At 40.1% G+C, this 576,716-nt stretch overlaps 2 protein-coding genes, 1 long non-coding RNA gene, 1 other non-coding gene and 2 pseudogenes across 8 annotated transcripts; 4 read left to right on the top strand and 2 right to left on the bottom strand.

Annotated features, from left to right (window-relative positions):
* Positions 1-30,193: 30,193 nt before the first annotated feature.
* Positions 30,194-122,992, top strand: PCCB (propionyl-CoA carboxylase subunit beta). 2 transcript variants are annotated; one of them, XM_008009044.3, is made up of 15 exons: positions 30,194-30,412; positions 34,556-34,675; positions 35,255-35,323; positions 39,169-39,225; positions 40,651-40,764; positions 73,828-73,938; positions 83,930-84,038; positions 88,346-88,466; positions 89,309-89,390; positions 107,472-107,595; positions 119,313-119,420; positions 119,662-119,762; positions 120,431-120,529; positions 121,580-121,679; positions 122,728-122,992. In XM_008009044.3, exons 1-15 carry the CDS (start codon positions 30,230-30,232, stop codon positions 122,847-122,849), a joined length of 1,620 nt encoding a protein of 539 aa, XP_008007235.2. In that variant the 5' UTR covers positions 30,194-30,229; the 3' UTR covers positions 122,850-122,992. The 2 variants fall into 2 exon arrangements, with proteins under 2 accessions (XP_008007235.2, XP_072879697.1); XM_073023596.1 differs by lacking the exon at positions 40,651-40,764 and having other exon boundaries at positions 30,197-30,412.
* Positions 122,993-129,209: 6,217 nt separating this feature from the next.
* On the bottom strand, positions 129,210-529,843 carry STAG1 (STAG1 cohesin complex component). Of its 4 annotated transcripts, XM_008009040.3 has the most exons (34): positions 529,585-529,843; positions 409,163-409,275; positions 401,695-401,797; positions 387,486-387,650; positions 353,059-353,155; positions 325,411-325,487; positions 305,342-305,546; positions 286,778-286,929; positions 284,303-284,376; positions 269,417-269,540; positions 265,648-265,746; positions 264,500-264,579; positions 259,616-259,723; positions 245,404-245,518; positions 236,376-236,493; positions 226,254-226,357; positions 214,377-214,469; positions 214,190-214,279; positions 213,831-214,034; positions 212,512-212,582; positions 208,665-208,752; positions 189,379-189,459; positions 168,379-168,471; positions 162,222-162,396; positions 160,086-160,225; positions 156,502-156,603; positions 152,280-152,428; positions 150,815-150,943; positions 142,411-142,616; positions 136,790-136,964; positions 134,418-134,528; positions 133,445-133,559; positions 131,331-131,411; positions 129,210-131,238 (listed from the first exon to the last, which is right to left on the bottom strand). In XM_008009040.3, the coding sequence occupies exons 2-34, from the start codon at positions 409,189-409,191 to the stop codon at positions 131,215-131,217; spliced, it is 3,777 nt and encodes a 1,258-aa protein (XP_008007231.1). In that variant the 5' UTR covers positions 409,192-409,275; positions 529,585-529,843; the 3' UTR covers positions 129,210-131,214. The 4 variants fall into 4 exon arrangements, with proteins under 4 accessions (XP_008007231.1, XP_072879695.1, XP_072879696.1 ...); XM_073023594.1 differs by lacking the exons at positions 401,695-401,797; positions 529,585-529,843 and having other exon boundaries at positions 409,163-409,252; XM_073023595.1 differs by lacking the exons at positions 353,059-353,155; positions 401,695-401,797; positions 529,585-529,843 and having other exon boundaries at positions 409,163-409,252.
* On the top strand, positions 142,624-162,228 carry LOC140713489 (uncharacterized). Its single transcript, XR_012095581.1, has 3 exons — positions 142,624-142,835; positions 153,053-153,084; positions 161,991-162,228. It is a non-coding gene; the product is annotated as an uncharacterized lncRNA (long non-coding RNA).
* LOC119625977 (U6 spliceosomal RNA) lies at positions 222,175-222,282 on the bottom strand. The gene has a single exon (XR_005242190.1). It is a non-coding gene; the product is annotated as a U6 spliceosomal RNA (small nuclear RNA).
* Positions 253,600-254,451, top strand: LOC140713488 (keratin, type I cytoskeletal 18 pseudogene; annotated as a pseudogene).
* LOC119626120 (U2 spliceosomal RNA) lies at positions 364,411-364,555 on the top strand (annotated as a pseudogene).
* Positions 529,844-576,716: the final 46,873 nt, after the last annotated feature.

Genomic DNA, 576,716 nt, shown 5'->3' with positions numbered 1-576,716 from the left:
TCCTATTTCTGTGTATTCTCTCTCTCTCTCTCTCTTTCATTTGCTGCTTATTCCCTTTCATATCAATTTGATATTATTTTTAGTAGAGAGGGGTCTCCCTGTGTTACCCACACTGGTCTCAAACTCCTGGGCTAAAATGATCCCCCCACGTTGGCCTCTCAAAGTCCTGAGATTACAGGCATGAATCAACATGCCCAGCCTTCAATTTGATTTTTTTTTTTTTTTTTTTTTTTTTTTGAGACGGAGTCTCCCTCTGCTGCCCAGGCTGGAATGTAGTGGCGAGATCTCAGCTCACTGCAACCTCTGCCTCCCAGGTTCAAGTGATTCTCCTGCCTCAGCCTCCCGAGTAGCTGGGACTATAGGCACACACCACCACGCCGGCAAATTTTTGTATTTTTAGTAGAGACGGCATTTTGCCATGTTGGCCAGGCTGGTCTCAAACTCCTGACCTCAAGTGATCCATCTGCCTCCGCCTCCCAAAGTGCTGGGATTACAGGCGTGAGCCAATGCGCCCAGCCTTCAATTTGATATTAATACTCCTAAATTGAAATCAGCTATTTACATCTTTCTCACTTATTAAGCTGTTAGTTTTTTTCGAAGGTCTGATGTATTCATTCATTTAGTTTTGAAGGAATGAATGAGTGATTGTATGAATTCAGGCCACAGGATTTTTTTGTTTGTTTGTTTGTTCGTTTTTGAGACATAGTCTAGCTCTATCACCCAGGCTGGAGTGCAGTGGCATGATCTCAGCTCACTGCAATCTCCACCTCAGGGGTTCAAGTGATTCTCCTGCCTCAGCCTCCTGAGTAACTGGGATTACAGGCACATGCCACCAAGCCTTGCTAATTTTTGTATTTTTATTATTATTATTATTTTTGAGATGGAGTCTCACTCTGTCGCCTAGGCTGGAGTGCAGTGGCATGATATCGGCTCACTGCACCCTCCACCTCCAGGGTTCAAGTGATTCTCCTGCCTCAGCCTCCTGAGTAGCTGGGACTACAGGCCCGCGCCACCACACTCAGCTAATTTTGTATTTTTAGTAGAGATGGGGTTTCACCGTGTTGGCCAGGCTGGTCTCGAACTCTTGACCTCAAGTGATCCACCCACCTCAGCCACCCAAAGTGCTGGGATTACAGTTGTGAGCCACCCTGCCCATCCTTGGCCACAGTTTTTAGCCTATCTGATTTCATATCTCCACTCTGGTAACTCCTACACTCTCATTAATGGCTTAAATTATCCCTTCTTGAAAAATGATTATATCAACTTCTCTACTTGATGCCTCTTCTGAGCTTCAAATTTGCATCTCAAGCTTCTTGCTTCTATCTTCAGCTAGATGTCCTCAAGTCACCTTAAAATTTATACATCTAAAGCAAAACTCATCATCTTTTCCCCAATATTCAAATCTCGCTTTCCTATTACTCTATTCTATCATTACATCATCATCTCCCTTTCTCTCAAGTTTATAACCTTAGAGTTACTCTTTGACCATTCCTCCTCAATGTCTTGTCAATTCTTTTTCTTAAAAAAAGCAACAAATCACTTTATTACAAATGTTCATTGTAAATAACTTAAACAAGCACAAACAAAAAGACCACCTATAAATCTACCTGTTAATTCAGTTGACCCTTGAACAACATGGGTTTGAACTGTAAGAGTCCACATGGATCTCTTCCAACCAAATGAAGATTAAAAATACGGTGTTCCAGCCGGGCATGGTGGCTCACACCTGTAATCCCAGCACTTTGGGAGGCCGAGGTGGGCAGATCACGAGGTCAGGAGATCGAGACCATCCTGGCTAACACAGTGAAACCCTGTCTCTACTACAAATACAAAAAATTAGCTGGGCGTGGTGGTGGGCGCCTGTAGTCCCAGCTACTAGGGAGGCTGAGGCAGGAGAATGGTGTGAACCTGGGAGGCAGAGCTTGCAGTGAGCTGAGATCGGGCCACTGCATTCCAGCCTGGGTGACAGAGTGAGACTCTAGCTTGGAAAAAAAGAAAATACAGTGTTCCTGGGATGCAAAACTGGCGTATACAGAGGAGGGAAGATTTTTGTACATGCAGTTCCACAAGACCAAATGCAGAACTTGAGCTTGCGGGGATTTTGGTATAGTCGGGTGTTCTGGAAACAACCCCCTGCATATACTGAGGGAGGACTGTAATTTGTGGTCTTTACAGGCTTTGATTTATGTGTACACAAATATATGGGGTTTTTTCTATCAAAATGAGATCATGAATGTAATTCTATTTTGGAGCTTTTTTTTTCACTTGGCAACATGCCATAAACAGTTTCCCATGTCATTAAGTTTTCTTCTACAATGATAGTGTCACACATGTCCATGTGAAGAGACCACCAAACAGGCTTCGTGTGAGCAACAAGGTTGTTTATTTCACCTGGGTGCAGGTGGGCTGAGTCTGAAAAGAGAGTCAGCAAAAGGTGGTGGGATTATCATTAGTTCGTATAGGTTTTGGGATAGGCAGTGGAGTTAGGAGCAATGTTTCATGGGCAGTGGGTGGATCTCACAAAGTACATTCTCAAGGGTGGGGAGAGTTACAAAGAAACTTCTTAAGGGTGGGGGAGATTACAAAGAACCTTCTTAAGGGTGGGGGAGATTACAAAGTACATTGATCAGTTAGGGTAGGGCAGAAACAAATCGCAGTGGTGGAATGTCATCAGTTAAGGCTATTTTCACTTCTTTTGTGGATCTTCAGTTGCTTTAAGCCATCTGGATGTATACATGCAGGTCACAGCCAATACAATGGCTTAGCTTGGGCTCAGAGGCCTGACATTCCTGTCTTCTTGTATTAATAAGAAAAGCAAAACAAAATAGCGGTGAAGTGTTGGAGTGGTGAAAAATTTTGGGGGTGGTATGGAGAGATAATGGGCGATGTTTCTCAGGGCTGCTTCAGGTAGGATTGGGGTGGTGTGGGAACCTACAGTGGGAGAGATTCAACTGAAGAAAGATTTTGGGGTAAGGATGACATTGTGGGGTTGTTAGGAGCATTTGTCATATAGAATTGTTGGTGACGGCCTGGATGCGGTTTTGTATGAATTGAGAAACTAAAGAAAAGACACAAGGTCCGAATAAGAGAAGGAGAAAAACAGGTATCAAAGGACTAAGAATTGGGAGGACCCAGGACATCCAATTAGAGAGTGTCCAAGGGAGTTCAATGTAATTATTTTTTGGTTGCTGAGTTTTTGGGCTCTATTCTTGACAGAGTCCTTTTTTTTTTTTTTTTTTAAAGTTGGAGGCTGACGGCCGGGCGCGGTGGCTCAAGCCTGTAATCCCAGCACTTTGGGAGGCCGAGACGGGTGGATCATGAGGTCAGGAGATGGAGACCATCCTGGCTAACACGGTGAAACCCCGTCTCTACTAAAAAAATACAAAAAACTAGCCGGGCGAGGTGGCGGGCGCCTGTAGTCCCAGCTACTCGGGAGGCTGAGGCAGGAGAATGGCGTGAACCCGGGAGGCGGAGCTTGCAGTGAGCTGAGATCTGGCCACTGCACTCCAGCCTGGGCGACAGAGCGAGACTCCGTCTCAAAAAAAAAAAAAAAAAAAAAAAAAAAAAAAAAAAAAAAGTTGGAGGCTGAGCTTGGTGACGTGTGTTTTTATTTATTTTTATTTTTTAAAATTTATTTATTTATTTATTTTTGAGACAGAGTCTCGCTCTGTCGCCCAGGCTGGAGCGTAGTGGCGTGATCTCGGCTCACTGCAAGCTCCGCCTCCCGGGTTCACGCCATTCTCCTGCCTCAGCCTCCCAAATAGCTGGGACTACAGGCGCCCACCACCACGCCTGGCTAATTTTTTGTATTTTTAGAAGAGACGGGGTTTCACCGTGTTAGCCAGGATGGTCTCGATCTCCTGATCTCGTGATCCGCCTGCCTCGGCCTCCCAAAGTGCTGAGATTACAGGCGTGAGCCACCGCGCCTGGCCAAGGTGTGTTTTTAAAAGACCATCAGTCTGTTCTACCTTTCCTGAAGATTGAGGATTGTAAGGGGTATGAAGGTTTCACTGAATACCAAGAGCCTGAGAAACTGCTTGGTTGATTTGACTAGTAAAGGCCAATCCATTATCAGACTGTATAGAGGTGGGAAGGTCAAACCGAGGAATTACATCTGACAGAAGGGAAGAAATGACCGCAGTGGCCTTTTCAGACCCTGTGGGAAAGGCTTCTACCCATCCAGTGAAAGTGTCTACCCAGACCAAGAGGTATTTTAGTTTCCTGACTCGGGGCATGTGAGTAAAGTCAATTTGCCAGTCCTGGGCGGGGGCGCAAATCCCCAAGCTTGATGTGTAGGGAAGGGAGGGGGCCTGAACAATCCCTGAGTAGTAGTGGAATAGCAGATGGAACAGAAGAAGTGATTTCCTTGAGGATAGATTTCCACGATGGTAAAGGAAATGAGAGATTCTAAGAGGCGGGCTAGGGGCTTGTAACCTATATGGAAGCGGTTGTGAAATGACGATAGAATAGAATGGGCCTGTGAGGCTGGAAGGAGATATTTTCCTTGGTCCAAGAACTATTTGCCTTGTATGGGAAGAGATTGACATGTGGAAGTTTCAGTGGGAGAATAGGTGGGAGTGACCAATGAGAAGGAGAAAAACTGGCTGTGAGGGACAGAAATTGGAATGCTAGCTGCTTCTTTAGGTACCTTATCAGCATAAGCGTTGCCCTGAGTGATGGGATCTGATGCCTTTTGGTGGCCCCTGCAGTGTATGACTCCAGCTTCCTTTAATGATGGAGGATGCTTGCATAGTAATGAAACCTCTTTCAGCCCATATAACAGCATGGTGGTGCAGGATATGGAAGGCATATTTAGAGTCAGTAAAAATATTGACACGTATTTCCTTTGCAAGAGTGAGGGCTCGAGTCAAGGCAATGAATTCAGCTTGCTGAGAGGTAGTGGAGGGGGGCAGAGCAGTAGCCTCAATGATAGATGTGGAAGATACTATAGCATAGCCTGCCTTTGCTGGTGTGTTGTGATTAGGCCTGCTGGAACTGCCATCAATAAACCAGGTGTGATCAGGGTGAGGAACAGGAAAGAAGGAAATATGAGGAAATGGAGTGAATGTCTGGTGGATCACAGAGATACAGTCATGCAGGTCAGGTGTGGTATCAGGAATGATGTGGGAGGCCAGATTGAAGTCCGGGCCAGGAACAATGGTAACTGTGCGAGACTCAACACAGTGAGTACAGCTGAAGGAGCTGAGGAGCAGAAAGTATGTGTCAGATGTGAGGAAGAAAGTAGATTTTGGAAGTTATGAGAACTGTAGAGAGTGAGTTGAGCATAGTTTGTGATCTTGAGGGCCTCTAAAAGTATTAAACCAGCAGCAGCCACCGCACACAGACATGAGTGCTACGCTAAAACAGTATGGTCAAGTTGTTTGGACAGAAAGGCTACAGGGCACGGTCCCGGCTCTTGTGTAAGAATTCTGACTGCACAGCCCTGTACTTTGGCTGTGTGTAATGAAAAGGGTTGGGATGAGTTAGGGAGAGCTAGTGTGGGAGCAGCTTTTAGGGCTGTTTTTTGAGGAATGGAAAGGGGAGTGGGGAAAGGATTTAGGATTTATCGGGTCAGCTAGGTTTATCTAGACCAGAATGAGTTGCGGAGGGAAGTATTGAGGATAGGAGAGTATATGGGTTTGGCACCACAGGATGGATAGGCAAGACGATTTGGTTGATAAGGCCAGATCCTGAACTAACTTGTAAGACTTGTCTGTTTTTGGACAGGTAAAATGGGGGAATTGTAAGAAGAGTTTATAGGCTTTAAAAGGCCATGTTGTAAAAGGCAAGTGATAACAGGCTTTAATCCTTTAGAAGTGTGCTGTGGGATGGGATATTGGCGTTGAGCGGGGTAAGGGTGATTAGGTTTTAATGAGATGGTAAGGGGTGCATCATCTGTCACCAAGGAGGGAGTAGAGGTATCCTATACTTGTGGATTAAGGTGGGGAGATACAAGGAGTGGATATGAAGGAGGCTTTGAACTGGGGGAAAAGGCGGCAATGAGGTGTGGCTATAGCCCAGGAATAGTCAGGGAAGCAGATAATTTAGTTAAAATGTCTTGACCTAATAAGGAAGCTGGGCAGGTGGGGATAACTAAAAAGAAATGCATTAAAGAATGTTGTGCAGCCGGGTGTGGTGGCTCACGCCTGTAATCCCAGCACTTTGGGAGGCCAAGGCAGGCGGATCACGAGGTCAGGAGATCAAGACTGTCCTGACTAACATGGTGAAACTCTGTCTCTACTAAAAATACAAAAAATTAGCCAGGCGTGGCGACAGGCACCTGTAGTCCCAGATACTCGGGAGGCTGAGGCAGGAGAATGGCATGAACCTGGAGGCAGAGCTTGCAGTGAGCCGAGATTGCACCGCCGCACTCCGGCCTGGGTGACAGTGGGAGACTGTCTCAAAAAAATAAAATAAAATAAAAAGAATGTTGTCCAAGTTGGCACCAGAGTTGGGGAGTTTTAAAAGGTTTAGCAGCCTGGCCGTCAATACCCACACGATTATGGAGGCAAGGAAAACAGGCCCTTGAAAAGAAGGTAATGAGGAATGGGTAAAAAAAAAAAAAGGCCCTTGAAAAGAAGGTAATGAGGAGTGAGTAGAAAACAGGCCCTTGAAAAGAAGGTAATGAGGAGTGGGTAGCCTCCGTACTGATTAAGAAGGGGATGGACTTACCCTCCACTCTAAGGGTTACCTGAAGTTCTGCGTCCGTGATGGTCCAGGGGGCTTCTGAGGCCACTGGGAAGCATCAGTTTTCAGCTGCTAAGCTGAGGAGATCTGGGAAGGAGTCGGCCAAGGAACATTGGATTTGGGCTCCAGCGGCTTTAGGAGCGGCAGTGATGTGAGTCGGACAGTCTGACTCCCAGTGGGGGCCCACACAGACAGGGCATGGCTTAGGAGGAATCCCGGGCTGCAGGCATTCTGAGGCCCAGTGACTAGGCTTTTGTCATTTGAAGCAAGATCCACGAGGATGTTTTGAAGGAGCCCCTGGAGGCTGTGGCTTTGATGTTCTGAAGTTCTTATATGCTGGAGACGTGGTTGTGGGTTGTCTTACAGTGGAGGCAAGTAGCTGTAATTCAGAAATGCGTTGCTGTCTGATTACCTCCTCTCTACTATTGTACACCTTGAAGGCGAGGTTGATTAATTCCTGTTGTGGGGTTTGAGGGCTGGATTCCAATTTTTGAAGCTTTTTTCTAATGTCAGGAGCCGACTGGGTGAAAAAATGAATATTAAGAATAAGGTGGCCTTCACATGCCTCCGGGTCTAGGGCGGTATAGTGCCTAAGGGTTGCTGCTAAGCGGGTCATGAACTGGGCTGGATTTTCGTTTTTACCTTGGGTAGTTTCTTTAAGTTTGTCATAATTAACAGCTTTGTAAGCTGCCTTTTTAAGCCCTTCGACCAGGCAGGAAACCATATAATCTCACCTAGTTATACTTGGGGAATCTGCCTGATAGTTCCATTGGGGATCTTCTTGGGGAACTGCTCTAATGCCTTCCTGGAGGTCTGACTCATGAAGCCAGCGGTTATCAGCGTGAGATTGGGCTAGAGAAAAAACTCTTTCCCGTTCATCTGGGGAGAGGATAGAAGTTAGGATGACATTTAAGTCACTCCAGGTTAAATTGTAGGACAGAGTTCGATATCGGAATTCCTGCATATACTTAGTGGGGTCTGATGAGAAAGAGCCTAAATGCTGGCTGATTTGGGAAAGGTCTGATAGAGAAAAAGGTACACGTACACTGACTATGCCTTCAGCTCCAGCCATCTTTCTAAGAGGAAATTGTTGGGCAGGTTCGGGAGAGCTAGTCACAGAATGAAACTGTAAACCAGACCAGGTGTGGGGAGGGGAGGTAATAGAAGGGTTAGAGGATGGGGGAGCAGAGGCCGAAGAAAAGTTGGAGACTGATTCAGCCTGGCAGGGAGCAACCTGAGGAAGAGCAATCTGGGGAGGAGGTGAGAGGTCAGATGGGTCAGTAGAAAAGGAAGATTCACAAGACTCAGCGACGCTTGGGGTAGGGACTGAAGGGACAGATGGGAGGGAAAGAAGGAGGATTTGGGACAAGTCACATTGGGAACAGAGACTAGGGAGGGAACGAAGTGTGAAAAATGCCTGGATGTAAGGCACCTCAGACCATTTGCCCATTTTTCGACAAGAATTATCTAGGTCTCGTAGGATGGAGAAATCAAAAGCGCCGTTTTCTGGCCATTTAGAACCATTGTTGAGTTTGTACCGGGGCCAAGCAGTGTTGCAGAAGGAAATAAGGTGCTTAGATTTTAGGTCAGGCGAGAGTTGAAGAGGTTTTAAGTTCTTGAGAACACAGGCTAAGGGAGAAGAAGGAGGAATGGAGGGTGGAAGGTTGCCCATAGTGAAGGAGGCGAGTTTAAAGAGAAGGGTAGAGACATGGAGAAGGTGGGTGGGAAGCAGCCCCGGGCTGTAATGTGGGTGAGCAGCCAAAGCAGGCATCCCCGCAATTGACTTGCCACCAAGGGAATGTGGGTGAATGACCAAGGCAGGCGTCCCTGTGGTGATCAGACACCAATGGAATGTGGGTGAATAATCAGGCAGGCATCCCCGCAGTGATTAAACACCAAAGGAAGACTGTCTTCCTGAGTCCATGACCGGCGCTGGAGTTTTGGGTCCATGGATAAAATGTGTCTCCTTTGTCTCTACTAGAGAGGAAAAAGAACTGGAATTGGAAGGGTGGGGAGATTGAAAGGTAGCGAGAGAGGTTGGAGAAGAAAGTGAAAAGACCGCTTACCCGATTTGAAATTGGTGAGATGTTCCTTGGGCTGGTTGGTCTGGGGACCTGAGGTCATAGGTGGATATCTTCATGGACTGAGGGTGAGGACAGGGGACCGGTCTTCCGAAGGAGTCCTCCTGTCCCGGGTCTTCAGCACCAAATGTCACACATGTCCGTGTGAAGAGAGGCCACCAACAGGCTTTGTGTGAGCAACAAGGCTGTTCATTCCACCTGGGTGCAGGTGGGCTGAGTCCAAAAAGAGAGTCAGCAAAGGGTGGTGGGATTATCATTAGTTCTTATAGGTTTTGGGATAGGCGGTGGAGTTAGGAGAAATGTTTTGCAGGCAGGGGATGAATCTCACAAAGCACATTCTCAAGAGTGGGGAGAGTTACAAAGAAACTTCTTAAGGGTGGGGGAGATTACAAAGTACATTGATCAGTTAGGGTAGGGCAGAAACAAATCACAATGGTGGAATGTCATCAGTTAAGGCTGTTTTCACTTCTTTTGTGGATCTTCAGTTGCTTCAGGCCATCTGGATGTATACATGCAGGTCACAGGGGATATGATGGCTTAGCTTGGGCTCAGAGGCCTGACAGTTCTCAAATTGTGGTCCCAGTGGCATCAGCATCACCTAGGAGCTTGTAAATGCAAATTCCTGGATATCACCCAGACCCACTGAATCAGAAACTCTGGGAGTGAGCCCAGCAAATTGTGCTTTAACAAGCCCTCTAGGTAATTCTAATGTACACAGAAGTTTGAGAACCACTGTTCTACCATATTTTTGTTGTTGTTGTTGTTGTTGTTTTGAGACAGAGTCTCACTCTGTCGCCCAGGCTGGGGTACAGTGGCGCAATCTCGGCTCGTTGCAGGCTCCACCTCCCGGGTTCATGCCATTCTCCTGCCTCAGCCTCCCGAGTAGCTGGGACTACAAGCGCCTGCCACCATGCCCAGCTAATTTTTTTTTTTTTTGTATTTTTAGTAGAGATGGGGTTTCACTGTGTTAACCAGGATGGTCTCAATCTCCTGACATCGTGATCCGCCCGCCTCAGCCTCCCAAAGTGCTGGGATTACAGGCGTGAGCCACCATGCCGGGTCTACCATATGACTTTTTAACAGCTGATGCTATTCCATTGAATAGCAGTATCACAATGTACTTAACTATACTGCTATTGTTGGACACTGAGGCTATTACTTTTTCACTCTTTAAAAACACTACAGTGAAGTCGGGTGCAGTGGCTCATGCCTGTAATCCCAGCACTTTAGAAGGTCAAGGCAGGCAGATCACCTGAAGTTGGGAGTTCGAGACCACCCTGACCAACATGGAGAAACCCGTCTCTACTAAAAATACAAAAAAATTAGCCAGGCCTGGTGGCACATGCCTGTAATCCCTGCTACTCAGGAGGCTGAGGCAGGAGAATCACTTGAATCTGGGAGGTGGAGGTTGTGGTGAGCCGAGATCATGCCATTGCACTCCAGCCTGGGCAACAAGAGTGAAACTTCGTTTCCAAAAAAAAAAAACACCAAAAAAAACAAACAAAAAAAACAGTATGGTGAATACTATTGCACTTAAACTTTGATGACATCCATGGGAGGAAATAAACTTCTGTTTTATTTAGACCACTGTATTTATGTATTTTTATTTATTTTTTTGAGACAGAGTCTCTCTCTGTCACCCAGGCTGGAGAGGAGTGGCATGATCTTGCCTCACTCCAACCTCTGTCTCCTGGGTTCAAGCGATTCTTGTGCCTCAGCCTCCCGAGTAGCTGGGATTACAGGTGTGTGCCACCATGCCCAGATAATTTTTGTATTTTTAGTAGAGATGGTGTTTCACCATGTTGGTCAGTGTTGTCTCGAACTCCTGGCCTCAAGTGATCTGACTGCCTTTGCCTCCCACAATGCTGAGATTACAGGTGTGAGCCATTGTGCCTGGCCAGGCCATTGTATTTAGCCATTCTTTTATACAGCAACTTAGTTTTTTTCCTAATATACCTTCTTCACCTCAGACTTACAGTAGACTTTTTGTTTTGTTTTGTTTTGTTTTGTTTGAGATGGAGTCTGGCTCTGTCCCCCAGGCTGGAGTGCAGTGGCTGGATCTCGGCTCACTGCAAGCTCCGCCTCCCGGGTTCACGCCATTCTCCTGCCTCAGCCTCCCGGGTAGCTGGGACTACAGGTGCCCGCCACCACACCCGGCTAGTTTTTTTTGTACTTTTTAGTAGAGACAGGGTTTCACCGTGTTAGCCAGGATGGTCTCGATCTCCTGACCTCGTGATCCGCCCGTCTCGGCCTCCCAAAGTGCTGGGATTAAAGGCTTGAGCCACTGCGCCCGGCCTGTTTTGTTTTTTAGACTAAATGCTGTAGTCGACTTTTAAAGCAGATCTCCTAATATATCTCCCAGACCTGTAATTCATCTTATTCAGTATTGACTTATTAAACTAAGAATCATTTTGCACAGACATCACCACCATCCTCTGCTCAAGAGCTGCTGTTCATTCATTCATTCATGCAGTAGTTATTTCAGCTACTATGATAAGTATGTTTCAGTCACAGCCCTAAGTGCTAGAAACTAGAGATCCAACGTGATACAAGAAAAATGAAGATAATACTTATTTTGGAGTCCTTGCCATCATGTACCTTACAATCTAATTGAAGACAATGACAAGATTGACCATCAAATATTCACACAAATAAATATAAAGTTACAACTTTGATAACTGTTACTAATAAAAGGAGAATGGTGCTAGGACACTTAGAAAGATTTGATTTAGTTGAAGAAGTCAGGGAAGGCTTCTCTAAGAAAGTGTAAGGCTGAGATATAAAGGATGAGTAGACATTCTGAAGAGTAGACATTACTGAGAGATGAACCTTCCACCCAATGAAGGCAAAGACCCTGCAGAAGTAGAGAACATGTGCATTTGAGGTGTTGACAGGAGACAGAAGACCAGTGTGACTAGAGCAGAGAGACTGAGGGATAATACTGGATGAATTATAGAGATAGGTAGGGTCTAGGCCATGTAGGGTCTTATGGGCTATGTTAAGAATCTTGGCTGGGCGTGGTGGCTCAGGCCTATAATCTCAGCACTTTGGGAGGCTGAGGTGGGTGGATTACCTGAGGTCAGGAGTTTGAGACCTGCCTATCCAATATAGTGAAACCCCATCTCTACTAAAAATACAAAGATTAGCTGGGTGTGGCACCTTGTGCCTGTAGTCCCAGCTACTTGGGAGGCTGAGAAGGGAGAATTGCTTGAACCCGGGCGGCGGAGGTTGCAGTGAGCTGAGATTATGCCGCTGCACTCCAGCTTGGGAGACAGAGCGAGACTCCATCTGAAAGAAAAAAAAAAAAACAACTTTATCTTTGTCATATGAACATTGAGAAGTGGCTGAAGAGTTTCTATTTGAAAATCAGAGAAATTAGCTTGGCATGGTGTTGCACGGTTGTGGTCCTAGCTACTCCAGAGGTTGAGGCAGGAAGATCCCTTAAGCCCAGTAGGTCGAGACTGCAGTGAGCCATGTTCATCCCACTGTACTCCAGCCTGGGTAACAGAGGGAGACCTTGTCTCAAAAAAACTTTTAAAAAGGGGTTTAGGTTTGTGAGTGACATAATCATGAAATATTTGCCTAGATGGATTAATTAGTTTATTATTTATTTCTGCTCTTCTTTGTTTATAATCTCCCCTGGGCAAGTCATCCACTTTCATCATGAGGAATTGAACAAAGGAGACTAAGAATGAGTAGCCAAAGACATAGGAGGAAAAGTTGGCATGTGAAAAGTTGGAGTGTGTTATGTCAAAGAAGCCAAGATAATGTTTTACGAAGGAGGAACCGAAAAAGAAGCCAGGTGTGGGGGCTTACATCTATAATCCCAGCACTTTGGGAGGCCAAGGTGGCAGGATTGCTTGAGCCCAGAAGTTTGAGACTAGCCTGGGCAACATGGCGAGACCCTGTCTCTACCAAAAAAAATAAATAAATAAAAATAAAAAGTTTAGCAGGGCATGGTGGCACAAACCTGTGGTCCCAGCTACTTGGGAGCCTGAAGTGGGAGGATCACTTGAGCCTGGGAGGTCGAGGCTGCAGTAGGCCATGATCATGCCACTACACTCCAGCCTGGGCAACACAGCAAGACCCTGTCTCTAAAAATAAAAATAGAAATAGAAAAGGAGAGAGTAGTCAATAGTATTCAATGCCACTGAGAGATTAGGTAAAATGTAGACTTAATATGTCCATGGCTTCCCAATGCCTACAGGATAGAGTCTAAATTTCTCATACTGGCATTCAAGTCCCACAATTCTATCTTTACCTACTTTTCTAACATTTTTTCCCATATCACCTCTAAAATTAGCCCTTTAATAAGGTGCCCTTCAGATAAGGTGCCCTGTTTATTTCACCTAGAACACATATTGCACTCTGCCTACATATCATCATTGGATATTTTCTGTCCATCACCACTTATCTAAATTCTACTGATTTTCTAGGTCCTGTCCCTCTTTCACTTCTTCCATGACTCATCCGTGAAGATTGCTGTGGTGGCCTTGAGAATGTACCTCTCAGATCTCTAATTGTAGAGAACATTATTGACTGAGAGCTCCAGCTACTGGCCTCTGAAATTGATCACTGTGTTTGCACCAAGGCTCTGCTTCCTACAGGATGCTTCCAGTCAATGACTACACATGGCAGAGATACTAAAGCACCCATTCCAGAGAGATGCCAGGTTCCTCTGACAGGCAACTGACTTGAGAAATCCCAGACTGCCTTTTCAAACTTTCCTTAGAACTGCAATGGGGTATAAAATTCTTCAATCCAATCTTTCTTCCTTCACTCTGGGTCAGACTTGCATGGCAGTGTGATGGCTTTCCCTGCCTCCCCTATTTGCCTATTTGTCCCCCCATTTTATCTTTTTTTTTTTTTTTTGAGATGGAGTCTTGCTCTGTCACCCAGGCTGGAGTGCTGTGGTGCAATCTGGGCTCACTGCAACCTCCACCTCCCGGGTTCAAGTGATTCTCCCTGCCGCAGCCTCTTGAGTAGCTGGGATTACAGGCGCCCACCACCACGCCCAGCTAATTTTTGCATTTTTTAGTAGAGATGGGGTTTCACCATGTTGGCCAGGATGGTTTTGAACTCCTGACCTCAGGTGATCCACCTGCCTCGGCCTCCCAAAGTGCTGTGATTATAGGCGTGGGCCACCGCACCTGGCCACCACTCCCCATTTTATCTTACAGGCATTTCCTCTAATAAATTTCTTACACAGTTAATCCTCAGGGTCCTAGACTAACATAAGTAGTACCAGGAGTGGTCCAAGAAAATAGGTGGTAGGATGGGATTTTGGATTAGCTTATCCACTGCCCAGCAGGCAAAAAGGATGCCATGCTGGTTAATAGCGGGGGCACAGACAGTCCCTGCCATAAAGTGGAAGCTCAACTGCCAGACTTCACTAGTGTTTACCTGGGAAAATGTTTCAGTGGAGGGTAATGCCCTGGCAGATGTGATGATGCAGTTATTCAAAAACAAGGGAGACATGGAGGACAATTTCTACAGAGAGAGTAAAGTTGGGTGGTTACTACTAAGTTGTATTGATGCCCTGTTGAGAAATAATGAGAGACTGAGGGCAGTTAACAAGCAGTTTTTAGTGAAGTGGGAAAGCCATAGTGCCTTTGGGATAGCCTATAAAGAGACCCTTATCTCTGGCAGAGGAGGGGTATGCATTGCTGAGTGGCAGGCTGAATACCTAATTGTTAGAGTAGCAGAGCTGCTGAGACATGAGAGTGCTCTGCCAAAGCAGGTCTGGAATTGCCTTCTAACAGTGCTGAAGTATCAGTAGGGAGGCAGCAGTCTGGATGGATGGGGTGCCATCCTTCAGGACACAGTGTATGTATTAAATCCGAGCCCTCTCTATGGTGCCATGTCTTCAATAGGAAGAATACATGGGTCTGGAAAGCAAAGGATAGAAGCAGGGGTGACCCCACTTACACTCAATGTCCCACTGGGGACAAGGACAAGATTAGGTGCTTCTTGTCCCCACAACTCTTGATCCTGCAGGGTTAGAGGTCCTGGTCCCCAACCAGGGTATACTCTTACCAAGGATACATCAAAAGTCCCATTGAGGCCAGGCATGGTGGCTCATGCCTATAGTCCCAGCACTTTGGAAGGCTGAGGCGGGCTGATGGCTTGAGGTCAGGAGTTTGACACCAGCCTGGGCAACATGGCGAAAACCTGTCTCTACAAAAAATACAAAAACTGGCCGGGCGTGGTGGCTCATGCCTGTAATCCCAGCACTTTGGGAGGCCAAAGTGGGTGGATCATGAGGTCAGGAGTTTGAAACCAGCCTGACCAACATGGTGAAATCTATCTCTACTAAAAATACAAAAATTACCCAGGCATGGTGGTGCACACCTGTAATTCCAGCTACTCAGGAGGCTGAGGCAGGCGAATCACTTGAACCTGGTAGATGGAGGTTGCAGTGAGCTGCGATTGTGCCACTGCACTCCAGCCTGGGCGACAGAGTGAGACTCTGTTTCAAAAAAAAAAAAAAAAAAAAAACCAAAAAACAAAAATTAGCCAGGTGTGGTGCCTGTAGTTCCAGCAACTTTGGAGGCTGAGGTGGGAGGACCACTTGAACCCAGGAGGTTGAGGCTGTGGTGAGCCGTGATTGCACTACTGCACTCCAGCCTGGGTGACAGAGTGTCTCAAAAAAAAGAAAAAAAAAAAGAAAAGAAAAAAAAAAAAGATTCTAGTGAACCACAATCTACAGCTGCTGCCAGGGCACTTTGGACTCCTTCTGTCCAGGAAGCAGTGGGCAAAAACAGGAGTCACCATCCTGGCAGGAGTCATTGACCCTGCTCGGTAGAGGGCTGCTTTTACACAACAGGGACAAAGAAGAACACATGTGGAACGTAGGTGACCCACTTAAGTGCCTCCTGGTACTCTCTTGCTCTGTTGTAAACTGAATATGAAGTAACACTGGCTTGAGAAAGGTATAGTTAACTTTCTGGTTCAGATACTTTCAGAATGAAAGTTTGAGTCCCGTCACCAGGTAAGTCACCAAGATCTGCCAAGGTGAGGGGATTGAAGGATGGATAGTGCAGGAAGGAGAGAATGAGACTGATTGCAGCGACAGAGGTTGCAGTTCTTTCCACTACCTTCCCTCATCTGAGTTTGCCCTGTGGAAGGAGGATAAAATCTTGGGACCCCAAATTCATTATGTCAAAGGGAAAAACTTGGGAACTGAGTCATGCAAAAACTACCTTCCTTTTGTTCCTAGATAGAGAGGTGTAACTTCACAGACTTACTTTATCTTATGTAAAATGTAGATCTACTGAGCCCTGCATAATGAACGTTTCCCCTCAGTCTTCTCTTTTCACATGTAAAATGTGGATTTGGTGAGCCTTAAAAGAATGTGACCCCTTACCTCACTACCTACACTCCCTTTTTTTTTCTCTTATCCTTCCCCTCCTGCCACTCTTTCCCCTTTAAATATTGAAGCCTTTCAAAACACTCTTTGGAAAAAGCACAGGCCACAGACCTGTGTCTCTTTTTCCCTGTCTCTTGTGACTTGTGTCTCTTTATCCTTGGTGAATCCTTGGCAAAATAAACCTCTAAATTGATCAAGACCTGTTTCAGATGCTTTTTGGGTTATAGCTCTCAGGAAGAAAGGTCCACAGAAACCATAAAGGAGCTAGCTGCTCCCTAAACCTGAGGGAAAAAGTAGATCAGTGTGGTGCAAATGGTAGACTGTGGTAGCCATAAGAATTCACCTCTCAGCCGGGTGTGGTGGCTCATGCCTGTAATCCTAGCACTTTGGGAGGCCGAGGCAGGTGGATCATGAGGTCAGGAGATTGAGACCATCCTGGCTAACACGGTGAAACCCCATCTCTACTAAAAATACACACACACAAAAAATATACCACCAGGCGTGGTGGTGGGCACCTGTAGTGCCAGCTACTGAGGCAGGCTGAGGCAAGAGAATGGCATGAACCCAGGAGGCAGAGCTTGCAGTGAGCTGAGATCACGCCACTGCACTCCAGCCTGGGTGACAGAACGAGACTCCGTATCAAAAAAAAAAAAAAAAAAAAAAAAAAAAAAAAAAAAAAAAAGAATTCACCTCTTAGATCTTTAAATGCAAGGAATCTAACTGACCAAGGGTCCCAGCTGGGACCCTCTGCAATCCATGGCTGATGTAGTATGAGGCCATGCTTCTTGAAGACTGCTCCCAGCCCGTGACTGTGTGGCAGGTCCATTCCTGGGAGATGAGGCTCATCTGGTGGGTGACTTTGCTCAAAGACTTCCTGATGCTCAACTTTCCTTGGTCTGCTCTGCAGTCTAAGAGGCTTCCATTCAACCTGCCTTCCATGTTTCCCTCTCTCTCCCTCACTCACGGTCAGATTTACTTTACACTATTTACATAGCCCAAAACTCTCCCAGACTTCCTTGGCTCCCTCACCATTTTTTCTCACAGGCATTTCCCTAATAAATTTCTCCCACATGTAATCCTGTCTTGGCATCAGCTTCTTGGCAGACCTGGACTAAGCACCTGCCCTAAGCCCCCACATGTCAGTGATAACCTCCTACTTTGAACTGTTAGAGCACTTCCCCCAACCACTTACTTGACACTTCCCAAATGCTGCCTAGAAAATAAAATCTATCTTTCTATGTATATATCTTCCCCATTCATTTAGAAGACTCCTGGAGATAGTCACCATTATATCACCCTGGCCAACCCCTACATGTCATGCAGTGCTATACATAAAAGGAGCTTAGTTCAACCATCCTAGGAAAGAAGTTGTCACAAGCACTGTGCTGTTCAGACAATCCTGTGGCCCAGAATTGATATTTTCCACTTAAACTTCCCAGTGTACTATCTCTTTTTCCATTCCCCAAATCAGCTACTCAAAACCGTTCTCCACTTTTCCAGGGTCCTTTAATCCTCAGTACCTTGCCCCACTTCATACATTTTCCCATATACATTGGCCCAGTAGAGGGTGTGGCATACATAGATAACTGTCAACTAAAAATCTGTGATCCTCCTTCTGCTGTGTGGAGTTGCTACTGGAAAGTGGCTGGTCAGACAGGGAGTACATTGTCATCGTTGCTCTTGCGTCCAGGAGCAGGTGGGGTCTTTAATAAACAGGGCTTGCCTTCCACTTGTCTTCTTCCCCATTCTCCAGTTGAATACAGAAAACTATAGGGATGATGAACCCACAAGACAGAAGCAGCCTGGGTCCTTAAATCACCGCATGGGGGACAGCTGCCCACCATGTGGAAGAATAGCTACACTAGAATGTCAGGGTGAACAAGAAGCTTCTATTATGTTAAGTAACTTAAACCTTGGGGTTTGTTACAGTTCCTAGCATTATTCTAAGTAGTATAGAGATCATCTGTCCTTTTCTAAGATCTTTCTTATGCTGGGGTGTGAGCACGTTACTTTGTCTCTGCCAATTTGATGTTCCCACTCGATACTATAAGTGGGGGAGCCCACTATGCAAAGATACGTGACATTATGAAAACTATTCACAGTGGCCTTGCGAATCCAGAAGCAGTCGCAGCAAGGTCTGTCAATAGTGGTATCTAGGTCAATGTCCACTGTTCTTGTGGCATGAGCTTAGCTGTGTTTTTTTGCTTCTAGATTATCTTGCTTTTTGACTCTTTTCTATCCTCCTTGATAATTCCTTCCTTCCAATAATTCATTTTCTTCTTTAGGCATCCAGGATCAGTTCCCATGTATACCATCTTTCCCATCTACTCTGCATTCTTTTCCCAAACTAGAGTGGGATTATCACTTTTTTTTTTTTTTTGAGATGGAGTCTTGATCTGTTGCCCAGGCTGGAGTGCAGCAGCACCATCTCGGCTCACTGCAACCTCCACCTCCCGGGTTCAAGCAATTCCCCTGCCTCAGCCTCCCGAGTAGCTGGGACTACAGGTGCACGCCGTCACTCGCAGCTCATTTTTTCTTTTGTATTTTAGTAGAGACAGGGTTTCACCATATTGCCCAGGCTGCTCTCGAACTCCTGAGCTCAGGCAATCCACCCGCCTCTGCCTCCCAAAGTGCTAGGATTACAGGTATAAGCCACCGCACCCTGCCGGGATTATCACTTATTAAACATCTGTTGCATACCCTGTACTCTATATATGTTTTCTCAATTTAATCCTTCCAACTATTCTATAGGGTCAATATTATTATCATGATTTTATAAGTGAAAAAACTGTTGCTCAAAGAGATTAACTGATTTGTGTAGTTACACTGCTTGTTAGTATCATTTGGAATCCAGTTTTTACGGCACCAAAGCATGCTTTCCATTCTACCAGAAACGCTTCACTAGTTCATAACGACGGCAACACTTCTCTGCAGGGCCCTTTCTAGCCTGTGACTGGTTCTGGAAGTGAGGAATGTATCAATATTTACTTAATCCTTTCCTACATACAAAAGGGGTTGTAAGGAAAGTTCTGTTGTTGCAGCTGTTTTCTAAGCCTTCAAACAATATTGTTTTTCTTTTCACTTTTTCTTTTCCTTCCCTCCCCTGCTTCTGTCTGTCTTTCCAAAACAACAAACTAAGGGTAACTGCAGAAGGTACAGTGGTGGCACTGCAGTCTAAGAATGCTTCTTCCCAAACTTCTCTCTTTCTCTCATTCACTCAGGATCACACTGACATCAATTATAGGGTTGAAATTTTGGGCGAGTTGGATGGGAAGAACCATATCCTAATAAAAAGTAATGATCTTTATTATTTTTGTTTGTTTGTTTTGAGACGGAGTCTTGCTCTGTCGCCCAGGCTGGAGTGCAGTGCGTGTTCTTGGCTCACTGCAAACTCTAACTCCCGGTTCAAGCCATTCTGCTTCAGTCTTCTGAGTAGCTGGGATTACAGGCGTGTACCACCACGCCCAGCTAATTTTTGTACTGTTAGTAGAGACGGAGTTTCACTGTGTTAGCTAGGCTGGTCTTGAACACCTGACCTCAAATGATCCGTCCGCCTCTGAAAGTGCTGGAATAACAGGCATGAGCCACCGCACCCAGCCTTGAAAATACGTTTGTCAAGTAGGAAGATAAAACCTATTTTATTTAAAAGTTTGTGTATCAAAAGACACGGTCAAAAGAGTGCAAAGGGCTGGGCGTGGTGGCAATCTTTATTACTTTTGATGTTCCCCAGTGAGTATATCTTAAATGTCAACACCACCCGTGGGAAACTAGATAGGTTTCCTATGCTTCATGGGAAAGAAGCTGGCTCTAGTAATGGAGCTGAGCGTCAGATAATCCCCTCTTCACAGAGAAACTAGAGTTGCAAGGGAGAAAGTTCTTTCAATGACTGAATACCCCATGTATCTGGAACCACTGGGTACTGGAAATATAGAAATAAAAATGATAGAGTCCTTATCCAAAATAAGCTTATAATCCAGTAGGGAGTCATATATGAATAGCTAATTTGTTTCCAGTTTCTAGACGTTAACCTCAATTGCTTTAGAACAGCATAATTCATACCAAAAGCTCAAAATCACCCATTATAATAAAAATAACTGTGAAAGTATCATAACTCATATAGTCTTTTAGAAATGCAGGAGGAATTATAAAAGAAAAAGAAGAAGGCCACTAATTAAAAGAAACATTTCTTAATCTAGTGCCATGACTCTTGTCTTAGAATTTTCTACGCAGCTGGAAGAGGGATAGGAAAAGCGAGGATGGAGAACGAGGGAAAAAGAAAGAGTATTTCTTGTATCACGGCTGCACTTGGACTTGCCTGTAACCCAGTATCAGTATCCAGAAGGGAGAGAATCACTAAGGCTGTTTTGGTTGAAATAGGAAAGGGCATCCTCATGGTGTTAGAGTCAGAAGGTGTTAGAGTCAGAAGGTGTTATTCAGAAGGCAAGACTGGAGCTGTTCTTGTGAGTTCAGGGGCTCTTTGAATCTACCTCCCGTTTCATATCTTCTACTGTTCCAGCCAGGTGAACCTAGCATACCACGGTTCTGAAAACATACATCCCCATTCCATTACCAGGGATGCATTTTTTGTTTTGTGTTGTTTTGTTTTTGTTTTGAGACAAGTTCTCTCTAAGTTGCTCAGGCTGGAGTTCATAGGCATAATCATAACACACTGCAGCCTCAAACTCCTAGGCTCACACGACTCTTGGCCTCTCCAGTAGCTGGGACTACAGGTGTGTGCCACTGCCCGTGGCTAAGGTATAAATCTAAATGGAATTGGAGCATATTGTAGGTCATCAGCAAAATCTGAAGAAGTGGGCTGGGTGCGGTGGCTCACACCTGTAATCCCAGCACTCTGGGAGTCCAAGGCAAGTGGATCGCTTGAGCTCAGGAGTTCAAGACCAGCCTGAGCAACACAGCAAACCCCCATCTCTACAAAAAATACAAAACTTAGCCAGGTGTGGTGGTGCGCACCTGTCCCAGCTACTTGGGGGCTGAGATGGGAGGATTGCTTGTGCCTGGGAGGGTGGGGCTTCAGTGAGCTGTCTTCGTGCCATTGTACTCTAGCCTGGGTGACAAAGTAAGACCCTTTCTCAAAAAAAAAAAAAAAAAAAAAATCTGAAGAAGTCATTTTTTTTTTTCTTTTCAAGATGAGGGTCTTGCCATTCTGCAACAGATTCTCAAAGCCAGGAGTTACAGCACTATAATCCCAAAATGCTGGGATTGCAGGCATGAGCCACCAGGCCCCAACATGAAGTAATTTTAAAGCAACATATCAAGGTGGTACTGTCACAGAAATAGGAACAAACTATGGGAATACAAAAGAAGAATGCAGTAATTTTCTGGGATGGAAGGCACATTAGGTATTAGAAGGAAGGGAAGTAATGCCATCAGGAAAAGCAAGACAGCGAAGGGAGTGTTCTTGGAGAAAGATACCTAGTGGGCTGGAGGGAAGGTAGGAGAAAGCCTCAAGCAAAGGACTTAACTAGGTGGAGAAGAAAATAAGGAGACAGTGGTGGCCTGAGGGCTCGTGTGCATGGGGCAGACTTATGCTTCACAGGGCTCACTTTGCTGGGAGACTGAGGGGTGGAAGTAGAGATGGGGCAGATTGTTAAGTTGAGGATAGGGGAAAAGGAGAAGCTAAGAGACAGGAAGACAGACAACTGGTTAGTGAAGAATAGAGAGACAGGAACCATAGAGTACAGAGGCCAGGGCTGCATATTCAGCGTCAGTAGGAACAACATAAATGATTCTGGCCAGACCAAGGATTTCCACATGAAGTTTGGTGACCAGACACTTGGGGGGCACTCAGGTAATCAGAGAAAGTGGAAGTCTCTCTCACCTAGACAGTACTGTTAAAATGTAGAACTTGATAAAAGCTATAAATGAGAAACAAAAAGCACATGCGAGTTTAGAGGAAGAAGAGGTGCTTGTAACTGAGAAACTGTGGACATGCTTTGTAGAACAAATGGTGTTTGGGACAGGATGCATGGGCTTTGGATGTGCAGAAATGGGGTTGGGGAGAACAGCAAGGAACAGCAAGTATCTGCGGTGACCTAGTATAGTGGGTTGAATTGTGTCCCCCTAAAAGATATGTCCAAGTCCTAAGACCTGGTATCTGTGAACGCGACCTTATTTGGGAATAGGGTCTTTGCAGATGTAATTAAGTTTAGGATTTCTAAATGAAGTCATCTTAGATTTAGGATGGGCCCTAAATTCAATGACTGGTGACTCATAAGAGAAAGGGGAGGCTGGGCATGGTGGCTCACGCTTGTAATCCCAGCACTTTGGGAGGCTGGGGCAGGCAGATCGCGAGGTCAGGAGTTCAAGACCATCCTGGCCAACATGGTGAAACCCTGTCTCTACTGAAAATACAAAAACTAGCTGGGCCTGGTGGTGCAGCGCTTGTAGTCCCAGCTACTCAGGAGGCTGGGCAGGAGAATCACTTGAACTGGGGAGGCAGAAGTTGCAATGAGCTGAGTTCATGCCACTGCACTCCAGCCTGGTGACAGAGTGAGACTCCATCTCAAAAAAAAAAAAAAAAAGAAAAAAGAAAAAGGGAGAGAGGTCACAGATACCAGGATACAGGGAAGAAGGTCACACAAAGACGGAGATAGAGATAGGTGTCAGGCTGCCACAAAACAAGGAACACCAGAGCTTCCAGAAGCTGGAAGAGGCAAGAAAGGATTCTGCCCTGGAGCCTTTGGAGAGAGCATAGCCCTCAAGACACCTTGATTTTGGACTCCTCGTTCCCCAAACTGTGAGAGAACACATTTCTGTTGTTTTACCACTAACTTTGTGGTAATTTGCTACAGCAGCCCAAGGAAATTAAAATACCTAGCATAATTTGTATGAGTTCTGCCAGCTACCACGGGCAGTCTGTTAGCAGAAAAAGAATGATCCAAAAGAAGCCTTGGGCCAAGGCACGGTGATCTAAATGGAATTCAAGGGCTTGAGGGACGCCAGAGTGTACAGTAGGCAGAGTGAGGGAATTAAAAGGTTGCACGGAAAAGATGGACCAGATTTAGTGTGAAGGGCGTGGGAAAGGTAGCAGAAAAGGAGGTGATAGAGAGAACTGCCAGGTTCCACTCCTAGACATGAAGCAATTCTTAGTGATTACAAAGCCCAGTGTGTGGGTGGCTGGAGTGGAACAAAGTTGAAGGCTCTTCATGTTGAGGAGGCTGAGGAATTCCTAGGCCATAGAATCACAGGATATCAGCATGAAGACTGAATGGAGTCTGAGAATGGCAGTGGAAGGCAGGGAAGGGGAAAAGTGAGCCTGATGTGGAAATCACAGGACAAGGGAGAGGAGGGCTTGTGGTGGAGGTCAGGGGAATGCTGAAAGGGTAGTACCAACAGAGGGTAAAAACGGCAAGTGAAAAGCAGCTCAGCAAGAATGGAAACAGCGACCGGGCACGGTGGCTTACGCCTGTAATCCCAGCACTTTGGGAGGCTGAGGTGGGCGGATCATGAGGTCAAGGAGATTGAGACCATCCTGGCTAATATGGTGAAACTCTGTCTCTACTAAAAATACAAAAAATTTAGCCGGGCGTGGTGGCGGGCACCTGCAGTCCCAGCTACTCAGGAGGCTGAGGCAGGAGAATGGTGTGAACCCGGGAGGCGGAGTTTGCAGTGAGCTGAGATCGCGCCACTGCACTCCAACCTGGGCGACAGAGTGAGACTTCGTCTCAAAAAAATAAAAATAAAATAAACAAATAAATAAAAAGAATAGAAACAGCTAGAAGCAGCTCTGGAAAAAGGAACAAATCAGCTGTGCTCTTTTTTTTTTTTTTCCTTTTCTCTTTTTTTTGAGACGGAGCCTGGCTCTGTAGCCCAGGCTGGAGTGCAGTGGTGCAATCTCGGCTTACTGCAAGCTCCGCCTCCCGGGTTCACGCCGTTCTCCTGCCTCAGCCTCCCGAGTAGCTGGGACTACAGGCATCGGCCACCACGCGTGGCCGATTTTTTTTTTTATTTTTAGTCTAGACGGGGTTTCACCGTGGTAGTCAGGATGGTCTTGATCTCCTGACCTCGTGATCTGCCTGTCTCCGCCTCCCAAAGTGCTGGGATTACAGGCGTCAGCCACAGCGCTGGGCCTGCTCTTTCCCATAGAGCCCAGGGAGTCAGAAAAGATAAGGATTTCTCAAGGTGGCTTGGAAAATGTGTGTAGTCTGGGGACAACTGGGTTGGGTTCCATGTCTTTTAAAATTTTTTAAATTTTATTTCTTTTTAGAGACAGTCTTGCTCTGTCACCCAGGCTGGAATGCAGTGGCGCCATCATGGCTCACTGCAGCCTCAAACTCCTAGGCTTGAGGGATCATCCTGCCCAAGCCTCTGGAATAGCTAGGACTACAAGTGTGTACCACCATTGCTGGCTAACATTTTAACTTTTCGTAGAGATAATGTCTTGCTATGCTGCCCAGGCTGGTCTCAAACTCTTGGCCTCAAGCAGGCCTCCTACTTCAGTCTCCCCAAGTGCTGGGATTACAGATGTGAGTCACTGCACATGGCCTAGGCTCTAGGTCTTATTAAGAATTTTAAGTAGAATTTAAGCTAGGACTCTTGGGGTCTAATCTCGGCATCAAAGAAACACAGTTCAGCAATAACAATGTGAATTTTCAGCCTGGGCAGCATAGAGAAACCATCGTCTCTACAAAAAATTAGAAAATTAGGGCCAGGTGTGGTGGCTAACACCTGTAATCTCAGCACTTTGGGAGGACAAAGTGGGCGGATCTCTTGAGGTCAGGAGTTCAAGGCCAGCCTGGCCAACATGGTGAAACCCCCGTCTCTACTAAAAATACAAAAAAATTAGGCACAGTGGCATGCGCCTGTAATCCCAGCTACTTGGGAGGCTGAGGCAGGAGAATCTCTTGAACCCGGGAGGTGGAGGTTGCAATGAACGAAGATGTGCACTCTAGCATTCCAGCCTGGGTGACAGAAGGAAACTCTGTCTCAAAAAATAAAAAAATAAAAAATTAGCCAGGCTTGGTGGCATATGCCTGTGGTCCCACCTATGTGGGAGGCTGAGGTGAAGAATTGCTTGAGCCCAGGAGGTCAAGGCTATAGTGAGTCATGATCACAACACTGCACTCTAACCTGGAGAACAGAACAAGACCCTATCTCAAAAAAAGAAAAAATAAAGATAAATGTAAATTTTAAGCACTTCATTTTTTATTCAGTTAAAACACACACACACACACACACACACACCCCAAGGAGAGAAGTACACAATTAATGCACAATAAAAATCTTAAAAATCTTAAAAATCTAGCCGGCATGGTAGCATGTACCTGTAGTCCCAGCTACTCAAGAGGCTGAGGGGGGAGGATCACCTGAGCCCAGGAGTTCGAGGCTGCAGTAAGCTGTGATCCTGTCAATCCACTCCAGCCTGGGTGACAGAGTGAGACCCTGTCTCAAAAAATAAAAAAAATCTTTAAAATCTCTTCTCTCCACATGGATGACAGCTATTCTCACAAATTTCCTCTCTCTCACTCCCTTTACTCCTAACCACCCCAAACTCTATTGTGAGAAGACATCTGGACTGTACTGAATATAGTAACTGAGAGCCCCAGCTGTTGCTCTGAAATTCACTGCTGAAATTTGCGCTGAGGTCACACCTTCCCTGGGCTGCTCCCAGCATAGCTGCGGCAAAAATACTTTGGCTCCTGTACTCCCCAACAACCTTGCTGAACTTTCCTTAAAACTGCACGGTATTCTGAGAAGCTCCCACCCACCTTCCTTCCTTCCCTCTCTTCCTGACTGGAGGTCAGATTTGCGCTGCAATCTGATGGGCCTCCCAGCTTCTCCCACTGTCTCCCCACTTTCTCTCACAGGTGGTTTCTCTAACTGATTTCTTTCTTTTTTCTTTTCCTTTTTTTTTTTTTTGAGAAGGATCTTGCTCTGTCACCCAGGCTGGAGTGCAGTGGTGCGATCTCGGTTCACTGCGTCCTCCACCTCTCAGGTTCAAGCGATTCTCCTGCCTCAGTCTCCTGAGTAGCTGGGATTATAGGTGTGCGTCACCATGCCCAGTTAATTTTTGTCTTTTTAGTAGAGATGGGGTTTCACCATCTCGGCCAGGCCGGTCTCGAACTCCTGACCTCAGGTGATCTGCCTGCCTTGGCCTCCCAAAGTGCTGGGATTACAGAAGTGAGCCACTGCACCTGGCCCCCTTAATTGATTTCTTGCATGTTAATTCCCCACTTGGCAGTTGCTTCTCTGAAGACCCAGACTAAATTGTGACGTCTTTCATTTCCTCCTTCCTACCATTGCACTGATCTTTGCTGAAAGTTGTAACTGACTGGGCTAGAATGGCCAGAAAATGTTGGCACCTCACTGTCCCCCATCCATCCTCATTCCTTGTGGAAGGAAGTGAACAAATACTCTGAAATGTATCACTGTCCTTCACTCTAAGGAGAACTCATGAAAATTTCTGGTAAATAAGACCATCTCAGGATACTACTGGTAATCTAGTAGGTAACACTTAAAGAGTACTTCACATTTGCCAGGCATCATGTTAGGTGCTTTATGTGCGTTCTCACATTTAAACCTTACGACTTGGCCAGTGTGGTGGCTCACATCTGTAATCCCAGCACTTTGGGAGGCCAGGGCGGGCGGATCACTTGAGGTCAGGAGTTCGAGGCAAGCCTGGTCAACATGGTGAAACTCCATCTCCACCAAAAATACAAAAAAATTAGCTGGGCATGATGGCACACGCCTGTAATCCCAGCTACTTGGGAGGCTGAGGCAGGAGAATCGCTTGAACCTGGGATGGTGAGGTTGCAGTGAGCCAAGATTGTACCACTGCACTCGACCCTGAGTGACAGAGCAAGACTCTGTCTCAAAAAATAAAAATAAAATAAAATAAAATAAAATAAATAGGTAAATAAAAACAAACTTTACAACTCTGAGGTAGAACTATTATGATTCCAATTTTACATAAGTGGAAACTGAGGCTAAGTTGTCCAAGTCACACAGAGGTAACTGGCAGAGTTGGAACTAACCTCAGGACAGTCTAACACCAATGACTGGGCTCTTGTCATTATGTCATGGGTAAGAAACTCAGAACACAAGAGTTTCACAGATCACCCCCTCTCCACTTTTACTGAGGAAACTGAGATCCTTAGGTGAATGACCCTGTGTTATCCAGGAAGTCAGGGCAGAAGTTAAGATTTGCACGCAGGTGTTGACTCCAGATTTTCAGCTCTACTGTCTCAGATAGTGAGAAAACTAAAAGATCAGGGTGACTCCTGTCTCACAATGGAGAAAAAAACTCAAACACAGCATCCAGTTGGGGGACTAAGGACAAGAAAGCAGGCTAGAGCATAGTGGTATTAGAGGGCAATTACTGGCTAGTTCAACCTCCTCCTACCCCCACCCACCTGCCCCAAGTTAGAGCTTGCACCTGAGGTCTGAGGAACACCATTACAGATCTATAGAACTATGGAGTGTCCATGGGCAGGGCATTAGGACAGTGAGGAAGAAGAAGTGGAGGGAAAGAGGACTAGCTGGAGGAAGCAGTTAGGTTCAGTGAGCCTCCCTGTGTTGGGTTTTCTACTAAGCACTGGTTATCTAAAGTTAAATAAGAAAAACTTCCTTGCTTCTGAGGATCAGGATAGACCGCATGGAGGAGATGATACCTGAGCAGGTTTCAGAGCCTGAAAAGACATAGAGGAGTGGGCAAAAACCTCTGGACTCACATGCAATTGCGATTTGCTAGCTCGATTCAATTTCATAAATACATTCTAAAGGCCTTCTCTGTGTTGGGCCTTGTTCCAGGTGCTGGGACCACAGTGGTGAGTAAATCAGCTACAGTCCTTGCCCTCTGGCTGGAGAGTCTGTCTAGGAAGACAGCTAAACAATCTTAACACAGTGTGAGATGTGCTTTATGTAAGGAACCTACATCGTATTGTGGGAAAAGGGAGTCCAATTGTCCCCAGGCCAAAGCAAGTCCCAATTTCTGGACATGAAAAAACTCTTCACAATCTAATGCCATTCTCACTTTCCCATCTCATTTACCACCATTTCCCCAAAAGCTGGGAACACAACCAAATATGTGTGTGTGTGTGTGTCTGTGTATGTGAATCTGAACATGCCAGGCCTTTGCTCACACTACTTCTGTTCCCTGGCATATGGATGCTTTCTTGGAGATACTCTCCTCAACATACTCAGCCTTACTCAAATTCTCTCTTGTGCTCCCAAGGCCAGCCCTTTGTCCATCTGCCTCTCTAGGTTGGTGAAGTCTTTAAAGTAAGAACCCAAATGCAAGGTCAAGAGTACCCATTATGGAGTTATACAGATACAGGTGGGCTTTGCCTAGACAGGAGGCTTTGGCATCTTAGCTGCCCTATCTAGATGAACAGTTCTTACTCCAGGAAATGCAATCCGTACTGATGTTTAGTTCTTGGCACATGGTAGGTGCTCAAAAATGTTTTCTGAGTTGAATTGCTTTAACATTAAGGTCATAGGTCAGAATTTGCACTTTATGAAGGCCCTGGCTATGAGCTGGATCATGGAAAGGCTCATGATCAACTTTAGCAGTTTTCTGTGGCTAAAAATGAGAAATATAAAGCATGTTCTTTGTCTTGAAGACCTCCCTGTGAGTGGGAGAAACAGATGGTCAAGCTCTCAACAGTACAATTCCGAATTCTTAGAGCAGTGGTTCTTAAACTTTAGTAAGCAGATCAGAATCACCTAAAGGTCATCTGCTAAAACAGATGGCTGGCCCCAGCCCCAGAGTTTCTGATTTAAAGGTCTGGGGTAAACTCTGAGAATTCCAGCTTGCAGTTCCAACTCACTCCCAGGTGATACTGAAGTTGCTGGATTGAGAAGATTCCCTCCTTGACCAAACATTGGTCAGGCTCTTCTGAGCTGTCTCTTTGACTAGGCCTGAGCTTGGGCTTCCATGTCTTTCCTTGTGAAATTCCATTTTAGAAAGAATCTTGCCAAGTCAGTTTAGCCAGAATCCTCCATTCCTGATATCTGATCACTTTCCATATCTGGTTTTGATCCATACCGCCACTATCCCCCAGGTGATGTTCGGTTACCCTGACCTGCCTTTGGCAGGAATCCTGTTAGGTCGATTTAGCCAGATTCCCCGCCGATGTTTCCTCTTAGTAATTTTCCATTCCCTGACTTCCACACACTGCCCCTTAGCTATAAATTCCCACTTTGCTATATTCAGTCCAATCGCTCTGACTTACTGCAAAACTCTATCCCTACCTCTGTCAGATTGGGCCTGAATAAAGTTTGCCCTACCATTCTTAAACATGCGTAATTATCATGAATAATTTTTTCTTTAATGGGATTCATACTTTGAGAACTACTGATTAGAAGTTAAGGGTCCTGTGCTCATTATTTGGCACATATAATGATAGGTCTCTGAGTTTAAATCCTGGCCAACCACATTGTTAGTCTTGGCTTTTTTGTCAGTCTTGGCTTTTTTTTTTTTTTTGAGACGAGTTTTGCCCAGGCTGGAGTGCAGTGATGCAATCACGGCTCACTGCAGCTCGACCTCCTGGGCTCAAGCAATCCTCCGGCCTTAACCTCCCAAGTAGCTGGGGTCACAGGTGCAAGTTGCCATGCCCAGCTAATTTTTAATTTTTTTTGTAGAGGTGGGGGTCTCACTATATTGCTCAGGCTGGTCTTGGGCTCCTGGGCTCACCTACATCGGCCTCAATCTTGCCTCTTGATCAAATCACTCATCGCTTCATTTACCTCATCTGTGAAATCCAGATACTAAGCCAGTGCATGGGAAGTGCAAAAAGCAACACCTGGCACAATGCTTAATAAATGTTGGTTAAATCTTATAATCTTATTTTCTGTAGGAAGTGGGACGACAAAGTTAAGGGTCTAGGAGGTCAGAGAAGAGTAAGGACTATGTCCCTTTCTTGTGCAGCCAGGCGGGCCCTGTACTTTTTGTCTGCGCGACCCTCCTGGGGCAGCATGGGGTCTCGAACTCTCATGCCTTACTCCCAAGCAGGTTCTGTAGTCCAGCCCCCAGTTTCCCTACAGGCAGCCGATGCTGCGCAAGCGCCTTAACCACGCTTTACGCACATGCGTACTCAGGTGCGCCGATAGGGGACGCGCCCGCACAGCAAAAATGGCAGCGGCATTACGGGTGGCGGCGGCTGGGGCAAGGCTCAGCGTTCTGGCAAGCGGTCTCCGCGCCGCGATCCGCGGCCTTTCCAGCCAGGCCACCTCTGTTAACGAACGCATCGAGAACAAGCGCCGGACCGCGCTGCTGGGAGGAGGCCAACGCCGTATTGACGCGCAGCACAAGCGAGTGAGTCCTGAGGGGCCTAAATGAGTCCCGCCCCTGGCGTCCGCGACCTATCACAGCGTGCCCGGCTTGCGGCGTCTGAGGCCTCCCTGCCAATCCGCACGGTGCTTGGAGGGGCGGGGGCGAGGGTGTTCACTTTGAAAACCTGTAGCGTTTCTCGTGGAGGCGGGTATAACGAGCAGAAGCACCTGTGTGTTTCTTCACAGTGTTTAACCCTTGGGATTTAGACAGATCTGGCTAGTCTCCAGCCAGCTCACCACTTAACAAACTTTTGGGCGACTTATTAAATCTCTGTGGGTCATTTTAATAATTCTTCTTTCACAAGCGTATCGTTAGACCATAGATAGCAAAACGATAGGCACTCGGTAAAAACGATGTGCTTATTCTTCTCGTGCCCCATGAAAGAGTGATGGTAGATTCTTTCTCCTTTGTGGAAGCAGGAAAACTCAACTTAGGCATACTCCACTAACATGAAGTGGGGGATGTGCGCGTGCAGGGAACTTGTGGAACGTCTGCCCGCAGAATGCCTGGTCAAGCTCTTTAGGGCCTTAGCATACCTCGCCTTGATGGGTAGCAAAGGCATGTGTCGGAAGCAGGTGACTTTCTGGGAGTGCGCAGGCTACTCCCGATGTTTGGCTGGACTGACCAGCTGAGGCTCTGCCACCCACCGCCTGGGTTTTGAGGCGAGAATCGCAGCTTGCCTTCAGAGATAAGCTAGGTGGCCCATTTTGGAGAGGTGACCCCTGACTAGAAACCAGGCTTGCCCAGTGTGTCCATGACTCGTGGGTGAGTCTGGACTGTTGTGCTGAACGAATTAAAGAACCAACGGGAAGGTGCAGAAGTGAAACTCTTACAGGTGAAGACTATTCAGGCACAACTCACAACCATGAGGGAGGCACTGGGGGAGGGATGGGGTCTTAAAGTGAGGAGATTTGAACAGCTCTATATTTGTCTAGTACTCAGGTGTCATAAATTCGCATTTGACAAGGACCGGAAGGTGACAGTTGCTTTTGACACGAGAGTAAAATGTAAATTTAGTGATGGTTTGTGGTACTAGGAGTGCTTTCTCTCTCTCCCCTGGGGCTGCTCTGTTAGGGCTGAGGGAGATGTTAGATCATCCTCTGGAAAGGCCTGTCAATGTTCCTGTACAACTCTTTCTGTTGGGGCCTATTGCTCAATGCTTCCCTGCAACATCACCCAGCCCTTTCCCAGTTAGATCCTACTGGATTCAGATGAAGCCTCCAGAAGCTGTTTTTCTTTTGCCAAAGTTGACTTAGGAGGCAGATTTAATATGAACCCCCTCCTGCACCCCTTTTTATTTTTATTTTTTGATACGGAGTTTCGCTCTTGTTGCCCAGGCTAGAGTGCCATGGTGCGATCTTGGCTCCTTGCAACCTCCGCCTCCCAGGTTCAAGCTATTCTTCTGCTTCAGCCTCCTGAGTCTCAGCCTCCCGAGTAGCTGGGATTACAGGCGCCCACCACCATGCCTGGCAACTTTTTTTTTTTTATTTTTAGTAGAGACAGGGTTTCACCATGTTGGCTAAGCCGGTCTTGTACTCCTGACCTCAAGTGATCCACCCACTTTGGCGTCCCAAAGTGTTGGGATTACAGGCGTGAGCCACTGCGCCCAGCCCTGCACCCCTTTTTAAACAATTTTTGACCATTTCCATAGATTTTCCCAGAAGAGGAATTAGTGGGTGAAAGCATGTAAGTTTTTTATTTATTTATTTTTTTGAGACAGAGTCTCACTCTGTTGCCCAGGCTAGAGTGCAGCGGCTGACTGCAACCTCCACTTCCCAGCTTCAAGCAATTCTCCTGCCTCAGCCTCCAGAGTACCTGGGGTTACAGGTATGTGTCACCACACCTGGCTAATTTTTGTATTTTTAGTAGAGACGGGGTTTCACCATGTTGGCCAGGCTGGTCTTGAACTCCTGACCTCAGGTGATCCACCCACCTCTGCCTCCCAAAGTGCTGGGATTACAGAATTTTTTTTTTTTTTTCCTTGAGACAGAGTCTTACTCTGTCACCCAGGCTGCAGGGCAGTGGCGTAATCACGGCTCACTGCATTCTCGACCTTCTGGGCTCCAGTGATCCTTCCACTTCAGCCTCCTACCCAGCTAATTTTTTTTTTTTTTTTGGTAGAGACACGGTCTCACTTTGTTGCCCAGGCTGGTCTCAACTCCTGGGCTCAAGCAGTCCTCCCACCTTGGCCTTCCAAAATGCTGGGATTACAGGTGTGAGCCACAGTGCCTGGTCAGTATAAATACATTTTAAAAATCTGTATATATGTTGCCAAATTGGTTTCCTAAAAATGTATTCTACTTTACATGACAGTGTATATACGATTGCCTGTTTTTTTGTTTTTGTTTTTTTAACACAACTTCACCAGCTTTGGCTACTATCCTAAGGGGGAAATAATAGCCAATTTGAGGTATGTGGTTTTTTGTTGTTGGGGAAGGGGATGGTAGGCTAGGGTATTTGCCTTGGGCTGAGAGCTTGGGAGCCCAAGCAATGGAAGCTTTTTTTTTTTTTTCTTTTTTGAGATGGTTTCTCACCCTGTTGCCCAGGCTGGAGTGCAGTGGGCTGTCTTGGCTCACTGCAACCTCCGCCTCCTGGGTTCAAGCGATTCTCATGCCTCAGCCTCCCGAGTAGCTGGGACTACAGGTGCGTGCCACCACGCCCGGCTAATTTTTTTTTTTTTTTTTTTTGTATTTTTAGTAGAGACAGGGTATCACTGTGTTAACCAGGATAGTCTCGATCTCCTGACTTCATCCGCCTGCCTCGGCCTCCCAAAGTGCTGGGATTACAGGTGTGAGCCACCGAGCCTGGCCTTTTTTTCTTTTTCTAAAGACAGGTTCTCGCTTTGTTGCTCAGGCTGGACTGTGGTGGAGTGATCACGGCTCACTACAACCTCCGCTTCCCAGGTTCAAGTGATTCTCCTGCCTCAGCCTCTTGAGTAGCTGGGATTACAGGCACGTGCCACCACTCCCAGCTAATTTTTGTATTTTTCAGCAGAGACCAGGTTTCGCCATGTTGTCCAGTTGGTCTCAAGCTCCCAGGCTCAAGTGATGCTCGTCTCAGCCTCCCAAAGTGCTGGGACTACAGGTGTGAGCCACCGTGCCCAGCTGAAGCTCTTGGTAGATTGAGAGCTCCAACCTCATCTCCTCAAAGAAGCATTTTTTTTTTTTTTTTTTGAGATGGAGTTTCGCTCTTGTTGCCCAAGCTGGAGTGCAATGGCGCGCAATCTCAGCTCACCGCAAGCTCCGCCCCCCGGGGGTTCCAGTGATTCTCCTGCCTCAGCCTCCCGAGTTTCTGGGAATACAGGCGCATGCCACTACACCCGGCTAATTTTGTATTTTTTGGTAGAGACGTGGTTTCTCCATGTTGGTCAGGCTGGTCTCGGTCTAACCTTGTGATCCGCCCGCCTCGGCCTCCCAAAGTGTTGGAATTACAGGCGTGAGCCACCGCGCCCAGCCCAAAGAAGCATTTTTAAACTCAAGTGAGCTCTTTAGCATTTTGTGTCACACTCCCCTTCTACTCAGCCACTCCCTGCTGTGGGGTCATCTCTGTGTCACAGTGTCACTGTCAGGTGTGGGGTCCCTAAGCAGGGGATAGGATAGTAGGAGAAGGAGAAATCCACAGAGGAGGCAGGAGAAGAACCAAGAAGTAGTGTGTCCTTGAAGTGGGAGCTGGGAGCAGCAGGGACCCTCGTGAGGTGAGATGTGCTTCTGTAGGTCTCCCTAGAAAAAACCTGCGTCAGATCCTTCACTAAGCCTGCTTTAGTTTCCACCACCTGCTTCTGCATTCTTCTTTTTATGGCTCCTTAGGTCTCCAGTAAGTACTTGCGGAACTAGTTAATTGTGTTCCAGGGTTAGGTTCTCCTTATCCCCACTTCTCTACCTTTTCCTCCCCCTATTCCTTATTCATCTTCCACAGTTGGGTGGCTTCTGGTGCACACTGCCCTGATTTCCATGTCATCTAAAGTCTTATAACACCTATCTGCCTTGGGCAGGTTGGACAGAATGGAAGCATTTGCATTGAGATGAATAGGCAAATCTGCCCTTCAAGCTTTCCCATGAACAGCCCTTGCTTTGCTTACTAAATTGTCTGTGATGACGTCACTGAGTGATCTTTTTTCCATTGTAGGGAAAGCTAACAGCCAGGGAGAGGATCAGTCTCTTGCTGGACCCTGGCAGCTTTGTTGAGAGCGACATGTTTGTGGAACACAGATGTGCAGATTTTGGAATGGCTGCTGATAAGAATAAGGTATTTGTTCAAATGGTGGTGTGAACACTTTTTAGGTGTGGCTCAGCTGGCCTACCCGCTAGAATAATAATAAATCTCTAAGGCTTTTATCTGAAGTCCTCTGCAGAGGCACTGCAGGCATCACGCCTGGCTAATTTTTGTATTTTTAGTAGAGATGGGCTTTCGCCGTTTTGGTCAGGCTGGTCTGGAACTCCTGGCCTCAAGCAATCCAGCCACCTTGGCCTCCCAAAGTGTTGGGACTACAGGCGTGAGCCACTGTACCCTGCCTTGTGTTTCTTTATACGTCCTCCTTCATGTAAGCATAGAGAAGTGGTGGACCTGGGTCTTGATTATTTTGCTTTTAGGAGGGTAGATAAGGCCTAAGATGATGGTGCCCTTCACTCCTATTGATGAAGTGGTAGCCCTGTGCTTGCTGTTGTAGAGCTGGGCAAGTGGGGTGGGATTCCTTCATGTTTCTTGTTCTTATTGACGTTTTAGGAATTTGGGTTTTGTTTTTGTCTTTCATTGAGGCATAGTGGCCAAATTCATTAAAAGAAGTATTTGGATTTTTTAACCTTTGTATTTGCATTTTTCTGGCAGTTTCCTGGAGACAGCGTGGTCACTGGACGGGGCCGAATCAATGGAAGATTGGTTTATGTCTTCAGTCAGGTATTTCATAACTCTAATAGTCTGAACTTTCTTGGAGGGCAGAGCCAAGAGGAAAATATGTGAAAGAAGCCAATCTTGGGGAATGAAAACTTGCTTGTAGTTTGGAGAAAATGAGGGATTTGCTTTGTTTTTCAGTGCATATTTCCAGAATATTGTGCGTTTTTTTCTTAGGAAGAGTCCTTAGTTTGTTTTGGGGGAGGATCGCAGGGCACTAGCCTTGTACAAAGGTATCCCAGGAACCAGGAATTTATTCCAAGTGAATGAGATTCCTCTTTGCAGGATTGGGTGTGTGCTTGCAGGGCATCTGTGTCCTGGGCAGTGTATGTGGACTGGAGAGAGTGCAGTGGGTGCAGCCTAGCAAAGGGGACTTGACTCTCAGAAGCAGCGTTCCCCTGAGCTTTGAGCTTTCATGAATATGTTCAGAAAACTTTTATCAGGGTGCCTCAAGACAGATACAGTTTGTTCACACACATAGCCGAAGCTATCAATACGTTATTTTACATGCAAAAGGGAATGAAGATTGTTAATCAGCTGACCTTACAATAGGGAGAGTAGCCTGATTTATCCAGGTGGGTCCAGTGTAATCACAGGGTCCTTAAAAGTGGAAGAGGGAGGTAGAAGAGGAGCTTAGAAGGATATAAGAGAAGGACATGATCTGCAGTACCTGGCTTTGAAGATGGGAAAACGAGACCATTAGCAAAGGAGTGCTCATGGTCTCTAGGAGCTGGTAAAGGCAAGAAAACACATTTTCCCCTGGAGCCTCCAGAACGGAGCACAGCCCTGCCATCCTTAATTTAGCCCAGTCAATCCTGTGTAGCACTTCTAAATTATAGAACTCTAAGATAATTTGTGTTGTTTCAAGGCACTGAATTTATATTAATTTTTTATAGCAGTAATAGAAAATTAACATAGAATATTTTGTGTACTATTTTGGATTTGACTTTTTTCTCTCCAGAGGTGTAGATGTATATATAATTTAAAATGCTTAGGTCTTTTTACAGACCTAAAGTTTGATATTAAAATTGGCTGGGCGTGGTGGCTTATGCCTGTAGTACCAGTACTTTGGGAGGCTGAGACGGGTGGATCACCTGAGGTCAGGAGTTTGAGACCAGCTGGCCAACATCGCAAAACTCTGTCTCTACTAAAAAACACAAAAATTAGCCAGGTGTAGTGGGTGCCTGTAATCCCAGCTACTTGGGAGACTGAGGCAGGACAATCACTTGAACCTGGAAAGTGGAGGTTGCAGTGAGCTGAGTTTGCGCCACTGCACTCGAACCTGGGCGACAGAGTGAGACTCCATCTCAAAAATAAAAAATAAAATAGTTATACTTGGTTAATTTAAAATCTGTCATAGACAGTATGTATTTACCAATTAAATTACCTTTGAAATGTTTTAAAACTGTTATAAATTGGTCTACCAAATGCTGAAATAGAAGGAATCACATTTCTTTGTTTTGTGCAATTTACGAGAGCTGAGAAAAACTTGTACAGAAGGAACCACTGTAGAGAGAACTAAGAAAGTTATGTTTTCTGGACATGGTATTCACTCACCACTATTAAGCAGATGGAAAAATTCATGGAATTCATACTTTCGAGCACCTCTTATGCTCATGTTAGGGTGGGAGTGAGGAGAAGGTGGAGATGACTGAGACAAGAGTTCCCACCCTGAAGAACGAATCATTTTATAGGCAGAATGGCACAGAACAGATGTGACTACACAGCACATGGAGTGAGAGGTTCCAGGCAAATGTTGTAGACCCAACACAAGGGAAAATCACATCCATGGTTGAGGAAAGCTTTAGTAACAATGGGGCAATTGAGACAGGCCTTGAAGGATACTGAGGGTAGGGAGTGATGAGCTATTTTTTTTTTTTAATAGTGATCTCCAAGATGTTAATATCTTCAGTATTTTTTCTGGGGAGCTTCCGTTCTTCTGGGGAGCCTCCTCAGTCCCTTGCCTGATAATTGGCTGTTGGTGTATTCTGAGGGGAGAGAAAAAAGGGGCCAGCACTCACTCATTCAGTGTATAGGCTCCTAATCTTGTGTGTTTTCAGCCTCACCTTTTCCTCTTTTAGGTTAGCAGTTGTGAGTTTAGAACCCTTCTGGTTAATTTCCTTTACAGAACAAACCTTCTCTTTCCTCTCAAGGTGAAGGAGAGGCCCTGTGGGGTCTGACTGCTTCTAACAGAGACTTCTGTTAGTCTCTGTTTTCAGCCCCCTTCTCATCTCCACTTTTCATGGTTCCTAGATTGTCCCCTCCTTGATTACCCCCACTGCAGGTGTGTAAGTTTCCATTCTCTCCCTTTAAATCAGGTATTTTCTTGTGCTTTCAGTTCCCCCCAAATTTGTTTAATCTTTGCCATGCTATTGTCTCTTTGTTCTTATTCTCATGGCTGATTCTGTTCTTAATTCCCACCTGTCTTTTTGAGGGGGCTGTAGGAGAGGTTATGCCCACAATAAGCCCTTTACATCTGAACATAATGAAGATCCATAAGCCGAAGTAGCAGTGAGAGCTCTGATTCTTGTTTGTTAACCTTCCTTTTTAAAACAGCAAATATAGGCCGGGCGCAGTGGCTCACGCTTGTCATCTCAGCACTTCGGGAGGCCAAGGTGGGTGGATCACTTGAAGCCAGGAGTTTCAAACCAGCGTGGCCAACGTGGCAAAACTGTCTCTACTAAAAATACAAAAATTAGCTGGGCATGGTGGCACGTGCCTGTAATCCCAGCTACTCAGGAGCCTGAGGCAGAAGAATTGCTTGAACCTGGGAGGCAGAGGATACAGTGAGCCAAGATTATGCCACTGCACTCCAGCCTGGGTGACAGAGCAAGAGTCGGTCTCAAAATAATAAGTAAAATGAAACAGTAAATATTTCCTAAAAATAGAAGTGCTTTACTGATATCCATAGAATCTGGTATTAGAGTTAATTCTGTGTGATAGATTTTCCTTCAGAGCTGCAAATCATTTTTTTTCCTCTTTTTTCCTTTCAAATCATTTTTGTAGAGCAAAGACTAACTCTTTTGCCTTGACAATTCATGAACTTCCTTTAAGATATTTTATTCTATGGAATAATCTATAAGTCAGACTTTTTTCTAATTTTTTAAACTTCTGAAAATGCTTTAAAAACTATATGTGTGTATTTTTTTTTTTTAAAATATGGAGTCTCGCTCTGTCACCCATGCTGGAGTGCCGTGGTGCAATCCCAGCCCACTGCAACCTCTGCCTCTTAGATTCAAGTGATTCTCCTGCCTCAGCCTCCCAAGTAGCTGGGATTATAGGCGCACACCACCACGCCCAGCTAATTTTTTTATTTTAGTAGAGATGGGGTTTCACCATGTTGGCCAGTCTGGTCTGGAACTCTTGACCTCAAGTGATTCACCCGCCTTGTCCTCTCAAAGTGTTCGGATTACAGGCGTGAGCCACCGTGCCCAGGCAACGTTTTTTTGTTGTTTTTTTTTTTGAGACAGGGTCTTGCTCTGTTGCCTAGCTGGAATACAGTGGTGCTGTCTCAACTCACGGAAGCCTCTGTCTCCTGGGCTCAAGTGATCCTCCTGCCTCAGCCTCCTGAGTAGCTGGGACTCCAGGCATATGCTACCATGCCCAGCTAACTTTTTAATGTATTTTTTTTGTAGATACAAGTTTCTGCCATGTTGCCCTTGCTGGTCTCAGACTCCTGGATTCAAGCTATCCGCCTGCCTTGGCCTCCCAAAGTGTTGGGATTACAGGCATGAGCCACCATGCCTGACCTAAAAGCTTTTATCTGTGAATTTTCTATTTCTTCCTCCTACTGGATTTTCATCTCTAGCCAGTCGCTATATTTGACTTGCTGATTTGTATTTTCTTTTTAGGATTTTACAGTTTTTGGAGGCAGTCTGTCAGGAGCACATGCCCAGAAGATCTGCAAAGTAAGTATTTAATACTCAAATTCAATCCATTGCTTTCCTCAGTTACATAGTGCTTATTGGGTATCTTTGGGGTATAAAACACTGAGCTAGGTACTTGGGGTAGGGCAGAGGTATGCAAGATCTGCTACCCATCTGAAGGGGTGCGTAACAATTTTTGTATCTCTTCCATGGATACATGGATCTCTTCCATGGGCTGGCAAAGCCTGGACCCTCCTGTTTTTACATACCTAAAATAAAATTTGTAGGATTTTAAATGATTAAAAATGTTTTTAAAAACCACATTTATAATATATGTGCTCCCTTGTTAACATTTAATAATAAGATTTAGCAGTAGATCTAATAACTACCATAATTTCAAAGTAGTCAAAGGTGAAATATTTCAGAGTATCTGCAACAACTTTAATGGGATGTAAAAATATCTGTGGCTTCTAATAATGACAAAGTCACAGGTATTTCTAATACTAAGGCTCATTGCCTATATTCATAGTGAAAAGAAAAGTTAATGATTGGCTAGCGTTAGTAAAGATAAAGATGTAAATTTTTTCCCGTTCATAGACTCCTGTTCACAGACCTCTTGGGGTTCTGAGGATTTCAGGTGAAGAACCTTTTGTCTAGGTAGCGGGGCCAGGTGCTAGAAGGTAAAGAACAATGGGAGCATTGTATGCTGATATTTAAAAACCACTGCTAGAGATTAGATGCTCTGGAGAGGAATAAACTATAAATAATAGAGAATTTTGGAATTAAATTTGGAGCTACTGGTAACTGGAACATCTGGATTACAGACATGGTCCTGTCATGTATTGCTCCTGAGACCTTGGGCCAGTCACTTAACTTTTATACCTTCTTAATTTTTCTCTTCTTACTGCCTCTGTTATGATGGCTAAATGAGGTAATGGAAGTGAAAGTGCTTTTTAAACTGTCAAGGGCTGTAGGAATATTGCTTATTATGCTGTCAGAATTACTAACCCATGAGGAAAATCTGTCACATTAGAAGTAAAAGCAGGCCTGGGCCTGCCCTCAGATTAACAGATGGGTCAACGTCTGCTTTCATGAAAGTACTACTTTGCCATTCTGTCTACTGTAAGTTCTTTCAAAGCAGTACCTGGGAACAAAACTGGCTGCTGGAAGATGTTACAATGTGAGCCTGTGGTTCTAGAAATCGTTGCCATGAGTTGTTTTATCCCCTGCTAATGGGAAGTGCTTTGACTCTTGGGTGTTTGGGGGCTTTAATCAGCCTTTTAAATATCTGGTCCTTTGTCTTCCATGAAGGTACCCAATCATGATGGGGAGTGAAACCAGTGTTACTGCCTCCTGTTTTGAAAAGTGCACTCGGGACATTTTCCAGAAAACACTGTGGTACTTTGTGAATGTCGTTTTTTATATCAAGAATATTTGTCTCAATAAAAGATTTCTCCACTGTCTCAGATCATGGACCAGGCCATAACAGTGGGGGCTCCAGTGATTGGGCTGAATGACTCTGGGGGAGCACGGATCCAAGAGGGAGTGGAGTCTTTGGCTGGCTATGCAGACATCTTTCTGGTGAGAAACCTGTTAATAGAGAATAGAGAATAAAAAAATACAGGGCTTAAATTCTCTAAGCCATGACCTGGCCAGAGCTTCTCCAACTCTCCTTATTGTTCTCTGCTGCATTGTGTCTGTTCTGTGGGTCCTTTCTGTGTCACTGGGGGTGGGATTGAAGGGTAGATGAAAAGCAAGAGAGAGTGGGAAGAGAGGGTTTTCATTTTTTTCTAATAGAGGGCCACACATAGGGGAATTTACAGTTAAAGATCGTTCATAAGGGAAAAGCACTTGAGAATTTTTTTTTTTTGAAAGCAAGGGAGAGGAAATATGAAAAGTTAAAATGAACTGATGTGCTAGAATTAGAATTTTTAAAAAATGTCGCACTTTTAAAATTTTTTTTTTTTTTTGAGGCGGAGTCTCGCTCTGTCGCCCAGGCTGGAGTGCAGTGGCCGGATCTCAGCTCACTGCAAGCTCCGCCTCCCGGGTTCACGCCATTCTCCTGCCTCAGCCTCCCGAGTAGCTGGGACTACAGGCGCCGCCACCGCGCCCCGCTAATTTTTGTATTTTTTAGTAGAGACGGGGTTTCACCGTGTGAGCCAGGATGGTCTCGATCTCCTGACCTCGTGATCCAGCCGTCTCGGCCTCCCAAAGTGCTGGGATTACAGGCTTGAGCCACCGCGCCCGGCCTAAAAAATTTTTTTGTTAAAACACTACAGGATTATTATATAAATTCCAAGCCATAGTGCAAAGAAGAATGAAATCACCCCAGATCCTACCATTCAGAAACATTTGGCGAGCCTCATTACTGACATCTCTTTGCTTATTTACAGACTGAAATTATGAGAGAAAGAAATGAAAAGAAACATAAAATAATGTGTTATGTGAAGTATAAAGTGTATTTGTGAGAGATACAGTAAGAGAGATTGGGATGAGGGAGAGGCATACAGGAGCCAGAAACTGGCAACACTTCCAGGGAGGATAAAGGAAGGAGACAGGCAGACATTGTTTCTAATCAGGCCAGCCATTCTTGTCATCCCTGCTCTGCAGGCTTGCTTCTGTGGGTGGCTTGGCCTAAGCAGTTTAGGCCTGGAAGTCATTCCTGTATAGAAACAAAAGAGCGGCCCTCAGAGACGTGGTGATAAACCACCACATTTTAGAGCTTGACTGGATTTTAGAATGTCATCTAGTTGAATACATCTTTATAGGTCTGGAGGAGTTTTTTTAAAACAAAAATTTATTGATTGATTTATTTAGAGACAGGGTCTCGGTTGGCCAGGCTGGAATGCAGTGGCATGATCTCTTGTTTACTGCAACCTCAGCCTCCTGGGCTCAAGCGATCATCCCACCTCAGCCTCCTGAATAGCTGGCACCACAGTCATGCACCACCATCTCCGGCCAATTTTTTTGGTATTTTTTTTTTTTATAGAGGCGGGGTTTTGCCATGTTGCCCAGGCTTGTCTTCAACTCATGGACTCAAGTGATTGGCCTGCCTTCACCTCCCAAAGTGCTGGGATTACAGGAGTGAGTCACCATGCCTGGCCTTTAATTTTTGTTTTCAAGGGCTAGTCTTTACTTTCAGATCTTCATTGCTTAATTAATTGCTTACTAATGCTGCTTGTCATGTTGATACCTCCACTCACTTATTCCTATCTGTGTTATGTTTTGGTAACTTTTTATTTTGATAAAATTTCAAACTTCAGGCTGGGCACAGTGGCTCACGCCTGTAATCCCAGCACTTTGGGAGGCCAAGGCAGGTAGATCATTTGACGTCAGGAGTTCAAGACCAGTCTGGCCAACATGGTGAAATCCTGTCTCTATTAAAAATACAAAAATTGGCTGGGTGTAGTGGCACATGCCTGTAATCCCAGCTACTCAGGAGGCTGAGGTGGGACAGTTGCTTGAACCGGGAGACAGAGGTTACAGTGAGCCAAGATTGTGCCACTGTACTCCAACCTAGGCGACAGAGCAAGATTCCGTCTCAAAAAAAAAAAAAAAAAGGGCCGGGCTCGGTGGCTCAAGCCTGTAATCCCAGCACTTTGGGAGGCCGAGATGGGCGGATCACGAGGTCAAGAGATCGAGACCATCCTGGCTAACACGGTGAAACCCCGTCTCTACTAAAAAATACAAAAAACTAGCCGGGCGAGGTGGCGGGCGCCTGTAGTCCCAGCTACTCGGGAGGCTGAGGCAGGAGAATGGCGTAAACCCGGGGGGCGGAGCTTGCAGTGAGCTGAGATCCGGCCACTGCACTCCAGCCTGGGCAACAGAGCGAGACTCCGTCTCAAAAAAAAAAAAAAAAAAAAAAAAAAATTCAAACTTTATAGAAAATGACGAGAATAGTACAGGAACTCCTATATGTGCTTTTCCCAGATTCACCAGTTGTTTGCCTTTTCTCCATTTGTTCTGTTATTCTCTCTCCATATATACATATTTGCATGTTACATTTTTCTGCAGTATTTGAGAATAAATTGGAGATACTATGTCTTCTTTACCTCCTAAGTTCTTCATTGGGTATTTCTAAAGAATAAGGATATTCTCGACTGGGCACGGTGGCTCACGCCTGTAATCCTTGCACTTTGGGAGGCCGAGGCGGGCGGATCACGAGGTCAGGATATCGAGACCATCCTGGCTAACACGGTGAAACCCCATCTCTACTAAAAGTACAAAAAATTAGCCGGGCGCGGTGGCGGGCGCCTGTAGTCCCAGCTACTCGGGAGGCTGAGGCAGGAGAATGGCGGGAACCCGGAAGGCGGAGCTTGCAGTGAGCCGAGGTCGAGCCACTGCCCTCCAGCCTGGGCGACAGAGTGAAGACTCCGCCTCAAAAAAAAAAAAAAAAAAAAAAGAATAAGGATATTCTCTTAAATAACCAGAATACAGTAATAAAAATCAGGAAATTTAACATTGATTCATCTATGTTATTCTAATTCATTATCCTTATTCAGGACTTAAGTCCTTTATAGTGTGTGCTCTTGGTGTGTGTGTGCTTTCTCTCTGTGCACATGCTCTCGCTCTGTGTGTGTGTGTGTGTATACATATATATATATGTGTGTGTGTATGTATGTGTATATATATATGTATGTGTGTGTTCCTCCTGGCCAGGATCCAATCCAGAATGAAGCATTGACTTTAGATGTTGTCTCTCTTTAATCTTTTTGATCTGGAGCAATTCCTGTTTTTGTTCTCCATGATCTTGACATTTTAAGAAATAGCTTTATAGGGCCAGGCGCAGTGGCTCACACCTGTAATCCTAGCACTTTGGGAGGCCGGGGTGGGTGGATCACTAGGTCAGGAGTTCAAGACCGGCCTGGCCAAGATGGTGAAACCCTGTCTCTACTAAAAATACAAAAATTAGCTGGGTGTGGTGGCAGGTGCCTGTAATCCCAGCTACTCAGGAGGCTGAGGCAAGGAATTGCTTGAACCTGAGAGGTGGAGGTTGCAGTGAGCTGAGATCATGCCACTGCACTCCAGCTTGGGTGACAAAGCGAGACTCCATCTCAAAAGAAGTAGCTTTATTGAGATATAATTTACAAACCATAAAATCCACCCATTGTAAACATGTAATTCAAATTAATTTTTAGAGTGGTGCAGCCATAATCTAGTTTTCGAACCTGCCACTCCAAAAATACCCTCTTGCTTTTTTGCAGTCAGTTCCCACCTAACCACAGTCACCTCCTCACCCAACTTTCTTCTTTTACAGATTTTTCCATGTGACTCCTTTCACTAAGCACCGTTTTTTGAGGTTCATTTATATTGTAATGTGTATCAATTCATTCCTTTTTATTGATGAATAATATTCTATTGAATATTTTACATATTTTCATCATTTACCAATTGAGGGATATTTGGGTTGTTTCTAGTTCCTGGCTATCATGGATAAATGCTACTGTGAACATTTGTGTATTACTCTGTGTGGACATGTGTTTTCATAACCCTTAGGTAGATAAGTACCTAAGAGTGGGATTGTAGGTTTTATGATAAGCTTGTTTATAACTTTTTAAGAAACTGCCAGATTGTTTTCCAAAGCAACTAAACCATTTTATGTTTACCATGAGCAATGTATTCAGGGTCGCAGGTTCTCCACATCTTTGTTGATTACTTGGTATTGTCAGTCTTTTTTTTTTTTTTTTTTTTTTTGAGATGGAGTCTTGCTCTGTGGCCCAGGCTGGAGTGCTATGGTGCAGTCTTGGCTCACTGTAACCTCTGCCTCCTGGGTTCAAGTGATTCCCCTGCCTCTGCCTCCTGAGTAGCTGGGATTACAGGCATGCACCACTATGCCTGGCTAATTTTTGTGTTTTTAGTAGAGACGGGGTTTCACCATGTTGGCCAGGCTGGTCTCGAACTCCTAACCTCAAGTGATCCGCCTGCCTTGGCCTCCCAAAGTGCTAGGATTACAGGCGTGAGCCACTGCACCCAGCCACTTTTTTTTTTTTTTTTTGAGATGGAGTCTCGCTCAGTCGCCCAGGCTGGAGTGCAGTGGTGCAATCTCGGCTCACTGCAAGCTCCGCCTCCTGGGTTCACGCCATTCTCCTGCCTCAGCCTCCCAAGTAACTGGGACTACAGGCGCCCACCGCCACGCCCGGCTAATTTTTTGCATTTTTAGTAGAGACAGGGTTTCACCCTGTTAGCCAGGATGGTCTCGATCTCCTGACCTCGTGATCCGCCCGCCTCGGCCTCCCAAAGTGCTGCGATTACAGGCGTGAGCCACTGCGCCCGGCCTTTTTTTTTTTTTTTTTTTTTTTTGAGACAGGGTCTCACTCTGTTGTTGAGGCTGGAGTACAGTGGCATGATCACAGCTCACTACAGCCTCAACTTCCTGGGATCAAGTGATCCTTCTGCCTCAACCTCCCAAAGTGCTGGAATTACAGGCATGAGCCACTGCGCCTGGTCCAGTCTTTTTGACTATAGCCATTTTAGTGGTGTGTAATGGTATCTCACTGTAGTTCTAGTTTGCATTTCCCAGATGACTAATCATGTTGAGCATCTTGATGTACATATTAGTCATTTGCAAACCTTCTTTGCTGAAATGTCTATTCAGATCTTTTGTCCATTTTGTAATTGGGTTTTTGAGTTGTAAGAGTTCTTCATATATTCTGGATACAAGTCCTTTATCAGATATATGATTTGAAAGTACTTTCTCCCAGTCTGTGGCTTGTCTTTTCTTTCTTAGTGGTAGCTTTATTTATTTTTATTTTTTATTTTTTGAGATAGCCTCACCCTGTCCTCCAGGCTGGAGTGCAGTGGCATGATCTTGGCTCACTGCAACCTCTGCTTCCTGGGTTCACGTGATTCTCGTGCCTCAGCCACCCGAGTAGCTGTGATTACAGGCACGTGCCACCACATCCAACTAATTTCCTTGCCTTTTTAGTAGAGACAGGGTTTCGCCATGTTGTACAGGACTGGTCTCGAACTCCTGAGCTCAGGTGATCTGCCTGCCTTGGCCTCTCAAAGTGCTGGGATTACAGGCATGAGCCAGCATGCTCAGCCTATTTTTATTTTATATTTTAAAGACAGGGTCTTGCTTTGTTGCCTGGGCTGGAGTACAGTGGTGCAGTCACAGCTCACTACAGCCTTGAACTTCTGGGCTCAAGCAATCCTCCTGCCTTAGCCTACCGAGTAGGTAGGACTATAGGCACACACTAGTACACGTAGCTAATTAAAAAAAAAAATTCTTTTGTGTGTAGAGATGGGGTCTTACTACATTGGTCAGCCTGGTCTTGAACTCCTGGTCTCAAGCGATCTGCCTCGGCATCCCAAAGAGATGGGATTACAAGCCATTGCACCCAGCCTGTGGTGGCTTTTTTTTCTTTTTTTGAACTAGGGTCTCACTCTGTCACCCAGGCTGAAGTATAGGGGTGTGATCATGGCTCACTGCAGCTTGGACTTCCCAGGGTCAGGCAGTCCTCCTGCCTCATCCTCCTGAGTGGCTGAGACCACAGGCACATGCTACCATGTCTGGCAGTTTTTTTCATTATTTGTTGAGGTGGGGTCCCACTATGTTGCCCAGGCTGGTCTCAAACTTCTGGACTTAAACCATCCTCCTGTCTCAGCTTCCTAGAGGGCTGGTATTACTGGCATGAGCCGATGTGCTCAGCCTCTGGTGGCTTTTGAGGTGGAGACATTTTTAATTTTGAAGTCCAGTTTATCAGGTTTTCTTTTGTGGGTCATGCTTTTATTGTCATATGTAAAAACTGTGTAATACAAAGTCATGAAGATTTTGTTTTCTTCATGGGGTTTTTTTGTAGGTTTGACTTTGTTTTTTTTTTTTGTTTTTTTTTTCCCCCCCGAGACAGAGTCATGCTCAGTCATCCAGGCTGGAGTGCAGTGGTGCGATCTCGGCTCACTGCAAGCTCCGCCTCCTGGGTTCATGCTATTCTCCTGCCTCAGCCTCCCGAGTAGCTGGGACTACAGGCGCCCGCCACCATGCCCGGCTAATGTTTTTTTGTATTTTTAGTAGAGACGGGATTTCACCACGTTAGACAGGATGGTCTCGATCTCCTGAACTCGTGATCCACCCGCCTCGGCCTCCCAAAGGGCTGGGGTTACAGGTGTGAGCCACCGTTCCTGGCCTTTTTGTTTTGTTTTGTTTTAGACGCGGTTTCGCTCTTGTTGCCCAGGCTGGAGTGCAATGGCACAATCTCAGGGATTACAAGTGCCTGCCACCAAACCTGTCTAATTTGTGTGTGTGTGTGTGTGTGTGTGCATGTGTGAGTGTGGGTCTCGAACTCCTGACCTCAGGTGATCTGCCCACTTTGGCCTCCCAAAGTGTTGGGATTACAGGTGTGAGCTTCCACGCCCAGCCAGCTCTCTTATAGTAGGTCTGTGATCCATTTTGAGTTAATTTTTGTATATGGCGTGATGTGAGGGTCTAACATCATTCTTGTCTCCCACCGTTAATTGACATAACTATTCTTTCCCCATTGAATTATCTTGACACATCGATAAAAATATCAGTTGAGCATAAATGTAAGGGTTTGTTTCTGAACTCTGTTCTTCCATTGTTCTATGTCTATCCTTAAAATAGAACCTGTCTTGATTACTGTAGTTTTATTGGAGTTTTGAAGTTGTATAAAGTCCTCCAACTTGGTATTTCTTCTCTTCTTCTTCTTCTTTTTTTTTTTTTAGATGTAGTCTCACTTTGTGACCCAGGTTGGAGCACAGTGGCATGATCTCAGCTCACTGCAACCTCCACCTCCTGGGTTCAAGTGATTCTCCTGCCTCAGCCTCCCAAGTAGTTGGGATTACAGGCACATGCCAACACACCCAGCTAATTTTTGTATTTTTAGTGGAGATGGGGTTTCACCATATTGGTCAGGCTGGTCTCGAACTCCCTCAAGTGATCCACCCACCTCAGCCTCCCAAAGTGCTGGAATTACAGGCGTGAGCCACCATGCCCGGTGGTAGTTCGTTCGTTCGTTCTTTTTGTCTGTCTGTCTTTCTGTCTTTTTGTCTTTCTTTCTTTGAGATGGAGTCTCACTCTGTCGCCCAGGCTGGAGTGCAATGGTGCGATCTTGCCTCACTGCAGCCTCCATCTCCCGGGTTCAAGCGATTCCCTGCCTCAGCCAAGTAGCTGGAATTACAGGCGCCCACCTCAATGCCCAGCTAATTTTTTTTATTTTTAGTAGAGACAGGGTTTCACCATGTTGGACAAGTTGGTCTCCAACTCCTGACCTCAGGTGATCCACCTGCCTCGGCCTCTGAAAGTGCTGGGATTACAGGTGTGAGCCACCGTGCCTGGCCCAATCAGCATTTAACTCTACGAAAATGCCTGCTGAGATTTGATAGGAACTGCATTGAGTCTGTAGATGAATTTAGTGAGAATTTACATCTTAACATTTTGAGTCTTTCACTCCATATAGATGGAATGTTTCTCTGTTTATGTAGCTTTTTAATTTGTCTCAGCAATATTTTGTAATTTGCAGCATACCTGTCTTGCATTCTTTTGTTAAACTTATACTTAAAATGTTTCACTCTGGCCAGGCACAGTGGCTCATGTCTGTAACCCCAGCGCTTTGGGAGGCCGAGGCAGGGGGATAACCTGAGGTCACAAGTTTGAGACTAGCCTGGCCAACATAGTGAAACCCTGTTTCTACTAAAAATACAAAAATTAGCCACGTGTCGTGGTGCGCACCTGTAATCCCAGCTACTCAGGAGGCTTGAGGCAGGAGAATCGCTTGAACCCAGGACGCAGAGGTTGCAGACTCCAGCCTGGGCAACAGAGCAAGACTCTGTCTCAGAACAAAACAAAACAAAATATTTTACTTTTTGTGATGCTATTCAGAATGGAATTGTCTTGTTAATTTCCTATTTGGATTCTTCTTTGCAAATGCATAGAGATACAATTGATTTTCATATGTTGATCTTGTATCCTGCAGCTTTGCTGAGATTGTGTATTAGTTCGAATAAGGGGTGTGTGTGTGTGTGTGTGTGTGTGTGTGTGTATTTCTTCGGATTTTCTATATATACAATCATGTCTTCTGCAAATAGAGGCAGTTTTACTTATTCCTTTCTAATCTGGATGCCTTTTATTTCTTTTTCGTGCTAATTGCTCTGCCTAGAACCTGTAGCACAATGTTAAGTAAAAGTAGTAAGAGTGGACATCCTTGTCTTGTTCCTCATCTTAAGGAGAAAGCATCCATTCTTCACCATTAAGCATGATGTTAACTGGTGTGGGTTTTTTTTTTTTTTTTTTTTTTTGTACATTCCCTTTCTCAGGTTGAGGAAGTTCCTTTCTACTTCTGATTTTTTGAGTATTTTTATCATGAAGGGTGTTTAATTTTGTCGAATGCTTTTTTATGCATCTATAAGATAATCATGTTTTTTGTTCTTTATTCTAATGATATGGTATGTAACATTATTGGTTTTTAGAATATTTAGAAACCAACCTTGTATTCCTGTGATAAATCCCACTTGGTCATGGTATATCATCCTTTTTTGGAAGGTGCTGAGCTCTGCTAGTATTTCCTTGAGTACTTTTGAATCAATATTAGTAAGAGACATTGGCCTACAGTTACCTTATGATGTTTTCTTTTGGTTTTGGTATTACAGTAATTCTCACCTCATAGAATGAGTTGGAAGGGTTGGTCTGTGAGATAGGTTCACTATGCACTGGCTACGAACATTTCTGATTTCAGTAAGATAGAACACTCATACAAGTTACGTGAAGTGCCTGGCCACATCTATTGTTTTTTGACTTTTTAATTTTTTCTCCTCTAGGCAGAGTCTTGCTCTGTTTCCAAGGCTGGAGTACAATGGTGCAATCTCAGCTCACTGCAGTCTCCACCTCCTGGGTTAAAGCAGTTCTCCTGTCAGCCTCCCGAGTAGCTGGGACTACAGGCATACGCCAGTACGCCCAGCTAATTTTTGTATTTTTAGTAGAGACAGGATTTTAGCATATTGGTCAGGCTGGTCTTGAACTCCTGACCTCAGGTGATCCACCTGCCTCGGCCTCCCAAAGTACTGGGATTATAGGCATGAGCCACTGCGCCCGGCTGTTTTTTGACTTTTTAATTATGGCCATTTTTGCAGGAGTAAGGTGGTATCTCATTGTGGTTTTCATTTGCATTTTCCTGATAGTGATGTGAGCATTTTTTTCATATGTTTGTTGGCCATTTGTGTATCTTCTTTTGAGAAATGTCTATTCATGTCCTTTGCCTGCTTTTCGATGGGATTATTTTTTCTTGCTGATTTGAGTTCCTTGTAGATTCTGCATACTGGTCCTTTGTTAGGTGCATAGTTTGCAAATATTTTCTCCCATTCTGTGAGTTGTCTCTTTCCTGATTATTTCTTTTGCTGTGCAGAGGCTTTTTAGTTTAATTAGGTCCCATTTATTTTTGTTTTTGTTGCATTAGCTTTTGGGGTCTTAGTCGTTAATTTTTTGCTTGGGCCAGTGTTCAGAAGAGTTTTTCCAATATTGTAGAATTTTTATGGTTTCAGGTCTTAGATTTAAGTCTTTGAAGTCTGGTAATGTGACGCCTTCAGATTTGTTCTTTTTGCTTGGTATTGCTTTGGCTATCTGGACTCATTTGGTTCCATATAAATTTTAGGAGTGTTTTTTCCAGTTCTGTGAAAAATGATGATAGTAATGGTAGTGTTTTGATGGGAATTGCATTGAATCTGTAGATTGCTTTGGACCATATAATCATTTTCACAATATTGATTCTTACCTCCATGAGCACGAGATGTGTTTTCATTTGTTTGTGTCATGTATAATTTGTTTCAGCAGCATTTTGTAGTTTTCCTTGTAGAGATCTTCACCTCCTTGGTTAGGTATATTCCTAGGTATTTTATTTTATTTTTTTGCAGCTGTTGTAAAAGGGATTGAGTTCTTGATTTGATTGTCACCTTGGTTATTGTTGGTGTATAGCAGTGCTATTGATTTGTGTACATTAATTTTGTAACCTAAGACTTCACTGAATTCCTTTGTCAGATCTAGGAGTCTTTTGGATGAGTCTCTAGAGTTTTCCAGTTATATGATCATATCACCGATAAACAGTACTTGTTTGACTTCCTGTTTTCCAATTTGGATGCCCTTTCTTTCTCTTGCCCGATTGCTCTGGCTAGGACTTCCAGTACTATGTTGAATAAAAGTAGTGAAAGTGGGCATCCTTGTCTTGTTCCAGTTTTCAGGGGAGTGCTTTCAACTCTTCCCCATTCATTATGATGTTGGCTGTGGGTTTATCATATATTGCTTTTATTATTTTGGGGTAAATCCCTCCTGTGCCTAGTTTGAGGGGTTTTTTTTTGTTGTTGTTGTAAAGAGATGCTGGATTTTTTCACATGCTTTTTCTGCACCTACTGAGATGATCATATGGTTTTTGTTTTAAATTCTATTTATGTGATGTATCACATTTATTGACTTGCATATGTTAAACCATCCCTGCATCTCAGGGACGAAACTCACTTGATCATGTTGTATTATCTTTTTGATGTGCTGTGGGATTTGGTTAGCTAGTATTTTGTTGAGGATTTTTCATCCATGTTTATCGGAGACACTGGTCTGTAGTTTTCTTTTTTTAATGTCATTTTCTGGTTTTGGTATTAGGATGATACTGGCTTCATAGAATGATTTAGGAAGGATTCCCTCTCTCAATCTTTTGGAATAATTTCAGTAGGATTGGTACCAATTCTTTGAATGTCTAGTGGAATTCAGCTGTGATCCATCTGGTCCTGGGCTTTTTTGTTGTTGGCAGTTTAAAATTACTGATACGGTCTCACTGCTTGTTTTTGGTCTGTTCAGGGTTTCTATTTCTTCCTGATTTAGAGGACTGTATGTTTCCACGAATTTATCCATTTCCTCTAGATTTTCCAGTTTGTGTGTGTAAAGATGTTCATGTTTGTCTCGAGTGATCTTTTGTATTTCTATGATATTGGTTATGATGTTTCCAGTTTCATTTTTAATTGAGCTTATTTGGATCTACTCTCTTCTTGGTTAGTCTCACTAATGGTCGACCAATTTTGTTTATTTTTTCAAGGAACCAAGTTTGTTTTATTTTTTTGCTTCAATTTCCTTTAGTTCTGCTCTGATCTTTGTTATTTCTTCTGCTGGCATTGGGTTTAGTTCGTCCATTTCTCTGGTTCATGGAGGTGTGACAGTAGGTTGTCGGTTTGTGTTCTTTCAGTCTTTTTGATGTATGTATTTAACATTGAACTTTCCTCTTAGCATTACTTTTGCTGTATCCCTAGAGGTTTTTATAACTTGTGTCACTACTATCATTCATTTCAAATTTTAAAATTTTCATCTTGATTTATTGTTAACCCAGAAATCATTCAGGAGCAGATTATCTGATTTCCATGTGTTTGTATAGTTTTGATCATTTCTTTTGAAGTTGATTTCTGGTTTTGTTCCACTATGGTCTGAGAAGATACTTGATATGATTTCAATTTTGTTAAAGTTATTGAGACTTGTTTTGTGGCCTGTCTTGGAGAATGTTCCATGTGTTGATGAGAAGGATGTATATTCTGCAATTGTTTGGTAGAATGTTCTGTAAATATCTGTTAAGTCCATTTGTTCTAGGGTATAGTTTAAGTCCATTGCTTCTTTGTTGAGTTTCTGTCTCAACAAAAACAGTCTAGTGCTATCAGTGGAGTGTCGAAGTCCCCCATTTCACTGTGTTGCTATTTCATTTCCTAGGTCCAGTAGTAATTGTTTTATAAATCTGGGAGCTGCAGTATTAGGTGAATATAAATTCAGGATTATATCTTTCTGTTGGATTGTTCCTTTTATTATTATATAATGACCTTCTTTTTTTTTTTTTCTTTCTTTTTTATTATACTTTAAGTTCTAGGCTCCATGTGCACAACATGCAGGCTTGTTACGTATGTATACATGTGCCACATTGGTGGCACATGTTAATGCTGCACTCATTAAGTCATCATTTATATTAGGTATATCTCCTAATGCTATCCCTCCCCGCTCCCTCCACCCCACAATAGGCCCTGGTATGTGATATTCCCCTTCCTGTGTCCAAGTGATCTCATTGTTCAGTTCCCACCTATGAGTGAGAACATGCGGTGTTTGGTTTTCTGTTCTTGCGATAGTTTGCTGAGAATGATGGTTTCCAGCTGCATCCATGTCCTACAAAGGACATGAACTCATCCTTTTTTATGGCTGCATAGTATTCCATGGTGTATATGTGCCACATTTTCTTAATCCAGTCTGTCATTGATGGACATTTGGGTTGGTTCCAAGTCTTTGCTGTTGTGAATAGTGCCTCAGTAAACATATGTGTGCATGTGTCTTTATAGCAGCATGACTTATAATCATTTGGGTATATCCCCAGTAATGGGCTGGTTGGGTCAAATGGCATTTCTAGTTCTACATCCTTGAGGAATCGCCACACTGTCTTCCACAATGGTTGAATAGTTTACAGTCCCACCAACAGTGTAAAAGTATTCCTATTTCTCCACATCCTCTCCAGCACCTGTTGTTTCCTGACTTTTTAATGATCGCCATTCTAACTGGTGTGAGATGGTATCTCATTGCGGTTTTGGTTTGCATTTCTCTGATGGCTAGTGATGATGAGCATTTTTTCATGTGTCTGTTGGCTGCATAAATCTTTTGAGAAGTGTCTGTTCATATCCTTTGCCCACTTTTTGATGAGGTTGTTTTTTTCTTGTAAATTTGTTTGAGTTCTTTGTAGGTTCTGGATATTAGCCCTTTTTGTCAGATGAATAGATTGCAAACATTTTCTCCCATTCTGTAGGTTGCCTGTTCACTCTGATGGTAGTTTCTTTTGCTGGGCAGAAGCTCTTTAGTTTAATTAGATCCCATTTGTCAAGTTTGGCTTTTGTTGCCATTGCTTTTGGTGTTTTAGACATAAAGTCCTTGCCCATGCCTATGTCCTGAATGACATTGCCTAGGTTTTCTTCGAGGATTTTTATGGTTTTACGTCTAACATTTAAGTATCTAATCCGTCTTGAATTAATTTTTGTATAAGATGTAAGGAAGGGATCCAGTTTCAGCTTTCTACTTATGGCTAGCCAGTTTTCCCAGCACCATTTATTAGAAAGGGAATCCTTTCCCCATTTCTTGTTTTTGTCAGGTTTGTCAAAGATCAGATAGTTGTAGATGTGTGGTATTATTTCTGAGGGCTCTGTTCTGTTCCATTGGTCTATATCTCTGTTTTGGTACCAGTACCATGCTGTTTTTGTTAGCGTAGCCTTGTAGTATAGTTTGAAGTCAGGTAGTGTGATGCCTCCAGCTTTGTTCTTTTGGCTTAGGGCTGTCTTGGCAATGTGGGCTCTTTTTTGGTTCCATATGAATTTTAAAGTAGTTTTTCCCAATTCTGTGAAGAAAGTCATTGGTAGCTTGATGGGGATGGCATTGAATCTATAAATTACTTTTGGCGGTATGGCCATTTTCACAATATTGATTCTTCCTATCCATGAGTATGGAATATTCTTCCATTTGTTTGTGTCCTCTTTTATTTCATTGAGCAGTGGTTTGTAGCTCTCCTTGAAGAGGTCCTTCACATCCCTTGTAAGTTGGATTCCTAGGTATTTTATTCTCTTTGAAGCAATTGTGAATGGGAGTTCACTCATGATTTGGCTCTCTGTTTGTCTGTTATTGATGTGTAAGAATGCTAGTGACTTTTGCACATTGATTTCATATCCTGAGACTTTGCTGAAGTTGCTTATCAGCTTAAGGAGATTTTGGGCTGAGACGATGGGGTTTTCTAAATATACAATCATGGCATCTGCAAACAGGGACAGTTTGACTTCCTCTTTTCCTAATTGAATGCCCTTTATTTCTTTCTCTTGCCTGATTGCCCTGGCCAGAACTTCCAACACTATGTTGAATAGGAGTGGTGAGAGAGGGCATCCCTGTCTTGTGCCAGTTTTCAAGGGGAATGCTTCCAGTTTTTGCCCATTCAGTATGATATTGGCTGTGGGTTTTTCATAAATCGCTCTTATTATTTTGAGATATGTTCCATCAATACCGAATTTATTGAGAGTTTTTCTTTTTTTTTCTTTATTTTTCTTTTTTACTGTTGTTGCTTTAAAAGTCTGTTTTGTCTGATATAAGAATAGCTACTTCTGCTTGCTTTTGGTTCCCATTTGCATGGAATATCTCTTTCCCCCCTTTACCTTGAGGTTATATGAATCCTTACATGTTAGATGAATCTCTTGAAGACAGCAGATTTTTTTTTGTGATTTTTAAAAAATCCATTCTGCCATCTGTATCTTTAAGTGGAGCATTTAGGCCATTTACATTCAACATTAATATTGAAATGTGAGGTACTGTTCTGTTTATCGTTTTAGTTGTTACCTACTTTGTTTTTTTTTCATTGTGTTGTTTTATAGGCCCTGTGAGTTTTATCTTTCAAGAGGTTTTATTTTGGTGCATATTGAACTTTTGTTGCAAGATCTAGAACTCTTCTTCTGAAGAGTAATGCTGGTTTGGTAGTGGCAAATTCCCTCAGCATTTGTTTATCTGAAATGACTTTATTTCACCTTCATTTAGGAAGCTTAGTTTTGCTGGATGCAAAATTCTTGGGTGACAGTTATTCTGTTTAAGGAGGCTAAAGATAGAACTCCAATCCCTTCTAGCTTGTAAGGTTTCTGCTGAGAAATCTGCTGTTAGTCTGATAGGTTTTTCTTTATAGGTTACCTGGTGCTTTTGTCTCACTGCTCTTAGGATTCTTTCCTTCATGTTGACTTTAGATAGCCTGATGACTATGTGCCTTGGTGATAATCTTTTTGCAATGAATTTCCCAGGAGTTCTTTGAGCTTCTTGCATTTGGATATTGAAATATCAGGCAAGGCCAGGGAAGTTTTCCTCAAGGATTCTCTCAAATAAGTTTTCTAAACTTTTGGCCTTCTCTTCTCTCACAGGACCACCAAGTATTTTTAGGTTTGGTTGTTTTACATAATCCCATATTTGTTGGAAGCTTTGTTCATTTTCTTCTTTTTTTTCTTTTTTCTTTGAGATAGGGTCTTGCTCTCTCACCCAGGCTGTAGTACAGTGGTGTGACCTCTGTCTTCTGGGCTCAAGCAATCCTCCAACCTCTGCCTCCTGAGTAGCTGGGACTACAGGCACATGCCACCACTTCTGGCTAATTTTTATATTTTTTGTGGAGACGGGAATTTGCTATGTTGCTCAGGCTGGTCTTGAAGTCTGAACTCAAGCAGTCCACCTGCCTTGGCCTTCCAAAGTGCTAGGATTATAGGCATGAGACACTGTGCTCAGCCTATTTATTTCTTTTGATTCTTTTTTCTTTATTTTTGTCTGATTGGGTTAATTCGAAAGCCTTGTCTTGGAGCTCTGAAATTCTTTTACTTGTTCTAGTCTGTTGTTGAAACTTTCCATTGCATTTTGTATTTCCGTAAGTGTGTCTTTCATTTCCGGAAACTCTGATTGTTTTTTCTTTATGATATCTATGTAGAAAATTTTTCCTTTGTATTCTGAATTGTGTTTTAAGTTTTTTTTTATGTTGGTTTTCACCTTTCTATGGTGTCTCCTTGAGTAGCTTAATAATCAACCTACTGAATTATATATATGATTATTTCAAAGATTTCATTTTGGTTTGGATCCCTTGCTGGGGAGCTAGTGTGATCTTTTGGGGGTATGATAGAACCCTGTTTTGTCTTATACCAAAATTACTTTTCTGGTTCCTTCTCTTTTGTGTAGAGTATTTCTTCTCATTGTTCTCAAATTTATTTTTGATTTGGCTGTGGTTTTTTTAAGTTTCTTTTTCCTCCCCACTAAAGATGTGACTTTAATGTTTTTAGTTTATTATAACCTAATGTGATTCTTAATGCTTTTAGGGTGAAGACTGTATGAGTTCCTTGGCTATAGAGAGTCTTTGTATGATGGCTTCTTTAGATACTGGTTGTATTTATTTATTTATTTATTTATTTTTTGTTGAGGTGGAGTCTTGCTCTGTCGCCCAGGCTGGAGTACAGTGGCGTAATCTTGGCTCACTGCAACCTCCGCTTCCTGGGTTCAAGCGATTCTCCTGCCTCAGCTTCCTGAGTAGCTACGACTATAGGCGTGCACCACTACGCCTGGCTAATTTTTGTATTTTTAGTAGAGACGGGGTTTCACGATGTTGGCTGGGCTGGTCAAAAACTCCTGACCTCAGGTGACCCACCTGCCTTGGTCTCCCAAAGTGCTGGGATTACAGGCGTGAGCCACTGTGCCTGGCCTGTGTTTAATAGATATGTACTTGATGTGTGCCCAAGTTCCCTGTCTCCTAAGGGGTTGAGATGGAAAGGTCTCTTGAAGCTTATCTCATTCCCCTGTGGTGTGCACTTTTTTATTTAATTTTTCCCCTGTATTTTATTTACTAAGTTGATGGTTAAGGCTTCAGGCCAGTAGGGGAGGTGTCCGTGGGTAGGAACCAGTTGTGGCTAAAGCTAATGGGCAAATGCAGTACTCAATAAGGCAGTGGTTCCAGCCTTGATGAAGGTGGCTGGGGGAACTCTCAATTAGATGTACTGAGGTCTTATCAGGGGGAAGGGTGGGAGCCACCTCAGCTCCCCTGCCAGGCCGGTAGAAAAGCGATTCATCTCCCAGACTCGATCCTGCCCTAGTGTTCCAGCTATTCGGATCAGACAGGCACTTCTTTTCATCTGTAGGACTGTTGTTGTTCCACATAGAGAGGAATTTGTGACTCTGCCTCTCTTGCAAGCCTGAACTTGGGCCAGTGTGGGGGTGGGGGTGAGGGGGTTCCTTCTGTGGGGATGCAGTCACTCTGAAGTGTTCCAGGAAGGCTGTCTATAGGTGCGCCTATGCCACGCTCCTGTGGAGAAGCCCCAGCTGTGTCTGTGTAGTGGTGGACAAGGTGGGAGAGAAGATACCTTCTCCAAGACCCTTCATGAGCAGCAAAGCTGCCTGATTGTTGGGGTAGAGCTGCAGACTTTCCCTTCTGAGCCCAGCACTGCAATTGTGTCTCTGCTGAGAGGAACTTCCCATCAGTGGAAAGATCTGGAACTCAAGGCCCGCCATCCGAATTCTTTTGTCCCACTGGGTATTCCCTTGGTATGGTGGTCTCCTCCTTCCCTTAGGAGTAAGACTTCCTGAGAGCCAGGTTACATTGATTGGTATTGTTCTTCTGGGTCTAGCCACCCAGTGGGGCTGCCCAACTCCAGGCTGGTGCTGGGGAATGTCTGCAAGGGATCGGTAAGGTGACCTGTCCTCAAGTCTCTCAGCAAGGGATATACCAACACTAGCGCTGATGGGGGTGGCAGGGGAGTGAGGTAGACTCTTTGAGGTTCCTTGGTTACAGAAAGCCTTAGTGTGCTGGCTTTCTCAAATGCTGGTTATAATAGTAGTGAAGTGGTCACGTGGACAGATGCAGGACCTCCTGGTTAACCAGGGTTTTGCAGGCAATGGTGATGTAGCAGGAAGTGCCACAGACAAAATCCCTCAGACACCAAGTTAAAGAAGGAAGGGGTTTATTTGGCCGGGAGCATCGGCCAGACTCCTGTCTCAATAGCTGAGCTCCCACAGTGAGCAAGTCCTGTCCCTTTTAAGGGCTCACAACTCTAACGGGGTCTGTGTGAGAGGGTCGTGATCGATTGAGCAAGCAGGGGTACGTGACCGGGGGCTGCATGCACCGGTAATCAGAATGGAAGAGAGCAGGACAGGGATTTTTACAATGCTTTTCTATACAATGTCTGGAATCTATAGATAACGTAATTGCTTAGGTCATGGGTCAATCTTTAACTACCAGGCCCAGGGTGCGGCACCCGGCTGTCTGCCTGTGGATATCATTTCTGCCTTTTAGTTTTTACTTCTTCTTTCTTTGGAGGCAGAAATTGGGCATAAGACAATATGAGGGGTGGTCTCCTCCCTTGTTCCCCCGCTTTGAGACTCTCACTCATTTTATTAGTGGGAGTTCTCACCTTCATCTTCACTACCCATGTCTGCCTGCATGACAGATCGATAGTGATTCGTGTAGTACACTTGTGCTGAAGCATTCTGGTGAACTAGAGTAGCCATGAAACCTTTTACCATTTGAATGAGTACAGGTAGTAAACAAGGGATTAGTAAGCAGGTTCCTGTTACTATTATAATTTCTATTATAAGAGTTTTAAATCCTCCGAGCACTGGGAACCATTTTCAAACATGGCCTCAGGGTCAGATCCGTGCCACACTTGTACAGGCATATGTGCCAGTTTCGTCATGTCTTTAACTATATCTTCAACTACTTGCCCCTGATCATCTATGTGCAGGCAGCAATTGGTAAGGTTAAATTTTCTACAGACTTCTCTTTCAGCTGCTAGTAAGTAGTTGAGAGTTAATCTATTTTGATAGATAACATTTCTCATCTGCGTTTCTTGCTTGGCCAAAACAGTCAAGGCTTTACCGGCTTTATTAGTGATGATCTCCAAGACAGCTTGCCACCGTATGATTCGGTTGAGCATGTGAATGGGGGTCTGGTATCTTCATGAGCCGTCTTGTGCCTAAGTTTCAGGCCCATAGTATTGTATAATTTTTTCAGGAGGCCATTCATCATCTTTTTAATTACCTATGGCTGTGTTTCACTTTTTGTGGGAAGCATAGACAGGGAAGCCCAGGAGTTCGCCTGTTTTTATGGACAGTAGGAAGAAAGATGGTTTAATAGTGCCGATAACACAACTACCTGTCCACTGGTCAGGCAGCTTAGCATAGGCTCTATGTCCACATGTATCAGTATAGCCCAGTGGGGTCCGTCCAGTCCCGGTGGGATTCTGGGCGGGTCCATACCGTCTGCAACTTTGGAAATTTACTGAATGGATTTTTCTTAGTGTGGTTTGAACCCCACTAGGTGGCTGTTTTTTTGGTACTATTATACAGTTTCTGTCCAAGACAACTAAGTCGTCCTACAGGATGAATGAATTTTTTTCTTTCTTTAGCTATACAATACTGTCCAATAATTGAGACTTTTACAACTTAGAAATTACCAGGGTGATTTTTTGGGCTGGGAATTCATCAGGAACTGTGTCTGTAGGCCCTAATTCTCGGGCTTCTTCCTATGGCCACTGATCTTCCATTACAGTTCCTCCACAAACATAACATGAAGTGACATTTAGAGACTGGGCTTACATGCTCGGCTAATTGCAAAAGCAAATTTCTGGTTTTTCCTGGGGTCTCTGGTACTGGCACATTTTTTAGTTCATCATAGAAAGTCTGAAATACTGGTTCCGGAGAGAGTTTACAAACCTCCCCTTTTACTAAGATATTTATTCTGGGATCTAATCCTTTTCCATCAATGCCCAGAAATGTGCGTTCTCCTTTTTCTCACATTGGGTTGAAGGGATTTGCAATTATTAATTTCAAGGGGTTGCAGATTCCACTCGTACAGGAGGGGCTGCCTTCTCCTTTTTGGAGCTAAACAGGATCTCTTTCATCCTTTTTTAAAGTAGTCTAGATGACACAAGACCAGTAATTACATACATTTGCAAATGAGCCTAATTCATGGCAGATATACTTATTTCCTGCCATGTAACTTTTTTTTTCCCCCAAGTTAAAGAACCGCATCCTATTCCATGCCAATTGCTATTGATAGTGGCACAAGCATTAAATTTTAGGGTTTTATGCTTTGGGACCTCTCTTTCTTCTGTCCTAGCTATTACTTTACTTGTGTTGCCTAGAAAAGGACCAGTCTTTAGTTTTATTTTAAAAACCGTGATTATGGGAGGCTTAAAATGGGTCATAACACGCATCAGGTTGGTTATTCCCTGGGCTACATACCTTGGATAGAATAGCATTATATAAACAAGTTCCTGTTAGAGTCCTGGTACACTTACAATAACTGTAAGATAATAGGACTGTAGCAATCTTTTGTCCTACCTCAGTGACTATATGTATATACTGGGAGCAGTCCTCGGCCTGAGGAAGATCAGTTGAATTCCTTCCTGTACAAGTCCAAATTTTAAGGAAAATGAGTCCTGCGATGAGTTTCCTCATGCTTCAGCCACGTGTGGACCAGTTAGCTTCCGGGTGTGACTGGAGCAGGGCTTGTTGTCGTCTTCAGAGTCACTTTGCAGGGGTTGGCGAAGCTGATCCCATCCACATACAGCTCACAGTGTGCTGATGTTTAAGGATGGTCTCGGAGGTTGGGCCCACTAGAATAAACTGAGTCCAATACCTCTACACAGTTATGTTCAACTGGGCTCTCTGATACCGGGAGCAAGGTGGCGGGGTTTAGGGTGTTGCAAACTTCAGTGGTTACGTGGGGATTTTCACAGAGCAAGCTTTGGTATCTAGTTAGTCTAGCATTCGTTAGCTAATGATGTCCTTTGGTATTTATTAAAGTCACCACAGCATGGGGAGACTTTAGGTTTTGCCTAAGAGTTAGCTTATCTGCCTCTTGTGCTAACAGGGCTGTTGGTGCTAGAGCCCTTAGACATGGGGGCCAGCCTTTGGAAACCTTGTCTAGTTGTTTTGAGAGGCCACTGGCCTTGGCCAGGGTTCCACAGTCTGGGTTAAAACTCCAAGTGCCTTTTTTTTTTTTTTTTTTTTCTTGACACGTAGAGTGTAAAAAGTTTTGTCAGGTCAGGTAGCCCCAGAGCTGGGGTCGACCTGAGTTTTTCATTTAACTTGTGAAAAGCTTGTTGCTGTTGGTTGTAATAGATGTGGTTTATCCAGTCTATGTTTTTATTAATTGTCACCTACTAAAACATTGACTTAAATCCTGTAGTTATTTGATTTCAAGCTTTAAATTGATCTGGTATTCCTTGCGGGGATCCAGTTGCATCTAAATAGATGTGAGAGTCGAAAGACCCGTAAGGGGCTTCTCTTGCTTTATGATGTCTTATTTTTTTCTCCCTCTGGTTGATGAAATGCCAGGGTGAAAGGGATAGCTAAATGGATTTGGCAGAGTGCCCAGTAAAGGTCCATCACAATACCATCACACATCTGCTTGGAGATGAACAAAGGCTGACTGATTGATAAGCTCTTGAAAATTCTTAAGCTCATGGCATCTCCAAAAAATGCTAAGTTTCCTCTCTGTCATGAGAGAGACGAAGTGAACTTAGTGTTGGGAGATGGAAGCTGGATGGCCCTTGGGGGCTGACCCGCAGGGTACCGGACTTCAGGGTATAGCAGAGAGAGCTTGGCATGACTTATTACTCCAGTCTATAGAATCCTGGAAAAGAGCTACCATGCAGCCTACGCCTGGTCAACTGGAGGACCACCTTAGTGGAAGGGGGAAAATCTGGGCCTCTGGCCTGCCATGCGCACAAGCATAACAATTGTTTTTGTTTAACGTGCAGATGGAATATTTGATCCATTTTAACCAGGCATTTGCATCTTGGTATCCTGTCTTAATTGCTAAAGTTTGTTTTAAGTCTTTAACTTCTATGATCGTCTAGTAAAATGAATGTATGATTTTAGGAAATTACAGAAACAGGTTGGGGCAGTCCATCCTTGCTCTTTAGTGGTCCACAGAACATTGGACCAACTATGGCATAAAAGCTCTACATTGAGGGGCAAGACTCCTGGTTGGCACTGGGGTCTTTATCGAAATCTCCCTGGATTAAATGGTCCTAGTTTACTAATGCCCAGTCTGAGGAGAGTCAGGACGGACAGAAGTACTTTTCTGAAGTAGAAAGCTGTCTTTGACTTGGCAAGTCTCTACAGGGTATAACAAGGCAAACATTAAATGCAGTCGTTTGAGGTGAAATTGACTTGGTTATGTGAATAACTAGATGGGCAGCAATAGAATTGGGAAAGAAGAAATAGTAATAAAATAGATGAAAAGAGTTAAATTTTTCTTAGCTTTAGTTTGGTAGTGTTTTCCCCTGGGACTATGGTCCATGACTCTGGAGGGGGTGGCGCTTTCTTGACTCGGGTGTGATGAGTCCATCCTTTTTTGCTGTACAAACAGCAGTCTTGGTGGTTAGCAGCACAAGGTAGGGTCCTTCCCAGGCTGGCTCGAGTTTTTCTTTCCACCCTTTGATGAGAACGTGATCTTCAGGCTGGTGCTGGTTTAACGGAAATTCTAAGGGTGGTACATGTGCTAAAAGACTTTTAGTTTTGAGGGAAAGGAAAGTGGAAGATAAATCAAATATATAATTTCTAAGAAACTGACCTTTTGTTTTAAATGTGGAGACATCAACAGTGGACTTTATAGTCTTTGGTGCCTTCTTACTGAGAAATTTCCTTTAGCACGTGTTTTTATTAGTTTTTAGACCAAAGAAAGCCAAACACCATTTTGTATTTGATAATGCTTTTTATGTGATTTTTATACCAGATAAGCTAAATTTTACCTTTATATTAGTGTGTTATTAATATTAAACCTAATTGTAATAAAACCTTATAGACATATTTATCTAATTTTTAATGTTTGACCATAAGGTAAGATTTTATAGACTCTTTTTAACCTTTTATAATTTTTGCTAAAGAGCAGGTTTTTGCTTTAAGAAAAACCTGTTATGCTTTTATTTTAATCTCCAGTTTGCAGAAAAACTGGATGATACCTCTTTAACTTTAGCTAATACGTTTACACACAGAATTTACACACAATTAACATTTTAAAACTTGCTTAAACCTTTAAAATAATTTTTTAACCTTTTTAGGTAAAAATCTGCATTCTTATGCCTCCTTATAATCCTTTTACAAATGTATACTTTACTTTCCTTATACACCTTGCACATAAACTGTCTCTTCAATAGTTTTACATTCAGGAGGCCTAATTACTTTTAAATTATACAACATTTCTTGCATAAATTCTTTTTTTAACACACTTTTTTAATAACTTTTTTCATGACTTTTACAAGCAATTTTTTGACATGTCTTAACTTTCTGACTTATTACAAACATTTCTTTCTTTAAACAACTAGTTGATTTATTTCAGGATAAGAATTTACCATATAGGCCAGGCGCGGTGGCTCAAGCCTGTAATCCCAGCACTTTGGGAGGCTGAGACGGGCGGATCACGAGGTCAGGAGATGGAGACCATCCTGGCTAACACGGTGAAACCCCGTCTCTACTAAAAAATACAAAAAATTAGCTGGGCGAGGTGGCAGTGCCAGTAGTCCCAGCTACTTGGGAGGCTGAGGCAGGAGAATGGCGAGAACCCGGGAGGCGGAGCTTGAAGTGAGCTGAGATCCAGCCACTGCAATCCAGCCTGGGCGACAGGAGTGACAGAGCGAGACTCCGTCTCAAAAAAAAAAAAAAAAAAGGAATTTACCATATAACATTCTTTTTACATAAATTTTGCTCCCCCCGACGTTTTTTCCCTTTTTTTCCTGAAGATAACCATTCTTTTCCAAAGCGAACTTCCTTTATGTCTAACTAGACTGTCTTAGGCCACAAGATTAGAAGTTACTGTAATACATGTTACACTGCTAACTTTTAGCAAACTTTACTTTTGTTGAAAACCTTGTAAGTTTGGAATTTCAGTTATCCTTTGCTATTTTTTTTTTTTTTTGAGACGGAGTCTCGCTCTGTTGCCCAGGCTGGAGTGCAGTGGCCGGATCTCAGCTCACTGCAAGCTCCGCCTCTCAGGTTCGTGCCATTCTCCTGCCTCAGCCTCCCGAGTAGCTGGGACTATAGGTGCCCGCCACCACGCCAGGCTAATTTTTTTTATTTTTAGTAGAGACGGGATTTCACCGTGTTAGCCAGGATGGTCTTGATCTCCTACCTCATGATCCGCCCGCCTCAGCCTCCCAAAGTGCTGAAATTACAGGCGTGAGCCACTGCACCCAGCCTATCCTTTGCTATTAATAAGACCTTATTTAGTCTAAATTAACTTAAAATTGGTATAGATGGCTCTCTCTCTTTTTTTTTTTTTCCTCAATTACCCGGGAGGAACCATCTATATCTCCTGTCCTGAAGGGAGTTCTAGGTCTGGTCAGACGTTTGTATGGTAATTAAGATTTAGATCTCCTGTTAGGAAACCTGCTGGGTTCTGGGTATTTTCAGAGGTTAATGTTAAATCATCTTTTTTTTTTCCCCCTTAGGATACTTCTGAGCTGGTGAGGTATGCTCACAATGAGGTTTCTTCTAAAAGTTATTTTTCTACTTTGTTCTGTTAGCAAAGCAGTTGCTGCTACAGATTGAATGCATTTGGGCCATCTGCAGATAGGTTAAAGATTTTTTGATAGGAAGGCTACAGGTTGTCAGTGACCTCAGTGCTTTCCGACTACGCCCTTGTTTACACTGAAAATGAAGTGGTATTGGCGTGTTATAGGGTTAGGGAGAATACCTTTAATTATCAATTATAGGTTTTAAATTTACCCTGGCTTTTAAAGGAATAGGGTACACTTTTTTTTTTTTTTTTAAACTACTTGTATATCTTTCTTTTTCTGTCTTTGTCTTTCTGTCTTTGACTTTCCTTTTGCCTGTCTCTTTCTCTCTCTCTGCCTCTGTCTTTCTCCCTCTCTTTCTCTCCATGACTCTCTCTGTCTCTTCCTCTCTCTCTTTGCCTCTTTTCCTCTCTGTTTCCTTTCTCTCTCTCTACTGGTCTTTCCTTGCCTCTGCCAGCCCTTATGCTGCTGTTCTCTCAACCACTATGGGGTGGGGGGTCTAAAACCAGCTGTAACCAAGTGTCTGTGTAAGGGAACTGGTCTGGGTGCCCTGGCTTACAGGTTACCTTGTGCCATACCTTTGAAACAAAGGACCTGTCTAGGCTTCCTTCTGATGGCCAACCTACCTCTAATGCTGGCCAGTCTATCTTACACAAAGTTTTAAGTTTTCCTGGTGTCATAGTACTCCATAGTCTCCCTTAAATCCTGTTTTGAAATTTTTCAACATAGTTCCTGGTGGGGTGGGCTTACTTTGTGCCTGACCCATGCTTCTTCAAGAAAAAAACACCACGCTCACACCACATGCACACCACAAAACAAAGAATGGGTAAAAAGGACACACACACACTTTTACGGTTTATACCAAACCAGAATCAAAACCAAAATCAGAGCATCAAGAAATCCAAGCCAGGTCAAAACCTAAAACCAAAGTATCAAGCAATCCAAGCAAGTCAAAAACGAAAACCAGAGTGCCGGTACAGGCACGTTGTGGGTGATCTGGCCATGCTTCCACTCGGATGGAGTAGGCAAGTTCCCAAGACCAGTCCTGTCAAGCAATTCAAACCAAGTCAAAATCAAAATCAAAGTGCCGATAAAGGCACACCGTGGGTGATCAGGCCATGCTTCCACTCAAATGGAATGGGCGAGTTTCCAAGACTGGTCCTGTCAAGCAATTCAAACCAAGTCAAAACCAAAGCCAAAGTGCCGATAAGGCACACCGTGGGTGATCAGGCCATTCTTCCACTCAGATGGAGTGGACAAGTTCCAAAGACCAGTCTTACCAAGTTTTAGATGTCTGGACTCCAAGCGCCAGTTCCTTCCCAGTGTTCAGTCAGAGTTGATCCTCCACAGGGGCCTGCCACACACTGCTCTGGCAAGGCATCCCACTGGGGCAAATGCCTAGCCGGGAGCGCTCTCAGGATCCGCGCCGCTCGGGCTGGTCGGAGTACCCTGCAGGGATGTTCCACAGGGCAGGCTTAAGCTGCCTAAGGAGCTGCCTCGACCATCTGCCAATCACCTCACTTCCTGGTCAGGGAACCAAGAAATGTAGCAGGAAGAGCCGCAGACAAAACCCCTCAGACACCAAGTTAAAGAAGGAAGGGGTTTATTCGGCCGGGAGCATCAACAAGACTCCTGTCTCAAGAGCCAAGCTCCCCAAGTGAGCAATTCCTGTCCCTTTTAAGGGCTCACAACTCTAAGAGGGTTTGTATGAGTGGGTCGTGATTGATTGAGCAAGCAGGGGATGTGTGACTGGGGGCTGCTTGCACCAGTAATCAGAACGGAACAGAGCAGGACAGGGATTTTTACAGTGCTTTTCCATACAGTGTCTGAAATCTATAGATAACATAACCAGTTAGGCCAGGGGTAGATCTTTAACTACCAGGCCCAGGGCGTGGCGCCGGACTGTCTGCCTGTGGATTTCATTTCTGCCTTTTAGTTTTTACTACTACTTTCTTTGGAGGTAGAAATTGGTCATAAGACAATATGAAGGGTGGTCTCCTCCCTTAGTGATAGCTTAGGTCATGCACTCCTTTCTGTTCAGTGTTATTCTACCTAATGGACTATGTTGGTTGGCATCCAGCCAAGAGGTAGCATTTGCAAAGGAGCACCAGCTGCAGCAGTAGCAGTGGGATTTGAGCTTGTCCTGTGTTGCCCAGGGGAGGTATTCTGGTTTCTCAGGTGACAACGGGGGCCATAAAGCTGCCAAAAGTTTCTGTCCTTTGTGTTAAGTAACCAGGGGTGGAGGGGTACAGTCAGGTGGGGGCTGGGTCAGGTGGGTCTACACTCTCTGTCTCCATGTGTGGGGAAAACCATGGCCCCTATAGGGGCTGAGGGGGGGCAGTTCTCAGGTCATTAGGGTAGTGTTCCAAAGAGGAATATAACTGCCTCTGCTGCACAGAAGAGTTTGCACAGGGCGTGGGGAGTAGCAGGTGGCACTAAGCCTCACCCAGATCCCACACAGTCAGAAAGGCAGGTCTCACTCCCTCTGTGCTCTGCTAGCTGCACTGGGCTAAGTTCCAGGCAGCCTAGGCTCAGAACTCAAACCTGCCCCAGGCCATAAACTTTCCCTGTGGTAAAGCAGCCATGACTTTCAGGCCATGCTCCTCCCAGGCCACCTGCAGGGCCAGGCAACTGGCTCATGCACTTGTGGCTACAGTGCACTTCTGCCTATCCCTGGGAGGTACGGGTTCTGGACAAAGGAGTTCATCCCCACTCAGTGTTATATCTTGAAATTGGGAGATTCTTTCAACCTGCAACCGCTGCCTGAGCTTGTTGGCTGACTTCCCCAAGGTTCCCTGTGAGGTACAATAAAGAATGGCTTACCTTGCTCTGCACTGGAGACTGGGAATGCCTGCAAAGCACTTCCTGCCACTGTTTCTACTTTTTTATTTCTTATTGCTCCCAAAATCAATCCCAGTCCTGGGTAAGGTTAAGGCCTTCCCCCGTGGCCTGGATTTTCAGGTTCCCCAGTGGGAACCTGGATGCAGCCTCTCCCCATCTCACACTCTGGAGACTTACAGTTTTTCCCTTGTCTTATAGTGTAGACTGCAGACTGCCACTTCTTTAAAAGGTCTGTGGATTATTTCAGTTTTTCTGTTAAGTTCCTGTGTGGCTTCTTGGAAAAAGGGTCACCATGTGAATCTCAATACACTATTCTGTTCTTCCAAGTGGGAGAGGCATGCTAACGCTGCCTCTTATCTGCCATCTTGGTGGGGGTGGAAAAACCAAAACCTTTCAAAATATTTTCTAACTTCTCTTGTAGGTTCTTCTTTTGCCTACTGCTTATTTAGAAGTGTTTTGATTAATTTTTACGTATTTGTGAATTTTTCAGTTTTCTATTGCTATTGAATTATAGTTTTATTCCATTGTGATCAGAAAAGATGTTTTTTATGATTCCAGTCCTTTTGAATTTAAGATTTGTTTTGTGGATTAATGTATGGTCTTTCCTGGAGAATGTTGCATATGCATTTGACAAGAAATGTATACTCTGTTGTTGGGTGGAGTGTTTATAGGTCTTTTATATGTATTAGTTTATAGTGTTGTTCAAGTGTACTGTTAACTAACTGATCTTCTGTCTGGTTGTTCTGTCTATTATTAGAAGTGAAATTTGTTAAGTCTGCAACTATTATTGTGCACCTATTTCTCCCTATAAATTTTGTTAACTTTTGCTTTGTGTATTTTGGGGCTCTTGTTGCTTCATAGATTTTGGGGCTCTGTTAGGTGTGTATATTTTTATAATTGGTATATTTTCTAGATGTAGTGAACCTTTTGTCAATATGTAATATCTTTGTCTCTAGTAAGTTTTTGATTTAAAGTCTCTTTAGTCTGATAGTAATATAGCCACCGAGGCTCTATTTTGGTTACCCTTTGCATGGAATATTTTTTTCCATCCTTTACCTCTTCGTGTCTTTGTATCTAAAGTGAAGCTCCTGTAAATAGCATACAGATAGATTCTGGTTTTTAAATCCAATCTGTCAATCCCTGTCTTTTAATAGAAGAGTTTAATCCATTTATACTTAGTGTGATTGCTGAAAAAGAAGGATTTACTTCTGCCATTTAGTTATTGCTGTATGTGTTTTGGTTTTTTATGCCTCAGTCCCTCCATTACGGCATTGGGGTGGTGATATTTAGTGAAGTTGTTTGCCTTTTGATTCACTTCTTTCATTTTAATCATATTTTAAAGTTTGTTTTCTTAGTGGTTACCTTGGGGATTATAATTAATATCTTAAACTAGTTGGAAGAATACCAGGTTAGCTTTAGTAGACGTAGACACACTGCTTCTGTAACTCTCCATCTTTTTTTATGTTGTCATAGATTATATCTTTATACATGGTATACTCATTAACAGATTTATGATTGTTTCATACATTTGCCTTTTGTTTTTTATTTATTTTTGTGAATTTTATTTTTTGTGCAGACTCCTCTGCCGGGGCTGCCACTGCTGAGAGGAGCCATAAATTTGCCTTTTAAATCACATAGGAAAAAGACATTACAAACCAAAGTACAACACTACTTTTTATGTTTACCTAGGAAGTTAGATTTATTAGTGTTCTTTATTTTTTCTCCTGACTTCATGTTACTGTCTAATATCCTTTTATTTTAGACTAACGGACTCCCTGTAGCATTTCTTCTATGGCATGTCTGTTGCGAATGAATGCCCTCAGCTTTTGTTGACTTGGAAATGTCTTAATTTTCCCTTCTTTCTTGAAGGATAGTTTTGCTGGATGTAAAGTTATTGGTTGACCAGTTGTTTTGTTTCAATACTTCTTTTTTTCTTTTTGAGACAGAGTTTTGCTCTGTTGCCCAGGATGGAATGCAGTGGTGTGATCTTGGTGTACAGCAACTCCGCCTGCTGGGCTCAAGTGATTCTCCCTCCTCAGCCTCCTGTGTAGCTGGGACCATAGGCATGCACCACCATGCCTGAATAATTTTTGTGTATTTTGTAAAGGCAGGGTTTCACCATGTTGCTCATGTGGGCCTCAAACTCCTGGACTCAGTTCACCTCCCTTGACCTCTCAAAGAGCTGCAATTACAGGTGTGAGCCATCATGCCCAGCCTTCTTTCAATACTTTATTTTGTTTTTATTTTAGACACAGGGTCTTGCTCTGTCATGCAGAATAAAGTGCAATGGCATGATCATGGCTCATTGCAGCATTGACCTTGTAGGGTCAAGTAGTCTTCCTACGTCGGCCTTCTGAGTAGCTAGTAAAACACCACTATGCCTGACCAATTAAAAAAATTTTTTTTTTTTTTTTTGTAGAGATCAGGGCCCACTATGTTGTCCAGGCTGGTCTCAAACTCTTGGCCTCAAGTGGTCCTCCTGCCTCATTCTCCCAAAGTGTTGGGATTACAGGTGTGAGCCAGTGCACCTGACTTTTCAGTACTTTAAATATGTCCCACCACCTTCCGGCCTCCATGGTTAATCTTACTGAGGATCCCTTGCATGGGATGAATTGCTTCTATCTTGCTGCTTTCAAGTTTCTCTTCTTGCGTTTGTGTTTTGACAGTTTGACTATAATGTGTCTCTGTGTGGATCTCTTTGAGTTTGTACTGCTTGGAGTTTGTTGAGCTTCTTGGGTATGTATATTTATGTCTTTCATCAAATGTGGCAAGTTTTCAGTCATTATTTCTTCAAATCTTTTCTCTGACCCTTTCTGTTCTTCTGGGATTCCTGTAATGTCTATACTGGTATGTTTGTTGGTTTCCCACAGGTCCCTCAGGCTCTATTAATTTGTCTTTTTCTTTTTTCTGGTTCCTCATACTGGATAATTTTAATTGTTTTGTATTCCAGTTCCCTGGTCCTTTTTTTCTGCTTGCTTAAGTCTGCTGTTGAACCCCGGAAATGAATTTTTCATTTCAGTTATTGTACTTGTCAACTCCAGGCTTTCTGCTTTGTTCCTTTTTATAATTTCTATCTCTTTATGGTGTTCTCATTTTGTTCAGACATTGATTTCCTAATTTCCTGTAATTTTTCCCCCCACAGCTTTCTTCAGCTCATTGAACATATTTAAGACAGTTTGTGTGGCATCTTTGACTATTAAGTCCAATATCTGGGTTTCTTCAGAAACGGTTTTTGTTAAATTATTTTTTTCTTGTGAATGGGCCATACTCATTTCTTTGTATGATTTGTAATTTTTTGTTGAGGATGGGCAATTCTGAATATTATGTTTGGAAGTTTGGAAGTCTAGTTCTCCCACTCTTCAGGAATAGCTGATTTTTGCTTGTCAACTACTGGATCCATCTGCTTGAACTTTCCCAAGCTGTTTTTGCAAAGAGTATGTTCCTTATTGAATATGGTCATTGAAATTTTAGTTCTGTTGTCCCTGTGTTTAACCAGCAATCTCACAATAATTTCCTTAAATGTCTGTCTCCCAGAAGGGTGGAGGGGTGTGGACCAAACTACCTTTTTAAATCCCTTGTGGTTGAGAAGCTGCTTGAGCCCATCAGGGTGGAAACAATGCCAGCCTCTATGCTTGGCCCCTCAGCCATCAAAAGCAGTGGTCAGCAATCAGAACACACAACCTTGATTTTTCAAGATTGAAAAACCAAGATGCAAAGGTTCTCATTTCCCAATCTGGCACCAGCTGGCTACACTAGGAACATCTTCGTGGCTACCTGCCATGGTCTGTTGGCTGGGGGATTATAGCAGCCATGTTATTAATACATGTGAAATTTACTGAAATTTACTTGCTGCTTTATCAAACTCTCCTCTGGGCCCTGAAGTGTTTTTGTTTGACTGGACTCCAGAGTTCAAAAATAGTTGCTTTGGACAGTTTCTATCAGTTGAATAGTTGTTTTGATCTTGGATTCCTGGAGCTTCCTATTCTCTCTTCTGTGATGTCACTCAACTCTTTTATGGTAAGCATGTATTTTTAGTGTACTATTTTAATTTCTGGTGTTTTTTAGCTGTATATTTTGAGTTATTTGTAGTTGCTTTAAGGGTTACTATGTATCTTAATTTATCACAATCTGCTTCAAATTAATACTGACCTAATTCTGGTAAAACATAGGAGCTTTGCTCCAATGTAGCTCCATTTTTGCCCCCTTCATTTGTGCTTTTATTGTTATATAATACTCAAAACAGTGCTAATTATTGCTTTATACAGTCTTGTCTTTCAAAGTACTAAGAAAAGAGAACTATACTTATGCAGTATTATAATCACATATCATTTTCAGCACTCTTAATTGGTTCTTGTGGATTTGAATTACAGTCTGGTGTTATTTCCTTTCATCCAGTGGGACATTTTGAGCTGGTATGGGCAATGATGGCAGCCTTGGTTAAGAATGCCACAGGTGGGCTGGGCACGGTGGCTCACGCCTGTAATCCCAGCACTTTGGGAGGCCGAGACGGGCAGATCACGAGGTCAGGAGATCGAGACCATCCTGGGTAACATGGTGAAACCCCGTCTCTACTAAAAAATACAAAATAATTAGCCGGGCGAGGTGGCGGGCACCTGTAGTCCCGGCTACTCAGGAGGCTGAGGCAGGAGAATGGCGTGAATCTGGGAGGCGGAGCTTGCAGTGAGCCGAGATGGCGCCACTGCTCTCCAGCCTGGGGGACAGAGAGAGACACTGTCTCAAAAAAAAAAAAAAAAAAAAGAATGCCACAGGCTCTCACTGTTCTTATCTCAACTTTAGCAGTTTTTAATGAATAAACACTTATCAGTTTGTTACATTTGGCTCATTTTTAGAACCCCGAAATACTCGTTTTTGACAATGTTGTCCAGTTGTTTTTGGGGAGAGCATTTTCTGAACTCTTCACTCTGCCACAGCTAGAAGTCTCCCCAACTACCTTGGTATTTTTGCAGAAAGTACAGATTACATTTTGCACTGTCCTTAGCTGTGTAGAGATTGGGCTTAGAGCCAAGGCAGGCTGAAAAGCGAACCTACTTTTCCTAAATTGATGGGACTTAGGAGAAGGAAAGGGGTTGGAAGTAAGGCAAAAGAGTAATTGGGCCTTTATCATCTTGCCTGGGTCTTTGAGCCACCACATCCTGTCTTTCCTAGGAGGTGGACTGAAGCTTAGTCCTTCACAACACAATGTCCTTATGGAGGCTTTCTGGCTCCTCCTACCTCCTTCTCTGCTGCATGCCTTGTCTGGGGATGGGCAGAGTAGACATTGGATACTCAATGTCAAGAAGCACCTGCCTTGTACCCTTGCCAAGTGACTACTGTGTGCCTTCTGTGGAGGGTGTGGAGGGACTCAAAATAGAGGTCAGGGCGCCAGGATAAGTGTTGGCTTTCCAAACTCTGCATGAGGTTTTCATTCTTCTTTCAGGCGGCTTTACACAGACAGGGGGCTTTGTGTTTGGAGCGGTGGTGTGGGTGGTGGGACACACTCTGTACCTCATGCCCTTAGTGAAGGTTTTAGGGAACCTGCTGCGCAGGAGGGGAGGGGAGAGAAAATATTTGCCTCAGAAAGTAATATGCTGACCATCCCAGCAGTTACGGGGAGAAAATGCACATATAATCCTTAAAGAACTTTACTGATTAGGTCTGTTGCCTCCTGTATAGAATTTCTGTGGGAAAAAAGCCAAATGTTATCGTATTGTTGTCTTTATCTTTCTGCAGATAATGCCTCAGACATCTCTGTAACCCGATGCCTTTGCTTTTCTGTTTTGGCAGAGGAATGTTACGGCATCCGGAGTCATCCCTCAGATTTCTCTGATCATGGGCCCATGTGCTGGTGGGGCTGTCTACTCCCCAGCCCTAACAGACTTCACGTTCATGGTAAAGGTAAGAAAGAAGGGCTTGTTTCTGGTGCCCTTTGATATTTGTGCAGTTCCTTACCTGCAATAAAAATAATTCCTGACCCAGATCTAGGTTATCTGCATTCTCATTGGCTTTCAGCATAGTGATGATAAGGTGTTAGTGGAGAGAGGGTTTTGGCATGAAATTTATAGCTCATGGGGGTTCAGTGGCAGGGGGTGCTTATGTACTTCATTGCTGGGTGATTTTACTTGTTGATCTGAATTGCAAATGATTTTCAGGTAATCAATGAATCCTGTCCTCCGAACAGAGAGATAACTGTTTACTGAGTCCTATTCAAGAAGTTTCTCATGGAAGGCTTTTCTGTAATCCGTTTATTGGAAAGTTGTTTCTGATGTTTCACCTTTATTTCTTCAGCTCCTTGTCATTTTATTACTTTGTGTCCATAATGGTAATGGATAAATCTGATCTCACACTTCATTTTGAGAGGTACATATCTTTATTACATGACTTTAATGGACTTATATTTTAAAAATATTTTAAAATGAAGTCTATTTGAACTTATACAAGAGTAATTACCATTAATCTCAAAACTGCTTTAAAAAAGTCAGCCTTAAAATATTAATAAAAGTGAACATTGGATGCTAAGACAGAACGGTTGGGGGGAAAAAGTAATGATAGCCATCCAACATGAGGAGAGGAGTTCTAGAGGGAGTGTAAATGGGAAACCCTTTGTTCTCGAGAGAAGTTAGGCAGTAGGAATTCAGAAGTTTCACAAAGTGCTTACCACTTTGACTCAACTATTCTGTTCTTAGTGACATACTGAAAGCAGTGTAAGTATTCAACAATAGGAGTAACTTTTATTAATCAAATTTAAGATGGGCCATACACAGTGGCTCATGCCTGTAATCCCAGCATTTTGGGAGGCTGATGCAGGCGGATCACTTGAGCTCAGGAGTTTGAGACCAGCCTGGGCAACATAGCGAAACCCCATCTCTACAAAAAAATACAAAAATTAGCTGGGCATGGTGGTGCATACCTGTGGCTACTTGGGAGGCTGAGGTGGGAGGATCACTCGAGTCCAGAATATCGAAGCAGCAGTGAGCCAAGATCGTGCCACTGCACTCTAGCTCTGGGTGACAGAGGAAGATCCTGCCTCAAAAATAAAAAAATAAATAAATAGAAGTAAGATGACCACTTCTTTTACTTGGTGGACAATGCAGAATTTTCTGAACTTTGATTACTAAATCTATATATACATACCTAACTGGTGCTACCCCCATTCTCTCCTCCTTCCTGCTGTTATGAAGGGAGGTGTGGGATCAATTCCTCTGACTAAAGTCATCCTTTCCTTCTGCTACACACATCCACATTACTGAATATAACTCTCCACCCCTCTTCAGGACCCTTATACTGTCCCTTTGCTCCTTTCTCTTTAGTATCTTCAGTCTCTCCCTTGGTACTGGATCCTCCCATCAAAACTTAATCACGCTTAGGTCTTTCCTATCATCAAAACAAAAACTGTCCTCTAGTTGGCATACTCCTGTAGCTCTTGCTCTGTTTCTCTCTTGCCATCCCATTCTTCAACACATGTTAATTTAGCTTTGACCCCTAGACCACTAAATCATTTTTTTAAGGTCCTCAGTGGCTTTTGCATCACCGTAAATGCAGTTCTCATATTCGTCAGTCTTTCAACAGTGTTCCCTTGGCTTCCATTATACCATATTCTGGCATTTCTTCTCACAACTCTGACCATACCTTCCTGGTTTCCATTGGCAATTTACATGGTTCCATTCAGACTCTAGATGCTGGAGTTCATTCCAACTGCTTTCTCTTTTAATTCTGTGTTTTATTCTAAGCAATCTCATTTTCTGCTTACAAAACTTTACTTAATAATTGCATATTAGTGAGACTTCCTCTCTTGTCCTCAGCAATATTATCAAACTGTCGCCATTCTACATCTTAAATATTCTGTGTATTTAATAAGAGTGCAGTGGAAAATACTAAGTCTCTTTTAAAGGACTACACAAGGTAATTATAACATTCTTATGGGAGGAAGAAACATGCAAGCATAAACATTCTATGAAAGTAGTGTAATGAGGAGTTAGCCCTACCAGGTGCCAGGATTTAAAACTACAATAACTAAAACAGTCTAAGAACTTGTAAGTAAATGAACAGAAAGACCAAGGGACATTACAGAATTGATAAATAGATCTACATCTATTTGGACATTATGATGAAAAGGATATTGTTCTAAGCAAAGTCACTGATAATAACAATTTCTTATGTCAGAGATACCAATGATTGCTGCATCACTAAATCCAGTTAACATTTCTCACCGTTTGTCTTACCTCTTCACAATATTTGCTCTAACTGATCACTCCAGTCTCATGACTTTAAATACTGATCCATATGCTGACAACTCTCAAATCTGTTTCTCCAGGATTATATGTTTAAGAGCCTACCAGAATTTCCATTTGAACTTTAATGGGTGTCTTAAACTTAACAGGTTTTGATTTCTACCAGGCTCCTCCTGCATTGCTCTCTTACAGCCTTTGCCATTTTAAACGGCAAGTCTAGTCTTCCAGTGGCTCAGGTAAAAGTTTTGACACTATTTGAACTCATCTTTTGCTATCACATCCTAAATTTAGTCAGAAGGTCCTGTTGGCTTTACTTTAGAATATAATCCACAATATAATCAAATTGCTTCTTAGCACTACTACTTACTTCTTACTACCAAAACTGCTACCACTTTGATTCAAGCACATCATTTCCCATCTGATTATTACAGAATCCTCCTGACTGCTTCTGTCACTGACTCCTTTGAGAGTCAAATTTATAAATTTAAAAAATTTGTAATCATTTTAAATTTTGTAATATAATACATATTCAGGAAAGTACATAAGATATGTATAGTTTAACAGTTATTACAAAGTGCAAATGTGTGTAAATAATACGCAGGTCAGGCTGGGTGGGGTGACTCACACCTCTAATCCCAGTGCTTTGGGAGGCTGAGGTGGGTGGATCACTTGAGGCTAGTAGTTTGAGACCAGCCTGGTCAACGTGATGAAACCCTGTCTCTGCTAAAAATATAAAAATTAGCCAAGTGTGGTGGTACGTGCTTGTAGTACCAGCTACTCGGGAGGCTGAGACAGGAGAATCGCTTGAATCTGAGAGGCGGAGGTTGCAGTGAGCCAAGCGCGCCTGGGTGGCAGAGCAAGACTCTGTCTTAAAAAAAAAAAAAAAAAAATTAATAATAACCCAGGTCAGGAAATAGCTCTTCAAGAGCCCTGTCATGATGGTCCTTCCTAAGGATCACTGTAGCCTCCATCCTGCATAGAATTCTTTACTGTCTCAGCTTTTATGGTAATATTTTTATTTGCTTTGCTTCATAGTTGAAAATAAAAATTGCCTCCCTAAACAATGTGGATTAGTGTTTCCTGTTTTGACCTTTATGTTAAGTGAAACCATGTAATATGCTTTCTTTTGTTCATGGCTTCTGGCTGATTATGTTTCTAAGATTTATCTATGTTGTTCTTGGAAAATGTAGTTCATTCACTTTAACAGCTCTGTAGTAAGTGTGTGTGCATGTATGTGTGTGTGCGTGTGTATATATGTGTGTGTGCGTGTGTATATGTGTGTGTGTATATGTGTGTGTGTATATATATGTGTATGTGTGTGTGCGTGTGTATATATATATATATGTGTGCGTGTGTGTGTGTGTGTATATGGTTTTTTTTTTCTTTTTTTTTGAGACAGAGTCTTGCTCTGTCACCCAGACTGGAGTGCAGTGACATGCATCTCGCCTCACTGCAACCTTTGCCTCCTGGGTTTATGTGATTCTCACACCTCAGCCTCCCAAGTAGCTGGGACTACAGGCATGTGCCACCACACATCCAGCTAATTTTTTGTATTTTTGGTAGAGATGGATTTTGCTATGTTGGCCAGGGTGGTCTCCAATACTTGGCCTCGAGTAATCCGCCTGCCTCAGCCTCCTAAAGTGCTGCGAGTACAGACGTGAGCCACCATGCACAGCCATAGTATTTCTTAACGTATTCATTCATTCCACTGCTGACGGACATTTAAATTATTTCAAGATTTTTGCCATTGCAAATGATGCCGATGTAAACATTTTTCTACATGTATCTTGGCATGCACATTTGAATTTCTGATGCTGATGTAAACATTTCACATTAGAGGCAATCTTAGGTCATAGGATATATATGTCTTCAGCTTCTCTAGATAATACCCGTCTGTTTACTAAAGAGGCTGCAGCCAGCAGTTTGAGAATTTCAGTTGTTTCACATCCTTGCCAGCATTTATATTAACATATTTTAATTGTGCCAGTTTGATGCTTGTGGTATAGTCTCTTATTGTGTTCTCAATTTGCTTTGACTCAATTTGCATTAGTCCATAACTAATAAGGCTGAGTGCCTTTTCGTATGATTCCTGTTCTTCTAAATTAAGGTATGTTTATGACTCAGAATGTAGTCTCACTTGGTGAATGTTCCATGGGAGCTTCAGAAGAAGGTGTATTCTGTTGTTAGAGGAAGTGTGTCCATCATATCCAGTTTATTGGTACCGTTTTTCTTTAATTTTAAAAATGATTTCTATTTATTTTACTTTTTAAAATGTTTATTATTATTATTTTTTATTTTTTGAGACGGAGTCTCCCCCTCTCACCCAGGCTGGAGTGCAGTGGCATGATCTCGGCTCACTGCAAACTACTTCAGTTCCCAGGTTCAAGTGATCCTCCTGCCTCAGCATCCTGTGTAGCTTGGACTACAGGTATACACTGCCATGCCTGCTTATTTTTTTATTTTTTATTTTTTATGTAGAGAACTGGTCTCACTGTGTTGCTTAGACTGGTCTTGAACTCCTGGGCTCAAGTAATCCTCCTCCCTCCCAAAGTGCTGGGATTACAGGTATAAGCTACCACACCTGGTCTTCTATAAAAAATTTTTAGAGACAGGGTCTCACTCTGTCTCACTCACCCAGGCTGGAGTGCAGTAGTATGATCATAGCTCACCAAAGCCTCGACCTCCTGGGCGCAAGTGATCCTCCTGTGTAGCTGGGATGACAGGCACATGCCAACACACCTGGCTAATTTTTTATTTAATTTATGTTTTTGAGACAGAGTCTCGCTGTGTCGTCCAGGCTGAAGAGCAGTGGTGTGATCTCAGCTCACTGTATCCTTGACTTCCTGGGGTCAAGCAATCCTCTCACCTTAGCCTCCTGAGTAGCTGGGACTATAGGTGTATGCCACCATGCGTGGCCAATTTTTTAATTTTTGCAGAGACAGGGTTTCACCATGTTGGCCAGGCTAATTCTTATTTATTTTAATTTTTATAGAGACGGGATCTGGCCATATTGTCATAGGCTGGTCTTAACCCCTGGCCTCAAGTAATCCTCTCACATAGGGCCCTTGAGTTGCTGGGATTACAGGCATAAGCCACTGTGCCCAGCTGATTGGTGTTACTGAGTTCATCTGTGTCTTTATTGTTTCTGCCTGCTGGATCTGTCCACTTTTGATAGAGAAGTGTTGAAATCTTCAACTGTAATCATGGATTCATCTATTTCTCCTTCCAGTGCTATCAGTATTTGCCTCATGTTATTTTGATGCTCTGTTGTTAGGTGCATACACAGGAAGGACTGTTTGTCTCCTTGGAGAATTGACCCCTTTATCATTATTCAGAATTCCTCTGTATAATAACTTTCCTTGGTCTGAGCCTTTTCTGTCTGAAATTAATATAGCTACTCCTGATTTCTTTTGATTAGTCTTAGCATGTAATGTATTTCTGCAGTCATTTACTTTTAATCTTTATGTGTCTATTTCAAGTGGGTTTTTTATAGACATCCCATATAGTTGTGTCTTGACAGATTCTTGATCCAGTCTGACTATCTGTCTTTTAATTGTTACATTTAGACCACTGACATTCAGAGAGATTGTTGGTATAGTTGGATTAATATCTACCGTATTTGTTACTGTTTTCTTTTTGTTGTTTGTTCTTATTTTTGTCTTCCACTCTTCTGCCTTTTGTGATTTTAATTGAGCATTCTATATGATTCCATTTTTCTCCTGTATTAGCATGTTAGTTATATATATATATAAATTTTTGTTTTTTACATTCTTTGGTGGTTGCCTTAGAGGTTGCAATATAATTTACAACTATTTTAAGTTCAATTTCAGATAACTTCTGTTTCCCAGGTTGTATGAGTATCTTATAATAGCAAAATCATTCTAATTCCTTCCTCCCATCCCTCATATCATATATATAAAATATGTGTACATAGTTGCCCTTGATCTTAGCCAAAAGGCTGAGAAGCGATGTGTACATAAATTGTACATAATTGAATGTGTACATAATTGAATTTTTGCTATTACTTTGAATCAAAAGTTTTCATTTTACCTTCTTGAATCCTCTTTCTTTATGTACGTATAAGTTTCTGATCTTTATCATTTACCTTTTCTGTAAAGAATTTTGCTGAACATTTTTTGCAAGGCAGGTCTACTGGCAAGAGATTACCTCAAGTTTTGTTTGTTTGAGAAGGTCTTTATTTTTCCTTCACTTTTGAAGAATAATCTTGCAGAGTGCAGAATTCTAGGTTGGTAGGATCTTTCCCCTCTTTCCCCTCAACACTTTAAATATTTCATTCTACTCTCTTCTTTCTTGCATGGTTTCTAAGAAAACTTGGATGTAATTATTTTTTTTGGTCCTCTATAGGCAAAATGCTTTTTTCTTATGGCTGCCTTTAAGATTTTTTCTTTATCTTTGATTTTCTGTAGTTTTGAAATAATGTCCTAAGTGTAGTTTTTTGTTTTTTGTTTTTTTAGAGGTGGGGTCTCTCTGTGTTTCCCAGGCTGGTTCAAACTCCTGGGCTCACATGTTCTTCCTGCCTTAGGCTCGTGAGTGGCTGGGACAACAGGTGTGCACCACTAGGCCTATCTTTCTCTGTGTAGTTAGTTAGTTAGTTTGTTTGTTTTGGCATTCATCTTGCTTGATGGTCTCTGAGCTTCTTGGATCTGTGGTTTGTTGTCAGACAATTTGGGGAACTTTTCAGTCATTATTACTTCCTATATTCTGTTCTTTTTTCTCTTTCTTTTCCTTCTGGCATTCTCATTATGTATATGTTACATTGTTTGTAAGTTGTCCCACAGTTTTTAGATACTCCAGTTTTTTTCAATCTGATTTTTTTCTTTGCTTTTCAATTTGGGTGGTTTCTCTTGAGATATCTTCAAGCGCAGAGTTTCTTTCCTCAAGCAGGCCCAGTCTGCCAAAAAAACGTATCAGATGCATTCTTTATTTCTGTTGCAGTGTTTCCAATCCCTGGCGTATTTTAGTTATTTTTTTAGAATTTCCATTTCTCACCTTACATTGCTCATCTGTTCTTGCTTGCTGTCTACTCTATCCATGAGAGCCCTTAGCATTTTGTTTATTTTTGTTTTTTGAGATGGAGTCTTGCTGTCTTGGCCAGGCTAGTGTTGAAGGCCTGGGCTCAAGTGATCCTCCCTCCTCAGCCTCCTGAGTACCTGAGACTACAGACACATGCCATTATACCTGGCAAACATCTTAATTGTTGTTTAAAATTTCTGGTCTGAATATTCCAACATTTCTGCTATGTCTGATTCCAGTTCTAATGCTTATTCTGTCTCTTCAAACTTCGTTTTTTGTCTTTTAGTATGTCTTATGACTTATTCCTGGTAGCTGGACATGATATACTAGGTAAAATGAACTGTTGTAAATAGGCCCTTAGTAATGGTAAGGAGCTGGGGAAGAGGAAGTGTTCTGTAGTCTTATGAGTAGGTGTCAGTCTTTTAGTGAGCCTGTGCCTCTGAACTATGAATGTCATGTGTCTCTCAGTCTCTTGCAGTTTTTAGGTGGGACAGGGTGGCTAGAACGGGTTGGGGCTGGCCATTTCCCCTCTCCCACATGGAAGGCCAGAGCTGGCTTGAGTTTGGTATTTTTCTTCCCTCGGGTCAGCAGTTTCTGATAAAACTTCAGCAGGTTAGGCTCTGGTTATATAGTTTCGCCTGAGGGCAGACCCTGTTAAGAATTGTGCTCTGGTGCATCTCAGAAGGGTCTCTTTTTTCCCCCTATGCATGTCAGAAGTGTAAGGGAGTTTTTCTCTGATAATCTCTGTGAGAACCTTGTTGAGTTCCTACAGGTAAAACTCACAAAAGTGTGGGAGCCCCAGTGACTGGCCGCCCCTGGAGTCTTTATCTCTCAGACTTGTCCATGCTGGGCCTCCAGCAATTTGTTAGTTGTAGTTCTGGATTTCATACATCAGCCCTGGCTCTGGGGGAGATTTGTGCTTGTGGGTTTCTACCCTGCAAGGATCAATTTTCTGCATTTGCCAGTCGGTCTCCAGTTTTGGAGTGCTTTGTTCTGTGACCTCACCTCTCTGATGGATCTAAGAAAAGCTGTTGGTTTTTCCCCTGCAACTTGTTCAGCTTTTTATTTGTAAGGAAGGAGTATCAACTTTCAGTTTCTTATGTGCTAGACTGGAAACCTGAAATTCTGTGTTTCTAGTTTTTTTTTTTTTTTTTTTTTTTTTTTTTTTAACAGTTTCAAATAAGGCTGCTATAAACATTTGTTTCAAAGTCTGTGTGTGAAGTGGGGAAGACCTTTCTAGCTAGACTTTTCTAGCAAGATTTCAAACCAAGAAGCCATAAGATAAAAGACTGATATAATCCATATGATAGACTAAAGACTAATTTCTTTAGTATATAGAAAAGCCAGCGATGTATTAGAAGTGGGCAAAGAACATGAATAGTGAGTTCAGAGAGCACTGTAGTAATATTGATTGCAGAATTGCTTATTATACTAAAGTTTTGGAAACAACCTTCATGATCATCAATTGGTGAAAAGTTAAATTATGATACAAATCCTACTATATTGATAAGGAATAGAATGATCTTCAAGCTAGAAAAACAAATTTGAGAACAGTGTGTATAGAACACTGTGTTGGGAAGAAAATGTTTGCATTAGAAAGTGTTTGTGTTAGATAATGTTTGTGTTAGAAGATAAGAGGGCAAATATATGTATATATTAATGCTCATGGGTTCATGGGTGTCTCTGTAGGGAGAGAGAAGAAACTGACAGGGGATGACTTAGGGGAGGGGAATTGGAGGCCTGGAAGTAAGGGCTGGGCTGTAGACTTTCCACTGTATCTCCTATTCCTCTGTTTAAATTTTGTGCAGTATGCTTATATTATCTATATATTATAAACTAAAAATTAAAAGCCTATCACTCTGTCATAATACCGAAGCATTGATTTGTTAGTTTTTTGTTTTTGTTTTTGAGAGGTTTTCACTCTGTCACCCAGGCTGGAGTGTAGTGGTGCAAGCAGTCATAGCTCACTGCGACTCCAGTAATTCTCCCACTTCACCCTCCTGAGTAGCTGGGACTACAGGCACGTGCCACCAGGCCTACCTAATTGAAACGCATTTTTATGGAGACTGGGTCTCGCTATGTTGGCCAGGCTGGTGATGAACTCCTGGCCTGAGGTGATCCTCCTGCCTTGGCTTCCCAAAGTGTTGGGATTACAGGTGTGAGCCACTGTGTCCCACTGATTTCTCAGTATTTTTAAGTAGCTTCATTTAAAGTGACTGGTTGCATACAGTCCCCATATCTCAGTTTCCTCATATGTAAATGAGGGTGATAATAGTACTCAGGCTTTACCGACACAGTTTTGTGAAGTGCTTAAAAAACTTCTTGGTGCACAGCAAGCTCTGAGTAAGAGCCACCTGTTACTGTGTTCTACACCTTGAAATGTTAGCCACACTGCAAGTTAACTTGCTGAGGTAGAACCATGCAACAGATATTTTTTAAAAATAGACATTGAGGCAGGGAAAACTTGGGTCTTCAGTTTGGATTTGTATCTTTAAGCTACATCCTATCCTCATTCGGCCACATCACTATCTTCTCTGCATTTGTCATCTTGGCTGAATCGACTCTAAGGCTGTGACCAGCTCTGGTGCTCTGAGATTGACTGTTCTGGAAATCTTTTATTTCAGGACACCTCCTACCTGTTCATCACTGGCCCTGATGTTGTGAAGTCTGTCACCAATGAGGATGTTACCCAGGAGGAGCTCGGTGGTGCCAAGACCCACACCACCATGTCAGGTGAGAGGCCTTGAAGCTGACCTTGTTGTTTTCAAACATTGAGAAGAGGGCATTGCCAAAGAGCCTGGTGGCAGTTTTTGAGAAATGTCACTTAATTGACCTTATTTGGGAAGACTGTGGTACAGTCTATTGTACTACAATACAATACAGTGTATTGTTTACAGTTATAGTGATAAAGGTAGATTTAGTATAGAAAATTTATTAAATTAATAATGCCTGGTTATTCTTTAAAACAATTTAAAGCTCATTGCTGGAATGGTGATTTTAAGTAGGTATGATTTATATATGTACAGTTGAACCTTTGAAAAAAAATCTTATTGTGACATTTTTTATTCTAAGGTTAGTATATATCTTAGAGTACATAAGTGTTTTACAATCATTGGCCAGGTGCATGATGGTCATGTACCATGTGTTCACGAATTTGGTCATAGTTGTTTACTTCTTCTTTTTTTGTTTTTTTTTTGAGACAGGATCCAACTCTGTGGCCCAGGCTGGAGTTCAGTGCACAATCTTAGCTCATTGCAGCCTCCGCCTCCCAGGCTCAAGTAATCCTCCCACCACAGACTCTTGGGTAGCTGGGACTACAGGCATGCACCACCATGCCCAGCAAATCTTTGTATTTTTTTTTTTTTTGTAGAGACGGGGTGTTACCATGTTACCAGGCTGGTGTCGAACTCTTGGCCTCAAGCAGTCTGCCCACCTTGGCTTCCCCAAGTGCTGGGATTATGGGCATGAGCCACCATACCTGGTGGTTTTGTTTTGTTTTGTTTTGTTTTTGAGATAGGGTCTCACTCTGTTGCCCAGGCTGGAGTACAGGGGCACAATGATAGCTCACTGTAGCCTCAGTCTCCTGGGCTCAAGTGATTCTTCTGCCTCAGCCTCTCTAGTAGCTGGGACTACAGGTATGTGCCACCATGCCCAGGTAATTTTTATTTTTAATGTTTTTTTGTAGAAGTGTGGTCTCATTGTGTTGCCCAGGTTGGTCTCGAACTCCTGGGCTCAAGCAATCCTCCCACCTCAGCCTCCCAAAGTGCTGGGATTACAGGCATGAGTCACCATGTCCTGCTAGTTGTTCACAACTTTAAGATTACATGCCAAGTTTAAAATGTATAAAGATTATTCTGTGCCTCAGCATTGAAACAAAAAGTTCTTGTTTAAACAGAAAGGCATGGAATTGGGAGTAGGGCATGATTCTGATATTAGTGAAGACGTTAGCTGTTGGAGTAATTATTGCAATTCCATGTTTTCTTGTAAAAGAAACCACCCAGCTGTGAATGGATTGCCTACCACACAGCAATGTAACTAAAGACAGGAGAAATTACTTCTTTGAGAGATTTTACAGTAGTAAGAGGCTGGCGTGCCTGATTTATGCACCTCATTGCACTGTGGTTAAGGCATTGGGTCAGCATTTGTCAGCATTTCTTCCCAGTGTCCCTAAAGTAGAGATGGGTATTATCAGTGAAGTCTTAGATTAGATGAAATATAGTTTAAAAAAAAGTCAGGGCTCTTGATTCCCCCACCCACAAAAATTGTTTCTCCCCTTGTCAGGTTGGCATCGATCTTGACTCATTCCTTTCCCTTACCTATCAGCATCATTTAGCCCCATCTTTTAAGACATATCTAGAATCAGAACACTTCTCAGCATCAACTCCAGCACGGCCTGATGCCGTTGTCTCAGGGCTTTATTGGCAGCAGCCTGTTTTTCTTGCTGGGATATAATATAAAGCTGGGTCTTGATGGCGTCTTAGATTTGACGAAATACGCTGTTTATTTTTCCCCGTTTTAATAGCATTATATGTTTGTAGTAGAAAACATACAAAACATAAAAACCACTAGATATTCCATCATCCACAGGTTATACCCTTGCAGTCTTTTCATGCAGATGACTGTGAATACACATACACTTACTCAAACGTAGGTATGAGCATACTCTTATATAACCTGAGGTTTTTTTTTTTTTTTTACTTGACAGCTTAAAGTAATGAATGTCTGCCATGACATTAAAGTTTCTTCTGTAGCACAATCTTAAGTGTGTTTTGTTTGTTTTTTGATTGTAGGGCAGTATGTGGTTTTCTTTCTGGGCCTGAGGCTCTTTGATGGGCTGTGTCTGATGCGCTTGGCCCTGTATCCCCAGGGCAAGGCACGAAAAGATGCTCTATACATATATTTTTCTCTCTTTTTTCTCTTTTGGTAACAGCTTTATTGAGATGTAATTCATATACTATACATTTTAAACACCTATTTGTAGTGTACAATTCAGCGGTTTTTAAATACATTCAGAGTTGCGTGATGCCGGGCACGGTGGCTCAAGCCTGTAATCCCAGCACTTTGGGAGGCCGAGATGGGTGGATCCACGAGGTCAGGAGATCGAGACCATCCTGGCTAACACGGTGAAACCCCGTGTCTACTAAAAAAATACAAAAAACTAGCCGGGCGAGGTGGCAGGCGCCTGTAATCCCAGCTACTCGGGAGGCTGAGGCAGGAGAATGGCGAGAACCTGGGAGGCAGAGCTTGCAGTAAGCTGAGATCCGGCCACTGCACTCCAGCCTGGGCGACAGAGCGAGACTCCGTCTCAAAAAAAAAAAAAAAGAAACCCTGTGCCCATTAGCAGTCACTCTGCATTTCACCACAAATACTTCTGCTCTAGGCAATTACCAGGCTACTTTCTGTCTCTATATGGATTTTTTCATTCTGGACATTTCCTAGAAATGGAATCATATAATATGTGATCTTTTGTTGCTGGCTGCTTTTACTTAGCATAATGTTAAAGGTTCATCCATATTGTATCATGAATCAGTACTTTATTCATTTTTATGGCCGAATAATATTCCAGTGTATGGATATACTACATCTAGTTTATTCACTGACCAGTTAATAGATACTAAGTCATTTCTACTTTTTGGCTATCATAGATATGCCTCTATTAATATTTATATGCAAGTTTTTGGGTAGACATATGTTTTCATTTCTCTTTGATTTCTGAGTTAAATGATAACTCGATGTCTAACTTTTAAGGAACTGACAGACTCTCTTCCAAAGTGGCTGTACCCAGTTATAAATATATCTTGAATGAAAGAATTCTGTCATGCTGAAAATGCTTTTTACAACAAATACTCATTTAGAATATGTGGAAAAAGACAAATAGCAAAGGAATTAAAAATTTAAAATAGAATAAATAAAAATGTAGAAAAAAGCAAAGAAAAAACAAATATTCATTGAGTACCTATGTGTGAAGCATTGTTTTAGGTGCTAGGAATACATCTGTGGACAGAACGAAAGACTCCTGCCCATATGGGGCTCATATTCTAGTAGAGGAGATAGACAATAAACATTATAAATGAGTACACTATGCGGTATGTTAGAAGGCAATACGTGCTATGCAAAAAGTATAACAGGGTAAAGGGGACTGGGATTGTTGTAGTTTCAAATAGGGTAGTAATGGCAGGCCTCACTGAGGTTAGGAGCTGAGCAGATTTTAAGGAGTTTAACTGCATTGATATGTAAGTGGGGAGCATTGCAGGCAGAAGGAATAGCTTATGCAAAGGCTCTCAGGTGGGAGAGTGACTGACCCGCTCAGTGGACATGGAAGATCATTGGAGTAGAGACATGACATGATCTGACTTAAGCTCTGTCTGGCAGCTTTGTGGACAAGAGACTGTAGGGGCAGTGGTGGAAAAAGGAGTCTGGTGGGATGAACCTGGAAGAGAGTTCTTGGCTCCACTTTCTCCATCATATCTATGGCCTTGTTTGGCTGCTCTGTGATTTCAGAGTGCTCTTCAAGAATTATGGCTTGATTCCTCACTAGGAGCAGGTGGCTCCCCTCCTTTCCTTCCACTGTTGCTGGGCACCTGTTTGCCAGGTGCATTATTCTTAATGGGGGCCAGGCCTGATCTTACCCTGTTGGAGCTGATATTCCAGGAGAGATATCTGGCAGTAAACAGGGAAATAGGTGATGCAGGGAAAAGTACAGGAGGAGAACCTCCCCCATGGTATAGGGATGGATAGTGAAGGGTCTGGGAGTGGATATGGAGGTGACATTAGAGCAAGGACCTGAATAAAGAAAGGTGTGACCCTGTAGAGGTGTGGGTGCAGAACAGAGGGAACCCATGCCCCATGCTGCATGAGTTGAAGGATCACCCGGAAGGTATGTATTATGTGGCATTACATCCTCAGTGGAGAGTGTGGAGAACAGAGCTATCAGCACAGTCTGTTACAGACATGCCCTAGAAGGGTGTAGTCAGGCATGAAGCAGCAGCTTTGGGCTGGCTGGTACCCTGACTCATCATATATGCTCCCTGTTCTTTTAGGTGTGGCCCACAGAGCTTTTGAAAATGATGTTGATGCCTTGTGTAATCTCCGGGATTTCTTCAACTACCTGCCCCTGAGCAATCAGGACTCAGCTCCTGTCCGTGAGTGCCATGATCCCAGGTGGGTTGTAGGCCAGTATGCCTTCTCTCATTTTGCAGTGTAGCTTGCCTTTCTCTGCCCTGACAGGACCTTCAGGGTCTGCCCTGTTGGGCAGGTTGCAGCAGAGTGTGGTGGAGTGGCTCCTAGGTGTGAGGATGATGTCATGTTTGGCTATAGAAGCAAAGAAAGATGATTTTATTTACCTTTTTCCTCTGATGTTTATCTTGGGGGTGAAGAGTGGCCCAAAACATTTTTAAAGAAAAATTTTTTGATTTCTAAGAAACTCTTAAGTTAGCTAGAATTGGAGATGGAATTTTTTTTGGTCTGGCCTAGTCCCCATGAAGAGGTCTCTCATTTCCTTTCCTTCCCCTCACCCACAAAAGGAAGCGCCATGATTCTTCCTATGGTGACTATACCTGCCTTTTTTCTTCCTAAAGTGACTGGTTCCTGGGCTCTACTTAGTTGTCCTTTTGAAATAAATAAATGTAAAATGATACAAACAGCATGCCCTTTAGGAGACATGTTTATGCATACTGCTTGTAGCCAGAGGCTGGGACAGTCCTGGGGAAGGGTGTGTTGCTGGCCATCTGGTGAAGACCTTTCCTCTTGCTGTTGGAGTCTATACACATATATGTGTATATACACGTATATATGTATGTGTGTATATACACGTATATGTGTGTGTATGCACGTATATGTGTGTGTATATACACGTGTGTATGTGTATATATACATATGTGTGTGTATATATACACACACACACATATCTATATATGTATGTATGGCAAGTTTCCCACTCCCTTCCCACAAAAGGTAACTGGCTCTTCCTATGTTGACTATACCTGCCTTTTTTCTGCCTAAAGTGACCGTCTGGTTCCTGAGCTCGACACAATTGTCCCTTTGGAATCAACCAAAGCCTACAACATGGTGGACATCATACACTCTGTAAGTGCCACATCTGCTTGTCTTGCCTGTCCTAGTCAGCCACTTTCATGGGTATTGTGCTTCGGCCTAGTGAGGAAGCACTGAACCACTTGGCCTTCCTGTCAGACAACACAGGTCGGGAATGGGGTGGGCACAGGACCAGTGGCCACTGAGTAGTGTGTTCTGGAAAGACCTAGTGGCTATAGATACCCTAGTGGCACATATGGACTTCAGGGCTGGAGATAGGAGTAGTAAGGGCCAGCAGAGCTCAGGAGTCTTTAGAAGGCCCTCTGAGGAGCATAAATTAGGGCCTATGTCCACAGAGTCTAGAGTGAGGCCAGAGTGATCACTGTTAAGTATCTTTGGGGCCCTCTGCTCAGAGGGGGTTTTGTTTTTGTAGAGAAGAGAGTACACAGGGCATCCTAGAAGGTTGGAGTGTGTGCGTGGAGGTCTGTGGGAGACAGGAGCAATTTGTACCTTTTTTTGGTATAGCGATTCCTGGGTCATTAAGTAAAGGGGACAGTGTTGGGCAAACTGAGGGCATCTATAGATGGCCATTGCCTTCCTTATGAGTACACTGTGCTCTCAGCAGTCCTTGCATAATAACATGATGGCTGTCTGGTAACTCTAGAAATCAGATTCTCCCTCTTCCCTAGGGTTTGCTTTTTTCTGTTATTGTTTTTGTCTTTTTTATTCTTGTAGGCTCTTCCTGCACCAAGGGTTAGCCTGAGTTGTAACCTTAAGGTCTTCCTTAGGTCTTTTCTGAGCCTTTGCAGGGGCATGTGCAATCATTCTAATTTTCCCTGTATATGCAGTTGTTTTTGAGTGTCCTAGTTGTTAATGTCTGGCTCCCAAAAGTAGAAAAAGAGAAAAAAAATGAAGATGGTAAAAAGGTGTCAGCCCTTTAAATTCCTTGGAAATCACTTCAGCCCAAAGCAGGAGAGCCTCACAACAACGTGGGGAATTGTAGCAACAGTGACCACCCATCTCTTTGCACCTCTATGATCAGAAGCAGCAGTCAGCAAGCACAGATTCTCAATATTTGGAGGACAGGGTGCTTTTTTGCCCACCCCGGCTCCTGCAAGCTGTGTGCAAACTGCTCCAGGAACCCTTGCGAAACTATGTGTCATGGAGCTGGGGTGGGAGATGGGTAGCTGCTACTGTGCTAAGAGCTGAAATTAACTCCAATTTTCAGTCCAGTCCTTCCCCTGGAAGTTGCAATCCTTCAACAGACGCCAGAGTCGAAATAGTTCCATCAGACAGATTCTGCCAGGCAATTGTTGCCTGGGTGGGGAGACAAATTCCTGATGCTTCCTACTCTGCCATCTTCTAACTTTTTCTTAAGGTATATATGATAGCTCTTGATTCTCATTATAAAGTTTTATATCCTGCTACCTATTACATACTCTTGTTTGTAATTTTTTTCTGTCATTTATTTAGGGTTTTTAAAATGTGGTTGTATACTGTCTATGTATAAATAAGAGTTCTGCCGGGTGCAGGAGCTCATGCCTGTAATCCCAATGCTTTGGGAGGCCAAGGCAGGAGGATCCTTTCATGCCATGAGCTAGAACCAGCCTGGGCAACATAATGAGTCACTATCTCTACAAAAAGTAAAAAAATTTGCTGGGTGAGGTGGCCGTTGCCTTTAGTCCTGTTTACTTGGGAGGCTGAGATGGGAGGATTGCTTGAGCCCAGGTGTTTGAGGCTATTCTGGGTTATGATCATGTTACCGCACTCCATACTGGGTGATGGAACAATACTCCATCTCCAAAAATAAGTAAGTAAATAAAGTTCTATCTTTCCAGTTATTTTACGTGTCATTTCTTTCCTTGTTTTGCATTGGCTACAACTTCCTATATGTCAAATGTAATGGGGAATCATAGTTGTAATTCTGGGCATCTTTGTATTATTTCCAAGTTTAGCAAGACTGCTGTCAATGTTTCCTGATTTGTGTCTTTTTTTCATGTTGAAGCTACTACTGGTTTCTGTTTTAAATATTTTTGTTGTTTATTTTGTCCTTAAAGTTCCGAATGAGTGTTGAATATTGTTGAATGCACTTTCAATGTTTTTGGAGATGATCATGTGATTTTCTTCCTTAGATCTATTTATAAATCTATCCTCGTAGATTTCCTAATACTAAACTATTCCTTCATTCCTGAAGTTGTATATTCTGTTTGCTAATGTTTTGAGGTTTTGCATTAATATTATGTGATACTAGTGTGTATTTTTTTAGGTATTTTAAAATCAGGTTTTGGTATCGATGTTGTATTTGCTTTACTTATTTATTAAAAACAAAAATTTTTTTTTTTTGAGACAGAGTTTTGCTCTTGTCACCCAAGCTGGAATGCAGTGGCGTAATCTTGACTCACTGCAACCCCCGTCTACTGGGTTCAACAGATTCTCATGCGTCAGCCTCCCAAGTAGCTGGGATTACAGGCAAGCACTACTATATCCGGCTAATTTTTGTACTTTTAGTAGAGACAGGGATTCACCACATTGGCCAGGCTGGTCTTGAACTCCTGACCTCAGGTGATCCACCTTTCTTGGCCCCGCAAAGTGCTGGGATTACAGGTGTGAGCCACCATGCCTGACCTGTATTTGCTTTATGTATTAGTGTTCTAGGGCTGCCATAAGAAAATACCATAAACTGCATAGCTTAAATAACAGAAACTTATTTTCTGTCAGTTCTGGAGGCTAGCAGTCCAAGATCATGGTGTTGGCAGGGTTGGCTTAATTCTGAGGTCTCTGTCTCCTTGGCTTCTGGACTACCCTCTTGCTGTGTCCTCACAAAGTCTTTGCTCTCTGTGCATGCACAAAGAGAGAGATCTCTGGTGTCTCTTCCTCTTTTTTTTTTCCCCTCAGAGACAGGGTCTTGCTTTGTTACCCAGGCTGGAGTGCAACGGTGTGACCTTGACTCACTGCAGCCTTGACCTCTGGTGCTAAGTGATCCTCCCACCTCAGCCTCCTTAGTAGCTGGGACTATAGCTGCGTGCCACTACATCTGGCTAATTTTTAAATTTTTTGTAGAGATGGCATTTTACTATGTTGCCCAGGCTGGCTTTTTCATTCATTCATTCATTCATTCATTCATTCATTCATTTATTTTGAGGCGGAGTCTCGCTCTGTCGTCCAGGCTGCAGTGCAGTGGCGTGATCTCAACTGCAAACTCCACCTCCTGGGAACACGCAATTCTCCTGCCTCTGCCTCCCACGTAGCTGGGACTACAGGCACCCACCACCACACCTGGCTAATTTTTTGTATTTTTAGTAGAGACAGAGTTTCACCATGTTAGCCAGGATGGTCTCAATCTCCTGACCTTGTGATCTGCCTGCCTCGGACTCCCAAAGTGTTGGGATTACAGGCATGAGCCACCGTGCCCGGCTGGCTTTTCAAATTCTTTTCTTTCTTTTTTTTTTTTTTGAGATGGAGTCTCACTCTGTCACCAGACTGGAGTGCAGTGGCGCGATCTCAGCTCACTGCAACTTCCGCCTCCCGGATTCAAGTGATTCTCCTGCCTCAGCCTCTTGAATAGCTGGGATTAAAGGCGCCCGCCACCACGCTTAGCTAATTTTTGTATTTTTAGTAGAGATGGGGTTTCACCATGTTGGCCAGGATGGTCCTGATCTCCTGACCTCATGATCCACCTGTCTCGGTCTCCCAAAGTGCTGGGATTACAGGCATGAGCCACTGTGCTGGCCCAGCTTTTCCAATTCTTAAAAAAATTCAAGTCCTATCAGATTAGGGTCCCCCTCTTATGACCCCATTTAATTTTAATTACCTCTGGAAAGTCTCTCTCCAAATTTGCTGTTTTTTTTTTTTTTTTTTTTTTCTCTCTCTTTGAGACAGAATCTCACTCTGTTGCCCAGGCTGGTGTGCAGTGGTGAGATCTTGGCTCATTGCAACTTCTGCCTTCCAGGTTTGGGTGATTCTTCTGCCTCAGCTTCCTAAGTAGCTGGGATTACAGGCATGTGCCACCATGCCTGGCTAATTTTTGTATTTTAGAGATGGAGTTTCGCCATGTTGGCCAGGCTGGTCTTGAATTTCTGGCTTCAAGTGATCCACCCGCCTCGGCCTCCCAAAATACTGACATTAGAGGTGTAGGTCACTGCACCTGGCCCATATATTTACTTTTAACTCAAAAAGTATTGTATTATTACACCTTTTACTTTACTTTTTAAAAAAACTTCTTCTGGCCAGGTGTGGGGGCTCATGCCTATAATCCCAGCACTTTGGGAGGCTGAGGCTGGTGGATCACTTGAGGTCAGGAGTTTGAGACCAGCTTGGCCAACATGGTGAAAACCCGTCTCTACTAAAAATATAAAAATTAGCCAGGTGTGGTGGCGTGTCCGTGTAATCCCAGCTACTCGAGAGACTGAGGCAGGAGAATCACTTGAACTGGGGAGGCACTGGTTGCAATGAGCTGAGATCGCACCATTGCGTTCCAGTCTGGGTGATAAAAGCAAAACTCTGTCTCTTAAAAAAAAAAAAAAAAAAAAAAAAAAGACAAAAGAAAAAAAATGGAATATGCTAGGAACAAGAGCAGTGACTTTAGAGAGAAGGTACTTAAGAGTACACACACAAATCAATATGGTAGTCAAGGGAAGGCATTACTTCTGGGGAAGAAGAGTATAAAGGAAAGAGAGAGGTACTTTTGGAAATAGTGAAGGGAAAATGAAGCAAGGGGGGTAAATTTATGTATCTGCAAGACATACAAAATCCACAAAACTGAAGGACACTATGCCTTTCCTCACCACCCTCTCTAAAATTAGTCACCCGTGAACTAAACTGCACTTTGCTATGCTGACAGAAGAGGGTGCTCTTGAACTAGGATTTTTGTTCGTTTGTTCATCTGCCAACTTTGGAGAATGCGGGTACAAATAGTTTTCATTTGTATAAAGCTACAATAAGAAAACAAAAAGTGAGAATGAAACATTTCAGTTGATGGAACTCCCTTCACTATAAAAGTCAATCATCAAGCAGCTGACCATGCTTCAGTCTGAGTGCAATAGCCCCTGATAAGCATTTGAAGTTATAAAAATAGAAAATTCAGAAACTAATGACAAAATGGAGGGATAATAGTAAGAAGTGAAGTTAAAGCTGATTGAATTAAGAAAATGGGCAGGGGAGACAAAAATCACATCAGAAATGATATCAAAATTTCAAGGTGCTCAAATGAGAATGTATTTGAATGAAAATTTAATAAGAAACATTGAAGAAAAATAGATAAATAGCCTAAAGAACGAATGAAATAATGTAAAAAAGTAAAAGTAGATTTTGCATTCTCACCACAAAAAAGCGAGGTGGTGGATATGTTAACTAGCTTGATTTAGTCATCCCACAGTGTATGCATATATGAAAACATGTACATTGTACATATATGCAATTATAAAATTTTAAAATACAAATTCCTTTAAAATTATTGGTTATACTGTCACATCTGGGATTAATTTTTTTAAATTATTAGTTAAATGTATCAGAAAAAAGTGACTACAATGAAAGGCAAAGAAGACTGAACATACATATAATTGGAGTGTCTGAAGAAGAAAAACCGGTAGAACAGACTTAATATTTAAAACTGTAATCCAAGAAAATATTCCAGAAATAAAATAAAATTCAGAGTTATATAATGAAAGAGCACACTGAGCACGTGGGAAAATTGACCCAGAAACTAGAGAAAACACTGATTAACCGTTGGATTTTTAAAATAAGGAGAAATCCTCAGAACCTTTGGGCAGAAATAAAATGATTTTACATGGGCAAGAGAATAAAATGGCATCCAACTTCTCCAAAGCAACATAGAAAAGCAAGGAAACAACAGAAAAGCACTTTCAGGAGGCTGAAGGAAAGAATCTGTGACTAAGGATTTTATGTTTAGCAAAACACACCTTCATGTATTAAGACTACAGAAAACCAGTTTTAAACACCCAAGAACCGAGGGAAGTTTGCATTAATGAGGCTTTCTTGAGAAATCTACTAGAGAATGAGCTTCATCCAATCAAGAGGTAGCTGGAGAGATTTCAACAGAAGGATTGGTAGTGATTATCTAATATACTTAATTATAATTCTAAGACTAAAACAGAAGTGGGGATGAGGGTAGAGAACAATGTATAAGAGTTATATGTTTAGTTTCAGAAAAAAACGCAACTGAAAAATGGGAGAAGAGAGGGAAAGAATATAGCAGAGTCAGCTCACTGATTACCGTTAGCTAACAGATATCATTAAAAACAAACTAGTTAATGAAAGATTAAGGAAATGAACTAAAGGCATCAAAAGGCATAATTACAAGGGTAACCACTAGGCTAAAAAATACAAACATTCTTTAACACTATACTTCTCACATAAACAGTATATATCATTGTGGGTAATTATAAAGGGGAAAAAATATAAAAGACAAACAGTAAATACAGAATACATAGTATTTATAAAAAATAAGATGACAGGCCAGGCACAGTGGCTCATGCCTGTAATCCCAGTACTTTGTAGATCACGTGAGGTCGGGAGTCGAGACCAGCCTGACTAACATGGAGAAACCCCATCTCTACTGAAAATACAAAATTAGCCAAGTGTGGTGGTGCATGCCTGTAATCCCAGCTACCTGGAAGGCTGAGGCAGGAGAATTGCTTGAACCCAGGAGGGCAGAGGTTGTGGTGAGCCGAGATCGTGCCATTGCACTCCAGCCTCGGCAACAAGAGTGAAACTCCGTCTCAAAATAATAATAATAATATGGCAGTAAAAAAGTAAATGTCATACCAATAAATATGGATGGGTATAATTCACTTGTTAAAAATATGTCTAATTTATTATGGACCAACTATATTCAGTATATAAATGTGATTCAGAAAGGCTAAAAACAGGGAATGGGCAGAAATATACTGGGAGAATGGAAACAATAACATAGCAGTATTTGTGACACTAATAATGAACAGTAAAGTTTAGGTATTAACCATGATAAGGACTTTTTTTTTTTTTTTTTTTTTTTTGGTGATATGAAGTCTCACTCTGTAACCCAGGCTGGAGTGCTGTGCTACAGTCTCGGCTCACTGCAACCTCCACCTCCCAGTTTCAAGTGATTCTCCTGCCTCAGCCTCCCAGGAAGGACATTTTCAACTGCTAAAAGCCATAGGTCACAATGATAATGTAAAGCAAATCAAATATCTTTGCCACAAATAACTACCATCTTTTTATAAAGCTGAAACTATAGGAGATTGAACAGACTTAGGTAGAAATACTAGGAGGTGTGTACACATCTTTGTTAGTACAAGACAGGTCAAATGGACAAAAATAACAATTTAGGAGACCTAAATAACATAATAGATAGATCTTAGGCATCTATTTTGGACTGTACACCCTGGTCATGAACAATAAATCTTATTCTAAAGTACACATGGAATATTCACAAAAGTTGATCATATGTATTAGGTCAGAAAGAAAACATCATTAAATCCCATAGAGCAAAAAATACTGTGAAACAACATTGCTTAAAATTAGAAACTTACAACAACTGAAACAAAAGCAGCCTCCAGCCAGGAAATAGATCTTCTAGTAAACAATTCTTGGATGAAAGGGGAAAATAGAAACCAAATGATAGAATTCTAAAAAGAAAAAAAGATAAAACACTGTGTCAAAACCTACAGAATATGTTTAAAACAATGAACAGATGAAAATTTATTTCCTGAAACAGTAAAAATGGGAGAAGGAAAATAAGCAGGCCAGGCACAGTGGCTCACACATGTAACCCCAGCACTTTGGGAGGCTGAGGCAGGTAGATTGCTTGACCTCAGGAGTTAGAGACCAGCCTGGGCAACATGGTGAAACCCCATCTCTACTAAAATACAAACAATTAGCTGGGCATGGTGGCATGTGTCTGTAATCCCAGGTACTCAGGAGGCTGAGACAGGAGAATCGCTTGAACCTGGGAGGCAGAGGTTGCAGTGAGCTGAGATCATGCCACTGCACTACAGCCTGGGCAACAGAGCAAGACTCCATCAAAAAAAAAAAAAAAAAAAAAAAAACCAGATTCCCAACTGGAAAAGCCAGGGAAAAATCCCTATAAAATATTTCAGAATAAATACAAGAAATAATAAGGATAAGTGCAGAAATGTATGATGGAAATAGAAGAATAGTTGCAATTAGTAAACACTGGCTAACTTCAAAAGAGATAGTAAAAGCAGAAGTATGAAGTGAAAAAGGGAATAACCATTGAAAAAGAAGAAACTTAAGAATCATTAAGAGGCCAGGTGTGGTGGCTCATGCCTATAATCCAAGCCCTTTGGGAGGCTGAGGTGGGAGGATTGCTTGAAGCCATGAGTTGAAGATCAACCTGGGCAACATAGTGAGACCGTCTCTACAAAAATTTTTTAAGTTAACTGGCACCTATAGTGCCAGCTACTTGAGAGGCTTCGGTGTAGGAGAATTGCTGGAACACAGGAGTTCAAGGCTGTAGTGAGCTGTGATTGCACCATCATACTCTAGCCTGGACAACATAGTGAGACCCTGTTTCGAAAAAAAAATTCTAAGAGACAAAGATAAATTGGAAAATTTGGAAAACACAGTTTAACAGAAATTGATCCCATCAGAGGTAGGAAGCTTAAATGAACCACTAAATTCTGTGGAAGGAATTACTTCACCAAAAAGCACCAGGAACTGGATCCAGTGGCTCATGCCTATAATCCCAACATTTTGGGATGCTAAAATGGGAGGATTGTTTGAGCCCAGGAGTTTGAGACTAGCCTGGGCAACATGATGAAATTCTGTCGCTACAAAAAATAAATTAGGGCCAGGCAAGGTGGCTCACACCTGTAATCCCAGCACTTTGGGAGGCTGAGACGGGCTGTTCACCTGAGGTCAGGAGTTCGACACCAGCCTGACCAACATAGAGAAACCCCGTCTTTACTAAAAATAGAAAATTAGCCAGGTGTGGTGGCACATGCCTGTAATCCCAGCTACTCGGGAGGCTGAGGCAGGAAAACTGCTTGACCCTGGGAGGTAGAGGTTGCGGTGAGCCAAGATAGCTCCATTGCACTCCAGCCTGGGCAACAAGAGCGAAACTCCATCTCAAAAAAAAAAAAAAAAAAAAAAAAAAACCAAAAAAAACCAGGCATGGTGGTATGCACCTGTAGTCCCATCTACTGGGGAGGCCGAGGTGGGTGGGTCGCTTGAGCCCAGGAAGTTGAGGGAGCAGCTAACCATATTTGTGCCATGGCAGTCTACCCTGGGTGTGACAGAGCAAGACTCTGTCTCAAACAAACACACACCAGGCCCAAATAGTTTCATGTGGAATTTTTGAGACCTTTAAAGGCCAAATAGTCCTCGTGCCACATAAATTCTTCCAAAGCATAGACAGTAAACAAAACACACAAGAACCTTCCACAGTTTTTTAAAGAAGTATGATATCAATACCTGAACCTGATAAAGGTAGTACTTAAGATTTCAGTTTCATATTGCTTATCTCTTTAAAATTATATCTGTGGCTTAGTGGGATTTATTCTAGGAATGCAAGATTGGTTCTAGGAAGCCCAGTAATATACTGTATTAACACACATAGGGAAGAAAAATCACAATTATTTATATAGACACTGAAGAAAACCTTTAAGAAAGATCAATACCTATTCTTGATAGACTTCAGAAAATAGGAATTGATTAATACTTAATGTGATAAAATTTGGTATAGACCTTTTCGAAAGCCAGCATCTCACCTAATAAAGACTAGCTTCTACTAGGATTAGGAACAAGTATAGGATGCCCATTATTTCCATTATTATTTAACATTGTTCTGGAAATATTAACCAATGTGGTTAGCCAAGAAGAGGACCAATTAGAGACAAAAGCCTTGGAAAAATGTCAAGTGGTAACATAGGTGATATGGTATTATAGTATGATATGGTATTATAGTATTCAATAAAACTCTGGAGAATGCATTATTATACTGAAACAATAATTGAGGAACAGGATACAAAATTAACATACAGAAATCTTCATATACACAAGCAGTAACCAATTATGGTAGAGTAAAAGCCTCTTTTACATAGCAACAAGAAGATAAAATAGTAATAATTTTAACAGGAAATGTACAGAAGCTGTTGTAGGGCAAATTTATTTTTTTAGACAGGCTTTCACTCTGTCACCCAGGATGGAGTGCAGTGGCCCAGTCACAACTCACTGCAGCTTCAGCTTCCTAGTTAAGCAATCTCACATTGCCAGGACTACAGGCATGCATCACCACACCCACCTGATTTAGTACTTTTTTTTTTTTTTTTTTTTTGGTAAGAAGAAGTTGTGCTATGTTGCCCAGGCTGGTTTTGAACTCTTGGGCTCAAGCGATCCTTCCGCCTTGGCCTTCCAAAGTGCTGGGATTTTAGGTGTGAGCCCCCAAGCCCAGCCCAGGGTGATCTTAAAAACACTTCTGAAAATCAAAAGTAGGCCAGGCATGGTGGCTCACACCTGTAATCCCAGCACTTTAGGAAGCTGAGGAGGGAAGATCCCTTGAGCCCAGGAGTTTGAGACCGTCTTAGACAACATAGTGAGACCTTCTCTGTACAAAACAAAACATAAAAGTAGACTTGAACAAATGGAAAGACATTCCTTGTTCCTGGGATTAATATTATGAAAAAATTGGTGGTTCTTAAGTTGTTTTATAAACTTAAGACAATCCCAATAAACAGTTTTTAAAAAATAGAACTAGATAAGTTTATACAAAAGTGCACATGGAAAAATAGAAGTGCAAGAATACCTAAGAATATACTGCAAAAGAAAATCTGTAAGTTGGGACTAGCCATGTTTTATATTATAGCATCCTATAGTTAAAACTGTGGTACAGGCACATAAATAGACCAGTGGAATAGAATAAAAGAGCCAGAAATAGACTCAAGTACATACAGAATTTTAGTACAGTTACGCGTTGCTTAACAACGGGGATATGTTCTGAGAAATGCATCATTAGGCAGTTTCTTTGTGCGACCATCATAGAGTGGTCCATCACAAATCTAGATGGTATAGCCTATTACACACCTAGAATCTGTGATATAGTCTATTGCTCTTAGGCTGCAAACCTGTACAGCATGTTACTGTACCAGACACTGTATATAGTTGTAACACAATGGTAAGTATGTATCTAAACATAGGGTACAGTAAGAATAGGGTATTACAATAGGACCACCTTCCTATAGGCAGTCTGTCATTGACCAAAACCTCATTGTGCAGTGCCCGACTGTATATGATAATGATATTTTATCAAATCTCAGGGGCAAAAATTAGCTTTTAATAAATGATGCTGGGGCAACTGACTAGCCATTTAGGAAAACATAAAATTAGATTCATACTTTACACCATGTACAAAAATAAACTACAAATGGGTCAGAGAACTAAATATAACCTGTGAATCCATACAAGCACTAAAAGAAAACACAGATGAATTCCTCTGAAACCTTAGGGGAAGGTTTAGAAATGCTTTTGAATTGTAACTCAGTTTCAGTGAAAGATAGACAAAGCTGACTGTAAAAATTTTTTTTTTTTTTTTTTTTTTTTTAACAGATAAAGAAATTTTTTTTTTTTCACTTTTTTTTTTTTTTTTAATTTATTATTATTAAACTTCAAGTTGTAGGGTACATGTGCACAACGTGCAGGTTTGCTACATATGTATACTTGTGCCATATTGGTGTGCTGCACCCATCAACTCGTCATTTACATCAGGTATAACTCCCAATGAAATCCCTCCCCCCTCCCCGCTCCCCATGATAGGCCCCGGTGTGTGATGTTCCCCTTCCCGAGTCCAAGTGATCTCATTGTTCAGTTCCCACCTACGAGTGAGAACATGCGGTGTTTGGTTTTCTGTTCTTGTGATAGTTTGCTAAGAATGATGGTTTCCAGCTGCATCCATGTCCCTACAAAGGACACAAACTCATCCTTTTTTATGGCTGCATAGTATTCCATGGTGTATATGTGCCACATTTTCTTAATCCAATCTGTCACTGATGGACATTTGGGTTGATTCCAAGTCTTTGCTATTGTGAATAGTGCTGCAATAAACATACGTGTGCATGTGTCCTTATAGCAGCATAATTTATAATCCTTTGGGTATATACCCAGTAATGGGATGGCTGGGTCATATGGTACATCTAGTTCTAGATCCTTGAGGAATCGCCATACTGTTTTCCATAATGGTTGAACTAGTTTACAATCCCACCAACAGTGTAAAAGTGTACCTATTTCTCCACATCCTCTCCAGCACCTGTTGTTTCCTGACTTTTGAATGATCGCCATTCTAACTGGTGTGAGATGGTATCTCATTGTGGTTTTGATTTGCATTTCTCTGATGGCCAGTGATGATGAGCATTTTTTCATGTGTCTGTTGGCTGTATGAATGTCTTCTTTTGAGAAATGTCTGTTCATATCCTTTGCCCACTTTTTGATGGGGTTGTTTGTTTTTTTCTTGTAAATTTGTTTGAGTTCTTTGTAGGTTCTGGATATTAGCCCTTTGTCAGATGAGTAGATTGCAAAAATTTTCTCCCATTCTGTAGGTTGCCTGCTCACTCTGATGGTAGTTTCTTTTGCTGTGCAGAAGCTCTTTAGTTTGATGAGATCCCATTTGTCAATTTTGGCTTTTGCTGCCGTTGCTTTTGGTGTTTTAGACATGAAGTCTTTGCCCATGCCTATGTCCTGAATGGTACTACCTAGGTTTTCCTCTAGGATTTTTATGGTATTAGGTCTAACATTTAAGTCTCTAATCCATCTTGAATTAATTTTCGTATAAGGAGTAAGGAAAGGATCCAGTTTCAGCTTTCTACTTATGGCTAGCCAGTTTTCCCAGCACCATTTATTAAATAGGGAATCCTTTCCCCATTTCTTGTTTCTCTCAGGTTTGTCAAAGATCAGATGGCTGTAGATGTGTGGTATTATTTCTGAGGACTCTGTTCTGTTCCATTGGTCTATATCTCTGTTTTGGTACCAGTACCATGCTGTTTTGGTTACTGTAGCCTTGTAGTATAGTTTGAAGTCAGGTAGCGTGATGCCTCCAGCTCTGTTCTTTTGACTTAGGATTGTCTTGGAGATGCGGGCTCTTTTTTGGTTCCATATGAACTTTAAAGCAGTTTTTTCCAATTCTGTGAAGAAGCTCATTGGTAGCTTGATGGGGATGGCATTGAATCTATGAATTACCTTGGGCAGTATGGCCATTTTCACGATATTGATTCTTCCTATCCATGAGCATGGTATGTTCTTCCATTTGTTTGTGTCCTCTTTGATTTCACTGAGCAGTGGTTTGTAGTTCTCCTTGAAGAGGTCCTTTACATCCCTTGTAAGTTGGATTCCTAGGTATTTTATTCTCTTTGAAGCAATTGTGAATGGAAGTTACACCAGTGACAGTCAAACAGAGAGACTGTAAAAATTTTAAAACCCCACTCTTCATAAGAAAAAACTATAAACAAAATCAAAAGACCACCAATATGCTAGAAGAAACTCTTTGCAACATGTATCCCAGAGTATGAATATTCTTAATAAGGAGCTCTTCCACTGAAGGATTAACGACCAAAATTGATAGAAAAGTAGGCAAAAAGCCACGAATAGATAGCTCACAAAAAAGATATAAAATGGACCTTAAACATGTCAAAAGATTTTCAACTTTATAATGCTAGAAATACAAATTCAAATTACACTGAGTATTTTCTCATATGTCCGATTGGCTAAAAATAAAAACCCTGAAAACACTTTCCACTGGAAAGTCAGTGGAGAAGCGGCCACTCTTGCGCATTGCTGGTAGGGGACTCTGGTATTATCCAGGACTAAATTAGCATTTGCCCTTTGACCCAGCAATCCCATTCCTAGCAATTTACCCTGAAGATACACTTCCCACCACACAAAATTATAGATGTGCGAAGTTACTACCATTACATTGTCATTTGTAATTGTGAGATACTCTAAATAACCTAAATGTAAATTTTTTTTTTTTTTTTTTTTTTTTTTTTTTGTTGAGACCGAGTCTCGCTCTGTTGCCCAGGCTGGAGTGCAGTGGCCGGATCTCAGCTCACTGCAAGCTCCGTCTCCCGGGTTTACGCCATTCTCCTGCCTCAGCCTCCCGAGTAGCTGGGACTACAGGCGCCCGCCACCTCGCCCGGCTAGTTTTTTGTATTTTTTAGTAGAGACGGGGTTTCACCGTGTTAGCCAGGATGGTCTCGATTTCCTGACCTCGTGATCCGCCCGTCTGGGCCTCCCAAAGTGCTGGGATTACAGGCTTGAGCCACCGCGCCCGGCCCTAAATGTAAATTTTAAAATAATGTAAGCCACATGTAGATTGGTTGAATAAACTTTGGTACATCACACAGTACAGTACTATGCAGAAGTGAAAAAGAATGAAGATCTCTATGAATTGATAGGAAGTGATTCCCAGCCGGGCCCGGTGGCTCACGCTTGTAATCCCAGCACTTTGGGAGGTGGAGACGGGCGGATCACGAGGTCAGGAGATCCAGACCATCCTGGCTAACACGGTGAAACCCCGTCTCTACTAAAAATACAAAAAATTAGCCAGGTGTGGTGACGGGCGCCTGTAATCCCAGCTACTCAGGAGGCTGAGGCAGGAGAATGGCGTGAACCCAGGAGGCGGAGCTTGTAGTGAGCCAAGATCGCGCCACTGCACTCCAGCCTGGGCGACAGAGCCAGACTACGTCTCAAAAAAAAAAAAAAAGAAGTGATTCCCAGGACATATTAAGTGAAAAAATTCAAAGTGCAAGAGTGTCTACATTGTTACTTCCCGTGTAAGATAGAAGGGTAAATTAAAAGATACAAATGCAAACACACAGATAATACATCAGAAAATAATGAGATTAATAACAGGGTAGGTGGGACTAGGGTGGAAGGGATGGGGAAGGAACACTATAAAACTATTAGTATTTTACATATTAAAAAATAAAATCAAGACTGGGGAAAACCTTTAAAATGAAATACAAATATGAACCTGTTTTAAATGAATGACTTTTGAACATATATTTTGACTATATACCTTTAATCTAAAGACCGAAATAGCTGTAAAAAAATTCTAGATAGTAGGTCTGTTTTTTGTAGCTGTGTAAGTTAGCAATTCTGAAACCATTTTCTCTGTATTTGAGGATCGAATAAATAAGTACATTTTGAGGGTAGTGGCAGCCAGATTCTGCTATTGGAGAAGGGAGTTGTGAATATGGCAAGAGAAAAAAATCTAGAAAGAACCCTATAGTTGCATTGGAGTAGAATTTGAATTATCAGCATGAACTCATGGTTTTTCATATAGCTGGACTTTGGACGTTTTAGAAGGAGTCACACACACCTCTAAAAGGAACCCAGGCCTTTTGGAGAAATGGTTGATTGTAGGGCTGGGGCAGGAAAAAAACCAAGATGAACCAGAAAGTAAGATAATTCCAAAATGTAAGGTAGTGCTCAAAGAACAATGGGGACACTTTAGAAGGACACAGGAACCAGCATGAAGGAACTTTGGTAAATATAGGACAATTTGAACATAAAATGATGGTGAAAGATTATAATCCATAGAATAAAACAAGAATCCATAAGTTCATACTGATACCATATAAGTAAATGGGAAAGGCAAAGATCTTTCTTGCGACAGATGCCAGTGAATAAATGGAAAAGTAAAGTGGAATTGGAAAACTCACCATTTGGGCTGGGTGAGGTGGTTCACACTTGTAAGGTGGCCAGATTGCTTGAGCTCCGGAGTTTGAGACCAGCCTGGCCAACATGGTGAAACCCTGTCTCTACTAAAAATACAAAAATTAACCAGGTATGGTGGCATGAATCTGTGGTCCCAGCTGCTTGAGAGGCTAAGATGGGAAGATTGCTTGAGCCTGGGAGGTGGAGGCTGAGTGGCAGAGCAAGACCCAAAACAAAACAAAAAAAGCTCACCATTTGGCAGCTACCATGACAGTAATGAGTCAGGCAAGAATCATGGCTGCTTTATGGCTGCTAGGATGCTAAACCTAATGGATGAAGATCTAGATTAATGATTAAAATTTGAAGAACAGGGCTGTATGTAGTCTCAAAGTATTTACTCACAAAATTCTTATTAAATTGGAGAAATAGTAACTTTACAAGGAAACCTACAGATATCACCATCATTAATGGACAAATCAACACCTTGTGCCACTTGATGAGAATGTTCCTTCTGTGGTATTCCCGCGGAAAGGCTTAGCTCAAAGTTACACATGAAGAAATATCAAAGGAACCTAAATAGAAGGCATGCTTTACAAATTAACTGGTCTGTTGTCTTCCAAGATGTCATGACTATGAAAGACAAAGATGGAGGGGGAAAGTTAAAGGAGCCTAAAGAGACATGACCACTAAAAGTGCCAGGTGATCCTGACTCAGGTTCTGTACCAGAATTTTGTTGCTTGTGCTGCTATAATGGATACTATTGGAACAACGGGCAAACTTGAATAATGTTATGTAATAAGAAATAGTGTCCGGGCGCGGTGGCTCACACTTGTAATCCCGTCACTTTGGGAGGCCAAGGTGGGTGGATCACGAGGTCAGGAGATCAAGACTATTCTGACCAACATGGTGAAACCATCTCTACTAAAAATACAAGAAAATTAGCTGGGTGTGGTGGTGCATACCTGTAGTCCCAGCTACTTGGGAGGCTGAGTCAGGAGAATTGCTTGAACCCAGGGGGCAGAGGCTGCAGTGAGCCGAGATCGCGCCACTGCACTCCAGCCTGGGCAGCTAAGTGAGACTCCGTCTCAAACAAAATTGTGAACTGGGTACAGTGACTCATGCCTGTAATCTCAGCACTTTGGGAGGCTGAGGCGGGTGGATTGCTTGAGCCCAGGAGTTTGAGACCAGCCTGGGCAAGATAGCAAGATGCTGTCTCTACAAAAAATACAAAAATTAGCTGGACATGGTGGCATGTACCTGTAGTCCTAGCTACTTGGGAGCCTGAGGCGGGAGGATTGCTTGAGCCCTGGAGGTCAAGGCTGCAGTGAGCTGTGATCATGCTATTGCACTCCAGCCTGGGTCACAGAGCAAGATCCCGTCTCAAAAAAAAAAAAAAATAATAATAATAATAGTATTGTGGTAATGTTTATTTCCTGATTTTGATAATATCACTGTAGTTGTAAAAAAAAGAACGTTCTTGTGTGTTTATGTATATAAAAGAGTGATGGTTGGGCACGGTGGCTCACGCCTGTAATCGCAGCACTTTGGAGGCCAAGGTGGGAGGATTGCTTAAGCCCAGGAATTGGAGACCAGTCTGGGCAACATAGCGAGACCTTATTGCTACTAAAAATTAACTGAGCATGGTGGTGCACAGCTGTGGTCCTAGCTGCTTGGGAGGCCGAGGGGGGAAGATCACTTGAGCCCAGGAGATCAAGGCTGCAGTGAGCCATGATTGTACCACTGCATTCCAGCCTGCGTGACGGGGAGACCCTGTCTCAAAAAAAGAAAAAAAAAAAAGCAAAATAATAAATGAAGAATCGGGGCGAAGGGTATATGTACTGTTCTTGAATTTTTAATTTTTATTTATTTATTTTTGAGACAGAATCTCCCTCCATTGCCCAGGCTAGAGTGCAGTAGCACAATCTTGGCTCACTGCAACTTCTGCCTACCCGTTCAAGCGATTGTCCTGCCTCAGCCTCCTGAGTAGCTGGGATTACAGGTGCCTGCCACCACACCAGGCTAATTTTTTGTGTTTTTAGTAGAGATGGGGTTTTGCTACATTGGCCAGGCTGGTCTTGAACTCCTGGCCTCAGGTGATCCACCCGCCTTGACCTCCCAAAGTGCTAGGATTACAGGAGGGAGCCACTGGGCCTGGCCTGACATTTTTATTTACGTCGGAAATAATTTCAAAGTGAAAAGGTAAAGTTGTCATAAAAAATTCCAAATTCAAATAGGACTTTGAAAACAACTTCACTGGTGTGTCCGTCTTAGCAGCAGTTGAGGTTTTCTGTGCCATTTCTCCGCAGCAGGGAGGAGGTGCTGCCTCTGCCTGTTGTCCTGCTTCCTTGGAGAACCTGTGATAGAGATGGAGCTGTCTACCTCTACCTCTGTAATAGAAATGTCATTCTGTAGTGTCGTTACATCTTATACTTGCCTTTATCATTTTGAACTCAAGTAAATTTATTCCTGCAGGTTGTTGATGAGCGTGAATTTTTTGAGATCATGCCCAATTATGCCAAAAACATCATTGTTGGTTTTGCAAGAATGAACGGGAGGACTGTTGGAATTGTTGGCAACCAACCCAAGGTGGCCTCAGGTAGGATGGAGAAGCTCTTCTAAGCCTCGGTTGTGGGGTTGGAGGCCAGGGAAGCCTGGGTCCATGGTGTCCTTTCTGCCTTTGCCTGTTCTTCAGACATATGACCAGAAGAAAAAAAAATCTAAATGGTTGCTATAAAAGCTACTTTTTTTTTTTTTTTTTTTTTTTAAAGACAGGGTCTTACTGTTGTCCAGGCTGGAGTGCAGTGGTGTGATCTCAGCTCACTGGAACCTCTGCCTCCCAGGGTCAAGCAGTCCTTCCACCGCAGCTTCCCGAGTAGCTGGGACTACAGGCACATACCACCATATGTGGCTAATTCTCTTTTTTTGTATTTTTCCTAGAGATGGGGTTTTGCCATGTTGCCTGTGCTGGTCTCGAACTCCTGAACTTAAGTGATGCCCCCACCTCAGCCTCTGAAAGCGCTGGGATTGCAGGCATGAGCCACCACACCTGGCCTATAAAAGCTACTTTTAATATCTCAAAATGCTCCTTTCATACTCCTTTTCAAAGGTTTATAGGAAACTTACATTCTTAGTGTATAAGGTTTTTAATTTTTTAGGGGTCAGTTTTCTGTTACCCCCCTACCCCCAGTTAAATATATGACTCACTCACTAATCAACGAGCTCCATGAGGACAGGGGTGGTGATGTCTTATTCACAGTAGTATCTCCAGTGCCTTCAACAGTGCCAGGTACATAGAGGGTACGTGACAAGTTAATGGCATCTTACCATGTCTGTTTCCCACAACTTTCTGGTGATATGGCTAGAACTGAGTCACAGTCAAGTGAGGGAGACTCTTCCATGGCTGTTCTCTGGGAGGGATTGGGAGTGCTGGGGTGGGGACTGAATACCACTTCTCACTATTTTTCCTCTTAGATTTGTTTTGTATCCTTGTTTAGGAAGAATCTGCCTTTCTTCATGACCCAACTTTATCTTTTATTTCTGCCATGGATATGTTTTATTGTCTTTAGAAAACTGTTGGCTGGGCGCGGTGGCTCAAGCCTGTAATCCCAGCACTTTGGGAGGCCGAGATGGGCGGATCACGAGGTCAGGAGATCGAGACCATCCTGGCTAACACGGTGAAACCCCGTCTCTACTAAAAAATACAAAAAACTAGCCTGGCGAGGTGGCGGGTGCCTGTAGTCCCAGCTACTCGGGAGGCTGAGGCAGGAGAATGGCGTGAACCTGGGAGGCGGAGCTTGCAGTGAGCTGAGATCCGGCCACTGCACTCCAGCCTGGGAGACAGAGCGAGACTCCGTCTCGAGAGGAAAAAAAAAAAAAAAGAAAACTGTTTTGGCTGGGCGTGGTGACTCACGCCTGTAATCCCAGCACTTTGGGAGGCCAAGGCGGGTGGATCACAAGATCTGGAGTTAGAGACCAGCCTGGCCAACATGGCGAAACCCTGTCTCTGCTAAAAATACAAAATTGAGCCAGGCGTGGTGGCACACGCCTGTAGTCCCAGCTACTCGGGAGGCTGGGGCAGGAAAATCACTTGAGCCACGGAGGCAGAGGTTGTTGCAGTGAGCCAAGGATTGTGTCACTGCCCGGGAGGCAGAAGTTACAGTGAGTTGATCACGCCACTGCATGACAGAGCGAGACTCTGTCCCCACCCCTCTAAAAAAATTTTGTCATGGTAAAATATATATAACAAAATATGTCTGTTTGGCCCATTTAAAAATTGTGCAGCTGCAGTGATTACATTCACAGTGTATGCAACCGTCACCACTATCTGTTTCCAAACATTTTCATCACCTCAGAGACTGTGAACTTGTTAAACAATAACTCACTATTTGTCTCAGCCTCTAGCCTTTGCTATTCTAAATCTACTTTCTCTTTCTAGGAATTTGCCTATTTTAGATATTTCATATAAATGGAATCATACAGTGTTTGTCCTTTTATATTGGACTTATTTCACTTAGCACAATCAGGCTTATTTCATTTAGCAAGGTTTATCCATATTGTAGCATATGTTAAAACTCCGTTTATTTTTATGGCTGGGTAATAATATGTTGCATGTATATACCACATTTTGATGGATTGTTCATTTGTCAGTGGACACCTGGGTTATTTCCACCTTTGGGTTACTGTGAATAATGCTGGAATCAACACTGATATATAAGTATCTGTTTGAACCTCAGTTTTCACTTTTTCTGGGTCTATACCCAGAAGCAAAATAACTGGGTTATGTGGTAATTCTAGGTTTAACTTTTTGGGGGAACACCACGCTGTTTTCTACAGCGTCTGCACTATTCTACGTTCCCACCAGCAATGTGCAAGGGTTCCAGTTTTTCCACATCCTTGCCAACACTTATTAATTTTTAAAAATAGTAATCCTAATGGATGTGAAGTGAATAGAATTGTGTTTTTGATTTGCATTTCTCATCAACATTAGTCTTGGTGAGCATCCTTTCCTGTGCTTCTTGGCCATTTGTATATCTTCTTTGGAAAAATGTCTATTCAAGTCCTTTTTCCATTGTTTAATTGTGTGTCTTTTGTTGTTGAGTTGGAGTTCCTTGTATATTCTGTATATTAAACTTTTACATATGACTTACAAATATTTTCTTCCATTCTATAGGTTGTCCTTGCACTCTTTTGATCATGTCTTTTGATACACAATTTTTTTTTCTTTTTTTTTTTGAGTTGGAGTCTTGCTCTCTTTCGCTCTGTCTCCAGCCCAGGCTGGAGTGCAATGGTACAATCTTGGCTCATTGCAATCTCTGCCTCCCCAGTTTCAAACCATTCTCTCACCTCAGCCTCCCAAATAGCTGGGATTACAGGCATGCGCCGCCATGCCAGGCTAAGTTTTGTATTAGTAGAGAGAGGCTTTTGCCATTTTGGCCAGGCTAGTCTCAAACTCCTGACCTCAAGTGATCTGCCCACCTTGGCCTCCCGAAGTGCTGGGATTACAGGTGTGAGCCACTGCACCTGGCTGAAAAGTTTTTAATTTTGATTAAATCTAGTTTCTGTATTTTTTCTTCTGTTGCTTGTGCTTTTGTTGTCATATATAAGAATTTAAATTTAAGGTGGTGAAAGTATGTTCCTGTTGTTTTTTTCTAAGAGTATTATGGTTTTAGCCCTTCCATTTAGGTTTTAATTTTGAGTTAATTTTGTATATATGAGATAGGAGTGCAACTTCATTCTTTTGCATGTGGAAATCCAGTTATTCCAGCACCGTTTGTTGAAGAGATAATTGTTTCCTCATTGAACAGGTGTGGCGTGCTTGTGGGAAATCAGCAGGCTGTGGGTGTATGAATTTGTTTCTGTATTCTTAATACTATTCTGTTGGTCTGTATGTCTATCCATATTTCAGTGTCACACTAGTTTGATTGCTGTAGCTTTGTATATGTTTTGAAATTGAGAAGTATGTCTTCCAACTTTGTTGTTGTTCTTAGGATTGTTTTAGGCATTTGGGGACCGTCTGTGTTGAGTCTTCCTGTCCTTGAACCTGGATTCTCTCTCCGTTTGTTTAGTTGTTGTCTTCCCCTGATTATTGAGGTATAATTGACAAATAAAAATGGTATCTGTTTAAGGCATACAATGGGATTATTTGATATACATATAATTTATCAAGTTAATTAACAGGTTCATCACCTCACATAGTTACTTTTTTGTTGTGAAAACACTTAAGATCCACTCTTATGGCAAATTTCTGGTATACAATACAGTATTATTAACTGTAGTCACCATGGTGTACATTAGATTCCCAGAACTTATGCATTTTCTAACTGAAAATTTGTACTCTTTGACCAATTTCCCTCCCTTCCTTCCTTCCTTCCTTCCTTCCTTCCTTCCTTCCTTCCTTCCTTCCTTCCTTCCTTCCTTCCTTTCTTTCTTTCTCTTTCTTTCTTTTTCTTTCTTTCTTTTCTTTCTTTCTTTTTCTTTCTTTCCCCCTCCCTTTCCCCCTTTCCCTTCCCTTCCCTTCCCTTCCCGAATCTCGCTCTGTCACCCAGGCTGGAGTGCAGTGGCGTGATCTCCGCTCACTGCAACCTCTACCTCCCTGGTTCAAGCAATTCTCGTGCCTCAGCCTCCTGAGTACCTGGGACTACAGGCACTGGCCACCATGCTTGGCTAATTTTTTTTTTGAGAGGCACTGGCCACCATGCTCAGCTAATTTTTTTTTTTTTTTTTTTTTTTTTTTTTGAGACAGAGTCTCACTCTGTCGCCAGGCTGGAGTGCAATGGCACAATCTCAGCTCACTGCAACCTCTGCCTCCTGGGTTCAAGCGATTCTCCTGCCTCAGCCTCCTGAGTAGCTGGGATTACAGGCACGCACCACTACGCCTAGCTAATTTTTGTATTTTTAGTAGAGATGGGGTTTCACCGTGTTGGCCAGGATGGTCTCAATCTCTTGACCTTGTGATCTGCCCGCCTTGGCCTTCCAAAGTGCTGGGATTACAGGCATGAGCCACCATGTCCGGCCTAATTTTTTGTATTTTTAGTTGAGACAAGGTTTCATCATGTTGGCCAGGCTGGTCTCGAACTCCTGACCTCAGGTGATCCACCGACCTCGGCCTCCTAAAGTGCTGGGATTACAGGCATGAGCCACCATGCCTGGCCTGACCAATATCTTTCCATTCTCCCCACTCCACAGCCCTTGGCAAATACTGTTTTACACTCTGCTTCTATGAATATGACTTTCTTAGATTCCACACATATGAAATTGTAACAGTATTCATCTTTCTATGGCTGGCTGGCTTCACTTAGCTTAAGGTTCCTCAGATTCATCCATTTTGTCACAAATCGTATTTCCTTTTTTTTCCTTCCTTCCTTTTTTTTTTTTTTGAGACAGGGTCTTGCTGTGTTGCCCAGGCTGGAGTGCAGTGGTGTGATCGTGGCTCGCCCAGGCTGGAGTGCGGTGGTGTGATCGTGGCTCGCCCAGGCTGGAGTGCGGTGGTGTGATCGTGGCTCGCCCAGGCTGGAGTGCGGTGGTGTGATCGTGGCTCGCCCAGGCTGGAGTGTGGTGGTGTGATCGTGGCTCGCCCAGGCTGGAGTGCGGTGGTGTGATTGTGGCTCACTGCGGCTATGATCTACCTCCTGGGTTCAAGCGACCCTTCTGAGCAGCTGGGACCACAGGCATGCACCACCATGCCCAGCTAATTTTTTGTATTTTTGGTAGAAATGGAGTCTCACTCTGTTGCTCAGCCTGGTGTCAAATTCCTGGGCTCAAGCAGTCCTCCCACCTTAGCCTCTCAAAGTGCTGGGATTACAGACATGAGTCAGCATACCTGGCTCCCTATTTTTTATGGTTGAATAACATTCCATTGTGTGTGTGTCTGTCATATTTTCTTTATCCATTCATTTATCATTAGACACTTCGGTTGTTTCCATATGTTGGCTATTGTGAATAATAGCCAAGTGAACATGAATATTGCAGTGAACATGGGGGTGCAGACATTTCCTTGAGATACTGACTTAAATTTCTTTGGGTATATATACCCATAGTGGAATTGTTGGAGCATATGGTAGTTCTCTTTTAATTTCTTGAGGAACCTCCATTCTGTTTTCCATGATGTCTGTACCAGTTTTATCTAGTTACTTTTACATTTCTTGTCTTTCTTTTTTATTTAAGAGATTGGATCTTGCTCTATTGCCTAGGCTAGAATGCAGTGATACAATCTTAGCTCACTGCAGCCTCAGACTTCTGGGCTCAAGTGATCCTCCCACTTCGGCCTCCTGAGCAACTGGGACTACTCAGGTGTGCACCACCATGCCTGGCTAATTTTATTTTATTTTATTTTTTGTTGAAACTAGATCTCATTATGTTGCTCAGGCTAGCCATGAACTTCTGGCTTTAAGTAACCCTCCTACCTCAGCCTCACAAAGCTCTGGGATCACAGGCATAAGCCACTATGCCTGGCCTCTTTCTTTCTTCAGAATTTTATCATTTTCCAGCCAGGTGCAAGTGGCTCATGCCTCTAATCCTAGCACTTTGGAAGACGGAGCAGGTGGGTCACTTGAGACCAAGAACTCTAGACCAGCCTGGCAAACATGGCGAAACCCCAACTCTACTAAAAATACAAAAATTAGCTGGGATTGTTGTTGTGCTCCTGTAGTCCCTGCTACTCGGGAGGCTGAGGCACAAGAATCGCTTGAACCTGGGAGGCAGAAGTTGCACTGAGCTGACATCACGCCACTGTACTCCAGCCTGGGCGACAGAGCAAGACTCCATTTCAAAAAAAAAAAAAAAAAAAAAAAAAAGGTTTTCCTCATATACATATTATATTTGTTTTGTTAGGTTTATACCTAAGTATTTTGGAGTTTGGGTTTTTTTGAGGTTAATGGTTGTATTAATCTGTTTTCACATTGCTATAAAGATACTACCCGAGCCTGGGTATTCTATAAAGGAAAGAGGTTTAATTGACTCACAGTTCCATATGTCTGGGGAGGCATCAGGAAACTTACAATCATGGTGAAAGGCAAAGTGGAAGCAAAGACCTTCTTCACATGGCAGCAGGAGAGAGAAGTGCAGGCAGGGGAAATGCCAGATGTTTCTAAAACCATCAGATCTTGTAAGAACTCACACACTATCACGAGAACAGCATGGGGAAAACCACCCCCATGATCCAATCACCTCCCTCCCTTGACACGTGGTCCCTCCCTCAACACATGAGGATTATAGGTTCCTCTCTCAACACATGGGGCTTACAATTTGAGATGAGATTTGGGTGGGCACACAGAGCTAACCCTATCAATGGTATTTTGTTTTCAATTTCAAATTCTACTTGTTTATTGCCAGTATATAGGAAAGTAATTGATTTTTGTATATTAGCCTTTTATCTTGCAACCTTGCTATGTTACTTATTAGTTCCAGCAGTTATTTTTCGGTTACTTCTTTCAGATTTTCTGTATGGACACTTTTGTCATTTGTGAACAAAGAGGTTGATTTCTTCCTTCTCAATGTGTACACCTTTTATATTCTTGTCTTCTTGCATTAGCCAGGACTTCCAGTATGATATTGAAAGATAGTGGTGAGGGGACATTTGATCTTAGCTAGAAAACTTGTAGTTTCTTACAAGTAAGTGTGTTGTTAGTTGTAGGTTTTTCGGTTTTTCGTAGATGTTCTTTATAAAGTTGAAGAAGTTCCCCTCTATACTTAGTTGAGTGTTTTTGTCATGAATATGTTTTGGATTTTGTTACATGCTTTTTTTGTATTCATATGATCATGTGGTTTTTCTTCTTCAGCCTGTTGATAGATTACATCAATTGATTTTTGACTGTTGAACTAAACTCACATACCTGAGATAAATCCCGCCTGGTTTTGTTGTATAATTCTTTTTATGCATTGTTGGATTTGATCTGCTAATATTTTGTTGAGGATTTTTTCATATAAGCTTATGAGCAATATTGAGATGCAGTTTTCTTGCGATGTCTTTGTCTGGTTTTGGTATCAGAGTGATGCTGGACTCACAGAATGAGTTAGAAAGTTTTCTTTCTGCATCTGCCTTCTGGAAAAGATTGCAGAGAACTGGTATATTAATATCTTCCTTAAATGTGTGGTGGAATTCACAAGTTGAAACCTGGGCTTTATTTGCTTTTTAAATTATGTAGGAAATAAAAAGTGGAATTAGAAACCAAAATACTCAAATCCTGGTTTTTATATTTGCCCATGTAGTCATCTTTACTAGATATTTATTTCCTAATGTAGCTTTGTGATACTGTCTAGTGTTCTTTCCTTTTAACCTGAAGGGCTTCCTTTAGCATTTTTCTGTGGAGTGGGCTTGTTGGTACTGAGGGCCTCAGCTTTTGTTTATCTGAAAATGTCTTAATTCTTAAATTTTCTCTCATTTTTGAAGGACAGTTTGCCAGATATGGAATTCTTGGTTGACACTTTTATTCTTTTAGCATTTTAATATGTTATCCTACTGTCTCTGGCTTTCAGAGTTTCTGCTGAGAAATCACTGGATAATCTTAATGAGGATTCCTTGACATAATGAGTGATTTCTTTTTTGCTGCTTTTAAGATTCTCTTTTGTCTTTCAGTAATTTGACTGTAATATGTCTCAGTGTGGGTCTCTGAATGTATTCTTATAGTTAGTTGAGTTTCTTATATTTCTAGTTTCACATCTTGCATCAAACTTGGGAAGTTTTCGGACATTGTTTCATCAAATTATCTCCTTGCCACTTTCTCTCAGTCTTCTCCTCCTGGTGCTCTCATCCTGTGTGTATTGGTTCACATGTTAGTGTCCCACAGGTCCCTTAGGTTCTGCTCACTTAGTTTTTTTATTTTCTCCTCAGAGTAATTTCAATTGTTTTATCTTCATATTCTCTGATCTTTCTTCTGCCTGCTCAAATCTCCTATTGAACCCTTGTAATGAATTTTTCATTTCATTTATTATACTTTTCAGCTCCAGAATTTTTCATTATTTTCCTGATTTCCTTTAGTTCTTTGTCCAGGTTTTCCTTTACCTCTTTGAATATATTTAAGAGTAGTAGTGTTTTAGGCCAGATGTGGTGGCTCCTGCCTGTAATCCCAGCACTTTGGGAGGCCAAGGTGGGCAGATCGCCTGAGATCAGGAGTTTGAGACCAACCTAGCCAATGTGGTGAAACCCCATCTCTACTAAAAATACAAAAATGAGCCAGGCATGGCAGCGGGCGCCTGTAGTCCCAGCTACTTACGAGGCCAAGGCAGGAGAATCACATGAACCTAGGAGGCAGAGATTGCAGTGAGCTGAGATGGCGCCATTGCAGTCCAGCCTGGGTGACAAGAAGCAAAACTCTGTCTCAAAAACAAAACAAAAAAACCCCACTAGTAGTGTTTTATAGTCTTTGTCTAGTAAGTTCAGTGTCTATGCTTACTTAGGGACAGTTTCTTAATTTTACACCTTGTAATTTTTTTAATTGAAAACGGGGTATTTGTACATTATAATGTGGTCACGCTGGCAGTCACATTTTCTTCTTTTCCCAAGCTTTGTTGTTTTTTTTTTTGATACTGAATGTCATATATGTTTGTCTAGTGTCTTTTTGCAATTACTTTTCCAGAGACTGTATATTTCTTGTCATTTGTGGTCACTGAAGTCCCTGTTTCTTTTCTTGTTTCTTTCTTTCTTTTGAGACAGGGTCTTGCTCTGTTGCCTAGGCTGGTCTGGAACTCCTGGCCTTAAGAGATTCTCCCAAAGTGGCCTCCCACAGTGTTAGGATTACAGGCGTGAGCCACCATGCCCAGCCTGTTTCTTAATTTGTGTATTTGACAGAAATTTTCTTAAACACCAGGAACTAAAACCAAGAAACAACAAACAAGAAAACTCCTGGTCTTGAAATTGACTCTGTGTTGGGGAGTTTAAAGTTTTCCCAGGTCTTTTGTTTTGTAATAGTGTTTTCATTTTCATTCAACTTATTTTCTAATTTCCCCTCTCAGATCTTTTCTGATCGTGTGTCTTGTCCTAGGCATACATGTGTCTTTCTGAATTCCCCCTATTCAAGGGTGCTTTTGAATGCACTAATTTCCTAAAGACACTCTCTCCTTGTTTTTTTTTTTTTTCTCTCCCATGTCTTAGGTGGTTTCAACAATAATCTTTTGGCCAGACATCTGCAGGTTGTTCCTCTGCCTTACCATGATTTTGAGAAATGCCTGCTACATTTCCAGCCTGTACAAGTTCTGAGTTAGGTGGAACAGAGATGTGTTCCTTGTGTCAGTCCTTCAGGCAGCCCACAGACAGGTTAGAGCAGACTTATGCAGAAATTTGTGAATGAGGTCTGCTCTGCTTCCTCCACAACCTGGGAGGGAATGGGACAAGTATAATTAAAAAGCTACAAAGCTTTCATACCATTTTATTTTATTTTATTTTTTGGAGACAGAGTCTTACTCTGTCACCCAGGCTGGAGTGCAGTGGCACGATCTTGGCTCACTGCAACCTCCTTGTCCCAGATTCAAGCAATTCTCCTGCCTCAGCCACTGAGTAGATGGGATTACAGGTGTGCACCACTCTCGGATAATTTTTGTATTTTTAGTAGAGACAGGGTTTTGCCATGTTGGCCAGACTGGTCTTGAACTCCTGACCTCAGGTGATCCGCCCGCCTTGGCCCCCCAAATTGATGGGATTACAGGCGTGAGCCACCACGTTTGGCCACTTTTTTTTCCCTTTTAGAGACAGAGTGTCACTATGTTGTCCAGGCTGGTCTCAAACTCCTGGGCTTAAGCAATCCTCCCACTTTGGCCTCCTGAGTACCTGGGACTACATTGTCTGTCTTTTTATTGATTTGTAGGGCCTGGCTTGTGACTTGTGACTTGCCTATTTATTTCCTTTCCCTTTTCCTCTCCTTTCTCCTTTGTTTTTTTTTTTTTTTTTTTTTGAGACAGAGTTTCACTCTTGTTGCCCACGCTGGAGTGCAATGATGTGATCTTGGCTCACCACAACCTCCATCTTCCGGATTCCAGTGATTCTCCTGCCTCAGCCTCCTGAGTAGCTGGGATTACAGGCGCACGCCACCATGACCAGCTAATTCTGTATTTTTAGTAGAGACATGTTTTTTAGTAGAGACGTATTTTCTCCATGTTGGTCAGGCTGGTCTTGAACTCCTGACCTCAGGTGCTCCACCTACCTTGGCATCCCAAAGTGCTGGGATTACAGGCATGAGCCAGCACACCCAGCCTCTCTCTCTCTCTCTCTCTCTCTCTTTTTTTTTTTTTTTTGAGATGGAGTCTCACTCTGTTGCCTAGAGCAGTGGTGCAATCTTGGCTCACTGCAACTTCCGCCTCCTGGGTTCAAGTGATTCTCCTGCCGCAAGCCTTCCGAGTAGCTGGGAGTACAGGTGCCTGCCACCACGCCTGGCTAATTTTTGTATTTTTTAGTAGAGATGAGGTTTCACCATGTTGGCCAGGCCGGTCTTGAACTCTTGACCTCAAGTGGTCCGCCTGCCCAACCTCCCAAAGTGCTGGGATTACAGGTGTGAGCCACTGTGCCAGGCCACGTTTTTATTCATGAATGGATTTTAGATTTTTTCAGGTGTTTTCTCTACGTCTGTTGAGATGTTCATATAGTTTTTTCCTTTAATAATTTCATTGGTTTTCACATGCTGAAATCAACCTTGAATTCTTGGGATAAACCCCACTCGGACATGATGTATTATTGTTTTTATATATATTGCTGGACTTGATAATATGCCTTACTTAAAAAGTAAAAATTTTTCATTTTTGTTTTTGGTCTGTATTCTTTTCTGATGATGTCCTTGTCTTGCTTTGGTATCAGGGTAATACTGGTCACATAGAGTTAAGTTGGAAACTCTTCTAGGAGGGGAGATTTACTAGTAATTGAGGTCCTCTCTGTGCTGCTTTACAGATTCCATTTCCTTTACTCCTTAGAATTATGCTAGCGGAACCTTAGGTCTAAAGGCAAAGTAATTTCTCAAGGGCACATCGCCATCACCAGTGGAGCCAGAATCTGATTGGAAGCTCTGAGGACTCTCTAAGACCAGCCCCTGAATGCTGCCTCCCACTGATGGCTCTCTGCGGCAAGGCCAGCTGTGTCTCAGCTGGCGGCAGCCCTTCGGTCTGTCTACAGTTGAGTCTAGTCCTGGGCCTCTCTGGCCAGTGACAGACAGGTGGATTCTTCATCTTCCCTGTTTCCTGGAGTTTGAGGGATCCCTGTTATCATTCTGCAATGAAGAAACGTTGGTGCCTCCACACAAACCAGCTCTGGATGGCTGCTGAGGACAAATTCCCATTGTGGATAGAACTGGGAATTGCCTGGATACTCAGTATGGATAATCTCTCTCTTTCTAGGATGCTTGGATATTAATTCATCTGTGAAAGGGGCTCGTTTTGTCAGATTCTGTGATGCATTCAATATTCCACTCATCACTTTTGTTGATGTCCCTGGCTTTCTACCTGGTAAGTTATTGACAGAGTGGGGGCTAGGAGAGTTGCCTTTCCCAGTGAGGTGCCCACGTTATTTGGAGATCTTGCAGAACTTCCTGAGGACTTGTGACTTCTCCATATATTCTGGGTGTCCAGAAGATAGGACTGTGTAAGGAATGGCCCTCTCCAGAGGTGGGAAAGACCTCACAGCTGAGAGTGGCAGGATAACCATGTGAGGACTTGTGGGTATCTAGTAACTCTTCCTCATGTCTAGGCACAGCACAGGAATACGGGGGCATCATCCGGCATGGTGCCAAGCTTCTCTACGCATTTGCTGAGGCAACTGTACCCAAAGTCACGGTCATCACGAGGAAGGTGAGGACCTCATGTTGGAGGCCATGACCCTGCTCACTTTCCTACAGCATAGCCATGGTGGGAGTCTGGCAGAGTTTTACCAGGGCTGGAAGGAGTATACCTTGCTCATCCTTAAAAAGATGTCTTGAGGACGTTGTTCCCAGCCCCACAGAAATGTCTTTGGGTTTTGTTTTTTTGTTTTTTTTTTTGAGATGGAGTCCAGTGGTGCGATCTCGGCCCACTGCAAGCTCCGCCTCCCGGGTTCACGCCATTCTCCTGCCTCAGCCTCCTGAGTGGCTGGGACTACAGGCGCCTGCCACCACGCCTGGCTAATTTTTTTGTATTTTTAGTAGAGACGGGGTTTCACCGTGTTAGCCGGGATGGTCTTGATCTCCTGACCTCGTGATCCACCCGCCTCAGCCTCCCAAAGTGCTGGGATTACAGGCGTGAGCCACCGCGCCCGGCCATGTCTGTGGTTTTTTAACACAAGGGAACTGAAAGCAGCAGTGGGAAAAAGCCAGAAAAGATAATGAGCATTAACTTTGAAAGGTCTTACAGACCATGGGCCTTCAGGAGACCAGGGGGCTACTCTTGTTCTTTGTCCCCATTTTATCTGGTTTCCTGGGGTCTTTCAGGGACATGAGCTGGGTGTCTCAGGCTCTAACATTCAGCATTTGGATCTGTTTTAGGCCTATGGAGGTGCCTATGATGTCATGAGCTCTAAGCACCTTTGTGGTGATACCAACTATGCCTGGCCCACCGCAGAGATTGCAGTCATGGGAGCAAAGGTGAGGGCCTCTAGCTTTTCCCTTTCTGGGTACAAGGACTCGACTCTACCAGCCAGAGCTCAAGGCATAGCTGGAAAGTGTTGGAGAGAGGCCAGGGCCCCTAGGGTGAGCCAGGACTGAGGCGAGTGAGACCTAGACCTTGGCAAGTCTCCTCCTGGGGCTCCAGAGACATCTCTGCCTCCTGTCCTATATCCTTTCTTCAGGCCCACACTGGTGTCTTCATGCCAAGGTGGGTGGGGCAGGTGAAAGGAAAGTGAGAGGAGTCCAGAGTGGGTTTCAAGATTGTAAATAAAGGGGGCAAAGGGTTGAGTCAACTGAAGTCACCTTCAGAAGGATTGGACATTCTCCCAACTCCACCTCAGCTTCCAGGGAGGGCCCCAGAGCTACTCTTTTAAGGTCATAAGAAGCTAAACTGTAGGTCTGACCCCATTGACGTCGGACAAGGTACTTCCTGTTGCTTGACCTATTCCTCGCTCCTTCCCTGCTTTGAAGTAGCTATTGTGGTTGAATCAGATAACTTGCAGGTCCCCCTAGAGTTATAGGTGCTCTGTAAGTCTAGAGGACTTATGGTTGCTCTGACTTGAAGGCCAGTCCTTCTAATTTCCAGTTCTATCTGGCCACCTCTGGCCACCGAATTGTATACTCAGGTCTCAGGATACTGAAAAAGGGAAGTACTGCTTTTAATTCCCCTCGATACAAGACTGTGGGTTTAATAATGGAAAACAGGGCTAACATCTTTGGCTCAAAGAAGTATGATGAGTGCAGATGGAGATGGTAGAATGGGCTCTGGGGAGAGAAGCTACTGACTTTTGCCTGACTACCCCTCATTGGGGCCACAGGGAAGCATCCCATCCCGTCATGCAGCCCCCTGTGTCATGATGGTCAGCCCCAGGCAGTGCCTCCCTCTATGTTGTGGCCTTTAGAGATGGCACTTCCCCCCAGTACACTGATTTACCAAGAAATTTGCAACCACACACAGTGATAATGAGTTGAAGGAGATCTGTCCAGGTTGGGACGACCAAAGACGTTCACGAACTCCTCTAATCACAGGGTGCTGTGGAGATCATCTTCAAAGGGCATGAGAATGTGGAAGCTGCTCAGGCAGAGTACATCGAGAAGTTTGCCAACCCTTTCCCTGCGGCAGTGAGAGGTAGGGGACTGTGGTGAAGAGGGCAGCTTTGTTCGGTCACTTGCTCACTCTTTCTCTACAGAAATTGTCACATAACTGCCTTTTTGCCTTTGCAGTCTAATCTGTTGACTAGTGAGAGTTGAGACTGTCCCTGGGCAAGTCATCACTTAGGACTAAGGACAGCAGAACAGATTGCTTTGGTACCACGATTAAAACAACGTTGCCGAAGTGTGTTAAATTTCTAGGTGTTGTTTCAGTTGTCTAGTGCCGTGCAGAAATTCACGCTATAACTCAGCTGCTTAAACCAACCACCATTTCCCCCACCTGCTTATGGTTCTGTGAGGTCCACAATTGGATCTGGACCCAACTGAGGGGTTCTTGTGCTGGTCTTGCCTGGGGTCCCCCACACAGGTATAGTCATTCTGTGGCTTGACTGGGGCTTGACAGTCTAAAATGGCGTCACTTACTTGGCAGTTGCTGTTAGCTAGACTCACTCCCCACATGGCCTCTCACCCTTGAGGAGGCTAGTCCAGGCTTCCTTACCCTCATGGTGTCCCGAGAGTAGCAAGGGGGCAAAGGGAAACTGAGGCCTAGATTTGGAAGTTGCACAGTGTCATTTTTGCCACATGTTTTAGGCCAAAGAAACTCACAAGGTTACGTGAAGGAATACAAATCCACCTCTTGATGACAGAAGTGGTAAAGTCACATTGCAGGACTTGTGTACAAGGATGGAGGAATTGTTGTAGCCATTTTTGAAAATCTAGATGTATTTTCTTTATTTCGTATTGAATTCATTGTGGCAGGATGGAGGCATTGGAGCAAGCAGGGTATAGGGAGGGTGTCAAATTTTCCTTTTCTTGCCAAGTGCTCCTAGGCCAGGTGGGGAGCTGTCAGAACAGGCCAGCTCTTGGGATACAAGGGAGGATTCGCAGGGCTTACCCTCTCTGTATCAGGTTGGACGCTGCTTGTACTGCTGGCCCCAGGGATGATGCCCAGGCTGAGCAGAAGGTTGAAGGGTGGCATCATCTGGGGATACAGATGATCCACTCCCTTTTCTGTGCTTCACCAGGGTTTGTGGATGACATCATCCAACCTTCTTCCACACGTGCCCGAATCTGCTGTGACCTGGATGTGTTGGCCAGCAAGAAGGTACAACGTCCTTGGAGAAAACATGCAAATATTCCATTGTAAACAATTCAAAGGAAAAGAAACCAAGAACTGAATTATTGTCTGCCCAATCACATCCCATTCCTGCCTTTTGAAATCATGAAACATGGGAATTCAAATACTTGGATAACTTAGAATAACAAAGTTTATTAAATTCTAGAAAGATCTCTTTTGTGCCTTACTATGAAATTATTTACTTTATTAAAAATGTTAAGTTGTATTTTTTGAGCATAAATTCAATTTTTTATGGTGGAAATCTGAAAAATCAATAGAACTAGAAAGAAAAATAGTACACAGTGTTACCACCTAGAGCTAATTTTTATTTCACATCTCTGGGTATTGTTCTTTTTCTCTTAGGAATTAGTTTTTTATCCATAGGTGAGATATATAATAAGCTTTTAAGGCACAGTATTTCTTAGGCTTCAGTTTCCTTATTTTTAAAATAGGGATAATATAATATGCCCTTTCTATCTCCTAATTCCCCCATGAATTGAGGATTAAATGTGATGTTTGCAATTGTGGAATATGTGTTTAGCAGTACAGATGCTCAATAAGACATAGCACCCTGTGTTGACTCAGGTTATTTCCAGAAATGTGTTCTTAAAATTTTTAAACACTTTTTAATTGTGAAAATTTTCAAGCCTATAGAAATGTTGCAAGAATTGTATTGTATCCACTTTACCTAGATTCTCCAGTTGGTAACATTTTCTACATTTGCTTTATTTCTTCCACACTTAGATATATCTAATAATACATAATATGCATATATGTCTAATTATATCAATATAATTATATTGATATATAATTATATCTAACATAATTTACATTATGTATTTATACATTATATAATTATATAATTGTATAACATATACAATATAATTATTTAATTGACCCCTTTGAAAGTCAGTTGTAGATTCGTGACCCTGTGTTCCCAAAAACTTGTGTGTATCTCCTAGGAACAAGGTCCTTTGTCTTACATAGTCTGTCGTTCATGACGTTGACATTTTTGAGGAAAGCTTACTTGCTGGTTATTTGGTAGGGTGTCCTTCAGTTTGCGGTGTCTGTTTCCTGAGGTTTAGATTCAGATAAGACTAACACATATTCCTTTCAGTGCATCACATTAGTAAGCACATGATGTCAGTTTTTCCTGCTGTTGGTAACTGATTCTGATCACATGGTTAAGGTCATGGCTGCAAAGGTTTTTCCACGGTAGTTACCATTTTCTCTTTGTAACTGATAACTAATTTGTGGGGCATTATTTAATCTTGTCTGTCAATAAACTTTCACCTGGGCCAGGTGCGGTGGTTCAATCCCAGCACTTTGGGAGGCCGAAGCGGGCAGATCACCTTAGGTCAGGAGTTTGAGACCATCCTGGCCAACATGGTGAAACCCTCTCTCTACTAAAAATACAAAAATTAGCCAGGTGTGGAGGTATGCGCCCAGCTACTCAGAAGGCTGAGGCAGGAGAATCGCTTGAACCTGGGAGGCGGAGGTTGCAGTGAGCCGAGATCACCCCACTGCACTCCAGCCTGGGTGACAAAGCTAGATTCTGTCTCAAAGAATTAAACAAACTTTCACCAATAATTTTAGTATTCATTGATGATTCTTGCCTCAATCAATGATTCTGCATTGATTACAAAATGTTGTTTCTAACTCTTATATCTATATTTATTAGTTGGAACTCTAGGTAAGGAAGAGCTTTCTTTTCTCCTGTTTTTGTTTTCTTAGTATCATTTTGGACTTGATTTTTTTTTTTTTTTTTTTTGAGACGGAGTCTCGCTCTGTTGCCAGGCTGGAGTGCAGTGGCGCAATCTCAACTCACTGCAACCTCTGCCTCCCAGGTTCAAGTGATTCTTCTGCCTCAGCCTCCCGAGTAGCTGGGCCTACGGGCGTGCGCCACCATGCCCAGCTAATTTTTGTATTTTTAATAGAGACGAGATTTCACCATGTTGGCCAGGATGGTCTCGATCTCTTGATTTCGTGATCTGACCACCTCAGCCTCCCAAAGTGCTGGGATTACAGGCGTGAGCCACTTGGACTTGTTGGCATGGCTTGCCTGGACTTGATTTTTAAAAAATATTTAATGTTACTCATTTTGATGCTTAAAATGACCCGATTTGGTTAGTGGGAGCTCCTTCAACCTGGCTCCCCAGGTCCTTTTAATATATCCCACTGATTTTTTTAGTATTTCCTTATTTTCTGACAAGATGATGCTCTAGGCTTATCTTATATTTTCCTTGCCCAACCTGGGAATCAGCAATTTCTCCAAGGAGTTTCTTTAATAGGTATGTAGTAGTATATAGTAGTAGTTTCTTAGTTTCTTTTAGTAGGTATGTCATTTAGAAGCTAAAATTGTCACTAAGTGTTCACATTGATACTGGAGTATCATTGCTTTGAGGCATTTCAGCAGACAGAACTAGGAAAATTTATGCAAATAAGTGTGTATATATATGTGCGACACGTATATATGAATACATATTTGTCGTACTTTTAAATCATGAGTTCATACTGAAACTTCTAATCCAACACCATGGGTGCTTCTTTGCCTTCCTCCATTCTGTATTGTCTCTCTCACCACAGCAGTAATAACCCTGGCTCCCATTATTCTCAATATATTTCACTCATTTGCTCAGTGCTACCATAAATACAAGTTTCAGAATCACTACAGCTCTATCAACAATAAACCTTCTAAAGTTCAAGACTTCTTTGTAGTTCATTTTGTCTTTAAACTGAAGATATATGGTTAAGTTACCTGAATTAGTAACTGAGTGGTTATCAATGTGAATTAGTCATTTTTGTTTGTAAACTACTTTAAAGCCTTTCCTCCTACACTGTTGACTTGATTTTACTAAGTAAAGCATTAATAGTTTTACCAGAACTGGAGATTAAGTTTGAGCATAAGGACCAACCATGGAGTGCTGATCCAAGATGCCCCCTGGGCATCCTCTGTGGTGAAAACCCAGGGCCCTCCCACTACTGATGGCTTTCCCTTGGCTCCAGAGATCTGTAAGCATTGCTTGGACAGTGAATCATTATTTCAAGGTCAACTTAATGTGTGACTGTTTATTCTCCTCTTTTCTCATTTCAAAAATATTTTCCCCTACCCCCCATTCCCAGTAGCCCTTAAGAGTCATTTTTTTTTTTTTTTTTAATTTTAAAATTTTTTATTTTTATTTTTTAAGCATCTTTCTGCTCTCCTTCAGTCACCAATCCTAGTTGGGCTCTAAGGACTTTTGCAGCAGTCTCTTCACTGATCTCTGTGGCCTCCCACTAAGCTGTAAATCCTGTTCTCAGCTACCATACTAACTCCAGATCCATATTTTGTTGCATTCCTCTGCTCCAGCACCACTTTCAGAGCTCCCTGTTCTTCAGACTCCTTAGCCCATATAGGTGGTCCTGGACACTCTGTCCCTCCCTTGCTTCCCTAGTGAGTTTCTGAGCCAACAGTTTTTGTTTTCGTGATCTCTGCTATGTTCCATACAAAAGTATATACAAGCTCTTTTTTTTCTTTTTGGAGGGAAGAGTCCAAGAAGTGTTTCACCAGGTTGTGCAATCTGGATACTGAGATGGTAGAGGGGCTGTAAGATGGTAGAGGAACCAGCTCAGGAGAGCAACTGGGCTAGCAGCTTTACGGAAGCCTTGGATGGTGGGGAAACTCCCGTACAGAAACTCAGCTGGTCAAAGAAACTCGACGCTGCAAGACCTTGGAAGCTTTGTCAAGTGGACCAGCCTCCATGGACCATGGAATGCCTTGAGAGTAATGACAGTTGAGTATTCTCTTGGCTGTTGTGTGGGAATGCCTTTCCCAGCTGGTGCCCTCACCTTAAAGGGAAAAAGAAAAAACACGGGATTGTAAAAATGGGAAATACTTGGGTCCACTGAGCTGATAGCTGACAAGCATCTGTCTTTAAACTGAGAGCAGATAATGTGGTGAGCTGTGGTGTAGGAGGCACCGCTGGGGTCTTGCTGGTCCTGCCCCTGCCTTGTGTTAAGCCAGTTCATCCTGAGCTACACAGCTAACAAGTAGTGAAGCTGGGATTTGAACTCAGATGGGTTTGACCCCAAGCCTGTGTTCTAATCATTTCAAAGTACTGCCACTCAGCTGATGAGGAAGGTGAGATGGACTTCTAAGCGTTGGCAGAAGAGTAGGGGTTAGGGAGGTTGGTGGTCTGTTCCCCTAGGCTTGTGTCTCAAAGAACCCAAAAAGCTACTACATTTAGACAGCTTTCCTATCTCCTGCATGAATCCCTTGCAAAGCAGTGCCAACAACAGATGGCCAGTCACCTGAGTTGCTAGAGTAATGGGAAGCACATCCACAACACAGCCTTCTAATGCTTGTTAGAAAGTGCTTTTGTTGCAAAGTTCTTCTAGCTTCTTTTTTTTGACCCTGCCTTGGTCTCCCCAGCCCAACTTTCTGCCTCTGGTTGCACTGATACTTTGTCCTGGTGCTGGTGCTTAAGATGTGGTCTGTCCCGCCAAAGAAACCTGTGTTAAGTCCACATGTGGACTTAACTCTTGATGGAGTTGATGAATCAGCCCATTTCACCTATTCAACAGATGTAACTGTTTTGTCTTTCTGGTTCCAAAGGATTTCTGGAGAGCTATGGCTTTACCCTTTTAGAGAGAACTATTGGTCCTCATCCTCTGTGCACCTCTGATGTCAGCATGGGATTTCTATAATTCCAAGCAGGAGCTACAGCCACTTGATAGGTAGTGCCTCAGTCTGGGGCCTCTGTGGAATCCAGCTGGCATATTCCAGCCAATGCGGCAGCCTCAATAGTTAAGTTTTGACCATGTCCCTACTGTCCTGGGTGGTGAAAATACCCCCTTTGTGTTCTTGGGAGCAGAAAGCTGCTCTTCAAAAAGTGGTGCCTGGTAAGAGATTTCCACAGAACAAGACACTCAGAAGGGCAGGGATAGAATCTTACCTGAGCTTGGTCTAATATGAAAAGCCCAAGGCTGGGTGCGGTGGCCCATGCCTGTAATCCCAGCACTTTGGCAGGCCAAGGCAGACAGATGGCTTGAGCTCAGGAGTTCATGACCAGCCTGGCCAACATGGTGAAAGCCTGTCTCTATTAAAAATACAAAACTTAGCTGGGTGTGGTGGCGGGTGCCTGTAATTCCAGCTACTCGAGAGCCTGAGGCAGGAGAATCACTCGAACCCCAGAGGCGGAGGTTGCTGTGAGCTGAGATCACACCACTGCACTCCAGCTTGGGTGACTGACTGAGACCCTGTCTCCCCCACCCCCACCCCCTGCAAAAAAAAAAAAAAACCAAGCCTGAGTGGCATCAGATCTTTGTTTCCCATGAAAATATTAGTCCCTGCTTGATGGACTTTTATCTGGGAACAAGGGCAAACAGGGAGTGAGTTAGTTACAGTCAAGCCACAAATTGGAGATTTGCAAGCCTGACCCAAGGGAAAGTCCTCAGCTAGTCTCATACTCTTGTAACCATCAAGATGAGCTATTACAGACCATCCTTATATGACCTTCCTTCCCTGGCTGCCTGGAAAGCTTACTTGCCGATTTGTCTCCCACACCTTTGCCTTTTCTGCATAAGCATATTAGGCTGTTTAAGGAACTCACCCCATATTGCTAGACCCATGAAGTGTGTAGGGTATGACTTCTTAAGAGCGAGGAGGTCTAATGCCAAGAGAAAAGTAACTTTTTTATTTTTGAGACAGGGTCTGGCTCTGTTACCTAGATTGGAATGCAGTAGTGGTACAATGTCTGCTCACTGCAACAACCTCCACCTTAAGGGCTCAAGCTATCCTCCTACCTCAGCCTCACGAGTAGCTGGGACTACAGGTGTGTGCCACCACACCCAGCTAATTTTTTATTTTTTGTAGAGAGAGTTTCACCATGCTACCCAGGCTGGTCTCAAACTCTTGAGCTCAAGTGATCCACTCACCTTGGCCTTCCAAAGTGCTGGGATTACAGGCGTGAGGCACCATGCCTGGCTGAAAACAGTTCTGCAGCGGCACTGAATCTATGTGGTCTTCAAAAGGGCACTGCCAGGGTGCTATTATGCATATAAGCCCACAGTCTCAAGCCAGGAGGACCCATGCTACAGGCCACTGGATGTTCCCTGAATGCCTCATGCAAAACTCAGTTTGCAAGAGACTCCTTCTTAAACCAAGATGACTTGGCCTACACACACTCTAGAGAAATCTAAGAAATGAAAGAAAGTGAGCTAGTCCTAAATTCTGCTTTCTTAAAAAAAATTAAAAAGCCAAAACAACAAAACCACCACCTCACTGATACGGTTAACTTGCTGTCATTTAACAGATTATCAGAAATTGCAAACTCTCTCAAGAGCCACAGGATAGGAAATCATCTCTTTAAAGCCATACCTGGTAGGAACAATAGGATGACTACCACAAGCCTGATTTTGAATAGTTTATTAAAGGAAAGGTGAAGCATCAGTTTCAAATTGTACAAAAGGAAAAAAACCTCATATTGCAAATGTACAATTTACAGAATTACTAGCAAAACCAATCAAGGAGACACCGAAAATACAAAAATTTGATTGACTTCAAACTGAACTGGAAACCCATTGGAGTAGATATTTAGCCTTTTTGTGTGGCATGGTAGTCTACAATTCTGTCAGCATCTGTTTTCCATACAAGACTGTCACACAAAGGATCAGTTTGTGCATGTGCCAGGGCACCTCATGGCTTGCTCCCCGGCCAAAACCACAGGCAGGCAGGGCTGGGGTGGACAGTCCAGTCATTCCTGCGCCTTCACTTCCAGTGAAGCCCACAATTCTGGGAGAAAATGAGGCCCCAGCTCCCCTAACTGGAGCCCAAGAATTGCTGAATTAGCAGAGAAAACATTTTGGTGACCAGGTTTTTTCAGAACTGTACAAATGTTGAGAAAAATCTGTTTTGTGTCTTTACTAAAAGGATGAATAAAATCATCCATCTTGCTTTCCCGCACAAAAGATGATCACTGGGTGTGCAGAATTTTTAAAAATGTGTTTTGTATTTGATAAAAAAGGGAAAGCCTCATGATTCTGTTGCAACTACTTTAAAAACCAGCCCAGAAACAGCTGTGGATGGATTGGTTTGGAAATTCTGAGGCTTACTTTAGAAATCTGAAGGAAGAAACTAAGTGGGGTTTTTAAAACAATAGCAGCAAGTCATAAAAGTCTAGGCAGAATGCAACTCTAAACCATTGTAGACTGTCCTGAAGATTCATAATTTCTTTCCCCAAAAGAATTATTCTTAATATGCACATTTAACACTGAAATGTAGCTGTAATTCAAGGTAAGCTTAGGAACTTCACCCTCTAAGCACAGACTTCTATGCAGCACATACTTCTATAATCAGTAAACTTAATTCACAAAATTAGCGCATAAGGGTATTAAGTGCATGGGAAGTAGACACAGTTATGTTACACTTAAAATTACTTTAGAATGATAAAGGATTTCTTCATGATTATCTTAAGAAAATGGAAGTCTGTGTAACTTGAATTTGGCAGGGCATGAAATAAGTGGTAAAAACAGCAAACTGATTAACTTGAGAATCATTTTCGTTTTACTGAGAATACTTTATTTGCTGGTAGAAGTTGCTAAAAATGCACAGAACAAATACCAATAGAAAATGCACTGTATTTGAATCTCCCTAGTCTATATAAAATGAATGGTGTACAGCATCTGTTGGAAAAATGGCTGCATGGACATTTCTTATTTTATGCCCACTTATAAATAAAAATAAACCTTTTTATTCAAGAGTATATAAAATCTGGGAATTTCATATCCATATCCACAGAGGGTGTGTGGTTTTTGGCAGAGATGCACTATGTCAGAATTTCATCTTAGCTTGTCAATGTTCTGCTCCTTCATTATTTGTGTTCCACAAAGGTCAACCAAATCCAGTGAGCTCCAAAACACTCTTCGGCAATTAGGATGAGCTGCTTACTCATAGGTTTAATAAAAATGGTTAGCTTTTAAAACATAAAAAGGCAAAATGTTAAAACGGTTTTTAAATTGTACAACAGGAAAATAAAGTTAAAAATATTTTTTTTTTTTACTCAATGTTGAGTTTTCATAAAACAGGTGTATAACAGTGTTTATCTTGACAGCTGTTTTAAAAATTTAAAATTTCTTCCTCCCTCCAGAAAAACACACACATCTGTATTGGGATAAGTCCAATAGTAGGACACAAATGATTTTCAGGTCAGTCTTTCTGAGTTGACATTCACCAACATACCCTTGGGTAATTTACATGCTCCTCTTCCGTCACTGCAAAAAGGGATTGACCTTAATCATTTGATTAAAAAACAAATCAGATCACATCAAAAGTGTTTTTCCCCATACAAGCTATCACAGTATATAGGCCTCTAGCTCTAAATAATAGAGTTCCAGATTTGTAAATTTTCTTCAGACTTCAGAACATAGGCATTCCAAATCCCTAGAAAAATGATGAGAAACATAATTATTAATTTCATGCATAAACAGGACCTAGGAACCATAAATAAAAAGCAGTAATAATTTAACATTTACTGAATCATCTTCTATGATAGCTGCAGAGTCAAAGAAGTCTGGCCTTAGCTCAGCTCTCTCTCGCCGATTTCTTGATGGAGGCTGGAAAGAGAAACGGGTTTCTTAATTTTTTTCTGAGATCATTAAGACAATGAATTGTGATAATCAGCTAATATTTCTGACAGTATCATAAATATATAGAACTGCTAAGAGTCAATTTTGAAAGGAAGAAGAGAATCTGGCTTTTATATGAAATAGATTTTTTAAAGACCATACTTTTGGCTTTTAATTATGTTGGCAAAAACAACGCACAAAACTTTCAAACTATAATGAATACACTGAACATGTAAATACATATAAATAACTTTGGGCCTACATGCCCAGGCCATATCTTCCCTTTCAAGTCACAGAAAAATTTACAAAATTGATTAACTACTAGGTGATAAACCTCTGAATTCCCCAAAGCAGGTAGATGGAAAGTTATTGGATGGTGGGGGCAGATTGGAGTAATATGATCTCATTTATATTTACAAAACTTACAGGCTGAATTATGTCCCTTCAAAATGTGCATGCTGAAGTCCTAATCCAGTACCTCAGAAGATGCCAGTATTTGGCGACAGGGCCTTTAAAGAGGTAATTAAGGTAAAATGAGGTCATATGGGTGGGTCCTAATTGAATATAGTTGGGGCCCTGATAAGAAGGAGAGACACATATAGGAAAGACCATCTAAAGACAAGGAAGAAGGCAGTCATCTACAAGCCAAGGAGAGAAGCCTCAAAATAAATCACCTTCATCTCAGGACTTCTAGCTTCCAGAAATGTGATAAAAAAATAAATTTCTGGGCCAGGCATGGTTGCTCACGCCTGTAATCCCAGCACTTTGGAAGGCTGAGTCAGACGGATCACGTGGTCAAGAGATCAAGACTATCCTGGCCAACATGGTGAAACCCCGTCTCTACTAAAAATATAAAAATTAACTGGGTATGGTGGCATGCGCCTGTAGTCCCAGCTATTTGGGAGGCTGAGGCAGGAGAATCGCTTGAACCTGGGAGGCAGAGGTTGCAGTGAGTCAAGATCACAGCACTGCACTACAGCCTGGTGACACAGCGAGACTCCATCTATAAATAAATAAATAAATAAATAAATAAATAAATAAATAAATAAATAAATAAATAAAAATTTGTTTAAACCACTCAGTCTGTGGTATTTATTATGGCAGCCTTAGAAAATACACAGAAAAAGCAGCATGATGAATTTCTATGTACCCATCACCCAGTTTCAAAAACTGTCAAACATGTGGCCAGTCTTGTTCCACTGAGTCTCACTGTTTTTCCTTCCCTGTGTAATTTTGCCTATAACTACTTCAATGTGTTGTCTATAACTGATGAGAACTTTTGAAAAAAACATAACCACCATGCATTACTATTCCTGAAAAAATAAGTTCTTAGTATCACCTATGGTTAGTCCATATCTCAAACATGTCTTCTCATACTGAACAAATTAAGTCCCATATTCGGCATTTTGTTATGCTGAAGCACCGCAGATTTTTGTCAGGCTCAAATTTAAAGCACAAGAGGCCAGATACACATGTGATGCTGAAAGACAGATCTAGTATGAGCTCTCTTCGAAGAAGGTAAAAAGAAAGAACAGGTTTCTGTTATTATCAGAATTTAAAATATGACTGCTTTGAAAGCAGGCTTGAAAAACACCCAAGCTCATCCAAATGCCCACTGTTTTTGGTCAGTGTTACCTCCTCCTCACCTCACCCTTCCTCCCAGAATTCTGAGAATAAGAGTATAATTTTTGTTTGTTTTTTTGAGGCGGAGTTTCGCTCTTGTTGCCCAGGCTAGAGTGCAATGGCACAATCTCGGCTCACTGCAACCTCAGCCTCCCGAGTAGCTGGGATTATGGGCATGTGCCACCACGCCTGGCTAATTTTGTATTTTTTGTAGAGACGGGGTTTCTCCATATTGGTCAGGCTGGTCTCGAACTCCCGACTTCAGATGATCCACTCACCTCAGTCTCTCAAAGTGCTGGGATTACAGGCGTGAGCCACCGTGCCCAACCTAAGAGGGTCATCTTACACCAATGCCCCCACATATTTTAACAAAAGAAAAATATAGTGAATTTCTCTACCAGATCAATAACCATGGTGTCCTCAAATTCTTCATTCATATCTTCTAACTGGCTTCGGGATGACATCATCACATCTTCAAATATGGGCTCAGCATCTTCCTCCATTAGACCCCGACTGGTAAGAAAAAGGTATTGTCAGAAAGCTCATCAGACTCCACCATTTGGAGTCCTGGCTGTTTCTCAGATGAAAGTTACTCTAACCAACTGAAGTACACCTTCCAATCATGACCTACAGACTACACAAATTATAATGAACTCCAAGACAATTAAGAATCATTCCTTTGGTTCATTCAAGATTTCATCTCACACATCAAAACGAAGTACAATTCAATAATAATGGTTGTTAATATTTATTTAGCTATGTGTCAATTACCCTAAAATTCTTATTGGTACTATTATCCCAATTTTACAAATGAGGAATCTGAAGCACAGAATTTTTTTTTTTTTTTTTTTTTTTGAGACAGAGTGTTGCTCTGTTGCCCAGGTTGGAATGCAGTGGTGTGATCTCGACTCACTGCAACCTCCACCTCCTGGATTTAAGTGATTCTCCTGCCTCAGCCTCCCGAGTAGCTGGGATTACAGGTGCCCGCCACCATGCTCGGCTAATTTTTTGTATTTTTAGTAGAGACGGGGTTTCACCATGTTGGCCAGGCTGGTCTTGAACTCCTGACCTCAAGTGATCTGCCTGCCTTTGCCTCCCAAAGTGCTGGGATTACAGGCAGAGCCACCACGCGTAGCCAGCACAGATGTTTTAGAGCTTGCCCAAGGCCATGCAGCTGCCAAGTGGCAAAGTTAGGATTTAAATGCTGAAAGTGTGAAGAACTCACGTCCTCCTTTCCTATCCTATGCTGCATAGCATATCACGAATTGTAATTTTAACTCCTAAGACCGAACATCAAAGATACCCAAGTCATTTCACAAAATTATGGGCATCACATAGTTATGTTCTTGTGACACTCAATGTAACACTTACACAGCATGCCTCACTCCAGTTCTCACTTTCATGTAGTTCATTCCTGTTCTGTCCTTCCGATTTAAGTCTTCTAACTTCGGCTGGCCTAACCAAGAGATCTGCATCTGAGGACTAAGAGAGGGTACTATTATTAATTTTGTAGCAGCAGATGATGAATTTAGCTAATGAGCCCCATGCTAAGAAAGCCAAGGTAGATTTACTTAATCTCATGTAGTAGGAATTAGTTGGATTTATTCTGGTGCCTTTTTATTAAAAAGGCAGTAAGTTGCCCAAAGATATCTGTAAGTCTCCAAGAGAAGCTGGCTGAGGCTAACTGTTAGATGCTTAAATTATCAACCAAATCTCTGCCAAACAAGGGCTCTCAAGACCTCTGTCTTGGGCTGGTGCCCCACTCACAGGTATACCTAGCTGGACAGTAGACCCCTAACTAACAAATTATGTTGGCTTGGCAGCTGAAAGTTCTCCAGAATTCAACAAGGAAGAATATAGCAGCTTTTCCTCAGTCTTTATGGAGTCAGATCTGCACTTGTACTCTAAACTTACTGGCACATGGAAGTGTGTGTAAATATACCTCTAAGGATTTTTTTTTTTTGAGATGGAGTCTTGCTCCGTCATGCAGGCTGGAGTGCAGGGGCGCAATCTTGGCTCACTGCAACCTCCGCCTCCCTGGTTCAAGGGCTTCTTCTGTCTCAGAGTAGCTGGGACTACAGGTGCCCACCACCACGCCCAGCTAATTTTTTGTATTTTTAGTAGAGACAGGGTTGCACCGTGTTAGCTAGGATGGCCTTTATCTCCTGACCTTGTGATCCACTCACCTCGGCCTCCCAAAGTGCTGGGATTACAGGCATGAGCCACCGCGCCCGGCCAGGAATCTTTTTTTAAGACAGGGTCTCACTCTTGTCACCCAGGCTGGAGTGCAGTGGCATGATCTCGGCTCCCTACAACCTCTGGCTCCCAGGCTCCAGTGATGCTCTCACCTCAGCCTCCCAAGTAGCTGGGACCACAGGCATGCACCACCATGCCTGGCTAATTTTCTTTTGTGGTGGTGTTGAGACAGAGTCTGTGTCACCCAGGCTGCAGTGCAGTGGCGCAATTTTGGCTCACTGCAATGTCTGCCTCCCGAGTTCAAGCAATTCTCATTCCTTAGTCTCCTGAATAGTTGGGATCACAGGCATGTGCCACCATGCCCAGCCAGGAAACTTTAGTGATTTTTTTAGCCAATACAAACTTGTCACATGAACTTGTTTCTAAGCTGTCTTTGTATCATGTGGGGCCACCACCTTGATTAAACCTATAAACCTGGAGCAGGGAAAAGGCGGCAGACCACAGTCACAGGGACTGACAAATGGTAAGGTCAGAGAGGCAAGGCAGGCTGCTAAAATAAGGAGAAACCCACCCTGTAGGAAGAGGGGTGGGGATATTGGTTAGCTCACCCATCTTGGGATGCTTGCCATAAGGCAAACCACCTTCTAGGATACTTGGCAGCACAAGAAAGCCCAGTTATACCATGGGTGACAGTGAGTATCCTCTTGGGTTTGCAGGCTGATCCCTTAGAGCAAAGGGGTCTTATGAAAAGCCAGGATTTGATACTTCTAACACTGTCTCTTTCATTTTCAACCTAACTAAATTTGTTGAGTACAAGTGAGAGTTCTCCCTCTTATCCATCAGAGTAATTCACAGCATTACCCCACCATACACAGAAACATAAGTTAGGAGCTCAGAGAATTTCAAAGTTGGATGGAAAACAACAAAAGATTTTTATAAGCAAAACACACCATCACCCTCTGCTTTCTCTACAGTTTGCAGAGGCCTGTCTACTAGAAAACATTTTAATTACTAGCATGGAGAAAAGGTAAGACCTTGATTCTCTCTTTGAGGGCAACTATTCTCAGAATTTATCAAGTAAGATCTTAAAAATTCTTAATCCATGAGAAGTTTGAGTTTAAAATATAAATGTAACAAGACAAAATATTAATTAAATGGATGATAAAGGTCATATAGTCTATTTGGTGTTCAGACTACTGACAACATAGGCTCTTACAGGTTTTCTTGCCTAGGAAGTAACCTGCATTTCTTGGCAAGTCCCTGAGAAGAAACAGACCTGCCCAATGAAAATGCAAATGCCAACTGAAATCAGCACTTGGTGAGACACCATACATTTAAAGGTCTGTGAACTTCCAGGAACTGATATCTTCAACAATGTTTGCAGACTTTGTATAGCTCTTCTCACATAAAGTGTTTACCCTCTGTTTGTGGCTTCTTTTATCATGAACTGACCAGCAATATGTTCTGATGAACAAATAAAGTTTTTCTTAAATAGTTTTACTTTCTTTAAAGGTTTTTTGCCAAGAAGACAAATTTTTGCTACTTACTTGTGTAAAAAGTCTGGTTCAGAACCATGTTCAGACTCAGGTTCTTGAATCTGGTCTCCCATGGGCCGGCTGTTCTCCCGCAGTACAGTGGACGTGAGTTGTGGTGCTGGCAGGGGGCCAGGGGTCTGAATCATGGTGTCAGTCCTGTTTAGCCATGTGTTATCCAGACTCTCATCTGTAAAATTCCAGTTAAGGTCACAGAATGTTGTGGGTGGAGTGAACTCTGGTGGCAGTTATAGCACAGACTTGTGAAGAGTGTGGCTATGCAGTTACACTGCCTACTTTAAATCTCAGTTCCACCACTGACTTCTATGACTCTGTAGAAGTCATTAAACTTCCAAAGTTGAGTTTTCTCATATATACAATGGGGATATCATTACCTAACCTCACGAAGTTGTAGGGACCAAATGAGGTAAGGTATGTAACCACTGAATGTTAGTTATCATCACATCATCATCTCTTTAAGTCCCTCCATCTCTCAAGATTCATTCATCCTAGAAGGGGAATATTGCAGCCAGCCAGAGTTTGCTCAAGCAATAAAGGGCCTATTTCCTGGGCCTCACAGGGGTCTCAGGCAGTAGCAATTAAAATCTGACTGGCTTTTGTGGAGAAATAAGCAAATCCCCTTGCATAACTAGACACTGGTCAATAACTTCTTGCTAGGTTATACATATGGAGATGGGTTGAGAGGTTCACCATTTTCATGCTTCTGTGTCCTTCAGGGAAGCCTTCCCTGATTACCCCCACCCAATCCCCCACTTAACATTTTTTTCTCTCTTTTTTAAGATAGAGTCTCGCTCTGTTGCCCAGGCTGGAGTGCAGTGGCGTGATCTTGGCTCACTGCAACCTTCGCCTCCCAGGTTCAAGCAGTTCTCCTGACTCAGCCTCTCGAGTAGCTGGGATTACAGGTGACTACCACCACACCTGGCTCATTTTTGTATTTTTAGTAGAGACAGGGTATCACTATGTTGGTCAGGCTGGTCTTGTTGGTCAGGCTGGTCTTGAACTCCTGACCTCAGGTGATCCGCCTGCCTCAGCCTCCCAAACTGCTGAGATTACAGGCATAAGCCAACACACCCAGGCTTCTCTTTTAATTTCTAGAGGAAATACATTCTTACTCACTTAGGACTTAATTATATACTATCCTGTATTAGCAGGTATGTAATTTGTCATGTGTGTAAACTGTCTCTGTAAAACTTAAGTTTTCCAGGGGCTAGGAACTGTTTTTCCTTCAGAACTTATGAAAACGGTTTACAAAGATCTTTTTTTTTTGAGACAGACTCTCACTCTGTCACACGCTGTAGTGCAGTGGCACGATCTGGGCTCACTTCAACCTCCGCCTCCTAAGTTTAAGTGATTCTCCTGCCTCAGCCTCCCAAGTAGCTGGGATTACGGGCATCTGCTGCCATGCCCAGCTAATTTTTGTATTTTTAGTAGAGATGGGTTTCACCATGTTGGCCAGGCTGATCTGGAACTCCTGACCTCAAGTAATCAGCCCACCTCGACCTCCCAGAATGCTGGCATTATAGGCGTAAGCCACCAGCTAAGATGGTTTATAAAGATTTGAGCAGATTAAAGCATTATTTATAAACTATCCTGATAAAATATTACCAATTTTTTTTTTTTTTTTTTTTTGAGATGGGGCTTTGCTATGTTGCCTAGGCTGATCTCAAACTCCTGAACTCAAGCAATCCACCCATCTCCCAAAGTGCTGGAATTAAGGGCATGACCTACTATGCCCAGTCAAGTTTCTACCTATAAAATTTCTAGGCTGGGCGCGGTGGCTCACGCCTGTAATCCCAGCACTTTGGGAGGCCGAGATGGGCGGATCACGAGGTCAGGAGATCGAGACCATCCTGGCTAACACGGTGAAACCCCATCTCTACCAAAAATACAAAAATTAGCCGGGTGCGGTGGCGGGCGCCTGTAGTCCCAGCTACACGGGAGGCTGAGGCAGGAGAATGGCGTGAACCCAGGAGGCGGAGCTTGTAGTGAGCCAAGATCGCGCCACTGCACTCCAGCCTGGGCGACAGAGCAAGACTCCATCTCAAAAAAAAAAAAAAAAAAAAAAAAAAAAAAATTCTACATTATTCTAATATGATAAGGCTTCTTAAAAAGTATTACTGCTTTGGTTTTCCTTCTGAAGAATTTTAATCCCAATAAATAGTATGAATCCCACTGCTTTTCCTCTCCTTAAGTCTCAGAGATGTGTGTGTTAGGCTCCTCCTTTGCCATCGAGCATCCTGTTTCTCCTTGTATTTCTCAGGTTTCTGATATTTTGTTAGACATGTACATTCTAGATTGGCTTTTCTGTGCCTGGAAATACCTACCTATTGTCTTGGTTAAAGTAATTCCTATGATCTGAAGCTCACTACTCAATCTCTTAGTTAACAAAGACACATTTCATCATCTTCTATTCATAACACATTTCATTCAACATTTAATTCAGAACTTTTATTCTCTACCACACTTAAAATTTTATGATAAAAAGATTATGATCACTTAGGTTCTGAACCTGGTAAACTCAATTGTCAGCTGTCTACTACACGTCATCTTTTCCAGAAAATCTTCCTATATTCAAAAGTTTGGTCACTGCCTATATGTTCCCAGAACCTCCTGTGTTTGGCACATCAGAGCATTGACCATGGTGAAATCAAACAGCCTGTTTCTGTTTTCTCTCCTCCTCTCTGCACTCACAGTATATTAATACCTAATCTGTAGTACTTAGCACAGTTCCTAGGAAGGCACTTGGTAGAAACTTACTGAATGAATTGATAACTCCAGGGAGAACTCATTCATCTTAAATAGAAATAGATACTTCTAATCCTTTAAAGATTACTCAATGAAAATATTTCTTTTAATACTTTCTCATTTTCATCTCTGAAGGATGAAACTCTGCAGCCTAAGGGTTTTGTGCATGCAACCCATCTTAGTCATTTTGTAATCTCAAATTGACAAAGTTTTCTTTTTTGTAATTTAAACAAATTATCTGGTTCCATATAAGCTTCTCTTAATCTTGAAAATAATATTGACTGTACCATTAGTGAACATTATAAATAGTTAAAATCTCTAAGCTTTAGTTTGTGAAAAATTTAGATAATAGTGTTGACTTATAAGACATTTATACACTTATGCCAGAGACTGACTTAAGTGCTTTACAAATATAAGTCAAATAAATGATTAAATGATATAATGCATGTTAAAACATATTCCTAGTACATAGCAAAAATTTGATGAATGTTGGCTAATAAGAATATTACATTGAAGAATGGCTAGACGCATTGGCTCATGCCTGTAATCCTAGCACTTTGGGACACCGAGGCATGTGGATCGCTTGAGTCCAGGAGTTTAAAACCAGTCTGGGCAACAAGGTGAAACCCTGTCTCTAAGAAAAATACAAAAATTAGCTGGGTGTGGTGGCACATGCCTGTAGTCCCAGCTACTTGGGGGCTGAAGTGGGAGGATTGCTTGAGCCAGGGAGGTTTTGGGGCTTGAGCCAGGGAGGTTTGAGGGCTGAAGTGGGAGGATTGCTTGAGCCAGGGACAAGACTCCAGCCTGGGTGACAGAGTGAAACCCTGTCTCATTAAAAAAAAAGGCCAGGTGCAGTGGCTCCCGCCTATAATCCCAGCACTTTGAGAAGCCAGGGTGGGTGGATCACTTGAGGTCAGGAGTTCGAGATCAGCCTGGCCAACATGGTGAACCCCTGTCTCTACTAAAAATACAAAAATTAGCTAGGCATGGTGGTGGGCACCTGTAATCCCAGATACTTGGGAGGCTGAGGCAGGAGAATTGCTTGAACCTGGGAAGTGAAGGGTGCAGTGAACCAAGATCACGCCACTGCATTCCAGCCTGGGTGACAGAGGGAGACCCTGTCTCAAAAAAATAAAAAAATAAAAAAATAAAAAAAAAGAAATGCCTGTAGTCATTCTTTAGAGAAAAGTCCAGGATCCTACAGTACAAAGACAATATTTTATATTTTCTTTCTCTGGACTTTAAAAAAAGAGTTTAAGTCCCAAAGCTGTAATTTGAAAGGAAATCTTAAACTTTGTGGAGATTTTGTTAAATTTGAACAGTAACATTTATATTCTTTTATTCCTTTTGAAATACAGATGCTTTGAAAACTCAAAGGTTAAAAAAAGAAAAGAAATACAGATGCTGCCTAATTTACTGATTGATGCTAGATATGAGGCATTACTATACAATAATGTTCAGATAATTTACTGAATGCTACCTATGTGCCAAGCACTGTGCTCAGTACTGTGTGTGTACTAAGTGGTTTATTTGTAGTTTCTAATATTCACGGGAAGTGACAGGATAAATACTCTGCTCATCCTTCATTTGATGAATGACTGAAACTTAGAGAGGTTAAGTAATATGCTCAAAGGTTGCAGAGCTGATAATGAGAAGGCCAGGTCTGAATTCTGGAACTCTGATGTTAGAATTTGTACTCCTCATCAATAGTCAATACTGTCTCCCCAGTAATGAAAAGAATCATTAGATTTAAATTCTAATTAATTTTGCCATAGAGTTTAGCAAAACCTTTATTAGTGAGTCATTTTTTTAGGCAGCACAGGTAAGATGCTGAAAGATAAGAAGTTATAAAAAGAACAAGAGAGAGGACTCAGATCACAGCCCTCCTCTTGGTTTGGAGAAAATTTATTATAAGCATGGAGAAGGGGGAAGATTATTTGAGAAAATAAGCATTTTTACTTTGAGGCTTCTCTTAGTAATTTTAACAGGAATGTTTTGTTTTAATAGAGCAATTTTTATTTATTTATTTTTACATATAGGAATATCTACTACTGATCAGATTTTCATGACAATTTAACTTCCCATTCCCCACAGTCCAAGAGGGTTATAAAACCAGATTTAGCCATTACTGCCTTTTAAAAAAATTAAATGATGGGAGTCTTGCTCTGTCACCCAGGCACCCAGGAGTGCAGTGGCATGATCATAGCTCACTGCAACCTCAAACTTCTGGGCTCAAGTGATTCTCCCACCTTAGCTTCCCAAGTAGCTGGGATTACAGGTGCATGCCACCAATTAAAAAAATTTTTTTTCTTACAGATGAGAGTCCTGCTATGTTTCCCAGGCTGGTCTCAAATTTCTGGCCTTAATTTCCTGATCCTCCTTCCTTCCCCTGAGTAACTGGGATTACAGGTGTGAGCCATCATACCTGGAGGCCATCACTGTCTTATTGTTCCAACCAAGTGGTAGAACTGGAAAACTATTCTGGTATATTCAATTTGCTGCAGAAATCTACCCTCAAATTACCTGTATCTCACCTATATTAGGAAGAATTTTAATAGAATAGCATTGTGACTATCTTACTTTATATTTTAATGTATTAGAGGCATATAGTATAGGGACTGATTTTATAGACCTAGCTAATTTTTTCCTCTTTTGGTCTCTCTTCCTTTATGCTCCATGCTTCCTCAACTTCTTTTTCCTTGACGCTTTTCTGTCTTACTTTGTCTGTTCCAATCTTTTTGCCTTAACATCTCATTGTGAATCAAATATACAAGGAAATCATGTGCCTGATACTATTATCTTGCTTCAAAAGATTATTTGCTACTTTAAAACCAGGCAAATTGTTTCTTATAGTGTAAAGGCAGACTTACCTTCTACTCGTTTTTTATGAAGTGGAGGTCGTCCTTTCTTATTCCTTACTGATGAGGTTTTGCTGCTACTACTTCCACTGTTCACAGACATTCTATCATCTTCACCCCCAGTGACTAATGAATTTCTATAGGAGATGAGTGGAAGCCATACATCTTCCCTCCTTTCCATCATCTGCTCGGTAAGGAATTTCTCTAGGTATGAATGACTAGAAACACAATAGAAACAGCAGTGATTTTCATGGAAGCAGTTCATACATCACTCACTTTTTCTTAATCTAAGGCTCTCTCTCTGCAGGTTCTGAAGAATACCTAAGGACACACATTAAATTATTAACAGTGGTCACCTTTGGAAAGAGAGGGACCGAGAAAGTTTTGTTTCACATATTCTTGGGATACTTTAAAGCAAGAGAGTGTATTACCTAAGGGTATGTATGTATGTATGGTCTTTCCCATATTTCTTCCTTTGCTTTTAAACACCAATGTTAAAAAAAAATCAGAAGTTTAGCTCAAAAAGATTATTGAGTTTTCTCATAAAGTGTTCAAGCCAAAGCAGGATTTCTAAGATGGTGGAGTAAGGAGGCTGGCATGCCCTCTTTCCAGGAAAACAACCTTTTAACCAGTAAAATTTACAAAATACAATAATTTAAAGTCTTTGCCAATTCTCTTAAGGGCATACAGCAAATGGAGAAAAATGATTATTCAAGAAAATCTGGCCAGGCACAGTGGCTCATGCCTGTAATCCCAGCACTCTGGGAGGCTGAGGTGGGTGGATCACTTGAGGTCAGGAGTTTGACACCAACCTGGCCAACATGGCAAGACCCAGTCCCTACAAAAAAAATTAGCCGGGCATGGTGGCACGCACCTGTAATCCCAGCTACTCAGGAGGCTGAGGCAGGAGAATCGCTTGAACCTGGGGCGGAGGTTGCAGTGAGCCAAGACCACCCCACTGCACTCCAGCCTGGGTGACAGTCTGGAGACTCTATCTCAAAAAAAAAAAAAAAAAAAGAGAATCTAATACATTTTGGTAAGCACAGCCAAAGTTTGTAGCATTTGATCCACAACCTGTTCCCTTCCCTTGTTTCCTTCTCCCTGCCACTACAACTCTATATTTTAGAAACTCTATGTAGTCCAGACAGGTGGCCAAGAAGATGGGGGTTCCCTCTCTCTCTAGTTCCCAGGCTACCCTGAAAGAAAGAAGCATACCATTTGCATTTCTCATCACCTCCCAGCCCTGTGTTGTATAAGTTCTATTCTGAACAGCGACCAGGTAAAATGAAGCTCCTTTTATCCCACCTAGCCTCCACCCCTGGGGTAAAATGCTACCCCGGGCACAGCAGGCTGAGAACATTGGGGCCCTGAATGCCCCACCTCAAACTCCCTGTCGAGAGATTCCAAACCTTGGGCAAGCTGAGAACCATGGGTTACCTATCCTCTGCTCTTGATGGAGTGAAAATGAGAGGGTGCTGGTAGTTCTCTGACACTAGCAGCAACAAATGACAGAGCAAAGCACCCAGAAGTTCCACAGAGAAAACCAGAGAAAGAGCCAAGAAGAACCTTCCTGGTGTCATAGTCAATCCTGGGAGGTGGATTTGTTAACTAACTGACTGTTGTAATCATTTGACAACCCATATGTATATCAAGACATCATATATACACCTTAAATCTATATTAATTTTTAAAGGATTTTTTCCGGGCTGGGCGTGGTGGCTCAAGCCTGTAATCCCAGCACTTTGGGAGGCCGAGACGGGTGGATCACGAGGTCAGGAGATCGAGACCATCCTGGCTAACATGGTGAAACCCCATCTCTACTAAAAAATACAAAAAAAACTAGCCGGGCGAGGTGGCGGGTGCCTGTAGTCCCAGCTACTCAGGAGGCTGAGGCAGGAGAATGGCGTGGACCCGGGAGGCAGCACTTGCAGTAAGCTGAGATCCAGCCGCTGCACTCCAGCCTGGGCTACAGAGCAAGACTCCGTCTCAAAAAAAAAAAAAAGGATTTTTTTCCCTTTTTTTTTTCTAACTAAAAAACAAGTGATTCTTAATTTCGGTAGCTCCCTTCGATTTATTTGAACATAGCCTACCAAATCCTCCACTGTGCTTGTGTGTTTTTTTTTTTTTTTTTAAATCATCATAGCACTGGAAGAATGTTTTATCACCAGTCTTTGGTGGTTATTAATAGGTTGCTGAGCTAACCTGGCATTTCATATGTTTCTTCTTATATGGAAGAAGGACAACATTTTATTGTTATTGATCTGCTTAAGTAATTGCTATGCTTAACGTTTCTTTTGTTTATAGGTTTCATATTTTGTGAGTTCATCTGTTTATCCATTAAGCATATTTGGAACAGGTTTAAAAAATAAAATAAAAAATAAAAGTCCTGGGAGTTGAGAAAGCTATGCACATATCCTACGCTGCCTTCACTCATGGGCAAACAAGGGAAGGGAATGAGGCAGACTTGAAACATTCCCCAAGCCACATACAGATCTATCAACATAGGGAGGAAGCTTCACTGGCAAAAGTGGTTTAAATACAACCTCTCACCAAACACTGGCTGAACAAACAGCTATTCTTACAACCAGGAGCAACTCCTAGGAGGCCAGGCTTAAAAATGAAATAATATGCTTCTCTGGTCGTCTGAAGACTGTGCACAGCCAAGGCTGCCTTTTCTCAGGAACAATCAGAGAGGTATCTTCCAAGCTGCTAGTCCCTGGCCTAAAATGTGGGCCAAAAAAGTAAATACCCTGAATTATGAAAGCAGCCTGCAAGCGATACACATATCCAACAGTAAAGGGTAAACCTAACTGGCTAAGGGGCTTAAGCACCTTTGATCAGTAAGTGGCTTATGCTAACCCAAGGGTGACCTCCTCAGCAGCCAAGACAAATGATAAAAACAAAGGAAAAAAGATCTAAGCAAAGACATCAGAGGTTGCACAAGGCAGAGAAAAAAGATTTCAGAGTTTGTTCATCCAAGTAACTAAACAAGTAAATGACCAACGAAAAAATAATATCAACCTCTGGGGGCAGATAATTAGTAAAGAGTAGCTATATTATTATTTCACAATATATCATTTTTGCAACATTTGTTCTTTTTATTTATTTATTATTTTGAGATAAGGTCTCACTCTGTCACCTAGGTTGGAGTACAGTGGCACAACCTTGGCTCACTGCAACCTCCACCTCTCAGGCTCAAGCCATCTTCCCACCTCAGCCTCCCAAGTAGCTGGGACTACAAGCATGCATCACCATGCCCAGCTAATTTTTGTATTTTTGTAGAGAAAGGGTTGTGCCATGTTGCCCAGGCTGGTCTTGAACTTGTGAGTTCAAGTGATCAGTCCGCCTCTGCCTCCCAAAGTGCTGGGATTACAGGTGTGAGCCACAGTGCTGAACAAATGTCCAGTTTTTAAGAAAAAATTATGAGACATACAAAGAAACAGGAAAATGTGATAGATACATTGATAAAAGAACAAGCAGCAGCACCTTGGCCCACAAAGATTTCAAAGCAATGATTATAAATAAAGTCCCCAACTTACAATGGTTTGATTACGATTCTTTTTTAACTTTATGATAGTGTTTTTAAGCTGTGTACTTTAATGGTGAGTACCCATGCAATCATTGTTTTGTACTTTCAGTACAGTATTCAACAAATTTCATAGTATATTTGACATTTCATCATAAAACAGGCTTTGTGTTAGATGATATTATCAAACTATAGGCTAATGTAAGTATTCTGCATGTTAAAGGTAGGCTATATTATTCTGTGATGTTTGGTAGATTAGTTGTATTAAATGCATTTTTGACTTACAATATTTTAAACTTATGAGGGGTGTATTAGGATGTAACCCCATCTTAAATCCAGGAGCATCTGTATGTTCGAAGAACTAAAGAAAATCTACTTAAAAGTTGGTATGATGACAATATCTCTCATGAAATAAAGAATATGAATTAAAAAAAAGAACCAAATGGAAATTCTTAAGTTGAAAGTATAATCAAAATTAAAAATGTACTATAGTGGCTTGACAGTAGATCTGAGCTGACAAAGGCAAGAAACACCACATTTGACGATATATCAAGAGGTTATGCCATCTGAAGAAGAGAGAGAAAAAAGAATAAACAAAAATGAACAGAGCCTGAGAGAAGTATGGGATACCATTAAATATACTGACATATGTGTAATGGGAGTAACCAAGATAGCAGACAAAAAAGCAGAAAAATATAGGAGAAATAATGGCTAAAAACTTGCCCAGTTTGATGAAAAACATAATTTTATACATCCAAAAGTTCAATGAACTCCAAACAGGATAAATGCAAAAAGTTTCACACATGGATTCATCATAGGAAAAATGCTAAAAGCCAAGGATAAAAAGAAAATCATGAAAGTAGTAAAAGAAAAGTAATTCACAACATAAAAAGAAAATCCAATAAAATTAACGATTAATTCTTATCACCTGGCTCACAATGGCGGCCAGAAGGCAGCGGGATGACATGGTCAAAGTGTTGAAAGTAAAAAACTATCAAACGAGAATCTTACATCACTTACTGTAACCTCAATCTCCTGGGCTCAAGCAATCTTCCTGCTTCAGCCTCCCAAAATGCTGGGTTTACAGGCATGAGCCACCCCTGAGAGAATTTGTTGCTATCAGACCTGCCTACTAAAAGAATTTAGTCAAGCTGAAACCAAATGTCATCACAGGATAATCTGAATTTACATGAAAAAACAAAGAGTGCCAGTAAAGGTAATTTGTAGGTAGTTATAGAAGTATAATTACAAATTTTGTATCCCTTTTCTCTTAACTGCTTTAAAAAGCAAATATATAAAACAATATGTATATTACTATATTGTTGGGTCAATAACATAGAAATGTAATATATTTGACAATAAACACAAAAGTGAGTGAAAGAGAAGCTGTATTTGATTATAGGAATGATACTAGATAGCAATTCGAATCCACAGGAAGAAAAGAAGAAAACCAGAAAAATGGTGAATAGAAAGATTAATATAATAAACTCTATAAACACATGCTTGCTTTCCTTTCTTTTCTCAGTTTCTATAAAAGATTATCTCATGTATAATTATAACAGTTTATTATTGGGTTTCTAATATATATAGATGGACCATGTATAACAAGAATAGCCAAAAAAGGAGAAAGGAAATGGATTTATATAGAATTAAAGTTTCTGTATTTCCTTAGAATAAACCAGGATAGACCTTAGGTAAATTTTGTTTTGTTGAGGTGGAATCTCACTCTATCATCCCGGGTGGAGTGCAGTGGCGCGATATTGGCTTACTGCAACCTCTGCCCCCTGGGGTTCAAGCAGTTCTCTCACCTTAGCCTCCCAAGTAACTCGGATTACAGGCATGTGCCAACATGCCCAGCTAATTTTTGTATTGTTAGTAGAGACAGGGTTTTACCATGTTGGCCAGGTTGGTCTTGAATTCTTGACCTCAAGTGATCTGCCCACCTCAGCCTCTCAAAGTGCTGGGATTATAGGCGTGAGCCACTGCACCCAGCCAGTAAATTTTGATAAGATGTATATTGTAAGGCCTGGTAAGACCACTAGGAACATAACTAAAAAAATACAATGAAAGATTAAAGGAATTAGTATGATACACTAGAAAACATACATTTAATATAAAAGAAGGCAATAAAGGAGAACCAAACCCCTACCCCCAAAAAACAAAAACAGAAACAAAAACCCCAGGAGACATACATAAAAAACAAAAAGTATAATAGTAGAGAATGTCAGGTTGACTTTAAAAACACATGATTCAATTTGCTGTCTACATGAAACACACTTTAGATTAAAAGCTACAAAGGCAGAAAGTGAAAGGATGGAAAAAAAAAGTGTACCATGCAAAACAGTAGTCAAAATAAAGCTGGCGTGGTTATAGTAGTATGACACAAAAATGTCTTAGAGACAGAGAATGACACTTTAGAATAAGACTCAATTAGTCAAGAAAATGTAACAATTAAAAATGTATATACAGGCCAGGTGTGGTGGCTCACACCTGTAATCCCAGCACTTTGGAGGCCGAGGTGGGCAGATCACTTGAGGTCAAGAGTTCAAGACCAGCCTGGCCAACATGGTGAAACCCCATCTCTACTAAAAATACAAAATTAGCCAGGTGTGGTGGCGTGCACCTGTAATCCCAGCTACCCAGGAGGCTGAGACAGGAGAATTGCTAGAACCCAGGAGGCGGAGATTGCAGTGAGCCAAGATTGAGCCACTGCACTCCAGCCTGGGAATCAGAGTAAGACTCCGTCTTAAAAAAAAAAAAAAAAGTATATATACTTAACAAGAGAGCCTGAAAATATATGAAGCAAAACTGACAGAACTGAAGGGACAAATAGAAAATTCAACAGTAATATTTGGAGACTTCAATATCTCACTTTCAAAAATGAATAGGACAACTAAGAAAAAGATTAACAAGAACACTGAAGACCTGAAAAGCACTATAAACAAAACTATAAGCTAATTAGATGGAACACATATCTACAGAACCAAAACTCCAACCAAAAACAGAAAGGTAACACATTTTCTCAAGTGATATATGGAAGAGTCTCTAAGACCATATGTTGGTCCATAAAACAAGTCTCAATAAATTTAAACGTATTAAAATAATACAATGCATGATCTCTGACCACAATGAAATGAAGAAACCAGTAACAGAAAAAAAATCTGGAAATACAGAAATACATAAAAATTAAACAAAATACTCCTGAATAACCAATAGGTTAAAGAAGAAATAAGTGAAAAGAGAAAATACTTTGAGATGGAAATGCAACATATCAAAACTTACAAGATGCAGCTAAGGTAATGTTCAGAGGAATATGTATAGCTGTAAATGTCTGTATTGAAAATGTTTTCAAACCACTCCCACTAATATTCAACACCTGTCTCTGTCTATCACATTACCCCATTTCAGTGCCTGAAACTCTCCTGTTTGTCTGCTTTCTTTTTTTTTTTTTAGAGACAGTCTCACTATCTTGCCCAGGCTGCTCTCAAACTTTTGCCCTCAAACAATCCTCCCACCTCAGGTCCGGAATAGCTGGGATTCCAGGTGGGAACCAGTGAGCCTGGCCATCTGCCCGTTTATGCTGTGCCCCCCTGCATTAGAGCATAAGCTTTACAACAGGAGCTTACCATACTAGGCACTAAATATTTTCTGATTAACATGACATCAACATCTTTACTTAGAACTACCACTTATATTCATATAAGTATTAACTGTCTCTCCAAAATTCTATTTATTTAGAATCTTGTTATTTTTTAAAAAATCAATTGATTGAGACAGGCTCCCCAGACTGTCGCCTGGGCGACAGTCTGGAATGCAGTGGCATAATCATAGCTCATTGCAGCCTCAAATTCCTGGGTTCAAGTGATTCTCCCATCTCAGCCTCCCAAGTAGCTGGGACTACAGGTACACACCACACCTGGCTAATTTTAAAATTTTTTATAGAGATGGGATCTTGCTACGTTGCCAGGACTGGTCTTGAATTCCTGGGCTCAAGCAATCCTCCTGCTTCAGCCTCCTTACAGGCGTGAATCACTGCACACAGCTAGAATATTATAAAGGACTCTCTGTCTTATCAGTTTATAAAATTTAGGATTCATTATAGTATTATCCTCTAAAAAATTTTTTTTTAAAATTTTTTATTGAGACAGAGTCTTGCTCTATTGCCCAGGCTGGAGTGGAGTGGCACGACTGCAGCTCACTGCAACCTCTGCCGCTTAGGTTCAAGCGGTTCTTGCGCATCAGCCTCCTGAGTAGTTGGGACTACAGGTGCGCGCCACCATGCCTAGCTAATGTTTTTGTATTTTTAATAGAGATGGGGTTTTCCCATGTTGGCCAGGCTGGTCTTAAACTACTGACCTCAGGTGATCCTCCTGCCTCAGCCTCCCAAAGTGCCAGGATTACAGGTATGAGCCACCGTGCCCAGACTAGAAAAGTTTTCTGGTTTGGTTTTAAATAAAACTTCCCCAATCAAGATTTTCTTCTGAAATTACATATATATTTCTTTAAACTGTTATCAATAATCAAAAAAAGCAAATATGAAAAAAATCAGTCTTTTGAAACAAGTCAAATAGAATATAAAACTAAAATGAAATTAATATAAAAGAAGGAAGAGTTACATAATGGCTAAGCCAGTGTTCATACATCTTTGAACTACATAATAAGAAATAATTTCCACCTGCTTAATTTCATGTTGCAGATTCTAGGGTACTAAAAGATAAGCAGTGAAATTACTACTATATAAATGCTTGAAAGAAAACGTATAATTCCTTAAACTATCAGAGCCTAAATTGTCAAGAGTAAAGATATCCAAATGATTAAAAATTTTTCAAAAAATAAACATTTACAACAGTGTTATTATAAAAACCACTTCTCTTGTAATGTGCAACTTACACCGTCTTTTTGTCCTGTCGAAGAAGTTTAGAAGAAAATTCACTTAGTACTTCAAGAAAAGCCAGATTAGGAGGTGGATACTCTTGTCCTTTCTGATTTTGGTATTTAAATGCAAACTCTATGCCATCCCTGAAGTGAAAGAAAATAACAACTTATTTTTCCAGATAGTGTAGTTCTCTCAATTGGTTAACATTACACAAATATTTGTGAAGGTAGTAAAATCATCACAAAAGGTAGAAAAATCTGATAAATTCAAATAATAAACTAATGTGAATATATAGGACATATTTGTGTATATTTATAGTACGAAACTGTAAGGTGGGAAAAACATACAAAAAATAGCTACAGAGCAACAAAGCTAAATTCCTGTGTTTTTTTTGTTTTTTTTTTTGTTTGTTTTTTGAGACAATGTCTCACTGTGTTGCCCAGGTTGGAGTGCAGTGATGCTATCATGGCTCACTGCCTTGACTTCCTGGGCTCAGGTGATTCTCCCACCTCAGCCTCCCGAGTAGCTGGGACTACACGTGTGTGCCACCACACCTGGGTAATTTTTGCATTTTTTGTAGAGATGGGGTTTCGCCATGTTGCCCAGGCTGGTCTCAAACTCCTGGGCTCAAGCAATTGGCCTCCCTTGGCCTTCCAAAGTGCTGGCATTACAGGCGTGAGCTACCGGCGCCCAGCCCCCTATGTGTAGTTTTTAGAGGTAACAAGATACCCTGGAAACAGAATTATTAATAGATTGCCAGAATATTTGCTTCTTGGAGCTGGTAATGGTACCAAGCTGGTAATGGTACTAAGCTGTGTGCATTTACTGAAGGTTTTCTGTTACTTCTGTTTTCACAATAATGAACCCCGAACCAATTTTGTATGGTCTTAACAAATAATTCTATAATTATTTTTTCAGAGACAGGGTCTCACTCTGTTTTCCAGGCTGGAGGGCAGTGGTACAATCATAGCTCACTATAACTCAAACTCCCAGTCTCAAGTGATCCTCCTGGCTCAGCCTACCAAGTAGCTAGGACTGCAGGCACATGCCACTATGCCTGGCTCTTTTTTATTTTTTGTAGGAGACAGGGTCTTACTCTATTGCCCAGGCTAGTCTCGAACTCCTGGCCCCAAATGATCCTCCTGCTTTGGGCTCCCAAAGCACTGGGATTACAGGTGTGAACCACCACACCCAGCCTGTATAGTCTCTCAAACCCACTGTTTTCTTACTGACAGACCAGACAATAATATATTATTAAATTTTGCTTTCTATATTTTGTAAGATGAACAAATGGGTGGTTTAAGTTGTTTCAAATTAAAAACGTCCTCCCAGTTTAGAATCTCTAAACTAGATAATCTCTAAAGTTATTGTAACTTAAAATTCTATCAATTGTCACTTTAAAAATGGGTCAAATAACAGTTATTTCACTAAAATTCAAGTAAACCAGATTCTGTATAACAAAGTGTTTATCTCACTCACTTGTGAAGTGTGGCAACTGCTTCTCGTGTCTTAATCTGGTCCAATCCAAATGTAAGGGCAAAGCGACGTGCCAGTTCTTTAATGCCACTGACATGGGCAGATGTCCTATCTAGGTTGGGACCTTGCTCTTGAACAAGTTCATTAAATAACTGGTAGAAAGAAAAAAAGAGGAAAAAACCTATAGCTCAGAATTTTAAAAATTTTATTTATTTTCAGAATAGGTAATTTAAAAATATGTAAAAGGTATAAAGTGAAAGGTTTCTCTCCTTGCATTGAACTTTAGCTACTCTGTTCCCTTTCTACAAATTGTCTATTATTAATAGCTTGAGTTAATTTTCATGCTAGTGGTGTGATTATATGCAGACAGAAATTTGTTTCTAATAATAATTTAAAAAATACATTCTTTTTTAATTGAGAGAGCCTCGCTCTGTCACGGAGGCTGGAGTGCAGTGGTGCAATCTCAGTTCACTACAACCTCCACCTCCCGGGTTCAAGTGATTCTCATGCCTCAGCCTCCCGAGTAGCTGGGATAATAGGCGTGTACCACCATGCCCATCTAACTTTTCGCATTTTTAGTAGAGATCTTGGCCAGGCTGGTCTCAAACTCCTGTCCTCAAGTGATCTGCCTGCCCTGGCCTCCCAAAGTACTGGGATTACAGGCGTGAGCCACCACACCTGGCCAAAAGAACGTATTTTGAGATGGGAAAAAGAAATGTATTTATAGAAGTACACTGTATATTTATAAACATCTGTTCTTTTTGTTATTTTTACAGGAATGACAATATATGACACACACGGTTAAGAGGTTTGTTTTTTCACTTATTATATTTCAAACAAGAACATTATATAAAAGAAGACCATTTGCATACATGGGGCTATGATTTTTCCCATCCAGTAACAAAATACACCAAAAAGTTCTTAAGCTGGGTGGAGTTTTATAAATTGCATATCTGTTAGCTATTTTCTGTGAAAATAACAACAAAAACAGAACCCTGGACGTAATATACAAGCAATCATCATTCCACAAATCTAAAAACTTAATTGCATCCGTAGACATCGACCTTTCCTCCTGTTATGAAGGGTGAACTGTCCAGACTTTCATTTAAAGCCACTCCCTCCTATGTATTAGACAAGAAGGCAGTATATAAGGTTTCACCTGCTCAATAGTTTTGCTCTTGTGTTTACGGCTCTCTCCTGCCTCCTAAACTATTCCTTCTGTACTAGATGCATACATCTTAAAAATACTCTTAACTTCTTGACCCCATTTCCTCTGCCAGCTACTAACCCATTTCTCTGATTCCCTTTATAGCAAAGGTCCTGAAGAGTATTGTTGACATTTCTTCAGTTTCTCACCTCCCAATCTCTCAATTCTAATCACACCTGATTCACTGAAATAGCTCTTGGGTGCTAATATGTTCTGCACCTTTTTAGTTTTCTTCAGCAATAGATTGGCCTGAACTATTGGCTGTGTCATTACTGAAGGAATAGTTCTTCCAGGGACTTCAAATTTATTCACAGATAATTGTTTATAATTTTTTTTTTTTTTTTTTTGAGGAGTCTCGCTCTGTCACCCAGGCTGGAGTGCAGTGGCGTGATTTCAGCTCACTGCAAGCTCCACCTCCAGGGTTCATGCCATTCTCCTGCCTCAGCCTCCTGAGTAGCTGGGACAACAGGCACCAACCACTACGTCCAGCTAATTTTTTGTATTTTTAGTAGAGATGGGGTTTCACCGTGTTAGCCAGGATGGTTTTTAGTAGAGACGGAGTTTTACCGTGTTAGCCAGGATGGTCTCTATCTCCTGATCTTGTGATCCGCCCACCTCAGCCTCCCAAAGTGCTGGGATTACAGGCTGTTTATAAATTCTTAAACTTTAAAATGTTTTCACATATTGGTATATACAATAACTTTAAACTTTAAAACTTAAAGTGTACATTTAAAGTGAATACAAAGAATACATTTTGTTGTGAAAAATTCAAAGAATATCAAAGTAAAAGTTCTTCTTTCTCTCTTCTACCAAATACCATTATTCTCTCCAAAGGTAACCAGTGTTTAAAGTCTGCAAGTTTTCTACATTACATTTACAGCTAAAGTTTTTATTTTTACATAAATAGTAGCATACTGCATTTGTCCTGAAACTTGCCATTTTTCACTCAATATTTTGTCTTAAAAATCCTTTATCTATCTCAGTTTATTTAACCATTCCCCTGTTGACAGACATTTAGACTATTTCCAGTTTGTTACTATATAGAGACTGCTGCAATAAAACATCTTTTACATATATTTATTGGTACACACCTGTGCATATCCACGTACATACCTAGAAGCAAAATTACTGGTTTAAAGGGAATATATATCTTCAATTTTGGAATATACTACAAAACTGTCTTCTAAGAAGGCAGTTTTAAAAAGGGGCCTTTTCCTCTATATCTTTATCAATCATTTTAATTCATGCCAATCTGTTGAGCAAGAAGTATCCATTTTAATTTGTATTTCATTAATAATAATTATTAGAAATAGGGTCTCACTCTGTCACCTAGGCTGGAATGCAGTGGTGCAATCATAACTCACTGCAGCTTTGAACTCCTAGGCTCAAGCCATCCTCTCACTTTACCCTCCCGAGTAGCTGGGACTACAGGGTGCGTGCCAACACATTCGGCTATTTTTGTTTTTGGATACGGGGGTCTTGCCATGTTGCCTAGGCTGGTCTTGAATTCATGGGCTCAAGCGATTCGCCTGCCTTGGCTTCCCAAAGTGCTGGAATTACATGTGTGGGCTAATGTGCTTGGCTTTTATTAATTATTAATTATTTATGTTATATATAATTAATTAATGCCTCTTTCCTTTCTTTTGCTTTGAGACACAGTTTCACTTCTGTTGCCCAGGCTGGAGTGCCATGGCATGATCTCGGTTCACTGCAACCTCCGCCTCCCGGGTTCAAATGATTCTTCTGCCTCAGCCTCCCGAGTACCTGAGATTACAGGCACCCACCACAACACTCAGCTAATTTTTTGTATTTTTAGTAGAGATGGGGTTTCACCATGTTGGCCAGGCTGGTCTTGAACTCCTGACCTCAGGTGATCCGCCTGCCTCAGCCTCCCAAAGTGCTGGGATTACAGGTGTGAGACACTGCGCCCAGCCTAATGCCTCTTTTCATGTTTACTGGTTTGTAAGATTCTTCCTTGGAAAAGTGCCTTTTTCATATCCCTTGCTCACTTTTCTATGGGATTTATTTATCTTTCCTACTGATCTGTAGGATTTGCTATGTAGGACTGAAAATATTTCCCCCGTCATTTTTTTTTTAACTTTGCTCAAAGTGCAAATTGATGTATACATCTATTTAATCTATATAAATTTATACAGATTGGCTGGGACAAGGTGGCTTATGTCTATAATCCCAGCACTTTGGGAGGCCAAGGCAGGTGGATCACTTGAGGCCAAGCAGTTTGAGACCAGCCTGGCCAACATGGCGAAACACATCTCTACAAAAAAAAAAAAAAAAAAAAAAAGAAGAACAGATCATCAATTTTTAACTTTGTGACTTCTTTAGAAAGAGGATTTAAAAAATATCCTCTTATTTTCTCATAAACCCTTACTTTTGGCCTTTTATATATAAACCATCTAGTAGTTATTGTGGATACACATTAGGTAGGACTATAAACAGCTATTTTTCCAAATACACAGTCAGCTGACCCATCACCATTTATTGAATAGTCCCAATCCTTTTGCCACTGATATGAGACTTTTATCATAAACTACATACAAACATATATATATATTATGTATTTATAAATATGCACATATCACATATATATATCCACCAGGCCCCCTGAAATAATTTTAAATTACTAAGCATTTATTAGAAATCTTATTTATGCAATATGAAAAACATTTTATCTCCTGGTACCCTTCCTCATGAAATACTTTTTATATTTTTCTTCTTAAATTATTACTTTTTAAATTTCCAATTTCACATTTCATCTAGTCCAAGAATAAATCACCTTAGGATTACATCTATTTGAAATATGAACTCTAGGATTTTCTTCCAAAAGAAAAGACACCTAACCTATGTCTTTGTACCAGAAAATATCCACCGTAATGCACTGACAAAACTATATAAAATGACCTAGTTTAAATGAGACAAGATACCTAGCAAATATTAAGCACAGAGAAGTGCAATTAATGTTATTTCTATTCTTTGTCTCCCTCTCTCCAAATTTCTTACCTGTTGCAAACTGAGAATGAGAGTCTTGGCACACTGAATTTTATCAATCTGCCTGGTTTTACTCAGTGTTTCCTTAATAATATCACCATAGTCATTGTAATACTGTGAGGGAAAAAAAGAAAACACAGCTTTAAAATTATTGAAATTTCATGAGATAAAGAATAGGTTGGTGTCACCTCCTTTGAAAATGGAAAAAAAAAAAACAGGTTGGTGAAAGAAAGGAAAGGTAAATAAACAAGTGTTTAATTTCTTCATCTTAAACATAACAGGAGTTAAATAACTGTCTAAAGTTAAAGGAATGCACATTTGATGTTTAAGATTATTAACTAATATTAGTAAAACCAAAAAAGCTGGGAATTCCAGGAAGAGAGGTGGTGAGAAAAATTCCCCATTCTTGTTTTTTCATGTTTGATACAGGGTCTCACTCTGTTACCTTATCCAAGCTGGAGTGCAGTGGTGTGATTGTAGCTCACTGCAGCCTTCAACTCTGGGCTCTGGTGATCCTCCCACCTCAGCCTCCTAAATAGCTGGGACCACAGGCGTGTGCCACCACGCCTGGCTAATTTTAAAAAAAAAAAATTTTTTTTTTGTGGGGTTTTTGCCATGTTGCCCAAGCTGGTCTTGAACTCTTGACCTTAAGTGAGCTACCCACCTCAGCCTCCCAAAATGCTGGGATTACAGATGTGAGCCACTGCACCTCGCCTTGTCCATTCTTGTTTTTTGTTTTTATTTTTATTTGTTTTTGAGATGAAGTCTCACTCTGTTGCCCAGGCTGGAGTGCAATGGCATGACTCGGCTCACTGCAACCTCGGCCTCCTGGGTTCAAGCGATTCTCCCACCTCAGCCTCCCAAGTAGATGGGACAACAGGTGTGTGCCACCACACTTGGGTAATTTTTATATTTTCAGTAGAGATGGGGTTTCACCATGTTGGCCAGGTTGGTCTTGAACTCCTGACCTCAAGTGATCCACCAGCCTCATCCTCCCAAAGAGCTGGGATTACAGGCGTGAGCCACTGTGCCCGGACCCATTCTTTAAAACATGATTGAACAGACAACATCTAAAATGTACAGATCAAGAAACAGAATTTTGGTAGAAGTCTCCTGAAGAACTAAAACCAAAACAGTTAAAACTGCTTACTTCCGGGGGGGGGGGGCCTAAACAGGGGGAAGGGGGGATTAGGGTAACAGACTTAACTCTTCATTTAATACTCTGTGTACTATCTCATCCCCCAAACCCCTATCAACATGTCCATATTTTACTATCGAAATATAAAAAAGTAAAACACAGACATTTTCAACAGTGACTGGGAAAAGTTATAATTCAGTTTTTTGACATAAGATTTAAAGAAGTTTTCTGTGAGTAAATAATCAAAAAGTTTCATTTAAAACCATTAAATCTGGATATTGTTTCCAAGCTAAAGTCTACAGTCTATGTGAAGAAGTGATTAATAACAGTTTGGCAATTTAGATTTTCAAAATCTCAAAAACATAGGTATGTTTCCACAATGTGAAATGCTAAAAGGCGAACAGCTCAAAAGGATCATCCTTTTAGTGCAAAGAAGAATTATCTCAATGAAGAAAAAAGGAGAAATATCAAAACACGAAAGTACTGGAGCAGGCAGATTTCTTTTAAGTTCAGATTGAACTAATTATGTACAAAAGATGGAGGAAAAGCCACATAGCCATATATCAGAAGAGCAAATAGCTATTACAATACTCACAAAAAGGTTAGAGCCTATAATGAACAGAAGTGTCCCTGAAATGTTAAGGATGATAAAAATTCTGAATTAAGACTTGCTTCTTGGAACCAATGAACTATTGTTAAAGGATTACCAGGAAAAACCAGAACTCAACACATTTTATGCTTCTTTATTTCCTGCTAAAGCGAAAACTATATAAAAAGGGTAGGATAAACACTTATAAAATGGAACTAACATCCAGGTTTAGTGAAGAGATAATGAAAGCATCAAGTTGTTCCAAACTGAATTAGTTTCCTAGGTCAGATGAATTGTGTCTTAACAAAATTTGTGGGGATTATGGAAACTTTGTGCTCTTTAAGAAATGGTAAAGAATAGGAAAGATGCTAGAGGACAGAGAAAGATAATCATAGTTCTGATTTTCCAAAGGGAAAGAAGGTTATATGGAAAATTAACCCCTCCTCCACAAATGCCTGGGATCCACCCTAGATAGTTCTCATTAGGTTGAGTGGGATCCAGGAACATGCAATTTGCAATAAAGTTCCAGGTGACCAATGGAAAATCAGGATGAGGAATAACTATTCTGAACAATACCATCAGTGAGCTTGATGCTGAGCCTAAGATTACAGAATACATTATTAAATGTAATGCCTGCGAATATTTGGAAAGGAAATGGTCATTGGAAGCAAGCAGTTTACTAACAGATCATGACATTTTCTTTTAGAAAGGTTCAACATGCAAATATCACAGTCTATTTGGATATCAATAATTAGTTTGACAAGCTCTTTCATGATTTCCTTGTGGACTAAGTAGAGAAAAATGAGCTGAAACAGGTAGGTATATTTATGCTGCTGTCTTGGCAAGGGCTTGTCTTCCTTCCCATGCTCATCTAGTAAGCTCCTATTCATCCATGCAACTCTGTTTACATATTAGCTTTAGGAATTCTTCTCTTGCTCTTCTCACTTAAGTGTCTCTCTATTATTTGGTGTTAGGTTAGTAATTTATACATCTATCACAACAATAATCATGCTGAAGCTTTGTGGTCCAGTGAAAAGAGCTAAGCTTTGAAGTTAGACAAACCTAAAATAAAATCCCAGTTTCTGTTACTTTAATAGTTGTGTGTGACCTTGGAAGGTTTACCTCTTGATCCTTAGTTTCCTTATATGTAAATGATGATACTATTTCTTACATCACAGGGTTATTAGAAAGATCAATGATAATGTGAAAGTCTTAGAACAGTGTCTCAAATATAAATGGCATGAACACACGGCAGTCATTCATTATCAGTATGCTACATTATGTTTACATATTAGTTAACTCTTAATCTGTAAGCTCCTTAGTGCAGAAATCATGTCTTACTTAAACCTCTGGCTACCAGCACATGACTCATCACACTACAGTTGTTCAGCAAAATATGATAAATCAGCTACTATATCATAACTGGAATTGGACCATATCGAAACATGAAGACACAAGTAGATCAAATGGCACATACAAAATTCTAAATAGAGGCAAAAGAGAATATTCTCTGTGACACAAGAACAAGGCAAATACAGGAAAACTGAGAAGTATTTCCTCCCATCCGTGCCTGTCAGGCCACATCAAGAAGAGTTCTGAGCACTGCTTTTTCAGAGGGTCAGGAACAAAATGCAGCTTATGAAAGTAGCTAAAAAGTATGTTCTTTCATATAAATGCTCGAACTCCTACTCAGTGGAACGGATATAATAGTACAAACTGATAAAAAGCTTATATAAAAGAGAGAAACTTTATCATAAAATCATCCACATTACATAGGTGAAAAGCTGTCAATTTTAGCTTGTCTTCATCCTTTCAATTGCAAACTTCTCTGCCAGTTAGAGGAAGGAGAAAAATAATATTTAACTATACCTTCATGTAGTGTTTGAAGATGTCTGCAGCTGCATGCATGTCAACAATGTCATAAATGATAAGTTTGCTGAAAGCAGCAAGTAGATTCCTTCTTTTATGTAAGGCCTCAATTTTATTAGCTTCATCTTCTTCATCACCCTCTAAACACAGATTATAAATTGGTTATGAATTCTGGTACTTTATCCACGTAAAACAATGCGGATAATCTGTATAATTGAAAATTAGCTTAATATTATAACTTTACAAATAGTACAAATCAGTTTTAGATGGGACAAAAACTGTTACATTAATTATTTTAGGGTACTGTATTTAGTTACTTATTTATCAAACACTAAATAGGTACTAAAGTTCCTATCTTCTTAGGAGATTACCATAGTAAAGACTGAATAAGATAAGCAAACCATGTGTAGTCTACCCTCCCTATCTGTGGATGCAGAACCCACAGATAGGGACGGCTGACTATACTATACCATTTTATTTAAGAGATTTGGGCATCCATGGATTTTGGTATGAGTGGGAGTCCTCGAACCAATCCCCCACAATACTGAGGGACAGCTGTATAAAAAGATTGTTTTTCTGATACTTGTGTCAAAGCAATACTGTGAAATTATCTGTTTACCTTTAAAATGCTGTCTTTTCTTATTTCAATATTCCTTATGTGTTAATACATTCTCACAGAGAGAACACTTCTGAAAATTTTTAAGACACAGGGAAAAAGTTTTCTTTCAGAAAAATATTTAGGGAAGAAATGGAAATATGGATGAGTTAAATTTTCAGTGCTCATCCTAAACATGGTTACATTATCAACTGAGAAACAAAATATTTTGCAAACCATGTTATGCACATCAAAAAAAATTTTAAAGCCCTATCAAATACTTTCAAAACAAGTGTGTTTCTTTCTTAAATTTATAAGTTTCAGACCCTACTGGGTTTTCTATTTGTAATCCTAGAAAAAACATGCCAACTACACTCCAGATGATAACATTTGTTTCAGGCTCCATACTGACCCTCTCCTGTCCTGGCCTGCCCTTATCTTCTTTTTTCTCTTCCTTATATGTAGAGATTCATAAAAAGAATTTGCTGGCAGTCTCTCCTTTCTACTAAATAGTCTTATTGTGAAGCATCAGTGGTTTGACAAGTGGACATTTTTTTGCTTAAGGCAAGTAGCAGGTAAATTTGTCTCTTGAGATGAAAACAGACTCTAAATAAACATACTGTTTTACAGACTAGTATTTTCCAAAATGTTCTAAAAGAACAGCTGAACAGTATCAAATAGATTTGTGGATCAAATATACTTCTTACATTATTTTACAGAGCTTAAATAATCTATTTCACAAATAACCTATTCTAAGTGACACTTATTTACAACTAATCATTAACAATTCAGTCTAATATTGCTAAGTTATTACTCTGCAGGCACAGCACAACTTTCACTAGTGAGGTTTAATAACACTTTTTCAGCATTTAATATCAAACAGTTATGTTTTGTTCATTTAAGTAATACATAATGACCACTTAGGAATAGAATGGAACCTGGATACTTTCCTTTAGAAAAAGTATGAACCTGGATATAGCCAATTAGAAACAACATCTATCCTACATACACATTTGTACATGTGGGAAATGACAAATGTACACTACTATTCATTATACCATAGTTTGTAATAGCTGATGACTGGAAACTAGTCATATGTCAATTTATGTGAGATGGATTATACGTATTATGCTATATCTACATAAAGAAATGCTGTAGAGCTGTTAGAGAAAGAGCTCTTTATATAACGACAGGAAAAGATCTGAGGTACAATGTTAAAGGAGGGAGACTTCACTATGTACATTTTTATTCTTGTTGGTTTCTGAACTATTAACTTTTTTTTTTAATTTTTGTTTTTTTCTGTTTTGTAGAGACAAGGTCTTGCCATATTGCCCAGGCTGCTCTTAAACTTCTGGGTTCGAGCAATCCTCCTGCCTCGGTCTCCCAAAGTGCTTCTGGATTACTGGTGTCAGCCACTGCACCCAGCCAACTTTTTTAAAAGAAAGAAATCTCAATTTTTACAATTGAATTTGTTTCTTTTCTCCTATCTTTTGGGGTTGGTAAAACAAAATCAATATTGACAAGATGATAGCTACAAGTACCCATGCTCTGGTTCTCCTCGTCTTGGTCAATAAAAACGTGATCCATCACAAAACTGAGAAGTTCAGACTGGAGTCCAGTATCTGGATTAAACACCAAAGGTTGAAGGCCCTCTCTGCCACCCGTCATTAATTGATGGCTGAAAATCATCAGAAGATCACAGAGTAACATGAAAGCCTGGAATACAAAGGCAATTCATCAGCAAAATACTACACAAATGTAACTACAAGTCAACATTAATGAAAACATATGAAATTAAAACATAGTTTAACAGCAATACCATAATATAAATTTTAAGTATTTAAATTCCAAATATTTAGTTACAATTTCCAAATTTAATAAAATTACTTTTTCTCACTAAACACTTGTCTTATTTAAGACTTTTCCCAAATATAACCTATTTCTTTTACTCCTCTGTATCAACTCAAAAACAGCTCATTAAGATAGTTTGACTTGAACTTTTAAAAAATGAGTTTAAGCAAGATGTTGATCACAGGTCAAAAGAACAAAATGAGTTTAACTCAACTCTGGAAATACAAAATTGATATAACAGATTATAACAAAGATTAGAAATCAACTGTATATTGCTTAATCAAATTAGCATAAAATTTGAAACTCTAATTCAACATAGTATAATGAATACTTCTAAAAATTCTGATGTTAAAAAATTCTGTCAGTGTACTACTGCACATTGATATTTCCATCAACAATGGACTGCATATACATGATGGTGGATCCCATAAGCTTGTAATGGAGCTGAAAAATTCCTATCACCTAGTAATGTAGTAGCTACATAACCCTGTGGTGCAACACATTACTCACAAGTTTGTTGTGATGTTGTTTGTGGTGATGCTGGTGTATTATGATGCCAGTCATATAATAGCATAGCATATACAACTTGTGTATAGAACCTAATGCTTGAGGATAATGAATATGTTGTCAGCATATGTATTTACTATACTATACTATACTATACTATACTATACTATACTATACTATACTATACTATACTATACTATACTATACTATTCTACACTTTTAATCATGATTTTAGAGTGTACTCCTACTTATGAAAAAAGTTAACTGTGAAAGATCCTCAGGCAGGTCCTTCAGGAGGTACTCCAGAAGAATGCATTGTTATCATAGGATAGGACAGCTCCGTGCAAAATACTGCCACTGAAGACGTTCCAATGAGACGTGTGGGAGGTGGAAGACACTGATACTGGTAATTATGACACTTTGTAGGCCTAGGCTAATGTGTGTGTTCCTTTTATTTTCTTTTTAAAGACAGCGTCCTGCTCTGTCACCCAGGCTTGCTGGGAATGAAGTTTTTGGTGTCACACAAAAAAAGAATTAACACGGGAACAAATGATGAAACAAATGAACAATGAAAGTAAAGGCGAGCTTTACTTTCTGCAGAAAGGGTGCTACTCAATAACTGTCCAGTCACGAGAGCACACTCTACCTTCCTACCCAAAGGAGACTGACACGTCTACCCTACTGCTGTGTCCAGTTTCCACTGGCTGGAATAGGACCTCACATTTTACACTTTACCCGACTGGCTATTAGTTTAAAACTTTTTTAATTAGGTAAGGGGGATAGAACAAAAAAAGAAAAGGAAGTTGCCCAGGGATAGTTAAGCATCTCCAAATAAGGAATGGCATGCACTATGGGCTGGAGCTTGTCTAGTTCTGTCCAGGCATGCTGGAGCAAGCTAGGGCAGCTGATTGAGAACACACACACACACACACACACACACACACACACACACACACACACACACACAAATAGTGGATAGCAATCTTATAGTAAGAAATTGTGACTTTTTATAATCTTTGAAGAACTTTCCCATTTCTCACAGGCTGGAGTGCAGTGACACGATCTCGGCTTACTGCAACCTCTGCCTCCTGGGTTCAGGCCATTCTCCTGTCTTAGCCTTTCAAGTTGTTAGGACTGCAGGTGCATGCCACAACACCCAGCTAATTTTTTTGTATTTTTAGTAGAGATGGGGTTTCAACATATTGGTCAGTCTGGTCTCGAACTCCTGACCTCAGATGATCCACCCACCTCAGCCTCCCAAAGTGCTGAGATTACAAGTATGAGCCACCACGCCTGGCCTGTTTCTTATTTTTTAACAAAAAAAAATTTTTTTAAAATTAAATAGACTGGATGCAGCGGTTCACACCTGTTAATACGAGCACTTTGGGAGGCTGAGGTAGGTGGATTTCTTGAGGCCAGGAGTTTGAGACTAGCTTGGTAACATGGTGAAACCCTGTCTCTACTAAAAAATACAAAAATTAGCCAGGCATAGTAGCCACATGCTTGTAATCCCAATTATGTTCAGAGGCTGAGGCATGAGAATCATTTGAACCCAGGAGACAGAGGATGTGGTGAGCCAAGATCACACCACTGCCCTCCAGCCTGGGTGACAAAGTGAGACTCTGTCTTAAAAAATAAATTAAAAAAAGCTTCTAGAATAAGGATATACGAAAAAAAATATTTTGATAATCCTGGCATTTTGGGAGGCCAAGGTGGGCGGATCACCTGAGGTCAGGAGTTCAAGACCAGCCTGACCAAAATGGAGAAACCCCATCTCTACTAAAAATACAAAATTAACCAGGTGTGGTGGTCCACACCTGTAATCCCAGCTACTAGGGAGGCTGAGGCAGGAGAATCGCTTGAATCTGGGAGGTGGAGGTTGGGGTGAGCCAAGATTGTGCCACTGCACTCCAGCCTGGGCAACAAGAGCAAAACTCTGTCTCAAAAAAAAAAAAAAAATTTTTTTTTTTGTACAGCTGTTTAATGTGTTGTGTGTTAGGTATTATTACAAAAGAGTTTAAAAGTTAAAAAAATTAAAAAGTTTATAAAGCAAAATAATTACAGTATGATAAGGTTAATTAATTATTGAAGAAAGAAAAACATTTTTTTGTTGTTGCTGAGACGGAGTCTCCCTCTTTCGTCCAGGCTGGAGTGCAGTGGCTAGATCTCGGCTCACTGCAAGCTCCCTGCCTCCTGGGTTTACGCCACCCTCCTGCCTCAGCCTCCCGAGTAGCTGGGACTACAGGTGCCCTCCACCACACCCGGCTAATTTTGTTTTTGTATTTTTAGTAGAGACAGGGTTTCACCATGTTAGCCAGGATTGTCTCTATCTCCTGACCTCGTGATCTGTCTGCCTCGGCCTCCCAAAGTGCTGGGATTACAGGTATGAGCCACCATGCCCAGCCAAGAAAAACATTTTAATTAATTTAGTGTAGTCTAAGTGTATGGTACATATAGAGTCTACAGTGGTGTATAGTAATGTCTTGGGCCTTCCTATTCATTCACCAATCACTCACTCACTCACTCATTCACTCACTCAATCACTCAGAGCTACTTCCATTCCTATGGTAAGTGTACCATTTTAAAATCTTTTATACTGTATTTTAGATATGTTTAGATACATAAATACCCGTTGTATTATAATTATCTATAGTACTCAGTATAGTATTATACAGTACAGGATCGTAGCCTAAGAGGAATAGGCTATACCATACAGCAATGGCATGTGGTAGGCAATACTATTTGTTTGTGTAAATATACTCTTATGATGGTCATACAATGATGAAATTGCCTAACAACACATTTCTCAGAATGTATCCCTGTTGTTCAGTGGTGCATGACTGTATTAGAAAACCATTAATATAAAAACCAGTATCTAATAAGGCCTACAAACAAATTTAATTATATAAAGAAACTTTGAATACATTTGTACACATTATAGGTATGGTGCCAAATTTGCCCTGTTTAATGAATTGAGTGAAATAAATGGGTCTGATCAGTTTGTTACAATGGAAAGATTTTGTTGTGGGATAATTGAGGGCTCTGAAACCTCCCAACAATCCACTAACACTGCACCCTCCAAAGTTGATTTCTATGGGAAAACACAATTTTGGCATTTAGTTTGGAATGCCTGTATACCTGGTTGTCCAACTGCAGCAAGAGTCTTGGCAATTCGCGCCCTGACAGCACAACCATGAAATATACTAAGGTATTTAGAAGGAGCCATTTGAAAAAAGGGGAGCATAAAGAGAATCCAGGGGAAATACTTTTTAACCAGAAGGCCATAGTTTTGGACATCACCAAGCAGGTATTATGCAGAAACACTGGATTTGGGGTTTAAATGGCAGAGCTAGGCCGAGTGCAGTGGCTCACACCTGTAATCCCAGTACTTTGGAAGGCTAAGGCAGGCAGATCATGAGGTCAGGAGTTTGAGACCAGCCTGGCCAACATAGTGAAACCCGTCTCTACTAAAAATACAAAAAAATTAGCCAGGTGTGGTGGTGGGCGCCTGTAATCCCAGCTACTTGGGAGGCTGAGACAGGAGAATTGCTTGAACTTGAGAGGTGGAGGTTGCAGTGAGCTGAGTTTGCGCCACTGCACACCAGCTCAGGCGACAGTGGGAGACTCCGTCTCAAAATAAAATAAAAAGTTAAAAAAAAATAATAAAATAAAATAAATAAAATAAAATAAAAGGCACAGCTGGGTATTTCTCCACAGCATAAGTAGTCTTCTGAATATTTAAAGAATAAGGTTTAGGGAAGACCATCTCTGTTTCCATTTTAAGTTAAATGCTGATAACTCAATAAAGATACTTGTTACTATTTGTAAGAAGGGATAGCAAAGGATAAGTAATACTGTACTCTCACCAGATTAACTGACTCTAGCCCAATATCCAAATAAGAAATAGTATGGAAAATACACATTCTGTTTTACACAAATGTACTCCCCAATACAACAGTCTATTTAAAAAATACTTTACAAAATCACATCATGGAAACAGTATTTCCCTGGCCCACCGTGACCCTCTTTGGGCAATGCCCCTCTGCAAGAGATGAGGAATCTATTGGACCAACAGGATATGTCCACCTGCTTACCAAACCCCACTTATATGCCATTGTCCAAGTATAGGGACTCAGAGACTCCTTGCCCTAACAGTCCTGAGCCTGTTGTCTGAGCCTGCAAAGGCCTCTTCTTTAGGCATACTGCAGACCCAATGTACATATTACTAGGCCTCTGGGTGGTCAATGGGCAGCTGTTTGGGCAGGTGGTATGGATAGAGTTTCAATGTGGGGCTAAAGTGTTGGCATGCATGTGTTAGAAACTCTAACTGGTGTGGGAAGGAGCTGAAGGTAAGATGATAAAAAGGTATGTCATATGTCAGCTCCCCAGACACTCAATATTCTGTGTAGAATTTTTTTTTTTTTCTTTTCTGAGACAGAGTTTCGCTCTTTTTGCCCAGGCTGGAGTGCAATGGCATGATCTCGGCTCACTGCAACCTCCATCTCCTGGGTTCAAGAGATTCTCCTGCCTCAGTCTCCCAAGTAGCTGGGATTACAGGTGCCTGCCACCATGCCTGGCTAATTTTTTTGGTATTTTCAGTAGAGATGGGGTTTCACCAGGTTGGCCAGGATAGTCTTGATCTCTTGACCTCGTGATCCACCCGCCTTGGCCTCCCAAAGTGCTGGGATTATAGGCGTGAGCCACTGCACCGGGCCATTCTGGTGTAGAATTCTTAGGAGTTCAAAGTTTTGAATTTTGTAGAATTCAAAAAGTCTACATTTCAACCTGCCCTTCCAGCTGATGACAATATACTTGTGAAAGTAAAAGGAAAGAATGTATATTATATAATAAGTTTGTTAGCTTGCTTTATAACATAAATATTCACACATCTATAGTCTTGTTCTAGGTCCAGTAAATGTTAGGAATGAACATGTGTACTAAGAACTGCCATAAAAAAATTGTATCTTTTTTTTTTTTTCCTGAGACGGAGTCTCACTCTGTCGCCCAGGTTAGAGTGCACTGGTGCAATCTCGGCTCACTGCAAGCTCTGCCTCCCAGGTTCACGCCATTCTCCTGCTTCAGCCTCCTGGGTAGCTGGGACAACAGGTGCCCGCCACCACGCCCAGCTAATTTTTTTTTGTATATTTAGTAGAGACGGGGTTTCACCCTGTTAACCAGGATGGTCTTGATCTCCTGACCTCATGATCCGCCCGCCTCGGCCTCCCAAAGTGCTGGGATTACAGGCGTGAGCCACCGCGCCCAGCAAAAATTGTATCTTCTTAATGTTCATTACTGTATTTGAGTTGATTTTATTGAGAGCTCTTACTGATAATTTCTTACCTGTTCTTTCACTGGAGTATTAACATTAGACAGGCACTGCTGGCAAACAGCCAAAAAGGATTTCACTGTTTTCCTCAATACCAACAAATCCTCCTGTAAGACACATTCAAATTTGCAAGAATGAATTACAGGATCACAGAAAACTGATCTAGAAGAAACAATAAGTGGAAAATAGCAAAACTGGTTTATTCTCAAGGAAATTCATATAACCAAATTTAATGTTGGGAACCATTTAATGTAGTCATTTCTTAGTTATCTGTCCCAATAGAAGGGGCAGTGACACTGACACTCTGAAACAGAGTTAGCTATGGAATACTCAGTATGATTGCTTTCAACAAATTTCCTTTATAAATATGGTTTACTTAGGTTGATTAAGATTGTTAGTCATTCCTGTGACACACATTACTGCTAGTAAAGTGAGGCGGCAGAGCAGCACACTGAGAAAACTCAATTAGGCAACAAATGTGTACTGAATTTATCTTATATTCTCTTATATCTCAGCACTCTGCAAAATGTCAGGGGAAGAAAGATAAATGTAAGACAGTGCCATGCCCTCAAATAGTTAACATTCTAGCAGACAGACCAATTACGGAGATGAAGTTACTGTATTAACTCTAACTGTAGCAAAGTTGGAGAAATCTTCATAGGAGGATGGGCTTTAACCTAAGGTTGGATGGGTAAACAGATTTAATTAGATGGCCACATAGGATTCCACAAGGAACATTTGAAAAGTCCAAAAGGAAATTTCAAGTTGGGTGCAGTGGCTCATGCCTGTAATCCCAGTGATTTGGGAGGCCCAGGTGAGAGGATTGCTTGAATCCAAGGGTTTGAGACCAGTGTGGGCAACACAGAAAATTCGCTGCACATGGTGGAGAATGCCTGTAGTCCCAGTTACTGGGGACGCTGAGGTAGGAAGATCACTTGAGCCCATGGGGTCGAGGCTGAAGTGAGACATAATTGTGCCACTGCATTCTAGCCTGGGTGACAGAGCAAGACCTTGTCTTAAAAATTTTTAAATTTATCGAGTGCCTACAACCCACCAGGCACTGGTTTAAGGGCTTACTATTATATAGTTTAGTATTTATATTGATCCTAAGAAACAGTAATTATTAGCAAGGGGTTGAAACTAGGACTATCTGATATAAGAGCTCATATTCTTCTCACTGACTAATGAGTAAGACACATGCAGATACCAACATTTAAAACAGCAACAAAGACTAATTACCTGAGCAAAGGCTAATGTAGAAACACTTAAAAAGTACTCAACTAAAACTCTTTAAGCTACTCTATTTTATACAGATGACAGCACTGAGTCTTTTTGGGGATCTTTACATCCCAAATAATGACACTTCAAAAATTACATACATATTTCCTTTTGCTAACATGAGGGTAGTATGTGTAAGAAGGAGCGAGTTTATCTTGTGCACAGCAGTAAAAAGGACACCCTCTTGAGAACTTTTCATGTTTCTGCAGATAAATATTTAATAACTAAACTTCAACATTCCTGAAACTTCTTTAATTTTAAACATTCAAAATACATTGAAGGAAACAGATGAGGGAACAGACAACTGCAATATAGTGTAAGGAGTGCTATGGTAGGAGAAGACATGGGCCCCATGTTGGAAAACTTAAGTCAGAGTCAAAAGTAGTCATGAAAGAGTTCCCAAAGAAGATAACATGTAAGCTGAGTCCTGAAGGAGAAAAGTAATCTAGCTACAGAAAAAGGTATTCCAGGTAATGCACAGATATTCAAAAGTGCAGAGGTGGCTAGGTGCGGAGGCTCACGCCTGTAATCCCAGCACTTTGGGAGGCTGAGATGGCCAGATCACCTGAGGTCAGGAGTTCGAGACCAGTCTGGCCAACACGGTGAAACCTCGTCTCAACTAAAAATACAAAAATTAGCCGGGTGTGGTGGTGCATGCCTGTAATCCCAGCTACTGGGGAGGCTGAGGCAGGAGAATGGCTTGAACCTGGGAGGTGGAGGTTGCAGTGAGCCAAGATTGCACCACTGCACTCCAGCCTGGGCAACAGAGCAAGACTCTATCTCAAAAACAAAAAAACAGAAACCAAAAAAAAAAGTGCAGAGGTGCTTTTGAGGAACTGTTAATTTATTGTAGTATAGCTGGGGTATAAATAGGGAAGACAGCAGCAAGAAAAAAAGCTAAAGAGGAATAAAACCATTTGCATTTACAAACAAGACCATTTAAAATATCAGTTAAGTCATTTGGATATTGTCCTGCTGGCAATAAGGAACTACTGAAGAAGGATTTTTAGCATGAGAGTGCTAAAATTTTGTGTAAATGACTCATTCTAAACACAATGGAGAATGATGTCCAATAGGTCAGTTAGAGTAGTCACATCTTTCATTGAGAGCTTATATGCACCACATACTGTGTTCCCAGGACTATAAATTTACATTTCATCATCACTCTACAAAGTAAATTGCAATACTCCTGTTTTACAGACAAGAAAACTGATATTCACAGCACCCATAGATGCTAAGTGACAGAGCAAGGATCTAAACATGGGACTCCCTGACTCTAAAGTCCATGTTCCTAATCATTACTGTGTATTTTATTGCATATTAATAAAGGCCATACGAATTTTTTTTTTTTTTTTTTTGAGATGGAGTCTCGCTCTGTCACCCAGGTTGGAGTGCAGTGGTACGATCTCAGCTCACTGCAGCCTCTGCCTCCAGGGTTCGAGCAATTCTGCTGCCTCAGCCTCCTGAGTAGCTGGGACTACAGGTGCATGCTGCCATGCCTGGCTAATTTTTATATTTTTAGTAGATAAAGGGTTTCACCATGTTGGCCAAATGGTCTTGGGATCTCCTGACCTCGTGATCAGCCAATCTCGGCCTCACAAAATGCTGGGATTACAGGTGTTAGCCACTGTGCCCAGCCAGCGATAATTTAGAATAAGGGCCTGAAAATAAAATATTGGCTCTAAAGATGTGGATGGATGAAAGATAAAGCACTAGAACTGATAGAATTTAGGGAGTAATCGGGTAGAGGCTGCTGCTGATTACTCCTTAATTTCTAGGGAGCTGCCTACTAGATGAATTGTGGTATTAAGTCATCAAGATAAAAAACACAGGAATAGGCCAGGCATAGTGGCTCACACCTGTAATCTGAGCACTTTGGGAGGCTGAGACTGGTGGATCACCTAAGGTCAGGAGTTCAAGACCAGTCTGGGCAACATGGTGAAACCCAGTCTCTACTAAAAATATAAAAATGAGCCAGGCGTGGTGGCAGGCGCCTGTAATCCCAGCTACTCAGGAAGCTGAGAGAGGAGAGTCGCATGAATCCAGGAGGCGGAGGTTGCAGTGAGCTGAGATTGCACCACTGCACTCCAGCCTGGGAGACAGAGTAAGACCCTGTCTCAAAACCAAAAAACAAACAAAACAAAAAACAAAAAACAACAAAAAAAGGAACAAATGCAGTGATAGCTAAATTTTAGAGATGATGATTTTGAGATCCCTAATAGATATCTTGAAGATGTCTAGTAGGCAGCTGTGTATGTGAGTTCAAAGCCCAAGAGAAAGAATATGAGTCAGAAGAAGGATTTGGAAGTCTTCAGCATTTAGATGGCAACAGATGTGACAGAAGTGGATGAGACTGCTCAAGGAGAATACACAGAGAAAGGTGACAGTGAGTATCCTGGGAAATACCAATATTTGAAAGATGAATGACAAAGAAGAACTTATGAAGAAATCTAAGAAATTATCTGAGAAGTAGAAATAAAACCAGGAGAATATGGTATCCCGGAGGTAAGAAAACATTAAAAAAAATGAATAATTAACAATGACAAATGCCACAGAGAGATAAAAGAGATAAGGATTAAAAGTGCCCCAGGAATATAGCAACTATGAAGCTGTGGGTGACCTTGGGGAGAGCACTTTCAATAGAGTTATGAGTGCTGAGTCAAGACTGCAGTGAGCTGAAAGGAAGATAAGGAAGAAGTCAGCTCTTTCAAAAAAGTATGATTATAAAAAGTCAGTGAAAAATAGGATGGGGCTGATAGAAGTCTGCAGGTTGATGATGGATTTTTTTTGGTCACTCTTGACCTTTTTAAGAGAAAAGATTTGAGAATGTTTGCTGAATGAATAGTAACTTAAAAGAACAAAAAGCAAGCAATGCTATTAACTAGTTATGTGATCTTAGAAAAATTATTTTACATCTCAGGATTGAAGAGTTTTAAAATCTATAAACAAGAGAGTTGAACTAGGTATTCTGAGGTTCTATGTTAACTCTGATTCTGCTAAATTAACTCTAGGAAACTCAAATGAGAACAGATAGTTGTCAACCCATAAACCTTCCAGTATTCAAAGGAACACTGTTCCATTGTTAGTACCTAAAATAGTGCTTTACATATACTAGGTAATTAATAAATAGTTACCAAATGAAATGTTGGTATACTTAATATGGATGTTTACCACAATCCTAGGGGCAACTTATAATGTGTTCACTTCATCAAACAATAAATAATTATTGGGTTTTTAAGAAATGATGCTAGGAGTTACTAATGTTCCTTTACTCCCTCAGATTTCTTGATTAATATGTAAGAAAGTATAGGAAATCAATCAGTCATCTTAGGAGTTGGAGGCAAAAGATTCCTTTAAAGGTTGAGCACAAAGCAAATGTGTCTTATGTAAAATGATTACTTCCCAAAACATCTAAAGAGTAGTACATTTAATACCACAAATAAGTAAGCAATCTACTGATGAACAGTAGTATTTTAAGAGAGACTGGAAACGTGAAACCACCACGGAAACAGAAGAAATTAAAGGCTTTTTTTTTTTTTTTGAGACAGAGTTTTGCTCTTATCACCCAGGCTAGAGTGCAGTGGTGCTATCTCGGCTCACTGCAACCTCCGCCTCCTGGGTTCAAGCAATTCTCCTGCCTCAGCCTCCTGAAAAGCTGGGATTACAGGTGCCTGCCGCCACGCCCAGCTACTGTTTTTTTTCTTGTATTTTTAGTAGAGACGGGGTTTCGCCATGTTGACCAGGCTGCTCTCGAACTCCTGACCTTAGGTGATCCACCTGTCTTGGCCTCCCAGAGTGCTGGAATTACAGGCATGAGCCACTGCACCCAGCCAGACTTTCTTTATTGTTATTATTTTTTCCTCTTGTTTCCAGTGGGGATGGACTAAAGACCTTCTTTAGCAATAAAGTTTGGCCTAGATTTGGATGCAACCTAAATATTGAGTGCTCAAGAAAGTTAATTTAATTGTGACTATATTCCAACTGAGAGAATTATACATACTGACAGATTTGGGTAAATGAACACAGATACTGTATACTTAACAAAGTTAGCTAATCTCTTACAGTAAATCCTTTGAACAGTTGGGAAGAGAATTTAGGTTCTTGAGAATTTCAGAACTCAGTGCTTTTAATTCATCCACTTCATGATGTTGGCATGTTACTTTACTTCATTTGATTTAAGTAGTGGGAATTATGATTCCCAAGACTGTGATTTTGCTCAAGTTGAGGAAGGCTGCCATTCCTGGGTCATGTGGTAGTAAATATCTATAAATTTTCAAGGTGTTATATCAAGATTTTGAAATTAGTTCAGGATTTGCCAATTTAAGACTCCAGTATTAAGAAAGCAAAGATGTCTCACAGAGTGAGCTTTCGTCTTAACACCCCTTAAAGAACAATAGATAATATTCAAGAGAAAAAGAAATATGAAAAGATTTAAAATAGGGCAAATTATAAAAGCTTGTTCTAAATAGGTGAAAATTAGCACATTTACTATGAATTATTTTAAAATATAAATCACTGGCTGCTTTTTAATTTGAAAAAAGTTACATTCCTTATATTATGGATACTGTCACTTCTCATCTGCTATAATAGCTGTAATTCATTATGAAAAAAAGTAAATATGCTTAACTTACTTCATTTTATCTGGGCCAGAATGCAATAATAATAAAAGTTAACATTTATCCACACTGACTACTTGCCAGGCACTAATCTAAATTTTTCACAGATTAACAACTGATCCTTACAACTGTGATAGGTATTGGTATTATCACCCCCATTTTACATATAAAGAAACAGGCATGGCCGGGCGCAGTGGCTCATGCCTGTAATCCCTACACTTTGGGAGGCTGAGGCGGGTGGATCACGAGGTCAAGAGATCAAGACCATCCTGGCTAACGTGGTGAAACCCTGTCTCTACCAAAAGTACAAAAAATTAGCCAGACGTAGTGGCGGGCACCTGTAGTCCCAGCTACTTGGGAGGCTGAGGCAGGAGAATGGCATGAACCTAGGAGGTGGAGCTTGCAGTGAGCCGAGATCACGCCACAGAACTCCAGCCTGGGCAACAGTGCAAGACTCCGTCTCAAAAAACAAAAACACAGGCACAGAGACGTTAAGCGACAGGCCCAAAGACACACAGCCATTAAGTAGCAGGGTGAAATAACAAAAGCAGTCTGCCTCTAGACTGTGGTCTTAACTACTATGCTATAATGACTCTTTAATATGATAAAATTAATATGTGGCAACTTGCAGAGACAGGCAGCATTATGAAAGTAAGAAATTTGGCCAGGTGTGGTGGCCCATGCCTGTAATCCCAGCACTTTGGGAGGTTGAGGTGAGTGGATCACCTGAGGTCAGGAGTTCGAGACCAGACTGGCCAACATGGCAAAACCCTGTCTCTACCAAAAATACAAAAATAGCCAAGTGTGGTGGCACATGTCTGTAGTCCTAGCTACTCTGGAGGCTGAGACAGGAGAACCACTTGAACCTGGGAGGCGTAGGTTGCAGTGAGTGAAGACTGCACCATTGCACTACAGCCTGGGCAACACAGCAAGACCCTGTCTCAAAAAGAAAAAGAAAAAAGGAAATTTGAGGCCAGGCGTGGTGGCTCACACCTGTAATCTTAGCACTTTGGGAGGCCAAGGCAGGTGGATCACTTGAGGTCAGGAGTTTGCTACCAGTCTGGCCAAAAAGGTGAAACCCCATCTCTACTAAAAATACAAAAAATTAGCCAGACGTGGTGGCACATGCCTTTAATCCCATACTCTGGAGGCTGAGGCAGAAGGATCACTTGAGCCTGGGAGGTGGAGGTTGCAGTGAGCTGAGATTACACCACTGCACTCCAGCCTGGGCAACAGAGTGAGACTCCATTTCAAAAAAAAAAAGTAAGAAATCTGAAAGCTGAATTACTGAAATATATTTACATATAAACAAAAAAGCCAGTTAACTCACTAGACATTGAAAAAGAATAATACAAGAACAAGTTATGCTGATTACAATGTCATTTTAAGAAACTAGAATACAACGAATTTTACTTCCACAAATCCCCTTTCTAGCCAGATTACCTGGATTATAGGAGTGGGAACTGAAGCTAATGGGTGAATACAGAAGAGTAATCTGTGCTATTTTATCTATCTTCTCTTAGTCCATATAAACTGTCCTTAAAATGGTGCTTCCTCTCAAATTTCTTTTTCCTAAATGAAACCACTATTTTATCTTATTTTTAGAAAGCAGCATGACATCAAAAGCACTTTTTCTGGCTGGGTGGGGCAATTCACACCTATAATCCCAGTACTTTGGGAGGGGGAGGCAGGAGGAAAGCTTGAGGCCAGGAGTTCAAGAACAGCCTGGGCAACAAAACAACATCTGTCTCTACAATATATCAGCCAGGCGTGGTGACATGTACCTATAGTCCCAGCTACTCAGCAGGCTGAGGCAGGAGGATCTCTTGAGCCTGGGAGATTGAGGCTGCAGTGAGCCATGACTATGCCATTGCACTCTGGCCTGAGCAACAAAGTGAGACCTCTCTATGAAGAAAACCAACTTTTTCCTAGAGTAGCTGTGGAAAGGAATTCAGATGTCTTAAGTAGTAAGATCACACTGAGATGTAAATCATGATATCTTGGTTATATTTTGTATCCATTTTGCAAGTAGCTTTATTAGACTGGCTAAGGTTTTTTGCTTCCTGGTAGATCTAGTGAAACCGAGAATTAGAAGACTGAAACCTACATATACCCGTATATAAAAGGGCTAAGTTTCAGTTTACCAATGATCTACTGACCAAGATAAGAGGAGAAACCTCTTGAAGAGACAGGGTCCCACTATGTCTCCCAGACTGGAGTGCAGTGGCACAATCATAGCTCAATGCGGCCCTGACCTCCTGGGCTCAAGTGATCCTCTTGTCTCAGCCTCCCAAGTGGCTGGGAATATAGATGTGTGCTATCACACCTGGGCTAACTTTATATTTCTTGTAGAGACAAGGTCTTGATATGTTGCTCAAGCTGACTTTGAACTCCTGGGCTCCAATAATCCTCCTGCCTCAGCCTCTCAAAGTGCTGGGCTTACAGGCATTAGCCACCATGCTTGGCCAAGAAGAGAAACCTCTTCAACAAATTAAGCTGATGTTTTTAAAACCCAGACTTGGCCTGGCACAGTGGCTTATGCCTGTAATCCCAGCACTTTGGGAGGCCGAGGTGGGCGGATCACAAGGTCAGGAGTTTGAGACCAGCCTGGCCAATATGGTGAAACCCCGTCTCTACTAAAAACATACAAAAAATTAGCTGGGCATGGTGGTACACACCTGTAATCCCAGCTACTCGGGAGGCTGAGGCAGGAGAATTGCTTGAACTTGGGAGGCAGAGGTTGTGGTGAGCCAAGATCACACCACTGCACTCCAGCCTGGGCGACAGAGTGAGACTCTGTCTCAAAAATAAATAAATAAAAATAAAAAATAAAATAAAATAAAATAACAGTCTTGTTAGCAAGATACCAACAATGAAGAACCCTAAATATGGCACAATTAAGATGGTGAATTTATCATATAAGGTATGTTAGAAAGAAGCTTTTTCCTAAAGGCACAAAGGCTCAAATTTGACATCTTAGGAAGGAAAAATACCTTAAATGTAGACTGCCCCATAACAGCAAACGATATTATAGTCAGCGAGGAAAGGTAAGGGAGTTTAATTCCTACACACACACAAACAGAAGTATACAGATTTTAAATGTGTCATTCCTTTTAATTTTCTTCTACAATAGTAGCCAGCACTACAGGCACACACCACTATGCCTGGCTAATTTTTTTTTTTTTGTATTTTTCTGTAGAGACCGGGTACCACCACGTTGCCCAGGCTTCGTTCCAAAATTTTACGTGCCTAGTGGAGGACCAAATTTAGTTGTGTTTTCATCCATAACTATGAAATACTGTTAAGATAATCACAGTCAGAAAATGAAGCCATAGAAAAACTAATTAGTAAACACATAAAACTTTAGCTCAACATTATCTGACAAATAGAGATTTTTGGAATGGGCAGAAATAAAACAGTAAAGTAGCAAAAACAAGGACCCAGACCAGATAAAAATTCTCAGAATATAAAAATAAAGCCTGCTAAAAATTTAGTGATCAATTTTCATGATGAAAAGGAGGCACAAAACTAAACTTCTGCTTACCCAGAATAGGCAAACAGTTTTCTAACTGACAAAGTTTGGTAAACAAGGCCAAGAAGTTAACTTATTAGGCCACTGGTTGGCAAATTTTTTGTGTTAAGGATCAGATAGTAAATATTTTAGGCTTTGCAGGCCATATGGTCTGGATCCAACTACTTAACTGTCAGCGTAGCACGAAAGTAGTCCTAGATAGTACATAAATGAATGAGCATGGTTGTGTTCCAATAAAACATCATTTACAAAAACACATCAGGTCAGATTTGGCCCATGGTCTGAAGTTTGCTGAGCCTGTTCTGAGCTATAAAGATCTTTGGAGACAAACGGTATTATGTTTCTTTGTACCTACACAGTGACTAGTATACAACAAGGCTCATTAAGTTACTTTTCACCTGAAGTCAGTCATTATCCATACTATATATATAAGAGAACTAAATTAATTCACTTGGAACAAGTGACAAAAAGAACAAGACACAAAAGGCCCCACCATTGTGGAAGGGTAAACACTATGCTGTATTTCCGAGATTGTTTTCTTGTAAGAGTAATTGCTACTGGCATCTTTCTTCAGAAGAATAGGGGGAGAGTGTGCAACTTTTGTGAATATACAATAAAACGACTATTGGATATTTAAACCCCAAATGTAATACCTAGTTTTCAGTGTTGCTGCTGCTCTTGGCGATCTGAATCCCCACCTGCTGACTCCTGCCATTGCCTCAAAGGCTAATCCACTTATGATCCAGGAACCCTTAAGCTGCCTACTGTAGTTCCAAAACATCTTCTGATTTCTTTCCTGTAGTATACAAAGATGAAGGAAGCTAAAGAAGGAGTCAGAGGAACAGGGGAAAAGTAGTGACTGTTAGGACCAAAGTGAGAGACTTGAATTCCCAAATTATCCCAAAAATTCAGATGGAGGACTAAATCTATCACACTGTATCCCAAACCTACACTACCCATCAAGTATGTTTATGTATGCCCATAGCCTCAGGCAAAAGTTCAATAGTTCATTTTGGTTTGGGCAGGGGAGAAGATTACCAAAGCAAAGACTACGATTTAATGCCAACAAAATAACATTTACTGTTAATTCAAAGACTTCTTTCAATTTAATCTTCTCAACAAACCTATCCAGCAGTGAGTATCATTCTCATTTTATGTATCAGGAAAGTGAAGCTCAAGGTGAAGTACCTTGCTTATCTTGCCACAGGTGGTAAAGAAGTGGAGTTAAAAATTCAAACTCAGTTTTAACTCCAAAGACCATGCTCCAACACACACAAAAATGCCGGAAACAGAAGAACTGGGAGCTGCTGCCTTTTTTTTTTTTTTTTTTGAGACGGAGTTTCGCTCTGTTGCCCAGGTTAGAGTGCAGTGGAGTGATCTCGGCTCATTGTAACCTCCGCCTCCTGGGTTCAAGCGATTCTCCTGCCTCAGCCTCCTGAGTAGCTGGGATTACAGGCATGCGCCAGTACGCCTGGCCAATTTTTGTATTTTTAGTAGAGACAGGGTTTCAGGCTGGTCTTGAACCCCTGGCCTCCAGATCCACCCACTTCGGCCTCCCAAAGTGCTGAAATTACAGGTGTGAGCCACCACACCGGCAGGGAGCTACTTATATAAATTGTGTAAGCAACAAGAAGTCATTTAACAAACAACCTAGTAACTGTTACTTATTAGGAAAAAAAAATTTTACTGAAAAACCTACTGTAGTAAGGAAAATGCATTACTATACCACTTAGGGGATATTAAGCAGGATAAGAAACCTATTTCCTTTTTACTCAAATAACCTGACAGGAAAGGAAACATCAATTTTGGTGGAGGAAATCTCAAATCTCTGTACTAGAAAGTGTTATGTTGTCTAAATATTCTTTTATTATACATAATAACTTTAAAAAACAGAGATGGGATCTCACTATGTTGTCCTTGGTCTTGAACTCCTGGCCTCAACCAATCCTCCTGCCTCAGCCTCCCAAAGTGTCTAAATATTCTTAATATTGTTTTAGGCTTCTGAAAAGCTTAGTGAAAACATATTTTTACAATGTAATACTTGTTATTCAGAATTAATCTTCTTAGTCCTGCCTTGTTACTTAGATCATGAAGTATTAAATGTCTTAAGGAGTTTGCGTATTTGTAAACTAGGCTACTGTGTCTTAATAGGTTAAAAACAGCATTCACTGTGGACAGGCTAGTGAGGCTGAGGGGGCCTTATACTTTATTTATTTATTTATTTGATTTTTTTTTTTTCAGACTGAGTCTCACTCTGCTGCCCAGGGTGGAGTGCAGTGGCGTGATCTCCGTCTCCCAGTTCAAGCAATTCTCCTGTCTCAGTCTCCTGAGTAGCTGGGACTACATGCACACACCACCACACTTGGCTAATTTTTTTGTATTTTTAGTAGAGATGGGGTTTCACCATATTGGTCAGGCTGGATTTATTTATTTTTATCATTATTCTTCTTTGAGACAGATTCTTGCTTTGTCGCCCAGGCTGGAGTGCAGTGGTGCCATCTTGGTTCACTGCAGCCTCCACATCCTGGGTTCTAGCAATTCTCCTGCCATGGCCTCCCGAGTAACTGGAATTACAGGTGTGTGCCACCACACCTGGTTCATTTTTGTATTTTTAGTAGAGATGGGGTTTTACCATGTTGGCCAGGCTGGTCTCAAACTCCTGACCCCAGGTGATCTGCCCGTCTTGGCCTCCCAAAGTGCTGGGATTACTAGTATGAGTCACTGCGCCCGATCTTATGCTTTTTTTTTTTTTTTGAGACGGAGTCTCACTCTGTCGCCCAGGCTGGAGTGCAGTGGCATGATCTTGGCTCACTCACTGCAACCTCTGCCTTCTGGGTTCCAGTTATTCTTCTGCCTCAGAATCCTGAGTAGTTGGGACTACAGGTGCCCGCCACCAAGCCTGGCTAACTTTCTATATTTTTGGTAGAGATGCGGTTTCACCATATTGGCCAGGCTGGTCTTGAACTCCTGACTTTGTGATCTGCCTGCCTCGGACACCCAAATTGCTGGGATTACAGGCAAGAGTCACCACACCCGGCCCCTTATGCTATTTTTAAAGAGGAGATTCCCTACCAGGAAGCAAGCCTCTACATCCAGAGGCCCAGGAATAGGGCTGCAAACACAACATGGTATTCTTAATGGAATGTTGAAACCACGACTTGTAAGTTATTTTCTAAATTGAAGATATTTATTTCTGGTTTTCAGAGGATTTTAAAATATTGGGTTGAATATAATTTTGGAGAAGTTCTGAATTTGGTGTAAAGAGACAACTACTTTTACATTCCAGATTCTTTTAAATGAATATTCTGAGAGCTGAATATGAAATGGATATTAAACAAGACCTGTATCTTTCTCAACTTTTCTAGACCAGCCAATCAGGCACTTGTGATTGGACATAATATTAACAGGAACACATGTATTAAAGAACAACTCTGGAGTGATGGAACGACCGAAAGGAAAGGCTTAGAACTAACTAATGGAACAGAATTTCCAATAAATAAAAGGTGGGGGAAAAGATTCTCTAAGAAAAGAAGTGAAATAAAATGGTTACATGTGACTAAAAATTTGTTCCTACAAGGATCACTATTATTTCTCATGCTTGGTCCTACTCCCTTCCTCCCAAAGCAGTTAACTCTGCAGATAGGGAGTTGCTATCTGTATTTTGTTATTACAGGAATTCTGGGCCAGGACTCTAGTGAGCTATCTCTTACTGCTATTCTGAAGGAATGCGTAGGGACGAGGAAAGAAAGAGGGACAGAAAGCAGCCTGTAGATTTTTACACATCTGAGCCTATTTCTAACACATTTGTAGGAATGCATGTTTGTGGGAAGGATAGCAAGGTTAAACATGTCTTCTCATGGGGTTTGGCCACTATCAGTCCCACCTTCACCCTTACTGCTCTTTTCTCCAGTGTGTTTGAAGGTCAACAAGTTGGAATTTTCAGAGGAGAACCTTCAGTCAAGACAGTGATGGAAGGACAAATTTTACAGCTAAATGACTCAATAATGATTGGACTTGTAGCTACCTAGGATATATTGACTTTCTTTGACATAAAGGATTTGAAACAGGGTGAGGGTCCAGAGGTAGGGATGTTTGGCCCAGGTCCTCCCTATTGCAGTCTAGAATAGAAACACGCAGGGTAAGGCAGAGAGTAGCACAAATATAAGACTATAGAAAGCAGAACAGCTCCTCCCAGGAGAGAAAAAAATAAGGATAAATTCTAGATCTACAGGCCAAAGAAGGCAATAGGGGCATTACTTTAGCCTTTTTTTTTTTTTTTTTTGAGACAGTCTTGCTCTGTTGCCAAGCTGGAGTGCAGCAGCACGATCTCAGCTCACTGCAACCTCCACCTCCTGGGTTCAAGCGATTCTCCTGCCTCAGCCTCCCATGTAGCTGGGACTACCATGCCCAGCTAACTTCTGTATTTTTAGTAGAGATGGGGTTTCACCATGTTGGCCAGGATGGTCTTGATCTCCTCACCTCGTGATTCACCCGCCTCGGCCTCCCAAAGTGCTGGGATTATAGGCATGAGCCACCGCGCCCGGCCCAGTTTAGCCCTAACTCTTATTAGCCTGGCTCTTTAAATGTCTTTGTATATGTCCAGAAGGAGCTGAAGGAAGAATGATGTTTTCTGCTACAAAGAAAAAATGAAGGTTGCTTCTACAGGACCAGCACTAGGGGGCACCGGAGCAAAGTATACTGAGCATGACCTGTAAAACTGCCCCAGAGCTTCCAACTCTGGGAATTAGGGGAACAGAGGAAATATCCATTGGTGAAACCTAGTGCACTTCCATTTCAAATAACGATCGAAGCTTTTTCTTAATACAGTCTTCTCATAAACTTCATTTAATAGTGTTTACTGTTGAGTTAAATTATAACTTGAATTTAAACTTCAATTGTAACTACCACTCATAATCTCCTGAGTGACAGTGTTCATGACAATAGAAAAGAAAAAAATTTTTAGAAAAGTACACTTTAAAAAGCAATTTGGCAGTATGCATTAAGAACCTTAAAAGCATACACAATCATTGACCTAGCAATTCCATTTCTAAGAATATAATACAAGATGAAACAATGAAAAACATAGAACAAGCTTTTGGCACCAGAATGCCCATCACAGCATTAATTTTATTAGTAGAAATATTTAAACCCAAATATCTAAGAGAGGAGAGAGGTAAAATAAATTATGATATAGCTACACAATAGATTATGCATATATTAAAAATATTCTCTATAAACTTTTCTTAATAACTGAAGAAAATGTGTTAATTGAAGAGAAGATACAAATTGAAAGTACATTATAATCTCAATAAAATTACAAATATATTAAAGAAAAAGTACTAAAGAAAATACACCAGGCTGGGCGCAGTGGCTCATGCCTGTAATCCCAGCACTTTGGGAGGCTGAGGCGAGTGGATCACAAGGTCAGGAGATTGAGACCATCCTGGCTAACACAGTGAAACCCCGTCTCTACTAAAAATACAAAAAATAAGCCAAGCGTGGTGGCATGCGCCTGTAGTCCCAGCTACTGGGGAGGCTGAGGCAGGACAATCGCTTGAACCTGGGAGGTGGAGGTTGCAGTGAGCCGAGATTGCACAACTGCACTCCACCCTGGGTGACAGAGCGAGACTCCATCTCAAAAAAAAAAAAAAAAAAAAAAAAAAAAAAAGAAAAAGAAAAAAGAAAATACACCAAAACATTAACAGTGGTTATCTACAAGTAGTAAGAGTCAGTTTTATTTTGTCTGTATTACTATTTATGTATTTCTTCTTTTATAATGAACATATGCTCAAGTAGGAGAGCTGAAATTTATGAGAACTCTACCTTGTATTTTATACCAAAAAATAATAAGCATATTTTATTAATAAAAATATAAGCGACCTGTTGAGAGATTTAAATGTTTCTGTAAATGTATTAATGATTACAGAAAGAAAAACAGATAGTGGTTGGCTGGCTTGCTCCCTATCTAAATGACCCATTTCATTTTAACATTTTCTCAACAAAATAAAACAAAATTACTTTATGTAACAAACTTTCAGGTTGCTTCTAAATGACCAACATTACAAATATTAAATATATTTAACATATATAAGTATCCCAATATCAACCATATTACATTTAAACTTCAGGGAAAAAAAAGGGGAAAAAATGGATAGAGTTTTAGGTGCATTATCACAGAAGTCCTCCATATACTGTTAGTCCTGGCATTACAAACTGAGGCAACTTTTGTAAAAATACAAAAATTAGTCAGACATGGTGGTGGGTGACTGTAATCCCAGCTACTCAGGAGAGGCTGAGGCAGGAGAATCCTTTGAACCTGGGAGGCAGAGCTTGCAGTGAGCTGAGATCATGCCACTGAGCTCCAGCCTGGGCAACAGAGCAAGATTCTATCTCAAAAACAAACAAACAAACAAAATGTAAAACAATAAGATAATGACAACAACAAAGTCCCTTCTTATGCTTCATCTTTTTTTTTTTTTTTTTTTTTTTTTTTTTTTTGGAGACAAAGAGTCTCACTCTGCTGCCTAGGCTGGAGTGCAGTGGCGTAATCTTAGGTCACTGCAATCTCCACTGCCTGTGGGTTCAGGCGATTCTCCTGCCTCAGCCTCCCGAGTAGCTAGGACTACAGGCATGCATCACTATACTTGGCTAATTTTTGTATTTTTAGTTGAGACAGTGTTTCACCATGTTGGTCAGGCTGTTCTCCAACTCCTGACCTCAACTGATCTGCCCACCTTGGCCTCCCAAAGTGCTAGAATTACAGGCATGAACCACCATTTCCAGCCTCTAACATGGATTTTTCTTTTTTTTGAGATGGAATCTCGCTCTGTTGCCAGGCTGGAGTGCAGTGGTGCGATCTTGGCTCACTGCAACCTCTGCTTCCCAGGTTCAAGTGATTCTCCTGCCTCAGCCTCCCGAGTAGCTGGGACTACAGGGACGAGCCACCACCTCCAGCAAATTTTTGTATTTTTAGTAGAGACGGGGGTTTCACCATGTTGGTTAGGATAATCTCTATTTCTTGACCTCATGACCTGCCCACCTTGGCCTCCCAAAGTGCTGGAATTACAGGTGTGAGCCACTGCACCCAGCCAAAACATGAATTTTTAAAGTTTGCATGTGTCTTAAAAATTAATGCTTTTGAAGGTTATCACTTAGAGAAACATTTTAATATTACAGACAGAACTGATGTATGATGATTACAGAATACACCTTGGACTTTTAAAGAAACTACCAACAACTTCAAAATGAGAAGAAGTAACTTGAGACAAATATCTAAGGAAGAAAAATTTCACATATGCTATAAATGCACACAAAACTATAAATGTAAATCAAATGAATAAAGCACATAAAAGACGCCGCAGCATTCTTTCTGGCATAAAGAATATCAGTGGGTCACACCTGTAATCCCAGCACTTTGGGAGGCTGAGGCAGGTGGATTGCTTTAGTCTAGGAGTTCGAGACCAGCCTGGGTAATATGGTGAAACCCCATCTCTACAAAAAATGTAAAAAAGTAGCCAGGCATGGCCGGGTGTGGTGGCTCATACCTGTAATCCCAGCACTTTGGGAGGCCAAGACAGGTGGAACACCTGAGGTCAGGAGTTTGAGACCAGCCTGGCCAACATAGTGAAACTCCGTCTCTACTAAAAATACAAAGATTAGCCAGGCATGGTGGAAGACACCTGTAATCCCAGCTACTGGGGATGCTGAGGCAGGGGAATTGCTTGAATCTGGGAGGCGGAGGCTGCAGTGAGCCAAGATCACGCCACTGCACTCTAGTGAGATTCTGTCTCAAAAAAACAAAAAAAAAACAAAAAAGTAGCCAGGCGTGGTGGCACACGCTTGTAGTCCCAGCTACTTCAGGGGCTGAGGTGGGAGGATCACATGAGTCCAGGAGGTTGAGGCCGCAGTGAGCCGTGACAGTGGGCAGCCAGGGTGAGACCCTGTCTCAAAAACAAAACAAAATCAGTTCTGGCAACAAAATCTGCATTGCTAATTAAATACGTAATGTGACTAATAAAAATATAAAATTATCTTTTATTAGGAGAATATGTCAGGCAAAAATAGGCAAGGAATTTCAAAATAATTCTGCTGTAAAAAGATTAAAAAATAGAAAATATTCAAAGAAGTCGATTGAAGAGCAGAGATTATTATCCCAATTACAGAATATAGTTGTAAAAAGACAAAATTTAGGCTGGGCACAGTGGCACACACCTGTAATCCCAACACTTTGGGAGGCTGAGGTGGGCGGATCACTTCAGGTCAGGAGTTCGAGACCAGCCTGGCCAACATGGTGAAACCCAGTCCCTACTAAAAATACAAAACACCCAGGCATGGTGGCATGCACCTGTAATCCCAGCTACTCAGGAGGCTGAGGCAGGAGAATCGCTTGAACCCGGGAGGTGGAGGTTGCAGTGAGCCGAGATTGTGCCACTGCACTCCACCCTAGGTGACAGAGCAAGACTCCATCTCAAAAAAAAAAAAAAAGAAAACAAAAAAGAAAAAATTTAAACTATGAATAGATTTACAAGGAGGAATTAGCCATCAATTATGCTAAATTTTTAGGGAATAACACATTCTAAATTTACTAAATTCAATATTTAGCCAAAATGCAAGTAACTCAACAAAAATGATATCTGTGGCAAAAAATATCTAAAAATTCAATCAGAAGGATGAGAATAAAAGCAATTGTATAAAATTATTAAACCCATTCTAACAAATTTTAATATATAAATTCAATCTCCTTTGACTTTACAATAAAGAACATTTCAAAAAAAGACAAGAGGCTCGTTCTGTCGCCCAGGCTGTAATGCAGTGGCAAGATCTTGGCTCACCGAAACCTCTGCCTCCCACGTTCAAGCGATTCTTGTGCTGGAATTACAGACGTGCGCCACGACGCCCAGCTAATTTTGTATTTTCAGTAGAGACAGGGTTTCACCATGCTAGCCAGGCTGGTCTGGAACTCCTGACCTCAGGTGATCCACCCACCTTGGTCTCCCAAAGTGCCAGGATTACAGGCGTGAGTCACCATGCGCAGTGTAACAACAGTTTTGTTTTATTTTTCTTGAAGACGGAGTCTTGCTCTATTGCCCAGGTGGGAGTGCAGCCCCGCGATCTCTCCGCTCACTGCAAGCTCCCCCTCCTCGGCTCACGCCATTCTCCTGCCTCAGCCTCCTGAGTAGCTGGGACTACAGGCACCTGCCACCACGCCTCACTAATTTTTTTGTATTTTTAGTAGAGATGGGGTTTCACCGTGTTAGCCAGGATGGTCTCAATCTCCTGACCTCGTGATCTGCCTGCCTTGGCCTCCCAAAGTGCTGGGATTATAGGTGTGAGCCACCACGTCTGGCCTTTTTTTTTTGGACAGTCTTGCTCTATCGCCCAGGCTGGAGTGCCATGACATGATATTGGCTCACTGCAACCTCCGCCTCCTGGGTTCAAGCGATTCTCCTGCCTCAGCCTCCTGAGTAGCTGGGACTACAGGTGCCCGCCACCACACCCAACTAATTTTTGTATTTTTAGTAGAGACAGGGTTTCACCACATTGGCCAGGCTGGTCTCTTGACCTTGTGATCTGCCCGCCTTGGCCTCCCAAAGTGCTGGGATTAGAGGCGCGAGCCACCGTGCCTGGCTGTAACAGTTTTAAAGTGGCTTTCATTACTAATAAAAGGTTAACTGTTATTTTTGCTTTTAAAGACTGAAATTACTAATAAAAGAGAAAAACCAAGAGGCTAACCCATATATTACCATTCTTCTAATTAGAAAGAATTTAAAAATCCTACTACTTTCTAAATGCAGAGATCCTCAAATTATTACTCAGAAAGGAAACAAATTCTTACTCTGAAAAAATAACACTCCATATCAAGCTGTTGGTTCTATATGCAAATGCATTAATCATCTTTACTGTTTAAACAGCTTGTTTTGTTAAGAGGAAGATATACAAACATACTAATATCTTTATTTGATTATCAAATGTTTGCTTCTTACGTTCAGGCCTCTCATCACATGAAATAACTGAAACATTTATTTTATATTTGTGTCAGATAATTCCAGTGTGAAGTATTTTTTGTCTGATTCTCTTCATGGTTGTTTTCACAAGTGATATTTTTGCTGTGAGCTCACTTTGCTTAAGATTTTACTTGTGGAAAATTCTTTAAGGCAAGTTCCTTCAGAAGAGACTTGGATTTGATTTTGTTAGGTGGTTGGGGATATCACCATTATAGAACACTTAATCAAAATCTCAACTTTTTTTCTTTCTTTTTTACCATCAAAATAGTATGAATTCAGGTGAAAACCTACGCAAAAGCTAAGTCATAGTTATAAATTTTCATGGGAGATTATTTTTCCCCATTTTAATCAATGACACATTTTAAGACAGACTCTTTTCCTTATAATCCCCCAGCCCCTGAAGGAAACTGGAGTGGGTTTATTTCTAGTTCACCACTGTGCTGAGAGTAGCTCGTTAGGATTCCAAAATAATCTGAGAGATGTGGCCACCTATGAGACATTCTATCCTGGATGGACCTTGGACTGTACATTAGAAACGATCCTCAAGGTAAAGCAGTCTTCAGTGCTCTTTTTGGCTTTCTTGATCTTACTTTTCATTTAATCCCTAGCCCCCATTTTTTCTTTCTGTTTTGCATGGTCATGGATACATTAAAATACAAACAAAATTTACCCAACATTTTAAGTTGTTTTTAACTTCAAGAGAGTTGTTCACTTTGTGTCTCTAGGTATCATACTGCCAGAATCAAAAGCTACATACTATTACCTTTCAATGATGTTACTCTTTTTTTTTTTTGTGAGATGGAGTTTTGTTCTTGTTGCCCAGGCTGGAGTGCAATGGCACGATCTTGGCTCACTGCAACCTCTGCCTCCTGGGTTCAAGCGATTCTCCTGCCTCAGCCTCCTCAGTAGCTGGGATTACAGGTGCCCAACACCACATCTGGCTAATGTTTGTGTTCTTTTTTTTTTTTTGAGACAGAGTCTCTCACTCTGTCGCTCAGGCTGGAGGGCAGTGGTGTGATCTGAGCTCACTGCAACCTCTACCTCCTGGGTTCAAGTGATTCTCCTGCCTCAGCCTCCTGAGTAGCTGGGACTACAGATGGGTACCACCATGTCCAGCTAATTTTTGTATTCTTAGTAGAGACGGAGTTTCACTATGTTGGCCAGGCTGTTCTTGAACCCCTGACCTCAAGTGATCTGCCTGCCTTGGCCTCCCAAAGTGCTGGGATTATAGGCGTGAGCCACCATGCACGGCCTCAATGTTATTCTTTTTAATAGCATGTTACCTATCAGAGCTCTTGTGTCTACTACAGCGATTTTATATAAGAAGTTTTAATCTGTGTGCGTGTGTACATATATATACACACACATAACTATGTGTCTTTTGCTTGAAGATTCTGGCTCTTCCCAAAGAGGTAAATGTATACTTACTCATAAGATAAACCAAGAACTGGTAATAATCATATATTTTATTAAATATTACAATAATTTATATTATACAATAACAGATAATAGTAAATTATTAAATAGTTAAGCAAGGTTATTATTTCAGTAATAACCCTTCTGCCTACAGAAACTCTTACTTACTTTGGAAGGAGAACCATCAGTAATTTTCACCAACTGCCAAAGAATCGAGTAATGGGAACACTGCAGTGCTTGCACGACTATCTGTATCAAATGAAAAAAAATTTTTTTTAATGAAAAATTCAAAAAAAATGAGATAATCTGTTTGCACTGTGCTAAGATAATAATATTTATCACAGTTGTTATTTGATACTATAGCTTCAAGTCCAAATTTTTGTATAATTAATGAGAATGTATAAAATATTTGGTTAAAAAGGACAAACCAATATATCAATCTGGAGAATAAAGACACAACATATGGGAATAAATATAGATTGAAATAGCACTATGTTTAAACAAAAATGTAGTGTCATTAATATTTTGCTTAGTCAAATTTTTAAAAGGAGACTGATGAAATTATTTTTATCCAAATTTTATAGTTGAAATAACTGAATCTAAAGTATTTACCCACATTTTATAAGAAAATTTCTACTTGTTTTAAAGAATTTTAATGTGAAAATAGTCACATCAAAAAGTATACTTATGAGTATAAAGCTTAATGAATATAAAGCAAAAAATACCTTGTAACTACCACCCACATCAGGAAATAAAACATTGCTAGCATCTCCTCCCAATATAGCATCTTTTTTCTCCCAAGGGCAACAGTTATTACAGATTATTTGGGAATTGGCATATTTTAATTACCTAAGTCTGCATTCCTAAAGATTTTTATGCATATCGTTGAACAATACATAAATGTAATCATACAATGTGTATTACTTTGAGTCTGACTTTTTCATTTAACATTTACGTTTCAGATTTATTGATGTTGCACATACCTAAAGTTCATTAGTTTTTAGTTCTGTGTAATATTTAGAATACTCCCTATTCATCTATCATTGATAAACTTTTACACTGCTTTGAGTTTTAGGCCATTATGGATCATATTGCGATGAACATGCTTATACATGTCTCTTGGTGCACTCTGCATGCATTTTTCTAGGGCAGAGGTTTTCAGAGTTTTTAGTTCTCAGGATCTGTTTGTACTCTTAAAAGTTACTAAGAGTCCAGAAGAGTTTTTCCTTATGTGGGTTATATCTCTCAATACTATTGTATTAGAAACTAAAACTAAGAAATGTTTATAAAATACTTAATTCACTTAAAAAATTTATTACATAACAAATAATAAAACTTTCTGAAAAGAAATAAACTTTTTTTTTTTTTTTTTGAGACAGGGTCTCACTTTGTCATTCAGGCTGGAGTGCAGTGGTGTGATCACGGCCACTGTGGCCTCAGCCTCGCTGGCTCAAGTGGCCCTCCCACCTCAGCCTCCCAAGTAGCTGGGACTACAGGCATGCACCATCATGTCCGGTTAACTTTTGTATTTTGATTAGAGGCGGGGTTTCGCCATGATGCGCAGGCTGGTCTCGAACTCCCAGACTCAAGCAATCCACCTGCCTTGGTGTCCCATACTGCTAGGACTACAGGTCTGAGCCATGGTACCCAATTATCAATAAATTTTCTTTTCTTTCTTTTTTTTTTTTTTTTGAGACAGAGTCTTACTCTGTCGCCCAGGCTGGAGTGCGGTGGCATGATCTAGGTTCACTGCAAACTCCATCTCCCGGGTTCAAACAATTCTCCTACCTCAGCCTCCCGAGCAGCTAGGACTACAGCCGCATGCCCGACTAATTTTTTTGTATTTTAGTAGAGATGGGGTTTTGCCATGTTGCCCAGGCGGGTCTCAAACTTCTGAGATCAGGCGATCCTCCCACCTCTGCCTCCCAAAGTGCTAGGGACCACAGGCGTGAGCCACCGCGCCCGGCCTCAAAACAAAATAATTTTATTTTTTTTGAGATGAAGTCTCACTTTGTTGCCCAGGCTGGAGTGCAATGGCGCATTCTTGGCTCACTGCAACCTCCGCCTCCCGGGTTCAAGCGATTCTCCTGGCTCAGGTTCCCGAGTAGCTGGGGTTACAGGCGCCCGCCACCATGCCTGGCTAATTTTTGTATTTTTAGTAGAGACAGGGTTTCACCATGTTGGCCAGGCTGGTCTTGAATTGCTGACTTCATGATCTGCCCGCCTCGGCCTCCCAAAATGTTGGGATTACAGGCGTGAGCCACTGCACCCAGCCTCAAAATAAATTTTCTAAACGAAAGAACATTTAATAAGAGTAGCACTGTTTTACATTTTTGCAAATCTTTAAGGTCTGTCTTAATAGAAAAAACTGAATTTTCCTGTTTTGGATTATGTTACAATATATTGTTTTCATTGAAGTATACGAAAAAAATCCAGTCTCACAAAGTAGTTTGGGAAAAGAAGGTACAGTTTAATAACTTTTGTAGATAACATGAATATTCCTTGCTATGATACCAATACTCCACCTGTACACTTGCAAGAGAATGAGAGTGAAAAAAGGAAATAACATCTTGATCTTATTGTAAAAATAGTTTTGACTTCATGGACCTCTCCTGGAAACCCCCCATGGGTTCCCAGACCGCATTTTGAGAATATCAATATTAAGTATGCTTTATTGCAGTAAGATACATCAAGTATTCAAACAAAAATGTAGTAAAAAACCTATCCAAATTGGAGTTCTCTTTTACATTGTAATCTTTAATCAATCTTACTTTCCTGAATTCTGTTATCTGTCTCTCTGGAAAACAGAGACAAAATCCTATTCCTGATGCTCTAAGACTAGGACTTCTGGATCATACAGTATGTGTATGTATAATGTTATTAGATATTCCCAAACTGTTATCCAAAGTGTATCTACTAGTCATTGACAGTTGCTGTGTCTTCACATTTCTACCAACACTTGATATCAGATTACTTAAGTTTGGAAATTCTATTACATATGAGTAGTGGTTTTAATTTTACATTTCTCTAAATACAACGAGGATGAGCACCTTTTCAGTTTTTTTTTTGAGACGGAGTCTTGCACTGTCGCCCAGGCTTTGGATAGGTCTTTCACTGCATTTTTGTACACAAAATGTTTACTACATTTTTTGAATAAATGATGTATCTTTTTGCAATAAAGCATACTTAATATTGATATTCATTTATTTTATTTTATTTTATTTTTTGAGACGGAGTCTGGCTCTGTCGCCCAGGCTGGAGTGTAGTGGCCAGATCTCAGCTCACTGCAAGCTCCGCCTCCCGGGTTTACGCTATTCTCCTGCCTCAGCCTCCCGAGTAGCTGGGACTACAGGCGCCCGCCACCTCGCCCGGCTAATTTTTTGTATTTTTTTTAGTAGAGACGGGGTTTCAACGTGTTAGCCAGGATAGTCTCGATCTCCTGACCTCGTGATCCGCCCATCTCGGCCTCCCAAAGTGCTGGGATTACGGGCTTGAGCCACCGCGCCCGGCCTTTATTTTATTTTTTGAGATCGAGTCTTGCTGTCCCCCAGGCTAGAGTGCAGTGGCGGGTTAAACGGTTCTCCTGCCTCAGCCTCCTGAGCAGCTGGGATTACAGGCAAGTGCCACCACGCCCGGCTAATATTTGTATTTTTAGTCGAGACAGGGTTCACCATGTTGGTCAGGCTGGTGTCTAACTCCTGACCTCAGGTGATCCACCTGCCTCGACCTCCCAAAGTGCTGGGATTACAAGTGTGAGCCACCGCGCCCAGCCAGTATTCCATTATTTAATCAGTAAATTTATCTAGTGTCACTATTATCTTCTCCACTTGATAAACTACAAACCATAAAGGTAAACATACGTAGATAATAAGTTAAAAGGGAATCAATAAGTAGAATGCTGCAGAAACTATTTGTGAGTTACAGCTGATTTTACTTTTTTTTTTTTTTTGAGATGGAATCTCACTCTGTCACCCAGGCTACAGTGCAATGACTCTAGCTCATGTCTTGGCTCAATATCTTGGCTCACTGCAACCTCCTCCTCCCGGGTTCATGGAATTCTCCTGCCTCAGCCACCTGAGTAGCTGGGACTACAGGCGCTTGCCACCATACTGGGCTAATTTTTGTATTTTCAGTACAGATGGGGTTTCACTATGTTGGCTAGGCTGGTCTCGAACTCCTGAGCTTGTGATCTGCCCACCTCAGCCTCCCAAAGTGGGATTACAGGTGTGAGCCACCATGCCCGGCCTAGCTGATTTTACTTTAAAATTTTCAAGTTTCAGGCCAGGCGCAGTGGTTCATGTCTGTAATCCCAGTATTTTGGGAGGCCAAGGCAGGTGGATCACCTAAGGTCAGGAGTTCCACACCAGACTGGCCAACATGGTGAAACCCCGTCTCTATTAAAAATACAAAAAATTACCAGGCGTGGTGGTACACACCTGTAGTCCAAGCTATTTGGAGGCTGAGACGTGAGAATCACTTTAACCCAGGAGGCGAAGGTTGCAGTGAGTCGAGATCATGCCATTGTACTCCAGCCTGGGTGACAGAGTGAGACTCTGTCTAAAAAAGAAAAAAAATAATAAATTTTAAGGTTTCAGATCACTCAAGCAAAAGATACTTCCAATGTGCCTACTTGAGACTGACAATAACTCTTAAGAATTGGAGGTATGAGGAATAACTGGTCCGGGTGCAGTGGCTCATGCCTGTAATTCCAGAACTTTGGGAGGCCGAGGTGGGTGGATCACCTGAGGTCAGGAGTTATAGACCAGCCTGGTCAACATGGCAAAACCCTGTTTCTACTAAAAATACAAAAAATTAGCCAAGCGTGGTGGCACATGCCTGTATTCCTGGTTACTGGGGAGGCTGAGGCAGGAGAATGATTTGAACCTGGGAGGCAGAGGTTGTATGAGTCAGGATCACACCAATGCACTCCAGCCTGGGCGACAGAGACTGACTTTTAAAAAAAGAAAAAGTAAAGAAAAAGAAAACAAAAAAGGAAAGAAAAAAAGAATTAGAGGAATTTAGAGGAATAAGTGGTGCTGCCTTTGGTGCAACATTAATGAGATCATGTCAGGATTTTATTAAACATAATTAAATGACTGACTCATGTCAGAATGCAGAAAATAGACTATTGGAACACTGTCAAGTTATAAACATTAGTGCTAAACAAATCACCCTACTACACTAGAAGATGTTCAATGGTCCTGAGATACCTTAAGGTAAATTCTAAATTATAATATTAAGTACAATAATAATGAGGTCTGAATGGAAAAGAAAGATAAGATTTTAAAAATTCCCTTGAATTTGAAACCGTATTTGTTAAATTACTAGAAGAGTGATACATAAATTAATAGTAATCAATGAGAAATTAAGCTGGAAAAAAGTAATGTTGAAGAAGAATTGCTTTATTTTGGTTATGTCATTGTCCTACTCATTAAAAATATCACTTCCTTTCCTTCTACTTTTTTATTATCCTACACTAGAAATATTTCAGGCTGTTTCATAGTTTTAAAGAAGTTTTTTGTCAGGGGTTATGAGGGAACAGAGACATTTGGTCATCCCATTACCTGTTACAAATATCTCATTCTAATCTGTTTCACACATTGGTATTCCTTTTAAGTTTACTTTTAAAGGGACTCCACTGCATTACCTTAAAATAAAAAGCTTGCTCTCATTGACTGGGAAACGTTCTCCTTTCTCACAGACATAATTCCATAACAATATAGCTTATTGACACCAAAAGAAAATTCAGAACTTCTCATATCAAGCTTCACTCTTACTCATTTTGATATTTTATCCTCCACACCAGCAATGTTATCCTAACTTGTTCAGAAATCATTATTCAGTAACTTCGTCTTTCTGGAGGACAAATGAAATAAGAAACAAGGAATAAAAAATTGCAAAAGGCAAAAGCCACTGTTGCAACCTTGAGTACCCCTTCTGCCTTTGATTAACATTGCTCTGAGCCTGGAGAGGATCATCAAATGACAGCAAGTCATTATTAGTCTGATGACTAATAATTTCTTCCAACCCACCTTCTCCGTCCTCCTGTTTCCATGAGGAAATGCTGTTCCTGGGAGGAAACACTAACGTGTATTGTACACTTCTAGGTAAATTAACAAGTAGGAGTGCCTTTTCTTTCTATCTTCTGTCTGCCAGGACACCAACACCCCAGGAAAACTTTGGTCCCTGAATGACTGGGGAGAGCAATAACACCCTACTTCCCCTAATGATACTTTATGGTTATGGGTGTGAGAAATAAATTCCTATGTGTTAAGCCACTGAGATTTTGAAATTAATTGATTATAGCAGCCAGCACTACTTTAATAAAAAAAAAAATTATTAGCCCCTTAATAGTTCTTTAAAAGAACTATACCTTTGTATCTCTGACTAGCTGGCTGAATCAGTGAGAATCATTCAGCTTGTGGCTAATGACAGATATTGCACATCTTCAAGATTAATTTTATTATTAATGTAAAGTTTCTGGAATGTTTAAGTTTAGAAAACTGAGTTTACATGGAAAATAAACCCTGAATTAAGACTAGAGAATAACAGGAAAATAATTATGCATATATGTGTGTGTGTATACATGCATATTATCCACACCTATAGGATATGTTTAAAATCCTAAAAAATCCATGTAATGACAGTGGAAAATCTGGGCTCTTCTATTTTTCTGTTGGCAAGAGACCTTAAATAGAAGGAGGCTCAAACTTTTTAGTGGACAGGTGCATGATAAAAGAGTGAACTAAACTTAATTGTGTCTGACAGCCAGTATTGGTCTATCATTTTTAGACTGGGTTCATAAGAGTGACAATTAACATCCTCTTCAAAATGAGCATTTAGATGCAAATAATCAATATGGTTTTCCCAAAGAGGATATAAGGCTGGTAAATAAACACATGAAAAAACACCTTTTTTTTTTTGTTTTTTTCAGACAAAGTCTCACTCTGTTGCCCAGGCTGGAGTACATACAGTGGCATGATCTCGGTTCACTGCAACCTCCGCCTCCCAGGTTCAAGGAATTCTCATGCCTCAGCTTTCTGAGTGGCTAGGATTACAGATGTGTGCTAGCATGACCAGCTAATGTTTGTATTTTTAGTAGAGACAGGGTTTCACCATGTTGGCCAGGCTGATCTCAAACTCCTGGGCTCAAACGATCCTCCTGTCTCGACCTCCCAAAGTGCTGGGATTATAGGCGTGGGACAGTGCATCCAGCCTCAACATCTTTAGTATGAGGAAAAATATATGTTAGGCCAGGTGTGGTGGTTCATGCCTGTAATCCCAGCACTTTGGGAGGCCAAGGTGGGCAGATAGCTTGAGCCCAGGAGTTCAAGACCAGCCAGGGTAATGTGGCAAATCCCGTTTCTACTAAAAATACCAAAAATTAGCTGGCTGTGGTAGAAGGTGTCTGTAATCCCAGATCGTGCCACCGCACTCCAGCCTAGGCCACAGAATGAGACTCTGTCTCAAAAAAAAAAAAAAAAAAAAAAGAGGAAAAAAGGAAAAATATGTTAAAAGCATGATAAGATACCACTATATACTTAGAAGGATGGCTAAAGTAAAAATTATCAAGTACCAATGATGATACACAATAACTGAAGCTCATACATTGTTGGCAGGAATGCAGAATGGTACAGCCACTCTGGAAAACGGTTTGACCTAATAAATATATAATTACCATAAAACCTAGCAATTTTACTCCGGGCATTTACTTAATAGAAATGAGTACTTATCAATTCAGACAAAAATTTGCATACAAATGTTCATGACAGACTTAGTTGTGACAGGCAAATGCTGGACACAACTCAATATCCTTCAGTGGCCAGATGGATAAAGCAAACTGAAGTATCCACACAGTAGAATATTATTCAGCAGTAAAAAGGAACCAACTTTGACTCACACAACTTTAATTAATTTCAAAAACATTACTTCCGGGAAGACACTATACTCAGTGAAAGACATTATGCTCTAAACAGTTACATGTTGTATGATTTCATTTATTTGGAAATCTTAGAAAGATGAAACTATCATAATGAAAAATAATCACTGATGTCCATGAGTTTTGGCTAGGGTGAGCATATGACTAAAAGGATGAAGAAGTCTTCTGGGATGGTGAAACTGTTCTGTATCTTGATGACTACAAAAATCTAAACACATTAAAATTCATAAGACTGTACATAAATAGAAAAATCAGTCAATTTTGCTGTACAAGAATTCAAAATAATACGGCAGAGTAAAAGTCACTGTAACATTTTTAAGGAAATGTTAAGAAATACACAAACACTGATGCAAATCCTCAGTGATACAAAGTAGCAAACAATTCAGTAAAGAGAGAAGATTCATAAATTCTGGGAAATGGGGGATTATCCAATCAATGTACTGTATTATTAGCAGGATACTAGATCCTAAGTTAAAAAACATATATAATTAGAAGCATGAAAAACTCAAGTAAAAAATTCATGCAATAAAAGGTTAACTTCCGTGATTAAAGAATTAAAAGATTTCCCAAAGAATCTATATCCCAAAGAATGGATTACGAAGCAGGCTAATGCACATTAATTCTTGGCAACTCAAGACTCTGTAATTGTATTGTCAAGCTTACATATAAATTCCAAATATCGGAAACAAGGAAGAGTAAAAAGAAAAATCATATGTCAACAGTGTGGTGTAGAGATTATATTCTCTTTTTGCAATCTCTTTTTTTTTTGAGAGAGGGAGTTTTGCTCTTGTTGCCCAGGCTGGGGTGCAGTTGCGCAATCTCAGTTCACTGCAATCTCGGCCTTCCAGGTTCGAGCGATTCTCCTGTCTCAACCTCCCGAGTAGCTGGGATTATAGGCATGTGCCATCATGCCCAGCTAATTTTGTATTTTTAGTAGAGATGGCATTTTGCCATATTGGCCAGGCTGGTCTCGAACTCCTAACCTCAGGTGGTCCGCATGCCTCAGTCTCCCAAAGTGCTGGGATTACAGGTGTAAGCCACCGCGCCCGGCCTCTTTCATTAATGTTTTATACTTTTCAGCATACATATCTTGCACATACTTTGTCAGATTTATACCTGAATGTTTCATGTTTTTGGCGCTATTGTGAATAATACATTTATACATTTCATAATATTTCACTTTTCAATTGTTCATTGCTAAATAATTGTTTTTTATTTTGAGACAGAGTCTCACTCTGTCACCTAGACTGGAGTGCAGTGGTGTGATCTTGGCTCACCGCAACCTCTACCTCCTGGGTTCAAGTCATTCTCATGCCTCAGCCTCTCAAGTATCTGGGATTACAGGTGTATGCCACCATGCTGAGCAATTTTTTGTATTTTTAGTAGAGACAGAGTTTCATCATGTTGGACAAGCTGGTCTCAAACTCCTGACCTCAGGTGATCTGCCCACCTCAGCCTCCCAAAGTGTTGGGATTACAAGCATGAGTCACTGTGCCTGGACTGTATTTTAATTTAAAAAGCATTAGATGGGAGGCTGAGGCAGTAGATCGCTTGAACCCAGGAGCCGGAGGTTGCAGTGAGCCGAGATCGTGCCACTGCACTCCAGCCTGAGCGACAGAGCAAGACTCTATCTCAAAAAAAATAATAATAAAATAAAAAGCATTAGATGTGCATGGTAAAATATCCAACAGTATAACTGGTGTACAATTCAAATTAACTTTCTTCCCCACTAAAGATCTCTAGTTTTCCACCGAGAAAGCCACTGTTAATAGTTTCTTATGAAACATCCAAAAATACGTTTCAACTAAATGTATGTATATATAAATCTTCTCATCATCCTTTATCCTGCTGTATTTAACTGGTTCTCTGTAGATGAACATGTAGAATGTTTTAAATTTTAAATATTCATAAATGCTACAATGAACATATTTGCACCTATGCCTTTGTACACATATCCAAGTATATATTTATAATCTAAATTCCTGGAACCACAAATCCTCAGAGAACGGTATATCCACTTTCAATTTTGATAGAGATTTGGCAAAGTAATCCATGCATACAACAGTATTTGAGAGTAGTCAGGTATTTTTTAAAAAACATTGTCAGAGTTTCTCATGCATACACATAGTTGAGAGTTACTATAACAGAACCTAGAAAGGAGAGAGAGTGAAACTGAGGTTACTAAAACAGAAAGGTTCTGATGTGAACCTCAAAAGAAAGTATTAGGTTGGTGCAAAAGTAATTGCGTTTTTTTGCCATTAAAATGGCAAAAACCGCAAAATGGCAAAAAAAACGCAATTACTTTTGCACCAACCTGTAAGGGATTAAACTAAGGATATGGTAGTACGGCTAAAAGAGTATGGCAAGAAGATATTCAGAGGGTAGAATTTATAAAAAACAACCAAGAGCCTCATGAGATTAAGGATTGCTTGTAGCACACCATTATATCCTCAGGACTTGGCACCCAAATGCATTTTTTGGTGAATAATGACAAGGTAAACAGCAAGTAGGATGTAAAGTGTGTGTGCTCATGAAGAAAAGGGAGGCATTAACCTAGATTCGTGTCTTTTTGACTTAGGAGTCTAGATAGATAGAAGAATACTAAAAGGTTTTGATACAGTATGACCAAGGAATAATCAGAAGTGTGTAACTAAAATAATTTATAAGCTCAGTCATGGAAATAAGTGTGTAGTCTTCTAAGAAAAGCATTACTCTATCAACATAAAAAAACATAAATAATAAGTCACAAGCCAGGCATGGTGCCTCACGCCTGTAATCCCAGCACTTTGGGAGGCTGAGGTAGGTGGATCACCTGAGGTCAGGAGTTTGAGACCAGCCTGGCCAACATGGTGAAACCCTGTTTCTACTAAAAATATAAAAATTGGCTGGCCATGGTAGCGGGCACTATAGTCCCAGCTACTCGGGAGGCAGAGGCAGGAGAATTGGTTGAACCTGGAGGCAGAGGTTGCAGTGAGCCAAGATCGCACCACTACTCTCCAGCCTGGGTGACAGAGCAACACTCCGTCTCCAAAACACAAATTAAAATAAAAGTAAATAAATAATAAGTCACAATCTATCCAAAAACCAATAACCGCTATTGGCTTAAATGTGACTACTTTTTTTTTTTTCTTTGAGACACTCTCACCCAGGCTGGAGTGCAGAGGCACGATCTCGGCTCACCGTAACCTCTGCCTCCCAGGTACAAGTGATTCTTCCACCTCGGTCTCCCGAGTAGCTGGGATTACAGGAGCACGCCACTATGCTCAGCTAATTTTTGTATTTTTAGTATAGATGGGGTTTTGCCATGTTGCCCAGGCTGGTCTCAAACTCCTGGCCTGAAGTCATCCACCTGCCTTGGCCTCCCAACGTGCTAGGATTACAGCTGTGAGTCACTGTGCCCAGCCAAAATGTGACCACATTGAAACTCACCCCCTAAATTACATTCAGTCTGAAGAATGTGTTCATGTCTAGTTCATGATGATGTATTAAATACTAGCATCTAATCTCTCCCCATAATTGCCACTAAAACACATAAAAAGATACCCGAAAAAAGATAAATACAGCTAGGTGTTGTGGCTCATGACTGTAATACCAGTATTTGGGTTGGCAGTGGTGGGAGGATCCCATTTGAGCCCAGGAGTTCCAAAGCAGCCTAGGCAACACAGTGAGACCCCATCTCTATGAAATATGTCTTTTAAAAAATGAGCTGGGGTGTGGTGGCTTAGACCTGTGGTCCCAGCTCCTTGAGAGGCTGAGGGCCTGGGAGGTAGAGGATGCAGTGAACTGTGATTGCGTCACTGCCCTCCAACCTGTGCAACAGGGCAAGTCCTTGTCTAAGAAAAAAAAAAAGTAAATAAATAAATACAAAAAATAAGAGTTTGCTGGCCGAGCATGGTGGCTCACGCCTGGAATCCCAGAACTTTGGGAGGCCAAGGCAGGCAGATTACCTGAGGTCAGGAGTTCAAGACCAGCCTGGCCAACATGGTGAAACCTTCTCTCTACCAAAAATACAAAAATTATCTGGGTGTGGTGGCAGGCTCCTGTAATCCCAGCTACTTGGGAAGCTGAGGCAGGAGAATTGCTTGAACCTGGGAAGTGGAGGTTGCCTGCAGTGAGCTGAGATCACACTACTACACTCCAGCCTGGGCGACAGAGCAAGACTTTGTTTTAAAATAAAAAGTTTGCCATAAGGCCAACATTAGAAGACATGGGTAAAGTGGAAGAGTAGTGCAAGCTACCATAAACAACACATTAGTAGCAGAAAATGGGAAGAGACAATGAAAAAAATTTAAAAACCTAAATTTGAGTGGTATGCCATAGCTATGTGACCTAAGGCTATTTAATCTCTTTGGTTTCATCACCAACAAAATGAAAATGATATTTTGAAACAAATGTAAAGACTTAAAATGAAACAAATGTAAAAACTTAAAAAGACTTAAATGTAAAAGACTTAAAAGTCACCAGCCTTGTGGCTCCCTCCTGTAATCCCAGCACTTTGGGAGGCCAAGGTGGGTGGATCACTTGAGGTCAGGAGCTTGAGACCAGCCTGTCAACATAGTGAAATTTCATCTCTACTAAAAATGCAAAAATTAGCTGGACACGGTGCACATGCCTGTCATCCCAGCTATTTGGGGAGGCTGAGGCACGAGAATCTCTTGAAAATACAAAAATTAGCTGGGCACAGTGGCATATGCCTGTCATCCCAGCTACCTGGGAGGCTGAAGCATGGGAACTGTTTGAACCCAGGAGGTGGACGTTGCAGTGAGCTGAGATCACTGCACTCGAGCTTGGGCAGGCAAGGGGAGAGTTTAAAATAGTACCTAGTATATAATAAGAGCAAAATAAAAGTTTTCTATCCTGATGTCTTGAGAGGCCCAAAGTTAGTGATATATGATTACACTTCATTTTCATGGGTGTAGTCACACAATTTTGTTCTATAACAAATACTATTTACAAAAACACCTATAAATGCTCGATTGGTTTTCCATTTTTAGAATCTACTGAGGGTTGTAGAAACTATAAAGCAGAAAATCAGTATTTTTCCAGAAAATTAATATTTCATCTTCCAAATGGTTTCATGAAAAAAATAAAATAAAAAAATTATTTTTCTTAGAGGTTATCTGAGATGACATTTAAATTTAAAACTATACCAACAGAAAATAGGAACAAAGTCACAGAATAGAAAGAATTTAAATATATCTTGACTTTATTCTACAAAAGTGGGCATAAGAGATATTACAATAAATTCTGAAATGTGTGCTTTTCACAAGCTAATGATTATTGTTGTTACAGAACTGCAGTAACTTTCAGTACTTTTCACAGATTAAAAATAATTCATTAGCACAAAAAAGGTCAGGCTTGGTGGCTCACGTCTGTAATCCCAGCACTTTGGGAGGCCAAGGCGGGTGGATCACAAGGTCAGGAGTTCAAGACCAGCCTGTCCAAGATGGTGAAATCCCATCTCTACTAAAAACACAAAAATTAGCTGGGCGTGGTGGTGGGCACCTGTAATCCCAGCTACTTGGGAGGCTGAGGCAGAGAATTACTTGAACCTGGGACGTGGAGGTTGCAGTGAGCAAAGATCACACCAGCCTCCTGAGTAGCTGGGATTACAGGCATGGGCCACCAAGCCTGACCTTTCTAAAGTACATAGGAACTGGATTGAAAGGAACTCCCACTGGCCAAATCTGCTACAATTTGATAACCAAAATAAAAAACAAGAGTACTGATTTAAAACTTCTCAAATAAAACAGGTATTCATGAGTCTACAGTGATACCAATTTTTCTTAAAGGAATTTAAAATTGTAAAAAGTGAATGAGTGAATGAATAAATGAAAGGAGAAAGGAAAGTTCTTCTTTACCATACAGTGCCAACTAAGAAATACAAAATAAACAACAGAGTTAGAAAATCATCATTTTAGTCACTACTCTGTGACCACGAAAGTAATAACTGAATCAGGCAAGGATCATAAATGGATACTAAAATTATTATGTCAGAGTCTGATAAGAAACAGAATTATTACATAGTTTTAAAGAATACTTCTGCAGCTCACTTCAGTAATTAAAAAGGACACTGGTAACTACATAGGAGAAACTTGGCAGACCTCACTTTAGTCAGTGATCAGAGTTAATAACATGAATAATGAACAAACTGACATCACATGCCTCCTGATGTGATGCATTGAGGACAAAATATCATTTATGTAGTAGTCCTGCCAAGAAAGTGAAACTAAAATTTAAACATGCAGATCAGGCAAAACTCAAGTAAGAACATTCTGTAAAATAACTAGTCTATACTCTTCAAAATGTCATGAAACATAAAGGCTCAGAAACAATTCCAGATTAAAGGAGACAAAAACAAAGTAACAACTAAATGCAATGTATTATTCTGCATTGGGTCCTAGGCTGAAAAAAAACTGTTCAAGGTTCAGGTAGTTGTGGCATTTTTTTTTTTTCCTGACCGAATCTCGTTCTATCACCCAGGCTGGAGTCCAGTGGCGTAATCTCGGCTCACTGCAAGGTCCTGTTCTTGGGTTTCTTGGGTTCAAGTGATTCGAGTGCCTCAGCCCCCTAAGTAGCTGGGATTACAGGGACATGCCACCACACCTGGCTAATTTTTGTAGTTTTAGTAGAGACAGGATTTTACCATGTAGGCCAGGCTGGTCTCAAACTCCTGATCTCAAGTGATCTACCCACCTTGGTCTACCAAAGTGCTGGGATTACAGGTATGAGCCACCATGCCTGACCTAATATACATTTTGCATATGCATATTAACATATGTAACACACATATTGTATTTATAATATACTATATATTTGTATATATAATGTATATATACATATATAAAATATGTATATTATATATTATATATTTCTATATACATATATATTATATACATATATTATATATGATTATCATATATACATATAGATAGTACAAAGTGCAGAAATGTGGGAAAATATTGAAAATGGATTAGGTGAATTTTCTGTAACATTTCTATAATTTGGTTTTTAAAAATTTATTAGAATAGGTAATTTCTTTTTGGTCTGCCACATATTTTTTACTTTTTATATATTAAAAAAAAATTTTTTTTGAGATGGGAGTTTTGTTCGTTGCCCAGGCTGGAGTGTAATGGCGTGATCTCAGCTCACTGCAACCTCTGCCTCCTGGGTTCAAGCGATTCTCCTGCCTCAGCCTCCCAAGTAGCTGGGATAACAGACACGTGCCACCACACCCGGCTAATTTTGTATTTTTAGTAGAGACAGCATTTTGCCATATTGGCCAGGCTGGTCTCGAACTTCTGTCCTTATGTGATCTGCCTGCCTCAGCCTCCCAAAAGGCTTGGATTACAGGCATGCGCCACCATGCCTGACCAGTCTTCCACATATTCTAAAACTATAATGGTTAAAACAGTACTGGTATGATAAAAGATAAATCACTAGGAGGGGAGAAAAATAACACAAATACACAGCCGTACCCTGGATATAGCACAAGTTTACTCCCAGACATCACAAAAAAGCAAATTTTGTAATAAAGCAAGTCACAAAACCTTTGGTTTCGCAATGCATATAAAAGCGTGCAATAGCATTATGTCTGAAAAAACAATGTACATAGCTTAAGTAAAAAATATAATACTTCATGGCTACAAAATGCTAATGATCACCTGACTCTTCAGTGAGTCATAATTTTTTCAGTGGTGGAGGATCTTGCTTCAAATGTTAATGGCTGCTGACTTAACAGGGTGGTTGTTGAAGGTTGGTGTGGCGATGGCAATTTCTCAAGATGGCAGTGAAGTTTGCTGTATCGATAGATTCTTCCTTTCATAAAAGATTTCTCTGCAGCACTGATGCTGTTTGACAACATTTTCTTCACAGACCTTCTTTCAAAACTGGAGACAACCCTCTCACACCCTTATCACTGCTTTATCAACTACATTTATGTAATATCCTAAATTCTTTGTTGTCATTTTAACAATGTTCACAGCACCTTCACTAGGAGTAAATGCCATCTCTTTCATTGCTTATCCATAAGAAGCAACTCCTCATCTCTTCAAGTTTGAGCAGGAGATTGCAGCAACTCAGGCTCATCTTCAGGCTCCACTTCTAATTCTAGTTCTCTTGCTATCTCCACTACATCTGAGTGACTTTCTTTACTCGTCTTAACCCCTCAAAGTCATCCATGAACACTGATATCAACTTCTTCCAAACTCCTGTTAATGCTGACAGTTGGACCCCCTCCCGTGAATCACTAATTTCTTAATGGCGTCTAGAATGGTGAACCCTTCCCAAAAGTTTCTCAGACGCATCAGCGGAGTCACTTTCTATGGCAGCTATAAGACTTAACGCAATGTTTTTTTCTCAAATAATTAAGGCTTGAAAGTAAAAATTCCTTTTGCTGTGTTAGCAGTCATGAATAATGAGAGAAGGGTGACTCTTCCACTTGAACATTAAGAAACACGTAGAGTTATTAAGTGGCCTAATTTCAATATTGTTTTGTCTCAGGGAATAGGGAGCCTTCAAGGGAAAGGGATTAGGGAAGGGCCTGTCATGGAGCAGTCAAAACACACATAACATTGATGGATTAAGTCCACCATCTTATGTGGGAACAGTTCATAGTGCCCCAAAACAATTACAATAGAAACATCAAAGATTACTGATCACCAATCACCATAACAGATTTAATACTAACAAAAAAGTCTGAAATAACCAAGATTTATCAAAATGTGACACAGAAACACTAAGTCGGCATATGCTTTTGGGAAAATGGTACTGATAGCTTTGCTTGATGCAGGGTTGCCGCAAACCTTCAATTTGAAAAAAACCACGCAATAAAGCAAAGCACACTAAAATGAGGTATGCCTGTGTAACAACTCAGTGAAGAAGGCACTAGGAACTTCTAGTTGAACTGGTTATCATTAAAAAAAAAAAAAAAAAAAAAAAGTCAAGCATATAGACAATGTAGTCTCCCCAAACAGCTAGAAAGTTTTAAGGTATCTTCAAAACATTAAGAACAACTGAGGGTCAACAGTAATGAACATTTTGGTAGCTCTTCAGTACCCCTGCTCTAAAAGGTATTTTCTCTGAGTTCTTATTGTAAGCACACAGTTGGAACCTTAAAAAGTGAGCTTGCATGGCTGTATTAAGAAGTGGTTGAGGGTTGGGTGCAGTGGCTCATGCCCGAAATCCCAACACTTTGCCAAGACAAGGCAAGCAGATCACTTGAGGTCGGGAGTTCAAGACCAGCCTGGCCAACATGGGTAAACCTCGTCTCCACTAAAACTACAAAAACTAGCCCAGCGTGGTGACGCAGGCCTATAATTCCAGCTACTCAGGAGAACAAGGCGGAAGAATCGCTTGAACCCAGGAGGTGGAGGTCACAGTGAGCAGAGACCACGCTACTGCACTCCAGCCTGTGTGACAGAGTGAGACTCCATCTCAAACAAGCAAAAAAGAAGTGGTTAAATATAGAATTTCTGTATTTTCAACAGTATCTTAAGAGATATTTATCAGAGCTGCTAAAATGAACAAGAGTACAATCTAGTCATATTTGAGTCATGCACTCAAACTTCATATACATGGTTAAAAATATGTGTTTAAGAAATTAGCAAACTTAAAGCCACAAAACCTTTTTTTTTTTTTTTTTTTGAGATGGAGTCTCTCGCTCTGTCACCCAGGCTGGAGTGCAGTGGTGCAATCTTGGCTCATTGCAATCTCTGCCTGCTGGGTTCAAGCGATTCTCCTGCCTCACCCTCCCTAGTAGCTGGGACTACAGGCGCCCGCCACTGTGCCCGGTTAATTTTTGTATTTTTAGTAGAGACAGGGTTTCGCCATATTGGCCAGGCTGGTCTCGAACTCCTGGCCTTGTGATCCGCCCACCTTGGTCTCCCAAAGTGCTGGGATTACAGGTGTGAGCCACCGCACCCAGCCCCTAAAGCCACAAAACTTTTAATGTCACATAAGTATGCTCTTTTATCCAACAATAAAAATGGAGGAAATAAGACATATGCAATGAACATAAGCAACAGAAAACAAAAATAACAATAGAAGACAACATTGTGAAGCTGTCATGAGTCAGTACTAGGACAATAATGATGGTATGGTAAGTCTAAAAATTTTGATACAGTAGATGAAACAGAGATGTACACTTATTCTCTACCTGGAGAAAGAGAAAAGGATAAAAAGAATATCTTAACTCTCTCATTCACTTTCAAATTAGAAGCATGGCTTGAAAATATGAGTGAATTTTATTTAGGCTGCTGGTCTGAGATAAAGAGAGGATGGGAAGTTGGTGTCAGGAACACATTTTAAAAAAGACAGGGTAAAATATTTAGTGTCCTTTCACAAACTACAATAAGAATGCCTAACATAATCAGGGACATTTGTAGGGACCAAGAAAATGACTAATGTTATGCAATTCAAATGAATTAATCACAGCAATAATAAAGTACTGTTTTCATAACTAACTTTTTTTTTTTTTTTTTTTTTTGAGACAGAGTCTCACTCTGTCGCCAAGGCTGAAGTGCAGTGGCATAATCTTGGCTCACTGCAACCTCTGCCTCCCAGGTTTAAGCGATTCTCCAGCTTCAGCCTCCCAAGTAGCTGGGGACTACAGGCGCATGCCACTGCATCTAGCTAATTTTTAAAATTTTAGTAGAGATGGGGTTTCACCATGTTGGCCAGGTTGGTCTCGAACTTCTGACCTCAGGTGATTCACCCTGCCTTGACCTCCCAAAGGGCTGGGATTATAGGCATGAACCACTGCGCTCAGCCCATGATTAACTTTTAATATAAGATTATTATTTTATCTGTTGAAATTCTTACTGCTTTAGAGCAATAAAGTATCATCTAAGCATTCTCTATTACCAAATGGAAATGAATGAGATAACCCATAAATATTACCTACACTTAATGATGGAGTTGGTCTACATGAATGTCTACAGTGTACAAAATAACTCCTTCCTTTCTCATACTGAATCAAGTAGAGTAATTATTCTACCGAAGTCTTTTTCAGATTAGGCAAAATTTGTTGAATTCCTGCCCCTTCTACTCTAACTTGCATATATGAGTGTACAAAGGTCTAAAGTCTATTAAAGGCTGCCATGTTAATTTATGGTTCTAATATAAAAACTAAGCCATGCTTAATGTGATTAATACCTAGAACAGGGCTGGAATATACCCATCATCAATTTTCATTACATAATGAATAAATTGAAAGTTTTAAAATTGCTGCCATAGATATTAATGGTATTTTTCCTAAGAGAGCAAAGTCTACCTTAACATTAACATTTTTACAGTATGTTATAGCAAAAGTTTTCTGTTTTTTCTACTCTAACACATAAGCCAATATAATATACCTATCAGTAATATTCAATTACTATAGCAATAATTCTCTCAAAAGAGGCAGCTGCCCTAAGAATTATCAATTATTTTCTATAAAAGGCTTCTGATAATCATATGACTTCAGAAAAACTTAACTTTCTAGAGTCATACAGAAGGAATATCAATAAACTCCTACCTGTTCTGGCATGGCTCCATGTTCAATTCCAGTCTTCAATAATCTGTAGCAATTACCAAAGAGATCCCATTTTGTGAGATCATGTGCACTGAAATAAACAAAAATGCATTTGTTTTATTCTAGAATGGAAAGAAATTTAAATTTGAGCTCAGTTCAAGTGAGTGGAAAAATAAAATAATTTCATTTCGGTTGGGTACAGTGGCTCACGCCTGTAATTCCAGCACTTTAGGAGGCCACGGCTGGCAAATTACTTGAGGTCAGGAGTTTGAGACCAGCCTGGCCAACATGGTGAAACCCCGTCTCTACTAAAAATACACACACAAAAATTAGTTGGGCATGGTGGTGCATGCCTGTAGTCCCAGCTACTTGGGAGGCCAAGGCAGGAGAATCACTTGAATCCAGGACACAGAGCAGTGAAACAAGATTGCACCACTGCACTCCAGTGTGGGTAACTGAGCAAGACTCTGTCTCAGAAAAAAAAAAAAAAAATTTTTTTTCATTTCCATAAAGGGAATGCTCATTAAATGCTCAAATGTGAAAGAAAGGTAGAAAGGAAAAGGAAATAAAAAGAGATGATTCTAAGAATTTATTAAAGAAATCAACAAAAACAAAACCTCACATATTTAACTCAAAGTTTCTACCACGTGGTTTAAGCTCAGATTCTATTCCATATGTGGATAAACTCCCTTTATTGTATATATAAAAGTACCTTTTTTGTTTTATTTTTATTTTTTTTAAGACAGGGTCTTGCTCTGTCGCCTAGGCTGGAGTACAGTGGCAAGATCTCGGTTCACTGCAATCTCTGCCTCCTGGGTTCAAGAGATTCTCATGCCTCAGCCTCCTGAGTAGCTGGGACTACAGGCGTGTGCCATGACACCTGGCTAATTTTTATATTTTTGTAGAGATGGGGTTTCACCATGTTGGCCAGGCTGGTCTTGAACTCCTCGACTCAAGAGATCCACCCGCCTTGGCCTCCCAAAATGCTGGGATTACAGGTGTGAGCCACCGCGTCAGGTCTATTTAAAAGTACATTTTAAAGAACTCCATTTACAATTTAAAAATAAAACCACACGCGTATTTTTGAAAGAGAGATCTGTATTCCCAAAATGGAGATAAAGACAAAGGAAAGGAAAAATGGGAAAGCTCAAAAACTGCACTATAGCTATTTACTTGGGCTGAGGACTTATGAATGTGATAATGGTAAATTTTTATATTCTCATGAGCTCTACTACTAAAAATAGTCATTCTGACACTAGTAACTTCTGTTTTTAAATGACAGTTTTTTTTTTCTTTTAATAAAAGTTTGCTTTTCTAGGGAATTCTAAAAAAATTTACTTGTATATAAAGACTTAGATTTTGGAAATTGATTTTTAATTTTGAAGTACTGATCAGTGTAAAAGCTATATTCAAACTCTCTTTGGACAACAAAGTTCTTTTTGTCCTTTCTTCATGGAGAAAACTGGCATATCTCATTACAAGGGAAGTGAAAATTACAATTTGACAACACAAATTTCAGTGATCTGAATCTTTCTTCCTTATTCAAATTCACCTGTTCTACTGACATAGTAAGAACACAATAACCAAGCATACAGGAACAATTCAGGAAAAAAAGCTCACAAGAGTAACTCATGACTTTCCTGAAAATCTTATTTATTTTTGTCCTTTATGTTAACAAATAAAAATTAGTATATACTTATTGTATACAGCATGTTGCTTTGAAATATGTATAAACTGTGGAATGACTAAATTGAGCTAATTAACATATCGATTACTTCACACACTTATCATTTCTTTCTTGTGGTGAGAACACTTAAAATCTACTCTTAGTCGGGTGCAGTGGCTCATGCCTGTAATCCCAGCACTTTAGGAGGCCGAGGGAGGAAAACTGCTTAAGCCCAAGAATTCAAGACTAGCCTGGGCAACATGGTGAAACCCTGTCTCTAGAAAAAATAAAAAAAATTAGCCCAGTGTGGTGGCATGTTCCTGTAGTTCCAGTTACTTGGGAGACTGAGGTAGGAGGATCCCTTGTACACAGGAAGTTGAGGCTGTAGTGAGCCGTGATTGTGCCACTGCACTCCAGCCTGGGTGAGAGAGCAAGACTCTGTCACAAAAATTTTTTTTGAAAAAATAAAAATATTAAAATCTACTCTCTTGGCAATTTTCAAGAATATAACACATTGTTTTTAACTACAGTCACCATGTTGTACAATAGATGGGTTGAATTTATTACTCTTAACTGAAATTTTATATCCTTTGACCAATATAAGCCCAACTGTCCTCCAGATTTTCTTTCTTTCATTTTTTTCTGAGATGGAGTTTTGCTCTTGTTGCCCAGGCTGGAGTACAATGGTACGATCTCTGCTCACTGCAACCTCTGCCTCCTGGGTTCGTGCAATTCTCCTGCCTCAGACCTCCCAAGTAGCTGGGATTACAGGCGCACACCACCACGCCTGGCTAATTTTTTGTATTTTTAGTAGAGATGGGGTTTCACCATGGCCAGGGTGGTCTTGAACTCCTGACCTCAGATGATCCATCTGCCTCGGCCTTCCAGAGTGCTGGGATTACCTGTAGCACTCTAGCTGATGAAATAAGCCTGTCTAATTTGTTAAATACTCATGGGCTTAAACTTTTACAGTATATATTCATTACATTAAATGACAGCTAAATCATTATAGTAAATACATTTTATACCTTAAGTAATTAAATGACAGGCCAGGCACAGTGACTTACGTCTGTAATCCCAGCACTTTGGGAGGTCGAGTGCCAGTGGATCGCTTGAGGTCAGGAGTTCAAGACCAGCCTAGCCAACATGGTGAAACCCATCTCCATTAAAAATATAAAAATTAGCTGAGCATGGTGGCGCACACCTGTGGTCCCAGCTACTTGAGAGGCTAAGGCATAAGAATCACTTAAACCTGGGAGGCAGAGGTTGCAGTGATCCGAGATGGCACCACTACATTCCAGTCTGGGCAACAGAGTGAGACTGTGTCAAAAAAAAAAAAAAAAAAAAAAAAAAAAAAGTAGTTCAGTGATAGCAAAACATAAATCATATAATCATCAAGATAAATCCAAATAAAGGAAAAACATCTCAATATTCCTCTAAAATTTCTATTTTTAAAAAAACATCTATTTTGTTTTAATTGAGATAGGATCTGCCTATTGTCCAGGCTGGTCTCAAACTCGTGGGGCTCAAGCAATCCACCTCCCTTGGCTTCCCAAAATGCTGGGATTATAGGTGTGAGTCATCACACCAGGCCTAAAATTCCCATTGTTATTAATGTCAAACACAACAGTCAGTCACTGTGTGCTGGCTGTTACATGTCATTCACTGAATCTATTTTATCTTTCTGTTGTTATTGAGATCAGATCTCACCATACTGCCCATGCTGAAGTGCAGTGGCTATTCACAGGTACTATCATGGGCCAGCGCCATGATCAAGTGCAGCCTTGAACTCCTGGGCTCAAGTGATCTTCCTTCCTCAACCTCCTCAGTGGCTGGGATCATAGCTCTGTGCCTGCACACCTGGGTTACTACATTTACTTTATTTATTTTTTGAGACAGCCTGTTGTCCAGGCTGGAGTGCAGAGGTGCGATCGCGGCTCACTGCAACCCCCACCTCCTGGGTTCAAGCAATTCTCCTGCGTCTCCTGCCTCAGCCTCCTGAGCAGCTGGGACCACAGGTGCACACTCTCATGCCCAATTTTTGTGATTTTTGTACAGACGGGGTTTTGCCAGGCTGGTCTCCAATTCCTGGCTTCAAGCAATCTGCCCACCTCGGCCTCTCCAAGTGTTGGGGTTACAGGCATGAGCCACCTTGTTGCCTTTACTTTAAACAAAATAACGTACTTGTGAAAAGAAGTTAACCGCTTTAATGTAGAAAGAACATTGTAAATATCATCATCATCAGCTTCTTCTCCCTATAAAAAAAAGGAAACATCACATCATTACCACAACTTTACTCACATTATAGTATATTACTATTTACTGCCTATTCTTTTAAATTATATAAATAGTATATGTCCATTGTAGATCCATAATACAAATAAGCAAAAAGGCAAAAACACCCATAACTCTAACAACCTAGAAATAATTTTTGCATTTTAAATGTTGTGATAAACATGACTTTGAAAAGCTTTCTGATTAATACTATAAGATAAAACCCTTTAAAATTTCTAAGTGAAAGGTATGTACTTGAAAGACTTTCAATGATTATTTCCAATATTTTATTGTCAGTCACTTTTGTAGCTTGAAAATCACAATGAATGAAAAATCATAAATAATGGTTGAGTTCCAATAGTAGGAAAGAGCCTTTTATAAATCAGTTATGTGGTCATCAGAGCACAGAGAACTATGGAAGTCCCAGATTGCCTTACATAGATTGATAAGAGAGAGGGAAAGAGGAAGAGGTCACAGAAATAATTAGAAAATAAGCAATTGGAGATGCTTGCTGATATCTTGGGCATACCATTGATAAGCAGGCATCCTTAAAAGCAGACTTAATTTGCATGCTCTATTCATTAGCATATCACAATAATTCAGCAATATTAAAATGTAAATAAGGTCCCAGAAATAGAAAATGAGTTAGGAAAAATTAGACTTTAAAGAGACTTTTTTTTGCCGGATGTGGTGGCTCGTGCCTGTAATCCCAGCACTTTGGGAGGCTGAGGTGGGCAGATCACTTGAGATCAGGGGTTCAACACCAGCCCGGCCAACATGGTGAAAGCCCGTTTCTACTAAAAATAAAAAAATTAGCTAAGCGTGGTGACAGGTGCCTGTAATCCCAGCTACTCCAGAGGCTGAGGCAGGAGAATCACTTGAACCTGGGAGGCAGAAGTTGCGGTGAGCAATGAGCTGAGATCGTGCCACTGCATTCTAGCCTGGGTGACAAAGCAAGACTCTGTCTCAAAAAAAAAAAAAAAAAAAAAAAAAAAAAATTCTTGAAAGAGAAAAAAAATTCTAGTTTTTATGACAGATTTTTAGAATAAAAATAAGGCATAACCAAGGCTGATCTTTATAGAATACACAATTATAATAAGGTTGCTAAGTTTTGGAAGGGGCAGACAATTCTACTCGATTTCATTTTAAAATGAAAATGCTTTACACACTCAGCTATCTTAAATTCTTAGTCTATATTATTATATGTACACATTAACTTTAGAACAGACCTCTTGCAATAGGTCTTCCACAGAATGATTGAATCGATCTACAAACTCATCAATCAGCTGGCTTCGAGCTATGTCAACTCTGTTCTGGATGGTATATTCTTCACTGCATAAGATGCTATAGGTTTTACTGCAGGCTTCTAGAACATCTGATTCTACATGTTTCTCCACAACAAACTTAATCTGTTTTAATAAAGCATCCAGATGCTGAGAAGACAAAAAAAGAAAAACTGTAATATTTAGATTAATAAAAAATAAAAAATTAGCATCTGTCAAATAACAAATAAGCCTATAAGAGTACATGAAAATAATTCAGTTAATAAAACTATAATAGCTGAATTTCAATTTCATAGTATCATTACCTTTTCCATTCTACCTGTGCTGTAGATTTCTAAATCAAAATACTGTGGGATTTGTAGCAAGTTTGCTACCTTCTCTGCATCTGCAGAATACTAGAAGGAGAAGAAGCAAAGAAAAATACAGTAACTACTTTAATAGTACAATGAAAGCAAACTCAGTGACATAACAAAACTGTAAATGAAATTGTACCTTTGACAGTAACATAGGAAGTGTAATAATAAAATGTTCAGTCAATTTGTTTCTATCATCAATTTGAGTTTTCCTTTCTTTGGCAGTTAGCACCTAGAAATAAAGTCGGAAAAGAATTAAAGGGTGTTGTGCTAAATTATAAATCCAAAATGTTACATATATTGATGAAGCACTGGCAAATAATATAACCAAAAATTTAAGGGAGGCTTAATGACTGAAACAAATACATGAAAATTTATGCAAATTTTTACATAACATGCACTACTACCTTATCAAACAGCTAAAGTTTGGGCGAATTGCTGTTTATGTCAAATAAAAATATACACATTTTAATAAAACCATAGTTACCATTATTAAAATACTGAAACCAATCAAACCCAATTTTTCTAGGGTTTTAATCTTAACGTGTTAACAGTGATCTTCCTATGTTAAATATACACACACTTTTTAAAGTAATGCTTTTTAAATACCAACAGAAGTTAATATATTCTCACTTATTTTTAAAGCATACACTAATAATATCTCTGGATTCATTTACATTTGAGTCTCCTTGTAACTAAGCTCATAAATCTGTTATACAGCAATCAACAAAAAAGAGTATAGTTGGTGCTCATGGAACAAATTTAAGCTGATAATGCTCATCACTTTAGCCTGTATCCAACTTGTGAAACCACAGGTGACTCCAAAAATAAAATATTAAAATGCAAACTCAGTTTAACATAATAATTTCCCCTAAGTATTCTGCATTTTATTATCTTGAAAGGCTTTGCCATCATAATGTCGAATTGTTTTACAACAGGAACATTCCAATATAAATTGCCACTTTATAAATGTGAACCCCAATGTTTAAGAATATGTGCAAGAAGTAATAGCACTGCCTATTTGTTGTTCAGTCTTTTTTTTTAATTTTTATTTTTGAGACAGAGTCTTGCTCTGTCACCCAGGCTGGAGTGCAGTGGCACGATCTCGGCTCCCTGCAACCTCTGCCTCCTGGGTTCAAGTGATTCTCCTGCGTCAGCCTCCTGAGTAGCTGGGACTATGGGTATGTGCCACCATGCCTGGCTAATTTTTGTATTTTTGTAGAGATGGGGTTTTACCATGTTGACGAGGCTGGTCTCAAACTCCTAACTTCAAGTGATCCACCACGCCCAGCCTTGTTGTTCAATCTTTTAAGCATATAAAATAATCACCTGTGAATGATCTACCAACCACTGTTTAGCTCTGCACAAAGCAATTAAGGGAACTACATGTATGTCTAGGAATGTATTCAAGATATTGAAAAGTCTTGAAATTCATTTGACAATGTATGAAACGTCTAAGGATACTGATTTCAGGGAAATAGCTATTTTTGATGGCACGATCTTTTTATTTATTTATTTATTTTTGAGACGAAGTCTCGTTGTGACACCCAGGCTGGAGTGCAATGGTGCGATATTGGCTCACGGCAATCTCCGCTTTGCTTCCTGGGTTTGAGCGATTCTCCTGCCTTAGCCGCCCAAGTAGCTGGGACTATAGGTGCGTACCACTATGTCCGGATAAGTTTTGTATTTTTGGTACAGACGGGTTTTCCTCATATTGGCCAGGCTGGTCTAACTCCTGACCGCAAGTGATCCGCCCACCTCGGCCTCTCAAAATGCTGGCATTACAGGCATGAGCCACTGCACCCAGCCTGAGTGGTCATTTTGTTAGACACGCTACACACTTGAACTCATCTAGTCCTCAAAATACCTCTGAGGGGATGACAAAAATGGCATGACACCTATGAAGAAGGAATTTGCCAACATCTAACAAAATTGTACACATATTTTTCCTCTGACCTAGCAGTACCAATTCTATCTCACCAACACACCTGGTACAAGTAATGAGATATGCATACGATCATTATTATTATTTTTTTTTCCTGAGACGGAGTCTCACTCTGTCACCAGGCTGGAGTGCAGTACTGCAATCTCAGCTCACTGCACCTCTGACTCGCTGGTTCAAGAGATTCTCCTGTCTCAGCCTCCCGAGTAGCTGGGATTACAGGCACGCACCACCATACCCAGCTAATTTTTGTATTTTTAGTAGAGACGGGGTTTCATGTTGGCCAGGATGGTCTCAATCTCCCGACCTCGTGATCTGCCCACCTCGGCCTCCTAAAGTGTTGGGATTACAGTCGTGAGCCACCATGTCCAGCTGATTATTCATTATTTCTAGTAGCAAAAGACTAGCAACAGTCCAAAAGACTGTGCATAGGTGAACTTTCAGTAGTGCATCCATCTAATAGACACTATACAACCAGAAGAAAATGAAGACCTCCAAATAAAGATATGAACTGATTTCCAGGATACACTGCTAAAAAAAGAAAGGTATAGAATAGTGTATAAAGTATACTATCTTTAGTAAAAGATTAGGGGGTGAGTGGAATGGGAAATATGAATACATATATCTGTATGTGTACATGCCTTTACCTATTTGTGCAAAATGAAACACCTGAAGAATAAACCAGAAACGAATAAAAATGGTTACTAATAAGAATGAGGTGTAGAGAAAGGTATATAAATAAGACTTCTCTCACTACATCTTTTCACATGTTTTTGACTTTTTAACTATGTAAATGTTTTACCTATTTCAAAAAAATAAGTTTGGGAAAAAACTCATAAATTTGAAGAGGTAAAACCCCTGTTAGGCTAAATTTAGGTCAAATATCAAAATGAATGTATGATTTAAATGTATATACATAAATATACATTTATTACTCTGTCTACTAAAAGTACCTAGCAGAAATCATAAGCAATTAACAGTAAGTACATCCTCTTAACTGAGTATCAGTATTTTAATCTTTAAATACTACTCTGTATTAAAAGGAACCATGGCTCATTGGAGAAATGGCTGATTCTTGTGCTAGTGTGGAATCTAAAATTCAAGTAAATCTCAATGATCCCTACCTTCCTTGTATTCATGCCCTTATACAACCTCGTCCTACAATGTATAAAGCTGACTTGTATAACCAATAGGATATTTTGAAAATGATATTGTGTAATTTTTGAGGTTATGTTATAAAAGACATGGCAGTGTCTACCTTATTCTTTTGGATCATTCACTCTAGGAAAAGTCAGCAGCCATGTCATGAAAACATTCAAACAGTCCTATAGAGAAACCCACATGGTGAAGCACTAACATCTACCAATGGTCAGCACTAACTTGTAAGCCATTGTGGAAGTGGATTCTGCAATTCCAAGTCAAGTCTTCAGATGCTAAAGCCCAGGCTAACGTCTTGACTGCAACCCTATGGAAGCCCCTAAGCCAAAAGAATAGTTAAGCTCTTCCAAAATTTCTGATCTACAGAAACTGTATGAGATAATAAAGGCTTATTATTTCACACATCTTTAACTTTGGAGTAATTTGTTACACTGCAATAGATAACTACTCAAGCAGTAAAGGTAGAAAGTGAACCTGGGGCATCTTGTTTCCCAAGAAAGCAAGAAAGTAATTTAAAAAAGAAGAAAATATGTGAAAAGGACAATAAATTAGTATGAAGGGGCTTATCACTAGTCAAAGGTGGGACAGCACATAATTTAAAGACTATTAAGGAAAATTTCAGAAACATTCAAAAGCACAATAACCATTAGCCCTGTCATTCTTGTTTCATTAATTCTCCTGCAGTTTTTTTTTCCCCCAAGGCATTTTAGGGCATATCCTTGCACATTTGTCCCTTGAACAACACAGTTTGAAACTACATGGTTCATTTATATACAGATTTTTTTCAATAAACATATTGGAAAATTTTTTGGAGATCTGCAACAATTAAAAAAAAAAAACTTGCAGACAAGCCATGTAGCCTATTGGAAAACCAAAGCAAATTTAGATTCGTCATGATGTATAAAATATATGTAGATATTTAACATTCACTACTATAAAATATATACAAATCTATTGTAAGAACATTTATTAAAACTTACACACACACTTACAGGCTGTACATGGCACCATTTGCACATGACAGCAACATGAATAAAGATATAGTATTATGGCTGGGAGTGGTGGCTCACGCCTGTAATCCCAGCACTTTGGGAGGCTGAGACAGACAGATCACTGGACATCAGGAGTTCAAGAGCAGTCTGGCCAACATAATGAAACCCCAACCCTAGTAAAAAATATAGGCTGAGCATGGTGGCTCACGCCTGTAACCCCAGCACTTTGAGAGGCTGAGGCGGGCGGATCATGAGGTCAGGAGATGGAGACCATCCTGGCTAATACGGTGAAATCCTGCCTCTACTGAAAATACACGCCCCTACTAAAAATTAGCTGGGCGTGGTGGCGGGCACCTGTAGTCCCAGCTACTTGGGAGGCTGAGGCAGGAGAAGGGCGTGAACCTGGGAGGCGGAGCTTGCAGTAAGCCGAGATCACGCCACAGCACTCCAGCCTAGGCGACAAAGTGAGACTCCGTGTCTAAAAAAAAAAAAAAGAGAAAAGGCTGGGCGCAGTGACTTATGCCTGTAATTCCAGCACTTTGGGAGGCCGAGACGGGTGGATCACGAGGTCAGGAGATCGAGACCATCCTGGCTAACACGGTGAAACCCCGTCTCTACTAACAATACAAAAAATTAGCCGGGCGCAGTGGCCGGCGCCTGCAGTCCCAGCTACTCAGGAGGCTGAGGCAGGAGAATGGCCTGAATTCGGGAGGCGGAACTTGTAGTGAGCCGAGATCGCGCCACTGCACTCCAGCCTGGGGGATAGAGTGAGACTCCGTCTCAAAAAAAAAAAAAAAAAAAAAAAAAAAAATACAAAAACTAGTGGGGTGTGATGGCACGCGCATGTAATCCCACCTGCTCAGGAGGCTGAGGCAGGAGAATCGCTTGAACCCGGGAGGCAGAGGTTGAAGTGAGCTGAGATCACACGACTGCACTCCTGCCTGGGTAACAGAGCGAGACTCCATCTCAAAAAAAGAAAAAAAAAAGAAAAAAAAAAAGATATCGCATTAATCATAACTGTACAGAATCAACTATAGTATACATTCCACTACAATAATACTGTACACATCTACTGTTGTTATTGCAGTGAGCTCAAGTATTGCCAAGTATTTACTAAAAAAGTCCCATGACACTAATCATCTTTGCATGAACAGTTGGTCTCTCCAGTGAATTGTGTATCATAGTCAAAAGTGATCTTGTGGTTCTCACTTATCATGTTTAGTGCAATACCATAAACCCTGAATAACATCATGGGACCCATATGTGCTACTAGTGATGCTGGAAGTGTTCCCAAGAAGCAGAGAAAAGTTATTACAAGAAAAAATTTAAAGAAAAAAATTAAATTGCTTGATATGTCTGCAGCTACAGTTGCCCACCATTTCAAGATAAATGAATCCAGTATAAGGACCACTGTAAAAAAAAAAAATTTTTTTTCGTAAAGCTATCACTGCTATACTAGCAGGTGCAAAAACCACTGTACCTTTTGCAAAATACCTTTTTATTTCACATTAAAAGTACAGCTTCTATATGGGTGCAGAATTGCTACAAAAAAGGCACACCTATACTCATATGATTCAAAAAGAGTAAAGTCATATAATGACAACTTAAAGCAAAAGGAAGGTGAAGGTTACAAAGCTGGAGAATTTAAAGCCAGCAAAGGATAGTTTGATAATTTTAGAAAGAGGTTTCACTTTAAAAATGTTAAGAGAACAGGAAAAACAGTATCTGCTGACCAAGAGGCAGCTGAAATCGCTAAAGAGAAAGGATATCTGCCTGCACAGGTTTTTAATGCAGATCAAAGTGCCCTACTCTGGGGGGAAAAAAATGCCACAAAGGACACTTATTAGTAAGGAAGAGAAGTGAGCACCACTTTAAAGCAAGAAGAAATAACATTAATCTACTCATTTGTGCAAATGAAGGTGGGTTTATGATCAGGACTGCCCTTATCTGTAAAGCTGCTAACCCTCAAAAGCCTTGAAGGGAAATGATAAACACCAGCTGCTAGTCTTTTTGGCCAGTAATGTGTAACAAGGAGGCCTGGACAACAAGAACCCCTTTTCTGGATTGGTTTCCACTGACGCTTTGTCCCTGAAGCCAGCAAGTACCTTGCCAGTAAGGGATTGCCTTTTAAAGTTCTTCTGATAACGGACAATGCCCCTGACCAACCAGAACCCAGTAAGTTCAATGCCACAGGCATCAAAATCGTCTACTTGCTCCTAAACACAATATCTCTAAATCAGCCGACAGATCGGGGGTTCATAGAACCCTTAAAAGTCATTAAACATATTACTCAAAGGAAAAGACTGTCAACACTATTGAAGAGAACACCCTGCTAGAATATCATGAAAGTCTGGAAGAATTACACCACTGAAAATGCCATTGTTGTTTTAAAGTCATCAAGTCCCCCCAAAAATAAATACCTGTTGGAGAAAACTGTGTCCAGACGTTATGTATGATTTCACACAACTTATGACAGAACCAATCAAGAAACACATCAGAGATTATGGTTATAGTATAAAATGTGCGGAATGAAAGACTTCAAGATATAGATCTTAGAGAAATTAAAGAGCAAATAGACACCAGCCAGGAATGATGGCTCACGTCTGTAATCCCAGCACTTTGGGATGCCAAGGTGGGAGAATCACCTGAGGTCAGGAGTTCAAGACCAGCCTGGCCAACATGGTGAAACTCCGTATCTACTACAAATACAGAAAATTAGCTGGGCATGGTGGCACATGCCTGTAAAACCCAGCTACTCGAGAGGCTGAGGCAGGAGAATTGCTTGAACCCATGAGGCAGAGGCTGCAGTGAGCCCAGAGAGCATCACTGCACTCCAGCCTGGTTAACAGAGTGAGACTCTGTCTCCAAAAAAAGGCTGGGAGAGGTGGCTCACATCTGTAATCCCGGCACTTTGGGAGGCTGAGACGGGTGGATGACCTGAAGTCAGGATGAACTCAAGAGACCAGCCTGGCCAACATGGCGAAACCCTGTGTCTACTAAAAATACAAAAATTAGCTGGGTGGGTGGCAAGCACATGTAATCCCTGCTACTTGGAAGTCTGAGACAGGAGCATTGCTTGAACCCGGGAGGCGGAGGTTGCCGTAAGCCGAGATCACGCCACTGCACTCCAGCCTGGACGACAAGAGTGAAACTCTGTCTCAAAAACAAAAAAGACACTACATCAGAGGAACTAATAGAGGATGACTTGATGGAGATGAGTGCTTCTGAAGTGGTGCCAGATGGTGAGGAAGAAAATGCTGAAGAAGGAGTGCCTAAACTAACATTAGGTAATTTGGCAGAAGAGTTCCAATTATTCAAGACTGCTTTTGCTTCTTTGGTGACACAGACCCTTGTATTACGAGGGCACTGAAATTAAAGCAAATAGTGGAGGGAGGATTGGTATCACACAGAAACATTGTTAGAGAAATGAAAAAAGCAAAAAGACAGAAATTACAATGTATTTCTGTAAATAGAGAGTGCACCTGCCTCTCCTTCCATCTCCATCTCTTCTGCCTCTGCCACTGGAGACAGCAAGAGAAAAACCCTCTTCCTCCTCCTCCTCAGTATACTCAATGTCAAGATGCCAAGGATGAAGACTTTTATGTTGATCCAGTTAACAAATAGTAAATATATTTTCTCTTCCTTATAATTTTCTTAAAAACTTTTTTCTCCTCTGGCTTACTTTACTGTAAGAATACAGTGTATAACACATATTACATACAAAATGTGTTAATCCAATGTTTGTGCTAACAGCTTTAAGGCTTCTCATCATTTAGGCTACTAGTAGGCTACAGTAGTTAAGTTCTGGGGGAATCAAAAGTTACATGTGAATTTTTAAAATTTTAAGATTCATAAAAAGTTTCATAAATTTTGTATGTCATCCTTGCACAGGGGCCATGCTCATCTTCTCTGTATTGTTCCAAATTCAGTGTATCTGCTGCCAAAGTGAGCACACGTGGAGTTTTGACTGTGCAGGTCAGTGCCACTAACTCCTGCATTGTTCAAGGGTAAACAGTATATAATTTCACCCTTAAATATTTCAGCATATGTCTCTAACAGATGAGGACCACTATAATTCCTCTGCTTTTACTTTTAAGTATGAATAATTACTGTAGGGATTATCATATACATTTTTAACTTATAACTGATTTCAGATTGATATTGATTTAATTATAATAAAACATAGCAATTTTGCTCCAATATAGTTCCATATCTTTTTCCCTTTTGTGTTACTCTTGTCACATATATTTATGTTATAATCTCAACACTACAGTGCTATAATTATTGATTTAAATCAGGGGTATCCAATTTGTTGGCTTCCCTGGGCCACAATGGAAGAACAATTGTCTGGGGCCACACATAAAATACACTACCACTAACGACAGCTGAAGAGCTTTAAAAAAAAAAAAAAAAAAAAAAAAAAACCAGCAAAAATCTCTCATAATCTTTTAAGACAGTTTACAAATTTTTGTTGGGCTGCATTCAAAGCCATCTTGGGCCACAGGCAGCCTGTGGGCCACAGGTTAGACAAGCTTGATTTAAATAATTTCATGTTCTTTCAAAGAAATTAAGAGAAGGAAACAGACACACACACAAACACACACACAGCCTTTTACCTTTTACATCCACTCACATACTTACCATTTCAGATTTACACTCTTCCTTTTTTTTGGAGACGGAGTCTTACTCTGTCGCCCAGGCTAGAGTGCAGTGGGGTGATCTCGGCTCACTGAAACTTCTGCCTCCTGGGTTCAAGCAATTCTCCTGTCTCAGCCTCTCGAGTAGCTGGGATTACCACGACCAGCTAATTTTTGTAATTTTAGTAGAGATGGGGTTTCATCATGTTGGCCAGGCTGGTCTTGAACTCCTGACCTTAGGTAATCCACCAGCCTTGGCCTCCCAAAGTGATAGGATTACAGGTGTGAGCCACTGCATCCAGCCCATTCCTTCTTTTTTCTTTTTTCATTCCTTCTTGCGGATTCATTTTATCATCTTATGGTATTCCTTATGGCTTGAAGGACTCTTTTTTCCTTTTTTTTTTTTTTGAGTTGGAGTGTTGCTCTGTTGCCCAGGCTGGAGTGCAGCTGCACCATCTTGGCTCACCACAACCTCCGTTTCTCGGGTTCAAGAGATTCTCCTGCCTCAGCCTTCCGAGTAGCTGGCACTACAGGTATGTGCCACATGCCTGGCTAATTTTTTTATTTTTAGTAGAGATGGGGTTTCACCATGTTGGCCAGGCTGGTCTCGAACTCCTGACCTTGTGATCCACCCGCCTCAGCCTCCCAAAGTGCTGGGATTACAGGTGTGAGCCACTGCACCCGGCTGAAGGACTTCTTCTAGTATTTCTGGTATGGCAGATCTAGCAACACATTCTCCAAATTTCTCCTTTCTGTTTCTCTGGTAATGGTTTTTTACACTTCATCTTTGGAAGACAATCTTATTAAATTTATAATTCTTGGTTGGCCATTTTGTTGACTTTCATTAAATATGTTATTCCACTGTCTTCTGGGCTCCATTGTTTCTGATAAGCTAACTCTTAATCCTATTGCTACTGCTCTCTATATTAGTTGTTTATCTCTTGTTGCTTTCAAGATTTTTTTGTGTTTGTCTTTTAACAACGTGACTATGTTGTGTCTACATGTGGAACTTTTGTGTTTATTTTATTTGGGTTTTGTTAAGCTTCTTGAATCTGTAAATTGTCTCTCATTAAATTTGGGAGGTTTTCAGTGATTTCTTCAAGTATTTTTTCTGCCTCTATCCTCTCCTTTCCTTCTGGGACTCCCATTATACATACTTCAGTGCACATGATGGTGTTCCACATATTTCTGAGGCTCTGATAATATTTCTTCAATCTTTTTTCTTCTCTATTCTTCAGAATGAATTTCTATTAATCTTCATGTTTTTCTATTGTTTCTTTCATCATCTTAAATCTGCTAATTAGCTTATTCAGTTAATTTTAAATTTTTGCATTGTACTTCTCACCAGAAATTCCATTTGGGTTTTCATAAACCAATTCCATTTGGGTTTTCATTATTTCCATAATATGGAAAACCCAAATTCCATATTGGGTTTTCATATATATGAGATTCTCTACTTCTTGTTTTCATATTTTCTTGTAATTCTTCGAATGTATTTATTAAAAGGCCTCTGAAGTCTGCCTGCTAAATCCAACATATAGGCCTACTGAGAAGCCATTTCTATTGTCTGCTTTTTTTCCTGAGTATGGTCACATTTTACTGTTTCTTTGCATGGTTGTAGTTTTTCTTGAAAGTAGACATTTTTGGATAATACAGTAACTAAGGATTTTAATTGTGTTTTGCTTTTCTTGGTTTTGTTTTGTTTTTTTTGAGACAGAGCCTTGCTCTGTCACCCAGGCTGAAAGGCAGTGGCATGCAACCTCTGCCTCCGGGTTCAAGTGATTCTCCTACTTCAGCCTCCCGAGTAACTGTGACTACAGGCCCTTGCCACCCTGCCCAGCTCATTTTTGTATTTTTAGTAGAGATGGGGTTTCACCATGTTGGCCAGGCTGGTCTTGAACTCCTGACTTCAAGTAATCCCCCACCTCGGCCTCATAAGTGCTGGGATTACAGACATGAGTCACTGAATCTGGCGGATTTCAATTTTTAACTATAGATTTTAATTTTTTGTAATTATAAAAGTTTCCAATTTTTTAAAGGGAATCTTTAACATAAACTGAATAATCTGTTTCCTCCATAGTGAGTTACTTCTGCTATCTCTGCTCAGAATTTTTATTCTTACTTCTGTTTTTTAGCCTGTCTTCCTAGGAGTCCTCGTTGTGTTTGAATAAATTAGTAGTCGACCAATCATTTGGGCAGAGGTTGTGTTCAAATATTGCAATATTTGTGGCTTCAATCAGGCTTCCACACCTCTGAGAAATGATCTGTTGTTGGTTAGGGAGCATGTTCAAAGTTCACCCAGTTCTTAAGATTTTGCTTGACTTTTACTTTCCATTAACGTCTCTAACGTTTCCTAGTCAGCCAGGGATGTATGGAGAGCACAGCTAATCCTTTCATAGCATTCTCATATCTAAGATTTGGCAGTTAAATTTTCGGCTGGTCCAGTACTCTTACCACAACCCCAGATTATTGAAGCTGTAGGTTTTTCCTGTTTGTTTGTGGGCTTTTATTACTTGTCCATGTTGAATCCATTCTCTCTGACAGGAAAGCTTAGGGTTTTTGCACATAGTGCCACTCTGGTAACAAACTACAGATCTTACCGACCAACCATGGGGGTACATGTGTATTGACAAGAAGGCCACAGACTTCCACTGCTTTTACCTGAAGCTCTATCAATTTTTCAGGAAAAAATATTTCCCACTGTGTGTGTGTGTGTGTGTGTTTTAATCTTTGGTGAATTTCCAGAGCCCTGATGTAATGTTTTTGACAATACATTCCAGTTTTTTAATACTTGCTTTTTGTGGACAGATTTGCCTATCTCTTCAAACCAACAGAGCCAGGAGTCTCTTCATCTATGATTATCTCAACTCACCTCTAATATAAATACCTCTATTATTAGTCCCATATTACAGATAAGGAAACTAAGACATACAAAAATCATTCATCTATCTAAAGATTATATAGCAGCTAAATAGAAGAACTTGCAAACTAGGCATTTTGCTTCCAGAGCCTTTAGGTATTTTTTTTTTAAATAGATATAAAAATCCTTAAAATACCATATAAGTACAATAACAGAAGCAGGTATAGGTGCTATAGGAGCATGAAGGAAAGAATCTATTTTTGGAAACTAAGTATAGCAGATAGGATATAAAGATGAAGCACCAGAGTCCATCATTTATAAAAATACCATGTTTTTAGGGATACAAATATCAGTAAAATTTCCAAATATTTAAGACAGTTAATTGCATTAAAAACCTTTTAGTAGATTTCTCACTAATTTAACTTACTCTCTTGCCAGTACCCCTTCCCACTGGAGGATGTGCCTCAGCAGCTTGACGAATTGTACAAACCATTAGCTCTATAAGAGCACTCTCTTGACGATCAGACATTGCTAAAGTAAAACAAAATACATGAGCATGAGTAGACGGTTTTACAATAATCATGTATTAAAAATGAACACATTATAAAAAAACTGAAAACATTCTATTACTGCTTATTTTAAAGACTAAAGTTAAGCTCTGTACTTTGCTATTTCTTTTTTTTTTTAAAGTAATTATGTGCTTGCTGTCATAAGTCAAACAGGAAAGAGATACAAAGTAAAGAATAAGAGGATAAACTCTGGTCTCTTCTAAAGCTACCTTTCTGAGTTAGGCAATTCTAAAATTTTACTGTGTTTCTTTCTACATAATTTTAAAACTCATATAATAGGACTTTTTAAATAAAAAAGGCTATGCCGTATGTTTTTAAAAAACTTAACAGTTAATATTTTTCAAGTCAATATACACATAATTATCTTAATAAATTACTATCTAATGTATGTGCCATAATTTAGTCAGCCTTCTACTTATGGTCATTCAAATAATTTCCTGATTTTTGACACTGAACAATGCTTCAATAAACATCATTAATAGACACATATTTATGCAACTGACACATTTATTTCTGTACAATAATTCTCCAAAGAAGAAATAATGGATTCAAATGGCAAGATCTTGATACTGAGAAATCATAAGATTATTTATTATAATGTATATCCCCAACTGCAATGTTATGAATGTTTGGTTCCTTATATCCCTGTGAACACTAGATGTTAATAAACCATTTTAATTTTTGCCAGTCCAATGGTTGAAAAGGGGTATTTGGTTATCATTTTGCTCCTTCCTATCTACTAATTAGTTAAGTGGAATATATTTTCTATTTTTCCCTAAGATTTCTCTGTGTTTATTCTTCACCCGCTTTTGCGCTACTATTCACCTTTCTTATCAATTTGAGAACTCCTGTATGGTAGGGGTAGTACTTTTTACCTTTTGAATGATGCAAGTATTTTCTCCCAGTTTGTCATTTATCATCAGACACTTCATGGTATCTTTTGTCAGACAGAAATTGTTATTTTTTTTTTTTGAGACGGCGTCTCACTCTGTCGCCCAGGCTGGAGTGCAGTGGCCAGATCTCAGCTCACTGGAACCTCTGCCTCCCGGGTTTATGCCATTCTCCTACCTCAGCCTCCCGAGTAGCTGGGACTACAGGTGCCCGCCACCACGCCCGGCTAGTTTTTTGTATTTTTTTACTAGAGACGGGGTTTCACCGTGTTAGCCAGGATGGTCTCGATCTCCTGACCTCGTGATCCGCCCGTCTCAGCCTGCCAAAGTGCTGGGATTACAGGCTTGAGCCACCGTGCCCGGCCAGAAATCGTTAATATTTAAAAAGTCACATCTGTCTCCTTTTGTTTTATGGCTTCTGGGTTTCTTATACTGCCTTCAAAGATCTCTCTGTCCTGGAGGTTACACTAATATGTTCTTCATTTTCTTCTAATTTATTTCATCTTTTGCTGTCTCATGTGCTCGCTTGCTCTTTTGCTCTTCCTTCCTTTCACTTTTTCCGTCTCTCTTGCTTTGGCATTTTTAACCTATTTGGCATTTATTTCTGACGATAGTAGGTGGGCCTGTTTATTCCCACCAAATAGCCAGTTGTCTCCACCACTGTAAAACCAGATTTCCCTTTTTAATTTAAATGTCATTTTTAAACATGGTTCAGGTATTTTTGGATTCTTTAGTTTCACTAATCTATTTGTATATTTCTATGACAATGCTTTACTGCTTTGATTATACTAGACTTATGGAGTAATTTGTTATAACTTAATATGTAACTTAATTCAACCAACTTGAATATATAAGCAAGTTTCCCTTATTTAGCCCTTTTTCTAAAATTTTGTGTAATTTCTATAATGCTAATAGCAATTAACTTATTAAGAATTTTCTATGTCTAAAGCACTATCATAAGTGGCTTATATTTAATAACTTGTTTTATCCGCAAAACATTTCCAAGAGATAGGAACTAATATTCTCACTTTACAGACAGGAGAATGAGCCACAGAGAGATGCACTTAGTTAGTAGTAGAGCTAATATACGAACTCAGGTAGTTTGACTCCAGAGTCAGTTCTCTTAAGCACTATGCTATACTGTCTTTTCCACATAAGTTTAAAATTCTATATAAATTTTGAAATCATTTTGCTTAGTTAGTTCCTATTCACCATACCTCCCAGAACTCTCTCAAACCCACTGGAATTATGACTAGTACCATAAAAAAAAAAAAAAAAAAAAGACCTTTTCAGCTAGAAATACAATTCAGCTTTTCACTTTTGAGATCTTAAGTCATTTAATTAAAACTATGGTTTCCTTCAGATAGACTCTATACTTTCATGAATCCATTTAAAAAATTTTTTTTTTATTTTTTGAGACGGAATTTCACTCTGTCACCTAGGCTGGAATGCAGTGAGGCGATCTTGGCTCACTGCAACCTCTGCTTCCTAGGTTCAAGCGGTTCTCCTGCCTCAGCCTCCCGAGTAGCTGGGATTACAAGCGGCTGCCACCGTGCCTGGCTGATTTTGTAGTTTTAGTAAAGATGAGGTTTCATCCTCTTGGCCAGGCTGATCTTGAACCCCTGACCTTGTGATTCACCCGTCTTGACCTACCAAAGCACTGGGATTACAGGTGTGAGGCACTGCGCCCAGCCTGTTTTTTTGAGACAATCTTGCTCTGTCGCCCAGGCCGGAGGGCAGTGGCATGATCTCAGCTCACAGCAACCTCTGCCTCCCAGGTTCAAAAGATTCTCCTGCTTTATCCTCCTAAGTAGCTGGGATTACAGGTGTGTCACCACACCTGGCTAATTTTTGTATTTTTAGGAGAGTTGAGATTTTACCATGATGGCCAGGATGGTCTCAAACTCCTGACCTCAAGTGATCCACCGGCCTCAGCCTCCCACAGTGCTGAGATTCCAAGCATGAGTCACCATACCTGGCCTCATTCTTACGTATTTTTAAACTCAGAAATTTTTTTTTGGTTGTTTTTTTTGGAGATGGAGTCTCACTCTGTCACCCAGGCTGGAGTGCAGTGGCGTGATCTTGGCTTACTGCAACCTCTTACCTCCTGGGTTTAAGCGATTCTCCTGCCTCAGCTTCCCAAGCAGCTGGGATTACAGGCATGTGCCACCACACCCAGCTAAGTTTTGTATTTTTAGTAGAGACAGGGTTTCATTATGTTGGCGTGGCTGGTCTCGAACTCTTGACCTCAGGTGATCCACCCACCTCGGCCTTCCAAAGTGCTAGACTACAGACATAAGCCACTGTGCCCAGCCTTAAACTCAGATTTTGATAATTCAAATAGTTTAGTTCTATCTTTCTCCCTCCCTCTGTATACTTATTTATATTGAAGACCAGTAGATGCAGGTATTATAGACACAAAATGAGGTATAAAATTTTTAAGAATTCAATTAACTTACAAAGGTTTAAAAGTTTACATTGATTATTTTAAACCAAGTTGAAGCAAAATCAAGGAAAAGGCAAAAAAGATACAACGACATCTTGTTCTTTATTCTGTACCAAAATTATCCTATAAAAATATGTATGTACATCTTAATTCCGCGTTTTAACAATTGTCTTTAAAAATAAAACACATGAACTTTAGCTTATCTTAGGAAAAACAAATGAAACATCGGCTTGTCCATCTGTACCCAAATGATCCAATGCCTAGTAATACAAAAAAAGCTTTTTGCTCAATAACAACTAAAGTTCTATTTTTATGATTTCAGAAATTCTTAATTTTTCACATTTGGCTGCAGCTAAAGGAAGTACAAGGCTGCCTATGAACTAAATGCATTGTCTGTTATTTAGGAAGAAAATATAGTCTTACGGAAAGTGAGGAAGGACAGAACAACTTATCTCAAGAATAGAAACATTCTCCCATTATCGTGGGAGTAAAATCCACAGTAGAGTTGAAGTATAACTCAATGTTGCACACTGTTCAATTCCATCAATTTTGTTACTTTATCATTTGAAGCCATCCATTTAGAAACTTTCCCTGAACAGGGAGATAAGGTAAACTGAAAAGCAGTTGAAATTTAATAGAAATTCCTTTTGGGATATGACAGCAAAACCACATAATAAAATTGAAAGCAAATAAGCCTTAAGCCACGGACAAGAGCCAAACAGTTACACTGATTGAAACAAATGGGTAGCTGTTCATGGTACAAACTGTCATTTCAACTTTCTAACACAACATATAACTATACAACTTTCTGCACAGCATCTCCATTTCCTCACTATTAATTTTAGTCTTATCACCTTGAACTGTGGCTTCTCTCTTTTAGTATCATTGAATACATATAGTATCATTGAATAATGCTTTAAAATCACCAATGACCTAAATCATCACAAAATGATTTGTGTAGCCTTCTTTTCTCCTCTACAATATATATTATGAACTATGGCTCTCTTGAACATCCTCTTTACTGGGCTTGCAAAGGTTATAATTATCTCTTATCCTTTTTATAGTTAGGTAGAACTCTCATTCTTTCTCGCTCTTCCTGCTTTCGTCCCCTATCGAATCTTTAACTCAGCCATAGGCTCTTTCCCTCTTTATAAGCCATCTCCTTCTTTTATATTTTTACCATCATTCCTCACAGAGACCACTGCAATGATTATGTATTCTTCCAAACAACGTTTATGAAAGGCATTTTTTAAAAATATGAATTGGATCACATTATTCCCGTTTAAAATCTTCAAAAGCACCTTATTACATTTAGGATGAGATAAATTCACGTATAAACTAAAATGCTCTATATCATCTGACTTCTGCTTCTATTACATCTTGTATCATTGGTTCATTATGTTCCAGCTATTGCATCTCCTAGAACATAACATCATTCATGTTTCAGATACTTTGAAACTCTGATTTCCTCTATATAGATAGCTCTTTTATAACACTTTCCCTATCTGGTCCCTTATCGTTTAGTTTCTTTTCTTTTTTTTTTTTTGAGATGGAGTCTCGCTCTGTTGTCCAGGCTGGAGTGCAGTGGCACGATCTTGGCTGCCGGGTTCCTGTGATTCTCCTGCCTCAGTCTCCTGAGTAGCTGGGATGACAAGGCGCATGCCACCATATCCAGCTAATTTTTTGGATTTTTAGTAGAAACGGGGTTTCACCACGCTGGCCAGGCTGGTCTCGAATTCCTAACCGCAAGTGATCTGCCAGCCTTGGCTGCCCAAAGTGCTAGGATTAAAGGCATGAGCCACCGTGCCTGGCTGCCTTATCATTTAGTTTCTTGGCTCACAGGTGGCCTGCTCAGGAAGGTCTTCCATCAGGATTCAATCTAAAGATAGATCCCCTATAATTATCCACCAAAGCTAATAACTAACTCTTGAACTTATTTTGAATATTTACTCAATTTTGGTCTGCCTTTCCCAGGAGAATGTAAGCTCCATATTGGCAGTGAGCTCATCTAGTGTAACACTATACGCTCGGCACTTAGCATAATATTTGACTCATATAGTCAATAAATATTTTTAAATTATTAATGAATTAATAATTCCTGCTTTTAAGAATCTTATTATTTATAGCTATTTCATTCATCAACTGGATTGCAGAATTTTAGCACTAGAAATGACCAAAGAAGATTATCTAGTTAAAGTTTCTCAGCCGGGTGTGGTGGCTCATGCCTGTAATCCCAGCACTTTGGGAGGCCGAGGCAGGCAGATCACTTGAGGTCAGTAGTTCCTGACCAGCTTGGCCAACATGGTGAAACCCATGTCTACTAAAAATACAAAAATTAGCCAGGCGTGGTGGTGGGCGCCTGTAATCCCAGCTACTAGAGAGGCTGACATACGAGAATCGCTTGAACCTAGGAGGTGGAGGTTGCAGTGAGCCGAGATCTGCTACTGCACTGCAGCCCGGGTGGGAAAGCGAGACTCGGTCTCCAAAAAAAAAAAAAAAAACCATAAAAAAATAAAAAATAAAGCTTCTCATTTTACAGTTTCAGAAGCTGAGATCCAGAAGTTACATGATTTGGTTATGGTCTTGTTACCTGGTGGCAGAGCTGTTGACAAGAACCAGATCCTCACATTATACTAAAAATTTATTCAGCAACTTGATTTTGCTGTAAAACACTCCCTGACACATACACACACACCCCCACCCATAAAAACACTGTAAGACAGTCTTAAGGCCACTGTGATTTAAACTGATGTTGGTAGTCTGTCACAGTGTGTCTATTTTCCCAAAATTTAGTCCTGCATCTTCAACTGCTAACTAGAGCCTTCTCCATTGGAATTCTAACACATTCCACCTATCTAAAAAATTACTTTAAAAAAAAGTTACTGGTAGCATTTTGTTATCATAAAATACAGCAAAAAACTAGCACAGAAAATTAACTTAGATGCCACTCCATGCCAGAGCTTATATGTGGTACGCATGTGGTACAACATGCCTACAGATAAAATGTATTAAAAAAAATTAAGCCATTATGTAGATAAAGTTTTGCAACTGTTATGCCTAATTTCCTAGACTCTGCCTACCTAGATTCAATCAGTAAAACTGTGGTTGACTTTTAAAACTGTTCCCATCTGGTAAGTTACTTTTCTACCTAAGACCAACCAACCAAACCCAAGCCAAGCCAAACCAACCTTTTGACCGGAAGTTTAAAAAAATCCACTGTAAACAGAATTTAAACCACAATGAAACACCTAATAGTACATATTTTAACAAGTAAAATGCACCTAGACCACCTCCATGACTAAAAGACTTGGTAATTATTATTTACTGACTTATACATCTTATTAACATGAGAGAAAGTTAACAATACCAAAGCATACTATCTTCTCTCCTCTTGATTTTTATATTTATTTATTTATTTATTTTTGGAGACAGAGTCTCACTTTGTTGCCCAGGCTGGAGTGCAGTGGCGTGATCTTGGCTCACTGCAAGCTTCATCAACCAGGTTCACGCCATTCTCCTGCCTCAGCCTCCAGAGTAGCTGGGACTACCGGCACCCACCACCAGGCTCGGCTAATTTTTTGTATTTTTAGTAAAGACGGGGTTTCACCATGTTAGCCAGGATGGTCTTGATCTCCTGACCTTGTGATCCACCCACCTTGGCCTCCCAAAGTGCTGGGATTACAGGCGTGAGCCACCGCACCTGGCCCTTAATTTATATTCTTTGCCTCCCTTCTCCTTGGAAATAACCTTATAGAACATGGGGTGATATACAGAAAATGAGTTGGAATAAGGAATTGAGAAGCTCTAACTTATTCTGGCAATTTTATGACTACAAACAAGGTAAGGAAAATGAATGGAATCTACCATTGAATACTAACCTGAGGCCCTTTACTCAAGTGTTAAGGCAGTAGACATTAGAGGGAAATTGATTTCTATCAGGGAAAATATTAAGGTTAGTTAGAAACAGAATGTGTAAGCTGGGGAGTAGTGGTGGCTCACGCCTGTAATCTCAGCACTTTGGGAGGCTGAGGCAGGAGGATTACTTGAGCCCAGGAGTTTGAGACCAGCTTAGGCAACATGGCGAAACCCCATCTCTACTGAAAATACAAAAAATTAGGCATGGTGGTGCACGCCTGTAGTCCCAGCTACTTGGGAGGTTGAGGTTGGAGGATTGCTTAAGCTGAGGAGGCAGAAGTTGCAGTGAGCCGAGAATCACATCACTGCACTCCAACCTGGGCAACAGAGCGTATGTTCATAGTCCTGTGATCACAAAAGTGAAGGGAATTCAAAATACACTGGACAGTTTCACCTAGTGAGCAGAGGGCCCTGTCAACTTAACAACAGGACCATCTTCTTTTTTTTTTTTTGAGATGAAGTCTCGCTCTGTTGCCCAGGGTGGAGTGAAGCAGCGAGATCTCAGCTCACTGCAATCTCTGCCTCCAGGGTTTAAGTGATCCTGCTGCCTCAGCCTCTCGAGTAGATGGGATTACAAGTGCCCGCCACCAAACCTAGCTAATTTTTGTATTTTTAGTAGAGACGGGGTTTTGCCATGTTGGCCAGGCTGGTCTTGAACTCCTGATTTCAGGTGATCCACCTACCTCAGCCTCCCAAAGTGCTGGGATTACTGGCGTGAGTCATCACGCCTGGTCTAGGGCCACTTTCTTACTAAGATACATGGAATGAAAAAACATGTGCAAATAAAGTAAATAACAATTACAGCTAGAGACAAATATAGCATAATAAGATCTTCCTTGAAAGGTCTGAGAAAAGTCTGGGAAGAATTTGTATCATACATAGTAAATAAGAAAAATGTTTTTAGTTTAGAAGAGGCATTTTGGGCCAGTTTACCAGTATGTATCCAGGTTTAACATGAACTTGTTTCTCTCACTGAATTACGTCAAAGCCAGAATAGATAATACAAATTAGTATCATTGCTTGGAAGGAACACTGGGGGATGCTCATTCTCCCAGTAATCTGCATGGGCAGTCTACTGTAGAGGATGGCTCATTATGCTCTTATAATATTTCAAAAGGATGAACCACACAGAAGGGTACAGGAAGCAGAAAAGGGACTCAATAGAACATTATCTTTCTTAATCTTCACAGCTATATAAGGTACACAAGGAAATAATCTCTGTTATATAAAAAGGCAAACTAAGGATCAGAAAATTTGAGGACATAAGTAACAAGAGACAGAGTTAAAAATCTGAATTAATATTTCTTTAGATTCTGGCCAGATGCGGTGGCTCATGCCTGTAATTCAAGCACTATGGTAGGCCAAGGTGGGAGGATCACCTGAGGTCAGGAGTTCAAGACCAACCTGGTCAACATGGCGAAATCCTGTCTCTAATAAAAGCACAAAAATTAGCTGGGCGTGGTGGCATGTGCCTGCAGTCCCAGCTACTCAGGAGCCTGAGGCAGAAGAATTGCATGAATCCGGGAGGCAAAGGTTGCAGTGAGCCGAGAATGTGCCACTGTACTCCAGCCTGGGCGACAAAGCAAGACTCAATCACACACAAGACACACACACACAATTTTCTTTTGATTCTGAAGACCATGTTCAATCTACTGTGGGCCTTACATCAAGGCATCGCTCACCTTCTAAGGCTGTTGTATGAATTAAATGAGTTACCAGTCCTTTAAAGTACTATTGTGGGCTAGTCTGAAAACCTAACCATACATAGGAAAAAGCATTTCTAGTTCTAACAAGGTAATATGCATATAAGCTTTTAGAACACAACCTCTTTGTTAGGTATACATGTTCAATTTGCTATGCATATTATTAAGTAGCATATAAAAAGATGCATACTTCAAAAATTATCATGTTACTCTTATGTCCCCGTTTCTTGAACAGCCAGGTAAATGACCTTACCTCTGATTTCCTGATTTTCATCTTAAAGAAAATATAACAAAAGGGGATGGCTGTGGTCTAATTAAATCACTATGTATAAAAGGTTTTCCCCAAGTTCATATATAAATCAAGCAAAAAAAAAAAAACCAAACAAACAAACAAACAAAACTCCAGATGCACTTAAAAAAGAAAAAACTATTAAGTTACATCAGTATTTTGTATCTCAAATCGGCATCGAGAAAACCTTTATGGCCAGGTGCAGTGGCTCATGCTGTAATCCCAGCACTTTGAAAGGCTGAGGCAGGAAGATTACTTGAGGCAGTCTGGGGACCACAGTAAGATCCCCTCTCCACAAAAAATTTAAAAATTAGCTGAATGTGGTAGCATGTGCCCATAGTCTCAGCTGGGAGGATCCTTAGAGCCCAGTAGTTCAAGGCTGCAGTGAGCTATGATTGGGCCATTGCACTCCAGCCTGGGTGACAGAGCAAGATCCTGTCACTTAAATTTAAAAAGGAAAAAGTAAAGAAAAACTTTTTTATTACATGACGCATATGGATTTTTAAAAACTTTTGTGGTATGGTGGCAGTGTTAATACAGAAAGATGTTAGAAAAGATTCAGACATCCTTGTTATAGAAAACAAATTGTTCTCTTGGCAAAAAGACACAGCATGCTTATATAAGAAGCGGTCTATATACAACTGTACTGCTCGTTTTTAAGAAGCGATCTATATACAACTGTATTGTTATCAATGGAAATACAAAATCATGTAAATTAACTTGTCAAAATACTATACCTTCCTCTCCTTGAACAGGTTCTTCTAATAGCAACTCTGTCATACATTCCCAGTCTTTCAACAGTTCTTGAGAGCTCTCCCATAAACTGTCCACCAAGTAGGCTGCATGTTCATGTAACTAAAAAGAAGAAATCAAGTGTGACCCAAGAATATTTAACAAACAAACTACTAATACTAATTTAAGAAATCATTTTCTTCATAATTAAAATGGCTTGGTCTCCATGATTCTAAAAACCACTTAGAGAACTATATATCCACATTCCACTGTCAATAGTGTGGATGCAGTATGCAGAATTGACTTTTTACTATTTACAGTAGTAAAAGTAGGGATCTCCTAGACCAATGACATCATTTATAGATGAGGAAACTGCATAGCTAGTTAGAAAATTTTCTGAAGTTATATGTTAGATCTAGGTCACTTTTCACTATTCCTTGTGGTCTCTTCAACTATCTTTATTTTTATTTTTATTTTTTAAAGGAAATTAATCATTTTCCCTCAGAATTCCATTAGAAACTTTTGGACCAGCTGTACTTACTTCACATCTCTGTCATCTTAGTCAAAGTAAAAAATGTAAGTTACTCCATGTCTCCACTATTCTACTCTCATTTCCACTGGACTCATTTCATTCCTTACTCCACCCCCATTTTTTGTTGGTCATTATTCTCTTGACAATTTTCTTTGGAGCCCATGTTCCCACAGTAAATAGTTAAGGTCTTCATCAAACACTTCACACCAAACTCTACCACTAGACAGTCATTAAGCCTTGAAGAATATTATCCTTTTTTTTTTCTTTTTGAGATGGAGTCTTGCTCTATTGCCCAGGCTGGAGTGCAGTGGTATAACCTCAGCTCACTGCAACCTCCACCTCCTGCGTTCAAGTGATTCTCCTGCCTCAGCCTCCCGAGTAGCTGGGATTACAGGCCCACGCCACCACGCCTGGCTAATTTTTGTATTTTTAGTAGAGATGGGGTTTCATCATGCTGGCCAGGCTGGCCTTCAACTCCTGACCTCAAGAGATCTGCCTGCCTCGGCCTGCCAAAGTGCTAGGATTACCGGTGTGTGCCACCGTGCTGGGCCCTGAGAATATTACTCTAATGAAGCAGAAGGTGTTGGCATTGTTCTGATTTCTTCTACTTACAAGTAACTTCTCCACCCTAATATAAAAGATCTTCCACTTTTGAGGCTTATTACATTCAGATAAACAGTCCTGGTAATCAGTGTTAGTCGAACTACAGACTGCAACCCATTCTTGGGTTGTTAAACCAATTCAATGCATTGAGAACAAAGATTCAAAAAATGATGCACAGTAGAAACAGTGCATAGCACATAGAAAGGGTAAATACTATTTTATTAACTGTAATTGGTTATATGTGCTTGTACTTCTGAGAGGTAATGTTTTTCTCATCATGAGTAGTGGCCCAAAAGTATGAAAGTCACCCTTCTAGATCTACTATCGGTTATCTACTGTCATCCTGGCACATTCAGCACCTGAGTTGGATTTCTTCCTCATTTCTAACTCTATAATCACTCTTTGGTGTGACTTTTTTCCCCCCTTTGGAGACAGGGTCTCACAGTATTGTTGCGCAGGCTGCAGTGCGCTGGCGTAATCATGGCTCACTGCAGCCTTGACTTCCTGGGCTCAAGTGATCCTCCGACCTTAGCCCCTGGAGTACCTGGGACTATAGGAGTGTGCAACCTCGCCCTGCACTTTTTGTGTGTGTGTGTATGTAGAGATGGGTTTACCACGTTACTAGGCTGGTTTCAGTGTGAATTTTAATGACTTATGTAATGCTCTGCCTCTTCTGACACTAATTCAGTACTTCATTTCAATTGCCTTTCAAATACATACAACATGTCCCAGTGAATTCCATCAAAGCAAGAGTAAATAATATTGATTGGCATCTTTGCTTGTAAATAATATAGGCAAAGTTTGAGGGAGTATCTTCAAACTTTCCTAATTCACATATTCTGAGAAACTATCCTTAGACCATCCATAGCATTACTCCAACAGTGACAGGCACAAGAGGTGCACAACTCAAGAGTCAAAGACGAACAATCGCAGCAGAAAAAAGAAAAATAAATTGTTTCAAAACTGTTGCTATTAACCCATGCTAAATTAAAGAGTTATTGTTTAACGGGCAGAGTTTCAGTTTGGGAAGATTTGAAAAATTTCTGGAGATAAATGGCAGTGATGATTGCCTAGGAATATAAATGTACTTAATGCCAATGAACTGTATACTTAACAAGGTAAATTTTGTTTTATATATTTTACAATAAAAAAACCAGCTGAGGCCGGGCGCGGTGGCTCAAGCCTGTAATCCCAGCACTTTGGGAGGCCGAGACGGGCGGATCACAAGATCAGGAGATCAAGACCATCCTGGCTAACACGGTGAAACCCCGTCTCTACTAAAAAAAATACAAAAAACTAGCCGGTCAAGATGGCGGGCGCCTGTAGTCCCAGCTACTTGGGAGGCTGAGGCAGGAGAATGGCGTAAACCCAGGAGGCGGAGCTTGCAGTGAGCTGAGATCGGCCACTGCACTCCAGCCTGGGCGACAGAGCGAGACTCCGTCTCAAAAAAAAAAAAAAAAAAAAAAAAAAAAAAAATCAGCTGAATATGCTTTTATGCTTGATTATGTGTATTTCTGTAGAATAGGTATATAAAGATTTACAATTGTATATATTTGGCAGAGTATACCTTCAATAAATATAAAATATCCCCTTTCTATCCCTTTTAATGTTTTTGGTCTTTAATTCTGGTTTATCTTGTATTGATATTGCCCCCTCTGCTATCTTAGTGTAACCATTTATTAGTTATTTCCAGCCTTTATCCAGCCTATTATTTATAAACTTCCTCTAATTTATTTTAAGATGTGTTTGTAAATAGCATATAGCTATTTTTCATTTATTTCAATCCCAAATGATAATCTGCATTTAAATAAAACATGTTAATTTATTTACATTTATTGGGATTACTACTGAAAATATTGCTGGCATTTTATTCTCTGTACTCTATTTGTGATGTTTCCTTGATTACTTTATCTATCCTTCATTCATGGTTTTATTTTCCAACATTTTTCCATTACCAAAATCCTTAGCCTGTTTATCACTTCTCTTCATTTAATTTGAGCATTATACTCCTACATTTAAAAAATTAATAGATATTTGCCTTAAACGTCAATGTCATAGTTTTTAGGTTTAGCTCTAAGGGATTTTTTTTTTCAAATTCATTTGCTCACCAGTGTTTCTTATACTCCTCTTTTCCTTTTATTGTATTGATTTTTCACTTCCCGAGAAAACATGTTCAAGTAATAATCTGAATTTAGAGTCTATTAGGCAGTAATCTGACTGTATGTCCTTCGATTTAGTTCTTTCCTTTCATTGTTTTTTTTTTTTAAATTATTTTATTTTCAGACGCAGTCTCACTCTGTCGCCCAGGCTGGAATGCTGTGGCGTGATCTCGGCTCACTGCAACCTCCGCCTCCCGGGTTCAAGTGATTCTCCTGCCTCAGCCTCCCGAGTAGCTGGGATTACAGGCACCTGCCACCACTCCAGGCTAATTTTTATATTTTTAGTAGAGACAGGCTTTCACCATGTTGGCCAGGCGGGTCCTGAACTCCTGACCTCAAGTGATCTGCCTGCCTCATTCTCTCCAAGTGTTGGAATTACAGGCATGAGCCACCATGCCTGGCCTCCCTTCATTGTTTCTGTTCTCTTACATAGCTCCTACTATGCAATATAATAAAATTTCTTAATCTATACCGTACCTTAGTTTCTTTCATACTTTTGATACAGAGTCCCGCTCTGTCGCCCAGGATGCAGTGGTGTGATCTCGGCTCACTGCCACCTCCTGCCTCACGGATTCAAGCAATTCTCCTGCCTCAGGCTCCTGAGTAGCTGGGACTATAGGTGTATGCCACCACACCACCCTGCTAATTTTTGTATTTTTAGCAAAGACTAGGTTTTACTATGTTGGCCAGGCTGGTTTCGAACTCTTGACCTCAGGTAATCCACCTGCCTCAGCCTCCCAAATTGCTGGGATTACAGGCATGAGCCATCACGCCTGGCTTCTTTGGGAAATGTCTTCAACACATCTACAATAAGCTGTCAATTTTCCTGTCTAAAATGACTGTCACAATTAGCCTTGTCATTCATAAGAAGGGTCACTGGCCGGGCGTGGTGGCTCATGCTTGTAATCCCAGCATTTTGGGAGGCCACGGTGGGCAAATCATGAGGTCAAGAGATTGAGAAAATCTGGCAAACATGGTAAAACCCCCATCTCTACTAAAAACACAAAAATTAGCTGGGCGTGGTGTCACATGACTGCAGTCCCACCTACTCAGGAGGCTGAGGCAGGAGAATCACTTGAACCCAGGAGGTGGAGGTTGCAGTGGGCCAAGATTGCACCACTGCACTCCAGTCTGGCAACAGAGCGAGATTTGGTCTCCCAAAAAAAAAAAAAAAAAAAAAGAAGAAGAAGAAGAAGAAGAAGGGTGACCATACTGCCAGATTATCCAGAAATGTTCTGGGTTGTTCTTGTTGTTTTGAAATAATTACTAATAGCATCTAGCATCCTTATCCCTCTGAAAAGCAAAGCATCACACTTTTTATTTTTTTTTGAGCTGGAGTCTCACACTGTCACCCAGGCTGGAGGACAGTGGCACAATCTCGGCTCTCTGCAAGCTCTGCCTCCTGGGTTCATGTTATTCTCCTGCCTCAGCCTCCAAAGTAGCTGGGACTACAAGTGCCCACCACCAGGCCCGGCTAATTTTTTGCATTTCTAGTAGAGAAGGGGGTTTCACCATGTTAGCCAGGATGGTCTTGATCTCCTGACCTCGTGATCTGCCCGCTTCAGCCTCCCAAAGTGCTAGGATTACAGGCGTGAGCCACCGCACCTGGCTGCATCACACTTTTTATAATAAATTCTGGAGTCATACTACCTCTAGGGAAATCCAGACTCATCATATTCAAGTACGACTTATCCAACTATCTGACATGCATCTAAAATACAAGGTATTTTGTCATCTGAAATCAATGCCTGTCACAGGTTAAAACATCTTAAAAAATCACCTTTTGGTACCAAAAGAAAAGAAAGTTACAGACTTGTTTAGGCAGATCTCTTAATCACATTTTACCTGCACTGTAAACTGATTTCAATTCAGCATTTTATAATTCTATTAAAATGTTACTACTTCTCATTTCGGTAAAATAATCAGTTCAGTTTATCCCAGGTAGATGTCTGTGTATTTGTCTGTTCTCATGCTGCTAATAAAGACATATCCGAGACTGGGACATTTTTAAGTGAAAGAGGTTTAATGGACTCACAGATCCACATGACTGGGGATGCCTCACAATCATGGCAAAAGATGAAGGAAGAACAAAGGGACATCTTACATGGTGGCAGGCAAGAGAGCTTGTGCAGGAGAACTCCCATTGATAAAAAACATCAGATCTCGTGAGACTTATTTACTACCATGAGAATCGTGTAAGAAAAACTGCCCTTATGATTCAATTATCTCCACCTGGTCCCATCCTTGACACGTGGGGATTATTACAATTCAAGATGAGATGTGGGTGGGGATAGGGCCAAACCGTATCAGTCTGTAACTCATCTATAAAAGACTCCCTTGGCTGCAGACAGTGCTTCATGCCTGTAATCTCAGCACTTTCGGAAGCTGAGGAGGGTGGATCACTTGAGGTCAGGAGTTCAAGTCCAGCCTGGCCAACACGGCGAAACCCCATATCTACTAAAAATATAAAGATTAGCCAGACATGGTGGCACATGCCTGTAATCCCAGCTACTCGGGAGGCTGAGATGGGAGAATCGCTTGAACCCAGGAGGCAGAGGTTGCAGTGAGCTGAGATTGCACCACTGCACTCCAGCAAGACTCCATCCCCCTAAAAAGACTCCCTCTACTTTATTATTTCTAAAGTCTCTTTCAATTTAGTATTTCACAAGTCTATTACTAAATTTTACCAATTAAAGTGTGTGACAGTAAAACAAAGAGAAATTCAGAGTAGAGCATAATTGGAATACCATCACACTATAAGAATATGGCTTAATTAAGCATTCATCCTGGGGGAACACAAGTATAAAAAGATAAGAGGAGAGATTTTCACAAAGAATATTTCTTGTGAAACACAGGAGACCATAAAAGTCAATATAAACACCATGAATCATAAGAATCAACCTTTCAATACTATTTGCAGTTTCTTTTGTAGCTGTCAAGAATGCAATACAGGGCCAGGTGTGGTGGCTCACGCCTATAATTCCAGCACTTTGGAAGGCCGAGGCAGGTGGACCACTTGAGGTTAGGAGTTCGAGACCAGCCAGACCAACACGGTGAAACCCTGTCTCTACCAAAAATACAAAAATTAGCCAGGCATAGTGGTACACACTTGTAGTCCCAGCTACTTGGAGGCTAAAGTATGAGAATTGCTTGAATCTGGGAGACAGAGGTTGCAGTGAGCTGAGATCATGCCACTGCACTCCAGCCTGAGTGACAGAGCAAGACTCTGTCTCCAAAAAAAAAAAGGGGGGGGGGGGGGAAGGAATGCAATACAGGATAACTGGCAAATACATTCTAATACTGTTTTAAGACTTTAGAAAATGGTAGCAAACACAGGAATACAGTAAGACCATCTGAAAATTGTGCAGTAATAAACATTACAAATTACTTCTTTAAATAAACGACAAACAGCCTCAAACTAAGTATTCATGCCTTTTAATAAATCGAAAAGTCCTTGAGCTTTCAGAGATAAAAAACATTTTCCTTTAATTAATAATCAAAGTCAGTTAGCGAAGATCATCATATTCCCTAAACTTTTCAGTAGTTATCTCATACTTATCAATTTCTGAAACTATTGTTGCTTTTTTTTTTTTTTTTTTTTTAAGAGACTAGGTCTTGCACAGGCTGGAGTGCAAATGGTGCAATCATAGCTTACCGCAGCCTGTGCAACTCCTGGGCTCAAGGGATCCTCCCACCTTAGCCTCCCAAGTAGCCACCATGCCTGGCTATTTTTTATTCCATTCCTCTAAAACCTAAGGGAGATAAGAGTATAAGTTGAGATGGTTTACTAGACATGTGATATTTATGGGGTAGTGTTTTACTAAAAAAATTCACATTTTGCATTTTATTCTGTAATATATCTACCCTGGCTTGTTAAGAAAATAATGCTTCAAATCATTAGTACGCAAAGTGTGATCCTTGGACCAGGAGCATAAGCACTATCTTGGAGACTGTTAGAAATGCAGAATCTCAGGCCCCGTTCTAGAGCTACTGACTCAGAACTGGCATTTTAACAAGATCCTCAGGTAATTTGCATACACATTTAAAACACTATTAAACACATTCTTTACTCAAATTCAACTCTCTAGCTAGTTTTGTTTCTGACTTTATTTCTCTATTCATTGGTAACTCTCTTAAAAAATAGCAGCAACTCCTTCACCACTTTCTGCTATTTTGCCCTAACACCCTTCATTCCACTGACTGAGTTCTTACTTCTCCAATTTTAATTTTCATACAGGCTACCTGTTTGTGTCTCTCTTCCTTATTCCTACGAAGTTCCCCTCTTACTCTCAAACTTGAGCATTCATAGAATCGTTTCTCTTCTTCACTGACATTTTAGCACAAATCAAAAATACTTTTTAACAAATAAAATTGAGAGTCCTAGGTTTCCAGATGTTCTCTACTTCTTTTGCAACTCTATTTTGTTTGCTTATTTATTTTAATTTTTTTTTTGAGACAGAATCTGGCTCTGTGGCAAAGGGTGGAGTGCAGTGGTACAAAATCTCGGCTCACTGCATGCAATCTCTGCCTCCTGGGTTCAAGCGATTCTTGTGCCTCGGCCTCTTAATTAGCTGTGATTAGATGTGTGCCACCATGCCCAGCTAATTTTTTTCTATTTTTAGTAGAGACGGACTTTTGCTATACTAGCCAGGCTGATCTTAAACTCCTGGCCTCAAGTGATCTGCCCACCTCGGCCTCCCAAAGTGCTGGGATTACAAGCCTGAGCCACTGCACCTGGCCTGCAACTCTATTTTCAACCATTTCTAAACGAAGAAGTTATTCAGGAGTTCTTCAGATTTAATTTACCATTTCCCCATGACATGGCAGTAGTAGGAAATACAGATTAAAAAACAAAAAACAAACAAACAAACAAAAAACCACACCATTTTGGTGGAAAAACCAAAGCTTACTTGCAAAAACAGATCCTGACATATAAGTGTTAATTACAAAATTGTTTAAGCAATAACTGAATATAGCACACAAAAACATTGCTATGAGGCTTGTACAAATATCAAAACATGAATTCATATTTTTCTTTCTCCTTACTAAATAATTTTCAAACAAGATGAAACTAGTGTTGTTGACAGTCTGACAATTTTCAAAAACTGTTTAATGTGATATAACAGCTATAGGCATAAAAACAAGAGGGAACAATAAAAAAAAGGTATGCAGGCTGGGCACGGTGGCTCATGACCATAATCCCAGCACTTTGAGAGATCAAGGCAGGTGGATGACCTGAAGTCAGGAATTCAAGACCAGCCTGGCCAACATGGTGAAAATCCATCTCTACTAAAGAAACAAAAATTGGCTGGGTGTGGTAGTGAGCACCTGTAGTCCCAGCTACTCAGGAGACTGAGTGAGGTAGGACAATCCCTTGAACCTGGGAGGCAGAGGCTGCAGTGAGCTAAGATCGCACCCCTGTACTCCAGCCTGGGCGACAGAGTGAGACCCTGTCTCAAAAGAAAAAAAAAAAAAAAAAGTTATGCAGTATTGCAATACTGTAAAAGTTTAACAATTGCCAGTCTGTATTCAGTATTGATCCACACCTACATGTATATTCAGAAATTCTTTCCACAAAAGGTAAAGGACTGCTTCTATATCATGCAATTCATGAAGGCAACTTTATAAGAAACAGACTTGTTTTTATTTGATTTAAAAAAAATTAAAATGAAATGACAATTTTATTTAACATGTAATATAATAAAAATAAATAAGGAGTTATCTTAAAACATTTTTTACCTCACTTTCAAGAAAGAAAAGAACCAGCATCCTAATGAGGTTTCCATTCGGGCTGTTTCTTCCCCTCCTCTTTGCTAATGCTTCTTCTGCTTGTGGGTCATGTCTGCTAAACAGCCTGGAAATAAATAACAGGGCATTGCAAAGTTACATGAATATGAACTGTAGTGTTCCCTCACCACACAAATCATTTCAGTGTTTAACAGCAACAACAATAAAAAATGGGGCGGGGCAGGGTGGGGGGGGGGCGGTGTGGAGAGAAAAGTGTATCAGAGATCAGGCCAGGTGCAGTGGCTCATGCCTATAACCCCAGCACTTTGGGAGGCCGAGGCAGGTGGATCATGCGGTAACGAGATCAAGATCACCCTGGCTAACACAGTGAAATTCCATCTCTACTAAACATACAAAAAATTAGCTGGGCATGGTGGCGGGTGCCTGTAGTTCCAGCTACTCAGAAGGTTGAGGCAGGAGAATGGCATGAACCCGGGAGGCGGAGCTTGCAGAGAGCTGAGATTGCACCACTGCACTCCAGCCTGGGCGACAGAGACTCTGTCTCAAAAAAAAAAAAAAAAAAAAAAAAAAAGAGTATCAGAGATTAGATTATTCATCTATTTCAATACAAAAATGTAACTGATGTCATTATAGGTCGGAAAATGGTAGAATCTGAACAACGTCATATAGGTTAAACTAGACATAAAATGTAAAGGGAAACTTTTACTGATGAACAACGTTCAAATATGAGTGAAAATGACAAGCACTGCTATTATCCTGTATGACTGATACTAGAATATGTAATTTTAAACTGGGTTCTATTTTCTTTTTTCTTTTTTTTTTGTTTTTGAGACGGTGTCTCGCTCTGTCACCCAGGCTGGAGTGCAGTGAGTGGCATGATCTTGGCTCACTGCAACCTCTGCCTCCCGGGTTCAAGCAATTCTCCTGCCTCAGCCTTCCGAGTAGCTGAAATTACAGGTGCCCACCACCATGCTGGGCTAACTTTTGTATTTTTAGTAGAGATGAGGTTTCACCATGTTGGCCAGGCTGGTCTCAAACTCCTGACCTCAAGTGATATGCCTGCCTTGGCCCTGAGTTCTATTTTCTTAAAACACTGATTTCACAGTCATATAATTATAACATATAACCAAATGTTTCAGCAATAATTACAAAAATTCATACCTTATTATCTAGAAACATTACCCATGAACCCAACAGTTTTTAGTAAAATGACATTAATGGTAAATTAATAAAAATATCATGTAGTAGCAAAACATATGAAATATGGCAAAAAAAAAAAGTGAAATTTTTAATTTGTTTAGATTTATTCTAACAAAACTTAAAAACTGCTAAGTTGGCCGGGCACGGTAGCTCACGCCTGTAATCCTAGCACTTTGGGAGGCCGAGGCAGGCAGATCACGAGGTCAGGAGATCGAGACCATCCTGGCTCACACGGTGAAACCCTGTCTCTACTAAAAATACAAAAAGTTAGCTGGGCGTGGGGGTGGGCACCTGTAGTCCCAGCTACTCGGGAGGCTGAGGCAGAAGAATGGCGTGAACTCGGGAGGTGAAGCTTGCAGTGAGCCGCAATGGTGCCACTGCACTCCAGCCTGGGTGACAGAGTGAGACTCCGTCTCAAAACAAAAAAAAATTGCTAAGGTACCTTATTTCTAGGCATTGCTCTAGGTAAAAGGGATATTAGGAGCAAACGACGACAAAATCCCTGTTCTCTTGGAGCTCTCACTTTAGTGAATAAACGGTAGACAAATATATACTGTTGCTGGTTATAAAGGAAAAAAAGGTATATGTATATAGCATGTACTACTTTATATGTAAAAGTCAGAGTAGGCCTCTCAAATGAGAGGTAATATAACTGAATAAAACTAGAATAATTTCAAGTGATATTATAAGAAACCAATCTCTAGCAGAAAACGATTACAGAGAAGCTGAGTTTTTCTGGGGGGTGAGTGAAGAGGAAGGCATATTAGTGGATCAGAGAACTTATCTTGAAGCTGTATCTATATAGCTATCATTTAAGAGAAGGTTCTGTTTAATGGGTGACTTTCAGAGGGATGGTAAACGGAAAACAGGAATATCCCTGATAACTGAAATATACCAATCTATTTATTTATTATTTTTTGAGACAGAGTCTCGCTCTGTCACCCAGGCTGGAGTGCAGTGGCCCAATCTCTGCCTCCTAGATTCAAGCGATTCTTGTGCCTCTCAGCCTCCCAAGTTGCTGAGATTACAGGTGCCTGCCACCATACGTGGCTAATTTTTGTTCTTTCTAGTAGAGATGGGGTTTCACCATGTTGGCCAGGCTGGTCTTAAACTCCTGACCTCAAGTAATCCACCCACCTCAGTCTCTCAAAGTGCTGGGATTACAGGTCTGAGACACCGCGCTCGGCTTATTTTATGTTTTTTGAGATGAAGTCTCACTCTGTCACCCTGACTAGATGGCAATGGCATGATCTCTGCTCACTGCAACCTCCACCTCCTGAGCTCAAGAGATTCTCCTGTCTCAGCCTCTGGAGTGTTTAGGATTACAGGCGTGTGCCACTATGCCAGGCTAATTTTTTGTATTTTTAGTAGAGATACGGTTTCACCACGTTGGTCAGGCTGATCTCGAACTCCTGACCTCAAGTCTTCCACCTGCCTTGGCCTCCCAAAGTGCTGGAGTTATGGGGATGAGCCCCATGCCCAGTTGTACCAATTTAAATAATTCCATTTAGTGCATATAAATGAGGCACTGAGGAATTTGCTTAAATGTTGAGTATTAAAATGTGGAATTTTTGATGATGTATTAAAATATTGATTTCAGACAGATCTTACTACTTTTTGGATGATTGGTTAATACTGTGAAAAGCTTATGACTAGACTACAAGACACTATATGTGTGTGGATGTGTACATTTAAGTATCTTTGAAAGCTGATCATGGAACTCCTGGGGATACTCCACAGCTTATTTAAGATTTTCTAAGTCACCATATTAAATGATGGAAGAATGATAAAAGAGATCATTAATCAAGTCATTAAACTGTAAGTTTCTCCAAGACAGGGACCTAAAATACACTTATGGAGTGAAGCTTTCATTTGCATAAGAATTGGCCTAATTTTCACAAAGAAACAAAAACTAATGGAGGCTCATCCTTCTGGATTTCTGTGGAAGATATTCTAACAAAATTTTTTTTGGTGTTCTGATATCAGCAAAATGGTGGAACAGAAGACTGCCCAGCATCACTCCCCCTACAAAAATACAACCAGAAACTATTCAAACACAAGAATACCACTTGAATATGCTAGAACTCTGAAGAGAAGTGGAGAAACCCTTTGGGCCCACAGAATCAAGAAACTATGATTAGTAAGAGAAATAGTCATTTCACACTGTGCCAACTGCCCCTCCCTACAAGCCAGCAAAACTCAAAGAGAATTGCCCTCGACCCACGATTGCTAAGATAAGAGGGAATTAGAAGTGGAAAATTGCTCTCCTTGCTAGTCTGGGAATCTTCACAAGAAGATCCCTCCAGTTCCATCCCACAGAAACCACTGGGAGTGCCAGGAGGCCAGAAAAACCTGGGGTTCACTGGGGAGAACGAATAGGGTGCTGATCACAGTAACTGATGCACAGATCTTGGTGGCCACTTGGCACATTGACCAGTGGGGATGCCATGTTGAAGGGAGTGGCCAGTACAAAAGCACTGCAAGGGGCATAATCCACGGGAAGGATCAAATCCCTAGATGTATTTTCTACAAAGCCCAGGTGACTGTATAAAGTCTTTCCTTGGCCTGGAAACAACTGAAAGGCCGGGATTAAGTTGCAGTACCCACTTAAGTATTTCCCAGGTTGGGAAATAATGTAAGGCCAGCAATATAGTTCCAGCGCAGTATTCCAGTACTAAGAGTCTTCACCAGACTGAGAAAGAACAGAAGTGCAGTGACTTGGTTCTGGAATACTGTTTAACTTCCAGCATTCACTACAAGTTCTTGCCAGACCAAGAAAAAAACAAGAGGCCATGGTTCAAGTTCTGAAACTAAGAAGTAAAGATCTAGTACTACCAAAGAAAACCTGCAAAAAGTGGAAGCAGTAGCTATCTCTTCAAATACACAAGCATCAACTTAGGTCAGGGAAATATTACACTACCAAACAAAACCAGTAGAGCTCCAGCAACAGATCTGGAAAAACTGAAAATCTATGAAATGTCTGACAGGCAATTCAGGGTAATCCTCTTAAAGAATTTTAAGGATTTACACACACACACACAAATCCAAATAGAAAACTAAATCAAATTTGAAAAACAAAATGAGAAATACGAATAGAAACAATTTTTACAAATCAAATATAAATCCTAGAAATAAAGAATGTAACTGAAGTAAAAAACTCACTAGAAAGTTTCAACAGCAAACTTAACCAGAGGAAAGAACTAGTGAGCCTGAAGGCAGAACATATGAAATTACCTAGTCAGAAGAGCAAAAAGAAAAATTTTAAAAAGCCTATGAGAATTATGGGACACGTTCAAGCAAACTAACTTCTGTAAAATTAGCATTTCCAAAGGAGATGAGAGAGAAAAAGGGCCTAGAAAGCATATTAAAAGAGTAAGGCTGAAAATTCTCCAAATCTAGAGAAAGGCAACAGCATCCAGGAACAGAAAGCTCAGATGTCATCAAACAAATTCAACCCAAAGAGGAATTTCCCAAGTCACATCATAATCAAATTAGCAAAAATCAAAGACAAAGAAGAAATATCCAAAGCATCAAAAGAAAAGAATCATATCATATTCAATTGAGCTCCTATATGGCTTTCAATAGATTTATTGGCAGAAACCTTGAAGGCCAGGATAGACTGGGATGCTATATTCAAAGTTCTGAAGAAAGAAAATCACTATCCAAGAACACTGTACCTAACAACATCCTTCAAACATGAAAGACAGATAAAGACTTTCTCAGACAAATAGAAGCTGAGGGAATTCATCAACACCAGATATGCCTTATAAAAAATGCCAAAAGAAGTTCTTCAGTTTGAAAGAAATGAATGCTAATGTGTTGGTAGAAGAACTCAGGCAGGACTGGCTTATCTGTCATAATATAAAAGAGTCTTGGAAAATGTTTGGGGTCCAGGGTCTAAAACCCCTTGTGGCCTCTGGAACACCAAACTCTGTGCCAAAGTGGGGAGGGCTGCCCTGCCGTACCACAAATATAAGTCCAGGGCATAAAACCCCTCGTGGCTTGGATGGAATCCAGGGCTCGGGGCATAAAACCCCTCATGGCCTCTGGAATGTGTGCAGACTTGTCGGTTGCTCTCCCAGGCTCGTAAACATGTTCTCCATTATCTCGAGCAGCAAAGCATATTTTATATGCGTCAAAGAAAATGCTAGACTGTCACAGATACACTTGATGCACCACTACCTATCTATCCTCATGTCCTCACATCCTCACCTGTTTACCCCCACATCCAAACATCCTCACTACCTGCTTCTTTGTTTGATCACCAATAAATAGTGTGGCATCCCAAAGCTCGGGGCCTTCAAAATCTCCATACTAGCGTTGGCCCCCTGGACCCACCTTATGCACTCACTCTTAACTTGTCTTTTCTCATTCCTTTGACTCCGTTGGACTTCGTAGCCCCCACGGCCTGGTGTTGGGTCTGAGCACCCCAACACTAATGTGTAACGAGAAAACTTCAAGGTATAAAATTCACTGGCAAAAGTAAGAAAACTGAAAAAAATTCAGAGTACTCTAATACTATAAATGTGGTAAGTAAATGACTTATATCTTAAGTGTGAAGACTACAAGAAAAAACTATTAAAAATAACAACCGGGGCCAGGCATGGTGACTCATGCCTGTAATCGCCAAGCTTTGGAAGGTGGAGATGGGAGGATCGCTTGAGCTTAGGAGACCAGCTTGGCAACATGGCAAAATCCTGTCTCTACAAAAACAAAAAACAAACAAACAAAAAAAAACCCCAAAACAAACAACTGCAACAATTGCTGAGATAAGCAAAATTTTTAAAATGTAAATTGAAACATCAAAAAGTCAAAATGTAAGAGGGGAGCTGTGTTAAAGTGTAAAGTTTATTTATGATATTTTGCAATCAAAGCTAAGTCATTATAAGTTTAAAATAACCTGTATTTTTTTTCTGTTTTTTTTTTTTTTTTGACAGTGAGTCTCGCTCTATCACCTAGGCTGGAGTGCAGTAGCACGATCTTGGCTCACTGCAACATCTACCTCCTAGGTTCAAGCAATTCTCCGGCCTCCCAAGTAGCTGGAATTACAGGCACCTGCCATCACACCTGGCTGATTTTTGTATTTTTAGCAGAGATAGGCTTTCACCATGTTGGTCAGGCTAGTCTTGAACTCCTGACCCCAAGAGATCTGCCTGCCTTGGCCTCCCAAAGTGCTGTGACTACAGGTGTAAGCCACCGTGCCCTACATAAAATAACCTATTTTAACTACAGGATATTTTTTATAAGTCTCAGTGTAATCACAAAGCAATATCTATAATAGATACAACAGAAATCAACAGCACAGAATCAAAACCTACTACTAGATAACTAAAAGGAAGACAGTGTGAGAGACAGAAAAATCAATGGGATCTACAAAACAACCAGAAAACAGCAACAAAATGGCAATGGCAAACACATGCCCATCAATAATAATCCGGAAGGTAAATGGATTAAAGTATCAAATTGAAAGACATATAAAGTGACTGAATGCATTAAAAAAATGACACAACTATATTCTGCCATAAGAAACTCACTTCATCTGTAAAGACACACATAGACTGAAAGTGAAGGTATGAAAAAAGATAATCCATGCACTTAGAAACCAAAAATGTAACAGGAGTGGCTATATTTGTTATCAAATAAAATAGACTTCAAGTCAAGAATGATTAAAAAAAGACAAAGAAGGCCAGAGGGGTGGCACATGCCTGTAATCCCAGCACTTTGGGAGACTGAGGCGGGCGGGGTACAAGGTCAAGAGATGGAGACCATCCTGGCCAACATGGTGAAACCCCGTCTCTACTAAAAATATAAAAATTAGCCAGGTGTAGTGGCACATGCCTGTAGTCCCAGCTACTCGGGAGGCTGAGGCAGGAGAACTGCTTGAGCCCAGGAGGTGGAGGTTGCAGTAAGACAAGATGGCGCCACTGCACTCCGGCCTGGCGACAGAGCAAGACTCTGTCTCTAAAAAGAAAAGAAAAGAAAAGAAAAAAGACAAAGAATACCATTTTACAATGGTAAAAGGTCAATATGACAAGAGGATGTAACAATTGTAAATATCTGTACACTCAATATTGAACCTCCCAAATACATTTTAAAAATTAAGACATAAGGAGAGAGAGAAACTGCAATACAATAGTAGTAGTAGGGGACTTCAACATGCAACTTTCAGCAATGGGAAGATTATCCAGACAGAAAATGAATCAATGATTCCAAAGAAACACTGGAGTTAAGCTGCATTCTAGACCAAATGGACCTAATAGACATTTACAGAACATTCCATCTAACAGTTACAGAATACTCATTTTTCTAGTAACAAATGAAACATTCTCCAGGACAGGCTACAAGGTCACAGAAGAAGTCAACAGATTTTAAAATATTGAATGCATATTGAGTATCTCTTTTAACCATAATAGAACAAAACTAAAAATCAATTACAGAAGGAATGGAAATTGTTCAAGTTCATGTAAATTAGACAACATGCTCCTGAACAGCAAATGGGTTAAAGAAGAAATTTCAGAATTTCGTGAGAGAGAAGAAAATAGAAACACAACATACTAAAACCTATCAAGTACAGCCAAAGCAGTTCTAAAGGAGTTTATACCAATAAGTATCTATATCAAAAAACTAGCAAAACTTCAAACAGACGACAATAATGAAACACAGCAAGGAACTAGAAGACTCACAAAAACAAACAAAACACCAAAATTAGCAGAAGGAAAGAAATAATAAAGATCAGAGAATAAATGTAATTAAGACTAAATACAAAAGACAAATGGAACCACAAATGAACCTTTAGCTAAACTAAAAAAGAAAGAAAGAAAGAAAGAAAGAAAGAAAGAAAGAAAGAAAGAAAGAAAGAAAGAAAGAAAGAAAGAAAGAATACCCAAATAAATAAAATTAGAGACAGAAAAAGAGACATTACAATGGTTACTAGAGAAATACAAAGGATCGGTAAAAACTATTATAAACGTCTGTATACCAACAAAATGTAAAACCTAAAAGATGGCCATGCGCCAGTCTGTGGAGAACGACATCCATGGGCTCCGTAAGGTCATTGATGACACCAATGTCACTCGACTGCAGCTGGAGACAGAGATTGAGGCTCTCAAGGAGGAGCTGCTCTTCATGAAGAAGAACCACGAAGAGGAAGTAAAAGGCCTACAAGCCCAGACTGCCAGCTCTGGGTTGACCGTGGAGGTAGATGCCCCCAAATCTCAGGACCTTGCCAAGATCATGGCAGACATCCGGGCCCAATATGACGAGCTGGCTCGGAAGAACCGAGAGGAGCTAGACAAGTACTGGTCTCAGCAGATTGAGGAGAGCACCACAGTGGTCACCACACAGTCCGCCGAGGTTGGAGCTGCTGAGACGACGCTCACAGAGCTGAGACGTACAGTCCAGTCCTTGGAGATCGACCTGGACTCCATGAGAAATCTGAAGGCCAGCTTGGAGAACAGCCTGAGGGAGGTGGAGGCCCGCTATGCCCTACAGATGGAGCAGCTCAATGGGATCCTGCTGCACCTGGAGTCAGAGCTGGCACAGACCCGGGCAGAGGGACAGCGACAGGCCCAGGAGTATGAGGCCCTGCTGAACATCAAGGTCAAGCTGGAAGCTGAGATCGCCACCTACCGCCGCCTGCTGGAAGATGGCGAGGAATTCAATCTTGGTGATGCCTTGGACAGCAGCAACTCCATGCAAACCATCCAAAAGACCACCACCCGCCGGATAGTGGATGGCAAAGTGGTGTCTGAGACCAACGACACCAAAGTTCTGAGGCATTAAGCCAGCAGAAGCAGGGTACCCTTTGGGGAGCAGGAGGCCAATAAAAAGTTCAGAGTTCGTTGGGAAAAAAAAAAAAAAAGAAATGAATAAATTCTTGGACACATGCAACCTGTCACAAATTAACCATAAAGAAATAGAAAACCTGCCGGGCATGGTGGCTCACACCTTTAATCCCGGCACTCTGGGAGGCCAAGGCAGGTGAATCACCTGAGGTCAGGAGTTCGAGACCAGCCTGGCCAACATGGTGAAACCCCGTATCTACTAAAAATACAAATATTAGCTGGGCATGGTGGCAGGCACCTGTAATCCCAGCTACTCGGGAGGCTGAGGCAGGAGAATCATTTGAACCCAGGAGGCGGAGGTTGCAGTGAGCCGAGACCGTGCCATTGCACTACAGCCTGGACAACAAGAGCAAAACTCCGTCTCAAAAAAAAAAAAAAAAAGAAAAAGAAAAAAGAAATAGAAAACCTGTTGAACAGACCAATAATGATATTGAAGCAGTAATAAAAATTAATGATATTGAAGCAGTAATAAAAAGTCTCCAAATAAACAAAAAAAGCCCAGTACCTGATGGCTTCACTGCAGAATTCTACCAAGCATTTAAAGAAGAACTAACACCAATTCTACTCAAAGTATTTCAGAAAATTGAAGACAAGGGAATACCTCCAAACTCATTGTACAAGGTCAGCATCACCCTGATGCCAAAACCAGACAAAGACAAAATAACAACAACAACAACAAAAACTATTAGACAATATCCCCAGTAAACATGCATGTAAAAATTCTCAACAATAACTAGCAAACCAAATTTAACAGCATATTAAAAAGATAATGTACCATAATCAAGCAGGATTTATATCAGGGACACAAAGATAGCTTAACCATATGCATTATCAATAAATGTGATACATCACATCAACAGAATGAAAGACAAAACTCATGACCCTCTCAATAGAGAAAAAGCATTTGAAAGAAATCAACATCCCTTCATGATAAAAACTCTCAACAAACTAGCAAAGATGAAACACATCTCAAAATAATAAAGTCCATATAAGACAAACCCACAGTTACAATCATATTAAATGGGGAAAAGTTGAAAGTGTTTCCTATAAGAACTCAAGATCAGGACGTCAACTTTCACCACTTTTATACAACATAGTACTAAAAGTCCTAGTCAGAGCAATTAGGCAAGAGAATTAAATAAAAGACATCCAAACTGGAAGAAAGAAGTCAAGTTATCTTTGTTCGTAGATGGCATAATCCTATATTTACAAAAACAGACTCCGCCCAAAAAATTGTTAGAACTAATAAATTATGAAAAGTAGAATACAAAATCGACATAAAAATCCGTAGCATTCTTATACAGCAAAAGTGAACAATCTGAAAAAGAAGTCAAGAAGTCAATCTCATTTCCAACAGCTACCAAAAAAACAACAACAACAACAAAAAAAACCCAGCTAGGAATAAATTTAACCAAAGTAAAAGATCTCTACAAACAAAACTATAAAACACAGATGAAAGAAATTGAAGAGGATATTTAAAACAAAAACAACAAAAAAGACATCTCATGCTCTTGGATTGGAAGAATTAAGACTGTTTAAAATGTCCATACTACTCAAATTGATATACAGATTCTATGCAATCCCTGTATCAAAGACATTTTTTATAGAAATTGAAAAAAAAAACCTGAAATTCATATGGCCCCACAAATTACCCACAATAAGCAAAGCAATCTTGAGCAAAAGCTGGAGGCTTTACACCACCTGACTTTAGAATATAATACAAAGTCTTATTACCCCAAATGGCATAATCCTGGCATAAAAACAGACACATGTACCAATGCAACAGAACAGATAACCCAGAAATAAGCGCACACAGTTACAGCTAACTGATTTTTGGCAATGGCACCAAGAACATATCGTGGGGAAAGGACAGCTGCTTCTTCAATAAATAGTAGTGAATTGCCAGGTGTGGTGACACGTACCTGTAATCCCAGCTACTCGGGAGGCTGAGGCAGAAGAATTGCTTGAACCCAGGAGGCGGAGGTTGCAGTGAGCTGAAATCGCGCCACTGCACTCCATCCTGGGCGACAGAGTGAGACTCCGTCTTGGAAAAAAAAAAAAAAAGAGAAAGAAAACACTGGGGATTCTTAAGAATATTAGTCTGGGTAGAGTTTTGGGGCAAGACCTCAATAGCATGTGCAACAAAAGGAAAAACAGACAAATGAGATTATATCAAGCAAAAAAAGTTTCCATACAGCAAAGGGATCAATAAAGAGACAATCTGTAGAATAGGTGAAAATATTGGCCAACTATTCATCTGACAAGGGATATAAGGAACTCAAACAACTCCTTAGTAAAAATGAAAACAATCCAATTTACAAATGGGCAAATGATCTGAATAGACATTTCTCAAAGGAAGACATACCAGTGGCCAACTGGTATACAAAAAAGTGCTCTCATCATGTATTACAAAGAAAATGCAAATACAAAATCACAATGAGATATCATCTTACCTCATTTTCAACAGTTATTATCAAAAAGACAAAAGAATAACATGCTGGCCAGGATGCAGAGAAAGGGGAATGCTAGTACACTGTTCGTAGGAAGGTAAACTAGTATAGCAACTGTGGAAAACAGTATGGAGGTTCCTCAAAAAACTAAAAACATCTACCATATGATCAAGCAACTCTACTGCTAAGTGTATATCTACAAGAAAAAAAAATCAGCATATCAAAGAGATATCTGCACTGCCATGTTCAGTACAGTACTATTGATAGTAGTGAGACATGGAATCAACCTAAGTGTCCATCAACGTTTGAATGGATAAACAAATGTGGTAAATATACACAATGGAATATTATTTAGCCATAAAAAGGAAATCCTGTCATTTGCAGTGACACAGATGGAACTAGATGATATTATGTTAAGTGAATTAAGCCAAGCACAGAAGGACAAATATCTCATGTTCTCACTTATATGTGGGAGTTAAAAAAAGGTTGATCTCCTGGAGGCACAGTACAATGATTGCTACCAGAGGGCGTAATAAAGAGAGGTTGGTTAATGGGTCCAAAAATACAGTTAAAAAAAATAAGTTTTAGTGTTTGATAGCACAGTAGGGTGACTATAGTTAACAATAATTTATGGAATATTTCAAAATAGCTATTAATAGAAGATTTGGAAAGTTCCCAACACAAAGAAATAATACATATTTGAGGTGATGGATATCCTACTTACCTAATTTGACCATTACACATTAGATGCATGTATCAAAATATCACATGTACTCTATAAATGTCTATCAATCTTTAAAGTATAAAAAATTTAGCCAATATTTCAAACATAGAAAAATATAATACAGATATAAAATAAGTACATTCTAAGTAAGACTTTTTCTAACTCAAGAGTTACCAGTTTATAGCTTCTACTATACAGAGAACCCATCTCAAGTTTATTTTCTCTCTGAAACTACAGAAACAACAAATTATTTCTAAAAACACAAAGTTCTTTGACAAGTTAAGTGGAGAATAGACTAATTAGAATATAATAATCCTGAAAAAAGAAAGGCTACAGTACCTCCTTGATATCGGTGACAGACAACATCCAAAGATAAATATAAAATCAGCATTATTCTACTAGCCAGAGGTGTCAGAGTCACTAGGAAATTCAATATTATTTTAAGTCATGCCTGAAAACCTTGACTTTCTTCCTCTTCATTTTCATTGCCAGCATGCACAGTAAGTAGCTGGTTTCTTTCTTAACAGAGATTTCTTACACTCAAATAACTTTTCTCACTTTGAGAGGTACAAGTGAGTAGAGAACAATTTTTATTGCAGCACTGAACGCAGATACTGGATAGAGGCTAGGCCTGCTCATTATCAAAGTTAGTCACTGATGCACAGCAGTTGCCTAGTCCATGATTTATATTTGTATTTCAGCATAATACGAAGTTAGCATATATAATAAACTTTTGTAATCACCTGTGAATATTATTCAAAGCTAGTAATTTAAATCCATAAACAAAAAAAAAACACACAAAGCAAAGCAAAAGATATACACATATAACCAAGAATATGTTTATAGTTTAAAAATGAATTAATCAGCTAGGTGCAGTGGCTCATGCCTGTCATCCCAACACTTTGGGAGGCTGAGGTGGGAGGATCACTTGAGGCCAGGAGTTCAAGACCAGCCTGGGCAAGATAGCAAGACCCCATCTCTCAAAAAAATAAAAATATGTATACACACACACACACACATATATATATTTTAAAATGTTTTATAGAATGAACTAATCTAATTATACAACATATACAGTAAATCACAATAAAAAATATCCTTCCTAAGTGTTCACATGCATATACTCTCATTAGCTTTATGCTTTACCAAAAAATAAGGCTTAAAAAAAAATTAAACTGCAACTATATATATATAAAACTTTCAGAATTACTATGAATCACTGATTAAAATAATCCTCATCATGCCCAGGTGTGGTGGCTCACGCCTGTAATCCCAGTACTCTGAGAGGCTGAGGCAGGCGAATTACCTGAGGTCAGGCGTTCAACACCAGCCTGACCAACATGAAGAAACCCTGTCTCTAATAAAAATACAAAATTAGCTGGGCAGGATGGTGCATGACTGTAATCCCAGCTACTTGGGAGGCTGAGGCAGGACAATCGCTTGAACCTGGGAGGCAGAAGTTGTGGTGAGTCGAGATTGTGCCACTGTACTGTAGCCTGGGCAACAAGAGCGAAACTCCATCTCAAAAACATAAAAAATAAATAAATAATCAATCATCATAATGGAGAGAATGAAAAAACATTAAAACTTGGGAGGCATTTTAAAGGTGATACTGCTTCACATTTAGATTACAAATGTTGAGAAAGTAAGATCAAATCTCAGAATTTTAAAGAAAAAACTAGTGTGATGAATTATCAATTATGTTAGCTTTTATAAGTTTCATGCACTCCTCCAATCTCCACTCACATCTAGCTGAGAATCATCCTCTCAGATTTCAGAAAAAAGGAGTATGTCACAAGGTACAGCATCCTCAAGGGTGTAATTCAAAATGTATACATAGGCTATGAGGCTGTTATAGCCCTCAGAGTATGAGATGGACATTTTCAGCACTGTGTTCAGTCACTATTACTCTCTTCTACAAACTCTAAAACAACAACAAAACAACATAGAAAAGTAGAATCTGTTTTCAAAGATAATCAGCTCACTTTTTGTGAAGGAACTCTCCAGCTGCCACAGCAACGGGGCGATGTGCCGAGTACACCAAGTGGTAAACATTTTCACAGTCTTCATTGGAAAGAGCTTCTTCACTTCCACTGAAAAATACAGAAAGTAACATCTGATCTAAAGCAAATGCTTATTTTCGGTTCTACTTTTATTTAAACTTTGTAAAGTTCACTATAAAATTCAAGGTTTAATAATTTTTGTCTCATCTTTTATCTTACTTTGAAAGTTATGTTTCTCCTTTTAGTATAAAAGACAATAACATAAAATTCAGAAAATAAAGATTCAACAAGAAGAAAATAAAATGCCCACAATTATTCTACTTTTTTAAAATTTATTTATTTTTTTGAGACAGGGTCTTGCTATGTCACCCAGGCTGGAGTGCAACAGCATGATCTTGGTTCACCACAACTTCTGCCTCCTGGGTTCAAGTGATTCTCCTGCCTCAGCCACCCGAGCAGCTGAGATTATAGGCACCCAATACCACGCTCAGCTAATTTTTTGTATTTTTAGTAGAAACGAGGTTTCGTCATGTTGGCCAGACTGTTCTCTAACACCTGACTTCAGGTAATCCACCTGCTTCATCCTCCCAAAGTGCTGGGGTTATAGGCATGAGCCACTGAGTCTGGCCTTCTTCTACAGCTTAAAATCTTAGAGCCAGGCGCGGTGGCTCATGCCTATAATTCCAGCACTTTGGGTGGCTAAGGAGGGTGGATTACCTGAGGTCAGGAGTTAGAGACCAGCCTGGCCAACACAGCAAAACCCCATCTCTACTGAAAATACAAAAATTAGCCAGGCGTGTTGATGTGTACCTGTAGTCTCAGCTACTTGGGAGGCAGAGGCAGGAGAATCGCTTGAACCTGGGAGGCAGAGGTTGCAGTGAGTCAAGATTGTGCCACTGCACTCTAGCCTGGGCGACAGAGCCAGCCAGACTCAGTCTCAAAAAAAAAAAAAAAAAAAGGGTAGAATAAAAACATATTTCCAAGTAACCTGCAATTACACTGGAAACCACAAAGGTAATTAAAGGTTTCACAGACATTTATTTATTATTGTCTATTAAAATACTACATGTCTAAATTTTTAGGACATACATGAGTACTTAAAGGTGTATTTATTACTTTAGATATAGTTATTAGAAAACAAAAAACAAATGAGCTAAAAGAACCTGGTTCTTTACAAACAGTAAGATGGACAAACCTGACATGACTTATGAAGAAAAAGAGAATACGAATAAAATAGAAGGTGAAAAGAATTAAGAAAGAATGAATCTCGGAAAGTAATAGGAAGATCATGAACTATAAAGTTATAAAACTGTGATAAAACATTTGTAAAAGTTTGCAAAAATGTCAACAGTAACACAAAAGAAATAACATTTAATTAATTAATTAATTTTTTTTTTTTTTGAGACAGTTTCACTCTTTTGCAGAGGCTGAAGTGCAGTGGCCCTATCTCGGCTCACAGCAACCTCCGTCTCCTGGGTTCAAGCGATTCTCCTGCCTCAGACTCCTGAGTAGCTGGGATTACCGGTGCCTGCCACCACACCCGACTAATTTTCTGTATTTTTAGTAGAGATGGGGTTTCACCATGTTGGCCAGGCTGCTCTCGAACTCCTGACCTCAAGTTATCTACCCGGCTCAACCTCTTACAGTGTTTGGATTACAAGCATGAGGTACTGCGCTCAGCCAATATAATTTAATTTAGATGGTTAATCACGGAAGAAATAGGAATGATACAGACCTCTTGCACAAAAGAAATTAAAAACTGGCTGGGCAGGGTGGCTCACGCCTGTTAATCCCAGCACTTTGGGAGGCCGAGGAGGTGGATCACTTGAGGTCAGGAGTTCAAGACGGGCCTGGCCAACACAGTGAAGTCCCATCTCTACTAAAAATACAAAAATAAGGCGTGATGCCACGTGCCTGTAACCTCAGCTACCAGGAGGCTGTGGCGTAAGAATCACCTGAATCTGGAAGGCAGAGGTTGCAGTGAGCCGAGATTGCGCCAGTGCACTCTAGCCTGGGTGACTTAGTGAGACTCTGTATCCAAGAAAAAAAAAGAAAGAAATTGACTGTCACAGTTTTAATAAGAGAATTCTCTTATAGTTTCAAGAAATAATTAATCTCTGTCTTAGGACACTTCTTTCAGAAGAGAAAAAAAAAAAAAGGCAAGAAACTATTGAAAGTATCTTACAGCCCGGCTCAGTGATTCACGCCTGAAATCCCAGCACTTTGGGAGGCTGAGGTGGGTAGATCACTTCAGGTCAGGAGTTCAACATTAACCTGGCCAACATGGCAAAACTCCATCTCTATTAAAATAAAAAAAGTAGCTGAGCATGGTGGTGCGTGCCTATAATCCCAGCTACTCAGGAGGGTGGGATATGAGAATCTCTTAAACCTGGGAGGTGAAGGTTGCAGTGAACTGAGATCATACCACTGCACTCCAGTCTGGGTGACAGAGTAAGGCTCTGTCTCCAAAAAAAAAAAAAAAAGGTATTTTACAAAGAGAATATAAGACTACAACCTTGATTTTGAAGTTGGAAAAGGACAAGAAAAAAATGTCAAATTTACTCATCAACATGAACGTAAAATCCTAAGATATTAAATATAATACTGCATTTAAATAAAACAAAATATATTATGTTAAAAAAATTTATTCTAGCAATGCAATAGTGTTTACCATTAGACAAGTCTATTAATTTAACTTAGGCACGTTAATCAAAGAAAAACCCCAGAAAACTCAGAATGCAAAGGAACTTCTATCATATTAAAATCTATGACAGAAACAAATAATTTTAAATGATTTCCTAGGACAAGAACAGGAATAGCTATCAGTGACACTGTTACAGTGCTGAAGGTGCTGTCTATGCAATTAGACAAGAGAATGAAACAAAAGTTACGAGGTTAGAAAAGGGAGAGACAGGTCAGGCATGGTGGCTCACATCTGTAATCCCAGCACTTTAGGAGGTCCAGGTGGGTGGATCACTTGAGGTCAGGGATTCGAGACCAGCTGGCCAACATGGTGAAAGTCCGTCTCTACTAAAAATATAAAAATTAGCCGGGCTTGGTGGCATGTGCCTGTAATCCCAGCTACTTGGGAGGCTGAGGCAGGAGAATCGCTTGAACCAAGAGGTAGAGGTTGTAAGCTGAGACCACGCCACCACATTCTAGCCTGCACAACAGAGCAAGACTCTGTCTCAAAAAAAAAAAAAAAAGGAAAAGGAAGAGACAAAACTGAACTGAAACTGTTTGCAGGTTATATGATAATCTACATACTAAAATCAACAAAATCAACAAACTACTAGAATGCATTTTGGAACTCAGAACCTAAGAGTTCAAATAGGGTCCACATACTAGACCAACACAAAAATTAAAGGTTCTCTTCCTCAGCAATAACGAAGCAGAAAATACTAAATACTATTCTAACAAAAATAGCATAAGGTATTTCAGAATTAACTTACTAAATAATGCACAACCTCTATGAGAAAATTAAACCCATTAAGACCTAATGATATTTAAAGAAAGAAATCCAGCTGGGCATGGAGGTATATGCCTGCCATCCCAGCTACTTGTGAGGCTAAGAAAAGAGGATCACCTCAGTTCAGGAGTTAGCAGTTTTAATGTGCCATGATCACATCTGTTAATATACTCTAGCACGAGCAATACAGTAAGAATTCTTCTCTTTAAAAAGAGAATTCCAGCATGTTTATGCATAAGTGATATAACATAACAAAGTACTTTAAGCTCTCCTAAATTTATCATAAAAGTCAATGGAGTTCCAATATTCAAAATCCCAGGCAGGGTTTTTGAGGCACTTGACAAGTATATTTTTAAAATTCATATCAAACAAAAAGCAGCCACAAGAAGGTAAGTAGATTTTGAAAAAAAAGACAAAGAGGAGAAAACGACCCCATATTTAGAACATGTATTATAAAGCCACAATAATAAAGAGCACGGTGTTAGAGCCAAAATGTAAAAGGATTTCAAACAACAGTAGATCCCTGCATAGATATTTAGTTCGTGATAGATGTACCATCACAAAATAGGGAGAGGAGGATTTGTTATGTACGACTTTGCTAGGATATATTCTCTCACATAGATTCTATCTAGTTTTTAGTCAAACCCGTAGAAATACAGCTATAACATTTCTATTTTGAAATCTCTATCATATTAGTGAGATAATTTAATTGCTTTATTTTTTTCTTCTACTTCTATATAATTCCAAAAAAAAGCCTATTTGGGAAACTGTCCCTTTGAGGGTTCTTCCTTTTGCAGCCTTCTTTCTCTCTGAGTCATTCATTCATTCTTTTATTCATTTATTTTTGATACAGGGTCCTGCTATATCATCTATGCTGGAATGCAGTGGCTCCATCACGACTCACTGCAGCTTTGACCTCCTGGGCTCAAGCGACCCTCCCACCTTAGCCTCCTAAGTAGCTAGGACAACAGGCTTGTGCCACCATGCCAGTTAATTTTTTTTTATTATTTGTAGAGACAGGGTCTCCTCTATGTTGCCCAGGCTGTTCTTGAACCTCTGGGCTCAAGTGATCCTCCCGCCTCAGCCTCCCAAAATGCTGGGATTATAGGTAGGAGCCAACATACTGGGCCTGCTTTGTTTTAAACAGAAAGGTAAGTTACATCATTGATATTTTCTCTAGGTAATTTTTATGTGGAAGAAGTAAACAATAGTTAAAATAAAAAACAAAAACAGAAAAAAACAGAAAACACTGTTTTAAATCTAATCTTAAAACGTAGAAGTAGAACCTAAAATGATAAATATATACATAAGGACTATACATAGATAGGACATTAAAAATCCTGGGGAAAAGGCATTAAAATATCAATAAAGTTAAAACAGTAATAGATATTACTTACTGAAGTATCAGAGTAACCAATCGAATAGCTTCCACAGCAACATCATACTCTTTATCAAGTGTCATTGACACAATGCGATCCTGAAAAAAAACGTTGTAAAACAAACCAACTATGAACAGAAAATAAGCTGGGACAGACCTAATATAATGTATTCTGGGATATATATGCAATACTAATGATCGGTTAAATAAAAAGCTTTACTCTTGAAATTGCAGTATCATAGTCCTACTCACACAAAGGGGATATTAGTATAAATGCTTGTAATTTAAAACCTTTCTCAACAATTGCTATTCCCTAAACCCTGTATCAGGTAGGCCTTAACTTACAAAATTACTATCTTTATAAAAAGCTGTAAAGAAAATTAAGCAGGTGAGCCTTCTTCCAAAGGTAATAAATAAGAACTCATGGTAATATCTTTTGTAAAGCAGAGATTCACTTATCTATTTCATATGAGTTTATTTAAAGAACATGTAGTAAAAGCAGGGATCCCCAAGCCTGGTCTGTAGCCTGTTAGGAACTGGGCCACACAGCAAGGGGTGAGTGGCAGGTGAGCAAGTGAGCCAGCAAAGTTGTTTCATCTGTATTTACAGCTATTCTCCATCACTCCTACTACCGCCTGAACTCCATCTCTTGTCACATCAGCAGTGGCATTAGATTTTCAATAGGAACAACAGGAACATGAACCCTATTGTGAACTGTGCATGCAAGGGATCTACGTTGTGTGCTCCTTATGAGAATCTAATGCCTGATGATCTGTTACTGTCTTCCATTACCCCTAGATAGGACCATCTAGTTGCAGGAAAACAAGTTCAGGGCTGCAATGATTGTGCAATGATTGTGCAAACATATACATTGTGGTGAGTTGTATAACTGTTTCATTACATATTACAATGTAATAACAACAGAAATACAGTGCCCAATAAATGTAATGCACTTGAATCATCCCGAAACCATCCCCTCAACCCCCACCTCAGTCCATGGAAAAAACTGTCTTCCATGAAACTGGTCCCTGGTGCCAAAAAGGCTGGGGACTGCTGTAATAAAGAATATGAACTAAACACTTATATGATAATGTAATTTGCTAAACTAGCTGTAACTAGCATTTGTAAAGAGAAAAATTAAATAAGCTTATCATTCTTGATGCTTACCTTGAATCGGTTAGTGAATAGTTCCAATTTGGGGAATAATTCTCTATTGGTATACAGACTCTGCAGAGCTTTCAAACACTTCAGCCTGACTTCCCCTTGCTTCAGAAATACAAATAAAAGCACAACATAAGGAATCAATTCCACACCACAGTTTTCAAGTCTATATGAGGACTAAAATTTAGCTTCACCATTCAACTTACTGCATATTGTAACTCAACACAGGATGAGACTGAAGAATTGTATAGTGTGTGTTGCCCTTATATGTAAAAAAAAAAAAAAAAAAAAAAAAAAAAAAAAAAGGCACTGAAAACACCTTAGTTACTTGAGAGTAAGTTATGCCTATTTCAAGTATTTATCAACTCTGACTCAACATGTAGTATATCCCACATCATCCAGAGGCACATAGAGAGGATTTTAAACCTATAATTAGGGAAAAGTATGTTTATTTGCCCTTTATGTAATTATTGAATAATCCCATGGAAAAACCAGATTTTTATACTAAAAGGTCATCATTTATTCATTCAACAAATATTTACTGGATTCATTTTATATTCCAGGGACAGCAGTTAGGAAAACAGAAATAACACAATGTTTAAAACAGAGGCAAAATGACACAGTGAAGAGTCCTAGGAGTGCTATTTATTGGTGGAATGTCTTTAATAAAGTCATTAACTTGGAGTACATGATGATGGTGACCAAAATGCATTCAGGATCACCTAGAAATCTAGACAAGTCTCTCAAAAGATTTAAAGGGGATTAGTTTCTATCCTCTAAAAGAAGCTATGTGCTGTAACAGTAGGCGTCCAAGTTCTGGAATCAGACACAACTAAATTTTAGTTCCAATTTATATAATTTATTAGCTACATGTAAGATAAGTATATTAAGTATATTATAAATCACTCTGATACTCAGGTTTCTCATTTATAAAATTATTGTAGGGATTAAGTGCAGAGATATGCTGGCAGAAGTTTTAACAACCAGCTCTGAGGAACAGGGTTCTGAATTGTTCTATTTGCAAATTTATTTAATGTAAATAGTGCCTTCATAGCCAATATTATCAATGAGATGTCAGTGAACTCATTTATGAAAAGAGATGCATAATCACTCTTTCGTAAGCTGATTCAAGCCTACACTAGCATACCATGAGATGTGCTATGTGATGATGTAATACTTGTTGGTAAGTCACTAGCACATAAGGGAAAGCTGAAGCGCCTGTGGCAGGTGCTGCTGATGCCCTGTCCAGGTCCCCTTTACTGGGCTAATTCTTCAGCGTCCGCCTGTGTTAACTGCTAATGGTTCAATATCTCTATCTTTCTCTGGAGAATGGATCACAGTTTACTAGAACTACCCAGCGCATAGATCCCTAGGAGGTTATGCTCCATCTTTCCTCTCCCAACCACTCCCCTTCTCTTGCACAGGTTGAGGCCCATAGCCAGTAAAGAAAGATATAAGTGTAAAACAGCCCAGCCTCCTTGCTTCTGGACAGGATACCTTCTAAGGTACAATTTACTCTCCAAACCTCCCTGTGAGATCAAGCTGAGATTAGACTTCTCCTGAAACCACATTTTCATTAGTCTGTTTCCTGCTTTGTCATACTTTCCTCACTTTTTTATAGGTTACTGTTTTTTTTTGTTTTTTGTTTTTTGTTTTGAGGCAGAGTCTTGCTCTGTCACCCAGGCTGGAGTACAGTGGTGCAATCTCGGCTCACTGCAACCTCTGCCTCCTGGGTTCAAGTGATTCTCTTGTCTCAGCCTCCCGGGTAGCTGAAATTACAGGTGCCCACTACCACGCCTGGCTAAGTTTTCTATTTTTAGCAGAGACAGGGTTTTGCCATGCTGGTCTTAAACTCCTGACCTCAGGTGATCCGTCTGCCTCTGCCTCCCAAAATGCTGAGATTACAGGTGTGAGCCATCATGCCCAGCCAATAGGTTACTCTTAAGAGTACAAACCTCGAAATATCATGAGCACAAAAGTCCCCAGCTCAGGCTTGGCATCCAGGGAATGTGACCTATGACAGTTGGAACCAAGAGTGGTCCTGGGAATCAAGACTTCAATAATGGGATTCTGGGATTGGATTATTGAAGGCTGGATTGCTATTAGGTAAGACTCAATGGTAGTAGATGAAGTACTGATAGTTCCTGATGTAGGATAGCAGTTTGTTAGGATTTTCACTTTTACTTGAAAGGGGATGTGCATTAACTTGTGCAACATTTCTACACTGGAGGGAGCAGGGCAAACAGTAACTGCAAAAACTGTGAAATTGTGTGGCTATTGCTGAGTGTCACTGAAAGGTTAAAGAGAAAATCACAGTGCCAGGCTGCTTCATCACCAGTTCAAAGCCAAGTATTGCCTCTTTGGAAACATTTATCTCCTTTAGATAGAGAACTAATGCTACTAAAGACCAAGCCTAGCATTAAATTGTAAGTGTGACAGAATTTAAGAACTCTGAATCCCAGGCAAGTCTCTTATGTCTAAATAAGCGTTATGATATGAAAAAAGTAAAGTCTAAAGGATATCTGGGTAGATGCAGTGAGAATCTTGAACTCCCCATTTCCTCTGAATTTGTAGGCCTGAAAATATGGCTCATGCCCACTTGTTAGAGGACAATATGTTTCCTCCTTACTCCATCCTTTGCTGAAAGACTACATGGAAGCCTCAAGCAAGGCAGGTGCCTATAGGACAATGCTAGTAGCCCTTGTCTTGATATAATACACAGATCTTCCTCCTGGTCATCAGACTAAGGACAAATCACAGCACAGACCAAATGGAGAATTTGGCTCCCAGCAGCAATGGAGATATGAAGATCCCAGAATAGCAGAGATAACATAGCTTCTCCTGACCATCATAGTCAAGGGGGGTGGGAACATAATAATTGTAATAGGCAATAATTGAAGGGCAGCCCATAGGGATCTATGGAACTGGCTCACTGAATATGGTATTCCAGGAGGCAAGATAGGTGGGAAGCAAACAAAAGTATTATGTAACATATATAATGAAAGGATCAACAATGGATGAGCAAAAGGCTGATGACAGCTGTTCCTCTGTAAAGTCACCACAGGAACTTCTTAACAATAAGGTAGTATTGAAAATACTTCAGAAAACTGTAAAATAACTTATAATGGGAATGAAAATTCCAGTTGCTTTTATGGTAACTGCTCTACTTTGGGGCTCTAATATACTCTAATAGTATTTCTATTACAGTACCTAAATGCCACACCCGGCCAAATTCCAGTAACTTATCACTCCTACCTATGGTTATTCTAAGGATTACTTATTTAGGATTACTTATATGAGGGATTCCTTTTAAAGTCAGAAGGTAGAATTAGATTTTTAGATCAAATACTCCTAAAATCCAACAAATCTATTTAAGTCTGATAAAGCACTCTACTATGATATGGTCCTAGAAAATTAAAAAAAAAAAAAAAAAAAAAAAAGCCTGGTTTTTATATATTAAGAAAAAAAGAATTCTCCTTTGATTCTGAATTAGAAAAAGAATACAACAATTTTCTTTCTCCGAAAACTTGATATATACCAGGTTGTCAAACTTGGTTCAAGGCAATATTGTAACTAAATAAGATAGGGTCTTCACCTGTGGGCAAATGCTTCAAGTTTCATCAGAATCATCAAGTAAATAGTTATTCAGCTGCATCATCATAAAATTTCCATATGATTACAACTCCTGAAAAATCAACTACTGTCAATTTGATTCCCAGCATTTTAGTACTGAGACAAGCATAACTTCCATCAAAGTTAGAACAGAGTAACTTACCCTGTCATGAAGAGTCCAGCCAACGTATTTTAGGTAACTGTCATTTAGGAAGGCATCACTATACATTTTCATCCACACTCCAATTTCTTCAATACAAATGGCTCTAATTTCAGCTATAGCATCACTAGAGAGGGAGAGGGAAAGAGAGGGAGAGAGGGGGAGACAGAGAGAGAGAGAGAGAGAGAGAGAGAGAAATAAGACAATCTCAAATTAATATACAAAGCTAGAATGCATTCATACTCACTTTCCATAAGCAATAAATATTTCTAATGCTGTTTGTATATATTTGCATTCTGAATGGCCTCCAACTTAAGTATCTTCTGTTTTTCATGTTTTCTATAAAATAAACACTACTAATACCAAACTGGGGAAAAAAGCTTCTATGAAACTATTTTGGCCCAATTACTGTTTTCACTGGGCTACACAATGACATTTGGAGCTTTCTGAGAGCCTCACAACTATTAGAGCCAAGAAACATGTTAAACTTCCTAAGAAAATCAGAGTAAAAACATCCAAGTACAGAATAATGTTTCTCAAAAGAACTGTTAATCTTTTTTTAAAAAAAATATTATTAAATGGAGTCTCACTCTGTTGCCCAGGCTGGAGTACAGTGACATGATTTTGGCTCACTGCAACTTCTGCCTCCCAGGTTCAAGTGATTCTCCTGTCTCAGCCTCCCAAGTAGCTGGAACTACAGGTGCAAGCCACCACACCTGGGTAATTTTTGTAGTTTTAGTAGAGATGGGGTTTCATCATATTGACCAGGGTGGTCTCGAACTCCTGACCTCAAGTGATCCACCCACCTTGGTCTCCCAAAGTGCTGGAATTACAGGCATGAGCCACTGTGACCAGCCAGAATCGGGAATCTTTATAAGTTAGCACACATGTAATGAATTAAAAGAAAAAGCCCACTTTATTAAAGGCACAGGTCTTTCATCTGTAGTAATTTATTTTTTAGGCTGAGACACAGGGAAGAATAATCCACCTCTAGTCACAATGGTAACCATCTTGGTGGCAATACTGTGAAGTTATGGCAGAACAACCCCAAAAGTCAGAATTCTGGCTCATTGCCTAGATGGCTTTTCACCTCACTATAAGTAAGCATCCAATATAACCCTCCTGGGATGACTTTCTTACTCTAATATCTGTGAATTGTAAACAAATACAATGTTAACATTTTTATAATCTTTCATCACAAGGTTATTCGCCTTAGCTTTAAGAAAATAGTAAGTATAATATCATAAATCCTAATTTTCTTTTGTAGATCAACCATCAAAGTTTCTGATTTACCATTCACAAATGTTAAAATTTTAAGTAATTTTTAATTATCCAATTTACAAAAGGCAATAATCTATCATTTTAGCTAAAATTTTAATGATAATTAAGGTACTTTTCTTAGTTTCTCTTAGGTGATAAAATTCCTTGCTCTAAGTCTCAGTTCTCTCTCGGCTCCTGTCATTGCTTGAGGATAAAAATGGGGAAAACATTTTCTTCCCAAGCCATACTGCCAATTACAACCTTTAGTTTTCCTACTTTTTTTGATAGTATCTCTTTCTCATGGAGAGGTTGTATAACATAGTAGCTAAAAGTACAGGCTCTGGAGAAAGACATCCTGAGTTCAAATCCTGGTTCTGCTATTTACTAGCTGTGTGACCTTGGGCAATTCCCTTTTTCTTAGGTTTCCTCATCTCTAAAATAGTTGTAATAGTACCACCTAGCTCACAGTTACTATGAAAATAAAATCACTTAATACAAATAAAAGATTTAGAATTGTACTTGGCATCGATTAATCCTTCCATTAAATGTTGGCTATTATAATCTTTCACTTTAGTTTCATCAATCTAGACATTTACAATGAATATAGTGTAAAAAGTAGCTCTACTGGCCGGGCACAGTGTGGCTCACGCCTGTAATCCCAGCACTTTGGGAGGCTGAGGTGGGCGGGTCACGAGATCGAGACCATCCTGGCTAATACGGTGAAACTCCGTTTCTACTAAAAATACAAAAAATTAGCTGGCATGGTGGTGCGCCCCTGTAGTCCCAGCTACTTGGGAGGCTGAGGCAGGAGAATCATTTGAATCCCAGAAGGCGGAGGCTGCAGTGAGCCGAGATCATGCCACTGCACTCCAGCCTGGGTGACAGAGCAAGATTCTGTCTCCCAAAAAAAAAAAAAAAAAAAAAAGCAGCTCTACTATAAACTGTGAGGTGTTCCTAGACCTACATAATACTGAACACGTGTGGGGCAAGAATATTTCTTTTTTCAGACAAAAAATTTCAGACATAAAACAAGGCACAGAGAACAATATAATGAATAACTGCATATCCACTGCTCAGCTAAGAAATGTAATAGTTAAAAATTCCTATATATCTCTGATACATCTCCCTTCCCAAGAGTAAATGACTGCCTTTGATTCAGTGAATATCAATTCTATCTCTGTTTAATGTCATATGTATTGTTTTACATAAATATTATCCTGTAGGCATTCTTCTCCAACTTGCTTTTTTCACAAATCATATTCTGCAATTTATGCATACTGGTTTATAAAGCTCTGATGTTTTAATTTTAGCCAATGTCCACTCTTTCTTTCTATAAACATATTATAAATTATATATCATCTTACTAATAGAAATTTAAGTTGTTTCCAAGGTTTTGCTTTTACTAACAATGATTCCGTGAATATTCTTGTATGCTTCTCCCTGTGAAGGGAGTTTCCCTAGGGCAGTGTTTTTAAAATACTGCATTGGGACCCATTAGCACATTATAAAATTGATTCAGTGAGTGGCAACAAACACGTAAAAGTATATGGGACAGAAAATACCAAAATGCTCCACATGTAGTAGGCAAGTAAGTATTCTTTCTTGAAGCTACTGTGTACCTAATGTAGGACATAGTCAACATCTGTGAGACACTGTTTTGATACCTACAAGTGAAATTATTGGGTGAGAAGCAATGCACATCTTCAACTTTATTAGATATTTAAAAAAGTCTAAATCAGTGTTTCATATCCTTGCCTGACACTTGGTATTATCCTACTATTTAAAAATTTCCATCTCTGAGCTACAGCTTTGTACACTTTGTTTTCTATTGGGATGTCCAAACAAAAACAAGTTAACAGTAGCAAAAATAAAACTCCCCTCAAAAATCAAAACTATAAAATATATCTATAAAACACCCAAATCATATCATTTTAGCTCTTTCAGTCCTACCAAGTAGTATTTCCGCCAAGGATCCATTACATTTTTCCTCTGCTATACTACCCTTGTAAAAGTCAATTCTATAAAAACCAGGCTAAGTTTTATTACACAATTTCATGGAAGCAGGATGAGGACAAAATCAATAGGCACAGCATGCCGATTAAAACTTAGTGACTATTGAGTATGGTAACTGCACATATACACAGTGAAATCATTCTTCCATCTAACTTTTCCATCTAACTTTTAAGAGTTAGGTTAATTCTTAGAATTACCACTAATACTGAGATTATGAATGACTGTTTGCAACAGGCTAGAGGACATCAAGTCTTATCTTTACATCTTCAGCAGGGAAATCCTGTTCAAAACATTTTTTACACCCATCTCTACATTTATGCCTAATTTCTAATGTCTTTGTTGTTTCACTGACTAGACTACTGAACAGCTTATGTTCTCAGAACACAGGTTCTCTATATGCAATGCCGATTTATTTATTTTTTTAATTTCTGCTAAAAAAAAGAAAAAAAAGCAGGTTACAAGTGCAGAACGTGCAGGTTTGTTACACAGGTACACATGTGCCATGGTGGTTTGCTGCACCTACTGACCCATCCTCTAAGTTCCCTCCCCTCACCCCCAACTCCCAACAGGCCCTGGTGTGTGCTATTCCCCTGTGTGTGTCCATGTGTTCTCAATGTTCAGCTCCCACTTATGAGTGAAAACATATGGTGTTTGGTTTTCTGTTCCTGTGTTAGTTTGCTAAGGATAATGGCTTCCAGCTTCATCCATGTCCTTGGAAAGGACATGATCTCACTCCTTTTTACAGCTGCATCGTATTCCATGAACTATATGTACCACATTTGCTTTATCTAGTCTGTCACTGATGGACATTTGGGTTGGTTTCACATTGCCAGTATTTTCATACCACATGTTTTCTAGGAATCCCAGTCCTTGTCTACTTCAGATGCCAGTCCAATCCTTCTCATCTTAACTTTAAAAATGTAAATATCCTTTTCTAGATTTGCAATTTGACAATGTGTGGCCAGAGAGCCTATTCTGTAGCTAGAAAAACTCCCTAGATGACTTGTCTCCTCTTTGGGTTCTAGCGCTCCAATCCACTTTGACTGCTGACACCACCCTGATAGATCATAATATATAATATATACATGTGAATAATCACATACGACACAGTAAAATTACAACTCTTGTGGTAGTTTTGAAGGATGTCCATAAATTCTTTGCTCCTTTCACTCCCCTTTTCTTGAGTGTGGGTATACTACGTAAAGTATCTGTGGTGAATATAATGTAGTAGAAATGAAGAATTCTGACTCCTGAGGCTAAGAGACTGTTTTGTTCTCTCTGTGATCACTCTCTCTGGGGAAGCCACCGGCTATGTCTTGATGCCATTCAAGGTGCTCTATGGAAAGCTCCATGTGATGAGCTTTCTGCCATCAGCCATGTAAGTCAGCCATTGTGGAAGCAGAACCTACAACCCCAGCCAAGTCCTCAGACGACCTGGAGGATGCTTTGATTGTAACCTTATGAAAGATCTAAGCTAGAACCAGCTAGCTGGGCTACTCCCAAATTCCTGACCCATAGAAATTATGAGATAAATGTTTTTTTGTTTGTTTTTTGAGACAGAGTCTCACTCTGCCACTCAGACTGGAGTGCAGTGGCGTGATCTCTGCTCACTGCAACCTCCACCTCCTGGGTTCAAGTGATTCTCCTGCCTCAGCCTCCCGAGTAGCTGGGACTATAGGCATGCACCACTGCATCTGGCTAATTTTTGTATTTTCAATAGAGACAGGGTTTCGTCATGTTAGCCAGGCGGGTCTCGAACTCCTGACCTCAGGTGATACAACCACCTCGGCCTCCCACACGGCTGGGATTACAGGCGTGAGCCACTGCCCCCAGCCTGAGATAAATGTTTGACACCACCAAGTTTGGGAGTAATTTGTTACACGGCAAAAGATAATTAAAATTTTTAGTTTTCATTATTATTAAAGGCTCTTACAAATATAATCATAACCAATCAACTTATAGAATTAGTTCTTCAGTCCAAATAGCTCAAGTGCATCAGCACCTACACGTTTGTGGTTATCTCTATGTCTATAATACCCTGAATTCTACTCTGATTACCTACACTGATTATTCTTTCACGCTCTAGTGAAGTCTCAGTTCTGTGATTGCTATTATTACTCAACATTTGCTTTCTTGCTCTCCAGGAACTAATAGTATATTCAAGGAGATGCAGTATAAAATAAAAGTGCAGTATAATTCTAAATATCCCTGATTTGATTACAACATATCTTTTGACATAAACATATTTCCTCATACATAAGAGTCCTCCAATTTTTATGTTTTCATATTAAATTTATTTTTAAACAACTAATCTCTATTTCCAATAGCCTCACCCTATTTAAGAAAGATGTCTAACTGAGGCATTTGGGAGCATCCAAAGCAAAGAGTAATGCAGGGGTGCAAAAAATAGTAAGAGGAAACGAATAAAGACAATCATAAGACAGACTAATTTTTACAACATCCTAGCATTCAGGCCTTGAAATGAAAAACTAAACATGAAGGCTTTACTTGGAAACTCAAAGAAAGAAAAGGAACTATAAAAGAATAATTCAGGTGCAATTCTATTAATCCTTTGTTGTATTTTTTTACAGCATATGCTTGTTGTATTATTTTGTATTTTGTATTATTGCATTTTATATTGTATTTTGTATTATTTTACAACATAAAAGAATGACCATGTTTGCTTCTATGAAAAACTTACCTAATATCGATCATTACAATGTATCCTTTTGGGGAGAACATAACCCTTTAATTTGGTATCTGGACTTAAGTTTTCATTGGATTACTTTCTCAGCAGATGGAAGTTTAATTATTTTCTACGTATAACAAAATGAAGTTGAACTCCAGTGAATTTTAATTAAGTGTTTCTTGTACTACCCTTATGGATGCTTTTCCAGTAAGGATGCAGACTAAATTAAAATGACTATAATACAAATTTCAAAAACAATGCTTAGCTAATATGGATATTCTGACACTCACAATTATTGCTCATGTACAAGGAATCTCATGAGAGCTCCAGAGGGATAAATAATTATGGGCCAAAAAAGGCACACTATCCAAATTGCAGCACCCAGTGAATTCAGGTCTCCACCAATTTTAACACCAAGATTAGGCTGGGAGGAAAAAAAAAATCACATTTTCCAAAATAGAGCAATTATAGAGAATTTTTTGGTATGAAATAGCCTAGTGAGAAAGAAATAGCTGAAAGAATTACAGAAAAGTCATACTGTTTCCTTTATTAGACTAAGAACTTGAGAACAGAGATCCTAACTTACAATAAGATGATTAAAATAAATACTACCTTAGTGAGTGCTGAATGTTAGTAAAGAGTGTTACAGAAAACACAGAAGCATGTAAAATGGAGAGGAGAGAAGGTGGTCAAGGAAGGCTTTTGAAAGGTAGTAAGGTGTAAGTGTAAACCTGAAGAGCTGAAACTGTCTTGTTTACAAATTAAATACAAATATTTCATTTATTATTTCAGGCTGACTAGAGTTATTTAATTTTAGATTTTATTTTATTTTATTTTATTTTATTTTATTTTATTTTATTTTATTTTTTGAGATGGAATCTCACTACCGTTACCCAGGCTGGAATGCAGTGGCACAATCTTGGCTCACTGCAACCTCTACCTCCCAGGATCAAGCAATTCTCCTGCCTCAGCCTCCTGAGTATCTGGGATTACAGGCACAGACCATCACACCCTGTTTTTTTGTATTATTAGTAGAGACAGGATTTTGCCATGTTGACCAGGCTGGTCTCGAACTCCTGACCTCAAGTGATCCTCCCAAAGTGCTGGGATTACAGATGTAAGCTACCGCACTTGATTGCTAGAGCTATTTTAGATGTATTGAAAATGCAGCAAGTTTATAAAACTATTTTTCATCTCATTTTTGTTGCTTAATAATAAGTAAAAACAGTGGCAAAATACACAAAAAGACACTGCATCACTAAGAGTCTCACACAGAGAAGGTGATATGGCTATCTGTTACCCTGCATTACACCTTAATATTTTACTATTAACAAAATTTTAGGCTTTAATAAGATTAAAAATCAAACATCAAAGATACATTAGCTTTCAAAGAAAAATATCCTCTAATTAATATTTACATTTTAACTAGCAACCTGACCCCCACATTAGATCAAAGATGAAACATTAGGAAGAAGATTTAAATAATGGAATAACAGTTTGTTCAGAATAAATCCTATTATGGTATTGTATAAGAACCACTCTGAAAGCATGACTCTGAAAGGTTTCATTGTAATATAAAACAATGAAAAGACTCAACTAGTCTTAAAGACATCTGTTTTTCATCTTCTCAAAAGTACTTAAATCTGTCCTCTGATTAAGTTTGTCCTTATGGTCTAATGACTTGGTTATTCTTTTACCATCACTGAAATAACAGTCTTTCTGGTTGCTTTTATAACTTTGCCTTCATCTTTAATGGTTTTCATTTTCACTATGGTATGTCTAGATGTATAATATATTTCTTAACATACTCAGCACTCATTAAGTTTTTTAATCTGAAGTTTCTGTTTAATTTTATAACATTGTACTCATTAGTACTACTTCTAATACATTTCTTTCTATGTATCTGTTTTTTTAGACATGGGGTCTTGCTGTCATTCAGACTAGAGTGCAGTGGCCTGCTCACAGCTCACGGCACCCTGGAACTCCTGGGCTCAAGCAGTCCTCCCATCTCATCCTCCTGTGTAGCTAGTACTACAGGTGCACACCACCATGATCAAGGGTTTCTCTCGTTTTCTGAAACTTGTTTTTAAAGGACCGACGAAGTGTCTGACACTACCCTTCCCATATCAGAAAGGTCCGTCCATATCTTTTTATCCCTTTATTACTGTGCTCTGGGTAAATTCCTCAGTATTACACTCTAATTCACTAACTGTCTCCTCAACATTCTAAAATATATCCTGTTTATTAAATATGAATTTGTGAGTGTTTTTCACATTCAGTATTTTGTGTTTTTACATCCCCTGGTTCTTATTATTTGTCATTTATTTGTTGAAGAAACTGATCATTTGGTCTGAGGTACAGTTTCCCAAATTCTAGACTTAAGCAATACCACAAGGATTCAGTCAGGAAACATTCTTCTGGCCTCCATACTTACTGTAAATGATTACTTAGATCTAGCAGCATACTGATTAAAATCCAATTTGTTGGCTGGGTGCGGTGGCTCACACTTGTAATCCCAGCACTTTGGGAGCTCGAGGCAGAAAGATCACCTGAGGACAGCAGTTCAAGACCAGCCAGGCCAACATGGTGAAACCCTGTCTCTATTAAAAATAGAAAATTAGCTGAGGAAGGTGGCGCACACCTGTAATCCCAGCTACTCAGGAGGCTGAAGCAGGAGAATCACCTGAATCCAGGAGGCGGGGGCTGCAATCAGCCAAGATCACACTACTGCACTCCAGCCTGGGCAACAGAGCAAGACTCTGTCTCAAAAACAAAACAAAACAAAAAAACAAAAAAATTAAATTTGTTGGAAGTGGATGGCGGTAAATGGGACACAAAGTGGTAACTTAAAGTGCCATCTCTGCATAGTATCTACTACTTCCAGTACGTGCAGTAATATCTCCTATTAATAATGTAGACTGAGTGATACTTATGGAAATTAATGATTAGTATCCATGGCATGCTGATCACTTTTGCTAAGTAGGTCACATTCTCAACTACACTTGTATTCTAGTTTTGAATAGTTGAGTCAGGCTGTGACAGATCCAATATCAGTTTATGCAAGGTCTGATTAAATAAAATGCAAATCAACACTGTAACAGTAAGAAATTAAATAATTGTTGTTTCTACAAGGATAATAGGTTGAAAGCTTTGTCAAGACTCAACAAAGGTGAGTCATTAAAATAAACACTTGTGTTACAGACTGACAGAAAATCAAAAAATATGGATTCTGAATTCAAGACTGCATGACAGAGCCAAGATGGACAGAATTTATGCTCTCACGTGAAAAAAGTAAATGAAAACAAAAACCAAATTGCACAAAATGATTTTTAGATGTTGGATTATCAGAGTAGAACGGTAATCTCTGGGGGGGGAAAACATAAGGTGAGCCCTAAGACTGCCCCCAGATATATACGTGCCATTTAACAGTTTAAGCGGGGAAAATTTACCTTACAAGGGACACAAAATGAAGTCCTTCAAACTGAAAGGAAATAACACGATACAATAACTAAATTACACAGGAAAAAATGAAGAACATCAAAAATGTTAACAAGAAAATAAATTAGAAGACAGTAAGTGTATTTTCTTCTCTTAATTTTGTTAAGAGATGACTGAACACTGAAAAACTGAAATACAGGTGGGTTAGTAACTAATGTAGACAAAATATACACGACAAAAACAGCACAAAGGAAGGACAAGAAAATGAAGCTAGGCTACAGTAGCGCTTTGTGGAATATTTAGAACTAATAAGGGGAGTTCAGAAAGGAGGAAGGATATAAAATGAATAATCTTAGTTTTCAACTTAAGAAATAATTAGGCCAGGAATGATAGTTAACGCCTAATCACAGCACTTTGGGAGGCTGACGCTGGTGGATGGTTTGAGCCCAGGAATTTGAGACCAGCTTGGGCAACATGGTGAAAACTTGCCTCCACTAAAAATGCAAAAAACTAACCAGGTATGGTAGCGTGTGCTTATAGTCCCAGCTACTCAGGAGGCTGAGGTGGGAAGATCGCCTGAGCCCAGGACGTTGAGCCTGAAGTGAGCTCTGACTGTGCCACTGCACTCACACCTGAGTGACAGAGTACCCCTGTCTCAAAAAAACCAAACCAAACCAAAATGAAAAGATTAGCAAAGGATGGCTCACACCTGTAATCCCATCACTTTGGGAGGCTGAGGCGGGTGGATCACTTGAGTCCAGGAGTTGAAGACCAGCCTGGACAACAGGGCCAAACCCTGACTCTACAAAAATAACAAAAATTAGCCAGGCATAGTGATGTGTGCTTGTAGTCCCAACTACTCAGGGGGCTGAGGCGGGAGTACTGCTTGAGCCCAGGAAGTCAAGGCTGCAGTGAGCAATGATCATGACACTGCACTCCAACTTGGACAACAGAGCGAGATCCTGTCTCAAACAAACAAAAAAAAGCAAATTAAAACCAAAGCAACCAGACAGAAAGAAATAATAAATACTGAAACATAAATCAAGGAAATAAAAAAGAGAAAGCCAACAAAACTACAAGTCCATTATTATCTGAAAAGATCAACAAAACTGAAACTTATAGTGAGACGGAGAAAGACAAAAAAGAAGACACAAATCACACAAGAATAAATAAGGGGGCTGCCAACCCCCCAAAAATTAAAATGACCACAAAATATTATGAATAATATTATGCCATTAAATTTACAATTTGCATGAAATAGACATATTGCCTGAGAAATACAAATGACCAAATATGACTCAAAAACAAAAAATCTGGCAGTGTGCAGGGCACAGTGGCTCATACCTATAATCCTAGTATTTTGGGAGGCTGAGGCACAAGGACTGCTCGAGGTCAAGAGTTCTCAACCATTCTGGGCAAAATAGAGAGCTCTAGTTTCCACAAAAAATAAAAAATTAGCCAGGTATGGTGGAGTTTGCCTGCAGTCCCAGCTACTTGGGAGGCAGGAGAACTGCTCGAGCCCAGAAGAATGAGGCTCTAGGGAGTTGTGATTGTGCCACTGTACTCATAGCCTGGGTGACAGAGAGAGACTCTGTCTCAAGAAAATAAATTGATAAAAAACAAAACAAAATAAAAAAAATTTAGGATAGATACATAAAGTAAATTGAATTAGTAATTAAAACTCTTTACACAAAGAAAAGCCTGGGATCAAGGGGCTTCTCTGCTGAATTCTACCAACATAGAAATATTACCAATCCTTCATAAATTCTTTCAGAAAACAGAGCAGGAAGAACGGCTCCCAGTGTATTCTATAAGGCTAGTATTGACACTGTTACTCCTTATGAAAGTAAATGCACAAATCCTTAACAAAATACTAGCAAACTGAATCCAGAAGCACATAAAAAGGATTGTATATCATGACCATGTGGAATTTCTCCCAGAATGCAAGGTTGGTATAATATCTGAAAATCAATGAACACAATACACCATATTAATAGAATAGAAGAAAAAACCTGCATGACCAACTCATTCAAAACAGAAAAGATACAGAAAAATATCAATCCATCATGATAAAAACACCCAAAATCAGACTAGAAGTAAATTTCCTCATCCTACTAAAGGGTATCTATACAAAACTTACAGTTGATAACATCGTGCCTAATTTCAAAGTCTGATTGTTTCCCCCTTAAGATAAGGAATAAATTAAATATTGTTAAGAGGTTAATTCTCTTCAAATTGGTTTACAGAGTCATTACAATCCCTATGATAATTTCAGAAACTTTTGTTCAAAAATCGACAAGCTGATCCTAAGATTTATATAGAAATATAAAGAATCTATACAACAATTTTTTGAAAACGAAGAATAAAGTAAGACAACTTACACTACCTAATTTTAAAAGCTCGTCTAAAGCATACTCAATGCAGTTGGTTATCAGTGTAAGGATATACAGAAAATCCAAAAATAAAACCTTGTTTTTATGGTCAATTCATCTTCAAGAGAGATGGCACAGTAATTCAATTGGGGAAGGATACTTTGCCATTAAATGGTGCTAGGAAAACTGAAAATTTGTATGCAAAAAGTAGACTTCTGCCCTTATATCACATCATGTACAAAAATTGAATTAAAAATGGTTCATATGCCTTAATAGAAGAGATAAAATGATTAAACTTCTAAAATAAAACACAGAAGAAATCTTAGGGTTAGGCAATGTTCACAGATACCAAAAGCATGACCACAGAAGAAAAACTCACGAATTGGCCATACAAATTGAAAACATTTGCTCTGTAAAGGTCACCATTAAGAAAATGAAAAAAAGCTATACATCTGTTAACGAACTTGTATCAAGAATACCAGCCGGGTGTGGTGGCATGAATGGCACAGTGGCTCATGTCTGTAATCCCAGCACTTTGGAAGGCCAAGGTGGGTGGATCACTTGAGGTCAGGGGTTCAAGACCAGCCTGACAACATGGTGAAACTCCGCCTCTATTAAAAATACAAAATTAGGGCCCGGTGCGGTGCCTCGCACCTATACTCCCAGCACTTTGGGAGGCCAAGGCAGGTGGATCACGAGGTCAGGAGATCGAGACCATCCTGGCTAACATGGTGAAACTCCGTCTCTACTAAAAATACAAAAAATTAGCCAGGTGTGGTGGCAGGTGCCTGTAGTCCCAGCAACTCGGGAGGCTGAGGCAGGAGAATGGTGTGAACCCAAGGGGTGGAGCTTGCAATGAGCAGAGACTGCGTGACACTGCACTTTAGCCTGGGCGACAGAGCGAGACTCTGTCTTTAAAAAAAAAAAAAAAACCCCACAAAATTAGCTGGGTATGGTGGTGCACACCTGTAATCCCAGCTACTCAGTAGGCTGAGGCAGGAGAATCACTTCAACCTGGGAGGCGGAGGTTGCAGGGAGCAGATCGCACCATTGCACTCCAGCCTGGGCATCAAGAGCAAAACTCCATCTTATTAAAAAAAAAACAAAAAAAACCATATATATATATATATATATATATATATATATATATATATATGATGTGTATTACAGCTAGCAACACATTCAATGATTAAAAAAACTATGATTTTGTTCAGAGAAGCCAGATTCCCCTCCCCCACAAAAACCCCCAAGATACACTGTATAATTCCATTTGTATAAAATTCTAGAAAATGTAAACAAATCAGATAGCACATCAATGCTTGTTGGAGGATGATGGCAAGGCAGAATGACAGGAAGGGAGACAGAAAGGAGTTACGAAGTGCCATTAGAAAACTTGGCACTTGAATTACTTAAGGATGATAGAGAGATTCATTATCTCGGTTGTGGTGGTGGTATGTATACACAGGTGTATGTATGTCAAAAATTCATCAAATTATGAACTTAAATGTGTAGTTTATTTTATGTGAATTGTACCTCCATAATGTTGCAGTTAAAAAAAACAAAAAACAAAAACAAAGACTGCATGGTAGGTATATGGAAATTCTAGTTCTTTTTAAATCAAAGATTAGTAACATGTTATACACGCAGTATGTTCAAGAAAGCGGACATAAAACTCCAATCAGACAATCCATACTCAACATAAAAGCCCTGGACCTATTTCAAAAGAACATTTTGCTCTTTTGGTTAAAATGTTTAAGTTCCATTAAAATAAATTATCAAACAGATACACACACACACACACACACACACACACACACACACAAAGCTGCCCCTTGGTATACACAGGGATTGCTTCTAGGACTGCTCACATATAGCAAAATCCATGCATACTCAAAAATACTACAGTTGTCTCTGAGTAATCTGCATATTCAAGAAGTTAGCCCTCCACATAAACAGGTTTCATATCCCACAAATACTGTATTTTCAATCCGTGTTTAGTTGGAAACAAATGGTTTACAGGCAATTCTTGCAGTTCAAACCCATGTTGTTCAAAGGTCAGCTGTGTATGTGTGTATTTCTTTGTTTTGTTTTAGACAGGGTCTTGTTATGTCACCCAGGCTAGAGTGCAGTGGTATAATCAAGGCTCACTGCAGCCTTGACCTCCTGGGTTCAGGCAATCCTCCCACCTCAGCCTCCCGAGTAGCTGGACTACAAGTGCACGCTACCACAACTGGCTGATTTTTAAATTTTCTGCAGAGACGTAATCTTGAACTCCTGGTCTCAAGTGATCCCCCTACCTTAGCCTCCCAAAGTGTTAGGACTACAGGGATGAGCCACCACATCCCACCACTCTATATTAATTAGCCAAATATACTCTCAAATGGGTATGAAAACAGTGCTTCTATTTATTGTCTGTCTACTTACATCACATCTAATCAACAGAAGGTAACAAGTATATGTATATGATTCATTCATTCAATGTAAAATATGCTCTTTTACAATATAGTTAGTGTTTTTAAGGTTCTTGGGCTTCACAGAAAGACAAACTAAAATCATTTACAATGGAGGATGACAAAAATATTTTGCTAACAGCTTTTATTTCAATGTGTTTATCTGAAAGGAAACAAGAATGAAGATATAGTTGTTGCATTAACTGCAGGGGATGCCCTTCTCTGTCCTCTTTTCACCCAGCTTCACATAGGTTTTTTTTTTTTTTTTTTTTTTAAATTATTAATTTGCCCATGGAACAAAATGAGTACCACAGAGCAAGAAAGCAGGGCATTTAATTTTTTAAATGTGAAAACAAGAATATCTTATTAAAGCCACATTAGTTTATGATTATATTAATTAATATTCCATCAGTATAAATCCAAGTACATAAGCTACTTCCAACGGCCTATGTTCTGAATTTGGAAGAGTGTAACAGCGGTATGGCAGCAGTCATACAATTTCTTCTATAGTTGTAGTGTGACATTGACAGCCAAAGTTGTTTTGCAGAAAACAAAACACAAGTCATAATTAGTGAGTTTTATAGTTAGCCTGGGCCACGCACACACACACAAAAATCAATAAATGTTTAATTGAAAAGCCTTCAAAATTATTTTTAAAATCTCTTACCGGTATCTATGAACAAATATACCCTTAAAAATAGAGTTCATCATATTTTCGATTTCATCCTGATTTTCTTGTAGCTGAAATGAAAAAATATATATAAATTGAAATATTGGTCATCTTATTTGGAAGGAACAGTTCCAATTGTTTTTAAATCCTGGTTATTCTCATTCTGGGTAGTTTTCAACCCTTTTTCTCACTTGTACGACAGATATGTGAATTACCAGTATATTTCCATTATTCCTATACATTTATATCATATTGGTTTTAGAACTTTCCACTGTTTCTCTCTAGACACAAACTTCACAATGACAAACAACGAGTGGTCGCATAGCTAAGTGTGGTCAGATTCCTATCTCTGAAATATCATCTGCCTTAGGAACAGACCTCTTCTGTCCAAATCAGGTCCCTGGGCTTGGTTTTGCCTTTCTTGGTTGAAGAAACATCCCTAATTAACATATTTGATGTTGTAAAAGAAACTTCCTACTCCATCTAATGTATCTAAACATTACTCTGCATCTCACTAGCCTGTAACAGAGAGCAGGTCACGTTCCCAAAATAAGAGGTATAACAGAAGATAAGAAGGATCCTGGCTACTTATGGTGAAGTACAGTAACAAAATTAAAAATATCTATGGCAAAGATACGAATTGCAGGCAACAAAACTGATCAGAGTTAAAGTTTGTGTTTATTATTACTCAAAAACAACAACAGCATTGAATTACATTCAAGGTGGTATTTATTATTCTAATTTATTCTATAATTTACTGTATAGTAATATTCAGTGAAATATTTGCTTTTACTACATACATGACATGAATGTGACAATAAAATTCCCTCAGATTTATTCTTTTGCTATATGCTTTGTTTCAGGCTTTACCAAAATAATTTTGGGAATACTTTTATAGCAAATCATTCAAATTTCTGCAACTTCCTCCAAGTGTTAAAAATTACTTTTATTGCATTTATCATATAAAAACTAATTATTTTATAAGAGGCATATATTTCTGAGTCAGCAGTACTTACGAAAGCCCAGCTCTAGTACTTACTTCTATAATATTTCAAGTACGGTATGTGTGAAGGGTTAAACTACGTTCCTTAAAAATTTGTAAGTTGAAATTCTAACCCCGAGTACCTCAGAATGTGAAATTAGGAAAGAGGACTGTGGCAGATGTAATTCATTAAGATGGGGCCATACTGGAGTAGGGTAGGACCCTAATCCAATACGACTGATGTCCTAAAGAATAAATTTGGAGACAGACATACACACAGGAAGAATGTCATGCAAAGATTGGAATTATGCTGCCACCAGCCAAGCAACTACCAGACACTAGGAGAGAAGCCTGGAACACATCCTTCCTAACACCTTCCAAGAGAGGATGGCCCTGCCAACACCTTGATCTTGGAATTCTAGCCTGCAAACCTGCAAGATACTATTATTTTTTTAAGTCATTCAGTTTGTGGTACTTTGTCATAGCAGCCCTATCAAACTAATACAGTATGGCTAATAATTTAATCAAAACAGTGTTGCTTTTATTTAATCAAAACAGTGTTGCCTGTTATGAACCCATTAAGTTATTATTCATACATAAATCCCTTGCAGTAATGTGATAATCTTTTTTCAAGTTATAAGATAGACTAATAGTGCAGATCTAAGATTTTATGTAGTATTGGATAAATAAAAATGTTTCCTATTAAAAGCCCAGTATAGGCCAGGCATGGTGGCTCACACCTGTAATCTCAGCACTTTGGGAGGCCGAGGTGGATGGATCACCTGAGGCTGGGAGTTTGAGACCAGCCTGACCAACACATGGAGAAACCCCATCTCTACTGAAAATACAAAATTAGCCAGGTATGGTGGCGCATGCCTGTACTCCCAGCTACTTGGGAGGCTGAGGCAGGAGAATCGCTTTTGGGGAGGTGGAGGTTGTAGTGAGTCAAGATGGCACCATGGCACTCCAGCCTGGGCAAGAAGAGCGAAACACCAACTCAAAAAAAAAAAAAAAAGAAAAAAAGTATAAAATCATTTTTAACACATATATGAAAATGTCATTGTAAAACTGAGACCAATCTTATTCACAGGAGTCACCATAAAACTGGGACCAATCGTATTCACAGGAGTGACTTATACATCAGCTAGTATGCAGCCTTTGGTTTTTTCCTGGAAATGTAGCTTTGCTGGCTCCCAGTTCTGACTTGAGTATTTATCATACTTTTTGAGCCTATAGCCTTATAACTTTTTTGAGTTGCCTAACTCCCAGATCAACTTCTTTCAAAAACAGACATGTTCTATGATTCCTTTCTGCCATCAGACGGCACTTACATGATCACCAATGAACACTCCAGTTTCACTTGGAAACCCTGACATCAAATAACCTAATTAAATATATGCATAAACTTTTTTACAGAGGATTTAAAAAGTACTAATGTCATATATATTCCACACATTTACAGAACATAAAATCATCAGTTGCCAACTTACCTCTTTGCGTTTCTGAAGTAGTAACTCCAACCTTTCATTGGCTCTCTTCCCAATCATTTTATTTCTCTCAGCTTCATACTGTCTCTGGGTATTATCCTGATGAATACTGAGGTTTAAGGCAACATTCACCAGAGCAGTCATGAGCTTCATGGCTATGAAATGAAGAAATATTAAAATACTTATGAATCAAAACTTTATCCATATAAGATTATAAATAAAGTCAATGGATGAAGAAATGAAACTAGTGAATTTCTGTTTTACAACCCAGGCATAATTTTAGTTTAAATAAAAGATAACTAATGTATAGAAATAAACTCATCTGCAATATAATTTTCTCTACCTCAGCTTGGCTTGTTAACACTTTCCATTTAAACACAGCCTCATCCTAACTAACAGAAGAAAGCAATTTAGTAGTATCATCTTCAACAACTCCTTTCCCCGACTCCTAAAAATACACACATTAAGGGCACACTAATCAAGCCTAAACCTCTCTTCTGATCATCAAATATGAGTATATATAAATGCATCCTTAGTACCTTTACTTAAATGTGTCAAAGGTATCTTAGATGTTTTAAATGTTTACAATCAATTTGTGATCTTTACCCCCACATATGGTCCTCTCCCTTTGTTCCTCACCTCAGAGTTGCACAACCTCCAAACCTGAAAAACATACTGATCCTACCAAACTCATAAAAGTCCATTAAAAATGTACTTTGTGAATTTCCAATTGACCTATCCTCCCCAGCCACAGTGATAATGTACTTTCAAATGTTCACTTGTATTTGTAAATCTTATTACTTTCAAATTTGTTTCACATCCTCTGACAAACTGGTATGACACACACCTCAAACTTCCGTCTTTTCATATTTGTTTTCATTACTGAGATAGTGAGAATATAGGAAATACAGGCAAAGGAACAAGAGAGTTTGTAGTGCTAAATAATTTCCCCTTTTTGTTCCTTTTAGGCTAAACATTCAGTTATTAAAAAAATTGAACTGTTCAGTGTTTTAGAATAACTGATTCATTTATCTGCAAACATACCCATATAATTAAAAGCAAGCATGCACTGTTCATAAACTTTCATTTTCTTTTTTTTTTTTTTTTTTTGAAGTGGAGTTTCGCTCTTGTTGACCAGGCTGGAGTGCAATGGCACAATCTCGGCTCACTGCAACCTCCACTCCCGGGTTCAAGTGATTCTCCTGCCACAGCCTCCCGAGTAGCTGGGATTACAGGCATGCACCACCACGCCCAGCTAATTATTGTATTTTTTAGTAGAGACAGGGTTTCACCATGTTGGCCAGGCTGGCCTCGAACTCTCAACCTCAGGTGATCCGCCCACCTCAGCCTCCCAAAGTGCTGGGATTACAGGCATGAGCCACCATGCCTGGCCTATTTTTTCTTAATTACATATGTAAACATATATGTTTTCTAAATACACGTATGTATGTATGTATGCTGTATCTGTATTTCTATCTACATGTACACTCAATTTGTTATTCGGAAACTCTACATTTTGATCAGTTCTGTGTTATTAAATAATTGTTGCTATCTTTAAACCAAAATGTAAGATAAAAAATCTGAAAAACAAATGTTTAAGTTAGTGACCATTACATGTAAAAATTAAAACGCAAAAATCCTGAAAAACAAATTTATTTAAATTAGTGACCAGAAATGGATTTTTCAGGATTTCTGCATTAGAAATGCATTAAATGAAAATGTTTCTTTCCCTGTGATAGTGTCTCGAACACTAAACTGAGAAATAGTCTTGTGTTTCAAAATATAAGATAGTGATTTTGAGTTTTGTGTGTTGCCAGTAGTAGTATATTGGACCACACTATGGAAGTTTAAAAGAATTTGTAAAATTAAACTGTATAAGGAAAGAGAACAGCTCAAAGACAAGAGGAATCTGGAGCATTCAAACTACTCAAGTTGATAATACTAGTTTATCACTGTTTGTTCTGAGCATATGAAGTGACACCCAAAGGAACTTAATTTAGTATCTACCTTCAGATATCTAATGCAAAATGACTTGAAGATCCAGGAGCTGAAAAGCATTAAAATTAACACCAACCCCAGTTGTAATTCACCAGTGGAAACTGAGGCACGGCTTTTTAAAAACTTCATAGCTTTTACTTTCAGCTATATATCTTCTTGTGAACCCAGATCCCAAACTCCAAATGTCATTATTTAATGACTCTCCTTCCATCCCAGATACATAAACAGTAATCAACAAACTAAAACAGACAAGACATGTAAAAAATGATCAACATATCTTCGGAAGCATATTAGGTATAATACAGCAGTGTTTACCGAGACAAAATATTTTTAAACCTGTAAAACTGAAACTTCACTGAGTAACACATAAACAGCTATTAAAAACAAACCTCAAATTAAACGATAGACATAAAATCAAGATTATGATGTTTTAATTGAGTCCACTGGAAAAGACTTATCCCTGCATAGAAACGGAATTATTAAATTTTCCTGGTACTAATAACAAAACCTTTTTATAAGTTAATAATCCTGCAGGAATTCAGCCATTATAATGTGACATCAGCTTTTAAGTGGCTTCTTTTTGTCTAGCAAGGAGAAGAATACGTCCTTCATTCAGCTTTCACATTTTAACTGCTGACTATAAAATGGTAAATATGTTCTACTACAGCGGTACTGAGAGTGTGGTCTGCAAATAGGCGCTGACCATAACAAGTTTATTAGAAGTTCATTATAAGCAAAAAATTGAAAACATTTAGAAATTTTTATAGCAATCTGACAATTTAATGCCTACTGATTTTAATAGCATGACACTAATACATACATATATACTATTTCCACTGCATTTTACAAAAGTACTAGGTTGTGACAGATTTGTAATTAAAAACTTGCCATTCATCATAGCTAAAGAAGCACTTATTTAAAATCCTTGTTCATTCATCTAACAATCCAGCATATACTGAGCACTGTTCTAGTATAAGGATACATAAGTGAACAAAACAAAGTACTTGCTTTTGTGATTTTTACATTCTAGTGAGAAAAAGAAGACAATAAATGAATACATAATATGCAAATAAAAAAACACGTCAGTTAAGGATTAGTGCTATAAAGAAAAAGTATGGTAAAAATATTAGAGAGTGAAGGGAGTGCTATTTTAGATGGTCTTTTGGGAAGGCCTCTCTGAGGCCTTGACATTTGAGCATGAAGTGAAGGAATGGTCACATGATTCCATAGCAGAACAGCTTTCCAGGAACTGTTATAAGGTAAACTATTGGGAGGACGGTATTCAATACAGAGCATAATATTTAGTCTGGTTGGAGCACACAGGCAGTTAAGAGGCAGAAGAGGATACTTAAAAGGAAGGAAGAGGCCAGATTATAAGAGTGTTACTAGGATTCAGTTAACCTATCCTCTCCTTAGGGCTCGTGAATTAAATCAAACTGCGTAAGATCTCCTAGAGAATGTGGAGTGATGTGAAATAGCCTGAATTAGACTTTAAACTGATGTGTGACCAGAGTATAGGAGAGTAAAACTGGAAGAAGGGAGACTAAATAGGAGCAGTGAGGGAGAGCTGAAAATATTTTGCTCAAAGTTTGCAATGAGTCTTAAGTTTTTCGCCTTTGGCAACTCAGTGAAATGATGCTGGGTTAGATTAAGTTGGCAGCAATAGGTAGAGAGAAAATGTTAGATATGAAGTGTATTTTGAAAATACCAGATTGGGCGAGATGGTTCACGCCTGTACTTCCAGCACTTTGGGAGGCTGAGGTGGGTGGATCACTGAGTTCGAGACCAGCCTGGTCAACATGGTGAAACCCCGTTTCTACTAAAAATACACACACACAAAAAATTTGCTGGATGTGCTCATGCACGCCAGTAATCCCAGCTACTTGGGAGGCTGAGGCAGGAGAATCACTTGATTAGCGATTGAGGTACAGACTGCAGTGAGCTGAGATCGCACCACTGCACCCCAGTGTTCTAGCCTGTGAGATACAGCAGACTCCATCTCAAAAAAAAAAAAAAAGAAAGAAAAAGAAAAGGAAAGAAAATACCGCTGAAAGAATTTGTTAGATTACAATGAAGGAAATGAGATAAACAGAAAGGGCAAAGATAATTAGAAATATTTTTATTAGTTAAGTAAGTGGAAATGTCTAGTAGATACACATTTGGAAGTCATTATCAAAGATACTGGTATTCAGAACCATAAAACTAGATGGAAATTAGAAAAAGGTGGTATTATTTGTGTGTTGTAAACAAAAGATCACCAAGATATTTGTTGATGGAAAAATACAGACAAAATAGCCTTACAGTGTGTATATGCTATCATTTGTGCGAAAGAATGTATTATTTTTACGTGCCAGTCACTCTTCCAAGCTGTATAAACATACTTATTCACATACAACTCACAAATCTACGAAGGAAGTACTATCATTATTAGTCCCTTTTTACATTAAGAGAAAACTGAGGCACAGATCAGCTACAAGACTTGATGGTTACACAGTAACTGGCAGAGACAGAATTTGACCACAGGCAGTCTTGCTCCATAGTCCCAGCTCTTAAACACCACACCCTATTGCCTCTCACTGAATATGTATTTGCTATTATTTGCATATAACATGTTTGCAAAAACATAAGGAACTGGCAACTTTCGTTGTCTTCAAGGAAGCTAATTTGAGGATCGGAGACAGGAGTGAAAGAGTAACATTTCACCATATAAAATTTTACTTTTTTTTTTTTTTTTTTTTTGAGACAAGGTCTTGCTCTGTCACCCAGAATAGAGCACAGTGGTGCAATCACAGCTCCCTGCAGCCTCGATCTCCCAGGCTCAAGTGATCCTCTCATCTCAGCCTCCTGAGTAGCTGGGACTACAGCTACCACCATGCCCAGCTAATTAAAAAAAAAAATTTTTTTTTTTTTTTTGTAGAGATGAGGGTCCCACTATATTGCCCAGGTTGGTCTTGAACTCCTGGCCTCAAGTGATCCTCCCACATCAGCCAAAGTGTTGTGATTACAGTAATGAACCATAACGCCTGGCATACTCTGAATTTTAAATCATGTAACTATATTATTTTCCTCTTCATCAATATTTTTAAATAAAAATAATGTCTATGAAATTGGTTTTCACTTTATTCAATTAGGAGTGAACGCATTAAAAAAAAGTCTGAAGATTGAGTCTCAAGATAATTCAGTATTTGCAGTTTGGCTTTCTAAAATCACCAGGACAATGTGGTATTCCAGAAAACAAGTGAAGACGGTGTTCCAAAAAGAAAAAAAGGTAGCTGTGTCTTTCCAAAGGAAAAAAAGGTGACAACTGGAGCAGCTCACTGATTTGGGCAATAAGAAGGTAACTGCTGACCTCAACAGGAGAGGTAGTGAAGTGGTAGAGACAGAAACCTAATAGGAGAAGACTGAGTGGAGAGAGTGAATATAAATAATTCTGAGATTTGCTGTAAAGAAAAGGAGAAAAATGAGACTGGAGCTAGAGGGATGTGAGGAAACAAGGTACAGTGTAATGGTCAGTCTTATGTGTCCAGGTGTGGCTAGACTATCATGGTCAATTACTTAATCAAACACTACTTAATCAAACACTAATGCAGGTATAACCTTGAAAGAATTTCGTAGATATTTTGTATGATTAACATCTACAATCTCCTTTAAATAAAGGAGATTACCCTCAATAATGTGAGTGGGTCTCATGCAATCAGTTGAAAACTTGAGAAAAAACAGGTTTTCTAGAGAGGAAATGTTTGCCTCAAGGCTGCAACATCAAGTCCTAGGCTGAGCATAATGGCTCACGTCTGTAATCCCAGAGCTTTGGGAGGCAGAGGTGAAAGGATTATCTGAGGTCAGCATTACTTGACGTCAGGAGTTCAAGACCAGCCTGGGTAACATAGCAAGACTCCATCTCTATAAAAAATTTAAAAATTACCCAATCATGGAGACTTGCACCTGTAGTTTCAGCTACTGGGAAGGCCAAGGTGGGAGATTACATAAACGCAGGAGTTCAAGATTGCAGTGAGCTATGACTGTGCCACTGTACTTCAGCGTGGGTGACAGCGTGAGATCCTGTCTCTAAAACAAATAAATAAGTAAATAAAATCCTGAGCTTCTAGCCTGCTCCACAGATCTCAGACTCAAGACTGCACGACCCCTGCCTGATTTCCAGCTTGTTGGACTACCCTACACATCTCCAATTTTCAAGTTCCCACAATTGTGCTGAACCACATCAATGAAATGAAATGTGTGTGTGTGTGTGTGTGTGTGTGTGTGTGTGAGAGAGAGAAACAAAGAGACAGAGAGAGAAACAGAGACAGAGACAGAGAGAGACAGAGAGAGATGCAAGAATATCTCTTAGTTCTGTTTCTCTGGAGGAACCGAGAACACAAAGGGTTCCTAAAAGATGGGAGCTGTTAAGAGTATGTTAGCAAAATAGTAACAGTTATCTAATAAAAGGGGGAAATTTTGAAGTAATGAGAGTGAGAACAACTTGAGAGACAAAGGTCTTGAGAAGGTGAAAAGGGATCAGATTCACTGCACAAATACAAGGACTGGCCTTACAGGCCACTGTAGTAAGAAAACGGATAGAGGATATGAGTATAACTGCAGCTAGATAGGTAGGTTTAATCCCTGAAGGATTGTCTTTCGACTATCCCGATTAAACAGGCAAGATAATCAGCTAAATGTGAAGACTAGATAGGAAATGTAGTTTTGAGGAGAAAGTATAAAACAATTTTGTTAGGATGTGGAAATAACCCTGGAGTATAATACTCTAAGGGGATTGCTTAGGCAGCATTAAGGGACCACTTGGAAAAAAATGTAAAGCCCAGCCCTTATGGTATGTATTTTTCTCCAGCCATTTTCAGCTCTGGTGCAGGTATGGGACAGATGGTTATATGGGGTTTTCCTAGAGAATATGAAAGAGGAAGACAGAATCAAGGAAGTTGATGGTATGAAGGAGGATGTGATTATAATAAAGAATGATAAAATCTAAGTGGGAAAAATAAAGGCAGTGAGGACATGAAGAGTGTGAAGAACATTAAAAATATAGTGTCAAAGTATTTAAAATCACAATTAAAAAAAACAGTAGAGTGAAAACACAGAAGAAAACACTGGAACAAAAGGAGAGTTCAACAGGAAATGGGATGCCTAAAATGAAGACCGAGGACATTGACCCTTTTAATCAATAACCAACAATTTGCATTTCTGTCTTGCTAAACATAAAAATGAAAAGTAAAAAACTGCATTTATATTTAGTGACACCTATTATACCTTTGAAAACTATTATTATACACCCTGGAAATACGTCTGATATAGTGGAACAAACTAGATTTTTTAAGAGAGAGGTGATTATAGTACTTTATTTTTACAATGCTTATTTTTTTTTAAAGGGATCTTATGACAAACTACCAGTTTCCAAATGATACAGATTTAACAAATCCATTTCTCTCTTAAAAAACAATTTTTCTGGAAAGCAGTGTGGCAGTTCCACAAAGACCTAAAAACAGAACTACCATTCGACCAATCAATCCCATTACTGGGTATATACCTGATATGGTTTGGCTCTGTGTCTCCACCCAAATCTTACCTTGTATTGTAATCCCCATAATCGCCCCACATGCCAAAGTGGGACCAGGTGGAGGTAACTGGGATCATGGGGGCAGTTTCCCAGATGCTGTTCTCATGATAGTGAGTTCTTTGAATTTTTTTTTACTTTTTGAGAAGGAGTCTCGTTCTGTTGCCCAGACGGGAGTGCAGTGGTGCACTTTTGGCTCACTGCAACCCCCACCTCCCAGCCTCCCTAGTAGCTGAAATTACAGGCGCCCGCCACCGGCCCAGCTAATTTTTGTATTTTTAGTAGAGACGGGGCTTTCACCATGTTGGCCAGGCTGGTCTCGAATGATCTGCCCTCCTTGGCCTCTAAAAGTGCTAGCATTACAGGCGCGAACCATCGCACCCAGCCGATAAGTGAGTTCTCACGAGATCTGATGGGATGTGCGTGTGTGTTTTTTTTTTTTTTTGAGATGGAGTCTCGCTGTGTCATTAAGGCTGTGAGTGCAGTGGTGCGATCGCAGCTCACTGCAACCTCCACCCTCTGGGTTCAAGTGATTCTCCTGCCTCAGCCTCCAGAGTAGCTGGAATTACAGGTGCACGCCACCATGTCCAGCTAGGTTATTTTTATTTTTTCTTTTTGAGATGGAGTCTTGCTCTATCACCCAGGCTAGAGTGCAGTGGTGCGATCTTGACTCACTGCAACCTCCACCTCCCAGGTTCAAGTGATTCTTCTGCCTCAGCCTTGTAGCTGGGATTACAGGACACACCACCACGCCTGGCTAATTTTGTATTTTTAGTAGAGATGGGTTTTATCATGTTGGCCAGGCTAGTCTCAAACTCCTGACCTGAAGTAATCCACCTGTCTCGGCCTCCCAAAGTGCTGGGATTGCAGGCATGAGCCACTGCACCTGGCCTGATACCTGATGGTTTTATACGCCTCTGGTATTTCCCCTGCTTGCACTCATTCCCATACTGCTGCCCTGTGAAGAATGTGCCTGCTTCTCCTTTGCCTTCCGCCATGATTCTAAGTTTCCTGAGGCTTCCCCAGCAATGCAGAACTGTGTGTCAATTAAATTTCTTGCCTTTATGAATTACCCAGTCTTGGGGAATTTTTTATAGCAGTATGAAAACAGACTAACACAATACTCAAAGGAATATAAATCATTCTATCATAAAGCCACATGCATGCGTATGTTCACTGCAGCACTATGCATAATAGTAAAGACATGGAATCAATCTTAATGCCCAACAATGGTAGACTGGTTAAAGAAAATGTGGTCCATATACAACATGGAAGGCTCTGCAGCCATAAAAAACAACAAGATCATGTCTTTTGCAGGGACATGGATCGAGCTGGAGGCCATTATCCTTAGCAAACTAATGCAGGAAAACCAAATACCTCATGTTCTCACTTATAAGTGGGAGCTAAATGATGAGAACACATGAACACACAGACGGAAACAACAGACAGTGGGGTCTAACAGAGGTGGGAGGTCTGGAGGAGCGAGAGAGTCGGGAAATGTAACTAATGGGTACTAGGCTTAATACCTGGGTGACAAAATAATCTGTACGAGTCCCTGTGACATGAGCTTACCTATATAACAAACCTGCATATGTATCCCTGAACGTCAAATAAAAGTTAAAAAAACACTTTTCATCCATATTCAACAAACTCAGAAAACACATGCAATCCCTAACCACAATATAAGAATATATGAATATGGACAGCAGGAGGATGAGCAGAGACCATTAAAAATCAAAGAAAGGGTAGAAAAAGCATGACAACCGTATCTCTAAGAAAAATGAGCACTGGGCGTGCAGTGGGGGGCATACCTATAATCCTAGCACTTTGGGAGGCCAAGGTGGGAGAAAGGCTTGAGCCCAGGAATTTCAAGTAGACTAGGCAACACAGTAAGACCTCTTCTCTACAAAAAAAAAAAAATAATAATAATAATAAATAAATAATAAAAAAATAAAAAAAAAATAAAAAAAACAAAGAAAAGGAAAATTAGCCAGGTGTGGTGGCACATACCTGTAGTCCCAGCTTCAAGAGGCTAAGGCAGGAGGATTAATTTAGCCCAGGAGGTTGAGGCTGCAGTGAGTTGTAATCATGCAATTGCACCCCAGCCTGGGTGACAGAGCAAGACCCTGTCTCGAAAATAAAAATAAGCTATTTTGCTCGGTAGAATCCAGACACCATCAGGTATTAGAAGTAGTAGGTTCCATAGAAGATGAAGTGTGTTATGGTCTGAAACTAGGAATATCATCTCAAAGTCTGTATAATAAGCAATTAAATCCCCAACTCTCTACTCCAAGCCAGGCTGGCAAGAAATTCCTTTATGACCATTCATTTTGGAAGTCCAGACATTTATCTTCTCAAGAAAATAAACCAGAAATCCAGAGTCATTAGACATATATGTGTGATTATGTTTGGTTTGTGTGAATGCCCTGAGTGTTTCTTCATTCTACCCAACTCCAAAAGAGCAGACAGCAGTCAAGCTTAAGTGGACTGGAAGATCCTTCTGCAGAGGCTGAACTTCTCCAGGGAAGACAATTATCACTACCAACATTTGAGGGTCTATAAAAAAATACTAACTGACCACCAGACTGCTCGATAGTGATGTCACTAATCTGGAAGCCAGAGTCAATGTCCCACCATGACAGAGGTGCACACACACACCCCTCTGCCATTGAGCTTTTTAGTAGTATCTCACTATCAACAATGACTACAGAGCCAAGAAACACGTATTTGAGGAAAATATCCAATATGAAAGACAGTTTAAAAAGCAGAGAATAAGAAGAAAAAAGGTTAGGACTGAGAGCAGAAGAAAACCTCAGAGAAATAATTAATATCATCAAAGAAAAGGTACCTACGAAACATAGAATGTTTAAAAAAGGGAGACTTTGGCAGGGTGTTGTGGCTCACACCTGTAATCCCAGCACTTTGGGGAGGCCGAGGCGGGCAGATCACCTGAGGTCAGGAGTTTGAGACCAACCTGGCCAAAATGGTGAAACCACATCTCTACTAAAACTACAAAAATTAGCCAGGCATGGTGATACATGCCTGTAATCTCAGCTACTCAGGAGGTTGAGGTGGGAGAATCCCTTGAACCCAGGAGGCGTAGGTCATAGTGAGCCGAGATCATGCCACCGTACTCCAGACTCCAACTCAAAAAAGAAAAAGAAGACTTGGAAAATAAGAAAGAACTCTTAGAAATGTAAAAGGATACTCAAAATTAAGTTTAATAAACATGAGGTACAATGGACAGAAAGGACAAAGAAATGGAAAATAAACATACATAACAGTGTATCATTACAAAATTTCAGGATATCATCAAGAAATTTCATTAATAAACAAACAAAAAATCGCAAAGCTTCCAAAGACAAGAAACAGGATCACAACCAGAAGTCTAAAATTAGCATTAGACTTCTCAATGGCAACGTTGGAAACTAGAAACAAATTCTTAGAAAAATAATTTTCAATTATAAAATTTATATTAGGTCAAACTATTAAGCAAGAAGCTACAACATATTTTTCAGGCATGTAAAGTCTCAAATACATATTTCCCGAATTCCCTTTTTCTCAAGAAACTATCAGAAAATATGCTACACAAAAAGGAGAGAACAAATTAAGAAGAAAGAAAACAAAAGATGATAGAGGATCTAAAAAACAAAGACAAAAAATTCAAACAGCAGAAATATAATTAAAGAGCATATAAATTTTAGAAAATAAGGCATGATTTAAAAAAATTAAAAGCAAAAAAAGTCAAAAAATTGATTAGAACACTTGTTTAAAAATAAAACAAGCTTCACAAGTACACATGACAAAGAAACTTAAAATAACAAGAAGTTATGGTACAGTCATAAGATGGGACCATTATAGAGAATTTTTATTTTTGTACTTTTCTCTTTTTCTGAATTCTCTATAAGTAGTATATGTAATTTTATATATACTGAAAATATTCTAGTGTACAATACGAAAACAAAAAATATGTTCAAAAATTTTTCAAGTTAACTGCCCTCTTTACAACCAAACCAAATAAGCTTTGCTGTTCTCTATATTAAAATCACAAGGATATGAAGAGACACTTCTCAAAGAAGACATTTATACAGCCAACAGACACATGAAAAAATGCTCATCATCACTGGCCATCAGAGAAATGCAAATCAAAACCACAATAAGATACTATCTCACACCAGTTAGAATGGCGAGCATTAAAAAGTCAGGAAACAACAGATGCTAGAGAGGGGGTGTAGAGACATAGGAACGCTTTTACACTGCTGTAGGAGTGTAAACTAGTTCAACCATTGTGGAAGACAGTGTAGCAATTCCTCAAGGATCTACAACTACAAACACCATTTGACCCAGCCATCCCATTACTGGGTATATACCCAAAGGATTATAAATCATGTTACTATAAAGACACACGCACACATATGTTTATTGTGGCACCATTCACAATAGTAAAGACTTGGAACCAACCCAAATGTCCATCAATAATAGGCTGGATTAAGAAAATGTGGCACATATAAACCATGGAATACTCTGCAGTCATAAAAAAGGATGAATTCATGTCCTTTGCAGGGACATGGATGCAGCTGGAAACTATCATTCTGAGCAAACTACCACAAGGAGAGAAAACCAAACACCGCATGTTCTCACTCATAGGTGGGAACTGAACAATGAGAACACTTGGACACAGGGCGGGGAACGTCACACCCCGGGGCCTGTCGTGGGGTCAGGGGCAGGGGGAGGGATAGCATTAGGAGAAATATCTAATGTAAATGACGAGTTAACGGGTGCAGCAAACCAACATGGCACATGTATACCTATGTAACAAACCTGCACGTTGTACACACATACTCTAGAACTTAAAGTACAATTTAAAAAGTATAATTAAAAAAAATCACAACATTGGGCTAGGCATGGTTGCTCAAGTCTGTAATCCCAACACTTTGAGAGGCTGAGGTGGGCGGATTGCCCAAGGTCAGGAGATCGAGACTAGCCTGGCTAACATGATGAAACCCCATCTCTCCTAAAAATACAAAAATTAGCCGGGTGTGATAGCGCATGCCTGTGGTCCCAGCTACTCAGGAGGCTTAGGGAAGAGAATCGCTTGAATCAGGAGAGGGAGGTTGCAGTGAGTTGAGATTGTGCCACTGCACTCCAGCCTGGGCAACAGAGCAAGACTCCATCTCAAAAACAACAATAACAACAAAAAACAACATTAGACAATTACTGAGTGACTGATGTATGTTACATATTTAACATAAATTATTTCATCTATATGACTCAGGAAACAAAAGATAAATTATTTCATTTAAGCTTCCCAATACTACTGTGAGAAAAGACTATTAGTACCTATGCTATAGAGATGAAAGGCAAAGGAGTTACATAATTTGTCCAAAGTCACCAAGTTAATAAATTCAAGATACGTAATGCTTATAATTTTAAAAATCCTTGTTTCTTTATAAAAACTGGCTGCCAAAAGAAAGCTAATTTTCAGAACCAATGATAGAATGTAAAAAAGAATAATCTAAGAAAAATGACAGTTCTTTAGTTAGAAAATTTCAAAAGTTATTCTAGACCTAAATATACAGATTCAAAAAAGTAAACACATTTTAAAGTTATACTTTATTTTATGGGTATAACTACATGATACAGTGGTATTTACAGATTTGGCCAACTATTGGGCATTAATCCCATGAGAACATCAGAAGTCTACTGTATACAAACCCTAGAAAATTGAATAAAGGTTTTATATCTGGAGGAGAGGTGAAAACCACAACGGTGAAAAAGTAAAGACAAAGTAAAAGTACAAAGCAATGAAAAGGTCAAACTCTAGAAGAATTTTGAAAAATGAATATAAAAAATGTAAATACAAAAAGAACAATTATTTATACTACATGGTCTATTCTTTGATAATATCAGATTGCCCTAAAATTTTCACATCTTAACCACAGAAACCAGAAATAATCTGTGTGGTTAAAAATTATAAAATAATTATTGAATTTAATAAACAGAATATGGGTCCTGAGAGCCAAAGATAAGTAAAATGAAAATGCAGGATGGATGTGGTGGTAATCCCAGCACTTTCAGGGGCCGTGGTATGCAAACTGCTTGAGTTCAGGAGTTCAAGACCGTGAACAACATGGTGAAATTCCAACTCTACAAAAACTACAAAAAAATTAGCCGAGTGTGGTGGTATGCACCTGTGGTCCCAGCTACTCGGGATGCTGAGGTGGAAGGATTGCTTGAGCCTGGGAAGTGGGGTTTGCAGTGAAATAAAACGATGCCACTGCACTGCAGCCTGGGCAACAGAGTGAGAATCAGAAAATAAACATGCATTACAAAAAGCAAAAGAAAAGAAAATGCAAGCCGTTTGTTTTCTTAACAGCGGTTCTTGGAAGTTTATCTACTAGTTTATTTCTGATTTCCCCCATGTCTGCCATGTCTTATTACTTTTTATTAAAACAGAATAAGCAAACGAATAAATTCTGAGTAAAACCATAAATGAAGGGAAATATTGGTAAATACTACTATCCTTTTTTGTCATTAAAGAATAATAGAATAATAGCAGCAGCTTACTAAATGCCAAGCATTGTCCCAAGCGCTCCTAATCTCTTCTTTCCCACTTTGCAAATAAAGAGAGTAAGACCAGCTATGTTAAGGACTTGTCCAAGGTTATCCAACTAGTAAAAGGCAGAGACAAATATGAATTCAGACAGTCACTCCAGAACCCATTCTATCAACCACAGTATTACATGGTTTCAGCAACTGAAGGCCAAATAAAAAGACTTCAATTTTCTGAGGCAAAATTATTTTCAGCCTCTGATTATAAATTAAAGCAATTTCATATGTCATTTCTTTCCTCAGAGGAAAAGTCTGGAGATGGTGACTCTGTAAGAAATGTTAATCAATAATGAACCATATGTCACTATAAAATCAACCATAAGGTATAAAGAAATGTTTATCCCTCAGGAGTCTGAGAGTGACTTATTGATAAGAACTGATGAAGACTGGCCTCGTGATGATCTTGACCACATTTTCTAATTTTTTCCCAAATTCATTTTAGGAGGGAAAAAAGAATAGACTCAATCATCATGTCATCATTAATACAAATTTTGTATTTTAACTCCCCTTTGTTCAAATTAGAATTTTCTCTTTAGAAGTCAGAGGTAGCCAGCATTAATATATTTATAACATCACAGAAAATTATGTGAGAAAGTAACAAAAAATTAAAACATTAACCAACATTACTCATCCTGAATGTTGTCCTCTAACAAAAATTTGAAGTCAACAAGTTGTAAAGCATTGGTGTACATTTTAAAAGCAAATGCCTAAAAATAAACATAATCCTGAAAAGCAATTGAGAGTAAAATTATCTTCATAATACTAAACAACAAAGTGGTAAAACAAAGAAAATCTTATCTATTTTTGACCTTAAAAAGAAAATATTCCCTCAAAAAATAAAAATGTCATCAAATTTGAAAAAAAAAGTTCCCAGTCTCAGACTGTAAATCCACCAAAATAATTATGACACAATGCTTCTTACGTAAATTAAATCCACAAACTGTACTACTATGTCCAACTGAGATAGCTATTTCAAATAAAAATAAGGGCACTTAGTTCTAAAGATCAATAGTTAATAAAAACTATACTTTAATGTAAAGCTTCTTTATTAAAATGGGTCAAATAACTAGGACAGTATGTTTGAAAATTCCAACGAAGGGATAAAAGAAAATATAAAATTTAATTGTTAACAGTCTCTTTCAATTTAATGGTAAAATGTATTCTAAAAAGAGAGTTTACCTCCAATGGAAAAATAAGAATATACTTATGCATGTGGAATAAACAGACATAAAGAACTACATAATGATAAAAAAACTTTTAATAAAAATGTAGTGAAAGTATACAATTAAATGCAATGCATAAACACTGACAATAGGGACACATATTTAATTCATAACAAGAAAATGGGGTATTTGGAAAACAGATTAAAAATACTACTGATAAGACCACTCTGATGACTTATGAAGCTCTGGAACTCATCACATCTGTACCCTACAAAATAACTAACCTGATGGTCTCTCTTCTCAGCTAAGATATAAGCAATGTCAAGGAGCATTTTATTCCAAAGCCGATAATCATATCTGGCCATAACTGCCTTGTAACTGTCCATGCACATAGTCTTTGAAGCAGAGGATTAAATGTTCCTGCCCATTTTATCTAGTCCCCAAGACTTGTCCTGCAAAGTGAATAAAAATGATTATCTTTTTATCTATTCCTCGTACATATACCATTAAAAATAAGAAGAGGGCACAGATGAGAACAAAATGTCCTTGAAAAGATAGGTAACTGTTGTCCAGCCTGGAATTAAGTTCTCAGCAAGCCCTCTGTGCTTTGTTGAAGGGTAGGTGACTGCTACGTCTCACATTTTATACAAATGAGCCTTGGAAGATATGACCATTAATTAGTGTAGACACATGGGAATTACAGTAATACTTTAAAGTAAATTGAGAGAACTGAAAAGTCAGTTTTATCCTTTGAAAATTTGGTATAAACATATGTTGTTTACTTTGCTTTTTGATATCTGATTTTGAAAAATAATTTCAAATTTAAATAGGCTACATGATGATATTAATATAAAAAGAACACAGCTGAAAACAAAATCACATTAATGAAGTAGTTTTAAAAGTTATGATGAACACAGGTGGATTGTGGAAAAGAGACACAGAAAGGCAATGGGGGGAAGCAGGAGACACTCAATTCAAAAGGAATAGGAAGAAAGCCATAATGAAAATATATTTAAACATATATAAGATTAGCAGATGGAGATAACCAAAGGGATAAGTATAGAGAAAACAATACAATGAAAGTTACTAAAAATGAACAAATGAAAAGGAGAACTGAAATAGACCATCATAAAGGCAGTAAAATACAGTAATACTGCATTTACATGGCAGTGAAGGACAAATGCAAATGACTTAAAGTACATTGTTCACAAAATTAAAACAATGTTTTAAGAGTCAAAATATTGTGCATATTTCTATAATATAGCACTTCTCTTATGTTCTTAAATGGCATACAATTAATCTTTTAAACAGAATGCACACAAGTTTCTAGATTAAAGAAAGGTAGCTTGCCCCTACAGAGAAGCCAAAGATTGTGCTCTATCTTGAGATCTGTAAACTAATTTTTGTGTCTTCTTATTTTAAACGGTCATTTCACAATACTATCAGCCCTCAATTAACTTGTTGCTTCTCCTTCTCTCTTGGCCTTGGGAAACCCAGATAATAACTTCTGTATCAAAGTAAATTCGTTAATTTTTATGACAGCAAAATTGGTTATTTAAAAGCAATTTCTACTTTATTTTTAAGTTTTTTTTTTTTTTTTTTTTCCAAATTGCTGAATTTCCTATGCACGTGACAACCAGGTAAATGGGCATTACTGTGCACAGAAAGAAGAAAGTAAGATAAAAAGGAATAGAAAACAGAAAGAAAAGAAAAAAAGCAAGGACCAAATGCAGAGGATACTATTAAAGGCTGTGGAATTAGAAAAAAAAAGTATAACATTATATAACTGTTTGAATAATAAACAGTATTTTTATAGTAACTTTTTAAGAAGATACTCTCAAAACACAGTATAAACTGTATCTGATGTATGTTCTACATAGGTATTTTTCAACAAATTATATTTTTAATATTTTGAAAACAGATAAAATTGGGTAAAATATGTCCTTCTCTTCCTAATAATGAGAAAAGAATACTCTCAGAAAAAACAAACTGTGCTTCATGTTTATTTGGTTCGGACTGTAACCAACAGAATAATAAATACTAATATTAGTTAATATGAATTAACTAAGGGAAAAATGAGAATTGGGAAAAAAGAATGTAAAAACATACAGATGACTCCAATTATTATTTTATTGGCTTTGGGCAACAGGTTAAGCCAAAAAAAAAAAACACAAAATTTTAAAGCAGACATCTGCAATGTGTAGTTCCCAAATCACCAGCATCAACATTGCCTAGGAACTTCTTGCCCAGCAATCTGTTTCAACAAGCTCTGTAGGTGATTCTGGTGTGTGCTAAAATTTGAAGAACAGTGCTTTAAATAAATTAGATAAACGAGAAATTACATGCAAAATAAAATGTAATTAATGAGTCTAAATCTGGTTTGTCATGATAATAAGTAAGATGAATATAGGCAAAGTTACTGCTACTAAAAAAGATGTACTTTGGGATTATTTAAACATACAATTATGAACACCCAACGAGTATACACACACACTCCATTATGAATTAAAAAAAAATAGTCATTTTAGGTAGGCACAGTTAAAGCAGTGAAGGAAAAATAGAACAACTGCTAAAATAAGAAAATTACCTCGTTACTGAAAGTCAAGAAAAAAATGAATATAGTTGGTTGACAAGTTGTCATGATACTTCTAAAATAAAGCAAAAGTGAAAACTAATCTGTTAGTTCTTCAAATTATCTACAGCCTACCTTAAGCACTGATTTTAAATACGTTAATATTTGAGTATGTTTAAGTTATTATAGCACTAGGAATAGAAGAATGTTTGTTGCCCTAATGGATGGAATTGTTTCAAATATATAAATAAGTATTTACCCACTTATCTATAATAATAATGAGCAATAAAACAATGTAATTATGTAATTAAAAAAACAGAATAAATTTGGAATTTCAACTATTATTACTTGGGTTTTCCAAAGAATTTGGCCTAGTGGTCTCTTAAAATTTCTTCAGTTATAAATAAGGATGTACATTAGTAACTAAACATTCAGACAGCCATTTGATGACACTGGCCAGAAAATTTCAATTTTCATTCTTGAGGTTATCAAATGCCAGTTATCAAAACAGGCATAAATTTTAACAAAAACTATTCAAATGAAAGTTTTATTCTAATTAAAGTTTTAATTAAATCTTATTCTCATTAAGTTTTTAATCAGAATAAAACATATTCAACAAAACTAAATGAAAAGGAAATAAAATGTTGATTACTTACCAGCCAGGGTACTTGTATGCCTAAAAGCTCTGACCTGGGAGTCTGACAAACCCGTCAAAAGGGAGATTACTGTGTCCATCATATACTCATCATAAATTATGCTATACTGACACTGTCGAATCAGGACTCCAATAAATTCACAAAAGTTTGAACGAAATTTTTTCCACTGAGGTCCAGGCATGGTAAGAGGATAATCACCACTGTCCTAAAAAAGAGAAAAGGAACATATTAAGCATGTCATATGCAGTTTGATCAAAGCTTTTTTTTTCCTTCCTACCTACATAGGAACCCTTTTTTGCAAAGTCATTACAGAAATAAATAGGTGACTTTCATAGTACATTTGATTGCTTTATCTTTATTTGGTTTTGATCTGCCACAACTAAGTAATTCTTAAAGTACTCAAAATTACTATTTTAGAAACAGTATCCACTTTATCGTTCTAAGCCTTCCATTGAAAATAATAGTCTGGTTTGTTGTATTTGGATCTTAGTTGAGATAATTTGAAATAGTAAAAAAAAAATTTTCGAAGTTTAGACTAGAAAGGATGATTGCCATTTGAATTTTGATCAAAGTAATAATGATACCTGCGTCATATCACATCTTTCAATGTTTTAAATTGAATTTTTAAGAAGTGATAATTTCAAAAGTATAAGCATTTCACTGGGAAGTCCAAAAATGACCTTATACATCCTAAACTCCAACCAAATTTCTTCAAATTTTACAATGAACTTGATTTTAATTCCACTTCATACACTGGACTAATTAACTTTTCTAAGAAAACAATCTGAGTTTTTGATATCACCAGGTTGTGTCGTCTTGTTTAAAATACAAAACTTAGAGTACAACCCAATTGGCTAGAGGTTTCTCTCTCTATCCTAAGACACTTTAGTACAGAAATGGAATTTAACAAGGCAGAGAATGAGGAATTCTGTGAACATGGTTGCCTGAATATTCTCAATGTGTAGCTTTTTGTCTTTTTTAGAACAAAGTGCTGCTAGGCAAATTCGTTTATAAGTGAGGCCTTGAGCTCTGCTGGAGTCATAGGGAAGAGAACTAGTGTGATATATGGAATAGCAGATCCCAAGAACAGGTAACAAAAAGCAGACACTAGAAGAGACGGACTCAGAGTCAAAACCCCAAAAGAAAGTTAATGTTGGTGTTAGATGAGTGGTAGGGAGCACTACATGACTGGGAGTGTGAGTATAGATTGGAGAAGTTACATAGACTAGAAAGCAAAGATGCTTCCTAAAGGTATCTCAGCAGCCTACCTGCTGCTTTTATATCACAAAACCCCACTATAGTAGAGTTCCTCTTGTTTTATATCAACTGAGAATCAGCCATTTTGTGATCCACAACAACTGAACCTGGGCCTAAGGGAAGCTACAAAGAAAATAAACTACCTAAACAGGCCCAACATCAAGCAAGGCAGGGAAGGCAGAATAATCAGCACTTCAGAAAACTTGAAAAAGAAGCATACTTCAAAATATTCAAATGTAGTACAACAAACAAACAAAACCCCTAAGGAACTAAAATATTTGATTTCTTAATTAAACAATTCAGTACATGAGTTGAAGAGAAGAATAATTGACAGGAGATACATGAGTAGCCTGGAAAATATGTAAGAAATATCTGAGGGAAAAAAATGTAATTTGCTAGATGAGTCTTCTGGAAAAGCCTTTTAAAATGAATGACATAGGATATTACGATCTCTTTATTCCTTTGTTCCTGCTTTTCACTCATCTGAAATGCATACATGATGTGGGATGTTCAGTCATCTTGCAACCATGAAGGGACCAGTATGAGGATAAAGAATGGTTGAAGAGAAAAATGGGAGAAGTCTAGGTCCTTGATGTTTACTCCCACATTTACTCTACATGACAAACTCCTTTGAGTTTTAACCCACTATTGGTCAGCTTTTCTGTTACTCAGAGACAAAAGCATTCCTACTGTTGGAGAAGAATTACGAGCAGTGAAGAAAGATGAATTATTTAGTAAATGATTCTGGTACAACTGGTGGTCACTAGTGAAGCCTAGCCTAGGAGAGAGAGAGACCCTGTCTCAAAAACAAACACAAACAAACAAGCAAACAAACAAAAAAACACAAAAAACTATATTCCACAGGACTCAACCAGGTACCAGGTACTCACAACAAAGCCTGGGGACAGGGCAGAAAAACAAAGAACACCTTTCCTTTTTTTTTTTTTTTTTTTTTTTAAATTTATTTATTATTATTAAACTTCAAGTTGTAGGGTACATGTGCACAACGTGCAGGTTTGCTACATATGTATACTTGTGCCATGTTGGTGTGCTGCACCCATCAACTCGTCATTTACATCAGGTATAACTCCCAATGCAATCCCTCCCCCCTCCCCCCTCCCCATGATAGGCCCCGGTGTGTGATGTTCCCCTTCCCGAGTTCAAGTGATCTCATTGAAGAACACCTTTCTTGTTAATGCAGGTCTACAGGGGGTAATCCTGAACTTCTCGGGGTAAAGGCAAAATGTCTGGTTCACTTCTCTAGACCCTTCTCTTCTATAAAGTAGCCTCAATCTGGTGGGAAGAGGATTAAGAAATGGAGTCATCCCCAACGCACAGCAAAAACCCACTGCAGCTGAGAGAAGAGTAGAAGAAAACACCCTCTACTTGGGGGGAAAGAAGGAGACAAAACAATGTCCTGAGACCTGAATCCTATACCAATACTAAGCAGAGGTTTGCCAGTATTAAAAGAGGGGCAGAACCCTTCACTGTTGCTTAATTAGGAATAGCCAAAAACTGTATGTTATGGCTTACTGTGTGAAGGTAACTAAGAAAAAGTGTTCCATGACTTCAGAGTACATCCATGCAGAGCCCATTATTTGAGTTTTTGATGTTTAATAACTTTGCTAGAAAAATCTGTAAGAAAAGAAAAAAAGCATCTGCAAGTGATTAATGTAAGCCCTGTGTATGTTTGAGTGAAAGTACTACTTCAGGCACGCTGCCTCCTGGTAACAGCTATGCAGGGAGGAAGGGCCAACACTGCTACACTTCTGATCCCCTTTTGTTTTACTACCCAAAGCTAAATAGGTATTTTTCATAATACATAACTTCTCTTTTACTAAAAGATAGTCTCTACCCATAGAAATGTATTTTGAAAACACTTATTTTACACAGCAATTTTGCATCCATTTAAACTAACCTTTTATCAATAAAGCACTATTTATATATTTTAAAAGAAGAAGAAGAAAGAAGGGTAGAAGCCCCCACTGAACGCCAACCACAGACAACGCAGAGGTTGGCTGCTACAGAAAGGAGAGACAGGAAAGTTGAGGAGGCCCCTTGGTGGCTCACAAAGCATAGTTAAACTGAGGCAGGATTAGGACAATAGATGCCCCCATCATAGCGCCAGGCAATAAGCAACACCAGTCTACCACTAGCAGAAGGGATAACAGTATGGAGAGATCCCCTCTGTAGCACTGGGGTGCAGACAGCAGAGGTATCTGAGGGTGAAGCCTGAACATTTAGAAAAATTTTGGTATCCTAAGCACTAGTTAATGGCAGTTCATCACTAAAGAAATCTGAAACCTGTGACACATTAGTGATAGCAACAACAAAACATAATTCCTGGCTCAATTCCTGACTAGAATAAAAACGTATACCATTTGAAACTTTTAGTTTTTGTACCATGTGCAAATATCACTTTAAAATGTTTTTGGAAAAAGAAAAATTTCCTGTATCCACTTCAAGAGTTTCCTAACTCTAATATAACTAGTTATAAATTTCTCCTTTATATACACACTTACACATGACATGTAAAAAGACGTATAAAGATGGGCAGTGGAGTGACCTCCTTATATTAGACGACTCTTCTCCCCACAATCTCTTCTTTCTCTGCTTTATTTGTTTTCTGCATAGCATTTATTGCCATATACCATATCACAATATTTTCCTTAGGTATTTTATTCATTGTTTTTTTTTTCCCCCCTAACTAAAATGTAAATTCCATGAGGGTAGAGATTATTTTTTGCCTGGTATATTCAGTGCTATATCCTCAATGCTTAGAAAGTAATAGACACTCAAATATTCCTTGATCAAATGAATGAATCATTAGGCCGGGCAAGGTGGCTCACGCCTGTAATCCCAGCACTTTAGAAGGTTGAGGCAGCCGGATAACCTGAGGTCAGGAGTTTGCGACCATCCTGGCCAACATGGTGAAACCCTATCTCTACTAAAAATGCAAACATTAGCCGGGCATGGTGGCATGAGCCTGTAATCCCAGCTATTTGGGAGGCTGAGGCATGAGAATCACGTGAACCTGGGAGGTGGAGGCTGCAGTGAGCAGAGACTGAGTTTGTGCCACTGCACTCCAGCATGGGTAACAGAGTAAAATTCTGTCTTTAAAAAACGGTTGGGCGCGGTGGCTCAAGCCTGTAATCCCAGCACTTTGGAAGGCCGAGACGGGCGGATCACAAGGTCAGGAGATCGAGACCATCCTGGCTAACACGGTGAAACCCCGTCTCTACTAAAAAATACAAAAAACTAGCCGGGTGAGGTGGCGGGCGCCTGTAGTCCCAGCTACTTGGGAGGCTGAGGCAGGAGAATGGCGTGAACCTGGGAGACGGAGCTTGCAGTGAGCTGAGATCCGGCCACTGCACTCCAGCCTGGGCGACAGAGTGAGACTCCGTCTCAAAAAACAAAAACAAGGCCGGGCGCGGTGGCTCAAGCCTGTAATCCCAGCACTTTGGGAGGCCGAGGCGGGCGGATCACGAGGTCAGGAGATCGAGACCATCCTGGCTAACCCGGTGAAACCTCGTCTCTACTAAAAAATACAAAAAAACTAGCCGGGCGAGGTGGCGGGCGCCTGTAGTCCCAGCTGCTCGGGAGGCTGAGGCAGGAGAATGGCGTAAACCCGGGAGGCGGAGCTTGCAGTGAGCTGAGATCCGGCCACTGCACTCCAGCCTGGGTGACAGAGCGAGACTCCGTCTCAAATAAAAAAACAAAAACAAAAACAAAAACAAAACAAAAAAAAATAAACAATTGTTTGAAACTATCCACATAAATATCTGTGAGGACACACCATATTCCTGAAATCAACAGAAGAAATTCCAAATTCTACAGTGCCATTCTCTAACTTATCACAATGTTATAGTCAGTGCTTAACATGTAAAACCACATCTGTGAACTTATATATCACCATAATGGGAACAACTTTTCATTAAAACTTTAAGGATACTGAAAACCTTGACTGAGATTCGCTCTCTCAGGTGATCCTATACATTCCCAAACTCCACTGAAAGATAGAGCTCCTTCCTGGTTTTTCTGGGGGTACTTCTATTAATGTTTTAAAACTAATTCTAAGCATAAATATTTTGTGAAGCCCTCACACTTCAGATAATCAACTCATCCTTTGGGTTCTCAATGAGTCTTGTATACTTCTCAGCTATTAAACTTGTCAAGGTATAATTGCAATTAGTTTACAAAGCTCTATCCCCCTTTAGGATGTGGGCTCATGATCTACAACTATCTCTAAATATACAGTTCCCAAGTAAAAGTTGGGCTACATTAAGTGTTCACTAAATGTTTATCAAACACAAAAATAAATTAATCTCATAAAGTTGGAAAAACCAAATTGTTCATTTATTCAACCCTTGTTAAAAAGTTATACCTGGGAGGGGCTTCAAGATAACTGGTTAGTGTCATGTCATACATCATCCACTAAGAGGAACAAAAATATTAAGTATACAGGCCAGATGTGGTGGCTCATGCCTGTAATCCCAGCACTTTGGGAGGCTGAGGTGGGTGGATCCATTAAGCCCAGGAGTTTGAGACCAGCCTGGATAACATAGTGAAACCCTATCTCTACTAAAAAAACAAAACAAAACAAAAAAACAAACAGCTGGGCATGGTGTCACGCTGGTAATTCCAGCTACTTGGGAGGCCAAGGCACGAGAGTCGCTTGAGCCTGGGAGACGGAGGTTGCAGTAAGCTGAGATGCACCACCGCACTCCAGCCTGGGCAACGGAGCTTGACTCCATCTGAAGGAAAAACATACATACACTAAGCATAAAATCACAACCTGAATAGGTCATCCACTGGAATTCAACGGAAATGTGACAGGAAATAGTTAAAGGAAAAAAGGAGAAGAAAGCAAAGCAGCCTGCTTGGCCGGGATCACCTGAGAGCCAACAGAGACTCCTCAACATGGGGAGAAGAAAAGTAAGAGACCCTCAATTGTCTACATTCCCACAGTGGCCTCCTGCAATTCCAGCAATGGAAGAACTCCTTGATCCTCATGGGCCCTGAAACTATAATGAGCTGCTTGGAGACTGTACAACAGCACTGCTCCAGAGAGGAAGCGCATGCCGAGTCCCACAAATTCCCTGAGACCTGAACAGCAACAGCAAGGCACTATTTTAGAGCCCTAACCCCGACACACTCCATACTATCCTGGAGCCCAAGAGTGCTGGGCTGAGACACAAGAGAAGATTGAGCTGCTGCCCCCAGGACATAAATAAGAAAGACCCTGGCCTACCACATCTAGATCTCAGGCGTAACTGAGACAAGGGCTACTACCACCAGCACAGTGGTGCGGAGGCAAGCGTGGTGCACGTGTTCTCCACCTACCAGTCTAGGCTGTCTGCCACTGAAGGCAGCACTATCCTCACCAATAGCAGGGTAGCAGCACAACTGCCACCACCCCCTACACAAGCATTCCATTGATAACCTGGGGATTACCTCGTCCCTGCCTACCATATCTGGCAACTGCACACACTATCAGAGGACCTGAGGACAACCCCACCCAGCCCTGGTTGCCCCAGCCCCATACCAGAGTACGGAACAGCCCAGAACACCACTGTTGGGACCAGAACACTCCTTTCAGGTACAGGATTAAGCCTACCTACCCAGCTGCTACCACCACAGGTGGCACCTACCTGTATGCACCACGTGTGAGCCTGGAGACTGGCAGTCTAGCACACTGCAGCAACTGCCAACACTAGTGCCCACTTTCTGGGACACAGACGCCCTGCCACTTTCACAGCCCATGCCACACTGGCTGCCTCGTGTCCCAAGAACCCAAGAAATAGTACAGAGACTGCATGCATCCAGAATCAAAGCCAAAGAGTGCCACCCAAAGAACACTTCAGCTAGCATCTTCAGGAGAAAGTCCCTCCACACAAAAGCAAACAATTCAAAGAAGCAAACTGCTATAACAGATGTGCAGATATCAATTATAGACACAGGAAACATGAAAAAGCAAGGGAACTTGATATTTCCAAAGGAATACAATAATTCCCCAGCAACAGATGCCCCCCCACCTCCACCAAAAAAAAAAAAAAAATCACTAAGTCCTGGAAAAGGAACTCAAATTATTTATTCTAAAGAAGCTCAGTAAGATATAACAGAATTCTGAAAAACTATACAGAGGACTCAGCAAAACAATTCAGGATATAAACCAAAAATTTACCAAATAAACAGATATCATTAAAATGAACCAGGTCAGGCGCTGTGGCTCGCACTTATAATCTCACCACTTTGGGAGGCTGACGTAAGTGGATTCCTTGAGCTCAGGAGTTCGAGACCAAGTTGGGCAACATGGCAAAACCCCGTCTCTACCAAAAATACAAAATATTAGTCAAGCATAGTGGTGTGTGCCTGTAGTCCCAGCTATTTGGGAGGCTGAAGTGGGAGAATCACGTGAGCCCAGGAGGCAGAGGTTGCAGTGAGCCGAAAGATCACACCACTGCACTCCAGTCTGGGCGACAGAGCAAGACCCTGGCAAACAAAACAAAAAAACCCCCACAAATTTTGGAACTGAATAATTCATTGAATAAAATAAAGAATACATTTGCAAGCTTCAACAAAAGACTGGATCAAGCAGAAAAATGAGTGTAAGAGCCTGAACACAGGTCTTTTGAGATAATTCAGTCAGACAAAAATAAAGAAAAATGAACAATGCCTTTGTGACATATGAAATACCACACACGTGTTCAAATCGGGGTCCCAAAAGGCCAAGATAGAATGAAAGGATTTTAAAACTTACTTAATAAAAGAATAGATGAAAACTTCCTAAGTCTAGCAAGAGATATAGCCATTTAGATACAAGAAGCTAGGATTCAAAAAGGTCTTCTTCATGGCACATTATAGTCAAACTGTTTAGAGTCAAAGACAGAATTCTGAAAACAGCAAAAGTGTCTAGTCACATATAAAGAAACCTTCATCAGACTACCAGTAAATTTCTCAGCAGAAACCTTACAGGACCAGAGAGAATGGGACGACATATTCACACTGCTAAAAGAAAACAACAACAACAACAACAAAAACCTGCTAGTCAACAGCACTGTATTCAGTAAAACTATCTTTAATAAATGGAGAAATAAATTTTTTCCCAAACAAGCAAAAGCTAAGGAAATCCATCACCACCAGATCTGTTCTACACAAAAAAACTGCTCAAGGGAGTCCTAAAACTGGATGTGAATGAACAATGTTTACCATCAAGAAAACACACAAAAGTATAAATCTCGCTGGTAAAGCAAACACACATATGAGGAAGATAAAATAATCAAATGACACTGCTACAGAAAATCACCAAACAACAAAGACAAACAATAGGAGAAAAAGAAAGAAATAAATAATATTACAAAACAATCAGAAAACAATTAACACTATGACAGGAACAAAGGGTCATATAGTAATATTAACTTTGAATGTAAATGGATTAAATACTCCACTAAAAAGACAAAGACCAGCTGAGTAGATAAAAGACAGGATCCAACTACATGCTGCCTACAAGAAATGCACTTTACCTATAAAGACACAGACAGACTGAAACTAAAGGGATGGACAAAGATATTCCACACAAATAGAAATGAAAAGTGAGCAAGAACAGCTATACTTATGATGAGTGAAACAAACTTTACATCAAAAACAGTCATAAAGACAAAGGTCATTATATAATGATAAAGAGATTAACCCAACAATAATATTTAATAATTTTTAGTATATATGCACCCAACAGGGGAGCGTCCAGATTTATAAAGCAAACATTACTAGATCTAAACAGACTCCCAGACTATAACACAGAATTCAACATCTCACTCTCAGCATTCGATCATCTACACAGAAATTCATTAAAGTAACACTGGACTTAAACTAGAACTTAAACCAAATAGACTTGACATTTATAGGACATTTTATCCAACAACTGCAGAATACACATTATTCTCCGAGATCAGAGAAGACCAGGTGCGTTCAGGGTGGTATGGCCATAAACAGAATACACATCATTCACATTAGCACATGGATAGACCATATGTTAAGCCACAAAACAAGTCTCATCAAATTTTAAAAAATAAAAATCATATGAAATATCTTCTCAGACCACAATGGAATAAAACCAGAAATCAATACAAAGAGAAACTTTGAAAACCTTACAAATATATAAAAATTTAAAAACACACTCCTGAATAACCACTGGGTCAATGAAGAAATTAAGATGTAAATCAAAACATGCCTTGAAATAAATGAAAGTGGAAACACGACATACCAAAACCTGTGGGATATAGCAAAAACTGTACTAGGATCAAAGTTGATAGCAATAAACACCTGCATCAAACGAGTAGTAAGGTTTCAGGCCAGGCACAGCAGCTCACACCTGTAATCTCAGCACTTTGGGAGGCTGAGGTGGGTGGATCACCTGAGGTTAGGAGTTCGAGATCAGCCTGGCCAACATGATGAAATTCCATCTCTACTAAAAATACTAAAATTAGCTGGGTGTGGTGGTGGGTGCCTGTAATCCCAGATACTCGGTTGGCTGAGGCAGGAGAATCACCTGAACCCGGGAGGCAGAGGTTGCAGTAAGCCGAGATCACGCCATTGCACTCTAGCCTGTGCGACAAGAGGGAAACTCTGTCTTAAAAAAAAAAAAAAAAAGTAGTAAGGTTTCAAAGAAACAATTTAACGATGCACCTCAGGAACTAGAGTAGGAAGAACAAACCAAATACAAAATTAACAGCAGAAAATAAATACAGATGAGACCAAAAATAAATGAAGCTAAAACTAAAAAAAAAACAATGGATCAAAGAAATGAAAAGTTGGTTCTTCAAAAAGATAAAACTGATGAACCACTAGCTAGACTAACAAAGACCCAAATAAAAAAAAATTAGAAATGAAAAATGAGACATTACATCTGATAACACAGAAAACAAAAGATCATCAGAGACTATTATGAACAACTATACACTAGCAAATTGCTTGATCATAGTATATTACCTTTTTCATGTGCTGTTGACTTCGGTTTGCTAAAACTTTTGTATCTAACTTCATCAGGGATGTTGGCCTGTAGTTTCCTTTATGATGATGTTGTTGTTTTTGCTGTGTCCTTATCTGGTTTTGCTAACAGGGTAATGCTGGCCTTCTAGAATGACTTACTGAGAATTCCCTCCTCTAAGTTTTTTGGAATAGTTTGAGGAGAACTGGTATTATTTCTTCTATATTTGGTAGAATTCAGCTGTGAATCCTTTTGGGCCTGGGCTTTTCTTGGGTGGGAGACTTTTTATTACTGATTTAATCTCACTACAAACTCACTAATACACCATGATCAAGCAAAATTTACATAAGGCATTCAAGATGGCTTAACATATGCAAATCAACAAATGTGATACAAAACACCAACAGAATGAAGGACAAAAACCCTCTGATCATCTCAACAGATGTAGAAAAAGCATTTGGTAAAATCCAACAACTCTTCATGATAAAAATTCTCAATAAACTAGGCAAAAAAGGAATATACCTCAAAATAACGAAGTTCATATACAACAAACTCACAGGTAACATCATACTGAATGGGGAAAAGTTCAAACCTTTTCCTCTAAGAACCGAAACAACACAAACATGCCTACTTTTACAAGTCTTATTCAACACGGTACTGGAAGTCCTAATCAGTTAAGAGAAAAAAACCAAATGCACCCAAATTGGAAAAGAGGAAGTCAAACTGCCCCTCTCAGCAGATGACATGATCTTATATTTAGAAAAACCCAAAGCCTCTACCAAAAAATTCTCAGAGCTGATAGCAAATTCAGGAAAAGTACTTTACGTTTTTTCAACACATAAAAATTGGTTTCTATATACCAATAATAAAACAGCTGTAAAAAATCAAGATGGCAATCCCATTTACAATAGCTACAAAAAATAAAAGATTTAGAAATAAAGCTAACTAAAGGGAAGGATCTCTATAAGGAAAACTATAAAAGGCTGATGAAAGAAATTGAAGAGGACACAAACGAATGGAAAGACATCTCATGCTCATGATTCGCAAGAATATTGGTAAAATGTTGGTACCAAATGAAATTTGTTTTTTAAAAAGGTTGGTAAAATGACTGTGTCGCCTTTTTTATTTTTTGCATTACTATAAAGAAATACCTGAGACTGGGTAATTTATAAAGAAAAGAGGTTTACTGGCTCAGGTTCTGGAAGCTGTATAAGAAGCACAGTACTGGAGTCTGCTCGTCTTATGGTGAGGTCCTCAAGGATGCTTGTAACCACAGCAGAAGGTGAAGGTGAGCCAGTGAATCACACGGTGAGAGAAGGAGCAACGGGGCAGGGGTGCCACACTTTAAAAAATTACCAGATATCTTGTGAACTCAAAGTGAGAATTCACTCATTACTGCAAGGAGGATACCAAGCCACTCACGAGGGATCTGTCTCCATGACCCAAACACTTCCTACCAGGCCCCACTTCCCACACTGGGGATTACATTTCAACATGAGATTTAAAGAGGACAAACATCCAAACCATATCAATGACCATACTGTCAAAAGCAATATATAGATTCAACGTAATCCCTATCAAAATACCGATATCAGTTCTCACAGAAACAGAAAAAAAAAATCCTAAAATGTGTATGGAACCAAAATAGAGCCAGAATAGCCAAAGCAAAGTTAAGCAAAACAAACACACAAATGAAATGAAATAAAACAAAAACAAAGCTGAAGGCATTACAGCCTGACTTCAAATTATAAGGCTGTATTAGCCAAAAGAGCAAAGTATTGGTATGGAAATAACTACACATACCAATTGAACAGAACAGAGAACCCAGAAATAAATCCACACATTTATAGCCTACTGATTTTTGACAAAGGTGTCAAGAACATACACTGCAGAAAGTACACCTTCCTTCAATAAATGATACTGGAAAAACTGGATATCCATACGCAGAAGAATGAATCTGAACCCCTATCTCTCACCTTATATAAAAATCAACTCAAGATAAATTAAAGACTTAAATATAAGACCTGAACCTATAAAACTAGTAGAAGAAAACCCAGGAAAAACAATTCAGAACACTGGTCTAGGCAAATAATTTACAGCCAAGACATCAAAAGCACAGACAACAAAAACAAACAAAATAAAAAACTAAATAAAAAACTAAAAATAAAAAAGCACAGCAAAGAAAACAACAGAGTGCAGAGACAACCTCTTCAATGAGAGAAATATTTGCAAACTGTTCATCCAACAAAAGACTAATACCCAGAATACTCAAACAACTCAACAATAAATTAAAAAAAAAAAAAAACATAATCCCATTAAAAAGTGAGCAAAGCACATGAATAGTCAACTCTCAAAAGAAAACTTAAATGGTCAACAGGTATATGAAAAAGTGCTCAACATCCATAATCATCAAGAAAATACAAATTAAATGGGCAATGAGATATCATCTCACCCTCGTTAGAATGGCTATTATTGAAGAGAAGAAAAACAACAGATACTGGTGAGGATTTGGAGAAAAGAGAACTTCTACACACTGTTGGTGGGAATGTAAATTAGTACAACCACCATGGAAAACAGTGCGGAGATTTTTCAAAAAACTAAAAATAGAACTACCATATGATCCAGCTACTATGTATTTATCCAAAGGAAAATAAATCAGTATATCAAAGGGATACCCACACTTGCATGTTTATCACAGCACTATTCACAATAGCAAAGATATGGAATCAATCTAAGTGTCCATCAATAGATGAATGGATAAAGAAAATGTAGCATATACATACATATACATATGTATATGTATACATATACAAACAGGAAACTGGTTATAAAAAAATAAAGTCATTTGCAACAGTACGAATAGAATTGGAAATCATTACATTAAGTGAAATAACTCAGGAACAGAAAAACAAATACCACATTTTCTCACTCATATCCATCAGCTAAAAAACTTGATCTCATGGTGATAGGGAACATAATGATAGACGCCAGAGTGAGAAAGCCGTGTGAGGAGAAAACGGAGAGGTTGGGTAAATCATCAGATATCTTGTGAACTCAAAGCGAAAATTTACTCGTTACTGCAAGGAGGATACCAAGCCACGCATATAAATTCTATCTAACTTACAGTTATAATGTTCGATAGCTGGCCTGGGTGACTACAGTTAACATCAATATATTACATATTTCAAAATAGCTAGGAGAGAGCTGGGCACGTTGGCTCATGCCTGTGATCCCAGCTCTCAGGAAGGCCAAGGCAGGTGGATCACTTGAGGACAGGAGTTCAAGACCAGCCTGGCCAACATGGCAAAACTTTGTCTCTACTAAAAATACAAAAATTAGCTAGGAATGGTGGCACAAGCCTGTAATCCCAGCTACTTGGGTGGCTGAAGCAAGAGAATCACTTGAACTAGGGAGGTGGAGGTTGCAGTGAGCTGAGATGGTGCCACTGCACTCCAGCCTAGGCAACAGAGTGAGACCCTGTCTCAAAACAAACAAACAAACAAAAGCTACCAAAGGACTTGAAATGGTACCAACACATAGAAATGATAAATACTCAAGGTAAGAGATACCTCAAACACCCTGACTTGATCATTACGCATTCTATGCATGTAAAAATATTCACATGTACCCCATAAAAATGTAAACTACTGGCCAGGTGTGGTGGCTCACACCTGTAATTCCAGCACTTTGGGAGGCTGAAGCAGGCGGATCACAAGGTCAGGAGATTGAGATCATGGTGATACCCCGTCTCTCCTACAAAAATACAAAAAAAATTTAGCTGGGCACAGTGGCAGGAGCCTGTAGTCCCAGTTACTTGGGAGGTTGAGGCAGGAGAATGGCATGAACCCGGGAGGCCGAGCTTGCAGTGAGCACAGATCACACCACTGCACTCCAGCACGAGTGACAGAGCAAGACTCTGTCTCCAAAAAAAAAAAAAATGTAAACTACTATGTATCTATACAAGCAAAAAGTTATACTTCTAATAAATACAAAACCGAATTCCTACTATCTGGCTTTAGCTGAAAAATCTAATACATCTTAATAATTGACAAATATAAATGTGATTTATTTGAATCACTGTAAAATCCAATTTTGTACAAGTTTTAAAACGGAAAGATAAAGATTTTCCAATTATCAGCATGTAAGTATATCCTCAATACCTAGTTTATCATGACTAATCCAGATGGTAATTTAATCTAGTAGACACTGACATAAATGTTATTGTTGGAATATACTTTGGTTTCACAAATATCTCATTTAAGCATCTTTCATAATGACTGGATATCTCAGATAATGTAATAGAGAGGTCTGACTCAATCTAAAAAGATTAGATTAAGAGAGTATAATTGGCTCATTAAAAAAAATACTAGTATAATTCTATAACTTACTGGATCAGCAGTAAGAAATTGATAGTAAAAATAGCCAGAAACGAATTATATGACCAGGGTTGTTCAAACTGAAAGAACGTAACTGTTACCGAGTAATCTCTTCCCAGCCATTTCAGTATCATAAACTTCTGATTATATAAAACACAGAACAGGGTAGTAGTTAAAGAGTATGGACTTAGGGCCATGCACAGTGGCTCACCTGAGGCCAGGAGTTCGAGACCAGCCTGTTCAATATGGTGAAACCTCGTCTCTACTAAAACTACAAAAATTGGCCAGGTGTGGTGGTGTGTGCCTGTAGTCCCAGCTACTCAGGAGGCTAAGGCATGAGAATCACTTGAACTCGGGAGGCAGAAGTTGCAGTGAACCAAGATCGCACCACTGCACTCCTGCCTGGGTGACAGAGCAAGACTCACTCTCCCAAAAAAAAAAAAAAAAAAAAGGTACAGCTGTAGGAGCTAGATTGTTTGGGTTCAACTCCTGGCTTGCGATTTAGTAGTTGTGTGACCTCAGGTAAGTTTCTTAACCCTTTTGTGCCCCAATTTTCTCATCTGTCATATAGGGATAACAATATTATAAACTACCTACACCTCACAAAAATGTTGTGAGGATTAAGTATATCTAAAGCACTTAACAGTGCTTGCATCTATTAAGCATAATTAGTAGCTATTATTACTACTATTCAACATGTTTGCTCTTGTCCCCAACAGTTTGAACTGCAGGGTTCAGTCATTATACATTTCCTTTATTACACTTTTGCATATTACAAATTCAATACAATTTCTGGAGTCACTGCAATTTTTTAATTATTGATTTGTCTTTTGGCACTTGTCATTTCTAATTCTATTTTCTTTCTTTAACATTCTGTTTACCTTTCTCATCTTGGAGCAGTTTCCACAGTGAAGTATGTAACACAAACGGAGTGGTGTATTGCAAGAAAATATTAGAACTTCTATTTCTATTTATTTTTATCTACAAAAAGAAATTAATTGTTGCTAGTATTTAATATACAGATTAAGCCTGGTATGCCCTCACTTGCTCCATATTTCAGATTGCTTGTGTCACAAAACAAATTTAAAGGAGTAGCAAAAAGAGTTCAATACTCAAAGGAGTTGACAGTAGAAATGGCATTCCTCACTGGTTTCTTAAGTTATTTTAAGTTACATATGAGCAATTCAATGACTTTAAGCTTAACAGTGTCTTATTTTTTTTGAGGTGAAGTCTCACTCCATTGCCCAGGCTGTAGTGTGGTGGCGCGATCTTGGCTCACTGCAACCTCTGCCCCCTGGGTTCAAGCGATTCTCCTGCCTCAGCCTCCCTAGTAGCTGAGATTATAGCCGTGTACCACCACGCTAATTTTTGTATTTTTAGTAGAGATGGGGTTTCACCACGTTGGCCAGGCTGGTCTCAAACTCCTAATCTCAAATGATCCACCCACCTCAGACCCCCAAAGTGCTGGGATTATAGGTGTGAGCCACTGTACCTGGCCAATAGTATCTATTTTTAACTCCTGGCAAAATGGAAAGGCACCAAGCAAGATTTTTCAAGAAAACTGAAACAACAAAAACCTGAGTATGTAATCATAAGCAAATAAGAAATGTGGTGGCACAGTCACTTCTTGCATGAGTTCATTTAAGTCCACTATAAAAGCCATGAAAATCTAATAAGAAAATGACCTTAAAAGTTTAAATTATTAAGACTATTAAAAACAAGGATATAGACCCATTACCAACATTAGAACAATGTCTAAATACTGAGTCTTGAGTAATTAGCTTGTGATATCTGAAAACCACTTTGTGATCACGTATTTTAATCATAATAGTATGAAATAGTCTTCTTTATCTGTCCGTTAAAGATTACTGACACAAATAATGATAGCGCAATACTATATACATTTAATTCTATCAATAAATATACATATGCTGCAAAGCACACTTCAATACAATAAACAAACAAGGGTATATACTCAGTCTTCTGATTACCAAGGGTGGAAGGAAGAAATCTTTTCATGTATTCATTATTTATAAGATATTTAGAAAATAGATGTAGTTCAGAACTAAGGTGGTCCCAGATAATTACCACATACTCTTTCTTTTTTTTTTTTGAGAGAGAGAATCTCACTCTTTTGCCCAGGCTGGAATGCAGTGGTATGATCTCAGCTCACTGCAACCTCCACCTCCCAGATTCAAGCGATTCTCCTGTGTCAGTCACTCCAGTAACTGAAATTACAGGCATGTGCCACCACTCCTGGCAAATTTTTGTATTTTTAGTAGAGATGGGGTTTCAGCATGTTGACCTGGCTGTTCTTGAACTCCTGACCTCGGGTGGCCCACCCACCTTGGCCTCCCAAAGTACTGGGATTACAGGCGGGAGCCACAATGCCTGGACACCACATAGTTACTTCTAAGCACTCCTCTCATAAGCTAAAAACGTTAGCCCTCTGAAAAGGAGCATGGTGAAGAGAGAGGAGGCTTATCACAGGTTTTCACTATTAGGATGATAGTTTAAAAAATGTTTAGTGATGGGATATACAATTGAAACAATTTAGAGACTTTAATTTGGGACTAGAGACATTTTGAGCTTTCCCCTATCATATCTGTAATATTTCCTTTTCACAGTTTGCATACTATTTAACCCTTTTAATACTTATTAATAATGTTAATCCTTTGATTAGATAAATGCTGAAATGGATAAATTCAGAGAAGTACATACAATTAGGAAAAGAGAAAAAATCTGCAAGATAAGTTATCACGGGAGAAAGCACAATACACAAAAATCGCACAATTTATCAATGTAATGCAAAAGAACAAGCAAGAATTAAAGGCATTAAATGAATACATCAAATGTGTTTTGTTACAAAAATTTCCCTACATAAAAGTTATACATAAAACACATGAAAACTATGCAACCTGACCTTGGAAACATACCAAAGACTTTACATATGAATGTGCAATTCCAAAAATGTGGGGAAGAAATATCAATTTGCTTTAGCTTTCTACGGCTAGCTCTATCAAGAACCAAGTGTATGTACTGACTGAATAGCCCATAGACTGCTCTGGGAATTAATTTATTTTTAAATTAGGTTGATATTACAATCACAAAGCACTGTTGGCTGTGTGCAGGTTTACAGGTATTTTAAAAAGATTATTAACAAATGTTATAATAATCTGTTTGTAATAAAGAATGGGAGCCAAAGTATACTTCTCAGGCAATAACTTACTTTTAGATCACTTTACTGAAAATCTAAACAGCTTCAAACTAGCTCATCTCACCTTTACCTTACTTTGCTGTAAATACAATATATTAATTTCAATAAAATTTTAATGATTATTCCTTGAGAATTAGACAATGTTCTAGACCCTTGGAATCCAGTGGTTCTTGTTATCAGATCTTTTAGAATATTACAAAATACAATTTAACAAAACTAATCCCCTCAACTCCCAGAAAGCCAAACGACATAGTCTTTTGAAGAAAGAAACATAATAAACTTGTTAAAATAAGGTATATTTCACAATATACATGCATTTAAACCAAGTTTCTCAGGTGTATGCACAGTAACAAAAGGACTAATATCTTCCTCAAGTGACAGAAGATAAAATGGATAGCCTCAAATATCTAGTAAGTATTTTCACTTCAAATAAATACCTTCATATCATAATCAAACTGTGTTACTTTACTATCAAACAAAAAAAACTTGAATGGTGCTTTTTAAAGTCGTCTTTGATTAAGTTGATCTTCTCAAATACTGCGAGAAAATATGTTTAGGTATATGAAGTGCCTTTTCAGTCATTTCACTTGCAATGTAACTCATTCTTAGTTTTCTTAATAGTTTACTATTCCTTCAATATACCATAATAGTAAACAATATTTACAGGAGTATTTTTTTAAGTATATATTTGGCCGAGCGTGGTGGCTCATGTCTGTAATCCCAGCACTTTGGGAGGCTGAGGTGGTTGGATCACCTGAGGTCAGGAGTTTGAGATCAGCCTGGATAACATGGAGAAACCCTGTCTCTACTAATAATATAAAAATTAGCTGGGCGTGATGGCACAGGCCTGTAATCCCAGCTACTTGGGAGGCTGAGGCATGAGAATTGCTTGAACCGGGGAGGTGGAGGTTGGAGTAAGGTGAGACAACACCACTGCGCTCCAGGTTGGGCAACAGAGTGAAACTGTGTCTCCAGAAAAAAAAAAGTATATATTTATTTTCCTGAATTTCTCAACTTCTAGTTATTTAATAATCCTAAAACAAAAGTCATGCTTTCTTGTTATATGTGCATTTTCACAGTGTCTTTATTTCTGTTTTTATCTCATTCTATTTTGATACGTGAAGAGTTTTACTAAGTTAATTCTTGGCTTTCTTTTAATTTTCTTTAAACCAGTAGTTCCCAAGCTTTGGTATACATTAGAATCACCCGATGAACTTTCAAAAAACCCAATACCCGGGTCACACACTGTTTGTCTTAACATGTGTGTTTGTATTACTTTTTCCAAGTTAAAATTAATAATAATAAAACCCCAAGCCCACTCCCTGTCAAAGAGTAGACCTAGAAAACAACCAATATTTTAGTGCTGAAAGTCAAGAAAAAGAAACACATACCAAAAATAGAAATGTTATTTAAATCAAAAGACAGATTGTTAAAACTGGAATTAATGGTAGCCTAATACATAATATAAATTCATTTCACCATAAATACAATACAGAAATAAAACTGTGGAAACATTTCAGCATTTACAATCAGTGTAAAACTGCTCATGAGAATATTTCCATGAAAATGGGAAAGGTGATTAATTTGTGAAGCCAAGCAAAGAAAATATGTATTCTAAATGAAAAGAATACTTTCAAGTAGAGTGTCCCAAATAGAAGCTTAACATTCATTCTCACACACACACACACACACACCCCTCCAGGGGTTTGGGAGAAGTTCCATGTAAAATAATTTTGGGAAATTCTGGGTTAAATGAAGGTAAGCAGGGCTTTTCTTAATTAGGATGTCTTGGGATCTTAAATAACATAACGTGATTTTATAATTTGTGAGACAGGTATAATATGTGGTTCTGCTTAGAATTCACTGACCTCCAAACCGTTTTCCCTTTAAAGCATTTAATGCAATTAGCATTCCACAAACAGAAAACTGTTGGAGATGCATTTATAAATTTGGGAATTCGAGACAGTCTTCAAAATAAATGTCAAGAATCTACTTCTACCTCATACCACTAATTTTCTTATCCTGCCAGTAATTATTCAATACTCCACACAATATAATCAAACCTCGAAAGATCATTAATTTTGGAATTAGTACCATAGATTATCATATATAATTAAAAAACAGATCTTCAGTTACACTAAACATCAAATCAAAACAAAACCTGAGATAATCAACATATTCATCATGTGAAAGTATTAAGTAAGCAATTTGTACAAATACTGGAATGCTATACCTCATCAAATTCTTCAGTCATTTTTCTGATGATTTCTGCATTCTGCATATTTCGAAACATCTCTATTCTCACAGTACCTGTGGAACGACAGATTTTACAGTTAATCTTTCAGATCAACTTCCACTCTCTCAAGCATTAACAAGTTATCTGTGAGAATCCCAAAAGAATAACCTTCCAACATATACTTTGTATTAAAACATAAAACGTTGTTTGATCAGGCCCTTCTGACAGGAATGTACTCCTAAGAAGGAAAAGGAAGAATTTTGAAATTGCCATTTTTAACCATAATTAGACATAACATCAGAAAGCTACCATAAAGTTCTAGATACTTTAAATTATGTTAAATTGCTGATAAAAGTATATAATTTGGTACAATCTCTACAGTATGCAGTTTGGTAAATGTCTGCCAAAACTACAAATTTACACACTCTTTGACCACAGATTGTACTTGTAGCAAAACATCACAGACTAACACACGTGCAAAGTAATGACTGTAAAAGGTTATCCCTGAAGCACTGTAATAAAGAAAAAAAAGGAAAGAAAGCCTATATGCTCATAAAGATCAGATGAAATACATAAAAAGGTGATATTAATGACAATGGTGGTGGCAGCTAACATTTGGGTGCTTACTACCTCCCGGGCACTTGATGTTTATACATTTAATCTTTACAACAGCCCTATGAAGAATGTACTATTATTTCTGAGACAAGAGGCATCTAGAGGTTTAGCAACTTGCAAAAAAAAGTTTCCCAGTATCAGACCCATGGTTTACATGCAGGCAGACTGTTTACTATGATAACCACTACTCTTTATTGACTCTCAAAGTCAATGGAATCTATCAAAACTATAGACGGAGCTATCAAAAAATAAGCTATCTATGACTGATACGGAAAGATCTATAGGATATATTCAAACACAAAAAAGAATGGATATTGAAATATATTTGATTGAACACATTAAAATATTTCTACAAAGATACTCTAGTAAAACTGGTTGCCTCCAGGAAAGAGAAATGGGCAGTTGAGGTTTAGAAAAACAAAGAAAAAAAAAAAAAAGAAAAACATTCATGCTTTTTGCACTTTAAATATTTGAACTACATGAGTATATTACTCAAACAAAATTATGAATAAATACATTTTAAATAAAAAAATGAAACGTAAAAAACTAAACTGAAAGGCACTGCTCTTAAACACTATCAGGCATTTGTATAATCCTTATCGATATGCACTCAGTAGAAGGCAAGAATAAGAATCCTCAATACAAGTTTGCCAGAAATACTGTGTTTTTGTTATCTGCTATCACAGGGCACAAAAGATGGAACATAAGGCTGGCAAACACATTCTTGTATAAATATCTATACAAACAACAATAAAAACAGACTGTAATTGTAGTTGCAGTGATTAAAAAATACATCAGAAGCCTCAGAAAATAAGTCATCCTAGAGTGGCTCAACGTCTTCAGAATAAGACATAGTAGGGTTTCTCAGCTCCACCAGTTACCAGATATGGGACACTAGAAAAGTCACTTAAACTTTATGAAACTAGGATTTCTAATCTTTTAAATGGTGAGAATATCACTGCAGAGCAGAGAAGTTTTCTTCAATGTTCTAACTGCTATTGCCTGGAACATTACTTAGCACATGGGAAACATTCAAACAAATAAATAAGGATGATAAGAGAATTAAATGAGGTAACAAATGTAAAGTATTTGGCATTGCGCCTGTAGCATAAAAGATACTCAGTATTAGACTCTCCTACTTTGGGCATTCATTTTTTTTGATACATTATCGTGCCCATTTTGGAAGCAAGCTAAAAGCTCCAGTTCCTAACTTGAGTTCTACAGGAAGTCAGATTCCTACGTATGCACAGATTCAAATACTGTTTGAAGAGACGAGCTACCTCTTTTATCCCAAAACCAGGGAAAGTCATTCCAGTGGTTTTCCCATCACCCAAACCAATAGCCTCCACCTCCAGAGTAGACATATCAGGTCCAACAGCACTAAACACCCCATTCGAAATGCCTAGTACCTATTCATGGGGGTAAGTTAAGACAATGAAGAGGTAAATTGTCAAAAAAGTCAAGAAGGACCCAGCAAACTTTCTTATCCTCATATTTATCAACCACAGTTTAGAGAAATGTCTCAACCCTGTTCCTCCTCAGTCATTTTCAATTCTCCTCCTCCTCTATTCTGTGATGTCAGCCAGGGCAGAAACTCCAAGCCTTCTATGCATCCCTCCAACTAGGTACACAAGTACATAGAAGATTGAAAGTAGACAGAACTCTACTCAGCAGCAAAATAATTTATCCAAATATAACAAAAGGCTCTTTTAAGTTTATATTAATGGCTTTTGGCCATGCATGGTGGCTCACACCTATATTCCCAGCACTTTGGGAGGTTGAGGTGGGCAGATTGCTTAAGATCAGGATGAGACCAGCCTGGGCAACATGGCGAGACACCATCTCTACTAAAAATACAAAAAAATAGCCAGGGGTGGGCACATGCCTGTAATCCCAGCTACTCAGGAGGCTGAGGCACAAGAATCTCTGGAACCTGGGAGGCTGACGTTGCAGTGAGTTGAGATTGCGCCACACTACTCCAGCTTGGATGACAGAGCAAGACTCCCCACAGCCACCCAAAAAAAGTTGATAGCTTTTACAACACACCATTCTTGCTTACCCCAAATTACTGAAGTCTAAGTGTGGTTGAAATACACTAACATTGTCTAACACACTTAGCAAAAGAGCCTTCCAAATAGTAGATGCTTTCAAAGTAATTGCTCCGTGTATAAATCATTTTAAAGCTTTTCTTTTCCAGAGTGGATTATAGACTCAAAATAAATAAAATGTAATCCAGTTATGTACCAGAGATAATCTAAGCATATGACAGGATCATTTTTATTGTTCTCTCACTTTTTCTTTTTTTCGAGACAGTGTCTCGCTCTGTTGTCCAAGCTGGAGTGCAATGGCTCGATCTCAGCTCACTGCAACCTCCGCCTCCCAGGTTCAAGCGATTCTCCTGCCTCAGTCTCCTGAGTAGCTGGGATTACAGGCACGCATCACCATGTGTAATTATTCTCTACTAAAAACACAATAAATTTTGTATTTTTAGTAGAGACAGGGTTTCACCATGTTGGCCAGGCTGGTCTCAAACTCCTGACCTCACGATCCATCCAGCTTGGCCTCCCAAACTGCTGGGATTACAGGCGTGAGCCACCGTGCCTGGCCATTTTTTGTTTCATTTTTATATAACCTAGTCTGATAAAGAGCAAACTGTAAATCAAGATTAGATATAAATATGGGTGGATTGGTAGAAAAAATCTGAGGCAAGAAATGTTGAGCCTACTAAAACTGAGAAGGATTCACTAAATAAATATCAGTATACCAGAAATGTAGAAATTAACAGCTACCTAGTAATGCAGTGACTACATTTAAGAGTCTTTTTCAAGATTTAAGGAGGGGGTCTGGGGGAAAGGCAAAGAAAGAGACACTTCGATACCTTTCAAGCTTAATCATAAATATCTTGGGATGCATGGGATCTGTCTACATAGTACGTGCAAAAATGAAAAAAAGAACCTCACAAATTATGAATAAAGATACATTTTTGATACTTATAAATTTTTTAGAATGCCTTGAAAACAAATTACTGTGATTACATCTTCAATGATGAGTCTGTCTCTAGATGGCAGCCTTCACTTTATAACAGTCCTTGTGGTGGGGGAGGGGGGGGAACTAATGTATTTTTTCCTTTCTAAATACAAAAGATAAGTAAAATATTAAAGTAAATGTTTTTAAAAATCATGTATTGGCACATAACATGTGAATACCGATTAACTAATCTTTCAAGACGCACAGGATGCAGTCCATCTACACCAAGAACAGAAACTTTACCAAATATTAGAATATCAAATTGTAGAGCTTGTTTGAGCCACGCTAGTATAGCCCAGGACCAAAAGTAAGCACTATCCTAGAGCTATAGAACTGTTCAAAGATGTCTAAAGTATATTCACCATATCTTCAAGAACTATTAAAGTAAGTTCATCTTCAGTGCTAACATTGTTCACGTAAGACTTAGAAGAAATGACTGTAAGAAAAATAATGTCTGTCTGTCACCTCAGTTCTATTATCATCATCAATAAGATTCCAGATAGGCAGAGTTTCTTGACCTGTGGCACATGGATTCCAAAGTACCTATGAACCATTTTAAAACATATGAAAATTCGTGTCTATGTATTTTTGTAGAGAAAGTCCCAAAATATTCAGGATATTACTAAAGAAAATTGAGAACTCAGGCAAAAATTATGTGTTAGAGATAAGAGGTCAACCAAAAAATTTTAGTCGTAGGGAACTAAAGGGAGAAATAAAATGATAACAATAAAAAATAACTCTAGAGAAGATTGTTACCTTTCATAGTATGGTATGGAAAAGCAAGGAGTAGAAAACAGAGAGTAGAAAAGGCTGAACTCTTCTCCTTTCTAATTAATGAGGCCATGAGTGAAATAATCTGATATAGGGAGAGCCAGATTTCATTTCTAAGTTCAGGTTGAAAAGCACAGAGAAGCTGCCCACGTGGTTATACAAATCTATGAAGTACAGAGCAAAAAGTTTTACCAAGTATCTTGTTTATAGATGACATTGTATAATTGGCTCCAGTTACACAATTTAAGATTTAAATATTTGAGACTATTAAGATTCTTTGGCAGTTTCTTATCAGACTGTATATAAACGACCAAGTCCTGTTTCTTCAACCTGTGCTTCAAAGTTATGTCACTAGGGGTACCAAATAATCTTAAGTATACTTCAAAGTCTCTCACAACTTTTTTCAAGTGCCACTAAGACTTTGTTAACTCATCTTTTGCCTAGAATACCTATTTTTCATTTGATGAAACTTTTATGTATGTGATTAATGAGGAAAAGAACTGGTTGGGTTTAGTATTTTAGTTTCAAAATTTCAAGGAATTTTTCTTAACTGAACTCCTATAGCATTTAAAAAATACATGCTTTCTATTTTAGAATAGTTTTAAACTAACAGAAAAGGTACAAAGATAGTACAGAGATCCCATACACATCAGATCCAGTATCCTTTACTGTCAATACCTAACATTAGTATAGTACAACAGTCACAACTAATATGCCAATATTGATAAAATTAATAACTAAAGCCTATACTTTATTTAGATTTCCTTAGTTTTACCTAGTGTCATTTTTCTGTTCCAGAATACCACCAAAGGTGGTAGTTGTCATGTCTTCTTAGACTCCTCTACACTGTGACACTTTCTCAGACTGTTTATCTCTAGAACGAATTCATTTTGCACTACTGACACTTGATACACATTATTAGGAATTTCCCACTTCCTGCTTCCCCCTGCCCGTGGCAATCACCCTTCTGCTTTCTCCTTCCATGAGTTACATACCTCATGTAAGTGTAATGAAGCAGTTACTTGACTGATTTCTGTGTCTTTGTGTGGCTGGCTTATTTCACTTAGCATAACGACCTCCAGACTCATCCATGGTTGTTGCATATCGCAAAATTTTCTTACTTTTTAAGGCTCAATAATATTCTATTGTATGTATATACATTTTATTTATCCATTCATCCATCCACAGACACTTTTTGGTGTTATTCCCATGAATTCATTGCCAAGACCAATGTCATGAAGCTCTCTCTTCCCTATGTTTTCTTCTAAGAGTTTGTAAGTTTCCGGTCTTACATTTAATTATTTAATCCATTTTGAGTTGATTTTTGTGTTAAGGTGTAAGGTAAGGGTCCAAATCAATTTCATTCTTTTGCATTTGGATATCCAGTTTTCCCAAACACCATTTGTTGAAAAGACTATCCTTTCCCTACTGCATATTCTTGACACCCTTGTCAAAGGTTAAGTTCTCCATACATATGTGAATTATTTCTGGCTCTCTATTCTGTTACATTAGTTGCTATGTCTACCTTCATACTAGTGCCAAACTGTTTTGTTTTTGTTTTCTGAAACAGGGTCTCACTCTGTCACCCAGGCTGGAGTGCAGTGGTATGATGATGGCTCACTGCAGCCTTCACCTCTCTAGCTCAGGTGGTCCTCCCACCTCACCTCCCAAGTAGCTGGAAATACAAGCATGCCCCACCACTAATTTTTTTCTATTTTTAGTAGAGATAGGATTTCACCATGTTGCCCAGGCCAGTCTCAAACTCATGGGCTCGAGTGATTTGCCTGCCTCAGCCTCCACAAGTGCTGGGATTACGGGTGTGAGCCACTGAACCCAGCTGATGTTTTAACTACTGTACTTTTGTATCATATTTTGAAATTTGGAAGGGTGGTGCTTCCAGCTCTGTTCTTTCTTCTTCAGACTGTTTAGGGTATTAAGGGTTCTGTGATTCCACACGAATTTTAGAATTTTTCTATTTCTGCAAAAAATCCCATTGGAATTTTGACAGAAATTTCACTGAGTCGGTAAGATCAGTTTAGGTAGTACGGACACTTTAGCAATATTAAGTCTTCCAATCCATGAACACAAGATGTCTTTCCATTTGTTTCTGTCTCCTTTAACTTCTTTCATCAATGTTTTGTTGTTTTCAGAGAGTCTTTTACCTGCTAATATGGTTTGGGTCTGTGTCCCCACTCAAATCTCATGTCAAATGATCTCCAATGTTGGAGGTGGGGCCTGGTGGGAGGTGATTGGATCATGGGGATGGATTTCCCTTTTGGTGCTGTTTTCATGAGAGTGAGTGAGTTATCATGAGATCTGGTTGTTTAAAAGTGTATATAGTACCTCTTCTCCCACTCTTCCTCCTGCTCTGGCCACGTGAAGACATGCCAGCTTCCCCTTCTAATTCTGCCATGCTTGTACATTTCCCTGAGGCCTTCCTAGCATGCTTCCTCTATAGCCTGCACAACTGTAAACATTAAACCTCTTTACTTTATAAATTACTCAGTCTCAGATATTTCTTTACAGCAGTGAGAACAGACTAATACACCTCTTTAGTTAAGTTTATTCCAAAGTATTTTATTCTTTTTTATGTTATTGTAAATTGGAATGTTTCCCTAATTTTCCTTCAGAAAGTTCAGTGTTAATGTATAGAAATGCAACTAAATGTATATGTTGATGTTGCATCCTGTTACTTTGCTGAATTGATTGATGAATTCTAACATTTTTGTGGAATAATTACAGTTTTCCTTTTTTTTTCCCCCCTTGAGACAGAGTTTCACACTTGTCACCCAGGCTGGAGTGCAATGGTATGATCTCAGCTCACTCCAACCTCCGCCTCCCAGGTTCAAATGATTCTCCTGTCTCAGCCTCCTGAGTAGCTGGGATTACAGGCACCCGCCACCATTCTGGCTGATTTTTTGTAGAGATGGGGCTTCAACATGTTGGCCAGGCTGGTCTCGAACTCCTGACCTCAGGTGATCTGCCTGCCTCAGACTCCCAAAGTGCTGAGATTACAGGCGTGAGCCACCACGCCCGGCCTGGTTTTCTATATATAAGATTATGTCATCTGTTAACAGAAACAATTTCACTTATTCTGTTTTTTGTTTTTTATTTTTTTTGCTTGCCTAATACCTCTGGGCATAGGCAGAATTTCTGATAATACACAGAATAGAAGTGGTGAGAGTGGATATCCTCACCTTGTTCCTGATCTTACAGAAAAAGCTTTTAGATTTTCACCATAGAATATGTTAGCAATACACTTTGTATATATGGCCATTATTATGTTCTATTTTCCTCTATTCCTAGTTTGGTGAGTTTTTTCTTTTAACATGAACAGGGTGCTGGTTTTATAAAACTCTTTCTCTGGTATCTACTAAGATGACCAAGTGATTATTATCCTTCATTCTGTTAATGTGGCATACCATATTAATTGATTTTCATTTGGTGAATGTTTTAATATGCTGTTAAATTTGGTTGCTAGTCTTTTGTTTAGGATTTTTTGCATATATACTCATCAGAAATCTATACTGACCCTTTTCTTTTTGTGGTATCTTTTTTGGGATATCTTTGCCTGACTTTGGTATAAGAGTAATGCTGCCCACATAAAATGAGTTTACAAGTGTTCCATCCTCATCAATTCTTTGGAAGAGACTGAGAAGAACTGGCATTAATTCTTTAAATGTTTGGCAAAAGTCACCAGTCTGAAGCCAAATGATCCTGGGACTTTTCTTTGTTCTCTCAATCTGCCCACTGATTATAGGTCTGTTCAGTTTTTTGTTTTTTTTTTTCTTTTTGAGACAGAGTCTCGCTCTGTCGCCCAGGTTGGAGTGCAGTGGCGCAATCTCGCTCACTGCAAGCTCCGCCTCCCGGGTTCACACCATTCTCCTGCCTCAGCCTCCTGAGTAGCTGGGACTGCAGGCGCCTGCCACCACGCCCCGCTAATTGTTTGTATATTTCATAGAGACGGGGTTTCACCGTGTTAGCCAGGATGGTCTCGGTCTCCTGACCTCACGATCCACCCACTTCGGCCTCCCAAAGCGCTGGGATTACAGTGCGAGCCACCGCACCCAGCCCAGCTTTTCTTTTTCTCCATGACTCACCCAGACTCCAAGTCTTGATAGGTTGTATGTTTCTAGAAATTTAGTCATTTATTTTAGATTATCCAATTTATTGGTGTAGAGTTGTTCCTTGTAGTCTCTTATGATGTTTATTATTTCTGGGGCATCATCTGTAAAGTCTCCACTTCCATTTCTAAATTTCAAACTTTACTTGTTTTTGATGACCACAAAGGTTTTAAGAAGCAGTGGTCAGGTATTTTATATAATGTCTTTCAATTTGTCTGATTCTTTTCTCATGGTTAGAAAGGGTTTATGGATTTTTGGAGGGAAGCTCAAGAGAGAAATTGCCATCCTCATCATATAAAATCAAGTCGCTATCAATATGACTAAACACTACTGATTATTAACCATGAACATCTAGATGCAATAGTGTTTGTCAGTTTTCTCCTTTGTAAATTACACTTCTCCACCACTTTCCACACTGTACTCCTTAGAAGTCACTATGTACAGTCCACACTAAATGGGTAAGAAGTTATGTTTCATTTCCTTTAAGATGATTTAGGTATCTACATAAACTTTTTTGAACTCCTTTTTTTATTTTTTGAGAGAGAGAGAGCAAGGAAGAGCGAGAGAGCGTGCTCTGTCCCCCAGGCTGGAGTGCAGTGGCACAATCCTGGCTCACTGCAGCCTTGACCTCCCAGAATCAAACAACCCTCCCACCTGAACCTCTCCCACCTCCCACCTCTGTAAGCTAGGACTATAGGCAGGCATCACCACATCTGGCTAATTTTGTCTGTCTTTGGCCGGGGGAAGAGGGGAGAGAGAGAGGGTTTCTCTGTGTTGCCCAGGCTAGTCTTGAACTCCTCAACTGAAGCGATGCCCCCACCTCAGGCTCCCATAGTGCTAGAATTACAGGCATGAGCCAGCATGCTGTGCCTCTTTTGAATTTCTGAATAGTTCATGTGTCTATTCTCAGCAATATTTTTTTTTTTTTTGAGACAGGATTTTGCTCTGTTGCCCAGGCTGAAGTGCAGTGGCAAAATCATGGCTCACTGCAGCCTCAACCTCTTGGCCTCCTCCCACGCAGCTGGGACTACAGGTGCACACCTGGCTAATTTTTCTATTTTTTCTAGAGACAGTGTCTCACTATGTTGCCCAGGGTAGTCTTAAACTCCTGGGCTCAACTGATCCTCCTGCCTTGGCCTCCCAAAGTGTTGGGATTATAGACGTGAGCCACTGTGCCTGGCCTATTTGAGAGAGAGACATGAGAGACAGACACACACACACAGAGAGGCTGAAACTGAAAAATATTAAGGCAAAATACTTCATATTCCAATCTCTTATTTTATAATTCTTATCCTGTTCTCTGCATACCCAACAAGTTTTCTGTAAGTATAAACCCATCAGGATTACTTGTGGTTTTTTTGTACACTCTACCTAAAACAGTACCTGCACATGTCAGCTTACATTTGAGAGCTTTTTCAAAACCATGACAATAAGCAATTGAAACCTTCAAGTAGGCCCAAGAAAATCAAAACCTATGAAAGTAGAAATTACAACAATATAGAAATTATGCAAATTATGCCAAAAGCATCAAAGTTTCAAAATTATTCATTTCCATAAAAAAATTTTTTGAAAAATTTCAGCGTTACAAGTTACATTAACACACACATACATGTATCATCCCGGGGGGGAATCACTTTACATTTATATAAACAAGTCCAGTTTATGATAATGATATTGTAAACAATATTATTTATACAAATCCTTTCCCTGAAATGGTAAATAAAATATAAACAGCATTTTGAAAGCATCTGAAGCCATATGAAGCAAGAAGATATTAGGAGGAAAATAAATAAAAGCAGAAATTCAACATACAGAAGCAATGCTGAAATCACCTTTTCTATGATGACCCTTGCTAAGCCTGTTTGCTTCAGTTGGGCGATCTGAGGTAGAGGGTCTAGAAGACATAACTCTACAAAGTGGGGCTTCAAAGGATTACATCTTCAGGTTAAGACTAACCCAGGGGTCAATTTATCACCTGATACTCTGGGGAAAATAAAGATTTTCTGGTACTGCAAAGAGGGAGATAAATGTATCTAAGAAGTTATAATCAAAAACTGGTGTTCTCACAAATAACTGAAAGAAAATCTCAAACGCTCTATTCAATTACAAATGGTCCTAGATTGGTAGCGCCCCTGGACACCTGTAAAGCAAATGCTAAATCCTCTCTTACAGAAATGTAACTTAATCCTATGATTCAAATAAATTTGAGAGGAAATAAGGAGCTTGGAATAAAAAGCAACAAAATACACCAAGAAGAAAGGCAACATGCAAAAAATAAGCAAAAACAAGACCACAGAAACAGGCTCACAAAAACTTAAAATATTAGAATTATCAGATATAGATTGCAAAACAAATAAACTTACCATGTTAAAAAATAAAAATATAAGCTTGAATATCCACAGGGGAACAATTCCATGGACCAAGTAGTTATAATTTACAGAAACGAACAATACAGTAACTAAAATAAGGCTTAAGGGATTGGCATAAATAAAAAGAGTTAAAGAACTCTAAGATGGGGGAATATTATTCAGAAAGCTGCACAGAAATTCAAAAATATGGAAAGATACACAGAAGAGAGTATAACAAACGTACATAAAGTTCCTGAAGGAGAAGAGAAATAAAATGGAAAGAAAATTTAAAGAGGTAATAATTAAGAAATTTCAGAAACGATGAAAAACAACACCCCCTGTCCCTGTCAAAATATATTCTATACCTAGAGCATAACATAAACTCAGAAAACCAGAAATAAAGAGCAAAAATTAAATTTTGGGGCGGGCATGGTGGCTCATGCCCGTAATCCCAGCATTTTGGGAGGCCAAGGCAGGTGGATCACAAGGTCAAGAGATCAAGACCATCCTGGCCAACATGGTGAAACCTCGTCTCTACTAAAATATTAAAAAATTAGCTGAGTGTGGTGGTGCGTGCCTGTAGTCCCAGCTACTCAGAGGAGGCTGAGGCAGGGGAATCGCATGAACCTGGGAGGTTGCAGTGAGCCAAGATCGCGCCACTGCACTCCAGCCTGGCAAGAGAGCGAGACTCCATCTCAAACAAACAAACAAAAAAAAATGTTTTAAGAAGTAGACAAAAGAAAGACAAATTCTTTGATATTCAAGTAATTTAAAACAAGAAAGAAGAGAAAAAGAAAACATAAAACAGGAGGGGCAAAGAACAACCATTGGTTCAATATAAAACTAAATTACAGTGACTGTATTAAATGCAAAAGGGACTAAATGGTACAATTAAAAGACAGACTGAATTTAAAAACTACAATCCAGCTACAAGTTGTAACAAGAGGCATCTAAAAGATACAGGAACAATAAAAGGAAAAAAAAAAAAGCACACCAGAAAAACATGAAAAGTTGTAAGTTTCATGAATATTCAAATGAAAGACTTTTAGGGAAAAAAAAAAAAGTATTGCCAGAGATAAAGAGGAACATTAAATACAAAATATTGAGTTATAAAAAAGCTGGATGTCTGTATACTTCTAACAACATATCAGGGAGTGGAGTGAGAGACAGACACAGGAGGGAGGGTAAGGAAGGGGAAAGGCAGTTAAGAAGAAATCAAGGAAAAATATATAAATCTATAACCCTGATGTGGGATTTTAACACACATCCTTCTCAGTAATCATCAGAACAAGCACAATAAATTAGAAGGATATAAAATATTTTAACAAAAATACTGAGCTAACAATGGACATACTACACCTAAAAAACGCATAATATGCATGAGTTTTAAGGGCACATGAAACATTAGCAAAAACTGACCATATAACCTTGAGATAAGTCCACACAAAAGGGGACTACAACTGACAGACCATTTCCTTTGGCCTCAAATTCAAGGAAGCTAAAGAAGAAAACAATACAAAAAGTTAACCAGAAAACTCTCATGCTTGAAAATCAAAAAATATGCTTCTGAACAGGCACAGTGGCTCATGCCTGTAATCCCAGCACATTGTGAGTTTGAGATGGGAGGATTGCTTGAGTCCAGGTGTTCAAAAGCAGCCATGGCAACATAGCGACCCCATCCCTAACAAAGAAAAAAGAAAAATTAGCTGGTGTGGTGGCACACACTTGTGGTCCCAGCTACTTGGGAAGCTGAGGTGGGAGGATCATTTGTGCCCAGGAGTTCGGGCTGCAGTATGCTGTGATCACATGACTCCACTCCAGCTTGGGTGAGACTCCGTCTCAAAAAATAACCCCAAAAAAACACAACAAAACAAAAACCATTAAAAAAAAGAAGAAATATGCTTCTAAATGATCCATGTGTCAAGAAAAAGCTATAATTAGGAGACAGAAAACATTTAAAATTAAAGTAATGAAAAGGGACATCTGCAATACACAACTATATATATATATACACACACACATACATGTATATATATATGCACGCATGCGCTCAGGCACACACACCACACGCACACACTACATATATATGGAATATTATAAATATATAAATAATATATATGGAATATTATAAACACCTTTATAAAATAAATTTTAAAATTTAGATAAAATGGAGAGTTTCCTAGAAAAATCTGGTTTATCAAAATAATAAAAACACTAGAAGCTAGGCATGGTCTTGCATGCCTGTAGTCCTAGCTACGTGGGAGGCTGAGGCAGGAGAATCTCTTGAAGTCTGGAGTTCAAGACCAGCCTGGGAAACACAATGAGTCTCTAAATAATAATGATAGTAATAAAATACCTCAACAGTGCTAAATGAGTTTTTTAAAAGTGAATCACGACTGGGCACAGTGGCTCAAGCCTGTAATCCCAGCACTTTGGGAGGCTAAGGCGAGCAGATTACTGAAGGTCAGGAGGTTGAGACCAGCCTGGCCAATGTGGTGAAACTCCATCTCTACTAAAAATACAAAAATAGCCGGGCATGGTGGCTCACACCTATAATTCTAGCTACACAGGAGGCTGAGGCAGTAGAATAGCTTGAACCCAGGAGGCAGGGGTTGCAGTGAGCCGAGTTTGCGGCACTGAACTCCAGCCTGGGTGACAGAGCTAGACTCCGTCTCAATCAACCAATCAATCAATCAATCATACAATTTAATGGTTAAAAAAAAGAATCAGTAGCTTGAAATCATCCAACAAAACACTTCAGGTCCAGATGCCTTCAATTCTACCAAACATTCTGGAAAGAAATAATTCAAAAAAAAAAAAAAAAAAAAAAAAAAAAAAAAAAAAAAACCAGAAAAAGAAGGCATTATTTGCAATTTATTCTGTGAAATTAGCAAAGTTTTCATAACAAAACTTGAAATGGAAATACAGATATAAAAACCCTAAACAAGATACTAGCAAACTAAACCTAGCAATATTAAAAAATATATCATGATCAAGTTGAATTCATTCTAGGAATGCGTATTAAATTTTACATTAAAATATCAGTGGTAGACATGCTTTTCTGCAAATCTAAAACTGTTCTAAAAAAAACGCTATTTTTTAAAAACCATTACTTATAATGAAATTTTTAAATGCTGAAGTACAGAAATAATAACAGATGTATAAGACCTTTTCACACATACATTCTCTTCAAAAAATCCTCTAAAATACTTGGTGGAGGGGATGAATATATGCAGAAATAAACACAATGATCACAAACTGAAAGATTCTATTTTATCAAAATGTAAATTCATCCCCACTGACATATGGCAGTAGTTGTTCAAGCAGGAATGGGGTTCTACTGACATTTAGTGGGTAGAGGCCAGGGATGCTGCTAAATGTCCTACAATGCAAGAATGCTCCCCCCATGACAAAGACTTTCCAGTCCAAAAAGCCAATAGCATCAAAATTGAGAAATGCTGACACACATACAGATTCAATATAATTCCATTTAAAATGCCAACGAGTTTACTGATGGAATTTCACATTCTTTTTTTTTTTTTTTTTGAGACAGGGTCTCACTCTGTCACTCAGGTGACAGGAGTGCAGTGGTGTGATTATGGTTCACTACAACCTTCACCTCCTAGGCTCAAGTGATCCTCTCACCTCAGCTTCCCAAGTAACTGGGACGACAGGCACACACCACCACACCCCACTAATTTCTGCATTTTTTTTGTTGTTGTTGTTGAGGCAGGGTTTCACCATGTTGCCCAGGCTGGACACCAACCCCTGGGCTCAAGACATCCACCTGCCTCAACCTCCCAAAGTGCTGGGATTACAGGCACGAGTCACTGTGCTTGGCGCACAAACTAATTCTAAAATATATACAAAAATACAACAGTCAGTAAGTTTTTAGTCAAGAAATTTTTTGGCCAGGAGTGATGGCTGACGCTTGTAATCCCAGCACTTTGGGAGGCTGAGGCGGGCAGAACTCTTGAATCCTGGAGTTCGAGACCAGCCTGGGCAGCATAGCATGTTGAAATCCTGACTCTGCAAAAATACCAAACAATTAGCCAGGTGCAGTGGTGGTGTGTGCCTGTAGTCCCAGACACTTGGGAAGCTAATGTGGTAGGATCACCTAAGCCCAGGGAAGTTGAGGCTGCAGTGAGCCAAGATCGTGCCACTGTACTCCAGCCTGGGTTACATTTTTAAAAAAGACACCTGAGACACGATTTTAAAAAAAGAAAGAAAAAAAAAAGAAAGTTAGTTTTCCATCTAAGAGACCAATTAGCAGAATAGAGAACCCAGTAAAAGACTCTCCAGAAAGGGATACTTGATATATGCTAATTGGGTCATTGTACAATCAAGAAAAAATAAAGCACTTTTCACACTTAAAAAACTGAAATCTAGATGACATAAAAACCTAAATTTGAAGGAGTAACCTATACACAACTAACTAAACTTCACATAAACTAGAAAGATTTTATAAGAAAACAGGAGAGTATCTTCATGACCATGGTGTAAATAATTTTTTTTTTTTTTTTTTTTGAGATGGAGTCTCGCTCTGTCACCCAGGCTGGAGTGCAGTGGTGCGACCTCGGCTCACTGCAAGCTCTGCCTCCCGGGCTCACGCCATTCTCCTGCCTCAGCCTCCCAAGTAGCTGGAACTACAGGTGCCCACCACCACACCCGGCTAATTTTTTGTATTTTTAGTAGAGAAGGGGTTTCACTGTGTTAGCCAGGATGGTCTCGATCTCCTGACCTCGTGATCCACCCGTCTCGGCCTCTCAAAGTGCTGGGATTACAGGCGTGAGCCACTGCGCCCGGTCATAATTTTTTAATTTTTATTTTTATTTGTATTTTTTTGAGACACAGTCACGCTCTGTTGCCCAGACTGGGGTGCAGTGGTGCGAGTTCAGCTCACTGCAACCTCCACCTCCCAGGTTCAAGCGATTCTCCTGCCTCAGCCTCCTGAGTAGCTGGGATTACAGGTGCCCACCACCATGCCCGATTACTTTTTGTATTTTTAGTAGACATGGTGTTTCACCATGTTGGCAAGGCCAGTCTTGAACCACTTGACCTCAAGTAATCTGCCTGCCTTGGCCTCCCAAAGTGCTATTATTGCAGGCATGAGCCACAGGGTCTGATCAATAATTTCTTAAATATGACACAAAAAGCCCATAAAAGAGAAGACTAATAAATTTGGTTAGACTTAAAAATGTCAAACTCATGTTCATTCATTCTTTCAATAAATATTTATAGGTGCTAGAGATATAAAGAGAACAAAGACAAAAATCCCTGCCTTCAAGGGATAATGTATCAAAATAAAAGAAAAGGGAAAAAGCAGACTGCAAAATGGAAGAAGAAAGTTGCAATATATATGATAACAAAGGAGATTAGTATTACCACTTTTTTAAAAATCCTGGCCAGGTGCAGTGGCTCATGCCTGTAATCCCATCACTTTGGGAGCCCAAGGTGGGCAGGTCACCTGAGGTCAGGAGTTTGAGACCAGCCTGGTCAACATAGAGAAACCCCATCTTCACTAAAAATACAAAAATTAGCCAGGAGTGGTGGCACATGCCTGTAATCCCAGCTACTTCGGGGGCTGAAACAGGAGAATCGCTTCAATCTGGGAAGTGTAGGTTGCAGTGAGCCGAGATTGCGCCACTGCACTCCAGCCTGGGAAACAGTAAAACTCATGTCTCAAATAAGATAAAATAAAAATCTTACAAAACAATAAAGGAAAAAAACGAACATCCCAATACAGTAATTTGCAGAAGACTTTATGCAGTTCATGCAAGAGAAAATTCTCATGGTTAACTGTTATGTGAAAAAGTTAGTAATCAAAGGAATATAAATTAAAACCACAATGTGATATTGGTAATCCTACTCAACAAGATAAAACTAAAAATACTGGTAATACTATCTATGAGCAAAATATGTGAAGCCATCAGAATTCTGTGACATCACTTGACTAAAGCATGAAAAGTTACAACTATACAAACATACCACGACTATACAATATGCAACTATACAAAGTTGCATATTTTATAACCCAGCAATTCCACCCCTCAGTACACAAACTAGAGCATCCTGTGCATGAATACTAAATTAGTATGTGCAAAAGATAGCTTTTAATAACACTGTCTACATTACCCAAAAACTTCCTTCAAGAATGGGAAGTATAAATAAACTGGTATATTCATATAAGGTATACTTTATAGCAGTTCTCAACATGGGGCAATTTTGCTTCCCAAAATTGAACACTGGGAAACTTTTGCAGACATTTTTGCTTGTTACAACTGGAGGAGAGGGGGAAAGAAATGTGCTACTGACATCTAACAGGTAGAGGCCAAAGGCACTATATATGCAGTCTTCTGTATATATAAGATGTCACAATGTAAAAGGATTTAGGAAAGATAACATTGAACTCTCTATATACCCCCCCCCCACACACACACACACATACACACTGTACAGGTGAGGAGGTAAGACATAGTTCATTAAAACAGATTGCTAAAGAGAATACTGATTAATATATAACAAAGCCATATAAGCACTTGTTAGTTTCTATCCCCCAGATGCAGATACTAAAACAGGGATGCCAGTGCAAGTAATTTATTTTGAAGGACAACCCATAAAATACCAGTAATGCAGCAGAGACATGAAACAAGAAAAAGAATAACAATAATAATTTAAAAAAAGACAATAAAGAGTGTGTTATCTAGTCAATTACAATTGTAGGTAACTGGAGCCCAATTAAGCTTGAGAAACTGCGAGTCAGAGTAGGCCATGTACTTCAAAACGATTCCACTGATGGGCAAAGGAATTGGGGTATTTATACACTAAATCCCGTTCAGTCACTTGTTAAAGCCATGGTGCCCCAACTATGCACTGAGATGTCCCGAGGGACTTATGCAAAATGATATGGGCAATGTGGATATTTTAAATATTCAAAGGAAAACAATACAGTATTTGATATTTGTCAAGTACCATAGGAACTATTAGCATGAGGTAACTTACAATCTGGTCCTTTATTCCTGTTGATAATGCCCTATCTTTGAGAGGCTGAGTTTCAACAAGGGCTACCAGAAAACCAATATAAAATAGGAAATTAAGATAATTTCAAAATTTGAGAAGCTATACAATGCTCAACACATCTGTACACACGTAACTGCAGTTATTTGAGAAATGAACACAATTTTTTTCAATTATGTATATCATTTTTCTAAACACCTACTAAATTGTGAGGACCTAAATAAATAGTTTGGACATAACAACTTCCTGAAAGGAACTGTTAGGTGTTTCTTCTGGCTTACAGGTGCCATGAAAAAATCACGGAGACCCTAATTAGCCAGTGAACTGGGTTAAGTTCAGGAAACTCTTAGATTAAGTGCTCCTAGGTGATTAATTCTCTGGCAATTCTGCACTCCTAGAAAGCTCTGAGGCATCTGGAACTTCTCTGTTAGGCACAAGCAGAGCAAAACAGAAACATTACTTGTTACATTGAACTAAGAAAGAAGGTTGCTTTTAACCACCAACTTTCAAGTTTGATCAACAACTCTTATTAAAAAAACAAGCACATCTGTCAATGAAAACTACTTATCAATAACCAGACATATATTTCTGAAATTAGTTACGTTTAAATACATACCAAAGTAAATATATACCTGTATCAACAAGGTATATTTAACAATGGTAGTACTTTGAATATATGGACAACTTATCTTCATTTTGCTGCGCATAATTCCCTGAATACATCCTATAATTCTGTGTTAATTCTCAGTTCTCTCGTAACTTATTCCAATAAACACTTACGAATTTACATAGCTTTAGAATGCAACTCTAGGTCAACAGTGTTTAAATCAACTTTACCCTTGCATTTTTCCCACTTCACTGATACTGAATATATATATCACTACTACACATTGAGTTAGCCTATTCTGGGAGGTTTCCAATGGCAAACAGGATTCACTCCAGCTGGTTCAAATGAAGAGACTACAGACATTTCAGTAGAGTTAGGGAAACAACTATGGGTGCTAATGCAACTTGAGAGAGCTAAATTAGAAAATCAATACCACATCTTAGGGCTTGGTTCAAGAGCCAAGATCAGGAAATAGTGATAATAGGGATACTGGAGCCAATAATGGACGAGCTGTTCATACTATTCACTCATGAAAAGATGTTCCACTTTGTTTTGTCATTGTTGGTGACATCACTTCTAGCCAGGAACTTCAGTGGGGACAGGGGGCAAATTGTGATTGTTTTTTTCCTCCCTTTCTGTGCTCTCTTCCAATTTTAGGTCAATTTTTAAAACACTCATTTGGTCCTTGGTTCTTATGCAGCTTTAGGGGAAAATGGGCTCACACAGTAAAATGCCAATCTAGATTTTGGATATTAATGTGCAAGACAAGGAGTACTTATAAAACGCAAATCTTATCTCAACATATATTAGAGATACTAGCCTTTGTAATAAAAACAAAATTTCCCCCATTTGTCCCTTGTCGTTTGACTTTCCCTATAATGTGTCTCTATCTTATAAATTTTTTGTTTTCTTATGTCATTTATGAATCTTTGCTAACTTATAGATTCTGAGTCAGTTAATTGTGAGTCAGTTAATAAAAAGGTCTTCCCCACTCCATGGTTATAAAGGAATTCTTAGTTTTCATTAAGTGCTTTTATTATTTTTCTTTGTATTTGTTGTTTGTTTTTGCCCTTAAACTCTTGATACACTGGAAATTTATCCTGGTTTACACTATCACAGTGAAACGTAAATCTGAAAGAATTTTTTCCCTCACTTTTGTCTTCAAAAGGGCGTCTTTAAATCTTCTAACTGGCTGTAAGACAGTAATTTTTCTCTATAAATTCTGTATCTCAATATATTATGGAATTATTTTATTGCTTTAGTTTTGCAAACTGATTCTCCTGAGTTTTCTAAACATGCAATATTATTTTGAATAAGATCATTTTTAAAACAATGATCATAATTACTTCTTTTTTATTGTGTAATGTGTTAGTTTATATATCCAATATAATGCTAAATAAGAGTTGTGAGGCTGGGTATCCTTGTCTTCTTTAACAGTGACAATGACTACTGGTTTCCCTTGAGGATGACGCTGACTTTGGGGTTAAAACATTTTCTTTTTATTTTTGTACTCTGATATAATTTTAGATTTACAGAAAAGACAGCAAAGTACAAAGAACTTCTGAATACCTTCCACCCAAATTTACATCTGTTTTATCCTTCTTTCACTCTTCATATACACATGAATTTGTTCTGAATAAGTGTTTAGCTACAGACATGATATTCCTTTACTCTTTAATATTTCAGTGTGTATTTCCCCCAAATAAACCTATTATACAACCACAGTATACTACAATGTCCCAAAGCATAAGATTAACAATCGATACTATATATATGTTCTAATCCACATAAGATTTAATCCACATAAGATCCACATAATCTAATCCACGTAAGATCTAATCCACATAAGATCTAATATCTAATATCTAATCCACATATCATAATCTAATCCACATAAGATTAATCCACATAATCTAATCCACATAATCCACACAAGACTTCACATGTGTCTCAACAACGTCCTTTATGCCAAAAGAAATTCTAGGATCATGCACTGCAGCCACCTGTCATGTTTCTTCAGTCTACTTTAAACAGTTTCTGAGTCATTTTTTTTTTTTTTTCACACGGAGTTTCGCTCCTGTTGCCCAGGCTGGAGTGCAATGGTGCACCCCTCTGCCTCCTGGCCTCAAGCGATTCTCCAGCCTCAGCCTCCCAAGTAGCTGGGATTACAGGCGCCCACCACCACGCCCGGCTAATTTTTGTATTTTTAGTAGAGATGGGGTTTCACCATGTTGGCTGGGCTGGTCTTGAACTCCTGACCTCAGGTAATCCGCCCAAAGAAATTCTAAGATCATGCACTGCAGCCACCTGTCATGTTTCTTTACTCTACTTTAAGCTAGAACAGTTCAAGTCATTTCTTTCCTTTTTTTCTTTTTCTGAGACAGAGTTTTGCTCCTGTTGCCCAGGCAGGAGTGCAATGGTGTGATCTTGCCTCACTGCAACCTCTGTCTCCTGGGTTCCAGTGATTCTCCTGCCTCAGTCTCCCAAGTAGCTGGGATTGCAGGTGCCTATCACCATGCCCGGCTAATTTTTGTATTCTTAGTATAGACAGGGTTTCACCACGTTGGCCAGAGTGGTCTCGAACTCCTGACCTCAGTTGATCTGTCTGCCTCAGTCTCACAAAGTCCTGGGATTACAGGTGGGAGTTACCACGCCCAGCATTTCTGACTATTTCATGACACTGACTTTTTTGCAGAGTACAGGACAGTTATTTTGAAGAATATAACTCAATTTGAGCTTGTCTTAGGTTTCTTCATGAGTAGATTCAGACTATGCACTTCTGGCAAGAATACTATAGAAGTGATGTTGAGTTCTTCTAAGGGCATATCAGAAAGCACATAATAGCAATTAGCTCTGTAACTTGCAATGTTTGCTTTTATCATTTGTTAAGGTGGTATCTATCAAGTTTCTACATTGCAAAGTTTCTATTTTACCCTGTAAACAGTAGATACCTTGAAAGGAGACATTTTGAGACTGGGTAAATACTGTACTCTTCATCAAACTTTTCCCTGACCCAACTAGTTTCATAGCCCACTTACTGAGTTCCGAAGTTACTTTGGTTAGTAATTTTACATCTTTCAGTGTGGTTGTTATTATGGTGTAAAGTTTATTTGTTCTGTTTGTATTCATTTTCAGGATATTCCCCCTCCATCTTTGCTGATTTTGTTTTCTTGAGGATTTGAAGTATTAAGATAGCTCCAAAAGTCAGGACTATTCAAAAACTATAAAATAATATTAAAATTCAGTATCATTCCCTCATCTCAATTCCCTCTAAACTTTCCAACACACACACACACACACACACACACACTCTCTCTCTCTCTCTCTCTCTCCCCCTCTCTCTCACTCACTCTTTAGGTAACCAATCTCATTACTGTCAGGTTTATCTTTCCTGTACTTCTTTTTGGTGAAATGAACCACCGTTTTCCCTTTTTCTTACAAAAAAAAAAAAAAAAAAGTTACGTATTTTAGATATTATTCTGCACTTTGTATTTTGCCCTAAAAATATATCTAGGGAAAGGCCAGGCGCAGTGGCTCACGCCTGTAATCCCAACACTTTAGGAGGCCAAGGCGGGTGGATCATGAGGTCAGGAGTTCAAGACCAGCCTGACCAACACAGTGAAACCCCATCTCTCCTAAAAACACAAAAAACATTAGCTGGGCATGGTGGCGCGTGCCTGTAATCCCAGCTACTCAGGAGGCTGAGACAGGAGATTTGCTTGAACTCGGGAGGTAGAGGTTGCAGTGAGCCAAGACTGCGCCACAGCACTGCAGTCTGGGTGACAGAACAAGACTTTGTCTCAAAAAAAAAAAAAAAAAAAAAAAAAAAAAAATACAGGGCAAATCCCTACATCCATTCACAGACATCTTCTTCATTCTTTTTTACAAGAGCACAAAACTCCAACATGTGGCTATACTACAGTTCATTCAATCACTGTTTTTATATATGAACATTTGAATTGTTTCCAATATATTCCAATAACAAATAATGTTGCATTAATTTTGTGTACCTAGTTTCTTACTGCTGAAGGTATATATTCAAGGTAAAATCCCAGAATTAGGATGGTTGAGTCAAGAGATAAAACATAAATATAGATTTGGTAGATATTCCTGGATACCTTTACAAAAGTTTATCAATTTGTATTCTAAACAACAATGTAACAGTGTCTGCTTTCTCCCGCCACAGCCTGAACAACAGAATGTTCTTATGATTTTAAACTTGTGCCAATCTGATAGGTAAAAACAAATAGTAACTAAGTATAGTTTTAATTAGTAAATTCCTTTTGTAATAAGTAAAAAACGTTTTCTTTTCATATGTTCTAAGATATGTTTACTAATGTCTCATAGGTACTTAGGTCTATATCAGGATTTTTATTATATTCTACTGACATAAAAGACAGTGTGCTTTCTTTGTAAATCATATTAAGATAATATGCATCTATGCCCCTTTAACAAAAATGTTTTAAGATCCATTTTGTAAAATGTCTTTTCAGGAACTATAAAGGTAGTCAAAAGAAAAATGGGCAAAGGATAGGAACAGAGAATTCAAAGAAAAAACAGTAACGGTTCTCAACCCTTGTTCATCAAAGAAATACAAATTAAAACTATCCCATACACAAAAATTAACCATGGATTAACAGCCTAAATATAAAATATATAATCCAGCCTCCAGATTTGTGAGAAATAACCATTAGAAGGAAACATAGAGGTAAATATTCATGACCGTGAATTTGGCAATGGATCCTTAAATTTGACACATGTATCGGGAGGGGAGGGGAGGGGAGGGGAGGGGCAGGCAGAGAGAGGAAGGAAGGGAGGGAGGGAGGGAGGGAGGGAGGGAGGGAAGGAAGGAAGGAAGGAAGGAAGGGAGGAAGGGAGGGGAGAGAGGGAAGGAAGGAAGGAAGGAAGGAAGGAAGGAAGGAAGGAAGGAAGGAAGGGAGGGAGGGAGGGAGGGAGGGAGGGAGGGAGGGAGGGGAGAGAAAGAAGGAAGGAAGGGGAGAGAAAAAAGGAAGGAAGGGAGGGAGGGAGGGAGGAAGGAGGGAGGGAGGGAGGGAGGGAGGGAGGGAGGGAGGGAGGGAGGGAAGGAAGGAAGGAAGGAAGGAAGGAAGGAAGGAAGGAAGGAAGGAGAAAAGGAGGGAGGGAGGGAGGGAGGGAGGGAGGGAGGGAGTCAGACTTAATAAAATATAAACGTATTGTGCACCAAACAACATCATTAAGAAAGTTAAAAAGACAACCCAGAGAGCGGGCAAAAATAGCTGAAGTCCTATACTTGATAAAGGTTTGGTATCCATAATATATACAACTCATCAACAAAAACACACATAATCTAATTTTAAAATGAGCAAAGGACTTGAACGTATATTTCTTCAAAGAAAATACAGACATGTCCAACAAGCACATGAAAAGAAGTTCAAGATCATTAGGCATTAAGTGCACACAAATTAAAACCACAGTTAGACACCACTTTATACCCAGTAGGATGGCTATAATTTTTAAAACTACAAAATAACAAGTGTTGTTGAGGATGTAGAAAAATAGGAATCCTCATACATTTCTGGTGGGAATATAAGATGGCGCAGCCACTGTGGAAAACAGTTTGGTGGTTCCTCAAAAAGTTTAAACAGAATTATTATATGACCTAGCAATTCTACTCCTAAGAATTTACACCTCAAACACTCAAAAACGGTACTTAAACAAGTATTTGTTTACAAATGTTCAAAGTTGCCATATTCACAATAGTGAAACAGGTACTTAAACAAGTATTTGTTCACAAATGTTCAAAGTTGCCATATTTACAATAGTGAAACACACTCAAATGTCCTTCAACAGGTGAATGGATAAACAAATAGTGATATATACATACAAAGGATTATTGTTCAGTCCTAAACAGAATGAACTACTGATACATGCTACAACTTAAATGAACCTCAAAAACATAAGTTAAATGAAAGAAGTCACACAGAGAAGGTGACATATTGTGTGGTTTCTTTTATATAAAATGATCAGAACTGGCAAATCCTCAGGGACAGAAAGTAGACTCATAATTGCCAAGGGATGGGAGAGAAAAGAACAAATAATGATTACCTAACAGGTATAGGGTATTTTCCTGGGGAGATTTTTAAAGTTTTGAGAAAAGACAGAGGTGGCAACTGCTACAATGGACTGAATGCTGTGTCCTCCCAAAATTCCTATACGAAAATCCTAACCCCCAAGTGATGGTATTAGAAGGTGGGACCTTTGGTATGCAATTAGGTGATGAGAGGGGGACCCTCATGAATGAGATAAGTGCCATTATAAAGGGGACCCCAGAAAACGCTCTCAACCTCTTCTTTGCCGTGTGAGGGTACAACTAGAAGTTAGTATTCCGCAATGTGGAAGAGGGTCCCACCAGAACCAGATGATACTGAGACCCTGATCTCAGACTTCCAGCCTCCAGACTTGTGAGAAATAAATTTCTATTATTTGTAAGCCATCCAGTCTACGGTCTTGTTACAGCAACCCAATGTATGGCAGCTGCACATTTATGAATGCTCTAAATGCTACTGAATTGGTACACTTTAAAATGCTTACTTGTATATTACGTGAACTTCAAAGCACTTTTAAAAATCAGACTGGAATAGTATCTTCAAATCATTCTGAAGACTAATCCAAAAACTTGATAAATACACTTTGTTGAAAAGGCTAAGAAAAAGCAGACATTTTAATGTATCACTGATGAGAGTATAGAAGAATACAATCCTATAGCTGACAATTTGGCAGTATCTAATATAACAAATACATTTACCTACAGACATTCTTTCATAAAGACCAAATAAGGTATACAGAAAATTACTCATTACAGTAAGCATTCTCTGTAACAGCAAAACACTACAAATAACACAATGGTCTTTTAATAGAAGTCTAGTTAAATAAATTATTGTACATACACACAAAGGAATGCAATGAGCCTGCGTTTTTAAAAATGAAGGAGAGGCCGGGAGCGGTGGCTCACACCTGTAATTCCAGCACTTTGGGAGGCTGAGGTGGGCAGATCACAAGGTCAGGAGATCAAGACCATCCTGGCTAACACGATGAAACCCCATCTCTACTAAAATACAAAAAATTAGCCGGGAGTGGTGGTAGGAGCCTATAGTCCCAGCTACTCAGGAGGCTGAGGCAGGAGAAAGGCGTGAACCCAGGAGGCAGAGCTTGCAGTGAGACGAGATCACGCCACTGCACTCCAGCCTGGGCAACAGAGAGAGACTCTGGCTCAAAAAAAAAAAAAAAAAAAAAAAAAAAAGAGAAGAAGAAAGAAAAATGAAGGAGAAAGGTCTCTATACACCATTACCTTTTGTGTAAGACAGGTGAAGTGGAGAAGGAAAGAATATACATTCCTATCTTATAGGCATGAAAACTAGATAGATGGACAGTTAAGTTCAACAAACTAGTTAAGAGCAGTTAAGTGTGCATAGATGGATGGGAAGGCAGGAAGGCAAAGACTTCTTATTACACAACTTTTAAACTTTTTTATTTTGAACCAAGAAAACAAATTTCAAAAGGAAAAATTTTAAAACACTATTAATTGCTTTCAAATTAAAACCCAGTCCAACAGGTCTGTTGATTAATAGGACTATATGAGAAAATGTATATAAAGCACATCGTCAGTGCTTGCCTCACCTACTTTAAGGCTGTAAAATGAGCAAACTCTCTTACTTTATAATAGCCTAATCTCTCGCCAATCCTCACCCATTTCCATGCTCTATGATTCAGCCACAGAACCCCCTATGTTCGGGACTGAACCATGCTTTCTTGTCTTAAGGTCTTTTTGCATAATATGTTACCTTTTGCCTTTCTCATCCTTCTAACTTCCTTTTACTCATCTTTAACCTCACCTCAGAGTTTGCTTTTTGTAGGATATACTTTTTTACAACCTCCCCACATTCATACATATACACAGAAGACACACAGCCTAGGCTGCATCAGCATCCCTTCCTCTTTCTTGTTACTCCCACAGTGTCTTATGGTTGGGGACACACACTCCAGGTGACACGGCTTGACTCTCAATCTTGAGTTTCACACTTGCTAACTGTATGATCTGGAATAAATTTACCTAAACCCTTTCATCTCAGTTTGCTGATCTACAAAATAAAGATCCCATCTGCCTGATGGGACTGTTAACAAAGATTAAATGAGCTAATGTACGTAAAGCACACAGCTTGCCACATATTGCACAGTCATTAAATAGTAACCAGTTTTATTATACTTATGGCACTGAGCCCTTCGCTGAACTATTAATGTATTTCCCTCTTTGTTCCTCACAATGGAGATGCCTTTAAAAATTACACACACTTTAACACTTTTTAGGGGCAGAGACCGCCTTGATAACTTCTGTATACCCTGGTGGAGTATCTCATACAAGGTTGATGCTCTGTAAATACTTGATAAACTACTTATGTCAATATGGTAAGTGATAACTTGGATATAAATAAACAAGCTTTCAAGAAATCAATTTGGTCAGTTATCTCAATAAAAGATTACTATTCCTTCTGTATTCACAAGCAGAGAATGGTGATTTAACAACTCATTTCCCCCCGTAATACAAATTAACCTTTTAAGATTTATCTAGAGGAGAAAAAAATCTAGCAGTTATCTCCTAAAATGATAAAAATAAAATTTCGCTTTAATCACCTTACAATTGCAAACTTAAGACACCTGATTCTGCTACTTGTATTACTTTAAGAAAATTATTTAAACCTAACTATAAAATGACTACCAAATACTGGCAGGGATATAAAAGAACGAATGCTAGCAACCAGCACACTTCCTAATATGGAGTATACGTACAAATAATATGAGTAAAAATTATAAAAGCCTATGATATAAAAAATCAATTCATAAAACTAGTAAACGAATTTAGATTTCCTCCCAAAATTTCAAAAACTATATAAATGTGTTACACTTTATAGGAGCAAAACTGAACAAGAACAAAAATGGAACATCCTTAAATAACTTACCAATAATATTCTCTATCAGAAAAAGATCAGCATATAATGTTTTATTTTAGGGTAAATTATGTACGACTAGTGGCAGGTGAAGTAAAAGTCACACTGCTGAACTGACAGGCTCAATGTACATCATTTATTTCAACATTCTGTACCTCGACATCCTGAACACTGGATAAAAAAGTTGATTAAATCCAGAAGTGCGATGTCCCTGTCTTGTTTATATGATTCAATCCAGTCATCCACCACGGACTGTGGAAAAAAAAATATAAAAATGAAAACTTCAAAAAAAATTGATATTATAGCAAATAAATTTTCAAAAAAGTTTGTGTGTTTGTGTGTGTTTCTATCTGAACAAGAAAATTACTTACCTGAAATTATTTCTCTGTAGCCTAATAAAATAGAGACTGTCTCATTTTTAAAGACCAATAAAAAGTGACTTACTAGGTTTCAAAGATTTGTTTACAATAGAATCCAAAACAAACCTAACCTTACCAATCCCATTAAGTACAATAATTAAGCAAGCATAGATAATATTCAAACTGTATTATGAAAATGATAAAAATTAAGTTAACTTCACTTCTATATAGACACAAACTTTCTGAGTTATCAAAAAGCATAATGCACGAGTAGTGCATACAAAGAATGCACATAATAAGAGGCATTTTTTTTTTTTTTTTTTTTTTTTTTTGAGACGGAGTCTCGCTCTGTCGCCCAGGCTGGAGTGCAGTGGCGCAATCTCGGCTCACTGCAAGCTCCGCCTCCCGGGTTCACGCCATTCTCCTGCCTCAGCCTCCCGAGTAGCTGGGACTAGAGGCGCCCGCCACTGCGCCCGGCTAATTTTTTCTGTTTTTAGTAGAGACGGGGTTTCACCATGGTCTCGATCTCCTGACCTTGTGATCCGCCCACCTCTGCCTCCCAAAGTGCTGGGATTACAGGCGTGAGCCACCGCGCCCGGCCGGCATTTTTTTCAAGAATACAAGAATGGCTTAATATTAGGAAATCAAATAACTGATTTATGAAGAAAGTGAAAAATTAAAACAACTATATATCAAATTAGATCTCAAAAATATATATAAAATTCTGCAGCTAATCCAAAAAGAAAAAAAACTTTCTAGGAAAATTAGGGTTCAAGAAAATCTACTCAAAGGATAAAAAGACTAAAATATATTTGCTGTTGAAATACTTAAGATATTTCAACTAATTAAAGAACAAGGCAAGGATGCCCCCTAACCATTTAACACAGGGTTGAAGTCTTTAGTGAATGCAAAAGTTAGTAAAATTTGAATAAAGACAATTCTCCTTTCCTACAGATGATAAGAAAATCCAGGAGTCTCTATTAAAGTGATTCAAGAGATTAATAATAGGAAAATTTGACAAGGTAGCTGACAAGATAAATATACAAAAATAACTTAACAGCGCAATACCTAGAAAATATAAATGGATTAGTAGCTTGTTCACAACAAAAAATATCTAAGAACACATCTAAGACAATTTTTAATGAGGAAAATTATTAAAACTTACAGGATATAAAAAAAGACTTCAACAGGTATCATATTCTGAATTTTAAAAAAAGACTTAGTGCTATATCAGTAAAGTTTGAAAGTCTTGCCAACTTACAAGGCAAATTTAATGTAATTCCAGTTTGCATTCCAGTGGGCAGGATTCTTTGAGATTTTCTTGGGCAGAGGTAGGGATCAGAGGAAATGTATAAAAATATGAATTAAAAAAATAAAATTTTGTGTACTAAGGTATATTTACATACAGTAAAATGCATAATCTTGTTATTTCTTTTTATTTTATATTTTTATACATAAACCCACCTGTGTAACCACAACCAAGATAAAGATAGAAAACATTTCCAGAACTAAAACAGGCTCCCTTAGGTTGCCTTCCAAGCAGTAACCATCCCCAGCACAAAGGGTAATTATTATAGTGACGCATATTACCATGAATTAGTTTGACATGATACTGAAACTCTCATAAATGGTGTCATCTTTTGTTTTTTATTTCTTTCAAACAAAGCTGTATCAGTAAGATTGAGCAGCATTGTTATGTGTATTAGTAATACCTTTTTTGTATTGCTGAATATTATTTCATTGTATGAATATACCACAGTTTATCACACATTTTACTGTTGAGGAATATGAGTACTCAACATTACTCAGTTGCAGTTGCAGTTTAGGACTATCACAAATAAAACTGTTACGTACACACATTTTGATGAATATAAACATTCTTTTCTGTATTACAGACCCAAGAGCAGATTTGTTAACACACATTATACACACACATCAAGGCTTAGTCGATATGCCAAACAATTTCTCAAAACAAGTTGTAATAAATAACGCTTCCACCAGCAATGTATGAAATCCAGCAAGATGTGAGATTTTCAGGTGCTCTACATCCTCACCCAAGACTAGGTATTGTCAGTTCTTTTAATTTAGCCCATTGTGATTGAGCATATCCCTTCTTTAATGACCTTCCATTGGGGAGAACCACTTTCCTTTGCTCCAAGTGAGAGAGAAGACTTTCTATACATAATACTGTTTCACTGTCTCATCACATTAGTGTCTGGGGGGTTTTGTTTTTAAAGAGAAAACTAGAAAGAAGATTATGGTGGTAAGAGAGGGTCAAGAAGAAAATAATACCATGGTATCTGGGCAAGGTTCACCTCTGCTGAAGAACGTGTCACACCCTGTAAGCTCAGGATGATGGTGAAACTAGAAGTGAATAGAGCAGATCAAGAGCAACTTTTAGACTCAGGACTGAAGCAGAAATGCTTTGCAACCCAGGTAACAAAGTGTGGCACAAAACTGAAGAAGTTACTTCCTCACTTTTACAGGGGTCCAGTAACATAAAGGCAGTCTGAGTAGAATTTTAATTCCCAAAGTAATTGTACTAACTTATACTCCCACCGGTAACATATGAAGAGCTCAAAACATTCTAAGACTGGTGCACAGGAACCTGCATTAGAAATATTAAAACTCTAGTCCAAGCATGGTGGCACACACCTGTAATCTCAGCACTTTGGGAGACCAAGGTAGGCAGATGACGTGAGCAAAGGAGTTTGAGACAAGCCTGGGCAGCATAATGAAACCCTGTCTCTACAAAAATTACAAAAATTAGCTAGAATGGTGGTGCATGCCTGTAGTCCCAGCTACTTGGTAGGCTGAGATCAGAGGATCACTTGAGCCTGAAAGGTCAAGGCTGTAGTGAGCAAAGATCGCACCAATGCACACCAGTGTGGGCGACAGGGCAAGACCCTGTCAAAAAGCAAACAAAAACTTGGGGCCAGGTACAGTGGCTTGCACCTGTATTTCTGACAACTTGGGAGGCCAAGGTAGGAGGATGACTTGAGGCCAGGAGTTCAAGACCAGCCCAGGCAACATACACAGACCCTCATCTCTACAAAAAACAAAACAAAAAAATAGGCTGGGCACGGTGACTCACGCCTGTAATCCCAGCACTTTGGGAGACCGAGGTGGGTGGATCACGAGGTCAGGAGATCGAGACCATACTGGCTAACACGGTGAAACCCCGTCTTTACCAATACAAAAAATTAGCCAGGTGTAGCGGCGGGTGCCTGTAGTCCCAGCTACTTGGGAGACTGAGGCAGGAGAATGGTGTGAACCCAGGAGGCAGAGCTTGCAGTGAGCCAAGATCGTGCCACTGCACTCCAGCCTGGGCAACAAAGCGAGACTGTCTCAAAAAAAAAAAAAATTAGTGAGGAATGGTGGCACATGACCACAGTCCCAGCCACTTGGGAGGCTGAGGGAGGACGATTACTTGAGCCTAGGAGTTTGAGGCTACGGTGAACTATGATCATGCTACCACACTCTAGCCTGGGCGACAGAGTGAAACCCTGTCTCTAAAATGAATAAATAAGGCTGGGCGTGGTGGCTCACGCCTGTAATCCCAAGACTTTGGGAGGCCGACATGGGTGGAATACTTGAGGTCAGGAGTTCCAGACCAGCCTGGCTAAATGGTGAGACCCCATCTCTTAACGAAAAAGATGAGAGAGAGAGAGAGAGAGAGAAAAAGAGAGAGAGAGAGAGAGAGAGAGAGAGGATTTATGATTTACAATCATAAATAGTAAACAAGGCCAGGCATTGTGGTCCATTCCTGTAAACCAGCACTTTCATAGGCCGAGGCAGGCAGATCGCTTGAGCTCAGGAGTTTGAGATCAGCTTGGGCAATGTAGCAAAACCCGCCTCTACCAAAAATCCACAAATTAGTCAGGTGTGGTGCTGCACACCTGTGGTCCCAGCTACTTGGGAGGTTGAGGTGGGAGGATCACTTGAGCCCAGAAGGTGGAGGTGGAGGATGAAGCTGCAGTGAGCTGTGAGCGTGCCACTGCACTGCAGCCTGGGTGACAGAGCAAGACTGCCTCAAGGGCGAAAAAAAAAAAAAAAAGCAAGCAAGTAATATAAGAGAAGAAAATACAGAAATAAAAATACATAATAGCTCTTTGCATTAAGGGAAAAAATAAATGCAGAAGAAATAGATCCAGATATATATAACTTCCACTATGACAAAGGAGATATTTCAATTTTAGAAAGGAAAATTATTTATATAATAAATGATACTGACCCTGACATATTGGTTATTCATCCAGAAGTAAACAAAGTTGTACCTTTTATAAGCTCTCAGAAAGGTATGAAACAAATGAATTTAAAGAACTGAACTCTAGGCCAGATGCAGTGGCTCACTCTTGTAATCTCGGAGCTTTGGCGGCCAATGAGGAAGGATCACTTGAGGCCAGGAGTTCGAGAGCAGCCTAGGCAACACAGTGATACCCTGACTCTACAAAACATTTTTAAAATAATTAGTTGGGCACAGTGGCACATGCCTATAATCCCAGCTACTCAGTAGTCTGAGGTGGGAGGGTCACTTGAGTCCAGGACTTTAAGGTTGCAATGAACTGTCATCTTCAACTGCATTCCAGCCTGGGAGACAGAGCAAGAAAAAGGATTAAAAAAAAAAAAAAAGAATTAAACTTCAGAGAGCCATGTATGAGCCTTTCTTGAGTTGGCAGAGAATGGCAACTGTTAGAAGCATTGCCAAGTATGGGCATAGGTCATTGGATAATGCAGCCTGTCATAATACAGAGGATCATGACTAAGTTAAGAATTTGTTTTAGAAATCATATGTGGCACATAATCAAATTGTGCTGAAAATTTTCAAGAAGAGAAAATAAAAATTCAAGCAACCAAAGGCTACATATAGGGAAGCAAGGAATAGAATAATGACACACTTCCCATTAAAAACAAAGCAAGCCCATGGATAATATAGTAATATATTTAACGTCCTGAAGAAAGATGAAAAAGTCCATCCAGAATTTTTTATTTGGCAAAAAAAAAAACCTTTCAAAAAAAGGCAAATAAAATATTTTCAGACTAAAAACTAAAACAAAAAATAAAAACAAAACCAACTTTATGAAAGAGAGATTGTCCAGGCTGGATAAAAAGACCCAACTGGCTGGGTGCGGTAGCTCACGCCTGTAATCCCAGTACTTTGGGAGGCCGAGGAGGGCGGATCACGAGGTCAGGAGATGGAGACCATCCTGGCTAACATGGTGAAATCCTGTCTCTACTAAAAATACAAAAAAATTAGCCGGGCGTAGTAGCGGGCGCCTGTAGTCCCAGCTACTCCAGAGGCTGAGGCAGGAGAATTGGTTGAACCTGAGAGGCGGAGGTTGCAGTGAGCCGAGATCGTGCCACTGCACTCCAGCCTGGGTGACATGAGCAAAAGTGTCTCCAAAAAAAAAAAAAAAAAAAAAAAAAAAGGCCCAACCACATAATATTTACGAGAGACACACTTTTAATATAAGAGCACAGATAGGTAGCAATAAAAGGATATATATATGTGTGTGTGTGTGTGTGTGTATACACACATATCTATATACATATACACACACATATACACACATACACACACACCATGCAAACATGAACCATAAGAAACATGTTGTGGTTATATTCACGTCAAAGCAGAAATCAAGACAAGAACACTACCAAACAGAGAAATATTTTATAATAATAAAATGGTAAATTCATTAGGAAGTTGTAGCAACATCAAATTTTTACACCAATTAACAGGAGTCCCAAAATACATAAAGCAAAAACTGAACTAAAAGAAGAAAGAGGCAAATTCATAGCCATGGCTGAAATTTTTAACACACATCTTTTGGTAACTGATAGAAGCAGCAAACAAAAAAATAAATGTGTACAGAAGATAGTAATAAAATTACTAATAAATGTGATCTAACTAATGCATAAAACTTAACACCAACAATTACAGGATACACATTCTTTTCAAGAATTACACATAAGAATATTCACCAAAATAAATCATAAATCAAACCTCCATAAGTTTTTAAACACTGAAATAATACAGAGCAAGCTCTCTTGCAATAACATTTAAAAATCTGTCCCATCTGATTTAGAAATCAGTAACAAAAATATATATAAAATGTCCCCAAATGTTTGGTAATGAGAAAATTTTTAAAACTGAATAAAAACATCTCAAAAACTGTAGGATCCACCTAAAACAGTGTTTACAAGAAAATTTAGAGCTTTAAATATTTATAATTTACAGCTAAGTAATAGTTTATATAAGGAAGGGTTTAAATCAATGACCTAATAATCTGCCTTTTTGGTGGTGGGTTTTTTTTTTTCTTTGAGACAGGGTCTCACTCTGTCACCCAGGCTAGGGTCCAGTGGCACAACCACAGCTCACTGTAGCCTCAATCTCCCATGCTCAAGCTATCCTTCCACCTCAGCCTCTCAAGTAGCTGCAAACAGAAGCATATGCGACCATGCCTGGTTAATTTTTGTATTTTTGGTAGAGATGGGATTTCACCATTTTGCCTAGGCTGGTCTCGAACACCTGGGCTCAAGAAATCCTCCCGCCTTGGCCTACCAAAGTGGCTTCTACCTTAATAAACAGAATATTCCGATGTGGATTGTCTTTATGTGGAGGATAAGGAAAAGTATGCAATATAATTCCAACAGAAAATTAACAGAAAGGCTATTTCTGATAACGCAGCCACAGACCCAAAGAGAAGGCTATAGCTTTAGAACATCTGAATCTGATTACAGACACACAGTCATTCTGGGACCTAAGGTGACAGAGGATCTTGTATCCTTAACAAGCGGCTTCCAAGGTCAACTATGAATATCAATAATAAGACAGCATTTCATGTAAGTCATGTTTGGAAGTAGTGCATATCATTTCAGCTAATATTAATACTTCACAGGCAAGAACTTGTTAGCTAGCCATATCTGAATGCTATGGAAGTAGAGAAATGGAGTCTCTGTTTGCCAGCAGCCTCCTTGAACATTCTTCACTATGAAAAAGGAAAAATAACTTTTGGTAGATAGCAAGTCACCTCTGCCAAAAACTGCCCCTCTGGCTACCAATATTTGTATGCAGCCCTCCCCCCCACAACTTAGAGAAAATATTTGTTTGCATGGATATGAGTATTATAGTACTATTTACTATTAAAAAAAACCTCACTGCACAATTTAAATGTCTATAAAGGAACATTTCACTAAATGATATATTCACACAGTAGAATGAAATGTAACTAGTAATACAAATGAGCTGAATCTATGTTAGCACTAATGATAGAAAAAGTTGTTTCTGACATTAAATGCACAAAGAAATGAGTATGATTCTATTTTTTAAGTACATAAATCTCTCTCTTTTTCTCTCACACACACACATACACACAAACATGGGAAAAGGTATGGAAAAATTCAACCTGTGACACTAATAGGCTTAAATGTCCTCAATTCATTACAGTTTAAGACTTCGCTACAAAGAAAACCTCGAGACCTGAGCCATAGATCCTCAATGAGAAAGCTACAACAAGCAGCATCTGAATCATAGATTACATTCATATGACAAAAAATGATGACATTTGCTATAATTATGTTTTATTATATTGTACTAGCAGGCAGTATAAAAATTAATATTCTGTCTTGTTCCAGAAGGCATATGAGGTAGTTTAAAAATAACATTTTTTTAAATTGAGAAGAATAAAAAACCATTAAGATTACAAAGAGTAAATATAAATATATGGAAAAGAGCAGTCAATATCGTAGATAAAGATGAGTTTTAAATCTGCCTAAGCTCCCTATAAGGTAAATCTAAAAGATCAATCAATTCAATCTAGATATCTACACAGTACAGAGTCCACATTCTTCAAATTCTATTAGGTAAGTATACTTTTCTCAGTAAGCCATTTGGTAGGACCTCGGGTAAGCAGACAAGGGCACAGAGAATTAGTATTCTATACTGCTGCTTAAGAGTAGATTCATTTGCTTTGGAGAAAGACAAGCAGACAGAAAAGATAATACAAATTACATTACTTTGTAAATTCAAGAACTTAATCCGGAATCTTGAATGAAAGACCTTCCCGCTTCCAAACTGAGAATCACTGTATAATAAATGTTTAGGTGATCCTTTTCAACATAGCTTTTAGCAATATCACACACATTTTCTGTGAATGCATATATAAATACTACGTAGTTAGACAATTTTTTTTATTACTCCATGAGGTTAGACTGTTATTTTATCTTCAGGTATAAGCTAAAACATTACTGATTTTCAGAGCTCTCCAAAGACTGGTTTTTTGCTTTTATTGTTTTACATTTTTTAAATGTAACTCTTCAGGGGCTGTGGAGAAAAACTGACACTATAGACATGATACTATTTCTTTCACTAGTTCTGTATTAACTAACTGCAGTTTCAGTCCAATGAGATCTAATCATATAGCCCTTCATGTGATAAGCCATATTTTCATTTTACCTTAGTTATGAACAGAATTACAGCTTTCAGTATCACTTCAATATCACTTTTTAGAAAAATAAATATATAATGCCCCATGACAAGTATACTTTTCATACTTCCCTTGATACCAATGTCTTGTGTTTTTTCTGCTTTGTATTATTCTGCTTTTGAAATAAAAAATTATTTTCAACAAATGTACATATTTTCAATTTAACCTGGTACCCAACCAGGTTAAAAGTTTAGTACTGTAACAGTGATTTCTAAATAAACATAGCACAAAAAGGAATGTCTTAAATATCAATTATCTTCAAGTTTTTATATTAATATTTTCTTCCAGTTTGTAGGTTGTCTTTATAGTTACTATTTATCTTGCAGAAGTTCTCATCAGAGAAATTTTAGCAAAACTTCCCTTTTTTTTTTTTTGAGACAGGGTCTCACTCTGTCACCCAGGCTGGAATGCAGCAGTGCGAACAGAACTCACGGCAGCCTCGATCTCCTAGGCTCAAGCAATCCCCCCACCTCAGCTTCCCGAGTAGCTGGGACCACAATTGCACACCACCCATGCCTGGCTATCGGGGTTTTTTTTTGTATTTTTTTATACAGATGAGGTTTTGCCACGTTGCCTAGGCTGGTCTTGAACAAAAAACACAAAAATTAGTCAGGCATGGTGGTGCATACCTGTAGTCCCAGCTACTTGGGAGGCTGACATGGGAGGATCATTTAAGCCCGGGATGAGCCCAGGATGCGAGTTGTGGTGAGCTGAGATTGTGCCACTGCACTCAGGACTGGGCAACAGAGCGAGACCCCATTTCAAAAGAAAAAGAAAAGGAAAAAGAACAAAGAAAAGAAAGGCAAGTAAACATTATTTTTAAGAGGAAAATCCACCTAATCAATAAAAGATTTAAATCTAGTGGTAGCCAGAATGGAAAAATGACACACATCTAAGCCCAGCTAGGTAAAATTCATGAATTCAAAGAAAAAATCTTGTAAATATTAGAACCAATAATAAAACAAGTCAGACATAATGGACCAACTCTATCCCTACACACCAAGCATCCAATCGGCTTTCAATGTCTTACTTCTTAAGCAATTAGCTAAGAAACTAGACACAAGGGGAAAACTTCTGTATCAATTATCAATGTATTGTCTCTTGGCCCCAAATTTAACCTTCAGTATCTGCTCTGGAATAATGGACGAGACTATACAAATATTTCTCCTTTACATTAAGAAGGATGTTAAGTTTTATCAGTACAGAGCTCTGAAAGGATACTGCAAGAGGAAGGGGTCTCCTCTTCCTAGTTCTGGTATGTTGAGTTTTGCTTTTTTTGCTCTTGCTGCATGGTTCATCATTGGTGAGTATATATAAGAAAATCCAGCAGTGGTCAGCCTCACACCAAGAGTATGCAGTCTTTTGTTGACCTTGTGCCCAAGCCTGGGACTGGTGATTACTCTCTTGATGCAGCCCTTCCAATATGGACACTGGCATGCTCCAGGACTCATACTGGGAGCAGTGCCCTGTCTCTCCCTATAAAACTGTCTGCCATATTCAACACAACTACTCAGAGGGTTGTTTCCTGCTACCCAGCAACTGCTAACCAGTTCTGGCCAAGGCAAGAACTTACAGTGAACTTCTCTACATTCCAATGGGCAGCAATCCAACTTATCAGACAAGATCTGAGAAAGGGGACCTCTCCCTTTCCAACTTTATCTTTTCTTGAGAAATCTCCTTAATCCCTCGATATCCTCTAGAGTTACCTTTATATTTTTGTAGTTACTCCTCTATCATAGCTTAGTAATTACTTGTAATAAATTTTATCGACAATCTGGCTCTTGATTAAACCCAGATTGATTAAAAAAAAAAAAAACTGGTTCCAGGGGATAAATCAGAAAAGAAGAGACGAGGGAATTTGAGTCATATCCTTGGGATTAAAGATAGAGCTTAGTTCCTTGCCAAGGAAATGGGATGCTAGTAATCAATGGCATATAGTAACTTGGGAAAATTAAGCTATTGCTGGTGGCTGATTATGATAAAGTGCCAATTTAAGCACATGCCTTGAAAGCTTACATGACTGATGAATTTGGGAATTATGGCAATAATTATGGCTGTAAAGGTAGCAGGGTTAAGAAAGATTCTTTTAAGTACACATGAGTATTTACAGAGATAAAACAAAAAGCTCAAGTTAATTAATGCTCAGCTTAAATGATAATCTGAGAAAGCCAGAGAATTTCCACAAATAATCCTACAATGTCTCATTTCTTATAAGTGAGGGGCTGATTTTGTTGAAAATCAAGCCAGGAAATCTAATTGTGTCAGAGGCAATAACAGTTTAATTCAGTCTCACCGAGTTTCTCATCTGGAAGTAAGAATCTTCACTGGCAAAGAATGGGATCCTAAAACTTGGAACAGAGAAATCTGGTTGGTCCCAGATCAAACTAGCAATTTTGAATAGCTCTCCTCCATCCTCCAAGTAATTCTGAGCCTCCTATACCTGTGGAAGTAGCTTGCTTTCCAAGGTTTGAGAAGACTAGCCTTCTTCAGCTTAAAAGCCCTCTGATAACTTTACATGGGCAGATGGCTTGAAGGGGGATGCTCATTCTCCTGAAGACTTACCAAACCAGCCGCTGATGCCACTAGATCCATGACTAGGGTCAAATCTCAGCATGCTCCAAGAAGACAAATACACACTATAACCAGAAGAAAATAGCTTATTGCTTCTCAGCCTTTTGGCTAAGATCAAGTGTAGTATCTGTTCTTATCAGAAAATAGCTTATATACTCAACAGAAATCTGAGGCGCAAGTATGATAGTAGATTCTAAAAGTATTTTACCAAAGGAGGTGGAATATAAAACTATAACAGGTCAAATTAATTGGTATCAGGTGCGCTTACTAGAGATTCCAGATTTCATACATTAGTTCACGTTGCTGAAAGTGACTACAATAGCTTATCTGGTTGGTGCACTGAAAGCTGGATTTAACAGCTGAGATACCAGAGCTTCCCTGGCATTGACAGAGTCCAGTGACTTCGGGAGTTAGTAATGCTGGACTAGACTTACCATATGAGAACTATACACATGCAGCCCCATTCCTCAGCTATGCTCCACAAGAGGGCCCAGAGGCAATGAAAACTACAATAGTGAAGGGAGTAACTACATCTACATGCTTTTAAAGCTCTGTAAGCTTACTCTTTTTTGTAAGTCAGTTATGACTATGGGGAATGTGGTCATTAAGAGGTTTCTAAGGAGATGATGGGATCCCAAGGTAACACAGCCCAAGTGGCCACACTTAATCATCAAAGACAAAGTGAGAAAATTGTCTATAAACGGCAGTAGGGACACGCTGGTATTCACAACGTCTTGGCCTGCAGAGATCTTGGGCAGTAGATACTATTACCAGTGCCCCTAGGAACAAAATAGGTGGGCAGCCCACAAGAGTACTGTTTGATTTATGTAGAAGAAAAAACTTTAGGCCTGGTAGGCAGAAATCTAACTGGTGGAGAGTTATGGTCTCTCAGCAGTCTCCAGACCTGGGTCAGTTCACAGACCCACAGCCCCTTGAGTGAAAGGGAAACCAGCTCCCTGCACAACTATTCCAAGTACATACAATAAATCTTTTAATCCTTTCCCAAAGGGACCTGCTCCGCAGCCATTAATTAGAGATACTGTGCATTGTTAAAAGGAAATATCCAGACCTTTCATGTATTAATAGACACTATCTCTGAATTGACATTAATTCCTGGGGATTCAAAATGCCATTGTATTCCACCAGTTAAATCAGGGGCTTACAGTGGTCAGGTAACAGATGATGGAGTTGTAACTCATGTTTGTCTAAGAGTGGGACGACCAGTAACCCACCCCGTGGTAATTTCCCCACTTCCAGAATGTGTAATTGGAAAAGACATACTTGGCAACTGGCAGAATCCCCATATCAGCTTTCTAACCTACAGGATAAAGGTCATTAAGGTTAAGTATGGCTAAAGGGAAGTTCATGGAACTTCCTCTCCCGACCGAGATAATAAACTAGAAGTAAACACTACATCCCTGGGGAATTGCACAGTTTAATCAAAGACTTGAAAGAAGCGGGGGTGGCAAAATCTATTACATCTTCATTTAACTCACTAGTTTGGCCTATGCTGAAGTTAGAGAGATCTTAAAGAATGACTATGGACTATCATAAACTTAATCAGGTGGTTACATTAACTGTAGTGGCAGCCCCTGAAACTTGATATGCAGCTACTGACCTCACTTATTCCTTTTTCTCCAATTAACAAGAACCACTCAAAGCAAGTTGTTACCTGAAATGGACAAAAGTATACCTTCGACTCAACTAAGTATGAATGCTTTCGCACTATGCTAGTTCTCCTGTATCTGCCATAACGTAGTTGTATTGGTTATCTATTATCTCTCAATTTCTGTGGATTCAGGAATCTGAACACAGCTCAGATGAATCCTCTGTTTAGGGTCTCATTAGGCTGCAATCAAGGCACTCACTGTGCTGCATTCTAATCTAGATGCTCAACTGGGAAAAAGCGATTTCTAAGCTCACTTAGGTTGATTTCCTTGTGGTTGTATAACTGAAGCCCTTGATGTCCTGCTGGCTAATGGCTAGAGACAGACCTCAGGGCCAAGAAGCTGCCCACAGTTACTTGCTACATGGGATTCTCCAATACGTCATTTTATTCCACAAAACATCACATTCTGAAAACGTGTTCCAGACCACTGACTGCTCTGATACTTTATTGAGATGTCCACAGGCCTCTGAATTTGAGAGGGCTGGAGAGGCAACTCCTACACTCTATTTTGCATATGTTTTACTAAGGCTTTAGATGTACTCCCTGTTCATCGTACACAAATAGCACAATGCTGTCAGTGTGTATAAAATATCAGTAAATAATTATGTAAATGCCAGAGAAGAAAAAAGCTAAAATAAATGAAAACATTCCTTAGAGGACCAGGTTGGAGGTGGAGAGGACAGAACAGGGGATCAGGGGATTGCTATTTTGGTCACAATACCCTTTGAATTTTTTTTTTTTTTTTTTTTTTTTTTAAATTGAGACAGAGTCTCACTCTGTTGCCAGGCTGGAGTGTAGTGGTGCGATCTCGGCTCACTGCAACCTCCACCTCCCATGTTCAAGCAATCCTCCTGTCTCAGCCTCCCGAGCAGCTGGGACTACAGGCGTGCACCACCACACACAGCTAATTTTTTGTATTTTTAGTCGAGATGAGGTTTCACTATGTTGGCCAGAATGGTCTTGATCTCTTGGCCTCGTGATATGCCTGCCTTGGCCTCCCAAAGTGCTGGGATTACAGGCATGAGCCACCACGTCTGGCTCATTTGATTTTTTTTAAGTCATGTACACGTGTTACTTAGATAAAAATAAGGAAGAAAATAAAGATATGAATCAATAAATACTAGGTAAATAAAAAAACAAAAACTGTGGTGACAATATTAACATCAAGTTAGTATTTAAGATTAGAAGCACTAAACACTAAAAAGGTGGCTATTATATGGTAAAAGGCTAAATATACAAAGTAGGCAAACAAATCATTTGCTTTGAGTTTGCATTTATTCTTGTATAATTCTTAAATCTAACAGTTTTTCACCAATTTTTTTCTTATTTATTACTTTATTATTTACTACATCTAGATTTTATTTTGGTATACGGTATGAGGTAAAAATCTTGTGCTTTTCTGTTTTTCTTCAAGTTGTTAATCAACTGTCAGTCACAATTACAAGAGAAAGTATCAGGAGAACAAAAAAATTTTTTTTGTAAAGGTGAGGTCTCATTATGTTGTCCAAGCTACTGAACTCCTGGGCTCAAGCAATCCTCCTGCCTCAGCCTCCCAAAGTGTTGGGATTGTAAGTGTGTGCCACCAAGCCCAGACAAGAACATAATTTTTAACATTAGTTACGTTATTGTTACACTTAGGTCTATTTCTGCTCAAGTGATGCCAGCTGTTGAGCCATGTTAATTTACATTACTATTTTCTGAAGTTTTATGATACAATCTACAAATCAGTAGAGCAAGTCCTTCATTACTCTTCATTTTCAGAATTTTCTTGGCCACTGACATGTAGGTTCTACTCAATCATTCAGCAAGTTCAAAAACAATCCCTAATATTTTGCTGCTGCATTACATACATAAGTTATTTTTAAAAGATTTTTAAAGGAAACACAGATAAATATTTCAGAAAAAAATATTACCTGTCTTTTTATCAAAGAAACGCAAATAGACCATTTTAATCTTTCAAATAACAAATAATATATTTAAATGATGACCCTCAGTGTTGCCAGATGTTTGCAAAATAAGTATTTACAATGCTGGTAGGGAGAGCTATTTGGTAATATTTATATAAAATCTTAAAAATATTAACATTTTGGACCCAGCAGCCCTAGTTAAATGAAATCGCATAAAAAATTACATGGTCATTAAGATTTTCTAAATGTTTACTTCTACTTAGGATAATGAAAAATTATAACACAATCAAAACGGAAACAAAAAAATGGAAATTATAGAATACCATATATTAAAAATTCACATATATTCAAGGAATACCAACAGTGGAAAAAATCATTCCACTTTTATAAAACAAATATAACTTTAACATGAGCCTAGACCAAACACCAAACAAAACACCAGGAACCAAAATCTTAAAAATTATGATTATGTGTGATATCTTCTTCTCTTCCTTTTAAAGTTTTCTTCTAAATTTCTAACAAGAGTATGTATGAGTTAAATCAAAAAGTAATAAACATTATTTTAAAAATCATACATCTAAAAGGAAATAATTTGTTAAATCATCTTAGTAAATCACTAAGTGCTGACTATGCACATTTTATAGTGGAGGGTGCTAAGTGGCTACAAAAAGTGCTTAGCATAGTTCCTGCTACAGGAAAACAATTTAATCCTGCTTTGTTTTTTGTGTGGAGGTTGAAGAGGTGGGGGTGGGGGGTTAACAAAGAAATACAAATGTATCAAAGGTACACAGCCAATACCTGCAATGAGGGAAGTTCATATATTAAACACAACTGAAAGAGGCTCACCACAGTTTTAAGGAGAGCTGAGCGAGTTTGTCTCACATGTAACAGATGCTTTTAAAGTTACAGTTAACATTAACCACCTGTTTCTCAGAGACCCATTAGCAAGAGCTGATAACCGAAAAAGTTAAGAAAAACTCCTTTGCTAGTTGCTAATGGTATAATGCCAGGCTTTAAATTTGGATCATATAAATTAGCAATTCCAGACCAGGTATGGTGGCTCATGCCTGTAATCCCAGCACTCTGGGAGGCCGAGGTGGGTGGATCACCCGAGGTCAGGAGTTCGAGACCAGCCTGGCCAACGTGGTGAAACCCTGTTTCTACTAAAAACACAAAAATTAGCCGGGTGTGGCGGTGCACACCTGTGATCCCAGCTACCTGGGAGGCTGAGGCACAACAATTGCTTGAACCCACGAAGCAAAGGCTGCAGTGAGCCAAGATCGTGCCATGGCACTACAGCCTCAGCAACAGAGTGAGACACAGTCTCAAGGGAAAAAAAAAAAAAAAAAGCCTAATTAGAAAATCAATTACAAGGAAACTAGGGGAAGGAAGATGTTTAGTGACTTGCCCAAGACCATCCCAGCTAAATAATGACAACTTTCTATATTTGTCTTCTCATAATATTTTCACCTGTAGAATAACTGGGGGTCAGCTACATGTCACTCAAAAGCAAAAAAAAAAAAAAAAAAAAAAAAAAAAAAACTGCTGGAGAGCCTATACAATTGTTCAATTTTAAAGCCAATGTATTCTAAACACCTAAGCCAATAAAACTTTTTAAATGACCATGTAATCTGTATCACCAATAATCGTTAAAAGCACAACGCTGTCCTGTCCTGGTACTCTAATATATCATACCGCTCTTGGTTTCTTTCTCCTGTTTTATTCTTCCACTGATCTTCCTTTAAGACTATTTCCACTAAAAATATCTGGACTGAAAACAATAAACTAGTAGTTCACACAGTAAAATTCCTCTATACATTCAACCAGTTCACAAAACCTCCTTGGCCCTTATCTGAAACTGGGCTGTTCTCCCAGTAACCTTGGATTATTCCAGTACTTCCTTTTTAGGTACTTTATGATAACTGCTGTCTCCTAGCTACTAACTGTCACATGCAAGCCATCCTGTTTCTATCAGCATTCAGAAGACTGATCAGCCTTAAGGACCCTTGCCAGGATTCCTACCACCACTCCTCCACCTTGTGATAAATCAGCCTCGTAAGTCACCCCTCCTTCCAGCTCAGTCACTGAAGCTTTGTTTCTTGGTTCACAGTGTTCTCTATCCTAATTCAAGCCATAATGCTGAGGCATTTTGATATTCTTATTGAAGATACATCCAATATCTTTCAACCCACAATTCCTACTTCTGTAGGTCTGAGGAGAAGCTAGCAAGGAACATACCAAGTCAAGCCTCTGAGTGACAGGTGAAGGATGAAGTTTTAATATGGGACATGAGGCTTTTAATTTTAACTATGTTTTCTCAGGTCCTCTCTGTATCCAGTTAGGAGACATTCATATCCTAGCCTATTAATGCTGCAAATGGCATGACATCTATAAACATTTTCTAAGACTATACATGCCAGATTATACTCTGTCTTGTTTCAAGTAACTCAGGACACTCAATGAACTACAAGTACTGAAAGAAATTCCTGGAACCAATCATAACTCACATTCTTGTTCTTTTTGCTGAACAGTAAATTTAGACTACTATCTGGGTTACAGAGCCTTAGGAGAAATATCAAATAATTATATAAACTGGAACAGCTACAAATTTCATCTTCAATGCCTTTAACAATTATTTTACCTGTCCTAGATCAGTTTTCTCACTTATGTCTTTTAAATCAATTCCAGGCAGGGAGCAGTGGCTCACACCTATAATCCCAGCAATTTGGGAGGCCAAGATGGGCAGCTCACCTGAGGTCAGGAGTTTGAGACCAGCCTGGCCAACATGGTAAAATCCTGTGTCTGCTAAAAATACAAAAATGAGCCAGGTGTGGTGGTGTGAATCTGTAATCCCAGCTACTGGGGAAGCTGAGGCAGGAGAATTGCTGGAACCAGGAAGGCGGAGGTTGCAGTGAGCCGAGATCACACCACTGCACTACAGCCTGGGCAACAGAGCAAGACTCCATCTCAAAACAAACAAACAAAACACACAAAAATTATCTGGGCATGGTGGCCTATAATCCCAGTCACTAAGGAGGTTGAGACAGCAGAATTACTCGAATGCTGTGAGCTGAGATGGCACCACTGCACTCCAGCCTGGGTGACAGAGACTCAAAAATAAATAAATAAATAAACAAATAAACAAAAATTTAAAAATAAAAATAAAATTAATCAATTCAAATTTTTTCTTTTTTACCACTCTATCTATGTTCATGTCCTCCAAGAATTCTAGCACTGACTCCAGATTAAGAATTCCTGTACTGAGATCAAAGATCCTCACTGGAAGGAAACAAATCTCTTTTGTCTTCCTATCTCAAAAGCTAATACTAAAACCTAGCAAATAGTGAGAAATTCTATCAACATACATTCAGTTTTCTTTAGTAGTTTGGAAACAAATTGTGAATTAGCTTTTTGCAAGGATTTTGCTTCATACATGATTCAAGTTAGTGTACAATGAGAAACTGCACAAGCATATTCAACCCAAATCTACTGAGAAAGAATTTTTAAGAAATCTCATTTATAGTTGGATATAGCTTTATTCACGCAATGTTTTCTGTATTTCAATTCTTACTAAGGGTACATGCAGGATAATTTGGCTAGAAGCATTAAAGTAAGTTAGGTTCCCTCTTTGAAAATTCAACTAGTAGAAAGCACCATATTTCATATATTTAAACATCTATAAACAATAATATAAATGAAGTATTAAATACATCAAGTCCATTTTTCCTAAACATCACTTAAATAAAACCAGTAAATGTAAAATCCTTTATGTGTGTGTACACACACACACACACACACGACTATCATAATCACAAACACTACAGTCATCTCTTTACTTACTTGATCTGTCCTAGATAATCTGTATAAAATTCTATATATATAGGGATAAAGCCTTAGGAGAATGATTTAGGGGAAATCATGAAGATACTTAGTATTATCTAAAACACCCATGTTAATTTAAAACCACACGTTTGAAGTCAGCAAGTACAGAAAAATAATAACATCAATATATTTGCTAAAGGCTAAGCTCATGAGTAACAGTAGGTACTTTTGGATGTAACTGAACAGAGGCTAAGAAAATTCCTATTTAAAGTTTCTAACTTCCTTCAAGGCTCTAGCTCTAAGTAACCTGAAGGCAGTGAATGCTCTTATCTTACCACTAATCAGCAGCTTTTATAATCTACTGTGTTTTGGAGGAATTAAACAAAAGCAAAATATTTACTGCATGCCTTTGAATTACCTAAAAATAATTGCAGTGTGACTAATGTGTATGCACTAACATGGATGGGGAAGCAAGCATCCAGCCATGAAATATATTACTTAGCTCACCTGAGTATGTGGTAAGTTCCCATCAATGGAATGTAAATAGAGGGGCCAAAGGCTTCTAAGAAGTAGACACTGCTTCTCTTTCTCCCCTTCCAACCAAGTGAATGCAAACAACATGAAGGCTCTAGGGGTAAGAAGAGCCAGAAAATGGAGGGGCTTAGATTCCTGAATCATCCTATGAAGAAAAGATAGCTACTACCAACTCTGGTATTGGATGGTTACATAAATGAGAAATTGTCTATCATGATAAGCTACTGATTTAAAGTATACCTTTTAACAGCATGTGAACTATACATGAAGCTGCTAGACTCATTTAAGACAGGTTAAAATATCCAAAGTTAATTTCGGAGGCTTTCTAATTATGTTACAAATAAAAAAAACCTCACTCTTAAGTAAATATTAATGTATCATCTGAGGATTTTCAAACAGCTATGAAACGAAAAAAGCAATTTGAGGCCGGGCGTGATGGCTCACACCTGTAATTCCAACACTTTGGGAGGCCGAGGCAGGTGGATCATCTGAGGTCAGGAGTATGAGACTAGCCTGGCCACCATGGTGAAACAGTGTTTCTACTAAAAATACAAAAATTAGCCAGGTATGGTGGTGGGCATCTGTAATCCCAGCCACTAGGGAGGCAGAGGCAGAAAAATCGCTTGAACGCGGAAGGTGGAGGTTGCAGGGAGCTGAGATCATACCATTTGCACTCTAGCGGGGTAACAAGAATGAAACAACACCTCAAAAAAAAAAAAAAAAAAAGCAATTTATAGCTTTTGACCCAAAACATTCTGTATATTCTATGTATTACTTTTCATTCTAGGAAAATAAAGAGAAAACAGAACTAAACTGCTTAAAAAGAAAACTTAGCCAGGCCAGGAGCAGTGGCTCACGCCTGTAATCCCAGCAATTTGGGAGGTCAAGGTGGCAGATCATCTGAGGTCAGGAGTTAGAGACCAGCCTGGCCAATGTGGTGAAACTCCGTCTCTACTAAAAACACAAAAATTAGCCAGGCAGGCCCCTGTAATCCCTGCTACTTGTGAGGCTGAGGCAGGAGAATAGCTTGAACCCAGGGGGTGGAGGTTGCAGTGAGCCGAGATCACGCCATTGCACTCCAGCCTGGGCGACAAGAGCAAGTTAGTCTCAAAAAAAATTAGCCTACACTTAACACAATATTAGGTCAAAGTAAGAGTAAAGATTAATCAAGTCCAAGGAAAATTTAGAAATTTGTCAAATACTTCTTATGTTAACATCTTCTCCTCATAAAAACATTCTTAATGCATTGCTCAACAAATAGCAAAACATATATTCGCTCTTCACTTGTTCATTATCTACTGGGGAGGGTAATCCATCAGTAGATATATACAAATATACACATGGCTGGTCTGATGGTAGTGGGTTATCAGAACTTATTAACATTAGTGTCATTAAAGTTGGTATACAACCTGCCACCCGCCACTGCTATATTTGACTGGTTTTTGTTTCTGGTTTTTTGTTTTTGTTTTTGAGATGGAGTTTTGCTCTTGTTGCTCAGGCTGTAGTGCAATGGTTGGTTTAATCTCGGCTCACTGCAACTTCTGCCTCCCGGATTCAGGCGATCCTCCTGCCTCAGCCTTCCGAGCAGCAGGGATTACTGATGCATGCCACCATGCTGGCTAATTTTTGTATTTTTAGTAGAAACAGGGTTTCACTATGTTGGCTAGGTTGGTCTTGAACTCCTGACCTCAAGTGATCCACCCACCTTGGCGTCCCAAAGTGCTGGGATTACAAGCGTGAGCCACCACACCTGGCCTTTTTTTTTTTTTTTTTGGTCTCCCTCTGTTGCCCAGGCTGGAGTGCAGTGGCACGATCTCCATTCACCACAAACTCTGCCTCCTGGGTTCAAGTGATTCTGCTGACCAGCCTATTTTCTGTTTTTTGTTTGTTTGTTTGGTTGGTTGGTTTTTTGAGATGGAGTCTCGCTCTGGCACCCAGGCTGGAATGCAATGGCACAATCTCAGCTCACTGCAACCTCCGCTTCCAGGTACAAGCGATTCTCCTGCCTCAGCCTCCCAAGTAGCTTGGACGACAGACACATGCCACCACACCCAGCTAACTTTTGTATTTTTAGTAGAGAATGGGTTTCAATATGTTGGCCATGCTGGTCTCAAACTTTTGACCCTGTGATCTACCTGCCTCAGTCTCCCAAAGTGTTGGGATTAGAGGTATGAGCCACCACGCCCAGCCTTGTATTTTTAATAGACATGGGGTTTCACCACATTGGTCAAACTGGTCTGGAACTCTTAACCTCAGGTGATACGCCCATCTCGGCCTCCCAGAGTGTTGGGATTACAGGCGTGAGCCACTGCTCCTGGCCTATTTTATTTTTAAAAAGCCAGTCAAGGCCGGATGTGGTGGCACACGCCTGTAATCCCAGCAGTTTGGGAGGCCGAGGCAGGCAGATGACTTGAGGTCAGGAGTTCGAGACCAGCCTAACCAACATGGTGAAACCCTCTCTCTACTTTAAAAAAAAAAAAAAAAATTAGCCAGGTGTGGTGGCATGTGCCTGTAATCACAGCTACTTGGGAGGCTGAGGCAGGAGAATCGCTTGAACCCAGAGGCAGAGGTTGCAGTGAGAGGAGATCGTGCCATCACACTCCAGCCTGGGTGACAGAGCGAGACTCTATCTCAAAAAACCAAAAAAACAAAAAATAGGCCAGGCAGCAGAATCACTTGAATCCAGGAGGTGGAGGTTGCAGTGAGCCAAGATCGTGCCATTGCACTCCAGCCTGGGCAACAGAGTGAGACTTCATCTCTAAATAAATAAAATAGAAATGCATATTATCTCTGAGAAACAGAAGACAATTCAAACACTTCATGACGAAAAACTAAAAGACTGGGAGAAATGCAGTTTATATTTAGCACTTTGCTTTTATGCTCAAATTAACTAAATGTTACTCATATGACCAGGACTTACTGTAAAATATCCTGGACCAGTTCCAAATATCGGCCTAAGACATGCACAAGATGATGAGCTGTAACTGTAGAGTATAAAAATGAATGGGTATAAAGGTAATTCAGTTGACTCTCTAAACAGGTTCAATGATGATAGCTTTATAAAAATACAATTGTGGAAAATACCATGGGTTACAAAATCTGAAAATTTCTGAGGATCAAATTAATTAATCAGTTCTAAAACACGTGCCCTGGTTTAATAGTTCACTGATGGATGTAAATATTTCATTTATCCAATTAGTTATCTGTGAAGTTCCATTTATTTTATCTGATGATGCACAACCTCTCACCAGGACCCCCCGAAAAAGCTGTATTGGTTTTGGTTGGATGTTTTGTTTTGTTTTTTGGCATAATCTGATTGAAATTCAATCTTTCACTTTATGCTTTCCCCATATTTTATTATATTTCATTAGACTTGTTATATTAAGAAAGTCGCTGCAAAATTATCAAAGACAAAATATGTACAAATATTTTTACGTAATAAAATATTACTAATAGCTTTAATGAGTGACCTGCAGAATAAACACTGGCAGTTTGTGGACAGAGTCTTTTTTCCAAAAAAAAGAAGAAGAAGAAGAAAGAAAAAAATGTTTAAGCAAAAAAAAAAATAAGATTCCCTCGGCTAGGCATCGTGGCAATATGCACCTGTAGTCCCAGCTACTCAGGAGGCTCAGGCAGGGGAGGATCACTTGGGCCCAGAAGTTCGAGGTCAGCCTGGACAACACTGATACCCCATCTTTATTTGAAAAAAACAAAAATCTGTTAAGTGAGAAGCAAAGCACATGCATTGGTGGTAAAACAGACAAGAAATATGGCTATTGTGCAAGTTCAAATAAAGCCAAAATTTTCTTTTCAACAAGATAACTATAAAGTAGAATTCAGGATGAAGATGCCAAATCTTTCCATTTGGAACCAGAGAGAGTTAATTTAAAAAATTAAATGCAAGAAATAAAAGCACTGTTCCTCATGTAAACTCATTAAACCTTTAAAAGGTATTCTATCACTTTGAAATGACCCTGGGGTATCATCTTAACCTTTTTCTTTACATACTATCAAAGACATCATTCAATGGAGACCTCTTACATCTACCTTTGCTGAATTCAAGAGTCATATTTCTTGACCCTGGACCAAAAGGAAGAAAGAATATTAGAAACAGCACTTCAAGAAAGGTTGGGACATGGAGTCAGAAAGAGAAGTGGTCCTGGGTCAAAACCATCAAACTGAAGAATGGAAGGAAAGGGAGGAAGGTAAGTTGGGGATGATGATGGAGGAAGTATCTGCCTTAGGCCAAGAATTAAGTTTCAATCGGAATTGATCCTGAACCCTTCCTTTATATCTTCCCTACTACAGACCCATACTTGCTGATATAGTTTGGCTCTGTCTCTAAACAAATCTCATTTTGAATTGTAATTCCCATAATCCCCATGTGTCATGGGACAGACCTGGTGGGAGGTAACTGAATCATGGGGGCGGTATCCCCTATACTGTTCTCATGACAGTGAGTTCTCATGAGATCTGATGGTTTTATAAGCATCTGGCATTTCCCCTGCTAGCACTCATTTTCTCTCCTGCCGCCCTATAAAGAGATGCCTTCCACCATGATTATAAGTTTCCTGAGGGCTCCCCAGCCATGCAGAACTGAGTCAATGAAATCTCTTTTCTTTATAAATTACCCAGTCTCAGGTATTTCCTGATAGCCATGTGAGAACAAACTAATACACTTGCCCATATATTCAACTCCCTCAATCCTTGATCTCTATCTTCTTATATTTCCCCAACTTTCTCCTGATGGTGATCACCAGAACTATAATGCCAGCAACAATGGCCACCAGGACCACTACAATGGCAACGCTAAAGTTAACTGCCAAATATTTCATGGTGGGTATAAGTAGGTGACAATTTCTTATCCACAAAGAGATTACCAGCAGAAGGACTCTACACAACTGCATTCTGGGGCTGCCACAGGCCTAAGAGTAATTTATCCTTAGCCCTCCCCTCAAAATAGGCAGGGCCCAGCAATGTCCACTGCAGACAGTCTTCTGAAAGGTTTTCTGCTACAACTTGATATAGATGATGCACTGCTTGTAATGCACAACCACCATGTACTTAGAATGGAGCCAATGGCAGTCACAAAAGAGCCACTGGCAGCTCAGCTTCTTTGTCTGAGTTCAAAGGCACAGACAACCTGGCAATAATAATTTGTGACAAGAGTGTTGTTATCATTGGCTCAGGTCTTCCTTTTCCAAACTGTGGATGCTCACTAGGTTCACCTACCAACACAATGATATCTGGCTGCACTAGTGGGCCTTTAAATATCCTTTCTGCCACAGCTGGGGTTAGGCAGGCAATTAACATCCAAAAAGGTATGTTCACTAAAGTGCACCATGCTCTGGTCACTCACGCATGTTCTTTCAGAAATAAGGGATATAAACTGGAACAGTTCCTCTCAAAAGCCCAGTGCCTGGGACCAGCCTGGGACCCACCCTGCTCCTCACCTCACCCCAACACGTAGCACATTAACTTGTTCATGGTACGCATTAGGTGCGATATATCTGGCCTTCACCACTAGGTAAGAAGCGTCAGGCCCAGATTACCTACCAGGGCCAGGCAAGAGGAATGAAAACAGCACAGGAGGCTATCCAGAGGGGGCCTGGAATAAAGACCTAGAGTCAGCTGCCTCCCATTGGGCTGCCTTAGCAGCTTCTTCCTTTTTAAATGGAAAATCCAATTTTGACAAACATCAAAAGGTATACTGCTAAAATTACAATAAAATATACTTTAATGATTATTAAAATATTAAGAATTTCAATTATTTCACAATCCACCACTCCCCATGGAAAAGACCACGTATCTATGATCTTTTACATACGAGAGAAATAAATATCTATCTTGTTTAAACAACAGTTATTTTCAGTTTTCCTATTTTATCTTCAGGCAAAAACTCTAAATGCTTAGAATATTATATGATTTTAAATTCTATACCCAATATTTTGCACTGTAGCAGTCACAGCTATTAACACATTTCTTGTATTATACACTCAAGTATTAATTAATTCTATTCAAGTACTTATATTTGCTTAGTTCAACAAAATTTTACTCTTTAACTTCATTACAGTATTTCTGTCTTTCAATGTGTTCTCCCCATCTTTATCATAAAGTTTCATTTCAATCAATAGTATATGTGTCCTCTCACCTAATGTATCAGTATCATTTGTTTATAATTACAATCCTTATACATTCTTTGGCCATTTTAATACTTCTTGAAACTTTCAAGCTTCTCAATGAAAGTTAGAAAATTATTAAAACACTTTTATCCATTCTATTAATAGCTCAGAAATGCATACAAGCCCTATTACAGTTACTATATAACTGTCAGTTCTACAACTTAGAAGTTAACAGGTGGAATTTAAATAAACCCAAAGCTGCTTTCCTCTTTCCTTGGTATAGTCATAGAGTAAAACTCAAGCCCAGCTACCTACTGGGGGAGAATTCCTCTCTGTTTGATGATACGAAGCGATTTGGCATGTATAACCCATCTATAATTCGGAAGTTGGAAGAAAACAATGTCACTATAAAAGTCCATACTTTTCTTTGACACTAGAACAAAGCTTACTAACTCTAAGGGAGAGAGAAAGTCTGATCACAATCTCTAAGACACCTACCTCTTGTCCAATCATATTTAAATGGTCAAAATTAGTTTCACCTTCAAAGTCAGTTGTCAAAAGCAAACAGAAGACCAAATTGTCTCACTAAGTATACTTAATTTATAGGTTAACAACAGTTCCTTATTCACATAAGCTGTTGTTATCACTACACTAAGACCAAAGAAAGTTTGCTTAGTGTTAATCAACAGTTTATAATTGTATATTAATAGATAATTTGATTGGTATAAACTATTTCTTCTAAGACTAGAAAGTCCATGAAGATAAGGGTCAGGTGAGTGTAATTAATATTGTAGCCCTGCGCCTAACCCAATTAGCTTGGAATTTTTGTTGAATGAATAAATGACAGTCCGACTTCTTTTTTTGAGACAGAATCTCACTCCCGTTGCCCAGGCTGGAGTGCAATGGCACAATCACAGCTCACTGCAGCCTTGACTTCCCGGGCTCAGGTGATTCTCCCACCGCAGCCTCCTGAGTAGCTGGGACTACAGGCACATGCCACCATACCTGGCTAATTTTTGTATTTTGGTTGAAATGGGGTTTTGCCATGTTGCCCAGGCTGGTCTCGAACTCCTGGCTCAAGAGATCTGCCTGACTCAGCTTCCCAAAGTACTGGGGTTACAGGACTGAGCCATCATGCCCGGTCCTATAGTCCAACTTTTATAGTTGATATATAGATGCACAAAATGAAAATGCCAATGGATTACAGAAATTCACTTAAGCTCTTATTAACTCATAACTACTAAAGCAAAAAGTATCACTTAGACTAAATACATAGCTTGAAAGTTCCAAAATTCAACATGTATTTAATGTCACAGATCTAAAAGTCAGAATGTACAAACTACTCTCATAGCCATCCTCCAATACCTATAGTCACACAAATTTTCTTTCAGTCAACACCACCAAGTCAAACAATTAGGGACCACCTTAGATTTCTTCCTCTTTCTCATTTTTCATAATCATTCCAGAGCCTTAATATTTGCAGAATCTATCACTTCCTCTCCATTCTCACTGACCTTCTATAAATTTGAACGCTCTACTTCGGGAGACAGAGGCGGGCGGATCACGAGGTCAAGAGATCAAGACCATCCTGGCTAACACAGTGAAACCCTGTCTCTACTGAAAATACAAAAAAAAAATTAGCTGGGCATGGTGGCGGGCACCTGTAGTCCCAGCTGCTCGGGAGGCTGAGGCAGGAGAATGGCGTGAACCTGGGAGGCGGAGCTTGCAGTGATCCCAGATCACGCCACTGCACTCCAGCCTGGGCAACAGAGCAAGACTCCATCTCAATCAATCAATCAATCAATCAATCAATTTGAACTTTCTTTAGTTCCCTAATGGATCAGTGTTTACATTTAAAAAAAAAAAAAAAAAAGCCTTTGGTCTGATTCCAGCCTTACTTGCCCACCAAATCATCATCTAAATTGCTCCCAGAAAGGCATTTCTACAAATGAAAATACAAACAAGTCATTTACTTTCTAAAATACCATCAATTTTACAAAAAGTCAAAACATTCAATGCTCAGAATGTAGTTTCTCTCAGCTCTATTTTTACAAGGGCATCTTATGTCCTCTATGGTCGGTAATAGATTTTATCTTTGCATTTCCTGTTTCTAAATTAAGAAACGTCTTCTGCTACTGCCTACCAAACTCCTACTCCTTGTGAAGATGCTGTGAACACTGTTGAAATGGCAACAAAGGATTCTGAATATTACATAAATTCATATGATAAAGCAGTGACAGGGTTTGAGAGGACTTCCTCCAATTTTGAAAATAGTTCTACTGTGGTAAAATGCTATCAAACAGCATTGCATACTACAGAGAAATCTTTCATGAAAGACTTTCCACTAGCAAAAAGATTATGATTCACTGAAGGTTCAGATGTTCGTTAGCATTTTTAAATAGTATTCTTAATTAAGGTACATACATTGGTTTTTTTCAGACATAATGATATTGCACATACAATACACCATAGGGTAAATGTAACTTTTATATGTACTAGGAAGCCAAAAAGTTTGTATGACTCACTGGAACCAAACCCACAAAATCTCTGAGGTATACCTGTGTATCATACAAACCTTTGTGGTCCTATCCTTTTTCTCCTATCTTTTCAGAAAGTAATCAATATAAAAAACATGATGTTAAAATAACCTTGAGTATATGTTCACACTTTATAAGTACTATAGCATCATGTGCTATGCATCATTCTGCAATTTGCATTGAACCCTTAAAATCCATTTTAAAAATTTATTTGTACTGGTACCTAGAACTCTAGTTTACTCATTTTAAATACAGTGAAGAATTTCAGGCCAGGCATGGGGGCTCACATCTGTAATCCCAGCACACTTTGGGAGGCCAAGGCAGGCGGACTGCTTGAGGTCAGGAGTTCGAGACCAGCTTGGCCAACATTGGGAAACCTTGTCTCTACTGAAAACACAAAAAATTTAGCCAGGCATACTGGCGCACACCTGTAATCCCAGCTACTTAGAGGCTGAGGCACAAGAATCACTTGAACCTGGGAGGCAGAGGTTGCAGTGAGTTGGGACCATGTCACTGGCACTCCAGTCTGCGCAACAGAGCAAGACTGTGTCTTAAAAAAATAATAAGAATTTTTTTTCAGAGTTTAAATATGCCACAGTTTATCAATTATCCTGTTTATTATAGAAATTTGCGATTTTTTTTTAGTATAAACAAAGCAATGAAAAAAAATTCATTCCTATATATGCCTTTTATAAACATGTAAAAAAATTGTATCCAGAGGTTATATCTAAGAATTGAATTGGTTTTCTTTAATGTTACATTCTTAGTAAAGAAAAGAAGGAAAAAAGTGGTTTCCACAGTGTAAACACTCATTAAATGTTTACTGACTGAATGAAAACGGGATAGTCAGTCATTCAACTCTTCTTGATATTACCAAAATATTCTCTAAAGGAGAATCTGTACACAGATCTGACCTCCCATGAGTTGCTGTTCTACAACCTTACTGACTATTGGTATAGTCAGGCCTTTTTAATTACTCAATATGATGGGTTTTTAAAATAGTATTTTATTCTGTTCCACCCACATTTTTTATTAGATTTTTATTTTGTACTTCACTGATTTTACTTCTATCTTGAATATGCTCTTGTTTCTGATTACTTGTTCTAATTGGTTATTAATGCCATACAGAAGGCTACTGATTTTTTTAATTTTAATTTTCTATCCAAATTAAATTTGGATAGAGTGTTGCTGAACACTCTCATTAGTTCTAACAGTCTATGGTTTCTCTTGAAATTTCAACACAATTATATCCTCTTCCAATAGGGATACTTTTGCATCTTCCTCTTCAATTGCTATAGCTCTTCTTTCTTTTTTCTTTTCTTTTTTTAATGCATTGGCTAGGTGTTTCAGTACTGAACAGCAGTGATATATGCTTGTATCCTGGGAATACACCTAAATTTCACTGTTATTTAAAAACGACATAATCTGAGCTGTAGGTTTGGAGGAGATAACCTTTACAAGCTAAGGAAGTTTCCTCTTGTTCCTAATTTATCAAAAGTCTCTGTTTATAAAAACTATTAGCTATATTTTATCACATAATTTTTCCAAACACCCTACATCACTTCAGGTAAGTACAGGCTTTTTCCTCCTGTAATGAGATTATTTGGACATCATACTAAAAGATTTTCTAATATTAAACCATCTTGGTATTCCTAAGATAAAACCTCCTGGTCCTAAAGTTTTCTTAAACACAAATATTTGGGTTTAGTTGACCTTCTTTAACCTTTCTATTTAACTTCCATTTCTACTTTTATTATTCCTCTCTTCACAGTAATGTTAGGTTTGCTGTTTTTCTTTCTGGTTTCTTTTGCTTTTGCTTAGCATTAATGCCCTTAAGATAACACATCTATCCAAGTAATGCTTTAGCTGGCTCCAACATTTTCACTAACATTTCTTTCACTAATATTCACGTTACAACTCTGTGTATTTCCTCCTTAATACAAACTTTTAAAAAGCACATTTTTATTCTTCCAAGTATAATGCAATTTACCAGGAGAATTTATTTTACTGTGTATTTCAACATTAACTGCATTATAAAGAAAAGGATCAGACATTCCTTGACGAAATCTTTCAAAATTTCCTTAATACTTCAGTTATACTATACTATTTACAGTTATGTAATTATTTTCACTTATCTTGCTCACTCCTGAGAACAAACTTTGGATCAAAGGAAATTTGTCTGGAAATTTCTCCAAAATTATCTCTTCAAAAACTGTATCTAAGACCGTCTGGTGATTCCTCAAAGAACTAAAGCCAGAAATACCACTTGAACCAGCAATCCCATTATCAGGTATATACCCAAAGGAATATAAATCATTCTATTATAAACATACATGCACGTGTATGTTCACTGCAGCACTATTCATAATAGGAAAGACATAAAATCAACCCAAATGCCCAAAAATAATAGACTAGAAAACGTAGTACGCATGCAGCCATTAAAAGGAAAGAGATTGGGCTGGGTGTGCTGGCTCAATCTTGTAATCCCAGCACTTTAGAAGGCTGAGGCAGGAGGATCACTTAAATACAGGAGTTCAAGACCAGCATAAGGAAACATGGCAAAACCCTGTATCTACTAAAAATAAAAAAATTAGCTGGGCATGGTGGCATGTACCTGTAGTCCCAGCTACTTGGGAGGCTGAGGTGGGAGGATCGCTTGAACCCAGGAGAAGGAGGCTGCAGTGACCTGAGATCATGCCAGTGCACTCCAGCCTGGGCAACAGAGCGAGACTCTGTCTTTAAAAAAAAAAAAAAAAAGGAACAAGATCGTGTTATTTGCATAGATGGTGATGAAAGCCATTATGCTCAGCAAACCTAAGCAGAAACAGAAAATCAAACACCTCATGTTGTCACTTGTAAGTGGGAGCTGAATGACGAGAACAGCTAAACACATTGGGGCAGAGGGGAAACAACAATGGGGCCCGCTGGAGGGTGGGGGATAGGAGAAGGGAGAGCATCAGGAAGAATAGCTAATGGATGCTGGGCTTAATACCTAGGTGATGCGATGATCTGTGCAGCAAACCACCATGACACACATTTACCTATGTAACAAACTTCCATACCCTGCACACGTACCCCTGAACTTTAATAAATGTTGAAGGGGGGAAAAAAAACCTTTATCTCTTTTCTTCCCTCTGATTTCTTCCCTTGGTATATTCTGGAACCCTTCAATCTATACCAAAGTATTTAAATGGCTCTTTCATGTTTTCTTACCTCCTTATTTCTCTGGGCTACATTCTAACTGAATGTCTAATAAATGCCAATACTTGAATTATCCCTCTCATGACACCTAAAGCAGTATTTTTCCTCAATAACATAATGTACTGCTTTTTTTTACTTTTAAGAATTTACTTTCAATTTTCAAGGCTGCTCCTTTTTCATATCTTGTTTCATCTGTTCCTTTATTTTGTATAAGACAGAATTTCTTCTTTCATCTCTCTAGCATCTTTGACACACTTATTTATTACTTTATTATTTATCCCTCCCCTCTTATGTTTCTGTCATTACCTCCATGGCAGAACCAGATCACATAAAAGAGAAGAGTGGGAATTTTCAGACTCTTCCCTAAGACAACATTGGGAATTTTCACAGACCCAGTCAACAACCAAAGGAACAGACATTTCAATTCAGGTGTCAGTTATAAGAATTATGTCTGTCTTCTCCCTTTCCTCAGCTTTTGATTTCCTGTAAGTGATGTTTTAATATAAATTGCCATGTAAACTACTATCCTTCTGAATATTAAAGGAGCTTCTATTAATAAATACAGGGACAATAAGCACAAACTGGGCATCTCAAGGGCAACTTGAGATACACGATTACTCTAAACATAAGCCTATGCAGTAGTTATTGGCACTTTCCTTCACCCTGCTTTACAAATGGGGAGACTCACATTAGGCCTTGGCTTCACGTAATAAGGCCAATTCGATTCTCCTATTCTTCGTGAAGCACTTTAACACTCAACAGCCAAACTCCTGGCTCTAAGTATACGCTTCCCTGCCCTAAACCCAATCCTGTTCATCACTTCCTAGTTTTCTTCCATACAAACCACAGAAATACCTACTTTGTTTCTAAATCACTGATGTCTACTTGTATTATCTTGCTATTTATTTTTTCGTTTTTGAGACGGAGTCTCGCTCTGTCACACAGGCTGGCGTGCAGTGGCACAATCTTGGCTCACTGCAACCTCCACTTCCTGGGATAATTTTTGTATTTTTAGTAGAAATGGGGTTTCACCATGTTGGCCAGGCTGGTCTCAAACTCCTGACCTCAAGTGATCTATCCGCCTCAGCCTCCCAAAGTGCTGAGATTACAAGCGTGAGCCACCGCACCCAGTCTAAAGAAGTACTATTTTTAATACAACAAAACTGCAAACAATTCAAATAAAATCTAGTTAAGTAAATCATAACCCAACTATTTTAGGAAGTACTGCACAAATAATAAAAATCAGAAGGTAAATTCAGAGGAAAAAAGGGCCCAACAGACTGGCACATTAAAAAAAAAAAAAATCACAAAAGTTTATAAATTATTTTAAATATAGTAAAAAATATAATATTAATAATTAAAATTACAGTAAAGTAAAAATAAAATGAAGCAGATTTCAAGAAACAGTAACAAGAAATTGAAAGGTGGGTTAAAACCAAATTATGGAAGGTACCAGAGTCCTGACTACTGATCATTATCTTTCAGAAAATGAGAAACAAAAAGTTTCAGCCAAAAACAGCTCATGCCTGTAAGCCCAGCACTTTGGAAGGCAGAGGTGGGTGCAAGACTTGAGGTCAGGAGTTTGAGACCAGCCTGGCCAACGTGGTGAAACCCCATCTCTACTAAATACACAAAAATTAGCTGGGAGTGCTGGCGCACACCTGTAATCCCAGCTATTCAGGAGGCTGAGGCACAAGAATCCCTTGAACCTGGGAGGTGGAGGTTACAGTGAGCCAAGATCATGCCACTGCACTCCAACCTGGGCAATGGAGCAAGAGTCTGTCTCAAAAACAGAAGTATAATGAATAAATTATCAAGCTTAATGGCAAAAGGTCACAAATCTATTTTTATATTAAACTTATGTAATTTACATATTGTCATCCATTGCTTTGGGTAACTGGAACTTCAATACATGTTTCACCATTTAGCATCATCCCACTATTTCACCTCCTTCCCTGCCCACACAAATTCCAAGACTCTTGAACACAACATATCAATCTGGTAACATACATAAAAAGAAAGAAACACTAAACACCCTTAAGGGCTTTAAAAAGAAATATAGGTTAAAAAAAAAAAATAGAAAGTATACTAATGAAAAGTTGTCTGTTTTAGTTCTAATAGTAATTCTGTTTCACAATTACCTTTTTTTTTTTTTTTGAGATGGAGTCTGGCTCTGTACCCCAGGCTAGAGTGCAGTGGCACAATCTCGGCTCACCGCAACCTCCACCTCCTGGGTCCAAGCAATTCTCCTGTACACTTCTTGTGAAAGGTGCAACAGTACAATTTATGGGAGAGAAATATAGTGTTCATATATCTCACAGTTTAAAAATATCCTTTAGCCAAATAATTCCACCTCTATCGTTTTAAAATTTTTAAAAAGTAGAGACAAACATAAACAAACACATTTTATGATAGTGATAAAAATATACACACTAAAGAAAAACAGTTATGGCTTATCCTTATAATGCATGAGTGAGAATAGTGCTCCTGCAGAATACTTAATATTTATGGACTAAATGAGAAGAGATAAAAGAGTAAGAAAGCTACGGCTGGGCGCAGTGGCTCATGCCTTGTAATCCCAGCACTTTGGGAGGCTGAGGCGGGTGGATCACGAGGTCAGGAGATCAAGATCATCCTGGCTAACATGGTGAAACGCCATCTCTGGCGCGGTGGCTCATGCCTGTAATCCCAGCACTTAGGGAGACTGAGGCGGGTGGATCACGAGGTCAGGAGATCGAGATCATTCTGGCTAACATAGTGAAATGCCATCTCTACTAAAAAAAAAATACAAAAAATTAGCCAGGCGTGGTGGTGGGCACCTATAGTCCCAGCTACTCAGGAGGCTGAGGCAGGAGAATGGTGTGAACCCGGGAGGCAGAGCTTGCAGTGAGACCAGATCAGGCCACTGCACTCCAGTCTAGGCGACAGAGTCAGACACCGTCTCAAAAACAAAAAAAAAAGGGGGAAGGGAAAGGGAGGCAGTTACAAATGATGTAGTTCTGATTATTCTTAATTCACTACTTAAGAATTTTTTTATACCCTTTCTTCTTTCAAATACTCTAAAAGACACATGTGTTACTCATACTAAATCAGATTCCAAAAAAATATATCAAGACAATAAAAATTCTCTTGGGCAGCTTCTAGTAGACCTTTTTACCTAGAACAATTTAAACAAAAGTACATCTTACTATTAAACACCCATTCCTGACACTCTTTGCAAAACAAAGCAAAATAAAAACCTTTCAGGATAAACTGAAAGGTTGTTTACGTAATCAACAGAAGTATATAAAGTATATAAAGTGCCAATATATACACTGATTCCACATATTAACCGTATTGCTTTATACATGAAATAAAAACTTAAAATTTACCTGCATTGCACTTTTCCCCACTTTCACCACCTCAAATAATGTGACAGGCTCCCCTTCACCATTCTGTTGAGGGTGCCCATTAGCTCTTCCACGGCCTGCTCCTCTAATTCCAGCTTCAATTCTGCTCTTCTCACCTGGAGATTTTCGAGGTTTCTTATTTGTAGACTGAATAAAAAGATAAAAAAACATTAAATTCGATTTAGGTTTACTTTGCTTTATATAAAATGATCACTACTATAGAAAAAATATAATCCCTAACCAAAAAAACCTTTAAAATTTCTTCTCAGTGATTAAAAAAAGTACAAAGAGCAAAACATAAGTTTATATATAAAAGGTATGAAGGTAACTTTGTTTTTTGAGACAGAGTCGTGCTCTGTCGCCCAGGATATAGTGCAGTGGCACTCTCTTAGCTCACTGCAGCATCCTCCCCCCAGGTTCAAGCGATTCAAGACCTTGCCGTTATTTAAAAAATATATACATATGTATACATGTATACATAATTATATACATTTATATTATATATAAATATAGATTTACCTGCAGAAAATGGACGAAGCAAAACCAAGAAGAGTCCAGCTTCTGGTGAAGCCGGAGAAAAAGAAGCCAAGTCTGATTAATATCATATACTATTATCAGTGGTGCCTCTATTCTAGTACAATCCAGAGGAATATTTTTATCAACTATTGTATAAATGCAAGTTGTTTAGTAGCTCTAGAAACATTTTTAAGAAGAAGGGAATCCCACCCACATCCCATTGTTAAACTGTAAATGCTTTTTGTTTTTAAGAGGTGAAATCATTCACCGGGTATTTTTTGGTACAACCAGAAAATAGGGTGGGATACTGAATTGTGGGAGGTTTTGACTGTCTTGGCTGTCAGCTTAACGTTCCATAGATGGGGGTTACTTTAAAAATATCCTAAAATACAAAGCATATAAAACGGCAATATGGAGTCATAGTCCTGAATCAAAAAAATTTTTTTGCATTTTAATGTCTTGGGTACTTTAAATTATTTCTATTCCATGTTGGTTGTTTAGCAGAATTTTCTTTCTTTCCTTTTTTTGAGACAGAGTCTCACTCTATCGCCCAGGCAGGAGTGCAGTGGTGCGATCTCGGCTCACTGCAACCTCCACCTCCCAGGTTCAAGCAATTCTCCTGCCTCAGCCTCCCAAGTAGCTGGGACTAAGTTGACCGCCACCACTCCCAGCTAATTTTTGTATTTTTAGTAGAGATGGGGTTTCACCATATTGGCCAGGCTGGTCTCGAATTCCTGACCTTGTGATCTGCCCACCTCAGCCTCCCAAAGTGCCCTTTAGCAGGATTTTCTTTAAAAACAAAACAAAACAAAAACAAAAACAAACAAACAAAAAATCACTCCTTGATAATGGCTCTCCCTGTCAAGAATTGTGCGCACTCTAACATCTTTGGTTGTGGTTCTCCTGTTTTCCTAATAACTTTGTTAATGTGTGGTGAAAGACTGAAAAATTGAGTATGCTGTATGTATGCTTTTAACTGAATTGGAGAAGTGTATTTAACAGCTTATCAACATGTGAAGATGCTGGTACTTGATAGCCTCAAGGAAAATCTGCCTCCAAATTTTAAGGTAGAAAGTCACTGGAATAACTTTAAAAAAGAATTACAAACTGTTTTTTAAAATTTTCGGTATGTATATTAAGAAGTACGCACCAATTGAAATGTCTGTGTACTAATCCTCAACACAACCAACAAAATCTCAATTATGAAAGAAAAAAACACATTCACTCTTTGTTCTGTGAAGTTCTAAGGGTTTTGACCAATGCTTGGTGTTTTGTACGCACAATTAATGGTTATCATGGAAAATAGTTTGCTTTAAAAATCCTGTGTATTGCCCATTGAACCTTCTGTCTTCCCCTTCTCAGGAAACCACTAGTTTTTACTTTTTAAATCATCATCATAGTTTCCTTTTTTCCACATATTTATATATGGGTTGAGTACCCCTTATCTGAAATGCTTGGAATAAGAAGTGTGTCAGACTTTCAAGTTTTTTCAAATTTTAGAATATTTGCACATACATAATGAGACATCTTGGGGATGGAACCCAAGTCTAAACATAAAATTCATTTATGTTTCATATATACCTTACACACATAGCCTGAAAGGAATTTTACATACTTTTTTTTTTGAGACGGAGTTTCACTCTTGTTGCCCAGGCTGGATTGCAACGGCACAATCTCGGCTCACTGCAACCTCCGCCTCCTGGGTTCAAGCGATTCTCCTGCCTCAGACTCCCGAATAGCTGGAATTACAAGCATGAGCCACCATGCCCAGCTAATTTTCTATTTCTAGTGGAGATAAAGTTTCTCCATGTTGGTCAGGCTGGTTTTGAACTCCTGACCTCAGGTGATCTGCCCACCTCAGCTTCCCAAAGTGCTGGGATTACAGGTGTGAGCCACCGTGCCCGGCCATAATATATTTAATAATTTTGTGTATGAAACAAAGTTTTGACCTTTTTTCTTTTTTTTTTTTTTTTTGAGACACAGTCTTACTCTGTCACCCAGGCTGGAGTACAGTGGCACGATCACAGTTCACTGCAACCTCCACCTCCCAAGCTTAGGCAATCCTCCAGCCTAAGCCACCTGAGTAACTGGGACTATAAGCACTAGCCACCGCACTCAGCTATCTTTTTTTGGTAGAGGGGTTTTGCTATGTTGCCCAGGCTGGTCGCGATCTCCTGAGCTCAAGCTATCTGCTTGTCACACCTCCCAAAATGCTGGGATTACAGGGGTGAGCCACTGCATCTTGCCTTGATCTTGGTTTTAACTGTGACCCGTCACATAAGGTTATGTGTGGAATATTTTATGTGACTATATGTTGGGATTCAGAAAGTTTCGAACTTCTGAGCATTTCAGATTTCAGATTTTTGGATTAGGGATGTTCAACTTGCAACTGGAGTCAAACAACATGTAGGCCTTTCAGACTAACATCTTTCACTTTAATAATATGCATTTAAGATCCATGTCTGGCTGGGCATGGTGGCTCACACCTCTAATCCCCGTACATTGAGAGGAAGAGGCAGAAGGATTGCTAAGGCCAAGAGTTCAAGACCAGCCTGGGAAACAAAGCAAGACTCCTTCTCTACAAAAAAATAAAAAATAAATAAATTTAACAATTAACAAGAAATAAAAATAAAAAATATCAAAAGATAAAATAAAGGAGAAAAAAAAAAAAAGAGAGAGAACAAAAAAATTAGCTGGACATGGTGGCTTGTGCCTGTAGTCCCAGCTATGCAGGAAGATGGCTTGAGCCTAGGAGGCTGAGGCTGTAGTGAGCCATGATCGTTCCACTGCACTCCCTGCAGCCTGAACAACAGAGCAAGACCGTGTCTTAAAACAAACAAAAACATTCATTCATGTCTTTTAGTGGCGATTTAAAAAAATTGTTGAATAGCATTCCATTCTATGGCTGTATCACATTTTGTTAGCCATTTACCAAATAATGGGCATCTGGGTCACCACTATTAGGCAACTACAAATAAAAAACATTGACAAGCAGGTTTTTGTGTAGACTTAATTTTTAAAATCAGCTGTGTATATATACCTAGGGGTATAACTGCTAGAACTTTGAGTAAGACTAAATTTAGCTTTGTATGAAATTGCCAAACTGTCTTTCAAAGTGGCTGTACCATTTTGCATTTCTACCAGCAAGAAATGAGAGTTTCTGCTCAGTGCAGTGGCTCACGCCTGTAAACCCAGCACTTTGGGAGGCCAAGGTGGGCAGATCACGAGGTCAGGAGATTGAGACCATCCTGGCTAACATGTTGAAACACCGTCTCTACTAAAAATACAAAAAAAAAAAAAAAAAAATTAGCCGGGCATGGTGGCGAGCACCTGTAATCCAGCTACTCGGAAGGCTGAGGCAGAAGAATGGTATGAACACAGGAGGCGGAGCTTGCAATGAGCTGCGATCAGGCCACTGCACTCCAGCCTGGGCAACAGAGCAAGACTCCATCTCAAAAAAAAAAAAAAAAATCAGAGTTCTGTTGCATCACATACCTCCCAGGAAACTGATATTGTCAGATTTTTAAATTTCAGCCATTCTAATAGGTATATAGTAGGATCTCATTGTTGTCTTGATTTGCAATTCCCAAATGACAAATGATTTGAAGCCTTTAAATAGTTAATAATTATTTTTTAAAGACAGAGTCAGGGGGGAGGGGAGAGGGATAGCATTAGGAGATATACCTAATATAAATGACGAGTTAATGGGTGCAGCACACAATCATGGCATATGTATACATATGTAACCTGCATGTTGTGCACATGTACCCTAGAACTTAAAGTACAATAATAATAATAACAAACAAAAAAAAAGAGTCTTACTCTGTTGCCCAGGCTGGAATGTAATGATGCAATTTCGGCTCACTGCAACCTCTGCTTCCCAGGTTCAGGCAATTCTCCTGCCTCAGCCTCCCAAGGAGATGAGATTACAGGTGTGTGCCACCACACCCAGGTAATTTTTGTATTTTTAGTAGAGATGGGGTTTAACCATGTTGGCCAGACTGGTCTCGAACTCCTGGACTCAAGTGATCCACCTGCCTTGGCTTCCCAAAGTGCTAGGATTACAGGTGTGAGCCACTGTGCCCAGTCAATTAATTCTTTATATTAATTTTTCTCCATTTGGATTACTGGCAACTATTCTCTCACCAGACTGGACCCACACTGATTCTTTATATCTGCACTGTCCATACAAGGTAATCACTATCCCCAAACACGGCTTTCAAAGAACTTATACTGGCTGGGTGTCGTGGTTCATGCCTGTAATCCCAGCACTTTGGGAGGCTGATGTGGATGGATTAGCTGAGGTCAGGAGTTTGAGACCAGCCTGGCCAATCTGGTGAAATCCCATCTCCACTAAATACAAAAAATTAGCTAGGCGTGGTGGTACGTGCCTGTAGTCCTAGCTACTCAGGAGACTAAGGCAGGAGAACTGCTTGAACCCAGGAGGTGGAGGTTGCAGCGAGCCAAGATTGTGCCACTGGACTCCAGTGTGGGCAACAAATAAAGACTCTGCCTCAAAAAATAAATAAATAAAATAAAAAAGAACTTATGTTATTTAAGATGTATTTTTCAACATCCTAACATAATCTTGTCCATTGGTAGCGATGAAGGAACAATAGTGCTTTATATCCCATAAATAATAGTACAAGTGAAATATCTATAGTCCATAGGGTTATTAATACAGAAATTAGAGTTCATTACTGCAGTTACTTCAAGGGATATAGTGATTTTAAAATATTTTAATGAGTATGTGTAGGAAAGCAAACCCAAAATACCTGAAAGAAAGCCTGCAGCAACACAGTAAGTAATGAATTTCATGGAAAACATGTTACATATACGTAGGAAGTCATTAACCTTCACTGTTCCTATACAAAAATGATGCAATCTAATCTCAGAATTTACAGCCATCTTTAGGACGACTATACACTATTCAATTTATATGTGTATCTCCATTCCTAGTAAAGTGTTTTAAATACACAAATTAGCCCCGTTGTGTAGGAAAATAACTTATCCCAAACACTCTATTCCAAAAGCTTTACAATAGGTTAAGTTGCAGTCTGAATGTGCAATGACTTTGTTTTAAGAAACAAAGATACAAAAACGTTCTTTAACCTTTGTGCTTTATCTGGCATAATAAGCTGTGAATGTGAAATAATCCACACTGTATCACAAATAATATATATTAACTTTTTTGGGGATTGTATAATGCAAAAATTTTATACATATACAATTAAAAGATAAAGAGATAAACACAAATACCTGCAACATAAAATAATAAACTATAGTACATTAAAAACACTTTTCATGGAATTTTGGTTTATGATAAGTGCTAAAAAGTTTCTAAGAGAAAGATTATTTTTAGTATCGAGAAGCAGGAAAAGTTTCACAAAAAAATTATCCTGCAAGTAATGGGCTCATAAAATTATTAAGACTTAGTATTAGTAAGATTACCATATGTAGAATTTAGAAAACAAGGGTTCCAGAAAGAAAAAACACTATGAGCAATGGTGTGAATGTGGGAAAGCAAAAGCCATACATCAAAAAACAAGAGACAGATATCTGACTGAAAAGTTGTGAACAGGGAAATAAAATAAAATATTAGGTGTGATACTAGGTTAGTTGAAAGTACCCCACACCTTTTCATAAAATGGCATTGCTTGTGAGCTGAGATCGTGCCACTGCACTCCAGCCTGGGTGTCAGAGCAAGACTTTGACCCCACCCCACCCCCCACCAAAAAAAAAAAAAAGGAGTAGGGGCACTGCCTGTTTTTTGAATAAGAAAAAGCATATTCCTGGCCAGTCAGTGGCTCATGGCTATAATCCCAGCACTTTGGGAGGCCAAGGCGGGTGGATCACGAGGTCAGGAGACTGAGGCCATCCTGGCTAACACAGTGAAAACCCATCTCTACTAAAAACACAAAAAACTAGCCGGGCATGATGGTAGGCACCTGTAGTCCCAGCCACTCGGGAGGCTGAAGCAGGGGAATGGTGTGAACCCGGGAGGCAGAGTTTGCAGTAAGCCGAGATTTTGCCACTGTACTCCAGCCTGGGCAACAGAGTGAGACTCCATCTCAAAAAAAAAAAAAAAAACTTTTCCCACCTGGCACTATGACAATGGATGCAACAGAAAAAGGCAAAGACCAAAGGTAGGAAGCTAACAGTACAGCTGCCAATAAAGTGAGCCCTAAAGACAGAAACTTGGGGAATGTAAAATAAAGGACAGATGAGGAAGACACAGCAAGATTATAAAGTAAAAGTCATCAGACGCTGGGCGCAGTGGCTCATGCCTGTAATCCCAGCACTCTGGGAGACCGAGGCAGGCAGATTACGAGGTCAGGAGATCAAGACCATCCTGGCTAACATGGTGAAACCCCATCTCCAGTAAAAATACAAAAAAAGTAGCCAGGCGTGGTGGTAGGTGCCTGTAGTCCCAGCTATTTGGGAGGCTGAGGCAGGAGAAGGACGTGAACCCGGGAGGCGGAGCTTGCAGTGAGCTGAGATCGTGCCACTGCACTCCAGCGTGGGTGACAGAGCAAGACTCCGTCTCCAAAAAAAAAAGTCATCAGACCTGAGATTTAAATAGATAAAGGAGACAGGACAAGAGACTTAGAGATGAGGAAATTTAACAATGACTCAGGTTTTAATTCTGTGTTCTTGGAATTGTGGTAGTCTTTAACATAATTAAGGAAGTCAGAACTAAAAACTAGTCAGTAGAAGAAAATTCTAAATGAAAACTTAACAACAAAGACAGCTTAAAAAGAAGTTCAACTAATACATATATTTCCTAAAGTGATTACAAATGTGTGCACATTTAAGCTCCAAAAAATTCTTTCATAGAGATCTTTGTTTCTTAGAAAAATTTAAAAAGAAAAAGAAGTACAGAAAATTATAAATAGGCTGGGCACAGTGCCTCATGCCTGTAATCCAGCACTTTGAGAGACCTACTGGGCAGATTGCTTGAGCCCAGGAGTTTGAGACCAGCCTGGGCAACATGACGAAATCTTGCCTCTACAAAAACTTGGCCAGTGTGCTGATGCATGCCTGTAGTCCCACTCCAAAGGCTGAGGTGGGAGAATCACTTGAGCCCGGGAAATCAAGTCTGTGGTGAGCTGTGATCACATCACCTTTATTCACAAATAATGAACGATATAGAAAGTATTGACTTAAACCTTCACCACTTAAAAATTAGAAAAGACTTAACCATTATAAGCAATAACATACCTTATACCCACATATTTTGTTGTGTGAAAGGCAATAATACATGTCAAAAGATTTCAAACAAAGAACATATACTAACAAACTCTACTTTAGAAATTTAGGATTAAAAAAAAATGACTCTACAGCAAAACTTATTTGCAAAACAGTTCATGTCAGCATGGTTTAGAATAGTTAAGAATTTTTAACATAAATGTTCAACATGACACCAACTCTGCAATTGGTTTGTCAGTGTCCCACATTAACTCCCTGGGGCTGGTCACTCAGTTTCTAGCTTCTCATGAGTCCCTCATACTACTCCAAGTGTAGCAGGGGAAATTAAAAGGCCCTTCCTCAAGCTCTGGTCATAACGGAGGTACAAGGGAGACATCTACAGGGAACCATGAGATCAGTGGTATTGGAACTGCTAAGTCAGTCCTTCTTTAGGCTGGATGTTGGTAGTGGTCGTCATGAAGTCTATATATTTTATATCTAGGCCTTCACCTGGCCTATAGACTTATACTCACGTGCCTGGTTTATCAGTTCAATGGTTCTTCAGCCCATTACAGATGAAAAGGAGTTATACTGAAGATCAAGGAGAAACCATTGGAGTCTGAATGTTCCTGACAGATTGACTTAGTCCTGGCTTAGTCCTCACAAAACCTCATAACAATGGGGTTGGTACTTTTAGTTTCTATTTTACAGGAGTTATAATAGATTCTTAAAGGACAACCAAGAAAGGACAGAAGAAGTGACAGTCAGAGGTTGAGAGGAGTCAGAAAATATAAAATCTAGCAGACATCTGCCACCATATTGTAACATGGTGGTTCCTATCACAATGCTGGGTCAAAAAGAGATTGATTTGGTTTATAATGTTAAACCAAGAGGGTGGGCAAATAAAACTTTTGGTATTTAAAAGAAAAAAAATTTTTTGGAATCTGAGTATTATGAACTTCACAACAGTCTACACTAAACTACCAAATAATTTAAAAGATCCAATTTTTATAAGTGACCTGTTAACCTTCTGATACTCATTATTAATCTTTGGTTGTGCATTCTCCATCTTCTATGTATGAATAGACATTTAAAAATAAACATTGTATCTTTTTATTGTTAGATATGAGTTTTAAATTTCTTTTCAAAGAATCAATGTCAGTATATTCAATTCTTTGCCTTCTACTTTTAAACTTAATTTCCTCATAAAGCAACCTTTTTCGATTACCTGCTCCACCCTGACTCATTTCAATCACGTGCTCCACCCTGACTCATTCAGATGGCATACTTCACCCTGACTCATTCCAGTCACCTGCTCTGTCATAACCATTTTTCCCGCCAAATCACTCACCCCATCACTCTCTTTAAATTAGCCAATCGGAATTAGTTTAGCCTGTGTGGTCTAACCCTAGCCAATACGGGAATGACACAGCAGCAGGCGCCACATGCGTCAGGGATAAGAACACCTTCCCCTCCCTTGTCCAAGTGTGCACTCACCATTGCTCCATCTGTAAGGGTGCACCCCTCTATAGAAGTACCTTGCCTTGCTGAGAATTAAAAGAAAATTTTATATTCGAGTGCTATTTCTTTTGCGGCACTGAAACTTGATATATAACATTATTTACCTCACCTACTCAGCCTATGCAAATATGAAAGTTATATAATGCTGAGAATACAGAAGTGCTGGTTCTCACTTAAACAGAACTAAGAGAAAAAAATTGTTAATAAAACATGAGAGACTAAAGAGGGGTTAAGGTTAGAGAGGTGCTGATTTACATGACAATTACAAGAAACATAAAATCCTGAACTGGATCCTGATTCAGGAAAATAATAGTTTTTCTTTTCTTTAAGGTATTAGATTATGACAACTGGCAAAATATAAATGAGATGTATAGATATAATTATATTCATATTTTCATAACTGTACTGTGGTTATGTAGGAAAAGATGTCCTTGACTGCAAAGAAATACACACTAAAGTATTAGAAATAAAGTGCTGCGAAGAGATATTCTACAAAACACTAATTTAAAAAAAGGTAACATCATGTCTGCAACTTACTGTAAAACAGTTCGAAACTAGTAGATACCAAAATATTTATCTTTGTATATGCCACAAAAAATCCATATTTACACGTGTATATGTGTGTACATATACAGAGAGAAGACAGAGCGAAGGAAAGAGGGAGAATATGATAAAGCAAATGTAGTAAAATAAAACAGGACAATGTGCATGAAGGACAACTGACAATTCTTCACAGAATTCTTAGAATCCTGTGTTAGAAATGATTTCAAAATGAAAATTTTTTTAAACACCAAAGGGCAGGGGTTGGGGCAGTGCTTATTTAACAAAATTAAAACACCATTCATTCATTAAACATTTACTGAACACTTACTGCAGGTCAGACACTAGTAAATAGCAGAAGACACACTGCCTTCACACAACTTACATTCCAGTTGGGGAAGACAGACAATAAGCAAGTAAGTAAAACGTATGTTACGCTAACGGAAGGGGAAAACAGTTAAGTCATATTGGGTAGGGGCGGCAATTTGCAATGTAAAACACTATCTTTAGGCCTGGCACTGTGGCTCACACAGGTAATCCTAATACTTTGTGAGGCTGAGGCGGGCAAATGGATCACTTCAGGTCGGGAGTTCAAGACCAGCCTAGCTAGCATGGTGAAACCCTGTCTCTACTAAAAATACGAAGATTAGCCAGGCGCGGTGGCGCATACCTGTAATCCCAGCTACTTGGAAGGCTGAGGTGGAAGAATCACTTGAACCTGGGAGGCAGAGGTTGCACTGAGCTGCGATCATGCTGCTGTACTCCAGATTAGGTGACAGAGCGAGACTCTGTCTCCAAAAAAAAAAAAAAAAAGGAGAGGCCAGGGGTAGTGGTTCAAGCCTGTAATCCCAGCACTTTGGGAGGCTGAGGTGGGACAATCAGTTGAGCCCAGGAATTTGAGACCAGCCTGGACAACATAGTGAGACCCCATCTTCACACAAAAATAAATCGGTCATGTGTGGTGGCGTGCACCTGTAGTCCCAACAGGAGGTGGGAGAACTGCTTGAGCCCAGGAGTTTGAGGATGCAGTGAGCCACAGCTGTGCCACTGCACTCCAGCCTGGGTGACAAGAGTGAGATCCTGTCTCAAAAATAAAATAAAATAAAGTAAAGCATAAAATCAAAATAAGGGAAACAATACTGCCTATAATAGAAACTCCTTGTATTATTTGTTTTTGACTGGCTAAATGAAACCCAAAGATACAAGAAATGCCCTTTTTTAAAAGGATTAAACTTGCAAAAAAAAGTGATGAATAGTATTACTACAGCTAAACAAAGAATGCTATCATTTAAAACTTGACTTATTGTTCAAAATGTAGCTGGTTGACAGAAAATGTCCAATATTTCTTCATAAAAGCTACCTGAGGCAGGACTCCAATCTGATCATTCTGACAATTAAAACTCTCAAGATTAATGAACAGGTTGGCACTCTGACTTCCTTAAGAGAAACAGTGTGGGAGTTAGCATATAAATTCAAATCCTAGCTTTCCCACTTACTTGCTGTGTGACCTTAAGCAAATTACCACTTTTTTTTTTTTTTTTTTTTTTTTTTTTCCTGAGATGGAGTCTCACTCTGTCGCCCAGGGAGTGCAGCAGCACAATCTCAGCTCACTGCAAGCTCAACCTCCCGGGTTCACGCCATTCTCCTGCCTCAGCCTCCCGAGAAGCTGGGACGACAGGCGTCCGCCACCACACCTGGTTAATTTTTGTATTTTTAGTAGAGACGGGGTTTCACCCTGTTAGCCAGGATGGTCTCGATCTTCTGACCTCGTGATCCGCCCGCCTTGGCCTCCTAAATTGCAAATTACCACTTTTTAACTTTGTATTCTACTCTGTAAATTGCATCTAAGACCTATTTCATAATACTAGTGTGAGGATTAAATAACATAAAAAGTCAAAACAAAGTTCTAAGTAGAAATTCAGGAAGTTGTATTATGTTACATTGTTTGCACAATCAAGAAACGGACCTGATTGACTTAGGCGGAAGTACGGATAGCCATGTAAACTAATTTGTGTAAATGTACAGACTGAAATATAAATAAAATAAATTTCTAGAATGCTACCTTTTTATACTGGTTGACATTTTTTCAATACTGTAAATATGGCATGAACATGCACTATTTACTTATTTGATTGTGTAGTAGTAACTTCAGTAAACATCAAGTATTTCCTACCACAAAAGGAGTAAGCATTTGGGTACACAGACTTCTTCAAAAAAGCCCAACATTGGTGAAACCCGGTCTCTACTAAAAAATACAAAAAATTAGCTGGGCATGGTGGCGCATGCCTGCAATCCCAGCTACTCAGGAGGCTGAGGCAGGAGAATTCCGTGAATCCAGGAGGCGGAGGTGGCAGTGAGCCGAGAACACGCCACTGCACTAAAGCCTGGGCGACAAGACTGAGATTCCGTCTCAAAAAAAAAAAAAAAAAAAAAAAGGCGCACCATTACAAGGATTCAGCTGTACACATATAAAACTTAAACAAGTTCTAAGGAATAATATAATAGCCTCCTGAATGGGGTGGTAAATTCTTTTTAGGAAAAATAAAAAAGTTTCTTTAAGAAGACAGTACTTAATCTGAATCCTGTAAGCGAAGAATTTCAAGTGGGGGAGAACAAATTCAAGTAAGCAATCACATGGACAATTCATTCTCCTACCTTTAAGCAAGTCTAGTCTTATTCCCAATTTTGCAGTTACAATCTGAGATTTTCAGGATAGCAATGAAACTTGCCTATAGTCTCAGAAGAATCACATGGTAGTAACGGGAGCTAGAATAGTTGCCAGCTTCCAAGTGCAAAATTCTTTCACTTTTCCCAAAATATGTTTGTAAGGAACACTGTACCACCAAATACTTCTACAAATGAATACAAAAAGTTACTATACTGCATGTCTTCCCCCATTATTTTTTCCTTTAAATAAAAGTAGAGAATAAAAGCAAGTGTATAGCAAAATACAAGAAGTCTTTCTTCTTTTTTTACTTTAAGGTTGGCCTGGAGGAGTAATTAATTAAAAATTCTGGCAAACAAGAGGGGAAAATAACTTAACTATATCTAAAAATCAATCTTGTTGTGTAACTCACTATAAAAGACATAGACAATAACTGGTTAAGCAACATAACCACCAATTGCATGGGGTGGATCATTTCTGTGTCATGACTCTAACCACCAAATTAGATTTTAAATGTTCATAAGATGATTACAAACTATAAAACTGGCTATTTGGTGATATTAATAAAATATTTTATATTGGGACTGCAAAATGATACTGTGGTAGTGTTAACAAAAAAAAAAAAAAAAAAAAGAGGGCCAGGTGCAGTGGCCCACACCTGTAATCCCAGCACTTTGGGAGGCTGAGGCGGGTGGATAACCTGAGGTCAGGAGTTTGAGACCAGCCTGGCCAACATGATGAAACTCCATCTCTACTAAAAAAACAAATAGAAAATATTAGCTGGGCGTGGTGATGGGCGCCTATAATCCCAGCTACTCAGGAGGCTGAGGTGGGAGAATCGCTGAACCCAGGAGGCAGAGGTTGCGGTGAGCCAAGATTGTGCCATTGCACTCCAGCCTGGGCAACAGAGTGAGACTCCATCTCGGAGAGGGGGGAGAAAAAAAAAAGAAACAGGCCCTTATTTTTAGCAATACACACTAAAATATTTACAGATGGAATGATGTCTAGAATGACCTTAAAAATAACATAGGATGGAAAAAAAGGAGGAGGGGTGAAGAGATGAAACAAGATTGGCCATGATTTGATAACTGCTAAAGCTGGGTAATGGCTATAGGGGAGGTTCATTATATGATGTCTCCTATTAAAAGGAGGCTAAGAGTTTCCATTAGAAGAACTTTCATAAAATAGAAAAAAAAAATTACTAATAGCAAATCACATCAAAAAGAAAACATAGAACAGTATAACCCTTAACCCCTTGACAAGTAGATAATAGTATCTTCTAGAGGGTTTATGCATGCTTAAATTATGACTGATGCTCTTACAATACATTAAGCTATCTCTCAAAGAGGGATTATCTAGAGCTCTTCTAAACTTCCCAATCAGGTTATCAATGAGAATATAATCTGAGACTGGCCCCAAACTCCAAAATAGTACTTGGGAGCTCATAAGGAATCAGAGTTGCATCTGAAAAGCAGGAAGTCTTAACTAACTAAACCTCATTCATCGTTAGTGACCTTCTTCTATGCCTTCACATGGACTACCATTTATTTACAAAGAGAAGGAGGGCAATAAAATCATACGACAATCGTTTCCTTTTCCTGATCACTGCCAAGACAATTTATGTGAAACGAAGTTTCCAATCTATTGTGTTACTGAATTTTTTTTAAGTATTAGCCATACTAGCACTAGAATTAACAACTCATATAAACTCATTAACATGGTCACTATTAAAGGAATAAAGAAGACAAGCATAATACATACTGGAGGCCGGCCAGGACGACCCCTTTTTCTTTTTCCTTTGACCTCTGTTTCTTCAAGTTCGCTGCCAGCATCGGAATGGGCAGTAGTTTCATTAGTTGAATCCCTAGAAAATGTTATTATATTATTTTAGTGAACAAATCAGTAAGTATAATGCATTTCTGTTTCACTACTTTCCTTACCTCCTGCTGTACGGCTGATTAGAAGTGGTTTATACTTCTACTTTCAAAAAAACTCTTTAGCAAACTAAAAATGTTACCCTCTCTTCCTAATTTCACATGACAGTGAGTGAAATGAATCCCCCAACTAAAGAGGGAAATGAAGAGGAAGAAATAACTGTGGAAATGATAGCTGCTATACAAAAATAAATGCCAAATATAATTGCAAAAGACTAATTCTTCAGTATAAAAATATGAAGGCTTAGGAAGATTTTTATTTATTTTATAAAGTCATGAAGATCAGTGTTGTGCCAGTTAATGTTTAGCCACTGGCTCTTCAAAAAAAAAAAAAAAATACAAACACCTAAGTTATAAGTACTAAGACATATGGCCAGGCACAGTGGCTCATGCCTATAATCTCAGCACTTTGGGAAGCTGAGGCGGATGGATCACCTGAGATCAGGAATTTGGGACCAGCCTGGCCAACAGAGTAAAACCACATTAGTACTAAAAATACAAAAACTAGCCGGGCGTGGTGACGTGTGCCTGTAATCCCGTCTACTCAGGAGGCTGAGGCAAGGGAATCACTTGAACCCACGGAGGTTGCAGTGAGCTGAGATTATGCCACTGCACTCCAGCCTGGGTGACAGGGCGATACTCTGAATAAAAACAAAACAAAACAAAAAAGACATAAAGGATGCTTAGCACATAATTTACAAACAATAATAAAACACAAAATACTTTATTGTAGATTCTTTATTGTAAATTCCACGTAACCAACTGATTCTCACAAAATAATTTTAAAGACAATTTTTGCCCAACTCTTATATTGGAATCTAACCTACAGCTGCAACTGATGAATGAATAGGAATTTTAACATGAAAGGTGGTTTCTATTTTTGCTCACTTTAATGAGTAGGATGCAAGTAAAATGATAAAGACATTTGTTGAAACTTCACTCATTAGTCAATGGTGTGAGCAACTTCTCTGCTGACTCAGATAACGGCTGAGGAAAAATGCTTCCTCAATTTTTTGTTATTGGTATTGTAATGGGTATAGACCATCCCATACACCTTTAAGTCGAATCTGCATTGTTAACAATTTCTTTATCACTTTCTTAAGTCCATAATCAACAAAACAATAAATTAAGCGTTGATTTTTATCATTTGCTGATTTTCATGGTGTATATATTCCTACCATAGCCAATTTCAAATGCCCATAGTGGTATAACCAAAGTGAGGTGGGAAGTGATAAACAGTAGTACAGCATTAAAACATATTTCTACCACAAAGACACAACAGGTTTAAATAACAACTTCAAGAGCATAAATAATAACATGAAATAATTAGGAAGTGATCAGTTTTGAATATTTACTATTTTTATTTTTCATATGACATTTAAGCTTATATAAGTTAACTTTTAAAAACAGATATGTTGTGTTTAGCTAGCTTGCAAAATTCCTGAAAATTTAATATTTGACTCTCACAGGCCAATACAAGCTGACTTCAACACAGCATTGAAAAGGTTTAGACAGCACGAACAAGAATCTCGTCACTAAATTCTACGTTACTGCATAAAATTGTAAAGAGTAGGAAAAGTATATAGCAAATTGTAAGTCCAACTCACAATCTACTATTTCTCAATCTCCTTCACCAAATGCTCTTTTAGGCTCATTCCCTCTTCCTTAAAGCTCAACTGTTAGGTCTGCCCTTCTCCATTTATATTACACTCCCTTGGAGATTTCATCCAGTTAACATGTACCTTCTATGCAAATGACTTCAATACCTTATCAGTACACACCCGACCACATTCCAGATCTCTGACTCAAGATTTTTATCTTGCACGCATGACATGCTTACTTGAATGCCACCTCAAATTCACCAAATGCCACATCTAAAATTAAGTCCAATCCTGACTTACTTCTGGCTTTCTACTCAGAGAGATACAATTAATTAACTGATTTAAGTTATGCATAAGATTTAAGTTACTATACACATTTATTGTCACCATTATCCTGTCCATAAATTCGAACTGATAGAATGATATCAGTCTTCTTGTGCCTCCTGCTAATATAATCCTACCTCAGTCATCCTTCTCAGCACAATATAATTTGTTTCTCACTCCTTCCAGGATTACTACCACAATCACCACTCCCCATGATACGATCTCAATTTATCTCCCTATTTCTGCTTATTCAAGCCATTCTACACACCACTGCCAGTAACACTCTCACATCACATTACTTACCCACTTGTAAATCTTCAAAGTTACTCCACCACTTACAAATCTTTAAAGTTAATCTGGTATTTAAAACTGTAAATAAGACCAGACACAGTGGTTCACACCTGTAATCCCAACACTTTTGGAGGCTGAGGCATGAGAATCGCTTGAACCTGGGAGGTGGAGGATGCAGTGAGCAGAGATAGCACCACTGCACTCCAGCCTGGGCAACAGAGTAGAACTCTGTCTCAAAAACAAACAAACAGAACAACAACAAAAAACTATAAATAATATTGTAAATGATGTCCAGGGTCAGCAAGCTTTTTCATAAAGAACCATAGAGCCGGGCCTGGTGGCTCACGCCTGTAATCCCAGCACTTTGGGAGGCTAAGGTGGGCAGATCATAAGGTCAGGAGTTTGAGACCTACCTGGCCAACATAGTGAAATCCTGTCTCTACCAAAAATACAGAAATTATCTGGGCATGGTGGTGTGCACCTGTAGTCCCAGCTACTTGGGACACTGAGGCAGGAGAATCGCTTGAACCCAGGAAGCGCAGGTTGGCCAAGCCAAGATCACACCTTGCACTCCAGCCTGAGCAACACAGCGAGACTACATTTAAAAAAAAAAAAAAAAAAAAACAACAACCACACACGCAAAAAACCCCCCACAAAATCATACTGTATATATTTTAGGTTTATAGGTCTTAAGTTCTCTATAGCTACTACCCAACCCTGGTGACATACCATAAATGCAGCGAAAGGCAATATGCAAATTAATGGGTGTGGCTATGTTTCAACATTTTATTTAAAAGGCGCATCTGAACCACTAGCAGTATTTGCCAACCTGGATCCAGTCAATCTTATTTGTCTCTACTAAAGAACAATAAATCATATTGCTTTTTCTTCTCACTACAATCCAAACAGGCCATGTTCAGTATAGACTGTGTGCCAGTTTACATATGTTATCTAGAATACATACGCACAAAAACCTTGTAAGAAGCAAGTTATCTTCCCGATTTTTTGAATGAGGAAATGAAAGATCTGAAAACCTGATAAAGTTGTTCACGGTTGCACACTTAGTAACTGGCAGAGTCCAGTTAGATCTCAAGATAAACCTGAATTTTCTATTTTCATGTTAAGATACAATGCAAATATTATGTTTTGTATTTATCTTGTGTGGACAAAATCTCCAAGTGCTTTTGATGCTTATAAGTCTCCAGGCAACTACAGGAGCAGGTTGGTTCTAGAATATAAGTGACCCATTAGTGAAACTAACCTATTCTTTAGCAGTATAGGTATTGATGCCCCTACCAAGAGTCAGAAAAGTACAATTTGTTTAATAATGCTTCCAATTGCAGTCAGCTTAAACAGTGAGAACTATCGCCAACAAACAGCTAATGCACTGTTATGTGTTAGTATGTGTATGTTTAATTATTAAGACATATGAAAACAAATTCTAGGCTTTTGAAAAAAAATTTCGAGCAATAGAAAAGATACAAGAATACAAGGAAAAGTTTCACTTTATCTCATCCTAACTCTGAATCTCATCTGCAGAATACCACTGTTAATAGTTTGACACTGCCATAAATACTTAGGCTTTTGCATCTCTCTGTCTCTCTCTCTCTCAAAATATAAATACCAATATTTCACTTTTTAATTGTTAAATACATGCAAATCTTCCATATAAATACATTACATTCCTGAATGGCACTCCATAATATTCACAGAACTTATTTAACTACTTCCCAATCAACGAGCATTTAGTTTGTCTCTAGTTTTCCACTATTACGAACAGGGCTGAAATGACTGTTCTTGTACATAAGTAATTCTTATTACACAATCAAGTTTCTCTCTAGGACATATGCAGTGAAAACGACAGGTCAAGGGGTATGGAAATTCAAACTTTGACTAACTGCTCTTCAAAACTCCTGCAAATGGCTAATGTTCACATTTGTAACACTACCAGACATAAATTAAGAGCATGGAAGAATAACATCAAATCTTATATAAAAAATGATTTTGCTCCCTAGAACTCTCTAAATTCTGTCTACCTCTCTCTGTCTCCAGGGTAACTCATTTAAGTTATCATCTTTTCCCTAGATACTGCAACATCCTTCTCCTGATAGGTGTCCTTGTTTCTAGTGTTGGCCTTTCCCATCTAATATTATACTACACTAAGTAATTTTCTAAGTATGTATCTTCTTATATCTCTATCATGCTGATATGGTTTGGCTCTGTGTCCTCACCAAAATCTCATCTCGAATTGTAATCCCCACCTGTCGAGGGGGTACCTGCTAGGAAGTGACTGGATCACGGGAGCAATTTCCTCTATGCCGTTCTTGTGATAGTGAGTTCTCATGAGATCTGAAGGTTTAAAAGTGTGGCACTTCCTTCCACTCCTCTTCTCTCTCCCCTGCCGTGTTGTGAAGAAGGTGTTTGCTTCCCCTTCACCTTCCGCCATGATTTTAAGTTTCCTGAGGCCTCCCCAGCCATGCCATGAGTCAACTAAACCTCTTATCTTTATAAATTACCCAGTTCCTGGTAGTTCTTTATAGCAGTGTGAACATGGAATAATACACACAGTGAAGAGAAAAAAACCTAATTCTGAACATGACTTAGCAGGTACCGATATGATATTGTTCCTCCCTACTCGCAGTTTATCTCATGTCACTCTCCATCCCCAGTGCTGGAGGAAAAAAAAGCCGGGGACAGTCGGGGGAGGCTTTATTTCAGGCCTTCAAACATATCTCAGGGTCCTTGCATGACATAATCTCATCTGGTCTCCCTTCTTCTTCCCCTAAACCCCACTACAGACCTCAATTCAACTGTCTCTTCCTCAGAAAACTAGACTAAACAAAGGCATGTATTAAAATTCTCATAATACCTACTTTTCCTTCACAGCACCAACGATAGTTCGGAACCATGTATTTGTGATTATTTTATTTATATCTATCTTTACAAGCTTCATGGCAAAAAGAACTAAGTCTGTTCTACATGTTGTATCTACCCAGAACCTAGTATACTTCCAGGAATATAAAAATGTAGTAAATGATAATGTTTTGACAATGCTTAACAGTAAACAGCACTAAGGTGACAAATCCATCAGCAATTATAATATCTGAGAAAGCCAAGAAATAATAAGGATAAGCACTAGAGTGGTCTTTATAGTGTCTACATGTTAAAAACCAAAATTGGACATCTCAGTTTAACCAAGAGTACTGTCTTCGGCTGACAGATCTAAACCAGAGCTCATTTAGCCAGCTCCCAGATCACCACTGTCCAGTACCCACAAACATATTACAGATTCACATTTTTCTAAAAAAATTCACTTACAAAGCATGATACATTAGATATCATAATGTTAATACAAACTCATGTAATACAACTTCAATTTAAATATGACCTCTATTTCATATTTTATCAAAGAGCTATTAAAGGCCTGACTAATACCCAACAGTGTCCTAGCAGTAGGACATACAAAAATAAGGCACACAATGCAGTTTAGGAGATGGGTCAGAAAAAAAAAGAGACGGTTATAAAATGTTACATTAAGTACTCTGCTGGAGGCATAACACCTGAGCTAAGACTTAAATAGATAGTGGCTTGGCCAGGTAAGGGCAGAAGTGCGTAAGTACAAAGAAAAGAAAGAAAATACTATAGGGGGAACTCCAAACTTAAATATCATATAAATATGGTATTTATACCATATTAATATATGTTCATATATATATATATATATGAGATATCAAGCTCAGGTCCAGGGGTAAAAAAGAAATAAGTAGGCAGAAATAAATTTTATCTCCCATATGTCAGGGAAAGGACAGGAGGACAGTATTGATGGTTTTTCAAGCAGTTTAAAGAAATACGGATAGCTTTTTGTCTTAGAACGTTGGAAGGGAAAAAAGAAGACCAAGAGATCAAACAGAAGTTCTCTCTTGAAAATAAGGTATGCAAATGAATTGAGCAGCAATAATATATATAAATAACTGCTTAAAGTGCTCATCACTTTTATTATATCTAAACCATTGCTATCATAGAGAATCAAAGTATGCAGATTCCCGATTTGCATCATGATAAAAACTGTGAAAGGAATAATATCTCCCATTCCTGCGATCATATTTCCCAAAATAGTCCCAATTCTAAATCTGGCCAGTCACACTGACTCACGCATGTAATCCTGGCACTTTGGGAGGCTGAGGCGGGCAGACCACCTGAGGTCAGGAGTTCAAGACAAGCCTGGCCAACATAGTGAAACCTCGTCTCTACTAAAAATACAAAAATTAGCCGGGCATTTAGGTGGCACGTGCCTGTAATCCCACCCACTCAGGAGGATGAGGCAGGAGAATCGCTTGAACCTGGAAGGCGGAGGTAGCAGTGAGCCGAGATCGCACCGCTATGCTCCAGCCTGGGCAACAGTGGGAAATTCCATCTCAAAAGAAAATAAAAAATAAAAATAAGTTCCAATTCTAAATCTTTCCTATAACTCCGACAAATCTAATGGGATGCCATCAAAAATGTCAACTGGTATATCCCTTAGACTTATTATGGTAGCCAGAACAGCTCAACAATCTCAATCTAAGGAAAAAGAAAAAATCATAATAAAGGAGCTAGAAGCAAGCAGGGAGGGGATAGAGAAGGAGTACGGTATAAGATAGGGGACACCAAACTATTTTTTGTAAATGGTCAAACTAAATATTTTAGGCTTTCCTGACAATACTATCACTGTCACAACTTGTAATACAAAGTAGTCATAAACAGTATATAAAGGAATAAGTGCGGCTCTCATCCAAAATTTTATTTTGCAAAAAGAGACAACATGCCAGATTTGGCCCACGGGCCACAGTCTGCTGACTCCTGATATAGGACATTAACATTTTTTTGTTGACTATCAGAAAACATGTTGACAGTTCAATAGCAAAAGCCATGAATGGATATGGTAATTACACACCCTACTACTACTCAGACTGCAAACATATTGTCCCAGTATCAAAGAACATATTTGAAATGTCTCATCAACGATAGCATTTTCATAAAGAAATAAGTGGCCCAAAATTTTCCTTAAAAAATAAAAAAAAAGAAAATTACAATACTTACTGCAACACTGGTAATTCTGAAGTAATCATTGCTGGAGAGGTCCTTTCACAATGCAGCAAAATAATCAAGTGCTGTACAACTCAAAAACTTTTAAAACAACCTCAAAGGCAATCCTGTCAATTAAAAAAAAGAAATTACTTTAAAATAAAATGGGGATGACAGAATTCATAAACTACAATCAATCCACACCATTACCAGTGATCACATTACTTGGCATTTACCCAAATGAGCTTAAAACTAATGTCCACAGATGTTTATAGTAGTTTTATTCATAACTGCCAAACCTTGGAAGGACCATGATATTCTCACTAAGTAAATGAATAAACTATGCACATCCTCACAATGAAATATTATTTGGCATTAAAATTAGCTTGAAAGCCTTAAAAACGCATGAAGGAACCTTAAATACATATTATTAAGAAAGAAGCCAATCTGAAAAGGATACATACTGCATGATTCCAACCATATGACATTTTGGAAAAGACAAAACTATGGAGACAGTAAACGAATCGGTGGGCCGGGCGTGGCGGCTCACGCCTGTAATCACAGCACTTTGGGAGGCCAAGGCGGACGGATCACAAGGTCAGGAGATCGAGATTATCCTGGCTAAAACGGTGAAACCCCGTCTCTACCAAAAATACAAAAAATTAGCCAGGTGCAGTGATGGGCGCCTGTAGTCCCAGCTACTCAGGAGGCTGAGGCAGGAGAATGGCGTGAACCCGGGAGGCAGAGTTTGCAGTGAGCCGAGATCACACCACTGCACTCCAGTCTGGGCGATAGAGCAAGACTCCGACTCCCTCTCAAAAAAACAAAAGAATACCTGGTAACTAAATACCTAGTAATTAGTGGGTGGAAGGGATAAACATGCTATCACAGAAGATTTTTAGGGCAGTGAAACATGTATAATGATGGATGTGTCATTACAGATTTGTAAAAACAGTGTCCAAAATCAGCAAGACACTAACAGCAACAGTCAACCCTAATTTATTTTTCTTATTTTTTAAAGTTTTTATTATACTTTAAGTTCTAGGGTACATGTGCACAACGTGCAGGTTTGTTACATATGTATACATGTGCCATGTTGGTGTACTGCACCCATTAACTCGTCATTTACATTAGGTATATCTCCTAATGCTATCCCTCCCCTTCCCCCAACCCCATGGCAGGCACTGGTATGGGATGTTCCCCTTCCTGTGTCCAAGTGCTCTCATTGTTCAAGTCCCACCTATGAGTGAGAACATGCGATGTTTGGTTTTCTGTTCTTGTGATAGTTTGCTGAGAATGATGATTTCCAGCTGCATCCATGTCCCCACAAAGGACATGAACTCATCCTTTTTTATGGCTGCATAGTATTCCATGGTTTATATGTGCCACTTTTTCTTAATCCAGTCTGTCATTGATGGACATTTCGGTTGTTTCCAAGTCTTTGCGATTTGTGAACATTGCCACAATAAACATATGTGTGCATGTGTCATTATAGCAGCGTGATTTATAATCCTGTGGGTACATACCCAGTAACGGGATGACTGGGACAAATGATATTTCTAGTTCTAGATCCTTGAGGAATCGCCACACTGTCTTCCACAATGGTTGAACTAGTTTACAGTCCCACCAACAGTGTAAAAGTGTTCCTATTTCTCCACATCCTCTCCAGCACCTGTTGTTTCCTGACTTTTTAATGATCACCATTCTAACTGGTGTGAGATGGTATCTCATTGTGGTTTTGATTTGCATTTCTCTGTTGGCGAGTGATGATGAGCATTTTTTCATGTGTCTGTTGGCTGCATAAATGTCTTGTTTTGAGAAGGGTCCATTCATATCCTTCGCCCACTTTGTGACGGGGTTGTTTTTTTCTTGTAAATTTGTTTGAGTTCTTTGCAGATTCTGGATATTAGCCCTTTGTCAGATAAGTACATTGCAAAAATTTTCTCCCATTCTGTAGGTTGCCTGTTCACTCTGATGGTAGTTTCTTTTGCTGTGCAGAAGGTCTTTAGTTTAATTAGATCCCATTTGTCAATTCTGGCTTTTGTTGTCATTGCTTTTGGTGGTTTAGTAATGAAGTCCTTGCCCATGCCTATGTCCTGAATGATATTGCCTAGGTTTTCTTCTAGGATTTTTATGGTTTCAGGTCTAACATTTAAGTCTCTAATTCATTCTGAATTAATTTTCATATAAGGTGTAAGGAAGAGATCTAGTTTCAGCTTTCTATTTATGGCTAGCCAGTTTTCCCAGCACCATTTATTAAATAGGGAATCCTTTCCCCATTTCTTGTTTTTGTCAGGTTTCTCAAAGATCAGATGGTTGCAGATGTGTGGTATTATTTCTGAGGGCTCTCTTTTGTTCCATAGGTCTATATCTCCATTTTGGTAGCAGTACCATGCTGTTTTGGTTACTGTAGCCTTGTAGTATAATTTGAAGTCAGGTAGCATGATGCCTCTAGGTTTTTCTTTTGGCTTAAGATTGTTATGGCAATGAGGGCTCCTTGTTGGTTCCATATGAACTTTAACGTAGCTTTTTTCCAATTCTGTGAAGAAAGTCATTGGTAGCTTCATGGGAATGGCACTGAATCTACAAATTACTTTGGGCACTATGGCCATTTTCACAATACTGATTCTTCCCATCCATGAGCATGGAATGTTCTTCCATTTATTTGTGTCCTCTTTTATTTCATTAAGCAGTGGTTTGTAGTTCTCCTTGAAGAGGTCCTTCACTTCCTTTGTAAGTTGCATTCTAGGTATTTTATTCTCTTTGAAGCAACTGTGAATGAGAGTTCACTCATGATTTGGCTCTCTGTTTGTTGCTGGTGTATAAGAACACTTGTGATTTCTGCACATTGATTTTGTATCCTGAGATTTTGCTGAAGTTGCTTATCAACTTAAGGAGATTTTGGGATGAGACGATGGGGTTTTCTAAACAGACAATCATGTCATCTGCAAACAGGGACAATTTGACTTCCTCTTTTCCTAATTAAATACTCTTTATTTCTTTCTCCTGCCTGATTGCCCTGGCCAGAAATTCCAACACTATGTTGAATAGCAGTGGTGAGAGAGGGCACCCCTGTCTTGTGCCAGTTTTCAAAGGGAATGTTTCCAGTTTTTACCCATTCAGTATGATACTGGCTGTGGGTGTGTCATACATAGCTCTTACTATTTTGAGATACGTTCCATCAATACCGAATTTATTGAGAGTTTTTAGCATGAAGGGCTGCTGAATTTTGTCAAAGGCCTTCTCTGCATCTATTGAGATAATCATGTGGTTTTTGCCTTTGGTTCTGTGTATAGGCTGGATTACATTTCTTGATTTGAGTACATTGAACCAGCCTTGCTGGTTTCACCACTTGATCATGGTGGATAAGCTTTTTGACGTGCTGCTGGATTCGGCTTGCCAGTATTTTACTGATTGTGGCATCGATGTTCATCAGGGATATTGGTCAAAAATTCTTTTTTTTTCTTGTGTCTCTGCCAGGCTTTGGTATCAGGATGATGCTGGCCTCATAAAACGAGTTAGGGAGGATTCCCTCTTTTTCTATTGATTGGAATAGTTTCAGAAGAAATAGTACCAGCTCCTCTTTGTACCTCTGGTAGAATTCAGCTATGAAACTGTCTGGTCCTGGACTATTTTTGGTTTGAAGGCTATTAATTACTGCCTCAATTTCAGAACTTGTTACTGGTCTAATTCAGGGATTCAACTGGTTTAGTCTTCCTGGTTGAGTCTTGGGAGAGTGTATGTGTCCATGAATTTATCCATTTCTTCTAGGTTTTCTAGTTTATTTGTGTAGAGGTGTTTATAATATTCTCTGATGGTAGTTTTAGGCGGTTCCAAGATGGCCGAATAGAAACAGCTCCAGGCTACAGCTCCCAGTGTGAGTGACACAGAAGATGGGTGATTTCTGCATTTCCAACTGACGTACCAGGTTCATCTCACAGGGGCGTGTTGGGCAGTGGGTGCAGGACAGTGAGTGCAGCCCACCAAACGACTGCCGAAGCAGGGCGAGGAATAGCCTCACCTGGGAAGTGCAAGGGGTAAGGGAATTACCTTTCCTAGTCAAGGGAAATCGTGACTCACAGCACCTGCAAAATCGGGTCACTCCCACCCTAATAGTGCGCTTTTCCAAGGGTCTTAGCAAACAGCACACCAGGAGATTATATCCCGCACCTGGCTCGGAGGGTCCCACGACCATGGGGCCTCCCTCATTGCTAGCACAGCAGACTGAGATCTAACTGCAAGGTGGCAGCAAGGCTGGCGGAGGGGCGTCCGCCATTGCTGAGGCTTGACTAGGTAAAAAAGTGGCCAGGAAGCTCGACCTGGGTGGAGCCCACCACAGCTCAAGGAGGCCTGCCTGACTCTGTAGACTCCACCTCTGGGGACAGGGCAGAGCCGAACAAAAGGCAGCAGAAACCTCTGCAGATTTAAATGTCCCTGTCTGACAGTTTTGAAGAGAGTAGTGGTTCTCCCAGTACCAAATTTGAGATTTGAGAACCGACAGACTGCCTCCTCAAGTGGGTCCCTGACCCCTGAGTAGCCTAACCAGGAGGCACCCCCCAGTAAGGGCAGAGTGACACCTCACACAGCCAGGTACCCCTCTAAGAAAAAGCTTCCAGAAGAACGATCAGACAGCAACATTTGCTGTTCAGTAATACTCACTCTTCTGCAGCCTCCGCTGCTGATACCCAGCCAAACAGTATCTGGAGCAGACCTCCAGCAAACTCCAACAGATGTGCAGCTGAGAGGGTCCTGACTGTTAGAAGGAAAACAAACAGAAAGGACATCCACACCAAAACCCCATCTGTACGTTACCATCATCAAAGACCAAAGATAGATAAAACCACAAAGATGGGGAAAAAACAGAGCAGAAAAGCTGAAAATTCTAAAAATCAGAGTGCCTCTCCCCCTCCACAGGAATGCAGCTCCTCGCCAGCAATGGAACAAAGCTAGACGGCGAATGACTTTGACAAGTTGAGAGAAGAAGGCTTCACTTGATCAAACCTCTCCGAGCTAGAGGAGGAAGTTCAAACCCATCGCAAAGAAGCTGAAAACCTTGAAAAAAGATTTGACAAATGGCTAACTAGAATAATTAATGTAGAGAAGTCCTTAAATGACCTGACAGAGCTGAAAACCATAGCACAAGAACTACGTGACAAATGCACAAGCTTCAGTAACCGATTAAATAACCTGGAAGAAAGGGTATCAGTGATTGAAGATCAAATAAATGAAGCGAGAAGAGAAGTTTAAAGAAGAAAGAGTAAAAAGAAATGAACAAAGCCTCCAAGAAATATGGAACTATGTGAAAAGACCAAATCTAAGTCTGATTGGTGTCCCTTAAAGTGATGGGGAGAATGGAACCAAGTTGGAAAACACTCTGCAGGATATGATCCAGGAGAACTTCCCCAATCTAGCAAGGCAGGCCAACATTCAAATTCAGGAAATACAGAGAATGCCACAAAGATACTCCTCAAGAAGAGCAACTCCAAAACACATAATTGTCAGATTCACCAAGGTTGAAATTCAGGAAAAAATGTTAAAGGCAGCCAGAGAGAAAGGTCAGGTTACCCACAAAGGGAAGCCCATTAGACTAACAAGCGGATCTCTTGGCAGAAACTCTACAAGCCAGAAGAGAGTGGGGGCCAATATTCAACATTCTTAAAGAAAAGAATTTTCAATCCAGAATTTCATATCCAGTCAAACTAAGTTTCATAAGTGAAGGAGAAAGAAAATCCTTTATAGACAAACAAATGCTGAGAGATTCTGTCACCACCAGGCCTGCCCTATTAGAGCTCCTGAAGGAAGCACTAAACATGGAAAGGAACAACCAGTACCAGCCACTGCAAAAACATGCCAAAATGTAAAGTCCACTGATGCTAGGAAGAAACTGCATCAACTAACGAGCAAAATAACCAGCTAACATCATAATGACAGGATCAAATTCACACATAACAATATTAACCTTAAATGTAAATGGGCAAAATGCTCCAATTAAAAGATGGAGACTGGCAAACTGAATAAAGGGTCAAGACCCATCAGTTTGCTGTATTCAGGAGACCCATCTCACATGCAGAGACACACATAGGCTCAAAATAAAGGGATACAGGAAGATCTGCCAAGCAAATGGAAAACAAAAAAAAGGCAGGGGTTGCAATCCTAGTCTCTGATAAAATAGACTTTACACCAACAAAGATCAAGAGACAAAGAAGGTCATTATCTAATGGTCAAGGGATCAATTCAACAAGAAGAGTTAGCTATCCTAAATATATATGCACCTAATACAGGAGCACCCAGATTCATAAAGCAAGTCCTTAGAGACTTACAAAGAGACTTAAAGACTCCCATACAATAATAATGGGACACTTTAACACCCCACTGTCAACATTAGACAGATCAACGAGACAAAGTTAACAAGGATATCCAGGAATTGAACTCAGCTCTGCACCAAGCCGACCTAATAGACATCTACAGAACTCTCCACCCCAAATCAACACAATATACATTCTTCTCAGCACCACATCGCACTTTATTCCAAAATTGACCACATAGTTGGAAGTAAAGCACTCCTCAGCAAATGTAAAAGAACAGAAATTATAACAAACTGTCTCTCAGACCACAGTGCAATCAAACTAGAACTCAGGATTAAGAAACTCACTCAAAACTGCTTAACTACATAGAAACTGAACAACCTGCTCCTGAACGACTACTGGGTACATAACAAAATGAAGGCAGAAATAAAGACGTTCTTTGAAACAAATGAGAACAAAGATACAACATACCTGAATCTCTGGGACACATTTAATTAAAGCAGTGTGCAGAGGGAAATTTATAGCACTAAATGCCCACAAGAGAAAGCAGGAAAGATCTAAAATTGACACCCTAACATCACAATTAAAAGAATTAGAGAAGCAAGAGCAAACACATTCAAAAGCTAGCAGAAGGTAAGAAATAACTAACATCAGAGCAGAACTGAAGGAGACAGAGACACAAAAAACCCTTCAAAAAAATCAGTGAATCTAGGACCTGGTTTTTTGAAAAGATCAACAAAATTGATAGACCACTAGCAAGACTAATAAAGAAGAGAAGAATCAAATAGACACAATAAAAAAAGATAAAGGGGATATCACAACCCTAACTTAAAGTAGCATCTTGGGGTGATAATGACTTGTCATATAGGTTGATCAGCTGTTAAAAAATGTTCTACTCTAGTGCAGGACGTTGACAGTACGGTAGGCTGAGCAAGTGTAGGGACCGAGAATGTAAGCACACACTCTATACTCTTCCTTCAAATTTGCTGTGAACCTACAATGGCTCTAAAAAACATAAAGTCTCATATTTTTTAAAAGCAGGGATAGTAGGACCTAACAGTCCGCAACAGGCCGTTATACAGTATCAAATGGTAATAACATAGGTATAGTTAGAATTACAGACAGAAAGACAAAGTACAAGGCAGAACAAATATTTGATAAGATAATGGGGAAGAATGTTCAAAAAATCACGTAAGATGTCAAAACAAATGTAAGATCAGAGAATTCCCAAGCAGAATACAACAAAATACACAAACTGCTAAAAACCAGAGTTAAAAGGAAACTTCAAAAGGAAGCTAAAGAAATAGGATACAGAAAGAAACAGAAAGACAAAGATTAGTATCAGACTTCCTATTTGAAACTATGTAAGTTCAAAGACAATGGAGTAACAGCTTTAAAGTGCTGACAGGGAAAAAAAAAAAAAGTAAACCCTGAATTACATACCAAGTGATAACCTTTTAAGAAAATGAAAGCAGTGATATCATGGGAAATCATTTATTAGAAACTTCAAGAATAAGCCTCTCCAATGAAACAACACTTGGATTGACAAAAACTGACCAAAATCAACTTTTACAGAATTCCTGTATCTAATAAAACTTACAAAAGGAGGAGTGCTTAACAAAGAAGCTGCAAAATTCAGTAAGAAGGCACTATAGTGTCTTTTGCTTACTTGCCTATCATCGCCCATTCCCCAGCTCAACAGTGTCAATGGGGACAGCAGATTAAACTCTTGGTGCAGCTTGCTGGTACCTGTGGAAGCAATATCAACCTCCGTCTCAAAAATGGTAACTGTGCATTTTGAAGAGATTCCCAGCTGGCATCTGTTGAGAGGATTTAAATATATATACTACAAATAAGTTCTCTGAGGTAAGAGACAGCATACAAGACAAGCAGCAATGTGTAAAGCCTCAGAATAAAGAGTCTAAGAAGGAAGATATGTTAGGGACTAAGGGCTTTGAAAGACTCCCATATATTCGAGGGCATTCAAGGTGCTACACACATGCCCAGGGCTATAAAAGCATGGTCAGAGGAGACCTGAGAGAAGCATAGGCTTGCACCTCTAATTTATCTTTGAGCTCTGTGCAACCAGAAGATGAAGACTAAGGCCGAGCTGCAAACGGTCAGACTATTTATTGCAAAAATATTTCAATAAAGAACCTATCTTCAAATACCCACAGAGGGTTTTTCCTCCCTTTTTGGTGCCAATTCTTTAGGTAAATCTGTCAGGTTACTGGTTTGATCACCAAGATGAAAAATGTCAGTGTTCACACATGACAAGAAAGAAGTCTTGGCAAAAGTAGTTTAGGGGGGGAAAAAAATCACTAAATAAACAGATGATGATAGCTTTTAACAGTCAGTAAAATCAAACAGGACATGGAAGAGGTGAAAGGATGATTCCCAGAGTGAAAACATTTTAATATTCAAAATGTCCATTTTTTTAATGTTAATTTTAGAATTTGTTCAGCAGGCTTTCCAGTTTTTGCCAGAAAGTATCCACTGCCCGAAAATAAAAATTTAAAAATGTGATCATTGAAGTAAAAAAGGCAGTAGGATGACATAACTAAAGTGCTGAAAGAAAAAAACCATCAAAAAAGAACTTTATAACCAGTAAAACTATCCCTCAATGGAGAAATTAAGACATTTATAGAAAAATAAGAGCAAAAGGAATTTGTCCCTACATATGCCCTACAAGAAATGCTAAAGGGAAGCCAGACATGGTGGCTCACGCCTGTAATCCCAGCACTTTGGGAGGCTGAGGGGGGCGGATCACTTGAGGTCAGGAGCTCCAGACCACCCTGGCTATCGTGGTGAAACCCCATCTCCACTAAAAATACAAAAATTGGCCAGGTGTGGTGGCGGATGCCTGTAATTCCAGCTACATGGGAGGCTGGGGCAGGACAATCACTTGAACTCGGAAGGCAGAGGTTGCCGTGAGCCGAGATTTGCGCCACTGCACTCCAACCTAGGCAACAGAGCGAAAGACCCCGTATCAAAAAAAAAAAAAAAAAAAAAAAAAAGTGGCAGGGGGGAGCGCTGGATATTATAGCTAGGCAAGAGGATCAATGGAAGCCAGGAGTTTAAGACCAGCCCAGGCAGAATACAGAGAGACTCTTATCTCTACAAAAAATTTAAAAACTGGCCAGGCACAGTAGCCCACACTTATAATCCCAGTACTCTGGGAGGCTGAGGCTGGCGAAATCACTTGAGGTCAAGGGCTTAAGACCAGACTGGCCAACATGGTGAAACCCTATCTCTACTAACAACAACAACAAAAATTAGCCAGACATGGTGGCGGGCACCTGAAGTCCCAGCTACTCAGGAGGCTGAAGCAGGAGAATCACTTGAACCCAGGAGGCGGAGGTTGCAGTAAGCCAAGATCGTACCACTACACTACAGCCTGAGTGACAGAGTAAGACCCTGTTTCAAAAAATAATAAATAAATATTAAAACCTTTTTAAAAAGGAAAAAATTTTATAGCTAACCAGGTGTGGTGGCACACACCCGTGGTTTCAGCTACTCTATTCGAGAGGCTGAGGTGGGAGGATCACTTGAGCCCAGGAGGTTGAGGCTACAGTGGGCCATGATTGGGCCACTACACTCCAGCCTGGGTGACAGAGACCCTGTTTCAGCCCCTAAAACACATAAACAAATAAAAAACCAGGGCACCATATAATGGCGGGGGATCCCCAATTCATTTCATTAAAAAGATATAAAAAATCATAAAGTTATACACCCTTAACAGAATCTCAAAATATATATTTTTTAAAAACAGAGAAATTAGAATAATTTGAGATAAATGAAACAAAAACACAATATATCAAAATGTATGGGATGCAGCAAAAGCAGTGCTCAAAGGAAAATACAGTCGTAAAACTCAACATTTTAGGAAAAAAAAAAAAAAAAAAGCTCAATTAAATGACCTAATTCTACAACTGAAGAAAAAAAATACAAAGAGCAAACTAAGCCCAAAGGCAGCAAACTGAAGGAATTAATCAAAATTAGTGCACAGAAAAACTATATTGAGATTAGAAAAACAATACAATCAATAAAACCACAAGTTTGTTGTTGGAAAAGGCAAACAAAATTGACTTATCTTTAGATAAAATGACTTTTAAAAAAAGGGAGAAGGGGCAAGAGAATAAGGTAAACAACATATGCCCACAAATTTAGTAACACACTAAATGGACAAACCATCAAAACTGGCTCAAAACACACAAACAATGTGAAAAGAACTATACCAGGACACTGAATCAGTTATCAAAAATCTCCCCACAAAGAAAAGCCAAGGACCAGATGGCCTTACGGCTTAATTACACCAAACATGGTTTAAAAAGAATTAACATCAATCTTCCAAAAAACAGACAAGAAGGAACTACTCTCTAATTCATTCTATGAGGCATTTCTGTAATACCAAACTATACAAAAACATTACAAGAAAATTACACATCAATAACTCTAGTAAACATATATGCAAAAATCCTCAACAGAGACATCAGCAAATCAAAACACACAATGTGTACAAAGAATTCTACGTGAGGACCAAGTGGGATTTATCTCAGTCATGCAAGGCTGGTTCAACATTCAAAAATCAATTAATGTAATACATCACATCAAGAGCTAAAAAAGAAAAACTACATGATCATATCAAAAGACAAAGGAAAAGCACTTCACAAAATCCAACACCCATTCATAATACTCTCACTAAATGTGAAATACAGGGGAACATTCTCAGCTTGACAAAGAATATCTCCAAAATGCTGCAGCTAACATCACATGTAATGGAGAGAAACTCAAAGCTGTTCCAGTTAAACTAAGAAAAAGGCTAGGAAGCTATTCTCAACCACTCCTGTTTCACGTCATACTGGAAATCCTGGCTAATGCGAAAAGAGAAAGAAAATAAAAGCTACATAGCTTAGGAAAGAAGAAATAAAACTTTTTTTATTTCCAGATGACAAAACTGTCTATATAGAAAATTTGAAAGAACTGACAAAGGCAAAATAAAACAACTCTTGGAACGAATAAGCTGTTATATAGCAAGGTTTCAAGATAAAAGGCTATTATATAAAAGTCAATCACTTACCTGTAGACTAGCAATGAACAAATAGAATTTTAAATGAAAAACATACTATCGTTTGCATTCACATCAATGAATTAAATTATTAGGTGTAAATCCAACAAAATATGTAGAATCTATATAAGAAAAACAATAAAAATTGTAATGTAAGAAATCCAGAGGCCGGGCGCTTGTAATCCCAGCACTCTGGGAGGCTGAGGCAGATGGATCACCTGAGGTCCTCAGGAGTTCGAGACCAGACTGGCCAACATGGTGAAACCCCATCTCTACTAAAAATACAAATAGCCAGCCGTGGTGGTAGGCACCTGTAGTCTCAGCTACTTGGGAGGCTGAGGCAGGAGAACTGCTTGAATCTGGGAGGCGGAGGTTGCAGTGAGCCGAGATTGTGCCACTGCACTCCAGCCTGGGCGACAGAGCAAGACTCATCTCAAAAAAAAAGAAATCCAGAAATAACAAAACAAGAAAAGAGAGATTCTATGTTTGCAGTTAAAAATATTTAATATTTTTTTCTCCTGCCTCGGCCTCCTGAGTAACTGGGATTACAGGCGTGTGCCACCATGCCTGGCAAATTTTCGTATTTTTAGTAGAGACTGAGTTTTCGCCATTCACAGCTTCTTTCAACTAATCTTTGACAAAGCAGCAAAAGCAATATGCTGGAGAAAAGCCTTTTCAACAAATGATGTCAGAATAACTGGACAGCTAAAAGAAAACTATATAGTTTTATCTAATATATATACATAAAATCTAACATACATAGAGTGGATTCAAATATATGTATACAAATATACATACAGTATGTATATTTATCTAATATACATGCAGACCTCATACCTTTCACTAAAATTAACTCAAAATGGATCAAAGCCCTAAATGCCAAAGAGAAAACCATAAAACTTTTAAGGGTAACATAGTAGAAACTCCAAGGCCAGGCGCAGTGGCTCATGCCTGTAATCCCAGCATTTTGGGAGGCTGAGATGGGGGCATCACTTGAGGCCAGGAGTTCTAGACCAGCCAGGTCAATATAGTGAGACCCTATCTCTTAAAAAAAAAAAATGCTCTGCGAAAGACATTGTGGCAAATAAGCATATAAAAAGATATTCTACATTATGTGTCATTAGGAAACTGCAAATTAAAATGAGATACTACCGCACACCTAAAAGCCAAAATACTACCACCACCAAATGCTGGCAAGGATGTGGAGTAACAGGAACTCTCATTCATTTCTGGTGAAAATGGAAAATGGTATAGGCACTTTGGAAGCCATTTTTTGTATTCTTAGAAAATAAACATACTCTTATTATACAATCCAGCAACTGTTCTCCTTGTTATTTACCCAAAGGAGTTGAAAACTTGAAAACCTGCACACAAATGCTTATAGTAGTTTTATTCATAACTGCTAAAACCTGGAGCAACCATGATGTCCTTCAGTGGGTGAATGGATAAACTGAGATATATCCAGACAACATAATATTCTTTAGCACTAAAAAGAAATGAGCTGTCAAGCCATAAAAAGACATGGGAATCTTTAAGTGCATATTAATACGTAAAAGAAAAATCTGAAAAAGATACATACTGTATGATTCCAACACTATGGCATTCTAGAAAAGGCAAAACTATGAAGATCAGTGGTTACCAGGGCTAGGGGGGATAAACAGGCAGAGTACAAAAGATTTTAAGGGCAGTGAAATTATTAATGCTATAATCGTGGATACATATACTACAAACAATGAGAGGAAGAAAAAACGATGCAAATAGAACTGCTAGCCTGATCATTACATAGTACAACACTGTTTCATAAATGCTTACTAACTGAATCAAAATATGGGCTTAAGGGGCAGTAGTACCTGAAGCAGTTTATTTCTAATTACATGCAGTTTTATTTGTGAAGTACAAGGTCCTATTCTTTAATCACAGGAATTCACTATTCAGGTAAAGATTAATATGTCATTAATTCAAGCCTTCTATCATTCCTAAAATTTTACCTGACCTTTCTTAAAGAATCTCTTAGTAGGCCAGGTGTGGTGGCTCACGCCTGTAATCCCAGCACTTTGGGAGGCCGAGGCAGGAGGATCACCTGAGGTCAGGAGTTTGAGACCAGCCTGGGCAACATAGTAAAACCCCGTCTCTACTAAAAACACAAAAAAATTAGCCGGGCGTGGTGAAAGGCGCCTGTAATCCCAGCTACTCGGGAGGCTGAGGCAGGAGAATCACTTGAACCCAGAAGGCAGAGATTGCAGTGAGCCGAGACCACGCTATTGCACTCCAGCCTGGACACCAAGAAACTCTGTCTCAAAAAAGATATATATATATCTTAGCCACATATACACACACAGACATACAATGCAGGTGGTGTAGTAGGGTACCACATGATTTGCTAAGCGAATCAAAAATTGTAACTATGACAATGTTACTTGTGAAGCCACTTTTCAACAGTTTCTGTAAGTGGTACTCCATCTACACAGAGGAGATAGACTCGTTTACTATTGTTAATGGAATTTAACTATTTTACTCATGTTTACATCAAATTAAGCACATTAATGGAAAACTTTTTGTCCAATATAACATAAACGAATACACATTAAGTCTTAACGTCAACCATGGGTTCTTGGAAACTGAGAGTTAAAGCAAAATGACATGTAACAAAACCAATTTAAGCACAGGCTAATTGATATAAACAATAATTAAGTTCCTATAGCATACTTCTGGTCACAAAAAATTCAGCAAACTTCCAAATAAACACCAAAACGTTTAAAATATTAAACACTAAAATAAATGTAAGCTTTACATATATTTAAGATTAATTTTAACAAGTCAGATAGTTATTTACCCAACTATTCCAGTTCAGAATCACAGGTGGCCAGAACCTATCCCAGCAGCTCAGGGAGCAAGGCAAGAACAAACCCTGGACAGGTCATCATTCCATCACACAGGGCACTCACATACATACCCAAACTACTCATACTAGGACAATTTAGACATGTCAATTAACATAACATGTACATGTCTGGTATGTGGAAGAAAACCAGAGTACCCACAGGAAAAAAACCCACATGGACATGGGGAAAATGTGCAAACTCCACACAATGGCTCCAGCAAGGAATCTATTTTTCTTTCCCTCATCATTAACAAAATGTTATTTGACAGCCTACTATATACTTAAATTCTCTGTAGTATAAAGATTTAAGTAGCAATCAAAAGTTCCAAACTCTTTTCCCAGTAAAATTTAGCCTATAAGTGAGACAGATTTTGTAGCTCTTTTAGCGAACAAAAAGAATGCCAAAAATAAAATTGGATTTTCCAAGTTGCAGAGCAATTCACACTAAAAGATAAATAAGTAGGCAACATTAAGACTCAAGAGAGGTGTAATAAATCTTTTGAAAATATCAATCTAGAAACTCTCAAATATTAAGCAGACAGAAGGATATTTTAAGCCAAAACTGAATGTGCTCAATAGGACAGCGATAAAGATCATTGGCAACAACAGGTTAGATCATTATTCTGCTCCTTCTCTCTGAATGTTGTACTGTGAAAGACTGTTTTTAAAATATCTTGGTAACATAAGCCTTAAAATCAGAAGGAAATATAAGAGTAATTCAAGAGTCTGGGTTCTGAGATCTTATACCAGGTATTCTACTTTCTAGCTTTGTAACTCACTATGCCTAAGTATTCTCATACATCAAACAGGAATTTTAAAAAGAAGCCATATAGCATACAGTTATTGTGGTGACTGGAAGAGTACCTGCAACTCTTGAATTAATATTAATTCATAGCTACAAGAGGAAGACAAAAGCATAATGGAATGTAAGTTCCATGAGGGAAGGTATTCTTTGTCCTTTTTGTTCACTTCTATATATGTGTGAACACTTTTTTTTTTTTTTTTTTTTTTTTTAAAGATGGGAGGTCTTGCTCTGTAGTCCAGGTTGGAGTGCAGTGGGGTAATTCATAGCTCCCTGCAGCCTCCAACTCCTGGGTCCAAGTGATCCTGGCCTCAGCCTCCCAAGTAGCTGGGACCAAGTACACGCCACTATGCCTGGCTGATTTTTTAAAAACTTTTGGTAGAAACAGGGTCTCACTTTGTTACCCAGGCTGCATTTCTTTTTTTTTTCAAGACAGAGTTTTGCTCTTGTTGCCCAAGCTGGAGTACAATGGCGTGATCTCGGCTCACTGCAACCTCTGCCTCCCAGATTCAAGCAATTCTCCTGCCTCAGCCTCCCACGTAGCTGAGATTACAATCACCCACCACCACGCCCAGCTAACTTTTTGTATTTTTAGTAGAGAAAGGGTTTCACCATGTTTGCCAGACTGTTCTCGAACTCCTGACCTCAGGTGATCCGCCCCCCTCAGCCTCCCAAAGTGCTGGGATTATAGGTGTAAGCCACCATGCCCAGTCTCATTTCTATATTCTTAATTCTTGAAACCTAGTAAACAATTGTTGAATTAAAAATGTGTGTGTTTATATGTGCTTACGGATATATTTATTTTTAAGGAGAGTACACAAAATTAAAAAGAAGGAAAGCTCTTAGAGTTAGCAAATTAATCAAAATTAGCAGCTTTCCTTTAAAAAACAAAAAAACAGGGCTGGGCGCAGTAGCCAGCGCCTGAAATCCCAGCACTTTGGGAGGCCTAGGCGGGCAGATCACCTGAGGTCAGGAGTTCAAGACTAGCCTGGCCAACAGGATGAAATCCTGTCTCTGCTAAAAGTACAATATTAACTGGGCATGGTGGCATGCGCCTGTAATCCTAACTACTCGGGAAGCTGAGGTGGGAGAATTACTTGAACCCAGGAGGCGGAGGCTGCAGTGAGCCGGGATCACGCCACTGAACTCCAGCCTGGGCGACAGAGGGAGACTCCATCCGTTTCTAAATAAACAAATCTATGTTATTGATTGGATTGCTCTAAATTTAAAGAGCAGTAAAAATGTCACAGTCTTTAAAACAGCTAACAAGTAAAAATGAACCTCAAGACAATTAACTTGCCTTATCCTAAATCACCCTGCACTAAATACATGAGAGAATGCTCACACACACACACACCTTTCTGTCAAAATTATAAGAATTTATGTTCCCACGCATATTATAAGAAAAGTGAGTCTGGGCAACATAAGTAAGACCTCCATCTCAAAAAAAGATTAAAAAAAAAAAGGCCTTGTAGTCCCAGCTACTCTATTCCAGAAGCTGAGGTGGGAAGATCACTTGAGGGGAGGAGGTCAAGGATGCAGTGAGCCATGATTGGGCCACTACCTTCCAGCCTGGATGACAGAGCAAGACCCCGTCACCAAAAAGAAAAAAGGAAAGTAAATTATTTATGATTTTTAAAAACTACAATTTTCCCCAAATTCAAATAACCACTATCACTCAACCTCTTTCCAGTTAAAAATTGCATGCTTTTAAATATTTTACAAATCAATCTACATGCTCATACAAATAAGAATTGTGTGACAACTAATAGCTTCATTAGGAAAAGCATATCACTAGTTTAGTGGTTGTACATAAGGAACAATAAAAATATTCCGAAAATGTCCTCTGGCTTAAGAAAATAAGTATCAACTACTGAAGAGATCCTAAAAGAATTAACAGTACTTATGAGAAAGTCGTCTTTTATAAATACAATAAAACCTTGCCAAAATAAGTCTATATAGCCCCATGATTTTCATACAGAAATCATTTCAAGCGTTCATATAAACAAACATTGGCACTACCATAGTCCTAAGAAAAAAGTTACAAAATTTAACAAAAACACACATGGTGTTTTTAATATGGTAAAGAAAACATCACTGAAGACCAGTCTTTCTATTTTCAATTTCCTTTAAACTATGTATGTGTGTGAAAAGTATACATGTATATATTAAACCCACTGAATGAAACGTTCCATAAACACTAAAATTTCTCCCACAATTTATAACTCAAGCTTAAAGGCCTTCCTTATCTAATCAACCCCCTTTCCACATAATTACTACAAAAATCACTCGCAAAAACCTTTAAGTTTTTGAAGAAAGAATATGTACCTATTGAGTTTGATGATGAAGTGAAAAATTCTCTGGGACCACAATGCAGAAGAAATGAGTTCTTAATAAATTCTATGGCTAAATGAATGTTTTAAAATGAGGTCCAAATCAAATAAAAGATATAAAGTTATAGTAGTTCATTATTTCGTTGATTCATTTAGGAAAAGTTATAACAAAAAATTCTGAACAAATATTGTTTATTGAAAAATAAAGTGTCTAATTTTGTGTGGTTACTTTAAATCCAAAGGGAGCTACTTGTAAGTTCTTCTCAAAACCACTGTTCCACCATTAGATAACTTTTTTTATTTTTTAATTTTCTTTTTGAGACGGAGTCTCGCTCTGTCCCCAGGCTGGAGTGCAAGAGCATGATCTCGGCTTACTGCAACCTCCACCTCCCGGGCTCAAGGGATTCTCCTGCCTCAGCCTCCTGAGTAGTTGGGATTACAGGGGCCCGCCACCATGCCCAGCTAATTTTTGTATTTTTAGTACAGATAGGGTTTTGCCATGTTGGTCAGGCTGGTCTCCAACTCCTGACCTCAGGCGAACCGCCCACCTCAGCCTCCCAAAGTGCTGGGATTACACGCATGAGCCTCCGTGCCTGGCCTGTTTTGTTGTTTTTCTTGAGACAGAGTCTTGCTCTGCCACCCAGGTTGGAGTGCAGTGGTGAGATCTTGGCTCGCTGCAACCTGTGCCTCCCGGGTTCAAGCAATTCTCCTGCCTCAGCCTCCCAAGTAGTTGGGATTACAGATGCCCGCCCCACCATGCCTGGTTAATTTTTGTATTTTTAGTAGAGACAGGGTTTTGCCATGTTGCTCAGGCTTGTCTCAAACTCCTGACCTCAGGTGATCTGCCCGCCTTGGCCTCCCAAAGTGCTGGGATTACAGGTGTGAGCCACCGCACCCGGCGCCATTAAATAACATTTTATCTGAAAACCTGAAAGATCTTCCACATCTTGAACACTGCTATAATCAGAGAAACCTCATGATTTTCATATAAATATGAAACTATAATGGATCCTAACATAATACAAGAGTTGTCTAAGAGTTTTTACAGATACAAATAACTGAATGAAAAATGGGGGAGAAGAGAAAGATTCTTCTTCAAGTAGAATAAATCAATCTAGACAAAATGACAGAAATAAGAAAATCACCATTTGAGGAACATCACAGTATTTTTTCAGATGGGAATCAATAATGAATACTAATGGGCGAAAGCACAGTAACTCCAGGAAATCCTTTTCTAAAAACCTATTGAAAGAACTTATGCAGAATATCAAAGTATCTCCCCACAGGAAACTAATTATAAATAGGAAAATGGTAATGTTATAGTGAAGAAACCCAGCAGACCCCTCCATAACCAACTGATTACAGTTAACACTAATAGTGAGACATATTAACAGGGGCCTCCTAACACGATAAACAAAGGACACTACTATATTTCTTTAGCATTCTTGCCAAAAATGTATAACCTGAATTTAATCACAAGTATAATCAGATAAACCCAAACTGAGGGATATTCTACAAAATAACTGGCCAGTATTCTTCAAAAGTGTCAAGATCATGAAACAGTAAGGCCAAGGAACTGTCCCTGATTAGAGGAGAGGCATGAAAACTAAACTCAATGTGTGATCATACACTGGATCGTGTACCAGAAAAAGGGACTTTAGGAGGACAACTGATGACATTTGAATAAGGTCTACATTTTAATTAACAGCATAACAGTGATTTTTTCAGGTTTTGACAACTACCATGGTTATGTAAGATATTGGCAGTTGGGGAAGCTACGTGAGGGGTACGGGGTTGAAAACCTCTGTGCTATTTTTACAACTTTATTTCAGAAGAGAAGGAATAGAACCCAAACTAACACCAAACTCTACACTAACATACAACTCAATAAAAGATCTAAGGACATGAAGAAAAAGAGGTGAGGTACTTTATCAAATGACCTTCCAACTTTCTCCCCAAGGTTCAAAACATTTCTTTACTCTTAGTCATTCACTTACAAAAGTTTGGCATTAGCGCTATGTAAGTTCCCCTTCCAACTCCTAGTCCATGGAACTCTATGAAACACGTACTGTGCAACAGACAGAATTTCTGTTTTGTTTTGTTTTGTTTTTTGAGACAGAGTCTTGCTCTGTCACCCAGACTGGAGTACTGTAGCGCAATCTTGGCTCACTGCAACCTCTGCCTCCTGGGTTCATGCAATTCTCCTGCCTCAGACTCCTAAATAGTTGGGATTACAGACATGCACCACCACTCCCAGATAATTTTTATATTTTTAGTAGAGACGGGGTTTCACCATGTTGGTCAGGCCAGTCTCAAACTTCTGACCTCAAGTGATCCACCCAGCTCGGCCTCCCAACATGCTGTGATCACAAGTGTGAGCCACTGCACCTGGCCCAGAATTTCAAACAATCCCTGATGGGCAAAAAAAGAAACTGTCTGATAAAACCAGGTAATTCTGTATGGGAATAATTTCTCCCTTTATCTTTTATTCTTATACCTTGCACTTCCAAGGCTCTTCCCTTGTATTAGTTTCCTAGGGCTGCTGTAACAAAATACAAAAAACTGGATGGCTTTGAACAACAGAAATTCATTCTCACGGTTCTGGAAGCTAGAAGTCCACAATCAAGGTGTTGGCAGGGCCATGCTCTCCCTGAAGCCTCTAGGGAAGGATCCTCTCTGGACTTGTTCCAGCTTCTGGTAACCCCAGATGTTCCTTGGCTTGTTGGAGCATTAAATCTAATCTCTGCCTCCATCTTGACAAGGCCATCTTCCCTCTGTGTGTCTCTGTGTCATCACATTGTATTCTCTTCCCTGTGTCTCTATTTTCTCTTCTTATAAGGACACCAGTCATATTGGATTAGGGCCCACACTAACTGCCTATGAGCTTGTGTTAACTTAATTACATCTGCAAATATTCTACTTCCAAGTAAGGTTGCATTCATAGGTATAGGAATTAAGATTTCAATGTATCTATTCGGGCAACACAAATCACAAATACAACACCTCTCTACTATATAAAAGCATTGTTTTGAAATTATTCAACATCATTTTAAGAAGTGTTTATGAAGCAACTCCTCTATGCTAGGCACCATTCTAATTAGCTACAAACAATGGTAAATAAATTAGATGAAATTCCTGTACTAAGAAGTTGCTATTTCTAGTTCATCGATTCAGACAATAAAGAGATAAACATGAGAGTTTTCAGATGAGAAGTTCTATGAGGTGATAAATTACTTCAAAAGGATGGTCTTATACTTTCTAAGGAGGTGACACTTCAGCTAAGATTTGAGGGATATGCAAGTGTAATGACCAAGGTAGGAGGCTGGAGTAGAACAACTATTCCTTTTGTTTGTTTGTTTTGAGAAAGAGTCTGGTTCTCTCGCCCAGGCTGGAGTGCAACAGCGCAATCTCAGCTCACTGCAACTTCTGCCTCCTAGGCTCATGCAATCCTCCCAACTTCACCCTCCCAAGTAGCTGGGACTACAGGGGCACACCACCACACCTGGCTACTTTTTGTATTTTTTGTAGAGGTGGGGTTTTGCCATGTTGCCCAAGCTGGTCTCAAACTCCTGAGCTCAAGCGATCCGCCTGCCTCAGCCTCCCAAAGTGCTGGGATTATAGGTATGAGCCACTGCGCCTAGCCTAAATGATATTCTTGACAATGGAGGAAAGATGTTTGTTTACTTAAGTAATATGACCAAGTAGCAAAGGTACAGACAGTTTACAATTGACTAGACCTATCAACCTTAAAATTATGTGATTTGCAAACAATAATTTTCAAAGAATCATCAATTTTGCACATCAAAGTTCGACACTTATTTTTTTAATATTACACCATTTCAACTGTGGCTAAATTTGTACAGACCACAATCATGTTGTGAGCATCTGCTTATCACAAACCTTGAGTTCCGAAGGATACAGTAAAACACACCATTAACTTAGTGTAGGCTAAGTCATGACAATGTACTTCTATAATATGAAACTGTGGTAGTTATTATGCAGTAGCATATTTACTATTAAATATTATGCTCCACCATTATGAGAAAATTAATTTCTAGGTGGCGAAAAACTTTGAGGATGGTTCAAGAACCCAGAGTATTCCCCCAACAGAAGGTTTTTCAGAATCCCATAGACTGTAAAACTGGGGGAAGAACAAGTTAAGCGAAGTATAAAAGTCTCAGAATAATCATAACCATACACTTTTATCACTGCTCACTGGAGCACCATGCCTGCCAGCTGCCCAAGGCAATCATCTTGATTAAATATACTCCAGGGATGCCTCTGATCAGGTTTCTCCTCTTTATTTCTCTAGTGTTTCCCACTGATAAGCTCACTCTCATCAACGAGATATAAAAAATCCAGGGAATTAGTGAGGATGCAAAAACTGTTGTACTAAGTACAAAATTCTGGGATATGATTATTGATGTAGCTTAGTGTAGCATAATACAATGATCAGATTTAATGCAGGCTGGTATGTGGAATTAACAGTTTACTAGACTCGTTTCCTACATCTCAATTCCTACAGACATGTAGTATTTCTGTCATGTACTCTTTTTACTTTTATTTTTTGAGACAGGTTTTCACTCTGTCACCAGGCTGGAGTGTGCTGGCACAATCTCAGCACACTGGAATCCCCTCTTCGTGGGCTCAAGCCATCCTCCTACCTCAGCCTCCCCAGTAGCTGGGACTATAGGCACTTCCCACCATGCCCAGCTAATTTTTGTATTTTTGGTAGAGACACATGGTTTGGATTTTGTCATGCTGCCCAGGCTGGGGTCGAACTGCTGAATTCAAGCAATCCTCCTACCTCGACCTCCTGAAGTGCTGGGATTAGAGGTGCGAGTCACCATGCCTGGCCTGGCATGTACTCTTATTAAACACTAGGCTCTCCAGAGAAACAGCAACACTTCTACTGACTAAGCCCTATAGCGTATGAGTGATTCTGTATGTAGTTATCTGGGACAATTGATATTTTGCTCTTTAACTCCCAAAACACTATAACATATTGAATGGCAAACCTAAATTACACTCCCCTGATTTCACTACTCAGAGCTACACCTTCTATCTCTGCACCCCAAAAACAGCTATAAGGGGTATCCTTACGCGAGAACTGTGGTTTGAGAGAATTGGGTGAAATGCCTGAATACGTGAGAGGCAGGTTTCCTGGTGCTAAACCTGCTTCCTTTCTTCTCCAACTACTCCTTCCCCCATGCTCTAGGTAAAATGGTAAGTTTCACTGACTTCATTCCCAACTGCCTCTGCTCATACCACTCTCCATCTCCATTTCACCTCCATCACATCACTCTTCTTCTTCTTCCATACTTCTAGATCTCAACATTTCAAATGTTACTGGATGAAGTAATACATCTTTTCTTCAAAAGAATCCTAAATATTTACTGTCTATGCTGTTCATAGCAAGTAACTGCCTTGTTTTAATTTGCACATGAAAATATTAAGCTTTATGGGTAAACCCAAGGTCTTGGACACCTGTTTACAGAAACATCTCAACTATCTGGAACACGGCTGAAAACTCAGAGAAATAGTCTCCCACACTGAATTCCCTTCGTTACCGACGGTGTCTCTCCCAAACCATTTTCTCTCCTCCATTTGACATATATAACACCCTTTAATCTTCCTCACCAGTGCCATCTACTCACTTTCTGACCAACTATCACTGCTCCTCACATTCACTGAAGGTATCTGCATCTTGGTCTTATTTCTGCCCTGCCCTACCATCTGTCCCACAACCATAGGCAATGTCCATCAAAAACCCAAGTCTCAAGATTCCTAGACATTTTCAATTCCAAAGACCTACTTCATCTGCTACACTCCACAGTCAAACACTTTAACCAAAATGGCCCAATCTTCCAACATTCAGAGCTTTCTCATGCTTACACTACCATAGCATCTGCTCCTCAGTTTCATACACACAGTTTAGGGCTTACTCCTTTCACTGTCTACCTGTCTCTTCTTCATCTCATTTCCTTAGTCAATCTACACATGAATGATTACCTAAACCACTTTCTCACAAACACTCCTCCTAGGCTCAAGCCATCCTCCTGCTTCCACCTCCCAAAGTGCTGGGATTACAGGCATGAGCCACCATGCCTGGCTCAGGTGCAATCTTAATCCCACTAAACAATCTTTGTATTTGTCCGTGGCTCCCTTTCTGATTCTCTTCAACAACTATTACAAAGTTTTACTAATATTGAGAACCCATCCTAGGGCCAACCTCAATACTCTCCAAAGTTCATCCAAAAATAATTAAGTCATTAGTTATGAATTATCTGTTCAACTTTTTGTTTCTCCCTCAATAACTCTTTATCCTTCAATACTATCTCAGAAAAAAAGGTATCCTTGTGGGATAAATTTTTTAAAGGATACAAAATTACAGCCAGGCAGGAGGAATAATCTCTAGTGTTCCATAGCACTATAGGATGACAATAGTTAAAAATAATATAGTTTCATAATGTCTATAATCCCAGCACTTTGAGAGGCCGAGGCGGGCAGATCACGAGGTCAGGAGCTCAAGACCAGCCTGGCCAACATGGTGAAACTCCGTCTCCACTAAAAATACAAAAATTAGCTGGGCATGGTGGTGCATACCTGTAATCCCAGCTACTCGGGAGGCTGCAGAGAAGAACTGCTTGAACCAGGCCCCAGGCGGTGGAGGTTGCGGTGAGCTGAGATCATGCCACTGCACTCCAGCCTGAGCAACAGAGCAAGACTCCATGTCAAAAAAATATATAATAATAAAGTTTCAAATAGCTAGGAGGAAGACACTGAATGTTCCCAACACAAAGAAATAATGAATGTTTGAGATGACAGACATGCTAATTACTCTGATCTGATCATTAGACATTATGTATACTGCAACACCACTATGTACACCTAAATAGGTACAACTGAGTCAATTTTTTAAAAAAAAATTTAAATCAACTTAAATTTAACCTATTTTTTAAAAAATAAATACCATGCATAAATAATTGTGGCACAGAAAATGAGGTAATGGTGTTCATTATGATTCCAGGGTCTGAGAAGTCATGCAGTGCCCAACATACATCCCATTAGTAAATAGTTGTGGTTATTTAAAAATGAAATAAAAATATATTTCCTGGCCGGGCATGGTGACTCACGCCTGTAATCCCAGCACTTTGGGAGGCCGAGGCGGGAGGATCACCTGAGGTCAGGAGTTCGAGACCAGCCTGACTAACATGGAAAAACCCCATCTCTACTAAAAACACAAAATTAGCCGGGTGTGGTGGCGCAAGCCTGTAATCCCAGCTACTCTGGAGCCTGAGGCAGGAGAATCTCTTGAACCTGGGAGGCAGAGGTTGCGGTGAGCCAAGATCATGCCATTGCACTCCAGCCTAGGCAACAAGAGCAAAATTCAGTCTCCAAGAAGAAAAAGAAAAATATTTTTCCTTCAAACAAAAAAAAAAAGGAAAAAAAGATATTCTTCTTGTTCTTGCTCCAAATCCCCATGTCAACATTTCATTTCCCTATTAGCTCTTTCACTAAGTCTACAAACCACTCAACTGGTTTGTAGACATACAGCCTGTAACTTCCTATCCTTGTTAGGCACTATACACCTTGTTTTCCTTTGAAGAAAGGCAGTTTATATTCATTGCTTCTACCTTCTCATTTTTCATTCCCTATCATTTAATAAAGAAAAAAAACCTTATAATAATCCCAGTTCTCCACTGAAAATACTCTTTGGAAAAAAAAATCACTAGAAAGTACTATATGATACTAAGAAATTATTGTTGATGTTTATAGTTCTTCCTAGTTATTATCTTTTATAGATATATACTACAGTATTTACAGAAGAAAACAGGTTGTCAGGGATTTTCTTCAAATAAATATAGAATGAGTGGTATACAAGATTAAATAATATTAGAGCCATGAGTTGATAACTATTGAAGCTGGACAGTAAGTATCTAGGGGGTTCCTAGAATTCCATCTACTTTTGTAAATGTTTTGAATTTCCATTAACAAAAGATAATAATCCCACAGATTTCCACATTATCCTAGTCTTTTCAACTAGACCATGGTTGTTAACCAGAACAGAAATTATCGAGTCACCTGGGTTTGGGGAATATTCCCTTCTCTCAACCTCCTCAAACACTCCCCGATCCTTGCTCCTCAAGCACCAGTAAACTGCTTTTACTGATGAAATGTGATGCATCCTTTAGTTATGTTAGGTAGTAAAAAGGTTAACACTAATTTTCAAAGCATCTGACGACTACAACATCTTTATTTCAGATCCTAATTTTGCTACTGTTTCCTGTAAAAAAAATTTTTTATTTTTTGTAAAAATTTTCTTAGATGTAACACCATAATCTTGGTCATGACATCCCAGAAATTGAGTTTCTTTTCTAACAATCCTCTACCCTCTCTGTCCTCCAAAATGGGAACCTAATTAAATTTTAAGATTATGTGTTTTATCCAAACTGCTCATTTTGCGTACTGAAATCATGCCAGTCATCCAAGCTAGAAAATAAAAAAATCTGAAACCAGTCTTGACTTCCCCTTCTACCTCCCCTTCTTCCCCTTCTACCATATCCTGACGATTTTACCGGTAAAATATATGTTACATCCATCCCTTCCTCTCTAATCTTATATTGTCCTAATAAATAAAGGCCCCTGCTGTCCTGTTGAATATTTCAATAGTCTCCTAGTCTTCTTGCTTGCTGCAATTCAGTTCTCCACCGTAGAGCCAGATTGATTTATTTAAAATAGTCATTTAATCACACCAGCTCCCTACTCAAAATCCTTCAAATAACTCTCTATCGCTTCTAGGATAATATTCCAATTCCTAAACACAGCAAGCAAAACTTTTAAGTTCTAGGTCCTCCCTGGTCTCACCTCCAACCTCTCTCTGACACTATAATTTACATCTGTGTAATATCAAATTATATACTTGCACTTCATCCCAAATACCTTTATGGTTCAGACCTCCATGCCTTTGCTTATACTATTTCCTCCCTGAAACATTCTATTCACTATTTTGTTTGTTAACTGAAAGGGTTATTAATTCAAAGGCCAGGGGTGGTGGCTCATGCCTGTAATCCCAGGACTTTGGGAGGCTGAGGTGAGCAGATCATCTGAGGTCAGAAGCTTGAGACCAGCCTGGCCAACATGGCAAAACCCCATCTCTACTAAAAATACAAAAATTAGCAGGGCATGGTGGTACGTGCCTGTAATCCCAGCTACTCTGGAGGCTGAGGCATGAGAATTGCTTGAACCCAGGAGGCAGATGTTGCAGTGAGTGGAGATGGCGCCACTGTACTCCAGCCTGGGTGAAATAGAGAGACTCCATCTCAAAAGAAAGAAACAAAAGAAAAGAAAGGGTCCAGTTTGACTTAATAAAGACTTCAATAGGGCAGTCAATGAAATAAATACAGAAAAATGAGTAACTTTTGTTTGTATATTTAAAAAACTAATATAAAATAACAGGCCAAGTGCAGTGGCTCATGCCTGTAATCCCAGCACTTTGGGAGGACGTGGCAGGAGGATTACTTCAGCCCAGGAATTTGATAGCAGCCTGGACAACACAGTGAGACCTTGTTTCTGCAGCAAAAAAAAGAAAAAAAATTATTTGAAACAGCTCTGTCACCCGGGCTGGAGTGCAGTGGCACAATCTCGGTTCACTGCAAACCTCCACCTCCCAGGTTCAAGCAATTCTCCTGCCTCAGAATCCTGCGTAGCTGGGACTACAGGCGTGTGCCACCAAGCCTGGCTAATTTTTTGTATTTTTAGTAGAGAGGGGGTTTCACCATGTTAGCCAGAATGGTCTTGATCTCCTGACCTCATGATCCACCCACCTAGGCCTCTCAAAGTGCTGGGATTACAGGCGTAGCCACCGTGTCCGGCCAAAAATAATTTATGTAAAGTTAGTTAGGCATGGTGGCATGTGCCTGTAGCCCCAACTACTCTGGAGGCTGAGGTGGGAGGATGGCTGAAGCCTAGGCAGTCAAGGCTGCAGTGAGCTATGGTTGCACAACTGTACTCCAGCCTGGGTGACAAAGTGAGACCCTGTCAAAAAAAAAAAAAGAGAGAGACAGGAAAAATAATAATAGAAATAAATATTTCATTCATAACAATAAAAAAATAAAAATGTATCAACTTATCAAAATATACAGAATAAATATGAAGAAAATAGACATTTTTAAAGACTTGACTAATGATTATCTCTAAACAGTGAAATTAAGGGCAACTATTATTCTTTGCTTTTGCATCTCCATTCATACTACAAGTATTACATACCCAATAAAAAAGAAAGGTTTTAAAATCTGGATAGATCTAAGTAACCAGTTAGTAACACACTGCTAAAAAGTTGCAAACGCCTATTTCCACATATACATACCTCCCAGGGCCTACTCAAATTGTAAAAGGCCTTCAATGTTAGTCCAGGGAACTTAAGATTTCATTTTGTCTAACGAAGCTATCTATATAAATGTTAATTTGAGGCACAGTGGTGGAAAGGACAGAGGGATTACAGCCTAGTTATAAGGCAAATAAGTATAAAGCTCTTATGATCGTACTGTCAGGAGATATTATGGGACTTAATCATGATTCTAGCAGCAGGTAAGCAACAATGAGCTCAAGAAAAAATAAACTGGTAGCCCTTAGCAGTTGAACTGAATGTGGTGGACTAAAAAAGAGTCATCAAGAGAGATTTATCTCAAATTATACACACAAGAGAATGGTGGTAGAATTAAAAAAAAAAAAAAAAACAAGGAAGATGCAGCACTGGGGAGAAAAGCACTCTCCACAGGGATAAAGGGTAAAGATAATGGGCTCAGTTTTAGAAGAAAGAGATGAAAATGGATTGTTCTGTCAGAAATATCCAATGCAGAGATATAATATTAAAGTATCATATGCTGGGCACTGTGGCTCACACCTGTAATCCTAGCACTTTGGGAGGCCAAGGCAGCAGGACTGCTTGAGGTCAGAAGTTCAAGACCAGCATGCACAACGCAGTGAGATCTCATCTCTACAAAAAATAAAATTATCCCAGTGTAGTGGTGCCTGCCGGTAGTTTCCTGATACTCGAGAGGCTGAGGTGGGAGGACTGCTTGAGCCTGGGAAGTCAAGGTTGCAGAGAGCTAAGATTATGTCACTGCACTCCAGCCTCAGCGAAAGAGCAGGACCCTATCCCACCAAAAGTTTTTTAAAAATTAAAAAAAGATTCATGTAAAGTAGATTAGATTCAAGAGAAACAGACTCTGATCTTGGTTTTGATATTTACTAACTTGTGACCTGGCAATGAAACTCTTATTTCTCATGCTAGATCAGTATATATTTCCAACTTTCTCTCTCTCATGGCAGAAGATATATATGCAGACCACCTATACAGAGATGATCATATGTAGACTACCAACAGAAAAGAGCTCAAGGTACCTTAAGAAGGGTAGGAAACTTGGAGTCCTGCCCAATTACCAAGCCTACACCTCAATGCCATATCTCCAACGGCCCCTGAGATACTTCCATGACATCCTAAGCTCTGAGAAAACCAAGGCAGGGGGTGGGGAAGCACACACACAGTGAATACTATCTATGATCACCTACAATTTTAGCATGTCAGGGGAAGAGGTAATAACACCTGAAGTCAGGTGAGTGATTCAGAACGAAGGAAAAAGGATAAGAGTACCCTTGGTTTAACCAGGAAAACATCACAGCAGAAAGTAGAAAGATCACAGGAAAGTCTCAGAAGAAAGTTTCAGGAACTAAGGCTTTCTTGTGCATAAAAGCAATAAAAGATTTTACAAAGGAAAAAAGTAAATGTGCTTCATAAAAATTAAAATCTTTTACATCAAAACAAACAAGTTAAAAGTATACCACAAATAACAGCTACAAGTCATAACATAAAATTCTGAGAGGAGGAAAAATTGTTAAAAGACAAATATACTCACAAAGGAAAAAGGGCTAACGTACTTGTAGAAAAATTCTCAATATAACTAGGAAATACAAAATCATTGCTGATTTAAATTGCATCTCTTTGATCAACAACGAAGTTAAGCTTTTTTGCCTCAAGAACACATTTAAAGTGATAATACTCAGGCAGGATAAACTAAGACTGACATCCTCCTATATTGTTTGGTGTTACTTCATCTTAAGAAACTTGAAACTCATTCCATAAAGTTCAGAACACTACAAAGATGCCTATTATCACTGCTGCTGTTTAATAAAATAGTAAAGGTTCTGGCCAATGTTATGAGAGAGGGAGAGACAGACACATAAAAAAGGGAAAAGACCAGATCATCTATAAAGAAAAACAAGCAGAATCTACAGATAAATTAGACTCAAGTTCTAATAAGTTTAGTTGGGCACAACTGCCAGACACAAGATAACAGAAAAAATCGGTTAACATTTCCCTCCAATAGCAATAACCACTCAGAAAGTAAAATAAAGTACATTCAAAATGGCAACAAAAACAATACAATCTAGAACAGGGTTTCTCAACCTTGGCATTGTTGACATTTTTAGCCAGATAACTATTTGTTGTGGAGACTAGCCGGTGGATGTTTAGCAGCATCCCTAGCCTATACCCACTAGATGAAGTAGCATCCCCCTAAACTGTGACAACCAAAAATGTCTCCAGACATTGCCAAATGTCCCACGGAGGATATAAGGGTGGGAGACGCTGTCCCTAGTTAAAAACTAGCAGCCGGGTGCGGTGGTTCACACCTGTAATCCCAGCACTTTGGAAGGCCGAGGCGGGCCATCACCTGAGGTCAGGAGTTTGAGACCAGCCTGAACAACACGGAGAAACCCCGTCTCTACTAAAAATACAAAATTAGCCGGGCGTGGTAGTGCATGTTTGTAATCCCAGCTACTCGGGAGGCTGAGGCAGGAGAATCCCTTGAACCCAGGAGGTTGTGGTGAGCCGAGATCATGCCATTGCACTCCAGCCTGGGCAACACCCCTGCATAACGAGAACACTAAGCGAACTAGCAACATAAGGGAATTTTCTCAATATAATAAAGATGATATACGAAAAACCCACAGCAAACATCAAACTCAATTCTGAAAGACTGAAAGCTCTTCCTCTAAGATCAGGAACACAGGAAGAATGCCTGCTTTCACCACTTCTATTTAAAACAGTACTGAAGTCCTGATCAGAGCAATTAGACAAGAAAAAAGAAATTAAAATGAAAGCATCTAAACTGAAATGAAAGAAGTAAAATTGTTTCTGTTCCGACAACATAATTCTGTATGTAGAAAATCCTAAAGAGTCCACACATAAAAGCTTTAGAATAAACAAATAAAGCCAAGTAGCAGGATACAAAGTCAACACACACAAGAAAAAATCAGTTGCATTCCTATACACTAACAATGAACAATCTGAAAAAAAATTACAAAACCAGTACCATTTACAATAGCATCTTAAGGAGTAAAATGTTAATGAATAACTTAACCAACAAGGTGAAAGACTTGTAGTACACTGAAAACATGGGTGAAAGAAATTAAAGACACAAATAAGTAAAAACACATCCCATGTTTATGGATTGGGAGACAATCTTTTTAAATATATCAATACTACCAAAAGCAATCTACAGATTCAATGCAATTCCTTTCAAAATAACAACATTTTTTGCAGAAATAGAAAAACTGATCCTAAAATTCATATGGTATCTCAGGGGATCCAAATAGCCAAAACAATCTTGAATTTGAGGAACAAGATACTGAATCTTGAAGAACAAAGCTGGAAGATTCATACTTCCTACTTTCAAAACTTACCTCAAAACTACAGTAATTAAAACCATGTGGCACTGCCATACAGGTATATTGACCAATGGAACAGAAAAGAGAGCCCACAAATTAGCCCTTGCAAGCATGGTAACATGATCTACAAGAAAGTTGCCAAGACTATTAATGGGGAAAGGACAGTCGTTTCAACACACAATAATGGAAAAACTGGATCCACATGCAAAAGAATGCATTTGGACCCTTATTTAACTCAAATGGATCAAATACCTAAATGTATGACCTAAAATTACAAAACTCTTACAGAAAAAACATAAGACAAAAGTTTCACAGCATTAGGTTTGGCAATGATTTCTCAGAACACCAACGGCACAGACAACAAAACAAAAACAGGCAAACTGGACTTCATACAAATTTTAAAACTTTGTGTATCAAGAAACAATACCAACAGGGTAAAAAGCCAACCCACAGAACAGGAGAAAACATTTGCAAAGTATACATATGACAGGGGATTAATATCTAGAACAAATAACTTCTACAACTCAACAACATAAAAACAAATAACCTGATTCACAAATGGGCAAAAAGCTTGAATAGACTTTCTCCAAAGAAAATACATGAATGTCCAGTAAGCACATGAAAAGATGCTCATTATCATTAGTCATTAGATAAATGCAAATCAAAACCACAATAAGTTATCACTGATCATCCATTAGGATAGCTACTATTAAAAAATCCAGAAAGTAGGCTGGGTGCAGTGACTCATGTCTGTATCCCAGCACATTGGAGGCCAAGGCAGGTGGATCGACTGAGGTCAGGAGTTCCAGGCCAGCCTGGCCAACATGGTGACACACCATTTCTACTGAAAATATAAAAATTAGTCAGACATGGTGGTGCATGCTAGTAGTCCCAGCTACTCAGGAGGCTGAGGCAGGAGAATCACTTTAACCCAGGAGGCAGAGGTCACAGTGAGCCAAGATCACACCACCTGTACTCCAGCCTGGGTGACAGAGTAAGACTCCATCTCAAAAATAAGAAGAAAGAAAAAAGAAAAAAAAAAATCCAAAAAATTAACAAGAAGTAGAGAAATCAGAACCTTTTATACACTGTTGGTGGGGATGTAAAATGGTATAGCCACAGTGTAAAACAATATGGTGGTTCCTCAGAAAATTAAGAATAGAATTACCATATGATCCAGCAATTTCACTTATGGGTATGCAGTCAAAAGAACGGAAAATGAGGTCTTGAAGAGATATTTATACACTCATGTTCACAGTAACATTATTCACAATACTTAAATCAAGGAAGCAACTCAAACTGACGAACGGATAAACACAATGTGGTAAACACAAACAATGGAGTATTATTCAGCCTTAAAAAAAGATAATTCTGACATATGTTATACGTGAATGAAGCTTGCTTTCACTATGCTAAGTGAAATTAGTGAGTCACAAAAAAAAAAAAAACCATCAAATACTGTATGATTCCAATTACATAAGATACTTAGAGTAATTAAATTCATAGGAACAGAAAGTATAATGGTAGTTGCCTGAAGTTGGGGTTGGGGGTATTGAAGGGTTTTTACTTAATGGGTATAGAGGTTCCATTTTGCAAGATGAAAAGAGTACTGGAGACGTACAGTGGTGATGGCTGCAAAACAATATGTACATACTTAATACCACTAAGCTATACACTTAAAAATGGTTAAGATAGTAAATTTTAGGTTATGTGTATTTTACCTTTTTTTTTTTTTACAACATTAGCAGTGGGGGTAGAAACAGTGGTGGTAGGGGGGGTCCCAAGAACAAAGCAATGCCAATCCACTTTATGTTTGACTTCAAATATAACCATACAAAACAACAATATATATAAAAACACATACAAATAAATGTGAGCTCTCTGTATTTATTTGTATATATACGTGTGTGTGTGTGTGTGTGTGTGTATCAAATCTATGGAGAAAAGGAGAATGAGTGAATAATACACATAAAGGAAATAAATAAATAAAATGAAAGCAAGGCTTTGAATGAGTTAATTACTGCATGCCATGAACTGAGGTCAGGATTAATTCAGCCCTCTGCATCTGAGGTCCTACAAATAAATTTAAAGTAATTTACACGTCAAAAAAAAATGTAAAAGCTCTTCCAGAAAGCATCTAATATTAATATGTATCAAGACCTTTAAAACTCAATAATCTTTAGGTTCAACAATTCCACTTCTAAAAATCTTTCCTAAAGCAAATATAAATACACAAATGAAAATATATTTACACTTAAATGTATTATCCACTCTGAAATACTTTACGATAGCAAAAAAAGAAAGAAACAATGTCCTATAAATGGAGAGCAATTACTTGTGAATATTTTTATATACTATTAAGAACTATGAGAAGAATTGCTTATGATATGCAATACTTCTATGGAAAAAAAAGTGGCCAATGTATAGACTCAAATATAAAGAATGTCCTCTCCTACACGTTTGGGTTTTTTTTTTTGAGATGAAGTTTCACTCTTGTCATCCAGGCTGCAGTGCAATGGCACGATCTTGGCTCACCACAACCTCACCTCCTGGGTTCAAGCAATTCTTGTCCCTCAGCCTCCAGAGTAGCTGGGATTATAGGTGCATCCCACCATGCCTAGCTAATTTTTGTATTTTTGGTAGAGACAGGGTTTCACCATGTTGGTCTCGAACTCCTGATCTCAAGTAATCCGTGTGCCTCAGCCTCCCAAAACGCTGGGATTACAGGCATGAGCCACCACGCCCAGCCATCCCACACACTTCATATATACCCACATGCACATAAAAAGACTGAAAAGGAGCCAGGCAGGGTGGCTCACGCCTGTAATCCCAACATTTTGGGAGGCTAAGGCCAGTGGATTGCTTAAACCCAGGAGTGTTGAGACCAGCCTGGGCAGGGCAAAACCCTGTCTCTACTAGAAACACAAAAATGCGCCAGGCATGGTGGTACATGCCTGCAGTCCCGGTTACTCCAGAGGCTGAAGTGGGAGGACTACTTGAGCCTGGGAGGCAGAGGTTGCAGTGAGCCAAGATGGCGCCACTGCACTCCAGCCTAGGCAACATAGCAAGTCCCTGTCTCAAAAAAAAAAAAAAAAAAAAAAAAAGGCTGAAAAGGAATGAAATGCACTAGAATGCAATAGTAGCTATGAGTTGTGGATTTCCCTGTTGATTTATTGTACTTTTCTTTTACCTCCTGGTATTAAATATAAAAAGGTAACACTATTAAGAATAATCCACTACTACCAGAACTGGCAGACCAGGTATGGTCACCTGCACACTATCATTTAAAAACAAAATGAGGCTGGGTGCAGTGGCTCACACCTGTAATCCCAACACTTTGGGGACGCTGAGGTGGGACAATCACTGGAGACCAGTAGTTCCAGGTTACAGTGAGCTATGATCATGCCACTGCACTCCAGCCTAGGTGACAGAGCCAGGTTCTGTATCTTCCACAAAAAAAAGAAAAAAAAAATATATTTCCAAGGGGTAATACTGATTAATGAGCTTACAGATTTTGGTGTTTAGAAGAACGTTTATTGGACTTTAAGGTGTTTTGTCAAAAAAAAGTAATGAGGCCATCCCACATATCTAGGTAGGTCTATTAAGAAAAGTTTTTCTGGCCGGGCGCAGTGGCTCATGCCTGTAATCCCAGCACTTTTGAGAGGTCGAGGCGGGCGGATCACGAGGTCTGAAGATCAAGACCATCCTGGCTAACACAGTGAAACCCCGTCTCTACTAAAAAATACAAAAAAACTAGCCGGGCGAGGTGGCGGGCGCCTGTAGTACCGGCTACTCGGGAGGCTGAGGCAGGAGAATGGCGTAAAAACCCGGGAGGCGGAGCTTGCAGTGAGCTGAGATCCGGCCACTGCACTCCAGCCTGGGCGATACAGCGAGACTCCGTCTCAAAAAAAAAAAAAAAAAAAAATTACAAAAAATAAGCCAGGCGTGGTGGCGGGCGCCTGTAGTTCCAGCTACTTGGGAGGCTGAGGCAGGAGAATGGCATGAACCCGGGAGGAGGAGCTTACAGTGAGCCGAGATCGCGCCACTGCACTCCAACCTGGGCGACAGAGAGAGACTCCGTCTCAAAAAAAGAAAGAAAGAAAAGTTTTTCTGTAATATTCCTGAGTGTTACTTGAATAGGAAATTTTTTTTAAGAAAAAGGTAATTTAGGGTGTTGGTAGATATTGATTTGTATCACCAATTTTTGCTTGCAAAACCAAAAAACCAAATATAACTATACACCAGCATAGTTGTAACATAATTAGTTCAACAATTTCAACACTAGCACTATAATCAATAATTTTTTTAAGACCGTAAGTAGAAATAGCAGATACGTAAAGTAAGCTACATGCCTTAGTACTATTTTCTAAGTACATATGGCTGAACTAACCAACTGAATTTTTTACAAAGTGAAATCATTTCTGAGGTGATGTTAAATTATTAATTAGTAAATTTCACCTGAATTATAAATTCTAATAATTATATTTTACTTATATTTATTATTTAACTGTGAAAATTAGCAAAATATCCCTCAATCTAACACCATAGTTACAAAAGTAGTAGTAAGTGGAGACTGATGAAAATTCTGTCATTTAACAAGACTTATGTTACTGTGCCATTTTCCATGGCTCTATTAATTTTTATTATGGCAGTTAATTATGCTTAATTTTACTTACTTTACTGGCCTCAAAATCCACAGTACACACCACCACCGCCCTTCTCAAATCATCCAAATACCCCTAAGAAAGAGGCAGGTATTCATGGGGCTATCTTAAGAATCAAGTAAGAGGCAATTCTAATCTAATTCATGTAACCAGAGTAAAATTTAGACACTATTCCTGGTTTTACCACTCTTTTTGACCCTGCACAATTAACAACCTTCTCATGCCTCATTGTAATTAACTCCTCTGAGATAGGTACTTCAGAGAATAGAGCACAGAATGTGAGTGACAGCTGTGAAAATGTTTCTTTAGACAACAGTAAAATAAGGAAAAGTGACAAGATTACAACATTCTTAAAAGGATTCTGAAAATTATTTTTTCCAAAAATTTGTCCTGTCTCACTGTCATTATTAATAAAACTACTTCCAGCAAAATTGTTTTACAGTAATATAAGTGTTAAATTTTTGTGTGCTGTTAACTTCAAGAGCTTTAACAGGATTCCTTCAAAACCCTCTTTCATTTGCTCAAATCTCTTCTCAAGCATATTAGACTCCATTAACAGCCAATCATGTAAGCTGAGCTGCAAGTGACCCGAGAGTTGCCATAGCAACAGCTGCTTTCTGAAATACGTGTTATGCATTTTAAAAGCTCTCACAGAGAGGATACCACATTTATCAATTAACAACCAAAGCTCAACATAGCACATTACCCAAATGAAATGGAAAACAACTACCTTAACAGGGCAACTACTTTATAATAAAAGGAATGTTTGGCATTCTTGAACCAAAATGCTATCATGGTTTGTAAATTACTAAATGAAGTCTATAATTTATGACACAATAGTTGAATACCATGTTTAGTAATGTGCAAAACTGATACAGTAAAGGAAAGAATAATCAGGACTAAATTTAGCAATGGACCATCAAGGGTAATGAATGAACATATGATGTAATATACTAGAAAAATTGTCATGAAATCTTACTAATGAAAAGGTTGGCCCAAATGTGGTATACTGAATATTTTCTTGGCTGGGCATGATAGTTCACATCTGTAATCCCAGAACTTTGGAAGGCCAACTCGGAAGAATTGCTTAAGGCCAGGAGTTTCAGAACAGCCTGGACAACAAAGCAAAACTCCATCTCTATAAAATTTTTTAAATTTTTAAAAATTAATGTTTTTCAACATACATATGGCATGTGCATGTGTGTGTGCGCATGTGTGTCTGTACACACACTTCATAGATACATGAAAAATGTGGGGGCAAACAGTAGATACAAAAGATGTCCTATTATTTTCAGGAAAAATCATTCTTTTGACAATTCATTGGAGATAGATGTCTCTTCCTATAAAACTCTTTCTCATAGAGAGATGTACAGCTACCCAGGGTTTACCAGTAAAGTCATTTCCACAGTGTGCAATTCTGCAACTAAGAAAATTCAAAAATTTATCTCTGCAAAATAACATCAAAGCTGTTAACTTAATGAATGGCCCACAATTGAAGAAAAAAGATAATAAAATTTAGCAATCTTAAAAAATGAATTTCTAAAACTATATTCAAACAATTAATTCAAGTGAATAAGCAGAATGTTCAAAAAGTACTACTCAAGATATTTTTCACCAGAAAAAAAAAAGCTACAAATAGGATAATTAGACAAAATATACTGAAAACATTAACTATTATAACACTCAAATACAGGAAAGGAAAATACGTTGGGTAACATACTCTAAAGAGAGACTTTAAATTAATGTGATAGAAAATCCTGTTTCATAATACATTCTAAGTTTAAGTTTCCTACAACTTCAAAGGGATAATTTTTTTTACACCTGGGGACTGGCCAGTCACGGTGACTCACACCTGTAATCCCAGCACTTTGGGAGGCTAAGGCGGGAAAATCACTTGAGTCCAGCAGTTAAGAGACCAGTCTGGGCACATGATGAGACACAATCTCTACAAAAAATAAAAAATTAGCCAGGTATAGTGGTACACGCCTGTAGTCCCAGCTACTCAGGAGGCTGAGGTGGGAGGGCTGCTTGAGCCTGGGAGGTCAAGGCTAGAGTAAGCCATGATTGTGTCACTGCACTTCAGCCTGGGCAAAAACCGAGACCCTGTCTCGAGAAGAAAAAATAAAAATAAATAAAAATAAAACCTGGGGACTACTGTTAACTATTAAAGCAGATATTCAGAAAATAATGTATAACAGGGATGAAAAGATAAATTGTTTTAATGGCTAAGTGAAAAGGCCAGCAACAAACCACCATAGCAATGCCGAGGTAAGGCCCCAAATATCTTAGAATAACTCTAGAAGGCCCAATGTTTGAAGTATTGTTGTATTCATAAAGTATTTATTAATCTCCCAACTAATTCCTGTGTCCTAAATATTATTCCACCTCTAGATGGTAGAAAATATAGTACATTTCTATCAATATGAAAATCTCACCCTTTACTTCAATGCTGTATTCTTTATAAAGGTTGAACATTCCTAACCCAAAAATCCAAAATTCAAAGTGCTCCAAAATCCAAAACTTTTTGAGCACCTATATGATGTCATAAGCAGAAATGTCTACACCTGACCTTAGGTGGTGGGTTGCAGTCAAAACAAAGGTGCACAACAGTTTATTCAGTGTCAACAAGGGAAAAATAATACTGCCTTCAGGCTATGTGTATAAAATATGTATATGTAAACGAAATATAAATAATGTTGCGTTTAGACTTGGGTTCCAACCCCAACATATCTCATTATGTATATGCAAATATTTCAAACCCCCGGCCCTCCCCAAAATATCCAAAATCCAAAACACTTCTGGTCCCAAGCATTTTACATAAGGGAGGCTCAACAAACTCTGAACAAAATCAAATACTGAATTCAAATCCAAGCAAAATGAATTCAAAATCCAAACAGGTACACAGAAATGAGGCAATTTGCCCAAGAGCACATAGATTATAAGTGACAGAATTTAATAAGTGAGATTCAGAAACCTGACGGTTTGATCAGAGACAGATTCACTCTTAACCATGACCCAATCAGTTAGCACCAGAGATAAGGAGAATGAAAGATTTTACAGATAAGCTTCAGACAAGCAATCATGTTTTCATCATTCCTGAAAATAAGCATGGCTCCTCATGTAGACTTAACAATAATAAACTCTTAGAAAAACAGGAAAACACCAAAATATAACACTAACTTAGGACTGTTAAGTAAACTATAGGGTTTCCAATTGAACACGGTGGACTGAGCATACAAATGTACTTTTTGTTCCACCCCGATCTTCAGGTAATAACAGAAAGCTATTTTATTTTGTTTTTAAACTCAGAAATCAAATCATAAACATATGGAAGGAAAAAAACTCCACTCACAGATCAGAAAATGTGGGTGATACCTAGAAAATATAAAACAACTGAGATCCAACTAAGAAAAAGCAAGCAAAGGAAACTGCAGCAAAGATAGTGGTTTATGTCTTCCCAAAGGAGATAAAGAGAGGATATAAGCTTAAAATGCAAAGAGCAGGGGTTAGGGTGGGATATTATCAATTTTATCATGTAAAATTTGCATTCCAAATGACTTAGCCAACTAGGCCTCTCCTCCTCTTCTTGCTTAAAAAGAAAGAGTTGACAGCAAGGCTGTCAGCTTCAGGATTAAGCCCAGGTACTGGTCTAAAACATTCTTCAAACTATGGGGTTTCAAACAATTTGGTGGGTTACTAGTAATTTTTAATGATCTAGAATGCACAGAACAGATAATACAAAGTGAAGCTATATCCTATTTCATGGAATTTTTCTTTAGTTATATATTTACAAGTTAATATACATGTGTGTACTAAGTTGCAATGTAAAATGTATTTTGAACTATGGAACATAGTGTATAAAAGTTTGGAAGTGCCAGGCGCGGTGGCTCGCGCCTGTAATCCCAGCACTTTGGGAGGCCGAGGCGGGCGGATCACAAGGTCAGGAGATCGAGACCACGGTGAAACCCCGTCTCTACTAAAAATACAAAAAATTAGCTGGGCGCGGTTGCGGGCGCCTGTAGTCCCAGCTACTCGGGAGGCTGAGCCAGGAGAATGGCGGGAACCCGGGAGGCAGAGCTTGCAGTGAGCCGAGATCGCACCACTGCACTCCAGCCTGGGCGACAGAGCGAGACTCCGTCAAAAAAAAAAAAAAAAAAAAAGGTTGGAAGCTACTGCTCTAAATAAAACGTGCAGGTCTATGGAGAGCTCTTAAGGTAGATGTCGAGTCCTAAAAGTAAACAAGAGCAGCACTTGAGACACTAAAGCATGCCACTCCCAAAATAAGGCATGATTATTTTAGCAATTGTGGGTACCTACAAGCCCGCCACCTAGTCAACCATATACCTTAGAGCACTATTTCTCAATCTTTCTTTCTATTATTAACACCAATGGAGTTTTAGATGTTTATTCCCTAATCACTTGCTCCATGAAAGTTTAGAACCACAGATATACTATATATTTCTGTATTGTATGCGTATCTGTGCCTACACACAAAAAGAGCAACTTTTTTTTTTTGCCCCCAAAACCAATTTTTTGAGAAATGCATGCCTTTGAGAAGGCATTAAAGAAGACTACCACATGCCACAGCCAATAGAAAGACCTGTGGATGAAATAAACCTGCAATAGAGAATCTCATTCCAGTTACTTAAACCAGTTACTTAAACTGACCAACTTAATCCTCCTTTCATGAATATGGATGGGCAACCAAGAACCACCAAACCTGAGGAAAAAGAAAAGATATTTTTTAAAAAACTAACAAAAGTATCTAAGAGAACAGGCAGAGCTGCAAGCCCAGAGGGTGAAACTGCAAACCACAAAGGATTATTTCCAGGCCTTGAAATGTAGTGGAGTTTCTCCAGCTGGTTTTTGAAATTGCTTGGGACTTCTGACTCCTTTTTTATATCTTCTCCCTTTCTGAACCAGAATATCTATTACTGTCCCAATGCTGTATTTTGGAAGAAGTAAACTTGTTTCTTTAGTTTCACAGGTCTACCAATAAAGAGCACCACCCATATTTTTATTTAGATGATCTAGATGTGAGATTAAGGACTTCTGAGCTGATAAGCTTGAGATGAGATATTGAACTGTAATACAATGAGATCTCTGAGGACCTTGGAATGGGGTGAATGTATTTTGTATGTGAGGTAGATATGGATCATGGAAGCCAGAGGAAGGACTGTGGCTAGGTAAGATTTAGGCCCTTTATGATTTTTGTCCCCCTCTGTTACTCTTCTGTATATTGTACTACATAGCATTAGGGTTACAGACTTTAAAATAGAGCAGTTATCCTAGATTATCCAGGTAGGTTCAATATAATCAAACAGACCTTTAGAAGTGAAAGAAGGCCAGGTGCTGTGGCTCACACCTGTAATCCCAGCACTTTGGGAGGCCAAGGCGGGCAGATGACGAGGTCAGGAGATCGAGACCATCCTGGATAACACGGTGAAACCCCGTCTCTACTAAAAATACAAAAAAATAGCAGGGTGAGGTGGCAGGCACCTGTGGTCCCAGATACTCAGGAGGCTGAGGCAGGAGAATGGCGTGAACCTGGGAGGCAGAGCTTGCAGTGAGCTGAGATTGCCACTGCACTCCAGCCAGGGCGATAAAGCAAGACTCTGTCTCAAAAGGAAAAAAAAGTGAAAGAAGAGGGCAGAAGAATCAAAGAGATGCAGCAAAAGAAGAAATTTAAAAGTTTGAGAGGAACCGTACCCTCTACTACTGGTTCTGAGATAAAGGGGACCATAAGCTAAGAAATGCAAGTGATGTATAGAAGCTGAGTGTGACACTTCCTCTCCCAAGCCAACAGCCAACAAGGAAATGGGACTTAGTCCTACAAGCACTTAGAAATCAATTCTGCCCAAAATCTGATTAATCAAGGAAGCTGATTCTCCCCTAGAGCCTCCTGAAAGAAACCAGCTCTGCCAACACCTCGATTTTGGTCTTGCAGGACTCTAAGCAGGGACCTTGCCTAGCCCTCTGAACTTTGGACCTATGGAAACTCTGAGATTATAAATGGATGTTTTAAGCTTCTAAATTTGTGGTAATTTGTTACTGTAGCAATAAAAAACTAATATAAGAACTGTTACACTAATTTTGCAGATCATAAACGTTAAGCACAGACAGCATAAGTAACTTGCTAAAGATCACATGATGAATAACTGTTTGATATGACCGGGCATGGTGGCTCATGCCTGTAATCCTAGCACTATAGGAGGCTGAGGTGGGTGGATCACCTGAGGTCAGGAGTTCAAGACCAGCCTGGCCAACATGGCAAAACCCTGCCTCTACCATAAATACAAAAAAATTAGCAGGGCATGGTGGTGGGCAACTGTAATCCAGCTACTCAGGAGAGACTGAGGTAGGAGAATCACTAGAACCCTGGGGGCGGAGGTTGCAGTGAGTCGAGATCACGCCATTACACTCCAGCCTGGCTGACAGAGCGAAACTCTGTCTTTTTTTTTTTTTTTTTTTTTTTTAAAGTTTGATGCTAGAATTCAACTCCAAGTAATGTGGCTTGTGCTCTTAAATGAAGAAGACAATATAAGCAACAAGGAACAGAGACAGCTGAGCATCTAGAAAGAAAACTGAACCTGGCAAAGCTGAGATATATGGAATTACATTCCACCTATATAGTTTCAACCAAATCACTCAGTTCTGGACTAAGTTATATTTATCTCATTACAGCAAATAAAATTACTGGTTTTTAATTTTTAAAATCAATTTTTACTCAATAGGCAGTCTAAATAATATATACAACTAAGTATAAATATAAGCTTTAACAAGGTAAAAATAACATCAGTAAGTAAACAAAAATTTAAAAATGGAGGAGAAAAGGTAAAAGAATGTTAGATATACTAATTCCCTTATCTTTCAGAACACATGTGATAATAATAGATACTATCTAAAGTTGACAATTTCAGGCTGGATGTGGTGACTCACGCCTGTAATCCCAACATTCTGGGTGGCAGAAGCAGGAGGATGACTTGAGCCTAGGAGTTCATGTCGAGCCTAGACAACATAGCAAGACCCCATCTCTTAATGAAAAAGAGAAATAATGAAAAAGAGGAGGGAGGGAGGGAGGGAGAGAAAGGAAAGAAAAAAGAGAAAGAAAAAGGAAGGAAGGAAGGAAGGAAGGAAGGAAGGAAGGAAGGAAGGAAGGAAGGAAGGAAGGGAGGGAGGGAGGGAGGGAGGGAGGGAGGGAGGGAGGGAGGGAGGAAGGGAGGACGGGGAAAGAAAGAAAAAGAGAAAGAAAGAAAGAGAGAGAGACAGAGGAAGGAAGGAAGGAAGGAAGGAAGGAAGGGAGGGAGGGAGGGAGGGAGGAGAAAAGAAAAGAAAGAAAAAGAGAGAGAGAGAGAAAGAAAAAGAGAGAGGATGGGAGGGGAGGGGAGGGGAGGGGAGGGGAGGGGAGGGGAGGGAAGGGAAGGGAAGGGAAGGGAAGGGAAGGGAAGGGAAGGGAAGGGGAGGAAGGAAGGAAGGAGAGACACAGAGAGAGAGAAAGAAAGAAAAGAAAGAAAGAAAGAGAGAGAAAGAAAAAAGAGAAAGAAAGAAAGAAAGAAAGAAAGAAAGAAAGAAAGAAAGAAAGAAAGAAAGAAAGAAAGAAAGAAAGAAAGAAAGAAAGAAAGAAAGAGAAAGAGAGAGAGAGAGAGGAAGGAAGGAGGGGAGGGGAGGGGAGGGAAGAGAAAAAAGAGATATCAGTGAGATTATTATATAGGTATGATTATAAACATATGAAAATGGTTTTCTTGGAGTTTGGAGAAGGGGTGGATTGTTTACTTTTCATTTTGTGCATTTGTGTTTTTGTGCTGCCATCTTGGCTCACTGTAACCTCTGCCTCCCGAGCTCCAGTGATTCTCTTGCCTCAGCTTCCCAGTAGCTAGTGTTACAGGCACATGACACCATGCCCAGCTAAGTTTTATATTTTTAGTAGAGACACGGTTTCATCATGTTGGCCAGGGTGGTCTCAAATTCTTGACCTCAAGTGATCAGCCCGCCTCGGCCTCCTGAAGTGCTGGGATTACAGGTGTGAGCTACTGCACCTGGCCCCATTTCTGTGTTTTTTAAACCATAAGAATGAATGATAATGTCTTTAAATACTTATTTTTTAAAAACCACCTGGATGTGTGTCAGTTCTGGTTCTCTAGAAAGTAGACCTGGCCGGGCATGGTGGCTCATGCCTGTAATCCCAGCACTTTGGGAAGCTGAGGCAGGCAGTTTGCTTAAGGCCAGGAATTCAAGACCATCCTGGCCAACTGGTAGAGAATAGTAGATAACTGGCCAATTGGTTCTCTTTAGTAGGGAACTAAACCTCGTCTCTACTAACATTACAAAAATTACCCAAGCATGGTGGCATGTGCCTGTAATCCCAGCTATGTCGGGAGGCTGAAGCACGAGAATTGCCTGAACCCAGAAGATGGAGGTTGCAATGAGGCGAGATCATGCCGCACTGCATTCCAGCCTAGGCAACAGAGTGAGACTGTCTCAAATATACATACATATATATCATATTTATATATAATATATACATTTATAGATCTATAAAAAAATAAAGTAGACCCAAGATGGAGTTAAAACTGTTAGAAACATTTTGTGAGAAATGCCTATGAAGAATGAAAGGAGACAGCAAGAGGAGTAAGCAGAGAAAGCTTTCAGGTTGCAATGCAGGCTGCCAACTGTGAAAGCAGAGGAGGAAGGAGGGGAAACCAGGCAAGGACACAGAACAGTACAGTTCTGATCTGCCAGCCCAGCAGAGAGTTCGAGAAAAGCACCGGGCAGAAATGGCCAGACCCTAGTATCTACTGTGCTCAGTCACTGGGAGGGAGCTGTCTGAGGAGAATGTGGCTCAATGATGTAGCCAATCCCAAAGGCTCTGTAGCTGGAAGCCATCAGCTAACAATCCTCAAGAGAGACTTCCTTCAAGGGAGATCTAAGGAGAACCCTTCCAGAACTATCGCAGATGTCATAGAATATGACGCAGCCATTAAAAATATTAGAGGGCAGTAATTTTCCAACTATGCTTGCTTTCTACATGAAGCCCTATACTTCTTCAGTGGTACCTCCAAGGCAGAATGTTAAGACTGGTGAAGAAAGTCAAATACTGAGGTTTTCTATTACAATCCCCCCTTCAACCGCAACAGCTATAGTTTTGCTGTATTTACTTCATTTCTCTGTAAAATCTGTTTGAACAAAAAGTTGCAATGCTAGTAACAGTTGTAATATTACCTCTGTCACAAAAAGGAACTTCCAATTGAAAAAGGCAACACACAGTATTTAGAATCAACTTGCCTGCTTGTAACACACAAAAAACGCTGAAAAGATCAACATGGAAATGTTAACAGAAGTTACCTATTGGGTGGTGAGATTAATTAGATTAATAGTTGTTGTTGTTGTTGTTGTTGTTTTTTTTGGAGACGGAGTCTCGCTCTGTCGCCCAGGCTGGAGTGCAGTGGCCGGATCTCAGCTCACTGCAAGCTCCGCCTGCCGGGTTTACGCCATTCTCCTGCCTCAGCCTCCCGAGTAGCTGGGACTACAGGCGCCCGCCACCTCGCCCGGCTATTTTGTGTTTTTTTGGTAGAGACGGGGTCTCACCGCGTTAGTCAGGATGGTCTCGATCTCCTGACCTCGTGATCTGCCCGTCTCGGCCTCCCAAAGTGCTGGGATTACAGGCTTGAGCCACCGCGCCCGGCCAATAGTTGTTGTTGTTTCTGCTTACCTGAATTTTCTTTCTTCTTTCTTTTTTGAGACAATGTCTTGCTCTGTCACCCAGGCTAGAGTGTGGTGGTACAATCATGGCTCACTGCGGCCTTGAACCCCTGGGCTCAAGCAATCCTCCCACCTCAGCCTCCCAAGTAGCTGGGATTACAGGCACAGAACTACCATGCCTAATTAAATTTGTATTTTTATTTTTGTAGAGATAGGGTCTCACTATGTTGCCCAGGCTGGTCTCCAATTCCTAGACTCAAGTGATCTGCCTGCCTCAATCTCCCAACGTGCTGGAATTACAGGCATGAGCCACCGCACTCAGACATATTTTCTATACGTTTTACAATTGACATTACAAGACTTTGGTGATAAAAATAAAAAGAAGCAATTTTTAAATGTTATGTTTAAAAAAAGAAAGCTCTAATCTAACAAACTGACTTCTCACAACTTCAGAGCTGCTGCAGAAAATAATGTGGCTTTCTTTTAAATAGTAGGAAAAACCGTATTTACAAGTTATAACATTCACTTCAAAGACTACTCATTCACTTTAAAGACTACTCATCCAATATAAGAATTTATTCCATATAATACTTAAAGAACATTCAACTAATTATGTGCTACTAATTGGTAGCACACAAATAACTAAAATATATCACATAGTTTTCAGGAAATTTTCAATGACTTCAATATATAAATTTCAGGACCTGGCACAGTGGCTCACACCTGTAATCCCAACACTTTGGGAGGCTGAGGCAGGAGGATTGCTTGAGCCCAGGAGTCTACAGTGAAGTTATTCACTCATCATTCTGATTTTATAGAATCATCCAATATTAGCAGCAATGCCTGTGGTAAAAAGCACATAGGTATATGTAACTCCCTTGGTTTTCCCAACCCTACAGCCAAGAAACTTTCCAGTATTCCCATTTAATAAATGTAGAATTTGATGTATGAAGCCAAGGTCACAAGTAAGTGGCAATGCCATGGAAAAACAGTGATTTGTAATTAAGTGATTTTAAAACTACACTGGTAGAGCTCCTGCAGAACTCATGCATTTCCAACAAAACCTTAATTTAATTTACCAGAAAGTACAATTATATTATAAGAAAAGAACCAAAAAACTAGTATTTTTCATTTTGGTTTTTTAGCTTTTTGGGGGCTGGATGGAGCAGAGAAGGAGAGAATCTTGCTCTGCCACCCAGGCTGGAGTGCAGCGGCACAATCTCAGCTCACTGTAACCTCTATATCTTGGGTTCAAGCGATTCTTGTGCCTCAGCCTCCGAGGAGTAGGGATTACAGGCACCACTCCCAGCTTATTTTTTGTATTTTTAGTAAAGGCAGGGTTTCGCTCTGTTGGCAGGGGCTGGTCTCCAATTACTGACCTCAAGTGATCCGCTTGCCTCGGCCTCCCAAAGTGCTGGGATTATAGGTCTCAGCCACCACACCCAGACTTGTTTTTTCTTTTTAATCAACTTATATTTTCAAGTACAATCATCTATATATCAATACATGTTGAAATAAATGTTAGCTGACACCACCTGAGATTTCAATAATGGATGTATTTTCCAGATGCTGGTGGAATTTTGTTTTCTTTTTGTTTCACATCTATATATGCCCGAAATGACTCAAAAGTGAAGAGGCTCTTAATATTTTAATGAGATTTTCTCTTCAAAAGGAAAGTACCAGCTGGGTGTGGTGGCTCACGCCTGTAACCCCAGGCATGGGAGGCCGAGGCGGGTGGATCACTTGAGGTCAGGAGTTCAAGACCAGCTTGGCCAACATGGTGAAACCTCGTCTCTACTAAAAAATACAAAAATTAGCTGGGCATGGTGGCACAGCCTGTAATCACAGCTACTTGGGAGGCTAGGGCAGAAGAATCGCTTGAAGCCAGCAGGTAGAAGTTGCAGTGAGCCAAGACTGTGCCACCGTACACTAGCCTAGGCAGCAGAGTGAAACTCCATCTCAAAAATAAAAGGAAAGCACACACACACAAAAATCATACGTGCCATATCACTCGCATTTTTTCTCTTCTACATGCTTTGTATACCTATGACAGGCAGTATTCTCACACTCTATTTGGGTCTCAATAGAGCCTATCATCTTCACAAATGCAGAGGAATAGGAAGAAAAGGCTAAAAGCTACTAGCATAGGGATGCAACATTATCTCTAGATAATGCCTAATAAAAATGTAAAGTAAACTGAGAAGAAAAGTCTCTAAAAATAGGACTCTTGAAGAAGGAGTTTAATGAAAAAGCAATATATTACACTGGTAAACAGGGACCTGGTGCAGTGGCACACACCTGTAATCCCAGCCCTGTGGGAGGTGGGTGGATGACTTGAGCCCAGAAGTTCGAGACTAGCCTGGGCAACATGGTGAAATCCCATTTCTACAAAAAAATACAAACATTAGCTGGGCATGGTGGTGTGCACCTGTAGTTCGAGTTACTTTGAAGGCTGAGGTGGGCAGGTCACTTGAGCCCAGGACACTGAGGCTGCAGTGAGCCAAGATGGCATTACTGAACTCCAGCCTGGGTGACAGAATGAGAGCATTATCTCGAGGGGAAAAAAAAAAGAAAAGAAAAAAGAAAAAGAAAACAGACCATAATTCACTAATGTAAGTGTAGAAACAAAAAGATAAACTAATATTTTCATCATCAGTGACAAAGGGGATGGTAGAAAGTTTCGTTGCTGAAGTATAAAATGACTCACATAACCAACCCACCAATAAATTTCTGGAGTTTCACTCAAATCAATATCCAGAAACATTTTTCTTTTCCTTGGTTACTGTTTACCAAAGCAAGGATTCCATTCCCTTAACCTGTAGCTGGCAGTCTGGCCAATACACATACATCTGACTACAAGAACAGAAATGTCATGAGAATTCAGACTACCCACAAAAATGAGGCCTACAAAATGAAAATTACCACTCTTGTTAAACACATCGGTTAAGATGGAAACAGCATTTTCAATAGAGGTATATGTGCACACAGATGTGTGTTTCAACACAAAACCTTAAATTGAAAAAGTGAGGGTTAAATAACAAAAATACATAGTGAGAAGTATAACTTCTACATCCCCTGACCCCAAAGGCAAACAAACCCACTGTGACCAATTTTGTCTGCATATTTCCCAGATATATTATACTCCTAAACAAGCATCTAGAGATATGCAATTTAGAGAGAGAAGAAGACTATCACAAAGCTTGGCTATTTTATATCTTTAGCATTCACACATTTCCATTAAAAGTTTACCACAATAAAAAAAGATGCCACAAAACACAAAAATTAAAAAAGCTTGTCATCAAAGTGTAAAAGTCAACAACTAGAGTACTTAGAACGTGATAAGCATTTAGCCAACGTTTCAACCACTCCACTCTACCCCCCAACACACACACATAGAGAAAGGGGAAGACTCAAGATACGTGCTAGTCATATGTGCCAGTCAAAAGAAGATACAGAGAATTCATATAGCAGGTAAAGTTCATATTTTAAAATATAACAGTATTGTTAGACAAAGACCATGATGAAAATAATAATAATGTGGACAGAAGAAAAATTAATAGATTATGCAGCACACACTGACATGGAATATTCAAGCTCACTAAAGCAGAAGAAAGAAAATGGAAGAACACATGACTCCCAAAGCAAGACTAGATGTTATCTAGTTTGGAAAGTAACTTTCCAAAGTCATTATACGTGGAACATTAACATAAGAGATGGGACATCCCAATGAAGACATCATTCTTTTCTACTAGACTGAAAAAGGGAGTAAGAATTCGTTTGAATATCAAAACAACATAGAGAGTTACTTTAAAGAAATAGCGTAAATCTGTTTAGTTTTAAATTTCTAGAAGCAGCAAAATTGAATTTGGGCCACTTAAATCTGTAAACTGTGTTTTCAAAAATGAGGAAGAACATGTAGCAAAAGGTTAGACAACAGATGGCTAATACTAGCTTAAAAATGTACTGAATGAGTCTGCTGACAATTCTTATAGTTTGTACCTTAAAATCTCTTCACTCTATGATACGATTGAGTATGTACTGAGCCTAGGATGAACAGTATTTCATTTCTTATTTTATTTTTGGAGAAAAAATGAGTACTAGTTGTAATACAACTAGAAAACATGAATGGTAAGATCCTAAAGGAGTTGAAGGTTTAAAAAGTAAATTTAGTCATGAGAAATGACTGCCTGATGTGCAGTTTGAAAAACTGTAATAAACTAGGCCCAACATCTCTATTACATGTTGTATGTATGTACATGCCACAATCCCTCTACCTCAATTATGTCAACCTGTTACCATAACCACTATCTAAAGGGAAACAGGAAAAAATTTTCACCTCAAAGTCTGCCCATGATGATAATGCTTTTGTCTCCAACTTTGCTGTCTCTATGCATGAAAGACATGGTTATGGCATACTTGCTAAATGTGGAACAATCTGAACATCAAATAAAATAACTATAATTGATTATAGAAAATATAAAAATACAGGCCAGGCGCAGTAGCTCACACCTGTAATCCCAGCACTGTGGGAGGCCGAGGCAGGTGTATTCCTTGAGCTCATGCATTCATGGCCAGCCTGGGTAACATGGCAAAACCCCGTCTCTACTAAAAATACAATGGGCCAGGTGTGGTGATGCATGCCTGTAGTCCCAGTTACTTGGAAAAGAAAAGAAAAGAAAGGAAAAGGAAAGGAAAGGGAGAAAAGAGAAGAGAAGAGAAGGGAGGGGAGGGGAGGGGGATAATACAAGAAATTCAAGAGCCCAAAACTGAAAACAATCCAAATGTCCAAACAGTAAATGAATAAAACAGACTGGAATATATCCATACAATGAATGCTACTCACCAACGAAAAAAGAATAAACTACTAATAAATGCAAAAACATGAATGACTCTGAAAAGACGTTTGGCTTACCTCAAGAAGCCAGACAAAACTGTACATATTATATGATTCCAACTATATGAAATCTATAGAAAAATTCTGTCACTTATATAGTGATAGAAGCAGAACTGTGGTTGCCTGAGAGGAGAACAGTGGTAGGGATGACTGACTGAGAAGGGACACATGGGAACTTTCTCCAGTGCTAGAAACATTTTCATCTTGACTGTGGTGGTGGTAGTTACAAAAATCTATACATTTGTCAAAACTGAAAATGTACACTTACAATGGACACATTATCAGTATACTAATCCTAAATAAAGTTGCTTTTTAAAATAAGGATCCTGATTGTGGTGACTGATGTTTTCACAATGTATACTTATGTCAAAACTTAACAAATTGTATACTTTAAATATATACCATTTACTGCATGTCAATTCTAACGCAATAAAGCTATTTTTTAAAAAGCTAAATGAAGACTTGCATAATTAGTTCTGTCTTCCTGTTTCCTTAAAAAACGAAATTCTACAGCCAGCCCTGAACATGTAGAGAACTTAAAGAGGGAAAAAAAAAAAACCTAAACTAAAAACAGTAAATTGTGAAACCTATTTAAGCATAATTGAGACTATTGAAATGTTCAACTAGAAAGTAGTCAAGTTGATTTCATAATTGAAACCAACAGTAGATGTCCTTCTAAAGTGTGAATATCAAGTGACAACAGTTAAAATAAGGATCTAGCCAGGAAAACTCATTTGGCAGAAACTTTCTGGCCAAAATCTAATTCCCTTACCACTATCTTGTCCCCAGTCAAATTCCAGAAAAGAGTGACTATTTGGCATTGTCCAACCATTAAGATGTGAAGACTGCTTTGGAGTTCCTGGTACAGTCAATGTTGCTTCCCTGTCCTCTTTCTTCCAATGCTTGGGGCCACAACAGCCATATGCAAACATGAGTGATAGGCCAAGAATTAATCATGGAGACATCTGTCCTGATACCACCACACCACTGAATCAATACTAGCAACACTGCAACTCTGTTTATTATGAAGGACAAATAAAGCTCTGTTTTATAAAGCAAGTGCAGTCTGGTTTTCTGTTATCTAATGCCAAATTCAACCCTAACTGATAGGACCACTGTTACCATTTTTAAGTTGAGATATATAATTCACATGCTATAACATTCACCCTTTCAAACTATACAATATAGTAGGTTTACTATACTCACCAGTTTGCATAACCATTACCACTGTCTAATTTCAGAACACTTTCATCATACCAAAGAGACATCCCATATCCATTAAATCATTCATTATCCTCCCCACCCCTACTCCCTGACGATCACTACTATTTGGATTTGCTTAAACATTTTCATATACACGAAATCATATATTAACATTTGTGTCCAGTTATATGTTGCTTAACTGTATCTCCCTTTTCTCCATTAACTGATTGAATAAACACTCCACAATGTTTATGCAATGAAGAATTTATCTATGATGCATTTTCTCAGAAAAATTTCTCTATGATGTGCAAACATTATAGAATGTACTTACACACATATAGATGGTGTAGGCTGCTACACACCTAAGCTATATGGTATAGCCTATTGCTCCTAAGCTACAAACCTGTACATCATGTTACTGGACTGAATACTGTAGGCAACTGTAACACAATAGTAAGCATTTGTGTATCTAAACACAGAAATGGTACAGTAAAAATATGGTACAGAAGATTTAAAATGGCACATCTATATGGGGCACTTACCATGAATGAAGCTTGCAGAACTGTAACTTGCTCTAGGTGAGTGAATGAGTAGTGAGTGAACGTCCTAAGACATTACTGTCCATTACTGTAGACTTTACAGACACTGAACATTTAGGCTACACTAAATTTATAAAATAATTTTACTTTTCTTTCAAAAATGTTTTAACCTTAACTTACTGTAACATTTTTACTGTATAAACTTCTTACATTTTAAACTTTTTGACTCTTTGGTAATAACACTCAGCTTAAAACAAACACATTGTCTGGATATACAAAAATATTTTCTTTCTTTTTGAGACAGGGTCTTGCTCTGTCACCCAGCTAAAATGAAGTGACTCAATCATAGCTCACTGTAGCCTCAACCTCCTGGGCTCAAGTGATCCTCAAACCTCAACCTACTGAATAGCTAAGACTAAAGGCATGTGCCACCATACCCAGCTAATTTTGTAATTTTGTATTTGTGGAGACAGGGTTTCACTATGTCTCCCAGGCTCGTCTCAAACTTCTGGCCTCAACTGATTTTTTGAACTAAGCCTCCCAAAGGGCTGGGATTACAAGTTGTTTCTTTGGGGTTTTGTTTGTTTGTTTGTTTGTTTTATTTTGTTTTACATCCTTGTTCTACAATTTTTTTCTATGTTTAAGCTTTTTTCTGATTTTTATTTCTTAGACATTTCTGTTATTTTTTAAACGTTTTAAGTTATAAAAACTTAAAGTTTTTTATTTATTAAACTGTGCCTTAAAAACTAAGGCATACACATTAAGGCATACACATTAGCCTAGACCTACACAGGGTAAGGATCATCAATATCACGTCTTTCACCTCCACACGCCGTCCCACTGGAAATTCTTCAGGGACAAGCTGTCATCTCTTATGATAACAATACCTTCCCTCTGGAATATCTCCTTAAAGACCTGTCAGAGACTGTTTTACAGTTAACATTTTTTTATAAATAGTACACTCTAAAATAACAAAAGTATAGTAAAATAAATATACAAACCAGTGACACAGTCATTTATTATCAAGTATTATGTACTATATATAATTGTACATCCCATACTTTTAAGACTGGCAGCCCAACAGGTTTCTACCAGCATCACCACAAACGTTGAATATTTTGTAGTTCTATGACATTAGGAAGGTTACCAGATCACAAGGGCTAAAACACTACTAAGTTATAGGAATTTTTCAGCTCCATGATAATCTTACGGAATAACCATCACACACAAGGTCACTGTTGACTAAAACGTCATCATATGACATATGACTCTATGTAAAAATCAACAGCATTTTCTTTTTTTCTTTTTTTTTTTTTTTGAGACGGAGTCTCGCTCTGTCGCCCAGGCTGGAGTTCAGTGGCCAGATCTCAGCTCACTGCAAGCTCCGCCTCCCGGGTTCACGCCATTCTCCTGCCTCAGCCTCCCGAGTAGCTGGGACTACAGGCGCCCGCCACCTCACCCGGCTAGTTTTTTGTGGTTTTTTTTTTTTTTTTTTTTAAAGTAGAGACGGGGTTTCACCGTGTTAGCCAGGATGGTCTTGATCTCCTGACCTCGTGATCCGCCCATCTCGGCCTCCCAAAGTGCTGGGATTACAGGCTTGAGCCACCGCGCCCGGCCAGCAGCATTTTCTACTGGAGAAACAGGAATTGCTGTGGTCTGAATGTTGGTATCCTGCCAGCATTCAGGTTAGAACCTAATACCCAATGTGAAATTATTAAGAGGTGAGGTCCTTGTGTGAAGTAATTAAGGCATGAGGACTCTACCAACATGAATGGAATTAGTGCCCTTATTTAAAAAGGTTGATGGAAGTTGCCTTGCCCTTTCTAACATGTGAAAACACAACCTTTGCAGCAGAGTGAGCCTTACCAGACACTGAATTTACTGGCACCTTGATCTTAGACATCCCAGCCTCTAGAATCAAAATAAATTTTTGTTGTTTATAAATTACCCAGTATATGGTATTTTGTTACAGCAGTCTGAATAGACTAAGACAATAATCTTAGAAAAGGAAGTGAGATTAAAATATTCTCAAAATATTCTCAGGTCATTTGAGAGAAAGTACTATATATACATATATATACATATTCTCGACAGCAACAGTACCTATATATGACTTCTGAAGAAATTTAGTAAAAGTTGGCACTAGTATGAAGAAAATACACATTCTTAATGAAAGTCATAAACATTATCATGTATTTGTTTTTTTTTTTTTTTTTTTTTTTTTTGAGACGGAGTCTCGCTTTGTCTCCCGGGCTGGAGTGCAGTGGCCGGATCTCAGCTCACTGCAAGCTCCGCCTTCCGGGTTTTACGCCATTCTCCTGCCTCAGCCTCCCAAGTAGCTGGGACTACAGGCGCCCACCACCTCGCCCGGCTAGTTTTTTGTATTTTTTTAGTAGAGACGGAGTTTCACCGGGTTAGCCAGGATGGTCTCGATCTCCTGACTTCGTGATCCGCCCGTCTCGGCCTCCCAAAGTGCTGGGATTACAGGCTTGAGCCACCGCGCCCGGCCAGTATTATCATGTATTTGTAAAGCACTCATAGAAGTATCAATTGCCCCATATTAATTTATTAATTTTATGTAATTCAAATTAGAATCAAAACAATTTCTATTTTAAGAAAAAAATCGGGTTTATATATAAGAACAAATGCTAGAGAACAGCTAATGCTAAAAAAAAAAAGGAGTAAACTTGAAACTGCTTCAAATAACAGCATATATTAGACTGTCACAGATAATAAATCAATATAGTATATATATAAACACATCAATATATAAACAAAATAGTACCCAATGATGAAAAAAAATCCATAAATATAAAAATTTTTAATGAAATAGGGCAATCACCCAAGTCAGTGGGAAATAGATAGCTTAATTTTTTTTAAGTGCTGAGAATCTTCAAGCAGAAAAAGTAGATGCCCTTATGTTATCCAACATACAAAAATAAACAAGATAAATATGAATTGTAAAAAACAAAAATCTTATAGGAAAACAGTATGAGAAACATTCACTACTCAAAAATCGAACTATAAAAAAATTCAAAATTAAGTTTTTGTATCTAGGGAAAAATAAAAATATTTCAACACTGGTAACGAGGAACTAATGCTTTTAACACACACAGAGCTTCTGCAATTTGAAAAAGATAAACAACTCAAAATTAGGTGCCACATGTGGTGGCTCATGCCTGTAATCTCAGCACTTTGGAAGGTCAAGGTGGGAGAATCGCTTGAGGCCAGGAGTTTGAGACCAGCATGGACAACAGAGCAAGACCCCCATGCTCACCAAAAAAAAAAAAAAATCAGGAATGGTGGCATGTGCCTGCTGTAGTACTAGCTACTTGGCAGTGGGGAAAGGAAGACAAATTCTACTTTGACAAAGAATATCAAAAGTAATTCACACACACAAAAAAAAAAAACCCAAAAAACAAATGTCTACAAACATAAAAAAGATGTTCAAACTTATGCCTGCCCAAGAAATTCAAAGTAACAGAAACTAGGAGACATAATGTTACACCTATTGGGCTGGCAAACTTGAAAAGCTATACCCCTACTGCTGGCAAGGATGTAGGAGAAAGAATTCTCCAACATTCCTGGTGGCAAATTTTTGTGGAAAGCAATTTGGCAACACCAAGTGAAACAAAAAATATAGAAATTCTTTAACCCAGCAATTTTACTCATGGAAATCTATCCCACAGAAATAAAAGCAGCATGGGCCAGGCACGGTGGCTCACGCCTATAATCTCAGTACTTTGGGAGGCCAAGACGGGTGAATTGCTTGAGGTCAGGAGTTCGAGACCAGCCTGTCTAACATGGTGAAACCCCATCTCTACTAAAAAAAAAAAAAAAAAAAAAAAAAAAACACACACACAAAAATTAGCCGGGCATGGTGGTGCATGCCTGTAATCCCAGCTACTCAGGTGGCTGAGGCATGAGAATTGCTAGATCCTGGGAGGCGGAGGTTGCAGTGACCCGAGATTATACCACTGCACTCCAGCCTAGGCAACAGAGTGAGACTCTGTCACAAAAATAAATAAAAGCATCATGAAGTCAGGACATATATTCAAACATATAGCAGTATTTAAAATGACAAATTAGAAATGAAATATATTCCCATAAATGTGGGAATGGCTAAAAAAAATTTATACAACACAACATGAAGCGTTCATTATACAGCCATGAAAATAATAAACTACAGTCTGGCCAACATGGTGAAACCTGTCTCTACTAAAAATACAAAAATCAGCCAGGTGCGTGACTGTAATCCCAGCTACTCAGGAGTCTGAGGCACGAGAATCGCTTGAACCCAGGAGGCAGAGGATGCAGTGAGCCAAGATCGTGCCACTGCACTCCAGCCTGGGCATCAGAGCGAGACTCTGTCTCAAAAAAAGAAAATAATAAACTAGAGCTATACCTCAGGTGGGGGAATTCCCCCCAAGCTGTTATTAGTGAAAAGCCAAGTTACAGAAAAGTGTGCAAAACAATCCCTTTAAAAAAAATCATCACAAAAAGGCCTATATATAAAAGTAAAAATACAAATAACTAAAAGATTACATGAGTAGGGAGAAAGAGTAATATTTTTAGTAATATAGTAAAATGGAGCAATATGTAATACTATTTACAAGAATTTTGGGGAGGCGTGGTGGCAGGGATAAGGGAAGGGACACAATGGGAAGAAAGTTGAAAATTAAGTCAAAAAGAATGGCATGAATGATAAATCCTCTTTCATGATTTCATGTAAAATTATAAATAAAATATTTTTAATTTTAAGCAGACACATCAAGATATAAATTTTGTCCAAGATAAGGATGAAAGATTTATACTTACATATAACAAGATAAAGAAACCTCAAGTAACCATTGAATAACACCAAAAAAAATTCTAACTAGTGGTAAACATATATATAAAGAAATATATATATTACATATACCTATTTATGTATAAAAGTATACATTTATATATACAGTCATCCCTCAATATCCATGGGGGATTGGTTACAGGACCCCACCTCCACCCCACCCTTGTGAATACCAAAATCCACAGATGCTCAAATGCCTTATATAAAATGATGCAGTATTTGCATATATCCTACAAACATCTTTCCATACATTTTAAAACCATTCTTGCAACATTTAAAAAATTTCTTATGATACCTAATAAAACATAAATGCTTTATTAATAATTGTTATATTGTATTGTTTAGGAAATAATAAGAAAAGGTCTATACACACGCAGTACAGACAGAACCATTCTTTTTTCCACAAAATATTTTCTACCCACAGTTGGCTGAATCCACAGATACAGAACCCATGTATGAAGTTATGTATATGATATGCAGGACTGACTGTACACAAAGTATCAAAATTCACTGAGGAAAATACAATCAATCTGTGAATTACATTTCAGAAAGCTACAAAAGGCAATTTACCTATACCCTAATTGAAGAATATGAATCTTTATATTAGAATTGAAAACTGTATTAATCACAAATATTTAATTGTATGATTTAAATGAACAGCTTTGATATGTGAAATTAAGCCTTCCTTATATGACAGATCTGCCTGTAGCCTTGAGGAAAAATATACTCCCTCAACTCAGGCATAATCCAAACAAGGTAGTATACAAAGCATGAGGTTATAAATAAGAGCTGAAATACCAGGCTATATAAAGTATCGATAAAATGAACACAGCCACTGCCATTTACACCAAAAATTGGCATTACATTTTTTAAAAAAAGGTAACTTCATTTTTCAAATGTTTCAAGATTAAATAAAACACTAGCAAACTGAACTCAACCTCATATTAAAAAGATTATACACCCTAACCAAGTGAGATTCATTACTAGAATGAAAGGATGATCCAACGTAGAAAAATCAATACACTACATTAACAGAAAGGGGGGGAGTCACATGATCATCTCAATGCAGAAAAAAACATGACAAAATTCAACAGCCTTGCATGATAAAAACAATCAGCAAATTAGGAATAAAGGAAATTTTTTTAACATAACAAAGGTGACATATGAAATACCCACAGCTAATATCATACTCAATGCTTAAAGATAAAAATCTTTTCCTCTATGACCTGAAAGAGGGCAAGGATGGCCATATTCACCCTTTCTATTCAACATGGTACTGGAAGTCCTAGCCAGAACAACTAGGCAGGAAAATGAAATTTAAAACACCCAAATTTTAAAAAAAAGAAAACTCTATTTGCAGAAGACATGATCTTACATGTGAAAATATAAGATATCTAAAGATTTCTCTAAAATAAAACTCATGCCTGTAATACCAGCACTTTGGGAGGCTGAAGTGGGTGGATCACTTGAGTTCAAGATCAGCCTGGCCAACATGGTGAAACCCTGTCTCTACTAAAAATACAAAAATTAGCCGGGCATGGTGGCCGGTATCTGTAATCCCAGCTACTCCACAGGCTGAAGCAGGAGGTTCACTTGAACCCGGGCGGCAGAGGTTGTAGTGAGCCAAGATCATACTACTGCATTCCAGTCTGGGCGACAGAGTGGAACTCTGTTTCAAAAATTTAAAAAAGGAATGAATATATATATATATACACACACACACACACATACATACACACACACACACACACACACACACACACAGAGAGAGAGAGAGAACTAAATACTTCACACAAAAAAACACTTTTTGTAACTAATAAATTCAGTGAAGATGCAGGATGCAAAATTACCACAAATTTAAATTTTGATACACTTAATAGAAACAATTTGAAAATGAAATTAAGAATTCCATTTACGATACCATGAAAAGAAATAAAATACTTCAGAATAAACTTACTGAAAAAGGAAAAAGACTTAAACACTGAAAACTATAAATGTTGCCAAAAGACATTAAAGAAGGCACCAATGATCCAGCAATTCCACTTCTGAATATATACCCAAAAGATTTAAAAGAAGGCTCTCCAAGAGATATTTATACACCCAAGTTCACAGCAGCATTATTCACAATAGCCAAAAGGCAGAAGCAACCCAAGTGTCTACTAACAGATAAATGGATAAAAATGCAGCATATACATAACATGGAATATTATTCAGCCTTAAAAAAGGAAATTCTGACACATGCTACAGTATGGATGAACCTTCAGGACATCATGTTAAGTGAGGTAAGTCAGACACAAATATACAAATACTGTATGGTTCTGTTTATATGAGGTACCCAGAGCCATCAACATTCAGAGAGACAAAAAATAGAATGGAGGACTGCCAGGGGCTACAAAGAGAGAAAGTTAGTGTTTAACAGGTACAACGTTTCACTTCTGCAAAATCAAGAGTTCTAGAGATTGGTCGTGCAACAATGGGAATATATTCAAATATCACCAATTGTATATTTAAAAATAACTACGATAGTAAATTTTGTGTATTTCAACAAAATCTTTTTTTTTTTTTGAGATGGAGTCTAGTTCTGCCTCCCAGACTGGAGTCCAGTGGCATGATCTAGGTTCACTGCCATCTCTTCCTCCTGGGTTCAAGTGATTCTCCTGCCTCAATCTCCCAAACAGCTAGGACCACAGGTGCACACCAACACACCCAGCTAATTTTTGTATTTTTAGTAGAGATGGGGTTTTGCCATGTTGGCCAGGCTAGTCTCAAACTCTTGGCCTCAGGTGATCCACCAGCCTCAGACTCCCAAAGTGCTAGGATTACTGGCACGAGCCACCGTGCCTAGCCTTCAACGTGATTTTTTTTTTTTTAACTACAGATAATGTGGTACTGGTGAGAAACTAGAAACCTTCCTACTAAGATAGGAACAAGCAAGGATGCCCTCACCTTTTCAACAATGTAATGGAAGTCTCAGCTAATGCAGTAAGATATGAAAAGGAAATAAGAAGTATACAGAATGGTTAGAAAAAAGTCAAACCATCTCTGTTTGTCTTGCAGAAAATCCACATAAGAGCTGACCAAAAAACTATTGGAACTAAAAAGTGATTGTGGCAAAGTTAATATACAAAAGTCAATCACTTTCCTATATGCCAGGAATGAACAATTTGACATTTAAAACTCAGTACCATTTACATTAGCACCCCAAAACATAAAATGCTAAGGTATAAATCTACCTCATTGGTGCTAGTGAGATTTCTCAAGTGTTGGCAAGCTATGATTGTTGAGTGACAGCAGTAGGTAAAGCTAGCTGCAGACTAAGGCAGGCGGTTTTAGCAGCTACTAGGCAAAACTGGCCTTAAGATTACGGCAGGTTGTTTTGGCAGCTAGGCTTGGGAGATAATTCCTGGCACTAATTCCTGGCACAGGCACTTTTATGCCCAGAGTTTTGTATATTGTCTCATATATATCTTGTACATGTTTTGCTAGATTTATGCCCTGAGTGTTTTTCCCCCACCTGGTGCCTCAACTCCAAATTAGTTGTGTATCACAGTAACTCCGATTCACATAATCAATTTTCACATTTTTCCCTTTTCCTCAAACTCTTTCTCTGAAAGCAACAACTATCCTGAATTTAAGCTTTAACTGTCGCTTGGTGTGGAAATGGATGTATCCTTGTTGTCTCTGGTCCCACATCAGGGAGAAAATACGAGAGTCAATCTCAGGGATCCAAGTCACAAGCGAGTTACAAAGAGGACAAAAGGAAAAACTTCCTCATGGCAGGTTTGCCTGGAGTTCAGAATTGAATTCCATCTTACTAGAGCCACAGGCATTAGCAATCATCTCGAACCATTAGGCTAACATCATCTTGTTGGGAGAACTGGCTTTACAAAGGTCAGGCAACAAGAACAGAGCTTAAAGATCATAATGTAAAGAATAGTAACATAATAAATATAGTTTGAAAAACAGCTCTAAACCATGAACCCAATTTTGAAAGTAACCAACTGAACAGATCAAAAAGTCCAGATGTATTTGGTGAACCTGTTGGAACAAGGTGACTTGTTTTTTTTTTTAATCTTCTATAATTGTGTTTTTACTTTTCCAGAGGAATTTATCCATGTGTAGTAAATAGAGGTAGCAAATGCATAAATGCCTCCTTGTTCAGCTAGTTATGTAATGCAGAGCAATACCAATTCACTTTAGCAAGAGAATCTAGTGAAGTCTGTTGAGATGCAATGGCTAAAGCTGTGAAGTCAGCTATAGACCCAACTGGTCATGAATTTTTGACCACTATTTATAAGGGGCTAACTGATTCAAGGGAAAAATGATCTAACAACTGGGACCACCCAGTTGGATGCATATTTCTTGGTAAAGTATCTCTTTTAATATGATGGTGTAAGTTAAGAGGTGACAATGTTCAGATTTTGCTAATTTAAATTAAATCCAGAAATATCTCAAACCACACTGGTGTTTTTTTTTTTTAATTGACTGAGACATTATGCTGTCCATGCATATGGTTGACTACTGAATCCCCCTCAAATGAAACTGTATCTTGATAGAGTACAACAGGTAATTCCATCTAGAGTCTGTGTGTATTCAGTTACTTGTAGGGAGGTGACAGCAGTACTTATTTAAGGTTCTATTTTATTAAACTACTATACTGTTGGAAGACATCAAAAATTAGAGGAACAGAGCCATAAATGCTTTTGTAAACTGTTAATTTTTTTTTCTTGAATTCTATTATCATATTTTTCTTTACATAATCTGAATTTAATTTTAAGGTCTTTTGTGTAGACCATAGGTATTCCAGTGAAGCAGGGAATCTGCATAAGTGGGTCCAAGGTCCAAAAACTTGACTTGTAAAAACAGGTCATATACAAAGTTTGAATAGTTACACTGGGAACATTAATAAAAACTTGTTATAAAGTAAACTAAAGGTTAATTTGGATCATGGATAGATGAAGGTTTCGGGTGACAAATCTAAGACTCAGTTGTGTTTTCCCCTTTGGCAAGAGACTGGGAAATGTGGATTATACATTGTCTTTCTAGAAAAATGAAGGTATCTAAGAAGAGACCAATTTTTTTTTTTTTTGGAGGCAGAGTCTCCCGTTGTCGCCCAGGCTAGACTGCCATGGCATGATATTGGCTCACTGCAACCTCCACTTCCTGAGTTCAAGTGATTCTCCTGTCTCAGCCTCCCGAATAAGTAGCTGGGACTACTAACGTCCACCACCACGCCCAGCTAATTTTTGTACTTTCAATAGAGATGGGATTTCACCATGTTGGCCAGGATGGTCTCGAACTCATGACCTCATGTGATCCACCCACCTCAGCCTCCCAAAGTGCTGGGATTACAGGCGTGAGCCACGGCGCCTGGCCAGAGGAGATTAATTTATACTGGCCTGGTCCAAGCATCTTGGGATGACAGTATACTACAGATGTCTGTTTTGATTCCAGTTTAACTTCAGTTTTAAGTCACCTGTTGAGGTCCTGTTTCAGTCAGAAGTCAGGATGTTTTTTTAAAAATGAAATGTGGATCCAGGAGTCCATGCCTTTGAGCGTGTCGGCATAGGGACTGGCGATAGGGAGCAATACGAACACTTTCAATGAGGCTGACAAGACTTCTTACGTAAGTGTCTTCTCCAGTAGACAAAGTCAACAGATTGCACACTGGTGTTTTAGATCTTCATCTACCAGGAGTGCACCGAGCAAAGATAGTTCTACCAAAGTACAAAAGGTATAATTGTTTTGTTTTTTTTTTCTTTTTTTTTTTTGAGACAGACAGAGTCTCACTCTGTTGCCAAGGCTGCAGTGCAGTGGCACAATATTGACTCACTAAAACCTCCGCCTCAAGCAATCTTCCCACCTCAGCCTCCCATCTAGCTGGGATTACAGGTGCATGTCACCGTGCCCAGCTAATTTTTATATTTTTAGTAGAGATGGGGTTTTGCCATGTTAGCCAGGCTAGTCTCAAACTCCTGACATCAAGTGATTCGCCTGCCTCAGCCTCCCAAAGTGCTGAGATTACAGGCAGGAGCCACTATGCCTAGCCAAGAGTATGATTTTTATACGCTGTTTTGACAATGTCCTTATGATATTGGAGTATATCTCCTTTTATCAACTCTGACTAAAAAGTAGAGGAACCTATACGTACAAAACAGCCTGTGATTGTTTTCAAAGATGAAAGTTTGTGAGCCCCAAAGGATGGACGGTTTCAAATTTATTAACACCAAATGAGGAACCTAAGGCCAAAAAAGCTGTTAGGTTTCCATAAATTTTGCCAACTGGGTTTTTATAGTTGCATTTGTTTGTTCTGCCAGGAATAAGATGGGGGGTGATATAAGCACAATGAAAATGCTGTAAAATTTGCCAAATTAAACGTAGCCGCTTAATTACATGGCCAGAAAAGCAGATTCTTTATGGTGTTCTTTACAGAACTTTACAAAACACTGTGAAGTTCAAGGGGAGTTCCCTAAATGGGAATAATTTTCTCAAGAAGAATTTTGGCCATGGCTGAAACAGTGGCTTGTCTATAAAGAAAAATTTCCACCTGATAAAAAAACATACAGATCACAACTAATACATACTGCATACCCATGGGAAGGAGGTAATTGGATAAAATTCAATTGCCAAATGTAGAATGGATATTACATAAATTACAGTGTCCAGGAAGAATGTGTACATATAGCTTTTCCTGGATTAAACTCAGAATAAATGGCATGGTAAGCCAAATAAGCAATCTTGACAGTTTTTGTTTTATGTTGCTTCTTTTATGTATGCATTATGTATAAACAATACTGTTTTATAAAAGAAATCAATTTGTCAGTTATCAAAGGAATCAAATTATGTACTATAGTTAACAGTGGATATTTTATTGAATTTGGGAGAACAGGTTTATTACCAGATCCAAATCACAGTTTTCTTTTATCATCAAACCAGTAGCCATGGTTTTTCTAATTTTGTTTTTCAGCTTCTGGAGCCAAATTTTGTACACCGTCGCTAATCGCTCTTAAATTATCTTCTGAAACCTCTTTCAGTGGGACCAAGACAGAGATCTGACTGACTGAAGCTTTAATAGCAGCATTTCTTACAGCATTATCAGCAAGGTGGTTTCCCTGTAGCCTCAGGAGTCTAACCACGGCCATGCACAATGGCTCACACCTGTAATCCAGCACACTGGGAGGCCAAGGTGGGTGGATTATTTGAGGTCAGAAGTTCCAAGACCAGCCCGGCCAAGGTGGCAAAATCCCGTCTCTACTAAAAATAAAAAAATTAGCCAGGCATGGTGGCACATGCCTATAATCCCAGCTACTCAGGAGGCAGAGACAGGAGGATCAGTTGAACCTGGGAGGCAGAGGCTGCAGTGAGCCAAGATCGCACCACTGCACTGTAGCCTAAACAACAGGGTGAGACTCTGCATCAAAAAAAAGAAAAGAAAGAAAAAAAGTCTAAGAGTCTAACCCTGAATGTCCAGGAATTCTTTTAATAGTCAACGCAGCTGGTGGCTGGATGACATCCAGTAAGTCTCGTACAAGGGTCAACTCCTCCAGTGCAAATAAGGAAAACTTTTTTTTTTTTTTTGAGACGGAGTCTCGCTCAGTTACCCAGGCTGGAGTGTAGTGGCGCGATCTCAGCTCACTGCAAGCTCCGCCTCCCGGGTTCACACCATTCTCCCGCCTCAGCCTCCCGAGTAGCTGGGACTACAGGCGCCCACCACCATGCCTGGCTAATCTTTTGTATTTTTAGTAGAGATGGGGTTTCACTGTGTTAGCCAGGATGGTCTCAATCTCCTGACCTCGTAATCCGCCTGCCTCGGCCTCCCAAAGTGCTGGGATTACAGGCGTGAGCCACCGCGCCCAGCCTTTTTTTTTTTTTTTTTTTTTTTTTGAGAGGGAGTCTCACTCTGTTGCTCAGGCTAGAGTGCAGTGGCACGATGTCAGCGCTCTGTAACCTCCATGTCCCGCGCTCAAGTGATTCTCCTGCCTCAGCCACCCGAGTAGCTGGGACTACAGGCCCATGCCCCCATGCCCGGCTAATTTTTGTATTTTTAGTAGAGATGAAGTTTCACCATGTTGGGCAGGCTGGTCTCGAACTCCTGACCTCACATGATCTGCCCACCTCGGACTCCCAAAGTGCTGGGATTACAGGCGTGAGCCACCATACCCAGCCGAAATCTATTTGTTTCTATGACATTTTACAATAATGAGCAACCCCAAAGGCATACCTGCTATCTGTGTGTGTATATCAGATATATACACACGATCATTAAGGTGGAGGGGTGTCTCACCAGAAGGAAGGAGTAAAAGAGTCACAGGAGTAAGACTGTTCCATCCATCGAGAAGAGTTCTGTGAGGAGAAAGAGTTAGCAAAAGAAGTTCATAAAAGGTAAGACGACTGGCAAAGATGTGTTGGTATGATGTAAATTTAGAAGAGTTTTGATAGTATGGGAAACAAAGGTGGTTAAGGGAGACACCATGATAATTTCTTTGTGGATTTGACTAGCAGGGCAGTGGTTGGGATAGTTCTCGAATGGGGTATAATCTTTGAGCTACTGGGTCTAGTTTCTGATGGCAATATCCAATGGGGCAATGTTGATCTCAATTTTTCTGAGTTAGGACATGCATTTTCTTTTTTTCCACAAACAAAAAGAAAGACAGTTGGCTGGGCATGGTGGCTCAAGCCTGTAATCCTAAAACTTTGGAAAGCCATGGCACGTGGAACACTTGAAGCCCAGGAGTACGAGACCAGCCTGGGACACGTGGCAAAACCTCATCTCCACAAAACATACAAAAAAACTGGTCAGGCGTGGTGACTCAGGCCTGTTAATACCTGCACTTTGGTTGGCCGAGGCGGGCGGATCACGCCATCAGGAGATTGAGACCATCCTGGCTAACACGGTGAAACCCTGTTTCTACTAAAAATACAAAAAATTAGCCAGGCGTGGTGGCGGGCGCCTGTAGTCCCAGCTACTCAGGAGGCTGAGGCAGAACGGCGTGAACCCAGGAGGTGGAGTTTGCAGTGAGCCGAGATCGCGCCACTGCACTCCAGCCTGGGAGACAGAGTAAGACTCTCTCTCAAAGAAAAACAAAACAAAATAAAACAATTAGCTGGGCACAGAGGCACATTCCTACAGTCCCAGCTACTAGGGAGGCTGAGGTAAGAGGCTCACTTGAGCCTTAAGTAGGGCATGTAGAGGTTAAGCAATCAAAGAAAAGTTTGGTGTCCAGTAGTAGCTGGTGAATCTGAGAAACCATCAAAGCTGCCATTTCATTTCGGGTTTAGGGAACTGCAGGATGTCCTGAATCCATTCAAGATCCAAATGTAGTCTTGTTTCAAGAAATCAGATGGCCCAGACATTTAACTTGGGTTTTACTACTTGTGACTTTTCTTTAGAAATCTTACGACATTTTGCAGCTGGATATTTTAATAAATCAACACCATCTTCCTACAAACTAGCTACAGAGAAGAGCAACGAAGTAGATCATCTATATATCACAGTAAGAATAAGTCCTGGGGAAAACTTCCATCACCTAAATCAGGCTTCCGAACTTGAGAGAAATGGAAAGGACTTTCAGTACAGTCCTGAGGCATAAGTCTAAGTGAACTAGGCCGGGCGCGGTGGCGCAAGCCTGTAATCCCAGCACTTTGGGAGGCCGAGACAGGTGGATCACGAGGTCAGGAGATCGAGACCATCCTGGCTAACACGGTGAAACCCCGTCTCTACTAAAAATTACAAAAAACTAGCCAGGCGAGGTGGCGGGTGCCTGTAGTCCCAGCTACTCGGGAGGCTGAGGCAGGAGAATGGCGTGAACCCGGGAGGCGGAGCTTGCAGTGAGCTGAGATCCGGCCACTGCACTCCAGCCTGGGCGACAGAGCCAGACTCCGTCTCAAAAAATAAAAAAAAAAAAATTAAAAAAAATAAGTCTAAGTGAACTGTTGTCCTTCCCCAGTGAAGCAAATAGTTACTCACTGGTTTGAACAACAAGGATAATGAAAAAGGCACTACAGAAGTCAACAACAGCCAGGGGCAGTGGCTCATGCCTGTAATCCCAGTACTTTGAGAGGCTGAGGCAGACACATCACCTGAGGTCAGGAGTTCGAGACCAGCCTGGCCAACATGGTGAAACCCTGTCTCTACAAAAATAGAAAAATAAGCCAGGCATGATGGCAGGTGCCTGTAATACCAGCTACTCGGGAGGCTGAGGCAGGAGAATTGCTTAAAACCAGGAGGCAGCGGTTGCAGTGAGCCGTGATCACGCCATTGCACTCTAGCCTGGGCAACTAAGCAAGGCTCCGTCTCAAAAAAAAAAAAAAAAAAAAAAAAAAAAGTCAATTACAGTGGGCCAGGCATGGTGGCTCATGCCTGTAATCCCAGCACTTTGGGAGGCCGAGGTGGGCAGATCACCTGAGGTCAGGAGTTCGAGACCAGCCTGGTTAACACGGTGAAACCCTGCCTCTACTAAAAATACAAAAATTAACCAGGCGTAGTGGCAAATGCCTGTAATCCCAGCTACTCAGGAGGCTGAGGCAGGAGAATCACTTGAACCCAAGAGATAGAGGTTGCAGCAAGCCAAGATCGTGCCACTGTACTCCACCCAGGGGGACAAAGCAAGATTCTGTCTCAAAAAGAAAAAAAAAATTTTTTTCAATTACAGTGAAAAATGTACTATCAGTTGATATGAAAGTAAGGTGTTCTAAACAAATCTCTACCCTGAACCATTAAGTTTTTAATTGGGAGAATAGAAGTATTACAGGGGCTGGTACAAGGAATTATTAAACCCTGAGCTTTGTATTCCTTAATGATAGGTTTTCCAACTTGTAAGGCAGATTGGCTCAAGGGATATTGTTTAATATTAGGCAAAAGCTTAGCTGGATCAATCTGGATTTCAATTAGCGGTGTATTATACAAGCATCTGATGACAATGTGGCCCATAAAGAGACAGGTGTATGTTTCAATAGGGAATTGCGGGAGCCAGCAGAGATGTCTTCGGTGTGTGGGACACCATAATAGAAAAGCAGGGCATCACTGGAAGAGCCCAGTGAACTATCCAGTTTATCAAACTCTAAAATTATGTCTCCCTTTTAAGGAGAAAGAGATGTTATCATGACTCTATTTTTTAAGTCTTGTCCCAATAAATGAGCTGCAGCAAATTTCACCAGTAAAAAGGGATAAGTATCCTGTAAACGTTCAACGCAAAAAGTAATGGGCTGGGACAGAAAGGTTGTCAATGGCTTATTAGAAACTCCCATTATTTGAATATTTTTATTATTCCAACACCGTGGCTGATTGAGACTGGTGGGTCTGAGGACCAGTATGGTCGCTCCTGTGTCTACAAGAATAGTCACTTCACTGCCAATCTGAAGAAAGTTTTCTCTGAGATGATTAAAAGAAAGGACTGGGAAAAATCCCAATGTGTCCTCAGAATCCCTTCATTCTAAAGGAGAAGCCAAAGAGATAAAAGAAGAAGGCCATTTAGATAGCTTAAGTTTATGGCAAATTTTTTTGCAGTGGAATGGCTGTTTACAACAAGGACAGATTTCAGGAGGTTTCTTTTGTGAACTACAGTTGTGCCACGTAGAGTCCTAACTGTTTTCTGTGGGTGAATTTACCTGTTTTAACTGGAGGTATGTTCACCACTCACTGCAGCCTTGACCTCTCAGGCTCAACTGATCCTCCCATCTCAGCCTCCCAGCAGCTAGGACCACAGGTGCACACCACCATACTCAGCTAATTTTTTTTTTTTTTTTTTTTTTTTTTAAGAGATGGGGGTCTCATTATGTTGCCAGACTTGTATCAAATTCCCAGGCTCAAGCAACTGATCCTCCCACCTCGGGCTTCCAAAGTGCTGAGATTACAGGCAGTAGCCACCACGCCTAGCCTTTGCTGATATTTTTCAGAGTGAGACAATTAATTAACCAAATTAACAAGGTCAGGGGTTTGCACAGTCTCCCATTCTACATTACCTCCTTCAACTGAGAAATTCTATGTTAGCTCTTCTTGGGAGACCATTGACAAAATTAAGACCAATTCTAGTAGAGTCAACATCCAAGGGAAAGCCAGAATTTTCTCTGAATACCACCTGGAGTCTGTTATAATGGTTATGAAATGGTTCATTTGGTTCTAGGGTACGAGCTTGAATTTTATTCCAATCAATGGCTTTAGGAAATGCTTTGAGGATAACCCTATGTAAATTCTTTGCAAGTTGAGACTTATCCCAATATTGTAGGCCAGAATCTGAGGAAGTGGAGACAGGTCTCACAGACCTCACAGGGTATAGGTGCAACTGACCATCGAGTGTTGGGCTGTTCTTCTCCCAGAGGCACATGAGTACACTGACACAGATTGGAAAATGGCTGGGTACAATAACTCATGCCTGTAATCTCAACATTCTGGGAGGTTGAGACAGAAGGATCACTTGAGGCCAGGAGTCTGAGCCTAGCCTGGGCAACATAGTGAGACCCTGTCTTGAGAAAAATAATAATAAAAAAAAATTAGCTAGGTGTGATGGCACATCTCTGTGGTCCCAGCTACTCAGGAAGCTGAGGTGGAAGGATCAGTTCAGTCCAGGAGGCTGGGGCTACAGGGAGCTATGATCATGCCACTGCCTAGGCTGCAGTGAGATGCTCCCATCTCTTTAAAAAAAAAAAAAAAAAAAAAAAAAAAAAGTTTGGAGAAGACGGTCTGGTAAACTTGAAATGCAATGTTAAATTAGTCCCCCAAATGACAAGGGACCTCAATAACCTACGAAATTCCTTGGTGAGAGCACAGAGTTCAGCTTTAGCCCAAGGGACATAGGAAATCTGGGGAACCTCACAATCGTTAAAGGGTGTAATAATAAGGGGAAAAGGTTTTGTAGGTAGAGGCTGGGAAGCAGAGGGAGGAAGAATAGTTGGGTAAGAAATATCATGGAAGAAGAAAAGTTTTGAAAAGTGAGGAAATATCACAAAAGACGGGAAGTTTGAAAAGGTGGCACCTGAGAAATAGAAAAAGTTGAGTTTCTAAGTCATTTTTCTCTGTCTCAGATCACTCAGAGACAGTATTTTGGAGCAAGGCAAATTCTGACTCTTAAACGCATTTGGATGCCTGAAGATACCAAGTAAGGTATATGTCCAATTTAGACCGTTTTCTGGTCTTGGCCTTCTAATTTATTTCTGAGGAAAACAAATTTAGGAAGGTCAAAAGAACCCAATGAAGGCCACTGTAATCTCAAATTATCTTTAGTAAAATCAGTTTATCAAGATAAGGAGGTATGTGATAACACATCATAATGTTTCAGCCTGGCCAACATAGTGAAACCTCATCTCTACTAAAAATACAAAAATAATCAGCTGTGTGTGGTGGTGCATGCCTGTAGTCCCAGCTACTCAGGAGGTTGAGGCAGAAGAATCACTCGAACCTGGGAGGCGGAGGTTGCAGTACGCTGAGATTGCATCACTGCACTACAGCCTGGGCAACAGAGTGAGACTTTGTCTCAAAAAAAAAAAAAAACGAGAGAGAGAGAGAGAGAGAGAGAGAGAGAGAGAGAGAGAGAGAGAGAGACACCATAATGTTTAAGCATATAACCAGCTGGAGTCCTCAGTGGGGGGGGGGGGGGGTTACTTTCACATGCCTTTGAATCCTGAAAGCCCATTTTGTAAATAAATCTAGGTGACTTGGTTTAACATCAAACACACAAAAGTCAAAATAAAAACCAAGTGCACAAAGAGTAAAGTACCCGCTAGAAAAAAAAAAATGACAAAACCTTCTTTAACAGGACGATGAAAATCCCCATCAACAGGAAGGGGAAAATCCCTCATAAACAAGAGGAAAAAGATCCCTTAAAAATTAAATCCAAAATAAAACTGGAAAGTTCAAACCACAAGAAATGGGAGTTCAATCTGAGAAAGACTTACCAAGTGGGGAAAAAAAGCAACACACTGAAGTAGGAGAATCAAAGAGTACATATGGGGGGGGGGGGGGGCACTAAACCCCTCCAGGTGAGCTCACTTTGGATCCCACTTCTGACACTAGGTATGTCAAAAGCAAACAAAGCATAGAAACACATCTCTAAGCAAGACATTTTATTTGGGAATATATAAAAACAGAATTGCAATTCAGGACATACACACAGAGCAGGATAATCTTTGGTATGTCTAAAGAACAAACAAAACATTGGGGTTTTATTAGGAAAGAGAAATGCTGCATTAATTGCTTTGATAAAAAGCTTGTTAACATTAGCAAAGTTTTTCTGGAACCACCAAGCTATAGCTGGTAAGTGACGGCAGTAGGTAAAAGTTGTCTTAGAGTTAAGGCAGGTGGTTTTAGCAGCTACTAGGTAAAACTGGGTTTAAGTTTATACAAGTTTATTTTGGTGGCTGGGCTTGTGAGACAATCCCCGGAGCAGATGCTTTGTACCATGAATGCTTTTTCCTCCTTGGCCACTTGACTCCAGTTTAGCTAGGTATGACAATTAACCTCAATTTGTATAATCGATTTTCATTAGAACATGGAGGATTTTTAGGGCAGTGAGACAACAGTGTACGATTCTATAATGGTGTGTGCATGCTATATTTGTCAAAAGCTGTAGAATGTACACCACCAACAGTAAATCCTAATGTAAACTATGGACTTTGATAATGAGTCAGTATAGGTTCATCAACTATAACAAATGAATGTACCAATCTGTTGACAGTGGGGGAGGTTGAGAATGTTGGGGGAGCGAAGAGGGGTTTTTTGTGAACCCTCTATATTTACTGCTCAATTTTGCTGTAAATCTTAAACTTATTTTTAATAAAAGGAATGAAGTATTAATAAACAAACAACATGTATGAATCTCAAACGCATCATGCTTAATAAAAGAAGCCAGGCTAAAAAGGTTACATATCAAACGATTCAGTTTGTACGACATTCTGGGAAAAGCAGAACCACGAATAAGAAAACAGATCACTGTTGCTAGGACCTGAGGTTCATTAAAGGAATGATCAAAAAGGGCATGAGGGAATTGTTAAAACTCTTTTATATTTTGATTCTGTTGATGATTGCACAATGGATGCACTTGTCAAAACTCATGAAACTGAACACTAAAAAAAAGTTTTGAATTTTACTTTATGTAAATTATACTCAGGGTGGAGGAAAGTTTGTTGTCTTTAACATCTCTGATGATATTCTTTCTGCTAAGTTAATATTTATGATGCTTGAGACTTTTCATTGTAAATGAAATTTTAAAGTTTATTTCTGACTTACAATGAATAAAACCTTTCCACTTTATAAATTAAAATTTTCCATACTTAACACTTTTTACCTTGAAATCTATTACACTTCCTATGTTGCTTATGAACTTAGTTGTCTCACTTAACATTGCATATCTTCCAAATTAAGCATGTGGCTCCCAATCCCAGTCAGGGTACAGTTCTCAAAGTGTGAGACTAAAAGCATCTGCATCAACTGGAAGTTGTTCGAAATGCAAAATCTCAGTCCCTACCCAACCAACTGAATCACACTCAGTTTGGGATCTTCCACGTGATTCTAAAACCGTTTAAGAATCACTATCTTTACCCTCTAACCAATTAAATCAGGTTCTCTGGGGATGAGATCCAGCCACCAGCAATTTTTTTTAACTCCCTAGATGATTCTAACGTGCAGTCACAGTTGATTTTGATTCAGTAAATCTTGGGAGGGCATCAGACATCAGATTTTTAACAATTCCAATTGTTTATAATGTCAACAGCCTAAAGGAGAAAATAAAACATTCTCTCACAAATACTGACTATCATCTTCTATAATGCAATGCACTTTTTTTCCACTGGAAAACTTCATTACTTCAACTCCCTGGAATTAGACACAACCCAGGCATTTTGAAATCTGGAATTATCCAACTAAAGGGAACAGAATACAAAGAGATTAAAACATTCTCAGCCTGATTACATTCCCAGGAAGTGTATCTTGTTTTAATAGAGGAATTAGAAGATATATTTATAGAAATGGGACTGCACCACAAATGTTTCAATAAATAAACATCAGTTTAGCAGAAGTCAGATGTCCACAGTCATATTTTACTATTTTCTTATGAAATACACATTATACTATATAGACAGAGCAAGATTACGTCTCAGAAAAAAAAAAAAAAGAAAGAAACCTAAGACCTGACACCATAAAAATTCTAGAATATCAGAAAAATTCTTCTAGACATTGGCTTAGGCAAAGAATTCATGACTAAGACCTCAAAAGCAAATGCAACAAAAATAAAAAATAAATAAATAGGACCTAATTAAACTAAAAAGCTTCTGCACAGCAAAATAATCAGCAAACAGGCAACCCATAGAATGGGAGAAAATATTCACAAGCTGTGTATCTGACAAAGGACTAGTATCCTGAATCTACAAGGAACTCAAATCAGCAAGAAAAAAACAATCCCATTAAAAAGTGGGCAAAAGACATGAAGAGACATTTCTCAAAAGAAGATATACAGCTGGCCGGGCGCGGTGGCTCACGCCTGTAATCCCAGCACTTTGGGAGACCGAGACGGGCGGATCACAAGGTCAGGAGATCGAGACCATCCTGGCTAACCCGGTGAAACCCCGTCTCTACTAAAAAATACAAAAAACTAGCCGGGCGAGGTGGCGGGCGCCTGTAGTCCCAGCTACTCGGGAGGCTGAGGCAGGAGAATGGCGTAAACCCGGGAGGCGGAGCTTGTAGTGAGCCGAGTTCCTGCCACTGCACTCCAGCCTGGGCGAAAGAGCAAAGACTCCGTCTCAAAAAAAAAAAAAAAAAGAAGATATACAGCTAACAAGCATGAAAAAATGCTCAACATCACTAATCATCAGGGAAATGCAAATTAAAACCACAATGAGATACCACCTTACTCCAGAAAGAACAGTCATAATTAAAAAGTCAAAAAAAAAAAAAAAAAAAAAAAAAAAAAAAAAAAAAACAGACAAACAATAGACGAGCATGGATGTGGTAAAAAGAGAACACTTTTACACTGCTGGTGGGAATGTAAACTAGTACAACCACTATGGAAAACGGTATGGAGATTATTTAAACTAAAAGTAGAACTACCATTTGATCAAACAATCCCACTGCTGGGTATCTAAGCAAAGGAAAAGTCATTATATGAAAAAGACACAACCACATGCATCTATATAGCAGCACAATTCACAATTGCAAAGATATGAATCCAACCTAAGTGCCCATCAACCAATGAGTGGATAATGAAATAAAGAAAATGTAGTATATATACACCATAAAATACTACTCAGCCACAAAAAGGAATGAAATAATGTCTTTCACAGCTACTTGGATGGAGGTAGAAGTCATTGTTGTAAGTGAAGTAACTCAGGAATGGAAAACCAAATATTGTTATGCTCTCACTTCTAAGTGGGAGCTAAGCTATGAGGACACAAAGGCGTAAGAATGATATAATGAACTTTGGGGATTTGGGCGGTAGGGGAAGGTTTGGAAGGGTGTAAGGGTTAAAAGACTACATATTGGGTACAGTGTACACTGCCTGGGTGACGGGTACACTAAAATCTCAGAAATCACCACTAAGGAATTTATCCATGTAACCAAAAATCACCTGTACTCCCAAAACTATTGGAATAAAAAAGAATGACTTCCTCTAATGTCTCAATAGCCTACTTAATTTTATAGGAAGAAAATGTCTTTGCTGAGACCACTGCTTTTTTCAAATACTTAAGAATTTCTGGTCTGTTTCTCCACACCATCAAATATAATTACTATCTCCAGAATTAGTCAACTGCATTTTCTTTTCTCTGCTTTTTTTTTTTTTTTTTTGAGACGGAGTCTGGCTCTGTCGCCCAGGCTGGAGTGCAGTGGCCGGATCTCAGCTCACTGCAAGCTCCGCCTCCCGGGTTTACGCCATTCTCCTGCCTCAGCCTCCCGAGTAGCTGGGACCACAGGCGCCGCCACCACGCCCGGCTAGTTTTTTGTATTTTTTAGTAGAGACGGGGTTTCACCGTGTTAGCCAGGATGGTCTCGATCTCCTGACCTCGTGATCCGCCCGTCTCGGCCTCCCAAAGTGCTGGGATTACAGGCTTGAGCCACCGCGCCCGGCTTCTCTGCTTTTTTTAAAGACAGGGTCTTGCTCTGTCACTCAAGCTGAAATGCAATGGCACAATCACAGCTCACTGCAACCTCTGACTCCCAAGCTCAGACGATCCTCCCACCTCAGACTCGCAAGTAGCTGGGACTAAGTGCCACCATGTATAATTTTTTTGGGGGGGTGGGGGGGGTAGATGGAGTTTCGCCACATTCTGGATTACCAGAGTGAGACATAAATGGACATATCCTTTCAGAAAAAAAATCCTAGATGATACAATCCAAATCACTAGGTTGATGACAACCACTAAATTAAAATATACAAAATGATCACTTCCACATTCCAAGTTTTTCTAAAAGAAAAATACTTTCAGAGGAAGCGGTAAGAAATTAATAGCAAGCAGGTTTGATGCATCCGAGGAAATACAAAGAACCCTCCCAACGAGCCATATCACATGTACATATGCTTTAAATGCTATGCCTATTACTATTCACAGCCCTCTGTTCTTCCTCTTGCCTGTAAGTTTACTTTAAAATATCCAAAATTGCCCTATGTTGAAGAGAAACCATTTATTCTTCCCCTGCTTCTCTGTGCTGTTCTACATGCCTATAGTGTGACAGTCCTACCAGTTCCTAATTTTCATATACCTCCCAAATTGTTTCTTCTTCTCTATCTAGGATGCTTTGCCTAGAAGATCGTGTTCAGAAAAAATTATTTCTGGATGCTCATGCTATCCTCCACTCCTAATTCTGAGCAATAAAAAACTAAGAAAGACTTGAAGATAAAGGATCACTAAATTAGGTTTTGAATCTCAGTCTGCTGAATAACTAGAAGTATTTAACCTTTCAAACTCATTCAATTTTCTCATCTGTTAAATGAACATATACAACTAAATTACTTCATTTATTTGTTTTTTATTTGAGACAGAGTCTCGCTCTGTTGCCCAGGCTGGAGTGCAGTGGCGTGATCTTGGCTCACTGCAACCTCAGCCTCCCAAGTTCAAGTGATTCTCCTGCCTCAGCCTTCCGAGTAGCTGTGACTACAGGCACATGCCACCACACTCGGTTAATTTTTGTATTTTTAGTAGAGACGGGGTTTCACCATGTTGGCCAGGCTGGTCTCAAACTCCTGACCTCAGGTGACCCACCCGCTTCGGCCTCCCAAAGTGCTTGGATTACAGGTGTGAGCCATTGCGCCCAGCCTGCTCTCAACTATTTTAAGTCGACATGACAATCCCCGCCTTGATTTAGTGCATCTTCAGAAAACTTTAAATATTGTCCTTATTTTTTAATAAGGACAACTTATCAGGAAAAACATATTCAAATACTCTATTTTTGTAAAAACTGAATTTCATCCTTGACCTTTTTGCTTCTTGATTAAAACTTAACCTCTGACACACCACCACCACCACTCCCATCCTCGCATGTGTGTGCGTGTGTGTGTGTGTGTGTATAAAATCCTAACAGGGCCGGGCGCGGTGGCTCAAGCCTGTAATCCTAGCACTTTGGGAGGCCGAGACGGGCGGATCACGAGGTCAGGAGATCGAGACCATCCTGGCTAACATGGTGAAACCCCGTCTCTACTAAAAAATACAAAAAAAAAAACTAGCCAGGCGCGGTGGCGGGCGCCTGTAGTCCCAGCTACTCGGGAGGCTGAGGCAGGAGAATGGCGTGAACCCGGGAGGCGGAGCTTGCAGTGAGCTGAGATCGGCCACTGCACTCCAGCCTGGGTGACAGAGCGAGACTCCGTCTCAAAAAAAATAAAATAAAATAAAATCCTAACAGGAAAATAATTTCGATAGAATAAAGTAGTGCTTACCCTACACATTTTCAGATAAATCCTAGAAGTTATTGTATCCTATAATCAAAAGCAGCTCAGTAAAATAAAAAATAAGACAGAAGTATCTGAACTTGCTTCCTACCTCTACCACTTAACAGTCGGTATGCCCCCTGGATGTAAATATTTGAACGTCTCTGAGCATCAATTTTCTCAACTGGAAAAATAAAGATAACACCTATCTTACAGGAATTCTGTGGGGATTAAAATAGATCATCTAATAAATCTTACAGTATCCCTGGAATACAGCAATCACTCAATAAAAGGCTTTTGAGAGAATCATTCTACAAACTGCTTCTTTATAGTCACTGAAACTTCATATGAAAACTGTTAACACAAAATTATCAAGAGCTTCAACAGGATACAGACTAGAAAAAAATTATCAAGAGCTACTTCTACTTCTTTGCCCCCATAGTTTTACTGTGCAGGATAAATCAGATTTTTAACTGCTAAGTCAAACTTAATAGGTATTCTTTTATTTTTTTTTTTATTTATCTTTTTTTTTTGAGGTAAGCTCACAGCAGTCTCCAACTCCCGGGCTCAACTGAGCCTCCTGCCAGAGCCTCCCAAGTATCTAGGACTACAGGCATGCACCACCATGCCGAGAGACAGAGAGAGAGAGAGAGACAGACAGAAGAGAGAGAGAGAGAGAGAGAGAGAGAGAGAGAGAGAGAGAGAGACACTCAATGATCTGACAGGTCACTAGCTGACCACAAAGATAACAGAACATAGGCTTCAGTGACCACACACAAAGAGCAAAGTGGCAAGAGTTCTTCCTTATCAGCAATCACTTTAAATGTAAACAACTTAAAATCGACAATTAAAAAACATAGATTGGGGCTCGGTTCAATGGCTTATGCCTGGAATCCCAGCACTTTGGGAGATCTGAAGCAGGTGGATCACCTGAGGGCAGGAGTTCAAGACCAGCCTGGCCAACATGGTGAAACCCGGTCTCTACTAAATATACAAAATAATTAGCTGGACATGGTGGTGCACACCTACATTCCCAGCTACTCAGGAAGCTGAAGCAGGAGAATCGCTTGAACCTGGGAGGTGGAGGTTGCAATGGGCTTAGACTGTGTCACTGCACTTCAGGCTGGGTGACAGAGCAAAATTCCATCTCAAAAACTAATAAACAAAAAACACAGATAGGCATAAATGATTTTTTTTTTTTTTTGAGATGGAGTCTCACTCTGTCGCCCAGGTTGGAGTGCAGTGGTGTAATCTCAGCTCACTGCAACCTCTGCCTCCCAGGTTCAAGTGATTCTCCTGCCTCAGCCTCCCAAGTAGCTGCGATTACAGGAGTGCATCACGACGCTGGGCTAATTTTTGTGTTTTTAGTAGAGACAGGATTTCACCATGTTGGCCAGGCTAGTCTCGAACTCCTGATCTCAGGTGATCCACCTGACTTGGCCTCCCAAAGTGCTGGGATTACAGGTGTGAGCCCACAAGCCTGGCCATGATTTTTGTAAAATGCAACTATATACTAGTTAAAAGAGATTCACTTTAGCCTCAAAGACACAAATAACTTAAAAATAAAAGGATGGAATAATTTATATCATGCAAACAGTAACTAAAAGAGAGGAAGGGTAGCAAAACTGATCGTAGACAAAACAGATTATAAATCAAAAGTTGTTACAAAAGACAAAGAACGGCCGGGAGCAGTGGCTCATGCCTGTAATCCCAGCACTTAGGGAGGCCCAGGCAGGCAGATCACTTGAGCTCAGGGGTTCCAGACCAACCTGGGAAACATAGCAAAACCCCATCTCTACCAAAAATACAAAAAATTAGCCAGGCGTGGTGGCATGCATCTGTAGTCCCAACTACTGGCATGTACCTGTAGTCCCAACTACTCAGAAGGCTGACATGAGAGACACCATTGGGCCTGGGAGGTTGCACTGGGCTGAGATCGTGCCACTGCACTCCAGCCTGGGTGAAGAGTGAGACCCTGTCTCAAAAAAAAAAAAAAAAAGACAAAGAAGAATGCATAGTGATAAAAGGATTAATTCACAAGAAGATATAACAATTACACACAAAACATTGGAGCCCCAAAACTGTGTGCAAACACTGAGAGAACTAAAAGTAGAAATAGTTCAACAATAATAAACTTCGATACATACTAAACTTCAATATAACAATAAAATTTCACTTTCAATAATGGCTAAAACATCTAGACAGATGATCATTAAGAAAATAAAAATCAGCCGGGCGCGGTGGCTCAAGCCTGTAATCCCAGCACTTTGGGAGGCCGAGACGGGTAGATCACGAGGTCAGGAGATCGAGACCATCCTGGCTAACACAGTGAATCACCGTCTCTACTAAAAAATAAAAAAAAACTAGCCGGGCGATGTGGCGGGCGCCTGTAGTCCCAGCTACTCAGGAGGCTGAGGCAGGAGAATGGCGTGAACCCAGGAGGCGGGGCTTGCAGTGAGCCGAGATGGTGCCACTGCACTCCAGCCTGGGCGACAGAGCAAGACTCCGTCTCAAAAAAAAAAGAAAAGAAAGAAAAATCCTGGCCGGGCGCAGTGGCTCACGCCTGTAATCCCAGCACTTTGGGAGGCCAAGGCGGGCAGATCACAAGGTCAGGAGTTTGAGACCAGCCTGGTCAACACAGTGAAATCCCATCTCTACTAGAAAATACCAAAAAAAAAAAAAAAAAATAGCTGGGCGTGGTGACAGGCGCCTGTAATCCCAGCTACACACCATGAACAAGTGAGATTTAGCCCAAGAATGAAGGATGGTAAGAAAATCAATCAATGTAATACACAATATAAACAGAATGAAGGAAAAATACATGATCATCAGACACACACACACACATATTTAACAGAGTTCAACATACGATATGGTTTGGCTGTGTCCCCACCCAGATCTTGAATTGTAGTTCCCATAATTCCCACGTATTGTAGGAGGGAAAGATGGGAGATAACTGAATCACGGGGGCGGGTCTTTCCCATGCTGTTCTCGTGATACTGAATATAAGTCTCATGAGATCTCATGGTTTTATAAAGACCTCCCCTGCACATGCTCTCTTTGCCTGCTGCCATGTAAGATGTGACTTTACTCCTCCTTTGTATTCTGCCATGATTGTGAAGCATCCCCAGCCATTTGGAATTGAGTCAATTAAACTTCTTTCCTTTATAAATTACCCAGTCTCGGATATGTCTTTATTAGCAGTGTGAGAATGAACTAATACAACATACTATCATGCTAAAAAACAAACAAATGGCCAGGCACAATGGCTCATGCCTGTAATCTCAGCACACGGGGAGGCCAAGGTGGGAGGATCACTTGAGCCCAGGAATTCAACAACAGCCTCGGCAAGATAGCAAGACCATGTCTCCACACACACACACACAAAAATAGCCAGGGATGGTTGTGCATACTTGTGGTCCCAGTTACTCCAGAGGCTGAAGGGGGAGGATCACTTGGGCTCAGGAAGTCAAGGCTACAGTAAGCCATGATCTGCACTCCAGTCTGGATGACAGAGTGAGACCCTGTCTCAGAAATAAACAAACAAAAAACTTAGGAACTAGGAACAGAAGGGAGCTTTACATGATAAGATGCATTTATGAAACACCTACAGTTAACATCATACTCAATGGTGAGTAACTAAAAGCGGTCCCTCTAATATCAGAAAAAAGACAAGAATGCCCACTTTCAACACTGCTAGCCGGGTGAGGAAAGAATTTAAAGGCATCCATACTGGAAAGGAGATGTGTAACTATCTCTAGTCGCACATGACACGATCCTATATATAAAATATTCCAAAGAATCAATAAAAAAATCTCCACCAAACTGATAAAAAAAAATTGAGCAAAGTTGCAGGGCATAAGAACAATATACAAAAATCAGTTGTGTTCCTACACAAAATGGACAATCCAAAAAGGAAAGAACAAATTTACAATAACGTCCAAAAATTAAAATATCTAAAAATAAATTTAACCAAGAAAGTGAAAGATTTGTAAAGTAGAACTACAAAACACTGTTAAAAGAAATTAAGATTTAATTAAATGGAAAGACATGTAACATTCCCAGATTAGAAGATCCTTTAATATTGCTAAAATGGCAATACTCTCCAAAACAATGTACAGATTCAGTGCAACCCCTATCAAAATTCCAATGGCCTTTTTTGCAAAAATGGAAAGTCCAATCCTCAAACTCATACAGAATTGCAAAGGGTCCCAAACAGTCAAAATAATATTGAAAAAGCACAACAAAATTTGAGACTAAAACTTTCCAATTTCAAACTTACTACAAAGCCAAGGGAGTCAAAACAGTGTGGTATTGGCATAAGGACAGAAATATAGACCAATGGAACAGAATAAGAGTTCAGAAATACACTCACGCATCTATGGTCAACTGATTTTTTATAAGGGTACAAGGCAATTCAATAGGGAAGAAACAGTCTCTTCAACAAATGGTATTGGGATAATGTGATACCCACATGCAAAAGAATGAAGTTGGACCCTTATCTCACACCATACTAAAAGTTAAATCAAAATGGATCAGTGGCCTAAATATAAAGGCTAAAATTATAAGCTCTTAAGAGGAAACATACAAGTAACCTACTCCACTGGATTTGGAAATGGTTTCTTACATGACACCAAAAGCCCATGTACCTAAAGAAAAATTATATAAACTGGACCTCATCAAACTTAAAAGCTTTGTGCATCAAAGGACATTATAAAGAAAGTTAAAAGACAACTCACAAAATGAGAGAAAATATTTACGGGTCCAGTATCCAGACTACATAAAGAACTCTTACAACTCAACAACAAAAGACAAACGAGCCAATTTACAAATGGGCAAAGGACTTGAAAAGACATTTTTCCAAAAAAGATATATGAATGGCCAACAAGCACATGAAAAAATGTTCAGCTTCATCAGTCATTAAAAGAATGCAAGTCAAAACCACAAAGAGATACTACTTTAAAACTTTAGAATGAGGTATTAGTCCATTTTGTGCTGCTTATAACAGAATACGTGACTGATAATTTACAACAAAAAGAGGTTTATTTCGTTCAAAGTTCTGCAGCCTGAGAAGTTCAAGGGTTCAAGGGCATGGATCTCTGGCTTCTGGCGACAGCTTCTGTGCTATTTTACAACATGGCAGGGAAGGTCAATGGGAAAGTGGACACATGCAAAGAGGGGAAAGCCTGAGGGATGTCATGGCTTTACAACAACACACTATTGCAGGAATTAATCCATTCCCAAGAATTAATACAGTCTCTAGAAAGCAACAATTCACTCACTACAGTGAGAACAGCACCAGCAATTCATGAAGTATCTGCCCTCATAACCCAAATACTGCCCAATAGGCCCCACCTCCCAATATCACCACACTGGGGATCAAATTTCAACATGAGTTTTGGCGGTACAAACAAATCATATTCCAACAATAGCAGGCGGCTATATTTTTTTGAAAAAGTAAAATAGCAAGTGTTGGCAAGGATATGAAGCAATAGGAACTCTCATATATTGCCAGTGGAAATGTAAAATGATGCCAGCCACTGTCAAGAACAATTTGGCAATTTCTCAAAAAGATAAAAAGAATTACCACGTGATCCAGAAATTCCACTCCTAGGTATACATCCAAGAAAAATTAACATATATATCCACACAGCTATTTGTACATAAATGTTAACAGCAGCATTATTCATTACAGACAAAAGGTGCATTAACAGATGAACTAAGAAATAAATGTGGTATATACACACAATTGAATGTTATTTAGCCATAAAAATTAAGTACTAATATATGCTATAACTTCGATAAGCATTGAAAACATTATGTTAAGTAAAAGAAGCCACATATTATATAATTTTATTTATAAGAAATATAATAAGCAAATCCATAGAGACAGAAAGCATATTAGTGATTGCCAGGAGATTGGGGGGAAGGTGTCAAGGAAATAGGAAGTGATTACTTAATGGATATGAGACGCTCTTTTGGTATAATGAAAACATTTTGAAACTAGAGATAATAATTGCACAACACAATTGCACTAAATGTCACTAAATGGTATACTTCAAAATAGTTAAATATATGTTATGTGAATTTCATCTCAACAAAAAAAAGGCTCAATACTGGAAAGCCAATATGAAATATCAAACAGTAATATGAAATAAACAGTTTCATGGCTTACTATATTGGTATTACTATTATATAGCTACTTACAGTTGTTAGGTGCTTAGTTTCACCCCTCCCATCCCATTCGCCAACAAGTTATTTATAGTTAAAAGCCATGGAATTTGTGTAACATGTAGTAAATCATTTAAGTTGGGATACAATGGCACAATCATGGCTCACTGCAGCCTCAACCTTCGATGCTGAATCAACCCTCCCACCTCAGCCTCCCAAGTAGTTGAACCACAGGCATGTACTACCGCACCTGGTTTTTTTGTTGTTGTTGTTTTGTTTTTTTTTTTAAAAAAAAGACAGGATCTCGGCCAGGTGCGGTGGTTCACATCTGTAATCCCACCACTCTGGGAGGCTGAGATGGGATCACATGAGGTCAGGGGTTCAAGACCAGCCTGGCCAAGATGGTGAAACCCTGTCTCTACTGAAAATAAAAGAATTAGTTGGGTGTGCTGGCACATGCCTGTAGTCCCAGTTACTCTGGAGATTGAGGCAGGAGATTCACATGAACCCGAGAGGCGGACATTACAGTGAGCCAAGATCATGCCACTGCACTCCAGCCTGGGCGACAGAGCAAGACTCTGTCTCCAAAAAAAAAAAAAAAAAAAAAAAAAAAAAAAAAAAAAAGGAAGACAGGGTGTCATTATGTTGCCCAGGCTGCCTAATTTATAACTAACTTAAATGAAGTCAAATTTATTATATAGAAAAGCAGGTTACCATATCATTTACAGAGAAGAACTCCAGTTATTTCTGAGTTTCAGTGAATTTTTCTCTAATCAATGAAGGGGCCTGGCTCACTCCTATAATCACAGCAATTTGGGAGGTCGAGGCAGGAGGACCGCTTGAGGTCAGGAGTTCAAGACCAGCCTGGGCAACATCATGAGACCTATCTCTAAAAAAAAAATAAAATAAAATTAGCTAGGCATGGTGGCACACACCTGTTGTCCCAGCTACTAGGGAGACTGAAGTAGGAAGATCACTTGATCCCAGAAGTTCAAGGCTATAGTAAGTTATAATCAAGCCACCACATTCCAGCCTGGGCAACAGAACAAGACCCTCTCTCTTAAGAAAAAAGGTGGGGGGCCGGGCATGGTGGCTCACACCTCTAATCCCAATACTTTGGGAGGCCAAAGCGTGTGGATCACCTGAGGTCAAGAGTTGGAGATGAGCCTGGCCAACATGGTGAAACCCAGCTTATTTTTGTATTCTACTAAAAATACAAAAATTAGCTGGGCATGGTGGCACACACCTGTAATCCCGCAACTGGGAAGGCTAAGGCATGAGAATTGCTTGAACCCAGGAGGCAGAGGTTTCAGTCAGTCAAAATTGCAACACTGTACTCCAGCCTGGGCAACAGAGTGAGACTCTATCTCAAAAGATAACATAACATAACATAACATAACATAACATAACATAACATAACATAACATAACATAACATAACATATTAAAAGGTGGTGAGGAGGGATTGGGAACTCCAGATAAGTATCAGACTTTATTCATAAAACAATACAACAGCATTTTGGCGGGGCTACATATGCCCCTGGAAACAAGCTGGGGTTTTGGTTCTTTTTCCTTCCTTTCTGGATAATCTGTCCTTAAGACCCAGAAAAGTTCACCCAAACACAATTCCAACATTAAGTTTTTGTAAAGATGCTTATTGACTTTCACACAGTAATACAGTCTGTTATTATGATGGTTTTCCAGGAACGAAGCTGCTAAAATTTTGTTTTATCATTCTCTTCTCCATGCTATTTTATTTTCCTTGTATTCTGATCCTTTTCTTCCTCTCTATTATAGTGCTCCAATTCCAGAGCTCCGGTTCAAGAATTCAGAAATAAGCATTTTTCTGTCTCTCTCACAAACAACACTATGCACTATTAAGCCTACCCCGTACTTTGCTTCTCCTCCATAGTACCAGAATTTCAAGTCTTTTGACTTTACTTCCACTGAAACAAGATTGCAACGTGCATACTGTATTTCACTTCAATGTTGGTTTAATTATAGCCCCTACCCCATTCCAACCATGGAGCAGAAGAAACTACCTAACCCAAAATAAAGTTTGCCAAGAAGAAAAATCTAAAACTCAAAAATAGTAAATAAACCATTTTATTTAACCAACTACTTTCATGAATAGATTAAAACCATAAATGAAACAAAATGCCAAAGTCCCCCTATCAAAAAAAAATGAAATAAGTGAAATGGTCATGTTATGGTTTTATTTCAATATACGATACTTTACCCAGTCTTGCTTGAAAACAAAAAGGAAAATGATATCATCAGAAGCAGTTATTTGTGTACCATCCTGGACTCCCTCTGGCTTTATAAATACTGGAGATGCTTTAGGCAATGACTTAAACCTATTATAAAATATAATTTTTCATAAAAACCTTTGCTATAAAACTCCTGGTTAAAGTACGACAATTTCTGAAATCCCACTTACAAAAAGAAAAATATATATATATATATTTAGTATGGCATAAATAAATCAAGTATCTAAGAATAAATCTAACAAAAGATATGCAAGACTTTTAACTAGAAAACCATAAAGGATGTCAATTCTGACCATCCCAAAATTGATCTAAGCCAACAGTATAATTCCAACCAAAAGCCCAAAAGGGTCTGTGGTTTGGAGATTGGTTTCTCTGTTTATTTATGGGGAGAAATTAATGCAATGATTCTACAATGTACATGGAAATGCAAAAGAACAGACTAGCAAATCTTTAAAAAGAACAAGCTGGGCAGCCTGAGTAACATAGGGAGATCTCATCTCTACAGATAATTCTGAAAATAAGGCAGGCATGGTGGCTCACACCTATGGTCCCAGCTACTCCGGAGGCTGAAATAGGAGGATCATGTAAGCCCAGGAGGTCAAGGCTACAGTACACTGTTATCACACTACTGCACTCCAGCCTGGGAAACAGAGTGAGACCATATTTCAAGGAAAAAAATAAAAAGGAGACTTATTCTACAGAATATTTAGGCTTATTAAGCTCACCAAATAAGGCAGTGATATTGGTACAAGGTAACAGGATAAAGGCCCAGACACATAGCATGCATCTATGGACATGACTTATGAATACACGACCATGCAGAGTGATAGCAATTTTTTTGTTTGTTTATTCATAAATGGTGCTGGAACAATTAGATATACATTTGAAAAAAAATAAAACTTGACCTAAAAACTACACACACACAAAAATCTATTCCAGGTGAAGTACATATTACATATATAAATGAGAGAAGTAAATAAAAGTTTATAGATGATGTGAAGAACTCCATGACCTACAAGGAAAAAAGAAAATTTTTAAACAGGACACAAAAAAGCACTGTTTAATGGGAAAAAACTGACATATGTACCTATGCAGATAATTTTTTTTTTTTTTTTTTGAGATGGACTCTTGCTCTGTCGCCAGGCTGGAGTGCTGTGGCACAATCTCGGCTCACTGCAACCTCCACCTCCCCAGTTCAAGCAATTCCCCTGTTTCAGCCTCCTGAGTAAATGGGACTACAGGCATACGCCACCACACCCAGCTAATTTTTTCTGTTTTACTAGAGACAGAGTTTCATCACGTTAGCCAGGATGGTCTCGATCTCCTGACCTCATGATCCACTGGCCTCGGCCTCCCAAACTGCTGGGATTACAAGTGTGAGCCACTGGGCCCAGCCTACAGAGAACTTTTCTGCACCAAAAGATACCATATAAAAAGGCACTACAGGCAAACTACAGAATGCGAGAAGACAGAAGTAACCTACTTAAAACCGACAAATGCCTTATATTAAGAATATATAAAAAGCTGCTATGAATCAAAACACACATAATTAAAAATAAAAACAGATAAGCGATGAGAGCAATCACTTTACAGAACAGGTAATCAAAATGGTCAGCACTGAGATGCTCAAACTCATTAGTAGCCAGAGAAAGTGCAAATTAAAGCCATCAAAAATGGCTACAATTTTCAAAGACTGGCAATAATACGCACTCGGGAGAATATAAAAGGGAATTCTCATAGGCTGTTGGAAGAAAAGTTTGGTAAAACCACTCTGGAAAACAATTTGGCCTTTTCTACTTACAACATATCTTATGACCGAGAGGTTTCGATCTTAGATATATATCCAATAGAAATGGCTTCACATATGCATTAAAAAAACACGTATGAGGCTGGGCACCGTGGCTCACGCCTGCAATTCCAGCACTCTGGGAGGCTGAGGCGGGTGAATCACCTGAGGTTAGGAGTTCAAGACCAATGTGGCCAACATGGCAAAATCCCATCTCTACCAAAAATATAAAAATTAGCCAGGCGCGGTGGCAGGTGCCTGTAATTCCAGCTACTCGGGAGGCTGAGGCAGGAGAATCACTTGAACCCAGGAGGTGGAGGTTGCAGTGAGTCAAGATTACGCCACTGCACTCCAGGCTGGCAACAAAAGCGAAACTCCGTCTCAAAACAAAACAAAACAAAACAAAACAAAACAAAACAAAACAAAACCACAAGAGTGTTCTCAGCAGTAATACTTACAATGGTCCCAAACTAAAAATAATCTAATATCCATCAAGAATAGAATGGATAAATGTGGCATAATTACACAAGTATATAGTTCATAAAAATGAACTACAGGTCCCACAACATGAATCTCACAAACAATACTGAGCCAAGGAAGCAAGACACAAAAACTAGTGTGCATAAAAACTACTGTAGTTTTAAAAAAAAAAGTATGTGTAAAACATACATATAAACTGAGAAGATGGCCGGGCACAGTGGCTCATGCCTGTAATCCCACTACTTTGGGAGGCCGAGGCAGGCAGATTACCTTGATGTCAGGAGTTCGAGACCAGTCTGGCCAATGCGGCAAAATGTTGTTTCTACTAAAAATTTAAAAATTAGCTGGGTGTAGTGGTGCATGCCAGCAGTCCCAGCTACTCAGCAGGCTGAAGCAAGAGAATTGCTTGAACCTGGGAGGTGGAGGTTGCAATGAGCCGTGATCACGCCACAGCACTCTAGTCTGGGCAACAGAAAGAGACTTCATCTCAAAAAAATAATAATAAAAATTAAAAACATAAATTGATTTGAGTTTTCATGGTTCACTTTTCATGGTTCATCTCACTTAAATCATGGCAGGTGTGGTGGCTCACACCTGTAATCCTAGCACTTTGGGAGGTTGAGATGGGTGGATCACCTGAGGTTAGGAGTTCAAACCAGCCTGACTAACATATAGTGAAACCCCACCTCTACTAAAAAAAAAAAAAAAAATACAGGCCGGGCACAGTGGCTCAAACCTGTAATTCCAGCACTTTGGGAGGCCGAGACGGGCGGATCACGAGGTCAGGAGATCGAGACCATCCTGGTTAACACGGTGAAACCCCATCTCTACTAAAAAAATACAAAAAACTAGCCAGGTGAGGTGGCGGGCGCTTGTAGTCCCAGCTACCTGGGAGCCTGAGGCAGGAGAACGGCGTAAACCTGGGAGGCGGAGCTTGCAGTGAGCTGAGATCTGGCCACTGCACTCCAGCCTGGGCAACAGAGTGAGACTCCGTCTCAAAAAAAAAATACAAAAAGTAGCCCAGCGTGGTGGCGGGTGCCTGTAGTGCCAGCTACTTGGGAGGCTGAGACAGTAGAATTATTTGAACCCTGGAGGCGGAGGTTGCCGTGAGCCAAGATCACACCACTGCACTCCAGCCTGGGCGACAGAGCAAAACTCCGTCTCAAAAAAAAAACCAACTATATTCCTGCCAGGCATTGCGGCTCATGCTTGTAATGCCAACACTTTGGCAAGCTGAGGCAGGAGGAGCTCTTCAGCCCAGAAGGTTGAAGCTGCAGTGAGCCATGATGGCACCAATGCACTTCAGCCTGGACAACTAAAGTGAGACCCTGTCTCTTTAAACAAACAAAAAACCCTATATTCTATTAGCCAACCAATCAAATTATCAAAGTAACCTCTAACATTTCAGTGCTTTCAAAAAGGAGAGCAAAAACAACCGCATTCCCTCCCTGATAAGACAACTGCCCACAGTGGAAAGTATGCCACGGTGGTAGAAAGAAACATAAACTTTCCAATTAAAGCTGCACTAACTAGTTGTAAGACTTTCTGCAAATTACTATATTTTTCCAAGACTAGTCTCCTCATATATGAAGTGAGAGTAACAATACATATCTTCCGTAAATTACTTCACAGTTACAAGTCGTGGTTTGGAATGATAACAACAACATATACCACCATCATTGTCATAGGAATCAAATGGGAATTTACATAAATGGTTTATAACAGCAATGTGTACATAGCAACGCTAAATCATTTTTGTCTGTTCTCCTGTTTCTCTTTGCTCTTCTTTGTAAATGCATACAGCATAAAACCACAAGGTATTGTTAACCCTGCCTCAACACCTACTCCCACCACCAAAAGAAATCTACATGCACTTAAACTTCTCATTATCTTATGATATTATAATATCCCTATTTTATATGTGGACTGAGTCTCAAAAAAGCAGAGCTGCCTATATAGATGAGACAGAGAACAAAATCAAAGCCCAGATTTACTATAAAGTTATTGATTTTGGTGTTAAAAGCATTTTGTTACTAATGAGAAATCAATTCTAAATAATATGGAGGTTGGGCATGGTAGCTCATGCTTGTAATCCCAGCACTTTGGGAGGCTGAGGCAGGTGGATCACTTGAGACCAGGAGTTTGAGAACAGCCTAGCCAACATGGTGGAATCCCATTTCTACTAAAAATTCAAAAATTACCCAAGTGTGGTGACAGGCACCTGTAATCTCAGCTACATGGGAGGCTGAGGCAGAAGAATCACTTGAACCCAGGAGGCGGAGGCTGCAGTGAGAGGATATTGTGCCATTGCACTCCAGCCTGGGCGACAAGAGCAAAACTCTGTCTCAATAAATTAATTAATTGCTGGGTGCAGTGGCTCAAGCCTGTAATCCCAGTGCTTTGGGAGGCCGAGACGGGTGGATCACGAGGTCAGGAGATCGAGACCATCCTGGCTAACACAGTGAAACCCCGTCTCTACCAAAAAATACAAAAAACTAGCCGGGCGAGGTGGCGGGCGCCTGTAGTCCCAGCTACTTGGGAGGCTGAGGCAGGAAAATGGCGTAAACCCGGGAGGCGGAGCTTGCAGTAAGCTGAGATCCGGCCACTTCACTCCAGCCCGGGCGACACAGCGAGACTCCGTCTCAAAAAATAATAATAATAATTAATTAATCAATATGGAAAAAAATCGTAGTTTTCAGAAAACAAAAGAGAAAAGAGATGATGGATCTCAAACTATCCAGTGAGATCCATAATCCAAACAAAGAATCACGTATAGAAAGTAAAATTTAGAATTTAATTTTAAAGCAACTGGATTTCTAATGCAAATGACAGAAATAATTCCTCTAAAGCAGTAATAAAATGAATTCAAATTGGACCTCATCCCATGTTCTAACGCTATTTATTCTCACATAAATGGACCAAATGAAAACATCCTCTCAGCCTCCACAACCTCAAAATTTTGTTATAATTTTTTTCTGATAGAAGGGGAGAAAAGCACAGGACCTAAAATCCCTAATGAGATATAATTTCTGTCAAACATATACACACACAGACTTGTGTATTTACTGCAAAAAAACACTCCAAAATACCTCCATTTTAAAACAAAGGAAAAAAGAAATTGAAATTTCTATTTCTGTATCTCACTCATCAAAAGTAACCAATTCTTAGTAAAAAATTATTATGGAAGGCTTTAGATGTGATAATGGGAATATATTTATCTTTACAATATGGGGGAGAAGAGTCTAGGTATGTGTAATAGATGAAACAAAACTAGAATGAGTGAATTTTGAAGCTGGGTGAAAAGTATGTGAGGAGGCACTAAACTATTTTCTCTTCATCTGTATCGTATGAAATTTTCCATAATTAAAAGTTTTTTTAATAAAGTATTAATAAATGTTTACACTGTTCTATGGAGTAGCTTTAAGTAAAACTTTCAAGCAATCACATTCACCTGGTAGAAATCTAGGTTTTAATCATTAAGCATTATATTTTTGCCCGTGACATACTTGTATTTTATTATTTTTTACTAGCTGGAATAGAATCCTGTGATGCCATGATTCTTCTTCCATGGTAACAGCTAACATCGTTCGTGATACTGAATTCTAATCAAATAATCATCTTAAATATTCAGATCAATAAAGGCAGCCAGGCGTGATGGCTCATGCCTATAACCCCAGCACTTTGGGAGGCCAAGGTGGGTGGATCACCTGAGGTCAGGAGTTTGAGACCAGCCTGGCCAACATGGCAAAACCCCGTTTCTACTAAGAATACAAAACAATTAGCCAAGTGTGGTGGTGGGCACCTGTAATCCCAGCTACTCAGGAGGCTGATGCAAGAGAATCACTTGAACCCGGGAGACGGAGGTTGCAGTGAGCCAAGATCACGCCACTGCACTCCACCCTGGGCGACAGAGCAGGACACAGTCTCAAAAAAAAAAAAATTTTGGAGGCCGAGGCGGGCGGATCACGAGGTCAGGAGATCAAGACCATCCTGGTTAACACAGTGAAACCGCATCTCTACTAAAAATAGAAAAAAAATTAGCCTGGCGTGGTGGCTGGCGCCTGTAATCCCAGCTATTCGGGAGACGGAAGCAAGAGAATGGCATGAACCCGAGAGGTGGAGCTTGCGGTGAGCCGAGATTGCACCACTGCACTCCAGTTGGGCGACAGAGCAAGACTCCGTCTCAAAAACAAAAACAAAAAAAGGTGGGAGTGGGAGCAAAACAGTGCAACCATTTTGGAAAACAATTTAGCAGTTTCTTAAAATACTAAACATAAATTTACTACATGACCCAGCAATTCCAATCCTAGGTATCTACCAAAGAGGAATAAAAACATGTCTACACCAAGACTTGTAAATCAATGTTCATAGCATTATTCACAACAGCCAAATGTCTGAAACTCAAATGTCCATTAACTTAACAAATTAATAAAATGAAGTACTCTTCAAAATACAAGAATGTATTGAAACATGTCTTAACACGGATCATCCTTAAAAACATTGTTAAATAAAACCCAAACATAAAAGAGCATATAAATGATCCAATTTTATGAAATGTCCCGAAAAAACTTATCTATGGAGACAGAAAATAGATTAATAGTACCCTAAGATTAGAAAATGAGAAATGACTACAAATGGGCACAGATTTTCTTCTTTGGGGGGTGACAGAAGTATTCTGAAATTAGATAGTGTTGGCTACGTAGTTTTCCAAATTAACTAAAAATCACTGAACTGTACACTTAAAATGGGAGAAATTTACATTATGTAAATTATACCTCAACGTTATCTGTCAAGGAAAAACAGAAAACAAGGAGCAGCAGCACTACAGTGCCTCTGGGATGATAAGTGGGTGGTTGGGTGGGTGGGTGGGTGGATGGATGGATGGATCTCAAAAAAGGAACTTGCTCCAAAGTTTCATCTAAATACATGACAGAGCAATCTAGGATGGACTGCAAAATCCATACTCTTCCTAGATGCAAGAGCAAGAATGCACTAGAAGCAATATATATCTCACTCGACTTTGTAAGGATAAATCCAATCCACAAGTGGCTCTTTCACAACTGAAGTGAGGCCAGGAGCGGTGGCTCACGCCTGTAATCCCAGCACTTTGGGAGGCCAAGGTGGGCAGGTCACCTGAGGCCAGGAGTTTGAGACCAGCCTGACCAACATGGAGAAACCCCGTCTCTAGTAAAAATACAAAATTAGCTGGGCATGGTAGCGCATGCTTGTAATCCCAGCTACTCGGAAGGCTGAAGTAGGAGAATCGGTTGAACTTGGGAGGCGGAGGTTGTGGTAAGCTGAGATCGCACCACACTCCAGCCTGGGCAACAAGAGTGAAACTCCGTCTTACAAAAAAAAAAAAAAAAAAAAAAAAAACTTGAAGTGAACACTGAGCATTAAATTAAGAAGAGTGAAGCAAGATAAACCATCTATGTGGAATGAACAAAGTAAATACATAAAATCCAAAATAGGTGGCATGGGAAGCAGAACCCAGATCTTGTAAATGATTATATGAAGCTGAAACCAAATTAACTGAATGGTGAGGAGTATTCAAACAAATTAAATTTGGCAGTTTGTCTCCAACACAGTCCCAGGAGAATGTGTCCTGACCCAGATCTGCTATAGTGAAGACAGATTTATCAAGCTATTCAAGCTCAATAACAGTCACAACTAAAATGAACCAACGTGGGCCAAGCACAGTGGCTCACATCTGTAATACCAGCACTTCGGGAGGCCAAGGCAGGCAGATCACCTGAGGTCAGGAGTTCAAGTCCAGCCTGGCCAACATGGCAAAACCCTGTTTCTACTAAAAATACAAAAATTAGCTGGGCATGATAGTGGGCGCCATAATCCCAGCTACTCGGGAGCCTGAGAGGCAGGAGAATTGCTAGAACTCAGGAGGCAGAGCTTGCAGTGAGTCGAGACTGTGCCACTGCACTTCAGCCCGGGTGACAGAGTGGACTCCACCTCAGAAAAAAAAAAAATTACACTATGGGGCTAGGTGCGGTGGCTCACACCTGTAATCACAGCACTTTGGGAGGCCAAGGAGGACAGATCTCTTGAGCTTTGAAGTTTGAGACCAGCCAAGACAACATGGTGAGACCTCATCTCTAAAAATACAAAAAAAATAGCCAGGCATGGTGGTGCACACCTGTGGTAACAGTTACTTAGGAGGCTGAGGTGGGAAGATCACCTGAGCCCAGGAGGTTGAGGCTGCAGTAAGCCATGATTGCATTCCAGCCTGGGCAACAGAGCAAGACCCTGTCTCAAAAAAAAAAAAAAAAGTGATGTTGTACTAAAATTACCTCATAGTAGACTCACTAAAATTACCACAAAGATACATCTTTCTGTTTTTGTCCTAAAATTTATACTTTAGTTTTCTGTATGCCTCCAAGCAACACGCATCGCAAATGTTAAGGTGATCTCTATGTGTTCTCATTTCAAACTTTTTCAACATCTCCCAGAAATAAAATAATAATTAAATTCAAGTTTCACAGTGAACAGATGAGATCATCTACTGAAAAAGAGAAGGGAAGTGGTAAAGTAAGGGGGCTACAGGAGATTACAAGTTTTTAAGTAACTGTATGAGGAATGAGAAAAAACTAGGAACAAAGGAGAATTACTGGGTAATGCTGAGGGTTCAATTAAGATTGGAGAGCATGAATACTTAGTGGCTCCAGTCTACAAGGTTGTTATTTTCTCCAGCTGTGCTCAGCAGCGCAACACCAGGTACACAGAAGTCAGAAAAATGAAGTGATGTGGTTGGGTTTTAGACAAATGCAATGAAAAGACAAAAATGCAAAGCAGATGAACATGTTTTGAAGGTAAATAAGGTTGTCAGCTAATTAAGAAAATAAAGGCAGGAGGGGATGATACATTGGGACAAAAGAGTAATACTAGAGAGCTCTATAAGGCTGAAAAGAGACTATCAATGTCCGTTAAAAAAAAAAAAACATTAAACATATGTAAAAAATCATGAATAGGTCTTCCATCGCAAAGTAACATTTCTTCTCATTTTAAAAAATGAAATGCTCCTATCTGACAATTCAAATTGTCTTTTTAAAGTGAACTAGAAAGGTTCCAAATGGAAACAGTCTAATACTTAAAGTATTATAATTGCAAATCTAGATGTTTCTCAACATTTCGGTGGAAATCCAATGATATTTTTTCCAGTATTTTAAATCAACTAAGGAAGCTTCCAAATTTCTTAGTGAACTTTTACCAAAAATCTTACCCTAAGCAAATGAGTCACTCTATATATCAGTATTACCACCCTTCAATAGGCAAGAACTAGAAAACAAAACTATAGGGGTGTGTGTGTATATGTTTAAAATAAAGTCTTATGACAAAAGAATTACTTCCTATTGCTAAAATCTGACTAGTTTGACCAATTATCATCAGTTGAGCTATTTACATTGCTGGCTCCATGCATGTTGTGTTTAACTGCTTTCAAAATACTACTCTACAATTTGGCACTGAAGACTTATTAAGTATGCAGAAAGGCACAAAAAAATCGATATTAGCCAGTATTAATTATTGCTAGTAATAATGCCAATTCTGTTTTCTTGCAAAGCAACAGTAAAGTGATGACTTACGGGGTATGAGAACAGCCAAAAGTAGATGAAGCTGCATTATGTTTTGTTACTGAGATACATGCAAAAGGACAGCCTATCATATGCCACACAATACAAACGAAGGTAGAAGAAACTGCCATATCCCTGAGAATAGGTAAGATTTCAAAGCAATGAGTGGCTGGTGTGACCAGGTATACACAGCATGAGGTTACTGTTTCCTTCCTATTATACACTAAAATAGTGTTGTGTCTTCTATTAATAGCAACTAATATTCAATGAAATAAAAATTTAAAAATCAGAATACTTCATTCCCAGTCTTCCCCACTTTAGCACTGTATCACAAATCACTCAATTATTAGTTAGAAACCCGGAGATCATCCTTGATTTATCCCTTTCCTCACTTATCTACTCTATCTCCAATACACATACAGAATAAGAACACTTCTCAGTATTATCCCTATTACAACCATCGTCCAAGGCACAGTATCTGTCACCTGTACACTGTAACAACCTAACCCTCCCCCTTGCATTCCCCACACCCCACCCACCACTCCAATATTCATACAATAGCAAAACCAGGGGTTCTCAACCTTGCCACTATTGACATTTTGGGCCAATAGTTGTTTACTATTCTGTGCATTATAGAAGGTTTAGCAGCATCCCTGATCTCTATCCACTGATGCCAGTAGCATACACCATCATCCCCAGGTCTCTATTCACTGATGCCAGTAGCATACACCATAATCCCTAGGTTTCCATTCGCTGATGCCAGCAGCATAAACCATTATTCCCAGTTGTGACAATCAAAAATATCTAGACATTGCCAAATGTCCCCCGGAAAACAAAATCCCCCTCAGTTGAGAACCACTAAGCTAGAAGAACGTGTTTTGTTTTGAGACACAGTCTTGTTCTATCACCCGGACTGGAGTGTAGTAGCACAATCTCGGCTCACTGCAACCTCTGCCTCCCAGGTTCAAGCGATTCTCCTGCCTCAGCCTCCCAAGTAGCTGGGATCACAGGCGCATGCCACCTTGCCTGGCTAATTTTTGTATTTTTAGTAGAGACGGGGTTTTGTCATGTTGGCCAGGTTGGTGGCAAAGTCCTGGCCTCAAGTAATCAATCTGTCTTGGCCTCCAAAAGTGCTGGGATTACAGATATGAGCCACTGCACCCATCCTAGAAGAATGTGTTTTAAACAATTCTCTTCTTAAAACTCTCTAACAGCTTCTCATTTCACTTATAATAAAACCTGTAAGAATCCTCACTATCCCAAATACACCCTACATAATCCAGACTCTGCTTACCTCTCTGACTTCATGCAATGCCACTGTATTCTTCCTGCATTATGCTCCCTCCAGTCACTATGGCCTTCTCTAAATTCCTAGAGACATTTCTGCTAAAGAGATTTATCCTTGCTCTTCCCTGTATCTGGGCCATTCTTGCCTAGGTTCTGTACACATCCTCAGGTTAAATTTCACACCATCAGAGATGCCTTTCCTGGCCTTTTTTAATGTTAAGTACCTCATCATTACCCATCATAACACCTCATTTATTCCCTTCACAGACAGCATTCATCGTATTATTTTGTTTACATGATTACTGCCTCTCACAAAAGAATAAATACCCTGTCTGCCTTCTTTTCCAGTATATAAAAGAAATGAACAAATGTATAACTTGGACAGCCTTAAGTAATAGGTGAGTTGGCAGCAGTGATAATCCCAGCACCACCCCAATCTCATTCCCCATCTATGTATATGATCATTTCCCCTTGAAGTGAAGGGGAGGGGAGGGGAGAAGAGGGAAGAAAAAGAGCCTAACAAAGCCCTCATCTGTAAAAACATCTTTGCCATGTTCTCTGAAGGGTTATATGTGAAGTAAATGGCATGTAATGAATCTAACGCACTTGAAGGGCTTAATAAAAAACTTGTATTCAATAAATGATGGCTATGTATTTAAAGCACCAAAAATAATGACTACAACAAATACTTGAGAAATGACAGTTCTCTTGCCCCTTTAATCTCATTCTACCACCAGGTTGGCCTGAATATAGTTAAGGATGGAATTCTGTCTGAGAGATACTTTACCCCTTTTGGGTCTCTAGGAACACAACATGCTAGGTGTAAACAGGTTAGTTATTCAAATATGTTCTCTAGGGAAAGGCAAATATCCATTAACCAAAGCCAACTCATCACAAAAAGACCTCAGAATTACATTTTAATTTGTTTCAGTAAGGAAAATAATCATATTATTATTCAATTTTAGAACTTAACTTTAACCTTTGGGAGGAAAACCAACTAAATTATTAACAATATCAGTGTTGGCTATTAAAAATACCCACCATGGCCGGGCACAGTAGCACACATCTATAATCCTAGCACTTTGGGAGGCCAAGGCAGGTAGATCACCTGAGGTCAGCAGTTTGAGACCAGCCTGGCCAACATGGTGAAACCCCATCTCTACTAAAAATACAAAAAATTAGCCGGGTGTGGTGGCAGGTGGCTGTAATCCCAGCTACTTGGGAGGCTGAGACAGGGGAGCTGCTTGAACCCAGGAGGCAGAGGTTGCAGTGAGGCAAGATTGCACCACTGCACTCCAGCCTGGGCAACAAGAGCGAAAGTCCATCTCAAAAAACAAAACAAAAACAAAAAAACACCACAATGAATAAAAGTTTACTTACACTCAATAGTAAATTGAGTCCATGATTAGAATCAAGTAACGAAGGGGAAATAAACCATAAAGTGTCACAATACTTTTAGTTAATAATTAGAACAAAATTATTTATCTTAAATTCCTTTTAATGTCTTGTTTCTGAAAGGAGCACGTAAATGCATTTGTGGGTATGGGGGAAATGATAAGGAAGTATAAAGGGAGCACAAAGGAAGCCAGACTGCCCGAGTCTGAATCCCAGATCTTCTAATTACTAGTTATATAACCTTTGGAAAGCCAATTAACTTCTCTGTGCCTCAGTTTTTTCATCTGTAAAGAAACTTAACCCTACCTACTACATGGGGCTATTTTAAGGATTACATGAGTCAATATATACAGTATGCTAAGAATAGTAGCTGGCATCTAAGACATACTGTTAACTATTATTACATAATGTTATTATGTTCCTGTTAACTATTACTGTATTACTTTCTCTTTCTGCATCATTGTGGTTAACAACTACCATACTGGCTGGCACAAATAAAAAAATTTCCATCACTGCAGAAAGTTACATTAAACAGCGCTATATCAAACTACAGGATAGTTAAAATGCCTGATGAGATAATGCATATAATCCTCTTCCCTAATTTATTAGGAAGTGCTTAGTAAAAAGCACTCCTAAACCCTAAGTGTTTTTTAATCTAATACCTTGACATGAAACAAAGAACTTACGTTTCATTTCTACTTAACAAAACAAATAAAGGAGGGATATAGGGAAGCCAAGAGACTGTCTCTTCTGTAAAGATCCTTTTTTTTTTTTTTTTTTTTTTTGAGATAGGATTTCACTTCTGTAGCCCAGGCTAGAGTCAAATGCACGATCTTGGCTCACTGCAGCCTCCACCTCCCTGGCTCAAGGGATTCTCCTGCCTCAGCTTCCAGAGTGGCTGGGACCACAGATGCATGCCATTACACCTGGCTAATTTACGTGTGTGGTTTGTTTTTGTTTTTGTTTCTTGTTTCGAGACAGGGTTTCACCATGTTGCCCAGGTTGGTCTCGAACTCCTGAGGTCAAGTGATCTGCCAGCCTCGGCCTCCCAAAGTGTTGGGATTACAAGAGTGAGTCACCACGCTCAACCCAGACAAAAGGATTTATGAATTTAAAATTTCTTATCTACCCCACATCAAGCTATCCACTAAACTCTCCCTCTTTGTGAATAGTACCACGCTTACAAGAGAATTATATTCAATTATCAATGTATTTAAAAAGCAACTTAAAATATTGTAATATGATTCTTTAACACAGTAAGTAAGATCTAGAGGTTAATCTAACAATTACCCTAATTTTGAAGTATTGAAATTGTACTTTGAAATATCTACATCTGCAGTTTCCTCTTTTTTTTGAGACAGAGCTGTGCTATCACCCAGGCTGGAGTGCAATGGCATGATCTCGGCTCACTGAAACCTCCGCCTCCCAGGTTCAAGTGATTCTCCTGCCTCAGCCTCCCGAGTAGCTGGAATTTCAGGCATGTGCCTCCACACCTGGCTAATTTTTGTATTAATATTTTTAGTAGAGACAGTATCTTGCTATGTTGGCCAGGCTGGTCTTGAACTCCTGGCCTCAAATGATCCACCCACCTCGCCCTCCCAAAGTGCTGAGATTACAGGCAAGAGCCACCACGCCAGGCATCTTTTTTTTTTTTTTTTTTTTTTTTTGAGACGAAGTCTCGGTCTCTTGCCCAGGATGGAGTACAGTAGCATGATCTCAGCTCACTGCAACCTCTGCCTCCCGGGTTCAAGTAATTCTCCTGCCCTGGCCTCCTGAGTAGCCGTGACTACAGGCAAGTGCCACTACACCCAGCTAATTTTGGTTAAGAGATAAGAGTCACCCTCTGTTACCCAGGCCCTCTGTCACTGCAACCTCAAGTTCCTGGGCTCAGGCAATCCTCCCACTACAGCCTCTCAAGTAGCTGGGACTACAGGCCCACACCACCACACCACCACACCCGACTAACCATCTGTAATTTAATATGAAAATATTTCTAATTTCTGTTGGTGACAAAATAAGTATTGCTAATACACCTGTGATTTATTGCCAACAATTGAAATTGAAGGAACTGCTAAATTTCAGTTATAGGTTAGTAAAAATAAAGATGTGATTATTTTGCCATCCAAATTCATGAACCCAAGGTATTTTGTTTTAATTGCTTAAGAGATTAGACTTTAGAGTCACAAAAACCTGGACTCAACCACTTTCTAGCTATGTAACATTGGGAAAAGGTACTTAACCTTTCTACCTTGCCTGTGAAATAGGAATAATATCTACATAAAACTGCTGTGTTGTTTAATTATTATGCATGTAAGCTAATTGACACCATGTTCGATACATTTTCAATAAATACGTACACTATTATAATCAGAACCAAGTCCTGTCTATATATATAGTTCACAACCCTCACTGTGCCTCAGAAACTCAGACTTGGGTTCAGCTGGTCTGGGACAAATCCCAGACACTGCTATAGTTTTAAAGCTCTCAGGTAATTCTATGGTACAGTCACTGGCCTAAGGACCAAATTCAAACACTTTCCTTTGGCACACTAGGCACTCTGCTCATGGCTTACACTCTGTATTTGAATCACTCTTCCCTAGTCACCCCATGCTCCAAACACAATCAAGTAATACATCCTGAAGAGGTGGGCTATAGCAGTGATTCTTAAACTTCAGCCTACATCAGAATCACCTGAAGGACCTGTAAAAACACAGACTGCTTATGCCCAGAATTTCTGAGTGGGCAGGCCTATGGTGAGGGCCAAGAATCTGCACGTCTAACAAGTTTCTAAGTAATGCTGACACCACTGGTGCTAGGACCACACTTTAAGAACCACTGGGCTATATATCATAGCTCTGTCCTTTTGCATATATACATCGTTCCTTCATCTGGAATGTCATTCCCATCTCCAACATCTACCCTTGTCTGGCTTTCACTTCTCTTTCAAAACTCACATAAAAATTCATCTCCTTCAGGAAGCATTTGCTCACTTCAACAAATCACCTCAAGGCATTCATTACCCAGTACAAAACCTGACTACAAAAAAAAAAAAAAGCAATACAGAATGTTAATGTACAGTAATGCAAAGGGTGGATATCTGCTGGAATACACAGGTTCTTTTGTAAGAATTAGAAAAAGCACTCTACTCTGAGCAGGTGAACTAGAAAAAGGTGGAAAAACCAAATAGAATTTGTCAAGCAGAATAAAATCTGGATTTCAGCCTTCCCCTACCATTTTATCCAGGCATCTTTAGGCAGGGTACCAATTCCACAACCATTCATGGCAGCCCTGGCACTGTGTGCCACTAAAATACAAAGACAGAACATTTAGATCAGCCCTGGATGGGAGAAAGAGAGGAGCAATAAGCCTATCAAGTAAAGATTTCTGAAGAAGGTACTACCTAAGTTCTGAGTCTTATACCATTTAACCACACTATATGGCTCACTGTAAATGTTCAACAAATGCTTGATTAATCACTCAATGAGCAAAATCACATGAAAACACTTGCTAACCTCCTTTTCATCAAAAAAGTAGCAAACACATGCCCACACCTGGCACCAGAAACTATTAAGTGCTATCTAAATATCAACATTTTATCTGGCCTGTATATTTATTAGCTAGTGGAAAACATGAATTATTCCAATAAGCAGATGGGAGGTGTGGAGGCAAAATATCACACCTAGGTCTTCAAAACTAACGACTTTCAAATCAAAAACTGCATTACCTGATGAAGACTTAACTTCATGATTATTTCAATAGGGACTGAAAAAAATTACAGGAAATCTTGGAAACCAGCTATCTGGCCAAAGACACTAATATTAGAGATGAAGAAACTGAGGCCCAGAGAAATAATCAATCAAAGACACACAGCCAGTTAGTGGTAGAGTTATAATTAAAACTCAGACCTCTGGCCCTACACTAGTTTTTGTTCTTCTACACCCCTGCCTTTGTATCTATAAAATAAAATCTTAAATACCCACAACTAAAAAATAAATAACACCTCTTAGTCACAATTGTGTTGTCTGCATTCCAATTGGAGAAAAAACTAGTAAGCCATCATCTTATTTTGTCTAGAAGTAACTTTCCAACTTTGCTCTTGGTTTCATGCCTACCTTTCTGGGTGCAGAATTATAAAGAAAAAGCTAAGATTCATAAATAATCCTGACAAAGCCATCAAAATTTATCAACTACCAAAGAAGCATTACAATGTCTTTCCAGGATGCAGCACTTTTCTAAAGAAAGAAAAAGCGCCTAATTTTTGAAATGTGTTTACTAATAAGCAGAACACACAGGTGATAACCTTCATCTCTCAATTAACCAGAGCACCTTATCATCTGACCATTCTCATTAATGAATTTTTTGTTTTCGAGACAGAGTCTTGCTCTGTCACCCAGGCTAGAGTGCAGCGGCACAAATCTCTGCTCACTGCAACCTCCACCTCCCAGGTTCAAGCGATTTGCCTGCCTCAGCCTCTTGGGTAGCTGGGATTACAGGGGCCCACCACTGCGCCCAGCTAATCTCTGTATTTTTAGTAGAGACGGGGTTTCGTCATCTTGGCCAGGCTGGTCTCAAACTCCTGACCTCGTGATCCACCCACCTCGGCCTCACGAACTGCTGGGATTACAGGCGTGAGCCACCGCTCGGCCTCATTAAAAAAGTTTTAACCTATTGCTAGCCCTACCTGCTGTTGAGAACCAATTAACTAAAATTATTTGCTTACAGAAAGTAACCTCACCATTTACCTAGATTATGATATTATTCATCTTTTAAGATTAATGATCTTTGGATCTATGCACAATATAGTCTAGTGGTTAAAACCTTTTTTTTTTTTTTTTTTTTTTTTTTGAGACAGTCTCACTCTGTCACCCAGGCTGGAGTGCAATGGCATGATCTCAGCTCACTGCAACCTCTGCCTCCTGGGCTCAAGCAATCCTCCCACCTCAGCCTCCAGAGTAGCTGGGACTACAGATGAGAGCCACCATGCCCGGCTAATTTTTGTATTTTTTTGTAGAGACAGGGTTTCGCTATGTTGCCCAGGCTGGTCTCAAACTTCTGAGCTCAAATGATCCACCCACCTCAGTGTCCCAAAGTGCTGGGATTACAGGCATGAGCTACCGCGCCTGGCCAAAGGCTAACTTTTTAACACCTACAGCAACCCACAATAGTGGAATACTTTTATTATTATTCCCATTTTACAGATGAGAAAACTGAGACTTAGAAAGGTTAAAGAAGTTAACATAGAAGGAAACATGCAATCAGAATTTGACACAGTGTGATTCCGGCACCAGGAACTCTCCCAGACAATGGACAATAGCTTTCTTAGCCATCTGTCATGTGACAGTGCTTCTCTCATCTGTGAACACATGAGATTTTTAACTGTAATCAGCAGCACATGGCATAAATTAAGGCATTGGTTTCCCAAAAGTTTATTTAGGCTGTAAGAATAAAATAGAACACAGCCTAAAATGTTCTTCAACTTTTATACCTTGCACTATAAGAATTTCTGCACACTTGCAGGCCAGGCGCAGTGGCTCACGCCTGTAATCCCAGCACTTTGGGAGGCCAAGGCGGACAAATCACGAGGTCAGGAGATCAAGACCATCCTGGCTAACACGGTGAAACCCTGTCTCTACTAAAAATACAAAAAATTAGTTGGGCGTAGTGGCAGGCCCCTGTAGTCCCAGCTACTCGGGAGACTGAGGCAGGAGAATGGCGTGAACCCAGGAGGCGGAGCTTGCAGTGAGCCAAGATCGTGCCACTGCACTCCAGCCTGGGCGACAGTGCGAGACTCAAAAAAAACAAAAAACAAACAAAAAAAGAATTTCTGTACACTTGCTAGTTTGTACTGTCTCTACTAAAGAATAGGGACTGACTACCTCTCAGTGCCCCAAATAAGATAGGAAAAATTGTAACCTGATATAATCAAGGCCAACCAAGCTTCATGATAAAAGAGAGAGGCAGGTACCTCAAAGGAGAGAACCATGTTATCCTCATGCTTGACTATGTCTAAAACATTTCTTTTCTGCCTAAGACTGAGGAGGCAGATAGTAATGTCTCAAACTACCACCTGGACCTTTAAACCAATTTACTAATTATGAAGAGAAATCTTGCCAGAGAGCCAAAAAACAGTAGAGGTAATATTTAACTATTCATGTTATCTTGGTTAGAAAATAAAGGGACTCTCCTGAAAAACTCTTCTGACCTCTGACCTATGTTTGTTATTTCCTGACACATAAAAAGGATCTAATGTTATGGGAGGCAGGAGGCGGAGGCAGGAGGCGGCACACTGACAGGGAGAAGGGCATCTCCTTTTACTTTGTATTTTTTTATGCTTCCCACCTCCCCCCATCCACATTTCATTAAGCCTGTTGGTTTGTTTTGTTGCTTTGGGGGTTTTGTTTGTTTTTAATCTCTCTCAATAGAATAGAAGCTTTTTAAGAGAAAAACCTACATATTTATCAATTTTGTATACCCACTACCACACATGGAATAAGTACTCATAAAATATTTGCTGAATCCAGGCCAGGCGCAGTGGCTCACGCCTATAATCCCAGCACTTCGAGAGGCCGAAGTGGGCAGATCTCGAGGTCAGGAGATCAAGACCATCCTGGCTAACATGGTGAAACACTGTCTCTGCTAAAAATACAAAAAATTAGCTGAGCGTGGTGGCGGGCGCCTACAGTCCCAGCTACTCAGGAAGCTGAGGCAGGAGAATGGTGTGAACCCGGGAGGCGGAGCTTGCAGTGAGCCGAGCTCACACCACTGCACTCCAGCCTGGGCAACGAGTGAGACTCCGTCTCAAAAAGAAAAAAAAATTTGCTGAATCTTAACTGAAGCATATCCTGCTATTCCTGACAATATGGAAAAACCTGGACATTATGTTAAGTGAAATAAGTCAGGCAAATACCTCATGATCTCACTTACATGTGGAATCTAAAAACGCTGAACTCATCCTCTCCACCAGGCCTGCAGAGTTTCTGGTCAGAACTCTTGACACTAACCTAGTAACCAAACTCTCCTCAATTATTATTACATTCTCCAATTCCAGTTTCCATGCTAGGGCAGCCAACTTCCCTTCTTCCTTCCTTCCAACCCTCTCTCTCCCTCCCCACTCCCTTTTTTTTTTTTTTTTTTTTTTTTTTTTTGAGATGGACTTCTGCTCTTGTTGCCCAGGCTGCAGTGCAGTAGTGGGACCTCGGCTAACTACAACCTTGCAATCTTGACCTCCCGGGCTCAAGTCATCCTCCCACCTCAGCCTCCTGAGTAGCTAGTTCTACAGGTGGCCACCATCATGCCCAGCAGATTTTCACATTTTCTGTAGAGACACGGTCTTGTGCTTGCTATGACGCCCAGGCTGGTCTCAAACTCATGAGTCTAAGCAATCCTCCCACCTTGGCCTCCAAAAGTGCTGGGATTGCATGCATGAGCCACTGTGCCCAGCCTTGCCTCTGCATTTTTTTTTTTTTTTCCTTTTTTGAGACAGGGTCTCACTTTGTCGCCCAGGCTAGAGTGCATTGGCGTGATCTCAGCTCAATGGAACCTCTGCCTCCTGGGTTCAAGCAATTCTCGTGCCAAAGCCACCAAAAGTAGCTGGGGATTACAGGCATACGCCTGTAATTCATTCAGCTAATTTTTGCATTTTTTTATTTTTTATTTTGAGACAGAGTTTCACTTTTGTCAACCAGGCTGGAGTGCAATCGTGCCATTTCTGCTACCTGCAACTTCCACCTCCCGGGTTAAAGCTATTCCCCTGACTCAGCCTCCTGAGTAGCTGGAATTACAGGTGCCTGCCACCACGTGCAGCTGATTTTTTGTATTCTTAGTAGAGACGGGGTTTCACTATGTTGGCCAGGCTGATCTCGAACTCCTCACCTCGTGATCCACCCGCCTCAGCCTCCCAAAGTGCTGGGATTCCAGGCGTGAGCCATTGCGTCAGGCCAATTTTTGCATTTTTAGTAGAGACAAGGGTTTCACCATGTTGGCCAGACTGGTCTCAAACTCCTGACTTCATGTGATCCTCCTGCCTCGGCCTCCCGAAGTGGTGGGATTACAGGCATCCGAAGTGGTGGGATTACAGGCATGCGCCATCGTGCCAGGCCTTGCCTCTGCATTTTATGTTCACGTTTTCAACTTCTACTAGTCTGCCTTTTTCACCATGCTACCTCTTGCTTCCTGGCTTTCAGTTAATGACACCGCTTACTATATTCAACAAATAGGACTCCACAAAATAAATGTCCTACCCAAGATAATTATTACATAATTACGTTGTTATGTGTGTTAGCCCCTACAGTGTCAGAATCTATTCTAGATAGTAATATAAAGGAGGCGGATAAGGTCTCTCACCACAGAGCTAACATTCCAGAGGCAAGAAACAGACAATAAACAAGCACTTTAAAAAATAAGGCCAGGCACAGTGGCTCACGCCTGTAATCCCAGCACTTTGGGAGGCCAAGGCGGGTGGATCTCAAGATCAGGGGTTCAAGACCAGCCTGACTAACATGGTGAAACCCCATCTCTACTAAAAATACAAAAATTAGCTGGGCGTGGTGGTGTATACCGGTAATCCCAGCTACTCAGGAGGCTGAGGCAGGAGAATCGCTTGAACCCAGGAGGCGGAGGGTGCAGTGAGCTGAGATTGCGCCACTGCACTCCAGCCTAAGCGACAGAGGGAGACTCCATCTCAAAATAATAACATAACACAACACAACACAACACAACATAACACAACATAACACAACACAACACAACACAACATAACATAACAGGATGCTGAATTATAACATAACACAACACAACACAACACAACACAACACAACACAACATAACATAACATAACAGGATGCTGAATTCATAGAAGCACAGAGAAGAATGAATGGTGGTTACCAGGAATGAAAGTAGAGATGGGGATTAAGAAGACATTGATCAAACGGATACAAATTTTCACAAGGCCCAGTGGATCAGTCCTGTAATCCCAGCACTCTGGGAGACCAAGGTGGGCAGATCACCTGAGGTCGGGAGTTCGAGACCAGCCTGGCCAACATGGTGAAACTCCATCTCTACTAAAAATACAAAAATTAGCAGGGCATGGTGGCACTCATCTGTAATTCCAGCTACTTAGGAGGTTGACGCAGGAGAACCACTTGAACTCCGGAGGCAGAGGCTACAGTGAGCTGAAATCACATCACTGCCTTCCAGCCTGGGAGACAGAGCAAGACTCCATATCAAAAATAATAACTAGGTGGGCACGGTGGCACACGCCTGAGGTCCCAGCTACTTAGGAGGTTGAGGCATGAGAATCACTTGAACCTGGGAGGGGGAGGCTGCAGTGAGCCGAGATCGCACCACTGCCATCCAGCCTAGGCAACAGAGCAAGACCCTGCTTTCCTCTTCCCTTCCAAAAAAAGGATACAAATTTTCATTAGACAGGAGGAGTAAGTTCAAGAGATCTATTGCACAGCATGGTGGCTATAGTTAATAACAATGTATACTGGATACCTGAAAATGCTAAAAGAATAGATTTTAAGTGTGTTCACCACACCAAATAAATATGTGAAAAAAAGTATATATTAACTAGCATGATTTAGCCATTCCATAACGTACACATGTATCAAAACGTTATTCACCATAAACATAATTATTTGTCCATTTAAAAATAAGTAGATTTTTCTAAAAATAAAAAGACTCTAAACTGTATTCCCATCTTAAACACGAGAAAATTGCCGGGCACGGTGGCTCAAGCCTGTAATCCCAGCACTTTGGGAGGCCGAGATGGGCGGATTACAAGGTCAGGAGATCAAGACCATCCTGGCTAACACGATGAAACCCCGTTTCTACTAAAAAAATACAAAAAAATTAGCTGGGCGAAGTGGCGGGCGCCTGTAGTCCCGGCTACTCGGGAAGCTGAGGCAGGAGAATGGCGGGAACCCGGGAGGCGGAGCTTGCAGTGAGCCGAGATTGCGCCACTGCACTCCGGCCTGGGCGACAGAGCAAGACTCCATCTACAAAAAAAAAATGAGAAAATTGAGGACTCCAGAATATAAATGTCCTACCCAAGATAATTATTACATAATAGAATAGGGAAGAAAATCAAATCTTCCTAAAATAAACTTCAAAATACAAAGTATTTCAACATGCAGAAATGAGGCTGACACAAAAATGGCTTTTTAAGAGATTTAGAGAGTGGGTTCTGAAACAACTTAAGTTCAAATTCTGGCACTATCATTTACTAGCTGTTTGGCCTTGGAAAATTAGTTTAAAACATTACACACTGCGTGAGGCTTGGTGGCTCACAACAATAAGCCCAGCGTTTTGGGAAGCCAAGGTGAGGGGGATTGCTTGAGACCAGGAGTTCAAGACCAATCTCAGCAACACGGTGAGACCCTATCTCTACAAAAAAAAAAAAAATTATTTTAATTAGCTGCGCCTCGTGGCACACACCTGTGGTTCCAGGTACTCCCAGCTAGTTGGGAAGTTGAGGTGAGAGGTTGAGGCTGCAGTGAGCCATGATCATGCCACAGCACTCCAGCCTGGGGCAACAAAAAGACCCTGACAGAAAAGAAAAAAAAAAAAAAGGCCAGGCACGGCGGCTGACACCCATAATCCCAGCACTTTTGGGAGGCCAAGGCGGGCGGATCGCCTGAGGTCAGGAGTTTGAGACCAGTCATGCCAACATAGTGAAACCCTGTCTCTACTAAAAAATATTAAAAAAAAAAAAAAAATTAGCCAGATGTGGTGGCAGGAACCTGTAGTCCCAGTTACTTGAGAGGTTGAGGCAGGAGAATCACTTGAACCTGGGAGGCAGAGGTTACAGTGAGCCAAGATCACGTCACTGCACTCCATCCTGGGCAACAAGGGCTAGACTTCAACTCAAAAAAATAATAATAATTATACACACACACACACACACACACACACACATATTACACAGGACACTGTGCCTTATGAACACTGCCACTTACTAAACATTATGACGTCAACAATAAATGCAAACAGGACAGACACAGAGGATAAAGATTGGCTGAAGTTATCAGTAAAGATTTCACACAGATTCCACATCTTATTCTGTGTTTGTTTTTTCTTTTCTTTGTGAACTATATCAATTATACAGTACATTATGTAAAATTCTAAATAACAGTTTAAAGAATTTTAAAGCATGGTAGCAGGCACCTGTAATCCCAGCTACTCGGGAGGCTGAAGCATAAGAATCGCTTGAGGCGGAGGTTTCAGTGAGCCAAGATCGCACCACTGCGCTCCAGCCTGGGCAACAAAGCAAGATTCCATCTCAAAAAAAAAAAAAAGAGAATTTTAACGCAAACACTCCATGTAATTACTACTAAGGTCAAGAAATAGACTACTGCAAAAGCTTCTCCATAATGTGTCCCTCCCTAATTACAAACTTGGGAAATTTAATCCAAGCCTCAGTTCCTCACCAGTAAAAGGGAGATAATACCAACATAACAATAACTATCCCACAGGTTATTGTAAAATGTTTATTGGCATATAGTAAATGCTCAATGAGTGTTTTCTTTTGTTCTTTTATTGGGACAGAGTCTCACAGGCTGGAGTGCAGTGTCGTGATCACAGCTCACTGAAACCTCAACCTGGGCTCAAACTATCCTCTGCCTCAGTCCCCCAAGTAGCTGGGACTACAGGTGTGCACTACCACACCTAGTTTATTTTTTGTAGACACGGGGTTTCACTATGTTGCACAGGCTTGTCTGAAACTCCAGAACTCAAGTGATCGCCCGCCCCAGCCTCCCAAAGGGCCAGGATTACAGGCAGGAGTCACCATGCCCGGCCAAGTATTTTCTTACACACACATCTATTCACCAGAACAAAGACCTGGGGAAAGACAGGATACAAGTATGTAATCTAATTTGGTGATAACATAAAAACCATAGAGAAGTACAATGAAGAAATAGAGCTGGAAAGCTAAGTTGTAGCCATGTAAGAAACAAAAGAAAAATTTAAACAAATAACAAAAGGGAAACTGGAGAAAATTCACTAGGCAGTTTTGGAAGACAATTCTCCATGGGGTCTCTTGATTTTCTGCCTGTCTTGAGAAGAGAAGCACTGAAAGCCTTTGTTCCAATCTTTTCAGGATAGTTATATAGTGAAGAATCCTGGAAGAGAGACATGTCCCAGAGCAAAAAGCATATTTATGACCCATTATAAAAGATCTGAGTTTCTCTAAGCTTGGGATTCCACTACTTGTGCAGGCATCACCTGGACCTCTTCCCAATGCCCTACACAAACTGAAGCTCAGAAATCTGATGCAAATGCTGTCTGGCTACTGATACAGTGCATCATTCTCCATCTCTGACCAAGCCATTTCGATGGCTTCTACCATAAGCCATTAAACTATGTCAAGTTAACTTGTCAGCCTATAAATACGGTAAAACTTCAAACTCTTCATAGTTCTTGACAAACATTGGCATATAATCAATGTTTATTACAACTGAAAGATTCCACCTTCCATGTTGTTGGAAGGAATTTTTTTTTTTTTTTTTTGAGACAAGAGTTTTGCTCCTGTTGCCCAGGTTGGAGTGCAATGGCGCGATCTCAGCTCACCACAACCTCCGCCTCCCGGGTTTCAAGCAATTCTCCTGCCTCAGTCGCCCAAGTAGCTGGGATTACAGGTGCCCGCCACCATGCCCGGCTAATTTTGTACTTTTAGTAGAGATGGGGGTTTCTCCATGTTGGTCACGCTGGTCTCGAATTCCTGACCTCAGATGATCCACCTTGCCTCGGCCTCCCAAAGTGCTGGGATTACAGGCATGAGTTACTGTGCCTGGCCAGGAATTTTTTAAAAAGCAATATTCAACTATATAATATCATCAAAAGCACTTTAAATATAAGGAAGACTTTTGGGTAAATAGGTAGAAAAAGATATATTATGCAAATAGTAAGCTCAAGACGGCTGGAGTGGCTATATTAACACCAGATAAAGCAGACTTCAAGAAAAAGATTATTAACAGAGACAGAGAGACATTTCATAATAATAAAAAGGTCAATTTGTCAAAACGACATAATAACTACAAGTTGTACATGTCTTACAACAGAGCTTCAAAATGAGCGAGCAAAACTTGACAGAACTAAGGGAGAAATAGATAATTCCACAGTCATAGTTGGATATTTTAACTTTCTTCTCAGCAGTTAACAGAATGAGACAAAAAGATAAATAAAGACATAGATTATTTGAAAAGTGCTATTAAAACATCTTAATCTAATTGATAGTTACAGAACACTACACCCAACAACTGCAAAACATACTTTCAAGTATGAAAGATACATTAACCAAGATGGACCACATGCTGGCCCATAAAATAAGTTTCAATAAATTTTAAAGGATTAAAATCATCAAGACTATGACCTCAAAATGACACTAGCTTAGAAATCATTAATAAGATATCTAGAATAATCCCAAATATTGAAAATTAAACAAGGCCAGGCACAGCGGCTCATGCCTATAATCCAAGCACGTTGGGAGGCTGAGGCAGGTGGATCCTTGAGGTCAGGAGTTTGAGACTAGCCTGGCTAACATGGCAAAACCCCGTCTCTACTAAAAAAATAACGAAAATTAGCTGGGCGTGGTGGTGCGCGCCTGTAATCCCAGCTACTATGGAGACTGAGACAGGAGAATCACCTAAACCTAGGAGGTGGAGGTTGCAGTGAGCGGAGATTGCGCCACTGCACTCCAGCCTGGATGACAGAGGGAGACTCCGTCTCAAAAAAAAAAAGAGAAAATTAAACAACACACTTTTAAGTAATCCATGGGTAAAAGATATCACAATTTAAAAACAATGTCAAAATAAATTATAAACATATAACACATCGAAGTCTGAGTGATGCAGCAGTGCTTAGAGAAAAATATATAGCTTTAAATGCTTTTATTAGAAAACAAAGTGCCTAAAATCTATAACCTAAAGTTTCACTTTTAAGAAAGAAAGCAAAACAGAAGAAAATTTTAAAGAACAGAAACCAATGAGATACTAAAGACAAATACTGACCATTATCGAAGTTGGTTATTTGAAAAGATAACCAATAAATCACTAAACTGGTCAAAATAAAAAGAACATACTGGCCTGACGCAGTGGCTCACGCCTGTAATCCTAGCACTTTGGGAGGCCGAGACAGGTGAACTGCTTGAGGCCAGAAGTTCAAAACCAGTCTGGCCAACATAGTGAAACCCTCTCTACTAAAAATACAAAAAATTAGTCAGGCGTAGTGGAGGGCACCTGTAATCGCAGCTACTTGGGAGGCTGAGGCAGGAGAACCGGTTGAACCCAGGAGGCAGAGGTTACAGTGAGCTAAGACTGCACCACCGCACTCCAGCCTGGGCAACAAGAATGAAACTCCCTCGCCAAAAAAAAGATATATTAACAATACCAGTATTAAAGAAGAGATATCACTACAGATCCTATAGATATTAGAAGGATAGCAAGGAAATCTTACAAACTCCTGCCAATCAATTAAGTAAAATGAACAAATTTTCCTAAACTGACACAAGATGAAACAGACCAAAATTGACACAAGATGAAACAGAAAATTTGAATAGTCCTATATGTAGTATAGAAACTAAATTTGATTGTTATCAAAACCATCCCAAAAAGAAAATTCCAAGTCCAAATGGTATCACTGGTACATTCTAAAATTCCAGGAATAAGAACACCATTACACAAACTATTTCAGTAAATAGAGGGAACACTTCCCAACCTTTTTTATGAAACTATCAAAACCCTAATACCAAAACCTGACAAAGACATTACAATAAAACTACAAAGCAATATGCCTAATGAAGAAATACGCCAAAACTCCTATCAAAATAATAGTAAATACAAAAGGGATACACAATACACTGTGACCAAGTTGGCTTATCCCAGTAACCAAAATTATTTTAACTTTTGAAAACCATCATTAATTTAACCATTCTACCACTAAAGACATTCAGTTTATTTCTGAATTTTGGCTACTGCAAATAAGGCTACTATGAACATTCTGTTCACACATCCTGGTACAAAAACACAAGGACTTTGGCTGGCCGTGGTGGCTCACGCCTGTAATCCCAGCACTTTGGGAGGCCGAGGCGGGCAGATCACCTGAGGTCAAGAGCTCAAGACCAGCCTGACCAACACAGAGAAACCCCATCTCTACTAAAAGTACAAAATTAGCCAGATATAGTGGTGCATGCCTGTAATCCCAGGTACTCAGGAGGCTGAGGCAGGAGAATCACTTGAACCAGGGAAGCAGAGGATGCGGTAAGCTGAGATTGCACTATTGCACTCCAGCCTGGGCAACAAGGGTGAAACTCCGTCTCAAAAATAAAAATACAAGGATTTCATTCATCAGGAATATAAAGACAGGAGTGTAACTCCTAGGGTTAAAATACATGAATCTTGAATTTACTAAATACTCTAACATCTTTCCGAAAATGATTGTATCAATTTACACTGCTGTCAAAAGTGAGAATGTAATTTCTCTACATTCTCACCAATACTTGATATTATCAGACTTTTTAATGTTTGTCAATCTGATGGAAGTGAAATGGTTTCTTCTCATGGCTCTACTTTGCACTTTCCTTTTTACCAATGATATTACAATTCAATACGTTTCCAAGTGTTAGTTGCTGTGAGTCATGATATTGCTTAGGTGAACTACAATCATTTTTTTTTTGTTGTTTTTTTTTTGAGATAGAGTCTCACTCTGTCGCCTAGGCTAGAGTGCAGTGGTGCGATCTCAACTCACTGCAACCTCTGCCTTCAGAGTTCAAGCGATTCTCGTGCCTCAGCCTCCCAAGCAGCTGGGACTACAGGCACATGCCAGCACTCCCAGCTAATTTTTGTATTTTTAGTAGAGATGGGGTTTCGCCACGTTGGCCACACTGGTCTCCAACTCCTGACCTCAAGTGATCCATCTGCCTCAGCCTCCCAAAGTGCTAGGATTATAGGCATGGATCACCATTCTTAATAGCATTCCTAATAGAAAAGATCAGAAAATATCAGAGCGCGCTGCATAAAGATTAAGTATTATTTCATGCAACTTTTATTTTCATTGTGTGTGTATGTATGTGTTTGTACTGTGCCACAACATAAAATGTTTTTGTAACCGTTAGCAAAAGCTAGAAAACAAGTTAAAAGCCATTGCTATTGTGTTTACAGCAAAATTTCATTGAAATTCTTGGACAACTAAATGGTATATCATTTCGGCCCATAGCACAAAGGAATGTATTTCATAAAGAAGGTAAGACATTCTCACATAACCCATAAATACATACATCCACTATGGACTCACGAAATTAAAACTAAAAAAAAATAAACTAGGGGGGAAAGAAGGCAAGATTTACAACATCCTTCACTACTGACAAAAAAAGAGCAGCCATCCCCAACCTTTTTGGTACCAGGGACCAGGTTCATGGAAAAAAATTTTTCCACAGATGCGGTGGGGAATCAGAAGGGTTCAGGACAAAACTGTTCCACCTCAGATCATCAAGCATTAGATAAAGCATGCGACCTACATCCCCTGTATGCGCAGTTCACAGTAGAGTTTGCACTCATGACAATCTAACGCTCCCACTGATCTGACAGGAGATGGATGCAGCACCGGTGGTAAAGCTAGCTCACCTGACTCTCACCTCCTGCTGTGTAGCCCAGTTTCTACCAGGCCACAGACCAGTATGGGTCCACAGCCCAGGGGTTGGGGACCCTTGATTTAGAACACAGGTGTCCAATCTTTTGGCTTCCCTGGGCCACACTGGAAAAGGAATTGTTGTAGGCCCTACATAAAAAACCCTAATGATAGCTAATAAGGTGAAAAACAAAACAAACCTCATAATGTTTTTAAAGAGTTTATGAAATTTGTGTTGAGCCACATTCAAAGCCATTCTGGGCTGCATGCAGCCCATGCGCCACAGGTTGGACAAGCTTGATTTAGAAGAGGAGGAGAAAAGTCTAAGGGAAGCAATAAGGGATATGTTACATAAAGAAAAGATTCTATAAAACCAACTGAATTACAAGACACTTTCAGCACTAAAAGCCAGGAAGCTGACTGTCCTCTTAACCACCAAAATAACAGAAAATTTCCTATAGACACAATTCTAATACCTACCTCAAGAATCATCTCATTCTGTGACTTACGCAAGAACATCATTTTAGCTCTCTGCTTCCTAGTTTTTCCCTACCACCCTAGCAAGAATCACCTAAATTCTAAAGATTTATATTTTTATTCAGTAAACAAAGATTTACCAAGCCCCTATTATATCATTTCTGTGTTAAAATATATCTCCCTAGTAAATTTATTTCACAGTTATATCCTTTAAAGGAAGGGTGTCTAATCTTTTAGCTTCCCTGGGCCACACTGGAAGAACTGTCTTGGGCCACCCGTAAAATTAACTATAACTGATGAGCTCAAAAAAACAAAAAATGCAAAAAAAACCTCACAATGTTTTAAGAAAGCTTATAAATTTGTGTTGGTCCACAGGTTGGATAAGCTTGCTTTAAAGCTTGATTATCCTTGGCTAACCTGTCTTAATTCCCTTTTCGTGAAAATATTTTGCTTCTTGGACTGCTAAACCACATGCCATGACTAAACTTCTGCTACCTTCTTTGTTCCACCAATAATACCCTTACTCTGAGACTTGCAAATAACTATTTTCTTCATAAGGATTCTCTCCTCAGCCAGGTGCGGTGGCTCACTTTGGAAAGCCAAGGTAGACGGATTGCCTGAGGTCAGGAGTTCGAGACTAGCCTGGCCTCAGGCGGGTGGTGAAACCCCCATCTCTACTAAAAATACAAAAATTAACCGGGCGGCCAGGCACAGTGCCTCACGCCTGTAATCCCAGCACTTTGGGAGGTCGAGACAGGCGAATCACCTGTGGTCAGGAGTTCAAGACCAGCCTGACGAACATGGAAAAAACACTGTCTCTACTAAAAACACAAAATTAACCAGGTGTGGTGGTGCATGCCTGTAATCCCAGCTACTCAGGAGGCTGAGGCAGGAGAATCACTTGGACTCAGGAGGCGGAGGTTGCAGAGAGCCAAGATTGCACCACTGCACTCCAGCCTGGGGCAACAAGAGTGAAACTCTGTCTCAAGAAAAAAATAATAATAATTAGCTGGGCATGGTGGTGCATGCCTGTAATCCCAGCTACTCAGGAGGCTGGGGCAGGAAAATCACTTGAACCTGGGAGGCGGAGGTTGTAATGAGCTGAGATCGCGCCACCGCACTCCAGCCTGGGCAACAGAGCAAGACTCGTCTAAAAAAAAAAAAGAATTCTCTCCTCACAAGCTGCTAGACCAATCACACCACAGCAACTGTCTGATGCAATGACTGTGTGAATCTGCCACTTAACAGGAGTGTGATCCAAGGCATTTAAATTCCTTAACTTCGGCCACACACAGTGGCTCACGCCTGTAATCCCAACACTTTGGGAGGCCAAGGCGAGCTGATTACTTGAGGCCAGGAGTTTCAGATCAGCCTAGGCAACATGGCAAAACCTCATCTCTACACAAAATACAAAAATTAGCCAGGCGTAGTGGCACGTGCCTATAGTCTCAGCTACTGTAGGCCCCACCTGAGCCTGGGGAGGTTGAGGCTGTAGTGAACTGTGACTGCACAACTACACTCCAGCCTGAGCAACAGAGAGAAAACCTGTCTCGAAAAACAAAAAATAAATAAATTCCTTAACTTTTCTGAGATTCAATATCATAACAAAAACAGGTAAAACAAAAAGCATCAAGGAATGGCAAGAATTACATAATTTTTTAAAAATAAAAATAACTGACGGGGCTTGGTGGCTCATGCCTGTAATCCCAGCACTTTGGGAGGCCAAGGTGGACAGATGGTTTCAGGTCAAGAGTTTAAGACCAGCCTAGCCAACATGGTGAAACCCTGTCTCTACCAAATATACAAAAAATTAGTCAGGCATGCTGGCGCATGCCTATAGTCCCAGCTATTCGGGAGGCTGAGGCACGTGAATCGCTTGAACCCAGGCGGTGGAGGATGCAGTGAGCCTAGATCATGCCACTGTACTCTGGTTGGGGCACACTCAAAAAATAATAATTTTTTTTTTTTCCCTGAGATGGAGTCTCGCTCTGTCAGCCAGGCTGGAGTGCAGTGGCATGATCTCAGCTCACTGTAAGCTCCGCCTCCCAGGTTCAAGCAATTCTCCTGCCCTGGCCTCCTGAGTAGTTAGGATTACAAGCAAGTGCTACCATGCCTAGCTAATTTTTGTATTTTTAGTATAGACGGGTTTCACCATGTTGGCCAAGCTGGTCTCGAACTCCTGACCTCAGGTGATCCACCCACCTCGACCTCCCAAAGTGCTGGGATTATAGGCACTAGCCACCACACCGGACCAATAATAATTTTTAAAATTTTTTTTTAAAAAAGTGTTCTTACTGGCAGAAATGAAAGAAAAAATAATTATATAAACTCCCTTCTCCCATTGCCTCCCTTCTCTATAACTTTTTTAATTTTCATTTTTATTTTAATTTCCTCTCAAAGCAATAAAATTACTTTATAGAGGAAGGCATGTAAACTAAGGTAAAAGGAAATAGGGGAAAGAAAAAACGTGAGGAAAAGGCAATATAAGTAAGAGTAAGTGGGGTTACTGCTCTGCCTATGTCCTCTCCTTGTATGTCCAGAATCTGAAGAGGTAAATGTGAAGATACTTATTTTCCCAGGCAGGCAAAATTCTTAAGAGCCGCCACTAACCCACACCCTTGTAACATCCCCTTCCCTTGAGTGTGGGAGAGACCTGTAGATAAAACGGGATATCATTACTGCGGTTATGTTATATGACAAAATATATGTTTGCATATGTAATTAAGGCCCTTAATCAGTTAAGTTTACCACAAAGGGCCTGACCTAATCTGATGAGCTTTTAAAAGAGACCTTAAAAGGGAGTCAGAGGTCAGACACAGAGGAAATAGTGAGGCTGATTCCTGTTAGCCTGGATAAAAGCTAACAGCCATGTTGTGAACTATGTGGCCACAAGGCAAGGAACTGAGAGCAGTCCTTGGCCAACAGCTAACAAGAAGATGGGGACTTCAGTCATACTATCACAAGGAAATTAATTGTGCCAACAAGTAGTGACCCTGAAAGACAACTCTGGCCAGGCACAGTGGCTCACACCTGTAATCCCAGTATCTTGGGAGGCTTAGGTGGGCAGATCACGAGTTGAAGAGATGTAGAACATCCTGGCCAACATGGTGAAACCCCTCTACTAAAAATACAAAAATTAGCTGGGCATGGTGGCACGCACCTATAGTCCCAGCTACTTGGGAGGCTGAGGCAGGAGAATCGCTTGTACCTGGGAGGCGGAGGTTGCAGTGAGCCGAGATTGCGCCACTGCACTCCAGCCTGGGGAAAGAATGAGACTCCATCTCATATGGATCCAAAACAAAAACAAAAAAACTAATACACCCCTCCTCAATAAGGATATAAAGATACAGGACAAAACAACAAATAAAAGCGGAAACAAGAATTTATCTTTCCCAGAGTACATTATTTCCTCTCACAGCACTGAGATTATGAACATATATAAAGTCAGAATCAAAAAAATATTAAAACTGTATAACATTCTGTAAATTTTAAGTTATAGCGATTAAATGTGTTTTTCACAGACATCTTGTTACACAACCACCATAAGATATTATCCCCATTTTATTTTTTTTAAAGAGATGGGGTCTTGTATGTTGCCCAGGCAGGCCTCAAACTCCTGGGTTTAAGGGTTCCTCCTGCCTCACTACAGAGTAGCTGGAACTACATACAGGAGTGCACCACCAGGCCCGGCTCCCCACTTTTAGACATAAAGAAAGTAAGGTTCAAAGGGGGTAACATCCTTAACATCACAAACCCAGGGGACGTTCAAAGTAACTTCGGTCCAGGACCCACTCCTCCCCTACACCATAGTGCCCTTAAGGCTTTGAAAGAGTCAATCAAATCTAGCCATTTTATTAGTCTCTTCAAAGGAGGCAATCCTAACAACACAACAAACTTCCATATTTTGCATCTATTTAAATATTCCTTAACTTTATCAGAACATCGAAACTGAAAGGGATACAGAAAAATTTCCACTCAAAAGTAGTTCGTTTGTGAAAATGACCACTGGTAGATCACTTGAATTAATGTAGTTTACTCCAAGTACGTTTTAAATATGTAAAGGAAAAAAATGTGGCAAGACACCTGTAGATCTTCAACAACTTTATTTAGGCAACAATTTGTCTTATAAGTATTCTTAATCATCAAAAGCAAGGAAATAACATTTCTGCTTCTTTCCATTCCATATTTCCCGCTTGGTTAAAATGTTTTAGTCTGAATTCTTCATACATTATGAATATAACAACAAAGTACATTATATCACCATACAATAAACAAGTTATTTTTATTTTCACTGTTCTGTATATTTCCGTAAGTGCTCCACCATCAGAACGTGCAATTTTCTTAAAGCACAAGGAAAACTAAAATGTAGAGTCACATTCAAATTCCACATAAGTTACAAATCACACAACTTTGTGCCAATTCAGATATTTCCTCGTGTATTTTTGCAAAGATGCAAAATAGTCTTTCTAGTCAGAACCACGAGAAAAAAACTCTATCCATCTTAACACCAACTTTAACAGCAAATAATTTTTTTTTTAATCATAAACTGCATTGCTTTTTGTAAGTGTACAAAACCATCCCATGACTTATACGCCCGGAGCACGATTCCCTGCAATGTGAAGAGAATCGATAACATTTCAAATATGGGTAGATGGGGGTGATGTGACAATCCTAAAACCTGAAAATTTCTTAGTACCCATACCACACAAGAAGCACGCAGTTCGGACCCTGCAAACGAGGCTCAGGTCCAACTCCAAGCACTCTAGTTTCCCACCCCGCCCCCACCTCGAGAAAGGAGGGAAAACAACTTTTATTGGCCTCGTCTCTCAGGGGACTGGCAAACTAGCGGGGTAGTGCTTGGGCCTGGACACGTTTCACAAGGAGGCCCCCGTCGGGGGCTGAGAGGGCAGATAGCTGGAAAGCCCAGCATGGACACCTCATCTCCCCCAGCCGCCACCCCCCTGCCCCACCCCGCCAACAAGAAGCCTGGGCCAGCCGACCCGCCGAGCGACCCCCAGGCCCCTCCGCTGAGATGAACTCGTTGTCATGTGACGCCGCCGCCGCTAAAACACCGCAGAAACGCAGGTCGGCGGGCGGCGGAAGGCATTCGCGCCAGCCCGCCTCGGCCCGGCCCCGCTGGGCGCGGGCGAGTCCCGAGAGCCCGGGCGAGGGGGGGGCGGAGGGCGGGCTTGGCGGCGGGCCCGAGCGCGCCACAAAGGCTTCCGCGCCTGTCGCCGTAGTGCCCGGGCGGGCGGGGGCAAAATTTTCGGTGCCCGCGGAAGGGGTAGCAAGCGACGAAGACGCCGGGGTGCCCGCCGCGCCCACAGACGCCTCTCCGGGCACTCGGACGGCCCACGACCGCCGCACCCCGCACAGGCCCGCGCGGCCTCCCTCCCCCGCACGGGGCCCGCGCCCAGCCCGCCCGCTCCCCGCTCGCGCTCTCTCGCTCTCGCCCGGCCTCCATCTTGGATCGGCGCTTCCAGCCCCCGCGCCGCTGCCGCCGCATTCCCCCTCTTTCCCGCCCCCCGCCGCCGTCGCCGCCGCCCGCACTCACCTCAGCTGCCCATCCGGGCGCCGCCGGCCGTCGACCTAGTTTCCCCCCAAAAGTCTCCGGTGTGTTATTCCCGATGTGGGGGGGTTGTTACGGGGTGGTCGCCGGGGGTTCGGGAGCGGGGGCCGCGCCTTCAACGGAGCTGCAATCCTAACCCGCCATCTGGTGGCATTTTCCACACGCCAATGGCGCCGCTGCAGACTTGGGTCCGGACCGCCCTCTGCTGGCCGCAGTGCTCACTGCCTTGCTGACGGGACGGGCCTGCCCGGAAAGGGGAGGGAGCTGAGGCGCGAGCTAGGGGCCGCGGCAGGGGCGCGCGCAAACGCTTTCCTGTGGGGATTGCGCGCACGCGCACCAGCCGGGCGGGAAACGTGGCCGCTGCGTGGCGGCCCCGCCCCCACACGGAGCGGTCGCGCAGTTCAGCCAATCGCGAGCGGCGTAGGCTTCTGGATAAGGGCGCTGTGGACTGTTGGGCCGCTCAAGGCGGGCGGAAGAACGGCCACGGTGGCGCCTGCGCGTCCGGCTCTCCGAGTTGCCGCCCGCCATTTTTGGAGCTTCCTGGAGACCTAGGCAGGAACCACCCCGGTTTCGTTCACCGAGGCTCCTCCCTAGGTCTCAGGGCCGGCGCTTTCCTCTGTCCCCGCCCGGCTCCTGCTGCCCCCACCCACAGCTCTCGAGACGCCCTGCGGAAACCCGAGGGTGAGGCAGCTCAGATCTCTGCTCCCACTTGGATTTAACAAGGGCCTCAGAGCTTAGCATTATATTTGCGATTTACAGTTGACAAGCGCTTTCACCAGGCGAGGGTGAAAAGGTTTCAAAGGAACTGTTGGGGACTTCCCTCGCCATTAATGTAGACGAAACACTGCCCGCCCCAGGCCGATTGGCGTCATCCTGCCTCTGTAAAGCACATCCTCTCCGTGGTGCCGGCTTTGCATAAGGCGGCAGCATTGGCTCGTTTGTGAGAAGAGAATATAACTAGACTGAGAAAATAGACTCAGCTGTGAAATTGGATTTCTCCTTCCGCAACCTAGGACTACTTTCAGTAGCTCTGAGATAAACATGAGAATCTTAGCCTTATAGATGCCAAAAGAGAAATAATCACTAAGGTGAAATAATTAACTATTTATGTTGAATGTCACCTCTTCCCTCATCTCCACCTGCCCCTCTATGGTTATGGATCCCTACCTTTCACCTGCTTACAACTTTTTACCACAAAAGTGAATCCTTACTCTACTGGATCATTAGCCCCATATCTGACTAACTGCTCTATCGCTATAGCCAACTCTATCTCAGTATAGAATCACTCAACTACTTTATAGTCTTCAGGGCCTAGCTCCAATAGGTTACCCCTATTTGCGGTTTCTCTCTCAAGGGTTTGCAAGATGTGTGGCTTTTCACTGGAGGAAGTCATAACTGTCCAGATTGGATATGAATTCGTGACTGGACTCCTACTTATAATTTTCTTGGGTTTTTTTCTAATCTCTGGCTGATTTCCTATCCTATTTTCCACAGACTGTTTCAAGCTTTCCATGTTATTAAAGATGCCAGTCCCAGCCCATACTAATAGATAAATTCATCTAGTTTCCTGAGCTCAAAGCTATGGGACTCCAATTCCTATTTGACATTCCCTCCATAATAAAATATCTGTGACCACCTCCTGTTCGTGATCTCAAAATGTCTAACCAAATTAACCCAGAACCCTTTTTCTTCTCTCCAAAGCCACCCCCTCTGCCTGAAACTATGCCATCCCTTCCCACCTCCTTCTTCAACCACTACTTTCCTAGCGCCTTATATCATAAGTATCTTCGTATCCACTGTCTTCTTCCTGTTTCTCAGAAGTTTCTGTTGTCTTGGCTGGGTGCGGTGGCTCACGCCTGTAATCCCAGCACTTTGTGAGGCCGAGGCGGGCAGATAACATGAGGTCAGGAGTTTGAGACCACCCTGGCCAACATGGTGAAACCCTGTCTCTACTAAAAATACAAAAATTAGCCAGGCGTGGTGGTGTGCTCCTGTAATGCCAGCTACTCGGGAGGCTGAGGCAGGAGAATCTCTCGAACCCGGGAGGTGGAGGTTGCAGTGAGCCAAGATCACGCCACTGCACTCCAGCCTGGGCGACAAGAGTGAGACTCCGTATCAAAAAAAAAAAAAAAATTTTTTTTTTTAAATTCAGTGATGTTACTCCCTTCGGTTGCTATACTATCAACCTTCCTTTCACTGACACATTTCTCAAAAGAAACAGTTACGGTTTTCACCAATCCCCATCCCCTACTTGAAACGCTTTTTCCCTTTCTTTTAAGACACTTCCCTGGATCTACACCTACCTAGTTTGCTGGTCTTCTGATTTCTTTGCTAGCACCTCCTCTTTCCTCAATCTGTTCTCTACTACATGCCTTCGCCTAGGTCTCCCAAAATTAGTCTGTTCTTGATTTTTCCTTAACTGAGGTTCCTCGTGTTCAGCTACTTGCCAGAAAGCTGCAGCTCAAAACACTTAAAATAATTCATCTCTCTTATTTGAATTTCCTAATTTATCCTAACATTGTAATTTCAGCATAGTATAGTGATTAAGAACACGAACTGTGAAACCAGACTGCTCTGGAAAGCTTCGTAACCTTAGGCAAATCTCTTTCTGTCTCAGTTTCCTCAGCTGCAAAATGGAAATAACAATACCAATCTCATAGGGTTGTTATGAGTATTAAACTATTTAATATTTATATATTATAGAAATGCCATCAGCATTATTACATTTATTGGTTTTAATCTTACTAAGAACTTTGAGCATTTTTTTAAGTCCGAGGGCATGGGTAATCAACTTTCTAAGTTTATACAAATCTAAAATTGTATTTTGCCCTCATACTTAATAATTGAGCTGGTGTTTATAAATAATTACATAGCGCCCTAGGCTCTAAATTGTAGGGCCAGATTTGATTCTTTTCTTTCAAAAAAGCCTAAGTCCCATCATACCTCATTCAAATGGCTTGCTTTTTCTTCTACTGCTGCCATCCTTATTCAGACCCCTCTCCCCTCCCATTGCCTTACACCAAAACTATTGTAATAGCCTTCTAAACACCTCTCCCTTCATTCACCTCCCTTGTGTTTATTTGTGTTTGTTTGTTTTTGTTTTTGTTTTTGTTTTGAGATGGAGTCTTGCTCTGTCGCCCAGGCTGGAGTGCAGTGGTGCAGTCATAGCTCACTGCAGCCTCTAATTCTTGAACTCAAGTGATTCTCACACCTCAGCCTCTCTAGGTCTAGAGGTAGATGCCATTGACCCACCTTCCCTCTACTGCCCACTCCTGCTTCACTTCCCTTTTAAAAATGCAACATTGTATACCTACACAAAAGCGTTCTGTGATTCCTATGGCTTAAAAGATATCATCTAAAATAGTTAATGACATCCAAGGCATGCCTTGATATTTTTTCTTTTTTTTTTTCGCTATTTCGTTACAAATTATTCGCACTAGTTGACCTGTCTGATTAATCATAAATATAAGTGAAAGGCAGATTTATTCATCCTTTACCTATCTGGTAAGATAAAGTAATAAAGGTCCCACAACATGTTGACTTTGTTACGGAATTACATATAAAAGCAGAGGCTGCTTTTTATGAAATTCTTTTTTTTTTTCTTTTTTTCCAGGCAGAGTTTTGATCTTGTTGCCCAGGCTGGAGTGCAATGGAGCAATCTCGGCTCACCACAGCCTCCACCTCCCAGGTTCAAGCAATTCTTCTGCCTCAGCCTCCTGAGTAGCTGGGATTACAGGCATACGCCACCACAACTGGCCAATTTTGTATTTTTAGTAGAGACGGGGTTTCTCCATGTTGGTCAGGCTGGTTGTGAACTCCCAGTCTCGGGTGATCGGCCCGCCTCAGCTTCCCAAAGTGCTGGGATTACAGGCCTGAGCCACTGCGCCTGGCCAACAGAATTCTTAGGATTCCAATTCTCTTGGCAAGGATTTTCAAACACCACAACTTTTATTAACAGCTTCAGGTCATACATATGATCAAAATATTATCGAGGCACAGAAAAATGATTCCCCAAAATACAGCACTTCAGCATGCTGAATGGTTTGAAAATTGAAAGCCCTCAGAATCAAGGTCTGTTTCTGACCTTTCCCTGTCTCCCTGATCCTCTTTCCCGAAGCACCAAGGGTACAGTTTGTTTGGAATTTCCTTATCTGACCAAGAAAGCTTTTTTACAAAAGAAATGCAGTGTTGGCAGGGCATGGTGGCTCACGCCTATAATCCTAGCATTTGGGGAGGTCAAGGCGGGTGGATCACCTGGGGTCAGGAGTTGGAGACATGCCTGGCCAACATGGTGAAACCCTGTCTTTACTAAAAAAACAAAAATCAGTCAAGCGTGGGCATGGTGGTGCGTGCCTATAGTCCCAGCTACCGCAGAGGCTGAGGCAAGAGAATCGCTTGAACCTGGGAGGCGGAAGTTGCAGTGAGCCAAAATTGCACCACTGCACTGCAGCCTGGGTGACAGAACAAGACTCTGTCTCAAAAAAATAAATAATAAATAAATAAAAAGAAGAAATGCAATGTTGTAAAACTCCCTCCCTAGTAATCTCATCAAATAACCAGGAAATATCAACCACTAGAGAAGAGATTGAGAGTCACCATGACCAGACAGACTTTTCATCTGTTCTTCTGAGGGCAGCTCCAAGGGATTACCTGGAGGACTTTATCTGTATAAGAAGACAATCTGTTCCTGTGCAGCTCTACACCTCACCTTCCCATTAATGTCTGCCTTCCACCTCCAAGGTCCATTTGTTCTCCCTAATGACTTGCTGTCACTCAAAAGAATTGTCTACATTCTCCATCTCTCCCTTCCCTTATGAAAGAGGGTATATAAGTTTTTTTACCACACTAAATAATGGGTAATCACTCTGGATTATTCACACACACACACACACACACGTTAATTTAAAATTTCTGGCTTTTTTGAAACAGGATCTCACTCTGCCACCCAGACTAGAGTGCAGTGGCACTATCACAGCTCACTGAAGCCTAAAAGTCCTGGGCTCAAGCGATCCGCCTCAGTTTCCCAAGTAGCTGGGACTACAGGCACACACCACCATGCCCACTAATTTTTAAAAAAAAATCTTTGTAGAGACAAGGTCTCACTATGTTGTCCAGGCTGGTCTCAAACTACTGGACTCAAGCAATTCTCCCTACTTGGCCTCCCAAGATGCTGAGATTACAGGTGTGAGCCACTGCGCCCAGCCTAATGTGACTGTCGTCAGTTGATTTTTCAGCAAACCTTCAGCAGAGGGAAAACTTCCCTTTGTTATTATATATAAAAGTTTTCCCTTCACCCCTCTGTATGAAAAAGAATATACTTCAGACACATGCCCATCAGAACTTTATTTCAACTCAATCTCTTAGCCAACTTGGTCCAAAAGTAGGTATTTAATGTTATAAATAGAAAAAAAAAATGCACTCTATAGCCTATGAAATGGGAAGACATTGCACAGGGGTTGCAATCGTTTATTTTAAAAGATTTTTATATAGTGTTGTTTTACCAGGAACTTTAGATTGCTTTTCTTGTTTTCATTGCAAATATGCCAAATTGTGTTTCTGAAAATGCATTAGTTATAATTAACATTTATTAACAAATGACATGAAAAACTTTGCCTTATTACCCAAAGAATTAGTTTCTGATTGTGTAGATTGCAGTTTCTTTAAAATCTGAGCCAGACTTTTGTATTTTTTCTCTCTGGATAATTTTAGCACACAAAAGATTTCAGTTATTCTATGGCCTTCCAGTTAGAGTAAGACACATTAAATCAACTTTTTTTGCATGAGGATAATGGTGATATTTCTTGCACAGAAAGGATTTTTAAAGTAAAATTTGGGCTGGGTGCAGTGGCTCAGGCCTGTAATCCCAGCACTTTGGGAGGCCGAAGTGGGCAGATCACCTGAAGTCAGGAGTTCGAGACCTGGCCAACATGGTGAAACTCCATCTCTACTAAAACCCAAAAATTAGCCGGGCATGGTGGCACACACCTGTAATCCCAGCTACTCGAGAGGCTGAGGCAGGTGGCAGGAGAATCGGTTAAATCCATGAGGCAGAGGTTGCAGTGAGCCGAGATCATGCCACTGCACTCCAGCCTGGCAGACAGAGTGAGACTCCATCTCAAAAAAAAAAAGTGAAATTTGATTTGTCATTCTTCCCTTTCCTTCCCTTTTTACAGAATTCCAAGTGCAATTGCTTGATATCTAGAGCAAAGACAAGTCTTCTGATCAAGGTTCCTCACCCTTCATTTTTACCACCTCCACAAACCCTGCGTTTCAGGGATCGTGGCCACTGTCTCATCTTAATCTCCCCCAAATCAAGTATTCCTTTGCATTTTTCAATTGGTCACAAGGCATTTGTTTTTTCTTACATTGGTAGACCTTTGCAAATATCAGAAATAATTTTCCCTTCTTTTCTATTCTTGCAATTAAGATGTGCTGCCAATTGGTGTCAGTTATATGCCATGGTGTCCTCCCTACGGGATTTAAACCATTATTTTTCCTTTTTTTTTTTTTTTTTGGACACAGAGTCTCCCTCTATTGCCCATGCTGGAGTGCAATGGCGTGATCTCAGCAAACTGCAGCCTCTGCCTCCTGGGTTCAAGCAGTTCTTCTGCCTCAGCCTCCCAAATAGCTGGGATTACAGGTGCCCACCACCACGCCTGGCTAATTTTTGTATTTTTAGTAGAGACAGGGTTTCACCATGTTGGCCAGGCTGGCCTCAAACTTCTGACCTCAGGTGATCCGCCCACCTCGGCCTCCCAAAGTGCTTAAATTACAGGCATGAGCCACTGCGCCCAGCCTAAAAACACTATTCTTTCTAAAACTGAGCAAGCAGCCAGGCACAGTGACTCACACCTGTAATCACAGCACTGTAGGAGGTGGAGACAGGCAGATCTCTTGAGGCCAGAAGTTCAAGACCAATTTGGGCAACATATGGAGACCCCATCTGCATAAAAAATAAAAAATTATCTGGGCATGATGGGGCACACCTGTAGTCCCAGCTAATTGTGAGACTGAGGTGGGAAGATCACTTAAGTGAGTCATGATGATGCCACTGCACTCTAGTCTGGGTGACACAGCAAGACCCTATCTCAGATAGACAGAAAAATGTATAACTAACTAAATTCTGCCCCATTGTTGGTAATAAGATGGTAAGAGGGATCCAGAATACCTTCCCTTTCAGAATCAATTACCTGGTTACAGGCAAAACTCTATTCCCAAAAAGCAGAGGATCAGAATTGCTCAGATTTTTTTAAAAAATAAATCTCAGCCGGGCACATTGGCTCACGCCTGTAATCCCAGCACTTTGGGAGACGGAGGCAGGTGGATCACAAGGTCAGGAGATCAAGACCATCCTGGCTAACACAGTGAAACCCCTCTCTACTAAAAATACAGAAAATTAGCTGGGCGTGGTGGCAGGCACCTGTAGTCCCAGCTACTGAGGAGGCTGAGACAGGAGAATGGCGAGAACCCAGGAGGCGAAGCTTGCAGTGAGCCAAGATCGCGCCACTGCATTCCAGCCTGAGCAACAGAGCAAGGCTCCGTCTCAAAGAAAAAAAGAAAAAAGAAAAAATCTCACAGGCAGAGGGCTGGAACTAGCGTGGGTAGGAGCTAAGAGTTCTGATTATTTAGAGACTCAAGTGCCAGTAGAACAACCATTTTCTTAGTCCAAGTTTCTTGGTGTCCTTGGGATTCCACTTCATGGCTTATTTCAAAAGACCTGTAGGAGGCCTGGACTACTCTGAGGAATCATCCCTCTTTTTTTGTTTGTTTGTTTTTTTTTAAGTCGGAGTTTTGCTGGGTTGCCCAGACTGGAGTTCAGCGGCGTGATCTTGGCTCACTGCAACCTCCGCCTCCCGGGTTCAAGCGATTATCCTGTCTCAGCCTTCCGAGTAGCTGGGATTACAGGCACACACCACCACACGTACCTAATTGTTGTATTTTTAGTAGAAACAGGATTTCACCATTTTGGCCAGACTGGTCTCAAACTCCTGACCTCAGGTGATCCGCCGGCCTCGGCCTCTCAAAGTTTTGGGAATACAGGCGTAAGCCACTGCACCAGGCCTGGGAATCATTCTTGATAGAATAGCTATCTAAAACATTGTTTCCATATAGGCAGGAAAACCAGCCTCTAATTTTATTTTCAGTAAAAGAAATGCACAATGGCAACAAATAAAAGGATACAAAATAAGTTGTAACGTATCAAACAGGACAAAAGAACTTATGTTGAAAAGCAACCAAGCTTTATCCTAACTCCACCTCCAGGGCCACTGCCCAAGGATAACATCTTTTACATGTTTTTGTTTGTTTGGAATTACTTCAATATTTCTAAATACACTCATATCAAATTTAGACAAAATCTAATGACTCCCTGCTATAAAGGATAAAAATTGGCCGGGCGCGGTGGCTCAAGCCTGTAATCCCAGCACTTTGGGAGGCCGAGACGGGCGGATCACGAGGTCAGGAGATCGAGACCATCCTGGCTAACACAGTGAAACCCCGTCTCTACTAAAAAATACAAAAAAAAAAAATAGCTGGGCGAGGTGGCGGGCGCCTGTAGTCCCAGCTACTCGGGAGGCTGAGGCAGGAGAATGGCGAAAACCCGGGAGGCGGAGCTTGCAGTGAGCTGAGATCCGGCCACTGCACTCCAGCCTGGGTGACAGAGCGAGACGCCGTCTCCAAAAAAAAAAAAATTATGTTAATACCCACTGGTCCAATATTTAACAGTTACATTAAATTTGCATCTGTTGTTGGTTTTCTTTGTAACTTTTTTTTTCTTTTTTCCCTTTGGAGACAGAATCTCCTTCTTGTCCAGGCTAGAGTGCAGTGGCCTGATCTTGGCTTACTGCAACTTCTGCCTCCCAGGTTCAAGCAATTCTCCTGCCTCAGCTTCCTGAGTAGCTGGGATTACAGATGTGCGCCACCATGCCCAGCTAATTTTTGTATTTTTTTTCTTTCTTTTTTTTTTTTTTTTTTTGAGACGGAGTCTTGCTCAGTCACCCAGGCTGGAGTGCGGTGGCGCGATCTCGGCTCACTGCAAGCTCCGCCTCCCGGGTTTACGCCATTCTTCTGCCTCAACCTCCTGAGTAGCTGGGACTACAGGCGCCCGCCACCACACCCGGCCAATTTTTGTATTTTTAGTGAAGACAGGGTTTCACCGTGTTGGTCAGGCTTCTCTCAAACTGACCTCAGGTGGTCTGCCCACCTTAACCTCCCAAAGTACTGGGATTACGGGTGTGAGCCACCACGCTTCTTTGTAACTTTGAATAATACAAGATAAAACACTAGATAACATTTCAACTTTAGATAGTGTTACAACTCTCCACTATTAACACCACCATTCTTCCTTCACACCTTCTCACCTGCCTTAAACCCAAGAAGTCTTTTGTGTTTTGTCCATAGGTCGACACAGTTAATAGACAACTTCCAGACTAAGGAGTGTGCTAGGATTACATTTTCTCTTTTACAGAAGCACCAAACCACTGTGAAAACCATTAGAAAACCACTCAAAGGAAAATGTAGAGAGCATCAGGATCAAATGGATTATCTTCCCTTATTAACAATTGCCCAAATATCTTTGCTTCATATTTAGATCACAAACGGGCTGGGCACAGTGGCTCACACCTGTAATCCTAGCACTTTGGGAGGCCAAGGTAGCAGATCACTTGAGCCTGGGAGTTCAAGACCAGCCTGGAAAACATGGTGAAATCCTGGCTCTACAAAAAAATACAAAAAATTAGCTGGGCGTGGTGGCACACACCTGTAGTCCCAGCTGCTCAGGAGGCTGAGGTGGGAGGATCTCTTGAGCCTGGGAATTCAAGGCTGCAGTAAGCCATGATAGTATCACTGTACTCCAGCCTGGGTGACAGAGAGACACCATCTCAAAAATAAAACAACAACAAAAAGCAAACTTCCCCATCTCTACTAAAAATACAAAAATCAGCTGGGCGTGGTGGCAGGTGCCTGTAATCCCAGCTACTCAGGAGGCTGAGGCAGGACAATCACTTGAATCCAGGAGGTGGAGGTTACAGTAAGCCAAGATCGCACAGTTGCACTCCAGCCTAGGTGACAAGAGCAAGACTGCATCTCAAAAAAGAAAAAAAAAAAAAAAAAAAAAAAAGCAAACTTGCATGGCTTTGTTTTTCCTGGAGTTTTAAATTGCCCTTTTGCCTCCTGAATATTTTACCTAATTTAGCATATCAGGTTTTTCCATTTACAGAGATACTTTCTCTTTTGCCCCCTGGTACATACCCATGAAGAACGTTTGGCCTTCTGCCTCCATTTAATCTAATTGTCCTTTAATCCTGCTGTACCACTGAGGACTTCCCTTTACTGCACTCCAAAGTTAGAGCCACTCTTTTCTAGTGTCTATGTCTGCGATATGGTTTGGCTGTGTCCCCACTCAAATCTCATCTTGAATTGTAGCTCTCACAATTCCCATGTGTTGTGGGAGGGACCTTGTGGGAGGTAATTGAATCAAGAAGGGTGAATCTTTCCCATGCTATTCTTGAGACAGTGAATAAGTCTCATGAGATCTGACAGTTTTGTAAAGGGGAGTTTCCCTGCACAAACTCTATTCTCTTGTCTGCCACCATATAAGATGTGCCTTTCACTTCTGCCATGATTGTGAGGCCTCCCCTGCCACATGGAACTATGAGTCCATTAAACCTCTTTCTTTTGTAAATTGCCCAGTCTCTGGTTTGTCTTTTATCAGCAGTGTGAAAATGGATTAATACAGTAAATTGATACCAGAAGAGTGGGGCACTGCTGAAAAGATACCCAAAAATGTGGAAGCAACTTTGGAACCAACTGGAAGAGGTTGGAACAGTTTGGAGGGCTCAGAGGAAGACAGGAAAATGTGGGAAAGTTTGGAACTCCCTAGAGACTTGTTGAATGGCTTTGGCCAAAATGCTGATAATGATATGGATAATGAAATTCAGGCTGAGGTGGTCTCAGATGGAGATGAGGAATTTGTGGGAACTACAGCAAAGGTGACTCTTGTTATGTTTAAGCAAAGAGACTGGTAGCATTTTGTCCCTGCCCTAGAGATTTGTGGAACTTTGACTTGAGAGAAATGATCTCAGGTATCTGGCAGAAGAAATTTCTAAGCAGCAAAGCATTCAAGAGGTGACTTTGGTGCTGTTAAAGGCATTCAGTTTTCAAAGGGAAGCAGAGCATAAAATGTCGGAAAACTTGCAGCCTGGCAATGAGATAGAAAAGAAAATTCCATTTTCTTTTTTTTTTTTTTTTTTTTGAGACGGAGTCTTGCTCTGTGCCCAGGCTGGAGTGCAGTGGCCGGATCTCAGCTCACTGCAAGCTCCGCCTTCCGGGTTCATGCCATTCTCCTGCCTCAGCCTCCCGAGTAGCTGGGACTACAGGCGCCCGCCACCGCACCCGGCTAGTTTTTTGTATTTTTTAGTAGAGACGGGGTTTCACCGTGTTAGCCAGGATGGTCTCGATCTCCTGACCTCGTGATCCACCCATCTCGGCCTCCCAAAGTGCTGGGATTACAGGCTTGAGCCACCGCGCCCGGCCGAAAATCCCATTTTCTAAAGAGAAATTCAAGCAGGCTGCAGAAATTTGCATAAGTAACAAAGAGCCAAATGTTAATCACCAAGACAATGGGAAAAATGTCTCCAAAGGCCAGACACAGTGGCTCACACCTGTAATCCCAGCACTTTGGGAGGCTGAGGCAAGTGAATTACTTGAGGTCAGGAGTTAGAGACCAGCCTGGCCAACATGGTGAAACTCTGTCTCCACTAAAAATACAAAAAAAAAAAAAAATAGCTGGGCGTGGTGTCACATGCCTGTAGTTCCAGCTACTTGGGAGGCTGAGGAGGGAGAATCGCTTGAACACAGGAGGTGGAGGTTGCAGTGAGCCAAGATTGCACCATTGCACTCCAGGGCAACAGAGAGAGACTTCATCTCAAAAAAGAAAAAAAAGGCACATCAGAGACCTTTGCAGCAGCCACTCCCATCACAGGCCTAGAGGCCTAGGAGGAAAAAATGGTTTCATGGACCAGTCAAGGGTCCCTCTGCTCTGTGCAGTCTAGGGACTTGGTACACTGCATCCCAGCCACTCCAGCCACAACTAAAAGGGGCCAAGGTACAGCTCAGGCTATGGCTTCAGAGGGTTCAAGCCCCAAGCATTGGCAGCTTCCAGATGCTGTTGAGCCTGTGGGTGCACAGAAGTCAAGAATTGAATAATCTCTGCCTAGATTTCAGAGGATGTATAGAAACGCCTGGATGTCCAGGTAGCAGTTTGTTGCAGGTGTGGGGCACTCAGGGAGAACCTCTGCTAGGGCAGTGCAGAAGGGAAATGTTGGGTGGGAACCCACACACAGAGTCCCCACTGGTGCACTGCCTAGAGGAGCTGTGAGAAGAAGATGGCCGCCATCCTCCAGACCCCAGAATGCACCCCAGAATATGCCTGGAAAAGCCGAAGACACTCAACACCATCCTGTGAAAGCAGCCAGGAGGAAGGCTGTACCCTGCAAAGCCACAGGGGCAGAGACCAAGACCATGGGAACCCATTTCTTGCATCAACGTGACCTGGATGTGAGACATGGAGTCAGAGGAGATCATTTGGAGCTTTAAGATTTGACTGCCCTGCTGGACTTCAGACTTGCATGGGGCCTTAGCCTCTTTGTTTTGGCCAATTTCTTCCATTTGGAATGGCTGTATTTACCCCCATTTTATCTAGGAAGTAACTAACTTGCATTTGATTTTACTGCCTCATAGGCGGAAGGGATTTGCCCTGTTTCAGATGAGACTTTGCACTGTGGACTTTTGAGTTAATGCTGAAATAAGCTAAGACTTCAGGGGACTGTTGGGAAGGCATGATTGGCTTTGAAATGCGAGGACATGTAATTTGGGAGAGGCTGGGGCAGAATGATATGGTTTGGCTGTGTCCCCACCCAATTCTCATTTTGAATTGTAGCTCCCACAATTTCCACGTGCTGTGGGAGGGACCCAGTGGGAGGTAATTGAATCCTGGGGGTGGGTCTTTTCCATGCTATTTTCATGACAGTGAATAAGTCTCAAGAGATCTGATGGCTGGCCGGGCGCATTGGCTCACGCCTGTAATTCCAGCACTTTGGGAGGCCAAGGCGGGCGGATCACAAGGTCAAGAGATCAAGACCATCCTGGTTAACATGGTGAAGCCCTGTCTCTACTAAAAATACAAAAAATTAGCCAGGTGTGGTGGCGGGCACCTGTAGTCCCAGCTACTCAGGAGGCTGAGGCAGGAGAATGGTGTGAACTCAGGAGACGGAGCTTGCAGTAAGCCAAGATCACGCCACTGTACTCCATCCAGCCTGGACGACAGAGCGAGACTCTGTCTCAAAAAAAAAAAAAAAAAAAAAAAAGAGATCCAATGGTTTTATAAGGGGAGTTTCCCTGCATAAGCTCTCTTCTCTTGTCTGCTGCCATGTGAGACATCCCTTTCACCTTCTGCCTTGATTGTGAGGCTCCCCAGCCATGTGGAAATGTGAGTCCATTAAACCTCTTTCTTTTGTAAATTGTCCAGTCTCAGGTATGTCTTTATCAGCAGTGTGAAAATGGACTAATACAGTCTTCTTAGTTTATCTTCTTATTCGCTGGAGAACATCCCCAGCTACTTATTAAAGAATGGGAGATAAACTTCCAGTTTTTGGATATTTGAAAATATCTTCCTTCTGCTGGTCACTGTGATTTAGTTTGAATTTACCCTCCCTCAAAATCTCAAGGCGTTATGTAGTATAACACATTCTAGTTTTCAGTGATAGTGATAAATTAGATAGAAGTGTGGTCGTCATAGATAATTAATTAATTTTTTTAAGATGGAGTTTTACTCTGTCACCCAGGCTGGAGTGCAGTGGCACAATCTCTGCTCACTGTAGCCTCCACCTCCCAGGTTCAAGCAATTCTGCCTCAGTCTCCTGAGTAGCTGGGATTACGGGCATGCACCACCACGCCTGGCCAATTTTGTAGTTTTTAGTAGAGACGGGGTTTCACCATATTGGCCAGGCTGGTCTTGAACTCCTTACCTCAAGTGATCTGCCTGCCTCGGCCTCCCAAAATGCTAGGATTACAGGCATGAGCCACTGTGCCTGGCCAATAATTAACTTTTTAATCCCCTCATTACCACCAGAAACTTACCCTTCATGTTTAATTAATTTAGTTAGCTATAAATCATCTCTGGGTTAAAATATATTATGGAAACATATTCAGATCACTTTTGCAATCTTTCATTACATATATGTCAATCAAGTTTTTCTTTTTCCCCAAGCCCCACCGTCCCCAATCAAGTTATTTCTGAAAAAAGAACTTTTTTTTTCTTTTTGAGACGGAGTCTCACTCTATTGCCCAACTGGAGCGTAGTGGTGCAATCTCGGTTCACTGCAAGCTCCGCCTCCCGGGTTCATGCCATTCTCCTGCCTCAGCCTCCCAAGTAGCTGGGACTACAGGCACCCACCACCACGCCCGGCTAAATTTTTGTATTTTTAGTAGAGACGGGGTTTCACCCTGTTAGCCAGGATGGTCTTGATCTCCTGACCTCGTGATCCACCCGCCTTGGCCTCCCAAAGTGCTGGGATTACAGGTGTGAGCCACCACACCTGACCAAAAAGAACTTTTTCATATAAATATTATACACATGTTACCAATTCAAACAGTAAAAAGTTACTTGCCTATTTCTCACACACTAGAATCTTAGTTTTCTTCCCAGAGGTAGACACTATTATTCATTTCCAGAAGTTTTTAGGCTTTCTCTTTAATCTTAGTGATATAACATTTTAGAAATAAAAATTTAATAACAACTTTTCAGGATCAGAATTGCAATTTTTTTCTGAATTAACATAAGCAATCAATAAACTAAAGATGAATATAAATATACTTCGTCAGTGACACCTAGGCAGACGTGTTGAGTATATCTTACTATATATATAGACGTTTGATACAGTTCTGTTGAGATTAGATTGACATATAACAAAAATGCACATATTTAAACTTTATAATTTGATGAACTATGACATATATGTATGCCCATGGAACCATCACCACAATCAACATAATGAATATAGGCCAGGCATGGTAGCTCATGTCTGTCTGTAATCCCAGCACTTTGGGAGGCTGAGGCGGGAAAATTGCATGAACTCAGGAATTCAAGACCAGCCTTGGCAATATAGTGAGACCTGGATTCTAGAAAAAATAAACAAAAAATAGCTGGGTTCAGTGGCACATGCTTTTAGTCCCCACTACTTGGGAGGCTGAGGTGAGAGGATCTCTTGAGCCAGGGGGATCAAGACTGCAGTGAGCTGTGATCACACCACTGCACTCCAACCTGGGTGACAGAGAGACCCTGCCTCAAAAAAAAAAAAAAAAAAAAGAAGAATAATGAATATATCCATCAACTCCAAAAGTTACTTCATCATCCTTTGTAAACTATCTTCCCCAAACCTCCTTTATTTATCTTATCCCCAGGTAACCACTGATCTGCTTTCTGTCACTACAGATTAATTGCATCTTCTAGAATTTTATGTAAAGGTAATAATACATCATGTACTTTTTTGTCTTATTTCTTTATTCAACAAAATTATTTTGAGATTCATCCATGTGGTGTGAATTAATTGTTCATTCCTTTTCAGTACTGCTATAGTAGTCCATTGCATGATTATACTACAATTTGTTTCATTTACTTTCTAATGGACATCCATACATAGTTTTTTTCTTTTTTTTTTTAAGACATTTATTCGGCGTCACTATCAGACCATTACATTTAGCAATCAACAGCAACTTTATGTAAACTTTCCTGATGTTTTTATTTTATTTTATTTTTGAGACAAGGTTTCACTCTGTCACCCAGGCTGGAGTACAGTGGCACGATCTCGGCTCTCTGCAGCCTCAATCTTCCAGACTCAAAAGATCCACCTGCCATTCCAAGTAGCTGGGACTACAGGCATGTGCAACCACACCTGGCTAATTTTTTTTTTTTTTGGTAGAGACAAGAGTTTCACCATGTTGGCCAGGCTGGTCTTGAACTCCTGACCTCAAGTGATCTGCCTGTCTCAGCCTCCCAAAGTACTGGGGTTACAGGTGTTAGCCACTGTGCCCTGCCTCAAGCTCTCCTTTTAATTGACTTCTTCTAGCTACTGAGTTCACTGTTGGCTAAGTCTTTAATATCTTCAGAATTGCTACATTTGCACAAAGCCACCTTGCTCAAGGTTAGGTTCCTTCCCAGGTGGCCCACATACAATTGCTGATCAAAGTGAAGGTATAAGAGGCCAGGCATGGTGGCTCATGCCTGTAATCCTAGCACTTCGGGAGGCCAAGGTGGATAGATGGCTTGAGCTCAGGAGTTTGAGACCAGCCTGGGCAATATGGCAAAACCCCATCTCTAAAAAAATAGAAAAATTGGCCAGGTATGGTGGCATGAGCCTGTAGTCCCAGCTACATGGGAGGCTGAGGTGGGAGGATGATTTGAGCCCAGGAGGCGGAGGTTGCAGAGAGCCAAGATTGCGCCACTGCATTCCAGCCTGGACAACAGAGCCAAATGCTGTCACAAAAAAAAAAAAAAAAAAAGATTACAGTCCAATTGTTAAAACTTCCATGTATGGTCAATTGAGTTGGTACGCCAGTAAAAGAGTATGTATTTACAGATGTGATGTATTAGGCATTTGAGAAATATGGGGGAAATAGCAACTATAAGGGTGATGGAATTGGGTGGTACTATGGACTGAAATATATCCCCCAAAATATGTATGTTGAAACCCTAGTCCCCAATGTGATTATATTTGGAGATAGGACTTTTAAGAGATAATTAAGGTTAAATTAGGTCATATGGGTGGGGTTCTACTCTGATAGTACTAGTGGTCTTTTAAGAAGAGGAAGAGAGATCTCTCTCTTTCTCTGTCTCTGCACGCATGCACCCGTGGAGTTCTACTCTGATAGGACTAGTGGTCTTTTAAGAAAAGGAAGATAGATCTCTCTCTCTCTTTTTCTCTATCTCTGCACGCGTGCGCCAAGGAAAGACCACGTGAGGACAAAGCAAGAAAGCAACTATCTTCAAGACAGGAAGAGAGCCCTCACTAGGAACCAAGTCAGCTGGCACTTTGAAGTTGGACTTCCTAGCCCCCAAAACTGTGATAAATAAATTGCCGTTGTTTAAACCTCCTGATGTATGGTATTTTGTTATAATAGCCCAAGCTGACTAAAACAGACTAAGACTTTTGTTTAACCAGATTGATGCACTAGAAAAAAGACAATGGAAAGTTGAAAATGATTAATCACCAATTGCTTCATTGAGAATGATTAATCTCCAAGTGAAAATTAGACAGTCTGCTTAGTAGCTCACAAAGTGGCTCTCATCTCCAGTAGTGGTGGTACAGTATAAGCTAAAAAATAAACTTAGAGTAGCTAAGCTCCAAAGAAGATCAACTTTCCAGTCAATGCAGGTATATCAAGTTAAGGTCAGGGCCCTAGCTGGGAAAGAATGGGGCTTGACACATTAGATGAGGACATTCCTAGAAGTGGCCCACCCTCTCTGCACCATTGCTCAGATACAGTGCAGAGACCTCTCTCCATCAAGACAACAAGTGTTGTCTAGGTGCAGGGGCTCATATCTGTAATCTCAGCACTTTGGAGGCTAAGGTGGGAGGATCACCTGAGACCATGAATTTGAGAACAGCCTGGGAAACATGGAGACCTTGTCTCTACAAAAAAAAAAAAAAAAATTAGCCAGGCATGGTTGCCCACATCTGTGGTCCTAGCTATACAGCAGGCTGAGGCAGGAGGATTGTTTGAGTCCAGGAAGTCAAGGATGCAGTGAGCAGTGAGCCGTGCTTGCACCACTGCACTCTAGCCTGGGCAACAGACTGAGACCCTGTCTCCAAAATAAATAAATAAATAAATAAATAAATAAATAAATAAATAGGCCAGACGTGGTGGCTTATCCCTGTAATCCCAGAACTTTGGGAGGCCGAGACGGGCGAATCTGAGGTCAGGAGTTCAAGACCAGCCTGACCAACATGTAAAACCCTGTCTCTACTAAAAAAAAAAAAAAAAAAAAAAATTAGCTGGGTGTGGTGGCGGGTGCCTGTAATCCCAGCAACTTGGGAGGCTGAGGCATGAGAATCGCTTGAACCTGGGAGGCAGAGGTTGCAGTGAGACAAGATCATGCCACTGCACTCCAGCCTGGGCAACAAAGCAAGACTCCATCTCAAAAAAAAAAGCCCGGGTTCAGTGGCTAATGCATGTAATCCCAACACTTTAGGAGGCCAAGGCGGCCAGATCACTTGAGGCCAGGAGTTCGAGACCAGCCTGGCCAACATGCTGAAACACCATCTCTACTAAAAATATAAAAATTAGCTGGGTATGGTGGAGCATACCTGTAGTCTCAGCTATTTGGGAGGCTGAGACAGGAGAATCTCTTGCACTCAGGAGGCGGAGGTTGCAGTGAGCCAAGATGGTGCCATTGCACTCCAGCCCGGATGACAGAGTGAGACTCTATCTAAAAAATAATAATAGTTCGGGTACAGTGGCTCACCCCTGTAATCCCAGCACTTTGGGAGGCCGAGGCAGGTGGATCATGAGGTCAGGAAATCGAGACCATCGTGGCTAACACGGTGAAACCCTGCCTCTACTAAAAATACAAAAAATTAGCTGGGCATGGTTGCACACGCCTGTAGTCCCAGCTACTCAGGAGGCTGAGGCAGGAGAATCGCTTGAACCCAGGAGGCAGAGGTTGCAGTTAGCTGAGATCCCTCCACTGCACTCCAGCCTGTGCGACAGAGCAAGACTCCATCTCAAAAAATAATAATAAATAAATAAATAAATGTCTAATTGGACAGTTATTATAAGATCAGAGAGACAGTCAAGGGGAGGTGGCCCTCATAGGATTATTATGGAGATAATTAGTATGGTGTCCTTAGGGAAAAAAATAGATGGGCAACCAATAAGGGTATTCAGTTTGTTTTTTAAAAATTTATGATCAGGAGGCTGAATCAGTAACCCCAATTGAAATATAATTCCTTGACAAGTTTCCAAACATGAACTCACGTTTTAGACATGAAATCCATTAACTCAAGAAGAGATTAGGTCCCCAGGAAAAAATAACCTGTAACACCATGGTGAAAGTACACAGGAATGATTTTCTCTGTCCTTCCCCAATGGTTGTTCCAGAACTTTTGGACCTATGGCTTTACTCAAATAATCATGCACTGGGAAAATGGTAGTACCTAAACATTTCAAGGATTTCTGGTTCCAGGTTCTGAATTAATGTGGATACATAGAGACCCAAAGAATCATTTATGGTCCCCCCTATTAGGGTAGGTACATGTGGGAGCCAGGTAATAAATGAAGTCCTACCCAAGATGCCATAATCTGAATGTTTATGTTCACCCAAAATTCATATGTTGAAACCTAATTCCCAATGTGATAATATTAAGAGTGGCGCCCTTGGGAAATGATAGCTCTTGAGGGCAGAACTGTCATGAATGGGATAAGTACTCTTATAAAAGAAGCCTGAGGGCCAGGCATGGTGGCTCAAGCCTGTAATCCTGGCACTTTGGGAGGCCAAGGTGGGCAGATCACATGAGATCAGGAGTTCCAGACCAGCCTGGCCAACAAAGCAAAACCCCATCTCTACTAAAAACACAAAAATTAGCCAGATGTGGTGGCACATGCCTGTAATCCCAGCTACTCAGGAAGCTGAGGCAGGAGAACCACTTGAACCTGGGAGTTGGAGGTTGCAGTGAGCCGAGACTGTGCCACTGCACTCCAGCCTGGACAACAAGAGCGAAACTCTGTCTCAAAAAAAAAGAAAAAAGAAGCCTGAGGAAGCTGCCTTACCCCTTCTTCCATATGAGGACACAGGGAGAAGGTGCTATCTATGAAGAACAGGACCTTACCAGACACTGAATCTGCTGGCAACTTGTCTTGAACTTTCCAGCCTCCAGAACTGTAAGAATTAAATGTTCATCACTTATAAGCTACCCAGTTTTGGGTATTTTGTTATAGCAGTCTGAATTCACTAAGAAACAAAGTCCAGATCGCAGTGGGTCTACTCTTCTACAGACCCATAAATTGGTAATTTCCCCATTTCCCAAATACATAATCAGAATAGATATACTTCGTAGTTGGCACAACTCCCTCATTGGGTCCTTGGCCTATTAAATAACAACTATAACGATATAAAACAAAAATAGTACTGTAGACTGGGCGCCCTGGCTCACACTTATAATCCCAGCATTTTGGGAGGCTGAGGCAGGCAGATCACTTGAGGCCAGGAGTTCGAGACCAGCCTGGCCAACATGGCAAAATGCCGTCTCTACTAAAAATACAAAAATTAGCCAGGCTTGGTGGCGGGTGCCTGTATTCCCAGCTACTTGGGAGGCTGAGGCAGGAGAATCACTTGAACCTGGGAGGCAGAGCTTGCAGTGAGCCAAGATTGCACCACTGCACTCCAGCCTGGGAGACAGAGCAAGACTCTGTCTCAAAAAAACAAAAAACCAATAAACAATACTCTTGGAGGAATGGTGGAAATTAGTGCTACTCTGCTATGGTTTGAATGTGTCCCCCAAAAAGTATATGTTGAAAACTTAATCCCCAATGCAATGGTGTTGGGAGGTGAAGCCTAATGAGAAGTGATTAGGCCATTAGGGCAGAGTGAGTGAATTAATGCTGTTATCTTGGTAGTAGGTTTGTTATGAAAGGAAGAGTTTGGACCCTTCTTACTCTCTCTCTTGCACTTCCACCTTTCACCATGGAATGAGGAGCAAGAAGGCCTTGCCATATGCTAGCCTCTTGATCTTGGACTTTCCAGCTTCTAGAACTCTAAGAAATAAATTTTCATTCATTATAAAATCACCCATTCTGGCTAGGCTCAGTGACTCACACCTATAATCGTAATCCCAGTTCTTAGGGAGGCTAATAAGGCAGAAAAATAGTCTCCCAAGTCTGAGCTCTTCAACGTTGGAGGTACAGGTCCCCAAAAGGAGTGCAATTTTACTGGAGAATATAGTAAGATTCCCACTGAGTTCCAAGCTATGGCTATCAACCTAGGCCCTTTGTGTTCTTTGTGTCCAGGGATAGCAGGCAAAAAGAAGAGTCACCATTCTGGCATCAGGGAAAGGTTAGATAGCAGAAGCATGGAATGTTTGGCATTTAGGTAATCTAACTGTGTACCTCCTGGTGTATAATTTTTCCCATTTTTGACCATAAATAGACAAGTATAGCAACCTCAGCTTGAGAAAGGAATAGAAACTAGGGGAAACTCTTCAAAGATGAGGGTTTGGGTCATGCCACTAGGTAAGCCACTGAGGTAATAGCTGAGGTAAGAGGAATCTAAACTGGATAGAGGACAAGGGAGACAATAAGTATTAGTCGCAGCCCAGAGACTAATGGCAATAATAAGGGCTATAGTTTGTTCCATTAATCTTACTTTTCTAAATGTCCCACAGAAAAAGAGAGGTCCATCCTAATGCTGGTATCGCTGCTCCTAGAACATATATGAAGATGTAGATCTGAACAGAACAAGACTATGGTGGACACTGTGATATGCTGCTCAGATCCTCCTTCAATTAAGGATTACCCCAACTTCTGGGAATGCTATTAGCTCCTTCAGGGATTGCCTCTGCTGCAGAGAGACAGGTCCCTTCCCAAGATGACTCATATCCAGTGATCAATGCCAGGTTAAAAAGGCCTGACTGACAGGGTGCAGACGGGGTATACGGGCTCACGCCTGTAATCCCAGCACTTTTGGAGGCCAAGGCGGGCAGATTACATGAGGCCAGGAGTTTGAGACCAGCCTGGCCAACATGACAAACCCTGTCTCTACTAAAAACACAAAAATTAGCTGGGTGTGGTGGCACACATCTGTAATCCCTGCTACTCAGGAGGCTGAGGCACAAGAATTGCTTGAACTGGGGAGGCAGAGGTTGTAGTGAGCCAAGATCACACCACTGCACCCCAACCTGTGTGACAGAGCAAGACTGTCTCAAAAAAAAAAAAAAAAAAAGAAAGAAAAGAAAAAAAAAAAAGGCCTGACCATCCCCAATTTGGGATAACTCTAAGGGATCATTTCAGTTCGAGAACTTCCTGTGAGGTCAGCTGAGGCTACCATTGGGTTTAAAATCCAACATAACTTCTCTGTCTGTTCAATTCTGCTTCCTTCCCCTCTTCTCCACAGATGTTGATATGAAGAGCACTTCATCTCAGAAAGTGCCTTCCCCAGAACCCAACCCGAGATATCCATTTTATATCCTTATAATAGATTACTATGTATCTATTAAAAAGATAACAATACTTCCATATTACCTATTGGCTTAGAAAGAAACCCAAAGTACATTAAGTTCAACAAAATCAGGTTAATATAAACTAGGAAAAAGTTTGGATACATAGTGTAGTGTTAACAGTGAGTATCTGCTGGGTGAGGTGGCTCACTCCCGTAATCCCAGCACTTTGGGAAGCCAACATGGATAGATTGCTTGAGCCCAGGAGTTCGAGACCAGCCTGGGCAACATAGCAAAACCCCATCTCTACAAAAAACATGAAAAATCAGCTGGGCATGCTAGGGTGCTCTGTAATCTGTGATCTCATCTACATACCTGGAAGGCTGAGGTGGGAAGATTACCTGAGCCCAGGAGGTCTAGGTTTCAGTGAGCCATGATCGTGTTACTTCACTCCAGCCTGGGTGATGAATGGAAACCCTGTTTCAAAAAAAACAAAACAAAACAGCAGTGAGTATCTGTGGATAATGTTTTTTTATTTTCCTTTCTTTTTTTTTAGACAGAGTCTTGCTCTATCACTCAGGCTGAAGTGCAGTGCTGCCATCTTGGCTCACTGCAACCTTCACCTCCTAGGTTCAAGTGATTCTCCTGCCTCAGCCTCCCAAATAGCTGGGATTACAGGTGCCCGCCACCATGCCTGGCTACTTTTTGTAATTTTAGTTGAGTCAGAGTTTCACCATGTTGGCCAGGCTGGCCTCAAACTCCTGACCTCAAATGATCCACCCACCTCAGCCTCCCAAAGTGCTTGGATTACAGGTGTGAACCACCACACCCGGCCTTTTTATTTTCTTTCTACAAATTTCCTGTTTTGCTTTTCAGACAGGGTCTCACTCTGTCACCCAGGTTGGAGTGCAATGGCACCATCTCGGCTCACTGAAGCTTCTGCCTCCCAGGCTCAAGCAATCCTCCCACTGCAGCCTCCCAAGTAGCTGGGACCACCACGCCAAGCTAATTCTTCTATTTTTGGTTGAGATGGGGTTTTGCCATGCTGCCCAGGCTGATCTCGAACTTCTGGGCTCAAGTAATTCACCCACCTCAGCCTCCCAAAGTGCTGGGATTGAAGGTGTGAGTCACCTCAACAGACCTAAATTTCCTGTGTTTTCTGAACTTACATATTTAGCTTTTTTTCTTTTTTTTTTTTTTCTTTTAACAGAGTCTCGCTCTGTTGCCTAGGCTGGGGTGCAGTGGTGCTATCTCAGCTCACTGCAACCTCTGCCTCTCGGGTTCAAGCGATTCTTCTGCCTCACCCTTCCGAGCAGCTGGGACTACAGGTATGTGCCACCATGCCCGGCTAATATTTTGTATTTTTAGTAGAGATGGGGTTTCACCGTGTTCGCCAGGATAGTCTCGATCTCTTGAACTCGTGATCTGCCCGCCTCAACCCCCAAAAGTGAGACACTGTGCCCAGCCACACGAGTTATTTTTATATTCAAAAAGTGCAGCAAAGTGATTTTCATTTTGGAAAATAAACCTTATAGTGAATAGATAATCTCTTAAACAACTGGGATAGTAAATTGGTATAAATATTCTGGAAAATAATTTTATCATATATGAAGATTCTTAATTCCCAGTAATCCTACTTTAAGGAAATTATCCTGATAAAATAACAAAAATAGAATTAAATATATTTTTTTTAAGATGGAGTCTTGCTCTGTTGCCCAGGATGAAGTGTAGTGGTGCAATCTCTGCTCACTGCAACCTCCACCTCCTAGGTTCTAGCAATCCTCCTGCCTCAGCCTCCTGAGTAGCTGGGACTACAGATGCACACCACCACATCCAACCAATTTTTTGTATTTTTAGCAGAGATGGGGTCTCACCAGGTTGGCCAGCCTGGTCTCTAACTCCTGACCTCAGGTGATCCACCCGCCTCAGTCTCCCGAAGTGCTATGCTTATAGGTGTGAGATACCATGCCCAGCCTGGAATTAAATAAATTAATAGAATTGAAATTACACAAAAATACATATTACAACTTTATTTCTTTTCTTTGTATGTGTTTGTTTGTTATTGATGGAGTCTCACTCTGTCGCCCAAGCTGGAGTGCAGTGGCACGATCTCGGCTCACTGCAACCTTCGTCTCCCAGGTTGAAGTGATTCTCCTGCCTCAGTCTCCTGAGTAGCCAGGATTACAGGCGTGCACCACCATGCCCAGCTCTTTTTTTTTTTTTTTCCCGAGATGGAGTCTTGCTGTGTCACCAGGCTGGAGTGCAGTGGTGTGATCTCAGCTCACTGGAACCTCTGCCTTCCAGGTTCAAGCAATTTCCCTGCCTCAGCCTCCCGAGTAGCTGGGACTACAGGCACGCGCCACCACTCCCAGCTAATTTTTTGTATTTTAGCAGAGACGGGGTTTCACCATGTTAGTCAGAATGGTCTCCATCTCCTGACCTCGTTATCCACTCACCTCAGCCTCCCAAAGTGCTAGGATTACAGGCGTAAGCCACCGCACCTGACCGATTTTTTGTATTTTTTAGTAGAGACAGGATTTCACCATGTTGACCAGGCTGGTCTCGAACTCCTCAGATGATCTGCCTTGGCCTCCCAAAGTGCTGGGATTACTGGTGTGAGTCATTGCACCTGGCGTACAGCTTTATTTCTAGTAGCCAAAAAGAAAAAAAGTAAAGAAACAGCATAATGATGCACACACATACACATATGTGTGTGTAAATATTTATAGCTATTCGAAATACGATTTTAGGTTGGGCACAGTGGCTCACGCCTGTAATCCCAGCACTTTGGGAGGCCCAGGCGGGTGGATCACCTGACGTCAGGAGTTTTGAGACCAGCCTGACCAATCTGGTGAAACCCCATCTCTACAAAAAATACAAAAGTTAACCAGACGTGGTGGCATATACTTGCAGTCCCGGCTACTTGGGAGGCTGAGACAGGAGAATTGCTTGAACCTGGCAGGTGGAGGATGCAGTGAGCCGAGATCATGCCACTACACTCCAACTTGGGCGACAGAGTGAGACTCTGTCCAAAAAAAAAAAAAAATCATATATATATACACGCACACACATATATACACGCATACATATACATATATGTGTGCGTGTATATATAAATATGTTTTTTTGTTTGTTTGTTTTTGTTTTTGTTTTTTTTTGGAGACAGAGTCTAGCTCTGTCTCCAGGCTGAAGTGCAATGGCATGATCTCAGCTCACTGCAACCTCTGCCTCCTGGGTTCAAGCAATTCTCCTGCCTCAGCCTCATGAGTAGCTGGGACTACAGGTGTCCGCCACCGCTGCCTGGCTAATTTTTGTATTTTTAGTAGAGATGGGGTTTCAGCAACGTAACTAGGCTGGTCTTGAACTCCTGACCTCGTAATTCACCTGCCTCAGGCTCCCCAAAGTGCTGGGATAACAGACGTGAGCCACCGCGCCCGGCCTATATATGGTTTTAAAAGAATGTTCATTGGCATGAAAAAATGCCAAAGGAAAACACTGGTAGAACATACATCAAAATGTTTAACAGTACATATTTCTGAATGTTAGAATTGCAAGTCATTAAAAATATTAATCTTTTCTAATTAAAAAAAGTAATATACATGTACATGGTTAAAAAAGAAAAACTACATTGCAAAAGGATATACGCAGGGGAAACTAAGCCTTCCTCACATTCCAGATCTCTATATACTTCACTAGATGAACCATTTCTACAAATTTCTTATGTCTGATTTCAGAAATATATTGTGCCCATATTAGTACAAAGGTATAAAAGCTCTCTTTTATAACCCTCTCCCCTCTTTTTTATACACAGGTGAGAACCTACTATTGACATTGTGTTACTCGTTCCTTTTTTTTTTGAGACGGAGTCTCACTCTGTCGCCCAGGCAGGAGTGAAGTGGCACCATCTTGGCTCACTGCAAGCTCTGCCTCCCAGGTTCATGCCATTCTCCTGCCTCAGTCTTCCAAGTAGCTGGGACTACAGGCGCCCACCACCACGCCCGGCTGATTTTTTGTATTTTTAGTAGAGATGGGGTTTCACCGTGTTAGCCAGGATGGTCTCGATCTCCCGACCTTGTGATCTGCCCGCCTAGACCTCCGAAAGTGCTGGGATTACAGGCGTGAGCCACCATGCCCGGCCAAAACATTATTTTTTTATGTAAAATTTTGATAATTGCATTTCAGGTATTTTGCTTCCTTTTTTTTCCTTTTTTTTTTTGAGACGGAGTCTCACTCTGTCAGGCTGGAGTGCGGTGGCGCGATCTCAGCTCACTGCAAGCTCTGCCTCCAGGATTCAAGCAATTCTCCTGCCTCAGCCTCCCGAGTAGCTGGGACTACAGGCGCCCGCCACCACGCCCAGCTAATTTTGTGTGTGTGTGTGTGTGTGTGTGTGTGTGTGTGTGTGTGTGTGTGTGTGTGTTTAGTAGAGACGAGGTTTAACCATGGTAGCCAAGATGGTCTCAATTTCCTGACCCTGTGTTCCACCCTCCTTGGCCTCCCAGAGTGCTGGGAATACAGGCGTGAGCCAGAGCGCCCGGCCTAAAATATTGTTATACATCCACCTTTTCATGCACATGGATGTACATATGGAGAATAAATGGAATCTCTGGGTCAAAGGGTTTTTAAATTTGTATCAATTTAAAATTTGTATCAATATTTTCAATTGCTTTTCAAAGAGAGAGTATTTATTTATTTATTTATTTATTTATTTATTTATTTATTTTGAGATGGAGTCTCACTCTGTTGCTCAGGCTAGACTGCAGTGGCTCAATCTCGGCTCACTGCAACCTCCACCTCCTGGGTTCAAGTGATTCTCCTGCCTCAGCCTCCCGAGTAGCTGGGATTACAGATGCCCGCCACCACACCCAGCTAATTTTTGTATTTTTAGTAGAGGCCGGGTTTCACCATATTGGCCAGGCTGGTCTCAAACTCCTGACCTTGTGATCCGCCCGCCTCAGCCTCCCAAAGTGCTAGGATTACAGGAATGAGCCACAGCGCCCAGCTGAGATTATACCAATGTATACCCTCAATCTACAAAAAAAAAGCAGGATACAAAACTATAAATGTATATAATTTTATTTTTTCTAAAAAATTAGATTATATGGGCCAAGCACGGTGGCTCACACCTGTAATCCCAGCACTTTGGGAGCCTGAGGCAGGTGGATCACTTGAGGTCAGGAGTTGGAGACCAGCCTGGTCAACATGGTGAAACCCCATCTCTACTAAAAATACAAAAAAAAAGTACCTGGGCATGGTGTGCACCCATAATCCCAGCTACTCAGGAGGCTGAGGCATGAGAATCATTTGAACCCAGGAGGTGAAAGTTGCAGTGAGCTGAGATCATACCACTGCACTCCAGCCTAGGCAACACAGTGAGACTCTGTTTAAGAAAAAAATAAACACATTATATGATATGGATAACAAAAACACCAGAAGAAACTATACAAAAATGTTAACAGTAGGTTTCTTAAGGTGTTAGAATTATAGATGATTTTTATTCTTTTCTTTATATTTTTGTGAGTGTTCCAACTTTTCTATCATAAACGTATATTATGATAATCAGAAAAAAAAAAAAAAACCTGGGTACTATGACTTCATGCCTGTAATGCTAGAACTGTGGGAGGCCGAGATAGCAGGATGATTTGAGCCCAGAAGTTCAAGACCAGCCTAAGCAACATGACAAGGCTCTATTTCTACAATTTTTTTTTTTTTTAATTAGCCAGGTGTGGTGGCATGTACCTGTAGGATGTTTCTCAGGAGTAAGAGGGTGCAGTGAGCTGTGGTCATGCCACTGCACTCCAGTCTGGATGACAGAGCAAGACCCTGTCTCTTAATAACATTAGGCGGGGCAGGATGGCTCATGCCTGTAATCCCAGCACTTTGGAAGGCTGAGGTGAGTGGGTCATCTGAGGTCAGGAGTTCAGGATCAGCCTGGCCAACATGGAGGAACCCCATCTTTATTAAAAATACAAAAAATTAGCTGGGCGTGGTGGCGGGCACCTCTAATCCCAGCTACTTGGGAGGCTGAGGCAGGAGAATCACTTGAACCCGAGAGGCAGAGGTTGCAGTGAGCTGAGATCACACCATTGTACTCCAGCTTAGGCCACAGAGCAAGACTCCCTCTCAAAAATCATCATCATCATCATCATCATAGAGGAAAAAAATGTTTCTAAAGCTAAACAATAGTATGTTATATATTTTCACATATTTATTTCTAGAAACTGAATACAATTGCAAATATCATTTTTATATTTTTCCTCTGAGGCTATAAAATAATTGCATTTAATTAATTACAACATACCATATATAGATGACATAAAAACACTAATATTGATATTTAAATAATGAAAAAGGTAAAAATAACTGCATCAGCTGATTACTGGTGGCTCACACCTGTAATCCCAACACTTTGGGAGGCCAAGGCAGGTGGATCACGAGGTCAGGAGTTCGAGACCAGCCTGACCAACATGGTGAAACCCGTCTCTACTAAAAATACAAAAAAAAAAGAAAAAAATTAGCCAGGCATGGTGGTGGGCGCCTGTAACCCCAGCCACTCAGGAGGCTGAGTCAGGAGAATCGCTTGAACCCAGGAGACGGAGGTTGCAGTGAGCTGAGATCATACCACTGCACTCCAGCCTGGGTGACAGAGCGAGACTCTGTCTCAAATAATAATAATAATAATAATAATAATAATAATAAATAATTGCATCTAGGTTGGGCGTAATGGCTCATGCCTGTAATCTCAGCACTTTGGGAGTCTGAGGTGGGCAGATCACTTGAGCCTAGGAGTTTGAGATCAGCCAGGGCACCATGGCAAGACTCCATCTCCACAAAAAATAAGCTGGGTGTGGTGGTATGCACCTGTAGTCCCAGCTACCTGGGAGGTTGAGGTGGGAGGATCACCTAAGTCCAGGAAGTTGAGGCTGCAGTGAGCTGTGATTGAGCCACTGAACTACAGTCTGGGTGACAAAGTGAGACCCTGTCTCAATAATAGTAATAGTAATAATAATTGCATCTAATTTTCACATGTGAGAAGATTCTTTTAACTTTGGGCTAAAGCAATCAATGGTCCTTTTAAATGAGTGGTTCCTAAGCATATATGCCATAATCAGACATCTAGAACTGGAAATGGACCATCAGATCAAAGTCCATGAGGACTCCCACTAGCATCAGTCTTCAAGAATCTGTACGTGGCTCCCAGAGACTGATACCAAGATACATTGTGAGTTCTAAAAGGAATTTCCCTTCTGGTAGAAGTCAGGGAGAACCTGAGAATGGAGGAGTGCCCATAAGTCATGCTTTCATTCATTTAACAAATATATTTAAGTGCCTATTATATGTAAAGTACCATGTTAGGCGCTAGGAAGACAAAGATTCACAAGAGATAGCCCTTGCCCTCTTAGAAATTTATATTCTAGGCCGGGCGCAGTGGCTCAAGCCTGTAATCCCAGCACTTTGGGAGGCCGAGACGGGTGGATCATGAGGTCAGGAGATCGAGACCATCCTGGCTAACACGGTGAAACCCCCTCTCTACTAAAAAATACAAAAAACTAGCCGGGCGAGGTGGTGGGCCCCTGTAGTCCCAGCTACTCGGGAGGCTGAGGCAGGAGAATGGCGTAAACCCGGGAGGCGGAGCTTGCAGTGAGCTGAGATCCGGCCACTGCACTCCAGCCTGGGCGACAGAGCGAGACTCCGTCTCAAAAAAAAAAAAAAAAAGAAAGAAATTTATATTCTAGCAGAAGATAAACACACTAAATAGCTAATTAGATAACTTTTTATAGATAAATGACTAATTATATAAATACTAGGCATATAGTAACTATTCTGTTATATTAATAATTGTTGTAAGTGCTATGAAAGTACGGGATTCTATGAAGCTACAGAATTGGGGCGCCTGACTAACGTGAGAATTATCAGAAAGGCAACTTCAAAGACAAAATGCTTTAGCTGACATCTAAAGAAGATGGGTTGCTGAAGTGGGGAACCCCTTGTACAAAGGCCCTTATCAATAAGGACCTGAAACATTCAAGGAATTAAAGGCCAGTATGGAGAAAAGGCAGAAAGCCATGGGAGAATGCACAAAGCACTGCATCCACTCTGGCCCTTCTCCAGCCACTCCCTTGCAATGGGGTGAGGAATTCACAGAAGTCAAGAGGACGTGCCCATCTGAAACCTGCATCATCCTTCTTTCTAGAACACACTCTGGGTTCTCTGAAATTCCCAGCCCAAATGTCTCTGAACCTGCTTCCAGGGCCTGTGCAACCCTCTTTCCTGGTCTGTTCTTTTAAGTGTGGACCTGGTCACTGATATGCACACTGCTGGGCCCAAAAATTGTCTAAAGGGCAGCTATTTATCAGGGATGTGGAACATGCAGACTTGGGTGAACACACATGTGCAAGTGAGGTCCCTGTGATGCTGAATGGAACCTGGTGTGGTGAGAAACATAAGAGCCAGGGCTTGGGGGTCACCTCTCCCTGAGCCAGAAACTTCACGTCTGAGAATTATAAATGTAAATCTGGTCTTATAGGGAGTCATGAAGATATATTTGTCAAAATAGGAGGATATTACATATTTTTAAAATTTCTTCATCAGCTTGTTTTATAACTTTTAAATATCTAAAAATTTAGTATGTCTGCCTCTATTTGTGTTCTTGTTTCAGCCTGGTCGATGTTAGGGATGAGCCTGACCATGTTTCTAAGTCTCATTTTGATCTTTATTCTAAGAACAATAGGAGACAATTAAAGGGTTGTAAACAGAAGAGTGATTTGATCAGATTTACAAAGATCACTAGTTGCTGTGTGGACAATGGATTAGAGATGGACCAGAGGAGATGTACAAAGGTCTCCTGAGTAGTGCAGGCTAGAATGGAAAGCAACTTGGACAAGTACAGTAGTGGCAGAGACATCAAAAATCTCTTTAAGTGATGATTTGGCAGTGACAAAATCCAAGAGACAAGATAATTGATAATCACATCCAGAGTTAAGATAATTGATTGAATATAAATGACTGGAATTTCTGACTGGTGCAACTTGATGGAGAGTGGTACCGTTTACTGAGATGAACAAGAAGAGGACTAGACCTTTCTTTCCTTTTCTTTTCTTTTTTTGGTTGGGGGTGGATAGAGTCATGTTCTAGCTAGAACCATGGCAATTACTTCTTTAAATAATATTCGATGATGTGTTTTACAATTACAAGTAATGATTTTCGCTAATCAAATGGAGCTCTTCTTTTTTCTCTCAATCAAATAACTAATAGAGGGGGAGGCAACTTATTTAAGGAGCCACCAGAGCCAGTGTCCACAGGAAGAATGGTCGACAGGTGCACTGGGGTCAGCACAAATGACTGCAGCTATGGGTCATGAGCAATGGCAGGACAACTCAGCAGTCAAGAACCCAGCTCCAGTGGAACAGTAAGTCTATGCTGGGGTGGGAATGGGGTAGGTGGGCACCTCTGCTTTGCCCCTTGACAGGAACTGCACAGGTGAGAGAGTTACTAGATTCACTGATATGTGTTGATAGGCTCATTGTCTGTGGGAAGCCTCCTGTACTGTGGAGAATGACATGGACAAGGCCAGAGGAGGAAGATGGATGGTTGCTTCTCTGGCCTCGGTGTTAAGGATGCTTAGAAAGGAGACAGCTCCATCTTCATTGGATTTCCAGTCTACACCAGATGCCAAACCAACATGAAGTAGAAACAGGGGGAAATTTTGTCACAATTATCTGCCATAACGATTTCTCTTCTTACCACCCTGTCTTTTTACACTTTGACTATGTGTTGCATTAAATATTTGAATTTTGCAGTGAAAAAAGGTTGCTAAGCAGGATTTACACGATAAATTTAAAGGTAGAAACTAGAAAAGATTTCCATTCACATTTTTAAAAGCAATTAAGTAGAGAGATATAAGGAAGACAGAGTGAACTGAATGTTTGTGTTACTCAACTGTCAATAGGCAATTAGAATAAAACTGATGTGTGAAAAACATGACCACATCATCAGATGGAGGACAAGGCTGCAAGGGCCAGCAGCCAATGTAATTGGTGAAACAGTTGTTGCAAGTACAACTTTACAATGTTACTTTAACATAACACACATTGTCTTTTTAAACAAAATTCATAGTTCTTCCATAAGAAATGAATCCTGCGGCTGTGGGGCACGCTGTGTCTCAGGCCTGTAATCCCAGTACTTTGGGAGGCCGAGGTGGTGAATCACAAGATCAGGTGTTCAAGACCAGCCTGGTAAACAAAGTGAAACCCCCGTCTCAACTAAAAATATTAAAAATTACCCGGGTGTGGTGGTGGGCACCTGTAATCCCAGCTACTCAGGAGGCTGAGGCAGGAGAATCTCTTGAACCTGGGAGGCAAAGGTTACAGTGAGCCGAGATCACGCCACTGTACTCCAGCCCTGGCTACAGTGCGAGACTGTGTCTCAAAAAAAAGAAGAAAAAAAAAAAGAAATGAATTGCCTGGCTGGGTGCGATGGCTCAGGCCTGTTATGCCAGCACTTCGGGAGGCCAAGGTAGGTGGATCACTTTAGGTCAGGAGTTCGAGACCAGCCTGACCAACATGGTGAAACCCTGTCTCTACAAAAAATACAAAAATTAGCCAGGCATGGTGGCAGGTGCCTGTTATCCCAGCTACTGGGGAGGTTGAGGTAGGAGAACTGCTTGAACCTGGAAGGCGGAGGTTGCAGTGAGCCGGGATTGTGCCACTGTACGCCAGTCTGGGCATGAGACTTCGTCTCAAAAAAAAAAAAAAAAAAAAAAAAAATGAATCTCCTATGACATTGCTTATCAATCAGTACTTAGGGTTGGTTAGTTTGTGCCAGCTAATTACGTGCCTCTTCCAGCAATGAGAGAGACTGTTGCCCCTCTCCACCTACAAGCAGGAACAAAGGAAGGAAGGGGGCTGGACCAAGTGATGGCACATCAACGCAAACACTGTTTGGGGGAACGTACATTATCTAGCACGGTGTTTTTGCAAATCTGGGACGTGGAATGATCTCAGGTGTTACAAAAACAAGCCATGGAATTACACTGAATCAGAGAGAGAAAAATATTCCTCTTTAAAATAACTTTCAATTCTCCTAATTATAGAGAGAAAATTGTTGTTTGCTGGTAGGTTATTGTTGATACTTGTTGACTTCCTTTTTAACCAAAAATAAGTTTTGACTGAGAGGTTAAAGGGACCTTATTTAGCTAGAATTTTTTAATTTTTTAAATTTATTTTTTATTTTTTGAGATGGAGTCTCCCTCCATGTCGCCCAGGCTGGAGGGCAGTGGTGCGATCTCGGCTCACTGCAGCCTCCGCCTCCCAGGTTCAAGCGATTCTCCTGTCTCAGCCTTTCTCGAGTAGCTGAGATTACAGGCACGTGCCACCACATCTGGCTAATTTTGTATTTTTGGTAGAGACAGGGTTTCACCCTATTGGCCAGACTGGTCTCAAACTCCTGACCTCAGGTGATCCGCCCACCTTGGCCTCCCAAAATGTTGGGATTACAGGGGTGAGCCACTATGCCCAGACAAGACTGTAACTTTGAGAGAGGATAATCTCTTTAAATGAGAAAATCTCTGAAGGGGTTGATGATTGAAGACTATCTCTGCCGATACCACTCCCAGCAGTTGGGGCAATAATCCTTCATTGAAGAGGATTTGAGTGGCATATCACTATGTCTATGACAGTCACAAAGAAGAAACTCACCTGAGCTGGACAGCCTAGCTGTCTAGATGCAAGGAGATAGCCTTTGGCATTGTATTTACGAAAAATGAAAATTCAGTTGGAAATCATAACTTCAAAAATTTTAAGTTCTATTCTATTTTCTAATGCATCACTAAATAGTCTCACAAAAATATCACCAATATTTGGAGGACATTTCTCAGAAATAACAGTTTCAAACTTTGGGGTAGTTTCAAACTTAGAAGTGAGAGAAGGGTCACTCAAAAGTAGCCAGCTGACTGAGTGCTTGAAATTTTATTGTTTCTTCAAATTTGGACTTTGTAATTTAAAAAAAAAATTGGTTGTTTCTGACCAGGCATAGTGGCTCATGCCTGTAATGCTAGTGCTTTGAGTGGTCAAGGTGGCAGGATTGATTTGAAGCCAGGAGTTCAAGACCAGCCTGGGCAACACAGTGAGACCCTGTCTCTACAAAAAAAATTAGAAAATTAGCCAGGCATGTTGGTGCAACCCTCTAGTCCCAACTACTCTGGAGGCTGAAGTGGAAGGATCTCTTGAGTCCCTGAGTTCAAGGCTGCAGTGAGCTATGATGACACCACTATACTCCAACCTGGGAGACAGAGCAAGACCCTGTCTCAAAAATAATAAATAAATAAATAACTGATTGTTTCCCTTCTACCTTTGATTCTGGCACAATGCTTGTCCACTTCTTGAAATTCACTGATGTCTGGGTGTGGTGGCTCACACCTGTAATCCCAGCACTGTAGGATGCTGAGGCAGGTGGATTGCTTGAGCTTAGGAGTTTGAGCGATCAGCCTGGGCAACATGGCAAAACCCCATCTCTACTGAAAATACAAAAAAATTAGCCAGGTGTGATGGTGCATGCCTGTAGTACCAGCTACTCAGGAGACTGAGACACGAGAATCGTTGAACTCCAGAGGCAGAGGTTGCAGTGAACTGAGATCACACCACTGCACTCCAGCCTGGGTAACAGAGCAAGACTCTGTTTCAAAAAAAAAGGAAAGAAAAAGAAATTCATTGACGGTTAATTCTTTGATCTTTTTGACAACAGCAAAGGAACAGTGAGGCATATGTTTCATATTTCTTGATGGGATCTTCTGTGGCCCCTAACCTGCTGGCTTCTTGAAATGAAAGAAATATAGTGCCAACAAGGGCCCTGAGTGAATGCATCCCAACCTGCACTCACCACGTGCAGCTGCAGCCTCTGGAAAGGGCTGATTTCAGCTTGCATGTGGCCAGGAGGCAGAGCTGAGAGGTCAGCACAGAAGCTGGCCCTCATCCTGTCCTAATTCTGCTTTGAATGGAACATGTAATCACTCTGGCATCCCAAGGAGAAGTAGCAGAGGGCACAGGACTTAGTACCTCCAAAGCTGATAGGAGTCTTGAAGGACATCCCAGATGTGAAAATGCTCCATTAACTGCGATGCACTGGACAATCACCAGGCAACATTTCTGTTTGTGTTTCTACAGTGTGGTTGACCTTACAAAATAAATACTGTTTCCTTGGCAAAATAATTTAAGTTCTCTCCAAGAGCTAGGGCACTCTGATGCCCTGGAACATGCCTTCGGCTTGACTCACAAGTCAACACGAGGTTTGGATTCTAATCCTCGATCTTCTGTCACCTTAATCTCACTTAATCTCTCCTCCAAAACAAGAGAATTGGATTCCATGAAAACTGAGTTCAGGCCAGTTAGGTTAAACTGATGGGTTCTAAAGGGAATTGGACACATTGAGGTGCAGGACAAACTAGAATGCAGAGAAAAGAACACTAATTAGAGTCCCTGTCACCAGGACTCTGCCTCTCTATATTACTCTTTTTTCTTCTCAGTTGGCTGTTCCCAAGAAGGGCTCAAGCAGCTGCAGGCAGGCATTCTCCTAATTTCACGGTGAGCAAAAGGAAAGATTATTTTCCCTCATGGTTCCAGAAGAAGTTGCAGAATTAAATCTCATTGTCTAAGATTAGCTTGGTTGGGACACATGTAGTAGTGGATGTTTTGGCACTCCACTCAGATCCCTTTTATCAGCTGGTGCATCCCTTCCATTCCTTACCCTCTCCCCAACTCTCTGCAGTTATTTTGAGGCTGTGGCCAGCAGTTTAAACCCGTGATCTTGGTTTATGAGAGGGGTTTTTGGTTGTCAAAAGCCTCCCAGCCTAGGGATGCTGGGAAAGTTACACTGTCTCAATATATAGACTAATAACTGATAGATACGGAGTTTCTTAACAGGCTAACCTCCTTGAATCAAGGCAGAAACAACTCTGTAGTGCAATTTGTGTTCCAGAGGCAAGCTTCCCCCTCCACATACAAAACCAGATCAAGACTAGTTTTTACCTGACACCAGGTCGTTACTTGGCTCCTTCCCCCTCTCTATCTTGCTCCCTTAGAGGTTTCTTTAACAGCATTCCCTGTCTTTCTTACATCTGAATCCTTGCCTCAGGCTCTGCTTCTAGGGAACCTCATCCAAGACACATTTCTGAACCAGTCATTGAAGGAGTGGCTAAGTGTTGTCTAGGGACAAGCCAGGTCATAGGCCCACCTACACCTCATAAACCTGAATTCCTGAATGTTTCATAGAGGACTTTGATTTGTTTACTACCATAATCCCAATATTCAGAATAATCCATTTACTTGTATTACTAAAATAAATCAAGGAAAGAATGTACTGAGTGTGTGTGTGTTTGAATCCTTGAAATGGAAGAAACATAGTGCCAAAAAGGGCCCTGAGTGAGTGCAGCCCAGCTTGAATTTACCACGTGCAGTCAAAACAGCTGCTCTCAGCTTGCATGTGGCCAGAAGGCAGAGCTGATAGGTCAGCACAGAAGCTGACCCTTGTCTTGTCTCAATTTTTTTTCCTTTCTCTCCTTCTCCTTCTCCTCCTTCTCCTTCTCCTTCTCCTTCTCTTTCTCCTTCTCCTTCTTCTATTTTTTGAGAGGGAGTCTCACTCTGTCACCCAGGCTGAAGTGCAGTGGCATGATCTTGGCTCACTGCAACCTCCACCTCCCGGTTTCAAGTGATTCTCCTGCTTTAGTCTCCCTAGTTAGTAGCTGGAATTACAGGTGCCCGCCACCATGCTGAACTAATTTTTGTGTTTTTAGTGGAGACAGGGTTTCACCACGTTGGCCAGGTTGGCCTTGAACTCCTGACCTCAAGTGATCTGCCTGCCTGGGCTTCCCAATGTGCTGGAATTACAGGCATGATAAACTTTTGTGTGTGTGTGTGTGTGAGAGAGAGAGACAGAGTTTTGCTCTGTTGCCCAGGCTGGAGTGCAGTGGCGCGGTCTTGGCTCACTGCAACCTCTGCCTCCCAGGTTCAAGCAATTCTCCTGCCTCAGCCTCCTGAATAACTGGGACTACAGACATGTGCCACCACACCCGGCTAATTTTTGTAGTTTTTTAGATACAAAAAAAGAGACGGGTTTCACCATGTTAGCCAGGCTGGTCTCGAACGCCTGACCTCAAGTGATCCACGTGCCTCAGCCTTCCAAAGTGCTGGTAATTACAGGAGTGAGCCACTGCACCCTGCCCAATTTTGTTTTGAATGGAACATGAGATCACTCTGATACTCAAAGGAGAAGTAGCAGAGAGCACAGGACTTGGTGCCCTCCAAAGCTGATGGGAGTCTTGAAGGATATTCCAAATGTGGAAAAAAAAATATTTTTTCCCAAGAAAATTTGTTTGTGTGAATGTGGGTCTGTGTGTATGACTGTTACTAGAAGAAAGGGAATTGAATGTAGGAATGTGAAATGATAACTATGCACTACAATGATAAACAAACAAGCGGAACTGAACGTAAAAACCAAAGCTTTCACTCCACCAAAGACCAAATTTTTGTCAACGACCATATATGCCAAGCATTTGTGATTCTAAGCACTGCTTTCACTTTAGGATTTAAAAAATATTCTAGGAAGTGTGTTTGTTGCTTATTTGTTATCTGGTGAGTAATGGAATTACTTCCAGTAGATAATGAAAATCTGCTTTTTATTTAATATAAGAACCACAGAAAGCAGTAACTAAAATCCTGTAAACAATTTCTTGCTGAGTCATTCACCCTTGCTCAAGACAAGCTTTCACTTTGCTTTGAATTTTAATGTGATGTTTCTTCATCTTCCTCCGCCTTCTCTACCATAGTCAGCTAGTCAGTAATTTATCTTTGGCCAGAGTGATACTGCCCTCCCAGAATGGCCAGGCAGACTGCTGAGACATTTCTAGGGATGTCCACACCTTTTCACTTCCAAGGATCCATTCATGATCTTTCTCCCAAGGGTCCATGGGTGTAAGACCATGTTGCAACACAAACTATGCATCTGGAAAATAATTCATTTGTATCCTCAAAATTTATTAATTGTAGTAACCATGCTTGTATAATTCCAGCACAAACTAAAGTAGTTTTTTAGTTACTTTTAAAAGCACTGTCATGAGTTAAAGTGGGATTTCTATCAAGCTTTCTGAAATAACAAAAATGTTGGAAGTCATTGAATAATTTTATTCCAGGGAGATACATGTTTGCAGAGATAATTCTGGTTTGGGTATGAGAAAAGCCAAGTCAGGGAGATCTGCCAGAAGACTGTTTTGGTAGTCCAAAGAGGGACAGATTTGTTAATAAAGAGAAGCATGAGAAATGCCCTTTGGAGTAAAATTGACTACCTCAGAGTGTCTGGCTTCACTGTGCTAAATAAGGTAGGACCTGCTGTGTGGAGACCAAAACTAACAAGTCTCTCAGAACCACTGTACTCAGTATCTCCCCTGAACAGTCTGTGTAGCTGTCACCAGGTGGCAGGTGGTAGGAATCTGGGTCATGGTGTGTAACCTTCCTGGTTAGGCTGTGAAGAAGTGAAAGAAGTACAGTCCTTATGATTTGGTCCATAAATACAAAACTTATCCTTGATATGAATTAACCAACTACTAACAGGGCCAAATTATAACATTCATGAGCTTTGGGCAGTTTTGAATCTGTGGGCCCTTTCCTCCATAATAAATATTTAAAATTATATTTTACAACTGCATTGGTATAAAGATGAATATAATCCATGCTGGGTTCTTTTTTATTATTGTGGTAAAATATACATAACATAACATTTCCCATTTTAACCTTTTTTTTTTTTTTTTTTTTTGAAGAGGGAGTCTCGCTCTGTCGCCCAGGCTGGAGTGCAGTGGCCGGATCTCAGCTCACTGCAAGCTCCGCCTCCCGGGTTCACGCCATTCTCCTGCCTCAGCTTCCCGTGTAGCTGGGACTACAGGCGCCCGCCACTTCGCCCGGCTCGTTTTTTTGGTATTTTTTAGTAGAGACAGGGTTTCACGGTGTTAGGCAGGATGGACTCGATCTCCTGACCTCGTGATCCGCCCGTCTCGGCCTCCCAAAGTGCTGGGATTATAGGCTTGAGCCACCGCGCCCTGCCCATTTTAACCATTTTTTAACTGTACAGTTCAGTGGCTTTAAGTACACTGGATTCATTTTATATATTTATTATTGTCTATTTATTTTTATTTATTCTGATTTTAAAAGAAATTAAAATTAAAACATTTCTGCAGGCCCTTAAAAGTGTCTCAGTCCCTAGATACTGTGCTAACTGTAGCTAATGGATGAGTTGGCCATGACTATTAGATGGCAAAAAAAAAGGGCAAGAAAGAGCAACTTTGAAATGTAACCAAACTCATTTTACAGTTCACACACACAAAATGACATTCAAACTTACTTTTCCTTTCTGCAAGGAGACATTAATTCTAGGAAGCAGTGTGTTTACTGGATGGAACACAGGACTATGGCACACTGAGCTCAAGCATTATTTTTGTCCCATACTAGCTATGTATCATACTCAGCACAATGTGCAGTTCAGACAGGCCCACCCGAGGAGCCCAAGGAAGTCGGTGCCAGCAGACTCAGAAACAGCACCAGCTCCAGGGTAAGAGGTTGGGGCAGAGACTCCAGATGAAGGGCCAGGACAGCTCCCAAGGGGTCCAATAGGTATAATCCAAAGTTTAGTAGGGGACATATGTACCAATCATAGCCACAAACTAGAGGATGGAAACAAATAAGCAAAGGAGAGAACTGAGGTAAGAAGACCAAATGCCAGTCAGGCCCACTTGAGCCTCTTTTATTTTATTTTAAAATTTTTGAGGAGATAGAGTCTTGCTATATTGCCCAGGCTGGGCTTGAACTCCTGGCCTCAAGTGATCCTCCCACCTTGGTCTCCCAAAGTCTTGAGATTACAGGCATGAGCCACCATGCTTGGCCTGAGTCTCCTTATTCTTTTTTTTGTTTTGAGTCAAAGTCTCACTCTTGTCGCCCAGGCTAGAGTGCAATGGCGTGATCTTTGCTCACTGCAACCTCGGCCTCCTGGGTTCAAGCGATTCTCATGCCTCAGCCTCCTGAGTAGCTGGGATTACAGGCACCTGCCAGCACACCCAGTTAATTTTTGTATTTTTAGTAGAGACGGAGTTTCACCATATTGACCAGGCTGGTCTCAAATTCCTGACCTCAGGTGATCTGCCTGCCTCGGCCTCCCAAAGGGCTGGGATTACAGGCGTGAGCCACCGTGCCGACTGAGTCTCCTTGTTCTTATTGCAAATGCTACTGTTGCCTGGAACTGTGTGCCCTCGGGCATTTCTTCTCTCCAAGCCTCAGTTTCCCCATCTATGCAATTAGAAATTGGACTAATGACCCCTCAGATCCTATAAACCTCTTTGCCTGTTTCCAGCTTCTTAGTAGCCCCACCCTTTTTCCTGTTCTAGCACTAGATGATTGAAATTCAGAGATTAATGCTCAAGTTTTAGAGCAGAGGTTGCTAATTGATAGCTGCAAGGCCAAATCCAGCCAAAGGAGAACTTTGTTTGGCTTGCTCAACATCTTAAAACTTTGTCACACCTGTGATCCCAGCGCTTTGGGAGGCCAAGGCAGGTGGATCACAAGGTCAGAAGATTGAGACCATCCTGGCTAATGTGGTGAAACCCCGTCTCTACTAAAAGTACAAAAAAAAAAAAAAAAAATTAGCCGGGCGTGGTGGCACGCACCTGTAGTCCCAGCTAGTTGGGAGCTGAGGCAGGAAAATTGCTTGAACCTGGGAGGCAGAGGTTGCAGTGAGCCGAGATTGCATCACTGCACTCCAGCCTGGGCAACAGAGTGAGACTCTGTCTCAAACAAACAAACAAACAAAAACTTTGAATTAATTCCCAACATCCAAAAAATCAGGAAATGACTCCTAAAAATCTGAATTTCTGCCTTCTCTTGAAAGTTGTCAGCTCTCCCTTCCTTCGCTTTGTGTTCCCACATGACCTTTGCTGGAACTGAGTAGAATCTATTCCTTCTAGATGAGGCACAAATCCCCCAGGGTGCCACAATCTCCCCCAACCTACTTCACTGTTGCCTTGTCCCTGTAGGCAGTTGGATGTGCTCCCTCTGCAGTCAAAGGTCAAAGTTTTTCTTACCTTACTCACCTCTCCAGGGCCCAAGTACTGCCCATCATGAGGCTGCTTGAAGCTGAACTTCAGGCCTCCCAAGCCATCCCCTTGTGGCTAAGCCTTTGAACACTAAGTCATCCACAGCACATCTCCCCAGGGTGACCATCATCCAATGAGTAGTTTTCCCTGTTACTCATCTGCCTCCTGATAGATGTACTACATCTGAAGATGTGGAATTCCTCTGCCAAGATGTGCTTCCATCCTTTTGGGACATTGACTAGATGGTCCAGAGGTGCCTGTCTCCAGGATCCAGTCATTTAGAGGCTGAAAGGCTGAAGAGGGGAAGCATCAGCTGGAAGTTCTTGCCAAGAATGAGGAACCAAGAGAGCATGGGAATCGGAAACCTGGAAATTTTGGAAACACTCCTAAGGGTTATTAGAATCAACCTTCTGGCTCAGTGCGGTGGCTCGTGCCTGTAATCCCAGCATTTTGGGAGGCTGAGGTGGGCAGATCACGAGGTCAAGAAATCGAGACCATCCTGGCCAACATGGTAAAACCCCGTCTCTAGGTCTCTATCTCTGTGGAGATAGCACAGACTGTGTGCCCACCTACCACAGGAAACCCCGTATAAAATCTACCCCCGTGTCTCTTCATAAATGGGCTCTGTGACTGGGAACAGTGGCTCACATCTGTATTCTCAGCACTTTGGGAGGCCAAGCCGGGTGGATCATGAGGTCAGGAGTTCAAGACCAGCCTGGCCAAGATGGTGAAACCCTATTTCTACTAAAAAAAAAATAAATAAATAAGCCAGGCATGTTGACAGCTGCCTGTAATCCCAGTTACTTGGGAGGCTGAGGCAGAGAATTGCTTGAACCTGGAAGGCGGAGGTTGCAGTGAGCCAAGATTGCGCCACTGCACTCCAGCCTGGGTGATGGAGCAAGACTCTGTCTCCAAAAAAAAAAAAAAAAAAAAAAAAAGAGAAAGAAAAAAGAAATGGGCTCTGTGTTTCCTGTATAAGACATCTCAAATACAACTGGTATAGAATAGAATGAGCTCTTAAAACAGCTCTACATGGTTTTGCTTACAGTAGGTTGAAACAATTCCACCAAAATGATATATAAATGGAATGAGGAATTAAAGAGCAGTGCCATTTTCTGGATTATTTCCCTGAGTCAGTTCTAATATTGCCTACTCTGCAATATCTTTTCCTTTTCCCCTCCCCTATCACTAAACACTGTCATTCCTATCAACGAAATATCCCTGGGACTTCTGCACTTCATTCCCAGGGCCTCTGCTTTGGTTCAAGCAGGTTGGCCCGCCCACAGTTCCCCAGTGTCTCTGACCATCTCCTCACAACTGTCAGGGCAAAGGTTCTAAACACAAATCAGCGCATCTTACTTTCCAGCTTAAAATCTCTCAGGGGTTCTCACTGCTTCCAAGGTAAAAGCTACGTTTCCTCACTTGATGCCAGAGTCCTGCTGACACCTGGCCCTGCTCCCTCTCCAGCCTCATCTTGTGCTCATACTCCCATCACATACAATTATCCATAGAGCCTCAAAAGGTTCCTTATGTTTTCTACCTCTCAGCTTTGGCTCTTGCTATGTCTCTGTACCTGGAATCCACTTTTCCCCCTTGTGAAACTCCCTCAGCAAACTCCTACTCATCCTTCAAGACCCTATCCAAGTGATTCCAGATCAATGAAACCTCCTCTGTCTACCCTGCAAGGGAAAAGCACGGGGCAGAATGACTACATGCCAGTTCCTTGTAGGCTGAGTACCAAAAAGAGATGGGGCTCTGGCCATGGATAGGGATCAAAGGAATAGATCAGAAGTTGCAAACTCAGAACTTCTCCAGTCCTTATTCTGTCTCCAGAAGTGTTTTCTTTGTCAGGCATGAGTTTCAATTTTTTAATTTTGAGCAGCTGTTCTTCAGATCTCAATTTATGTTACATGGTTGGTCCCGGAAGGCCTCTGGATAAATGGGTGAAGGGGTTGTGGGAGAGGAACTGTTAAGAAGGGATATATAGGGCCATATGTGGTGGCTCATGCCTGTAATCCCAGCACTTTGGGAGGCCGAGGCGGGCGGATTATGAGATCAGGAGTTCGAGACCAGCCTGACTAACATGGTGAAACCCCGTCTCTACTGAAAATACAAAAAATTAGCCTGGTATAGTGGTGTGTGCCTATAATCCCAGCTACTTAGGAGGCTGAGGCAGGAGAATTGCTTTAACACAGGAGGCAGAGGCTGCAGTGAGCTGAGATCATGACACTGCACTCCAGCCTGGGCGACACAGCGAGACTCCGTCTCAAAAAAAAAAAAAAAAAAAAAAAAAGAAGGGCTATATAAGTATTTGCTATTTTTGGTTTTTGGACAGTAACATCCCTCCGATACACAAGGAAGAGTGTGGTGCTCTACTACTTGGTATGTGCATGGCTCCAACCATAAGACTTCTTATAAGTTCAGAGGCACTCATGAGAGTAGCCGTGCTCAAAGCTAATGGTACAAACAGAGCCTCCTCAAAAAGATCTGCCCCTTGCTGCCTGGGTATGTAGCTGGAAGGGTTAGGGCTGAGTGCTCACAAACTGGCAATCAGTGGTACAAGCCTGGCCACCATCAAGCCCTGTTCTACCTCTCTGTCATCTTTGTGTCACAAGCTGAAATTGGAGTGCCATGTTTACTTAATTGAGAAAGAAAGAAGGCAATTTGATTTTCATCCTGCTGGTAGAGTCCTGTATCTTCTTCTGTATCCAAATAAGTCAGAACCAAGGTAGAAGCTTGCAAAAGGCTTCCCAGGGAGCTCAAATACTCTCATGCTGCTTCCCCCTCCCCTCATTGCTTGGCCCCTTCTGTTCTTTGTATGTGCTTCTGTCATAGCACATGGCACACTAGTATACCAAATATTTTCCATTCCAAAACGCTATAGATTGTAAGACATCTTTTAATCTATTAATTTACTAATAGAGAATTTAATAATAGATACTTGTGTCAGGGGAATTCAAAAGATTAAATGAACTCATCTATTCATGCATCTGACTTTGGAAGCTTTAAAATGTTTTTTAAAAAGCATCTTTAAATTGAGGAACTAAGTCAATGATTTTTTACACCTTTTCTCTTCAACAGAATGTGAACTTGGTAAAGTCAGGGATAGCACATTTTTGTCCCTCTTCTCCCCAACTCCCCACCTCCAGGCCATGCCTGTTGGTATCCTGAATGAATGTTTCATTTGGAAATTTTTCTAGAAGCTCCCTTGGTTACTATGGTAACCCAAAATTTGTTTCAAAGCCCTGTGTACCAGGGGAAGCCCTGCTGAGGATGGCTGCCTGCTGACCTGGACTCTGAACCAGGCTGCATATGCTGACCTCCCTTCCTGGGCAAACAGAAAAATGATGGAAAAAAACACTTTTGATAAAAACTGCAGAGATGGCAGCTTTGCTAATATAAAAATTTTTTAAAAAATAATTCTGTTGATATTTTTTGAACTATTTTACCAATGCAAAAAAAAAAAAAAAAATCTGACCTCTCAAAGTCTTTTCTCAGTGAGCCCCTAGACAATTTGAACAAAGGACCCTTAGTGGAGAGTTAGAAAATCTGTTCTTATGGTTCAGTAATTTGTTGAACTTCTGTTGAATCCATTTATTCTCTGAAAATATAAAGATTCCAGCTAAGAAAGACTGCATATAAATACAATAATAGTGCCATTTCCCAGGTGCCTATTCGTGCTCCAGGTACTTCACATAGACTTACTTGACAAACACTGGTATATCATTTACTGTGTACTAAGCCCCTTTCTATATTCCTTACACATATTAATTAATTTGATTCTTATAACAAGCCTATGAAGCAGCTTATATTGTTATTCACATTTTAGAGATCAGAAAACTGAGGCATAGAATTGAGGCATAGAGGTTAAGTAACTTGTTCAAGGTCACATAGCTAGTAAGCTCTAGAGACCAAATTAAATCCCAGGGTGCCTGGCTCCAGAATCTGTGCTCCTCACCAAGTTGCTACACTGCCTCTTTCAATCTTTTCAATAATCCAATAAAATAGTGACATTTATTTTATTGAATTGTACCAGTTGAACAGATTTGATACTCAAGCTCAGTCAGGTAACATGTCTCCATAGCTTCTCTGCATCTGACCACATTCTGCCCTGGGAAAATTCTGGAAACACTCCCAAGGGTTATTAGAATCAACCTTCTGGCTGGGCGTGGTGGCTCACACCTGTAATCCCAGGACTTTGGGAGGCTGAGGCGGGCAGATCACGAGGTCAAGAAATTGAGACCATCCTGGCCAACATGGTAAAACCCCGTCTCCATTAAAAATACAAAAATTAGCTGGGCACGGTGGCGCATGCCTGTAGGCCCAGCTACTCAGGAGACTGAGTCAGGAGAATCACTTGAACCTGGGAGGTGGAGGTTGCAGTGAGCTGAGATTGCACCACTGGACTCCAGCCTAGCAACAGAGCAAGACTCCGTCTCAAAAAAAAAAAAAAAAAAAAAAAAAGAAAGAAAAGAAAAAAATCAACCTTCCATCTCCTACTTCCCCAAACACATACATTCATGGGAAATGCATAATGTTTCTCTCAAAGTTATTTTTAGGAGTCTAGGTGCCCCAAATGCACAGAGACAAATTATTTTGAAGTGATGCTCTAAGGCATGCACTGGCAGGAATTGAATATGCAAACATAATGAGTTCAATTAATTAGAAGAGAGTGTTTCTTTTAAGACCACAAAATAACTGCTGTTGGAAGTGTGAGCTCATAATCAGGAATCCTGTAACTTAAATGCCTAAAGTGTTTGAACTGTATTAGCCTAAGAAAATGCTCTTGGGATATGGAAGAGCATTGTCTTCCACAGACCTGTCAGCTGGGAGAAGATATAATACCCTAAGGTTGGTTCCACTCCCTCAGGTGAAATTTTGAGTCGCTTGAACATACAATAGTAGGGTAATCAGCCATCCTGATTGGCCTGGGACTATCCAGGTTTTAGCACAGAAAGTCCCTCATACCAATGAAACCCCTTAGTCCTGGAAAAATGGGGATGGTTAGTCACCCTCAATTAAGAACCAGTTATGGTCCGGCAAGGTGGCTCATGCCTGTAATCCCAGCACTTTGGGAGACTGAAGTGGGTGGATCATCTGAAGTCAGGAGTTCAAGACCAGGCTGGCCAACCTGGTGAGACCCTGTCTCTACTAAAAATACAAAAAATCAGTCTGGCATGGTGGTGCACACCTGTAATCCCAGCTACTCAGGAGGCTGAGGCAGGAGAATCACTTGAACCCGGGAGGCGGAGGTTGCAGTGAGCCGAGATCGTGTCACTGCACTCCAGCCTGGCCAACAGAGTGAGACTCAGTCTCAAAACAAACAAGCAAACAAAGAAACAAACAAAACAGTTATAAGTGACAAATTCTGGTAGAAATTCCCTTTTGGCTGGAGAAGAGGAACTGAGGGTAGTGAGAGGTAAAGTTCATGCCAGGCAGAGAGAGCAGCTTGAGCAAAGGCCCAGAGGTGTGAAATGTTAGGGGGGTTTTGGGAAGTTGCAAGCCTCCCTCATGGCTCTGGTTTAGAGTTGAGGAGGAATGCAGAGCAGAAAGTGAGGGGAAAGGGAGGTGACTGGCCAGATATTAAACTAATGGAATTTGAAATTCCTGGATAGAGCTTTATGAGTCTGGTTCAATATTAAGGAGCTGTCACCAGGACCAAGAGCACTTTTCTGGTGATGATGGTCTTTTTGAGTCTTGGTTAAATTAAAAACAAAAGAAAACACAACAAAATGGGCTTGGGGCCAGGAGCAGTGGCTCATGCTTATAATCCTAGCACTTTGGGAGGCCAA

Source organism: Chlorocebus sabaeus, chromosome 15 (assembly GCF_047675955.1).
Source record: "Chlorocebus sabaeus isolate Y175 chromosome 15, mChlSab1.0.hap1, whole genome shotgun sequence".
Taxonomy (NCBI): domain Eukaryota; kingdom Metazoa; phylum Chordata; class Mammalia; order Primates; family Cercopithecidae; genus Chlorocebus; species Chlorocebus sabaeus.
This window is presented reverse-complemented; position numbering and strand designations above follow the sequence as displayed.

What these genes read in the sequence shown, in the direction of transcription:
- PCCB (XM_008009044.3), top strand. Translation starts at nt 30,230, where the DNA reads ATGGCAGCGGCATTACGGGTGGCGGCGGCTGGGGCAAGGCTCAGCGTT. An exon ending in GCTATGCAGACATCTTTCTG is followed by an intron (nt 40,765 to 73,827) that starts GTGAGAAACCTG and finishes CTGTTTTGGCAG; the next exon opens with AGGAATGTTACGGCATCCGG. An exon ending in CGTGAGTGCCATGATCCCAG is followed by an intron (nt 88,467 to 89,308) that starts GTGGGTTGTAGG and finishes TTCTGCCTAAAG; the next exon opens with TGACCGTCTGGTTCCTGAGC.
- STAG1 (XM_008009040.3), bottom strand. Translation starts at nt 409,191, where the DNA reads ATGATTACTTCAGAATTACCAGTGTTGCA. An exon ending in TCAGAATTACCAGTGTTGCA is followed by an intron (nt 401,798 to 409,162) that starts GTAAGTATTGTA and finishes AACATTTTCTAG; the next exon opens with GGATTCAACTAATGAAACTA. An exon ending in CTATCATAGAAGATGATTCA is followed by an intron (nt 131,239 to 131,330) that starts GTAAATGTTAAA and finishes TCATTTTTCTAG; the next exon opens with GGATTTGGAATGCCTATGTT.